The sequence below is a fragment of the Gorilla gorilla genome, chromosome 11 (genome assembly GCF_029281585.2).
Source record: "Gorilla gorilla gorilla isolate KB3781 chromosome 11, NHGRI_mGorGor1-v2.1_pri, whole genome shotgun sequence".
Lineage (NCBI taxonomy): Eukaryota > Metazoa > Chordata > Mammalia > Primates > Hominidae > Gorilla > Gorilla gorilla.
In genome coordinates this window covers 143761644-144210130 of record NC_073235.2, presented here as the reverse complement: position 1 = coordinate 144210130, position 448487 = coordinate 143761644, and the positions used below count along the sequence as shown (strand labels likewise).

Here is a 448487-nt window from a genome sequence, read left to right as displayed (position 1 = left end):
GGGGTCTGATGCAGTCCAGTTAGTGACCAGGGTTGGTGTTGGCTGCCTCCAGGAGGCTGGGCGGGAGCCAGAGGCTGGGCAGCCAGTTAGGAGGCACCCGAAGGCACCTGGGCATCACCAAAACGGGTTTGAATGTTCCCAAAACTTAAATTCAGCTTCAGGGCTGGGCGTGGTGGCTCACGCCTGTAACCCCGGCACTTTGGGAGGCCGAGGTCAGGAGTTCGAGACCAGCCTGGCCAACAGGGTGAAACCCTGTCTCTACTAAAAATACCAGAAAAATTAGCCAGGCGTGGTGGTGCATACCTGTAGTCCCAGCTACTCGGGAGGCTGAGGCAGGAGGATTTCTTAACCTGGAAAGCGGAGGTTGCAGTGAGCTGAGGACACACCACTGCACACCAGCCTGGGCGACAAAGCAAGACTGTCTCCAAAAATAGAAAAAAAAAATCATCTTCATCAGATGAAGAGCTGCCTCTGGTGAGGACAGAGAAGTGACCGAATCCCTGGGGTGCTGCCCAGCACTGCAACCTCTTGGGATATGTGGGCCAGGCTGCTTGGCCCGAGTCCAGGCGGGCACAGGGTGAGTCCCGGCTCAGGAGGGTTTTGTGAAGGACACTGAGGGACGCTGTTGCCATCCACCTGGAAACGCTGAGTGCCCCAGAGTGGCAGACACAGCGTCCAGTCCTGGCACTGAAGAGCTTGACTCCCGTCCGTCCCAGCAGCCGTCTCCCATAGTCTGGCGAGGCTGGGAGGCCCAGGCTGCCACACCTCACGCGCCTTCCCTGTGTCCTTCACCCATCTCTCCCCTGAACGGGATGCCCACTCTACGCCCAGCTGGCCAGGCGCCGGAGACAGTGGTGGGCACACTGGACCGAGCTGGGCGTCCCCTTGGGGCAGACCCTTGTCCCTGGGTTACACAGCTTCGGGGGTTGGGTTGGGTGGGGTTGGGGCGGACGTCCCGTGCAGGGCAGGACAGGTCAGGGCGCACGTGTCGGAGCTGGGGCCTGAGGCTACCGGGCGCTGAGGACGGGCGGCAGATGTCCGCGCACACACCGGGCACAGCCCTGTCCCCGCTGCCAAACCCTCCGCAGCGGCCGCGCTTACTCCTCGGCCAAGCCTGCTCTGCAGAGGGGGAAACGGAGGCTCCGGCCGGCGGGGCCCCAGCTGGTCAGCGCGTCTCAGCCTAGCGGAAGCCTGCGTCCCTGGGCTTCCCTGGTGCCGCTTCCCCGCTGTCCGCGCCTGGCGCCCTGGGAGCGGGGTCCAGAGTCCTGACCCGAGGAATCTTGGGGCCGATGAAGCAGGAGGACAGGACCCTCCTGGAGCCGGGGGACGACGGTGCCCGGTGCCCGACAGGTCAGGTGGCGCCGGAATCGCGGGGCGGGGGTCCCTCCGGCCGCGCCCTTTCCCTTCCGCGGCACATTCTGAAGGTTCTGCCGATGGAGAGAGTGGGGCCGGAGAGCGGGATGCTGGACGGGGCCGAGGGACAGGGATCTGCTGTTGGGGAACGGAGGGCTGCGCGGACCACGCACCGGCCCCAATCCCCCAATCGTCCACACCCCTCCTTGTGGCTGGAAACCCTCGGGTACCCCCACCTGCCCCAGGCACCCGTCTCCAACAAGGGCACTTCTGCCCTGTGGGGCCGCTACTGGGCTCTTGAAGCCGGGAGCTTCGCACCTGTGCGCAGAGAAGCCCCGCCCCTCCCGGCGGCCACGCCCCCAACAACCACGCCCCCCACGCGTGGCCCCGCACGGTCCTCGCCTCGGAGGCAGCCCCACCCCTCTCTTCGGTCCGCTCATGACCACGCCCCTTCTCACCCCGCCCCTGGAGACAGGCCCCGCCCCTCGCCTGGCCCCGCCTTTCATGACCGCGCCCCGCCCCTGCCCCCGGCCGGGGTCGTCCTCCGTGGGCGCCGGGGCTGCGGCTTTCCTTGGCGTAGCGAGCGAGCGGTGGACTTGCCGGCTGGGTGCAAGCAGGGCGGGCGCGGAGCGGGGCTCATCTGGGGCGGCCGGGCCCCACCTGCAGCCGAGCGACGGACGGCAGGCCCTGTCCTCCCACAGGGACACCTGTCCTTTCCCTTCGCAGGCGTTCTTTTTCTTCAGCTGTTTCCCGCTTCCTGAGATCTGGAGGCCTTCTTTTTGCACAAATATGTTGTTTTGAAACACTGGGCATTGTTCTGAGACTTCAGTCACGGCCTGCAGCCAAACGCAACACGCATTTCAACCGAGCGCTCCGGCACTCTGGGGAATTAGGGGAGCGGATGAAAGATTTAAAAATCCACGGTCACTGTGCAGAGATAAGGAAATGTGATTCGTGTGTGGCTCTGAAACATGACTTTTCACTGAACGTCGCGCCCTGGGCATGTTCCCAGGCGATCCTTCACATTCCTAAAGGCCTGGTAACGCACCCATACCTGGAACCCTGGCCACCCTCCAGAGTGACCTCATCTTCACACTGCCTCAGACTCAGACACCCGAAGCTGCAGAGGTAGGACCCCGCATCACAAGTGGGAAGGCGACGCCTGCCTGGGGTGTGGACTCCCAGCTGCTGGAGGAACATTGTCCTTTGGCTCAGAAGAGAAAGCTAGTTTCTCTTCCGGCCTTTCCAGTTCCAGAGGAGCCCCCAGGGTGTCCCTGGTTTGGGGACAGTTCCCACTTACAAGCTGAAGGAGAATCCCACTCACCATTGGACAGAGGAGAAACAGGCCCAGCGAGGGGAGTGCTTGCCTGTACAGAGTGAGTTGGTGGGGAGGTGGATGAAAGTCTGGGGGTGGGAGAGACCCCCAGGGGTCCAGACTGAGCCCACACCAGGATGGTCGGACGACCTAGGGCCACCTCTGCCCCAGGAGCTCACCTGACAACCCAGGGGGCGGTGAGACCTCCTTGTTGGGGGCATCCTCCTTGATGATGCAAAGCTGCCAGAGCATCCCAGGGACACCCCAGGGGCTCTGACACCTGCTGTCAGAGTCACTTTCCCCAAAAGGACCTTCTCCTGTAGCCCCCAATGTTGTCCTCAGCTCCCCCACTTCTCTTGATCCACCAGGCTTCATGGCCAAGATGGGTGGGCCCACTGTGTGACTGGGGGTCCCCTGGGGGAGAGTCAGCAGTCTACCCCACCCCTCTTTGAGGGCCCATGGAACCTGGGGATTCCCTTCTGGAACCCACTCCCAGGGAGAAAGCAAAGTACCTGGCCAGGAAGGTGAAGCCCAAAGACAGCCCGAGCCGTTCACCGCCCCCGCCCGGTGTTCTCCGTGAGGGAGCCCCCTGGAAGGGGGTGCTTCTCTGACTCTCCCAAAGTGGGAGAAGCCCACTGGGTGGCACAGAGGCCTCCAGCCTAGGCCCAGAGCAGGGGTGGCTGGCAGAATTCTATTCCCAGCACCCAGGTCACAGCATCACTGCTGCCACTCAAATGCCACAGGACAGACTGGACAGGCGGGGAGAGACAACAGCTTCACCTCCCCTCCTCCTCTGGGCCCCTGGGACTCCAAGGGAGAATCTGAACTCTAGCAGACAAGCCTCTGTCTTTGGCCTAATCATCTACCCACCTGGGAGACCCTTGCCCTCACACAGCATGGCCTGGCAAGGAGAGAGGTGTGGGCCACATCCCAGCCTTCTTGTTAAGTGTGAAGTCCAGGTCCTCCTCCCCCAGCACCTTTCTTTCCCACTCAGCACATTCAGAGCCTGGCTACGGCCACTTCCCTTCTGTTCCAGGTATGGGGGACATCACACGGCCTTTAGGAATGTGAAGAAACACCTGGGGACACATCCAGGGCACGATGTTTGGCAGATACTCACGTTTCAGAGCCGCACGTGCATTTTGTACAAATGTGAATTCTCTCACAACCATGGATTTTTAAATCTCTCATCCACTCTCCTAATTCCTCAGAGTGCTTGAGCGCTCAGTTGAAATGCATGTTACGTTTGGCTGTGGGCCGTGACTGAAATCTCAGAACAATGTCCAGTCTCTGCCCCTCTCCCCCTGCCCCTCTCTTGAAGTGGCCTCTGCCCTGTGTGGTGACCCCCAACCTCAGCTTCTGGGTGGGCCTCTGGCTAAGTTGGAAGTGGCTGCCACCCCACACCTCGGAGTGTTTCTGACAACACTGAAATTGCACCTTCGTTTACGCTGAACCTTGCAGCCTAAATCAGCAGCCCCTTTCTGACTCCTTTAAATTTGGTGGAAAGATTTTCTCTCCCCATGGGACATCTTTCCTGCCTCTGGCTTGGCCACTCCTCCCTCCAGGAGGCTCACCTGGGCCCTCCTGGCTTTCACCTCTCTCCTTGTCAGCCCAGTGTCTGCACATCCGCTTTGCTTTTCCTTCGCCTCTGGGCCTGACATGTGTGTTTCTGGCGTGTTCCTTCAGTGAGTCTCGTATCACGTCACGGATTCTGCATCTGCCAACAGCTTCCATGACTTAAGCATACCTCCCTCCCTACTCCCCAGGCAGTTGATCCCCATCCTTCCAGGGGTGTCCCCCATCAGAGCCACAGCCAGGACTCCCCATTAGGGACACAGATGTAATCGCAGTGAATTCATATCATTTTATGTTTCCCCAGCTTTCAATTTTAAATACTTTTATTTTACTTTTTTTTGGAGACAGAGTCTTGCTCTGTCACCCAGGCTGGAGTGCGTGGTGCCATCTTGGCTCACTGCAACCTCCACCTCCCAGGTTCAAGCAATTCTCCTGCCGCAGCCTCCCAAGTAGCTGAGACTACAGGCATGCACCACCATGCCCAGCTAATTTTTATATGTTTAGCAGAAACGGGGTTTCACCCTGTTGACCAGGCTGGTCTTGAACTCATGACCTCAGGTGATCCACCTGCCTCGGCCTCCCAAAGTGATGGGATTACAAGCGTGAGCTACGGTGCCTGGCCTATTTTACTTTATTTTTTAATTGATACAATAATCATATAAATTTATGGGGTACATAATGATGTTTCCATACATATATAGTGATTAGATCAGGGTAATTAGCTTATCATCTCAAACATTTATCATTTTTTCATGTTGGAAACATTCAGTATTCTCCTTCTGGCTATTTGAAACTATAGGAGATATTATTGTTAACTATAAAGCATCCATTTTGCATACAGATGCTCCTGGACTTATGATGAAGCTGCATCCCAATAAACACGTCATAAGTTGAAAATATCGCAAGTCAAAAATGCATTGAATACACATAACCTACCAAACATCATAGCTTAGCCTGGCTTTCCATAAACGTGTTCAGAACACTAACATCAACCTGCAGCTGGGCAAACTCACTTGGGGACACAGTGGCCTGCAGAGTGAGTCGCTTACCCTCCGCCTGGTGCGGCTGACCCGGAGCTTCAGCTCCCTGCCATGGGTATGGTAGGACGTATGGCTAGCCCAGGGAAAGATCAAAATTCAAAGTACGGTTTCTACTGAATGCATATTGCTTTAGCATCATTGTAAAGCTGAAAATTCCTAAATTGAACCATCATAAGTCGGATACTCTCGGCATGAGTTCAACTTTCTCGTATCTGAAGCAGGACAGGCTCCGACAGTTTATGAAACTTGGCCACTGGCTTTAACCTTTTTCCATTTTAGAAAAAAAAAAATTCAGCTCCCTGCTAGCGCTCATTGAATTTTACATAAACAAACTCTTTGAGGCTGAAGCAAATCTGACTAATTTTTAATGTGAAAATAAAATATAAATCTATTCTTGGAGGCCAGGAGTGGTGGTGCACACCTGTGGTCCCAGCTACTCAGGGAGCTGAGGTGGGAGGATCGCTTGAGCCTAGGGGGTCAAGGTGGCAGCGAGCCGTGTTCGTGCCACCCCACTCCAGCCTAGGTGACAGAGCGAGACACTGCCTCAAAAGAAAAGAAAAGAAAAAACTGTTCTTGGAGTTATTTCTAAACAGAACTAACGTCAAAATCATCTGAATCATTAGAATGATCCATCTGGGGCTGGGCGTGGTGGCTCACGCCTGTAATCCCAGCACTTTGGGAGGCCGAGGTGGGTGGATCACTTGAGGTCAGGAGTTGAAGACCAGCCTGGCCAACACTGTAAAACCCCGTCTCTACTAAAAATACAAAAATTGGCCAGGTGTGGTGGTGCATGCCTTTAGTCCCAGCTACTCGGGAGGCTGAGGCAGGAGAACTGCTTGAACCCAGGAGGCGGAGGTTGTAGTGAGCCGAGCTGGTGCCACTGCACTCCAGCCTGGGTGATAGAGTGAGACTACATCTCAAAAAAAAAAAAAAAAAAGTAATCTATTTGTGAAAAATTTATCAAAGGGATCTTCAGCCAACAACTGTTTGAGGACAATATTAACATCACGTGTAGGAATGCTGTGTTTTCTAGGACTTGAGGTTTTCAGCCATAGAGAATGACTATATTTTGTGAATGGAAACACCACTACTAAAACCAGAATGCTATGAATCATGACGTCTTTTGTTTCCGAAGTCAATATACCAGAGTGATGTGAAAATAATGAAAGTGAGATATTGTGTGGCAAAGTTATCTCTGGGTAAATGCTGCAGCCGCAAGCACCGTTGGTGACTATTCTTGGGGCAAGTGGGAAAAGGGTTAAACCTGCTAGTTGGAACTCCCCGAGGGGAGCCTGCCTGGGTAGGACCCTGGGGCCCAGGAAAGGGCTCAGCCACAGCCCCTCCCATGCTGTCCAGCTCCCACCTGCTGGCTGACATGTGTGTCCTGGAAGGCTTCCTCCTTCCCACGGCCCCTCCCGCGCTGTCCGGCTCCCACCCGCTGGCTGACACGTGTGTCCCGGAAGGCTTCCTCCTTCCCACTGGCCCTGCGAGGTCTGCTGCCCTGTTCCCTCTGGGATCTGAGTCACGAAACTGCTTCTGTAGCTTCACGTGTTAGTGGGGCCAGCTCCTCTGTGTCTCCCCTGACTGACACACCTGAACCTAACTTCTTTCCCAGTTAGGGCTCTCCTAGAGAGTGGACCACTTAGCAGGAATAAACCCAACACAGGTCAGACCAGAGCCACAAGGGCACCTGCTGGTGTAAACAAGCCCCTGGTCACAGGTCAGGCCCCCAGGCATTAAGCCGTCTGCCAGGATAAAGAAGTGTCCCTGAAAGCTCACTGTGCCACCCACCACCACCAGCTCCCCCAGAGCTAGATTTTATATCCACTCTCCAGAGAGAGCAGCCCTAGACCAAACTAGAGTAAAACACAACAAGAGTAGAAAAATGTAGTAAAATAATTAGGAAGTGATGAGTTTCCAGTATTTATTATCCATGTTTGTATTTGTTTGTGTGTGTGTTTGAGACAGCGTCTCAGCTGACTTAGCTAGACTCCCAGGCTAGAATGCAGTGGTACCATCACGGCTTACTGCAGTCTCCAACTCCTGGGCTCAAGTGATCCTCCCACCTCAGCCTCCTGAGTAGCTGGGACTACAGGCATGAACTGCTATGCTCTGATAATTTATTGTTTAAGAGATGGGGTTTTACTATGTTGTCCAGGCTGGTCTCAAACTCCTGGGTTCAAATGATCCACTCACCTTGGCCTCCCAAAGTGCTGGGATTACAGGTATGAGTCACTGCACCCACCTCTTATTATCTGTGTTTTTAAAATATAACTCATTTGGTTATAAGTGTTTATAATTAATTTTTAATAATGACTGTGTTTTAACAACCAGCTCAGAATTCCTGTAAATTTAAGGCTGGGCTCCCGAGGCCCCCGGGAATTGGCTCCAGCACATCTCGAGGCCCTGCAGCTCCTACAGTGTTTCTTGGGTTCCCTTGCAGTCTGAACCCCACGACCTTGGGATGCAGACAACAGCAGCCTCCGCACCTCCAAAACTGTCACCCCAAACTCTCAACCCAGTGCCTTTTCCAGTGCCTGCCTGATCTACGTGTGGCCACATTTTCTCTGGAATTGTCCAAGGTTGGGGGACCCACTTGCTGTCATAGGCCCTCTGTGAATATCTCAGGAAGTGCCCCCCAGTAGTCTCTGGGCGTCTGTCCTGGAGTGAGATGAGACTGCCTGTAAGCCACCCTGGGCCTCCTGGTGCCCGGGCTAATGGTGATTCTCCAAGACAGTTACCCAGGAACAGGCCTCAGATTTGGGGTCAGTCTCCCAGCTGTGGCCACTTCCGCAGAGGAAGAGAGGGGCCCAGAAGTGCTTCTTGTTCCATCCTGAGGTCAGTGACCCTCTCTGGGTGAAGCAAGGTCAGGACCCTGCCATTTAAAGCCAGTCCAGGCTGATGGGCTTGACCGACCCGAGGTGGCCTGAGAGCACTCTCTGGAGGGGGATGGGTCGACTCAGGATGCAGCGGGGCAGAGTGAAGTTCACAGCAGTACACGGTGGGTGGCAAGCAGCCCCGGCCCGCACCAGCTCACCTGCATCTGGTCCCAGCGTCCCTGGGGTCTCAGTCTGCGCACTAAGAGACGCCCACTCAGAACCTCTGGGGCTGCACCTGTTGGCTCCTGCCACCTTTCCCGGGGCCCTGCCCCTCATTCTACCCTGCAGACCCCACCAGGGAGTGTCCACCTGGTCCCTTCTGGCCCTGTCCAGGGAGCAAGTCCTACCGCTGAGCTCACCGAGACTGAAGCAATTTCAATTCCAGTTCCTGCTGGGCTCTGACTTAATACCTTCATTCATTGCTTGGCTTTTCAGCCTCATCTCTGCAGTGGGGCTTGGACCCCGTCCTCCTGTGGGGCATTGGTCCCCACCGGCCGAGGCTGGACGCCAGGCCACTGTCGCCTGCTTCCAGACGCAGAGCACAGCAATCCCAGCCCACTGCTTTGAGTTCCTCATCCGTTTCTATACCAGAGTCCAGCCATGTCTTCTTTCTAGTTTATTCCTCATTGATGTAGTTGGAGCTAGAAGAATGCCCTGTGAATTCACAGTCATTTGGGGCTGAGATTAAAGAATAGAAGTTGACATTGGGTGGGCCGGGGCTCTTGGCCGGGTGCTGGGGAGGGATTCCCATCATCTGCCCCGTTGCTGCTGGCACCTGGATCCAAAGGTGGCACATTCTAAATGAGGTCAAAATGGCTAAAATGCCATGTGGCATGATGCAGAAAAGGCATGCAAAGACTGAGAGAGACAAGCATATTATAGCAGATAACACTGCCCCCAGAGGGACCCAAAGACCCTCCCTTCCTAAGGGGCTTAGAAATACTCTGGTGGGGCCAGGCGGGGTGGCTCACGCCTGGAATCCCAGCACTTTGGGAGGCCGAGGCGGGCAGATCACAAGGTCAGGAGATCGAGAGCATCCTGGCTAACACGGTGAAAGCCCGTCTCTACTGAAAATACAAAAAATTAGCCAGGTGTGGTGGCGGGTGCCTGTAGTCCCAGCTACTTGGGAGGCTGAGGCAGGAGAATGGCATGAACCCGGGAGGTGGAGCTTGCAGTGAGCCGAGATCCTGCCACTGCACTCCAGCCTGGGCGACAGAGCGAGACTCCGTCTAAAAAAAAAAAAAGAAAGAAAAAAGACATATTCTGGTGGGGGGACACCACCCTGGGCCAGCTCTTAAGGACAGAAGGTGCACAGGGCACCCTGCAGCTGGCATGGATACCTTGATGAAGCAGGTGGATTGAGTAGCCACTCCCTGACTGGCAGCAAGAGGGAGAGGTGGCAGGGGCTGGGGCGGGGACTGCAGAGATCCCTGGTGCCTTCCGGTGGTCGTGGGATCTGCTGGACCACACAAAGGGCAGCCACTAAGGTTAACAATTGGTGAGGGCAGTGGGCTGAGAAAACCCAGGTCTGGAGCAGCCCTGGGGAAGTCCTCGCCCTCACCCAGCTCCCAGGCCTGAGTCATTCTGTGACCTGGCCTGTGCTAAGGAGGAGGGTGGGCGACCTGGAGGAACAGCATGGTGGTAGTCCCAGAAGTGAGACCCCCAGGCCTGCCCCCACACCTCGGGGTGGCCTTCCTTGTGTCGTGGGGGAGTGATCTGTCCTCCCTGCGATGGGGTCTGCACTCCTGGCTGCAGCACCTCTCAGCCATGGCCTCCTGGAACCCCTCAAGGGACAGTGAGTGAAGGGGCTGGGGAGCTGATGGTGGCCTTCCAGAAGCAGCTGCTGAACGGATGGACCGGCGGAGCTGATGGTGGCCTTCCAGAAGCAGCTGTCGAGCGGACGGACCGGTGGGACCCATTGGAGGCTCCGTCACGGGGCCCTGGCTGGAGTCACACCTGGAGGTCTGCAAAAGGGCAAGGTCCTCATCCGTGAGGCCTACAGCCAAATGTGCAGCCCAGGGCAGTGACAGAGCTGCTGCCACCCTGCGGCCATGCCCCTCTAACTTGGGGGTTTGTACTGGAGGGGTGGCTTGCCCAGTCGTGGCACTCCGGTGGGACTGAGGCTGAACTTGCTTTGGCGTGGTGGGTCAGCTGGCTCTGGGCCCTCAGCTCCCTCGGCAGCGAGGCAGCCCTGCTTGTTGTCTCCACATCTCCTCTTCCCTCCGTTTCCGTGGCCCCTGGTTGCAGGGTGGTGCTCCCCCATCCTGGGGGCTTTGCCCTCCTCCAGCCCCTCCCCAAGGCCAAGCTGCAGCTTCTGCAGGAGACGGGGCTGGAGGCCTGGTGGGGTGTCCTTAGACACCCTGGGGTATGGGACTTTCCAGGAAGATGTGCCACCATCACACCACTGTACCCCAACTTGAGGGAGTGTGCAGTCTGATAAAGACCACCTGGGCTTGCGGGAGAGGAGGTGGGCTTCCCACAGAAGCCAAGAAGCCCACGAGCCTTGCCACCTACTGCCAAGCGCAGGAGAAGGGCGCTGAGGAACAGGGAGGTGGCACAGAGTCCAAAGGCCAGTTTGTGGCCTCCACAGACTGGAGGCTCGATATCCTCCGCAGCTTGGTTGCAGGGGCAAAAAGAGACTTAAGAGACAAGGGAACAGGTGTGGAGGGATGGAAGTGTGAACAAATGGTATGCAGTTGCTCTTGGGAAATCCTATGTACAGATAGGAAATCTGGACACTGACTCCATATGGGATGACATTTAGGAATTATTAATTTAAAAGCTTTCATTTAAAAATTAACATACAGGGCCAGGCATGGTGGCTCATGCCTGTAATCCCTGCATTTTGGGAGGCTGAGGAGGGCGCATCATTTGAGGTCAGGAGTTTGAGATCAGCCTGGCCAACATGGTGAGACCCCATCTCTACTAAAAATATAAAAATTAGCGAGTATGATGGTGCATGCCTGTAATCCCAGCTACTCGGGAGGCTGAGGCAGAACTGCTTGAACCTGGGAGACGGAGGCTGCACTGAGCCAAGAGCATGCCACTGTGCTCCATCCTGGGCTTCAGAGTGAGACTCCGTCTCAAAAATAAATAAAATAAAATAAAATTAACATACAGCAGAACGGACTTTTTTAGTGTGGAGTTCTAGCAATGTTCCTGCCTGTATGGGTTTGTGCGATGCTCCCCTCTGCACACACCATCCACACGCAGCGTGATCCCATCACCCCAGAAAGCCCCTCATGGCGCTCCTCTGCGGGACCAGGCTTCCCGACCCCTGGAAGCCGCCGGTTACTTCTCCATGGCTTGTGTCCTTTTGACAACATTGGACAAATGGAATCATAGCCAGATGTGGTGGCTAGAGCCTGTAATCCCAGCCACTCTGGAGGCTGAGGCGGGAGGATCACTCCAGTCCAGGAGTTGGAGATTAGCCTGGGCAACACAGTCTGAAAAAACTAATCATACATAATAATAAATAAATGGAATCCTACAGTATGTAATGTTTGAGGCTGGCTTCTTTCTCTCCAACGTGCTGCCAAGGCTCACCCTTTCCACTCGGGAGTGTGATCTGCTGCATGCGTGCCCCGCAGCCTGGCCTCTGCTCACTTGATCAGATCTTGAAGGACATCTGTGTCATTTCCAGGTTTTGGCTGTCACAAGCAGGCATGCTCTAGACATTTATGTACGGGTTTTCGTGTGAGGACAGGTTTCCATTTCTCCAGGATAAACACCTGGGAGTGAGAATGCTCAATATTCAGTTTGTAGGTAACTGCCTGGCTGTTGTCCAGAGTGGCCACACTATCTCGCATGGCCACCGTCCCAACGTGTGAGCTCCAGATGCTGCCCGTGCTCGCCCAGAGTGACCAATCACTGCACTTTGTCCGGGTCTGAGGAGTTTCCTGGGATTTGAGACTTTCCATGCAAAAATCAGGAAACTCCTGGACAAACTAGGACATGGGTCACCTTTCTCTTTGATGGTTAATTTTACGTCAACTCGACTAGGCTGAGGGATGCCCGGATGCTGGGGAGACACTGTTTCTCAGGGTGTCTGTGAAGGGGTTTCTGGAGGAGATGAGCATTTGAGCCTCCTACTTAGTAAACTGGATCTGCCCTCACCATGCAGGCAGCCAGCATCCAATCCACTCAGGGCTTGGGTAGAACAAAAAGGCAAGGGAGGGTGAATTTTCTCTCCGAGCTGGGACCTCCATCTTCTCCTGCCCGCAGCATCAGCCCACCAGTTCCTGGGCCTTTGGACCTGGACTGGGTCAGACTGCTGGCTTTCCTGGTGTGCCAGCTTGCAGACAACACTGTGACTTCTCAGCCTCCGTTTGGATGAGTCAATTCCTATAATAAATCTCTCTCTCTCTCTCTCCACCCCATATAGATATAGATACAGAGAGACAGATACATAGATAGATACAGATACATAGACAGATACAGATATATTTCCTGTTGGTCAGTTTCTATGGAGAACCCTGACTTCTATACTTGTCAACACTTGGTATTATCAGTGGCTTGTTAAATTTTAGCCATTCTAATTGTTGTGTAGTTGGGATCTCATCATGGTTTTAGTTTGCATTTCCCTGGGGGCTAATGACTTTGAGCAGCTGTTCGTGTACCTCTTAGCCACTTGTAGGCCTCCTTTGATGGAGTGTCTATTCCAATCTCCTCTCAATTTTTTCTTATTGGGTTGTTGGTTTTGTGTTTTTTTTTTTTCTTTGAGGCAGAGTCTTGTCTCTGTCACCCAGGCTGGAGTGCAGTGGCTCAATCTCAGCTCACTGCAACCTCTGCCTCCTGGGTTCAAGCAATTCTCCTGTCTCAGCCTCCTGAGTAGCTGGGATTACAGGCATGCGCCACCACACCTGGCTAATTTTTGTATTTTTAGTAGAGACAGGGTTTCACCATGTTGGCCAGGCTGGTCTTGAACTCCTGACCTCAGGTGATCCACCTGCCTCGGCCTCCCAAACTGCTGGGACTACAGGCGTGAGCCATCATGCCTGGCCTTGATTTTCTTACTGTTGAGTTTTGGGAGTTCTTTATACATTTTTGAGACATATCCTTTGATGGATATGTGACGTGTCATTTTTTTTCTCCCAGTCTTTAGTTAATTTTAGTTTTTTTGAGACAGAATCTCACTCTGTCACCCAGGCTGGAGTGCAGTGGCACAATCTCAGCTCACTGCAACCTCTGCCTCCTGGGTTCAAGTGATTCTCCTGCCTCAGCCTCCCAGGTAGCTGAGACTACAGGTGCCCGCCACCATGCCTAGCTAATTTTTGTTTTTTTTAGTAGAGATGGGGTTTTATCATGTTGGCCAGGCTGGTCTCGAACTCCTGACCTCAAGTGATCTGCCCACCTTTGCCTCCCAAAGTGCTGGGATTACAGGTGTGAGCCACCCGGCCCAGCCTATTATATTTAACTGTGGTAAAGTACACATAACATAAATGTTACCATCTTAACCATTTTTGTACAGTTCAGTGGCGTTATGTTTACATTGTTGCGCAACCAGTCTCCAGAAGTCTTTTCATCTTTCAGAACTGAAACCCTTTATCCACTAAAGAACAGCTTCCCAGCCCCCTCCCAGCCCCTGGCAACCACCTTTCTGCTTTTTGTGTCTATGAATTTGACTAGATTTCCTCATGTAAAAGGAATCAATCATGCAGCATTTGTCCCTTTGTGACTGGCTTATTTCACTGAGCATAAAGTCCTTTTGGTTTATCCATGTTGTGGTCAGGAGTTCTGTCCTTTTAAGGCTAATAATATTCCAGTGCATGGATAGGCCACATTTTATATATCCATTCGTTGATGGACTTCGGGTTTTTCCCCACCTCTTGGCTATTGCGCATAATGCTGCTATGAACATGGCATACAAATATCTCTTTAAAGGGGCCGGGTGCAGTGTCTCATGCCTGTAATCCCAGCACTTTGGGAGGCCGAGGCAGGAATATTACTTGAGTCCAGGAGTTTGAGACCAGCCTGAGCAACATAGTGAGACCTTATCTCTAATTTAAAAAATAAGAGGCTGGGCCTGTAATCCCAGCACTTTGGGAGGCCGAGGTGGGTGGATCACCTGAGGTCAAGAGGTCGAGACCAGCCTGACCAACATGGAGAAACCCTGTCTCTACCAAAAATTCAAAATTAGCCCGGCGTGGTAGCGCATGCCTGTAATCCCAGCTACTCGGGAGGCTGAGGCAGGAGAATCACTTTTACCCAGGAGGCAGAGGTTTCAGTGAGCCGAGATGGTGCCATTGCACTCCAGCCTGGGCAATAAGAGTGAAACTCCGTCTTAAAAAAAAAAAGGAAAGAAAGAAAGAAAAGAAGGCCGGGCACGGTGGCTCACGCCTATAATCCCATCACTTTGGGAGGCTGAGGCAGGTGGATGACAAGGTCTAGGAGTTTGAGACCAGCCTGGTCAGTATGTTGACACCACGTCTCTATTAAAAATACAAAAATTATCTGGGCATGGTGGCTCGCGCCTGTAGTCCCAGCTACTCGGGAGGCTGAGGCAGAAGAATCGCTTGAACCCAGGAGGTGGACGTTGCAGTGAGCCGAGATGGTGCCACTGCACTCCGGCTGAGGTGGGTGGATCACGAGGTCAGGAGATCAAGACCATCCTGGCCAATATGGTGAAACCTTGTCTCTACTAAAAATACAAAAATTAGCTGGGCGTGGTGGTGTGCACCTGTAGTCCAAGCTATTCAGGAGGCTGAGGCAGGACAACTGCTTGAACCCAGGAGGCACAGGCTGCAGTGAGCAGAGATCGCGCCACTGCACTCCAGCCTGGGTGACAGAGCAAGACTCTGTCTCAAAAAAAAAAAAAAAAAAAGAAAAAGAAAAGAAAAGAAAACAAATATCTCTTTAAGCTCCTGTTTTTAATTTGTGGGGAGTATATGCCCAGAAGTGGGATTCCTGGATCATACAGGGCTATGGTTTGAATGTGTGCAGCAAAGTTCATGTGTTGAAAACTTAATCCTCAATGCAACGGTGTTGGGAGGTGGGGCCTAGTAAGAGCCATTTAGGGCACGAGGACTCTGCCACCATGAATGGTTTCATGCTGTTATCGCGTGAGTGTGTCAGTTAGCTCACAAGTGGCTTTGTTATAAGTGAATACGGACCTCTTGCTCTCGTGCCCTTTCGCTGTCTCTCTTGCCCTTCCACCTTCCACTACAGACGACGCAGGAAGGCCCTCACCAGATGCTGGTGCCCTGCCCTTGGACCTCTCAGCCTCCAGAACCATGAGTCAAATAAATGTCTATTGCTTATCAATTACCCAGTTATCAGGGGAACCTGCTCCCAATATTTCAATGTAGGTTCTATTTTCCATAAGTGTCAGCTGGTCTGAGAAATAGAGAAAGAGTACAAAGAGAGGAATTTTACAGCTGGGCCGCCGGGGGTGACATCACATATCGGTAGGACCGTGATGCCCGCCTGAGCCACAAAACCAGCAGGTTTTTATTAAGGATTTCAAAAGGCGGGGCGGGGGGTATGAACAGGGAGTAAGAACAAAGATCACATGCTTCAAAGGGCAAAAGGCAGAAAAAAGATCGCATGCTTCTGAGGAAACAGGACAAGGCAAAACAGAACTACTGATAAGGGTCCATGTTCAGCGGTGCACGTATTGTCCTGATAAACGTCTTAAACAACAGAAAACAAGGTTTGAGAGCAGAGAACCGGTCTGACCTCAAATTTACCAGGGTGCGGTTTTTCCCTACCCTAGTAAGCCTGAGGGTACTGCGGGAGACCAGGGCGTATCTCAGTCCTTATCTCAACCTCATAGGACAGACATTCTCAGAGCGGCCGTTTATAGACCTCCCCCCAGGAATGCAATTCTTTTCCCAGAGTATTAATATCAATATTCCTTGCTAGGAAAAGAATTTAGCGATATCTTCCCTACTTGCACATCCGTTTATAGGCTGTCTGCAAGAAGAAAAATACGACTCTTTTTGCCCGACCCCGCAGGCAGTCAGGCCTTATGGTTGTCTTCCCTTGTTCCCTAAAATCGCTGTTATTCTGTTTTTTCAAGGTGTACTGATTTCATATTGTTCAAACACACATTTTACAATCAATTTGTACAGTTAACACAATTATCACAGGGTCCTGAGGTGACGTACCTTCCCAGCTTACGAAGATAACAGGATTAAGAGATTAAAGTAAGACAGGCGTAAGAAATTATAAGAGTATTATTTGGGAAGTGATAAATGTCCATGAAATCTTCACAATTTATGTTCCTCTATCGCAGCTCCAGCCGGTCCCTCCGTTCAGGGTCCCTGAATTCCCGCAACACCAGTCTCAGGTATTCTGCTATAGCAACACACAGTGAGCTATGATGTATGGGAATTCTGTTTTTAGTTTTTTGAGGAACCACCATTCTGTTTTCCACAGCAGCTATACCATTTTACAATCCCACCAACAGTGCACAGGTTCCAATTTTCCCACAGCTGTGCCAACACTGGTTATTTTATGTTTCTTTGATAGTAACCATCCTGATGGGTGTAAAGTGGTATCTCAGTGGGATTTTGATCTGTTTCCCTAATGATTAGTGATGGCGGGCATTTTTTGTGTGCTTCTTGGCCATTTGTATGTTTTCTTTGGGAAAATGTCTATTAAAGTTGTCTATTCTTCAATCGAGTTGTTTGATGTTGCTGAGTTGTAGGAGTTCCTTATATATTCTGGATATGAAACTCTTATCAGATATATAATTTGCAAGCATTTTTTTCCATGGATTCTCTTTTCACTCTCTTGAGAGTGTCCTTTGATGTACACAAGTTTTAATTTTGATGCAGTTCAATTTAATTTTTCTTTTGCTGCTTGTTCTTTTGGTGTCACATTTCAGAAACCATCACCAAATCCAAGATCACAAAGATTTTTTTCTGATGTTTTCTTCTGGGAGTTTTATAGCTTTAGCATGGTTTTGGTTCTATGGATTGTGCTTTGGTGTTGTATCTAAGAACTCTTTTCCCAGGTCACAAGGATTTTAGATATTTTCACCTAAAAATTTTATAATGTTATATTTTTTACATTTAGACCTATGACCCATTTATATCAATTTTTGTATAAAGCTTGTGGTTTAAGTTGAGATTACCTCTTTTTTTGCTATATGAATGTCCAATTGTTCCAGTGCCCTTCATTGAAAAGACTATTCTTCTCTCTGTTGACTTGTTTTTGCATCTTGTCAGAAATCAGTTAGCTGTATGTGTGTGGCCTACTGCTGGATCCTGTTGTTCAAATGACCTGTGTGTATATCCCTTTACCCAAACTACACTGCTTATAGGAAGGATTAAAAGTGGGGAGTATGATTTAACTTTATTTTTCTGTTTGAAAATTGTTTAGAGTATTATAGTGTCTTTGCTTTTCCACATACATTTTAGAATCAGCTTGTCTATGTCTTGTCATAGCTTGTCCAGACCGAGAGACATCTGGGGCCAACCAATGGGTAACTCATAGCCATTCAGTGGTACTGTGAATTCTGGTTGTATTAGTCCATTTTCACACTGCTGGTAAAGACATATCTGAGACTGGGTAATTTATAAAGAAAAAGAGGTTTAATGGACTCACAGTTCCACATGGCTGGGGAGGCCACACAATCGCGGCAGAAGGCGAAGACATGTCTTACATGGTGACAGGCAAGAGAGAAAATGAGAACCAAGCAAAAGTGGTTTCCCCCTTTTATAAAACCGTTAGATCTCGTGAGACTTACTCGTTACCATGAGAACAGTATGGGAGGAACCGCCCCCGGGGTTCAATTATCTCCCACCAGGTCCCTCCCACAACACGTGGGAATTATGGGAGCTACAATTCAAGATAAGATTTGGGTGGGGACACAGCCAAACCATATCACTGGTCTTTCCTAATCCACCTGCTGCTATTTCCTGCTCAGAAACCTCAAGTATCTGCTCCATTAGTTGCATCCAGATTTTATAGCTGCATTCCACAGGAGAGGCAGGTGGAACTTGCTTACTCCATCTTACCTGGAATCGAAACCCTCTTGTTAATTTTTAATAGTGTGATAATGGCATTGTAGTTATATTTTTAAAGCCCTTATCTTTTATTTATTTATTTTTTTATTTTTTGAGTCGGAGTCTCGCTCTGTCTCCCAGGCTAGAGTGCGGTGGCGCGATCTCGGCTCACTGCAAGCTCTGCCTCCCGGGTTCACGCTATTCTCCTGCCTCAGCCTCCCGAGTAGCTGGGACTACAGGCACCCACCACCACGCCCAGCTAATTTTTTTGTATTTTTAGTAGAGACGGGGTTTCACTGTGTTAGCCAGGATGGTCTTGATCTCCTGACCTTGTGATCCGCCCGCCTCGGCCTCCCAAAGTGCTGGGATTACAGGCATGAGCCACTGCTCCCGGCCTTAAAGCCCTTATCTTTTAGAGATGTAAACAGAAATATATATGGATTAAATAATTATTTAATTATTTATTTATTTTTATTTTTTTGAGACGGAGTCTTGACCTGTTGCCCAGGCAGGAGTGCAGTAGCATTATCGGCTCATTGCAACCTCCACCTCCAGGTACAAGCGATTCTTCTGCCTCAGCCTCCCAAGTAGCTGAGATTACAGGCATGTGCCACCACGCCCTGCTAATTTTCGTATTGTTAGTAGAGATGGGGTTTCACTGTGCTGGGCAGGCTGGTCTTGAACTCCTGACCTCTAGCGATCCGCCTGCCTCGGCCTCCCAAAGTACTGGGATTATAGGCATGAGCCACCGCACCTGGCCTGGATTAAATGATTTTTTTAAGCCACAATGAGAACTATTTTTTAAAAATATATCAGATTAGCAAGGATAAAAAAGTTTGTTAATGGAAAAGCAGCAGGAGGCATTCGTGTGGACACTGCAGCCAGGCTTCCTGGGTTCCAACCCTAGCCCCTCACCTTCACAAACGTGGCCTTGAGCTGCTGCTAGCCTCCCTCAGCTGTAACGGGGACGATCATAGACCCTTCTCCCAGGGTGTGGGGTGGACAAAATGAGTTGAAAGGGCGGAATCACTTACAACCTGCGAGTGAATCTGAGCTGTTTGTTACTTACCCCAGGGGTGGGGAGAAGTGTCAGAAGGGTGCAGCCCCATGGAGGGCAGTCTCCTGTGTCAGCATTTTCAACACTTGTCCCTGTTGACTCAGCAACTCTCCTTCTAGGAATCGTGCCTGTATGCTCTCATAGGGGAGGCCACTTCAGGGTTCGTGGTAACAGCAAAGGTCAGGAGACCCCTAAATATTCATCCACAGGGACACATTCCATTATGGCTGAGTGCTAATTTGTTTAGAATAGAATCCTATAGATGTCTATTGTTCTGTTGTGGGAAGTTAGGTCTATGTTGTGGTGCAGAGGGAAGGGCACAGCCGGCTACCATTTGTATAAAAATAGAAGAATACACACGTAGGTGTGTCTGCCTCTCCACACACAGATGCTCCACAAAGGCCCCGAGAGCCCAGCAGTGGTGCCCCTCAGAGAGGAGAGCTGCAGACAGGTAGTGTGTGAGGGCAACTCAGTTTTCACTGAGTATCTTCTCTCACTTTTTTTTTTGAGATGGAGTCTGGCTCTGTCTCCCAGACCGGAGTGCAGTGGTGCAATCTCGGCTCACTGCAAGCTCCGCCTCCCGGGTTCACGCCATTCTCCTGCCTCAGCCTCCCGAGTAGCTGGGACTACAGGCGCCCGCCACCACACCCGGCTAATTTTTTGTATTTTTAGTAGAGACGGGGTTTCACCATGTTAACCAGGATGGTCTCGATCTGCCGACTTCATGATCCGCCCGCCTTGGCCTCCCAAAGTGTTGCAATTACAGGCGTGAGCCACCGTGCCCGGCCTTTCTCTTACTTTTTAACTATTATAACATCTACATATATTATCTTCTCAAAAGAAGTTGAAAATAATAGTAGAAAGGAAATAATTCATACTACTCAAGTTGATCTACAGATTCCATGCAATTCCTCTCAAAATTCCAATGACATTCTTCAACGAAATAGAAAAAAAATCCTAAAATTGTTTAGAATCACAGAAGAGGCTAGGCCTGGTGGCTCATGCTTGTAATCTCAGCACTTTCCCGATTAACTGGGAAAGGTTTCTGGAGAAAACAAGAGTTGAGTGGGCTTTCTCACCTCCGTGCCTTTCCTTCAGTCACAGTACAGGACTGATGGGAGGAAGTGGGGGCCGAGGTGGGAGGGTCAGCAACACAGGGAGACCCCATCCCTACAAAAAATGTAAAAATTAGTGGGGCGTGGGTGGCACCGTGGTCCCAGCTGCTCAGGAGGCTGAGGTGGGAGGATTGCTTGAGCGTTGGAGGTTGCAGCTGCAGTGAGCTAGGATCATGCCGCTGTCCTTCAGCCGGAGCCACAGAGCAAGACCCTGTTTTAAACAAGCCAACCAACCAAAAAATGTGATACACACACACACAAATATTATTCAGTCTTCAAAAAGAAGGAAATGATCCTGTCATCTGTGACAACATGGATGAACCTGGAGGACACTGTGCCCAGTGAAACAAGCCAGGCATCAACAGACAAATACTGCATTATTTCACTTATTACGGAAAGCAAAAAGGGTGAACTCATGGCAACAAGGAACAGCAGGGTAGTTACCAGGTCCTGGGAGGTAGGATAAACAGGGAAATGTTGGTAGAAGGGTACAAACTGTCAGCTCTAAGATGAATAATCACGTCTTGTACACTTGATATTGGCTAAGAGAGTAGATCTTGTATCCTAACCACGCACACACACACACACGCACATACACACACAAACGTAACTCTGTGAGGTGATGAACATGTTAGCTCAATTGTGGTAATCATTTTAAAGTACGTATGTACATCAAATCATCATGTTGCATGCCCTAAGTATACACAGTTTTAAATTTTGAATTGTACCTGAATAAAGCTGGAAAAAAATAAAAATTAACTGGGAAAGGTTTCTGGAGGAAACAAGGGTTGAGTGGGCTTTCTCACCTCAGAGCCTTGCCCTCAGTCACAGTTCAGCACTGTGGGAGGAAGTGGGGTGAGGCCCCTCCCTTCTTTTGATTTAACCTTTTTTTTTTGAGATAGGGTCTTTCTCCATCATCCAGGCTGGAGTGCAATGGCAAAATCACAGCTCACTGCAGCCTCGACCTCCTGGGTTCAAGTGATCCCCCCTACCTCAGTCTCACAAGTAAATGGGACCACAGGCAGCTGCCACCATGCCCAGCTAATTTGTAAATTTTGTGTAAAGGTAGGGTCTCCTTATGTTGCCCAGGTTGGTCTCAAACTCCTGGGCTCAAACAGTCCTCTTACTGTGACCTCCCCAAGTGCTGGATCATAGGCATGAGCCACCATACCCGGTCTTTTTATTTTATTTTATTTTGTGGGTTCGAGCAATCCTCCCACCTCAGCCACCTAAGAAGCTGGGACTACAGGCATACCCCATGCCTGGCTAATTTTTTAAATTTTTTGTAGAGACTGGGTCTTGCTATGTTGCCCAGGGCTGGTCTTTAACCCCTGGCCTCAAGCAGTCCTCCTGCGTCAGCCTCCTGAGTAGCCAGGATTACAGGTATGAGCCACCATGCCCGGCAGGGGCCTCCTTCAGCAAGTTTTCTTCATTTTTTCATTGAATTATTACCCCCATATACTCCAAATAAACAGCCTCCACAAGCGTTTATCACTCCTATTTAGAAATAAAGAAATTTTAGTTCAAAAAGGTTAAGTAGCTTGCCCAAGGCCACACAGGGACGTGTGCCTGATGCTACCGCACACATCCGTCTTCCTGGGGAGAAGTGAGTATGTGGGAATATGAGGCAGCAGTCTGGGGACCTGGATTTTAGCTCTACTCTACTAGGGAACCCGGAGCAACCAACCTCCGTGAGTTAAACTCAGAGTCCAGGCAGCTGTGGCTGAAGCCTCCCTTCTGCCTGAGGCCAGGAGGGGCTGCTGGAGGCTCAGATGTGTTGCTTTTCCCCAGGGAGGGTTTATGTCCTGAGTAAGTGCAGCTACCTGCGGTTTTTCACTCACTCCATGCGAACACATCCTAGATTGTCGCATGGCTCAATAGCACTCTTTGTTTATAGAAATTCTTCTTTCTGCCGGGCGCAGTGGCTCACGCCTGTAATCCCAACATTTTGGGAGGCTGAGGCAGGTGGATCACGAGATCAGGATTTCGAGACCAGCCTGACCAACATAGTGAAACCCCATCTCTATTAAAAATACAAAAATTAGCCGGGCGTGGTGGCACACGCCTGTAATTCTAGCTACTCAGGAGGCTGAGGCAAGAGACTTGCTTGAACCTGGGAGGCGGAGGTTGCAGTGAGCCGAGATCGTGCCATTGCACTCCAGACTGGGTGACAGAGCGAAACTCTGTCTCAAAAAATAAAAAAGTAATTCTTCTTTCTGTTTCATTTTGCATATTTCTATCACTATGTTTTCAAATTATCTAAACTTTTTAAAAAATTTTTTTTATTGAGATGGGGTCTCATTATGTTGCCCAGGTTGGTCCCAAACTGCTGGCCTCAAATGCTCCTCCCGCCTTGGCCTCCCAGAATGCTGGGATTACAGGCGAGGGCCACACTCTCTAGGCTCTTCCTCTGCGGTGTCTTGTCTGCTGTGAATCCCGCCCTGTGTATCTTTCATATCACACGTTGCAGTTTCAACTCTAGAAAATTACTTTCCGGCGTTTTTATAAGGTCCATGTTTCTACTTAACCTTTCTCATATGTAAAATACAGTTCTAATAACTTTTAATATACTTGTCTGTTAATTCTAACATTCGCGTTAACTACGAGTTGTTTTTGATTGGTTGATTTTTCTCCTCAAGGCTAATATATATATATTTTGAGATGGAGTCTCGCTCTGTTACCAGGATGGAGTGCAGTGCCATGAACTTGGCTCACTGCAACCTCCACCTACCGGGTTCAAGAGATTCTCCTGCCTCAGCCCCCTGAGTAGCTGGGACTACAGGCGCACGCCACCACACCCAGCTAATTTTTGTATTTTTAGTAGAGACGAGGTTTCACCGTGTTGGCCAGGATGGTCTCGATCTCTTGACCTCGTGATCTGCCTGCCTTGGCCTCCCAAAGTGCTGGGATTACAGGTGTGAGCCACTGCGCCCAACCAAGGCTAACATTTTCCTGCTGTTTGCATGCCTGCTAACTTTCCATGAGATTATCATTGTCATGTAATTTACTTGGTTGGGTGCTGCATATTTTTGTATTCCTATAAATATTCCTGAGCTTTGTTCTTTGATGCAATTAAGTTACTTGGAAACGGTTGGATCTTTTCAGGTCTTGGTCTAAGATTTGTTATGCAGGAACGAGTAGTTTTCAGTTGATGGGTAATTGTTCCTTTAGGGTGCTAGGTAAAATACAGAACACACAGTGGAATTTTAATTTCAGATAAACAACGTTTTAATATAAATATTAATATATCCCCTGCTTTTTTTTGTTGTTGTTGTTGAGACACGGTCTTGCTCTACTCCCCTCGCTGGAGTAGAGCAAGCTCACGGCTCACTGCTGCCTCTACCTTCCCAGCTCAAGTGATCCTCTAACCTCAGCCTCCTGAGTAACTGGGACCACAGGCATGTACAACCACGCCTGGCTAATTTTCTTAATTATTTGTAGAGATGAGATCTTGCTCTGTTGCCCAGGCTGGTCTCACACTTCTGGGCTCAAGCCATCCTCCCACCTCAGCTTCCCAAAGTGCTGGGGTTAGAGGTGTGAGCCACCATGCCTGGCCCTGCCCATTTTTAAATTGGGTTATTTATATTTTTATTATTGCATTGTAAGAACTTTTTATAATATATATCTTGGATACAAGTCCCTTATCAGACAGATGATTTGCAGATACTTTCTCCCATTTGGTAGGTTGCCTTTTCACTTTCTTGATGGTGTCCTTTGAAGCATACAAGTTTTCAATTTGGTGAATTTGAATTAATCTATTTTTAAATTTTGTCTCTTGTGCATTTGGTGTCATATCTAATAAGCTATTTTATAGTTTTAGCGCTTACATTCAAATTCATGATCCGTTTTTAGTTGATTGGGTCTAACTTCATTCTTTTGCATGTGGATATCCAGTTGTGTGTGTGTGTGTTGGATGTGTATGTTGGGGTGTGTGTGTTGGATGTGTATGTTGGGGTCTGTGTGTTGGGGTGTGTGTACGTGTATGTGTTGTGTATGTTTGTGTGTTGGTGTGGGGTGTTGTGTGTATTAGTGTGTGTGTTGGGTATGTGTGTTGTGTGTGTGTTGAGGTGTCTACGTGTTGTGTGTTGGGTATGTGTGTTGTGTGTGTTGAGGTATCTACATGTTATGTGTTGGTGTGTGTGAGTATGTGTGTGTTTTGTGTGTGTTGGGTATGTGTATGTTGTATGTGTTGGGGTGTGTGTTGGGTGTTGCATATGTACATTATGTATGTATTGGGGTGTGTGTTGGGTGTTGCATATGTACATTATGTATGTATTGGGATGTGTGTTGGGTATATGTGTGTGTTGGGCATGTGTGTGTTGGGTGTGTGTGTATTGGGGCTGTGTATGTGTGTGTTGGGTGTGTGTTGTGTGTATTGGGGGTGTATATGTGTGTGTTGTGTATGTTTGTGTGTGTGTTGGGTGTGTGTATGTCAGGTGTGTGTGTTGGGTATATGTGTGTGTTGGGGTGTGTGTGTTGGTTTTGTGTGTTGGGTTTGTGTGTATGTTGTGTATGTGTTGGGATGTGTGTTGGGTATATGTGTGTGTTGGGCGTGTGTGTGTTGGGTGTGTGTTGTGTGTATTGGGTGTGTTGTATTGGGTGTGTTGTGTGTATGGGGGGTGTGCATGTGTGTGTTGCATGTTGGGTATGTGTATGTGTGTGTCAGAGTTGTGTGTGTGTTGGGTATGTGTGCGTGTGTTGGGGGTTTCTGTGTGTTGGGTGTGTGTGTTCAGCGTGTGTGCTGGGTGTCTGTGTTGGGTGTGTGTGTGTTGGGCGTGTGTTCAGTGTGTGTGTTGGGTGTGTGTGTTCAGTGTGTATTGGGGTGTGTGTGTTGGGTGTGTGTGTGTTGGGTGTGTGTTCAGTGTGTGTGTTGGGTGTGTGTGTTCAGTGTGTATTGGGGTGTGTGTGTTGGGTGTGTGTTGGGCGTGTGTTCAGTGTGTGTGTTGGGTATGTGTTGGGGGTTTCTGTGTGTTGGGTGTGTTCAGCGTGTGTGTTGGGTGTGTATGTGTGTGTTCAGTGTGTGTATTGGGGATGTGTGTTGGGTGTGTGTGTGTTGGGGTGTGTGTGTTCAGTGTGTGTGTTGGGTGTTGTGCGTGTGTTGGGTGTGTGCGTGTGTTGGGTGTGTGTTCAGTGTGTGTTGGGTATGTGTGCGTGTGTTGGGTATGTGTGCGTGTGTTGGGTGTGTGTGTGTGTTGGGTGTGTGTGTGTTGGGTGTGTATGTGTGTGTTCAGTGTGTATGTTGGGTGTGTGTGTTGGGTGTGTGCGTGTGTTAGGTGTGTGTTGGGTGTGTTTGTGTGTGTTGGGGTGTGTGTGTTGGGGTTGTGTGTTGGGTGTGTGTTTGTGTGTGTTGGGGTGTGTGTTGGGTGTGTGTGTGTTGGGTGTGTGTGTGTGTTGGGGTGTGTTTGTGTTGGGTGTGTGTGTATGTTATGTGTTGGGATGTGTGTTGGGTATATGTGTGTGTTAGGCGTGTGTGTGTGTTGGGTGTGTGTTGTGTGTACTGGGTGTGTTGTGTTGGGTGTGTTGAGTGTGTATTGGGGTGTGTGTGTTGCATGTGTGTGTTGCATGTTCGGTATGTGTGTGTGTTGGAGTTGTGTGTGTTGGGTATGTGTTTGTGTGTGTTCAGTGTGTGTGTTGGGTATGTGTGCATGTGTTGGGGTTGTGTGTTGGGTGTGTGTTTGTGTGTGTTGGGGTGTGTGTTGGGTGTGTGTGTGTTGGGTGTGTGCGTGTGTTGGGTGTGTGTGTTGGGGTGTGGTGGGTGTGCATGTGTTGGTGTGTGTTGGGGGTGTGTGCTGGGTGTGTGTGTGTTGGGTGTGTTTGTGTGTGTGTTGGGGGTGTGTTGGGGGTGTGTGTGTGTTGGGTGTGTTTGTTGGGTGTGTGCGTGTGTTGGGTGTGTGCGTGTGTTGGGTGTGTGTGTGTGTTGGGGTGTGTTTGTGTTGGGTGTGTGTGTATGTTATGTGTTGGGATGTGTGTTGGGTATATGTGTGTGTTAGGCGTGTGTGTGTTGGGTGTGTGTTGTGTGTACTGGGTGTGTTGTGTTGGGTGTGTTGAGTGTGTATTGGGGTGTGTGTGTTGCATGTGTGTGTTGCATGTTGGGTATGTGTGTGTGTTGGAGTTGTGTGTGTTGGGTATGTGTTGTGTGTGTGTTCAGTGTGTGTGTTGGGTATGTGTGCATGTGTTGGGGTGTCTTGGGTGTGTGTTGGGTGTGTGTGTTGGGGGTGTGTGTGTGTTGGGTGTGTGCGTGTGTTGGGTGTGTGCGTTGGGGGTGTGTGTGTTGGGTGTGTTTGTGTGTGTGTTGTGGGGGTGTGAGCACAGAGCTTATCTGCCCTCCCTGGGCATGCTGCCCTCCAGGAGCTTGCACATGTTCAAGTATCTGCAAGATCCCAGCACCATTTGTTGAAAAAATTACTCTTCCCCTTTGTTCACTGGCTGGAATAGAGCTAAAACAAAACAATTAAAATAAAATAATTATTTCCCAACTGAATTGTCTTGGCATACTTTTAAAAAATCAAGTGATCATAAGTCTATTTCTGGTAATGAATTTGATTTCATTAATCTACGTATCTTTTTTTGTTTGTTTTTTGAGAGGGAGTCTCACTCTGTCACCCAGGCTGGAGTGCAGTGGCACAGTCTCAGCTCACTGCAACCTCCACCTCCCAGGTTCAAAAGATTCTCCCGCTTCAGCTTCCGGAGTAGCTGGGACTACAGGCACCCGCCACCAGGCCCAGCTAATTTTTTTTTTTTTTTTTTCCCGAGACGTAGTCTAGTTCTGTCGCCCAGTTTGGAGTGCAATGGCGCAATCTCGGCTCACTGCAACCTCCGCCTCCTGGGTTCAAGCAATTCTCCTGTCTCAGCCTCCAGAGTAGCTGGGACTACAGACACACGCCACTATGCCCGGCTAATTTTTGTATTTTTAGTAGAGACGGGGTTTCACCATATTGGTCAGGCTGGTCTTGAATTCCTGACCTCAGGTGATCTGCCCACCTCGGCTTCCCAAAGTGCTGGGATTACAGACGTGAGCCACTGTTCCTGGCCGTTTTGTAGTTTTCATTTTACAAGTTTCACAAGTCTTTTTTGTTTGTTTGTTTGTGAGAGGGAGTCTCACTCTGTCGCCCAGGCTGGAGTGCAGTGGCGTGGTCTCAGCTCATTGCAAGCTCTGCCTCCTGGGTTCACGCCATTCTCCCACCTCAGCCTCCCGAGTAGCTGGGACTACAGGCGCCCGCCACCACGCCCGGCTAATTTTTTGTATTTTAGTAGAGACGGGGTTTCACCGTGTTAGCAAGCATGGTCTCGATCTCCTGACCTTGTGATCTGCCTGCCTCGGCCTCCCAAAGTGCTGGGATTACAGGCGTGAGCCACCACGCCTGGCCCACAAGTCTTTGTTAAATGTATCCCTAAGAAGCATTTTATTCTTTTTGGTGCTACTGTAAATGGACTTTTCTTTTTCTCTTTTTTTGAGACAGGACCTCACTCTGTTGCCCAGCCTGGAGTGCAGTGGCACAATCTCCGCTCACTGCAGCCTTTTGACCTCCTAGGCTCAGATGATTCTGCCTCCTCAGCCTCCCAGGTGGCTGGGACTATAGGCATATGCACCACCATGCCTGGCTAATTTTTGTATTTTTTGTACAGATGGGGTTTTGCCATGCTGCCCAGGCTGATCTCAAACTCTTGATCAAGCTCAAGGCATCCGCCCAGATATTACTGCACCATTTTCTTGCTCCTGTATTTCCTGATGAAATGTCTGCCATCAGTTTGATTATTGTTCTTTCATAGATAGTCTGTTTTCCTCTCTGGTTAAATAATATTCTCTTTAGCCTTGATATTGTACAGTTACACTATGTTGCGTTTGGATGTGGATTTGTTTTTATTTATGCTACTGGTACATGGATGGCTCTGTCAATGTGAGGCTCTGTGTCTTTCTTCATTTCTGGAAAGTCTTGGTACGTTTTCAAATACAATGAAATATCACAAAACATGGCTGGTGCAGAAGGAGGTAATGGTTTACAGGTTGTACTCACTTTTTTTTTTTTTTTTTTTTGAGACAGAGTCTTGCTCTTTCACCCAGGCTGGAGTGCAGTGGCACAATCTTGGCTCACTGCAACCTCTGCCTCCTGAGTTCAAGTGATTCTTGTGCCTCAGCCTCCTGAGTAGCTCACATTACAGACGTGTGCCACCATACCCAGCTAATTTTTTGTATTTTTAGTAGAGATGGGGTTTCACTATGTTGGTCAGGCTGGTTTCAAACCCCTGACCTCAAATGATCCGCCCGCCTCGGCCTCCCAGTGTTGGAATTACAGGCATGAGCCACCTTGCCCTGCTGTACTCACTCTTAATTATTATATGGTACATATGTAAACGTCCTGTAGACTTGGAGTTTTAAAACATTCTTTACCCACCGAAGTGTCCTGTGCTTTCTTCTCACACCAAAGAAACCTTAGCTTTTGTGGCCAGGCAGCAGTTCACATGGTTGTCTTTGCTCTTGGTGGCTTAAAACTAAAAGTGATTCTGACGTTTTCTGAACTAAGACTGAAGTGCAGTTTCCCTTTCTCTTCTCCTACTTCTAGATGCCATTTTTCTATCTTCTTCCTTACTTCTACTTCTACATGGTTAAAGTGGAAAATCTTCACATTCTATAGAGAATAATTATAAATGTTAAAAATCAACATATGGGAATTACATTATTAAGCCTAAGACATTATTGCTGAGCCTGTGACAGCTGTACTTCCCTCATCTTTGTGTTTTCCAAAGATGGCCTCAACATTACCTCCCTCCTCTATGTTTGTCTCACAATGTGAGTTACATGCTTTCCCCCCTTAAATCTGGGTGAGCTATGACGATGGTGGAAGTGGTGCTAACCAGCTGCCAGGTCATTACGAAGCCATGCACTGTGCCAGGTCATTACGAAGCCATGCACTGGCACCTTTTCCTTCCAGAATGCTAGCCTTTGGAATCTCCTGCTGCAGACTCATTTGTGTCTCTTCTGCTCCAAAGTTCATATGCTGAAGCCCTAACCTTCAGTGTATTTGGAGATAAAGCTTACAAGGAGTTAATGCAAGTTAAATGAGTTCATAAGGGTGGATCCCTGATCCAACAGGATCGGCGCCCTCATGAAAAGAGACACCAGAGAGCTCTCTGTCTGCCATGTGAGGACACAATGAGAAGGCAGCCATTTGCAAGCCAGGAAGAGGGCCTCACCAGGAACTGAATCAACCAGCATCTTAATCTCAGACTTCGTAGCCTCCAAAACCGTCAGAAATAAATGTCTATTGTCAAAGTCATAGGCTGGTATTTTGTTATAGCAGCCTGAGCAGACTAATGCAACCTTCTCATCACCTCTCCTGCCTACCACGCTGTGAGAAAACTCAAGAAGCCAGTGAGAAGAATGGAGGCCCCAGGCTCACAGCCCTGGATGAGCTCCAGCCTTCAACCAGTACAGACCGAGTGGCCATATAAGCGAGTTTTCTTCAACTTGGATCCTCCAGCCCCAGCTGGCACATGTGAAGCAGAAAAGAGGTGCCCCATCAAGACCTGTCCAAATTGCAGATTCTTGAGCAAAACAAAGTATTGTTTTTAGCCGCTGAGTTTTGGAGTTGTCATGCAGCAACAGACACCTGATACATTTGCTTGTAAACTTTTTGCTTTCTCAAGTAGTGCAAATCTGAAAATGTCTTTATTACATTCTTATACTTGGTAACCAATTCTGTGTTGACAACTGTTTCACCTCTAAATTTTGAATGTATTTCTCCACTATCTTCTAGCATCCCATGTTGCTGATGAGAAGTGATGCCCTCTGATTCTTCATCCCTTGAAGGAATTTTTTTTTTTTTTTTGAGGCGGAGTCTCGCTTTGTTGCCCAGGCTGGAGTGCAGTGGCACCATCTCGGCTCACTGCAAGCTCCGCCTCCCAGGTTCACGCCATTCTCCTGCCTCAGCCTCCCGAGTGGCTGGGACTACAGGCACCCGCCACCATGCCCAGCTGATTTTTTTTGTATTTTTAGTAGAGACGGGGTTTCACGCTGTTAGCCAGGATGGTCTTGATCTCCTGACCTTGTGATCCGCCCGCCTCGGCCTCCCAAAGTGCTGGGATTACAGGCATGAGCCCCTGCACCCAGCCCATCCCTTGAAGGAATTCTATATTTTCCTCTTGGAAACTTTTAGGGTCTTCTGCTGATCCTTGCTCTCTTGGTTTTTCATACCAATGTGTCTTGGTTTGGTCCTCTCCTATTCCCCATGGGGGGAGCTCAGTGCCTCCTTTTACCCAGAGATCAAAATCCTTGAACTCTGGGAAATGAAGATTTCTTGGCCGGACACGGTGGCTCACGCCTGTAATCCCAGCACTCTGGGAGGACGAGGCCCGTGGATCACGAGGTCAAGAGATCAAGACCATCCTGGCCAACATGGTGAAACCCCGTCTCTACTAAAAATACAAAAATTAGCTGGGTGTGGTGGCGCATGCCTATAGTCCCTGCTACTCAGGAGGCTGAGGCGGGAGAACTGCTTGAACCTGGGAGACGGTGGTTGCAGTGAGCTGAAATCATGCCACTGCACTCCAGCCTGGTAACAGAGCAAGACTCAAAAAAAAAAAATTTTTGGCACTTTCTTCCTCTCTGGAATTCCCATTAGTTTGGTACTGGACTTGAACTTTTAAGCTTATCTTACTTCCTGAGTTCCTTAATTTTATCTTCCAACTAAACTTTACTTTACTTTTCTCTTTTTGGAGACAGGGTCTCACTCTGTTGCCCAGACTGGAGTGCAGTGGTATGATCGCAGCTCACTGCAGCCTCCACTTCCCTGAGTTCAAGCAATCCTCCCACCTCAGCCTCCCAACTAGCTGGGACCATAGGTACACACTACCACATCCAGCTAATTTTTTTGTATTTTTTGTATACATAGTGCTTTGCCATGTTGCCCAGGCTGGTCTCAAACTCCTGGACACAGGTGATTCTCCCACCTTGACCTTCCAACATGCTGAAATTATAAACTTTCTTTTTCTTTTTTTTTTTTTGAGACAAAGTCTTGCTCTGTCGCCCAGGCTGGAGTGCAATGGCATGATCTCAGCTCACTGCAACCTCCACCTCCCAGGTTCAGGCAATTCTTCTGCTTCAGCCTCCCAAGTAGCTGGGACTATAGGCGTGTGCCACCATGCCCAGCTAATTTTTGTATTTTTAGTAGAGATGGGGTTTCACCATGTTGGCCAGGCTGGTCTCAAACTCCTGACCTCAAGTGATCCACCAGCCTGAGCCTCCCAAAGTGCTGGGATTACAGGCGTGAGCCACCGCGCCCAGCCTAAACTTTACTTTTCTTAAAACATGTTATCAATGTCTTTGGTTCTGTGGGTTCACTGAGCCCAGCTGAATGGCTCCTCCTAAGAGTTGTGGTGACAGAACCTAGGGGTGGTGCTGTCTGAAGGCTCACCTAGGCTGGAATTCCATTTCCATTCATGTGTCTGACATTGGGGTGGCCACACAGCTCAGGGCTGGCTGTGCATCTACCTTTGTGTGTCTTTTCCACATGAGTTTCTGGGTAGATTTCTTAGGCTGACTTCTCCAAAAGTAAGAATCCAAGAGCCTGCAGTAATTTTAATCTATTGTCATTTTATCTCCTGATAGCCTTTTCTTGGGCTGTTTCTTGAAGCATTCTGTGTTTGTTCTAGGAATGTTCTAACGAGGTTCCAGAATGCTCTTCATTTCTCTGTGTTTCTATTTCTTCTCACGTCATCTTTCTAATTTACGTTGGTCTCTATTGTTGATGTTGAAAGTCTTCCCAAATACCCAATATCCTTAGCAGTCTTAAAGAGACTAAGACTGAGGTGTTAGGAAGCTCACAAGGAGTTTGCATTCAAAAGCAGGACTTGTCAAGCGCTGGGCTTTGCTGTAGAAAGACTGTGTAGGAAGCCCACTCTCAGGCCAGCCTAAATCCCACCTTACAGGGGTGTCTTTTTCTGGAATACCCCCACATTATTTATGCTAGGAAACCCTGCTGCTGTATGATTTGTGTGTGTGAGGGGATGGAGGGATGAGGAGTGGGAAGCTGTTGACTCATGCACATACCCGTCTCCATGGTGTCTCTGCTGTCAACCTCCTCTCCCCCAGCTCCAGCCCCTCACCTTTCCACGGCTCTGTATCCAATGGAGGGGGCTCAAGTGAAGGCTTCTTCCCCCCGTTTCACTGTCACCAAGCTTTACCTCTGGACATTTGTGGCACTCACCTGCTGGGAACCCACTCCTTTCTCTGAACAGTTTCAGGGTTTAGCCTCCCTTCCTGAGCCCCTTTTGACAAGTTATCAGGTCCGTGGTAGGGAAAGAAGAACAAGTTCAAGTGCCCGATCTCTTATCTTAATCAGAAGGGGAACCCAGTTCTAATCCAGATGCTGCTATGCTGTCCTCTTTCTGGGTTTCATTTCCTTGTCTGTCAAACCAGAGGGTGGCCTGGCCAACTCACACCTGACCCAGGTTGACACAAAGTCCAGCTCCAGCTTCTCTCCACTCCTACCTGAATTCCCAGCAGCATACAAACAGGACTCAGGAGACCTGGGTTCAATCCTGTCTTTGCCATATTCTGGTTGTGGCCTTGGGCACGTCCCTTTACCTCTTAGTTATCCCTTGCCTGCCTCGGAGGGCTGTTGCAGTCACCAAGTGACTGGACCTGAAGGTAAGCTGCCCATGGGGCTCAATTGTGAGTGTTCCCTCCTCCCACCCAAGGTCAGCCTTGTCAATAATAAACACAGTGACTCTCTGAGCACCTGCCAAGGGCCAGGCCCGCCACATACAGTGTTATTCTCACAATCTACAAGAAAATTACTATTAGCGCCATATTCCCAAGGAAGAAAGTGAGTGCCCAGAAAAAAAACTAAAATTTCTTGGAGGTGAAAAATAGAGACCAGGCTCAGTGGCTCACACCTGTACTTTGAAAGCACTTTGGAAGGCTGAGGCGGAAGGATCACTTGAGCTCAGGAGTTTGAGAACAGCCTGGACAGCATGGGGAGACCCCGTCTCTACAAAAATTAGCTGGGTGTGGTGACATGTGCCTGTGGACCCAGCTACATGGGGAGCTGAGGTGGGAGGACTGCTTGAGCCTGGGAGGTCGAGGTTGCAGTAAGCCAAAATTGCCGCACTGCATTCCAGCCTGGGTGGCAGAGTAAGACCTTATCTGGAAAAAAAAAGAAAAAGAAAAAGAATCACTGAAAAGAAAATTTTTATATGAAAGTTGAAAGATAAAACTGAAGAATAAGGCCGAGCGTGGTGGCTCATGCCTGTAATCCCAGCACTTTGGGAGGCAGAGGTGGGCAGATCACGAGGTTAGGAGTTTGAGACTAGCCTGACCAACATGACCAACATGATGAAACCCCGTCTCTACTAAAAATACAAAAATTAGCCGGGGGTGGTGGCGCAGGCCTATAATCCCAGTTACTCAGGACGCTGAGGCAGGAGAATCCCTTGAACCTGGGAAGCGGAGGTTACAGTGAGCCAAGATCGCACCACTGCACTCCAGCCTGGGAGACAGAGTGAGACTCCGTCTCAAAACAAACACACAAACAAACAAAAACCCCGAAGAATAACAGAAGTATACAACAACAAAAAAGAAATGGAAAACAAGAGAAACGGGATGAAGGGCCTGGAAGGTCAATGCAGGAAAAAACATGTTGATGATCAAGTCCAGACGGCAGCTTAGCAAAACAGCAGCCAGGAGCAAAGGATTAACAATTGGCCAAAAACAGACAAAGGCTGAAAAACTCTTCTAGGCACTTTTATTAATTTTTTTTTTTTTGAGGCAGAGGCTTGCTCGGTCTCCCAGGCTGGAGTACCGTGGCACGATCTTGACTCACAGCAACCTCCAACTCCCAGGTTCAAGCGATTCTCCTGACTCAGCCTCCCTAGTAGCTGGGACTAGAGGCACGCACTACCATGCCTGGCTAATTTTTGTATTTTTAGTAGAGATGAAGTTTCACCATGTTGGCTAGGCTGGCCCCGAACTCCTAACCTCAGGTGATATGCCCGCCTCAGCCTCCCAAAGTGCTGGGATTACAGGTGTGAGCCACTGCTCCCAGCCTCTTCTAGGCACTTCGGAAAAGTGCAGCGATTACTGACCACACGAAGGCCAGAGATGCAGCAGGCATCTATTTACATGCATTAAATACATATATTATCTTCATGCATTTACACATTCATTCAACAAACATTACTGAGCGCCTGCCATGGGCTGGCATGGTCCTGGGCACAGCTCTGCTTGCAGGAAGTCCACTTTCTCCTGGGGAGTCAAAGCACAAACAAAGCCAAGTCAGTATGTAAAGAAGCAGGGGTGATGAGAGATGGGGACCCAGGAGGGGTTCAACGGGCTGTCCTGGACGCATGACAGGGAAGCATAGCTTCTTAAAGGACTCGGCAATGCACCATGAGAAGACACGCACCAGGGAGCAGAGAGAAACGCCAGAACCCTCTCGAAGAAGGAGGGATGTGAGGAGGTCAGGATAGTCACCTGTGCTGAGCCATCATGGAGAGTGAGGGCCTGTAAGGGTGGACACAGTATGGAGGAGGGACAAATCTTCCTCACCGGACAGGTGGGGATCCCTGCGGTGCACTAGGGGAATGCACACAGGGGGCACTATGACCTGGCGGCCCACGGGGCACGGGGACGCACCAGGTAGCCTTGGGCTCTGCAAGTCCCTCCCGGACCCTGGGGAGTGCCATGACTGCTTCCAGCAGCAGTCACTGGCCTGGGCGCGTCCCGCGCTCTAGCCCAGGTGGGTCCCACAACGGTGTGACCAAGGATGTCCTATGACCACCCCTTTACAGGTAAGGAAACTGAGGCAGGAGAGGCGAAGCAACTCGCCCAAGGAATGGGCTGTGCCGGTAGCTTCTCCAAGGCCTGGTGAGCCCTGGCCTGTGCGCGTGATCCCGGGCGGGGTCTCAGTGCGAACAGGGGCTTCGCGATGTGGCCAGCGCGGGCTTATCTCCGTGCCGTGAGGACAAGGCTAGAAGCCTGGGCGGCCGCGGTGGATCCTCGTGGCGAGGCGGGGAGGGCGCCTGGCCCGCTCGAACCAGGGCTGCGCAGGGCAGAGCCCAAGGGAGAGGGCTGCGCGGCCGCCGTAACGTCGGAGACGACGCCCGGCAGGCGCCAGCAAACGCAGAAGACCCGCGAGGGCGAGGCAGGGAGGGCGCGACGCGACAACGACCACGTGCCCCGCCCGCCCAGGCGCGCGGCCTGCCGGGAGACGCAGTCCAAACCTTTCGGGAGCAGGACTAGGGGTCCCAGAGAGCCTCGCGGCGCGCATGCGAGCCCCGGCCCCCTCTCGCGCGGCCTGCCGGGACTTGTAGTCCAACGCCAGCAGGCTTCCGGGCCCGGAGTGGGCGGTGGGACTCGGGGTCCCAGAGAGCCGTGCGCGGGCCGCGACGCCGAGCACCGCCCTCGCCGTCGCCTCCGGGCTTTCTCCGGTCGCTGCCGCCACCACCGTTGCTTCGCGGGCTGGGAGGCCCGGGGTCCCCGGGCGAACAGAGGCTGCGGGTGGGAGCCTTCGCGGGCGCTGCAGAGCGGGCCGGGGGAGGCCGGGATGGAGCCCCGCGGAGGTGGGCGCGCTGCCGGGCGGGGCGCTTGCGGCGATTGGGGAGGGGGCAGAGGGAGGGGCCCGGGGCGGGGCTCGGTGGCGGGGACACCGGGGCGGGGGCACCGGGAGGAAGCTGCCTTGGAAGAGGTGGGGGCGGGGACGGGAGGGGCGGCGAGCCCCCGGGAGCCTGGGCGTTAGGCCCGGGCGTGGCGGGGCCCCGGCGGCCTGGGGGGTCTCCTGGGCCCCCCCCCTCCATGGAGCCCGCCGCCCCGGAGCTCGGTCTCAGATGACTGAACTGGGCACCGAGCGCCCCTGGTGTCCCTCGCAGTGGACTGACGCCGCAGGGGCGAGCTAGCCGGCTCCGCGCCTCTCCGCGGGATCCAGACGCCTCCTGGGGCTGCTGGCGGAGGGTCTGAGGCGGCGCGGCCATGGCTCACCTCCGGGGATTTGCCAACCAGGTGAGAAGGGTGCAGGTCAGGAGGACTAGCGGTCTCTCACCGAGGGGCTCCAGAGTCTCCTGGGGGTTCAGAGGGGAGCGCCACGCCGGAGCGGGCAGTGGGGTGAGGGAAGGAGCGCGCGTCGTGCGAGCAGCGGAGCCGTCCTGAGGTGGGCGCAGGGCGGCCCCGGGGCTCTGCCGTGTTCCTGTGGCGTTTTGCGTGGCAGAAGCTCGCAGGCCTCTAGAAACCGAGTCCCTGGTGGCTCCGCCTGTGCGAGGGCGGTGGAGGTGCGTGAAGAGACACCGGCGCAGGGACAGGGCGCTGCCCCCAGCGCGGGGCGGGAACCTCATATCAGCATCTGAAGGCAGTGGAAGGTCAGGGGCCACACTGCGGCCTCAGCCTGGGCCACGGGTCGTTCTGGCCGTGTTGGGCTGGGCAGGGGCTGTAGGGGAGACCCTGACGGGCGCTGAGGGGCTGAGATTGTGGAGAAGCAGATCTGCGTGGCCGGTGTGCAGGGAAAGCAGAGAACACGTGTGTGCTTTGGCCCAGGGGAGGGTGAAAAGGCTGCTCTGTGCAGGACCGTTTAACCCCTGCTACGGGCGGTTGCCCGAACATGAGACTCATCTTTCTTCTTTAAAGAAGTCGTTTCCACTATGGAGCCACCTGTAAGCGTCTGGTGGGACAGCCTCGGAGGGAACCACTACAGCGAGCCCTTAGCCTGGAATGAGGACCAGCTGCTGGTGCCAAAGGGCTTGCCGGGGAAGGAGGGTGGGGACAGCCAACCTGGGGCCTGGGGACTTGCATTCTCTACCGCTCCCCACTTTTTTGACTCTGGCCGCTGGGTTTTCTTACATCTTAGCTGTTCGGTTTTGCTCTCCTTGATGCCTTGGCTCTACCTAAGGTGTTGGAATCGCCGCTAAAATGTGTGGCCCTCCTTGTTCACTCCTATGTGCTGAATGGAGAGTTGGGCGTGCAGTGGAACAGGAAGGGCGTCTGTTCGCATAGGGGCAGGAACTGGAGTCAGGGCTGCTTTGGAGGAAACCGGACCAGCCTAGAGACCCGGAACACCATGTGCAGCTGTTGGGCCAGGCAACCTGGACCTGCGTGGTCACAGATGGGACTGGGGCTTGCTGACTGATACTGAATTAAGCTAACAGATTTTTGGTTTGCTTTTGGCATTCTGTATCTGGTAACTTACATGACTAAGGTGCTGGGAGAAAAATCTGCCACCAGTTTATTTTATTTTATTTTTATTTTTTTGAGACGGAGTTTCGCTTTTGTTGCCCAGGCTGGAGTGCAATGGTGCAATCTCGGCTCACTGCACCCTCTGTCTCCCAAGTACAAGCGATTCTCCTGTCTCGGCCTCCCAAGTAGCTTGGATTACAGGCATGCGCCACCATGCCCAGCTAATTTTGTATTTTTAGTAGAGACGGAGTTTCACCATGTTGGTCAGGCTGGTCTCAAACTCCTGACCTCAGGTGATCTGCTTGCCCTGGCCTCCCAACATGCTGGGATTACAGGCATGAGCCACTGCGCTCAGCCACCAGTTTATTTTTAAGAACTGCAGAAATAACTCCTTTGGGTCACAGGATGAGAAATTGGAGCTCCAAGGTGCCCCGTAACTGTGTGCTGTTGGTTCTTGGTGCGATCAGACCCAGGGAAGGGAGTGCGGGCATGTTGGAGAAGGGATTCCAAAGGTAGGAAGCTCCTTTTGTCCTTTTAGGGATCCCTTTGTCCCAGCCTGGATGATGACAGACTTGACTTCATATAGTGGCAGAAAACCTGAGGGGCTGTGGTTTTCTCCTGAGATGGTTGCCATGGTGTCCTGTGGACCTGTGGGGCAGCCCCTTTGTGGGAGAGTGGGGCGCATTCCCCCCATAGCCTGTGCTCCTGCCCTAGACTTCTCCCCTCTACCTGGCCAGTTCCTGCCTGGCCCTGGAGGGCCCGAATGGCTGTGGGGTGCCAGAGCACTGTATCACCACTCAGCTATGTGTGCTGGGTCATTCCCCTTGTTTTGTGGGGCAACACTGACAGCAGACACATTGGCAAGTGGAGGCCCCAGACCTGGCAGCCCCAGGGCTAATGTGGAGAACAGGTGTCCACCGCCCGAGTCAGCTGAGTGGCCCGAGTGATCATCCAGGCCACAGCTGCTGCTACATCCAAAAGAGGATTCGCAGCCTCCAGGCCAGGGGCCCACTTACCCTTTCTTCTCCAGGTGGGGGTGGGGATGGCTTGCCTTGGCTTGGCCTGCGATGTCATTGTAGGGCCAGGATCACAGCCAAGAGGGTTCCTGTCACACAGTTTCTGCTTGGGCTGATGAGCCCTGGCTCTGGCTTAGGGGTCCGCTGTGCTCCCCTGCTGTGAAGCAGTAGAGGTCTGAGTGCCCACCCAGGGGTTTCCCTTCCGGGGCTGCTGTGATGGAGCAGATTCAGCTCCAGGCCCTGTGTGGAGAGCAGCATGGCCTCAGGGAGCAGGGAGTAGAGCAGGGCGGGAGGACGCGTCATCCAGAGAGGCCAGAAGAGTGGGAAAGGGATCTCTGGGAGTCGGAGGGCTGGTGGTGCTGGGTAATGCTGCCAGGCCATGGCCCTGCTTTCTCCAGGCCCTCTCTCAGGCCACCTTAGACAGGAGTAGATGGGAGGACACAAGCTCAGGGCACCAACCAGACTTCTGGAATCCCCAGGAGGACTCCCTTGGGGTCTTTCCGGGTGCTTGGGCAGGGTTGGGTTGAGGCTGAGGCCAGGCCTACAGGCTAACGGCTCAGTGGAACAGCCTCCCAGGGCCCTGAGTAAGCGTTGATGGGCTGAGCAAACAGGGAGGATTTGACAAGGTGGCGTTGGGCCTGCTGGAGGAGGAGCAGGCAGAAGAGGGGCTACTTCTGCAGATCACCTGAGGTCAGGAGTTCGAGACTAGCCTGGCCAACATGGTGAACCCCTGTCTCTACAAAAATTCAGAAAAAAAAAAAATTAACGGGGCATGATGGCGGGTGCCTGTAAGTCCAGCTACTCGGGAGGCTGAGGTGGAAGAATCGCTTGAACCTGGGAGGCGGAGGTTGCAGTGAGCCAAGATCACGCCACTGCACTCCAGCCTGGGCAACAGAGTGAGACTCTATCTCAAAAAAAAAGAAAAAGAAGAGGGGCTGCTTCTTAACCTTGTCCTGCACCTGGCATCCAGGACTGGGCTAGGAACGGGTGGTCCTCCACCAGAAATGGAGCAAACAGGGAGGAGGAAACGGAGATGATGCTGTCTATGGCAGGAGGGTGATATTTTAACACCGACTGCTTACCTATGACAGCCAGTGGGCTGATGAGCTTATGCTTTGACATGCACTTGTGGTCCCAGCTACTCAGGAGGCTGAGGAGACCAGCCTGGGCACACAGCGAGACCCCCATCTCAAAAAAGATTGCATGTTCTGGGTTGACTGACTTTCCTTTCAGATAGGGGCTGGTTGTGACCTCATCCGTGCCACCCACCCTCAACCTGGAGACAGCTGAGCACCTGTGACTTGTCAGCTTTGAATTTTTCCTGGCTTCTCTTTAGAACACATGGTCAGCAGCAGTGGTGGGGCTGGGGGCAGACACAGCTCACCTTGACCGGAATGACCCCAGGCAGTACTCAGCTCTCTCTGTCCTGCCGAGTTTCTTGACCTTGGCTTTGGGGACTCCTGGTAGCAGGTGGGCTCAAGGCACCCCCTGCTGTTTCCTCCATGGGTACTGGCTTTAGGACTGGGCTGCTGTCCTGATGGGAGAATGAGAAAGGTCACTTTTGACTCGACCAACTGTCTCAACTGGCTAGACCTTTGGGCTAAGCAAGGGTCTGTGTGTACACTGCAGCTGGCCTGCTCTAGCTGCTGCATGGAGGCCACCTGCACACCCCCAGGCCTTGACAAGCCAGCCTTGCAGGGAAAGGTTGGGTGGCCTCTGGCCCTCCCCTAACTGCCTTTCCTTCCCCAGAGTTCCTGTCACCTCGGGGTCTGGCGCTCAAAAAGGGATGTGCAGCAGCATGTTTCAAGGTGGGGGCCTGTGTGCCGCCCCTTCCACCCTCCTGGTTAGGAACCCTGGGAGGTCAGCTAATTGGCAGTTTCACACGGAAATGTCGCCTCAGGCTGGTGCAATGTCCAGTTGGCTTCAGCCAGCTCCTCCGCTGGGCTTAGGCCTGGGGTGGACCCAGCACACAGGTGTCCAGGGGGTGAGCGTGAGGGCTGTGTGTGGTGTACCCCATCCTTCTTGGCACAGTCTCCCCAGGCCCAGGAACATGGAGGGCACCCCCACCCAAGGACCCGTCCTGTCTTCAGTGTTTTTGTGGCATAATTAGTCATTTTGCCTTTTTTTTTTTTTTGAGACGGAGTCTTGCTCTGTCGCCCAGGCTGGAGTGCAGTGGCATGATCTCTGCCTCCTGGGTTCATGACGTTATCCTGCCTCAGCCTCCCGAGTAGCTGGGACTGCAGGCGCCCACCACCACACCCGGCTAATTTTTTGTGTTTTTTAGTAGAGACAGGGTTTCACCGTGTTAGCCAGGGTGGTCTTGATCTCCTGACCTCGTGATCTGCCCGCCTCGGCCTCCCAAAGTGTTGGGATTACAGGCGTGAGCCACCGCGCCCGGCCCGTTTTGCCTTTTTATGCTCTGCCACACTAAATTGGCATCAAGACCCTTGATGTTGTTAGGGGAGGGGCCGTGCGTGGTGGCTCACGCCTGTAATCCCAGCACTTTGGGAGGCTGAGGTGGGCAGATCACCTGAAGTCAGGAGTTCGAGACCAGCCTGGCCAACATGGTGAAACCTTATCTCTACTAAAAATACAAAAAATTAACTGGGGGTGGTGGTGCATGCCTGTAATTCCAGCTACTTGGGAGGCTGAGGCAGAAGAATCGCTTGAACCCAGGAGGCAGAGGTTGCAGTGAGCCAAGATTGCGCCACTACACTCCAGCCTGGGTAACAGAGCGAGAAGCCATCTCAAAAACGTTTAAAAAAGGGTTGAGCCTTGAGGACACACCTCTGCTGGCTTCCCCTGGACTCTGGGCCTGGGCCAAAGACCAGGCACCTTCCACACCAGTGGCTCAGAAACTTTTAGGCACTGCTTCTTTAAATCTGAGGACTGTGTGAGGCAGCTTTCTGCATCAAGAAAGCATCAAGTTTCTAACTCCGCGCTGGTGTAGCTGTCAGGAGGACTTATGTAGGGGTGAGGGAAGCCCTTTCTAAATACGTGACTTTCAGGAGTGAAGGAGAACTTGGTTAACACATACTGAGGCTTTTTGTTTTTGATGAGGTTTTTTTTTTTAATTTTTTATTTTTTTTGAGACATAGTTTCGCTCTTGTTGCCCAGGCTGGAGTGCGATGGTGCGATCTCGGCTCACCGCAACCTCCGCTTCCCTGATTCAAGTGATTCTTCTGTCTTGGACTCTCAAGTAGCTCGGATCACAGGCATGCGCAACCTCGCCCGGCTAATTTTTTTTGTATTCAGTAGAGATGGGGTTTTACCATGTTAGTCAGGCTGGTTGCGAACTCCTGACTTCAGGTGATCAACCCGCCTTGGCCTCCCAGAGTGCTGGGATTTCAGGTGTGCACCACCAAGCCTGGCCTGATGAGTTTATTTTTTAGTAATTTCAGATTTATAGCAAATTAAGTAAGAGCTCCCAAATCCCCCCTCACCCCCAGGGGCTATTCACCTATTAACATCTGTCACTGGGCTGGCATGTTGTTCGGGTTAGATGAGGCAACCTTCATGCCGTGTCATCACCTAAAGCTCCTGTTTCCAGCAGGGTTCATCGAGTTGGCCTGGCCTCTTTATACTTTCTGGGGACTTTTTCCCTTGCATGGAAAGTTCAGTTTAGGTTTTGTTGTTGTTGTTGTTTGTTTGTTTGTTTGTTTTTTTAATGGAGTTTGATTCTTGTTGCCCAGGTTGGAGTGCAATGGTGCGGTCTTGGCTCACTGCAACCTCCGCCTCCCGGGTTCAAGCAATTCTCCTGCCTCAGCCTCCTGAGTAGCTGGGATTACAGGCATGAGCCGCCACGCCCAGATAATTTTTTTGTATTAGAGATGGGGTTTCACCATGCTGGCCAGGCTGGTCTCGAACTCCTGACCTCAAGTGATCCACCTGCCTCGGCCTCCCAAAGTGCTAGAATTACAGGCGTGAGCCACCGCGCCTGGCCAAGTTTAGTTTTTGAACAAAAAGGGAGAAAGGAAGAAACCAGAGAAGAATTGAGGTGCGCTCCCTCGGACTCCCCCTTCCCTACAGGTCCCTTCCTCCCCAGCAGGGCGGCCTCTGCCTGTCCCCCGCCTCTCGTGACCGGCGCTGTCTGCCCTCTGTCCCCGCCCTGGCCCCACAGCACTCTCGAGTGGACCCTGAGGAGCTCTTCACCAAGCTCGACCGCATTGGCAAGGGCTCGTTTGGGGAGGTCTACAAGGGCATCGATAACCACACGAAGGAGGTGGTGGCCATCAAGATCATCGACCTGGAGGAGGCCGAGGATGAGATCGAGGACATCCAGCAGGAGATCACCGTCCTCAGCCAGTGCGACAGCCCCTACATCACCCGCTACTTTGGCTCCTACCTAAAGGTGCCTGTTGTGGGGAGGCGGGGACCCTGCTGGTGCTGTGCCCGGCTCTCTTCCACGTCAGAGGGACTGAGTGACATGCCAGAGGGTGCAGGGCGGTCTTGACGGTTCAGTGCATGCCCTCCGGGAAATTGCCCTGGGCAGGCAGGGTGTGAGCAGGGTCCACGAGGGTCAGTTGGCTCTAAATGGCCATTGGGACCCACTTGCCTGCCTGTGGTAATGCAGTGAGCGCGCTGCTAGGAGCACTCTGGGGGGGCCCCTGCTGGCAGTGGTGAGTGGGCCTGTGAGGAGCAGGTGGCTGGTGGTGCCAGTGTCTGGGGTGTAGGGAACGCTGTGGCCATCCTGCCCAGGCGGGTGATGGGTGTGTCGGGTCACGTGCTTGCCAGCCATGCCCTCTTCCCAGCCCTGTAGGACTGGATCAGCAGCCTGGTTTTTGATGGGGTCTTGGTGAAGTGGAGTCAGCCACTGCTGTGTGTACTCAACCTGTCCTCTGAGCATCTGTAGCAGTAGTGTGGCAGGAGGGGAAGATGGGCAAGGCCGAGAGAGCCCTTTCCTGTTCAGGGTTCTTGGCAGGGATGGGACCGGTGCGGCCTGGGCCCTGGCTGACTCCGGCCTGTGACTCCCACCCTGGAGCATGCCCTTCCTCTTGCTGCCAAATGCTGATGGGTTTGTCTCCGGTCCCAGAGCACCAAGCTATGGATCATCATGGAGTACCTGGGCGGCGGCTCAGCACTGGACTTGGTGAGGCATAGGCCATGGCAGTGGGGGGTCATGCAGTGTCTGAGTCCCCTGCCCCTCAGACTCATGGGCTCCAGGGGCCACCTCTCGTTTGGTGTCATGGCACGTTAGGTGTTAATTAGGAATCGTCTAAAGCAAAAATGAACTGCCATCTGCACGTCTGCCCAGTTGGTGCTGAAAGGGGTCCTGGCCTGTGGGAGTGGGCGGGGGCAGGCCTGCTGGGAAATGGCTGGGAGCCTATTTTTCTGTTACATGACAGTAAGGTGAGGCTGGTTTATATGCTTTAGAAAGAACCTCCACCACCCCACTCCCATCTGAAACTTAGTTCTGTTTGAGAAGTAAAGGAACACGACGCCCCCAGCTATCTGCAGGGACAGCCCTTCCCTGTCAGAGAGGCAGAGAACTCAGGCATTGGGCCTGGGACAGGAGCTGAGGCCCTGCTGTCCCACCTCCCTCTCCAGCTTAAACCAGGTCCCCTGGAGGAGACGTACATTGCCACGATCCTGCGGGAGATTCTGAAGGGCCTGGATTATCTGCACTCCGAACGCAAGATCCACCGAGACATCAAAGGTCCTGCTGGGGGTGGATGTGGCTCTTGTAACGTCCTGAGCCCACTGACCTTAGAGAGGCCGGGGCCTGTGAGGGGCAAGTGGCTAGTGGTGCCCAGGGTCTGGAGTATAGAGAACCTTGTCGCCACCCTGAAACTGAGCAGTCCTGTCTCGCTCCATTTCCGGAAGATACTACTTGTAACGGTTTCCTTGTACGCTGAGGAAACCAGCTGTGGACTGAGTGTAGGAAAGGGCCACACTTGGCTGGAGTTGTTGGTTCCCTGTGGCGCACGGCACAGCAGCAGGTGTAGAATTGAGTAGCCCTAGCGTGTGGTCTGGCCCTGCTGAGAGCAGACGGGAGGCTGGGCCAGCCCATGGGGAGGGACTTGCCACTGGCAACGAGCCATCTCTGTCATGTAGGGGACGATTCTGGTGGAGCAGGGGGCTTCCTGGCAGGCCCGTGTTGGCCACACCCTTGGTCAGGGTCACCTCTGCGGGAGCCCCCAGTGGGTGAAGTCGCTTGTCGTTGGGATTTGTTGTAAAAGCCAAATGCAGGAAGAGCCCTGGAGCTCGGAGTGGAGCCCCTGGGCTCCTGCTGGCAGTGCGCCTGTGGCCCTAGGTGGCCCTGGGTTTGAGAGTGGCAAGGAGGGCTGAGGTCCTGAGGACAGCCCTGCTGTGCCCTAGGAGGCCAGGTGGATGGTACCCTGGCCCTTCTCAGGGGGCCCGGGGTGGAGCCACGTGGAGCCTGGGATGACGCCTGCCTGTCCTGTGTCAAGCAGCTGCCAACGTGCTACTCTCGGAGCAGGGGGACGTGAAGCTGGCGGACTTTGGGGTAGCAGGGCAGCTCACAGACACGCAGATTAAGAGGAACACATTCGTGGGCACCCCCTTCTGGATGGCGCCTGAGGTCATCAAGCAGTCGGCCTACGACTTCAAGGTGGGTGCGGCGGGCGGGCGGGTGCGGGCACCATGCCTGGCTCGGGTGCTCAGGGCAGCGACAGTCCTTGTGTTCTGTCCAGGCTGACATCTGGTCCCTGGGGATCACAGCCATTGAGCTGGCCAAGGGGGAGCCTCCAAACTCTGACCTCCACCCCATGCGCGTCCTGTTCCTGATTCCCAAGAACAGCCCACCCACACTGGAGGGCCAGCACAGCAAGCCCTTCAAGGAGTTCGTGGAGGCCTGCCTCAACAAAGATCCCCGATTCGTAAGGCCCGCCTCTGGCCCGGTCCCTTCGAGACAGGATGTGGAGGGAGGGCATTCGCTTGGGGTGGGCGGCACAGCCCGGAGGCCCAGGCCCACCAGCCTTGTAGCTGTGAGGACCTGCCCCGGTCCAGGCTGCCTCACGTTTGCTTCCCTTAGGCAGAGCTTGGCTGGGCCCAGTGACTAGTGTTCCCCTGACCCCCTGCAGCGGCCCACGGCCAAGGAGCTCCTGAAGCACAAGTTCATCACACGCTACACCAAGAAGACCTCCTTCCTCACGGAGCTCATCGACCGCTATAAGCGCTGGAAGTCAGAGGGGCATGGCGAGGAGTCCAGCTCTGAGGACTCTGACATGTAGGGACCTGGTTTATCCTCATGGTGACCCTAGGTGCTGTGACGTGGGTGGTCCCCACTCCAGAAGCAGGGGCGTGGGACCTGGAGGTGAGGGTGACCAGATAAGAGTGTTGGGCAGGGACCCCCTCAAGGCTGCAGGACAGGGCCTGCTGAGGCATCAGCTGGACCCCGTGGCCTGGCAGAGCCCCGTCTGGTACCTCGGGTTTCCCTTGGCCGTGAGGTGTGCCCTGAGGCCCTCATGCCTCCTGGCCCTCTCCCCACTGGCCTTGGCAACTCCTCATCCTCTTCAGTGATGGCGAGGCAGAGGACGGGGAGCAGGGCCCCATCTGGACGTTCCCCCCTACCATCCGGCCGAGTCCACACAGCAAGCTTCACAAGGGGACGGCCCTGCACAGTTCACAGAAGGTCTGTTCCTGGCCTGGCCTTTGCCCTCTGTGCACCCCTGGGGCCGTGGGATGGGCTGGATGCGGGACCCAGCTTTGTCCACTCAGTGTCTGGAGCTTGGACAAGGAGCTTGGGAAAGGCAGGGGTGGTCTGAAGCCCACTGTGGCACTAGGCCTGGTGTGGAGACCCCGAGCCCCAGCATGTGCCGGGAAGATGAGGGCCTGTTCGGAGCCAAATTTGTGAGGAGAGGGTGGGAGTCACAGGCCCTCAGAGTCAGGAGAGGGTGGGAGTCGCCCTGAGAGTCAGGCCATCTGGGTGGCTTGATGGTTTTGGGGCCGGCCCTGGACATGTGCCCCGACAGGCTGCTCCCAGCCTCTGTCTCTTCAAGGCTAGAGCCTGGGCAGGGATGGGAGTGCCCTGCCTGTCGCCTGCACTGCCCTGCTCACCCTGGGCCTCCACTCCTTTGCAGCCTGCAGAGCCCATCAAGAGGCAGCCGAGGTCCCAGTGCCTGTCCACGCTGGTCCGGCCCGTCTTCGGAGAGGTGAGGATGGGGCTGGGGCTGGGGCTGGGGCTGGGCCTGGAGTCCCGTCAAGGACAAGGCTGTGACACTGTTGCACGGAGATGTCTCCCTCACAGCACTGTGGGGCGGTTTCAGCTTCTAGCTTTCCTGCAGCTGATTATGGGCTGGGTTTTCTGAGTGGAAGGAGCAGAATCTGCTACAATGCCTCCTTTTGTACTCCCAGACCTGCCAAGGTTCTCTGGGTTCCTAGGGTGACTTTTTTTTCTTCAGATGCAAACACAGATGATCCTTCTATAGAGAAAGCAGAGAAGGTTTAGTCGGGGTCCATCCCCGGGCAGGTGCCACCCTGGTTAGTCACGTGACCCTGCATCAACGTCACCTGCTGATGGGCAGTCAGCACCGTCCTCAGAAATGTGATACAGCCAGGATCTCTGTGCCCAGGGCGTGGCCAGTGGGCTTGGGCCCAGGTGTGCCCTCCAGGAGCCCCACCTGGAGCCTGGGGAGGGAGGATGGAGGATGTGGGTGAGAGGTGGTGACGGCAGGGCCTGCCTGAGGACGGCAAAGGGAGGAGCACGGTCGAGGGACATTGGCCCCAGCCCATGTGCAGGCCCCAGCGGGAAGCAGCCACTCAGGCCCAGGTCCTGGGCAGCCTGCTGATCCAGCCACAGCCCCCCGAGGGTGGGTGACACCCGGTGACAGGAGGCTCAGATGCTGGTGTCCTGATGGAGGTCAGATCTGGGCCTGGTCGCGCAGTGTGCTTTGGGAGTTTCTGGGCTTCGTGTTTTTGGGTCTGATTAGAGCCATTCAGTGGCTTCCGTGACCCTCAGCTGGGAGGAAGCCATCTGGTCCCCTCCTGAGAACCGAGGTCCGAGATTCCCTGGAGTGTAGGGGGAGGGTAGGTGCTGTGGGGAAGGACCACTAGGGTCCCCATTGGCAGGGCAGGGGCAGCAGCTTCCTCGGGCCAACTCACTTCCCGGCTTGCTGAAGGGCTCCCAGGTGTGGGTCCTAGGCGAAGGCCCTGAAGGCCTCCAGCATGACTGTGGCCGAGCAAAGGAGCAGGCTCCCTGAAGGCCTGTCCTGGGGTCCAGGGTCAGGCGTGGTGGTCTTTTCACAGCTCAAAGAGAAGCACAAGCAGAGCGGCGGGAGCGTGGGTGCGCTGGAGGAGCTGGAGAACGCCTTCAGCCTGGCCGAGGAGTCCTGCCCCGGCATCTCAGACAAGCTGATGGTGCACCTGGTGGAGCGAGTGCAGAGGTGAGGGCGGCCGTGCCATAGGGTCGGGGAGAGCACACCCACCAAGAAGCTGGACGTGGGGTGAGGTCCAGTGCTCACTCGTGGGTGTGTCTGCATTTGGCACTACATGGGCTCGCTTCACTCTGGGAAGGGGCAGCATGGCATCCTCTTCCTTGTTTGGACCCAGCTCACAGGGCCATGGAGACTTTGGGGTTGGAGAGAGTGGGCAGGGCCTTTCCAGTCTAAGTGTCTGAGGCAGTGTCTCAGGGTCCTGGCCTCAGTGGCCACATGGCTGTCCTCAGCTGGCCTCTGCCCTCCACCTGGTGGCTCCCGGGAGCTACTCTGACACGCTGGTGGCAAAACGTCAGAGCTGCCCCTGTGCTGACTCGAGTCCTTAGCAAAGAGACAGGGCAGGACAGATGCTGGGCCCTCCACCGCCCAACGGACTTAGGGTCCAACCGCCATGCTGCTGGCAGATGCACCAAGTCCTGGTCCACACACAGGGACCCCTTCCCGGCGCCCCTGGGCAGCAGCTCTGGGGGTGGGGTCTGGGCCAGTCATTGCTGCTCCTGAGACCCTGTGCACTGGGGACACCTTCAGACCCATGTGGTGCGGTGGCTTGTCAGGGCTGCCACCGCAGACTGCACACCCAAGAGGCTGTCAGGAGCCTGGGCACAGAGGTGCACGCACGCAGCAGCGGGCTCTTCTCTCTGCAGGTTTTCACACAACAGAAACCACCTGACATCCACCCGCTGAAGCGCGCTGCTGCTCAGATAGGGGACGGAAGGTCGTTTGTTTTTGTTCTGAGCTCCATAAGAACTGTGCTGACTTGGAAGGTGCCCTGTGCTGTGTCGTGCCTGCAGGGACACGTCGGATCCCATGGGCCTCACATGCCAGGTCACCAGGTCACCGTCTCCTTCCACCCCTGCAGTGTGCCGTTCTGTACGTCAGGGACGCTGTTCTCTATGCCCACTGCCCTTCTCCCTCTCCTGGCCCAGCAGTATTGCTCACGGGGGCTCCAGCAGCCGGCGTGGCCCTCATGAGCTACGCCTGGGTCTTCTGCAGACTCATGCAGCCCTATGGCCGCTCAGACCAAGGCGCAGAGCAACTATCAGGGCAGCTCTGCCTCCTCCTCCCATGAGGTGGGGAGAGGCAACAGGGCAGCCCCCAGAGGAGTGTCCTGGCCACTGTCCTCCCGGGGCCCATGATGGCCATAGATTTGCCTTGTGGTGTTGGATCAGGTACTGTGTCTGCTCATAAGTACTTGTGTCATCCAGAATGTTTTGTTTTTTAAGAAAATTGAATTACTTGTTTCCTGAAATATTCTGAGGTTAATATGTTTTCATAGAACATTGAGAGGCCCCTGCCACTTTCAATAAAGACCTGACTTGGAGACATGCAGGTGTGTGTGGTGGGGCCCGGGCCATGCGGGGCTGCAGCGTCCCTGGTCCCGAGTCCTCATGACAGCACGCAGAGACTGCAGCCCAGCCCCCCTTCGAAACTTCCCTGTGACTGATTCCTGGGTTCTGCTTGGCCCACCGGAAGAACAGAGCAGGCAGAGGAGAATGCAGGTGGGGAGATGCTGTTTATTTATTTTTAATCAAATGTGTGTGAACAAAGCAGTCGCCCATCTACTTCCCGTTGGAAGGAATGCTGGGCAGTAATAAATTAGAGGACCCCACCCTCCCAGGGCACAGGGGGACTTTGGTTTCTGCTTCTCTAGAGGTACATGGGGAACAAGCGTGGCTTCTGCCAGACTTGTTTAGCTGTGACCTGCAGGGCAGGCCCCTGGGGCTGCCACTTGGTTCACCAGATGGAAGGTCAGCATGGCTGTGCCACGCTTGTCTGAGAGGGTCCTGGCAGTGGGTATGCAGGGTGTATGGCAGGGCCTCTTTTCCAGTGCTTGCTCTAGGCCAGTCCTCGGCAGGGACCCTGCTCTGGGGAGAGAGGCAGGGTGTGCCCAGGCTTTGGTCCGATGCCGAGAGCACTGCTCAGGCCTTGTCTGCGTCTTTGAGCCAGGGGCCTGGGAGCTGTGGCTTGAGCGGCTCTGCGCTCAAGACCCGCACATTTTTCCCAGGGCCCCAGATAGCTGCCGGCACGCACTAGGTCCTGGGTGGGGGGATGAAGCCCCTCCCAGATGTTACATGAGGCCCACCCACACTGCTGGTGCCAGTGGGGATCCAGTGAGACCAAAGCCACTTCCCATCTGTTGAGAGGCCTCAGGACAGAGGTCACCTCTGTGTCCTGCTGTTCTTTGTAGTTGTGTCCAAACCTGGGCAGGTTGAGCGTCATTCCTCCTTCCCCCTGACCATCCCCTCCAGCCCTGAGGAGGGTTGGGGGTCATCCTGCACGATGCTTGGGGCCCTCCCGGCTGAGCTGCTGGCCCCCTGGATCACCTCCATCCACCTGGAGGAGAGGGCGGCCATCAGACCAGTGAGCCATCTTGTGCTCAGACACTGTCCCAAGAACAACCCAGGATACGGGACAAGCAGGACAAAGAAGGGTTAAAAACCTGGGGCCGGGTGTGGTGGCTCATGCCTGTAATCCCAGCACTTTGGGAGGCTGAGGCAGATGGATCACTTGAGGTCAGGAGTTCGAGACCAGCCTGGCCAACATGGTGAAACTCTGTCTCTACTAAAAATACAAAAATTAGCCAGGCGGCGTGGCGCGCATGCCTGTAATCTCAGTTACTCAGGAGGCTGAGGCAGAAGAATCGCTTGAACCCTGGAGGTGCAGGTTATAGTGAGCCAAGATTGTATCACTGCACTCCAGCCTGGGTGACAGAGGGAGACGCCATCTCCAAAAAAAAAAAAGCATTGCTGTTTTTTGGAAATGCTGGAAGCATTGCTCAGCCCTTCCTTTCCAGGGCCCAGAAAACTTGCCTCCACCACCATGAGTAGAAATGGGAGCTGAGGAGACATCGATGTTCCTTGGGACCCCAGTCAGGCCTCGGCAGCTGACCAGGGCTGCCTCCTGCAAAATTACCTTTCAAATGTGTACTTGCTCTCAGCCCGGAAGAAGTAGACGTGGGATTTGAACTGGAGCTTGAAAACATAGTCTTTGTGTATGCCATCGGCCTCCCTGGGGATGCTCACGCTATAGCCCAGCAGCGGGAGGCTGGCCAGTGGGTAGTCATCCTGGAAGACAGCATAGGGACACGGGTTCCAGGGGCTGGGTTGCCACAGGGAATGCCCATTCCTCTGCTACCTGCACAACGGTGGCACGTACAAATGCCCACGGGCCAAGGGAGCCAGTTTCCCTGTTCACACAGCACAGGGTGTGTGGGCAAAAGCATGGGAGGGCAGAACCAAAATACAAAAGGGACACAGGTGAGCAGGGTAAGTGTCTGCTAGCATCACCTGCATTGGGCTCCAGTGAAACTCCAGTACCTGATGAGTTTTGTAGAAGAACAAACAGAAGTTGGTAAAGACGACCCAGAGCTTCTGCCAGCCATGACTGTTTTTGAACTTCCTTAGCAGATATCCTGAAAGCTGGTTCTGTCAATAAAGGAAAAGTGCAGGTGCATTAACCAGCACCCAGGACCCCTTGTGGGAGTGGGTTTGCTCCCCAAGACTAAGCATCTGCATGCTTTCTCCAGCTGAGGCCTTGGTTTTACCTCTGGACTGCTATGAACAGCAGCTTTATCAGTACTTAAGTAAGTCCAACAGAAGCATGTTAAAAACCTAGAGTGACATTCCAGGCACCAAGTAAAGTGAGTTCCCTTTCCCTGTGCATAATAAAGTCAGTGTTCAGTAACCAACCATCCACAAACCCATCCAACAGCCAGAAGAGAGAAGATAGATACCTTAAGAGACAGTACATTGAGCCAAGTCTGGAAGGTTCTTTAAAATGATGGGTGGGGGAGAGGCAAGTAAAGGCACACACAAGATGCCCCACTGCAGCCCTGTCCCTAAGCACGTGGCATCTGTTCTGCCAGGATTAGGCATGGCTTTGGTGCTGGAGTGGCTGGGCTCATGGGGCTCACATGAGCCTCCCGCCTTCAGGGTGGTATTCAGGGGTTGCACTCTGAGATGGTGGAGCGGGCCTGGCTAGGACCCTGCTCAGATCTCAGGTGTCCTGGACTGGCCATAAGCTGGTGGGCCCAAGTCAGGGACCTGCTGCACCCTGACCTACCCAGGGTCATCAGGGGAGAGGCTCGGGCTCAGCCCCCTCACGGGGGTGCTGGGGTAGCTCCTGAGCCCCTGCCCAGCAGATTGTGGCTGGGGTGAATTATGGGGAGACAGCAAAAAAGACAAGAGCTCTGGGTGGAGTAAGACAGCAGGCTTGGGGAAGGGTGTGGGGGCACTAGGCTGAGGAACCTGGTGACCCACAATGGCAGACCGAGCCCATGCAGTGAGATAGAGCTGACAGCCTTCTATGGCAGGGTGCCTGGGCAGAGCCTCGAGCTCCAAGCCCGAGGTGAAGGGTTTTGGAGGCGCTGGGATGGGGGGCTGCAGGGGATGTGTCTGGGAGGGCTTCTCTCAGCTCCACTACACACCAGCTCCAGGCCCTGAGGACACGCCCCGCCTGCTGGACTTCATCAGACACCAGACCTGAAACACCCTTTTCAAAGAGGGTTTGACTGGATGAGGGGCACTTTCCATACCAACTTCTACCAAGGGGAGAGTAAGAGGCAGTCCTCTGGGGCCAAGCCTGCCTGCTGGTACCCTCCTGAGGTCCCCTCCTCAGCAGCCAAGTGCAGAGACAGCTGGGAACATTTCAGATGCACTGAGGTGGTGCTCATGCGGTCGTACCTCGACAGCTGCACTGTGGTCTGCCCTGGACACGCTGGTGTTCCGGTACCAGCACACGTGCATTGTGGTGTTGGCCCGGTGCTGGCCATGCCCCTCCAGGGAGCTGCGGACACCCCGAGCATCATCTTCTGACTCCTGCTCCAGAGGTACCTCGTTGGGGGATCCTGGGGAGAAGTAAGCAGCGTCTCAGGGGGAACCCCCTGCGGCCTCTGCTTGCCAAATACTTCCACCGCTTGGGTTCCTCTCGGGTGGCCCTGGGGAAATGGGGAGCCCTTGGTGCTAGGCCAGCTGCTGGCTGAGAGCAAAACCACAGGTGCTTCTGCCAGAGCAGCTGATTGACACCTCTTCCCGCCCAGGCATGAGGCGTAGCCTGGAACATTCCTTGTGGAAGGGGATTGTGTGGGAGCTTAGCGGGCCAATGGGGACCAAGGAAAACAGTTTCCAAAAAAAGCCTCCTTAGGTGTAGTGGAGGTCTCCTGGGGGGTTGTGGCCAGCACTCACTGGGGGGATGAGTGCACACAGTGCCGCCTGGCAGTGCGGGGGTCGTGTCACCGCCACTCTTGGCTGCTTGGATTGCGGAGTTCAGGTCCAGCATCCACTTCTCTTTCTCCAGCCGAGTGCTGCGGGGAGAAGGGCAAGGCTCAGTGGCTCTGCTCTCCCTTGTGTAGGGCCCCAGCCCTCAAGGGAGGGCGAGCCGTCAGGGCACCTGCTCTCTCACATTCTGCTTTGTCCTGCTTGGTGAGAGGACTGGGAAACGTGTCCCCTCCAGCGAGAACAGCAGGGAGGAGAGCTGGGAGGGACCTGCATCAGCCTGACCTCCAGGGTGCTGTGACAGGGTTGTGGGGGCCAGGGCAGGGACCCGGTCCTAGAACAGGGGGTCTGCAGGGGTATTTGTTCCTGAAACGATGTTCTCTACATCTGTGATGCTGAAATGCAAGAATTGGCCCTGGTTCACGATTAAGTGAGCATCTCCTGGTGGGAACTGAGTGCCCTGTGCTCTGATGCTGGCCAGGGCGCTGCAGAGTCAGAGCTGAGGCTCCTCACAGAGCACAGTGTGGTGCTGGTGACCATGCAGGGACCCCTGCATCCTGGCCGCCAAATGAGCTCAGTGTCATCCTTCTGTTGATCTTATCTGGGGAGGAGGGAGCTGTTTCCACTTGATTCTGTGCCATGTGTGAGTCTGGGCTGCCTCATGTGAGTCTATACCACAATGGGACTGGGAGGCAGTGTTTGGCTGGGCTGGGTGTAAGCTGCCCTGTTGGGGCTTTGACCACTAGCTGCTGGCACTTCTTGACGTGAGGGTTGGGGAAGCGCCTGCGCCCTGGGAGACCACAGGAGCCTGCCCACTCACCCATCCTGTCTTTGGAGGCACTGTGAACCGGAGGGCAGAGGGAGTGGCTCCACAGCACTGGGGCCTGCCACTTGTGGGGTGTTGTCAGGTTGGCAAGCAGCCCTGCCCCTGACAAGGGCGAGGCTGCTCCTTTGGTTGTGTGACTTGGAAGCAGAGCTCAGTCAAAGGGGGCACAACCCTCTGAGGCTACATGGCCCCTCACAGCTCAGAGGACTCAGAGGCTCATGGCGAGGAAGTCCCCACCCCTCCATCCAGGGCTGCTCAGGATGGAGACATGGAAGACCCTTACCTGGCTGCCACCACGATTGTTTTCTGAGCCGCGTAGATGGTGAAACAGTGTGGAACAGACCACTCGTTATCACTTTCTTCCACCTGTGGGTGGGAGAAACGGTCCAAGTTTTGTGGCCAAGAAGGAACTGACAGCCTAAGCCTGAGCAGGACACAAGGTGACTGCTGGCAATGCTAGGTGGGGCTTGGAAGCCCAGTGCTGTCCAAGTGCACACAGACTCTACAAGAGGCCAAGGAGGACACTGGTATCCCTGCGCCATGGCAGCTGCACCCCAGGGGGTGAGCCATGGGCCAGAGGGCACCCAAATACTCACCGGGGGGTCCAGCACTATTAGCTGAAAATCAAGCAAAGGAAAAAATGTTGAGCATTTTGATTATCCAAAAGGGAGTTGGACAATTCATTTATGAACCAAAGACCAAAACCTAACAGAGCTAGATTCAAAGAAAACCCACTGTGGATTAATTTTAATTTTAAGTAGTTAGATGAAATAATTCCAAAATAAAATATTACCAAATCTAATCTAAAAGCATGTAACAAGGAATTGTCCCATGATCAAGTAAGGTTGTTTGGGGAATGCAAGGATCGTTTGGCATTAGAAAGCTGATTGATAACATTCATCCTATCAGAAGTCAAAGAGAAAAAGGGAAATTAATTCTCTACATGCTGAAAATGCCTTTGCCAAAATCCAAGGTGTTATTTCTGATAATACCTCTTAGAAACAGAAGGAAACTGTGTTAACATGATAAAGATGATCTTTTCAAGCCAAGAGCCATCATCCTTCCCTTAACAGTCAGGAACGAGGGCCAGTTCTCTGTCCCCAGGACCAGCCAGTTACCAACAACTCCACAGAATGGACAGCTTCCCTGTGCAGAGCCTGATACACCAACCAAGCCTCTCACTGGACATCAAAAATCTGAATCAACATAAGCAAGGGCAGGCAAAACATTGTCCAGATGTTAGTCTTCCCGTAAGTTAACACAAAAATTTAATGCAATTTCAACTGAAATCTCCATGGTGTTTTTGGAAGGAATTTGTCCAATGACTTAGAAGATTACTTGGAAGAATTAAATGCTTGAGAATAGCAAAGAACCTTTTTTAAAAGGAGGCAGAATAAGGGATGGAATGTGTTCACCAAACAGTGACTATCTCATATGACACCACTAATGAGAGAGGGTGGACTGATGCTGGACAGACAGGAATGGAGCAGAATGCCCAGAAAGAACTCGAGTGCAAAGACAAAGGCTTCCATTTGATAAAGTCTGAGATCAGTGAGAAAATGAAGGATTCAACAAATAATGGGGAGAAATGTTACATCTCAATCTAATATCTATCAAAACAAATTCTAGGCCAGGCACGGTGGCTCACACCTGTAATCCCAGCACTTTGGGAGGCAGAGGCGGGAAGATCACAAGGTCAGGAGATCGAGACCATCCTGGCTAACACAGTGAAACCCCGTCTCTACTAAAAATACAAAAAATTAGCCACCTGTAGTCCCAGCTACTTGGGAGGCTGAGGCAGGAGAATGGTGTGAACCCGGGAGGCGGAGTTTGCAGTGAGCCAAGATCGTGCCTGGGCACTCCAGCCTGGGAGACAGAGCAAGACTCCATCTCAAAAAAACAAACAAACAAAAAAACAAAACAAAACAAAAAAAACCCCAAAAAAGTAATAAACAAATTCTAGGGAGATTAATTAAATGAGAAAACTGAAACCATTAAAAGGTGCCATTAAAAGGTGTATGGGAACTTCCTGAGCCCATACAAAGGATAGAAACCCTCAAGGAAAAGACAGCCAGAGCTGACCCTGATAGGCCCTGATTTTTCAACTTTATGATGGTGTGAAAGTGATAAGCATTCAGTAGAAACTGAACTTCAAGTGCCCATACAACCATTCTGTTTTTCACTTCCAGTTTGGTATTCAATAAATTATGTGAGATATTCAACACTTTGTTATAAAATAGGCTTCATATTAGATGATTTTGCCCAACTGTAAGCTAATGTATGTTCTGAGCACATTTAGAGTAGGCTAGGCTGGCTCACGCCTGTAATCCCAGCACTTTGGGAGGCCGAGGCGGGCGGATCATGAGGTCAGGAGATCGAGACCATCCTGCCTAACACGGTGAAACCCCGTCTCTACTAAAAAATACAAAAAATTAGCCAGGCATGGTGGCGGGCGTCTGTAGTCCCAGCTACTCAGGAGGCTGAGGTAGGAGAATGGCGTGAACCCAGGAGGTGGAGCTTGTAGTGAGCCAAGATGGCACCACTGCACTCCAGCCTGGGCGACAGAGCGAGATTCCATCTCAAAAAAAAAAAAAAAAATAGAGTAGACTAGGCTAAGCTATGACATCAGAGAGGTTAAGTGTATTAAATGCATTTTCTTTTCTTTCTTTCTTTTTTTTTTTTGAGAGGGAGTCTTGCTCTGTCACCCAGGCTGGAGTGCAGTGGTGTGATCTCGGCTCACTGCAACCTCCGCCTCCCAGGTTCAAGTGATTCTTGTGCTTAGCCTCCTGAGTAGTTGGGACTACAGGTGCCCACCACCACGCCTGGCTAATTTTTGTATTTTTAGTAGAGACAGGGTTTCACCCTGTTGGCCAGGCTGGTCTTAAACTCCTGACCTTAGGTGATTCACCCACCTCAGCCTCCCAAAGTGCTGGGATTACAGACGTGAGCCACCGTGCCCTGTTAAATGCATTTTTGACTATGCTATTTTCCTCTTACAATGGGTTTATCAGGACATAGCCCCATCATAAGTTGAGGAGTGTCTGTTTCAATTCACACCTTCAACAAGCATTTGCTGGGTTCCCTATATGTGCCAGATGCCATTCTAGAGTAAGAGAAACAGAACCCATGAAGATGGAGTTTAAATTCTACAAGGTAAAACTAAATTGTAGGCAAAGTAAAAAGCAGTTACTGAGAAAATAATTTGTGACTTAATAGTGTTGGTGAGCATTTTTATCACATAAACATTTCACTAATGTGTACAAAAAACTCACAGACCAATGGAGACCAGAGTGACCAGCACGCTGAGTGATTCCTGAGAGGAAAAGCATGGAATGCCAGGACACAGGGACCAGGCTGGCCTCACCGACAGTCCACAGGGATGCAAAGTGAAACGATGGGGCTGCTTACCTTACCCACTTGGGAAGAGTAAGAGAGACAGGTGCCTAGCACTTTCCATGGTGGAGGGAAAGATGCATGTTTAGACCTAGCTCCTGCAGGTGGGAAGGTCAGCTGGCGCAGGTGCTCCAACAGCAATTTAGCAGGAGTGCCCAAGGCCGTAAACACCTTTGCTCAGACAAATCTACATTTTGGAATTGATCTGAAGGACATAATTAAGGATGTGCAGAAAGACAGAGACCCAACAATGTTACAGTCCTCAACAACCAGCCACAGCCAAGCGTCCAGTGACAGGTGACTAGTTAAGTGAACTGGGGCTGCCATGAAAGGAAAGGAAAACCAGTGTCCTGATAAAACAGCCCGTGGGTGATGGCAACCGTGCAGCAGATGCCTGCAGCCATCACTGCTGAGTGGGTACAATGATGATAGAGTTATTTTTCTTGTTTCTTTTTTCTGTGGGTTTTTTTTTTTTTTTTTTTTTTTGAGACGAGGTCTCACTCTGTCACTGGGGCTGGAGTGCAGTGGTACAATCACGGCTCACTACAGCCTTGACCTCCTGGGCTTAAGTGATTCTCCCACCTCAGCCTCCCAAGTAGCTGGGACTACAGGCACACACCACTTTTGCTCAGCTAATTTAAAAAAAAAAAAAAAAAAAGATTTTTGGAGATTTGGCTTCGCCATGTTCCCCAGGCAGGTCTCAAACTCTCAGCTTCAAGCGATCCTACCATCTTGACCTCCTAAAGTGCTGGCATTACAGGCGTGAGCCACAGTGCCTGGCCAGTGATGAGTGATTTCTATCTTATACTTTCAATTATTTTTTTCTATAATAAAGGTGTAATTTTTAAAAGTATACTTTAAAACAAATGGGGTCTGCTTCCAGTGGTGGCAGATGAGCTAATTCAAACTGACCTCTTCTTGCTAAGGGCCTGAAAAGTGGAATTAAATTTTACAAACACCTGCCTGAGGGTTTTGGTGCTCATTGTCAGGAGGAGGCAGTGCAGAGGGACAAGACCCTTGAAGAAAGAACAGGGAAAGAGGACCCCAGGGAGGGAGGACCCCACTGGGGAAGGAAGGACTCCAGGGAGGGAGGAACCCAGGGAGAGAGGATCTCAGGGAAGGAGGACCCTACTGGGGGAGGGCCCTGGGGGAGGAAGACCATGGGGAGGGAAAATCCCAGGGAGGGAGGACCACAGGGAGCAAAGGAGGACCCCAGGAAGGGAAGATCCTAGGGAAGGAGGACCCCAGGGAGGGAGATCCCAGGAAGGGAAGATCACAGGGAGTGAGGGAGGACCTCAGGGAGGGAGGACTCCAGGGAGGGAATATCCCAGGGAGAGAGGACTACAGGGAGCAAGGGAGGACCCCAGGAAGGGAAGATCCTAGGGAATGAGGACCCCAGGGAGGGAAGATCCCAGGAAGGGGAGATCACAGGGAGTGAGGGAGGACCTCAGGGAGGGAGGGAGAAGCCGATGGAGGGAAGATCCCAGGGAGGAAGGGAGGACTCTAGGGAGGGAAGATCCTAGGAAAGGAGGATCCCAGGGAGGGAGGACCACAGGGAGGGAAGATGCCAGAGAGGGAGGGAAGATCCTAGGAAGGGAAGATCCCAGGGAATGAGGGAAGATCCCAGGAAGGGAAGATCCCAGGGAGGGAGGGAGGACTCTAGGGAGGGAATATCCTAGGAAAGGAGGATCCCAGGGAGGGAGGACTACAGGGAGGAAAGATACCAGAGAGGGAAGACCACAGGGAGTGAGGAAGGACCTTGGGGAGGGAGGGAGGACCCCAGGGAGGGAAGATTACAAGAAGGGAGGATCTCAAGGAGAGAAGATCACTGACAGGGAGGATCACAAGGAGGGAGGGAGGACCACTGTAGCACTGTAGTCAAGGCAAATAAGCCAAGAGGGATAGGGCAGAGCTGGGGATTAGAGCCCCTGTCCTTGGCGCCCTGGTCAGGAGGCCTGGCAGGCCCATGGGGAGAGACAGTCACTGTGACGTGGTGTCCTGGACGAATGGCACATCCTTATGGCAAGTCCTGGACTTGGCTACCTATCTGTACCGTTCTAGGCCTAGTGCAGGGACACGCTCAGGGCAAGTGGACATAGCCTCTAGAGCTGCATGAAAGTCTCCCCACGACCTGAGAACAGGATTTCTATTGAACACAAAAAGCACTAACCACAAAGGACAACGTTGATGAACTGGATCATGCTAAAATGAGGAATTTCTGTTCCCATCCCAGGCATGTGCCTACATGGGACAGAGGGCTGGCATGGATGTCACACAGGTGGCACAGCCTGAGGAAGATGCCGCTGCAGAGGCTGACTCTAAGCTTGCGGGGAGCAGGCCTTGTCCTGCCAGGTGCTGACAGAGACCACAGGCTGAGTCCAGGTTTCCCTAGAAGGGAACCATGGACTAGAGACAGGGCAGTTTGAGCATCAATAACAACAATGACCATGAGGGTCAGAAACAACCAACAAGAAATGCCCAGCAGGTGCTGCTCCCAGTGCGGCCAAATACTCAGCAGGTGCTGCTCTCAGTGTTGCTGGGTAAGGATTCGCCTCTGCAGGAGAGAGGTAGGTGGGGCCCAGCCCAGCACCACGTGGAAATCCCAGGCAGGGTGCAAGACCACTCACCAGCATGCCTCGGAGGGGAAGGAGGCCCCGGATCTGGAAGTGGCTGGTCCCTGCAACTCCTTTGCTTGTGTACAGCAACATATCTGAGAACTGAGAAGCAGCAAGCTTTACATCCATGAACTTCACAAACAAGTGTCTTAATAGTCAGACCAACTTAGACTCTGGCTGCTCATCATGTGGACATCAGATCTATGCAGCTTGCTGGAGATTTTTGGCAGAAAGGGGACTTTTATTCATTCATTTGGTCGTTTTTGACCAGAGGCAGGAAAGGGCCACAGGAACCAGTGCATCTGCTGGGTCAGCTCCCAGCTAGCTTGGCTGAGAAGCTGGAGGCAGTAAGGAATTCTGGCTGGTGCTGATTCAGTTACCTCCTCATCCACATGTTTCAGGCTGGAACCCACTAACTGGTAGGAACAAGGACATGCTGGGAGGGGCTTCTGAGCCAACAGTGAAACTGCCCCGACTGGCCACTGGGCCATCAGTAGCACCTTCTCGCAGCCACATGTATGTGGACTTTACAATCTTTTGGCTTCTGTTTGTCCCATAGTCAGGTGCTCAGAACCTGGAATGAAGAAGGAGGCTGGCCCTGGGGTGGGTGGGGAAGCTGTTTTCTGCTTCTTCCCACTCTGACCCTCCCCTGGCCCTGTCTGACTCCAACGCTACCCACCTGGACCAAAGCTTCCAAGTGCTAAACTACCCAGAGGCCAATGGGCTGCCGCTGCAGGCGATGTCCCTAACAGAACTGCTGCCCATCCCCCTCGGGGGGAAGCACAGCTTGAGTGGGGAGAGAACCTACCAGAAAGAACATCCTCTGCTGCAGGCCCTTCTTGGTGAGCTTGTGAAGGCAGCCCTCACGGATGAACTCCTGAAAGACAGAGACAGAGTCCCCTTTCAGCGGGCTGAGGGCAGCTGGCGGATGCACTAGCCGGGCTGAGGGTCAGGAATAGCCTTGTGGCCGCTTGTGCTCCTCTGGCTCCTCCCAGTGAGGGTCCTCTAGTGGGGCCTCCCAATGGGGCTCCTCTACCCTCAGCAGTGCCCTTGGTCACCAGGTCCTGTCTTGGTGCCAACAAATTCAGTCCTCAAACCATCTACTGAGCACCTGCTCTGGGCTAGGAGCCCTGGAGCCCTGACACAACCAAGAGGTAGAGCCCGGAGTATTGTTCTTGCTGAGGAGAAGCTTCTGGAAGGTTCAGCCACAAAGATGTCATCTGAGATCAGCTTTGAAAAAATTGGACAGGAGCAGGTTCGAGAATGGGAGGAGGAAAGGAGGGTTCTCCTAGGTATTCAAATTAGCACCACCCCGCCCCACCACAGGGCATTAGATAAGAAAAAAGAATCCTGCCAGTATCAGACACCTGTGCAGATAGGGTAAGCGAGAGTCCTGGGAGCCCCTCAGATTCCTAACCTGGACTGCTCTGGAGCCCTTCCACCATCTGTTCCTTTCAGACAAACAGGAGGAGCAGCAGGTGTCCGGAGAATGTGCTGGGGCCTGCTAGTGTGAGCAGTCCCAACATACTGCGTGAAGGCAGAAGGAGGAGCACACTACACAGATAATCCTCACAGAAACGCAGGATGAAAAACCAGCCCAAACAGAAACGTCCACCCCACACAATGAAGAAGGTGGTCATATGGATGCATTTGCGTTAACTGGATGGGGCCGGTAACTAAGCTTGTGGCTCTCACTCCACATCTGCCTCCTAGCCCTACTCTGAGAGGCCGCAGGGGCATGACAGGGAGCCCTGGAGACCGCACGCTGAGGTCCCTGTGAGCTGCTGGCAATTGCTTGGCCCTGGGAGTGGCCGTTCCTTCCAGCCACAGGCAGCAGCATCACCCTCAGAGACCCCAGCACTGGCTAAGCAGCAGCCCCCTCTCCAGAGCTCCCTCACAGGATGTGCGTCCCAGACCCACGGGGCGCCTTCTCCACCATGCACTGGCCCCGCTGCCAGCTGTGAGGCTCAGCACCGTGGGCCTTTGACCAAGCTGTCAAATTTGTTCCCCAGCCCTAGGGTAGTACCTGTGGCTCACAGTTCTGCCACCTCCCTGACACTTCACAGTTCTTTTTACCCTTTGGCACCTCATCAACTTTATACCTGGTTAACAATCCTTGCTATTACATCCTCTGCTCAAATAACTGGCATGGTTTCTGTCTGTTGACTGACACACATATTTAACTCAGGAAGACAAGAAATTCTGGGCTATCCAGACATGACTTTAGAGATTTTGACTAATAATGACAAATTATTATTTGAATTTGCACAGCATCTACTTCATGCAAGGCCCAGGGCTGAGCAGCTGACATAGATTCCCTGTTCATCCTCAAGACCTCCTGCCTCAGAGAGGGGGCGCAGCCTGCCCAGGCCACATGGGAAGTGTGGAGAGCCTGAGTTTGATGCATGGCTCAAGAGCCTATACCTTTGCCTACGTAGCCACTCTCAATTGTCTTTTCATTGACAGTTCCCTGGGCCACCATCTATAAGACCCAGTGACAGTCCCCTGGGCCACCATCTATAAGACCCTGCACAGAGGTTACTAGGAGAAATAACAGTATGTAACATGAGCCCTACTTCCAGGAGTTCCCAGCCAGCAGCAACAGCTCAAAGCTATGCAGCCAAGGAGAGAAATGAAAGAGTGGTTGTCCTAGCACCCGATCAAAGCCCAGGCTCCCGAAGTGGGGAAGGTTTCCTGTATATTACAGGCTAATTCATTTCTCCAAGCTTGCAGTTCCACATTTTCAATACCTTCTTCTAACAAGGCTAACACAGAACATGATTCATACACATGCTTCAATGAACATGTGTGTGCAGAGACAGGAAACATCTCCATGTAATTTTTAAAACAATTTTTTATGTTGAGAGTATTGAGTTCAAAGCAAAAAGCACTAGTGACAGAAAGTAACTGGCCCAATGGACATATAGACCATGGGATAGAATCAAGAGTCCAGAAATAAATCCATATGTTTACAGTCCATTTATTTTTTTGTTTTTGTTTTCGCTGTTGCCTAGGCTGGAGTGCAGTGGTACGATCACGGCTCACTCTAGCCTTGACCTCCTGGGCTCAAGTGATCCACTTGCCTCAGCCTCCTGGGTAGCTGGGACCACAGGTGTGTGCCACCATGCCAGGAAATTTTTTTTTTTTTTTGGTAGAGACAAGGTATCACTATGTTGCCCAGGCTAGTCTCAATCTCCTGGCCTCAAGTGATCCTTCTGCCGTGGCCTCCCAAAGTGCTGGGACTATAGGCTTGAGCCACTATGCCCAGCCCCCACTGAACTTCTACAAGGGTTACACGACAGACAATTCAGTCAATGGTGCTGGGAAAACTGGACATCCACATGCAAAGGAATGAAGTTGGACTCCTACCTTCCACTATACACAAAAACTAACTCAAAATGGATCAAAGATCTAAATGGAAGAGGTAAAACATAAAACTATTAGAAGAAAAGAAACAGAAGGGTAAATCTTCATACCCTGGGTTAGGCTTTCTTTCTTTCTTCCTTTCTTTTTTTTCATAAATACACAATTTTGTTTGCTATTTTCAGGGGAAACTTAGGCATTCAACTATAAGCTGATAAAATACCATACCTAAAAAAGTATAAAAGTATAAATATCCCCTTAGAATAAATTTTAGTGAATTGTCTTAATATCTTTAAATTAAAAAAAAAAACACAACACAAGCCTATCTATTGTATCAAGGTCAAAAATCAAACAATGCTAAGGGGCCAGCAGCTCCCCAGAGAGTACACCCTGAGGGCCCACAGTGGCTGCCTTCCTCCCGAGCTCTGCTGGGGAGGACAGGTCATCCCATGGCTAAGTCTGCCCTCTAGAAAGGCTTTTATAAATTGTCTAAGCCAAACATTTAACAGCATACAAGAGACCTTACAAAGAGGAGGTGGTAAGTCCTAATGCTGGAGAACTTGGTTAATCAGGTTATTGGCAAAGAAGAAGATGAGGCCTAGGCAAGAAGTCTCCAGAAGCACTGGAAACCAGACAGTGTCAGAGTCTCTGACCTGCACATGGGCAGCTGGTGGTCAGTCTGCACAGTGCCCCTTGGGAAGCTGGAGTTCCAGAAACAAAGAGCTTGGAGCATGCCCTGCACCCCAGGTCCCCAGACTCTGACAGGTCCCTACAACCAGCTGAGAAAGGTCTGTTTTCAAAGCATGTGGGCAGTGGTTTCTAAAAGAATCCCATCAGCTCCCATGTCATGTTGGGTGGAGCCCAGGAAGGTCGACTGAAGTCCCAAACATCCCAGAAAGGCTGCACAGTTATACAAAGAAAATGAGAGAGTGGTGAGAGAAAGGCATTTGTGATGCTCCATAAACATCTTGAATTTTCACTGTGATCCAGACTTTCAGCTCCAGAAGCCAGCAGACAGGCTTCCAGCCCAACCTCTACGCCAGGTGCGACATGGCACTGACAGGCACCAGCTCCCCCGTGAGCCTGCAGAGTGGGGGACAAGGCAACACTGCTACCTCACGCTAACGGGTTGAAACAGATCAGTCTGAATGCAGCAATCCTTGTGGACACTTCCAGAGTATAAACACTGGGGAGTCTATCCACACTGAAAAGGGGTACAAAGTTCTCTCACCTGGAAAATACAAATTGAAAAGCCTTGACTGTCCCAGGCTGAGTCAGGCAGGATCATAGCCTGTGTCAGAAAGAGGCCTGGCCTCGAAACGGCGCTCGGAAGTAGTGATGATGCAGAAGCCACCTTTGTCAGGAGCTCTGTGAGGTTGACAGCAACCAGCGATCCCACCTGGGAGGCAGAGCAGACTCCTGACTGAGACTAAGGCCTGGCAGCCAGACCAGAGGCCACGGCGTGCTGGACGCCGATAAGGCCGTGGCCGCTTCCTGCCAGTGAAGCCCAGGCTGCTTTTACAGACTATGTGTAGTACCAAGAACTCTGTCCTTTACATGATCTTCGGGGATTGAGTGGGCTGACTGGGAGCATCTGCCTCAGTCTCTGGCCCCCCTCAAGAGATAGTACCCACCTGGCCGCCATGCTCCTCCCCTTGGGGACACCTGGCCTTGGACAGCTGGACCTGCCTCTCACCACCCACCTCAGAAGCAAAAAGGATTCACACCCAGATCTCTAGAAAAATGATCAAAAGCAGGTTCCTTCTCGCAGCCAAGCTTCCTGGACATGGTAGTTCATTGCATCTCGGGAAAGAGTAAATCATTTTTTCAGCTGTCAATACTGTGTCCCTCACATCCTTGAACCTTGTTCTTGCAAAATCTTGGCCTTCTTGCTGGGTTCACTGGCCATACTGTATGGGGTGTTGTGAAGTTCCTTGGACACCACATAGAGGAACTTGGCCTGATCTTCATTCCCATAGTTGTAAGAAGAGCCATTGCTGACCAGTTGTTCAAACTTCCAGCTGTCGGACATGGTGGACACCACCTGTGTGAGTTCCTCCTCCTGACACTGAAGCACGTGGTACACATGCTTCATGGGCACCTGTGATGTTTTGCTCTCTTGTTCTCTAATTTTGTCCTTTACAAGTTTTATTAATGAAGTGATACTGTAAAATTCTGCTTTTTCCAACACTCCTTCCTCCACAAGGTCTTTGTTAATCACCAGCTTGCCACGTCTCAGGTAGTTCAGCACAGGCCCAAAATAGGTGGGGTCTCTGCCCATTAAATAGGCAACAGTTTCATCCTTGTCGGGGTTAGCCTGATACAAGGAGTACAGGAAGTATTTCAGGTCCTGGCACAGCATCTGCTGGGTGGTGAGAAAGTAGGTGCCACCAATGTTGAGCCAGAGCCATTTGGACAAGCTACCGGGTGCTGGGCCACGGCACTCTGAGTCTTGCACTGCAGCAGCACAGGTCGCCCCCGCCAGCCCTGCCCTAAGGCTGCCCCAGGCAGGTGGCAGTGCTCGCATTAATTCCTTTTTTTTTTTTTTTTATTGATCATTCTTGGGTGTTTCTCGCAGAGGGGGATTTGGCAGGGTCATAGGACAGTAGTGGAGGGAAGGTCAGCAGACAAGTGAACAAAGTTCTCTGGTTTTCCTAGGCAGAGGACCCTGCGGCCTTCCGCAGTGTTTGTGTCCCTGGGTACTTGAGATTAGGGAGTGGTGATGGCTCTTAACGAGCATGCTGCCTTCAAGCATCTGTTTAACAAAGCACATCTTGCACCGCCCTTAATCCATTTAACCCTGAGTGGACACAGCACATGTTTCAGAGAGCACAGGGTTGGGGGTAAGGTCATAGATCAACAGGATCCCAAGGCAGAAGAATTTTTCTTAGTACAGAACAAAATAAAAAGTCTCCCATATCTACTTCTTTCTACACAGACACAGCAACCTTCCGATTTCTCAATCTTTTCCCCACCTTGCCCCCTTTTCTATTCCACAAAACCGCCATTGTCATCATGGCCCGTTCTCAATGAGCTGTTGGGTACACCTCCTAGACGGGGTGGTGGCTGGGCAGAGGGGCTCCTCACTTCCCAGTGGGGGCGGCCAGGCAGAGGCGCCCCTCACCTCCCGGACGGGGCGGCTGGCCGGGCGGGGGGCTGACCCCCCACCTCCCTCCCGGACGGGGCGGCTGGCCAGGCGGGGGGCTGACACCCCCACCTCCCTCCCGGATGGGGCGGCTGGCCGGGCAGAGGGGCTCCTCACTTCCCAGTAGGGGCGGCCGGGCAGAGGCGCCCCTCACCTCCCGGATGGGGCGGCTGGCCGGGCGGGGGGCTGACCCCACCACCTCCCTCCCGGACGGGGCGGCTGACCGGGCGGGGGGCTGAGCCCCCCACCTCCCTCCCGGATGGGGTGGCTGGCCTGGCGGGGGCTGACCCCCACCTCCCTCCCAGACGGGGTGGCTGCCGGGCGGAGACGCTCCTCACTTCCCAGACGGGGTGGCAGCTGGGCGGAGGGGCTCCTCACTTCTCAGACGGGGCGGCTGCCGGGCGGAGGGTCTCCTCACTTCTCAGACGGGGCGGCCGGGCAGAGACACTCTTCACCTCCCAGACGGGGTCGCGGCCGGGCCGAGGCGCTCCTCACTTCTCAGACGGGGCGGCCGGGCAGAGACGCTCTTCACCTCCCAGACGGGGTTGCGGCCGGGCAGAGGTGCTCCCCACATCTCAGACGATGGGTGGCGGGGCAGAGGCGCTCCCCACATCTCAGACGATGGGCGGCCGGGCAGAGACGCTCCTCACTTCCTAGATGGGATGGCGGCCAGGAAGAGGCACTCCTCACTTCCCAGGTGGGATGACGGCTGGGAAGAGGAGCTCCTCACTTCCCAGACTGGGCAGCCAGGCAGAGGGGCTCCTCACATCCCAGACGATGGGCAGCCAGGCAGAGACGCTCCTCACTTCCCAGACGGGGTGGCAGCCAGGCAGAGGCTGCAATCTCCACACTTTGGGGGGCCAAGGCAGGCGGCTGGGAGGTGGAGGTTGTAGCGAGCCGAAATCACGCCACTGCACTCCAGCCTGGGCGCCATTGAGCACTGAGTTAACGAGACTCCGTCTGCAATCCCGGCACCTTGGGAGGCCGAGGCTGGCGCATCACTCGCAGTTAGGAGCTGGAGACCAGCCCGGCCCACACAGCGAAACCCCGTCTCCACCAAAAAAATTCGAAAACCAGTCAGGCGTGGCGGCGCGCGCCTGCAATCGCAGGCACTCGGCAGGCTGAGACAGGAGAATCAGGCAGGGAGGTTGCAGTGAGCCGAGATGGCAGCAGCACAGTCCAGCTTCGGCTCGGCATGAGAGGGAGACCGTGGAAAGGGGAGAGGGAGAGGGAGCCCGTGGAAAGGGGAGAGGGAGAGGGAGAGGGAGAGGGACAGGGACGAGTTTGGCCTTCTAAAAGTCTAATTCCTTTTTTTCTGAGACAGGGTCTCACTCTGTTGTCCAGGCTAAAGTGCAGTGGTGGGATCATAGCTCACTGCAACCTTGAACTCCTGGGCTCAAGCAATGCTCCTACCTTAGCCTCCCGAGTAGCTAGGACTACAGGTGTGCACTGCTACACTTGGCTGACAATAGTTTCTTAGATATAACATCTAAGACACAAGCAACTAAAGAAAAAAAATAGATAAATTAAAACCTTTCGTGTTGTAAATGAAGGCCACATCAAGACAGTGAAAAGACAACCCACACAATGGGAGAAAATGTTTGCAAATCATAGTCTGATAAAGGTCTAGCATTCAGAATATATAAAGAACTCCTAAAACTCAACAGGTTGTCTTTTTACTATTGGGTTTTAAGAGTTCTTTACAATTTCTGAATAAAATAAAAGGTGGGCAAACGATTTGAATAGACATTTCTCCAAAAAAGGCCTACAAATGGCCAATAAGCACATGAAAAGATGCTCAATATCATTAGCTATCAGGGAAATACAAATTGTAACCACACAAGACAGCATTACACACTCACTAAAATGGCTAGAACCAAAAAGTGACACATGATGTGAGAAACTGGAAGTCTCATACGAGTTGGTGGGAATGAAAAGTGGTTCAGTCACTTTGGAAAACAGTTTGGCAGTTCCTCAAAATGTTAAACATGGAATTACCATATGACCCTGTATATGGTATATACTCAAAACTGAAAACGTAAGTCCACACAAAACTTGTACATGAATGTCCACAGCAGCACTATTCGTAACAGCCAAGAAGTGGAAATAACCCAGTGTCCATCAGATGAGTGGAGAGACATGTGATACATGCATGATGGAGTATGATTCAGCCACAAAAAGGAACATAAGGCCGGGCACGGTGGCTCATGCCTGTAATCCCAGCACTTTGGGAGGCCAAGGCGGGTGGATCACAAGGTCAAGAGCTTGAGACCATCCTGGCCAACATGGTGAAACCCTGTCTCTGATAAAAATACAAAAATTAGCTGGGCATAGTGGTATGTGCCTGTAGTCCCAGCTACTTGGGAGGCTGAGGCAGGAGAATCACTTGAACCTGGGAGGCGGAGGTTGCAGTGAGCCAAGATCGCGTCACTGCACCCCAGCCTGGTGACAGAGCAAGACTCTGTCTCAAAAAAAAAAAAAAAAAAGGAACATGAATGAACCTTGAAAAGATTATTCTGAGTGAAAGAAGAGTCACAAGAGGCCACATTAATGTATGATACCATTTCTATGAAATGCCCAGACAAGTAACTCCTTAGAGACAGAAAGCAGATCAGTGGTTGCCAGGGGTTAGGGAGCAGAACGAGGTCCCCACAGAACAGCATCCCCACCCAGAACAGGGTTACCTCAGAACAGAGTCCCCTGAGAACAGGGTTCCCTTCAAAATAGTGATGGGAAGTGACTGTTAATCGGTGTGGGGGTTTCATTTTGGGGTGATGAAAATGTTCTGAATTCGACATTGATGGCTACATAACCTTGTGAAGATACTAAAACCCACTCAATTATATATTTTTTGTATGTATGTATGTGTGTATGTATGTATATATGTATGTATTTTATTTTATTTATTTTATTTTGAGACGGAGTTTCGCTCATGTTACCCAGGCTAGAGTGCAATGGCGTGATCTTGGTTCACTGCAACCTCCGCCTCCCGGGTTCAAGTGATTCTCCTACCTCAGCCTCCTGCGTAGCTGGGATTACAGGCATGTGCCACCACGCCCTGCTAATTTTTTGTATTTTTAGTAGAGACAGGGTTTCTCCATGTTGGTCTGGCTGGTCTCGAACTCCCGACCTCAGGTGATCTGTCTGCCTTGGCCTCCCAAAGTGCTGGGATTACAGGCGTGAGCCACTGTGCCTGGCCGTATTTACTCATTTTTAACAGAGACAGGGTCTTGCTCTGTTGTCAGGCTGGAGTGCAGTGCTGTGATCAGGGCTTACTCCAGCCTCGACCTCCTTGGCTCAAGCGATCCTCCCATCTCAGTCTCATGAGTAGCTGGGACCACAGGTGTGCGCCACCACACCCGGCAATTCTTTTTTTTTTTTTTTTTTTTTTTTAATTCATAGAAACGGGGTTTCCCTGTGTTGCTCAGTCTGGTCTTGAACTCCTGGGCTCAAGCGATCCTCCCACCTCAGCCTCCCAAAATATTCGGATTACAGGTATGAGCCACTGTGCCTGGCCAAAATTATACATTTTAAAATGGTGACTTTTGTGGTATGTAAATTATATCTCAATTAAAAAAACAAAGTAGCTCAAAAAACATTCCCAGAGCAAGGTCACTCACCCTCCCAGGAGCAATGAGGTTCTCTACACCCACCAGGTCCCGCTGCAGCTCCGTTAGCTTCTGCAGGTTCTCCAGCCGGATGAGAATGTGCTGTAGTGTGGTGGTCACCTCTGTGATGGCTTTCAGGGCGTCTGTGTGGAGAGACCCCTCAGTACAGGTGTACAGGCAGTGGTGTGCACAGCACCCTCCACCCACCACCTTGTGACAGGAACCAGCATTCTAAAAGGCAGTTCTAATTAGAGGTACATCCTACTCGACTCCTTATAGCAGCGGTCCCCAACCTTTTTGGTACCAGGGATGGGTTTCACGGAAGACAATTTTTCCACAGACCAGAGGTGGTGGGAATGGTTTGGGGATGAAACTGTTCCACCTCAGATCATCAGGCATTTGTTAGATTCTCACAAGGAGCACACAAACTAGATCCCCCACATGCGCAGTTCACAATAGGGTTTGTGCTCCCATGAGAATCTAATGTTGCTGCTGATCTGACATGAGGAGGAGCTCAGGTGGTAATGCAAGCAATGGGGAGTGGCTGTAAATACAGAGAAGCTTCACTTGCCCGCCACTCACCTCCTGCCGTGTGGCCTGGTTCCTAACAGGCTATGGACTGGACTGGTACTAGTCCATAGCCGTGGGCACTGGGGACCCCTGCCTTATAGGACTTATAGAACTGCTGCCTACTATGTGCAGCCACCAGGCTCCTGCTCCTGCAGATACCCCTGAAGCCTTCAGGTTGTTCAACCCAAACTGTTGGCCAGCCCATATTCTGGTTTGGCAAAGAGGATAGGCTTTGTAAATAACCATTTAATGTTATGGGTAAGGCAGTATTTGCTCTTAAAGGAAAATGATTTATTGTACTTTAAAGGCTAAATGATTTGCACCTTCAAAGCAACTGTAACTTTCTCTTTTAACCAGGAACAGATGCTAATCTTATAGTTCAAGCAAAGATAAGAGAAAGTTTATAATCTGGACAGGAAACTTAAAACACAAAGTTATACTAAGAGTGGTCTGCCCAGCTCTGAGGCCATGCTGAGAGTGGTGGCGTAGCGTAGCTGAGCCTGCTCCCACCTCTGATGATGCCTGGAGCACAGGGTCGGCATCCTCCTTGCTGGAATCACTCATGGGGACCACTTTCCCCCTTCTTTCTATTTATTTATTTATTAATTATTATTATTATTATTATTATTAGAGACAGGGTCTCACTCTGTCTCCCAGGCTGGAGTGCAGTGGCACGATCTTGGCTCACTGAAACCTCCGCCTCTCAAGTTCAAGCAACTCTTGTGCCTCAGCCTCCTGAGTAGCAGGGACTACAGATGCCCGCCACAACGCCTGGCTAATTTTTTGTATTTTTAGTAGAGACAGGGTTTCACCATGTTGGCCAGGCTGGTCTCCCACTCCTGATGTCAGATGATCTACTCACCTTGGCCTCCCAAAATGCTGAGATTATAAGCGTGACCCACCATGCCCAGCCACCTTCTCCCTTGTTTCTATCATGACTCCCTCTTATTTCCTGGCCACAAAGCTTCTCCATGACAAGGTCCACACCCCTCACCCAGCACTGCCCAGTGCTCAGCTCTAGCCCTGGGCAGATTTGTTAGCATGAAGTCACCTGACTGTTCCAGCTCTATCTTTTTTTTTTTTGAGACGGAATCTCGCTCTGTGCTCTGTCGCCCAGGCTGGAGTGCAGTGGCACCATCTCGGCTCACTGCAAGCTCCGCCTCCCGGGTTCATGCCATTCTCCTGCCTCAGCCTCCCGAGTAGCTGGGACTACAGGCACCTGCCACCACGCCCGGCTAATTTTTTGTATTTTTAGTAGAGATGGGGTTTCACCGTGTTAGCTAGGATGGTCTCGATCTCCTGACCTCGTGATCTGCCGGCCTCGGCCTCCCAAAGTGCTGGGATTACAGGCGTGAGCCACCGCGCCCGGCCTGCAGCTCTATCCTTTCCAGTGGGGGTGACAACAGCCCCTTACAGCTTTCAGAGGATAAAGTCAGAAAAGAATGAAGTATGTGAAGAGATCATCATTGACAAAGAAAATTGACTGACAAAATTCACTTTCTGTCAATGACACCTGCATGACACTGAAAATGAGGAAGAACTTCAGTGAAGCCAGCATAGGTCTTGGCAGCTACCAACCCTATTGCTCTGTGCAGATTTCTAAGCTCCTGCCCCCATCCCCTGGCTCTCCCAGGCTGGCCATCCCTCAAGCACTTGGGTCTGAGCCCCTCCTTCCAGACATCATGCCAGGCAGAGACTCATCACGCCATGTCCATTTGCTGCATGGCTGCTTGAGTCCACTCAAAGAGCACCAGTGCCACCCTGCCCTCAAATGCTGAGTCCACAGAGTGCAGGGCTGGGAGCCTGACTGCCACATGGACACTGTGCTGCACCTCGGTAGGGATTGGCAGCTGCTGGAAGCTCAGGACACATTTTGGACCTGATGGCATGATAATGATTCTATACATCACCTGACCTGCCTTGACATTCTCCACAGAACCCACAGAACAGGGTCTCCACAGAGTAGTGCCCCCTGCAGAACAGGGTCCCTCAGAAAAGGGTCCCCCTCAGAACATGGCCCCCACAGAATAGCATCTGCCACAGAACAGGGTCCTCTTGGAACATGGTCCCCTCAGAAGAGGGTACCTTCAGAACAGCATCTCACTCAGAAAAGGGTCCCCTCAGAACAGGGTCCCTATAGAGCAGGGTCACCACAGAACAGGGTCCCCTTAGAAAAGGGTCCTCACAGAACAGAATCCACACAGAACAGGATGCCCACAGAACAGAATCCCCCACAGAACAGAGTCCCCTCAGAAAAAGGGTCCTCATAGAACAGGATCCCCACAGAACAGCGTCCACCTCAGAACAGGGTCCCCAGAGAATATAATGCCCTCACAACAGGGTCCCCTCAGAACTGCAGCACCCTTGGAACAGAGGCCACATACAGCAGCATCCCCCTCAGAACAGGGTCCCCACAGAAAAGGATCCCTTCAGAACAGGGTCCTCTCAGAATAGCATCCCCCTCAGAATAGGGTCCCCTCAGAACAGCATCCCCCTCAAAAGAGGGTCCCCTCAGAACAGGATCCCTCTCAGAACAGGGTCCCCGCAGAACAGCATCACATTCAGAATAGCATCCCCTCAGAACAGCATCCCCATAGAAAAAGTTCCCCACAGAACAGGGTCCCCACAGAACAGGGTCCCCACAGAACAGAATCCTCCTCAGAACAGGGTCCTGACAGAACAGGATACCCCATAGAACAGGGTCTCCTTCAAACAGAATCCCCCTTCAAACAGGGTCCCCACAGAACAGAATCCTCCTCAGAACAGGGTCCTGACAGAACAGGATACCCCATAGAACAGGGTCCTCTTCGAACAGAATCCCCCTTCAAACAGGGTCCCCACAGAACAGAATCTCCCTCAGAACACGTTCCCCTCAGAACAGCATCCTGCTCAGAACAGGGTCCACTCAGAACCGTGTCCCCCTCAAAACAGGATCCGTCAGATCAGGGTCTCCCTCAGAACAGAATCCCCACAGAACAGAGTCCCCATAAACAGAATCTCTACAGAACAGAATCCCCACAGAAAATGATGCTCCACAGAACAGGGTCCTGACAGAACAGGATCCCCCACAGAAAAAGATCCCTTCTGAACAGAATCCGCACAAAACATGGTCCCCTCAGAACAGCATCCCCCTCAGAACAGGGTCCTCTCGGAACAGGATCCCTATAGAACAGGGTCCCCTCAGAAGAGCATCCCCCTCAGAACAGGGTCTTCTCAGAACAGGGTCCTTTGAGAAAAGCATCCCCCACAGAACAGGATGCCCCCAGAACAGGATCCCTTCAGAACAGAATCCCCACAGAACAGGGTCCCCTGAGAACAGCATCTCCCTCAGACCAGGGTCCCTTCAGAACAGGGTCACCGCAGAACAGAATCCACTCAGAACAGCATTCCCCTCAGAAGTGTCCTCTTAGAACAGGATCCCGCTCAGAACAGGATCCCCCTCAGAACAGGGTCCCCACAGAACAGCATCCCCCTCAGAACAGGATCCCCCTAAAAACAGGGTCCCTTCAAAACATCACTCCCCTCAGAATAGGGTCTCCACAGAACAGAATCCCCACAGAACAGGGGCCCCTCAGAACAGGATCCCTTCAGAATAGGGTCCCCTCAGAACAGGATCACCATCAAAACATGCTCACTACAAAACAGGTTCCCAACAGAACAGGGTCCTCACAGAACAGGGTCCCCACAGAACACGGTCCTCACAGAATCAAATCCCCTGTAGAAAAGGGTCCCCTTAGAACAGCATCCCCCTCAGAACAGGGTTTCCACAGAACAGGATCCCCACCAAACAGGGTCCCCTCAGATCAGCATCCCCTCAGAATAGTGTCCCTTCACAACAGCATCCCCCTCAGAACAGTATTCCCCGCAGAACAGGGTCCCCTCAGAACGGCATCCCGTTATAACAGGGTCCCCTCAGAAGAACATCCCCCTCAGAACAGGACCCCCGTCAGAAGAGAGACCCCTCAGAACAGAATCCTCCTCAGAACAGGGTCCTTCTCAGAGCAGAATCCCCCACAGAACAGGGTCCCCTTCAGAACAGCATCCTCCTCAGAACATGTTCCCCCATGACACTATTCCCCACTTAGAACGAGATCCCCTCAGGGTAGTGTCCCCCCCAGAATAACATTCCCCTCACATCAGAGTTCCCTCAGGGTAGTGAGCACCCAGAACAGGGTCCCCCTCTGAATAGGGTCTCCTCAAAACAAGGTCCTCTCAGAGCATCCCCCTGCGAACAGCATCTCTTCAGAACAGGGTCCCCTGAGAGCAGCATCCACCTGAGAGCAGAGTCCCCACAGCACAGTATACTCCTAGGAACAGGGTCCCCACAGAATAGAGTCTCCTCAGAGTATGGACCCCTCCCTCAGAGCAGGGTCCTCCTCAGTCCAAGATCCCCATCAGAACAGGACCCCCTGAGAGCAGTGTCTCCCTCATAACTGAGTCCCCTCAGAACAGTGTCCCCCTCAAAAAAGGGTCCCCCTCAGAAGAAGGTTTTCTTAGAGTAGTGTTTCCCTCAAAACAGAGTCCCCCCTCAGAACACTGTCCCCTTCAGAACAGAGTCCTCCTCCAACCATGGTCCCCTTAGAATAGAATCTCCTCAGAGCAGTGTTCTTAGAACAGGGTCCCCTCAGAATTGGGTCCCCCTCCGTCCAAGATCCCTTCAGAGCGCATCCCCATCAGAACAGGACCCCCTGAGAGCCATGTCCCCTCGTAACTGAGTCCCCTCAGAAAAGGGTCCCCCTCAGAACAGGTTCCCCCACAGCAGTAGGCAGAGCAGGTGCATGATAGAATGGATCAACAACATACACTTAACATCCAGCACCCTTGGAAACTCTCATCAAAATGAAGGATAAATAAAATTGCAAGGCTGGCTTCTGCCAGCCCCAACAAATGTACTCCCTTTTGTCCAAGAGAATTCTATTCAAGTTCTCAGGAAGACCAAGAGGCTGGTAACATTTGCACACCAAAGGCCATTTTCCAAGAAGGCCCTTCTTGACAAGCATTCCTGTGTCCCACATTTGGAGAGTGGGGTCATGGAGGGAAAGGAGCCTGCCATAGTGTCAGCTGAGAATGTTTCATCGACTGGGCTCTCACTGCGCTTCAGAGATGGCTGAGGTCTGAAGCAAACCCAGGGAGGCTGATGGTTATCAGTGTTCTGTTGAGTTGACAACTTCAAAGCACTTTCACAAACAGCTTCACAGAGGTTTTGCACCAGTCTATACATTTTACTGATGAGAAACCTGTCATGTTGTGAGGTACAGGAATCCCTCCAAAGTCCTATGTACCTCAAGCACATGGTAGATGTGGCCAGAACCTGGGCCCCAGTCTTCTCCATGGCATGGCTTCCCTGGTGGCCCGGGCCCAGGCCACCCTCTGCTCCAGCACTCTGCCTACCTAACTACTGTGGTATAATGACTGACAATGAGAAACATTTTAAACATGGTGTGGTTATGTCATGTTTTCCTTAAAATGTTTGAAAATGTTTTCTATAATTTTGTCCTTCTCCTTTTTAACAAACATGCAACATTTTCTTTTAGAATGAAAAGAAAGAGAATCGTCAACATTGTATGATCCATTCTATTTCTTGCTAATCAGAAAGCATCCTTATTTATATCTATTCATGGCTATGGGAAACCAGCTAGAGGAAATGCTAAGTATTTTTTCATCTATTTTTAATGACAATGATAAAATTTACTTGTAAAAACCTCCTCATGTGGTGGCTCACACCTGTAATCCCAGCACTTTGGGAGGTCGAGGCAGGTGGATCACGAGGTCAGGAGTTCGAGACCAGCCTGGCCAACACGGTGAAACCCTATCTCTACTAAAAATACAAAAATTAGCTGGGTGTGGTGGCGGGCGCCTGTAATACCGGCTACTTGGGAGGCTGAGGCAGGAGAATCACTTGAACCCGGGAAGTGGAGATTGCAGTAAGCCAAGATCACACCATTGAACTCCAGCGTGGGCGACAAGAATGAAACTCCGTCTCAACAAAAAAACAAACAAACAAAAAAAAACCATAAACATAAACAAAAACAAAAACAAAAAACCTCCTGATAAGCATAAAGTTCCCATCAGGACACATCCCCATTAGAATAGGTCCCCATTAGAGCAATGTTCCCCTCATGCCTGAGTCATCTCAGAAAAGGGGACTAAATTTACAATAAAATTAGAAATCCTATTTTTAGGTTAAAAAGGTCAGAGTTTACTCTTTTATCCCTTTAATAAACATCAAAAATTACAAAGGCTGTCTATGTTAAAAACTTCTAACAGGTCACCTTGGCCCAATCTTTTGTATGTTTTAGAGCCAAGGCCTCCAGGACAGAAACATCCATAGGCAGCAGGTTGCTCTGGGGGTTGCACCCCATTCCCCAGTGCACTTGTAGGGGCTGTGGGGTCCCCAGCAGGAGCATGCCCTGTGACCCCTGCAGGGCAATCAGAGTCATTCCCTGCACTGCTCAGACGTGGAGATGGGCAGGGCCTTGCCTGAGGGTGGAGGAGCAGAATAGACAGAGACCTGGTGTAGCCTGGGACCTGCCCTCTGCCAGCAGCCAGAGGAGACGGGAAGGAAGGCCAGGGCCAATGCTAACCATTGTGGTCCAGGCCCTAATGGGGTGGACTCCTGCGCTTCCCAGTGAAGGAAGTCTTCAGGTCTAGCAAAGCCGCCCCTGCCTCCCAGCCACGCACGCTGATCCTCGAGATGCAGGGCCGCACCCACACTCACCATGGCAGTCAGCGTAGTCATGGTGCCCGGGGGTGTAATGTCCACATAGGCGGCGCAGCAGCAGGCGGTAGTGCAGCAGCCGCTGGATGGGCTTCAGCAGGAACGTGTTGAGAGGCAAGTAGCAGACCTTCTGCAGCTCGAACTCCTTGTACACTGCCTCCAACTTCTTACAGCGTTTGGTAGCCTTTTCCAGTTCTGTTAGGACCTCGTCATGTCTTTGGAAGTAGCTGGTAAACTCCTGTGGAGGTGCAAGAGTGGGGCCTTTAGGTGAGGAGATGTAGGAGTCCAGGGGGAGACTGGCCTGTTTTCCTTGATGGCAGGTGCCAGCTGGAAATCCCCACAGGGCAAATGGACCAGTGGCCCAGCGTGCGCCAGCGGAGGCTTTCTAGCCTCCACGGAATGCATCTCAACCCGTCTCAGATGCCATGTGACCTGCACCTCATTCCACCAATTCACTGCTACATGCACCACTAACCGGCCCCATATCACATGCACTGAGTGGACCAGGGCCATCTCCCCACTGGACAGATGAAGAATTGAGGATGGGAAGGCTGCAGTTGGCTGCGTGGGACACAGTAAGGGAGTGCAGGGCAGGGGTTAAACAAAGCCCACTCGAGTCCTGCCCAGTCTTAGGGCTCGCTCCAGAAACTTCTCTCAAGAGTGGAACTAAGCGGTTGTGCTGACACAGTTACTGGACAGAGGGAATAACCACACCTGACTTTTTTTTTTTTTTTGAGACTGGATCTAGCTCTGTCGCCCAGGCTGGCGTACAGTGGCGGGATCTTAGCTCACTGCAACCTCTGCCTCCCAGGTTCAAGTGATTCTCCCACCTTAGCCCCCCGCAAGAACAGGCATGTGCTACCACGCCCGGCTCATTTTTTAAATATTTTTTGTAGAGATGGGGGTCTCACCATGTTGCCCAGGCTGGTCTCAAACTCCTGAGCTTAAGCAATCCACCCATCTCAGCCTCCCAAAGTGCTAGGATTACAGGTTTGAACCACCATGCCTGGCCCATATCTGATGATTTTACAACACATGTATACATGTATGTGGATTCTGAGTATTACACAGACATATTAAACTAAACTATTCTCTTAAAGTTTTTTTGTTTGTTTGTTTGTTTGGATACAAGGTCTCACTCTGTCACCTAGGCTGAAGTGCAGTGGTGCGATCATAGCTCACTGCAGCCTCAACCTCCCTGGTCTCAGGTAATCCTCCTGCTTCAGCCCCCTGAGTACCTGGGATCACAGGCGCACACCACCACACCCAGCTAATTTTTGTATTTTTTGCAGAGATGGGGTTTTGCTATGTTGGCCAGGCTGGTTTCAAACTCCTGGACTCAAGCGATCCATCTGCCTCAGCCTCCCAAAGTGCTGGGATTACAGGCGTGAGCCACTGCGCTCAGCTAAAGGGTTACATTATTTTTATTTATTTATTTATTTTTAACAAAACACTTTTATTTGGTCCACTGGAGCCTGAGTCAGAAACCACTGTGGAGAATCCTATCATAAAGGAATGGGGACTGACAGTTGATAAAATAGCTTCTGTGTCACAAGAGCTGGCCGTATTTACATATTTAGGGGTTAAAAATATTCACAGTTCAGGGTACAGGGAGGCCAAAGGGGAGTGGGGAATGTTTCTCCAGGTGTAAAAGCTCTGGAAGCCCCTAGGAGGGTACGGGTGGTGGTGGGGGGGTGGGGTGGTTGGTAGGGGAGTGAAGGCGGGGCTGGCCCGCTGCCTGGGGGTGAGGGGTGGTGAGGGCCAGGTGGGGACGCAGGAAGCTGGGCTCAGATGTCTATGCATCCACACTCGCTAGGCTTCTAGCGGGAGGTGGAAATGGCCAAGCCCTGCCGATGCCCATGATGGGCTGGGGTCCCTCTCTGTGGCAGGGCCGGGCCAAGGGACAGGGTTGGCTGAGGAGTCTGCTGGTCCCCGGCCTGCCTGGCAGTGGTGAGTGGTGCTGAGGACCAGTGCCCACCCACAGCGGGCCTGACACCCACCTGCACCTGGTCATGGCTTCAATCCTGGCAGGCGCTCCAGGAGTTGTATAGTTTCGCTGAGGGGTGGCTGGCCAAGGGCCCCTCTTTCCAAGACAAGCACCACTCCGGGACTTACCACTCCACACCAGGGCTCCAGGGACCACACTTGCACTGTGGGGGGACAGGGGCCCGGACTCTGGGGGAAAACTGACCTTATGCCCCGTGAGGGGGTGGTCCCTGATCCCACCCTGGGGTCTTGGCCTCTGACACCCAGATTTGGTTTTGTGGACAGAGCTCTTGGCTGCCTCCCCAGAGCTAAAGGGTTTTAATATCAAATCATTTTGTTTTAATGAACATTAAAGATGACTACAGTATGATAATCTGGATCAAACAGATTTGTGCATATTTCAATTTTAAATTAGTGCAACTGCCTTTGGGATAAGTAGAACTTTCTCATTAACAACCTGACAGCTTCCGTCTAGGCAGGAAAAGGGCACCTAGGCTGAATGCAGTTCTTCAAGTGGGGCTATCTCAACACAGAACAGCAAAACCTATAGTCCCTTGGGAACTCTAGGTGTGAGGAGTGGCCGGAGTCTCACAGGATTGGGTAGAAGGTGGGACAGGCGAGGGATGGAGGAGGGGGAGCTTGAGTCGTCATCATCACTGTGGCTCAGCTTCATGGTGTTAAGCAGAGCTCCACACCTTGGGCGGTCACGTGGTGAACTCATGAGCAGCCTGAGAGGGAGGGAGAACTGTTCCAGGCACGTTAAGCAAGAGTGAGACCCCTGAACAGTCAATGCACGACCTGCACTGTTGTCCACATGTGAACACCTGTACTGTTGCTCCTATTGAAGAGAAATCTCACTTCCCCCAGTGCTGCCCCTGCCTATCCAAAAGTCTACTCCATTTTTGCGACCCCTGCTACATGCCCTTCGTGGAGCTGGAACACCTGAAAGAAAAACCTGAACTACGAGCCTAGCAGCCAAGGTGGAAACAAGTCCCAGAGCCCTGCCCTCCCCACAGCAGCTATGGGGACTCTGCCCTGAACAGGCCCTGTCCTGGGGAGGGGGGACTCTGTCCTGAGAATGATGTTCTGAGGAAGACTCTGTTCTGTGGGGAACCCTGATCTGAGGGAGGCCCTGTTCTGAAGAGGATGCTGTTCTGGGCGGACCCATTCTGAGGAGGACCATGTTCTGGGGGAGAATCCTGCTCTGAGGTGAACACTGTTCTGGGGGAGTCCTGTCCTGATGGAAATGGGGACGCTGTCCTCAAGGGAATGCTAATCAGTGGAGAAAAAGGTTCTGAAGAGAACAATGTTCTGGGGCTGGTAAGGGCCCTGATCTAAGGCAAACAATGTTTTAAGGTGGAGTCTGTTCTGGGGGTAGTTCTGATTGGAGGGAGACCATGTTCCGGGGGACCCTGTTGTGAGGGGTATGCTGTTTTCAGGGGCATCCTATTCTTGGAGAGCCCTTATTGAGGGATGCGGTGAGGAGGGAACTTGTTCTGAGGGAAACAGTGTCCTGATGGGGCCCTGGACATTGCCCTGAGCCAGACTCTTTTCTGAGGGAAACAAGATTCTGAGGGAGACCCCATCCAGAGTAGGATCCTGTTTGAGGAAGATAGAGTTCTGAGGAGACCCTGTTCTGAGGGGGATGCTGTTCTGGGGGAACCTTGTTCTAATGGGAATGATGCTTAAAGGGAGACCCTGTTCTGAGGGGGATGCTGCTCTGAGAAGGACTCTGTTTTGAGGGAACTTTATTCTGAGGGAACCCTGTTCTGAGAGCCTGAGGGGGATGCTATTCTGAGAAGACCCTGTTCTGAGAGGACCCTGTTTTGGGTGGACCCTGCTCTGGAGGGACCCTGCTTTAGGGGGCACTCTGCTCTGGGGAAACCCTGCTCTGGGGAAACCCTGCTCTGGGGGCACCCTGCTTTGAGTAGGATCCTGTTCTGAGATGGACCCTGTTCTGAGAAAATCCTTTTCTGAGGGGGCCCCTGTTTTGAGGGGTCCCCTGCTCTGAGGGGATGCTGTTCTGAGGGTACCCTGCACTAAGGGGACCCTGCTCTGAGGGGGTCCCTGTTCTGAGGAGACCCCGCTCTTAGGGGACCCTGCTCTGGGGGGACCCTGCTCTGAGGGGACACTGTTTTGAGGAAACCCCACTCTGAGGGGGACCCTGTTCTCAGGAAACCTTGTTTTGAGGAGACCCTGCTCTGAGGGGGACCCTGGTCTGGGGGGATCCTGCTCTGAGGGGGCCCTTCTCTGAGGGGGCCCTGTTCTAAGGAGACCCTACTCTGAGGGGGATCCTGTTCTGAGGGGACCCTTTTCTGAGGGCACGCTGTTCTGACGGGCCTCAGCTTCGAGAAGATGGTTTTGCTCCCATTAACAGCATTCATGTAGGCAGTAGTCACCATGCAGCCTACCTTTAACTGGCGCATGTTCCTGAGCAGGATGTCCCCGATTCGTTGATGACTGCCTTTTGTGTGGGCTTTGGAGGGCCCTTCCCTGAGTAAAAAGAAACAAAGTCATCCTAAACATGGTGAAAGCTTGCAGAAGGCACTGTAATCTGACGCAGGGTGACAGCTGCCCTGGTTCCAGCTGGAGGAAGGTGGTGAAGCTCTGAGGTGGAAGAGGCCGCAGGGGCAGGGCCTGCCCTGGATGGAAGCTGCTATTATGTGTCTGGCCATTCTCTAAAACAGACAGTAACCAGGCAAAAAGGGATCTTCCATTTTTAACTTGCTCCTTGCACTCTCTTTTCTGGAAGAGGGTGAATAAAGGGTATTATTACATCTGTACCTCTCCCCACAGGCTCCTAAAAATATGCTCCAGTGAAAAAATGGCTCTTCTGAATTAGTTTCTGAAGCTGGGAAGTTCCTAAGAGCGGTGATGATGAGTTGGTGCGGGAGTCTACCGTGTGGGGGCTGAAGGGGTGTTACCAGAGTGCCAGCCTCTGCTCCACCTCGCGCAGGAAGCCTCTGTGGAACTCATAGATGGGATCGATGTTGGAGAAGAGCAGTGTCATCAGAGTCGCAGGCATGGCGTCCTCCTTCACCACTGCGCTGCGGAACCACTGTGGGAAGAGTGTGGTGTGATGGGAGGTGTGGCTCTTGTTGGGGACTGAGAAACTGTGCCCCTGAGGGCCTGTAGCCATAGGTCACCCAGCGATGACCCTCCAGTCACCGCCTACAAAGAGGGTTCAGATCAGCACTACAGCCATCCTCTTTGTTGACCATCCAGTTTTCAAATATAATGAAACTATCCTACATCAAAAGTTTCAAATGGACACTTTGCAGCTTTATAGCTTCACAAAAACTTGGACCCAATGTTCTGACCTGACTTAGAATAGTTTTAAAGCAGATATATTTAACAAAATATATACAAGCAAGTCTCATGATTATCAAGAGATATTTCTTGGCTGGGCGGTGGCTCATACCTGTAATCCCAGCACTTTGGGAGGCTGACCAAGGTGGGCAGGTCACTTGAGGTCAGGAGTTTGGGACCAGCCTGGCCAACATGGTGAAACCCCACCTCTACTAAAAATACAAAAATTAGCTGGGTGTGGTGGTGGGCGCCTGTAATCCTAGCTACTAGGGAGGCTGAGGCAGAAGAATCACTTGAACCCAGGAGGCGGAGGTTGCAGTGAGCTGAGATCATGCCACCGCACTCCAGCCTGGGTGACAGAGTGAGGCTCCATCTCAAAAAAAAAAAAGAAAAAAAAAGAGATATTTCTCTGTGTTCAGATGAGAGATTTATTTAAAAAAAAAATCAAAGTAATCAAGGATTTTCGTACCACGGTAATAACTTCTAAATCCTTGAGGTATGTTCGTTCTGTAGCGAGAATCTCCTTGACTATGAAGTAGGCCTCGTCTGCAGGCACGCGCTGAAAGAAGCAGAGAGCTGTAAGTGTGCGTCCCTGGGACATGGCACCCTCCCACGCTCAGGGAGCCTGAAGTTGGTAATGTTTGCTTTCTTCTGCTCAAGGTAACATCGTCATGGGGTTTTCATCTTCAACTTCTGAAGAGATTTATCCCTGAGTAAAAACATAATCCTGTTATTCTTTTGGAGAAAAGAATTGCTGTTCAAATATCACCATATGTAAACAGGGTTGAAGTTTATTATTGGTTTTGTGATAAAATCATTTTTTATATATCACTGCCAGTGGCATAGCTGGTTAGCAGACACAGGTCCATGAGTGTGTGTGTGCTTATAAATTATTAAACCTAACCCATACAAAAGTCATTAAAATGAGCAAACAGTGCGCATTCTAAGTGTACCTGCATCAGAGCGCCAGACTTGCTGGTGCACTTCCTGATGCAGACGTGGACCATACCCCGGGCCCAGTTTTCCGTGCCCTGCTAGAGACAGCCCAGCCCTGAGCAATCCTATAGCTGGCAGGGCTATCTCTGCCCAAGGTGCTGGTGCCAAGCAGGCAAGCTGGCCATAGGGGACCCTCTACACCTCACCCAACACAGTGTTCCTGGCAAAGCACATGCCTCATGACGGCCTCGGCAGGCATTGGGTCCTGTCCCTGCAGGGCCTCTCCCCACCCTGAACCCTCCAAGAGCCACCCTCTGTTGAGGTAAAACTTAACAGCCTCTTCACCGTCCTCTCCCTGCCCAGAAACCACGATCCTGCTCTGCCCTGGCAGCTCGCCTGCCCCACCTCCAGACTGTGGCCAGCTTCAGGGTAGGTGGGCCGTGCATATATCCATGGAGCAGGTGTCAGCTCCGAATAGGCGCCTGGACACTGCCCCCTGCCCCTGTGAGGGTGTCCTACCAGGAGAAGACAGGCAAGAAGCACAGAGGGCTGTACAAGGCATAACGCAGAGCAGAGGAGGGGCTGGAGGCTGGGGGGCACAGCAGGCCGCAGCCTCACTCAGAGCGGACAGGGCGGCCTGTGGGACAGGTCAGAGGTCAAGGGGCTGGAGCAATGTGGGGAGGTCAGAGGGAATAGACAGGCTACTGGTGGGGAAGCAGGCCACGTGGGCCTTCTGGACCCTTTGGGGTCTACCTGACGCAGGGTTGTCTACCCTCGTGGATGAGAGGACAACAGAGGCACATTTATCCTGTGAGTCCTGAGCCCATGGATATAGCCAGCTGTGAAGGGACGGCACCCTACAGTCCACTGAGATGCTACTGCCTAGAGCCCTCGAGTGCCCAGGTGCTGTGCCTCCCCCGCCAGAGTCCTGCACACGTCCACTGCCATTCTCTCAGCTCCTCCCCATGGCTGGCAGCCTGCCTGGCTCCCACAGCCCTGCCACCATGTGGCTCTGCCACCAGCTCAGCCCCCACCTCTTGGTGCACTGGCCTCCTCCCCACAGAGAAGCTGAACCACCTTTCCAGCCTTTAGGCTTTTTCAATTTTTTCTTTTTGAGCTTCATGATATTAAAAATGACTTTTATCTTTCAAATGAAAGGTTGAGCCCATCTTTCAAATCCAAATTCAGTAAAATCTCTTTACAAAGTCTTTTCTTGGCTGGATGTGGTGGCTCATGACTCTAATTCCAGCACTTTGGGAGGCTGATATGGGAGGATCACTTGAGGCCAGGAGTTTGAGACCAGCCTGGGCAACATAGTGAGACCCTGTCTCTTAAAAAAAAAAAAAGTTAGCCAAGCATGTGGTCACACCTGTAATCCCAGCTACCGGGAGCCTGAGTTGGGAGGATCACTTGGGCACAGAAGTCCAAGGCTGCAGTGAGCTGTGGCTGCACCACTGCACTCCAGCCTGAGCAACAGAGACAGATCCCGTCTCTAAAAAAAGAAGTCATTTCTCCACCTGAGCTTGATATGCCCAGTGAATTCCCTGGGGGCAGAGCTGGTCCCGTCCCCAGAGGCCCATGTTTATGGTCTGGGAGGCCCCAGCCTTCCCCACACAGCTGAGGGACAGGGATGTTACATGTTAATGCCCCACAAACTGTTGGCCTTGGGCCCTGGGGGAGAGTCTGGTAGAGGGAGGACAACTTCCTAGCCACAGTCACCGTGGCATGGAGTCCAAAGGCAATGTCCTAACTCTGAATGTTGTTCTATAGAAAGAAACAGGATGCTCGTGTCCTGGAGCAGCTCCACTCCTCCAGGGGCGAGGCACATAGAGACACATACGCCATCAGAGAGCCACAGCAGTCGCTGATGAGACTTCTCATCACAGGTGCCACCAGTGGGTCACAGGGGAGTCAGGGGAGCAGAGCGACCAAGAGAAGGGCCTTCTGTCCCGCCCCCGCCCCGCCCCGCCCCGCCCCGCCCAATCATCCCAAGGAATACCGTGAGAAGACTCTCAGGGACAGAAAATACAGCAGCTGCCACTCTGCCCCCCCCCCACCTCTAGATCAATGTCAAACCTGACCCCCAGCAAGCTGGGCTGCAGGCCAGGGATGAGACGGCGGCCAGGGATAGCCCCAGAGGAGCATGCAATTCCTGTGAGCTTCGCCACCTGTCCCCATATGAAGGGTCTATGTGCCCATGCAGAGCGTGGAAGAGGCTTCTGCCACCTTTGGCTTTCCTACCTTTCGACTGTGGCCGATCCTCACAAATCTCTATTAAAAAGGGGACAAACAGTGCATCAAGTGGGAGACACTGGGGAGGAGGGCACAAGCTGGCGAGGGTGGGCTGGAGGGTGGGCAGCTCTTCGCCCCTCCCCGCACAGCCCAGCAACTGGGTGCAAGTGCAAAAGCTTGACGGGTGGCCTCAATGGCAGCACGTGCTTCTCAGACCCCTGTCACCTTGGCTCCCCAGGAGAGTGGTCTGCCAGGCCTCGCCAGCACAACCGTCAGTGAATGTGGGGCTGGGGTCTCCCCAGAACCTGTTGCAGTCTGGCTGGGCACACTGGTTCATGAGGTCAGCACAGAGGGGTACTCTGGCGGGAACCTACCTCTGGGTCAAACCAGCAGCCCCTGCATAGTGATGAAGGGGCCATCCTTGCCATCTCAGAGCCCACCTGTGCTGGGCAACAGCCTTGCTATCTCAACTCACACACACAGAGTTGAAGCAGAGCCCAGAGCCCTCCCTCCAGAGCCCAGGTGTTGAGGAGAGGCAACAGGAGACACCACGTCAGGGCTGAGGGTGCCCACACGCAGGGGCTGGGCCCAAGGGCTGCCGAATCTTTCTCTGCAGTGACCCAGCCACCAACTCCTCAAGGGCATGGCTCTGTGAGGACCCTGAGGTGCTCCCATCCCAGAGGGCCTTGCCATGCTGCTGGCCCCATGCCACGTCATGACTAACAGGCTTCTCCCAGGGCCACTTGCCACCAGCCCAATTATCCTCAGATGTGACAAGCTGTCATCCTATAGAACCATCTAAAGAATCAACTGATTTTTGTAATACAAAAAGTTACAAATTAAAATTTAGTCTTAATAACAGACTGCTTGGTAGCCATTTTTTTTTTTTTGTACCAAAGAAACAGTGAACTAAAGAGATTGTCATTAGGTTTCCAAAATAAAATAAAAAGACATCTTTTTTGGAAACAGTCTTGCTGCCAGGGCCCAGAACCAGCCCTCACCTGCAGGCCTCATGCAGCAGTATGTTTAATATCCTTTGCTGCCTCCAGACCAGGGGGCTCCTTCCACTCCAGTGGGATCCAGGGGGACCCTCAGGGCACCAGGAAGGAGGAGCCTGCCCTGCCTGTGCCATCCTACCTGCTGAGAGTCCCAGCATCCCACGGGTAGCCCTGGCATCTGGAAGGCAGGCCTTGGACAGAATATCCTCTGGCCAATTCGGGCCAAAGCAGGAGTGCTGAGGTGTCACAATGACATACCTCCCCCTGTACCGGCACTGACTCCCTCCCTCCTAGAGGCCCCATGGCCTCTTCCCATCCAGCTGCCACTCAGGGACCCCGTGTCTCCCTTCTCTGTGGACTCCAGGCCCAAGATAGTCTGCAAACTCCCTGGACCCTGAGTCTTTTCTTTTAGGGTCCATCTGCAAAACCGTAGCTGTAGGCAGACTCCACTGGGCTAGGAGAGTGGAGGCCACCCTGAGGCCACAGCATCCCTGCCCCTGGTTGCCCCGTGCCTGCCAGCAGTGAGCTTCTCTGCTCAGTCACTTTCTCCCTACGGACTCTCAGTTTGTGCCCTTATTCCTATCATCTCTGATAAAAAGAGACCCATAGGGGACACTGCCTCAACTTTGTCATAAAGCCTCACCCCTGTCTGTGGCCCATGTACCCCTCCCCGTGCCACAAGAGCAGAGAACCGTCCCCTCGCCACAGGTGGGCTCCTCCACTGTCTCCAACATCTACACTGGGTCTCCCGCCCAAGAGCCTCTCCGGAACCCAAAGGGGTCCCTAGTGGACCCTCCCTTAGCACCCAGCTCTTTCCTCCCAGTTACTCAATTGTGAAAGTAGAAGCTTGACCGAGCAAGGAGAGAAGAAAGGAGCAAAGGAGGGAGGAAGGGAGGGAGAAATGAGGAAGGTGGGAAGGAAGGAAGGAAGAGTGGGGGAGGCTGGAAGATCCAGCCTGACACATGGAGCCTGTGGGTTCCAGGGACCGTTTCCTAAATGAATAAGGAAACTTGTTTTTGTACGAAGGAACCTGGAGTCCCAGAGATAAGAGGAAAGTCTCAGGAAGGTTTTGCTAGGGAAGGCGGCCCAGTACCTCCTCTCTGCTCAGGAGGCTGGTAAGGCGGCTGTGAGTGCAGAGCCCTTCCCTGCCCCGCCCCAGGGTCCCCACCAGCTCCACCCGAAGGAACAGTGAAAACAGGCCCACCCTGCAACCCTCTGCTAGCTTCTCAGCCTCGAGGGGCCCACCTTGTGTCTGGGCTCCTCGTAGTCCATCCCGGCTCCGCCAGCATCACTGAGGACAGGGCTCAGGAGTGGGGATGAGCCCTGTTCAGCTGGGCCCAAAGGCACCTGAAATGCAGGGCTCAGACTCAGGGGGCTCTTCCGGCTGGAGGGAGAAGGCTGAGGACTCTTCGTGGAAAGGCCTGGAAATGAACGGGGTAGGGGATGGAGCGAGAAATGAGAAAGGGCTGTGAGGCTGGCTTAGAGCCGCTACTACACTCCTGACCATTCAACTGCCAGCCTCACACAGTGCCAGGCGCTTCCTGTAAAACGTGTATGTACAGCCTCTATCACACACAATTCTAAACATGCCATAAAATGAAAATGAGGGTTGATGGTTCATCTACCCAATTTCAGAGAGCAATCCACAGACAGTGTGGATCCTCCCAGGACTCTAGGGGGGCCTGGATACCATCCTTGTGTTTCTAGGGGCTTCTTTTGGGCTCTGCAGAATATGTCACTATGATAAAATTAAGCACCACAAAGTGTGTAAAGCAAAAGGCACCACCAGGACGGGGGAACACTTTCTATGTGCATTGCTAGAGGTTAGAGACTTAAGATGTCAAACCAGGGCTAACATCTGAAAAGACAATGTCTATTTTAAGGCCAAACTTATTATTCATTAAAAAATGGATCATATAAAACTGCTCAACTCATGATACTGTTTTCCAGTTCCTTGAGTTTTTCATTAATGGGGATTTTATTTTGGTTTTCTAAAACACAGTAATAATTTTCCCCTTCTTAAAACCATGTTTGTTTTCAAATAAATAGGTGCCAAATTTGCAGCCCAATTCTAAAGATGATGAAGTATATTTCATTGTGTATTTTATAATAAAAAAATCCTTTTCTATTTAAAAAATTCTCAAAGGTTAATTTCTAATGTTTTTCTGTGGGAAACCAGTAACTATTAAGTGCCAAATTTTAAAGATAACTTTACCTGGCTAACACGGTGAAACTCCGTCTCTACTAAAAATACAAAAAATTAGCCGGGCATGGTGGCAGGCGCTTGTAGTCCCAGCTACTCGGGAGGCTGAGGCAGGAGAATGGCATGAACCCAGGAGGCGGAGCTTGCAGTGAGCCAAGATTGCACCACTGCACTCCAGCCTGGACAACAGAGCAAGACTCCGTCTCAAAAAAAAAAAAAAAAAAAAGAAAGAAAGAAAACTTTAGAGTTTTAGAGAAGGAATTTAACTGCTGTTTAAAAACCACCAAAGGCCAGGCATGGTGGCTCATACCTGTAATCCCAGCACTTTGGGAGGCCGAGGCGGGTGGACCACCTGACGTCAGGAGTTAGAGACCAGCCTGGCCAACATGGTGAAACTCCATCCCTACTAAAAATACAAAAAATTAGCCGGGCATGGCGGCGGGTGCCTGTAATCCCAGATACTTGGGAGGCTGAGGCAGGAGAATCGCTTGAACCTGGGAGGCAGAGGTTGCAGTGAGCTGAGGTTATACCATTGCCCTCCAGCCTGGGCAACAAGAGTGAGACTCCGTCTCAAAACAAACAAAACTATCAAAGATGTAAATTTATGTTTCCAAGTGTACAGTGTTTGAACACTGAAACTATCACGATTTCTAACGATGATTACTGAGTCAGCTTACCAAATGTTGCAACAGAAGTAACTCAATTTGAATCCCTGGTCGCATAAATGCCACACCATGGTGACTCCTTACTCCACCCACAACTGGTTTTAAAGCAAGATTCTCTCACACTATTGTTGGCACCTTCAGATGCGGTTGCTTACAGTGACCAGTTTATAGAACCCAAACCTGGTTCACTTAACCTAAAACATGTAAGTGTACAGGCAGATTAGTATAGAGCAGCTTCTTGAGAGCAGCTGACATCATGATTCCCTGTTTGCTGGGTTGGCATAAGCAACTCAACAGGTTAACCCTCCAGTGGGACATGGGAGATGGAGGGGAAGAAGTCCTTATTTTCACATTGACAAATCAGGAGCCCTGGAAAGATCTTGCCTGCTGCTAGGAATTCTAGTTATTAGGATTCTTAAGATGAAATATCAGTGCTCATGATAGCAGAGCTTTCCTCTGGAATTTTTCACAAGATACATTGAAAACACAAGGAAACATTCATTGCTATAGAAAACCTAGGTAACATCACTATAGGAAATTATTAACAACAAATTTATTAGAATTTGCTTTTATTACACATTCAGTTAAAGTACACTAAGCAACCTTAAAACAGCATGAAATTCCTACTTCCGCCTTGCCTCACATACTGGGCCACGTTTGGTCTTTGTCACTTCTGAAGGGCTCAAAGTGGAACTGTGGCTTTGTGCTAGCCCCTGAAGCGTGGATTACTTCTTATGTTGAAAACAGGCATGTTTCCGAAGATGCGCTGTTTGGGGTTTGTGTTCCAGAATCTTCTTTGTCCTAATATGCCAGAATTTCACAAGGAGATATTTTATGTGATGAAAATTCAGAAAAAGTCTAGAAGCTACTAGTATCTATTTATTCTTCATAACTGTATTGTTCAGGGTGTAGCAGGAAGATGTTTTCCACTCATTGCTTCTGGAAGTTAGAGTCGGCCTTCACTATTCTGCCCTTGTGTCCTTCCAGGGGTCCTCACAGCACCTCACTCAGAGAAGTACAGTCCAACAGCAAGTTACTAGTTGACAGTTTACCAAAAAGTTGCTGCAAAATCTGCCTTTAAGTTGCAGGAGGTGAAACTTGAGGAAATGGCATAATCACGAGACCCATCATAACGTGTGCTGCTATGACGCTGCTGGGGTTGCAAACAGGCCATGGCCAGGGTGGGGTAATAGGGCTGTAAATTAGAAAGGGCCACTCCTGGCCGGGTGCAGTGGCTCACGGCTATAATCCCAGCACTTTGGGAGGCCGAGGTGGGTGGATCACGAGGTCAGGAGTTCGAGACCAGCTTGGCCAAGATGGTGAAACCCTGTCTCTACTAAAAATACAAAAATTAGCCAGGTGTGGTGGCATGTGCCCATAATACCACCTACTCAGGAGGCTGAGGCAGGAGAATCGCTTGAACCCGGGAGGTGGAGGTTGCAGTGAGCCGCGATTGCACCACTGCACTCCAGCCTGGGCAACAGAGGAAGGCCCCATCTCAAAAAAACAAACAAACAAAAAAAAACAGTAAGTGCCACTCCCAGTAAACAACCCCTCATAAAGGAAGGACACTCCCCTTTAGGATACACTGCTCATTTGGAATAAACATTTTTGGTTCTACGGAGGTTAAAAGTCATCATTTGATAATATTATACTTTTTTTTTTTTTTTTTTTTGAGACAGAGTCTCGCTCTTTCACCCAGGCTGGAGTGCAGTGTTGCGATCTCGGCTCACTGCAAGCTCTGCCTCCCAGGTTCACACCATTCTCCTGCCTCAGCCTCCCGAGTAGCTGGGACTACAGGCGCCCACCACCACGCCTGGCTAATTTTTTGTATTTTTAGTAGAGACGGGGTTTCACCGTGTTAGCCAGGATGGTCTCGATCTCCTGACCTTGTGATCTGCCCGCCTTGGCCTCCCAAAGTGCTGGGATTACAGGCATGAGCCACCGCGCCCAGCCATAAATACATTTTTTGAGACAAAGTCTCTGTCGCCCAGGTTGGAGTGCAGTAGCACCATCTTGGCTCACTTCAACCTCTGCTTCCTGGGTTCATGCCATTCTTGTACCTCAGCCTCCTGAGTAGCTGGGACTAGAGATGCACGCCACCATGCCTGGCTAATTTTTGTATTTTTAGTACAGACACGGTTTCACCATGTTGGCCAGGTTGGTCTCAAACTCCTGACCTCAAGTGATCCGCCCGCCTTGGCCTCCCAGAGTGCTGGGATTACAGGTGTGAGCCACCGCTCCAGCCCTATTATAAATACTTTCTATTTAACAAAAAATGGTCAACTCACAATTTAGTGGATACATTAAAAAGTACCACAAATTACCATTAAACATTTTTCTTTTTTTTTTTGAGACCGAGTCTCTCACTCTGTCGCCCAGGCTGGAGTGCAGTGGCATGATCTCAGCTCATTGCAATCTCCGCCTCCTGGGTTCAAGCGATTCTCGTGCCTCAGCCTCCCGAGTAGCTGGGACTACAGGTGCCCGCCACCATGCCCAGCTAATTTTTGTATTTTTAGTAGAGATGTGGTTTCACCATGTTGGCCAGGCTGGTCTCGAACTCATGACTTCAGATGCTCCACTTGCCTTGGCCTCCCAAAGTGCTGGGATTACAGATGTGAGCCACTGTGTAATTTTCTTTTTTTTTTTAATGGATGGGATCTTATGAAGTCCAATCTGAACTTGAACTCCTGGCCTCAAACAGTCCTCTTGCCTTAGCCTTCTGTGTAGCTAGGACTACAGGCATGCACCACTGTGCCTAATTTAAACATTTCTTTAAATGTTAGCTATAGCAAACCTTATAAATCAAGCCTACTTCAAATTACACAAACATAGATCCTACATGAAAGTCAATAAATCTGTGGGGAGACTTTTTTTTTTTTTTTAAACAAGCAACTGGCGATGAATATGTAACTTTATTTATACACGAAGTTGTTGGACTGTGTCCTCATGCCTGATTTTGTATGGGCTGTTGTATTTATCCCTGGGGAACAGGTTTAGCTGAAGTCACCAACACAGATGTACTCCACAGTGAGAAAACAAGTGTGGGACCATGGCTCTGAAGAGTGCTTTCCACAGTGACATACGACAGGATAAAGTTAGTGCCTTTTAGGCTCTGCAATTTTGAATTCTGTGGATATCATAAAAGGACACTTGGCCATAGTGCTCCTCTGTCTTAGAAAATCTTTTTGACACTGATAATGCATATCAGAATGCATGGTTAAAAGCAGATGTTGGCCGGGCTTACGCCTGTAATCCCAGCACTTTGGGAAGCTCAAGCAGGTGGATCACATGAGGTCAGAAGTTCGAGAGAAGCCTGGCCAGCATGGTGAAACCCCATCTCTACTAAAAATACAAAAATTTGCCGGGTGTGGTGGTGCATGCCTGTAATTCTAGCTACTCGGGAGGCTGAGGTAGGAGAATCGCTTGAACCCGGGAGGTGGAGGGTGCAGTGAGCCAAGATCGTACCACTGCACTCCAGCCTGGGGAACAGAGTGAGACTGTGTCTCAAAAAAAGAAAAAAAAAAGGCAGAGAAGTTTTAAAATGCTAAATATCAAGTTTTAGGTGCCACAGAATATGTTTAGCTTTACTTGACTTGGTAAATAATTAATCTTAGGTATCTGTAAAAAATAAACTCTAAATCCAAGGTCATCTACTGAAAAACAGCCAGTAAGAATCAGTCTTGCTCTGAGTTTCGAGAGTCCCTTTTATAAAATTCATATCATACACAACTCATAGGAGGACACACCAACCACACACAAAGATGAGGCCCAGCTATCTCACTATATCCTCAAGGACTGATTTCTTTACCCATAGACAAGACTTCAATTGCCAACATTAAAAGACTTGAAATGGAGAGATACAAACAGTAGTTATGTTTTACTGAGCTCTGCACTTTTGCTGGGATGGATCACAAACTGTCCACTGGCTGTTCGCCAATGGGCTTCATTGCATAGACTGCACTTTGGGAAAAGAATAACATCTGAAATACTCTCAAAGCGGCAAATTGGCCAGGCGCGGTGGCTCATGCCTGTAATCTCAGCACTTTGGAAGGTCGAAGTGGGTGGATTACTTGAGCCCAGGAATTTGAGACCAGCCTTGGCAACACAGTGAAACCCTGTCTCTACAAAAACAAAAAAATTAATAAAATTATCAAAAATTTAGCCAGGTGTGGTGGTGTGCTTGCCTGTAGTCCCAGCTACTCAAGAGGTGGAGGTGGAAGAAATGCCTGAGCCTGGGAAGTCAAGGCTGCAGTAAGCCGTGATCAGGCCACCACACTCCAGCAAATAACAAGATTTGATCATCTTCAAAATATATATATTTATTTATTTTTCTTTAGACAGTCTTGCTCTGTTGCCCAGGCTGGAGTGCAGTGGCGCAATCTCAGCTCACTACAACCTCCGCTTCCTGGATTCAAACGATTCTCAGGCCTTAGCCTCCCAAGTAGCGGGGATTACAGGCATTTGCCACTGTGCCTGGCTAATTGTTTTGTATTTTTAGTAGAGACAGTTTTTGCCATGTTGGTCTCAAACTCCTAGCCTCAAGTGATTGGCCCACATCAGCCTCCCGAATTGCTGGGATTACAGGTGTGAGCCGCCATGCCCAGCCTTTTTTGAGACTGAGTCTCGATTTGTCTCCAAGGCTGGAGTGCAATTGCAGTGGCTCAATCTCAGCTCACTGCAGCCTCTACCTCCTGGGTTCAAGCAATTCTCCTGCCTCAGCCTCCTGAGTAGCTGGGATTACAGGCACACACCACCATACCCAGCTAATTTTCATATTTTTAGTAGAGACGGGGTTTCACCATGTTGGCCAGGCTGGTCTTGAACTCCTGACCTAGTGATCCGCCCACCTCAGCCTCCCAAAGTGCTGGGACTACAGGCGTGAGCTACCGCGCCTGGCCTTTTTTGTTTTGTTTTGTTTTTTTGGTTGAGACAGGGTCTTGCACTGTTGCCCAGGCTGGAGTGGAGTGGCACAATCATGGCTCATTGCAGCTTTGCCTTGACCTCCAGGCTCGATCCTCCCACCTCAGCCTTCCGAGAAGCTGGAATCACAGGCACATGTCACTGTGCCCAGCTATGTTTTAGTTTTTTGTAGAGATGGGGTCTTGCTATGTTGCTCAGGCTGGTCTTGAACTCCTCACTCCCTCCCTGGGCTAAAATGATCCTCCCACCTTGGCTTCCCAAAGTGCTCTGATTCTTGGCCAAAAGACATAAAATTTAAAACTGTTATTTCAGACTGTCGGCAGCGGGCATCTCTGACAGATGATTTTCTTTTTTTTTTTTTTTTTTTTGAGATGGAGTCTTGCACTGTCACCCAGGCTGGAGTGCAATGGAATGATCTCAGCTCACTCCAACCTCTGCCTCCCGGGTTCAAGTGATTCTCGCCTCAGCCTCCTGAATAGCTGGGATTACAGGCACCCGCCACCATGCCTAGCTAATTTTTTTTTGTGTGTGTATTTTTAGTACAGACGGGGTTTCACTGTGTTGGCCAGGCTAGTCTCGAACTCCTGACCTTGTGATCCATCCTCCTTCGCCTCCCAAAGTGCTGGGATTACAGGCAGGAGCCACTGCGCCCGGTCTGGCAGGTGATTTTCTTTGTGGCAGTCTCTTTACTTCCAGAATTTTCTCAATATTCATCATATGATTTCTGAAATGCCATTTAAAAATCACAATGTTAATTAAACTTTTGTGCTTACCTTCACTTTTTCCTTCAAGACACTGTTTTTGTTCATCTAACTAGATGATGAAAGAGAAATATCCCATTTAGAGAAAAAGGTAAAGTTATTTTTATTTCATACTTTTAAATTCTCCTCTTTAAAACTCTAACAAATGATTCTTGAAAATATTTGCCTATTAGTGGAGGAAGAATCAGCTCCTGCTTGGCAAAATTCAAAGTCAAGTTGAAGGTTAACTTCAGAGGAGGTACAGGAAACTGAGGCTCAATGAATGAATTGTTACGCTTATTTTTTTTGTCTTTTTTTTTTTTTTCCTTTTTCTGGAGAACGGGGTCTCGCTATACTGCCCAGGCAGGTCTCGAAGTCCTGGGCTCAAGCTATCCTCCCGCCTCTTGCCTCCCTGAGAGCTGGGATTACAGGCGTGAGCCACCGCGCCCGGCCAAATGAATTGTTAATTCCAGGAGAAAAGGAAAATGTGGAACTGTCCAAGGGATCCAAGTAAATGTGAACCTGATGAGTTAGCTGAAAATTATTTCTGGCTTCTCTACTTGAAGAGGACGTCATGAGTGGCTCTTACACAAAATCTGGCTCAAAGAATACAAGTGGGAGATAGAAAAATGGTTAATGGCAAGGGGTCCAGGTATTGGTTCATCTCTTACTGTGCATTCAGTTCACCTCCCTACCCGGCATCACTGCCCACAGGACAGGACGTGAAGATGTGATGCATGGCACAGCTTTCCAAAGGGCCATTTGGGGTTTTAACGAGCCGACACACGAAGCCATGGGCCACGGCTTGGTAGGCAGCACACGGTGGAGCCACCACTGCTGCTCTCCCATGGTTCAGACAACTGTATCAACACACGAAGTGCTCCCAATAATCTTTGTTTCTTTCCTGTTTTGCACTAAATAAACGAGACCTTTTCCTTCCTAAGAAAAACAGGTGTTCTAACCTATAACAGCAAGTTGTGCTTTGGGCCATTTGTCCAGATCTGCTATCTGCCAGGTGTACAGTCTCCTCTTGAATAAGTGAAGGTGCTCCACAGCCTCTATGTTTTTGTTCTAATACATTGTGTCCAAAACTTTGAGAAGCATGCTCTGACTTATGAATCTTTCTATTGGAACAATGGAGGCAAGGTCCCGAAAACAAACTACTAAAGTAAACTAAATAAAGGGTGGTAGTTATTAGGATTAGGAAAGAAATATAATCTGAACTGACATATTTGAAGAACATAAAGGCCACATGGCTTTTACCATCTAAATCAGTCAACTTATAGACCTAATACAGAAATGCTTTCGAGCAGTTTCTTGAAATCAGGATTTATGCACCCAGGTGCCTCCCACTTCATCCTTAGGCAGCGGATGCTGGGCAGGGGTGGCCCCAGGACCAGGAGGGTGATGGTCAGGGAGCAGGGCTGGCATGATGTAGGGGGGGGTAAGTGAGGCCCCTGGGACTCATTCCCCTCTCCTCTAAGTGGAAAGTAACTAACTACCCATCCATGGGCTCTGAGGAGACCCATGAGTTTGTTCTGACAAGTGCCTTTCTAGAACATGCTGCTGCCACAGCCCCTCTGCTCTGGTGTGGCAGGTACAATTGCTGAGCTCCAGGAAGGGCTTACTGCCAGGTGCCTCCCACCCTGGCCTCAGGTGCTCACTGAGCACCCTGCCCACTGGGCAGCAGGTGCTTTAGAGCCCCGGGGAGGCACCACCACCTTCCCAGAGGCGCCTGACATCAGTGGCTGCAGCTCTGTGCTGCTCCAAGGTCCGAAAAGGGCAAGGTGAGGAGCCTATCCTCAAAGGGCTCAAAAGCAGGAGGCAGTGTCCAAAGCCCCACCCCCACCCCCTCAGGAGTGTGTGGGGCTAGAGAGGCATGGACACTCCACGGAGGCAGCAGAAACTCGTGTTGGCCGAATGGGAAACTCAAGCTCAGAGTGGAATAAAGCCTTGCCCAGAACCTGCAGAGCTGTTGCACTCTGGGGCAGGGGTCTCTTGTTCACGTCCTCCCCTGTAATTTACAGGGTGGTTTTGGCTGACTGTGGAAAAAACAGGCAATAATAACCTCATTTTCAGAATTTTAAGCCAACAGTATCTGTTCTGTGCACGGTAAAAGCGCAAGGACACAAGGCCCGCCCCGTGGGGTGTGGTGGGGGCCTGCACGGCACGTCCTCCCCGACACCCAGCTCTGCTGTGCAGGCCACGCAGGCCACACCAGGCGAGAGCAGGAAACACTGACAGAGCTAAGACCAAGAAGAAGCAAGGCACCTTTCCCCACTGGCCTTCCACAGACATCATCATCCATATTAAAACAAGACAATCTGCACAAGAGTCATGGTGCCTGTTCCCTGTTTGTTGCTCAGAAGCCTATGAAGATGTCAGTGACACTGTTATAAAAAATATACAGCTGCTTCAGGGATTAATATGCAAAATAATCTTTAACTTATATAAATCAAAACTAAAAGTAGAGGGAAAGAAAGCTAAAAAGCCCATTTAAAAATTCACAGTAAATATATCCTTATTTTATTGAACACTTAAAAAAATCTAAATTAGTACATATCTGCAAATTTATAAATGGCAATTTCAATGGAAAACAAATTTTATAAGTACCACAAAGCAGATAACAAAAATGTCTCTTTAAAAAATGAACAAATTCAAATGTATAAGGAAATTTCAGCTCAGTTTTTCTTCATTTCCTAGGGGAATGCAATTGTTTTCATGCAAAAGATGGCACTTCCTTGAACTAGGGGACACGTCAGGCATGGACCACCACGTGGAGAGGGAGGCTAACAGCATCTGCCCACATCCCAGCCGCCTGTGACAGAATCTTCCATACACATGGCTCCCAGATGAGCACCAAAGGGAGACCACAGCAGATACGATTCTGTGGACTTGAGAACCAAATCTATACAAATATTTTTAACTCTAAGTCCCCAAGAGAACATTAACATTTTTGTCTATGAAATAATTTTTCCAGCAATGAATTTTTTTGATATTCCACGAGCTGGGAGGGAACAAGCATACCTTGAAGACATATGTATTGGCATCAAATGTCACGTAAACACACAACAGCTGGGAACACACACGCTATGTATGTCACGTGATCACAACCACAGCACATGTGAAGTGCTACAATTACTCCTCAGAGCGGTGGAATGGCAGAGGAGCTTGCATGAAAAATCAGAACATACCCGTACACCAAAGCAATTCAAAAGGACCAAGTCACCCTCAGCAAAATGACATTAATGGGAATGACTTAACCGACAGGTTTAAATTTTTCATACTAAACTCTTTTTTTTTGGTGTGCTATTGTCCATCCCTCAATCATCAGTACTAATTTAAAAATGTGTGTTAACTGGAGCAGAGAATCCTAATCTAATTCCATATTTAGAGAATCTCTTGGTAATATAAAAAAGGCACATATCAATACCTAGTGATTTGAAAAATTACATAGCATACGCTATTACATATTTTTCGTGTAGTCAGTTGTATTAACATATAACTGTGCTACTGTTAGACTTGAAATATTTATACATTGGCCTACATAAAGTACCTGGACTTTTGGAAACTTAAATACAAAAACAGTTTGACAGCTAATAAAAATATTCTACCTAAAGCAGAGTATATAATTAGTGGTGGACTTCATGGGTCCAACAGGCACTGTCTGCTGGTGGCCTCTCATTGACGGGGACTGCTGCAGGATTGCGTCCCCTCTGAGTAGACACACCTGGCTATGACGGTGACCCACGGGTAAGTCCTCCTGGGAGCTACCAGTGCAGCCCCTGATGCGCCCTGCCTGAGACTGCACGCGGAGGATGACAACTGTGCAGCTTTAAGGTTCTGGATGTAACTGAGGAGATCAATAGATTGAGAGAGAACTGTTAACATTTTGCAGGCACTTTCACCTCCACACTCTCAGTGAGCTGTATCCAGACACTTCCAGGAGTGCTGAGTCAAATCTGCATACTTCTTTCAATTTCAGGGTTTATCAGGCCACACCTCTCAGGCTGTGCACTACCCAACACTGGCTTGAAGAAGAGCCACATAGCACAAAGCAGAAACAAAAGCAGAGCCCAATGCTGCTGCAGGGCACTATGGCCTCAGGCTGAATTGCTCCTGGAGTTTTGCTATTTAACCACTGTAAACTGTCTTGTTAAGGTGGAAAAGAGCAACGTCAGTGCCTCATTAACTGTTACAAGTGGAAAGACAGAATCTGTAGAGGGAAATGTCTTCCTTATGGTTCTAAAGCCATGGTGCCCATGCTTGCCTTCCCTTCCGTTTCTAAATCCCCTCTGGGTGGACATTACAACCCACTCAAAAGAGAAAGGGGTAAGAGGGCTGTGAGCAGTAACTCGGAAGAAAGCCTTGATTGATTTTTTTTTTTTTTTTTTGAGACAGGGCCTTGCTCTAGCACCCAGGCTCATGCCTGCAATTCCAGCACTTCAGGAGGCTGAGACAGGAGGACTGCTTGAGCCCAGGAGTTCAAGACCATCCTGGGCAACATGAAGAGAACCTGTCCTACAAAAATTTTTTAAAAATTAGCTGGGTGCAGTGATGTGTGCCTGTAGTCCCAGCTACTCAGGAGGCTGGGGTGGGGGGATGGCTTGAGCCCAGGAGGTTGAGGCTGCAGTGAGATGTGACTGCGCCACCATACTCCAGCCTGGGTGACAGGAGTGAGACCCTGTCTCTAAAACAGTAATATTAAAATACTTTAGCAACAAAATACCCAAGGAAAGAAAAAAGGCACAGCTGGGGCAAGCATGGTCAAGTGTGGGTAACACTGAATTTGAGGTGATGCGGGTTGCTTACATTCCTGCTTTGTATATTTTGAAAACTTCCTAAATAAAAAACTAAAGAATTATCTCTAGAAAGTGAGGTTCCATTAACACAAACCAAAAACAGCAAGATCTATTTTATAGGAGGCCTAGTAGAAGATGCCCGAGAACAAAATTTATTCAGAATCTCGCACATGAGCGAGTGATGAGATACCTCTGCCGGGGTAGGGGCATGATCCCACTCCTTAGGAAGGAACATTCCAGCTTCCACAGCGTTAGCTTCACCAGGGAGCGGCCACCCCTGCCCCACAGCAGTGCTAGCTCAAAACCACCCAAACCCAACCTGCTGTCCAGACGCCAGGGTGGGTTCCCTTAAAAACAAAAAGACAACTTTGTTAGTTCACAGCATCAGCAAGGACCGTCGTCAGGCAACAGTAATGAAGGGGAGAGGAACCATCAGCTACCATATGAATACTAAGGTTTAGGAAAACGTTTTAAATGTAATCTATACTCATTTCTCCCCAGCACACAAATCCAAGGTTTATTTTTGGAGTGACAGTAAGAAAAGAAGAACCTCCCAAACAGTCCTGTCCTGACCTCAGGTTCACTGCTGCGCTTCTGTCTGTTAACAACATTTTCACAGGTATTTGTTAGCCAATGTAGAAAGCTGTGCCCAATGGCCCCTAAAGCATCAAGAAGGCAGGTCTAAATTACCAGGGACAGAATGAGTAACAACTATACAGACTGAAAGTTCTAGCTGCATAAGCAAAATGATGAGACTGCGGTTTAGGTATAACAAAGCTACAAAAATGGGAAACTGCCTGATGTGGTTAGACACAAAACCCCTGCTGGCATCCAGCCAACACTGATGAGAAAAGGAAAACCAGCCCTTGCAAGATGCCCTCAATGGCTCAGACACCTGAGCCACATGGTCCCTGTGCAATCACAGTAAATCCATCCAGGCAAAACATCAGAGATCTTACAATGTGAACAGGAATGAAATGTAAAGTTTCCACAAGACATTCTGGGAAGAGAATTAAACTTTAAATGTGGTATTGCATTACTAGGTAAGATCAGAAAAGAAAAACAACAAAAACCCCAACCCTATCTGTGGACTTGACAAATTGAACAGTGTCATCTAGGGCTGGCCTGAGACCGGCACTTGTGGGTGCTGAGCTGCATGGCAGTGGTTTCCCCATGACGTCCCTGGATGGACCTACCCACTGTGCCACAAACATCAGCCTTGACTTTCATGGTGGTTTAGACTGAGAAGCTCTCCATGTGGTACCCAGCAGGGCCCATGGCACCTGGTATGTGTTTACGGGTACGCTGGATGGGTGGGCAGGGCCACCTTGGCACACCTGCCCTTGGGACCCTTCCCATTGTCCTGGGACAGAATGATGCCCATGGTGTGTCTGGTTCTGCTTTTTTTGCAACCACGTATCTTCTAATTCCCAATTAAGCTGAAGAAAAGAAAACAGCTCAAACTTACATAAGTGCATTTTAAACCAACGCCTCTCCAAGACCACTATCTACACACAGCACTATTTCTGGGTCTCAAGTCAATAATGAGGCAGTGGCCCTTTGCCACCTTTAAAAAAAAAAAAATGACATGGTGCCTTTGGCACTGGGACAGTTCCAGGCACCCCCTCACCCCCAACCCCAGTGCAATGGATGACTGTCCCCCCAGAGTCCCAGTGGGACTCTTTTTCTCCACTTGTCTGTGCAAAAGGGTTGCTGAAGAAAAGGCTAATGTCTACGGGGGCCTTAGGGTCTCAGAGGCCCACGAGTTTGACCACAGCACACAGCAGGCCATGGCCTATGGCCATCTTTCCCAGGGTTAGGGCTGTAGAGGCATACTCAAGGCTTTGTGTAGTGCAGTGGCTGGACAAGTGAGACAAAACCTGTGTCCTAGTTAATTATAGGCAACAGGGCTCATCTTGAAAAGCAGCATCAATAGTGTAATACACATATTCTATTGAAGATCAACATGAACAGAATTGTGTAACATTCAGAATGTATAGCACCAGTTCTTACTTGAATCAAAGCATATGCCAAAAAACATAAACTACAAAGACCAATTTATCAGTCCTCTAGGAGGACTGGCTGGAGTACTCAGGTCTAAGACTGGAGGCATAACTTTTACGTCATTCCAAGTGAAAGGTCAAATTTTTTGACATTCAAAAAAGTATAATAAATCAGGAAATTAAAAAAAATTGAATATCTATCCATGAAATGAAAGTCACTTTCTGTGTTTAAACCAAACAATTCTGAGCTCTAAACCACACAGCGTGGGTGAGTGGGTTGCCTTGTAAAGGAACCCAGAGTGGTCAAGATGAGTTTTTATCTATTTGCTCTCCTGGAGTCAAATTCTTTAAATTGTTCTGTAAATCAAAAGGGACTCTTTCTCCACTTGTGTGTGCAAAAGGGTTGCTGAAGAAAAGGCTTATGTCTAGGGGGGCCTCGGTTTCAGAGTCCCATGAGTCTGACTCTGTGCTGCTGGAGTCCTCGGCCGTCGTGGGTGGGTAGCTGAGCTGCTCTAACTGGTCGATGATGTCAGAGAACTGGAAGGCCGAGCTGGACTCGGAGCGGACTGAGTAGGCTGGGAAGTTGACCATGGAGCTGGCCTCAGATTGATTGGCTGAGCTGCATGTGTGCACAGACAGCCCACCACGTAGTGGCATGTTATTGAGGGAGCTGTTTTCAGACTGGCTGTTCCTCAGTGAGCTGGTCTCAGAAGGACCCAGCAGGCGCTGCATCCGGCTGGCCTGCGCCTTCACCTCAAATAGCTCCGAGGTGTCTGAGGGGTGTGCGTTCCCATTGAAGTCACTTTCCTCCTCAAATGCAAAATCGTCTTCTGTGTTCATATCTACTGCCTCCGTGGAGTACCTGTCTGCGCTGGACTGAGCAGACTCTGGAAGCTCACACAAAGGAGGGGCCACCAGAGGCTGGGCAGAGGCCTGAGGTTCCTGTGGGACTACAGAGCCATAAGGAAAAGAAAATGCCTCAGAGCCTCCAGCAAAGAAGGAGATGTCTGCTGGGTCATCGTCTATGAACTCCTCAGATACCTGCAGCTGGGCATTTGTCAATGTGAAAGCAGGGGCCCCCCCATGACACTGCCGGTCACACCGGTGCTCCCCACTGGAAGGAAATGAGCCTGTGGTAAAGTCATCCCCACCATTGTCATTTTTACAAGCAGCGCTGAGCTCCCTCCCGGCCCTCCCTGTGTCTAGGTCGAAGGCACTGAAACTCTGCCCCCCAGCACAGACAGAACCACAGCTGCTCACAACATGACAAAACCCGACACCTGGACCAGGCTGGAGTGCGGGGGGCCCGAGGGGCTGGGCCGATGGTGTGTTGGGGCCTCCAGCCACTGCTCCACTGCTCCTCTCTGCAGCTGGACTCTTGATGTAGGAAACCTGGGGATCTGTGAGGGAGCTGCTGCTGTCCTTAAACTCTGGCAGGCCAGAGGGGGCCAGAGTGGAGGGAGAGAGCGAGTAAAAGGCATTCGCTGAAGATGGGGAGGCAGGAGTCCTCAATCCCTCGGGGAATGAGATGCTCTGGGAACCAAAGTTAAGAAAAGAAAAAAAGGATATAAAATTACAAATTACCACTAGAAGTTGCAAAGCCACCTGGCCTAACTTAGGGCATCCACACATTTCTATCACACCTTTCATGAAAATGGGCAATTCACTAGACTTTCCCTTGTAGAACTGAAGATCTGTAAAAGTAGCATTGCAAATCAACCCAGGATCGTCTGTTTACAAACCCTTACAATTCCATTTTTTTCTCTTATGACATGAAATATACACAATAAAGAAAAGTTTTTTAAATTAAATTACAATTTTTAATTTTTTTAGAGACAGGGTCTTGCTCTGTTGCCCAGGGTGGAGTACAGTGGTGCCATCATAGCTCAAACTCCTGGCCTCAAGTGATCCACCCATCTTCGCCTTCCAACATGCTGGGATTACAGGTACATGCCACCATGCCTGGCCAAGAAAACCTCCATCTTGCAGAACCTAATGACATGTGGTCCACGTCTTCCTGGAATCCCCTGTTACCAGGAGATTCATAGTTTTGTTGAGGGGTAAAATACAGCTGGAGAGGGAGTGAACCATTCCACTCAGCCAATAGAACCCTAAACCACAGTACTGACAGGTGAGTAACAAGTCCAAGTTCTACAGTAATGCGCACTCATCTGTCAGAGATGTATCATCGCGAGGGAGTTAGGACACACACCAATCCACTCATACATGTAAGGGAAGGTTGAGGGTCACTGCCTAGGATGCCCTTTGCCAATGGGAGTGGCACAAGAGACCTGGGGCCTTCCAAAAGCACAGGAGTGGCCACAAGTCTGAGGGAGAAGCAGCTCCCAAGCAGGATAAGGAAATACTGAGGGGCCAGGACCAGATGTCCGGTGGCTATGCTGCATCACCCGCTACTCCATAGGTGCCCTAACACATCCTCCCCTCATGGTTCCACACACAAGGACACGGCTGAGCCCCCTCTACTCGTTAAGTGTCACTCCTCGCACGCTATCACGGGATGCAGTCACGCTTTGGGGACATCCCTTACTATATATACACACACCACATCGTTAAGAGTGTGGTTCAGACCAAAATATAACCAAACACAACTGAATAACCTTTTGTGCAATATGTACACAGGCAATATACACATGCACGTGTTACCATATGTAAAAGGTGCAAATGTAACTGCACAAGGCTTAGTTACTAGGCTTTCAGAAACAAAATAGTAGGCCACAGTCCATAAGATTAACCTATTTTCAAATGCTGATCTTATCATGTCTCAATTATTCAACCATATTCAATATTCTCATGTGGCTTTTAAAATGGAATGGAAGAAAATTGAAAGCGTAAAGGTTTTATTTATTTATTTATTTATTTATTTATTTATTTATTTTTGAGATGAAGTTTCACTCTTGTCACTCAGGCTGGAGTGCAATGTGCCATCTCGGCTCACTGCAACCTCCACCTCCCAGGTTCAAGCAATTCTCCAGTCTCAGCCTCCCGAGTAGCTGGGATTATAGGCGCTTACCACCATGCCTCACTAATTTTTGTATTTTATTAAACCTGGGGTTTCACCATGTTGGCCAAGCTGGTCTTGAACTCTTGACCTCAGGAGATCTGCCCGCCTTGACCTCCCAAAGTGCTGGTATTACAGCTGTTGAGTCACTGCGCCCGTCCTTAAAGGTAACTTTTAGATGATTCTTATGTTGACATTAAATTCTTCTGAAGGCCGGGCGTGGTGGCTCACGCCTGTAATCCCAGCACTTTGGGAGGCCGAGTCGGGCGGATCATGAGTTCAGGAGATCAAGACCATCCTGGCTAACACGGTGAAACCCTGTCTCTCCAAAAAATACAAAAAATCAGCCAGGCATTGTGGCATGCACCTGTAGTCCCACCCACTTGGGAGGCTGAGGCAGGAGAATCACTTGAACCCGGGAGGCAGATGTTGCAATGAACCAAGATCGCACCACTGCACTCCAGCCTGGGCGACAAAGTGAGACTCTGTCTCAAAAAAAAAGAAAAAAAAATTCTAACTTTGTGGTTGGGTATGCTGGCTCATGCCTGTTATCCCAACATTTTGGGAGGCTGAGGCAGAAGGATCACTTGAGCCCAGGAGTTTGAGACCAGCCTGGGCAACATGGTGAGACTCTGTCTCTACAAAAAAAATACAAAATTAGCTGGGTGTGGTGGCATGCGCCTGTAGTCTCAGCTACTTGGGAGGCTGAGGTGGAAGGATCACCGGAGCCTGGGAGGTTGAGGCTGCAACGAGCTGTGATCATGCAGCCGAGATGATAGAGTGAGACCCTGTCTCCAAAAAAAAAGAAAAAAAAATCAAACTGTGTAAAGGAACAATTAAAAATACATTTCCCTTTAATTTCAATTGAATTAACAAGAAATTTCTAAAGAGGAAACATATCTAAAAGAGTTGGCTGGGCGCGGTGGCTCACGCCTGTAATCCCAGCACTTTGGGAGGCTGAGCGGGTGGATCACGAGGTCAGGAGATCGAGACCATCCTGGCTAACACGGTGAAACCCCGTCTCCACTAAAAAATACAAAAAAAAATTAGCCAGGCATGGTGGCGGGCACCTGTAGTCCCAGCTACTCGGGAGGCTGAGGCAGGTGAATGGTGTGAACGCGGGAGGTGGAGCTTGCAGTGAGCTGAGATCGTGCCACTAAACTCCAGCCTGGGCGACAGAGCAAGACTCCGTCTCAAAAAAAAAAAAAAATATATATATATATATATATGTGTGTGTGTGTGTATATATATATGTATATACATATATACGTGTGTATATATATATATGTATATATATATATATATATATATGTATATATCAGCCAGGCATGGTGGTATGTGCCTGTAATCACAGCTACTTGGGAGGCTGAGGAACGAGAATCACTTGAACCCAGGAAGCAGAGGTTGCAGTGAGCCTAGATCATGCCACTGCACTCCAGCCTGGGCAAGAGAGTAAGACTCTGTCTGGGAAAACAAAACAAAACATGCAAGATTCAATGTAAAAATATGCTTGCATATGGAAGTTAACATGCCAGCATAAAAATGGGAAGGGACTGTAGTGAAGTAGACCTGAAACATGAGAAGGTCGCTGATGTCCCATCACAGTGGCACAGAACAGCTGTTGTCACATTCTGGGACATTCTTGTCAAATGTTTTTGTATGAAGTGTCTGTGTGAGTTGGTGTATCTTTGTTTTGATATAGTTGCAATCATGCCAAAGACATAGAGATATAAATTTGTTTCCTGCTTTTCATTTGTAACATAACAGCAAGAATTTCTCCATGTTACCACATACTCTTTTTAAGCCATGCTTTTAGCAGTTAACAAAAAATCCTACTCAGTGAATACAGCTAAAAACGTAGTTAGTAAGTCATCTGGCACAGATGAGAGCTGTCAGGATTTTGTGGTGTATTACACACAACACTATGATGCACATCTCAACATACAGGCTTTCTCTCTCTCTTTTTTTTGAGACAGGATCTTGCTCTGTCATCCAGGCTGGAGTATAGTGCCACTATCTTGGCTCACTGTAGCCCCAACTTCCTGGGCTCAAGACATTCTTCCACCTCAGCTCCCTGAGTAGCTGAGACTACCCGTGCACCACCATCATGCTCGGCTAATTTTTGTATTTTTTGTAATGACAAGATTTCGCCATGTTGCCCAGGCTGGTCTCGAATTCCTGGACTGAAGCAAGGCCTGCCCTGGCCTCCCAAGGAGCTGGGATTACAGGCATGGGCCACTGCCCTGCTGGCTTTCTATTCAGGACCCCTTTCTGAAAACAGAGTCCCAGAATTACAATTGCTGCGTTAAATAATATGATTAATTTTAAGACTCTTGTTACAATACTGACAGACTATTTTCCAAAAGAGTACAGGGAACTCCTACTGCCTCCATGTTGAACTGGAAGAGACTAACCTGTTTTGGTAGGTCTGCAGTCAGAGCTCGAACGGACATGTGGGTCTTGCTGTGCCTTCTGCAAAACAGAGGACGAGCTGTGAGAAACCAAGCCCTCCCCTTCTCAGCGCCTGTTTTTAAAGCAGCAAGCATGTACCGTATCCATGAAGAAAACCTCACAAGAAAATGTAGCTAAGAGGTATCTAACTTGAAAGGGGCAGGAGAATGGAAAACAAGAATTCAAATAAAAAACAGAGGTCCCAAGAGAGGTAAGATTACACACCCACACTAAAGGAAAAAATTCCACATGCGGAGAAACAACAAGAATTTTCAGATTAAATGTTTACTATAGGCCAGGCGCAGTGGCTCACACCTGTAATCCCAGCACTCTGGGAGGCCGAGGCGGGTGGATCACGAGGTCAGATCAAGACCATCCTGGCTAACACTATGAAACCCCGTCTCTATTAAAAATACAAAAAATTAGCTGGGTGTGGTGGTGGGCGCCTGTAGTCCCAGCTACTTGGGAGGCTGAGGCAAGAGAATGGCGTGAACCCAGGAGGAGGCGCTTGCAGTGAACCGAGATCACACTACTGCACTCCAGCCTGGGCGACAGAGCAAGACTCCATCACAAAAAAAAAAAAAAAAAAAAAAAATTTACTATACTATGTAAAAATACATATAAGCTAAGCTATACAGAAGAGAAACTAAAAATATCTCTATGTATATACAATGTCTATATAAAAATATTACAGGCCGGGTGCAGTGGCTCACACCTGTAATCCCAGCACTTTGGGAGGCCAAGGCGGGTGGATCATGAGGTCAGGAGGTCGAGACCACCCTGGCTAACACAGTGAAACCCCATCTCTACTAAAAATACAAAAGATTTGCCAGGCATGGTGGGAGGCGCCTGCAGTCCCAGCTACTCGGGAGGCTGAGGCAGAAGAATGGTGTGAACCCGGGAGGCGGAGCTTGCAGTGAGCCGAGATCGCACCACTGCACTCCAGCTTGGGCGACAGAGCGAGACTCCATATCAAAAAAAAAAAAAAAAAATTACAAATCCACTTTCTTTAAAACATTGAAACTGAACTCCTGTAAAAATACACATTCATGTATTTGAAGTCACTTTTAGTCAAGTAAAGATTAATATTTAAAATAGGCTGGGCATGGTGGCTCACACCTATAATTGCAGCACTTTGGGAGGCTGAGGTTGGAGGATTACTTGAGCCCACATGTTTGAGACCAGCCTGGGCAACATAGCAAGACCCTGTCTCTACAGAAAAAAAAAAAAAAAAAAAAAAAAACTAGCCAGGGGATAGTGGTGTGCGCCTATATTCCCAGCTACTCGGGAGGCTGAGGTGGGAGGACTGCTTGAGCCCAGGAGTCTGAAGCTGCAGTGAGCCGTGATCATGCCACTGTACTCCAGCTTAGGTGACAGAGCAAGACTCAGTCTCTCTTTTCGCTCTCTCTCCATATATATATTTAAATTTTAATTTTAAAAGCACACACTTTACATCATAAAGGCCAGAGCTTACCTTTCATATGGAATTCTCTTCATTCCACTGTCTTTGAAATAATCTACTAGTTGTTTCTGAGTTCTTCCACTGTGAATAAAGATTCAGATTTTTAATAAAGAACAGTAAGTCAGCATTAATTTTTCAGAGTAAAAGACAAAAAAGATTTACCCATCCTCTCTCATAAACATACACACATATATTTTATTTTTTTGAGACTGAGTCTCGCTCTATTGCCCAGGGTGGAGTGCAGTGGCACGATCTCTGCCTCATGGGTTTAAGCGATCCTCATGCCTCAGCCTCCCGAGTTGCTGGGATTACAGGTGCCCGCTAACACGCCCAGCTAATTTTTGTATTTTTAGTAGAGATGGGGGTTCACCATGTTGGCCAGGCTGATATCGAATTCCTGACCTCAAAGGATCCACCCGCCTTGGCCTTCCAAAGTGCTGGGATTACAGGTGTGAGCCACCGGGCTCAGCCCACATACATATTTTAAAGTTATACTTTGTAGTAAGCGTAACTGAATTTGTAAGCAAAGTTTTTATTAAGCCTATTTTTTCCATTATTTTATTTCATATGCTTCCTCTAGTTATTCTTTCACAATACCTCCACTTTGTGTGTAATTCTCTGAAATATTTTATAACACTTCTTTCTTGACTAGGAATTACCTATTTTCTCAGCTTTACAAACCAGTGAGGGGCCCATGCAAGCCATGGCATGGCCCCTACCTGTATCTGAAGGAGGAGCCCCGGCTGAAGAAGACGGCTTTTGCTTTTGGCTTAGGTTGGTCCAAAAGTCTAAAAAAGGTGTGATACTCCACACAAATCTTCCAGAAGTTCTTACATTCATCTCTACTACCCAACAAAAATTCTAATGTGTCCTGGTAAGGTCCCTAGAAACAAAACACAAAGGTTAATTAATTCAAGAATGAAGTATTGGACAAGAGAAAGTACATTTAGGAAGCAGATCACACGATAGGGAATTCCAAAATTAAAAATTAGTAAGGTTTTTTTTTGAGACAGGATCTTGCTCTGTGCCCAGGCTGGAGTGCAATGGCGTGATCTTGGCTCACTGCAACTTCAACCTCCCAGGCTCAAACAATCCTCCCACCTCAGCCGCTCCCCTCCTACCGCTCAGTAGGGACTACAGGCTCACAACACCAAGCCCAGCTGATTTTTGTATTTTTTGTAGAAAAAGGGTTTTGCCATGTTGGCCAGGCTGGTCTTGAACTCCTGAGCCCAAGTGATCTGCCCACCTCAGCCTCCCAAAGTACTGGGATTACAGGTGTGCACCACTGCACCCAGCCCAGGAAGGGTTTTTCTAAAAGTTGTATACAAAGTCTTCTGGTTCCATCTGCTTAATTAAGAAAAGATAAACAGTATATACATTCATAGTAGAACTAGCAGAAAAATGAAGTCACCCACAATCACACAACTATCAACATTCTGAATTCTATCTTCGTAAACACTTTTTCCACCTAGCCTTGGCATTTTTCATGCCAGCTGACATATTTACATGTTATTACTGAATTGTTTCTACATGGTATATATTTTTAAAATCTAGGATATTTTAGATGTCCAGGACATGCAGTTTTCAGGCCTGCATGAATATTGCCCTGAAGGAACTGCATTCACTCTCAATTATTCCTTAGGATAAATTCCTAGAAATGGAAATCTGAGCTCAAAGACTGCACATTTTTGAACCTGCTGATGTATGTTACCCAATTACCTTCCACAAAGACTGTAATACTTTGAATCTAACATTTAGTCTTTAAAACGTGCTTAGGTAAGTAAAATGTAACTTAGCTAAGTGCAGATGCAAACAGTTCTGGGCTTTGACTTATCGCCCTATTCAAGTTAATAGCTGCTTTGGTGAACTTTCCCTATCATCTCAAATAACTGCAGGAAACATTTTTTTTTTTTTACTTACAGAGTAAAACAGCTTTTACTTGTGTTTCGTATGTGTGTTTGGCATTCCTTCTACTTCCCTTTCATCCACAGAAGAGATATTTGTACAACAATTAAAGCCACTTTCAAGCCTTCTACCAAAAGCAAACACACTTACACATAGCACGTGAACCCAGTGTGTACCAAAAGCCCTACTACTCAAGTGCCTTTTAAAGGCGTAGGCAAAGCTTTTCTTCTGACTGGCCCAAAGGCTCTAAATCTCCCATAACCCAAAATGTGTCTGGGCTGACACAGGCATGGCCATCTCTTAAGCTTCAAACCCCATGGTAGCTTGGCAAATCTACTTTTTATTTTCTAACTCCTTTTGTACAACGGAAATGCAGCAACTGGAACATCTTTGAATAACTGGAAGTACTGGATTTTACCAAATACACTGCACAGGCATTTATTTTTTCCATTTTTATTCATTTCAGTAAATTCATATGTAATTATTACTTTATTAATGAGCAGTCAATAAAGAAGGGAATATTTACTCCCTGATAATCAAGGCTTCTTCAATTAGAGCTATTCAAAGATCAATTTCTGAATGAAGGACACAAGAGAACACTGGGGATACTCCTCAGTTCATTCTGAAGCTCTCAACTGCTGTAGGGCTTCAGATCATTTTGAACACTTTGTTCTTCAGCTTCCTTACCTAGAGAACAAAGAGGCTGCAATAACCATGGTTCTTAGCAGCCCCTAGGAGCTTGTCAGATGTGCACCTTCTTGGGTTCATCCTAGACCCACTGAATCTGAAACCCTGGGGTTTTGAGCCAGCAACACGTGAGTGACAAAGTTCCTGGGGGAGGTAAGTGTGAGACCAGCTAGGCAGACTGCCCTCAGCCCCTCCAGACCTAAGTCCCGAATCCTGTCCTTGAGTTCTTGTGTGCATTATGCTGAAATGATTTACAAAGTAGTTATGTTTTAGCAGAATAAATTATGAGTTAAAAAATGGTCAAAATAGGCTGGGCATGGTGGCTCACGCCTGTAATCCCAGCACTTTGGGAGGCCAAGGCGGGTGGATCACCTGAGGTCAGGAGTTCGAGACCAGCCTGAACAACATGGAGAAATCCTGTCTCTACAAAAATACAAAATTAGCCAGGTGTGGTGGCGCATGCCTGTAATCCCAGCTACTTGGGAGGCTGAGGCAGGAGAATTGCTTGAACCCGGGAGGCGGAGGGTTGCGGTGAGCCGAGATCATGCCATTGCACTCCAGCCTGGGCAACAAGAGCAAAACTCCGTCTCAAAAAAAAAAATAAAAAAAATAAATAAATAAATAAATAAAAAGCTAAAAATAATACTTACATGAACCTCTGGATGAAGTTTGATAAGAAATCTTTTCCTCTTGAAGCTTAGTTTACGGACCTTGGACCAGTTGAAAGTGTTGATTTTGGTGGTGCCCTGAAATTCAAGAGACAGACAGATTACATTTGTATCTAACACATAACCCCTTTCTCATGAAATAGGGAATGCTTAAATTACATCCCTGCCAACACAGCAATCTACTTGGCATTTTACCATTATATCTGAAATAGCTGACTTAAAATGTCAATAAACATATTAATCTATCTGTTCTAGAAAGATAATTTAATTTTTTTTTGAGATGGAGTCTTGCTCTGTTGCCCAGGCTAGAGTGCAGTGGTACAATCTCCGCTCACTGCAGCCTCAAACTCCTGGGCTCAAGCAATCATCCTGCCTCAGCCTCTGGAGCAGCTGGGACTACAGACACCAGACACCAATCTTGCCTAATTTTCTATTTTTAATTTTTTTTGTAGAGATGAGGTCTTGCTCTGTTGCCCAGGCTGGTCTCAAACTCGAGGCACATCTGGAACACAAGGACACTGAAAGGTTCAAAGAGATGGAAAAAGACGTACTTAACAACTGACCAAAAGAAAGGTGCTGGAGCAATATTATCATCAGACACAGTGCATGAGAAAGAGGGCTTACATCATCTAAAAGCAATTCACCAGGAAGATACACTTGGACTTGTATCTCTCCCCATATTGTTTCAAATATTTATAGGAAATAGGCAATTAGAAGAAGAAATGGAAAGATTTGCACTTTCTTTCTTTTTTTTTTTTTTTGAGACAGAGTCTCACTCTATCACCCAGGCTGGAGTGCAGTGGTACGATCTCCATTCGCTGTAACCTCCACCTCCTGGGTTCAAGCAGTTCTCCTGCCTCAGCCTCCTGAGTAGCCAGGACTATAGGTGTGTGCCACCACACCTGGCTAATTTTTGTATTTTTAGTAGAGATGGGGTTTCACCATGTTGGCCAGGCTGCTCTTGAACTCCTGACCTCAGGTGATTAGTCCACCTTGCCTCCCAAAGTGCTGGGATTACAGGCATGACCCACTGTGCCTGGCTAATTTTAATTTCTTTGATAAGGTTTTATTACAAAATTTTAAAATCAATGTTAATATACATTTTTTGAAGTTCACTCCTGCAAGGAGGGTGGTCTGGAAGGGGCAGTGATAGTGGCCAGGCAGGGCGGGGAGTAGAGTCAGGTTTCTCACTGAAGCTAGAACACAGCGCTAGAGTGTAATAGGAGCGAATGATGGGAATTCCTGGTTTCAGCAGATACAGACACAGATATAGAGGTAAGTATAGATATGTGAGGTGAGTGGGTATATGTACATGTGTGTAGCATTGTCTGTTGAGAGGGCCAGAAGTGGTGATACCCCACAAAGCAATGGGCACACTGAGTGCATGGATCTTGGTCTCTAAATACCAGTCTTCACTAAAACGGCTGGGCTCTGTGGGGAAATGGCTGACTCCACGGTGAAGCAGGCAAAGTACAAAACAAGCCTGGCATGTCTTATTCTGTAAGAAAGCAAAGAAGTGCTCATAAAATGAAAGGACATGTGAGAAGGACACAAGAGGCAGCTTGAAGAGCCTCCCTTGGGCCAAATGTGGGAAAGTTAAAGATAAAAATAAATAATGAAACCAACAGATTATCAAGTATCAGATTTGAATCTATGAATCCACAGTGACATAAACTAAATAAATGGAGAGAAAACTCTTCCTTCCAGTAGTAGGAAGAATGGGATTTAAAGAGTCATCATTGGGCAACCATCATAGTGATCTAACTAGAAGATGAGTGTGATGAGGTACAAGATATTTACTTAGTCTCAAAGTATCTCTCCACAAAATACTTAGTAACAAAGAACAAAAAGTAACCTTTCTTTCCTTAAGAGATAAGGAGTCTCAAACTCCTGGGCTCAAGCAATCATCCTGTCTCAGCCTCTGGAGCAGCTGGGAATACAGGCACCTGATACCAATCCTGGCTAATTTTCTATTTTAAATTTTTTCTTGTTTAACGAGTTAAAGGCAGATGGGCATCTCAGGTAAAGGCCAGCAGGACCTTTTGTAGAGATGGGGTCTTGCTATGTTGCCCAGGCTGGTCTCAAACACCTGGCCTCAAGTGATCCTCCTGCTTCAGCCTCTGTTGGGACTATAGGCATGAGCCACTACCTAGTCAAAAATAACTTTGTATACAGAAAAGCTGGCAAACATCATCTTGACCAAGTGATCAATGTTACCACCACCACCAGTGGGACAGATGGACCCTATGTGCCACATGAATCAGGACACATCATCACTCTGGGAGTTTCTCACCTAGGCAGTGAGCCCAGGGTCTGATCCTGGGGAAGCACTGCACAATCCCATATCATAAACATTCTACAAAATGACTGCCCTGTAATCTTCCAAAATGTCAAGGTCATGAAAACCAAGGAAAGAAGGAAGAATGTTCCAGATTGCAGAGACCAGAGAGACATAATGCCTGGGTACAGCATTTGCTCCTAGATTGGACCTTCTGTAGTAAACAACACAGGGACAACCAGTTAAAGGCAGACGGGCATCTCAGGTAAAGGCCAGCAGGACCTTTCTGTGCTGTTTGTGTAGCTTTTCTATAAGCTTGAAATGGTTTCAAAATAAAATTTTAAAAACATCTGAGACACTGCTTGGGCATTTCAGCGACTATACGTTTTATGTTACCAACATTTACTCTTACCTGCAAACTCAGTGTAAGAGGCAGCAAGGTGAGGGACACAGTCCCCTCAGAGACAGCTCCAAAGGAAAAAACAAACCCCTTTAGCCACAAGGAGTAAAACAGTGATACATGCTACCACATGAGTGAACCTGGAAACAAGGAAACACTACACACAACAGACCACATGTTTGTATGATCCCACTTATGTGAAATATCTAAAATAGGTAAATCCATAGAGAGGGAATATCCTGATGGGTGCCTGTTCTGGATGCCAGTGGTTGCTGGGGGCTGGCGGAGTAACTGCTAAAGAGTATGAGGGTCTCTTTTTGGGATGATGAAAACGTTCTGAAATTAGATAGTAGTGATGGTCATACAACTGTGTAAGTATCCTAAAACAACTGAATTGTATACTTCAACATGGTGAATTTTATGGCATATACATTTTATCTCAATTAAAAAAAAAAATCCTGAGTTAGATGTTCTCAAAGCCAAGACACAAACGTTAGGGTCTAAATGAGGACTTAAGCTTCCTAGTTCCCAAAATATTGCCCAACACTAAGTCACTCTAATTTCTACTGAAAGTAAAATATTGAAGGCCAGGTGCTGTGGCTCACGCCTGTGATCCCAGCACTTTGGGAGGCTGAGGTGAGCAGATCACCTGAGGTCAGGAATTTAAAAAAAAAAAAAAAATTAGCTGGACATGGTGGCCAGTGCCTGTAATCCTAGCTACTCAGCAGGCTGAGGCAGGAAAATCGTTTGAACCCAGGAGGCGGAGGTTGCAGTGAGCAGAGACTGCGCCACTGTACTCCAGCCTGGGCGACAAAGGGAGACCCCGTCTCAAAAAAAAAAAAAAAAAAGTAAAATATTGGAGGATTTTCAACTACGTTCTCAAAGTTTCTGTCCTAAATTGTATTCTCAAAAACAAAGCAAAACAAAACATCAACAAAAGGAAACAAAATCCCCACAGCCCCAGCTCTAGACATTATTTATATATCCAGGACAGAGTCTTAAAAAACCGAGGGCCTAGGCTGGGCGTGGTGGCTCATGCCTGTAATCCCAGCACTTTGGGAGGCCAAGGCGGGCGGATCACGAGGTCAGGAGTTCAAGACCATCCTGGCTAACACAGTGAAACCCCGCCTCTACTAAAAATACAAAAAATTAGCCAGACGTGGTGGCAGGCGCCTCTAAGTCCCAGCTACTCGGGAGGCTGAGGCAGGAGAATCGCTTGAAGCCGGGAGGCGGAGGTTGCAGTGAGCTGAGATCGCGCCACTGTACTCCCACCTGGGCGACAGAGTGAGACTCCATCTCAAAAACAAAACAAAAAACCAAGGGCCTGCCACGGAGGTAAGAGATGAAGCCCTCCCAAGAAGAGGGCCGACAATAGCTCAGAGGCCCCCAAATAACTGCTCCAGCTGCTTGTTCAATCCCTTCTGGTCAAAATAAGAAATTTCTACAGCTGTCTCTTGGTATCTGTAGGGGATTGGTTCCAGGACCCTCTACCCCAGTACCCAAATCTATAAATCTTGAGGCTCTGATAAAAAATGGTGTAGTATTTGCATATAACCTACACACACCCTCTTGTGTACTTTAATTTTTGTAGAGATGAGGTCTTGCTTTGTTGCTAAGGCTGGTCTCCCGAGCTCTGGTGATTCTCTTGCCTTGACCTTCCAAAGTGCTGGGATTACAGGCTTGAGCTACCACGCTGGGCTTCCTGTATACTTTAATAAAATCATTTCTAGATTACTTATGTACCTAATACAATGTAAATGTCACATAAATAGTTCTACTGTACTGTGTTAAATTTGTATTTTTTAAAAAATTACACAGACACATATATGTGTGTGTGTGTGTGTGTGTTTTGAGACAGAGTTTCGCTCTTGTTGCCCAGGCTGGAGTGCAATGGTGCGATCTTGGCTCACTGTAACCTCGGCCTCCTGGATTCAAGCGATTCTCCTGCCTCAGTCTCCTGAGTAGCTGGCATTACAGGCACCTGCCACCACACCTGGCTAATTTTTGTATTTTTAGTAGAGATGGGGTTTCACCATGTTGGCCAGGCTGGTCTCGAACTTGTGACCTCAGGTGATCCACCAGCCAAAGTTCTGGGATTACAGGTGTGAGCCACCATGCCCAGCCTGTATTGTTTTTTATCATTTATTTTCCTGCGGATATGGAGGGCCAACTGTATATCCCAGGGTCTTGACCACCATCATAAAAGGAGAAATAAAACAGAAAATCCAAGGACAATCACAGCTTTCATCTACTGCACCCTGACTTGACAGACTTTAAGACAACACTTTTAAACCTGCACAGTTAGCTGTGGAATGCTAAAATCTACTGTTTTCATTTTCATATTCATCCAATAATCCAGGGCATATCTGAAAATGCCATATAGACTACACGACTGGAAACAAACTGCCAGGTCAGGGTCACCCACTCCACATCAAGTCCTCTTCCTCAGACAGAACCAGCTTCACCTCTCTTGGCTGCCTTTCTGGGATTTACTCTCATGCATCCATTCATTCACCCGTATTTCTGAAAAGCACATTTATGACAGCTAGCACATTCTCCACTTTGAAATCTTGCCTCCTCAACATCTGTCACTGCCAATACCTCACACCTACCCCTCCCCACACTCTCCTAATTGTTGGTAAATTTTAAATTCAGTATTTATATTAATGGTCATGTAAGCACTGCTCACACACTGAGCTATGGTGAATTTAACTACTTTTTTTATATTATAAAGTAAAGCTTCCTTCTTCAAAATTTCCTTGAGAATCCTAATTGCCTCTTTTCATTTGCTTCACTGGCATGTACCTATCCCTACTTAACACTCTTCCACACGGTCCAGCACAAGAAATGAGTCCCTGGTCTACCCTCTCTCCCGGGGCCCTGCCCTCTGCTCTGGTGTTGGTGGATGCTCTCTTGGCAGGCAGAACCTGCGTCTTCCTTTGCCTGTCTCGGATGTGGAGCACCCTATTTCCTTCTTTCTCACTTTTAGTTCATTCCCTCCTCTAGTTTTTCCTTACAAAGGGCGAGTAGTAGTTACATTTTTTAAAAATCTACATGTGTGAAAAGTTTTTCTCTGTACAGAAGTCATGTGGAACAGAGCACAGAATTCTAGTCTAGAGCCCCCCACACACCAAATTAAAAAAAAAAAATCGCTGAATGCTCGGGGAAACTGATTTGAGTAATAATAAAACTGCAGTCTCAAAAAAAAAAAAAGAATTAGTTTGGAAATAATTTCCTTTTAATGTTGGAGCTGCTGCCATTGCAGTGCCATTGCACTCCAGCCTGGGCAACAAGAATGAAACTCCGTCTCAAAAAAAAAGAGAGAGAGAGAGAAATTGTACCAGCTCTCTTTGTACCTCTGGTTGAATTCAGCTGTGAATCCATCTGGTCCTGGGCTACTTTTTTTTTTTTTTACTTGGTAGGATATTATTGCCTCAATTTCACAACACATTTCTGGTCTATTCAGGGATTCAATTTCCCCCTGGCTCAGAAAGCCCTGTTGCTTTCTAGCTTCCAGTACTGCTACGGAATAGTTCCAGGCCATTTTAAATCACACTTCTTTCTCTCTTCTTCCTGGGAGTTCTTGGGTCTTCTCCACTATTATCCTTTGTTGGATGGATAGACTGCAAAATTTTTCTCCCATTCTGTAGGGTTGTCTGTTCACTCTGATGATAGTTTCTTTTGCTGTGCATAAGCTTTTCAGTTTAATTAAATCTCATTTATCAATTTTTGCTTTTGTTGCAATTGCTTTTGGCATTTTCGTCATGAAATCCTTCCTGTGCCTGTGTCCTGAATGGCATTGCCTAGATTTTCTTCCAGGGTTTTTTTTGTTTTTGTTTTTGAGACAGGGTCTCACTTCATCGCCCAGATTGGAGTATAGTGGCTTGATTTTGGCTCACTGCAACCTCCGCCTCCCAGGCTCAAGCGGTTCTCCTGCCTCAGTCTCTCAAGTAGCTGGGGTTATAGGCACCCACTATCATGCCTGGCTAATTATTATATTAGTAGAGACAGGGTTTCACCATGTTGGCCCCAGGCTGGTCTTGAATTCCTGACATCAAGTGATCTGCCCCCATCGGCCTCCGAAAGTGCTGGGATTCAGACGTGAGCCACTGTGTCCAGCCCTCATCTAGGGTTTTTATAAGTTTCTTTCTGGTTCAGTCTTGGGAGGGTGTATGTGTCCAGGAATTTATCAATTTCTTTTAGATTTTCCAGTTTATGTGCATAGAGGTGTTTATAGCATTCTCTGATGATCGTTTATATTTCCGTGGGTTCAGTGGTGATATTCCCCTATCATTTCAGATTGTTCATTTGATTATTCTCTATTATCTTCTTTACTAGTCTAGCTAGCAGTCTATTTTATTAATTTTTTCAAAAAACCAGCTCCTGGATTTGATTTTTTGAAGGGTTTTTTGTGTCTCTGTCTCTTCAGTTCAGCTCTGATCTTGGCTATTTCTTGTCTTCTGCTAGCTTTGAGGTTTGTTTGCTCTTGATTTTTTAGTTCTTTTAGTTGAGATGTTAGGTTGTTAACCTGAGATCTTTCTAGCTTTTTGATGTGGGCATTTAGTACTATAAACTTCCCTCTTAACACTGCTTTAGCTGCATCCCAGATTCTGATATGTTATCTCTTTGCTGTCATTAGTTTCAAATAATTCTTGATTTCTACCTTAATTTCATTATTTACCCAAGAGTCATTCAGGAGCAGGTTGTTCAATTTCCATATAGTTGTGTGGTTTTCAGTGAATGTTTAAATCTTGAGTTCTAATTTGATTGTGCTGTGGTGTAAGAGACTGTTTGTTATGATTTCAGTTCTTATGCATTTGCTGAGGAGTGTTTTGCTTCCGATTATGTGATCAGTTTTAGACAAAGTGCCATGTGGTGATGAGAAGAATTTATATTCTGTTGTTTTTGGGGGGACAGTTCTGTAGCTATCTATAAGGTCACTTTATCCAGGGCTGAGTTCAGGTCCTGAATATTTTCAGAAAGTTAACTTTCTGTCTTGATGATCTGTCTAATATTGTCAGTGGGGTGTTAAAGTCTCCTATTATTATTGTGTGGGAGTCTAAGTTGTTTTTTAGATCTTTAAGAACTTGCTTTATGAATCTGGGGGCTCCTGTATTGGGTGCATATATATTTAGGATAATTAGCTCTTCTTGTTGAACCCTTTACCATTATATAATGCCCTTCGTCTTTTTTAATCTTTGTTGCTTTAAAGTCTGTTTTGTCAGAAACTAGGATTGCAAGCCTTGTTTTTTTCTGTTTTCCATTTGCTTGGTAAATTTTATTCCATCCCTTTATTTTGAGCCTATGTGTGTCTCTGCACGTGAGACAGGTCTCTTGAAGACAGCATACCCATAGGTCTTGGCTCTTTATCCAGCTTGCCATTCTGTGTCTTTTAATTGGGGCATTTAGCCCATTTACATTTAAGGTTAATATTGTTATATGTGAATTTCATCCTGTCATCATGGTGCTAGCTGGTTATTTTGCAGACTTGTTTTTGTGGTTGCTTTATAGTGTCACTGGTCTATGTATTTCAGTGTGTTTTTGCAGTGGCTGGTAACAGTTTTTCCTTTCTGTATTTAGTGCTTCCTTCAGGAGCTCTTGCAAAGCAGGCCTGGTGGTGATGAATTCCCTAAGCACTTGCTTGTCTGAAAAGAATCTTATTTCTGTTTTGCTTATGAAGTTTAGTTTGGCCAGATATGAAATTCTGGGTTGGAATTTTTTCCTAAGAATGTTGAATATTGGCCCCCAGTCTCTTCTGGCTTGTAGGGTTTCTGCTGAGAGGTCCCCTGTTAGTCTGAAGGGATTCCCTTTGTAGATGACCTGGCCTTTCTCTCTGGCTGGCTTTAATATTTTTTCTTTTATTTCAACCTTGGAGAGTCTGATGATCATATGTCTTGGGGCAGATCTTCTTGTGGAGTATCTTACTGGGGTTCTCTGCATTTCCTGAATTTGAATATTAGCCTGTCTCGTTAGGTTGGGGAAATTCTCCTGGATGATATCCCGAAGTATGTTTTCCAACTTGATTCCATTCTCCCTGTCTCTTTTGGGTAACCCAATCAGTTGTAGGTTTGGTCTCCTCACATAATCCCGTATTTCTTGGAGGTTTTGTCATTCCTTTTCATTCTTTTCTCTCTATTCTTGTCTGCCTATTTCAGAAAGATAGTCTTCAATGCTCTGAGATTCTTTCCTCTGCTTGGCCTATTCTGCTATTGATACTTGTGATTGCAATGTGAGGTTCTCGTGTTGTGTTTTTCAGCTACATCAGGTCGGTTATGTTTCTCTCAAAACTGGCTATAAGCTCCTGTGTTGTTTTATCATGGTCCTTAGCTTCTTTGCATTGGGTTACAACATGCTCCTTTAGCTCAGCAAAGTTCATTATTACCCACCTTCCAAAGCCTGCTTCTGTCAATAACGCTATCTCAGCCTCAGCCCCAGCCCATTTCTATGCCCTTGCCAGAGAGGTGTTGTGGTCATTTGGAGAAGAGGTACTCTGACTTTTTGAGTGTTCAGCATTTTTGTGTTGATTTTCTCATCTCTGTGGGTTTATCAAACTTTGATCTTTGAGGTTGCTGACCTTTGAATGGGGCTTTTATGGGTTTTTTGGTTCATGTTGTTGTTGTTTTCTGTTTTTTTTTTGATACAGGGTCTCACTTTGTCACCCAGGGTGGAGTGCAGTGGCACGATCTTGGCTCACTGCAACCTCTGCCTCACAGATTCAAGCAGTTCTCCCTCCTCAGCCTACCGCTGTGCCTGGCAAATTTTTTTTTTTTTTTTTTTTTTTTTTTGTATTTTTAGTAGAAATGGGGTTTCACCACTTGGCCAGGCTGGTCTTGAACTCTCAGGTGATCTGCTTGTTTCAGCCTCCCACAGTGCTGGGATTACAGGTGTTTGTTTTTTGAGACAGTCTCGCTCTGTTGCCCAGGGTGGAGTGCAGTGGTGTGATCTCAGCTCACTGCAACCTCTGCCTCCCCGTGTTCAAGTGATTCTCCTGTCTCAGCCTCCTAAATAGCTGGGACTACAGGTGCCCACCACTACACCCAGCTAATTTTCGTATTTTTAGTAGAGATGGTGTTTCAACATGTTGTCCAGGCTGGTCTTGAACTCCTGACCTCAAGTGATCCGCCCACCTCAGCCTCCCAAAGTGCTGGGATTACAGGTGTGAGCCACTATGCCTGGCCTGTTGTTTTTAGGGCTGCTGCAGTTTGCTGGGAGTCGCTCCGGACCCTAGTTGCCTCAGTTTTTCCTGTACCTGGAGGTATCACCAGCAAAGCCTGTGAAACAGAAAAGATAGCAGGCAGCTTCCTCCTCTAAAAGCTTTATCCCAGGAGGGTACTGACTTGTTGCTGGCCCAAATGCACCTGTAGGGGGTGGCTCACCCAGTCAGGAGGAACAGGGTCAGGGACCCACTTAAAGCAGCAGCCTGGCTGCTTTTTGCAGAGTAGGTATGCTGCATGTGGGGGAACTCTTCCTTATCCAGACTCCAAAGCCAGCAGGCTAAAATGGCTGAGTCAACCAAACTAGAGATGGTGGCCACCCCGCCCCCGTAGGAACTTGGATCCATCTCAGGCAGATTTCCAGCCTGCTGCTGTTGGCTGGCTAGAATTCCAAGCCAGTGGGTCTTAACTTGTGAGGTGCTGTGGAAGTGGGCCTCACAGAATGATACTGCTTGGCTCCCTGGATTCAGCCTCCTTCTTAGGGATTTGTACAAACAGATTTCCCGCCTTGCTGGGGGTCCTGAGGCTGAAGTATGTGAAACTCCTAGGTCTCTGTGTGTGCCTCAGTGGCTGCTCTGAGACTGAACACAACTCTGTGTATTGGACCCAAGGTCCTAGTGGCATGGGCTCACGAGGGGATCTCCTGATCTGTGGGTTACAGACATCTGTGGGAGAGGTGTGGTTTCCTGGGTGAGGTTGCACAGTCACTGACCATTTCCCTTGGCTGGGGATGGGGGTTCCTTTGGCTCCATGCTGCTCTTGGGTGGGCCATCAACCCCCACCCTCGCTTTTCTTCATCCTCTGTGGGTTGAGTTGTTCGCCTAGTTAGTTTCAGTGCAAGAACCTGAATATTTCAGTTGAAGGTGAATCCACTCACCCCTTTTCTTTCCTCTTTGTGAGTGGCGTGGACCTCAGTTGCTTCTAATCAGCCATCTTGGATCCTCCTATATTATAATTTTAAATACCTGCGCTTAGAACTGAGGCTGCCATACCTCTGTGGACGACGGAGATGAAATTGTGGAGCCCAAGGTCTGCTGGGGTTGGGTTCCTATTGTTGCATGTGGGGCCAGGCAGTAAACCTGCTAAAAAGTAGCGGAGCATCTGCCAGCACAACTCTGCAGGACAAAGAGGCTGATGACCCCTGCCTGGCGTGCAGACCAGGTAGGCGACAGGGGGTGGGGATGGACTGGGGCAGCCTGTATTTTAATTTGCAAATATTTTTATGTCCTCCATTTGTTTCTATCATGGTATCCTGCTCGTTTCAGAGATGCAGTGTTTTATTCCTGTGAAGGTTTTGTGAAAATGTAATACAGCGATACATTCACAAGGCTCAAATTCTGAAGGTTCAAAAATGAGTCCACAGTGCAAGTCTCCCTCTCAGCACTGTTCCAAAGCCTGCCAGCTTGGCCACTCTTCCCTGGGGCCATTAATGTCACCAGTTCATTTTATAGTGTGGAATATAGTGCACATATAATTTTCTCTCTTTTCCCCACAAGCAGTAGCTACTATACAGAGTTTTCAATCTTTTCTCCATGTAATGATGCATCTTGAAGCATGTCTCATTATTGGGACATAAAGAGCTGCTTCCTTGTTTGTACAGTTGCCCAATATTCTGTTCACATGGATGCACCACCATTTATTTAGCTGGCTTTTATTTATGTACTTATTTAGAGACAGGGTCTCACTCCAGGTGCCCAGGCTGCAGTGCAGTGGCACGATCTTGGCTCACTGTAGCCTCGACCTCCTGGGCTCAGGTGATTCTCCCACCTCAGCCTCCTGAGTAGCTGGGACTACAGGTACATGCCACTACACCCAATGAATTTTTGGTATTTTTAGTAGAGATGAGGTTTCTCCATGTTGCTCCAGCTGGTCTCAACTCCTGGACTCAAGCAATCTGCCCACCTTAGCCTCCCAAAGTGCTGAGATTACAGGTGTGAACCACTGTGCCAGGCTATTTAACTGGCTTTCTAACGGTTAATTCCCAGAATTTTACTATCACAAACAAGGCTGATAAAAATAAAAAATTTACAAGATAAAATTTTACATTTCTGATAAAGAAGTATTCCTATTTCTCATAAGCATGAACTGTGAGCCCTTTCTGGGGCTCCTGGGAACATGTTGGCTTGCACTGTGACTTTGCCGCTGCAGGCTGTGAGATTCCAGCCTTCCCTACTCTGCAAAGTCAGGTCCCACTCCCTGTTTCATTTCCCAGCTTCCAAACATTGCTGCTATCCTCATCTTTCGTGGGCTGTTTTCCCATTCTTTGTTCTTACGGATTTAAATGTTTAAAAAATTCCTTCAACTGTCATTGTGTTCAGGGTTTTGAGGGAATAAAAATAAATACATATATTCAGTCTGCTATCTTCAATCTGAAGTTTCTAATCCCTTGCTTTTACAACTTCTTTAGGTTGTATTTGTTTTTTTCTGGAAATGTGGCAATGGCTCAGTTTGGATATGAGGTTTTCATCTCTGTGCAATGGGGGAACACTCATCAGCAGGTGTAGGCAGGGGATGCTCAGACCCTCCACCTGAAGGCATGGATTGCTAAGGTTGGTCTCTATCATGGATTTTTATTGCTCTCTAATCACATTTAGTATGAAATGTAACATAATATTCTAAATTCAAAATTAATTTTTTTTCTGACAGGAAATTGAAACTTGATGGCTAGGTTAAGAAAAATAAGGAAAAGAAAACAATAATAAACATGGCCTGATGAGGGAGGCCTGAATCAGACCAAGCTCTTTTTGATACTCACAGGTTAAAAGAAGCCCACAAAGAAACAGCAGGTCACGCAGGCAACGGGCTCCCAGACTGCAATAGTGACAATTCCCACAATATTCAGCAACGAGGAGACCTTTTCAGGATTACCATAGTCTATCAGAAGTGCAAAATTTTACAAGGGCCAGTGACTGGAGTGCTCCGAAAAGGAGGGGCCCAGACAAGTTGGACATATTTAGCCTGGGTGCGACGGGACTTGGGGAGCCCCAGCAAGAGCTTTCTTCAGATATGCAAAGGGCCTGAATAAGGAGAAAAGCTCCTTCTAGTCGGCACTAGCAGTCACACTTAAGCTTCTTGGACATCACAAACCCCAGCATACACACACATAACCACAAATGGAAGTGAGCAGGCCATGCCCACCATTTATGTAATTATTTACCTATGCATCACAACTAATACAAACACCTCAGAAGACAACACTGACTCTAATCACAAGCAATCCCTCTGATATTTTCTATTCTATTCTAGTTTGTTTACTGAAATGATTACTGTAACCCACTCTGAAGCGCTCACAGTCCAGCCCAGATCACACCCACAGCACAGAGACTGCTCCACTGGAAAAAAAAAAGGGTTGTGGTTTAGGATTCTAAGGGGGTAGGCCGAATCCCAGGAGGGAATGCGAAGTCCCAGAGGCAGTGGGCAGCCCTGGTGGGGCAGGAGGCAGTGGGGAATCCAAGGAGGCGGGAGGCAGTCCCAGGAAGCAGTGGGCTCCATGACATGGAGGATAGTCACATGTGTGTCAGAGAAGGACAAAAGAATAATTTCCCCACTGAGTAAGAGGTTGGATTGGATGATATGCAAAGCCCCTCTTCCAAATCGAGGCCCTTACTCATCAGGACAAATATTTACCAACATCTATAAGAACAAACCCCACCAGGCTGCAGAAAACCTCCCCTGCCCTGTTCTCACCCCTCCCTTCCCCACTGGCCTACCTGGAACACGAGTACACCCATGTGGGAAACCGCCAGTTGAATCTTGGTTCCTTCCCTGTCAGAAGCCATGTGAAATCTGATGCCGTACATTTCCAACTTTCGAGCAATTTCGAGCACCTGGAAATCCGACTCAGCAGGTGTCTGGCCCCTGTAATAAAAAACAGTAGAATCATACACTACAAACACTTGATTTCTGAAAGAGCCAAAATGCATTATAGAAGTGATCAGGAAAACCAACAATGAAGGCTTTGTGTGTTTAGAGGGCAGATGGTTCACTGTCTGTGTTTACCCACTAGAAAAACAGCATACCACACGTGCAGGCCAAAGACATCCTCAGTTTTCTTCTATTCTGTAACTACTTTGTAACGGGTAGAACACTTTCTTTGCATACACTAGCTACTCAGCCTTACATCTGCTCAATAGAGACAAGGTTATACACAAATACTACTGGCAGAGACAAATTTTAAATCAGAAGAAACACCACAGAGGGCCGGGCACAGTGGCTGACGCCTGTAATCCCAGCACCTTGGGAGGTGGATCACCTGAGGTCAAGAGTTTGAGACCAGCCTGGACAACATGGCGAAACCCTGTCTCTGCTAAAAATACAAAAATTAGCCAGGCGTGGTGGCGGAGGTTGCAGTGAGCTGAGATCATGCCACTGCACTTCAGCCTGGGTGACAGAGCGAGACTCCATCTCTAACAATAATAATACTAATAATAAAATGAAAAAGAAAGAAAATGAGTGTGATGGGATAGTAGTGTTATCTATGGTATTTCTCTTCTTTTCTTTCTTTTTTTTTTTTGATGGAGTCTCACTCTGCTGCTCAGGCTGGAGTGAAATGGTGCAATCTTGGCTCACTGCAACCTCTGCCTCCCAGGTTCAAGCGGATTCTCCTGCCTCAGCCTCCTGAGTAGCTGGGACGACAGGTGCACGCTACCACGCCCAGCTTTTTGTATTTTTAGTAGAGACGGGGTTTGCCATGTTGGCTGGGCTGGTCTCAAACTCCTGACCTCAGGTGATCCGCCCACCTCGGCTTCTCAAAGTGCTGGGATTACAGGCGGGAGCCACTGCGCCCGGCCATCTCCTTTTCATCTTAAAAAATATTTTTTACTATCTGAAACACTTGTGTCTTATAAACCCGTTTTCTCACTCACTCACTCACTCACTTGCTCATTCGTTTAGAGACACGGTCTCACTCTGTCGCCCAGGCTGGAGTGTAGTAGCATAATCTTGGCTCACTGCAAGCTCTGCCTCCCAGGCTCAAGCGATCCTTTCGCCTCAGTCTCCTGAGTAGCTGAGACCACAGGCATGCACCACCACACTTGGCTAATTTTTTGTAGAGACAGGGTTTTGTCATGTTGCCCAGGGTGTCTTGAACTCCTGGACTCAAACGTGTCGGCCTCTCAAAGTGTTGGAATTACAGGCATGAGCCACTGTGCCCGACTTTTCTCTGCAGTTTCAAAGATCCAAAAGCAATGTGATAAAGTCAAGAAAAGCACTTCTTTAATATCCTATTCAGTGATTATAAAGGTGTTTTCAGTGGATCACTGAAGAACCATTAGAATCATAAGACAATGTAAGAAATGTATAATAATTGAAATAAAGGTACAATATTGTCTTTAAAAAAAAACCTGAAGAATTATCAAAAGAAATAAGATGTGCAACGAAGCTGTGGTGACTGTGACAGACACAGTCTCAAATTAACACAGCGAAGGCCTACAATGTAGAGCAGAGCTTCCTGCTTCCGGGCTTATTCGGCAAGAGTTCAACTGTATTCCTGTATGAAGCAGACCACATGACTCACCCTTCTCTTACCGGCTTTCTAGGGTTTTTAGCAGATACATGTGCACATGTAAGCACACACGCATGCAGAGACACAGGCACAAGAACATGTGCAAGTGCACATAACCACAGTATACAATGTACACAGGAACACACATCAACACACATGAACATATGAGCCACACACAGAAACACACACAATGCATGCATAGGAACACATATAACATACATGCACATACGACCACACAGCCACACATGTATACACAGAACACACCCAGACACACACACACACACACACACACACACACAGAACTACCCTGAGGGTCCAGTTCTTTGTTCTTCCACGGGCAGGCTTCTCGACATAAGTGCCCAAAGATGTTGTCACTGCCTCCTCACTGCACTTTCAGTGTACTTGAATCTAGAATTCACCCTCACCACTCACTGAAGCTGCTGAAGGCGATGCATTGCCACACTGCCAAGCTCAGAAACCTGCTCCTGTGCCTACCTCCCCAGGCCTGTAGTCTCCACACAAGAGGCTGTGGCCACTATCCTAAAACATGCTCTCTTGGCACCTGTGCCCTTCCATGCTTCTGGCTGCTAAAGGCTCTTGTGGGTGCCTCCTCCTGCACTCAGCCTCTCAAATGTCAGTTCTTCAGGGGTTCGTCCTGGGCTCTTCTCCCTTCCTGACCTGTATCTGACCTCTGCCTAGCTGATTTCACCCACTGCACAGGTTAGCCCAGCCTACGTGCTGACAACACTCTCCCCAGCATCCCAAACCCACCCATCCACTAGGGACTGTCCTTCAGGTTGGACAGTTCGCAGCACAATGCCCAATTCTCCCTTCCTCATGTCCAGCCCCTGCTGTGTGTCTCAGCAGGGAGAGACTATCCCCAACCCTAGGAATGCAGACTGAACCAGTGACCGTTTCCTGCTGGGATGGCACACAACACTAGCAGAGGGCCCTTGGCTCCATGGGTCAAGGTCTGGATGTGACACTCAGAACAGCTGTACCTTCCTCACTACCAGCCAGAATAATGGCAACACTTGAAAGAGGCAAAGCCAAGGGTACCCGGGAGAATACAGCAGGAGCTCTACCTGTACTGCCCTGCATGGAGGCCTCCTCAAGGTCAGATCAGGCAAATGGATGAGAAGCACCGACTTACACACACAAGATGCCCCACACCGTCATGTCTGAGATGGAGCTCTGCACGCATGGTCTCACCGTATGTACAATGGGGTAAAACAGTGCATGCCATGATGTGGGTTTGAGGATTACACAAAAGTGCTCGTAATAGCTGTCCGTAATTTCCACTACGGCCTCTCCAGTATCAGTTGGCACTTCTACCTCCAGCCCTAGAACCCAAACTGCCCATGCCACGCTGGAACCTCCCTCTCCTCTCTGCTTCCTTCTCCCTCCCTTCCCAGGCTGGTGCTTTGCCTGGAATGCTTCCTCCCTGGCTTTGTCTGCCTAGGTCCTCCCACAAGCCTCCTTGAGCCTGCCCTCGGCCTTCTTTCAGCTCACAGCGTATGAGCTATGCTCCTGCTACACTGCACACATTCTCATCTGTAGAAACGCATCTGTATATCTCATGACTGCCATGCTGTTGGGCACACAAAAGGCACTCCCTTGCAAACACAAGAGATCCCCCACACTGGGAGTGGTGAGGTGCACGAAATGCACACAGTCTTACCGGGTAAGGTAAGATCTGTATGGGTAGGCACCTCAGTCTGTGCCGTTCAAACCAGCTCCCCAGTGCTGACAGCAGTGGTGGATGCATAGCTGGCACTCATACTTTGAAGGTGTGAAAGGGCAGCTGCCAGCAGGTCCCGGTAGAGCCTTAACGACACACATGAACATACATGATCTGACAAACAAACCTGCATCTCAACAGGATGTGTCACAAAGGCAAGGCTAAGTCCTCCTGACTCACTTTCACCAGCTGAGTGCTCCCCTTTGGTGACTAAAGCTCCCAGCCACCTAGGCCAGAGCCCAGAGCCCTTTCCCATACCGTTCTTTAATCCTTTTCCCCTTAGCTAGCACTCCTTCTCTAGGTCTCTATCACTTCCATCCAGAAAAACCCACCAGTGTCAAGTCTTAGACAAATCAAAACAAGATGAGACGAAGGCCATGGGTGCCAGGCGATTCCCAATGCCCTGACACAGGCAGACACTGTTAGCCTCACACAGTCCCCTCCTCCTCTACCACAGCACAGTGTCTTCCCCGTAGAGGACTCTTTCTGCCACACTGCAGAGACACTGCAGCAGCTGACACCCCCACAATGGCCACCCCATCCTGCTCAGTAGCATCCTCCTCCCCCAGACCCTGATGTCTTTTCCAGCACCTTTTTTTTTTTTTTTTTTGAGACGGAGTTTCACTCTGGTGCCAGGCTGGAGTGTAGTGGCGCGATCTTGTCTCACTGCAACCTCCACCTCCTGGGTTCAAGCGATTCTCCTGCCTCACCTCCCGAGTAGCTGGGACTACAGGTGCCTGCCATTAGCCCAGCTAATTTTTTGTATTTTCAGTAGAGACGGGGTCTCACTATGTTGGCCAGGCTGGTCTCAAACTCCTGACCTCAGGCAATCCACCTGCCTCAGCCTCCCAGGGTGCTGGGATAACAGGCATGAGCCACCGTGCCTGGCTTCTTCCAGCACCTTCTAAAGCAGCACATCGTGCAGGTGTGAAGGTGCTTCAAGCCAGGGCACCTGTGTGTCTGTGTGTCTGCCAAGCTGCCTCTGGCAGCAGCTGCACATCCTGAGGCCAGGAGCAATGGTCCTTATGTTAGAATCTTGCAGAAGTCACGATAACAGTCCTTTCTTGTTACACACTCTTTAGTCATTACTGTGGTGACAATGTGTTGACAGACAATTGTGATGACTTACACGTGCTTCTGATGGAATTCTAGTATCTTCTCAAGGCAGTGCTGCTGGCCAGGCAAATACTCGTTCGCTTTGAGGTGCTCTCGGTCCAGCGTTTCATCGTAATCTCCTATTTCCGCTGAGATAGGTTAAAAGTAAGTAACTAATTTTTAAATAAACTACAAGCATTTGTACGTGTCACTGCATACATTAAAAGTAAAAAAAAAATTATCCCAAATTTGTAGCAAAAGAATATATCCCTAAAAAAGCAAGATTTTATTTAATTTTTCCAAATATTTTATGCTGTTAAAAGGCAAATATAATGGGAAGTGAAGAGGATTTCTTGAAGAACAAAGGCCTGATTAGTAACTCCAGAGAGGCAAACATTGATGAGTTTAATGTGTTTATTATTATTTTGACACAAGGTCTCGTTCTGTTGACCAGGCTGGAGTGCAATGGTGCGATCACTACTCACTGCAGCCTCAACCTTCCGGACTCAAGCAATCTGCCCACCTCAGCCTCCTAAGTAGCTGGGACTATAGGTAAGCACCATCATGCCCAGCTAATTTTTGAATTTTTTAGAGATAAGGTTTTGCCACATTGCCCAGGCTGGTCTCAAACTCCTGGACTTAAGCAATCCTCCTGCCTTGGCCTCCCAAATGTGCTGGGAATATAGGCATGAGCTACTGCACCTGGACTACTATTATTTTTAAACTACACCTTAAACCTAAATTGTCTCAAGATTATCATGATCAGGCTGAAGTATTTTATTTATTTTAGGATAATGTATTTTTTTTTTTTTTTTTTTTTTTTGAGACGGAGTCTCGCTCTGTGGCCCAGGCTGGAGTGCAGTGGCACCATCTTGGCTCACTGCAGGCTCCGACTCCCGGGTTCACACCATTCTCCTGCCTCAGCCTCCCGAGTAGCTGGGACTACAGGCACCCGCCACCACGCCTGGCTAATTTTTTGTATTTTTAGTAGAGACGGGGTTTCAACATGTTAGCCAGGATGGTCTCGATCTTGTGATCCGCCCGTCTCGGCCTCCCAAAGTGTTGGGATTACAGGCGTGAGCCACCGCGCCCGGCCAGGATAATGTATTTTAAATGATTTTTTTCCTTCAGACCTTCTCAAATTTCTTGATGAATAATGTCTCTTTCTAATTTCATGTATTTTAAGGCCACAATGTCTTAATAACATAAAGTTCAATAATTTAAAGCAATATGCTTTTATTTTTAGACAATCTCATATTCACAGAGAAGTTACAAGCACAGTACAAGAGTTCTTTCTCCTTTGAGCCATTTGAGAGTGAGTTGCTAACATGTTACTTGCCATACTTCAGTATGGACTTCCTATAAACTACAACATTTGATACGGTTTGGCTGTGTTCCCACCCAAATCTCATCTTGAATTATAACTCCCACAAGTCCCACTTACTGTGGGAGGGACCCAGTGGGAGGTAACTGACTCATGGGGGCGGATCTTTTCCGTGCTGTTCTTGTAATAGTGAGACTTTCATGAGATCTGATGATTTTATAAGGGGCAGTTTCCCTGTACAAGCTCTCTCTTGCTGCCGTCACATCTCTGTCAGCAGTGTGAAAATGGACTAATACGATATTCTTACCCGCAGCCTTGTAAAACTACCCAGATCAGGAACAGGGCCATGATCTGAGGCTCCATCCCAGATGTGGACCCTAGTCATATTTTACCAACTGCCCAATTATGTTTTTTATAGCAAAAAGATCTGGTTCAGTCATACATTGCATTCGTTGCCATGTGTCTACCTGAGAAGTCTTTCAGCCAAATGAGTAAGAACCAAAGTCACTTTGAAAACTTTTATTAATCAACACGTCCCCTGGTGGAGGATAGCAAACCCATAATAAAATGTATTATTTGAAGAAGGTATGTCTGGGGAAGGACCAAGGAAGCTGCAAATAACCTACATACTTATTAATTCCTAAAATTTTGGACACTTTCTATGTCATATTTCCTGGATTCAAATTTCAGAAACATTAGTTCTGTGCTAGCTGTGGTCCCACCTCTAGTCCAGGAGCAATGTGGGTATTTCTGTTTTTCTATTCCCATCGCTGGGGGCTCGGCAAGGCGCCAGAACCTCCTCTTACACTTCTCATGGTTTATTTTTGAAGTAACTGTAATTCTTCACACAGTTCTGAACCATCTCTTGATCTGTGTGAGATACTGAAGAAATGTCTTCTTTTTCCTTCATGGCTAACGCTTTACTAATCTGAGAGGACTGTAACTTTTATCCCAGTGAGGCCCTTTCCAGGGTTTGCTGAGAGTTTGGTTTAATATTCTGACTCTTAGACTGAATATGCATTGCTGGTAAAATGCACAAAGGCATAAATGAGAGACAACCCAAAAGAAGGAACGTGGCTACAGATTTTGGCCTTGGCCTGTGTTTGCTACGTGGAAACTATTTGCCTCAAGGAGTTCCACTTTACAGAAGTTAATCTGTAGCTTACAAAAAATACTGAAATTGAAACACCTCATTCTATGGTCAGGCTCACTAACTAGGCAAATACATCAGCAACTAATTGTAGTTCTGAGTGCGGGTATATCTGTGCCATGGTCAGTGCATGCTCCCCGCTGGCAGGGAGATACTCACACTGCAGGAGATGGGACGTGAGAAGGGCCGCTGTGGTGTCAGCACAGGTCAAACGCTCTTCCAGCAGGTCTCTCTTAAGTTGCAAGGCAAACAAGTATCTAGAAGAGAGTTCAAAATAAGACAGAGATCAACTAACTCCAAATGTTCTCTGAACGTAACATAGACATGTCTCCACAGCAAGACAGCAAATGAGCCCTGGGAAGTGGCAGTGACCCAACAGTGAGCAAAATGCAAGGCGGTCACGAAACAGCAAAGTCACAAAAGGCCTTTCATGAAACAAACAGTCACCAAGCGAAGGTCAGATGACAAACCAACTCAGCAGACTGAGTCACACACATGGAAGAGCGCACAGAAAGTGCTGAACACACTGAGGCACTCTGATGTGAACAATAAAAAAAAGAAATTGGCCGGGGGCGGTGGCTCCCGCCTGTAATCCCAGCACTTTGGGAGGCTGGGGCGGGTGGATCACCTGAGGTCAGGAGTTCGAGACCAGCCTGACCAACATTGTGAAACCCTGTCTCTAAAAAAAGTGCAAAAACCAGCTGGGCGTGGTGTGCACACCTGTAATCCCAGCTACTTGGGAGGCTGAGGCAGGAGAATCGCCTGAACCCGGAGGCAGAGGTTGCAGTGAGCTGAGATCATGCCACTGCACTCCACGTTAGGCAACAAGAGCGAAACTCTGTCTTGAAAAAAAAAAAAAAAAAGAAAGAAATTAGCCTTTTCAGGCATACCATCTACCCACATATAATTACACATCTGCAGCCATACCTTCAAGGAGGAAGGTCACAAATTCACATTACTTGTTAGTCACATAAAACTGCACTCACAGTTTTGGATGAAATAGGAGAAATATCCAATGAAAACACAGCTTAAAGCATGGCTGTGAAATTTTTTAACGGATTGATAATATCTGGTCTTGGCTAGGATCTGAGAAACAGGCACTTTGGAATACCATTAGTGAGAATGTAATGAGAGAAGGCAATTGAAAATATTTATATGTTCATTTATTCCATCGGCAAATAATTACTGAGCGTGAATTACGTTCTAGATACTGTTCTGGGAGCTGGAAATGCAAAGGTAAGCAAGACCAACCCCCTGTCCCTAGTGGAATTCATGCCCCAGTGCACAATATTAAAATTTACCACATTCTCTTAAAATTCAGGATGTACATACCCTTTAACACAGCAATTCCATTTGTACAAACTTTCCTAGACTAATATTCCCATAGTTCACAAAGGTATGTGAACAATGTTTCTCTGCAGCATTATAACAGAGAAATATTGGAAATATGGATGAATATGAGAATGATGAAATTATGTTACAGCCTAATTTAGTATATTTTTATATACAATATGGAAAAATGTCCACAGCATGCTTAATAAGTGGGGAAAAAAAATCAACCTACAGTTCAATACGTATCATTTGATATTGTTTTATAACATTTGTAATTTCTTTAAAGTTCTGATATCTATGTGTTTATTGCACATCTATGCTTTCATCTGAAAGATACGTACTTATGCGGAGAATAAGGTGCTGGGTAAATGGAGAACTTTTACTTTCTACTTATCTTTGTTTACTTATTTTTTTTTGAGACGGGCTCTCACTCTATTGCCCAGGCTGGAGTGCAGGGGCGCTACCACAGCTCACTGCAGCCTCAACCTCCTGGGCTCAAGTGATACTCCTGCCTCAGCCTCCAGAGTAGCTGGACTACAGGTGCATGCCACCATGCCTGGCTAATTTTTTGATATTTTGTAGAGATGAGGTCTCCCCATGTTGCCTAGGCTGGTCTTGAACTCCTGAGCTCAATCGATCCTCCCACCTTGGCGTCCTGAAGTGCTGGAATTACAGGTGTGAGCCATTGCACCTAGTCCTTAGCTTTATTTGGAAAAAAAATTCTTTTACCACAAACATGTACATTTTTATAAACAGAAAAAAGAATCCTCCACATAAATATGGGGGAGAAGGGAGTAACTATAACACTGAGTTACCAGCATGAGTCCTAGAACTTGAGACCCAGGATCCTGAATGAGGGGACACTTTGTTATCCATCATTTTCAGATATCTATCTATCTATCTATCTATCTATCTATCTATCTATCTATCTATCTATAAGTGATTCCCTCAAAAGAGACTTTTTTTTTGGTAAATGTCAGGCATTTAATACACTATTAAGATCTATGGTCACTCACAAAAATACTTTTTGCCATCTTTGGAGTTTCCTAAACCTTTAAAAATAAGAGGGTGAACTAATGTGGTCTCTCCATTTCCTTGCAGCTGACATTCTATGATTTTGTGTTGCTAAAATGATATGCAGAAACCTTTAAAAGAGAGTTCATAAGACATCTGATTCATTTATGAGTACACTTTTAGCCAGAAGGCAAAAAAGTTATTGATACCACTACAACATCATAGTTCTCTTTTATATCTAATTTTGGGTTTTCAGTTGCTTTTTAGGTTATTCCTCTATTCTTCATAATATAATTGATATGTGAACAAATACAAAAAATACAAAGAAAAACCTTCCATAACCTTACTGTCCAGATGAAACAATTGTTAATATTTTCTTTTTTTTTTTTTTGAGACAGAGTTTCGCTCTTGTTGCCCAGGCTGGAGTGAAATGCCAATCTCGGCTCACTGCAACCTCTGCCTCCTGGATTCAACAGATTCTCCTGCCTCAGCCTCCCAATTAGCTGGGATTAAAGGTGCCTGCCACCACGCCTGGATACTTTTCTTTTCTTTTTTTTTTTTGAGACGGAGTCTCGCTCTGTCGCCCAGGCTAGAGTGCAGTGGTGTGATCTTGACTCACTGCAAACTCCGCCTCTCGGGTTCACGCCACTCTCCTGCCTCAGCCTCCTGAGTAGCTGGGACTACAGGTGCCCGCCACCATGCCTGGCTTATTTTTTGTATTTTTAGTGGAGACGGGGTTTCAAAACTGTGTTAGCCAGGATGGTCTTGATCTCCCGACCTCGTGATCTGCCCGCCTTGGCCTCCCAAAGTGCTGGGATTACAGGCGTGAGCCATTGCACCCTGCCGTCTTTAGATCATTCCTATAAAGAATTGATCTTTAATTCAAAATAGTAGCACAAAAGAAGTGACCCAAAGTATTTCTGCTCCATAAATTCTTAAGGACTAACACACTGGGTACTTCTACCAATTAAGTATATTTTATTGATAAATAAGTATATATGAGCAAAATCCCTGAGAACCTTATGAACATGCATAAATCTATGTTCATTTGGAAAATGTAAGTTCAATATGACCCTAACATCCCATTCCATTTTTTATTTTCAAATTTGTACCATAAACCTTACACTGAAGTCTTATTCACATGTGTCTGTGCAAGGGTCAACTGCCAACATGCTTCTTTTAACCACTCTACATTCATGGTCACTTTTCTGTGTATATCAGGCTTATTCATTCTTTCAATGAGCCAGGTGCTGTGGGAGATAACAGGTGAATACAAGATTCCTGCTGACAACAGCTTCAGCTCTGTGAGCTCTTTACCTTGTATATTCTTCTTGTAGCTGACCAGGATCAGGTGGAAAAAATTTTACAGCTAGGCGAAGCACCACATTCTTTGGCCCTGTAACAAAAAAATTTAAACTTCACAAATAAGGCCGATCTTTCATTTATTCTCTTTTCATATATTACTGTATAACTGAGGTCATGCTTCCAAGTGGACTGTTACAGCAAATCTTTTCAAATAATATGATATTAAGAAATTTCTGCCCAGGTGTGGTGGTGTGTACCTGTAATCCCACCCCTTTGGGAGGCTGAGGTGAAAGGATGGCTTGAGGCCAGCAGTCTGAGGTTGCAGTGTGCTACAACTGCACCACTGCACTCCTGCCTGGGCAGCAGGGTGAGACCCTGTCTCCGAACAAAAGAAAAAACAAAGAAGCATTTCCTGTATATGAATTTATGAGTCCCAACTACCAATCACATATATATATAGAATTTTAAAATCTTTTGCATTAAGCAGGGATTACTCAAGGAAGCCTTAAAAACAAGTAGGGCTGGGCGCGGTGGCTCACGCCTGTAATCCCAGCACTTTGGGAGGCTGAGGCGGGCGGATCACAAGGTCAGGAGATCGAGACCATCCTGGCTAACATAGTGAAACCCCGTCTCTACTAAAAATACAAAAAAATTAGCCGGGCGTGGTGGCGGGTGACTGTAGTCCCAGCTACTCCGGAGGCTGAGGCAGGAGAATGGCGTGAACCCGGGAGGCGGAGCTTGCAGTGAGCCGAGATCATGCCACTGCACTCCAGTCTGGGCGACAGAGCGAGACTCCGTCTCAAAAAATAAATAAATAAATAAATAAAAACAAGTAGGAAATTGCACATTAAAAAATTTAAATAGGCTGGGTGCAGTGGCTCACATCTGTAATCCCAGCACTTTGGGAGGCTGAGGCTGGTGGATCACTTGAACCCAGGAGTTTCAGACCAGCCTGCGCAACATGGTGAAATCCCATCTCTACCCGCCCCTCTGCCCCCCAAAAAACCCCCAAATTAGCCAGATATGGTGGCGCATGCCTGAAGTTCCAGGTACTTGGGAGGCCAAGGTGGGAGGACTGGTGGAGCCCAGGAGGCAGAGGCTGCACTGAGCTGAGATCACACCACTGCACTCCAGGCTGGGTGACAGAACGAGACTGCCCACCCCTCCACACACACAAACATGCGCGTGCTCTCTCTCTATATATACACGCAGACATATATATACACACACATACATATATATACATATAGAGAGAGAGACATTTTTTCCCCAGTTTATGTTTTTGTTTTGTTTTGTTTTGTTTTGTTTTGTTTTGAGACAGAGTCTCTCTCTGTCACCCAGGCTGGAGTGCAGTGATGTGATCTCGGCTCACTGCAAGCTCCACCTCCCAGGTTCATGCCATTCTCCTGCCTCAGCCTCCTGAGTAGCTGGGACTACAGGCGCCCCCCACCATGCCCCTACACCCGGCTAATTTATATTTTTAGTAGAGGCGGAATTTAACCATGTTAGCCAGGATGGTCTCGATCCCCTGACCTTGTGATCTGCCCACCTCGGCCTCCCAAAGTGCTGGGATTACAGGCGTGAGCCACCGTGCCCGGTCCCTAGTTTATGTTTTAGGGAAAAAAATGATAAATGAAAAAGTTTTTTTTAAAAAAAAGTTAATGTGTTTACATCTACTTTTTTTTTTTTCAGATGCAGTCTCAATCTGTTGCCCAGGCTGGAGTGCAGTGGTGCGATCTTGGCTCACTGCAACCTCCGCCTTCCAGGCTCAAGTGATTCTCCTGCCTCAGCCTCCTGAGTAGCTGAGATTATAGGCATGCGCCATCACGCCTAGCTAATTTTTGTATTTTTAGTAGAGACAGGGTTTCGCCATGTTGGCAAGGCTGGTCTCGAACTCCTGACCTCAGGTGATCCGCCCGCTTGGGCCTCCCAAATTGCTAAGATTACAGGCATGAACCCCCCACACCGGGCCAGTATTATTAATAGTAATAAAAACACATTATTTTTGAAATCTGATTACTGTAAAGGTACATTATCTTAGTTTATTGGTATAAAACAGTTATTTTTTTCTTTCCTCAGAGATCCTTGTTCTGATATAACAAAGTTATTTCTACATGTTTTTCTTCAATTTATAATAGTAATACAAAAAATTATGGGTGACTCAGACAACTATAGACTTCATCTGACACAATTACAGAAGAACTGAGAAGTGCTACTATATGCCTTAGTTTAAAAAATTTAATAAGTAGATGAACGAAAATAATTATCTTGAGACTGAGGTGGGAAGATAGCTTGAACCCAGGAGGTTGAGGCTGCAGAGAACTGTGTTCGCACCACTACACTCCAGCCTGGGCAAGAAATAGCGAGACCCTGTCTCAAAAATAATAATATAATTGTTATTATATTCACAATTACAATTATGTTTATAACTGTAAAACAGTATCAACTATTTTATTAAAAGCTATTTAAAAGAAGAATCTCAATGTCTTTTCATAATCAAGGGAGAAACTGCAGTTATTTTTGCATATTGGCCAAAAATTAAGACGATATCAAACAGCATATGCTCTTATTTCCAAATGTGAAGCAAGTCACCTAGAATCTTCTGAGTTAAATTTACTAAAACTAAACAGCAAAATGACTTCCAAGTTTGTCTGCTATTGGTGATTACTTCCTGCTAACCATACATGGTGGTGATAATGAACAGTTGAACATGCTTTTTAAACATTCCAGGACAACACATCTTAAACAAACAGATTTTAAAGAGTTAAACCAAGGACTTACTTCGTATTTGCCTAACGATGGGTTTCATAGGTTCAAGCCAAATCTAAAGAAGAGTTAACAGAAGAAATCCAATCTATTAAATAATGTCTCTATTTAACAAGTATGCTATAAAAACAAAAATGGTTATAATAAGATAAATTTTTATGTCAGGAAAATTTTGACTCTACCCCCCCTCTTAAAGGTTGAATCCTGATAAAACAAACTGTACAAGAAGGACAGCAATGCCTGCTTTGGGAAGCATGGGAAGACGTTAAAATTGCTGTATGATACTGGATACCTCTATTCAGTTGCTGCTATGCGCAGAATGGGTCCCAATAATTATTTGTGGGAATTTGTTAACACCAAACAAATACTTGGTACTACTGCATTTGTGAACAAACTGATGAGCGGGCTTCTGCAAAAAAGAGGTACGTCATGTCAACAGAACAGGAGACTTGGATAAATCTGGTTGCACTGCCAAGGGTATCTGAAAGGCTCGACAGAACTTAGTAACGCTGACATGCTTTTTGAACTAAAGGGTTGATGTATGGTTCTTTAAAACAGTTCTATCTATAAATATTAAAACTCCACACTTTTTAAGGTTGCATCTATTAAGTAAAATGAGGCATAACTGGTTAAGTTTGCTACAAGTCCACTTTCGAAATGATTTTCATACAGGATGTATTAGAGGTTGCTTTTATACCTTTTAAGAGAGTTTCCTCAGCACATGTGCTAACGAACAGAACACATTTAGGGAGAGTGTGAATTCAGGCTTGGATTAAAGGCAGACATATTCTCTACAGCTAACAAGAATATATTTTAATAGCAAAAACATTTGATGCTGATGATGTGGCAATGATGAAAGATCTTGCGGCTGTCATCACAGCAGGCCCAAAGGCTCCACGCCTGGGCACGTCATAAGCACTTACCCAGTAGGACTGTGTATTTTGAAACTCCAACCCGAAGTAGTCACATTCTACCAGGTTTAAACGCTTCCACACTTGTGTCAGTAATACCTGGCCATCGCATTTAGGCTGTGCAGAGAGAGGTGGGAAAAATAACAAGGATTGAAAGACTAAACAGCAAGGGTTTATGAAAACTGTGCATAAAACTACTTTCCCACACATAAAATCACTTTGTCTTCCAGTGTATAACTAAGATTTATAAACTATATATATAAAAAAAAAGTCTGAAGCATTTGTGCACAGAAACTGGCAACAAAATAAATAAAGCTAAAAAATTCCTTCCATTTTACATTTAGTGTGTTTTCAGTCCTATTTCTTTGTAACTTTAGGCTATAGAAACCACTTCTAGTTTTGGTAAATATTTTATCAAATAATTTCGATATTTACGCCAGGTGCGGTGGCTCACGCCTATAATACCAGCAATTTGAGGCTGAGGTGGGTGGACGGCTTGAGCCCAGGAGTTTGAGACCAACCTAGGCAATACAGTGACACCTCACCTCTACCCACATTAAAAAATTAGCCGAGCACAGCGGTGCCCACCTGTATTCCCAGCTACTCAGGTGGCTGAGATGTGAGGATTGCTTGAACCTGGGAGAAGGAGGCTGCAGTGAGCCATGATCGTGCCACTGCACTCCAGCCTGGGTGACAGAGTGAGACTTTGTCTCAAAAAAATGTAATTTTAATATTTACTAAAAAGCTAAAGTCTTAGAGTCTTTGTTTATATAAGATCCCAGTAAATAATTATTTGGTCAATCGGAAATTACAAAGAGAAAAAATATTATTTGGTAGCATTTCACATCAATGAGAAGAACTGTTCATAAAGGAGGTGGGGCAACGGACTCTCCCATTAAGAAAAAGAATGGGCTGAGCATGGTGGCTCACGCCTGTAATCCCAGCACTTTGTGGGGCTGAAGCAGGAGAATTTCTTGAGTACAGGAGTTCAGGATAAGCCTGGGCAACATGGCAAAACACTGTCTCTACAAAAAAAAAAATAATATATATATATATACACATATATATATATATATAAATTAGCTGGGTGTAGTGGCATGCACCTGTAGTCCCAGCTACTCAGGAGACTGAGGTGGGAGGATCACCTGAGCCCAGGAGGCAGAGGTTGCAGTGAGTTGAGACTGTGCCACTGCATTCCAGCTTGGGTGACAGAGTAAGACCCTGTTTCAAAAAACAGAAGAAGAAAAATGGAAATAGAGTTTTATTGTACATTACTCACAAAAATAAATTCCAGTGGACCTAAAGACCAGAATCAGAGAAGAATCTCTATAATCTTGGGAAAGGTAAAGTCGTCCTAAGCATAGCAAAAAGGAAAGACGGACAGACTTGATTTAAATAAAAGTGAAAAACATCTGAATAGAAACACATTTAACAAAGTTATCTAGAATCACAATGAAAAAAGCTACAATGTTTTATTTTGCTCTTATTAGATGAAGATGTACAAATGGCTACTATGCATTTAAAAAGATACTAAATTTCTTTAATAATAAAACAGTAAGATATTTTTCACCCATCAAAGAGGGTTAGAATGATGATGCCAATATTGGTGTGTCTGTGAGAAACAGCCACTTTCACAGAGTGCTGGGAAGAATGTAAGTTCATATGACCTGTGGGGGGATAATTTGAAAACACCTTTTAAAATTTAAAGTGTGCATTTACCTTTGCGCAGCAATTCTACTTCTAGAACTTTTTCCTACAGATATTTTCATACAACTGTACAGACCTAAACATGTTAAGGACACATTCAGTAAAGAATTGGTAAAATAGGCCAGGCACGGTGGTTCATGCCTGTAATCCCAGCACTTTGGGAGGCTGAGGTGGGTGGATCACCTGAGCTCAGGAGTTCGAGACCAGCCTAGCCAACATGGCAAAACCTTGTCTTTACTAAAAATACAAAAATTAGCCGGGTATGGTGGTGCACGCCTGTAATCCCAGATACTCAGGAGGCTGAGGCAGGAGAACAGCTTGAACCCGGGAGGCGGACATTGCAGTAAGCCGTGAGCCAAGATTGCGCCATTGCACTCCAGCCTGGGCGACAAGAGTGAAACTCCGTCTCAAAAAAAAAAAAAAAAAAAAGAATTGGTAAAATAAATAATGACATATCCATAATGGACAACTATGCAACCCTTAAAAAGAACACAGAACTCTCTATTGTGTTATCATTGAAAAAAGTCTACAACACATAGTTTAATTAAGAAAAAATAAAAGGGACTGGGCATGGTGGCTCACGCCTGTGAACTCAGCAACCTGAGGGAGGAGGATTGCTTGAGGCCTGGAGTTCAAGATCAGACGGCACAACAAAGAGAGACCCTGTCTCTACAAAAGATAAAAATTGAAAGGAAAAAGAAAAAAAGGCCTCCATTTCTATACAATGTATATAACGATTCCATTTTATTAAAAACACATATGCCCCATGGATACATTTATACGTAATAAAAATAAGTTTGGAAGGCTGTTCACTAAATCTTTAAAAGTAACCATCATTAAAGAACTAAGCAGAGGTGGAGGTGGGGGCAAGAGCATTCTTACTTCTTCACTTCTATAACATCTCAATTTTTAACCAATAGGCATATATCATCTTCACAATTAATAAACAATATGTGCAAACTGGGGGAGGCAAATCTCATTGTTCCAAAGGACATTATGGCCCTTGAGGTTTAGTCACCAGATTCTCACTGTGTAAGAAATAAAACCTTGCAAATCCATTGTAACAAAGCAGCATACGGAATGAAAGTATAAGGAACGCCTCTTTAAAATGGAAAGGTGAGCTATGAAGTGACCTGACATTGTACATACAATTTCTAAAGAACAAAAGGGCAAATCTGTGTTGAACTTGCTCTGACATAATCTCTTAGGGCCTTCTCCAGTAAGAACTTACTCTGATGCCTGTGGGCATCTGGGAGGAAGCATGCCAGCGCTCCACATGTGGTCCATCAGGATGGGGAGAATGCAGCCAGACCAGGGTTTCTGAGACTGTTAACTAGTCAGAAATTATGAACCATGGAGTATGCTGCACTAACTCACTGTGGGCCCAAACAACCCTATGAAGTTCTTTCAAAGCCATACTGTCTGTCCACACCTCCATCCAGGATCACCAGGACAGTCCTCCTCATGACTCTCCCTGAGTCAGGACTTGGGGTGGGGAGGCTACATACAACCCAAGTCCCTCACCCTGATACAGCCTCACACTACCTGGCTTCACCTGAGTGCAGGGATAATGACATGCCCAGGCTATTCCCTTAGAGAAGAATTCTCTCTCACTTCCCTTCTATCAGTCTCCAGTGAATGCTTTGAGAATCTGATAAAAAGTCAGCTCATTTGTGGTCTCTCTTAATCCAGTCAATTCTACCTAATTACCACACCAGTTGGTACTCGACTCTAGAACTGCCCTTTGGCATTGCTGCTGACTGTGACCGGTTTATTTGTTTGGGTGTGTTCCTCCTACCAGATGGCAAGTTTAAAGGGCAAGGACTGCACCTTCTCCATCCTAGTAGCTCCAGCTCTGGCTCACAGGAGAGGCACCACACATGGCCAGATTCCCGGACTGTCCACCACTGCTCCTGATTCTGACGGCTGTTGTGGGAGGTTGAGTGTGCACTTCAGGTGGCACAGAGAATATGAAATTCTCTTAGCTGTCCCCTCTTTTTCAACTACCTGGCTGCCCCTGTGAGTCAATGGGGAGGTCAGGGTTCCCCGTCCTACCTGAGCCCCTGCACTGCCTAGGGTAGTGTGGCCAGAGTTTGCTCCAGGAGCCCTGCCCGACTACACTAATGAAGGCGATAGACACTAACCACGCAGGTGCAAGCACATTCACAAGGCACCTGTTAACCAGCAATGTCCAACACCCAGGACAGGGTCTGTAAATACGGGCACAAAAATTCACAGTTATATGGGTATTTGTATACATACACACAAACATATGTATGTGTGTTTAACCTTCAGTACAGGGAGGATGATCTTTTCATGATGGTGCCAGGGAAACTGCATATCCATACAGGTGAAAATAAGCACTGACTCCAACCTCACACCATGCACAAAATTAATTCAATATGAATCACGGAAAGGCACAACAATAAAGCTTGGGGTAGGCAAATATTTCTCAAACAGGACACAAAAAACACTAGCTCCCCTACCCCCAAAAGACTGATATCGACTACCTGAATATTACAACCTTCTGTATATCAAAAGACACTGTTAAGATAGGAAAAAGGCAAGCCACAAAATAGAAGATAGTTGCAATACAAAAACCCAACAAAGAGGCTGGGTGTGGTGGCTCATGCCTGTAATCCCAGCACTTTGGGAGGCCGAGGCAGATGGATCACGTGAGGTAAGGAGTTTGAGACCAGCCTGACTAAAAATACAAAACTTTCACTACTCTCTACTAAAAATACAAAAATTAGCCGGGTGTGGCGGCATGTGCCTGTAGTTCCAGCTACTTGGGAGGCTGAGACAGGAGAATTGCTTGAACCTGGGAGTGGAGGTTGCAGTAAGCTGGGATCATGCCACTGCACTCCAGCCTGTGCGAGAGAGCTAGACTCCATCTCAAAAACAAACAAACAAACCCAACAAAGGTCTTGTAGTCAACATATATAAAGATCTACAAATCATAAGGAAAACCCAGACTACCCAATTAATGACAAATGGGCCGAAAGACTTAAATAGGCACTTCACAAAAGAGGATATTCAAATGTCCAATATACGACAAGAAAAGTTGGACAATATTACATCAAGGAAATGCACACTAAAACCACAGTAAGATACCACTAGACCCTCACTAGAATAGCTGAGAATATAAAAATGGATAATCCTAATGTTGGCAAGAAAAGTAGAACATCTGGAGTCTCAAACACTGTAAATTTGTATTATCTCTTTGGAAAACTGACAGTATCTACTAAAGGTATACAGAAGTATACCTTATAACCTAGCAATTCCAGTCCAGGGTATACACCCAACAGAAATATCTGTTTATAGAGACCTAAAGACAAATTCAAGAATGTCTGGCTAGGTGCGGTGGCTCACGCCTGTAATCCTAGCACTTTGGGAAGCCGAGGCGGGCGGATCACCTGAGGTCAGGAGTTCAAGACCAGCCTGATCAACACGGTGAAACCCCATCTCTATTAAAAATACAAAAATTAGCCAGGCGTGGTGGCACACGCCTGTAATCCCAGCTACTTGGGAGGCTGAGGCAGGAGAGTTGCCTGAACCTGGGAGGCAGAGGTTGCAGTGAGCCAAGATTGCGCCACTGCACTCCAGCCTGGGAGACAAAGCAAGACTCTGTCTCAAAAAAAAAAAAGAATGTTCACAGAAGCTTTACTCATAGGAGCTCAAAACTGGAAACTACCAAAATGTCAATTAAACAGTAGAATGGATAAACAGTGATTTGTTTTTACAATGGAATACTACCCAGCAACGAACAAACAAGCAAACCACAGCTATACCAACAACACTGATAATTTTCACATAGTACATATTGTATTCATGTACATGATAAATATATACATACTTAAATGAAACTGAAGATCTGGCAAAACTAATTTATAATGCTAAAGATCAAAACAGTGGCTACTTTTGGGGGTCATAACTGAGACAGGCACAGGGAGCCTGTTCTACTCCATTCTCTGGGTGGGGATACATAAGTGTATACATATGAAAAATTATCAAGCTGCACACATAAGACACATGTACTTTCTTATGTAAGTTATATTTCAATAAGAATGTAATTAAAAGGAAAAAAGGGCCAGGCACGGTGGCTCACGCCTGTAATCCCAGCACTTTGGGAGGCCGAGGCAGGCAGATCACGAGGTCAGGAGATCGAGACCATCCTGGCTAACATGGTGAAACCCCATCTCTACTAAAAATGCAAAAAAAATTAGCTGGGCATGGTGGCAGGCGCCTGTAGTCCCAGCTACTTGGGAGGCTGAGGTAGGAGAATGGTGTGAACCTGGGAGGCAGAGCTTGCAGTGAGCCAAGATCACGCCACTGCACTCCAGCCTGGGCGACAGAGCGAGACTGTTTCAAAAAAAAAAAAAAAAAAAGGAAAAAAGGTTTAAAAAACCTTTGGAGTTCATGAAAATTGATCTTTCACATTTTATAATAATCCTCTCTACAAAAGTCTCTGAGCTGTGAACTTCGCCTCTGCTTGATACACCAAGAACCTACAACTCAATGAAGCAGCTGATTCTACCGCTGGACAGTTCTGCTTGCAAATAATTCCTAGCCTTTCGTCTACATGTCTCTCCAACCTCTACCTCCCTAAATCCTCACCTGATCAAGCTCTTCTGGACACAGTCCAGCTTACCAGGGTCTCTTTTAAAATGGTCACCCAGAACAGAATACATATCACAGAAATTACCCAAAAAAAGACAAGTTTGGTACAGTGCCTACACTATGAAGTTTGATCACTTAACATAGATCACTGTATGCAAATTAAGTTATTCAGAGAACAAAACTTTATACTTCATGAGAACAAATTTTCTAAGGGGACTACACCAAAACACACATCAATCTAGTTTATTTATTTATTTTTATTATTATTATACTTTAAGTTTTAGGGTACATGTGCACAATGTGCAGGTTAGTTACATATGTATACATGTGCCATGTTGGTGTGCTGCACCCATCAACTCGTCATTTAGCACTAGGTATATCTCCTAATGCTATCCCTCCTCCCTCCCCTCACCACACAACAGTCCCCAGAGTGTGATGTTCCCCTTCCTGTGTCCATGTGTTCTCATTGTTCAATTCCCATCTATGAGTGAGAACATGCGGTGTTTGGTTTTTTGTCCTTGCGATAGTTTACTGAGAATGATGATTTCCAATTTCATCCATGTCCCTACAAAGGACATGAACTCATCATTTTTTATGGGTGCATAGTATTCCATGGTGTATATGTGCCACATTTGCTTAATCCAGTCTATCATTGTTGGACATTTGGGTTGGTTCCAAGTCTGTGCTATTGTGAATAGTGCCGCAACAAACACACGTGTGCATGTGTCTTTATAGCAGCATGATTTATAGTCCTTTGGGTATATACCCAGTAATGGGATGGCTGGGTCAAATGGTATTTCTAGTTCTAGATCCCTGAGGAATCGCCACACTGACTTCCACAATGGTTGAACTAGTTTACAGTCCCACCAACAGTGTAAAAGTGTTCCTATTTCTCCACATCCTCTCCAGCACCTGTTGCTTCCTGACTTTTTAATGATCGCCATTCTAACTGGTGTGAGATGGTATCTCATTGTGGTTTTGATTTGCATTTCTCTGATGGCCAGTGATGATGAGCATTTTTTTCATGTGTCTGTTGGCTGCATAAATGTCTTCTTTTGAGAAGTGTCTGTTCACATCCTTTGCCCACTTTTTGATGGGGTTGTTTGTTTTTTTCTTGTAAATTTGTTTGAGTTCATTGTAGATTCTGGATATTAGCCCTTTGTCAGATGAGCAGGTTGCGAAAATTTTCTCCCATTTTGTAGGTTGCCTGTTTACTCTGATGGTAGTTTCTTTTGCTGTGCAGAAGCTCTTTAGTTTAATTAGATCCCATTTGTCAATTTTGGCTTTTGTTGCCATTGCTTTTGGTGTTTTAGACATGAAGTCCTTGCCCATGCCTATGTCCTGAACGGTAATGCCTAGGTTTTCTTCTAGGGTTTTTATGGTTTTAGGTCTAACGTTTAAGTCTTTAATCCATCTTGAATTAATTTTTGTATAAGGTGTAAGGAAGGGATCCAGTTTCAGCTTTCTACATATGGCTAGCCAGTTTTCCCAGCACCATTTATTAAACAGGGAATCCTTTCCCCATTGCTTGTTTTTCTCAGGTTTGTCAAAGATCAGATAGTTGTATCATCAATCTAGTTTAATTTTTTAATATATCATTTTTAAAGTACTAAACATAAAAATAGATAATTTGTAGGCCATATGTTTCAGGAGGGCAGAAACCATATTATGAACTTCGATCAATAATTAGATCACCACACTCTTGGAGACTTTCAACAGAAAGAATTATCCCTGAGGACAGAATCCCAGGTAGTTCCTGATACTTCAACTCAAATTATTGGAAAACAAACAAACAAACAACAACAACAAAAAAACAACTGTCAGGAGAGCCCTTTCTTCCCCCCACATAGTAGGCACTCAGATGTCTATTAATGAAAAAACAAATCACTTCATAACTGGAAGAAACATTTCTGTTATGACCATAAATACTGAAGTCCAACCTGACATAAGTTATTAAAAGGTGGGCAATTCAACATGACCAGAAGTAGCAGGCAGTGTGTGAGGTACAATGCAGGCCACAAAGAAAGGCTCTGCAAACCAGCCAGGTGACCACAGGGATCTGGGCCATTCTTGAGCTGCTCTGCAATGGCATAAATGCATGGTTTCCAAGGATGTCAAGAAATCTGGGAAGAGGTTGACCTGTTATTTTTCAAACCTAAAGAAGACCAAAATAGAAAAAACAGATTTAATTTGAATAGCTAAATGTAAGGAAGAATTGATGGTCAGAATGATAAATATAAAATAAGGTATAGAGATATATTTTTAGCTCTTTGAGCTTTTTGGTATATTGTATAATCATCTCTAAAACAGTACCAACAGCCATTGAGCCAAGGGTCAGGCATCCTCTGCTCTAAGTAGAAGAGGAGCAGATATTCTCCAGGCCTTTTGTGGCTCCTGAGTTGATCACAAGGAACAGGTTTCCTCACACCGTCCTAAGGGCAGAGGCTTTGGAGTAGGAATCCTGGTTTCCACTTGGTGAGTATGCCTAGCCTTGGCTTCCTCAATTGAAGAACAACACAACTCTCACCCTGAATGGGTTTTATGGGAGTGTAATAAGGTAGCACAGGAAAGCTGCTGAGCACCATGCCTGGCACACGGCATCTCCAAGTCCAATACTGCTGCTCGCTGTCTGCCCACACAGAACAGTGTGAGCATCACCAGAAAACATCACACACAGCGAGGGCTCATGCCCCTCCTGAGTAGGGAGTAGGGTTCATTCGGGACAGGTCCTCAAGTGTGCAAAACAGCTTCTTAATAAGGTCTACAAAAAGTAGGACCACAGATGAGAGGGAGAGCCCTTTGATTCCATGATGGGTGCATGTTACTCAACACAGCATCCAATAATTTCTTTTTCCTGCCAGCATGTAAAACATATTTTAAAAATCAAAATATTTTCCATAATGTACTTTAAAGAAACCAAACTTTTTTCAAGAATTCTTGCCAAAGTAATTTTTCACAGGTTCACTCTCCATAATTTGTATAGATGCCTTACGACCTGGACAGTAGGTCATAAAGTGTCATAATCAGTTCTATTTTCAGTGTCACTTGTATCAGTCACGTCTTTTTTTTTTTTTTTTTTGAGATGGAGTCTCGCACTGTCACCCAGGCTGGAGTGCAGTGGCGCGATCTCGGCTCACTACAAGCTCCGCCTCCTGGATTCATGCCATTCTCCTGCCTCAGCCTCCTGAGTAGCTGGGACTACAGGTGTCCGCCACCACGCCCAGCTATTTTTTTGTATTTTTAGTAGAGATGGGGTTTCACCGTGTTAGCCAGGATGGTCTCAATCTCCTGACCTCGTGATCAGCCTGCCTCGGCCTCCCAAAGTGCTGGGATTACAGGCGTGAGCCAAAGCACCTGGCCCACATGTCCACTTTTATCCTTTCAAATCTTCTCGACTTAAAACATACCTTCTGGTCCTAAAAATACAGAAATTCACTATCAGGTGGACTACAATAATCACCGCATGTTCCCAAAGTACCAAATGATCAGATGAAACAAGATTCTCCCTGCACTAGGTTGGAAGGGCCTCACAGCCAGTTAGAGCACTGGCATCATCCAGATGCTCAGAATGGAAGAAAACCCCGCCATCACACTGTGCTTCCTGCTGAACTCAACACTGACTCAAATCAGAACTGTTTCAATACTAGGCTGGAGGAGAAACAGTATTAAGAACATAGTATAAAAAAATACAAGTTAAAAAGCAAAACTTTTTGTTCAGTGTTTCCAGTTTTCTAGTTGGTCATGGTGTTAAGGTCCTTTTCCAGGCTTAGGTATAAAGAATATTGTTAAAAATTTACATTTACAAAACAATTAAAGATTGTGTCTAGATGAAAATGGGCGACAAAGGCCTGGCTAACAAAGTACTTCTTTATTCTTTGTCTTAAGCTCTGTGGGAAAATTCTTCTTGAAACAGCTTGATTTTGTCCTTTAACTTGTTTCATGTGCTCATTTACAGTTCATTTGCCAAATTATAACTCCTCTATCTATCTAGATGGCCCCTCCTATTATATAATTCATATCTGTACTGTAAGTTTCATTACTTAAGATTTTTATTGCCTAATTAGATCAATCCCAAATTTCCTTTTATAATATACTGTACAATAAAAATAATCTTGAGCGCTCAAAAAGAAACTGTAGCTACATTCTTTGAAAGGTCACCAACATTTTTGATAGGCATTTCACTCTCATTTTGGCACATTTTCAAATCTTGGGTTCTCACATATTCCTAAAATACTGTACACCAAACTTCTACTCCAAATTGCACTAAGAACCATAAGGAGACCGGGTGCAGTGGCTCACGTCTTTCATCCCAGCACTTTGGGAGACCGAGGCGGGTGGATCACTTGAGCTCAGGAGTTTGAGACCAGCCTTATCAACAAGGTGAAACCCAGTCTCTACTAAAAATACAAAAATTAGCCGGGTGTGGTGGCAGGTGCCTGTAGTCCCAGCTACTCAGAAGGCTGAGACAGGAGAATTGCTTGAACCCAGGAGGCAGAGGTTGCAGTGAGCCAAGATGCCACCACTGCACTCCAGCCTGGGCAATGGAGCGAGATTCCATCTCAAAAAAGAGAGAGAGAAAAAAGAACCATCAGGAGTAGCGTTAAATCTCAGCATAAAGATGTTAACTGCTACTTCTGCTTTTTTTTTTTTCTTTTTTGAGATGGAGTCTCGCTCTATTGCCCAGGCTGGAGTGTAGTGGTGCCATCTCGGCTCACTGCAACTTCTGCCTCCCGGGTTCAAGTGATTCTCCTGCCTCAGCCTCCTAAGTAGTTGGGATTACAGGCATACATCACCACACCCAGATAATAGGTTTTGGATTTTTAGCAGAGATAGGGCTTCACTATGTTGGCTGGGCTGGCCTCAAACTCCTAACCTCAGGTAATCCATCCGCCTCAGCCTCCCAAAGTGCTGCGATTAGAAGTATGAGCCAACACATCCAGACTGCTACTTCTGCTTCTAAGGGAAGGGTTCTGTATCATAGAGGGACAAATGAATCCCCAGGCACTTCATCTTTCTAGACTGAAGAGACCAAGTGGCAGATAAATCATCTCTACCATGAGATGTGGGCAAAAACTGAGCTTATGTATCAATGGATTCATTCATACCCTAGCTCTTCTACAATCGTTTCTCTTTAACTGCTCAAGGAAACAGTACATGAAATCCCCCAATTTGAACCTGTTAATACTGGTGACTCAATTACTTATTTATTGCCTTTCCATTCCAAACCCACCCTTCTTTACCCTGCTTTGTGACACTGGAGTAGCACCCTGTAGACATTCCTTTTACACCAGCTAGCTTTGCCAGTAGAGGGCTCTGGGGAGACATGACAAGAAGAAGGGCCTTTTCTCCCCATTTCTGGGCTTTTGGCTTTCTTGCTAGCTGTGTGCAGGAGAGCCAGGGGCTCACACCATCCTATGAGTTTCACTGGCATTCCGGTCCCACTGGTGGGCAGTTTCCTCCCTGCCAGCCGGTTCCTATGACACCTTAGTGAACTTCACCATCCAATGGGTCTGCACCTCAGCCTTGCGAGAGAAGGCCTCTTTCAAGTTTGCTGCTTCTTTGGATATTCCTTCCCTCAGCCCTGGGGTGGCAGCTGCTCACCACATCTCCTGGTCCTATATTCTTTAGCATCTCCCTCCCGTCTTAGTAGTTAATCCTCTGTTGCTGGTTAATCATTATTTCTATTAAATTTCCCTGTTCAAATTACTGGTACAGTTTCTGTGTCCTGACTGGCCCTTGAACGATTCAATGGTATTCTCTGGAAAACGACTGTACAGCTTTAACATCTTGAGCTTGGGAAAAAGGGTTCTTCCCCAAGAGTGGGGAGAAAAAAAGCCAAATCCACAGTGGTCCTCCTAACTACTGCAATGTAGTGGTAGCAGAAGCTCTGCACGACCAGACGAGGTTGAAAACTGGAAGAAGAGTCATTAAATGGAGGTTCCCTTGGCGTCTATTCTGCTAGCTGCCTACCTGAATTCCCAAATTCATCAGGAGAAAAAATTGTGCCTTCTAGTGCTCTCAGAAGTGGGGGAAGGTGGGCCCGAGAACACAGAACCTGCAATGAGCTTCCTCACAGAGACACCAGTGGAAATGTGGAGGGGATTGCCATCTGAGCACAAAAGCAGGTGATGTAGAACACTCGCCCATTAGTGCTTTATGTCTATTAAAGTCTTCCACCTGGGCAAGGGCACATCAAGAAGGACACACCCCAAGGTGAAGGAGGCCCCGCTTCACTACACAACCCCATCTTCCCAACACATTTGCAGACAGTGTATGCCAAACACCGGAAGCCAAAGAAGCAACCTGCTACTAACTGGCTTGTTTTAGGAGTTGGGCACAAAACATATAATTATTTTCTTCTTTACTGTCTTTTACTTAGCATCTGGGAAAAAGCAAAACAGAAGAGTAGCTTAGTTCAGCAGTAAGATCTCTCAAAGCAAGCTCTTAAGCAATTCCTTTCTTTCTTCTTCATCAACCAAAAGAGTTCCAGTAGCTTGCCTGTCCTTACTTGTGCGTACTTGTGAAAACTCACAAAAAGGAAACGTGTCTGTCAGCGTCCCCACCCACTCACTATGGTCAGGACGCAGCTCACTCCCACGGCCCTGTGGCCAGGTGGCTGTCATTTTCAGAAGGGAAGCCTGCCTGGGAAATCAAATAGCAGCCTTTAAAAAAGGCCAATAAGACCATTATTGATCAACCTGAACCTCATTTGCAAAAATACACAGACACTAAGAATGGTTAGACATTTAAACCAAACTCTTGAACTACAGAGACCTACCTGAAAAGCAGAGAAATTAGTCACCGAAGAATGAGTAAACATGGTATACCAAAGAAAACATAATCTAAAAAAATAAGATCCTATGTACAACTATTGCCTTTGTATAAAAATTAATAAAAATGAGAAAAAATTAAAATTAAAGAAAAAAATAAGATCCTCAAAAAGGTCAGTGTTAGAGGTAAAGGTATTCATAAAATGAGAGGAGACTGGAAAAAGAATCCAACTAAATAATGAAAAGGGGATATTACAAAGATGACTCCAGAAACCGAACCTCAACAGGAGGCCCAAACAACAGATGGACAAGACTTGAATTGGAATCAGTGGTGTGGAAAAATAAACAGATGCATTCTTCTAGAGATAAAAATGATGAAAGAAAATCCAAATTTAGGAATCACAGACGTGTCTACAAGGAACCTAGGAGAGGGGGCTGTAGCAGATACTGGGGTGTGATAATCCAGAAGATGCCTGGTGACTCCTGTCCTGAAGACGGCAGTGTCAGCTGTCATCTCCTTAGTCATTTGCTGGACTCGTTCAAAATCAAAAAGGTAAATAAGAAACTCTATTTTCAGCAAAAGTAGGAACTCTCAAATCCTGCATCACAAAACTGTGGGGAGAAGCACCACTAGCAATAGGGACAGAGCAAGGGGTTGGGCATCTGTAGTGGGGGCACAAGCACTATGCCACGGGGCCAACTTCAGCAGAAGCCCTAAGAACACTTATCAAAGGTGAAGGGCACACTGAGGTGCAAAACTTCAGTCCCTTGCTTATAAGAGCAAGGATGGGAAGAGACCTGCGTAGCAGGGTCCAAGTGTGGGCCCAGTTTGGCTTGGAAGAGCAGAGGTGATAGACCAAAGAAGAAATCTCAAGCAAGTCACATCCAAACCCACATACCAAGCTCGAGTCATGGCATGAACTTTACATTTCAACGAGTCTATGACCAGCCAATCCCCAAGAGAACCTCCTTAAAATAGCCAACCTGTGAATAACTTATCTGCTTCAAAGATGGGTGATCAAAATAGAATAAGTGCTGCAAATATTAAAAGGTATTCAAGATAAAAGAGAAAAGAAACAGATATTAAAAACTATTTAATAAAGCAACTGCCTCTATACTACAAGAGCACAAAACTACAGTATCAGAGCTCTAGAAAGAGAAGGAAAAACAACTGTTATTCAAAGAAAGTGGATCACCTGGGTGAGAATTCTTGAGTTCCTGCGTAACCTTGAGTAAGATTTTAAATTGGGTTGTTTTACAGAGTTGTAAGATGTCTTAGTTGGTTCAGGCTGCTATAATAAATACACCATAGACTGGGCAGTTTCAACAACAAACACTTATTTCTCATAGCTCTGGAGGCTGGAAGTCTGCGGTCAAGCTGGCAGTAGATAAAGTTTCTGGTGATGTATAAGGCTTGGTTAACAGATGGCCATTTTCTTGTATTCACAAGTGGAGTAGCACAGAGAGAGAGGAAGAAAATTCCCTTATGTCTCTTCTTTTTTTCTTTTTAAGTCCAAAGAGTTTTTGTTTGTTTGATTGTTTGTTTTTTTGAGACGAAGCCTTGCTCCGTCATCCAGGCTGGAGGGCAGTGGCACACTTGGCTCACTGCAGCCTCTACCTCCTGGGTTCAAGCAATTCTCCTGCCTCAGCCTCCCAAGTAGTTGGAATTATAGGCACCCACCACAATGCCCAGCTGATTTTTGTATTTTTAGTAGAGATGAGGCTTTACCATGTTGGCCAGGCTGGTTTCTAACTCTTGACCTCAAGTGATCCGCCCACCTTGGCCTCCCAAAGGGCTGGGATTACAGGCATGAGCCACCTCACCCCGCCTCATGTCTATTCTTATAAGGGCACTAATCCACACTCGTGAGGGCTCCACCCTCATGGTCTAATCACCCCAAAGGTCCTATCTCCAAATATCACCATATTGGTGGTAAGGCTTCAATACAAACCTTTTGGGAGAACACAAACACCTAGTCCATAGCATTAGAGATATTTTTTTGGGACAGGATCTCACTCTGTTACCCAGGCTGGAGTGCAGTGGCATGATCACGGCTCACTGCAGCCTTGATCTCCTGGGCTTAAGCAATCCTCCCACCTCTGCCTCCCAAGTAACTAGGACTCTAGGCATGTGACACCACACCTGGCTAATTTTTTTTGTAGTGACGGGATCTTGCTATATTGCCCAGGCTATAAGAGTTATTTTAAAAAGTATATTCTAGATGTAAGTTCCTTATCAGATATATCTTTTGCAAATATTTTCTCTCATTATTTTTACTTTCTTGATAGCATCTTCATTTGTTCTTTTATCACTTTGGAATTTGGTGTCATATCTACTCCTAGGTTTTCTTCTAAGAGTTTTATAGTCTCAACTCTGACATTTACATTAATGATCCATTTTAAATTAGTTTTTGAGTATGATGTGAAGTAGGGGTCCAAATTCATTCTTTGCATGTGGATATCCACTTGTCTAGGCACCATCTGTGGAAGACTATTAGTTCTCCCATTGATTGTCTTGACATTCTTTTCGAAAATATCAATTAACCATAAACGTAAGGGCTTATTTGTGGATTCTCAAGTCTATTTCATTGATCTATAAGTCTATCCTTATGCCATACCACATTGCCTTGATTATTGCAGCTTCACAATAAGTTTTGCTATGGAAAAGTGTGAGTCCTCCAACTTTTTTCTTTTGTGAGATTGTTTTTGGCTATTTTAGGTTTTTGGCTATCCCTTGCATTTCTATATACATTGTAAGATCTGCTGTCAATTTCTACTAAAAAGCTAGCTGAGATTTTGATGGAAATCATATTGAATCTGTAGAGCAGTTTGAGAGTATTGCCATCTTAACAATATTAAGTATTCTGATCCATGAACATTGTCTTTCAACTTATTTAGATGATCTTTGATTTTTTTCAATACTTTTATGATTTTCTGTGTACAAATTTTAAGGTTCTTTTGTTAAATTGAATCCAAAGTATTTTATTATTTTTAATGCTACTGTAAATAAAACAATTTTCTTTTTTTTTTTTTTTTTTTTGAGACAGTCTCACACTGTCACCCAGGCTGGAGTGCAGTGGTGCCATCTTGGCTCACTGCAAGCTCCACCTCCCGGGTTCACGCCATTGTCCTGCCTCAGCCTCCTGAGTAGCTGGGACTACGGGCACCCGCCACCACGCCTGGCTAATTTTTTGTATTTTTAGTAGAGACGGGGTTTCACCGTGTTAGCCAGGATGGTCTCGATCTCCTGACCTCGTGATCAGCCCACCTCGGTCTCCCAAAGTGCTGGGATTACAGGCGTGAGCCACTGCGTCTGGCCAATAAAACAATTTTCTTAATTTTATTTTGGAATTGTTCATTGCTAGTGCATAGAAATACAATTGATCTTGGTATATTAATCTTGTATCCTGCAACCTTCCTGAAATCGTTTATTAGTTCTAATAGCTTTTTTTAAAAGAGAGACAGGTATGTTAAACTTTTCTATATACAAGGTAGTGTCATGTGTAAATAGTTTTTACCTCCTTTCCAGTGTAGACGGCCTCCCTCTCTTCCTTTCTTTTCTCCTCCCTCCTTTTCTTTCTTCCCAGCTGCTCTGGCTGGAGCCTCTAGTGTCAGGTACGTTTTTCAAAAACATCCCTGTACCTCTGTTTCCCAAGTATAAAAGAGAAGACTAGTTCTAACAGAGAGGACCGAATAAAACAACGCAGACAAGGTGTTTTAGAAGAGCAACTAGAACGTGGCGAACGCCCAACATGAGCCATTAGGCTGTATATAAGAAACACATTTCAAACACATTAAATGATTCAGAAAGGCTGAAAATAAAAGAAGGACATGGGTATCCCAAGTATATTCCAAACAAACAACAAAAAAGCAAGGGGACCTTGGTTACATGGTTGAATATAAGGTTGAATTTAGGCCAAAAAGGCACAAGTGAGACAATAAAAGGACACTTATTAGAGGAAAAAGTGTTATTGAAACCATATCCCAAACAGTTAAAGAAACCAGTGACTAACAGAAAAGCTTGAACTTACAGGATGGCAGACAAGAAAAACAGCAGCTTGCTGAAACTCCCTGTTTGTAAGATAACAAATCTGGGTGAAATTGGTGGGAACCAAGGTAGCCAGCTGGAGCCTGCACAGAAGGAGCTTGCTAACAGCACAGCTGGAATTTCTACCACGTTTCATACTCCCCCTGAATCTGCACATGCAACGCATGAAGACGCGTGAAGAGATAGCTGCACATGCCCAGGGGGCTTTCCAAACCTCCCCTTTCCCTTTGACAATCACTAACCAATCTTTAAACGCTTCCCCCAAAATCTCTCCCTTAAATATACTGTCTTAAGGACAGAATGGGGAGACAGATCTGAGCCGGCCTCCTGTCTCCTTGTTGGTTGACTGGCGATAAAGCTTTTCTTTTCTCAAAACCCACTGCTGAGTGGGGAGCAATGACTCGCACCTGTAATCCCAGCTACTCAAGAGAATCAGGCCGGAGGATCACTTGGGGCCAGGTTCACTTGAGCTCAGGCTCAAGCTAGCCTGAGCAACAACAGCGGGACCCCATCTCTAAAATTAAAAAAAATATATTTTTTAATTGGCTGGGTGTGGTGGGGCACTTGGAAGGCTGAGATGGGCAGATCACTTGAGCCTTGGAGTTCAAAGATGCAGTGAGCTATGATCATGCTACTGCACTCAAGCCTGGGTTACAGAGCAAGACCCCATCTCTAAAAAAATCAAATCAAAGCAAGCTGGTGCCATATGCATGTCAGGCAGCCAGCCCCTTTGCTCAGTAACCTTGTATCCATTAAGATCTAACAGTTATGTATATCTTTGGACAAATAACCATAGTGTTGACATTCATAAAATAAAAATTACAGGAGGTAAAGAGAGAAATATATATAAGCACATTCACAATGGGAAGCTAATTCTTCTCAGTACTTAAGTAATCAAAAGGACAGAAGTAGTGATATAGATGGGGTGTGTGTATATAAAAGTGCATAAGTAAGTGCAAAAAATGTCTAGAAGAGTTAAATGGATGATATGACGTAAATGTTGAAGACGTTAATTCTGGGTGTGGGCAAATAGGTAATTAAAATTTTTTTTTTCTCTTTTTTTTGAGACAAGGTCTGGCTCTGTCACCCAGGCTGGAGTGCAGTGGTGCAATCACGGCTCACTGCAACCTCCACCACTAGGGCTCAGGTGATCCTCCCACCTTAGCCTCCTGAGTAGCTGGGACTACAGGCGTGAGCCACCATGCCTGGCTAATTTTTGTATTTTTAGTAGAGACAGTTTCGCTATGTTGCCCAGAATTGTCTCGAGCTCCTGAGCTCAAATGATCCACTTGCCTTGGCCTCCAAAAGTGCCGGGATTATAGGTGTGAGCCACTGTGCCCATCCTACTCATTTATATTGACTGAATTTTTTGTTGGATGTATAAATTTTATAATTTAAGAAATATATTAAAAAATTTTCTAAGGTAGAAAACATACAAGATACAACAAAATACTATTATTTTATAAACTACTTGACTTGAATGATTTAAAAAGCAACATCAATTTCTTAACTGAGGAAAATTAACAGCAATAAAAGAGTTTTAGTTTTTATAACTTACTTTCTAGCAACCATTTCCAAAACAAGTTTGCCCTCCTCTAGTGTTCTCAGTTTTCTCCAAATTTGATTCCTCTAAATAAGTAAAATTTGAAGATTCATTATGAAATCCTGTGTTTTACTAAGAGCTGATGAAAGACTCGCAAGATGGTTGTTTTTGCTTATGTTAATATGCTAACAAGTCTAATTTTATATGATGTTAGGACTTATGTATAATTTATAATTTCATTTCTTAATACAATTAATATTCATAATTAAATTTAGGACATGTTTCTATTATTTTCTATGTTTTTAAGAAATTTAAAATTGATGTAAATTAAAGCCAGAAGCAAACAATATAAAGCTGAATAACCTAGATTTAACATGTTTACTTTAAAAGAGCTCACTGTGTATTTTTAGCATGTATGTTCCAACATTTTTCCTAGGATAGTAATGTCTAGAGCCTTTAAGCCATGTTTGAGTTGTCTTAATTGAAAATTGCTTTAATAAAAAAGAGGCTTTTCTTCTGCTACAAAGATCTGACTTTACCAGTTTCAAATATCAATACATGCAAAAAGCATATGGATGCATATTAGCAAGGACCAAACAAATCTAAAAAGTGTAATTATGAGAAAACATCATCAATATCTAAAACCAGAAGATTAAGAAGGAATGTATTTTTCATAATCAGGAATATTAGATTTATTTCAAAGAAATATATTTTAGATTGATCCATGAACTTATCAGTCGCATCTCCAGGATGCAACGGATTCTCATCACTAGCTTTTCAGAAGTTTATTAGTTCCAGGCAAGTGTTTAAGATTGTGGATCAAGGAGGAAAGAATATCTTTCTGACTTTCCTAGAAACCAGAAAAAGCCTTTAAGTAGGACTGGGATCCCCTCTGCCACTGTGGCAAAAAGAAGCTGCCATATAAAGTGCAAAACTGTACATGTAAAGCATCACTCATGTGCACAGAACATTCCAGAGCATTCCAATAACAACAGCTGGAAGTGCCAACAGATACTTTTCATGTTTCTCTTTAATGACCAGTCTAAATTTCTCTAAGAATAAAAGTTCAGAAGTTGAAGACTGATGACAGTTTAGAAAAGCTGTCTTTGGGTGACTGCAATGTCACCCAAAGGCTTCCACTAGGTCATGGTGAATGCCAAGTTTCAAAGATATTCTGACACTTGGGTATTTGTCAGAGATATTCTGACACTTGGCATTCACCATGACCCAGCGGGATAACAGTGGTGGCTTCACAGAAGGGCAATGTTAGCACCTTCTGGAAGGTCACGGCAATGGCCGCCTTGCATCTGGTGCACTGAAAAGAGCCCACATTCCTTCAGGATATAGCAACAACGCTTCTTCCCACCAAGCCCAGTGCCTGAGAACCCTCTCCTCAGATGCCTAATGAGCCTCTTCAACTCCACATGGCCCCAAACCAAAGTAGCTCTTCCCATGGGCTCCCTAGTGCAGGACATGGGAGCTCAGGCCCAGTCCTTGCACCATGTTGGCTCCTGGGTTTCTGATCCTCCACATCAACACCAGCAAATTCTGCAGGCTCCACCTTCAAAATCTCTCCAGGATGCAACTGGTTCTCACTACCTCCCTTGCTCCCTTCTACCCAAGCCACGTCCTGGGTCACCGCAAATCTCACCCAAAGGCTCCCCTCTTGCCCTGACCTGGTTCTGCACCAAGTCATCACGTCCTGGGTGGAGTTCCATTTCCCTCCATGTGAGCAGAAGCCCTCCTAGATGCCTCTCTGCTCCACTCCCACCACATGGTCTCTTGCTAATCCCCAAACGTGCCAGATGGGGGTCACCTAATGGCACCTGCATGTGCTGTTCCATCCACCTGAACACTGTTCTCAAGAACAGAGATCTGTGCCGGCCCGTCCCACCACAGGAACAGGGCTGTGGGAGTGTGGGATGTGGATCTCCATCTGAGCGCAGCTCCATGTCTCCTGCTCCCTCCGTGCTTTCTCTCCTGGGCACTAAGCACTTCGCAGTGTACCTTGTCTACCGTTGAGCTCCCCACTGCCGAACAAGCGCAAGGAGGCAGAGCTCCTGTCTGCTACGTTCACTTTGGCACTCCCAGCTCCAACGGCAAAGGGTGGTACACACTGAGGCTCAGCAAATACCTGCCAAAGACGTGCTGGCCTAAGGCTGTTGGGGTGAGCACAGCCCAAACCCACATCCCATCTGTGTGGCTTTCCGTAATTTTTCTATCCTTTCATTCACCATAAGTAGTCACTTTCTGTGAAGTCTCCAGCACTCCTCGATTCTTATTTCCTTTTTTATTTTACTTCCAACACAATGTATTCAATATCTTCCCAACTCTTAAGTTATTTTTAAACTTCAAATATGATGTAGACCAAAAACACCAAAAACTGCACAAAACAAAAAATAAAACAGACAAGTCTGATGAAAATGTGAATAAAAATCCTAACTTTTGCCTATTAAACAGGAGATGTTACTAAAAATTGTAATATGAAATGTCCATAAAGGTGAGAGAAATGAACACCTGCATATACCACTGGTAGGGGCATGAGGTGCTTCTGCTGTTTCTAGAATACAATCTCACAACATGTATCAAAGACCTCAAAACTGTACATACACTTTGATGAAGAACCTCCATTTCTATACGTTTACCCCAAGGAGATGATCAAAAATGTGTATAAAGATTTTGTATAGACTGGGTGTGGTGGCTCACACCTGTAATCCTAGCACTTTGGGAGGCTGAGGCTGGTAGACGGCTTGAGCCCAGGAGTTCAAGACCAGCCTGGGCAACATGGGGAAACCCCATCTCTCCAAAAAATGCAAAATTAGCTGGGCATGGTGGCACACATCTGTAGTCCCAGCTACTTGGGAGGCTGAGGTGCGAGGATCGCTTGAGCCCAGGAGGCGGAGGTTGGATTGCGCCACCGCACTCCAGCCTGCGCAACAGAATGAGACCCTGCCTCAAAAAAAAAAAAAAAAAAAGATTTTGTACAGAGAAACTGAAAATAGAACACTATATAGCCATTAAAAACTTTTAAAAGACCATATAAAAAAAGTTCAGAATATAATGTTTAATTTTTGAAAAGACTACAAAAATGCATATAGTTTAGTCCCAATTTTGTTTAATATAGGTGAATATATAAAAGGCCAGAAGGGTATTCAGAAAAATGTGAATGGTTGTTCTCTCTGGGTAGTTATCTTTGGTTGTGGGCCACTGTGAGTTCCTGCTTCTCTGCAGCGTACAAGTATTAATGGTATAATGAAAACCGAATTACATTTTGGATGAATTCCCTCTAAAAAAAGAAGCATGAGGAACCTTGAGAGATGGCGTTGATTGGTCTTCTAGCTGCAGCATGTAACCCAATGGGCCTTTGCTCGACATGCAGGAAAGGACTTGGGGGGCTTCACCAGGGGCACCTTCATCCCCAGAAAGCTGAGATGCTGCAGTGCAAGTGTTAAACAACTGTGAACACATAATCTGTGAAATAATCATATAACTTGAAAAATATACATGTAACACTCGGTAAGGTAAAAAAGCAGAATGCACTCTCTCAAAGAACAGAGATCACTGTAATTCTACCATCAGCTCTCTGGAGATTCATGATTACTTTCTATACCTAAAAAGGAACAATAATGTAGAATTAGCTTCCTTATGTGAGGCTGATATGATTGAAAAATGCCCCCAGAAGTGAAGCGCCAGCAGAGCCCTGAAAAGCACTGCACCTTCCAGCTGTGGAGAAGAGGGCTCTGAGGTCTGTTGTGTTCAAGGATGAACAGAGGGGGAGAAATGAGGGTGAGAAAGAAATGGCATCAGCAAAAGGTGCCTGATGGATGGGGCAGGCTGATGGGAGCTCAGGTGGGAAGTCCACGCTCCAGAGCCTGTGAACTCTTCTCAAAGTCAGCGGTCCTCAATCCTGCCTAGAGCACCTTGAGGAATTTCTCCACAATACAACAACAAGCAGCAGGCCGGGGTACAGCTGAGTCTAAAAGGTTTTGGGCACTAGAGGGGAGTGGCACCCCAGGACAAAGTGGCTGGCGGTGGCAATCAGAACAGGCCAGGAGCGGCACTACTTATAGCCCACAACAGGCCAGGTACAGGGCCCACAGCAGAGTGGGGTTTCCAGAGTAGGGAAAGGGACACAGAGAACAAAGAGACTGGCAGAACACCAGCGGCACGAGGCAATCCCCTAGGATGGGCCCGTGTTGGGAAAGGGAATGTAATCTCCAGCCCTGGAAGAGACTCATGTCCACACTCCATCAGGGGGGTAAGGGCTGAGATTTAAAACCTAGTCCTAACCTGCCCCAGGTGGGAGCCAGCTACAGAGTGGGGATGGGCACACTGGTCATGGAGGCCCAGAAGAACCTGCTCGGTGGAGGCGGGGCATGTTCAACACACACTACCCACCCTCTCCTCCTCCTGGTTCTGACCTCTTTGTGGGGAGTTGGGCCAAGAATGTAGGCATTTGAAGTTTCAGGGGAGGGATGAGAAGAACTGAAGGGTAGTGGCAATTCAGAGGCAGTCAAATAAAATATAGTATGGGTTGAGCATCCCATATAATATAATATAATATAATATAATATAATATAATATAATATAATTATTATAATATAATAATCTGAAATCTGAAATGCTCCAAAATTCAAAAAATTTTAGTGCCAACATGATGTTCAAAGGAAATGCTCATGGAACAATTCAGGTTTTGGATTTTCAGATTCAGGATGCTTGACTAATAAGCATAATGCAAATATTCCAAAATCTGAAAAAAATCTGAAACTCTTCTGATCCTAAGCATGTTAGATAAGGGATACTCAACCTGTACAAGCTCAGTTTTTCTAGCCTCCCACAAATCAAATAACAACGAATCAAATTCTCTCCTGATCAAAAATGGGGGAGTTACATGGGTACGAGTAGATCAAGGGGTTTCTGAGTTGGGGCTCACAGCTCACATGGGTCAGCCACTGCCTGTGTCACCTGATATGTGATCAACAACATCGGGTGCTAGAACTCTCAGGTGCTCAACAAATGGTGTGCGAGTCCAGGTGACCCAGTCAGCAAGTTTCATTCCCACAACCCTCTGCTGCGATCCTGAAATAACTTGGTTATTCTCTGCTATACAACCACTGTCATGGCGTCTTCACTGGTACAGGGATCAATAGGATGACATTTCCCTATTCTTTTCCATTTGCTGGCCTAACTTCTTCATCAGTCGCCCTTGCTGTGTAATCTAACACAGACTGTGACTTACCAACCTTGCTTGTGTATGTGTGTTAGGGCTTGGTGGGGGAGCTGGCTCTGGGAGTGCCAACATCACCACTGGAAAACTAAGAATAAAAATGTCCACGTCTCTGCTGTGCACCACCCTACCACATTCTTGAGCATCAGGGTCAAAGGAATAGGTCAACTTTCCAAGACAAAATAACAGGTTTTAAAAGCTAGGGCAGAGTCACATAATAGCTTGGTATCCCAGAAACACATAAGAGCTTTTGTATAAAACCTCTATTATCCCCAAATTTCAGAAGCTGAGTTACTTTTTCTTCTGAGGTCAGACCAAAATAAGTTCTAAGGCAGTTTATTTGCTATATTTAGGATGTTCGTGTGTGAGCAATGACAAACATCTGGCTACAATACTTTCTGGAATTTTGACTATTTCTTCCTGCCAGAATGAAAACATTAAGTTTTTACTGGAATAGCAAGTTAAAGCCTTCTAGCACAGAACTTCGTGACTGAGAATTTGTCTTCCTACTTGTCACTATTTAACCTAAAGCCTCTGCAGTTCTAAAGAAAAAAAGAAGGAAAGTCCACCCTAACAACTGTGAGTATGTTAAAGAAAAAGGGAACGTGAGAAAGTAGATGAACAATAATAAAGAAAACCCTCACGCTCATTAGATGCAATCCCCACTTGTCAGCAAAGGCAAAGGACATTCGCTGCCAGGGGCAAGGCCTCACACCCTTAAACTGCATCCCAGGTTGTTCTTTTAATCATTACATATCTCTTCTCCATAATACTAACTTTCAGATAATAGAAAACCTTTAAATCGCATTAACTCCTAAACCAAAGAGTTAACTATGAATTAATGAGAGTATAATTGTTCTAGACATCTTACCCTCTAAAGAGCCTGGGAAGACTTTCTAGAACGGGGTCTCAATTATGCACCTCAACTCTCCTTCCACTGCATCCAGCAATGGAGTTAGACACTTTTCACACCTGGCATGGTTTGGAGCTGAAAGTATTTCTACCCAATGACTTAGCACACAAGACAAGGCAAGCTGACACAAAACTTTCAGATGGTTTTAAAACAATTATGGCTCAAAAACAAGATTCTTTAGAGCTGAGGCCAGATTTCTATGTTCAAAACCAAAGAATTTGTTTAATCAACTAAAAACAAATCAAGACTTTACTAGATAAAAAAACTAGTCACTGACCTTTGATTAGCTAAATATCTCATTAATAAATGCCAAAAGTGGCTTAAAATAAAACATAATTGAAGTCAATATCCACAAATAGGCCTCCACCCTAAATACATCATACAGATTTCTCTCCTGATCAAAAATCAGTTTACGAGTTGGCTTCTGGCTAGGTGTGGTAGCTCACACCTATAATCCCAGCACTTTGGGAGGCTGAGGCAGGAGGATTGCTAGAGACCAAGAGTTTGAGACAAACGGGTAATGTGGGGAGACCCCATCTCTACAAAAATTTAACAAATTAGCCAGCATGGTGGTGCATGCCTGTAGTCCCAGCTACTCGGGAGGCTGAGGCCGGAGGATCACCTGAACCCAGGGAGGTCAAGGCTGCAGTGAGTTTTGACTATGCCACTGCACTCCAGTCTGGGTGACAGAGCGAGATCCTGACTCAAAAAAAATAAATAGGCCGGGCATGGTGGCTGGCACCTGTAATCCCAACACTTTGGGAGGCCGAGGGGGGCAGATCACTTAAGGTCAGGAGTTCAAAACCAGCCTGGCCAACATGACGAAACCCCGTCTCTACTAAAAATACAAAAAAAAAATATTAGCCAGGCATGGTGGTGGGCGCCTGTAATCCCAACTACTCAGGAGGCTGAGGCAGGAGAATTGCTTGAGCCCAGGAGGCAGAGGTTGCAGTGAGCTGAAATCATGCCATTGCACTCCAGCCTGAGCGACAGAGTGAAATTCTGCCTCAAAAAAAATAAAATAAAATAAAAATAAAAATAAAAATATCATCTCAAACCACAGTGAGATACTACTACACACCTACTAGGATGGCTAGAATAAAAAAGTCAGAAAAAAATAAGTGTTGGCAAATATGTGGAGAAATTGGAACACATAACATTGCTGGCAGGAATGCAAAATGGCACAGCTACTTTGGAAAACAGTCTGGCAGTTCCTTTAATGATTAGACCTAGATTTCCCATGTGACCCAGCAATTCTACTCTGGTATTCTGTCAGTCCTCTGTATCCACAGGTTTGGCATCCACAGATTTGATTAACCACCTGATGATCAAAAAGGATAAAAACAACCCCACCAAAATGATAAAAAGTAATAGTACAATGAGAGATAATAGAAAAAAAAAGTCAATACAGTATAACAAGTATTCACATAGTGTTTCCATTGTATGAGGTATTATAAGTAATCTAGAGATGAGTTAAAGTACACCAGATGGCCGGGCGCAGTGGCTCACGCCTGTAATCCCAGCACTATGGGAGGCCAAGGCGGGTGGATCACCTGAGGTCAGGAGTTTGAGACCAGCCTGGCCAACATGGTGAAACCCTGTCTCTACTAAAAATACAAAAAATTAGCTGGGTGTGGTGGCGGGCATCTGTAATCCCAGCTACTCGGGAGGCTGAGGCAGGAGAATTGTTTGAACCCAGGAGGCAGAGGTTGCAGTGAGCTGAAATCACGTCATTGCACTCCAGTCTGGGCGACAGAGTAAGACTCCGTCTCAAAATAAATAAATAAATAAAATAAAATAAACAAAGTACACCAGAGGATGTGTATATGCAAATACTATACCATTTTTTATATAAGGGATTTGAACATAGATGGATATTGGTATCCTCAAGGGTCCTAGACCCACTCCTGCTAAGATACCAAGAGACGACTTTATCCTCTCAAAAATGAAAACATACATCCACATAAAAACTTGTACATGAATGTTTACAGCAGCATTATTCATAATAGCCAAAAGATGGAAACAATCCACATGTCCATCAACTGAGGAACAGATAAAATGTGGTATATCCATACAATGAAATATTATTCAGCCATGAAAAAGAACGAAGTACTGCTACATGTTACAACATGGATGAACCTTCAAAACACATACTAAGTGAAAAAAGCCAGTCATACAAGACTACATAGTATATGATCCTATTCATATGAAATGTTCAGAACAAGGTAATCGATAGGGATAGAAAGTAGGTTACTGTTTGCTTAGAGCTGAGGGGAAGGGAGATGGAGGTTGAGGAGGTGACAGCTAAAACATGTGGGGTGATTAAAATGCTCTAAAATTGACTGTGGTGATAGTTGTACATTTCTGTGAATATTAAATACCAATGAATTTTACACTTTAAATGGGTAAACTGTATGATATGTGAATTACATCTCTATAAAGCTGTTAAAACATTTCAGCTCCATTTTATCCACCAACACTATTACATACTGAATAGCTTCTAGCTTCAAATCATCTTGACTTATCGGTGGCAACAATAAACAAGCATGCATTTCTAGATCTAGAGAGAATGCATTGCCAGAATAAATATGCATGTATTTGTAGATCTAGAAAGAAAGAGCTGCAAGAATAAACAAGCATGTGTTTCTAGATCTAGAGAAAGAGTGCTGCAAGAATTAACACGTATGCATTTCTAGATCTAGAAGGAAAGAATGGGAACAAAATATAACCCTGTGCTCAATCACCTCCACTAGCTTCTCTGTCAGCAGTTTTTGCTCTAGAATCATTTGCCATTCTTGTGGCAATTTGCCTTGATAGAAAACAGATTTTCATTTGTACACTCTGGGAGATGGGAGATATAAATAAAACTGGAGACTTAGAGAGCTCAACTTTCTGAAGAAAATATAAGGAAGACAGCCAGGGCTTATTTGTTGCAGACATACATAAAACCACTCAACATGGTTTTCTACATGGACAGACAGCCATGAGCACCAACACTGAGGTCTTCAGGCCAAGTTGGTCTATGTTTTCACCAAAGCAAAAAATAAACATTTTAAAAACAACGAAACATCAAAATTTCCCCTATGTTAAAAAGGCTCCTGAAATGTAAACTTCCAATATCAACTTGGGGAATCTGCACAGCACCACACAATGTCAGTGTTTTCTGGCCATAAGAATACAGAAGAAGCTAGTGCTTTTCAAGTTTAATATCAGCACATCTCCCTGGAAGAACACTACTGCTTAAGACTTAAGTGAAAAGATAATCTAGTAAACAGACAAATAAGATAGGTGCATATGGCCAGAAAACCCCAAAACAAAACAAAATTGAATTCCTGAGGTTAGAAAACACTGCTATAGAGGGAAAAATTCAAAACATTCTTAAAGTCTGTTAACCAAATCTAACTTTCGATTTCATTCATTTAACACGTTTACTCAGCAAGGCCCTGTTCCAAACACCAGAGGCACAGAAGTAGACACAATACAGCCTTTCCTTCCCAGAACTTGCATTTCAGGAGCAGGGAGACAGCAAGCAGGCACCAGGATGTGGTGTCTTCACCAAGACAGACCTGCCCAGCCAGGGGTCTCACTGCTCAGTGCACCCGACACCCTGTAGCCGAATGTCTGCCTCAGTCTACAGGTCCAACAGCAAAAACCACCTGACCACAGTCTGTCTCTTGGTTCCAATGTAAAGTCAAGAGGCAGAAAGACAGAATACGAATGAGACAAGTGGACAAATGACAGCAAGACAGTGATGGTGGGCTTGGGTCAGGCAACCAGCCTTGATCCAAAGACAACAAGGAAGAGGGGGCGGGACAAGCCTGCCTCTGTGGGGCTATGCAGGGGGGACTTCCCCAGAAGGGGACTCTGCCCACTCAGGGCAGGCCCTACACACCAGCCCACTGACACCAAACCTTAGAGTGGCACAGCCAATTGCACTTCCAGAGGCTGTATCCTGGTACACTGGCAATATTTGTCACGGTAGATTACAAAAAATGCTCACCAATTCCTGGCCGCTCTCCCATCAAGGTGCCTCTACTTCTCCACCCCTCGAATCAGAGCTAGCCTGGGAGCTTGCTTTGATTAATAAAATGTGGCAGAAGTGACAATGGACAAACTCCAAGCCAAGAGCCCAAGGGACAATGCAGTGCCCACTTCTGGACTGAGAACGTTTCTGTGACCACAAAAATGAGGCCAAGTGGGCTGGAGGGAGAATGAGATTCTGCACATGAGGTTCCAACCAGGGTGCCAAATGTGTGGGTAAGGCAATCCCAGGTTGCCCAACCCTCCAAGTCAGCCTAGTAGAGCCTCCAAACCAACACACAGACCTGTGATTTAAGCTCCATGTTTGGGATGGTTTGTTACTTAACAAAGCTAACTGATGCAGTTGTGGAGGACAGGGTACTTGGAAGCAGAATACAACCAACTTACAATATATTGAATTTTAGCTCTCCCTAAAGGTGTGTATCAGCAGGCAACACAATGTAAAAAATACCCCAAGCTGGCACAGTGGCTCACACCTGTAGTCCTAGCTACTTGGGAGGCTGAGGCAGGAGGATCACTTGAGTCCAAGAGTTAGAGGCTGGCCCGGGGAACATAGCAAGATCCTGTCTCTTAAAAAAAAAAAGTACCCCATCCAACCCAGGATATTCAGAATATGCAAGACCATTTTCTTTTGCTTCAGATAAAAGTTCTTTAATTTCTGGTAACTCTGCCAGATATATCAAATACCAAACATGACGGTTATATTTAACTGAAACCACAATCTCAATTTATTAAAACTGACAAGCTCTAAATATTGCAAAACCTTCACAAAATGGCATCTCTTATTTCCTTAGGTATAAAATGACTCATACTCAGTAAAGGTGAATTTCTTAGAGAAGAATTTACACCTTATTTATGACTCAACAACAAATGTGTGCTTTTTTCTTCTGGGTCCTAGTTTTAGTTGATAAAGTCCAGTAGGCAGAACAAAAAAAAAAGACACTCAAAAAGTAAACCTATTAGTATAATTATTTTTCTTTTACTTTTTTTCTCTTAAATTTTGCACCTGTTACAAGCCTAGACAACGGTAAATGTGTTTATTGGAGGATGACTACATGGTGGAAATTCCTCCAAACACTTGATTGAAAAGATTTGGGGCTGGGCGCGGTGGCTCACACCTGTAATCCCAGCACTTTGGGAGGCCGAAGCGGGCGGATCACGAGGTCAGGGGATCGAGACCATACTGGCTAACATGGTGAAACTCCGTCTCTACCAAAAATACAAAAAAAGAAATAAGCTGGGTATGGTGGCGGGTTCCTGTTGTCCCAGCTACTCGGGAGGCTGAGGCAGGAGAATGGTGTGAACCCGGGAGGTAGAGCTTGCAGTGAGCCGAGATCGTGCCATGGCACTCCAGCCTGGGTGACATGGCAAGACTCCGCCTCAAAAAAAAAAAAAGAAAAAGATTTGGGAGCCTAATTAAGTTTCCAGACTTTAACCTATTTCCTACAGGAAAGTCACCCAACAGCTGGTGAAAGGGCAGCCGACTGCTACTCTTCAGGGTTCAAAGGTTGCCCAGCTTCAGACCTCCTTCTCTGCAACAGAAGTGACGTGGGAAGTTGGACAGACAGGTCCTACCAGTTTCAGTTACCATGGCCCTGATGAAATTATCTTTCACTTCCTCCTCAGATAAGCGCTTCAGAAAAGCATCCAGGTCCCCTGAGTTCTTACACCCTCCATACTTGCCTTCAAACAACACTCAAAGCCAGAGACCACCTTGCTCAGAGCTTCACTGCCCCACCCACCAAGCTCCCCTCCTCTGTGTTCCCTCTTCCCTCCTTCCCACCCCATGCAATGCATTCCGCAATAAGGTCCACAGCTCAATAATAGTTTTGTTTTCTGTGTGGCATCTTGACTCCTCAAAAGAAATTCCCAAGTGTAAATAAACCTCCTGCTAGTTTAAATTCATTCTCTTGTCCTTACTTTTGTGCCATTAAGAGCAAGAAAAGCTTCTAAAGATGTTACTTGAAAGCCAGAAAAAATTAGAAAAAAGAGAATGTATTTGTGTATTACATATGAAAATCAATAATTTTAAAAAGAACTTTTGGCCGGGCACGGTCGCTTACACCTATAATCCTAGCACTTGGGAGGCTGAGGTGGGAGGATCCCTTGAGCCCAGGAGTTTGAGGCCAGCCTGGGCAACATGGCAAAACCCCGTTTCTACTAAAAGTACAAAAATTAGCCAGGCGTGGTGGTGCATGCTTGTAATCCCAGCTACTCCCGGGGTTGAGGAGGGCGGATCGCTTGAGCCCAGGAGGTCCAGGCTGCAGTGAGGCGTGATCGCGCCACTGCACTCCAGCCTGGGTTGACAGAACAAGACCCTGTCTCAAAAAAAAAAAAAAAAAAGTAAAAGATGAATAAATAAAAATAACTTTCATGCTAATAACATGTAGAAAAACAAAAAAATGTTTTCTAATACATCACATGGATCTAAAAAATAGTGTTACTTAAATATTGATATATGCATATATTCTTAGTATATTTAATTGTTCTTGCTAATATTACCAGTGCAATCTTCTATCAGGGAATTTTCAAAATAAAAACTGTATTATCATTGACCTAGAAAATTAAGTTATATGTTAACACCATACAACACCTCCTGCATGACAGGCTCTGCGTGTTTGCTCAATCCTCTCACCAGCAGCTCTGAGAAAAAGGGATTATAATTGTCCCTCTGTTTCAGAAAAGGAAGCTGACACACAAGGAAGCTAAGTGGCATCCCCGCATCCAGGTGGCCCGGGCCTCGCTGAGACCAGGTGGCTTAAGCTGGGAAGGTCTGGGTGTACCATCTGGCTCCAGTCTGCACCTTCCAGCAGTCTCTTAGCCAGCCTCTCATGAAAGAAGATGAGTAGAAAGACCAAATTATACTACAATTTTAAACAAAAGATACAATACCACTTTTCAAATAAAAGGAGAAATTCAGATTTACTGTTTCTAAGGATTTTCTCATGTGTTACCAAAGCTACTCTTGATCAACTTAATATGCAAAGTCTAACCAGCAAAATGGAATTTGGTACATAATTTGACTGTTAGAAGATATAAGGAAATATGCCTCCAAAAATCATGCTTCTTACCTCAATGTCAAATATTTCCATGGTGTTGTCCAGCAGCTTTACTCTGAGGTGCAGGTGCTTCTCTTGCATTCTGGGCAAGAGAGTCTGCCCAGGCTCAAGGGTGCTAACTCCCACAGGGGTCTGGGCACCCAAGCGCGTCCCTGCAGTCTGCAGGACTCTGTATGTTCCTTCTATCTCCCCCATTCTTCACCATGAGTGAAGAAAACACTAAAATGAAAAAAAAAAAAACCACATGAAGGAATTATCACATTATTTAGGTACTAAAACAAGGTAAAAAACGAATTATCGGAGACATGGGAATCCTCTGTACTATTACTGCAACTTCTGTGAGTCTTAATCACTTCAAAAGAAAGTGTCACAAAAGATTATTTTCTACTCAGGCGCTCATAGGTGGAGCATAAAATAACAAGCACCACCCTCAATAACAATATTTCCAGATGCTCTATGAGCCAGGCAGACCCATTAACTCATTTAACCTGTTAGACCTCACAAACGAGTGACATCACCACCACCCACCCACCTAGCAGAGGCAAGAGAGCCCAGGGCTGCCACACCAACCCTAGGCTGCCCACTCCCTGGCACACCTCTCGCCACCAGCCCAAACAGTTATTGTGGTGATGACCCTTTTTAAGTACTAGATGGTGCCATTTCTACCAAACGTAAACAGGCTCCACAAAGCACAGCATCAACGCGTGTCAGGCAGTGCACAGCAAGAGCTGAGACATTCGTGCAGCTGTTCTTCCCCTCTGCTGACTTTATGTGGAGTAAAGGGCTACTCCAGCTGAGGAAAAATGCCAACAAAGGAGATGAAAACAGCCAGGTTTGTCTTTGCCAGCTTTGTAACCCGCGATTTTTCTAACGTGTCTCGCCAGGGTGGAGTGGGTGCCACTGGTAGTCTGGGATGTAATTTCACATATGGAACTGAATGACAGCCTGGATAAGGGTAACAAGGACCACATGCCCAGTAGCAGGAGGCACCTGCCCCTGGTCAGGCCCTTCCCAGCTGCTGCCCATTCTCACAATAACCCCCATACTCACAATAACCCCCTCATCACTATCCACAGCCCACTTAACAGATGACAATGAGGGCCCAAGAAGGTCAAACACCTGCCCTAGGGAGGAGCTCAGGTCCTTTTCAACTCTCCTTTTGTGCCAAGAGAAAGGTCTCTGCTTGCAAGCTGTTAAGTCTAACAGTGCTATGCTTGTCGTTATTTATTTAATGCACTGTAGATTTTATTTTTCCATTCAAATTGGGTATATATTTTTTAAAACAGATTTTATTGTGTATATTTGAAGTCTGCAACATGATGGCATGGGACACACAAAGATAGTAAAATGTGTCTTCATTGTTTTTAACGAAGATCAGGCGTATTAGGTACTAAATATTTAGTATTAAGTATCAGCTAGAATTAATAATACTAGCTTGTTTTTAATATTTATTAATTATCTATTATTTATGGCAACTTCCCTTGTGAAATGTCTTATGTTTAAAAATCAATTTTTAAATATTTAATACAATAAAACATAGTATGGCAAAAAATATGGCAAAACTGGTGGAGGTGAGATACAAATGCTTGGTGTTTAATCAACAAAGCATGTAGCATTGCACACATTATTTTATCTCACCCAATCACTCTCAGAGTCTTCCACTAATCTGTAACCTTTTAAAGAGTTAATCTCACTCAATTTCTAGCCCAGTCCCCTTGCATGACAACTTAATTGCTCCGAGTCTCCGGGCCCTTTCCTCTTTTTCATGCTTATTTTGTCATCAAGACAAGCAAATCAAGAACCCCCCGCTTTTTTTGGAGACAGAGTCTTGCTCTGTTGCCCAGGCTGAAGTGCATTGGCCCCATCTTGGTTCACTGCAACCTCCACCTCCCGGGCTCAAGCAATTCTCCCACCTCAGCCTCTGGCGTAGCTGGGACCACAGGCATGCGCCATCACACCCAGCTAATTTTTTGTATTTTTAGTAGAGATGGGGTTTCACCATGTCGGCCAGGCTGGTTTTCAACTCCTGGCCTCAAGTGATCCTCCCACCTTGGCCTCCCAAAGTGCTGGGATTACAGGCGAGCCACCACACCTAGAAAAGAACCTTTTTAATCTCTTAATTTCAAATAGGCTCTCAGTGACTTACTGCCAGGCATTTCCTACTGTACACTTAAACCTTACCCACAAAGACAACCTTTTGAACTTCTGCACACGTCCAATTTATCAAACAAGAAAGCAACAAATGAAGAGCTAAATCCTCCTGGACAAGCAAAATGTGAGTACTATGAACAAAATGACAAGGCAGTGCAAGGTCCCATCCTAATTCCTAAACAAAGCCACTGACTGACACATTTATTACCTGAGTGGCACGTTTGGCACAGGTTGGCAGTTACCCATCATCTTCAGCTGTCTTTCTCCATGCTGGATGCTCCTTGAGGGCAGGAACTAAATTCTTACTGTAAACATTTGCTAAGTATTTACTTAATGTCACTGGCACCAAAAAACATGAACTGGTACACCATGAAATGTACTGTAAAGATGATAACAGCAAAAGACAAAAGACTACAACCACAAACAGAACAACACTTTAACAAAATTACCGTTTTTGCAACACTAATATTAAACGAGATATATGAAGTTCTGAGAATCATAAACGAGCCTTTTCATTTCAGTTCCACAAACTTTTACTTAATTTTTATGAGTGCATAATTGTACATGTTTATGGGGTATGTGATTTTTTTTCTTATTTTTTAATTGACAGAAATTGTATATACTTATCATGTACAACATGATGCCCTGAAATATGTCTACACTACGGGATGGCCAAATTGAGGCAATTAACATATGCATGACCTCACAAACTTCACATTTTTTGTGGTGAGAACACTTAAAATCCAGAAAAATTAGTAATGTTCAGAAATACGGTGTGTATCTTAGCAATTTTCAGAAATACAATATGTTGTTACTAACTAGAGTCACCATGCTATATAATAGATCTTCTAAACTACTGTCTAACTCAAGTTTTGTATCCTTATACAAGCAAACAACGTGTAATGGTCAAATTAGGGTATTTGGGATATCCTCGACCTCAAACATTTATGAATTCTTTCTGTTGGGAACATTCCAAATCCACTCCTCCAGTTATTTTGAAATATACAATAAGGTATTAACTATAGTTGCCCTATTGTGCTACCAAACAATAGATCTTATTTCTTCTTACTGCATTTTTGTACCCATTAATTAATCCTTCTTAATTTCCCACCCCCTATTACCCTTCCCAACCTCTGGTAACCATCACTTTTTTTCAGTTCCCACATATGAGTGAGAATATATGATATTTTCTTTTTCACAAACTTTTACTTATTGAGTAGTTAATGCAAAAGTAAGAGAATGCAAATGAAGAAGACTTCCACTTCGAAGGTACCTCCAACGTGAAAACATGAAAATAAAAATAAGTGATCTATATGTTCTTGGTCAGCTCACAACATTTATTAAATATAGAACCACCAACAGTGGGTTCTTCTGAAACAAGGGATAGGATGTTTTACTTTGGTCACCAAAGGCATTCTTTCCCTTAAGTAATGCTACAAATCTGTAAACATTTATACAACTGAAATACATTTTTAGAAGTCATTTCTCTTATTTATTCTACTGTACAATTCTCATTTATGTTTTCTTAAGTATAGCTTTAAAAATTTCTTCAGGTTCTTTCTCTTCTACTCATTATAAGAAAGTCATGTCTAAACATCTACTGCTAAAAAAAAAAATAGACAAGACTAACCTGTAATCTCTAGAGGTGCACATCCCACTGATAAAACCATAAAGAGAAAACACCAGGAAGTTATTACTAGAAAAGTGGTCCCTTCTTGATGGGAGAGAGGGACTGTCACTCGGATGGAACACAGAGAAGGAGTTCTTAGGTTGGCAGGGCACAGTTTTATTTCTTGATCTGGACAGTGTTCATTTTATAATTCATTAAGCCATATATCTGATTCATGTTTTTATGTGTTTATTTTATAACAAAAATGTGTAAAACAAGTTTTTTAACATTGCTTCCTCTTCCACGAGAACATGACGCACTAGACAAATAAAAAACACTTTTCTTAGCTTAAGGAATATCAAACTCTCTTCTCAAATATGTGGCTCACAGAGGAAATCTTTACACGTTTGCACACTTTCCAAGCAGTGACTTACATCCTCATTTTCACTTAGCCCAGACAGACGTCAACATGGCTGCAGCTGAGACGCAGGGCCGCAACAAGATACCCTTGTTCATGAGACTGATCTTAAGAAGACAGATTCACTTGAGAGGAGATGACCCTGTGGTACTCTGTTGCTGATATCCCAAAGAAAAATCTGTTTGTTGTCACATAATAGTAACGTGGCATAAACTATCCATTTAATAATTACTCAGCTTTAAGATTAAGACTAAGACTTATATTTAAGACTTTAACACTAAATTTAAGACTAAGGCTTAAGTTTAAGACTTTAAGTTTATTACTAAGCTTATGAAAACTTAAAAAGACCTTAATAAAGCCAGGAATAGTGGCGCACACCTACAATCCCAGCTACTCAGGAGACTGAGGTGGGAGGATCACTTGAGAATAGCATTTGAAACCAGCCTGGGCAACATAGTGAGACTCTATCTCTAAAGAAATGTAAAAAAATACATTAATAGAAAACCGGCAGGTAACCCCATTGCTGTGACTGTCGGTTAACCTCGGTGTCAAAGCCTGTCAATCCCAGCTACTCGGGAGGCTGAGGCTGTTTCACATAAATTTTGACTAATGAAAATTACATTTGTTTTGCTTTGTGTGCTTATAAACAAGTATTAAAGAGGCAAGAACACACAGGCTAGACTAGGAACACGGCAAGGCCATGAACAGTCCTTGGTGCACCATGTTCTGTGGTCCCAGGAACCTGGTGCCAACCTCTGCCCATCCCTGCTCCTGCCAGCAAAACTTCCCAGATACCCAGAGGAAAATGGCAATGTAAACAACCAAGAATCTGTGGGGGACTCAGCTTATTGCGCCATCTTCTTTCAACGTGAATGAAATGCTTTGCTGCCTTCATTCCTAAAAACATTTCTGGTGGCCGATACAATTTGCACTATGACATTTGGTCCTGCCTACTACAGACTCGGCTCTTGTGGGTATAGTCTCATTTAATAATAAAAGAAAACCCCGTGACATGTCATTTCCATTTTAAAGTTGGAAAATTCAGCTCAAACGTCTGCCAAAGCTTTGGGTGATAATGATGTACTGAGTAGGTTTGTAACAAATGGACCACTCTAGTGACAAATGTTGACAGTAGGGGATGCTGTGTGTATGTGGGGGTGGAGGGTATATGGAAAATCTCTTTACCTCCTGCTTAATTTTGCTATTAACCTAAAACTGCTCTAAAAAATAAAATCTATTAAAAAAAAAAAAGGCCTGCCAAGGAACAAATAACTCAGAAGTGACAGAGCTAGGACTTGGGCCCAGACTTGGCTACCAAAACTCTTCCCCTTCTGCTGGAAAATCAGCACATGGCTTTTTAGACAAAAGCATAGTCCACCATCCACAGTAACGGGTAGAGGCTAACATTTCTATTTTGCAATTAAAAAAAAATCACCTTTCCTAAAATATTTTTCACTGTCTGCTTTGGGAAAATAAAAAACTAAACTCCTCTACGACCAACCCAAGAAACCAGAATATGAACTTAATATTTCACTACACTCATCTAAAATGAAAGTCCACTGCAGCATTGGGAACAAACTTCACTGCTGATGATGTTCAAATGGAATTCCTCCTCAATCCCTCGGCCTTGGGGCGCATTACCTCTTTACTGCAGCACAGCAAGAGACGGATCCTTCTTTATTCTCTTTCTAAGCATTACTAACTTTTAGAATAAGGAACTAAATAGTCAATGTGAGGAAGCAGAGAAAAATGTCAAGACCTGTACTGTAAAGTAAGGCCTTCAAACTGCTAATGAGAAATGGCTGGCTGGGCAGGTGGGCGGGCCAGCAGGGATCGCACACCCTCCCCAGAACACTGCTGCATAAAAACACACCAATACTGCTACAGTGTTGTCTGAAGGCAGTGTGGCCCCAGCATCACAGAAACCACGCTTGGCCCCAGAAGCTTGGGGAGGAGGGTGCTGCAGAACTCATCTGCACACACTTCTCCAGCAGGCGCTTCAGGATGGCTGTGTCACTTGCACAGAGCTGACCACTGAGGAGGATCCATATGTGGGCAACCCTGTCCCTCAAACACCAGGAAGGGCAGTCAACAACTCAAGAACTCTGCTGATGGAAGAGCGCTTACTGACACAGAAAGGTATCTATCAAGCTGTGATTTAAAAAAGATCAAATAAAAAGGCAGGTGCTAATGGGGAACAAGGAAGGAGGCAACAGCAGCTGGGGATGGTGGAAATTCAGGGCCAGCACACTCAGGTTTCAATTTCAACTCTGCCATTAACAAACTCAGTCACGGCACCACTCCCAGCCCCAGCTTTTTCAACTGGAAAATGACAGAGGAAGGGAAGGGTTAATCAGATATTTTTCAGGTCTAAGAATCCATGATTCTGTGATAAGGCAGCTCAATGTGAGAACAAATGGAAACAAAATGTGTTCTTGATTTCTACTAATTTATAGTGTTTGGTAGCCAAAAATTAAATATACCCCATAAAATCATGTTATCACAATCTTCCTACCTTAGCATAATGCAACAGTGGCTAAATGTGTGCAAGAAAAGGAAGATCACTTTCAGACAAATTCAGCAACACAGTACACACACAGACTAATTGTTCCAAAGAGATTTCTTTCTACATAACTAACATTTGAAAATCTTACTTTTACTCTCCAGGTTATTTTTTTTAATTGCCTGAACACTAAACAGAGGTATTATTTCCTTTAGAGTGTATTTTAGATCCTCTACAACCTGGTATCCTGATTTTATGTTAAACAAAATTCTACAAACTGAAAAGCAGAAGTTTTAGGAGCTGAAGTGAATCTGGATAACTGATTCTCAACACTTCTGTGGGGGATGGTATGAAGCCATCCAATTTAACATCAAAATCTTTACAGAAAAAAGCAAGATCTGTATACGCTGCTTTGGTGTGAAAGTGAATAAAAGGTGCAAAACCAGGTGCATGGCATGCTAACCTCTGTTAAAAGAGGAAGAAAATATATATATGTGTGTGTATATATATATATATATATATTTTTTTTTAGTAGTGATGAGGTCTCACTAGGTTACCCAGGCTGCTCTCGAACTCTCAGGCTCAAGTGATCCCACTGCTTTAACCTCCCAAAGTGGTATGTGTTTATATTTAAAAAAAAAAAGAGCATAAACCAAAAACTAATGAAAATGGTTACCTATGAGGGAGGAAATGAAAGGGGTAAACAATGTTGGAAACTGTACACGGTGTTTAGTAGTTTTGATATGGGAACCTCATAAATGGTTTCACATAATTAGAAAGCAAAATTAAATCAATATTTTAGAAAAACAAGTCCTAAAAACCCAAACGAAATGAAACAAATGGTCTTAACTGTAAATCAAGACATCAGCTAAACTAAAGAAAATTACTTCAAGTGACTTCAAAGCCCAGTAACTTCATTCTACATCACCAGGAAAATATATCCTAAGGAATAAAAGAACCACAAAGAAATCCTACAGGATAAATGACCTTGTCTCTTTGGTAAATGGCAACAAAAAAAGGAAACGGTGTGTGTATGTGTGTAAATAAAAACTACTAAGACATGTTATCTATAAGGTATGATGTTATCAAATGCTATATATAGGACCTCATTTGAATCCTGAATCAAATATTTACAGATCAAAGAAATACGAATGCTAACTAAGCATCAGATGATACTAAGAGGTTAATATTATTTTCTAGTGTTTTAGTGGTACTGTGGGTACATGAAGGGGAAAAAAGTCCCTCTCTTAGAGATGGATACTAAAGTATTTATGGATAAAATGAAATAATATCTAGCATTTACTTTAAAATAATCCAACGAGTTGGGGATCAGTGGAAGTGGGTACAGGAAAAAAAGATTGTCCATGTGTTGATTACTGATGCTGTATACACGGGCTTTGATTTATTATTTTCTCTACTTTTGTGAATGTTTGGAATTTTCCACAAGTCAAAACAAAAAACAAATCTAGCAATAATTTTTGATGTACATAAGGATTCAAGGAACCCATGCAAGAGTTCAAGCTGAGAGAGAGGGAGAGAGAAGCTCCTACTTTATGAAATCCTGGCCCAGTCTCTACTTTCCATAAGAAACTACAGCCTTGAAAACGAAGCTGCTTGCTCAAGGCCACAGACCTGATTTGTGCAGGGGTGAGACTAATATCCGGCATGGCTCCCAGTCCAACAGATTACAGTGCAAATTCTTCAAGACTAAAAAACATAAGACTATATTTACAGGGATCATTTCTACAGTTCATTACTAGAGAAGTTTCTCTCAGGATGTAGAGCAGAAAAGATATATTAAAAATGACTGTGAAGGAATAGTTGTCAAGAAAAAATGAAAAGTATTAAAAAGATTAAAAACAAAAAAAACTGATTTAAAGAACTGTAAATCCACGCATTATGAATTCACTCTTTCATCCATTTTATTTCAGTTATTGTATTTTTCACTAAAATTCCCACTTCTTTATATCTTCTGTTTTCTTGCCAAGACTTTCTATATTTCCATCTGTTTCAAGAGTAGCTTTACTTCTTGGACTATTTTAATAATAGGGGCTTTATAAAGTTTTATTTTTTTTTTTAACTGTAGCCTTAACAAATTTCCACAAACTTAGCAGCTTAAAATAACAGCCTTTTATTATCTCACAGTGTCTACGGGTTAGAAGTTTGAGTGTAATGTAACTCACCAGAATTCTCTGCTTAGGGTCTCAAAAGGTCTAAGTCAAGGTGTCAGCTGACCTGGGGTCTTATGTGGATTTTCTTGGGGGAGAATACACTTACAGGCTCATTCAAGTCTGTGTGGGTATAGGACTGAGGTCCTTAGTTCTTGCTGGCTGTCAGCTGTTTGTCATTCTCATTCCTTGGCTCATGGCCCCTTCCATCTTCCATGCCAGAAATGTTACGTTGAAAACTTCTTATACTTCCAGTCTCTCTGCCTTCCCCATCTGCTACCAGCTGGAGGAAGATCCCTGCTTTTAAAGGCTCATATAATCACCTAAGGCCCACCTGGATAATCTAGACAACGAATACAGGCTAGTTGATTCGTACCCTTCATTACATCTGCAATGTGCTTTTGCCAAATCAGTCACATACTCCCAGGATAAACACTAGGAGGTCAAGCTCATGGAGGCCACAAATCTGCAGACCACAGTCTATCAGATAATTCCAACATAGGCACCACCTCAGCTTTAGCCTGTGTCTTTTTTCACGAGTTATTTTCCTGGTTCTTCACATGCTGAGTAAATTTTGCATTGTATCCTGGACATTTTTAACATTACACTCTTAGAGACTCTTGATCTTGTTTAAATCCTATGGGGAATGCTGGTATTTTGTTGAGCAGGCACTGGCCTGGCTGGATTCAGTCCCCAAGTCCTGACCAGCCTTCTGTACAACATGGTATCAGTGTCACTTTCACTTTCAAAGCCTTTGCAGTGCTCCTCAGCAATGTCCTGCGGTCCCTACTTGCTTGGTGGCCAGCCTGCCTTCCAGGCGATGGTCTATCCCATAGCCGAGTTCCATCTTTGGCAACCTGTTCTGGCTCACATCACGCGTGCATAGCTCAGTGTTGAGCCTGTAAGTTAACTAACAACTTCATGGGGTCACTTTCCTGAGCAATTCCCTCTCTGGAATCTCCCTAGTATCCCTTCCAGTGACCTGGGCTCCCCTTTTCAGACTCCAACCAGAAACCTACGGCTTTAATTACTCCATTTAGCCATGCTATTCTGGTGCCTGCATCTTGCCTGGGACTGAGCTGCAGGAGGGAAGAGAATAAAAAGGCAACTGGGGTTTTCCCCATTCCCTAAGAGTTTTAGGTGTTCACACACTCCTGCCACTGCAGGGCTGAGCGGAGGAGAGGAAGCAAGAGGGAAAAAAATAATGGCTTTCTCCCACTTTCTGTCTTGGGGCCCAACTACAAAACTACTCTGTAGCTCTCCCTGTTCACACTGGGTACCTGCCTTCAGGTTTTGGACAGCCAGAGTCCAGGGCAGGGGATGCTGAAGGGAAGACAAGAAACTCACTACTGGTGCAAAGTGGTGCTTCAAATTCTGGCCTTCTCCCCCATCCGCCTGTTACCGTTTACTTGTCGGAGTCCTCAACAGCTGCTCCATGCACATGTCCAGGTCTTACAGCCACAGACAGTGGGAGAGGCAAGATGGAGTATGCTCCCTCCACCTCCCAGAACCACAGCTCCACATCCATGCATTTTAAAATATATATATAATGGTTATCATTGGGAGGGGTAAGAGGATTGATTTTTAGTTTCTTCTTCCTAATTTTCTGTATTTGTCAAATCACCTACAGTGACGAGTATACGTTATCTTTGAAGTCAGATGGTTTCTCTGCAGAATCCTGCAGAAGTACTACCAGCTTTAAAAGTCTTAACTGATAGGGGCTACCTACAGTATGCCATTACTTACCTTCCAAGAGAAAGCTGGAATAACTGTCTTTCCCCTTAGAGTTGTATTTGCTCCTTTCAAAAACAGTTCAATTAAAAATTAATATATATATATTTTTGAGATGGAGTCTTGCTCTGTCGCCCAGGCTGCAGTGCAGTGGCGCAATCTCGCCTCATTGCAAGCTCCGCCTCCCGGGTTCACGCCATTCTCCTGCCTCAGCCTCCCGAGTAGTTGGGATCACAGGCGCCCGCCACCATGCCCGGCTAATTTTTTGTGTTTTTAGTGAGATGGGGTTTCACCATGTTAGCCAGGATGACCTTGATCTCCTGACCTCATGATCTGCCCACCTCAGCCTCCCAGAGTGCTGGGATTACAGGCATGAGCCACCACGCCTGGCCAAAATTAATATTTTTAAACACTCTCTGGGTTCCATTTCTTGTTGAGATACTGATACTTGTTTTCCAACATTCATCTTATTAACTACTATACTAACAAAGCAACTGAGATTTTAATCATAAAGGGGGACCGGGCGTGATGGCTCACGCCTGTAATCCCAGCACTTTGGGAGACGGAGGCGGGTGGTTTACTTGAGGTCAGGAGTTCGAGACCAGCCTGGCCAACATGGCGAAACCCTGTCTCTACTAAAAATACAAAAAAATTGGCCGGGCGTGGTGGCGTGTGCCTGTAATCCCAGCTACTTGGGAGGCTGAGGCAGGAGAATCGCTTGAATGTGGGAGGCGGAGGTTGCAGTGAGCCAAGATTGCACCACTGCACTCCAGCCTGGGTGACAGAGTGAAATTCTGTCTAAAAATAAATAAATAAATAAATAATAAAAATAATAATAATAAAGGGGACAAGAGATTTATAAAAGCCTAGTAATTTAAACAATTTCTAAAAGTAGTTCCTCCTTCCCAAACACATTCCCACTAGCTCCTGGAAGATTCACTTAGCACCTTCACCTCACATTCCCCTACTGGGTTATCTGGCATCAAGCCAGGGACCAGGAAACTACCCCCACTAAAGCAGTTTGACTATAGAGCTAGTCTGGCTCAGGTTTCTGGGCCCTCACTTGCACTAACTCCTTCCAAGGTCCCGAGAAAGGCCCTAAGCAGAGTGTCCCTATGGTCATACACTTTTGTAAAATTTACCCCCAAAATATTCTAATTGCAATAAATTAAGACTACTGCCTTTTCCCACTGCAACTCTGCCTCTGTTCCTCTTCCCCTTCATGTCAGGTAGTTTGGGAGGTGCTGCTGGCATTTTTGAGATCCACCTAAGGGTACATTAAGTTGGAGAAAGACACTTAGTTTGGGTTTAACAGGACACCTTTATGCTGTTTACAGTTACTTCTACTATGCAAACCTAGGTGATTACCAGCAATCTCAATGCGGGTATTCCTTCTAGAAATACTGCTATCACCCACTGTGCTGGTTCACCAGGGCTTTTATGAAATAAAGGTGAAGGGCCAGGGATCCTGTGGCAATGTGAATAGGTCCAATGGGGTCTGACTCAGGGAAGTGTGTGGGCAGTGGAAAGGAAACATGCTTTGAAATGGAGGGAGCCAGTTGCTTGTTTGTGGGGAATTTACCATCAGACGTGCTAAAATATAAGCGAATAGATCAGTTACCAGAAAAATAATCAATATAGCAGTACAATTCTGTGTGCCTTAGATGTGTTTTTTTTTCTTTTTTGAATGGAATTGTGCGAAACAGGATTTACCTGAACACCTGTTTTTCTGGGACACCAACCTGTAGCAGTACTAGAAACAGCAAATACATCTATGTGAAACTGTAAGTTTTATGTACCCTATCAACAATAAAAATTTATCTACTGTGCTAGAGGAATCACTGAGTTCTTTCTATATCCTGTCATATGAAAATGTGATCAAAAAGTACACAGCCAAAGGAAAAAATATTACACAGGTGTGTTAGATAATTAACAAACGTTATTTTTCTCAATTTAGCCATTTGCATTATTGATCAGCTTTTTCAAATTTGTTACGTTCTCATTCTAAATATTCACTTTTTTTTTTTGAGACAGAGTCTCGCTCTGTCACCCAGGCTGGAGTGCAGTGGCGCCATCTCGGCTCACTGCAACCTCCGCCTCTCGGGTTCAAGTGATTCTCCTGCCTCAGCCTCCTGAGAAGCTGGGAATACAGGCACATGCCACCACACTTGGCTCATTTTTTGTATTTTTAGTAGAGATGGGGGGGTTTCACTGTGTTAGCCAGGATGGTCTTCATCTCTTGACCTTGTGATCCACCTGCCTCTCCATCTCTTGACCTCGTGATCCACCCACCTCGGCCTCCCAAAGTGCTATGATTATAGGCGTGAGCCACCGCTCCCAGCCTCACTTTCTAAATTAGTTTTTATTTGTAACTTTGCATTCTTTCTCTTAAAGAGTTCTCCCCTTCCCCCCAAATTGTATACCTTCAAGCTCCATAAAACCTGGCATCTACCTCTGCCTCAGAAGAAATCTGATTAATTCATTCAAATATTTATTGAGCTCTATTCTGTTTCAGGCAAGTCTAAATGCTTAGGGATACAGGAGTTCCTAAGAGAGAAAAATTCCCCCCTATATAGTGGACAAATACAAAGAAGAGAGTACCTAATATATATTAAATGGTGATTTAAGTGCCCTGGAGTGAGTAAAGTGAGGGTGGTAGAGAGGAAGTTGGCAGCTGGAGGGAGACAGGGAGGAGGCTTCATCAAGGGGACAAGGTCCAAGACAAGGCCTCAAAAATGCACTGGTACACATTACAACAGCTACCGTGTCCTGTATGACCACCACTGCAAGGAGATGCATGTCAAGCCCTTCGCTTATGTCATCTCATTTAATCCTCACAATAACCATGTGCAGCTGGCATCAAGGAACTCAGGCTCAGAAAGGTTAGTGATTTGTTAGCAGTCACTCAGCTCCACAAGCGGCCTCAACCCCATCGTGATTGCATGGTGTGCACAGAGCACACAAAGATACAGAAGTTTAATTCAGAAAGGGAGACAACTGAGAAAGTAACCAGTACTACCTGCCCACTGCAGTCACAGAGAGAGCAGAAAGAAAGAGGCAGCACCGCTGGCTAGCCTGACCTGGAGCAGCTTCCCTCACAGGGGAACAGGAGACCAGGTGGACAAAGGACATAGTGTGTGCACAGGCAGAGGACTACATAGAAACTGCAGGAGCAGCTGGGAAAGGATGAGTATAGTTGGGCTGAGACACCCGAGGGGAGGTGGGGAGGTGGCCTGGGGCTGTGCTGTGCGAGCTCTAGTGGGCCAACTGGATGGAATCTCATACCAAAGTAGGTTTTGCAGCTGGTATAGGACATGACCACATTTTCGTTTTCGGAAGCAATCAGGAGGATGTGCTGGGAAGGGGAAAGATGGGATTAAGCAAGATTCATCACTGCATCCTACAACATTATAGGGCCTTTTTGTTTTTGAATTTTAAAATGGCAATAAGCTAAAACACCAGTTTAGGGGAAAACAATTCATGACTCTTAAAATAAAACCACTTACATCACTCTAACTACCCTCCTGATCCTGTTCACCTCCTCATGTATTTTTACAACACTATAATTGCTGTGTACACACCATTTCAACTTTTCAGTTAAGTCACATTCTAAAGCATATTTCAATGGATCAAAATGGTTCAAATTTTCCTTGGATGGGAGGATGGGATTCAGCTTGCGGAAGCATGTTTACTTGCTATGGAGTACTCTACCATACTGACACAACAAAGTTTATCAGATTGTTTTGAAAAGTGTGATTCCAAAATCAAAATCTTTGCCACATACTGCTACTTTCCAAAAAGATTAGACCAATTTATAGAATCACTGTCAACTAAACGCTCCCCAGAAAATCACCAAAGACTGGGCTTTATCATATTGCTTTGTAGGATCCTCAACTTTTCAACTCCCTGTGGCATTGACAAATACGCTATGGTCAAAGGACTCTATATTCTGATCTCAGAGAACATGACCGGAATTACCTCAGCTCAGCATCCAACACTACAATGGGGTTTTGCCTGTATATCTAGCACTATGCTGTGTTTATGAAGCTCATGACGCACTGAGTAAAGGGGAAGCTGGCAAGCTGATATGAAAGTGGGTGAAGGAAAAATAAGAACAAAACTGAAAGGGTAAGCAGCAGTAAGAAAAATCTGTTACTGTCCGAATATAGAAGAGGTATTGATGTGACTAGAAGCAGGGGTGTTTGGAAAGGAAGGAAGCAACTGAATTCTTTGGGCCAAATGGATTTAAATGAGCTCACATGGAATTGCCCATGCATTGATTTTTGCTTTGGCAATCCAGTTCATACCATTCCCTCCAAACAGGATAAATTTGCTTAATTATTGCCTAATTTTTTCTCAACTGTTTTTTGTAAATATCCAGGGTTAGCTTGTTCTACTTTCTAATCGGATTATTTGTCCACCTGATAATAATAATGGCTAACATTTATTAAGCACTTACCTTGTGCCAGGCATCTTGTTAACACAGCTTTTTTTATTTATTTTTTATTTTTTTGAGACAGAGTCTCGCTCCGTCGCCCAGGATGAAGTGCAGTGGCACAATCTTGGCTCAATGCAACCTCCACCTCCTGGGTTCAAGTGATTCTCGTGCCTCAGCCTCTCAAGTAGCTATGATTACAGGCGTGCGCCACCAGCCCAACTAATTTTTGTATTTTTAGTAGAGATGGGGTTTCGCCCTGTTGACCAGGCTGGTCTGGAACCCCTGAGCTCATGCAATCTGCCTGCCTCGGCCTCCCAAAGTGCTGGGATTACAGCCACTGTGCCTGGCCAAGTAAATTTTAAACTCATTTTTTGAATAAGGAACCTGAGGCAGAGAGAAATGAATACACCTTATATCAACTTCCTCTTTGGGAAAGGAATTAGTATAGAAGGACCTGGAAATTTACTAACGACTGATAGTCCTATAGGTAAATAAGCCAGCAAACGTCTGCAGTCCAGGAAACTGCATCATCAGCATTTAGTTTGTTAACAGTGAACCATCTAATGAGAATCTGCAACAAGGATAGGACACATGAGAAGTACAGATGGTATTTGCAAGTACCCTAGGTGTGACCCTAAACTGGTCATTCCACCTCTCTCAACCTCCCTTTCCTCTACTTTAAAACGGGGCTGTGCAACTTGGTCATGTCGCTGAAGAGTTTTGGAAAACTGAATAAATAACGAGCATGAAGTGCTTCCTAAACCTTTAAGGACCTCAAAAAACAAAACAAAACAAAACTTTCAACAAGCAGATGTAGAAAATTTAAATTATATTTGGCCTACAAGTAAAGGTTACTCCATGCTTCCCTACCTCAAATGTCACTCTCTCTGGTACTGAGAAAATCTGTGTCGCCTGTTATAAGGCAGTCTACACAAGACCAACACGCTAACCCACTGCCAGCTCAGGGTTATCAAACATTTACACAGTGGCCCAGACAAAAATACCCCACGGAAACAAAACAAAAACAAACAAACAAAAACCCAGAGAGAAAAACCACCCTTTAAAGATTTGGCCTTGGGTTTTAAATTTGCCCATCCTTTTTTAACACTATGTATTGACAATCTTTCCTTCAATGATGCCTTGTTCTAATTTCTGTTTTTCACATCCATTAATGGCACATGATAGGCCAGGGGTTGCTGCCATAGCGTAAACGGAAAAGGTGCCTGTAATCCGGGTGTGTAATGTACTGGGCCATATTCTGGTCCCCAGTTTTCATGGGTTTCCCATGGTAGGCTACCCACTGGCTTAGGAGTATTTCTAGCCCTTAGTGGAGTAAAAATATTAACACCTAACACTTGATTCCCACCTTTAAGATACAATTTAAAGAAATGCTAAAAAGGCAAACGGCTCAAAATGCCTCCACCAGGCACCTCCAGGCCCACACCGTGCGGGTCCCTATGGCCCACTCTGGGGTGTCCTTCCGGGGTGGGACACTCCCCGGCCCACGGCCCTGCCGGCCTCCACGGGGCACAACTCAACCCGCGAGTCCACGCGGGACACTCCCCGGTCTACAGCCCCACCGGCCTCCTCCACGCGGCACCCCTTAACCCGGGAGTCCACGCGGGCCACTCCCCGGCCCACCGCCCCGCCTGCCCCCACGCGGCAGGCTCCCTGCAGACGGACGCTCCTCTAACCCGGACCCGCCTAGGAGCTCCAGCCGCCTCACGAAGGCCTTCAGAGGCCGGGCGGGACCATCTCTGGTGGACCGCGGCCTCAGCGCCCGCCCCGCCTGGGCCTCTCGCCTCGGGCCTCGGCGCCCACCCGGAGAGGCCCACCCCTGCCCCACGCGCCCAGGCCGCTTCACGTCCTCACCCTCGGCCTCTCGCTCGCCCGCCGCGTCCTCACCGGCCTCGCCCGGCCTCCGCAGTCGCAAGCAGCAGCCGCCAGACTCGCGTCGGCGTCGCCTGCTCCCAACTGCCCGCCGGCAGCCCCCGCGCCGCGCGCCCCGCCCCGCCCCCGCCCCCGCGCCGCGGACGCGCAGTCGATTGGCCTGCGGGGCGCCAGGGCGGAGCCTTCCCATCCCGCGGCCTGAAAGCTCAAGATCGAGTTCTGATTGGTGAACGGACGGAGAAGGGGCGGGACCAGGCAGGCAGCGGCGTAGGATATAAATCTGTGTAGCGCTCAGCTCATTGGGCGGGGCGTCGGCTTGCTGAGCGAGGCAATGTCCTAGGCGAAGCCTAGGCTCGCTGGGCGGGGCTAGATCTTGGGCGGGGAGTCGGCTCGCTGGGCGGGGCTAGGTCCTGGGCGGGGAGTCGGCTCGCTGGGCGGGGCTAGATCTTGGGCGGGGAGTCGGCTCGCTGGGCGGGGCTAGGTCCTGGGCGGGGAGTCGGCTCGCTGGGCGGGGCTAGGTCCTGGGCGGGGAGTCGGCTCGCTGGGCGGGGCTAGGTCCTGGGCGGGGAGTCGGCTCGCTGGGCGGGGCTAGGTCCTGGGCGAGGCCTAGGCTCGCTGGGCGCGGATAGGTGCTGGGCGAGGCCTAGGCTCGCTGGGCGGGGATAGGTCTTGGCCTGGGCCTTGCCGGCTGTCCTTGCACCCTTTGGCTCAGTCCCTGGCTGCCAGCCTCCTCCTTACTCCTACGCATTGCATCCCTCGTGGGACTACAGGGACCGAAGGGGATCATCGAAGGATCGCGCGAGGGTGTGCTAAGGCTGAGACAGGCTGCTCCGTGGTGGCGGCCAGGACGGCCTTCCTCTGGCCTAGGGACCCCCACCCGAGAATGGAAGACTGACTTGCTGTGGCGTACTTCCCTTCTCTTGAGAGGTTCATTGAACTCCTATGTGTTCTTCAAGACCCTACCCATCGTGCTCTCCTAGCCCGGCCCTGTCACCCACTGTCACCATGTGGCTGTTGAGGGAATAATTAACTTCAGGAAACACCCGGGCACTTAAGAGACTCCTCCTATGGTGCTGTGGATTCCAGAGTGAAACCTGACCCTTCGTTTCCCAGAAGCCCAGACAGGAGAAATGCTGGCTCAGGGGAACCTCCATTTCTCCTGAGACAACTATGGGGTCTGAGACCCAGGCACACCAAGACTGGGCTCAGCTGTGCAGGATGCTCCCCTCATGTGCCACCCACCTCTGGGGCTTTTCCTTTAACCAACCCCCAATGACACCACCAGGCCCAGAGTGGTGCAGACACCCCAGAACAGAGGATCCCTGCCTGCAGACGGGCAGGGCCGGGTGGGGATAGTGCAGGTGAGAGCCTGGCCAGAGGGTGGTACTGACCCCTGGTAGGCTGCAGGGTGTGTGCTGGTGACCTGAGGCTGGCAGTCTGGAGGGAAGGCAGCAGGCGTGGCAGCTGTCAGCTGAGGAACTAGAGAGAGCAAGAGTTTCAGTATCCAGGGGTCTGTCTATAAGGAAGCTCAGAAAACACTGATAGCAAGGTAAAAGGGGCCCAGGTGGTCCTGGGATGATGAGTCCAGTGGGCAGGAAGAAGGCTAGAGGCCTTGGAGTGTAGGTGTCCAGCCACCCAGATCAATTCAGGTTTCCAGTTTCCTTTACTCAAGTGGCAGAGCCGCCTTAGCCTATTCTTGAAAATTTATAGGTTAGAAATTTCTTCCTAGATATATTTCAATCATTCACTTACATTTCCAGTAATTCAGTAGTTGCTATTATCAATGCGATCTTTCTTTTCTCACTACATTTTCTAATTAGAAAATAGATATCACTGACTTCTTAGTGTTAATTTTCACCAGATGTCTTGTACTTTCTAAGTAGATGTTCTGATCACCTGTAAATAATTCCCTTCCAATCTTTTGTGCTTTCTTTTGGGCTGGATCTCCAATACGTACAAAGTTGTCCAGTACTGATGCTACTGATGCAAGTAATTTTTCTTGATTTTATACAAAGATGTTGTCAAGACTTTGAATTTTCCCAGAAAACCTCACAACTTTCCCTTGCAAATAACCAAGAGAAATACTCATTTAATATCTAAACAATAGTGCTTTATTGATAAAAGGTTAGTTTAAATGGATACAAAATTGCTGTGTAAAATAAGTGTTTTCAAAATACATTTCTATAGGTAGAGACTATCTCTTAGTAAAAGAGCAGTTATCTATTATCAAAAGTATCTATTTAGATTTGGGTAGTAAAACCAAAGGGGATCAGAAGTGTAGCAGTGTGGGTCCTCCCTCCCTGCATAGCTGTTACCAGGAGGCAGTGTGCCTGAAGTACTTTCACTCACATATGCGGGGCTTAGTCACTAGCAAACTTGTTTTTCTTTTTTACAGATTTTCCAGCAAAGTTATTAAATATCAAACTCAAATAATGGACTCCGCATGGATGCACTCTGAAGTCATGGAACACTTCTTCTTAGTTACCTTCACACAATAAGCCATAACATATAGCTTTCGGCTGTTCACAATTAAGCAACAGTGAAGGCAAAGTTAGCAAGAACACCAGATTATTTTCTGTAGCACACCTTCATTAACTATTATTATTTAACTGCCTTATTTTATGCTTTTTATAGCCCCCACAAAAACGAAAAAACCCTGTCTCATCCTCAGATTAAGCATTTTCTCCATCTCCCTACACAACCATTGTCTCCTTTCATCTGTCAATTTCTGGGGTTGAATTTCCCAACTTCAGTAGAAATGATAAAAAAGGCAACCGCTGGAGTGTACCATAGGGAGACACAAGAGGAAAGGTGACACTAAGGCTACAGTGCACAGAAAACAGACCAGGTGTGGCTTTGACTGTGCGGACCTGCCCACTAGCCTATGCTACAGATTTGAAATGTCTTTCACTTTGACATGACACACGGTTTATATTACACAAAATGAATGAAACGACAATGGCTAAAAATAAATGAGACAGCCTGCACACAAAAAGATGATTACTGCTACTTTCCTCCCATCAGAAAATTACTCAAAAAGGGAGTATTTAAAGGAAACTCAAATCAGGAGAACCCGGTAGGCATCAGAGGTTCAGGGCACCAAGGCCTTAGGGCGGGAACACTTTTCAACCCAAGCCAGGCTTCAGGGGCAAGCCCACCAACAGACCCCAATTTCCACAGGGGAGGCAGATCTTCTATACCTACAGTTACAGAAAATACACTAAAGTGCAGTATAAAATATAAAAAGGTTTGATTCTGAATAGACCAACTGCTAATTTTCCTTAAAAAAATTTTTAATTTGGTTGAGTAAAAATAGTTCACTGAATCTCATTTTGTAGGTAAGAGTCTTATTTGCAATACGAAAACTGGAGCTTATGACTGCTTTGATTTTCTCTGTAGCACAGGATAACCAGTATTAGTGGAGAACACTACAAAAAGTGGCTTGTGGTGAGTTCTTTGCATAGTGGTTTTAAAAACAACCTAGCATCAGAATTAAGAGACTTCTTTAAAACTCACCTCTAAAAAAGCTGTTTAAGTATAAAGATATATCTCATTAGGAAATTCTATTATGTTTTATTTGGTTAACAGATAAAATCGCAGACGAATCAACAGTATAGAATTATAGCAGCAAAACTGGTTTTAGGTGTTGTGTACAAACATAAAAGCAAGGAAGCAAAGTCTCCAAGTGGTGTGATGTGGTAAGCAGATGGCCTTGCACCAAGTCAGTGTATCTTTCTACATCACTAGGCACACACCTCTACCACTAAGGAACAGTATGGCAAATCTGAATGTTCTAGATAAAAATCAGGAGTGCTCATCAATGGTTAGTCAGTTGTTAAGTCAGTTAAATCAAAGAAATTCAGTATTAAGTATACATGCCGATTCTTGGAAATCAATTCTAACATTAGTGGTTAGGGAGAAAGAAAAGGAAAACATTCACCTCACAAAATACAGAGTATAACACAGCAATGAAATACGTATGTTAAAAGTACTTCATACAAAAAACACATCAAAAGTCTTTTAAAAATTAAATTCTCAGGCACAGGTACTGTTAAAATGTGGATGGCACCCTCCCAAGGACTGAAAACACACAGCTGGATCATGCATCTGGAATGTTTTCTTTTTTATCCAGGAAAGTGTTTTCTAGAAAAAAAGAAAACAAAACACACTTCAGTGGGAGTGAGGCAATTTCTGCTGCGTTAATTATTAACAGTTCTACTTTTCTCAACAAAGGTCATAAACTGAGCAAAAGGCAGGGCTTACATGACCACAAAGTTAACTAAACCAAAACGCCATTCATGAGGCTCCTGGAAACTGGAAATGCTGCAAAACTGAAAAGTATACAGAAATAAAATTTTATCTATCTAAAAGTAAAATTTTCATTCCATAAAGGTTGAAAATGAAGCTCAGAGAAAATAAGCAAACACCTGCCACTGCTTCCTGCTTCAAATGAGCTGCATCGCTGAGGCATCCCTGTCTCTTTCCACTGTACCCTCACTTCCCCAGTCACATGCCATTAACTGGTTATGCAGGACCAGCCTCTAGAGTCAGCAGGCCATCGTTTAAAAGTCATGGCACCATCAGCAAATACTTTTAAACTCTCGGAGCGGCAACAATTTCCTCATCAGTAAAGTGTGAACTGAGCACATACCCTCAGGACTATTCTAAGGTGTCACTGTGATGATGAAACTAAAGCAACCAACTTGGACTCAGTTGGGGGTGACATGGATGTTTTCTTTACAGTAACTTATTAAACTGTACATACGTATTTTTGTGCATTTTGTGTAAATACCGTATTTTACAATGAACACCTTTCCCACTAAGCTGCAAGAGGGTTTGGTGACTAAGGCTCCAGCAAGTCACTCTGGGTCCTTCCTCAGCCACCTGTCCACATGCTGTGGAGGCCTCAAGACTCCCTGCCTTCTGCCTAACCCACCCTGCCATATGTCGGTGAAGGCTCAAGTCCCCTCCCTGTTTTCATGAACACACTCATGCTTCCAGAATGAGGTCCCTGAATTGTAGTAGAGACCTTCTACCAAATTCCCAGCGTTTCATCCTCAGATCTTGGCCAACTCAAACTCTCTTTCAAGCTCTAATCAGATCTCTTGTATGAGGTTTGTTTGCCTTTACCCCAGCTCCATGTGACCTACCCTCTTCTTTGGACTCTTAGGTCATTACCTAACTTTACCTTTCATGCTTTTCCTCTGGCAAGTGATGGGAGTGGCCACCTGGACAGTTCAGAGAGCCTGCCTGTCCATAAGATACATAAGATACGGGGAGTGGGCATCTGCCTTTTCCTGGTCCTGAGTCTCTGGAGTCTGCAGATTCTTTTCAAGCAGGCAGACCAGCATACACCATGCCAGACAGATCTATTCACTAATGACCATCAGTCGGGACAAAGCTATCTGAGGAACAGGAGGTCAGCAGTCACCATCCAGGGAACCCTTATCTACCTCGCATAATTCTTCTTCCTTGTGCCATCTTTAATCTGTACAAGCTGTTTTAATATCACATTTTTATTCCCTTTAAAGAGATGTTTTAACAATTAACAAATTTCCAATAATACAACTAATAAAAGTGCTTTAATACATAATTTCCTTCTAATGTTGGTATTTGCAAGCTTAGAAAATAACCTGCAAATGTAACCCAATAAAATAAAAGTTGAAATTATTTAAAAAAAAAAAGAAGAGAAAAAAATATGAAAAATCTTTACTAGAAAGTAGGTGGCAAAGTAGTGGCTTCTGTTTTTCAGGAGCAATCTCTTCTTGTTTAAGATTAGTGATGGAGTTACTTCAAAATGCAAAATATTAATGAGGCTTAAGGAGGAACCTGTCATATTTAAGCTGACACAATAATGTTAGTAACTGCCTGTCTTCCAGGCTAAGGGACAACAGGGCCTACCTCTGACTTCTTGATATGTGCACATCACCTTACATGTGGTGCCCGAGAGCCCCGCCATCGCCATCCCCGCCCTGCATCTGCATCTGCATCTGCGCCTGCATCCTTGCAATCATCTCTTGCATGCGGCGGAGCTGTGAACACACACACACATTATAGGTTTTCAAGGTGTGCTGTCTTTGAACATTATTTCTGGGTGTTCTGTGATTCCTAAAATTTCAACTTCTACACTTTCCCAAAATATGACAAGAGTTATTACATAAAGACTTTTTACCGGCTGGGCGCGGTGGCTCACGCCTGTAATCCCAGCACTTTGGGAGGCCGAGGCGGGCGGATCACGAGGTCAGGAGATCGAGACCATCCTGGCTAACATGGTGAAACCCAGTCTCTACTAAAAATATAAAAAATTAACCGGGCCTGGTGGCGGGCACCTGTAGTCCCAGCTACTCGGGAGGCTGAGGCAGGAGAATGGCGTGAACCCGGGAGGCGGAGCTTGCAGTGAGCCGAGATCGCGCCACTGCACTCCAGCCTGGGCGACCTAGTGAGACTCCGTCTCAAAAAAAAAAAAAAAAAAAAAGACTTTTTACCAATCAATAAGAAAACCAACAGCTAAAGAGAAAATCAAGTAAATGATATGAATATGCAAGCCAAACAGAAACAATAACCAAAGAAAGATAAGACAATATGATAAATTTTCTTAAGACAGAGTCTCACTCTGTCTCCTAGGCTGGAGTGCAGTGGCGCAATCTCGGCTCACTGCTACCTCCGCCTCCTGGGTTCAAGCGATTCTCCTGCCTCAGCCTCCTGAGTAGCTGGGATTACAGGCACACACCACCACGCCCGGCTAATTTTTGTATTTTCAGTAGAGACGGGGTTTCACCATGTTGGTCAGGCTGGTCTCAAACTCCTGACCTCGTGATCCGCCCGCCTCCGCCTCCCAAAGTGCTGGGATTACAAGCGTGAGCCACCACGCCCGGCCAATATGAGAAGTTTTCTAACCTCAAAGGAGGGAAAGAGACTGATGACAGTGAGAAATGCAAAGTAAAGGGGAATGGGAATGAATCAGCTTTTCTGGAGGGCAATGAAGGCCTCACAATAAAAATAATATATATACACACATATACATATACATATATATATATATTTTTTAAAGGGATGGGATCTTGCTCTTTCACCTAGGCTAGACTGCAGTGGCACAATCATAGCTCACTGCATCCCTGAACTCCTGGGCTCAGGGGATCCTTCTGCCTCAGCCTCCCGAGTAGCTGGGACTACAGGTGCATGCCGACATGCATGGCTAATTATTTTTTAATTTTTTTCTAGAGAAGGGGGGGGGAGGGTCTCACTCTGTTGCCCTAGCTGGTCTTAAACTCCTGGCATGAAGTGATTCTCCCACCTTGGCCTCCTAAAGTGCTGGGATTATAAGTGTAACCCACAGTGCCTGGCCAAAAATAGTAAATGTTAGTTCATCTTTATCCTTATCATTATGATTTGTATGTGTTCAGAAATGCCTCCAGGAAAGTATTATAAAACATTTAACTAAATTTTCTTCAGGTGACTTTGTGGTTATTTTTAACATTTAAATATTTGATCAATATTGAATTAATTTGACCAAAGAAGTATTTTCTTTTTGTTTCCAAAAGGCTAGCCCATTATGATCCTATTGTTTACTGAATAATGTGTTTGCCTTCCAAAACTCCAGCAGATCTGAATGCCACCTTTACAACAGAGCAATTTCCATATTTATGATCTACTTACAAATATCAGTGACATTACTAAATTGTCTCCAAAGTCTTTCAGCTAAATATATGAAGCATCATGTATGCTATGTAAATATCCATGTTTATTGTTATATATAGATGTGTATATATAGTAATAAAGTAGTTATATGTATCCTCCTCGACAAATTAAAAAAAAAACCATAAACTTTAAGTTAATTACCAATGATATCTATGGATGTAAACAAAACAGCTTCAGTCACAAGAATAGTACTTTTTGGCTGGGCACGGTGGCTCACACCTGTAATCCCAGCACTTTGGGAGGCCAAGGTGGGCAGATCACCTGAGGTCAGGAGTTTGAGACCAGCCTGGCCAACATGATGAAACCCCGTCTCTACTAAAAATACAAAAACAACTAGCCAGGCATGGTGGCGGGCACCTGTAGTCCCAGCTACTCGGGAGGCTGAGGCAGGAGAATCACTTGAACCCAGGAGGCAGAGGTTGCAGTGAGCCGAGATCACACCACTGCACTCCAGCCTGGGCAATGGTGCAAAACTCTGTCTCAAAACAAACAAAACAACCAACCAACCAACCAACCAATAGTACTTTCCTACTTACCTCAGCTTCTTTTTCCAGCAAGATCTGGTCTTTATTCATGTCCTCATTCTCCACTTTCCTAAGAATCGAAAGAAATCAGAATCATAACACTGCAACAAATAGTTATTTGCTACCCCCCCAAAAAATTCTACTTTAAAATTTAAAATGACATGTATTTATCATTTTTCTTTTTATATTGAGATGGTGTCTCGCTCTGTCGCACGGGCTGGAGTGTAGTGGCATGATCTTGGCTCACTGCAACCTCCACCTCCTAGGTTCAAGCAATTCTCCCACCTTAGCCTCCTGGGTAACTGGGATTACAGGCACATGCTACCACGCCCAGCTAATTTTTTTTGTGTTTAGTAGAGATGGGGTTTTGCCACGTTGGCCAGGCTGGTATTGAACCTCAAGTGATCCGCCCACCTTGGCCTCCCAAAGTGCTGGGAATACAGGCATGAGCCACCATACCCAGCCTATCATTTTTCTAATTAAAGATATAATGAATAAAAAGGGAACAGAATGATTTTAAAAAGTTCAAACAACATGAAATGGAACATTCAAGAGACTTTTCTTACTCTAAGCTTGAGCGACAACACTTGCTGTTACCCACTCAAAAATAGGTATTATCTGAAGAATTTGCTTTGAGATGTTATTCTTTATTAATACGAATGTAGTCACCACATTTAAGGAGCAGGATCTGCGTGAGTGAACGAGGGGCAAAGGGTAAGCTCCCCAAGCACACCTGAGAACTGTGCTCTGCAAAGCACACTAATCTCCATCTCAGGGCCAGCGCCTGCTCAGCTTCCAGAGGGTGGAATTTTCCTGCTGCCTCTAAAATCTTTCTTAATGTCTCGTTTCCAAACTCATAATTAGACTTCAATGTGTACAACATATGTATCTAGAAATCCATCAAATTATTAGAATGTGAGAATTTTAATGAATTACAACACAGGAAACTTTTGTTGTTGAGACAGGGTCTCACTCTGTTGCCCAGTCTGAAGCGTGGTGGTGCGACCATAGCTCACTGCAGCCTGGACCTACTGGGCTCAAGCAATCCTCCCCCTAGTAGCTGGGACCACAGGCATGCACCACCACATCTGGCTAATTTAAAAAAAAAATTTATAGAGGCGAGGTCTCCCTATGTTGCCAGGGCCGGTCTCAAACTCCTGGGCTCAAGTGATCCACTTGCCTTGGCCTCCCAGAAAACTTACATAAAAACATATTAGAATGGTTAAAAAGAAAAGGTGAGTGAGGATGGCTGCAGGACTTTGCGAGGATCGAAGCTGCGGCTTCAACGGCCACTGGCTGCTTGGAAGCCACTCATCCTGGCCTCACCCTTAACTCAGGTGCTGCAGTTTCCTCATGGCAACAAGTTTGTCCTCATGTACAGAGTGATGCTTTTGAAGGAGAACTCGACACAAGCCTCTGGCCTTTCCATCTAAAGTTTTTGTTTGTTTTTTGAGACAGGGTCTTGTTTTATTGCCCAGGATAAAGTGCAGTGGGGCAATTATGGCTCACTGCACCTCCCAGACTCAACTGCTCCTCCCAACTCAGCCTCCCGAGTAGCTGGGATTATAGGTGTGTGCCACCATGCCCGGCTAAATTAATTTTTTTTTTTTTAATTTTTGTAGAGATGGGACTTCACCATGTAATCTCATGGTCTCAAAACTCCTGCGCTCAAGCAATCTACCTTGCCTTGGTCTCCCAAGGTGCTGGGATTACAGGCATGAGCCACCGTGCCTGGCCTAAAGTTTTTATGTGCATATCATTAAATGTACTTTTTCTTAAAAAGGCTAAAAGAGCATAATTTGATTAAATTAACAACTCTTATAATAACTTTTGAGTAGGAAACCAAACCATGTTGTTTAATGGTCAAGAAGGCTGAGCTGAACACGTAGAGGAGGAGGAACACTGTGGCTCAGGGTGACACAATACAGAGAAAGGGGCACAGTGTGATGACCTGCCGCCTCTCTTGAGTCTCTCAGAACGGAAGTTTTCATAATGAAGGTCCTGGGTCACCTCCTGGAGATCCTGCATGTGGGTGCTGAAAGAGAAGAGGAATGCACCAAGGTGGCATCATGCACGACATTCTCACGAGAAAAAAAACCACCCATCAAGTACATAGAAGAAATAGCAGTAATTAAAATTACTTGGTGAATTGTACATAAAGCTGCTGGGATTTCAGGATAATGAGTATGGCCGTGGAAATGTCTAGTGAGGTGTAGCTCTCCCTTTCTTCCCCAATAAATGATATACAAACACAGGTCTCAACTGAGTCTCTCAGGGGGATTTCTGCTAGAGGCACTGCCACCCCTGTGTGAGGCCATCACTACCACAGGATGGCAGACAGATTTTAAGAGATTTTCAGGTCAACAATGTCTGAAATAGAAGACACTCTTCTAAAAGGACTTACGGAAATGTAATGAAAATATTCATGCCTCCTATAACTCAAAATTTATATATTACTCTCATATGAGAAAAAAGAGTTGGTTAGCTTAAGCTATGTACAAGACCATAAAGTGAAGGACTAATATTCTGGATCCAAGAATATTAGTCAGCAACTTAACCTTCCATTCATCTTATGAAACACTCTTAAAAAATTTTTTTTAATTGCCTAGCTTATTCAAAATACTTAAAAGCAGGCAAGAATGAGCAAACATTGTAACACATTCCTATTGATTCAGGATCCAGGGAAATGGATTGAGATAGCCAAGGAGTGGCTCACTCTACCTCATTGTGAGAAACACACAACTGACACTAAAGTAAAGTCCCCAAACCCTGTCTTCAGCCTCTACACCCCCCTCAATAATGGGGATCAGGATAGCCACAAGGATGCAGCCCTGGAGGGGCTGAGTGTGCTTAACTTCTTACACAACCATTAAATTGTGTTTGACACAGCTTGGATGGTAACGTGCTTACTGATTTTAACTCACTACAAATTGCTAAACTAAGTGAGACATGCGGCAAATATGTAGCAACTTTCAGCTAATCAAAACACTGATTTATCCACATCAGTCATTCTTTGAAGTCCTCTGATTAAAGAGGTATAGTTTAAGCAATACTCTCCGCCTGTTCTTTTTTTTTTTTTTTTTTTTTTTTTGAGATGAAGTCTTGCTCTTGTTGCCCAGGCTGGAGCGCAGTGGCGCAATCCCGGCTCACTGCAACCTCCACCTCCAGGTTTAGGCGATTCTCCTGCCTCAGCCTCCCAAGTAGCTGGGACTACCGGCACCCACCACCACACCCGGCTAATTTTTTTGTATTTTTAGTAGAGACAGGGTTTCACCATGCTGGCCAGGCTGGTTTCACCATGTCGGCCAGGCTGGTTTCAAACTCCTGACCTCAAGTGATCCGCCCGCCTGGGCCTCCCAAAGTGCCAGGAGTACAGGCATGAGCCACCGCACCCGGCCTCAGCCTCTTTTTTCAAGAGTAAAGCAATGTATGCATGTTACAATATGTGAAATTTATTTATATATTTATTTATTTATTTATTTATTTATTTATTATTTTGAGACAGAGTCTCGCTCTGTTGCCCAGGCTGGAGTGCAGTGGTGCAATCTTGGCTCACTGCAACCTCTGCCTCCTGGTTCAACAGTGATTCTCCTGCCTCAGCCTCCTGAGTAGCTGGGATTACAGATGCGTACCACCACGCTTGGCTAATTTATTTTTTGCACTTTAAGTACAGATGGGGTTTCACCATGTTGGTCAGGCTGGTCTTGAACTCCTGACCTCGTGATCTGCCTGCCTCAGCCTCCCAAAGTGCTGGCATTACAGGTGTGAGCCAGCACGCCCAGCCATGAAATTCATTTTTAAAGGAAAAGAAGACTATTTTTGTAGTCAGGTCTGTAATTGTTATTAATAATAAATGAAAAACACAAAAAGCTAACCAGGGCCATACAATGAGTCTCAGACTGGTGAGCAGGGCACCAGGCGTGGCTCAGCCTGGAGCAGTGGACCAGGGGCCTATACAGCCTGTTTCCTTACCAGCACTGTGGACCTCTCAGACCCCAGTTTAGGTTCTAGTCTCCTTTTAACATCAAAGATGTAAGATCTTAGCAAGAAGGAAAGGTACTGCAGGCTACAGGCCACAGGCAGAAGAGCTAGTTTAGTAGTGCCACAGACGGCCCCTGGGTGAGGGTTCTCAGCACCAATCTGCAACAGCCCCACACCACTTCTGCAATGTGAGAAACACTGAGGGTGGCAATGAAGCTGCTGGCTGCAACTATCTTGGGGGCCAAGTGTACACCCCGTCTGAAATCCATATTATTCACGCCAAATTCTGCCAGAAGGAACACACCAAATGTCTTACATGAGCATGGTTCTCAGCTTCAGAAAGTCATTGTGCTCTGGGTTCTCCACCTCCACAACACCCCAGGGGTAGAGGCGGCCTCTGACCTTCTTTCCTTTGGCTTCAATCAACTGATTGGATCCAACCACAGAGAATGGGATGCTAGCCTAGAAAGAGACACACAGAGTAGACAGGCTACACACAGGGAACCCCAGAGTTCACTGGCAACACGAGAACATCAGCACAGACTTAACACATTGCTATTGACTACAAAATTTAATTGGAAAGCTGGGGGTATGTAACATTTTCTTGAAAAGTGTCAGATACTTTCTACATGGGACAAATTGTACGAAAACAAATTAAACCTACAATAAAATTTCTAAGCTTTAGGTGATAGCTTTATCAATTTTTTTTTTTTTTTTTTTTTTGAGACAGAGTCTTGCTCTGTCGCCAGGCTAGAGTGCAGAGGCGCGATCTCGGCTCACTGCAACCTCTGCCTCCTGGGTCCAAGTGATTCTCCTGCCTTAGCCTCCCGAGTGGCTGGGACTACAGGTGTGCACCACCACATCCACCTAATTTTTGTATTTTTGATGGAGATGAGATTTCACCATGTTGGCCAGGATGGTCTGGAACTCCTGGCCTCAACTGATCCATCTGCCTTGGCCTCTCAAAGTGCTGGGATTATAGGCATGAGCCACTGCATGAGGCCTTAAAATATATTGAAAGCAAAAATACTATCGTAACTGAACATATCCAGGCAATCTCTCTCACCTCAACATGGACACCAGTAAACGGGAGTTATTTATGCTGTGGATTTGAAGCCAGTTCTTACCTTGAGGAGTCTAGTCTGCTCTTTAAAATCTTCATCTTCATCTGATTCTGCATCAGGTAAGTGATAGATTTTGATGTTATGTTCTTCAATTTCATCCAGAATCTGAGAGAATGACAAAACCAGGATCAATTTTAGCAAACTGCCTATGTTATTGTAGCCAATTCTAGCTCATCTTCTAAGAAATATATCGGAAATCATCCAAACGTCAATAATCAAACTGATGACGAAAGTTACTGTCAAATAAATTTATAAAACTGCGGCCGGGTGCGGTGGCTCACGTCTGTAATCCCAGCACTTTGGGAGGCCGAGGCAGGCGGATCACAAGGTCAGGAGATGGAGACCATCCTGGGTAACATGGTGAAACCCTGTCTCTACTAAAAATACAAAAAAGTTAGCTAAGCGTGGCAGTGGGCGCCTGTAGTCCCAGCTGCTGGGGAGGCTGAGGCAGGAGAATGGCGTGAACCGGGGAGGCGGAGCTTGCAGTGAGCTGAGACCACTGCACTTCAGCCTGGGCAACAGAGCAAGACTCTGTCTCAAAAAAACAAGAAAAAAAATTTACAAAACTGCTAGAAAGGTATTTATACTTGAATTTTGAGGATCCTCTGTACAGAATAAAAATAACATTGGCAATAATGCACCACTACCCTCAATGTACAAAGCAGCAGGAAGACTAACGACAGCCCCAGCACAACAGCTAAAATGGAAATCACACCACAATCAGCCTCAAGAAGGGTAATTGCCACAAAGAAGCTACAGGCATGAGAAGACCCTGGAGAACAGGCAGGAGTCTTAAAAGCAGAGAGAAGGGAGAAGTACCCCAGATGGAAAAAAAGAAAGAAAGAAAGAGAAAAAAAACCTCGTCAAAGGCACAGAGAGGACACATGGGGTGCATTTTGAGAATAAGAAATTCAAAAGGTTGGAATCTAAGACATCCAGTTGGATAAGGAAACAAAAATTGGAATTACAAAGTGGAGAGTTCCATCAACACCAGGCTAGCGACCTGGGGATCTGCATTTCATTCAACAGGCAGCCAGCAGTCAGCAGTGAAATCCCACAGTCGGACCTATCAAGCAGGCAGTAGTGTGGGGGATGGGGCTTGAGGGGAGAAAGAACTGGGCTGAAGTTGAAATATGAATGCATTCATCAGTCAATCAATTAAAACCATAGCACTCAAATGCTCACTGCATGGTGGGCATTCTCACAGGCACCAGGCAGGCCACAGTTTTGTTTGGTCTCACCTCAGTACCTGAGCCATTCAAGGAAGAGAGAACAAGAGCAACGTGAGCAGAAGATATCCCGACCTCAAACTGTGCACTGGATTTGCTTTCTGGTTTTTAAGAATGGAAAGCCTTAATGTGACCTAAAAAGGGCCTTGAATGGTCAGAGATTTGGTCTTAGCACAATGTCTGCACTAACTCAGAACTCCAGAAAAGGCCCTCCTCTCTACATCCTTTACTCTGTAACTCGACCTTCAGTCTTTTCATAAATCCTTATTCCTAAATGGGAGGAACCATCTTATCTCTGGGAGAAACTGAGCAATAAGAAGCATGAACTTGCTCACCTGTCCTCATCTTACGGCCCCTTTCCTGGTCTACTATCCATCCATGCTAACCTCATCTTTTGTCCTATGCTGGCCTCATAAAGATGGAGCTTACGCTTTGGAGGAGAGAAGAGTTCGGAAACAGTTAGTAAGCTATTTAAAAGTGAGCAGAGAAGTCAGAAGTTATGAGTAAAAAATAATTTACACATTTCTCAGTCTGGATGATTTCAAGAATTGTGGGACCATTTAAAGAGACAGGGGAGCTGGAAGGACAGGAGTCCATCAGTGGTCAAAAGAGGACTCCTGTGGGTAAATGTGGTTCACAACAAGAAATAAGATACTTGGAAGGGCAAATCAGAAGCCACAGAAATAATGTGATCAAAATAATACTGAGGAATACTGACCTTCAGGGATCAGGAAGGAAGGTGGTAAAAAACAGCACATAGAAAAGCAAACACAGTGGTTCAGCAGCCAAGGAAGGGAAGTTTCAGGAGTAGAATTGCCAATCACACAAACCCCACAGATGGGGCCCACATCTGAGAACTGAACTGTTGGCCAAGCCCATGAGAGAGCAATTGCAGGTGGATGACAGGAAGCCTGAGTGAACAGGATCATGGGGAGGGCAGATAACAGCTACCAGTAAGTGTCTGACTAGAAGAAAAGCTGGTGAAGGCAAGAGGCTAGTAGAGGCTGGCAGGAGGCAAGAGGTTCTTTTAGATAGGGCAGAATGAACAAACTGGTAGGCATCAAGGAGAAACTGGAGGAAGAGAAGTGATTAATGAGGCCCGAGAAGGAAGGGATAAAAGCTCGAAGTATTTCGATTCATCTCAGTTGTTGTAATCCAGCACTAAATGTTTCGCATACAGGATTAGAGATTCGAATTAGAGCATTCTAACCCTGACACCATCCCCATTTCTACCTCAAAGAAACTTAATGTAGCAGAGTACAAAAGGTGAAGTTCCCTTAAGTAGGAATTGCTAAAGTATTTATTAGCATAAAAACGTCTACGCTTCCAGGGGTTCTTCAAAGGTTCAAATACTTCCTAAAAAACTGGCAGGCACTTGAGACAATTTAGGAAAAGGCTGCCAAACATGACTACATGCTGCTTAAAAATTGCTTTGGAAAAAAGCACCAAGAAAAATGTGAAAAAATGAAAGTCAAACCAGATGAAATCATCTGCAATGTGATGGTCAACATCTAAAAATAAGTCTATGTGTTAAGTCAATAAAAAAGCAAGAGCCAAGTCCCTGCAACCTGAGAGAATACACCAACCGGCATCCACACCAGCACAGACACTCGCATCGGCAATCAAGGAAAGGCAAATTCAAATGAGATACAATTTCTCAGACAGGAAACACATTACAAAAACTGGCAACATAACCAGGACAGTTTTAGGGGGTGGAGAGAAGAGTACACTTTGGAAATGTAAATTGTTACAAACTTACTTTAGAGCAAATTTAGTCATCCTTCAAAAATTTAAATGTATACTTATTTCCTAAGAATTCGTTTGGCTTACACAATTGTGAAAAGATAGATGTACACCAGTGTTCATTACAACAATTAGGCAACAAATCTATTATGTGCCAGACATTATTCAGAACTCTGGGAATACATAAGTGAAAAAGCAGATTCCTGATCTCAGGACCCGGGGTCAGGGGTCGGGAGAAGCCAAAAAATACGCTAGAGAAATACTTTATGCAGTGTGGGGGGAGTGCTACCAGCAGAGCAGGGGATGGAGATGTGAAATCTTGTGTGCAGCATTGGGCTCAGTGAGGGAGTTGCCCACACAGGTATCTGAGGGAAGATGTTCCAGGCAGAGGGTATCACTAGCAAAAGCAGCGAGCAAGGGGCAAAGAAACAGTAAATTTGGTCAAAGAAGAAAAGGGGCCAGAGCAAAACAAAAAGTAAGCCAAATATTCATCAGCAGGAAACTGGACAAGTTAGAGTATATTCATATGGTGGAATGCTGTGCATCCAGTAAGAATTAGGATACAGTATATATATGAGGATGCTTCCAAATATTTTTAAATAGAAAAATCAAATGGCAGAATAGTATTACTATGTGATTTCATTCTGCAAAACCAAAAACATAAGCTATGTTCTAGAAGGATATATACTTAAGAGTTGTTCTTTCTGTGGGTAATTACAGAAATTCTTTTTTTTTTTTTTTTCTTGAGACGGAGTCTTGCTCTGTCACCCAGGCTGGACTGCAAACAACCTCTGCCTCCTGGGTTGAAGCGATTCTTTTGCTTCAGCCTCCTGAGTAGCTGGGACTACAGGTGCCCGCCACCACGCCCGGCTAACTTTTGTAATTTTTTAGAGACGGAGTTTTGCCATGTTGGCCAGGCTGGTCTCAACCTCCTGACCTCTGGTGATCTGCCTGCCTCAGCCTTCCAAAGTGCTGGGATTACAGGCGTGAGCCACCACACCCGGCCTAGAAACTCTTTTATTAAAAAATAAAAAATTTATATATATATTATATATATAATATATAAATATATATAATTAATATATAAAAATATATATAATTAATATAAATAATATATATAATATATAACATATAAATAATATATATTATATATTATATATATAATAAATATAAATATATATATATTTTTTAGAGACAGCGTATTGCTATGTTGCTGAAGTTGGCCTCCAACTTCTGGGCTCAAGTGATCCTCCTGCCTGAACCCCCTGCTGTATCCCCCTACCCTGCCCCAGCAACTGTGATTACATGCACATATCGGTATGTTCATTTAGGGATTTGTATTTTTATGCACGTACCGGTATGTTCATTTAGGGATTTGTATTTTTATGCACTTACTGGTATGTTCAGTTAGGGATTTGTATTTTTAGAGTTTAGCATATATAAACTATTTGGACTTTCTTAAGGAGCATATAATCAGAACAAAGTAAGCAATTTAAAAATATATAGCAGAGACTCAATAAAGAGGCTTTACAGACATACGGAAGAGGCACTAAAACTGGGACACCACAGGAGCTGCTGGGGGGTGAGAGGCGCTTCGCTGGCTGACAACTGCTATGTTTCCAAACAGAACAGAGAACCAGTCTACTTAGATACATCCTTGTATGGGTCATTTGCAGTAAAGAATTTAGGTAAAATAACAAACTTCATGGAGAGATCACATTTCTATATTTGAGTCATTTAACTCCCATGGAAGGTACTTGTGTGTAACCAACTGCTACTCATCGAGGGCATTTTAAATATAAGGAGAATTTAAAGAATAGAAATTTGATACCTTCATGAAGGCAAAAATTAAAATTTGTAACTATTAGGTTCTCCTTGAAAACCACCACTAAAATGCGGGAAAAATTCTCCGCCCTGCCTCCCGACACCTGAGCAGACTGAGCGTAGGAACACACTCCTTTCTTCATCCCCATGCCCCCGAGTCGCACCCAGAGGGAGAGCAGGACGCCAGCCTCACTCACCCTTTTCTTCAGCCGCTCCCGTTCCTTCAGGGTGAGAGTGTCAGCTTTTGCAATGACAGGCACAATATTCACCTTGTTGTGTATTGCCTTCATAAATGCCACATCTAAGGGCTTAAGTCTAAAATTAATTTTAGAATTGTCACTTATTTAAAAAAAATACATACAAAACTATTCTCTCTCAAATTATCTTAATTCTTATATTAAAATACACAGTTTGGGTAAAACTTACAAACCCATGTAGTAAAGCATTTCTCCACGATGAACAATTACTTACCCATGTCCAAAAGGTGAAATAAAGTAAAAGCAACAATGCACCCTATTATCAATGATGTGCCGCCTGTTCAAGCCGCTCTCGTCATGCAGGTACCTCTCAAATTGCTCATCAATATAGGAGATAATTGTCTTAAAACTAAGAGAAACAGAAACATTAACAATAATCATAGGGTATAAAACAGGGGGTCCCTGACTTCAAAGGGAAAACAAGTGCCTCCGCCCAAATATATATAATTTAATAATTCATTTTCAAGATGAGAACAGAAGACTGACTCCTAGATTTGGCAAATGGAAGTTTTTGGAAACTATGCCAAGCATAACTGCCCCTAAGTGCTGAGAGTCAAAAGCCTGAATGGAATAGGTTATGATGCACCTGAGAGAGGGCCAGTGTAGACAGGGCTGCCAATTCTTTCTTTTTTTTTTTGAGACTGAGTCTTGCGCTGTTGCCCAGGCTGGAGTGCAGTGGCGTGATCTCGGCTCACTGCAACCTCCGCTTCCAGGGTTCAAGCGATTCTCCTGCCTCAGCCTCCCGAGTAGCTGGGATTATAGGCACACGCCATCACGCCCGGCTAATTTTTGTATTTTTAGTAGAGACAGGGTTTCACCATGTTGGCCAGGCTGGTCTCGAACTCCTGACCTTGTGATCAGCCCACCTCAGCCTCCCAAAGTGCTGGGATTACAGGCGTGAGCCATCGCACCCGGCCAGGGCTGCCAATTCTTTTCAGGAACGTGACTGTGAAAAGGGGCAGAGGAACAGGGTGGTAGAGAACATGGGTCAAGAACAGGTTTATCTGAGCTGGGAAACAGCATTTAACTGAGCTGGGAAACAGTACAGCACTTTCACATGTAAGAAGGGAGAAATTCCTAAATGTAGGAGAAAGACAACAGAACCTTCCCCTTTTCATCTAGTGGTGGAAAGCTGATGCTTTATGTTGACAGGATTAGAACCAGGAGGGAGTTTGTACAACAAAATGGCATTCTTTGCACAGTACAGGTGACAGACTGCTCTATCTTCTACTTGTTCATTTCCTTATTTGTGAAAATGATGCCAACGAGCAGTCATTTACAGACACTACGACTCAACCCACTCTCTAACAGGTTTCACTTCCTTCCACATAGAAAGGATGTACTACAGTATCTCGTTCACCAACCACGGCTCAAATCCAGGTGTTTCATTTATACTAGCAGTCTATGGATGACTGGCTTTGCGATCTCAAATTACAGTAGAGTACCAGAAAAAAATTACTCTCTATAAAATTCCTTATTTAAAAAGTCAACATTTAACACACTTTAAATTGTCTAGCTGTTTTATTATATACAGCAATCCCAAACTTAATAATCACTCATTAACACTATCTATAAATTTAAGTATATTAAGTAAACAAATGCAGATCCCTGGGCATGGGGGTGCATACCAATCTCTGCAGTTGATAGCGTCACCATAGCCAGGGGTATCTACCACTGTCAGGCGTAGCTTAACCCCTCGCTCTTCAATTTCAACAGTTGAAGCCTCAATCTGGACGGTTCTTTCAATTTTTTCTAGAAAAGAAACAAACTTAATAGGGAATATAAGCAGCATGTGAAGAGGAAAGCTCACGTTCTTATGACAAGTGACTTCAGAGTCTACTGCCTCTCTACAGAGGTAGGTTCTCCAAAGATACCATGGGGATTATGAAAAAAAGATCCCAGAGAAGTCAGAAAGGGGAAGGTTAAAGCTAAGATTATTGTGCTACTGGGGAAGGTTAAAAACACAAATGTTAAAAATTATAATTTCTGTTCCTGGGAAAAAGAAAGCAATTTACGAATTCATTTAAAAACTGAATTCAAAAATATTCTGAAAGGGCTACATATTCTTGCAGCAGCCCAAGTCTTAGGCTCTCACTATGTGTGCCTAATTCATTCAAGAGTCATTTGTGGATACTGGTGTCCTGTGCTGGAACTTTCTGACAGTAGATGAATTAGAACATCTATCCTAGTAATCTTCTAGTTACACAGCATTTTTGATGTAAAACATTCTCACTTAATCCTTCCATCAAATATTTAATATAGGCAGAAACTACTTATTACATTTTACAGACAAAATAAACTCAAGAGAGGATGGATCCATGGATACGTGTCAAAGAAAGTCTACAACCCAAATCCAAGGACCTCGGTGCAGCACACCTACCCCATAAAAGTGTTTTCCTTGTGTTCAAAGCTGAACAAGAACAAACAAAACACACAGCTAAGCCATAAAATATTAATTAGGCAGTCTTCAGCATCTTTCATGTAGAATTACACTTGCAGTAACATAAGAATGTTTTTACCTGCTGCTCCAGGTATGACTCTTTCTGGGTACAGATCAGTTAGGAATAGGCTGTTTATGAGAGTCGATTTTCCTAGACCTGATTCACCTTTAAATAAAAAGAAAAACCTTGTCATGACCTTATTCATATGACACCATTCAATCGGTTAAGTGTTTACATAAGGCCTGGTACTGGGCTAAGTACCTCACAAACATCATTCTGTGTTTAGTACCTACAGTACTACTATGTTTGCAGTATGATCTTTGAGGGTACTCAAAGAAACTCTAATTTGCCCAAGGTCAGAGTACTATCCAGAGTAGGGCCAAGATTTGAATCCAGGTCTATGAGACTACAGAACTTGAACATCATATAATTAGAAACACAACTGTTCACAAATGTGAGGAATGTACTTTAGAGGTTGGTATTTATTTTTGACAAATAGAATGCAAAGCAGGTTTTCAATTATCAGTTCTGCTAGTCACTAAACTCACCACATTTTCAGAAAACTGAACATATCTATCCCATAGTGTCAACAACACTTGTGCTTCCCGAGCTGCAGAAACGTGTGAGCAGGACAGGGCCTGTGGTCTGGTGGGCTCACATGCACACCGTCACTCTGCAACCTCCCCCTTCTGCCACCTTGTCTTCTTCCTGCTTTAAATCCATCCCCGTTTCCCAGCACTGGCAACTGTCATATGTCAGGCAACTTTCCCGCTCACTTTGTTGAGTTCACACGACTAATTCAGGTGACACATATCCATGTAAGCTTTCAATGAGGTGAGAATCTCTCTTGAACTACTGTGACTACATATTCTGAATATTTGAAATTTAACTTCAAAAAAGATGCCAAATACCAAAAATTAAATTTTACATTTGAAGGAAGCACAAATTCCACTGCTTCATTGCAGATGATCATCTAGGTCTCAATTCTGCATGGAGAACTGCTTCTGATCTTGGTACTACTGGTGCTGGACTGTCCTCTGGGTACCCTAAACCACCCTGTTAAGTTCTGCAAAGCATGAGGAAGGAGTACACATCTCTTTTGAAAAATTATTCCTGGCTGGGCACAGTGGCTCACACCTATAATCCCAGCACTTTAGCAGACCAAGGCTGGAGGATCACTTGAGGCTAAGAATTCAAGACCCCGCCTGGGCAAAATAGTGAGACCTCCATCTCCCAAAAAACCAAAACAAAGTAAAAAAAACCCCAAAACCTTAGCCAGGTGTTGTGGCATGTACCTAGAGTCCCAGCTACTTGGGAGGCTAGGGCAGAAGGATTGCTTGAGCCCAGGAGTTAGAGATTACAGCAGGCTATGATCATGCCACTGCACTTCAGCCTGGGTGACAGAGTGAGACCCTGTCCCTTACAGAATAAAACAATTCTGGGAAAACCAAGAACAAATAAGTGAATTTGCAATGTGCAGATGCATGGCCGGGCGTGGTGGCCCATGCCTGTACTCCCAGCACTTTGGGAGGCTGAGGCAGGCGGATCATGAGGTCAGGAGTTCAAGACCATCCTGGCTAACATGGTGAAACCCCGTCTCTACTAAAAATACAAAAAATTAGCCGGGCGTGGTGGCAGGCGCCTGTAGTCCCAGCTACTCGGGAGGCTGAGGCAGGAGAATGGCATGAACCTGGGAGGCAGAGCTTGCAGTGAGCTGAGATCGCACCACTGCACTCCAGTGCGGGCAACTGAGCGAGACTCCATTTCAAAAACAAAACAAAACAAAAAGAAACATGCAGACATACAAAATTAGGACTGCATTTTAAGTGAACTGCAATTTTCACACATGAAAAGAACAAAACAATGTGTTGAACGTGCCTAAATATGAGTGTAAAAATTTGACTAAATGCCTGTTATCCCATTAAGTCATCCTTTTAATAAACTGTGGTGCAATGCCCCTTTACCTATTTCTTTAAAAGTCTGACAAAATTTTAAAAACTGCCTTTCCTCTTCAATAGTCTCTCATTTACTAATTAGGTGTGTTAGGGTTTTCCTGATATACCCATTTTTCTTGAGCTATTAATACTACAATTTAAAAGGTGAGGATTCTTGTGGCTTTCTAGTTCTACTTTTCACTACTCACCCTCAACCCCCTACCTGTTTTCTTTTAAATCCACTTTATTGAGGCACGATTTACAAATACTAAAATACACCCATTTAAACTGTAGTTTTGACAAAAGTAGATACTCAGATAATCAAACTCCACTCAAGATAAAGATTATTTTCATAACCCTAGAGTTGCTTTGTGTAACTGTGAAGTCTACCTTCTCCAGTCCCCACTGCAGGCAAACACCAATCTACTTTGTCACTATGTATCAGCTTTGCTTATTCTAAAACTTTTAAATGGCATCATACAACATGGCCTGTTTTGTGTCTGGCTGCTTTTGCTCAACAAAGCTCTGAGACTGATGCATGTTGTTGCATCTATGAGTAGTTCGTTTCTTTATAGTGCTTGGCAATATTCCATTGTATGGCTACACCACAATTTGTTAACCCACTCTCTAGATACCTCTGCTGTCCCCAGTTTGGGGCTATTTTGAGAAAAGTAGCTATGAATATTCATATACAAATCTTTATGGACATGTTTTCATTTCTTGTGGGTAAACACATACAAGCAGTATTGCTGGGTCTTAACCATTAAGGAAGTACCAAACTGGCTTCCATACTGGTTGTGGCATTTTTACATGCTCACTAGTAAGAGTTCCAGTTGTTTCACATCCTTGCTGACACCTGGAGTGCCTGCCTCTTAGTGGCTGGGTAGTGGCATCTCGTGGTTTCAATGCATATTCCCCTGACCACCAAAGATGTGGACACCTTTATGTGGGTTTATTGGCTATTTGTTTATCTTCCTTAGTGAAATGTCTATTCAGATCTTTTGCCCCCTCTTTGTAAGCGGGTCATTCGTCTTACCGATCTGTGCAATATTTTTATATATTCTGGACACATATCCTTTGTCAGATATGGTACTATGAATACTTTCTGAGTTCCTCACATTTTATTTTCCTATTGATGTCTTTTCAAGAAGGCAAACTTTTAATAATGCACAATTGTTTTTATAATTTCTATTCTTCATGTCTTAAGAAATCTGCTTACTACAAAGTCATAAAAATTTTTTTGCCCATTTTCTTGTAGAGTTTTTATAGCTTTACATTTAAATCTACTATAATTTCAGGTTAATTGTGATACACAGTGTGAAGCAGGAGTTGAAGTTCATTTTTTCACACATAATCATCTAGTTGTTACAGACTGTAAAAAGACTAAACTTGCCCCCACTGAATCAACTTGGCTTTTTTCTCAAAAAATGAAACAAAAAAAACAATTGAACTTCTTATACTGATGGGTCTACTTCTTGGCTGTTGCTCTGTTTAGTAGATCTGTGTATCTACCCTTCCCACACTGTCTTGATTACTGCTGTTAAGTCTTGAAATCAGGGACTGTAATCCTCCAACTCTGCTCTTTTTCTAAACTGTTTTTGTCTGTTCTAGGCCCTCTACATTTACATTTAAACTTCCGAATCAGCTTGTTAATTTTTATTTCTGAAAGTTGGAGCTGGACGCTGTGGCTCATGCCAGTAGTAATCCTTGTACTTTGGGAGGCTGAGAAGGGTGGATCACTTCAGGCTAGGAGTTTAACACCAGCCTGTCCAATATGACAAAATGCCATTTCTACTAAAAATACAAAAATTAGATGGGCGTGGTGGCGCATGCCTGTAGTCCCAGCTACTTGGGGAGGCTGAGAAAAGAGAATCACTTAAACCTGGGAGGTGGAGGTTGCCAAAATCATACCATTGCACTCTAGCCTGGATGACAGAGCAAGACTGTCTCAGAAAAAATATGGGACAATTTGGGGGAGAAAGGGCATAATAGTTCCAATTCACAAATGGGACAGATCTTACATCTTTAGATTTTAATTTCTCTCAGCACTGTTTTGTAGTTTTCAGTGTATAGGTCTTGCACGTTTTGTTAAATTTATCTCTAAACAATATTTTTTGTGACTGTTAAGTGGTACTGTCTTAAAATTATTAATACTCGTTTGTGATTTTTTTTCTTTTTTTTTTTTTGAGACGGAGTCTCGCTCTGTCATGCAGGCTGCAGTGCAGTGGCATGACCTCGGCTCACTGAAACCTCCCCCTCCTGGATTCAAGCGATTCTCCCGCCTCAGCCTCCAGCATAGCTGAAATTACAGGCAGCCACCATCATGGCCGGCTAATTTCAGTACTTTACAAAAGTACTAAAGAGATGAAGTTTTACCATGTTCGGGGGGCTGGTCTTAAACTCCTGACCTCAGGTGATCTGCCAGCCTCGGGCTCCCAAAGTGCTGGGATTACAGGTGTTAGCCACCGCACTCAGCCTAATTTCTTATCTTTAGTGGGTCCTGGATTTTTACAAATTCGTTTTTCAGCTAACATCATCTTCCTCCTTGATAACTACACTGAATGACAATGACTTTGAATGTTGCATCATGTATTCCTAAGATAAACTCCATTTGTTTAGTCAGTCCTAATTTGAAAATGAGAATTTGTTCCAATGGGATTGATACATTATGGAACAATAGCAGCGTAATACAAATTTCGTATTTGCTTATTATATATGATCTCATTGGTGAGAAACTAGGTGAATACAGAAGACTGTGTTTAATTCTGCATCCAACAGAATCGAACCACTTGGGGATATTCCCAACACACACCCCTAAATATCTATCAGCTCTTTCTTCACTGCCTGTTACGAGCCACACCCATTTACACCTAGTGTTACGACTTTCCAACTTTAGAAAATCCTCCTTCCACAGCTACACAAAAGCGCACAAGTTGCAACCCTCCTGATGTCCACTTGCACAAACCAACCTCAGGGCTTCTATGGTGCAGTAATTATTTTTTAACCATTTACATGTGGACTGGTATAATTCTTATGTTCCTATCTTTTTTCCCACTGTGTCGCTGATGAAGGTTCTGAGTATTGTGTCCCTGTTTTCTCCATAAGCCCTGTGGTGTTTATTCATCATGCTGTATGGCATGGTGATTTTTTTAGAAACACACGGGTTGCATCATAGCAGGACTCAGTGCATTGTCTTTTTATTTAGATATATTGCTGGACTCGGTAAGATTTAATTAAGATGTCCATGTCTAGCTCGTGTATATGTAAAAAGTAAAGGCTCCTCTTTAAAGACTTTACTCCCCGTCTAATTAGGAATAATACTAACTTCTCTTAGAAGCAAAATTTATTCAAAGACCTGTGCTAACATTCTTAAATATCTGCTGGCCGTAATGAGGAAATCAAAGTACTTTATGTTCTTAGCTCGCACAATTCAGCCTAAATATTTGCCTTGGCATGCTTATGCTGGTCCAAGCAAGCATTAGGTCATAGCCTGTTGCTCTTCCTTATTTGAAGGTGATTTTACCTTTCTCAACATTCCTCCTTCCTTTGTTCTCCTCTGCCTTTGCCTCTTTTAAGAAGTTCTAAGTTGCTAGCCAATCAGGACAAATACAGAATGTGAGGTCCCGTTCCAGCCAATGGAAACCAGACACAGCAGTAAGGTAGATGCATCAGGTTATAAATGACCCAGGTTACAAATGATCCCTTTGTTCGGTGTACCCTCTTGACAAAACTGCTGACGAGTGTACCCTTTCTGTAGAAAGTAAAAATGGCCTTGCTGAGGAAACTGAATTTATGTTCAAGTACTATTTCTTTATGGCACCGAAGAACAAGCATTTCTAACATATATTAGTCTGTAGTTTTCTTGTCATTTGTAATAGGATAATGCTGGCTTAACAAAATAGGCTGGTAGGTGTTTCCTACTCATCTATTTCATGAAGAAGTCTGTGTAAGATTTATATTAATCCCAGCACTTTGAGAGGCCGAGGCGGGCGGATCACGAAGTCAGGAGATCGAGACCATCATGGCTAACATGGTGAAACCCCGTCTCTAAAAATACAGAAACAAAATTAGCCAGGTGTGGTGGCGGGCGCTTGTAATCTTAGCTACTTGGAGGCTGAGGCGGGAGAATGGCGTGAACCCGGGAGGTGGAGCTTGCAGTGAGCCAAGATCGTGCCACTGCACTCCAGCCTGGGCAACAGAGCGAGGCTCCATCTCAAACCATCTCAAAAACAAAACACACAAACAAAACAACAACAACAACAACAAAAGATTTACTTCTACTCCCCGCCACATACACCTTTTCTCATTTTTAAATCTCTACCTTTTTTGTGTGTGTGAGATGGAGTTTCACTCTTGTTGCCCAGGCTGGAGTGCAATGGCGCGATCTCGGCACACCGCAACCTCCACCTCCCGGGTTCAAGTGATTCTCCTGCCTCAGCCTCCCAAGTAGCTAGGATTACAGGCCTCCACCACCATGCCTGGCTAATTTTGTATTTTTACTAGAGATGGGGTTTCTCCATGTTGGTCAGGCTGGTCTCGAACTTCCCACCTCAGGTGATCCACCCGCCTAGCCTCCTAAAGTGCTGGGATTACAGGCGTGAGCCACCGTGTTTTGAGATGGAGTTTCTCTCTTGTTGCCCCGGCTGGAGTGCAATGATGGGATCTCGGCTCACTGCAACCTCCACCTCCTAGGTTCAAGCGATTCTCCGGCCTCAGCCTCCCGAGTAGCTGGGATTACAGGCATGTGCCAACACGCCCAGCTAATTTAGTATGTTTTTTTTTAGTAAAGGCAGGATTTCTCCATGTTGGTCAGGCTGGTCTTGAACTCCCAACCTCAGGTGATCTGCCCACCTCAGCCTCCCAAGATGCTGTGATTACAGGCATGAGCCACCGCACCCAGCCAATTTCTACTTAATTTTATTTTTTGAGATGGAGTCTTGCTCTGTCGCCAGACTAAAGTGCTGTGGTGCAATCTCGGCTCACTGCAACCTCTGCCTCCCTGGTTCAAGTGATACTCCTGGCCTCAGCCTCCCAAGTAGCTGGGTCACAGGCACGCACCACCATGCCCAGGTTTTTGTATTTTTAGTAGAGATGGGGTTTTGCCATGTTGGCCAGGCTGGTCTCAAACTCCTGACCTCAAATGATCCGCCCGCTTTGGCCTCCCAGAGTGCTGGGATTACAGGCATGAGCCATCACGCCCAACCAGTTACATTATTCCTAATGACAATTCAGTGGTCACTCCTCTTATCTTCAATCCCCTATATGTAATAAATTTCTTTGTTCTGGCTACTTTTTTCTTGAGACAAGGTCTCACTCTGTCACCCAGGCTGGAGCACAGTGGCACGATGACAGCTCACCACAGGCTTGACGTCTCAGGCTGAGGTGATCCTCCTGCCTCAGCCTCTCAAGTAGCTGTGACTACCGGCATCCCCCACCAAGGCTGGCTAATTTTTATATCTTTTGTACAGACAGGGTTTCACCATGTTGCTCTTGAACTGGTCTTGAACTCCTGGGCTGAAGTGATCCACCCATCTTGGCCTCCCAAAGTGCTAGGATTACAGGCATGAGCCACCACACCAGGCCTGATCTGGCTACTTTTAAAGACCTTTCTGTTTATCTATGGTCTATCTGCTTATTACAGGCTTTGGTGTGCTTTTCTCTATTATTTCTTCTGCTTGTTGTTTCATCAGTAGTTTCTGGTAGCGTGTTATGATGCGTCCTGGTGTAGTTTTCTTTATATTTATTTTGCCTGGTATTTGTCGAGCTTCTTGGATCTGTGCATTTACAACTTTGCTGAAAATTGGACAATTCCCAGGCATTATTTTTTCATGTTTTTTTTTTTTTTTTTTTTGCTTTCCTGTCTTCTCTGTGAATATAATCCATATATTAGACTGTTTACAATGTACCAAAGGACACTGAGGGCACATTCAATTTCTTTTTTTTTTTTCCAGCTTTTCCCTTACTGTGCTTCTACTGTGCTTTTTCTCCTGCAGTGTATAATGTGCTGTCAGGGCTTATCATGAAAATTTCTTATTTCGGTTGTATCTTAATCTTTAGAAGTTCCACTTGGTTTTCTGTTGTATCTTTCCTTTATCTTATTATATTCATGCTTTCCTTTAAGTAACAGAGTTCTTCTTTGCCATCGAGATCCATTTCTATCATTTCTGGATCTGTTTCTATTGCCTGCTTTTTCTCCTGATTATGTACAGTTTTTGTTTCTTTGATGCCACACAATTTTCTATTAGACATTAGACATTGTGAATGTTACACTGTAAATGCCTTGATTTTTTTTTTTTTTTTTTTTTTTGAGACAAGGTTTCATTCACCCAGGCTTGAGGCTTGAGTGCAGTGGCATGATCTCAGCTTACTGCAGCCTCAACCTCCTGGGCTCAGGTGAGAGGAACTACAGGTACATGCCACCATGCCTGGCTAGTTTTCATATTTTCTGTAGAGACAGGGTTTCACCATGTTGCCCAGCCTGATCTTCAACTCCTGCCTGCCTCAGCCTCCCAAAGTGCTAAGATTACAGGTGTGAGCCGCCATGCCTGGCCTGGAGGATATTTCTGAAATGGGTCACTTACATAGCCACTGGCAGGCCTTGGTTCCTTACTTGGTGGGCTTCCCTGTAAGGCTGCTTGAGTGTTCTCTTGACATGACAGCTGGCTTCCTCCAGAGTGAGTAATTTGAGAAGAGGCAAGGTGGGGGGCCACAATGCCTTTTATGACCTAGTCTTAGAAAATGACAACACTTTCATCTCCACAATGTCCTACTGGCTACACAGGTAAAACCCTATTCAATGCAGGAAGGGACAAGAAAGTTGTGAATACCAGGAGATAAGAATCCCTGGGGGCCATTTTGGAGCCTAGCTGACACAATGAGTAAACTTTCACTACATATAAATAAGGAAGTGACAGAAAAATAATTTGGCTCCCGAGAAAAATTTTCTAATGAATATACATATATTTGTTCAAATTCTCAAGTTATTTGACTCTGCCAAATTTTCCTCTTTCTTTATAGGTCACGTTATCATACTCCAGAGATTGGAAAGGGGAGATATTTATTTAGTAAGTTGGAGACTATAGATTAATTTCTTACCGACCACCATCAGTGTGAACTCAAAACCTTTTTTCACTGATTTTCGGTGAACTTGATTGGGGAGATTTGCAAATCCAACATAGCCAGGTGTTTCTGGATTTATAAACTGAGTTGGCTGTTGCTAAATAAGATTTAAAAACAAACAAACTAATAAACACCTTAGTAGTTGCTTTTAAGATATAATCAGTTAGACATGAAACAAACATAGGTTATCAGTTTTCACAAATTTTTTAAAAAGTATAAACACTTCCAGAAAGTCATACTTCTATCACAAAACCAGTAGTATTCAACTAGGAGCATTAAAAAAAGAAAAACTTATCTAGTATAACTCCTTAGTTATATGCTGACTGAAAATTAACATTTTGTTAATCAGTATTCTGTTTAGGAATTTAACAATACATAGAAGACAGATGCTTAATACATCTTAATGCAATTTCAAATTTCGACTTGAGAGACTATGGAGTTCCAGGAAAATCAGTCAAGCTTACAAAGTACTGCTACAGCTGACAGTACTTTGAATGAATGGTTTCATTCAACAAACTTGGCTAAAGAATAGCTTCCCCCAGTTATTAGGTGCAATGCATTTCTGAAAAGTATCGAGGAAAAAAGCATCTCTCTTGCTGTGCTTCTAGCTCTATAGAACAGAGTTTCATCAAGGGTGAGGCAGGCAAATTAGGGGTGGGATGTTGAGTATCTAGTGTCAAAGACCAAGAAAGAAAAGACAGAATGAGAAGATCATAGATGACTACACTGAAGCATCAATATTCCTTGACAGAAGGGTATCTGATGAGAGAGAGGACAGAGATATGAGAAGGCAAGAATAGCAGAAGTAACCAGAATCTAGACAGTGGCATACTGAAAATGAGAAGAAATTTAAAAAATCAATTTATTAATTGAAAAAGGCAAGATACAAAATAGTATTTCCTTTAGGATTACATTTTGTAAACGTATAGTCAAATGCACACACAGGTGAAAAAGAATATATGTAACATATTAACAGTGGTTATTCCTGAGTGGTGAAATAATGACTTTTTTTTTTTTTGCTTATCTGTGTTCCACGCTAACACAGGTATAAAATGCAAAAACTGGTATGATGATTTTGCATTGGACAGTAATGAACACCCACAGGATTCAAAGATAAAAAAAACAGAAATAATAATCTTGCAATGTTAACCACAAGTTCTGCTTTTCTCAGAATATGTTCTTTAGAACTAATTTATCTCTGAACTAACTTGCAAAGGCTGATTTAAACCAATTTATCAAGTCTAAGAGCCCCATCAATTTCATCATAATAAATTATTAGAATTCTAAATTATCTGGTCTGCTGGGAATGAACTAAGGGGGCTAAAAGGACTGTTACTGATGTGTGTAGAGAAAAGAAAGTAGAAGCCTGAAAAAAGAGAAAGCTCCAAGCTTTTAAGATGACAATTAGGCCAGGCACGGTGGCTCACACCTGTAATCCCAACACTTCGGGGGGCCAAAGCGGGTGGATCACGAGGTCAACAGATCAAGGCCATCCTGGCCAACACGGTGAAACCCCGAATTTACTAAAATACAAAAAATTCGCCAGCGTGGTGGCACGTGTCTGCAGTCCCAGCTACTCCGGAGGCTGAGCCAGGGGAATCGCTTGAACGTGGGAGGCAGAAGTTGCAGTGAGCTGAGATCATGCCACTGCACTCCAGCCTGGTGACAGAGCAAGACTACCGTCTCAAAAAAAAAAAAAAAAAAAGACAACTAAATTAGAACTCTTTGTCTTAATGAATCAAATGTATCAGTTGTATTAAAAATAATGAATCATGTAAGTCCCGACTGTCAACAGTCTGAAAACATAAAGCAATTTCTCCTTATGCTGTAGATACATGAAGTATGATCTTACCTTAGACATCTTTTGTGAAGCTTCGTCTGTTAAAAAAAAAAAAACACACAGACACACATAAACGCACATACATAGTATGTATGTATACGCACGTATATTTAACAGCGTGAACTGACCTGAAGAAGACTTACACATACATAGGCAATGTAAAAAGAAAATACAATTTCAGGACCTTCCAAATGTATTAGGCCAAAGGGAAAAGTTAAGCACTGACAGCTGGCTCATGTAACATCACTACTTTTATTCTTTCTGACTTTTGTGTTTAGATGTATACATTAACCAGACTCCCTATTCTTTATTCAAAACTAGACTAAATGACTGGGAGATGAGAGATCCTTATGACTGTTACTTCTTTACAAAAGGAAGTTAAACAAATCCGTTCAAGTGTAATCAATAGTAGCCAATCAAATTTGTATCTTTAAATGAGCCTTAGTTCAGAAAATGTTGCAATTCTGTTTGGCACCTCCATTTTGCCTATATAAACAATCCTCATTTTTCCCCACCCTGGGAGCGCTAATCACCATTCTTTGGTGTAGCTCGGCTTACACTCTGTACTTAAATGAGTTCTTTTAACTGAATCAGGAGCCTTTTGATTATTTTAGGTGACAGCATCTCAATTACTTCAAATATTTCCCGAGGAATAAGACAAGCATCTATCATTACAAAAGTAAATTTGATTAAAAAAATTAGGCCAGGCGTGATGCTCACGCCTGTAATTCCAGCACTTTGGGAGGTCGAGGTAGGCGGACCACTTGAGGTCAGGAGTTCAAGACCAGCCTGGCCAACATGGTGAAACCCCATCTCTACTAAAAATACTGATTCAGCCAGGTGTGGTGGCGCTTGAGGTCAGGAGTTCAAGACCAGCCTGGCCAACATGGTGAAACCCCATCTCTACTAAAAATACTGATTCAGCCAGGCGTGGTGGCGTGTGCCTGTGACCCCAGCTATTCAGAAGGCTGAGACAGGAGAATCGCTTGAACCTGGGAGGCAGAGGTTGCAGTGAGCCGAGATCATGCCACTGCACTCCAACCTGGGCAACAGAGTGAGACTCCATTAAAAAAAAAAAAATTAGATGGTGGCTGGGTGCAGTGGCTGACGCCTGTAATCCCAGCAGTTTGGGAAGCAGAGGCAGGACTGCTTGAAGCCAAAAATTCAACACCAGTCTGGGCAACATAGCAAAACCCTATCTCTACAAAAAATTAAAAAATTTAAAAAATTTTTAAGTTGATAAAAGCAACTGTATATATATATATATATGTACGCACATATTCCATATTTTCAATAATATTCAAATTTCTTTTCAGTACTGACTATAGGTTAGACACTAGGGACACAAATGGGATGCACACGGATACATACTTCCCTGACCTCTGGAATTATGTCATTTCCCCTCTCTCTCTGAAACCTTTCAAGGAGTAAGGGACTTCATTACATAGAGCACTGTAACCTGAACATGTTTGCCACTCACTGGAGTTTCCTAGAGCTACCTGAGAACTAGATTTTGACACTGGGGTACAGGGAGCAATGTGAACTACATTTATGAGGAAAGGAAATAGTACTGAAGGCATCTGAATGTCTGAAAAATGTGACAATATTTTTAAAGATATGTGGAATTTTTTTTCTTTTTTTTTTTTTTTTTGAGAGGGAGTCTCGCATTGTCTCCCGGGCTGAAGTACAGTGGGTGATCTCAGCTCACTGCAACCTCCACCTCCTGGGTTCACGCCCTTCTCCTGCCTCAGCCTCCCGAGTAGCTGGGACTACAGGCGCCCGCCACCATGCCCGGCTAATTTTTTTTTAATTTTTAGTAGAGATGGGGTTTCACCGTGTTAGCCAGGATGGTTTCGATCTCCTGACCTCGTGATCCACCCACCTCAGCCTCTCAAGGTGCTGGGATTACAGGTGTGAGCCACTGCGCCCAGCCAGAGATATGTGGAATTTTTATATAAATTTTAGAAACCCTGAAGCTTTGGAAAGCATGGAGTCTGTTGGCTAACCTTCAGTAACAACCCCAAGAAAGATGACTGCTGTCAAATTTGGTTCCCTCTGGAGCTTAGAAACTTATTAAAAAGCTTCTCTCACTTTGCCTCTCGATTCCCCTCCCCCAAATCTTAACTTCCTGAATACTGTGTCCTCTGTTTCCCTTTTGACTGGAAATGTTCCCAGCTACCTTGGAAGGAATGAGAGCCCTGCATCCCCAGTGTTATTTGGCTTGGTTAACCAAGGGATAGTAGCAGTAAGGTTCAAGAGCCTTTAATTTCAGCAAAACCTAAGAATTGAGAGCAAGTGTGAGTGTGGAGGAGTAGAACTTCCTAAAGGGAAAGAGAAGGGTCAGATGTAATAGACAGTTTTGGCAGAAGGAGTTGGCATCTCGTTTTCAAATAATACAGAGGTAAGTATCTGATTATGAAAGTAAAAAAAAAGGTAATCATTAAAGAAAATAACAATGAGAACTTCCAAATTAAGAGAAAAATATGGAGGAAACAGCAACTTCATCAAACCAGCAAAAATATGGAAAAGGAACAAGAAGAAACAAAATCAGAAGTAATCCTAAATCAAGACAATGGGGACAAAATTCAAGAATATCAGTCATCAGTATAAATGTGAAATAACCAAATTCTCTGCTTAAAGGAGAAGACAGATTGGCCTGAAAAACCAAGAAAAAAAAAAAAACCGTCCAGCTATAACGTATATGCTTAAAGCAAAAGGAACAAAGAGAGGCTGAAAATAAAGGGACAAGGTAAAAAATAGCAGGCTAGTGCAAACATGGAGGAGAGACAACACTACTATCAGCCAAGGTGGGAATTAAAGTAAAAATAAGCAGAATAACAGGGATAACAAGTTATAATGATAAAAGAAACAATTTATAGGGAAGATGTAATATTCATAAGCCTGTATATTCAAATAATCACTGTAGATAAACACATAAAGCAAGGACTAGGAAAAATACAAAGTTAACTTAAAAAAAAAAATTCAAGTGAGAAACTTTAATAGAGTTCTCTGAGAACCGGACAGATTCAGTAAACACGGTATGTGCAAGGACAGAGAAGAACTGAGTAATACAACAAATAAATCTGATTTAGCAGACATAGAGAAACTTGAATCAATACCTTAAAAAATGTTTGAAGTCATGTATCTACCATAAAAAAAAAGCCTAAGCAAAATTTGAAAAACATTTTTACAGTCAATGTTCTCAAATAATTATCTGCTTAAATTGGGTGGAAAAAGATGAAAAGTAACTCCCAGTAATTTGTTACATTACTGGATATCCCCAGGATCAAGGAGGGTAACAAAAGCAAAGCCATAAGCAATCTCTAGAAAGCAATGGAAGGAAGATAAAAGCAAAACTTAGGAGATAAAACAGGAAATCAATAAAGAGAAAAAATGAATTTAGAGGGGGGGAAAAAGAAGGGTAAACAAATCCAAAAGCTGGTTTTCTTTTTGTTTTTTGAGATGGAGTTTTGCTCTTGTTGCCCAGGCTGGAGTGCACTGGCGCGATCTCAGCTCACTACAACCTCTGCCTCCTGGATTCATGCAATTCTCCTGCCTCAGCCTCCGGAACAGCTGAGATTATAGGTGCCCGCCACCACGCCCAGCTAATTTTAGTATTTTTAGTAGAGATGGGGTCTCACCATGCTGGCCAGGTGAAACTTCCTGACCTCAGGTGATCCTCCCACCCTGGTTTCCCAAAGTGCTGGGATTACCGGCGTGAGCCACCATGCTTGGCCGCAAAAGCTGGTTTTCTAAAACAAATTCCTCACAAGCCCAATTCAGGAAAAAATAGCAAACATAGAAAAGTAGCTAAAATAATGACAGAGGAGACTACATGTAGCAAAATGGCCCCAAATCTGAAAATGTAGAAAAAATGGGCACTGTAAATTACCAATACAGAACCAAAAACTGGAAAATCTGACTAAAACAAGTATCACTAAGCAGCTGATTAAAGACATACCAATGAAAAGGACCAAGACTTGACATTAGAGTTGAACTCCATCTAACCTTGGACAAGACCAAAGTCATTTAACTATTCCAAGCCTCTATAGAGAAAAGGGAAAACAATTTGTTTTATGAAGACAGCACGGTTTTAATAACAAACCCAGATGGAGACATAAGAAAGGAACAAAGGAATGAATGAATGCCATAGGCCAATCTCACTCACAAATATAAATGCAAAAATCCTGAATACAATATTTGCTAGCAATTAGATTCCAGGAATGTATCAAAAGCATCTACCAATATTAATCCAACAACACAATACAGGGGAAAAAATCATGCATTAATAGATGCTGATGAGGCATATGAAATTCAGCAACCAATCATAATGAAAACACTAAGTAAGAAAACTGCTGGCGGAGTGTGGTGGCCCACGCTTGTAATACCAGCACTTTGGGAAGCTGAGGCAGGAGGAGTGCTTGAGCTCAGGAGTTCAAGACCAGTCTGGACAACATGGTGAAACACTGTCTCTACAAAAAATACAAAAAAATTAGCTGGGTGTGGTGGCGGGCACCTGTAGTCCCAGCTAAGTGGGAGACTGAGGTGGGAGGATCCCTTGAGCCCAGGAGGTGAAGGCTGTAGTGAGCTGAGATGGTGCTGCTGCACTCCAGACTGGGTGACAGAGTGAGACTGTCTCAAAAAAAGAAAAAAAGGAAAACTGCTTAAATCTAATTCAGGATATTTCTGAAAACCAAAGGCAAATACTATTTTCTAAACAATAGAAAATTAAATCTATTTAAATTACAACCAATAATTAGGCAGGAATGCCCTTCCATAATTATTTTTAAGCACTTACATGAAAACTTTTACCTGAAGACCTATACAAAAAGCAAACAAAACCCCCATGTGCTGTCCATTATCCAGCTTCAACAATTAGCAACTCAAGGTCAATAATGTTTCATCTATTTCCACAATCATCAATGCCACTGCCTGGATGATTATGAAGCAAATACGAGATATAACATTTCATTTATATTCCACTACACATATCTAAAAATAAGGGCTCCTAAAAATGACAAACCATTACACATTGCTAGTTCTTTAATGCAATCAAATATCCAATCAGTATTCCTATTCTCTATTCTCTCATTTTTTCATGTGAATCAAGATCCAAGTAAGATCTAGATATTGCAATTTCACCATGATTATTTAATACTACCTTGGTGAGTTTACTGAATATAATGAAACAAGAAAATCAAAAGAAAACACTTTTTTGCTGATTGGACTGAATACACAGAAAATACAAATACTCGGCTGGGTGCGGTAGCTCATGCCTGTAATCCCAGCATTTTGGGAGGCCAAGACGGGCATATCACGAGGTCAAAAGATTGAGACCATCCTGGCCAACATGGTGAAACCCCGTCTCTCTACCAAAAATACAAAAATTAGCCAGGTGTGGTGGCGCCTGCCTGTAATCCCAGCTACCCGGGAGGCTGAGGCAGAATCACTTGAACCCGGGAGGCGGAGGGTGCACTGAGCTGAGATCGCACCACTGCACTCCAGCCTGGCAACAGAGCAAGACTTTGTCTCAAAAAAAAAAGAAAAAAGAAAATACAAATACTCTGGTTAAAAAAATTCTAGAATACGATAATTTAGTAAGGTAGCTAAATATAAGATCTCAAGTAAGTCAAGTACCAGCGATGAATATCAAGGAATAGAAATGGGGGCACATCATTTACAACAGAATTTTTAAAAATCCAAACAAGTAGGGACCAAACTAGAAAACAGGTCCTACATAAATCAAATCATTTTTATTTTCCCCAAATGAGTATATTATTTAGTCCATTTCTAACTGGAATCCCTAATGGTGTGGCTTTCTTCTTAAAGGATTGGATAAAATGAGCTTCAAGTTCACATGGAAAGATTAAATGCCAATGCTGAGGATAGAAAAGAGCAGGCACTTACCTTATCACCTATTACATGTATCTGATTTCAAACCCACACAGTGCAACATAGAAATACCATAGAGCACCTCTCCCGCACCTCCACAGAACCCCTCAGCCTCACTGAACCCCGTGCACACATAGGGGAAAATGGAGAAACTATTTGTCTTAAACTGACATTTCAACTTTGCTTTGACTTTACCAAGTTTCTCCTGCCATCTTTTTTTTCCTGTTTTTTTTTCTGAAACATAACCTGGATCCACAATGTTTTCTCTCATAATTTATTAACTGATGTGGAATGGAAGGTGAAAGAGGAATTATGAACCTTTAAAGCACATGGTTTTCAGTGAGAAAGCCTTGATCCAGCAACACAAACTGCCAAGCACTGTGATTAACTTAAACACTGGGTGCAAATTGGATCAAAAATGTAGTCAAATGAAAATTTTATTCCTTCAGATCGTGTTTATTCCACATGCCAGAAGTTGTTTAAAGTTCTTTAATCTTGACCCACAGCTTATTTCTTCCACAGAATATCCCCAATACATATAAAAAACCAATTTTCGCAAAACAAAAGATAGAAGATGAACAACATCCGGCGATGTAGAACCCGGAAGGTCCATGATCTTATTCAAAGCATCTGGATTCTTTGGATTCGGGGAAGGTCCACGTTCAGTATACCCACATAACACTCCTAACAGGGACTGGGGCAGGGATAAGTGGCATGTATGACTACTAACAGAACAGACAATACAAATGGCCTTACCTCACCTCTGCTGCCAAATGAGTTTTGGTGTCCCCTTTCCTCCAGACAAAAAAAAAAAAAAATACCCACAACTTCTTCTTTTACAGCAGTTTCTGTATGCTGGTATTGGGGATAAAAAGGGGCCCTGAATTACATTTATGAATGATAGAGGGAAACCCTGGCCCCTTTCCCTAGGTCACCCTGCTAGTTTAAGAGCCCGTCAGAATGTAAATCTGATCTAATTAAAACGCTCTTGTTCTTTATTCCGGGCTGCAGCACTGGTGAGAGAGATCAAGGTGGAAGTTGAGGGAAAAAAATCAGGACAACCTTTATAGCTAATGAGATCAATGCCAAGATTATACATAACAGTACACATCATGAGTTAGGATGCTGGGTGGTGCAAAGAACCCATTAATGGGAGCTATCAAAAATCACTGAAAACAATGAAGCTCAAATCAGAAGTATCAAGAATCAGCTTTCATGACCCCTAAACCATGATGTTTTTCTTTATGACGGCAGAACTATTTTGAAACATTAAATATAACGGCAGGCACTGTGATTTAAGTCATTCAAAAAGTATTTGAGAACCTACTAGGTGCTAGACACCAACCGAGGCAATGGGTATGGGTGACAAGATGTGCCCTGCCCTCACAGCACCAATAGTCCACTGGACAAATACCATCTGGAACATCAGGTAAACACCTAAGCCTGTCTGGAGGAAATCTAATTTGGGCGGAATCCCACAAGCAGGGACTAGGTAAGGAGAAGGCAGTTAAGGTGGGAGGTAACCAGATTTAAGAGTTTGGGCAATGGCCAAAGGTGCAGAAGTTTGAACTACAAGAAGTTCAGTGTAGTTGGTTCATGTGTTTCCGTGGAGAGAGGACAAGGTCTGGTGGCACTGACAAGAATTAGACCGAAAAGGTAAAAAAGCAAGCCAGGTTTGTCTGGGCCAGTAGGCCAGGTCACAGTTGGGACTTCACTGAGACCACGGAAGCCACAGGTTTGCTTTTCATCCCCGGGCCAACTCGGCGGCCTCCAACCCTATACCCTACCCCCTGCTGCCTGTCCGTGCCTCGCTGGTGCAGACCTTCGTCGCCTCTCCTCGCCGAAGGTACCCGCAGACAGGGCCTAGTCGCTCTCCCCTCGCTTATCCGCGGCATCCAGCCGATGGGCTTGGAGGTTTGGGGGCTGGCCAGTCCTCCACGCCTCAGGGAGGAAATGGCACCGTTAGAAAGACAAGATGGCCACACAAGCTCTAAGTGTTTGTCGGGCCTAAACCTGTATCCTCCCTCCAAGCACCAAACCTCCCGACCTCGACCGCACTCGACGCCCCGAGGCCCAGCACCGAGGACAGTGCAGAGGAATTCCCGCAGGGTCAACAAGGGGTCACCGGGATCCCCACTCCCGCGCCCGGCCCTGCCCGTGTCGGAGCCACTGTCGCCGGCACTAGGACCGCCCGGGACGGGGGAGCCCACAAGTGCCGAAGAGCCTGGGCTCGGCCGCCCCTCCCCCACACCGCCCCGCCGGCACCCCAGAGCCAGCCGACTACCGCCCGAGAGTATGGGACGAGCGGGGCGTCCCCCGCAGTCTTCGGGAGGGCCGGCCCACAACTTGTGCCCCCGCCGCGGCGGGGTACACCGCCGAGACACTCACCCGCCAAACAGCCCGAGAATAGGCGCCGACCGACCGCGCCGCGGACCCGCCCAGCGCCAGCGGTCGGCTCACACCCCGCCCCGCCCAGCGCGCAGGCGGATTGCGTCACCGCGTCACCCCGCCCCTTTGCCAACTGCTTCCTGGCTCAGTGCGACCTGGCCTTCTTCCCCTCCCCCATGCGGCCGGCTTCCGAGTGCGCAAGCCCAGACTCGTCCGCGTTGTCCGCTTCTGCGCAAGCGCCGTGCTCCTCCCACGGCAGTTGGCCATATAGAGGCTGGGGGTGGGGGGGGGGAGGTCAAGCGTAGCCTCTTCTCCTTTACCAAGATGGCGGCTTGTCCCCGTTTCGCCACAGTTCCTACCTTATGAGCTCGGTTTTCTTATGCTTATAAGAGTGGAACAGGTAATGAGAATCTTCGCCTTGCGGTGGGTAACTGGAGTGGGGGGAAGGCCGTTTGCTAGAAGGAGACAAGTGCCCACTGAGGAGGAGAGAGGCGGTCGCGGGAGGGCAGGTGGTGGCGGGAGTGCGGAGCGATCACGGGGAGGGGGAGCCTTCGCCTCTCCTCCTGTCCTCCAAGAAGATGGCGGCAGCACCGAGCTGGGGCGCCTAGTACGACTGGGCGGGGGACGGCGAGCGGCCGCGCGAAACTGGTCTAGCCCACCACCGCCGCCGTCTCGATGATCGGGGGGCCTCTCTGGGATTGGCTGCGCGCATGTCACGTGGGGCCGACGGGCCCTGCGCAGACCATCGAGTCGGGCGTCCCTCCCCGGGGACGTGGCCTTCCTGTGCCCGGGCTGGGGCCCGCCGCCCCGCGGGGGAGGGCGGAGCTGGCGCGGCCCCTAGCTTTCTCCTTCTGGTGTGGGGCCCGAGGTGAGACCTGGGGAGTGCTCCGCGAGCCCACGAGCAGCGACGTGGCTCGGGGACGGGAGGGTGCCGTGCCTGGCTGCGGCCTGAGCGGGATGGGCGCGGGCGGCTCCGGCCCGCGGGTTGTGCCCCGGCCCGGGGTGTCCTTTCCTCCCTCCTGCGTGGCCTGGAGGCACAGCAGCTGTTCGAGACTCACGTCAAGGCTCGGCGCAAATACCCCTCGTTCAGGGAGCCTTCCTAGGTTTCCCCCGCTTAGAGGAAACACTTCCTGAGTTCCTAATGGCTGACCCGCATGGTGTTGGGAACCTGAGCCTTTCTGACACCGTGGCATGTTGCTAGGGTATTTTTGTGCGTAGCTCCTTTGAAAAGTGGTTAGGTGCTCAAGGCTAGCTGCTACATATCCTCTCCATTCGACTTAAAAAATGAGAGGGTCAGACCTGACATGGTGTTTGGACGCCATGTAAAATCGAAGGAAGTCGACTTGGGCTTTGCTTATTAAACAGTGCCTATTATGGTGAAATTAAACGTCTGAAGGAATGTGGATGAGTCGTAATCTTAAGGAACATGACGATTTGCCCCTCAGTTTTGCGTTTTATGTCCTCAGATTCATAGCTATCTATACCGTAAGCCTTCAATCAATGACTTCACATTTATTTGGTGTCTGCTTAAGGATAGTCAGTCACTTTCTTAGCAGCTAACTTCCTTAAAACCCTATTAAGATAGGTTAAGTCACAATTAGGGTTTTGTCTAAGGCTCCTGGTAGCGGCACATTGCATAATAAGCTTAATGTTCGTTTAGGGAAGCAAATCTGGGATGCTGAAACACTGGATGAAACGTAGTGCTTAGGTTTATATTTTGATTTTTTGACATGTAAAAGTATCCCTAGGCTAAATTCATTAAGTACACATGATATTAGGATGCTTGGCAACAGTATTTAAAAATAGTTGAAAAGGCGTTTGGGTAAGAATTATTTCCATCATTTGGATTACCGAATCTCTGAGTCTGAAACATCAACCTATCAAGTTTTAGACTTGGGGAAAATGGAGCTGGAGCCTACTGCCTCAAGTCTCAGGGACAGCGTTTGAAACCCCATTAAATAATTCATCATGAGGATTAAACTTTCCTGTTACTGCTATTAGTTTTGCTTGGTGCCAAGCACTGTTGAAGGGACTTAGCTCATCTTATCAGGAGTCAAATTAACGTCATTCGGGTAAAAGTGCATTGAGTGTAAGGAGAGCACCTCAAAGATATAGTTGACCTATGTCCCGTCCCTCAGCGCCACTAGGCTTACTTGAATCCCTGTTACAGTGTCCTCTCCAGTGGGCAAAGCTAACTTCTCAGTGGCCTGGTGGGAGAATTTCTTCTTGAGTAAATACGTATTTTTCCAGGTTTTGTTGTTTTGGCCTTCCAGTTGTCTGACTTCAGCCTCATGACGTCACTTCTTCATTTCAATTCAAAAAAATATTTGCTGGAAATTGCTGTGTAGGGTTAAGGGTTCTGCAGATACAAAGGTTGAGAGGATATAGTCTTTTCGACCAGGTGCAGTGGCTCACGCTTGTAATCCCAGCACTTTGGGAGGTCGAGGCGGGTGGACACTTGAGGTCAGGAGTTCGAGACCAGCCTGACCAACATGGTGAAACCCTGTCTCTACTAAAAATACAAAAATTAGCCTGGCATGGTGGCGCGCGCCTGTAATCCCAGCTGCTCAAGAGGCTGAGGCATGAGAATCGCTTGAACCCAGGAGGCGGAGGTTGCAGTGAGCCGAGATTGTACCACTGCACTCTAGCCTGGGCGACAGAGTGAGACTGTGTCTCAAAAAGCCAACAAAAAAAAGAGGATATAGACTTTTCTTTTCCTCAGGCAGCTTGTGGTCTAGTGTGAGAAACTTATTTGTAGAAGAGTAATTACATAATGGTGTGATAAGTGCAATGATAGAAATATGTGTAAGGTGTGGACATAGGAAATAGGCTGTGATTACCTGTTGGAAAGTCTTCCTACAGAATGTGGTCCTTGAACTGCGGTTTAAAAGACGAGTAAGAGTTTTTCCAGGTGGTGCTGAGTGGACAGGAAGACTAGGAAAGAGGAGGCTGACATTTATAGTTGGGGGCATACGTGAGCAACAGGTTTAGAATTTGGTATACTCTTGCCATGGCAAATGGTAGGGGGCTTGGCTCAGACTGTGTACTGAAGGACTTGATGCCCTTCAGTGAGTTTTATCTAAGATACTCTGACCCGAACAGAATTTGAGATGATTGTGCCGGGTCCACTGGGATATCTTACGATCCTTCGTGGGTCATATGGATTCTCCATTAGTGCGTCCCAACTGAAACTTACAGAAAGGGCTTAAGCAGAGAACATGCCTTTTGGAGTACAAAGTGATATTTTTATTTGGTGTGGCCCGTTCATTGTGCATCCATCCCATAGGCAAATGGTGATACGAAAGCTTTTCCCTCTTTTGGTAAGAAGTAACCAAGTTCTGAAACAAGCATACCATGCGGCTTTCCCAATTGCCAAGTTATGATGACACAAAGTCCAAAATGCATGTAAAGGTTTTTGACCAAGTAGAAAAGCAGAGAACCCCAACCAGTATAATGTGTCAGAATGCTTTTTCTCTTCAATTGTAAAAGCACCACAACGTTCAACATCTGGAAACCAAGAAAATAATGAAAAGAACCTTTTTTCATGTGTATAATATTTTAAAAATTGGTTACATGTTATTTTTTGGTATTTCTAAAGTCAGAGACATTTTAGAAGTGAAATCCCTAGTAGGCTATTGTTTTACCAAGCACACTGAAGTTCCTCGAATACCGTTGAAGATGAGCTAGACACTTGTTCTGAGACGTGTCTGGACATCATGTGGTTGTGTTAGTCATCTTGTTGATACTTGTTAATTTGGTAACAATACATTGACTACATACTCTCCCTTACTACTTTTTATTAGCATTCATATTAATCTTATTTCAAATCAAGGTTACAGCTTCATGTAATTTGTAGAGTCAGATAATCCTAGAAAGGCTTGTAAGAAAGAAGTGCCAACATCCTTCCCCTAATCGTGTTTCCTCCCCTGCAGAGTATCTGCTTCAGCCTTAGTAGATTTCCTTGATCTTTGCCTCCAACTCTAAAGAGCATATTTGCTTGACATCTGTATTTGTGTCCCCTACCCCTGTTTCATGTGATGTCTCTCCGCTTGACACTGAGAATAGGTAGGAAGTTCCTAGCTTTCTTTCACCCTCTGCCTTCTCAGTGCAAATGGATCCATGGCTGCCCAAAGTGATATATCCTTAATTTGGTTAGTTCAGTATTGATTGTTTATGACTACATATTGCCATTTACAGCTGGACGAAGTGGTATAATAGGATTGTTTTCCCTTTTCTGGATAACTTTTTGTTTTCCTGGGTTATTACAAGTCTTATTTGTTTTTGTTTGCTGCTTGCTCAGTTTTCTATATTTTGTCACTACAATTCAACCCCAAATTCTGAAGCAATTGTCTAAATCTTTCAAGAAATTGTCCGTTTTCTTTTGAAGAAAATTAGTATTCCTATCATTTTATCTTGAATAAATCTCTCCCAGTGCCTCCAATCTGCTGCAGGCTTGTCTGTGCCTGAAATCTTCCTGTAACTCTCCTCACTCCCTCTTGTGTTGGAGCCTCACTTTTCTGGAACCTATGTCATTCTCTTGATTTGACTGTCTCACTTCGATGGAGCACATCCTTCACTAGTTGCCTGAGAAGTGCATGGCAGATGAAGTTTTCAGAATTTGTATGTACGAAAGTGCCTCGTTCTGCTCTTATTCTGAGTAGGAGTTTGGACATCATTTTGCTCCGCGGTCTTTAAGTTTCCAGTGTTGTTGAAGTCTTAAGCCGTTCTGATTCTCTTTTATTGATACGTAACATTTTTAGAGCCTTTGTGTGTGACTATGTTTTCCTCCATGAAACCTGAAGGTTTTTGTTTCTTTTTTTTCTTCCTGTTTCTTTCTTTTCTTTTGTTTTTTTTTTTGAGACACAGCGTCTTGCTCTGTTGCTCAGGCTGTAGTGCAGTGGCGCTGTCATAGCTCACTGTAGCTGCAATCTCCTGGGCTCGAGTGATGCTCCTGCCTCGGCCTCCCAAGTACCTGGGACTACAGGCATGCACCGCCACACCTGGATAATTTTAAAAACTTTTTGTAGACATGCGCTCTCTATGTTGCCCAGGCTGATCTTGAACTCCTGGCCTCAAGTGATTCTCCTCCCTCAGACTCCCGAAGTGCTGGGAGTGAAGGCTTTGCATCTGGCCTCAGAGGCTTTTCTTTCTGTGAAATTCAGAACTCCCAGAACAGTGATGTCCCTTGGAGACTGTTTTCATCCATCGTCTTGCCTACTCTTTGGTCCTGTTTATTTGCAACTCATGTTCTTCAACGCTGGGCATTTTTGTTGATTTATTGCTTTGATTTCTTGCTGTTTGCTTTCTCTCTCTAGAATTCTACTCTTGGGCCTTCTGGATTGGCACTCATAATTTTCTTAAGGTTTTTTCCCCCCTATAAGATTTTTGTTTTTGTTTTCATCTTTTACATTGTAAATGGACAAATTATACTTGTACATATTTAGGGGGTACAAAGTGATGTTATGATTTATGAATACAATAAATAATAAAATCAAGTTAACATAATTCATCACTTCAAATACTTTAAGTTTTTTGTGGTGAAAGCATATGAAATTTACTGTCAGCACTTTTGAAATCGACATTATTATTTACTATATTCACCGTGCTGTACAATATATCTCAAAAAAGAAAACTACATTCCTTCTGTCTAATTGATGTTTTGTACCCTTTGGTTTTTCATTTTCTTTCTGGAAGTTATTCTCAAGTTTGTCTTCCAGCCCTTCTACCAAGGTTTTTCTCATCCAGCCCTTCTACCAAGGTTTTTCTCATTTCTAAGAGCTTTTTCTTGTTCCCTCTATTCCTATTTTATAACCTATTTTTTGTTTCATGAATGTGGTATCTCCTGTTAACTGTTTGAAGATATTAATGAGGTTTTATTTTTCCCTGTTTTCTTTTTCCTTAAGTCACTATTGAGGCTGCTCTGGTTTGTTTTGGGGTTTTTGGCTTTTGTCAGCCTTTTCTGGGCTATGCAGTGATGTTCTTGTGCCTGCTCATGAGTCAGAGGGCCTCTGAGCCTGTGTTTGTGGCTTGCTGACTGTGGCTTTCACTGCAGAGGCACCTGGCTGGGCCATTTCCTTACAGCACCCTTGTCAGCTTCTTTGGGTTTCTTCAGATTCCCCAGAGAAATATCTTGTAGCCCTTTGCCTGGCTAAGTGGCCAAGTGAGGAGAGAGGCCTGGGAGCACAGCAGTAACCATAAAAGAGCTTACTTCCCTCTTTTCAGAATTGTTTCCCTCCTCTGTAACTGGTGTCCCCAGTCCAAAGATTCTACTTCCCTTTGCAGACAGAAAAGCGATACCTTTTTGCCAGGATAGGAGAGGGACTGTGCAGGTTGGCTCTATGTGGCTGTGCAGAGTTGTGGAGTGCATCTTAGGGATCTTCGTGCCTTTTAAACTTATCAGCCAACTCTGTTTTTAATTCAGGTCTCCTGGCTTCCAGTCATATTGCTAGTTGGCCTTCCCCATTGCCGATATAGGATTCAGCCCTTTTGGGTCTGTTTCCAGTTTCTAGCCTCCAGTATTTTAATGTTCTTATCTCTATTCTTATCCTTTGCTTTTGTGATTTGTATCTTAAAAAAAGAAAAAATCGTCTACTATCATTTTAGTGGTGCTTCACGAAGTAGTGTAAATGTATTGATCTGACAACGGCTCGTGCTAGAGACACTGTTCCAGGAAGTGGGATACAGTAAGGAAAATGCACTTTCATGGAGGTCACATTTTGGTAAGGGGTGTCAGGCAGTCAGCAGACCAGCAGATATGCAGTATGTCCAATGTGGACAAGAAGGAAGGAGGAAAATAAAGTATCAAGGGGAGTGGAGTGGGGGACACAGTGGCAGTTTGGCATAGTGGGGAGGCCTTGCTGATTGAGCGACAGTTGATTCAAACTTGAGATGAGCAAACAAGCCATGGGCAGCGATCTGGGGAAGAGCGTTCTAAGAGGAATGGACAGGAGGTGAAAAGCACGGGGGCAGGACTGTGTTGTGCACGTTAGAGGAATGTGGAACACCAGTTATTAGACCAGTGTGGAGCAGGGCCAGAGGTTGTAGGAGACGGGCAGGTCAGGGGAGAAGCCGGGGCTCCTAGCAGTCGGATCTTGATGCCTTTGGAGAGCTGGAGCAGAGTGACCCAGTGCTGGTGGTGGATCATGGTGAAGTGACCATGGGCCACACCATTCACGACATTTCTTACTTTTCCTGTCACCTGGGAGGCAAGTGTTGCTGTTATCACAGGTCGAGGTAGACCCTGAGGCAAAGGCTAGAGTTAATGGTTTGGCTCCAGTTTGTGCCTTCAACTACTTCACTGCTCCCCTAACCTGGCCTTGTCAGTCAGCCTCAGTCTACCATCTACCCAGGTCTGCATACCCCCCAAAACAGTATACACTTTGACGCTTTTCTGCAAGCACAATTACCTTTTGGGGGAGCCCTTCTCTTAAAGCAGAGTAGGTTAATGTTTGTGAATGAAACGGAACTTTGGCAGGCTGAGGTGTCTCAGGTCATCAGCTTACGTTGTCTACTGTGTGACTAATTGAGGCAAAAGATGTCCTTTTTAATAGTATTTTCTCATCACTTTTGCCTGGGTGCCCTTTAGGAATGTTATTTTTGTTAAGTGAAACTTGAGTTTCACTTAAATTTATAATTCTTTCTGTTCATTCCTACTGCTCTGTTGCCCAGATGTGGATTTTGCTTTGTCTCACAAGCGTTGCTGAAACACTGGTAGAAAGGTGGACGGTGGATTGGTTGTGATTAGTTTGATCTTCACAGTAGAGAAATTCAAAAGGTCAATAAGCTCAACAAGATTGCTGTCTCACTGATGATCAGAGTTGCCATTAAAATCGTGTTTCCCCCACATCAGCCTGGAAAAAAGAATAAACATGATCATTTTAGTTGTCCTCAAAGGAGAAGAGGACAGGTATTCTGTAATCAGGTGTTGTGAGTGTAACTAGTTAAACTCTTTGGGAGGTGGGCAGTTTTACCTTGGCGATATCTATCAATGCATTGCCTGTAATCATATAATTCCATTTCCAATTCAATTTATCCTATGGGGGTAGAGGCCCAGGTGAGCAGAGGATGTTCTTTTCAGCATTGTTTATAATCGCAAAAAAAAAAAAAATTAGTTCAAGGGTCCTATCAGTAGGGGATTTATTAAGGTATGTTTACTCCACTCAAAATGTAGTTGTTAACAAATGAGGTAAATTTGTATTTGATACGTGGAAAGATAGCCATGATGTCTTTTCAAATGAAAATAAGTGTAGCAGATGGTGAAAGAATGCATGTAAGATCCTATTTTTATTTAAATCATGTATTAAAATTATAATTAAAGTATAATTAAAATTACAGTTTTGAAGATACACTTTAGAATATATTTTTTGGTAAAGCCTCATGGGGGGGTTGCCAGTTTTTACATTGTTTTGTTGAGTTATATTTTAGAATATTTTTAAAGCTAAAAAATCAAGTTCCTTGGTAGACCATCACTACAGCAAGCCCACTGCAGTATTAATCTATTAATACTGTCAATGTTAATTAAACCATTATTTGTGTAGCCCCTACCCATCCCATTCCAGTCTCTCAGGAGGCTTAGCTGTATCCCAGAGACCCCAGTGCTATGACCGCAGGTCTCTCCTGGGGCAGGAAGAGGTAAGAAGTGGCTCATGTCAAAGTCAACAGTCAGCAAGTGGCGTGAGCAATCTCGATGAATTCTTTCAAATAAGCGTTTTTCAGATCTACTCTAGGGCTTGCCTTTTCCCTCTGTTGTAGTCTCAGAAGTTTTTGAGGTAGACCTTGTGAGACCTGCAGCAGTACTTGCTGTCTTAGGTACAGAAGGCAAGATACTGATTATTTCTCCCTGACTCAACAAAGACTTGAGATGTTTATCCAGGTTAGGATGACACTGCCCCCCTGTCCCCCCCACCCCCCAAAAAAGAAACAAAAATGAAAGGATGGTGTCTTTGACTGTACTGGGAGTCAGGAGACCTCACTTCAATTTTGGGCTTTTCCTTTTTTTTTTTTTTTTTTTTTGAATAGGTTCAGAGCTACTCCCTGGACCTGTTCTTATCAGCCTTATGACTTGGGGACTTGGGGACTTGGGATACTTTTTTTTTTTTTTTAATTTATTGAGACAGAGTCTCTCTCTGTCACCCAGGCTGGAGTACGACAGCATGATCTCGGCTCACTGCAACTTCCGCCTGCCAGGTTCAAGCAGTTCTCCTGCCTCAGCCTCCTGAGTAGCTGGGACTACAGGCATGCACCACCATGCCCGGCTAATTTTTGTATTTTTAGTAGAGATGGGGTTTTGCCGTGTTGGCCAGGCTGGTCTCGAATTCCTGACCTCAAATGATCTGCCAGCCTCAGCTTCCCAATCAAGTGCTGTGATTATAGGCATGAGCCACTGCTCCCAGCCTGACTTGGGGTACTTTTTGACCTGTAGGATTTCAGCTCCTTCGTTTTAAAAATAAGAAAGCTGAGGCCAGGCGCAGTGGCTCACGCCTGTAGTCCCAGCACTTTGGGAGGCTGAGGCGGGCAGATCACCTGAGGTCAGGTGTTTGAGACCGGCCTGACCAACATGGAGAAGCCCCGTCTCTACTAAAAATACAAAACTAGCTGGGCGTGGTGGCTCATGCCTGTAATCCCAGCTATGGGAGGCTGAGGCAGGAGAATTGCCTGAACCTGGGAGGCAGAGGTTGCAGTGAGCCGAGATCACGCCATTGCACTCCAGCCAGGGCAACAAGAATAAGACTCCATCTCAAAAAAAAAAAAAAAGCTGAATCTCTGAATGGGTTTTTCATTTTTCATTTTTTTTTTTTTTTAAACAGATGCCTCAGAACCTGGGTAACTCAGTTTATCAGAAATTCAGTTTTCAAGTTTGGAAGGATAACACTTGGAGCTGATAGTCACTCATAAAACATCTGATTTTGTGATCACGTTTGAGAATCCATGAATGATATAAAAATCCTCACCTATTAAAACTTTTTGGCCGGGCGCGGTGGCTCACACCTGTCATCCCAGCACTTTGGGAGGCCGAGGTGGGTGGATCACGAGGTCAGGAGATCGAGACCATCCTGGCTAACACGGTGAGACCCTGTCTCTACTAAAAATACAAAAAATTAGTCAAGCATGGTGGCGGATGCCTGTAATCCCAGCTACTCGGGAGGCTGAGGCAGGAGAATGGCGTGAACCCGGGAGGCAGAACTTTGCAGTGAGCCGAGATCACGCCACTGCACTCCAGCCTGGGCGACAGAGCGAGACTCCATCTCAAAAAAAAAAAAAACAAATAAACAACTTTGTATTCATTGCTTCCTATATACTAGTCATCACGCTATTTGTTTCTAGCAGTGGTTATCACCAGGGTGATTTTTGTTACCCAGGGCACATCTGGCAGTGTCCAGAGACCTTTGTGATTGTTGTGACCTACAATCATCTAGTGGTTGTGGCCAGAGATGCTTACATCCTGTGGCACACAGGGCAGCCCCCGCAACAGAAGTATTCGACTCAAAATGTCAGCAGCGCTGAGGTTGAGGAGCCCTGCTGTAAAGGGTCAGTCCTTGAAAGGGCTCTAGGGTATAGCCATCACAGGTCCCGTTTTTTTGGTTGGAAAGAGTAGAGCCTGGCCAGGTCCGGTGGTTCACGCCTGTAATCCCAGCACTTTGGGAGGCCGAGGCGGGTGGATCACCTGAGGTGAGGAGTTCGAGACCAGCCTGGCCAACATGGTGAAACCCCATCTCTACTAAAAGTACAGAATTAGCTAGGTGTAGTGGCACATGCCTGTAGTCGCAGCTACTCAGCAGGCTGAGACAGGAAGATAACTTTAACCCAGGAGTTGGAGGCTGCAGTGAGCCAAGATCGCGCCACTGCACTCTAGCCTGGGAGAGACAGAGCGAGACTCCGTCTCAAAAATGAAAAAGTAGAGCCTGGTAGAGTGAAGCCACTTGCAGGAGTCGTTTAGTTAGGGCTGTGTTGCCTTACAGTGCTGGTGTCCTCACAGATGATAATAGTAATAAAAAACACCACACCGGTTTATTGTGTGCCGGCTCGGGTTAAGTGCTGTCTATGTATAAGCTCATGGTAACACAAAAGGCATTAATATCAACTTTTTACAGGAGAGGAGACAGGCCCAGGAAATCAAGATCTGTAATTATTTCTTCTTTTCGTTATCTTGGCCCTTAACTTTTAGAAGTTCACACATTTAAACATTCCATCTTGACAGATTTACCCAGCGTTTGAGTGTCTGTGGGGCTTCTCTAAAGCTCAGGGTCAAAGGGGATATCCTGCCCACACCGCACTTTCTAGATCAGGAGTGGGACCAACCAGACCTTTGCAGCAAGATAGGTATTCGGTGCTGAAATACACGCTGTAAAGTTGTCCTGTGTTTCTTGGAATTTTGAATATCTTTCATTGATTCAATTGGCATTTATTTTTCACCAAGTACGTATTCAGTAAATGTGTTTTGGAAAAACAGTGAACAAATCAAAGTCCCAGCCCTAAAGCCATTTAGGCACTCACGGCCTATCTCTGCAGTAACCTGCTGCTTGTTAGCACTGGGACCAAGTCCATCTGTGGCTGCCTTTGGGGGATTGGCTTCTAGTCTAGACTCTTGCTGGGTTAGTGTTTCCATCATTCTGTCAAGGATCCAGCTCTAAGGCTGATAACCACTTCCCTGAATTCATGTGATGGATGCACAAGCCTCTTGGACTAACTCCCCTCTTCATTTTACTACTTCCACCCCAAGCCTGGGTTACGCGTGAAGCCATTGGTGTGCTATTAATGTATTGGTGATGCTTTTACTTGGTTTGGATCCCTATGGCTTAGCAGAGTAACTTGATCATGGCAGGTGCTGTATACATATTTTGAGGGATGAACAGATAGCATAGTGTTGATTGCTAAAAAGGTAATGATCTGGCTGGGCATGGTGGCTTATGCCTGTCATACATACACATGCACTTTGTAATCCCAGCATTCTGGGAAGCTGAGGCAGGAGGATCACTGGAGCCTAGGAGTTTGAGACCAGCCTGGGCAACAAAGTGAGACCCCCATCTCTACAAAATATAGAAAAAAGTTAGCTGGACCTGGTGGTGTGCCTTTGTGGTCCCAGCTACTCAGGAGACTGAGGTGGGAGGCACCTTTGAGCCCAGGAGGTCGAGGCTGCATTGAGCTGTAGTCACACCACTGCACTCCATTCTGGGTCACAGAGTGAGACTCCGTCTCCAAAAAAAAAGAAGTAATATTCTGAACTTGTCCTTTCTTGACTTTTTGGTGAATTATAATGGGCTGCCAGAATCTAGATCAGCTTTTTAGGCTCTGAGAGATATGCTTCATGTAGAAATAATCCAGTCTGAAGGCCAGGTCTCAAGGTGTCACTTTTGTATTCTTGGATGACTGTTGAATGTGTGGTCTCGACGAATGGCTTTGTGGAGCAGCTTGCTCCAGAGACTTGCATGTGCTTGGATTAACAAACTTGCAATCCAGGTATGCTAAGCAGGTGCCTTCTGTGACCAAGCTCAGTATTGAGGGCCCTGCTGTCCTTGAGGCAGCCAAGTGTTCTTGTATACAGCTGTGTTGTGTAGCAGGTTAAGTGCTGCCTCTCTCCTGTTGCTTGTTTTCTGTAATATGTCACCTTTCTTGGCATGATTCCTTTGTCCAGTCTTCCAGCGTCCTGTTGCATGGTGTGGGTGGGCTGGGGACTGCATAAATGAATTGGAGCAGTGATGTTCTTGGCCTTGCTCTGTCCTGTGAGAGAGGACCCTGCACCATCTGGGGCTCCTGGAGTGGCACCCTGCACCAGCAGGACGCCGCAGCTCTTCCTGGCCCTGCTGTCGGCCTCTAAACACAGTGCAGGCTGACTTTCTTATCGCAGCTCGTTTGGCTGGCTGGACCAAATGCTACTTGTTTCTTTCTGGAGTGGGGAAATAACTTCAACCAGGTGCAGTCAGTGTGTATTCTTATCTCAGCTGCAAAAGCTGTTCTAAATGCCCTTCTAGGGAACTTCTGCGGTGTGAATTTAGTGGTTGTGCTGCGTGTTAGTCCTGCCCAACACTAGGCCCAGGCAGCTAGAGTTGAGTCGTTGGGCATTGGTAGGGCACTGTGAGCAAAGACTCCCCTACCTCGGGCCAGGCAGAGAAGGACATGGGCTGAGCTCACCTGCTCCTTGATCATCCTTCGAACCTCTGAGTGTGTGTGGTTCCTTGGGGAGAGAAAGCAGTTTTCTCCTGGGTGCCAAGACAGCAGCTACCTGCATAGCAACTGCTCCTGGCCTATTAGGAGATTTACATGTGGAGACTCTGGAGAGAGCTGCACTTCTAAAGGGGTTGCCACAACAGACAGCCTTAGGGGAAATGGGGAAACTGGAGAAAAGGGCTCTTATCCCAAAAGGACCAGATCCATTGGAACAGATAGAGGTAAGGAGGCAAAGAGAAAGCAACAGTACAAGTGTAAAATTGGGAGAAATAGTTTTTAAAGGGGGTCATTTATTTGGCACTTTTACCAATTTGTTTTGAAACAGAGTCTCAGTCTGTCGCCCAGGCTGGAGTGCAGTGCTGTGATCACAACTCATTGCAGCTTCTAACTCCTGAGCTCAAGTAATCCTCCTGCTTCTGCCGAGTAGCTAGGACTGTAGGGTGCCTGGCTAATTTTTATTTTTTTTTGTCAGAATGGAGTTTTGCTATGTTGCCCAGGCTGGTCCTGTACTCCTGGACTCAAGTCCTTCTGCTTCAGCCTCCCAAAGTGCAAAGTGCTGGGATTACAGGTGTGAACCACCTAACCTGGCCTCTAGTTTGTTTGTTTGACACAGGGTCTTGCTTAGTCACTCTAGCTGGAGTACAGTGACACTATCATAGCTCACTGCAGTCTCGAACTCCTGGGCTCAGATGATCCTTTTGCCTCCGCCTCCTGAGTAGCTGGGAAGCATACTACAGGCACTGTACCTGGCTAATTAAAATTTTTTTTTTGTAGAGATGGGAGTTGGGGGGGGTCTCACTCTGTTTTGCTATATTGCCCAAGCTGATCTTGAACTTCCGACCTCAAGCAGTCCTCCCACCTCGGCCTCCCAAAGTGTTGGGATTACAGGTGTGAGCCACTGTGCCTGGCCCTCGGCCTCTTTTACCATTTTTGAAATTGAGGTTTTGAAGCAAGTGACTTGCTCAGAAACAGTTCTTCCCCTTAGGGCTTCCTTTTCAATATTATAAGATGTATGGTTTCTGATTTATTTATTAGAATAGGAAACTTTTTGCCTTAAATCTTTTTCTTGAAAAATTAAAAAAAAAAACAAAAGGAAAGGATGGCCCTTTGGGATCTTTTCTGCCTGTCTGCTGTAACCATTCGACAGTTGAGAACCGTGTTACTTGGTGTCTTGTAGCTTGTAAATAGAAGACTGAAGTGTGTGTGAGTAGAACCTTAAAATTCACTTTTCCTTTGCTTTGTCTTCTTTATGTTGGAGTTTGCTGATTCCTGAGTGTGTATTATTAGATGATTACAAGTGTGTACTATTCACCCCAGTATTTGCTGGCTAGTGTGAACAAAATGAAATACACTGCATCATCCGAATGTGTTTTATTTTGTAGCAATGTGTATATTACTCTTAATTTTCACTCTTCTTACGTGATATGCTTTCTAATTTTATTAATACCTAGCTCATTTGACTGTTTCAAATGATATTACTGATTTAATTATATTTACTTTTTAAACATTTGCTGATAAGTAGACGATTAGGTGATCTTGTAGCATTGGTTTAAATCAGTATGTGTGCGGCCGGGTGCGGTGGCTCACGCCTGTAATCCCAGCACTTCGGGAGGCCGAGGCGGGCAGATCACGAGGTCAGGAGATCGAGACCATCCTGGCTAACACGATGAAACCCCGTCTCTACTAAAAATACCAAAAAAAAAAAAAAATTAGCCGGGCGTGGTGGCGGGCGCCTGTAGTCCCAGCTGCTGGGGAGGCTGAGGCAGGAGAATGGCATGAACCCAGGAGGCGGAGCTTGCGGTGAGCAGAGATGGCACCACTGCACTCCAGCCTGGGCGACAGAGTGAGACTCATCTCAATAATAATAATAATAATAGTATGTGTGCACGAAATCAGTTCACTTTGAAGAATACAATTTTTTTCTTTTGAAACAAGGCTTCTATTTTGATCTAATTGCTCATGCTTGGAGCTGCCTGGCCAGCCCCTGAGACCCAAGTTCTGTGTTTCCTTTGTCGTCTGCACAACGAGCTCAGCAGACTGCCGGCTGCCTGTGTACAGGGCTCTGGGGTGTCCCCAGGTTCAGCCCTGCTGTCTCGGAGAGAGGAGGACCTGGCCTGTGAAGGACTGAGGTGGTGATGTGAAGCTCTTTTCTCCGTCAAATCTTGCCCCAGTTACCTTGTATAGTATTTAGATTGTTGTTATCAGTTGGTCATATGGCTTTATTGAAGGCTGGTTTAGCATATTTAGAACTTATTTGGCATGCATTAGGATTCTTCTTCTTAGAGTATTTTAATTCCAGTATGTACTTACGCTTGTCTTCTCTACCTGCCCCCAGTCTTGAAGTGGTGGAAATGTGTGTGTGTGCATGTGTGTGTACTTTCCTTAAGCCCTTGCTGATTGATGCAGTCACTTGCTTTCACCCTGCTTAAATATTCCTAACTCTCACTGGGCAGTGTTCCTGTTACATGTTGTGGGTTACTCCGATTTGCCTAGTGTCTGAGTTTTGCCTCTTGTTCGTCTTTTAGGGCAGTGTACGACTGGGGCTCAGCAGTGCTAGTGGCTGGCCCAGATGGAGCACCGGGGGGCGCCCGCCTTCTACTAGGAAGAACTGGGCGGGGTGGGGGGAGTTCCCCATGTGGACCTCGAAGTTGTTTGGGATGTGCTGCTGTGCATATCTAGGTTGTGCTGTGGCTTTCTTGACGCTTTCCGGTGGTTTAAAAATCTACTTTCTCATGAAAGAACGTGAACCAGAAAAAAAAAAAATCTTTTATGAAGTTTGAGAAAATGATTGGGTGACAGACTTTAGAATCGTGACAATATCTTTATGCTTTGCTACATAAAGTTTGGGTGCAATGTGCATTCATTTTGTAGTTGAACTAGTGATTAAACAGATATAGTCAAAATTTGTTTTTTGTTTGTTTCTTTGAGACGGAGTCTCGCTCTGTCCCCCAGGCTGGAGTGCAGTGGTGGGATCTCGGCTCACTGCAAGTTCTGCCTCCTGGGTTCATGCCGTTCTCCTGCCTCAGCCTCCCCAGTAGCTGGGACTACGGGTGCCCGCCATCATGTGCGGCTAATTTTTTGTGTTTTTAGTAGAGATAGGGTTTCACCATGTTAGCCAGGATGGTCTCGATCTCCTGACCTCATGATCCACCTGCCTAGGCCTCCCAGAGTGCTGGGATTACAGGCGTGAGCCACCGCGCCCCCGCCCAAAATTTGGGTTTTGACTTTGAACTGGAATGGTCAGTGTTATCTGCCATCCCTCTCCTATATTGATGTTTATTTCCAAATTAGGGTGTTTAGTTTTTCTTTCTTTCTTTTTTGTTTTTTGTTTTGTTTTTTTTTTTTGAGACAGAGCCAGGCTGTGTTCAGTGGCACCATCTTGGCTCACTGCAACCTCCGCCTCCTGGGTTCAAGTAGTGATTCTCCTGCCTCAGCCTCCCGAGTAGCTGGTACTACAGATGCACGCCACCATGCCTGGCTAATTTTTGTATTTTTAGTAGAGACGGTTTCACCATATTGGTCAGGCTGGTCTTGAACTCCTGACCTTGTGATCCACCTGCCTCGGCCTCCCAAAGTGCTGGGATTACAGGCGTGAGCCACCGCGCCCGGCCTTAGGGTGTTTAGTTTTTCTAATCACAGTAGTAGTACATATCCTCCATTAATTTTTTTAAAGAACAATCTTGAATTTACAGAGGAGGTACGGGTACCATACAGCTCTTTATCTGAACCACCTGAGAGTAAGTTGGGACCACGAACCTCACCCTGGGATATTTTGGTATGTTTACTTATAGACAAGACACCTTCCTCCTTAACCGCAATACAGCCATCAAAGTCAGGAAATCAACATGAATGCGTTGCCGCCTTCTGATCAGGCAGCGCATTCGCATTCCACTGAAAGGATCTGGTTCAGAACCACAGTTCATTGTCAGATCTCTTTAGTCTCTTTCAAACTGGAATGGTTCCTCTGCCTGAGCTTGACACTTTTAATGATTACCAGCAGTTATTTTGTGGGGTCCCTTATTGTGGGTTTGTTTGGTGTTTCCTTTTGATTAGATCTAGGTTTTGTGCCTCTGGCTAGAACAGTACAAGGAGGAGGCTAGGTTCTTCTCTGCATCCTAATAGGTGGTGCAGAATTCAGTTAGTCCCCTTAGTGGTGATGTGCACTTTACTTGCTTGATTCAGGTGCTGCCTTCCAGCTTCTCCACTGTGAAATCTTTGTAATTGTTAAGTATATAGTAGGGAGATACTTTTGAAATAAAATCAAACTTTCAGTTATCTCAACTATCTCAACTTTAATCAGAGTTCAATTTGCTTATTTATATCAATATTGGCTCATGGTTTCCCTAGTTAATTCGGTTGATTATTATCCTTTTACCATGATTTTATTTGATATTCATCATCTCAGGTTTGCCCCTGAGAGCCCCTCAAGCTCCTGTGTCCTTTATTTATTTATTTATCTATTTATTTTTATTATTATTATTATTTTTGAGACTGAGTCTCACTCTGTCGCCCAGGCAGGAGTGCAATGGTGCCATCTCGGCTGACTGCAAACTCCACCTCCCGGGTTCAAGCGATTCTCCTGCCTCAGTCTCCTGAGTAGCTGAGATTACAGGCGCGCACCACCACACCCAGCTAATTTTCTGTATTTTTAGTAGAGACAGGGTTTCACCACATGGCCCAGGCTGGTCTCAAACTCCTGAGCTCAGGCAACCTCCTGCTTCTGCCTCCTAAAGTGCTAGGATTACAGGCATGAGCCACCATGCCTGGCCTTTTTTTTTTTTTTTTTTTTTTTTTGAGACAGGGTCTCACTCTGTCCAGGCCTGGAGTGCAGTAGCGAGCTCTCGGCTCACTGCAACCTCTGCCTCCTGGGTTCAAGTGATTCTCCCGCCTCAGCCTCCCCGGTAGCTGGGACTACAGATGTGTGCCACCACGCCCGGCTAATTTTTTTATTTTTAGTAGAGATAAGGTTTCACCATGTTGGCCGGTCTTGAACTCCTGACCTCGGGTGATCCACCCGCCTTGGCATCCCAAAGTGCTGGGATTACTGTCTTTGTCCTTCTGATATGTCCTCATTATTCTCTTTCTCTTCTCTTCTCTTTCTTTCTTGTACCACGGGATATTCTGGGCTCTTCATGTACCTTCCCTGCCCCAGACCTGGATTCTGCCTTTTCTTCAAGAAGGCCTGCTTCCCTTTTATGGCAGTTGGTTCTCAGAGAAACAGGGTCTAGGCACCAGCTAGGTTGTTGGAGTGTTAGTATACCCAGGCCCTCTCAGTCGACAGAGTATGTGTATACATACATATACAAAACATACCTACAGATACATGCGTGTGTATTTTTAACACAGTCTCATTTTTTAATATCTCCATGTATTGAAAAGCATGAGTTTTTCCAGTACCCCCATTTCCAATGTAGTAGCACAGGGTTTATTCTAGTTTCTCGCTTTCCAAGTGGATAACTCCGTTTCCCAACAGTGACAATCTTAGATCCCAGTGTCTCTAATATGTTTACTTCCTTGATTATTCACCCTGTATGGAACGAGGCTCCTCTTGTTGACCTTCCTGCTCGGTTGCCCGCTGCCTCCTCATCTCACTCAGCTGCTGTCATCCTGCACCTCCACCCACCATGAGCATCTTCCTCACTCCACTTGGGCTCTGATACCCTAGCTATGTAGATATTCTCTTATGTGGAAGCCCATATCCCCAGTTTAAAAACAAACAAAAAAAGTCCAAGTCCTACACGCTGTCTTTTTGCAGCTTGATCATTTTCATTTAATGTACAGTAGTCTGTGCTTTTTCCAGACTGATACGTGAGCCATTGGATTCTTGTTGGTAACAGCGCCTTACTTTGTGGTGTCCGTGTCCCACTTAGTATGACTGCCTTCGTGCTGACGCACACTCGTGTTCTTCCAGTTCTTTGCCTGTGGCATGCTGTTGTGAGCCTCACCTGTCACACCTATGCTTCTGTATTCTTTTGCAGGCACTTCTGGAGAGTAGCATTTTTGAAGTGTGATTGCTGAATTAGATTGTATATTTCTATTTTTTGTTATGTGTTTCTAAACTGCCTTCTAATTTTATATTTCCTCAATGGTTGAGTAGTCTTTTTTCCCCCTCACCATTATAAACACTGAATGATCACTTTTGTTCATCTTTGCTGATCTCATAAAGGCTGCATGAAGATGAACATCTATTTGTGTGTTTGTGGGCAATTTTATGTTAATTTTCTATGATTTGTGTGTTCATATGTCCTAACCTATTCAGATGTTTTCCAGACATTGAAAAACTCCATTTGTATCTTGACTTCTATATTAGTGTTCTATAAAATTCTTATGCTCTGATAGGGTCAAATAAATCAATATCTTCCTCAGTGGTTTTTACAGTATATGTTGTTGGAGGCTTTTTGCAGCCCCAAATCACAGGTTTTCCTCCTTAATCTTCAGGTCTTCAGGGTTTGATTGTTTACATCCAGATCTCCAATCCAGCTGAAATTTATTTTAGAGTATGTTGTGAGGTAGGGATCAAACTTTATATGTTTTCAAAATGGATAACAAATTGGCCCAATTCCTTGCTGATTTGAAATGGCACTTGTATCAAATAATAAATTCACAGGTACATGTGAGTCTGTTTCATGCATCAAGTGCCTCTTTCTTAGCCAGTAACACCAAGTGCTAATTACCATTGCTTTGTAGTATGCTTTGCTAATTTTAGTTGAATCCCAGCTTTTTTTTTTTTTTGCAAAATTTCCTAGCCTGGTTTTATGTTTAGGTGAATTTTCAGGAGAATCCTTGTTAGAGTTAAAAAAAAAAAAAATCCTACTGGGATGTTGTGTTACTTTCCCAGGGCTGCCGTAACAAATTACCACACATTTGGTGGCTTACAACAGGAATGTATTCTCTCAGTTTTGGAGACTGGAAATCTGAAATCTGGCAGGGCCACACTCCCTCTGGGGGATAGGAGAGAGATTGTTCTTTGCTTCTTCGTCTTCCAGCTCCTGCCCCACAGTCCTTGGCTTGCAGCTGCATGGTTCCCACCCCTGCCTCCCTCTTCACGTGGCTTTCTCGTCTGTCACGGGTGGCATTTAGAACCCACCCAGATAATCCAGGATCATCTCCTCATCTTAGTATCTTTCACTTAATGTCATCTGAAAAGACCCCTTTTCCAAGAAAAGTAAAACAAATTTCAGGGATTGGGATTCCCTATCTTTGGGTGGCCATTTTTCAGCCTATCACAGATGTTATTTGGAGTGTGATTGGGGGTGTAGATGAACTTGGAATAGAACAGACATCTTTTGTGATGAATCTCCTGGCTAAGTCTTGGCATCATCTCCATGATTCAGGCTTCTCGTGTATATGTGTGTGTGTAAAATTTTTGTTTTGCCAACTTGCCAAGCTTGCCTTCACTGTTACTGGAGCTTCGTTGTAATAGAGAGGTTTTCTAAACAGGTCATCTGCAGACAGTGGTATTTGTCTCCTTGCTTAATTCTGTCTCTTTAGATGGCCTATTGGACAGTCTTTGACAATAGTAACATCTTGGTCATTCTGTTACTTATTTTAATACTATACTATTAGCTTTTTAGTAAATATGTTACTTTGGGGAAATATTGTTCATATAGCCATTTGCTGATGTTAAACTCCATAGAAAGTAAATAATACATGCTGAATTTCATCAGTTTTTTGGGCATTTTTGAAATGGTCATCAGTCAGCCACGTATATGTTTATTTGTCCTTTTTTTCTTTGAGACAGAGTTTTGCTCTGTCGCCCAGGCTGGAGTGCAGTGGTGCGATCTCGGCTCACTGCAGCCTCCGCCTCCCGGGTTCAAGTGATTCTCCTGCCTCAGCCTCCCGAGTAGCTGGGATCACAGGCACCCACCACCATGCCTGGCTAATTTTTAGTGTTTTTAGTACAGATGGGGTTTCACCATGTTGACCAGGCTGGTCTTGAACTCCTGACCTCAGGTGATCCACCTGTCTCGGCCTCCCAAAGTGCTGGGATTACAGGTGTGAGCCACTGGGTCTGGCCTGTTTGTCCTCCTTTTAGCCATAAGTATATATTTTCTAATTTTAAAACTGTATCCCTAGAACAGACCATTCTTAGTCATGATGTCTTGTTCTCTAAATGTAGTGATCAATTCATTAGGCTCCTGTTTTGGTTAAAATTTTACATGTTTTCTAGCTTGGGCAATATAGCAGGACCTGTCTCTTGGAGAAAAAATTAGTTGGGCATGGTGTACGCACCTGTAGTCACAGCGCCTTAGGAGTCTGAGGTGGAAGGGATGGCTTGAGCCCAGGAGTTCAAGGCTACAGTGAGCTATCTTGCATCACTGTACTGCAGCCTGGGCAGCAGAGCGAGACTCTTGTCTCAAATAAATAAATAATAAAATAAAATAGAAATTTACGTGTTTGTAGAATAGTCTATAATGATTAATCTCTGCAACATTTACTCATTATTTTGGGAAGACAAAACAATGCCGATTTTCCTTTGGGGAACAACTCTTTCTACCATGTATAAACCATGTGTTTTAGATAGAATGGCTCAGCTGCATGGGTGGACCTGGTTGGCTGTGGCTACTAGACATAACGCATGCCCTTGGCCCCCTGATTATAGTTATTGGTCCCTAATGAGATCAGAACCCAATTAATGCCAATGAGTTACAAAAATAATTCGTGGCACCTGTGAGACAAAGAAGCTCTTATTTCCTTGGGAGCTACCAGAAGATACAATTACTGCCATTTATAACACTTCTTATTTCAAAACCAGGCAAAGATAATATTGTATCATTGTAATCTCGGGTGTGTGTTCTTTTCTTTTGTCAGGCTAGAGAGAGTTAATTGCTCTTCAATTGCTTTTTTCAAAGAAACTGATTTTGGTTTTGATTGACCAAGTAGCTATGTTTCTGTTTTTGTTTTTTTTTTTGAGGCAGGGTCTCAAGCACTGTCACCCAGGCTGGATTGCAGTGGTGCAATCACGGCTCACTGCAGGCTCAACCTCCTGGGCTCAGGCCATCTTCCTGCCACAGCCTCCCAAGTAGCTGGGGACTACAGGCACGTGCCACCATGCCAGGCTAATTTTTTTGTATTTTTGGTAGAGATGAGGTTTCGCTATGTTGCCCAGGCTGGTCTTAAACTCCTGGACTCAAGCGATCTGCCTGCCTCAGCCTCCCGAAGTGCTGGGATTACAGGTGTGAGTCACTGCACTTGGCCTGTTTTGTTTTGTTTTAATTTTTTTTGAGGCAGAGTCTCGCTCTGTCACCCAGGCTGGAGTTCAGTGGTGCAGTCACGGCTCACTGCAGGCTCAACCTCCTGGGCTCAGGCGATCTTCCTGCCCCAGCCTTCCAAGTAGCTGGGACTACAGGCACGTGCCACCCAGGCTGGGAGTGCAGTAGCGTGATTATAACTCACTCACTGTAACCTTGAACTCCTGGGCTCAAGGGATCCTCCTGCCTCAGCCTCTCAGTAGCTGGGACTACAGGTGTGTGCCATCATGCATGGCTTTTCTTATTTTATTTTATTGTATTTTTTATTTTTTTGTGGAGATGGGGTCTTGCTTTGTTGTCCAAGCTGGTCTCAAACTCCTGGGCTTAAGTGATCCTAAAGTGCTGAGATTACAGGTTTGAGACACTGCACCTGGTCTTACATTTCATCAATTCTTTTATTCCTTCTACTTTGGTTTTCACTTTACATCTTGACTTGAATGCTTAGTTCATTCATCTTCATTAATAAAGTTTACAAGTTTGATTCACCCTGTGAGTGTAGCTTTAGCAGTGCTCTGTAGACGTTGATAAGTGGTACTCTTTGCTCTTTCTTCTTTTCTGAGACAGGGTCTCGCTTTGTTGCCCAGGCCGAGTGCAGTGGCACAGCTCACTGCAGCCCCAGCCTCCTCGCACTCAAGTGATCCTCCTGTCTCAGCCTCCCTAGTAGCTGGGGCCACAGGTGTACACCGCCACACCTGGCTAATTTTTTGTTTTCTATTTTTATTTTTGTACAGGCAGTCTCACTATATTGCCCAGGTTTCTTTTCCTTTTTTAAACCTTGTTGGGAAAACTTCAAAATATACCACAAAATAAAAGAGAATAGAAGAGAATCATATGCCTGTCACCCAGCTTTCACAGTTGTCAGCATTTTACTATAGCCCTGCCCACTCCCAATATTTTATATTTTTCATTTGAGTATTTTAAAGCAAATCTCGGACTTTTAGTCACCTCTAAATACTTTAGCATGTATTTTTTAGGAAATGTGGGCTTTAAAAAACATAACCACAATACCTTTATCATAGCTAACAACACCAACCACGCTCCATTAATATTATCTAATATTTATTCTGTGTTTGGTTTTCTCCAAATGTCATAAAAAGCCCTTTTACACTTTGTTTCCTTGAATTGAAATCCAAAGAAGGTCTCCACATTGCATTTGGTTTAAGCCTCTTAGCTCTTTGAAAACATATAACTTGCAGCTTCTTTTCCCTTTTTTAGTTTTTGTTTTTAATGCCATTTATTTATGAAGGCAATAGGGTTGTTTGTGCTGTGGAACGTCCCAGGTCTGGGATTTGGTTGACTGTGTTGTGGCACTATCTAATGTGTTTTTCTAATCCTCATACTTCCTGTAGCTAGGTCAGGATGCTTAATTGGTTTCAGGCTGTTTGTTGTTGGGTGGGGGTAGGCAGTGGTTTCAAGGATATTCCACAGACTGTGCTCTGTGTTGCACGTTGAGCAGCCAGGTTACATGATGTCGGGTGCAGTGTCAGTAGGTTGAATTATAGAGTTCTTTATCAACCAGTTCTCTACTGGGTTTAACGGCCATTTGCTTGTTGCTTGTACCCGTGATTTAGTTGGTGTATTAGTTTCCTATTGCTGCTGTACCAAATTACAACACTATGGCTGAAATCAGTCTCACTAGTCTAGAGTCTGAGTATCTGGGTGCCATCAGGCAGCTCTGGAGAGTATCTGCTTCCTGGCCTTTTCCAGCTCGTGGCAGCCATTTTTTGGCTATGGCCCCTTCCTCCATCATTACAGCACATGATCTAAAGGACACTTGTGATTGTGGTTAGGTCCCACCCGTATAATCCAAAATGATCTCCCATCTCAAGATTCTTAATTCATCTGCAACATATCCAAATCCAGAAATTAGGACTTGAATATCTTTGGAGGCCATTGTTCAGCCTACAGCTGACAATTACAAAGTGAAGATTTTTCTAATTCTATTCTTATTTAAAGAAGATTTCCTGTATCAATTTTGGAGGTTCTGAAATGTGGTTCCTGCTGGGGAGAAAGAAGAAATGAATGATTTCTTTCCTTTATCAGTGTTTAGGATGCACTGGAACTAATAGCTTCCAAAGTTGAAGTTCATTTCTGTAGCATTTCCCCCTAGTACTATAAACCTGGGGATGTGATTGTGCTTCAACCCGTGGAAGCCGTATTTTGGTGCTTCTGTTGTTCTACCCAAGTTGGCTTGTGTCATCTTTGGGTGTGACTCGGTTTGTGACTGCTCCCTGCCTGCCTGTCACAGGAGGGTGTTGTACCTCGTCTGTGTTCTGCTTAGACCTAGAGTCAGTCATGTTTCTAAGGAACCCCAGTCTCTTGCTGTGAGATGGTGTTTATATATCAGTCAGTTCAATGTGTATCATTTTCTTATGCTAAAATCTTGGTTCTTAGTGATACTAACTCGCTTACCTATTCTCAATTTTGTGACTCTGCTTTTCACTGATTTGTAGTAGCCGACGGTGCTTAAGCATCTTTCATTCCCCTTCTAGATGGAGGCATCTTTGAAAAGTAAAGCGCCTCGTATAATACAGAGCTTCCCCTCCTGCAGATAACTCTCACAAACACTTAGCATGTGTCTGTCCAGAGATTCCTGTTAAAACACACTTTTGGAGGTATGTAATGTATGAATAAGTGCCATTTTCATGGCACATATTTTTCATACAATATATTCTTACAGTAACGATACTGACGTTATTAGGATATATCCCATTTGGAATATATTGTCAAATTATTGTGTTTTAAAGTTAAATAATTCTCTGATGCTTAGGCCGCCGATCTGACATTGTTAGATACATTTGTTTCCATTTTCTAAGTAGACTTTTTATTGAGGTATAATAAACGTGCACTTTTTAATGTATATAGCTCAGTGAATTTTCACTAACTGAACTCACTCATATAACCAGCATTGAGATAAAGAAGTGGAACGTTTTATTTTTAGAGTCTCTGATTTTTTTTTTTTTCCTTTGAGACAGAGTTTTGTTCTTGTTGCCCAGGCTGGAGTGTAATGGCGCGATCTCGGCTCACCGCAACCTCCGCCTCTCGGGTCCAAGCATTTCTCCTGCCTCAGCCTCCCGAGTAGCTGGGATTACAGGCATGTGCCGCCACGCCCGGCTAATTTTGTATTTTTAGTAGAGACGGGGTTCCTCCATGTTGGTCAGGCTGGTCTCGAACTCCCGACCTCAGGTGATCCACCCACCTTGGCCTTTCAAGGTGCTGGGATTACAGGCGTAAACCACTGTACCTGGCCTCTTCTGATTTTTATGGTTCTAAAACAGAGCTGTTACTCTTGTTCTGTTCAGATGAGCTTGACTTCCATCCCTGTCCCCTGTCCCTTCTTTCCTTGCCCAATCATTTTCTTCTCGTTTCTTTCTGAAAATATAAACAGACATACACATTTCTATTTCTGACTCTTTCTTACAGAAAGGTAGCATACCCTGCACCTGCTGGCCTCCGTTGCTCTTTTCATTAACTGTGTACCCCGAAGACTACGCATAGTAGTGTATGGAGGCTTTCCTCCTACCTTTTATGCTATGTGTTGCTTCACTGCATGGACACAACGTGGTTTCTTCAGCCCATCTGCATATTGAAGTTGTGTTACTTTCCAGATTTTTTTTTTTAGCTTTTTATGTCTCGCTATCTCTGCTGTTGCCCTTCTGAAGTCCATTCATCCCACAGGTGCAGTAGCTGGAGTTTCCTTTTTATCTAACACTTGAGTTTCCCACTACCATACTCACCCCACGTTGATGCCTAATGTCTTCTTGAGGTTTCCTTTAGAGGGCACTCCTTACCTTTGGTGCCAGCCATTCTGCTATTCTGATCCTACTTCCCCTCATTACTGATCTTCCTTCTGCTGCCATCCTGACCCCTTCCTGTCCTTGGATGCCTTTGGAGTTGCAGAGAAGCTGTCTTTATCTTCCTGGTGTGATACTTGTTTTCTAATAGTAGGAAATAGTGTTTTCTTGTTCTGCCGAGTTTTCTCTCTTTATAGATTAGACATCTAAGTTCCTGCTCCCTGGATGTATGTCAGTTTTTCTCTTACATGGTAATGTTCTGATCTGAGTCCGGTATCTCCGTTGTCTAACTTTGCATAGAGGAACATACCTGTGCTTTGGTGGGGACGTTGTGCTTGTATTCGTGCAGTTTAATGTTGAATTAGCTCTTTGTGGAGATAGTTATATAAGTAAGCGTTTCTAGGGAGTCTTTATATCCAAAAGTGAGGCTTAATCTCTGAAGAGTAGACTGATAGGAAGAGAGTACTTGGAGAGATGATGCAGTCCCACCTTCTCATGAGACAAAGGAGGAAGCAGGCCAAGCGAAGAGGGTGATGTGCCAAGCAGTGTCAGCAGCAGATCGCACATTGGAGTGCCACATGCTCTCCACCCTTGGGAGGAGAAAACCTGAAGACTTGGGTTTTCCTGATGTGTGTTTTCTTGTTTGTAGAAAAGTATTGTTTCTATTTGGATAGGACTGAGCCCAAGATTAATCTTTCAGATTCTTAAGTATTTCCACCCATGGCGTTAGTTAGCTTTGTATCCATAACAGAGTTCTTTATGAACATGAGCTAAGCTAATTCTAGCTCGTAGAACTTTCCTATGTAAATTGTAGGAAAAAATCATCAAGTGTAAATTGTTGCCCTGGGTCAAACTTCAAATTATTTTGTTTCTTGTAGTTTAATGAGATTTATAGTGAGGAGATGGAAGGGATTTTTAAATTGCAGGACTAAAGGGGAATGGCCCTTCCTACAGCCATTCTGTTCCCATCCTGTTCCCAGGAACACCATTACAGTTGGGGTGGGGGCCTGCAGTGGGCTTCAAGCCCTGGTGAGGAGTATGTGTGTGCAGGAGCTGCCATGAAACACCCTTCAGCGGCTCAGGGTGGCAGACCAGTGTTACCATGGCAGTTAGAGACATCAGTAAACCCGTGGGTCATACGGATGCATTTCCACCTAGAAGCAGTGGTTTGTTTCGTCAGTGAGTCAAAGAAACTTAAGATGGAGGAGACCCTAAGGAGTCATGTAAGTTAAATGATCACCCAGTGGAGAGTACACTTCACAGTGGGAATAAGCTCTGCCCATTTTTTTTCCTAGGTGCTAATTCAGGAAAGCATGCTCACTCTTAGTGATCCTTTTCTTCATATTGAGATGAAATGTGCCTTCAGAATTGTTCTTAGTTGTTCTTGGTTGTGCAGGCAACTGGACAGAACTCAGTCCCCCTTTAAATGCTCTCCACATGGTAAAGACAGCTCTTATGTATCTTGTTCTCAGTTTCCAAGGCTTGAATAGGTTCATGTAAAGTCATCACCACTTCCTCAAAAGGAAATTAACAAAAAAATTTTAATTCAGACGTCTTGCAGATAACGTGGCAATTGTAATGAGAATAGCACAGCAGAGAAAATAAATTTTGTGACTCTGTTTTTCACTGATTTGTAGTACCTGGTGATACTTAAGTGTCCTTTTTTTCCCTCTGCAGGTGGAGGTATTTTTGTTGAAAAGTAAAGAGCCTCATATAATACAGAGCTTTCCCCTTCTGCTGATAACGCTCACAAACACTTAGCATATGTCCATCCATAGTTTCCTATTAAAACACACTTTGGGGGTATGTGGTGTATGAATATGTGCCATTTTTCGTGGTCTTCCCTCCCGTCTTCACATTCCACAACTTCACAGCAGAATTGTCTTTTCAAGTCCATCTTTTACCCAGCTGTTCATGTTGATGCTTGTTGAGGACTGGGCTCTGGACTTCCTGTCCTTTTGCTATTCTCAATGACTTGAGTTTCCTTCTAGAGAGGTCTTATGCACGTACAAACATGTATATCTCTTTAACACGACTGGTTACATATCAACGTAACACATAGCTGCAGGCCAGGCGCAGTGGCTCACACCTGTAATCCCAGCACTTTGGGAGGCCAAGGCAGGCAGATCACTGAGGCCAGGAGTTCAACGCCAACTTGGCCAATGTGGTAAAATCCTGTCTCTACAAAAAAAAAATACAAAAATTAGCCAGGCATAGTGGCGCACACCTGTAGCCAGCTACTTGGGAGGCTGAGGTGGGAGAATCGCTTGAACCTGGGAGGCAGAGGTTGCAGTGAGCTGCGATTGTGCCGCTGCACTCCAGCCTGGGCAACAGAGTAAGACCCTGTCTCAGGAAAAAAAAAAAAAAAAAAAGAAAGAAAGAAATAGGCCGGGCGCAGTGGCTTATGCCTGTAATTCCAGCACTTTGGGAGACAGGCGGGTGGATCAGGGTGTCAGGAGTTTGAGACCAGCCTGGCCAACAATGTGAAACCCTGTCTCTACTAAGAATACAAAAGTTAGCTGGGTGTGGTGGCGCACGCCTGTAGTCCCAGCTACTCGGGAGGCTGAGGCAAGAGAATCACTTGAACCCAGGAGGCGGAGGTTTCAGTGAGCCAAGATCACACCACTGCACTCCAGCCTGGGCAGTAGAGTGAGACTCTGTCTCAAAACAACAACAACAAACTGCCTCTTCTTGTTCACTGACACTGGGTGTGTGGTTAAAGCCCCCTTAACTGACCTGTTTTGAGGCACAGAGGTTTATTTAATCACCAGTCATTTGATACAGGGTGAAGACCTCCTATTTGAAATGGGACTGGTTGGATTCTACATATTTTCTTTTTTTTTTTTTGGAAACAGGGTCTTGCTGTGTTGTCCAGGCTGGAGTGCAGTGGTGCCATCATGGCTCACTGCAACCTCAACCTCTGGGGCTCAGGTGATCCTCCCACCTCAGCTTCCACACTGAGTAACTGGCATTACAGGTGCATACTACCATGCCTGGCTAATTTTTATTTTTAATTTTATTTTTTATTTTTTGGTAAAGACAGGGTTTCACCATTGTAAACCCAGGAAATCTGACAAGTCTCAGTTAATTTAGAAAGCTTACTTTGCCAAGGGTGAGGACGTGCACCTGTGACCCAGCCTCAGGAGGTCCTGATGACGTGTGCCCAAGGTGGGCAGAGCACAGTCTGGCTTTATACATTGTAGGGAGACATGAGACATCAGTCAGCATATACAGGACGAACATTGGTTCGGTCTGGAGAGGCAGGACGGCTCGAAGCAAAGGCAGGAAGACTCCAAGTGGGGAGGGGACTTCCAGGTCACAGGCAGCTAAGAGACAAATGGTTGCATTCTTTGGAGTTTCTGATGAGCCTCTCCAAAGGAGGCAGTCAGATACGCATTTATCTCAGTGAGCAGAGCGGAGACTTTGAAGAGAATGGGAGGCATGTTGGCCCTAAGCAGTTCCCAGCTAGACTTTTCCTTTTAACTTAGTGATTTGGAGGCCCCAAGATTTATTTTCCTTTCAGACTATGTTGCCTATGTTGGTCTTGAACTCCTGGGCTCAAGCGATCTACCCACCTTAACCTCCCAAAGTGCTGGGATTACAGGCATGAGCCACCATGCCTGGCCACATACTCTCTTTTTATGTAAATGAAATTGATAATATGTCATCTAGGATTTTCAGCATTCATTTAAGTGGAATAAAAATTTAAGAAACTCATAATCAGTGTAGATTCTCTGAGATTTTAAAGGTTTTCCTCCATTTGACTTTTTCTTTTAAACAAACAGGTCTTGTTCTTTTTCCCAGGCTGGAGTGCTGTGGCACGATTGTAACTCACTGCAGCTTCAAATTGGGTTCAAATGATCCTTCTGCCTCAGTCTCCTGAGTAACTAGGATTACAGGCACAGGCTAATTGTTTTTATTTTTTATTTTTTTAAGAAATGAGGTCTCACTTTGTTGCCCAGGCTGGTCTCAAACTTTTGGCCTCAAGTGATCCTCCTGCCTTGGCCTCCCAAAGTGCTGGGATTATAGGCATGAGTCACCATGTCCAGCCATAACTTTTTTAAGGCAACTTGTTTTTCTTGAAATTTCAGTGTGGTAAATTTAATATCCATAGATACATTTCTCTTCACTCTTTCATTATTTTGAATTATTTCTAAATGTAGTTACATTAACTAGTGAAACTGGCATAAACAGGTTTGAGAGCAAGTAAAACTGAGTCTCACTAAGCACACATCATCACTGGTGGGGATCGGTGTTCAGGGCACACTAGAAGGCACTCTGCTCATGGCATCAATTAATATTTTACTGTGGGGGTGGAGACTTGGTCATTCATCAGGACATTTATGGAGGTCAGTGATAGTGCTTTGTGTTCTGCCTTTGTTTACCCAGTCCCAGACTGAACCAATGCAAATGTTTAATCTTCTGACTCTACAAAAATGCTACAGTGCACATCGGGCACACTGCAGAGACACTGCAGGTTTGTGATACCACCACAAGAAAGCCTGACATCCCAATAAAGCGCATCACATGAGTTTTACGTTTCCCAGTGCATATAAAAGCTGTAACATGTTTAGAAAAACAATGTATATACTTTAATTTGAAATAATGGTTAAGGTCGGGCGCAGTGGCTCAGGCCTGTAATCCAGCACATTGGGAGGCCAAAGTGGGTGGATCACCTGAGGTCAGGAGTTTGAGACCAGCCTGGCCAACATGGTGAAACCCCGCCTCTACTAAAAATACGAAAATTAGCTGGGTGTGGCGGAGCACACCTGTAATGCCAGCTACTTGGGAGGCTGAGGCGGGAGAGTCACTTGAACCCAGGAGGTGGAGGTTGCAGTAAGCCAAGATCGAGACTGTGCCACTGCACTCCAGTCTGGGCAACTGAGTGAGACTCCATCTCAAAAAATAATAATAAAATATTGGTTAAAAAATGCTCATGATCATTGAGCCTTCAGCAAGTCTTAATCTTTTTGCTGCTGGAAGGTCTCGCTTTGATGTTGATGGCTGCTGACTGATCAGAGCAGAGGTTGCTACATGTTGGGGTGACTGGCAATTTTGTAAAATCAGACAACAATGAAGTTTACTGCATTGATTGACTCTTCCACAAAAGATTTCTCTGTAGCACGTGATGTTGTTTGGTTGCATTTTCCCACAATAGAACTACTTTCAGAATTGGACTCAATCCTCTCAAACACTGCCATTGCTTTATCAGCTAAGTTTATGTAATATTCTAAATCCTTTGTTGTCGTTTCAACAATGTTCACAACATCTTCATTCAGCATCTACTTCCTGAGTAGATTCTATCTTAGGAAACCACTTTCTCTGCTCATCCATAAGAAGCAACTCCTCATGTGTTCACGTTTTATCATGAGATTGCAGCAATTCAGTCCCATCTTCAGGCTCCACTTTTGATTCTAGTTCTCTTGCTGTTTCTACCACACTTGCAGTTGCTTTCTCCACTGAAGTCTTGAACCCCTCAAAGTCATGGCATCTGGAATGGTGAATCCTTTACAGGAGGTTTTCAATGGACTTTGCCCAAATCCATCAGAGGAATAACTATCTATGGTAGCTATAGCCTTAAAAATAATTTCTTAAATATTAAGTCTTGAAAGTCGAAATTACTTCTTGATCCATGGGCTGCAGAATGGCTGTTAGCAGGCCTGAAAACAACATTCATCTTGTACGTCTCCATCAGAGCTCTCGGGTGACCAGATGCTTTGCCAATCAGCAGTAATGTTTTGAAAGGAATCTTTTTTTTTTTTTTTTTCTGGGCAGTAGATCTTAACGGTGAGCTTAAAATACTCAGTAAATCGTTTTAAACAGATGTGCCGTCATCCAGGCTTTGTTTCATTTATACAGCACAGGCAGAGTATATTTAGTGTAATTCTTCAGACCCCTAGGATTTTCAGAATGGTAAATAAGCATTGACTTTAACATAGTCACTGGCTGCACGAGCCCCTAACAAGAGAGTCAGCCGCCTTTTGAAGCTTTGAAGGCTTCTCTTAGAAGCGATCTAGCTATTGGCTGGGCGCGGGGGCTCACGCCTGTAATCCCAGCACTTTGGGAGGCTGAGGCGGGCGGATCACGAGGTCAGGAGATCGAGACCATCCTGGCTATCACGGTGAAACCCCATCTCTACTAAAAATACAAAAAATTAGCCGGGCGTGGTGGCGGGCGCCTGTAGTCCCAGCTACTCGGGAGGCTGAGGCAGGAGAATGGTGTGAACCTGGGAGGCAGAGGTTACACTGAGCCGAGATCGTGCCACTGCACTCCAGCCTGGGCCACAGAGCGAGACTCTGTCTCAAGGAAAAAAAAGAAAAAGAAGCCATCTAGCTATCAAAGTCCTTGGATGGCATCTTCTTGCACTATGAGGCTGTCTCATTTACACTGAAAATCTGTTGAGTGCAGCTATTTTCATCAGTGACCTTAGCTGAATCTTCATAACTCGCTGCAGCTTCTCCATCAGCACTTGCTGCTTCCCCGTGCACTTTCATGTTAGAGAGATCTTAAACTTCAAGAACCAACCTCTGCTAGCTTGAGACATTTTTTCCTGCAGCTTCCTCAACTCTCTCAGCCTTCATGGAATTCAAGAGAGTTAGGGCCTTGCTCTGGATTAGGCTTTGGTTTAAGGGAATTTTGAGACTGGTTTAATCTTCTAGCCAGACCACTCAAACTTTCTCCTTATCAGCGATAAGGCTGTTTCGCTCTCTTACCATTTGTGTGTTCACTGGAGTAGCACTTTTCCTTCAGCCTTTTTTCTTTGCATTCACAGCTTGGCTATTTGGTGCAAGAGGCCTAGCTTTTGGTGCGTCTCAGCTTTTAACAACTCTTCTTCACATGCCTTCTTAATCATTTCTAGCTTTTGATTTAATCTGAGAGACGTGCAGCTCTTCCTTTCACTTGAACACTTAGAAGCAATTGTTGGGTTATTAATTGGTTTCCCCTCAATATTGTGTCTAGGGATCGGGCGGCATGAGGAGAGGGAGAGAGATGGGAGTGGCCAGTTTGAGCAGTCAGAACACACACAGCATTGATTGATTAAGTTCTCTGCCTTGTATGAGCGTGGTTTGTGGCACTCCAAAACAATTACAGTAGTAACATCAAGGATTACAGATCACCATAACAGATACAATGACAGTGAAAACGTTTGAAATATTGCTAGAATTACCAAAATGTGCTGTTGGAAAAGAGGCATGGAAAGACCTGCAGAGTTGCCAAAACCTTCAGCCTATAATAAACACAATGTCTAAAAAACCCAAGTGAGAGAAGCACTGTAAGCTGAAGTGTGCCTCTATCTTTGGGCACATGTGTGAGAGATTCTCAGAAGTAGGAAGTGTTAGATCAAAGAATATTGATGTTTGAAATCTCAGTCCATAATCAAATATGTGCGCTTTCCAAAGAGACCACACCACTTATTCCTCCAGCCACACCTGTTTTCCCACACTTCTTTTGAGTCTTCAGATTTTATTTTTGCCAAACTGAGGTGAAATGTAGAATCTTATTCTACTTTTCACTTGCATTTTAAAATACAAATTGAATAACTGTTTCCTGTATTTCCATGAAAGGCCTGCTTGTATCTTTTGCCCATTTTTTTAAAATGGGTTATTAAAGAGTCCTTTAGGAAATATTGTAAACGTAACGTGCTCCTCTTTTCCTCATAAATGTTTGAGCCTGCCACATGTGCCATGTTTGTGTTTGTGGTAGAGGAGATGCTTTCATGATTGAGAAGAAGACGCATTTTATACTCTTTTCCCCTAATGTAAATTTATTCATTAAACACAAAAGATTTATAATAAAATATTTTTTCCTTAAGATTGTTATATAAAGTTTACTAATGAGAAAAACTCCCTTGTCAGTTTATAGTTTAGCTTTGGTTTGAAAATACAGACACTGTAGCACTGCTGTCCAATGTGAGCCACATATATTTAAAATTTTCCAACATCTGCCTTAAAAATATAAAAATAAACAAGTGAAGTTAATTTTAATAATATTGTTTCGCCCCAATGTAAGATACTACCATTTTACATGTAATCCATCCTAAAACTAATAATAAAATGTTTTACATAGTATTTCTTGTACTAAATCTTCAAAATCTGATGTATATTTTAGACTTACAGCACATATCATTTTAAACTAGCCACGTGTGAAGGCTGTAGTGACATGTGGCCAGTACATGTTGGCCAGCACAGCTCAAAAGAGTAGTCTATTTCTATGAAAATCCATCAATTTATTCTTTTGGACCTAACATTTGTCCTATCCTCTTTTTTATTTTTTTGAGACAGGGTCTCACTTGGTCAACCAGGCTGGAGTGCAGTGTCACGATCTCAACTCATTGCAACCCCCACCTCCTAGGCCCAAGCAATTCTCCCACCTCAGCCTCCCGAGTAGCTGGGATTACAGGCACGTGCCACCATGCCTGGCTTATTTATTTATTTATTTATTTATTTTTAAGACGGAGTTTCACTCCTGTTGCACAGGCTGGAGTGCAATGGCGCGATCTCGGCTCACTGCCTCTGCCTCCCGGGTTCAAGCGATTCTCCCACCTCAGCCTCCCGAGTAGCTGGGATTACAGGCATGCGCCCCCAAGCCCGAGTAATTTTGTGTTTTAGTAGAGATGGGGTTTCTCCCTGTTGGTCAGGCTGATCTTGAACTCTCAACCTCAGGTGATCCGCCCACCTCGGCCTCCCAAAGTGCTGGGATTACAGGCGTGAGCCACCGCACCCAGCCCCCCATCTTATTAAGAAAATAAATTGTATTTATCTGACACATGTTCTTTAATTAGGCTCTAAGTAAATAGTATTCTTTACTCAGCTGTAGAAATATGTGCTGATTGTTTCTGTATTTGTAAAATTAATGTAGTGGCATACTCCACTAAATGTATTAATTTAGTGGAAAGTAGTGAGTTTAGTGGTTTAGTGGAATTAAATGTTAGCATTCCCAAACAGTGAGATACCTATTAAAGGGCAGGTTCTTTTAGATACCATTTTCCTTGATCTTTTTAACAACTTGCAGAAAATGCCCCAAAACTTAGAAATGTGAATTATTAAAGTTGAGAGCTTAAAAAACTAGCCAAGGTGACCCAAATTATATCTGAGCAAGATTCTGAAAGCAGGTACCCTGGCAACAAGTTTGGTGTTCTTTATACAATTTGTTCTCATTATAGGTGCCTATAATGACTTGGATAAAACACAAGTTACGTATTTTCACCTTACCTAGAAATACGTGAATCAAAGAAGCCAGAGAACAGTGTCATTGGAGAATATACTAAGTTACCTTTTCTGTTACTTCCTGAAAAGTAGTGAAACTGACAGAATTAGTTAGTGGAGAAAGAACAAGGCAAATTTACAGGAAACCCTGGACTGCAAGGTCTTTGTTTCTGTCTCATCTGAACTTTCGTGAGACTTTATTTTAGGGCTGGGAGTTTAATGTAATAATATATACTGTAATATATCAGCAGTAAATACATGTGAGCCAAAGAAAAGTTGTTCCTTATTAGAATATGCTGCAAGTCAAATTAAACTGAGTATAAATAAGCTTAATTATAAAATTAGTTTGTGCTAATAAAAATGTAATATGAGCCACATATAATTTTAAATTTTCAGCTTTCAAATGGGGTGGAAACATTTCTTTGACCTGACTTTGACCACCACACTCAGTATGGGAGTGCAAATTGTGCTAAACTTAGCTCCCATCCCATGGTGCCAATAACTTCCTATAAGACTGCACTGCTGCCAAGCAAGTGGTGGGTGCCTGTCCTCCACATCTCTGCTCCCACAGCCTTGGAGATGACCCCTGGTCTGCTGCTCCTCCTAACCCCTTCAGCATGGCTCCACTGCAGCGGGTTCCTGTCAGGTGATAAGTTAAAGCAAAGAGAGGAGTAGGCTGCATAAATTGTATACCTCTGTTTAGCCATGTTATCCACTGACAATTAGGTTCTTAAAAATTTGTTGACTATTACTAGCAGTGCAGTGAGATGAGCATTCTTGTACATATTTCCTTTTGCCCAGGAAAGCTTTTTCCTGAAGTACGCCTCTAGAAGTGGGATCGTTCGCTCGTGGAGTATTTGCATCTTAAGCCTTAATAGGCCTTGCAAATGGTGTCAAATGAGGACCTAGTTTTTCCCTCCTACTGTAGATAACCAGTTTTCCCAGAGCCATTGATTGCATCATCCATCTCCCTGCTGATCCACACGACCACATCTGAGGCAGGCAATGTCAGTGTCTGTGGTGTCCGCGTTGGGCCCACTCTGCTGCTCCCTTGTTCTCTGTGTCTGTCCCCGGCACTAGCACCACAGTCTGAATTACTGACACTGGAGAGAGCAAGCCCTCCTCCACGTTGTTTTCTTCAGAGTTATATTAGCTGTTCTTGGTCCTTGATCTTTTGTATAAATTTTGTTGTGTAAATATGATTGTATTTGTAAATATTCTAAAAATGGTGTATATAAATAATTTTTTTTATAATTCAGTGTTTGCAATGCAACATTATAAAAATTACATATAGAAATCTTGTATAAATAAAAATTGTATAAAATCTGGTTGTAAAATTCCATACACACACATACCTTTTGGGATTTAAGTTACATTTGCATTGAATTTCTAGTCTAATTAGGGGAGAATTACTATCCATGATTAAGTCTTTCTTTAGATGACCATGGCCTGTCTCCATTTATTAAGGTCATTTCTGTATTTTGACAAAGGTTTTTATAAGTTCTATAAATCACATTTTTTTTCTTATTAGATTTTTAAAAAATTTTTTAGAGGGGCGGAGAGGGGACAGAGTCTCACGCTGTTGCTCACGCGGCAGTGCAGTGGCGTGATCTTGGTTCACTGCAGCATCTGCCTCCTGGGTTCAAGCGATTCTCGTGTCTCAGCCCCCCAAGTAGCTGGGACTACAGGCATGCATCACCACACCTGGCTTAGATTTATTTTTAATAGTTTGTTGCTGGTGTTTTGGAAACATAATTGATTGTGTGTATTGGTTTTATTTCCAGAAAACTTACTGAACTTTTTAATTAGTTCTAATAGTGTATCCATACATCCTCCTGGATTTTCTTCCAGCACAGTTATATTGTCTGTGAATACTGGCAGTTTTGGTTCATTTTCAATTCTGGTAACTTTCTTTTTCTTGCCATACTGCCCTGGCTTATATTCCTAGTTGCTATTAGGAATGGGTTAATTAGTTGAGATTCTTCATTTGAATTTTTTTTTTTTTGGAGATGGAGTCTTGCTCTGTTGCCCAGGCTGGAGTGCAGTGGCACCATCTTGTTTCACTGCAACCTCCACCTCCCGGGTTCAAGCGATCCTCCTGCCTCAGCCTCCCAAGTAGCTGGGAGTACAGGCATGTGCCACCACGCCCGGCTAATGTTTGTATGTTTAGTAGAGATGGAGTTTCGCCATGTTGGCCAGGCTGGCCTCGAACTCTTGACCTCAGGTATCTGCCTGCCTCAGCCTCCCAAAGTGCTGGGATTACAGGCACGAGCCACCGTGCCCAGCCCATTTGAATCTTTTGAAATGATCAAATTATCTTTGCCCCTCATGCTGTTAATGTGGCGAGTAACTTTACTCTGTTCTGCTAATATTGTACCACCCCACATTACTGGATTAAACTTCATCGTGATAATATTTGTTTTTCTATTTCTGGGTCAGTTTGCAAGATTGTTTCAGGCTTTGGCTTTTAAGTACCTAGGTGAGATTCACCTACTCCTTTGTCTGTGATGAGTCCAAGCCCCCTAGCTTTGTGTGGGAGATAATCTCTCAAAGCTTCCTTACAAAAGCATTTGGGGGCCCGCCTTTTTGTTGTATTATTTTGTTGTTGTTGTTTTTTGTTTTTTTTTGAGATGGAGTTTCACTTTTGTTTCCCAGACTGGAATGCAATGGCGTGGTCTCGGCCCACGGCAACCTCCACCTCCCAGGTACAAGCGATTCTCCTGCCTCGGCCTCCTGAGTAGCTGGGATTACAGGCATGCACCACCACGCCCAACTAATTTTGCATTTTTAGTAGAGATAGGGTTTCATCATGTTGGTCAGGCTGGTCTCGAACTCCCAACCTCAGGTGATCCGCCCGCCTCGGCCTCCCAAAGTGCTGGGATTATAGGCGTGAGCCACCTCTCCCGGCCTTGTTGTAAGTTTTATATTTGTTTCTTTGAAGATTGGGGAAGGTTGGTTATTGAAACTATATTTCTAACTCAGTTTGGGTAACTTATTTTTCTAGAATTTGCCCATTTCATCTGTTTTCGAGTTTTTGACACTACTCTTCTCAATAGAATTCTTACATGATTTTTCAAAGTCTCCATTTCAGCTGTAGTTTTTGACCCCCTTTTAATTCTGAATATTGCCTACTTATACTGTCCTTTTTTCAGGAATCATTTTTGCCAGAGATTGAACTTGTCTTTTAAAAAATTTGGATGTAGGTTTTGTTTATCCTTTGTGGTATATGTCTTTTAGTTCATTAATATCCTATCTTTATTTCCTTCTACCTTTCTTTTGTTTATTCTGGTGTTTTTTGTTCTAGTTTCAGTAGTGGATGATTAGCTTATTTTTTTCCTCTTCACTAATAGGATGGCTTAAAGTTACAAGGCTTTAAGCAACACTCTTGTTTCATTCCACAAGGTGGGATATATAATTGCTTAATGGCTTAGTTTTAAATGTTTTCAGATTTCTTCCTTGTTCCATGAGTTACTTAGAAGCAAGTTTTAAAACTTATATAGTCTTTAAATTTTTAAGTTGAGTTCTAATTGAGTGGTGGTCTGAGAATGTTATTATGATTTAATTCTTTACTATTTAATTTTTTTTTTTTTTTTTTAGCTCCTGGCCAGGTTTTATGGTTTTTTAAAAAGGTGTCACTTTTAATTATGTGTTCAATAAAGTAGATTTATTAATTGTGTTTGCATCCTCTATACATTTTCCAATCCCATAACCTGTGTTACCAAGAGAGTTGGGTCAGTCTCACCCTTTAACCTTGGATATATCAATTTCTCCTAGTAACCTTCAGTTTTTACTTTATATGTTTTGCAGCTATGTTATTAGATACATGTAATCAGAGTTACTGAATTTTTAAGTTCTTGACCTTCTCTGTTCTTAATAATGATTTTTATCCTACAGTCTGTTATCTGAAAATAATATAACCAACTTTCATATGGTTAGTATTTGCTCGGAGTACTTCTTCCATCTCTTTATTTCAGCCTGTATGTCTGTATGGTTTAGGACTGTGGAATGGCCTGTAGCTGCTGTTAGAGTTGGTCAGTGTAGTCTGTTAACACATATTTAGATTACTGATGGGTTTGAATTCATTCCTCTCATCAGTTTTCTGTTTTATTTACCTTGCTTTTTCATTGCCTCTTTTACTTTTCTTGCCTCCTATTCTTTTTTCTTGTTTTCTCTTTTCTTTAACAATTATTAATACAGTATAATGTAACCAGTAATAATGTACATCGTAATGAATACCGCTGAACCTACCACCTAATCCAAGATCTAGAACATTGCCAATAACTTCCATTTGAGTAAGAGTTTAGTTTGAATGTTAACAACTTTGTTTTTCCTAGATTGTCTTTAAATTTTTAACATTCATTCTCAACAAGGGCTAAAATTAGTATCTCTAGCCTCTCCCCAAATAATAAGAATCTTGAAACCTTACAACTTCATATCCCCCTTCCACCTTATATATTATTGCTGCCTAAGCATTTTAATTCTGTCTTTTATTTTATTTTGTACTTGCATATTCTGCTTACGTACCTATCTATAATTTAATTCCCTTCAAATTTTATTGTTGATATTAGTATAGGGTCACCACTTGTTTCACTTTATCTAGGTTGCTGGTTTATCAGTATTCCTTCTTTCTGGTTTCTCTGGCTTTCATTTTCTTGCTGAAATATGTCCTTTAGTAGGTCTGTCAGCAGGGATCTATTGGTAGTAGTTGCTTTATCTTTGAATATGTCTATTCTCATTCTTAAATGAAAAAGAATCCTTAAATCCAAGTTGACAGTTATTTCTTTCGTCATAATTTATATATAGCCATTATCCTCTGGTATGTATTGTTTTAAGTGGTCTGCCTTTGGTCTCATAGTATTCTTTATGAGTAACCTGTCTTTTCTCTCTAGTTGCTTTTAAGGTCCTGCTCTTGTCTTTGGTGCTCTGAGGTTACTCTGTAGTGTGTTTTGATTTGGATTAGTTTAAATTATCCTGCTAGACACCTTCTCTGTCTTTTTTGGGATGAGGGAAGAATGTTGTATCATTAAATCGTAGAATTTTCTCAGCTATTTTAAAAAATGTTTCTTCTCTGTTCTTTGGATTTTTTCTTTTCTCTTTTTGTTTTGGAACTCCAGTTATAGACATATGTTAGAGTTTCTCATTCCATGGTTCTTAGCTCTTTCATTCGTTCCATCTCTCGATTTTTTTCTAAAATGTCACCTTTATGTCTCTTATGCTTTTTTATTGTCTCAATCTTAGTTCTGTCTCCCGAAGTTCTTGAGTCTAATCCTACTTCTAATCCATCCTTCCTTCTTTTTGAGCTTTGGGCTTTTAGCCTCTCTACCATTTGTGCTGATCTGTGGGTATCCTTTTTAGCCTGGTATGAGGTTTATTCTTTCCTGAGGCGGGGTGGGGGGGAATTGCTTTCTGTTTTGTTAATATCTCAGTTTGGGCTAGGGGTTCCTGGACAAATGGGCTTGGTTGTAGAGTACTAGTCCATTGTCCCTACAGCTCAAGAGATGCTTCTATCTGCCAGCTCAGGATAGTCAGAGAAAGCATCCTGTAGTCCCCTCTACACTAGTGGGCTTTTCTTCTTCTTTTTTTGATCTACCTATCTTCTGGTAAGTGTAGCCCTTTTGGGGATCATGACTTTATGGAATAGGAGGGTATCTCTTCTCACCTCCTACCTTGAGCAGACCCAAACTTCTCCCCTGTCCCTTTGAGGGCTGAAAACTCAAATGTCACAGACAGGCGTTCACACTTCATTTGGTCTGAATATTGCTAGCCATGGAATTTCTAAAATTTGCTTCTATGAACTATTTATTAGTTTCAGTGTGCTAAGCCTACTGGGAGGAAATGCTGGTTGTGAGCATCAGCACAGAAGCATTCTGGACGGTTATTAGCACAAAGTTAACATATGATTTTGTAATATCTTCTGCTAACAGTGTTTTTAAAACTAACTCTTTACGGTGTCCTGTGTACTAGGTACTGTGCCTGTGCTGACTACTAGCTTTATTGGAAGTTCCTTGACAGTGGACCGAATCCCTACCCCTTACTCTTTCTCCATCTCCCTCTGCAGTGCTGAGCCCTCAAAAACAAAACAGCAACAAAAAACACACTTGCACTAGTTGCTGATTGGTTAATCCCCACGGAAAGGTTACCAACAAACCACAGCAGTGACACAGAAGGGAATGCCTATTTCCACATCTAGGGAGGCCCACCTGCCCAGTTCTGTGCTGCTGACTTAGAGCACGGCTTTGCTAATGATATCCTTGGCTCCTTCTCTGCGTCGAGCCGCAGGTGTTCTCTGCCTTCTGTGATTCTGCTCCCCTCCCTAGGTGGTGTCATGAAGTGCATGGTGTTTCTGCTGGCTCCTAGGCTTCTCCCCTGACCTTGCACATACAGTTGCCTGCTCCACTTCCCCACCTGCCCAGTCAGGGCATCACACCCCCTTATCCATCCAGTCTTCCTTGAATTGTACCCACCTCAGTGAGGGCGCTCTTCCCAGTCACTCAGGCCAAGAACCTGTGCCTTTCTTAACTTCTTTTACACCCCTCTTCTGGTTAATAAGGAACTTCTTGGTGCTCCTTTCCGAATATATACCAAATCTGGCCATTTATTTCCTCCATTATGCCCACCATAATGCAAGCCATTGTCATCTTTAGACTGAACTATAGTAGGCCTCCCCTGCCCTCCCCTCCCCTGCCACTCTCCACTTAGTGTCAGTGTTCCACGAAAAAAAAAAACACGTCTGATCCTGCCTTCTGCTGCTTGCAGCCCCCACCGAGCTCCCACCATCCTCAACAGCACCCGTGGCCCGGCTGCAGGCTGTGCAGACCTGACCCCATTCCCTGGGTAAGGCTGGCTGTGCCCCTACCTCTTCCCCTGTGTGGGACGGTCTTGTCCCCAGATACCTGTAGTTGATCCTGTGCCCTATGCAGGATTCTGTTCACCTGCGACTTTGCCAGAGGTTCAGACTGACATCTCTACAGATTGCTCGACTCCCTTTATACTCTTAAAAGAAACAGTGGCAGTTATCACTTAGTAAACACAATGGATGCAGAAGTGACAAGTCCTTCCCGGAGGGTGGAGACCCTGAGAGTAGGGATTCCGTTCCGCCCAGTCCTGCGTATCCACCGTGGGCTCAGAGGCCACACACCGGTTCTTTTGCGTGTATACATCTATGTAGAGATGGAGCCATAAGTAATACACGCTTTAAAGGAAGGGGATTTTACATTTTGGGGGGGAGATTAAGTTGATTGCCAAGGAATCGGGTGGGGATAGTTTATAAACGTGAGGGACGTAAGGAACAGACACGCAGGAATGAGGGAATGAAAGCCCCGGAGCCGCCTGGGAGCCTCACTGCGCTGTAGGACCTCGTGCCGGTGTGGCCATCCGTTTACGATGTGGTGGGCATCCTTTGAGGTTTTTCTTCTGTGATTTTGGGGAGGTGGGCGGTACTGGTGACATCTGCTTCCAGAGCAGCCGTCCTTCCTGCTCCCTTTCTGGTCTTCGGTTGTTTCCACTCGGGTTCTTGCGGGGCGCGCTCCCTCTGCTTTCTGGAGGTGATTAATTTCCCAACTCCTCGGCACCGCCTTCCCCACCCGAAAAAAGGATGCAGAACCACGCCTGCAGTTGGGTGGGCCTCCCGGGTGCTGGGCGGCCCGGGGCGGCGGGGACCCCAGCGGCGGGGCGGGCGGGCGCTGACGTGTCCAGGCGGGATTGGGCCGCCGCCCTATATAGCAGCCGGGGCCCGGGCGCCGCGCCTCGGAGCGTCCCGGCTTCTCCCGCGCGGCGGGCGAGTAAGCCAGCGGCAGGACCAGCGGGCGGGGGCCCACGAGTGAGCGCGCAGCACGGGGCTGGGAGGCCTGGGCGGGCGGGCGGACGGGGCGGGCGGGCTGGCGGGGGTGGGGGGTGCTGCTGACGTGGAGGCCTCGGAGGGGGAGGGGCCCGGGTGCCGCGGCCCCCCACCCGGGCCCCAGGCTGCGGCCCCCGCCCGCGGGTGTCCTGCTTACCGCGCGTGGCGGTTCCGGGCCAGACCTGGGGCCGGCTCCGAGTCTCTTCTGCGCGTGGCCGTGGCGCGGAGGGGCGCGCACAAACTTTCTCAAGTCCGGTGGCGCCGCTGGGCCGCTCTTGGCTGCAAGCTGGGCTCTCCCGCCTCCTCCCGGGGCTTCGGTGGGGCACCCCCGGTGCCGTGGCCGCACGGCGGGGAGGGGCGGCCGACCTGAGCCCAGGTCGCTGACGTTGGCGGGGCCGGCCCTCCCCTCCCCCGCTCCCGCGGGGGCGCCCCCCTCCCCCAGCTTGGGCTGCTCTGGCCGGCGGGGGCGCCGTGTGCGGCCAGGGTGGGGGTCCCTGGGAGGCCAGCGGGGTCCTTCCCCCCGGGTGGCGGCGGGGCGGGGGTCTGGGCGCAGGCCGGGCGGCGGGGCCCCCGCAGCACCTCCACCTGCCGCGCGGGGCCCGCGCCAGTCTACGTGTTCGGGGGTGGGGAAAGCTGCTCTTCTTGGGCCTGGAGTGCAACTTGGGCGTGCCCCAGGGTCGTGGATGAAAAATACATTACGGAAAAGTACCGAATTTGGATGAAAGGCGGGGAGGCCGAGGGGTTGCTGTCCCTTTAAGCCTGTCCCCGCCCGCGGGCCCTCGTGGCCTGTGGGAGGGCCGTGCTGAGGTGGCATCTGCGAAAGTTCCTCCATGCAGGATGGGTGCCGACTTCCAGAACTTGGTGAGAAGTGCGGAGCGGAGCCTGCCTTCTGCTCGCCAGTTGCCTGCGGTCTCTGCTAGATTTCGATCTTGTGATCTCTGAGTGGATCAGGATTTTATTTTCCCATTCTGAACTTTGGTTTGTGGTCTTGAGTAATTTTAGTTTTGGAAGAGGAGAAGTCTGGGTTTCAGCCGGAGGCTTTTTTGGTGCCCTCCATACCCGGTCCTGTCTGGTGCTTTAAAGCACTTGCGGGTCTCATTAACTGAGGCTGAAATGAAATTCTTCCTGGAGTATTACTGATAATTCTCTTCGAAGACTGTTGCCCCTTGAATATGTAGTTGGCAAAACTTATCACAAGGGAATCAACTTAATTACTTCCTCGTTTAAAAGCAAAAAAGTAGAACCCCTCATGTGAAGCCTTTTCTGTTGCTGTCAGAAGCCTGTTAAACTTGTGCTAAACTTGTAAGCACCAGGTTTCCCACGTAACACACAGCTCTGTCAGGACTCCACGTTTTGCTCTACACGTATTAGGGCGGAAAGGGGTCTTGGTTCCTGCCCTCCTTCCTTTAGTTCTAGTTCTGTTTGCTGAAAGTTAAATTCTGAGATGTGACCTTTTTTGCTTTGGATGTTTGCACTCTGGGAAACAAAATTAAAAGTCCAGGTTCAGTATAGTTTGAGGTTTACATTAGGTGGACCTGGACACTGATTGATCCGAGCTTCCTATGGGAAAAGTAGTTGGGAGAGCCAGAATCACGAAGGGACTGGGGCCATATGGGAGGGACTGAAGGAGACAGGAGATAGGGCTCACCTACCAGAAGGAGCCTTGGAGGAGAGCGGACTTGTTCTCCATGGCCAGAAAGGGGAAAGAAGTTGTAGATTTTGTCATAACTTGAGGTGGAGCGTTTACAGCCATGCAGGGGTGGACCCGGGCCCTGAGAAGGCCACGAATTTCCTGTCCCTGGTGGTATTAAGAAATGGGATTAGATTAATATCTGAGGTTCCTTTCAATCCTGATTTGGACAGTACTGTTAGATCCAGTGAGAATCTGAGATACCCGATGTTTAGCCTCTGTTCTTGGGTATCTAGGCCTGCCCAAGGTATCCTGGGAACTTCAGATAGCAAGTGGAGTTGCCTGGCGCTGTCCTGGGGTTGCTGAAAGATCCACATGGAACAGGATTAAACCCTCGTGGGTGTTGTCTGTGAAGGCAGAGCCAGGAACAGGGCGTAGCAGTGCGGGGTGGACATGGAGCTGTAGGGTCAGCTTCTTAGGTGCTGCTTTGTTGAACCAGAGGCAGGTGGACCCCTGGGCTGTGCCTCACTGGATTGGGAGCACAGAAGGAGAATGAGACTGACTTTTAAGAAAATCTCACCCAGAATTTCAGGTGGGGACAGGGTCTGCATTTACATCTGGGTCATCAAATGCTTGCTTAAAACGCAGTCTTCGAAAACAGGTTTTTGAGTTGTTTAGAAGAAAAACAAAATGTTGTTTGATGATACCAGAACCCTAGATGTTAAATGTGTCTCTAGTTGTGGACCATTCGTTACACGCTCTGACAAACTGCCACTTGGAATCTGGTGGCTAGGGACCCAGTATAGCCTGTGAAACCAGTCTGGAGTTTTCTGGAGGTCTATCTTCTGCCTTACCTGGCTGCTTGAGGGTCTGTGCACGCCTGAGGAACATGAGAGGCTCTGCTCCAGGGTCTCCCTCAGACACAGGAGTAGGTTCCCTTATGTTGAGACTCCTTTCAGTATAGGGTCTGGCTGGACTTGGCTTCTGAAGGGTGTGTGAGTGGCCTCAGAAGAGACTGACACTGGGTGCACAGTGGGGATTGGCTCATCACAGCTCTGTGCTGGAGAGTCGGTGCGGGCTGACCTGGACGGAACTGCATTTTGCAGACGTCTAGTGTGGCTGTCACTGGGCACTAGAGACTTGCCCAGAACCTAGCTCGATAAGGGGGTGGGTGTCTGGGTTTAAGAAGTGACATTGGAGCCCGGGACAACCTTGAGTGAGAGACCATGCCAGGTGAGAGTCAGCAAGCAAGCGTGGGAGGGCGGAGGGTGGATGCGGGAGACCAGAGGCAAGTGTCACTGGACACCTGTTGGGGCACCTTAGCCTAGAGTGCCCTGCCCCGTTTTGCTCCCAGACTGGACAGACACTTGGAATCTCAAGGAGCTCTTGCCGAGTTGTGAATGTGCTAATCTGACACTTTGGAGAAATTTTCTTACTTTAATCTTTAAAACTTGCAAACTAGAATTTTGGTGATGCTTTTAAATGGAATACTCTTGATCAGTTTGTCCCACCTTTCCCCTTCAGTCTTGGGGTACATCTGTGTGTCTGGTGCATCTGGGGCCCCATGGTGTCTCTGGTTTGTGGCAGGTTCCCTGTCTGACTCAAGCCCCGTATTTAGAGTTTTTAAAATACTCATGACCAAGATTAGAATCCGGAAGTACCACCGGTCCACATCCTCTGCTGGAAAGGCGAGACCCTTTAATCCAGTCTACTGGATGCACCCCCATTGCCATGAACCGCCTTCTCAGCTCCGGACCGACGTGTCTTAAGGGCAAGATTGTTGTCACGGTACTAGTAGTATTCTCCAGTTGAGTGGGGTGTTCCTGTTACTGTCATTGCTTTTCCCTTTTTAGACACATGCTTCACTCCTGTCAGCAGTTCCACCTTTTCATGGTTGAGGCGCACATGTGGTCGCCAGCCTCCCATCTCCAGAGTCCCCTAAGGCAAGGTGACTCACCCTCCTACTTCACAGAGTTCTTGGTCCTCCCCAGACAGCCTTTGAAGGTTCCTTTCAATCCTGCGATTTTATGACCTGGTTTCTAAATCCCCAGTGGATTAGAAAGGACTGAAGGACTTTTACAGGCTAACAGCAAGAAGAACAAAGTAACTGCAAAATATACGGAGAATTCTTGAAGACAGTAGCTCTTGGTCACCATAAGCGCTGCAGAGACCCCGAGGTCCACATTCTGTTGTAGGTCAGAGCCCAGCACAACAACCCTTCTTCTGGTTCAGCCGCCTAGCGGTTATGTGGGGTACAGGAAAGATGATCCAGCCATGCAAGAGAGCACCAATGGTTCTGTGAGGATTTTACTTCAAAATAGTTAAGTTTAGAAGTTTGGCACTTAAAAGATCACTCCCTCAGGTCCCTGGAATAGTTGTCCTCTGCAAGTTGGAGCTGGTTCATGTTTTATTTTAATATGTTTTGTTTCAAGCTAACGTTTTTTTTTTCTTCCAAGAAACTTGCCTGAGTATTGGTGTTAGTAACCAAAGCATAAATATCTTGACCTTTTCTGATTTTGAGGTAAAAAGATCTGAGTTGTAAAATGTAGATAAGTAACTTTTCTCTGGTTTCCTCTGTCTCCTCTCCCACTTCCCATCCCATACCAGCAAAAGCTGGCAGGCTGACAGAGGCGGCCTCAGGACGGACCTTCTGGCTACTGACCGTTTTGCTGGTAAGTTTGACCCTGTCTGAAGACTTCCTGTCCCTGGGCTGTGTGTGGACCTGGGAGCGCAGGGATGCGTATTTTCTTAGTCCTGTGTGTACCTTCTTTCTTTATATCACACCTTCAAGTTTCTCGTGGTTTGTCAGAGATGTCTCCATAGCTTCACCTCCCAGCAGGAACCATCTATAGACGTGTGTCCCTCAGATGTGTCATCTGGCTTCCATCTGTTTTTAATCTTTTATTTCTTAAATGTGAATTATGTTTATTCAGTATTATCTGAATTGGGGTCTTGCTTCTCTTTAGGATTGCAGGCCTTAACTTTTCTTCAACTTGGGGAGAGGTCTTAATTATGTTATAAAAATTATGCAAAATTCACTCCTTATTACTTGGCCTTGTTGTGCGAGTAATTGATGCGTAATTGTGTAAAGAAAATGGGTTCTTCCTCACTGTAGTAGTTTGGAGCTCACGTGGAACTGGGGAGAGGGAAGGAGAGGAAGCTAACATTCCTACCTCAGAATGCTGAATGTACCCCATTTTTCAAATAAGGGAGCTGTGGCTTTCGGAGCCCATATCCTGCTGAGCACTGTGGCTGTGCTAATCTGAGAAACTCAGCGCCCTTGGGCCAGGTTTCCCCTGCTGTGCGAGTTCTGTCCCACACCTGGGAAACAGAATGGAGGAGAATAACCAGTCAGTGTGGATCAAGGGCATTTAGCGCAATTCGTGGGTCTGTTACTGTTGCTACAAAGCACTGAGGCTGCTTTTTCCTGTCACGCAGCTACCACTTATAACCACCTGGTTAAGTCGAGATTTGGAGGTGGTTTAGTTTGGGGCCTGGATGCACCTTGCAGAGAGAGACCCCTGGCTTTTTGTAGCAACTGTCATGATGCATTTTGTAAGCATTAAGAGGTGTGTGGTGAGCAAACTGACAGAATAACCAAGGTCACTGTTAGGAGAGCAATCCTGGTGTTGATCTGTGCCTGGAGCCTGGGTCAGGCAGGTGGCAGGTTCCATGGTCCCCCCACCCCTGCGGTTAGGGGTGGTGTTGACTGTGTCTCTGTGGCCCCTGGGGTGGAGAAATGGATGCAGACTGCCCCAAGTGGAGGATGAGCTTCTCCATTACAGGCAACTTTTGAGGGGACAGTTAACCAGCTGTTCTAGGACAAGCTTGTCCAACCCGAGGTCCAGGACAGCTTTGAACATGGCCCAACACAAATTTCTTAAACTTTCTTAAAACATGAGGTTTTTTTTGTTTGGTTTGTTTTGTTTTTGTTTGTTTATTAGCTATCATTAGTTTATTTTATGTGTGTCCCAAGATCATTCTTCTTGCATTGTGGCCCAGGGAAGACAAAAGACTGGCCACCCCTGTTCTAGGACCTCCTTTACTTGCATTTTCCCCCCCTTTTTATCACTTGGTGAGAGTTTGGGTATCAGCTTACATCAGAGGTTGTGAGGAAAATAAAAAGGTATAGTTTGCTGGTAAAAAAGAGAATAAAACTTTGCTAAAACTCTTAGGTTAACAATCTCATAGATGATTGAGGGTTGTACTTTGACTTCTGATTTATTCTTCTTTGCTTTAGTGGTTTTCCCGGATTGTGTGTAGGTGTGAGATCAACCATGAGTTCCGTTGCAGTTTTGACCCAAGAGAGTTTTGCTGAACACCGAAGTGGGCTGGTTCCGCAACAAATCAAAGGTGACAGCCCTTTTATGTGCTCTTCCTGGTAATGTCTAAGGCATTGGTCCCTCTAAAGCCTTTACCAAATCCCATGCCCTTTCTAGAAGTACCTTTTGGCCCTGTGGTTGTGGGGCAGGGAGGGTCCAACATCTTGTGCACTGTTTTCGCATTGCCGTGTGTGCAGGGGCGACTGGCCAGGCGTGAGGAAATGAATCAAATACAGTGAGATTGAACATGTGGACAGCTTTCTGGAAAGCCAGCGAATTTGACCATTGGGAATTAATGCAGTCCTTTTCACAACTGCTTTCTCCTAATTGTGGTGAACTAAAATCTGGGCTGTGAAGCATCCCAGAGCATTGCTTAAGCCTGCCTTGAGGATGAAGGCTGGACCCTGGCTTCGGAGTTCTCAAACGCCACTGGCTGGGATTAAGAGCAGTGCTGTACAGTAGAATAGACTACAAGCCACGTGTACAATTTTTAGGATTCTCTGGTACTTATTAAAAGGGAACAGGTGAAATTAATTTTGATATTTTACCCCAATATGTCTAATACACTGTCATTTCAACATCTCTAATGTAAAAAAAAAAAAAAGCGGGGGGAACCATTGATATTTGAGATTATTTCTCTTCGAAGTCTGATGTGTATTTACAACGGCGGGACATTTCCTTCCATTTGAATGCCAGATTTTCATCCAAAATCCTTGATCTGTGTTTAGATGTTATAAAATCTTCATTTGAAAGAGCAGATTGTTCTGCTCCAGGTTGTTCGAAACACACTTAAAAGTTTTCCAATAACTAAATTGAGTATTAGTTCTTAAAATTAATTAAAATATAAAATTCACTTTTCCTTAGTCACACTAGCCACATTTCACAAGCTCATTTCTGGTGGCTGCTGTGTCAGGTGTTGGAACCCCAGAAGCTGCTTTGTTCTGGGGGCCTGGGGTCCTCCTACTGGAGCCAGCTTCCCTGTGAAGTCTGTGTTTCCCTTTCTAGAGAGGGAAGACTGCACTGAAAGAATGCTCCCACCTGTCCTGTCAGCGCTGTCGGGTAGATGGGCATGCAGCTGGGAAATGATGGGCCTGGACTTGGGCATGAGCCTGTCTGATTCCAGAGATCATCCCCCTGTTCTCTGTCACATCCGTTCATGGTGTTTTTCACTGGGCCTTGCTATTGCCAAGACACCGTGCTCAGTCCTGGGGATTTGGGGTTATCCAAAACAGTCACACCCTTGATTTCATGGAGATTGTGGCTAATGGCACAAACACATGAACAAATAGGGCACTATGGAAGATGGAAGTGATGATAATCAGGGAACCTGATTTCCACAAGCCTTGCTGTCCTCTGCCTTGGGCAGGGCAGGGGGAGATCAGCGGTGACAATTCCCACTGCAGTCTTTTTTTCTGAGACGGAGTTTTGCTCTTGTTGCCCAGGCTGGAGTGCAATGGCGCAGTCTTGGCTCACTGCAACCTCTGCCTCCCGGGTTCAAGCGATTGTTCTGCCTCAGCCTCCCGAGTAGCTGGGATTACAGGCATGCACCACCCACACCTGGCTAATTTGTATTATTAGTAGAGACAGGGTTTCTCCATGTTGGTCAGGCTGGTCTCAAACTCCCGACCTCAGGTGATCTGCCTGCCTCGGCCTCCTAAAGTGCTGGGATTACAGGTGTGAGCCACCGCGCCCGGCCTCCACGGCAATCATTTTTAACCTTGTATGTTACAGTGGAATATCAGAGTTTGCTTCAAAGGCAATTCTCACAGGTGGTGCTGGGTAGGACCATTGTTTTGCAAATGCAAGGGTCTGCTCTGTGCCTGGCATTGTCATAGGTGTGATTTTTTTAAGTGTGTTATTAGACTCTAGAGGACTTAAAAATTGATGTAGCAAGGCTTGCTTTCAAGGGACTCACCCCATTAGGGGAGTGGGGCTCACAATGTCTGAGCTGATGTTTACCAGGGAGGCCATGTGGATGGGAGTAGGTTCGCTGTCAGAGACTGGGAGTCTCTGGCCTCCTCTAGCTCTCACACTCAGGGTGCTGGGCCTGGTGACTTCCTGGGGCCTTTTCCCATTACTATGAGTTAGAAGAGAGGGGTGGGGGGAGTTGTCCTTGGAGCATTTGATGGTTCTTGTTTGTCTGTTTTTAAGCACTAAAACCCTTAAAAGTGTTTTTCATGTAATGCTATAAGTAGTGCTTCCTTTTAATCTGTGTTGGCTGGTCCAGTTGCCACTCTAAATTCAGAAGAGGAGAGCGACCCTCCAACCTACAAGGATGCCTTCCCTCCACTTCCTGAGAAAGCTGCTTGCCTGGAAAGTGCCCAGGAACCCGCTGGAGCCTGGGGGAACAAGATCCGACCCATCAAGGCTTCTGTCATCACTCAGGTAGAAACACCATTCTTTCTTTTAAAAATTTTATCATGTAACATGTCTATGTAAATTTTTAAATTTTTTTTCTTTTTTTTTTTTGAGACAGAGTCCCGCTCTGTTGCCCAGGCTGGAGTGCAGTGGCACTATCTCGGCTCACTGCACGCTCCGCCTTCCGGGTTCACGACATTCTCCTGCCTCAGCCTCCCGAGTAGCTGGGACTACAGGTGCCCGCCACCACGCCCGGCTAATTTTTGTATTTTTAGTAGAGACGGGGTTTCACCGTCTTAACAAGGATGGTCTCCATCTCCTGACCTCGTGATCCGCCCTCCTCGGCCTCCCAAAGTGCTGGGATTATAGGCATGAGCCACCGCGCCCGGCCAGTTTTTTAAATTTTTAAAAATTAATTGCTGTTCTTTCTTAACCTATCCTTCCAAGCGTAGAATCTGATGGAAGAGTTTCTGAACGTGCAAGATTGAGAATGCTTTGAGTAGCTAAAGGGAGAAGGCCTTCAATTTAAATCATCCCCCACCCCAGAGATGTTTCTGTCGACCACTTCTCTCATGTCCACCCTGTATGCTAGCACTCAGCAGGACAGGCACGTGGTCGGTTTGCAGGCAGTGTTTGTCAGATGAATGGGTCCTGTTTTCTGTTCTCTATTCATCATCCTACTTTCTTGAAGAGGTTAACCAGTTTCCTGGTTTTCTTTGGCTTCAGTAGCCCTTCTCTCTGCTACCTGAATTTGAGATGTTAGTGAGTTTCAAAACTTTTATATAAACTCATATCATCTGGTCATGGTGGAAAATTACCATCTTGCTGCCAGTGTCTTCCCTGAATTTTAGGCTCATGAACAGTTGCATCCCAATCCTTCCATTTTCACCTGTCTGCTATCTTGTTAATGGTTTTGTTAAATGTACCGTTGTCTACTTGGTGACTGTGGTCTCACACCAGGGTAGTTGATCCCTCTTGCTTCCACCTTGTCCCTCCTCAGTTCTTCTCCATAAAGCAACGGGAGGGACCCTGCACCATCAAGCAGAATGCCTCCTGCTGAAAACCCTGTGTTGACTTTTACTACAGGGTGGGATGGGTGATCCTCTTCACTGTCCCCCTCTGGTGTGTGCACCAGGCTCCGCCTCCATCCACCTCCTCCGCTTTCCTGCCTGTACACCCTTAGTTCCCTCACCTCTTAACATGGATAGCTGCCTCGTGCTTCAGGAAGGTGTTTCCTGGCCGTCCCCAGGGTCCACCTCCCACTTTCTCTCAAACTCTCTTCCCCCTGTTGATTTCATCACAGCACTTGCTAGCTGCCTCATTCATTTGTGCAGCTGATGTGGTTCTCTCCTTAGGATGTCAGCCTCTTGACCTTGGCGCTTTCTCCTTGTCTTTCGGCTGCTTTATCCCAGGGCTTCGAGCAGTGCCTGTGGGCAGGGTGGGGCTGCTTTGTGAGTGGATGGTGATGAACACATGTTCTTTACTCCCTGTCTGTTGGCCTTCTTTTAATCTCTTAACCTTCCCTTTTTTGATCTTTTTTGAGCAGGTGTTCCATGTACCCCTGGAGGAGAGAAAATACAAGGATATGAACCAGTTTGGAGAAGGTGAACAAGCAAAAATCTGCCTTGAGATCATGCAGAGAACCGGTGCTCACTTGGAGCTGTCTTTGGCCAAAGACCAAGGCCTCTCCATCATGGTGTCAGGAAAGCTGGATGCTGTCATGAAAGCTCGGAAGGACATTGTTGCTAGACTGCAGACTCAGGTGGGTAGCCTGAGGCCTACTTCTCCCCAGTGACTGTGTACCCGTTCCATTACCCGGCTCCTGATGCAGGCTAGAACGTCACTGGACCCTTCCTACCAGTGGGACAGTTCCGTCTTTTGGAGGTAGGACAGCAACATTCAGAGTCCCCTGGCATTTTTAGTGGAAAAACTCAATAAACTAATAATAGAACTGGGACACTTACCATTTTTGCTCTTTGAGTGAATGAACTTGAAAGTAATAATAATTTTTTTTTTTTAAGAGACAGAGTCTCACCTTGTTGTCTAGGCTCTTGTGCAGTGGCTATTCACAAGTGTGGTTATAGTACACTGTGGCCTCAAACTCCTGGGCTCAGGCAATCCACCTAGCCTCCCAGTTAGCTGGGATTACAGGCACACCACCACATCTGGCCAAACTGAAAATTAGAAGCTTGTCCCAGAGTTTGAGACACTTAAAAGAAACTGGGCTTGCTGAATGGTAAAGATGGGTGGTTCCCATTGCTTTGCTAGTGTGTTCATTAACTACACATTTCCAGGCCCCAAACTGAGGAGATTACAAGTTCAAATTCTGTTTTAAGCCAGTTTCCTAGTCTTTGGCAGTCTGATGCCAGTACTTGGACTTTATTTAAGAACATTTGTAATAAGCAAATCTCTGATGCATTTCTCCCTAAGTGGTAGCACTTAAAGACCAAGAAAAATGTAAAGAATCTTACTAAAGTGTTGCATGACTGCTATTGTACTAGATAGGCTTATTTAGGAATGGGGGTTCTTCCCATCTGCTACTGAGTCTCCTAGATCTTGTAGGAGCTGGATCTGGAGCACCCTGGAGCACGGTGGTTGGACGATGGGGATCTGATGGGAGAGGGCCTGAGGGGTAGGAGTGCAGGGTGTAGCCAGGAGGCGAGGCAGAGGAGTGCCACCTGATGCAGGTCCAGCTGTGCCACTTAACCACATGGGGGCATCGGGACAGTCCCCAACCCCAGCTGGCTTTATGGAGTTAAACCATTAAGTGTTAGGAAGGTGAAAGTGTTGCTTATAATTGTCCAGCATTGTGGCCAGTGCATAATAGGCTCTGAAAGTTTTCCGGGTGTCTGCTAGTCAGTGGATATTTGAGCTTCTGTTTTGTAATCAACACTGTAGGGGAAAGGGCCACTTCACTGAATATGTGGATCAGAATGAAGACATTGACCCCTAACACTCTCCTACTCCTCGATTATCTTCAGACAAATCCCAGATACATTATTGTGCCTTAGTTCAGATCTTCCCGTTTTCATGTATACATATATATAGTCATTGTGCTCCTAATTCATGTAATCATATTGATAGTGGTTTCTTAATATTATACCTTTTTAACCCAGTCTCTGTTTGGACTTTCCTCATCATCTCCAAGATGTTTCTTCCAGTTGGTTTTTTCAAGTCAGTGTCCAGACAAGGTCACAATGTTGCATTTGATTATAGAGTCCTGTCTCTCATTCTTTAACAGTGCTTACTCCCTCCTACCCCCTCTTTTTTTTTTTTTTTTTTTTGAGACAGGATCTCACTTTGTTGCCCAGGCTGGAGTGCAGTGGTGCAGACACAGCTCATGGCAGCCTTGACCTCCTGGGCTCAAGTGATCCTCCTGACTCAGCCCTTCAAGTAGTTGAGACTGCAGGCATGCACCATCAGGCCCGGCTTTTTGTTTGTTTGTTTTTTGGCAGATGCGGGTTTTCACCATGTTGCCCACTCTGGTCTCAAACCCCTAGGCTCAAATGATCCACTCCTTTCAGCCTACCAAAGTGTTGGAATTACAGGCGTGAGCCACACCCTAGGCTCAAATGATCCACTCACTTCAGCCTACCAAAGTGTTGGAATCACAGGCGTGAGCCCCCACGCCCAGCCAATCCTCCCTTTTTTTAATGCCATTGATTACTGGGGACCGTAGGTTTTTGGTTCTGCTATTGACGGATTATTTTTGGTGAACTGGTGTTAGATCCTAGGGGCTTGGTTACTTCCACAGTCAGCTTGTTGGGCAAGAAGACCCTGTAGGTGGTGCTGAGTCTGTGCTGTGATCGCTGGTTGTTCTGCTTTGAACTGATTTTGAGATTGATCATTAGGCTTAGGTCTGGGTCTTCCCTTGTAAAGTTCCCTATCAGTGCTTTGTGTAATCATTTTACTATCAATTGGTGATTGCCCAAATTCGTTAAGGGTTGCAAATTATGCTTTTCTAATTCTCTCCCTGCTCATACATTAGTTGATAATTCTTGTAAAGAAGAATTTTTCTTCATCAGCAGTTGGGTGGGAAGTACCAGATAAATAATCGATTCTTTGGCGCTCTGGCGACTTCAGTGTTGATCAGTGACTCTCTTTAGTGTCATTATGAACTCAGGCATTGTCCATCGTTCTTCGTGCTGGAGCTGCTTCATCTTTGGCCAGCAGGTCCCCTCCTTTCAGTTTTGTTCCCTGCAGCTTTCTGTCATGACCTATTAATATCAGTACCTTCTGGCCGGGTGCGGTGGCTCACGCCTGTAATCCCAGCACTTTGGGAGGCTGAGGCGGGCGGATCACCTCAGGTCAGGAGTTCGAGACTAGCCTGGCCAGTATGGCGAAACCCCATCTCTACTAAAAATACAAAAAAATTAGCCAGGCGTGGCGGTGGGTGCCTGTAATCTCAGCTACTCGGGAGGCTGAGGCAGGAGAATCACTTGAACCCGGGAGGCAGAGGTTGCAGTGAGCCGAGATCGTGCCATTGCACTCCAGCCTGTGCAACAGGAGCAAAACTCTGTCTCAAAATAAATAAATAAATAAATAACTTTTTAATTTCTAACACAGAAAGATGCCTCAGGCTAATCTTACGTATTTCCTTCCACAGACCTTGAGTCGGCTGTTTCTCTCTGAACTCTGAACCTTTTGAGTAGGAAATTGCAGTTGGAGACTCCAGTCTCCATAGGTGCACGTCGCAACTAGGTTGTCAGAGCTTCTAGGCTTTTTCAGAAGACAGAGCTAGGATAATTGTACTTTTAAGAAAGGAAAATCAGGCGGTGACTCTCACGCCTGTAATCCTAGCACTTTGGGAGGCCGAGGTGAGCAGATTGCATGAGCACAGGAATTTGAGACCAGCCTGGGCAACATGGTCAGACCCCATCTCTACAAAAAATAGCTGGGCGTGGTGGCGTGCTCACCTGTAATCCCAGCTACTTAGAAGTCTGAGGAGAAAGGATTGTTTGAGCCTGGGAGGTGGAGGCTTCTGTGAGCAGTGTTTGCACCACCGCAGCCCAGCCTGGGTGACAGAGTGAGAGCCTGTCCTAGAAAAGGAAAATCATGAGTTCAAAATCACTTGAAGTAATTACTTTTTTCTGAGTTTTTCTGTCATCTTGATATAGTTGGGTACATTTGTTTCCATTTACTGTCAATTTTTAAAGTATTTCAACATTTACATGCTTGCAAAGTCAATGTTATATAATAAAGTACTTTCAGAGAAATCTCCCCTGCCTGTTACCTTCACCCTGCTCCCTCCCCACCTTTGCAGGCGGCCATTCCTGGTCCTGGTTTATCCTTTGTTGTTTGTTGTTTGAGAGCAGAAGCAAAATACAGCTTGCCATACACCCTGTTCTGTGCCTTGCTTTTTTTCTTTTATTATTTTTTGGAGGTGTCTGCATATCAGTAAGTAGTGATTTTTCTCATTTCTTTGTTCAGCAGTGTAATATTCTGTGAGCGTACTGTAATTTACCCAGGCTTTCCTACTGATGGGCATTTGGGTAGTTTCCAGACTTTAGCTGTTACAAATTAATGTTACAGTAGCAATCGTGTGCATATGCTATTTCCTGTTTTACCCAGTGTATCTTGGGATAGATTCCTAGAAGTGAGATGGCTGGGTCAGAGGGTGGCTGCGTGTGGAATTGGGCCATCTGATGCTAAATTTCCTTCCTTAGGAATTAGTGTTTTGCAGTCTCATCAGCAGTATGCAAGAGCCAGGCTCGTCACATTCTTGGGTTTTAGCCAGTGTGAGAGGCAACCAAATATACTTTAAATTTGCATTTTTCTGATGAGCAAGATTGAGCACCTTTTCAATATATAAGGGCCACTTGCATTTTTTATTATCTTGAGTCATTGTTAGGAAAGTTTTTTCACTATCAGGTCATAAGAAAGTTTATCTTTTCTTCTGCTGCTTGTAAATGTGTTCTTACATTTCAGTTTCTGATCTATTTGGAATTTATTGCAAATAGGGTTGAGGCACTGATCGAGTTTCACCTTTTTCCATACGGCTTTCGAGTTGTCAGCACTATTTTTTTGTTTGTTGTAACACAGGGTCTCAGCCTGCCACATAAGCTGAAGTGCCATGGCGTGATCACGGCTCACCGGAGCCTCAACCTCCTAGGCTCAGGCAGTCCTCCTGCCTCAGCCACCCCAGTAGCTGGGACCACAGGCACGCGTCACCATGGCCAGCTAATTTTTTTTTCTTTTTTTTTTTTTTTGAGACGGAGTCTTGCTCTGTCGCCCAGGCTGGAGTGCAGTGACGCGATCTCGGCTCACTGCAAGCTCCGCCTCCCGGGTTCACGCCATTCCCCTGCCTCAGCCTCCCGAGTAGCTGGGATTACAGGTGCCTGCCACCATGCTAATTGTTGTATTTTTGGTGACCTCATGATCCACCCACCTCGGCCTCCCAAAGTGCTGGGATTACAGGCGTGAGCCACTGCGCCTGGCCTTGGCCAGCTAATTTTTAAAATTTTTGTAGAAGTCAGGTCTCACCATGTTGCCCAGGCTGATCTTGGACTCCTGGGCTCAAACAATCCTCTCATCTCGGCCTCCCGGAGTGCTGGGATTACAGGCATGCCATCACTGTCTTGAAAAGACATTTTGCTCTAGTGAACTTGAGTGGCTGCTTTTATCATGTCCTAAATGTTTATATTAACTTAGCTCTGTTTCTGGGTTTTCAGTTCAGACCAGCAGGTCTGTCTTTCGGTATACTGGTATTTCCTATGTTAATGATAATGGTTTCATGTTTAATGTCTAGGACCACTGTTAACACCTCCACCCTGCACTATTCTTTTTCAGGGTTTTCTTGTTTATTTTTGTTTGTTCTGTGTTACAACCTTTATAATCAACTGTTTGAAATTGTATTAATATTTTAAAGTTAATTGGGATAATCGCCATCTACTTAAACCTTCTTTTAGCTATTTTAAGGAGTGTTTTCTAATTTCGAATGCACGTACTCCACCTTGTGTTGGGCTTATGTCTTGCTATTTTCTTGTCTTTTTTTCTTTTTTCCTTTTTTCTATTAGAAACACATCTTTTGGCCAGGCGCAGTGGCTTACACCTGCAATCCCAGCACTTTGGGAGGCTGAGGTGGGCGGATCACAAGGTCAGGAGTTGAGACCATCGGGGCCAACATGGTGAAACCCTGCCTCTACTAAAAATATAAAAATTAGCTGGGCATGGTGGCACACGCCTGTAGTCCCAGCTAATACGAGAGGCTGAGGCAGGAGAATCCCTTGAACCCAGGAGGCAGAGGTTACAGTGAGCCAAGATCGCACCACTGCACTCCAGCCTGGCGACAGAGCGAGACTCCGTCTCAAAAAAAAAGAAACGCATCTCTTTCATTACATCTTCTAAGTAGTTGTTTGTGGAAGTTAATGTTGTTAACTTCTTGATTTCAGTCTTTTCTCCTTGCTATAAATAGAATTTCACCCAGTAGTTTTTTCAGGGTTTCTGGATATGCAGTCATGCTTCTTCCTGTCCAGCTTTTGTGGATGTTAACTCTTGTCTCCCTTTGTGGGTATATATTCCAGTGGATGTTAAGTAGTGGTGCAGATACACTTGAACTTACCCTAACCTGGGAGTCAGGGCAACCTTCCCCAAGCATGTGATGTTTAAGCTCATGCTGTTTTAATGGATGAGTTGGTGCTGCTGGGCAGGAATAAGCAAAGATGGTGTTTCTGCCAGAATGTCTTGGAAAAATATGCTCCTTCAGAACCTACAAATATTCTTGTTTTCTTTTATTCTCTTCTTGCTGTAGGCCTCAGCAACTGTTGCCATTCCCAAAGAACACCATCGCTTTGTTATTGGCAAAAATGGAGAGAAACTGCAAGACTTGGAGCTAAAAACTGCAACCAAAATCCAGATCCCACGCCCAGATGACCCCAGCAATCAGATCAAGATCACTGGCACCAAAGAGGGCATCGAGAAAGCTCGCCATGAAGTCTTACTCATCTCTGCCGAGCAGGTGAGGCCTGTGTGAGTGCCTCGTGCCCCTGCCTACCTGCTTGTGCAGACCTCACTCCCTCATGGGTTGCCGTGTCCAATGTGGACTTAAAGGCATAATGTGGTGGGGGTGGAGGGCTTGACTCCAACTCTAAAAAGCCCTGTCTTTCCCCAGTTTGTTTTCAGAGGCCTGTTCTCATCAGATCATCCCTTCCTTTCCAGGACAAACGTGCTGTGGAGAGGCTAGAAGTAGAAAAGGCATTCCACCCCTTCATCGCTGGGCCGTATAATAGACTGGTTGGCGAGATCATGCAGGAGACAGGCACGCGCATCAACATCCCCCCACCCAGCGTGAACCGGACAGAGATTGTCTTCACTGGAGAGAAGGAACAGTTGGCTCAGGCTGTGGCTCGCATCAAGAAGATTTATGAGGAGAAGGTACACGATTTAGAGGAGGCAAATCCCCATGGGCAGGAATAGAAACGAGGATTTGGGTCTGGAGATTCAGTTAAGGCCTGGTTCTGCCCCTTATCTTTTTGTCCTTGATGAAGATGCTTATTGTCTCTACACTTGAGTGACCCGGGTGAGATCGGTGCCCGCCCCCCCTTGCTGTTGAGCATCTGCCTGGCAGTTGTCCTTGCCGTCCTGGGCCTCTGGCTGTGCTGACAGGCTGCCAGCTGGGCTGCCCCGAGTCAGATGCACATCCCGGACTTGTTCACGTCTTAGATTAAGCTGTTAGCTCAGCTTAGTGAACTTTGAGGTCTGAAACGTGTTCCTTAATTGAGAGAAAGGATTGGGTGTTTTGCAGTGTTCAAGGACGAAGTTATCAGCCGGCGGGTGACTAGACTGAGGGGAAAATCCAGTCCTTGAACAGTGAAGTTTCTGGGGATTGGCTAGTCCTGATCACTTGTTGTTCACTTCTTGGGATCAGCATCTATAGTCTGGGCTGCTTTGGCTTGCTTTCTGCAGCAGTGGCCATGCCCGCCTGCCCACTTCCCACACCTTTCCCTTTGACTGCCCCTTATGGTGCTCTTATTTAGAAAAAGAAGACTACAACCATTGCAGTGGAAGTGAAGAAATCCCAACACAAGTATGTCATCGGGCCCAAGGGCAATTCATTGCAGGAGATCCTTGAGAGAACTGGAGTTTCCGTTGAGATCCCACCCTCAGACAGCATCTCTGAGACTGTAATACTTCGAGGCGAACCTGAAAAGTTAGGTCAGGCGTTGACTGAAGTCTATGCCAAGGTAACTGCCTCCGAGCATGAAGTGTGTCTCCTTTGAGTGGAGTCTGCGGGGCCTTCGTGGATGAGCTCTCGATTTGTAAATCCTGGGGCCTGGACACAGTGCGGGTGCCCAGGTTTGGGGAGAGCATGCCTCTGAGCCCCAGGTGAGCAGCCTGGCTTTCACTGTGACACGACCTTGAGCTCTGCAAACCCATGGCTGTTCTCCCATTTTCTTAGGCCAATAGCTTCACCGTCTCCTCTGTCGCCGCCCCTTCCTGGCTTCACCGTTTCATCATTGGCAAGAAAGGGCAGAACCTGGCCAAAATCACTCAGCAGATGCCAAAGGTAAGGACACGTTTTTCACCTGTTGTATTGAATTTGTCTTGTTTTCTGTCTTTCTGTTTCTGACATTGCTTTGTTGACCTTTGTACTGTGGATGCCCTTGAAAACTGGTGTATTTTTCTGAATTAACTGGCCTGTTTGACATGGTCAACTTCCGTGTTAGCTAAAGAACAGCAGAATAAATGTCTGTAGATGTCTGTACCATCCTTCTGGCCTTTAACCAGAGAGGATTGTATGTTCTTAGGTTTCATAAGTATCTTAAGAAACATGTCATTTAGTAATTATGGTGAAATAACTTCATGATACTTTGGCGGGCCGGGTGCGGTGGCTCAACGAGGTCAGGAGATCGAGACCATCCTGGCTAACATGGTGAAACCCCGACTCTACTAAAAATACAAAAAATTAGCTGGGCTTGGTGGCGGGCACCTGTGGTCCCAGCTGCTTGGGAGGCTGAGGCAGGAGAATGGCGTGAACCCGGGACGTGGAGCTTGCAGTGAGCCGAGATGGCGCCACTGCATTCCAGCCTTGGCGACAGAGCAAGACTCTGTCTCAAAAAAAAAAAAAAATACTTTGAAGAGCAGAACTTGTATACAAATTGTATTAAGTGTGAATTTAAAGCGTTCTCAGTTTACCAAAGGAGATTGTAGCCCCCAGGAAACATGAACAAAAAAGAAATACCAGAGAATCCAACCATCATATTTAATTCCTGTTTTATTTAAACTTTGTTTCCAATTAATGTTACAGTCCTTTTTAAAAATTAAATTTTTTTTATTTTATTCCTTCTTTTTAGTGACAAAGCCTCACTGTCACCCAGGCTGGGGTGCAGTGGCGCAATCATAGCTCACTGCAGCCTTGAATTCATGGGTCAAGTGATCCGCTCGCCTCAGCTTCCCAAGTAGCTGGCACTACAGGCGCCCCAGGCTAGTTTTTGTGGAGGCAGAGTCTTACTGTGTTGCCCAGGTTGATCTCAAACTTGTGGGCTCAAGTAGTCCTTCCTACCTCAGCCTCCCAAAATGTTGAGGTTGTGGGTGTGAGTCACTGTGCCCAGCCCCTTTTACTTTTTATAGCTTCATATAAGGACCAGTCTGCCTTCCTTAACTCCTTACCTGGAGGATAATAAACCAGGAACGCTGGCAGCCTTGTCTGTGTCAAGCAAGTTACTTTACCACCTTGGTACAGCTATACAAGTTTTAAAATTCCATCCATGCTCTGTCTCATTCTTTATGCAACTAAAGAGGACCAGGCCTTGTAAAAGTTCAGATGGTGCAGGAGCATGTCGCATGTCGCATGCTTTATGTTAGTGGCTTCTGTGGGGCAAACGGTGTCCTCAGTGAGCGGCAGGATTATTCGGCCACAGTATTTAGTTTCCTGACTATGGCTCCCTAACCCTCCCTTTCGACTTTGTTTGATGGCTGTGGATATGTCCCTCCCTCCCTCACATCTATGTGAAGCAGTTTGGGATCAGAAGCCGCTCCGAAGAGAGCTCCCACTGGGAGCTCAGGGGCTGCAGCTGTGCCATTCTGTTTTAGCTATCTCTTTGGTTTTGGTGTGGTAGGTTCACATCGAGTTCACAGAGGGCGAAGACAAGATCACCCTGGAGGGCCCTACAGAGGATGTCAATGTGGCCCAGGAACAGATAGAAGGCATGGTCAAAGATTTGGTAAGGTACCCCTTGGAATGTTGTGTGTGCTGGTGACAAGGGAGGCTCTGAGTTGGGCATGGGCGGTCATCTCTCGGTGACATCCCACATGTCTGGGCACAGACACCCAGGGCATCCTAGCTGGGTGAGTAATAGTTTCTGAAACAACCAGAAGCTGGTCGAAGTCCTGGAATAATCGTGGGTGGAGGAAACTTCATCTTGAAGAAGGCTTCTTTCAGGGGAGATGCAGGGGCAGTCTCCAACAATTCCTGACAGCTGAGTGGTCAGAAAAGGCAACCGTGGAGACTGCTGGGTTTTGGTTCAGCTCATTGGCCAAGTAACCGGGCGCATCCATGGACCTCTGTGCTCCTCCTGCAGATTAACCGGATGGACTATGTGGAGATCAACATCGACCACAAGTTCCACAGGCACCTCATTGGGAAGAGCGGCGCCAACAGTGAGTGAGGCTGTCTGTTGCGGTGGGGCCAGTGTGCCCTGAGACCCTTGCGGGGGGTGTCAGCTGTGAGAACTGTGACGTCCGTGCAGACAGTCCAGGCCCATTGCTGCCTGTAATGGGAGTTACAGACTTTACATCCTCCTGCCTGCTGGAAGAGGCCACTTTACCTTTTCCCTTTGGTGCAGTGGTTGGATTAGAGCTGCTTGGCCAGTGGGTGAAGTGTCACTTTTGGAAATCCATCTAAGCCCTCCCCAAATAACCCACAGGGGCCATGTTGAAGGCATGCCCAAGGGCAGCATTCTCTATATTTCCGTCAGACCTGCTAGGTTAGCCAGTCAGTGTTGGTAGTACTCATGCCTTCTGAACGTAGAAACTGCTGATCTGGAACTCACTGAAGAGTAAAAACATTCTAGATTTGTGCCCAAGTAAAACAACATGGGGAGGGATACTTTTTTGAGACAGGGTCTCACTCTGTCACCCAGGCTGTAGTGCAGTGGCGTGATCTCAGCTCACTACAACCTCTGCCTACCGGGCTCAAGCAATTCTCCTGCTTCAGCCTCCTGAGTAGCTGGGACTACAGGCGCATGCCACCACAGCCAGCTAATTTTTGTATTTTTAGAAGAGACAGGGCTTCACCATGTTGGCCAGGCTTGTCTCAAATTCCTGGGCTCAGGTGATCTGCCCACCTTGGCCTCCCAAGGTGCTGGGATTAAAAGTGTGAGCCACCACACCCAGCAGGGGGATTCTGTTGAAGAGGCAGTGATATGTCAGCCAAGGTCGCTGTGTGCCTCACCTGTGCCAGGTTGTAGGTGTAGCACAGTTATAGGACGCTGTTGGAAGTGTGTCATGTGGGCCAAGGTCGCTGTGTGCCTCACCTGTGCCAGGTTGCAGGTGTAGCACAGTTACAGGATGCTGTTAGAAGTGTGTCGTGGGCATTCTGCTGCAGGTCCAAGGATGTTTTGTGTTGTTTGTTTTCTGGGACGGAGTCTCACTCTGTCACCAGGCTGGAGTGCAGTGGCGTGATCTCAGTTCACTGCAACCTCCACCTCCAGGTTCAAGTGATTCTCCTGCCTCAGCCTCCCAAGTAGCTGGGATTACAGGCGTGCACCACCACACCCAGCTAATTTTTTTGTATTTTTAGTAGAGATGGTATTTCACCATGTTGTCTAGGCTGGTGTCAAACTTGCTGACCTTAGTTGATCTGCCCACCTCGGCCTCCCAAAGTGCTGGGATTACAGGTATGAGCCACCGTGCCCAACCAAGAATGTTTTTTTACACCTCTTTCTTTAACTGTATGGCTATATGCACACACTCGCGTGTTCAGAAAACAAGTGCACACGTCGCGTGTGTCACCTTCGGGTGGAAGGTGAGAAGGCAAGCGCGTTCTCCATTCCTGGATAGTTCAGTGGATGAAGCAGCCTTTCCCAGGTAGTGGGACACCAACCTGCATAACATGACTGATGTCCATGTATCCGTTTTTGTTATGAGTAAACATAGCCTTGTCAGCTGTGCTGTGGCCTGTGCAATGGTGAGCTCTCTGGTGTCAGTCTTATGTTTTGTGGGCATTTTACGTGACAGCGACGAGAGTCTATAGGCACAAAGTAACCTTTTTGCGCACTACTTGAACCACGCATACACCATAAACTTGCTTTTACGGTTTTGTTTTGGTTTTGGTTAACTGTAGTGTTTATTTAGGCCTGACACAGTGGCTCTTGCCTGTAATCCCAGCATTTTGGGAGACCAAGGCAGGAGGATCACTTGAGCCCAGGAGTTCGAGATGAGCCTGGGCAACATAGTGAGACCCCTGTCTCTACAAAAAAGAAAAATTTAGCCAGGCCTGTGGTCCCCGCTACTCTGGAGGCTGAGGCAGGAATATCACTTGAGCCCAGGAAGTCAAGGCTGCAGTGAGCTGTGATTGTATCGTGCCACTGCATTTTAGCCTGGGTGACAGAGCAAGACCCTGTCTCAAAACACATATATATGGAAGTACAGTAGTATAATTCTAACATTAATTTCTGGTTTCTGCCCCCGAGAAATTGCAGAATGTAGCTTAGTTAGTCATGTCTGTTCTGTTTTCTTCTCATGCAGTTCCTAACTCTTGTCTTCTTTCGTAATCTAAAAAAACCTGCTGCCCAGCTCCCATGTCCTCTGCTTCTCTTGTCTTGTGTTGCTCCACCTGGCACAGCTGCATGTCCATGTTCCCCCCTCAGCGCATCGCCTCGTTGCTGCCTCTGCGTGTGCATGTGTTCGGGATGGACGCACAAAAAGCCCTCCTGGTGGTCCTTCCAGCAAGCTGGGCTTTCCTTTACTGCACAGTGGGCAAGATTCCTGCCTTGTTTCCTGATGATACGGCTTCTCCAGAGTTTGGGGGGCCTGGAACTCTTAACTTGGGGGTACTGGGTTCTATCCAGAGAGGTTGACAGCAGGAGGGTTTGCAACAGCACTTGTCTTGCAGACACAGTGAAGTGCTCAGTGTGAATCTGAGCCAACAGTAGATGGGGTCTCTGGGCAGCAGCATGGGCCCCACAAGGCTCTTAAGCGTCCGTGAGTGCTTCTGTGTGGAGTTAATGTGTGTGATGTTTTTAACTTGAGAATAGCAGTTCCCAAACTTACTGCACGTTAGAAACCCTTGGAGTCCTTCACGTATTCTGAAGCCCTGGCCAATACCCCAGACGAGCTAAATCCCAGACTGAGTGGCCCAACCGTCAGTTATTTGAAGGTCCCGGGGCATTTCCAGCCTCTGGTCCAGGCTGAGAGCCTGTCCTCCAGAACCCTTGTGATCCAGGTGAAGATCATCACTGGCCCCCATTCTAGACAATGGAGATTTTTGTTTTGGAAGCTAAGCATCGTTTTTGGTGATGGGAATCACTGATAAGGTTATTTAGCGCTTTAGCCCTGTCCTGCCCAGTTATTAGTCATTGGCAGAATGTTGTTGGTCTGTGTCCTAAATGTGTTTCCTTTTGTGTTCCTAAGTAAACAGAATCAAAGACCAGTACAAGGTGTCCGTGCGCATCCCTCCTGACAGTGAGAAGAGCAATTTGATCCGCATCGAGGGGGACCCACAGGGCGTGCAGCAGGCCAAGCGAGAGCTGCTGGAGCTTGCATCTCGCATGGTAAGTGCCATGGCTGGGGCCTTTAGAAAGGCACTGGCCTTGCGTCTCTTGGCTCCCTCTAAGGAGTAGCGTGTTGTGGTGTGCGGCCTTAGAGAATGGAAGTCGGCAAATCCCACGTTGCGCTGGAACCGGATTTGACTCCCTGGGGCCACATTTCCTTTATCCTCCCCAGGTCACCTGCACATCTTGTTCTCCATGGCTGTGTGCTGTGCTAGAAGGGCACAGAGACTGTGTGGCAGCGTCTTGGCCTTGGTCACACCCTGGGTGCCCAGATGCCTGGGTACCATCTCCAGAGATTGTGACAGACATTTCTGGATTCTCAAAGGCATCCCAGGTGGTTCTCATGTAAGGCCAAACTCGAGGATCACTGCAAACCTGAAGTGGGGGCTGTTGCTCTCTACCGCCTGGCAGAAGCACTGCACTGCTCTGGGCTCCCCGACGTTTCATACATGCTTATGCCAAGCTGTGAGCACCCTTGCTTCTGTGAGTCAGATACCCACACTTGAAAGTCTCTGGGTGCCTTTAAGTATCCAGAGAAGTCAAATACTGCGTGAGTGCCTGCAGCAGCACTTTGGCCTGACTGTGTGAGGAACAAGCCCCAGGGTTCCCTGTCATTCGCTTAGGGGATTCTTTGTTCACCTCACCCCAGTACCCACACGAGGAATCTCAAATTGGCAGACCTCTTTTATAGCCCTGAGCTGCATTCCAGGGCGTGATGCAGCCTCCTGCTGCTTGTGGCCTTCCCGGAGCTCATTCCCCAGTCTCATATTCCAGGTTCTCCTCTTAGCCTGGCCTCCAGCCCAGGTCCCTTGTCCTGGCTGCTTTATGCCCTTCCTGATTGCTGAGCCCTTACTTCTCTGTCAGCCAATAGCCGTTTGATCCAGAATCTCTCAGAATTCTTGGAAATGTTTGGTTGGCTGTTGGTGTTCTTCCCTGAATTCCAGCTCTGCTTATTCTGTATTTCTTCTGACATTTTAATGGGGCCTGTGGAGGAGTTGAGAGCCATGTGGGTTCAGTGCCCTGTGTTGAACGTTCTTAGCCATGCGGGGAAAGTGGTCCGAGCCACCCTCTGTTCAGAAGGGATCACTCACTGCTATGCAGAATGCCAGGCCTCCAAGTAGAAGAGCTGGGCCTCCCTTGTAGCACCTGTTAAAACAGAAGTGCTCACTGAATTGCTTTGGTGGTTACTGCTATCATGATAGCACTTTTGGTTGAAGGGTCCTACAGCGAGTCCTTTAATTGACTTTGTTCAGGAAAGTGACGTGCAGCCCATGTTGCGGAGTGTAGCGATGCTTGGCGAGAGCACTCATCATGCGCTGTGCACACTCTTAACAGCTGGTTGCTCCCGGGGTGCTACGAGGTGCCACCTGGAGACCACCTCACCTGCTCCATGAAGGACTGTGCCCAGGGCTCCCTGGTGTCCCCTTGTGTCAGTGGGGAGTCGCTCACCGTGCTTGTGATAAATGACGTCTACTTTAATTGTATTTTTAGGAAAATGAGCGTACCAAGGATCTAATCATTGAGCAAAGATTTCATCGCACAATCATTGGGCAGAAGGGTGAACGGATCCGTGAAATTCGTGACAAATTCCCAGAGGTAAAGTTTCCCAGAGACATTCTGTAACTCTATAGGAGTGATCCAAGTCACACTTCAGGAATATTTGATATTTGGGATATATGTCCTTCCTCATACTTGAACTTAGTCTCCCCATGATTTGTTCTAGGTCATCATCAACTTTCCAGACCCAGCACAAAAAAGTGACATTGTCCAGCTCAGAGGACCTAAGAATGAGGTGGAAAAATGCACAAAATACATGCAGAAGATGGTGGCAGATCTGGTAGGGGTGTTTCACATCCTTTCTTGTACGACAGCACCTGGGGTGGGTGGGGCATGCGTCCTGTCAGAAGTCCTGACCCCCACAGGACCCCTGCTCTGGGGAAAGCAGATAGGCCCTGGGCTGGCCTTCCATCTCAGGGACTTGGGACAAAGTGGTGACGGCTTCTCACTTAATACCTGGATGTTTAGATTGGCAGTCATTGTTAAGACTGCAGTGTTCGTGGAATTCAGGTGGGGAGATTTGCCTTTTCTCATGCCCAGTTACCTTGTTTCCTTGAGGAGTCTTCAGATACTTAGAGAAATTGTCCCATCCAGTAAGATAAGAGGTATAACAGGTGACATGAGGAGTCATATACTGATTTATTATTTTTCTCAAAAACTGACGTGGGAACAGGTTTAGAAAGTGTAGCGAGTAGTGGATGAGAAGGCCACAGGCAGCCATGTATTTCCGTGGGCTTCACCTTAGCTGATGGCTGCCCTGGGAGAGGCGATGGTGAAGGACTCCAGCACTGTGAGCTGCTGTCACATCACTGCCGTGAGTGCAGAATTGCCCAGAGCGTAGGGGTCCGTGCTGTCTCCATGTGTGTTCTGAGCCCCTTCCTCAGCCAGCTCTGATCCTGGCATGGGACATGAACTCTCTCTTAGCCAAAAAGTAGACTTGCATCGATTGACTGTAATTTGCAACGTAAGTTAGTTGTCGGACAAATGATCTATCTCACTTACCCTCATGACAAACCTCTGAAGGTTTGTTTGCAAATACCAGTGCTCTGTCGTGTTCATGCTACCCTTAGGGGTAGAAGGGATACTGTATTTTACTCTCTAGCACAGGTGGTGAATCGGGCTGTGTTTTTTGTCTTTAAGGTGGAAAATAGCTATTCAATTTCTGTTCCGATCTTCAAACAGTTTCACAAGAATATCATTGGGAAAGGAGGCGCAAACATTAAAAAGGTGATAACTTGTCCGCTGCATCTTGCTTCTTCTTGCCTTGTCCTCTGTAGCCCTGCACCATTTTGGTTTTAGACTAGGAGGGACTCTTCCTTACTTCTAGCCCTGTGCTCAACTGTGTCTCAACTCTGGGAGAGCTCTAGTCAGCTTCTCATGGTGATCTCTCTCCCTGTAGATTCGTGAAGAAAGCAACACCAAAATCGACCTTCCAGCAGAGAATAGCAATTCAGAGACCATTATCATCACAGGCAAGCGAGCCAACTGCGAAGCTGCCCGGAGCAGGATTCTGTCTATTCAGAAAGACCTGGTAATGGGAGATGTTTTCTAATGGAGATCCTCCAGTAAAATCTCTAACAGCCTCTAAGATTGAGCCTGGGGTTGAGTCACGCAGGGTCATTGGGCCAGCGCAGGCTGATGTGGAAGATTGCAGCTTTCAATCCAGGCTACCGATGAGTTGGTCAGCAGTTTTCTGCCTTTGTCTCTCACGATACTTACTTACCTGGACCCTGCAGCAGTAACATTTGATGTGGGCGCTTGTCTTATTAGACATTTTCTTTTTGTTACCTGAAAATCTTATCTGAAGGTATTTACGGTATTTTCTTTTCTTTAAAAAAAATTGACATGCAGTAAATTGTACATATTTACAGTGTACAATTTAATAGTTTTGACGTGTGTATACATCCATGGAATCATTCCCACCATCACCCCAAAAATGTCCCATGCCATTTTGTATTACAGTCTCCCTCCATCCCACTTGGCAGCTCCTCAAAACCACACTCCCCCCACCCCCACCTCTCTATCCCCAGGCAACCCCCAGTCTGCTTTCAGCCACAGTAGATGCTTTTGGATTGTCTATGCTTTTGTGTGAATGGAATCATAACATCTACCTACTCTTTATTGGGCCCATCTGCTTTCACTTTGCAGGATATTTTGACATTTGTGTGTGTTGTCACCTGTATCGTTGGTTTGTTCTTTTTTATTTCAGGATAATATTGCACTGTAGGGATAGATCATCTGTTTCTTTGTGTGTACTTGGTAATTAGTGTCTTTCAAGGGGTTTTCTATTTTCTCCAAGATGTCAAATGTATTAACATGAAGTTTTTTAGAATAGTCCTGCATTATCCTTTTGCTGTCAATACTGACGTCACCTCTCTTTCACAGTATATGTAATCTGTGCCATTATAAAATGATGCCTTTTCCCTGGTAGTATGCTTGGCTCCAAAGTCTATGTTATTTTTTTCCCCCTTATATTTAAAATTTTTTTGGAGATGAGGTCTTGCTGTCGTCCAGGCTGGAGTGCGGTGGTGCAGTCATGGCTCACTACAGCCTTGGCTTTCCAGACTCAAGCAGTCCTCCCACCTTAGCCTTACAAGTAGCTGGGACCACAGGCGCATGCTACCGCACCAGGCTAATTTTTTTCTTTTTTTAGTTAGTAGAGATGAGGTCTCGTTATGTTGTCCAGGCTAGTCTCAAACTCCTCAAGTGATCCTCTCGCCGTGGCCTTCCAAACTGCTGGGATTACAGGTGTGAGTCACTGCACCCAGCCTACTTTATATGATACTAAAGTGAGTTTCTTTTTGGCAGCTTGCTTTTTAAATTAAATCTATCTACTAATCCCAGCACTTTGGGAGGCTCAGGTGGGCGGATCACTTGAGCTCACAAGTTCAAGACCAGCCTGGGCAAAACCCTGTCACTACTAAAACTACAAAAAGAATTAGCCAGTAATGGTGCTGCATGCTTGTAGTGTCAGCCACTCAGGAGGTTGAGGTGAGAGGATGGCTTGAGCCTGGGAGGTGGAGGTTGCAGTGAGCTGAGATTGCGCTGCTGCACTCCAGCCTGGGCCATAGAGCCAGACCTTGTCTCAAAATTAAAAAAAGAAAAAAGGTTATGATGTTTGCATTTAATTACAGTTGTGATTATATATGATATATATCACATATTTATATTTATTACATATGTTTAACAAACGCGGTTAAATAACTTACTGTAATTTTTTTCCTCAATTGTGGTAAAATATACATAGCAGGATTTATCATTTTAATCATTTTTTAGTGGTTAATTCAACTGAGTACATTCACAAGGTTGTGCAGCCATCACCCTGTCCATTTTCAGAGCATTTTCCATCATCTTACACAGAAACTACACCCATTAAACAGTAACTACCACCATCCCCACGTGCTCAGTCACCATGATGTCATGATTTTATATGATTGGCTTTCAGTCTACCATTTACATTATTAACCTTTAAAAAAATTCCGTTATTTTTTAAAGAGATTTAAATAATATGAAAAGATGTATGGATTTATCCACACGGTTGCCATTTCTAGAGCTCTTCATTTTCCTTCTGTCTGAAGGAAACCACTCAACATCTCTCGTAGCGTGTATCCGGTAATGACTTCTTCCACATTTTGTATGTCTGCAAGTATTTTTTTCCTTCACTTTCGAAAAACTGTTTCTGCTGCATAAAGGTTTCTAGGTTGGCAGTTTTTTTCCTTTCCAGACTTGGCTTCAGTGCCGTCTCCTGTTGTTTCTGATGAGAAAGCTGATGGTGCCCCTGGCTTTGTTCCTCTGTCCGTGACAAACCTTCTCCCTCTGGCTGCCATTAGGGTTTTACCACCGTCTCTGAGCAAGTTAGGATGTGTCTGTGTGTAGTTTTCTTCATGTCTCTTAGCTTGGTGTTTATTGAGCTCTTGAATATGTGTGTTCAGAATTTCATCAAATGTGGAAAATTTTTGGTCACTATGAGTGTTTTGTTCTGTTAGCCCCTTGCTGTCTCCCCGTCAGGGACTCTGGTGACCAGGATATTAGTTGTCTTCTACTTGTGCTCTGTTTATTTGAGTTGGGGGGAGGAGCGGTATTGGTTTTCTCCATGAGTTTCTTTAAATTCATTAATTCTTTGCAGTGTTCTAATCTGCCTCATTTCATCTAATATCATTTTCATTTTAGACGTTGTTTTCTTCCCTAGAAGTTCAGTCTGTATTAGTATCTTCTGTATTTTCAGTTCTTAACATGTTCAGTCTTTCTGCTTTTGGCCATAGACAATACAGTTAAATACCTGTTTTTCTGTCCTTGGCTGGCTGATTCTAACACTGTCATTTCTGGGTGGTTTTCTATTTTCTTTTCCTCGTTATGGGTTTTCCCCCTATTCTTTGCATTTCTGGTGTTTCTTAATGAGGGTGCTTTTGTATTCCTCTGAATATTATTTTGTGTTTGTGAAGTCACTCTGAAACATTTTGCTCCTTTTAGGACTTGCTTTTAACGTTTATTAGGGAGGATCAGAGCAGTATTTAGTTCAGGCCCAAATATTTCCACTGCTGAGATAAGATCCTTCTGAGTACTCCACGTCCCAGAAAGTTGAAACTGCTGAGGACGGTTCTGGACCAGGCTCCGACTGAGCTGCAGGCACTGTTTCCTGGTGACTGAGCTGCACTTACTGTACCAGGCTCCAACTGAGCTAAAAGCAATGTGTACCAGGACCTGACTGAGCTAAAAGCACTGTTTCCTGGTGTCTGAGCTGTAGGCCACTGTACCCGGCCCTGACTGACCTAAAGGCACTGTACGAGGCCCAGCTGAGCTGCAGGCACTGTTTCCTGTGATCCTTCTGGGGATTCTGTCCCAGGCCCAGGGTGATTCCCTCACGCGTATCAGTATATGAGTGGCTGGTCTCCGGATCTCAGAGGTTCTCGATGCCAGTCTCTTTGGGCTCTGATCTCCGGATGGTTCCGTTTCCTCACCTTCCCGTACTGTGGCAGCAACTTGGGGCAGTTGTAGGGCTCACCTTGTTTCCTGTCTCCAGGGTCTTGAAAGTCACCATTAGGCGGTAAGTTCAGTCCAGTCCCTGGTACTGCATCTTGGCTGAAAGCAGAATCTTTGGTTTTAATAGGAAAAGTGTATGTATCCATAGGCATATGGAGCCACCTCTGGCAGAGCCGGAGCGTTGACTGAAGAAATAGAGCATTATGTGTGGTCTGAAATTACCACGCTCCCACCTCCCAATCCAGCATAGATTCACGAGGACTCTGGGTCCTGGTGAGTTAAACACCTCCCAGCGCACCTGCTCTGCTGGGCGCACCCCACTCTCCCCAGGACGTGCACTCTCCTCCCCCGTGCAGGTCAAAAATGGCTCGGAGAAGTTTGGTCAGTGCTTGTAAGTGGCATCACCAGGGCTCTAGGCCTGCGTGTTCATCACCACCAAAGATGATAGTTTTATCTTTTCCTCTGCCCTTTTTGCCACAAAAATGTGACTTCCTCCTCCTGCCCTGTGTTTGGTTTCAGGCCAACATAGCCGAGGTAGAGGTCTCCATCCCTGCCAAGCTGCACAACTCCCTCATTGGCACCAAGGGCCGTCTGATCCGCTCCATCATGGAGGAGTGCGGCGGGGTCCACATTCACTTTCCCGTGGAAGGTTCAGGAAGCGACACCGTTGTTATCAGGGGCCCTTCCTCGGATGTGGAGAAGGCCAAGAAGCAGCTCCTGCATCTGGCGGAGGAGAAGGTGAGCATGGGGAGGGAGCGTGACTCTTGGCAGGAAGCCTGGTCCTCAGTACAGTGTTCTCGCTTCTCACTGTGGAAACCCCTGAATGCCCTTCCTTTGTGGCGGGTCAGAAAACAGCTCTATAATGCACTGTTTATGCGTCTTTGTTTTTGCTGTTACTGGAGGGCCTTTCCAGCTCCAAACGCTCACATATACAATATATAAAAGTTGGTCTTTGGCTTACTAGTTTTGGGGTGCTTTTGTTTTTTTAAATATGATTTACAGTAAAATTGGCCATTCTTCAGGTATAGTTGAGTTTTAAGTAACATGCAGTCATGTGACCACAATCATCAAAATTCATTTTCCATCACCCCTAAAGATTGCCCATGGAATTGCTGTTGTCCTTGTGTCAAAACCCATCTGTGGGTATGTTTCTGGGCTCTTCTGGTGACACCAGGTTTATGGGAAGTCTGGAAATCAGTAGTGTGAGCCCTCTTAACTTTGGCTGTTCTACATCCCTTGCTGATCAGCCTGTCAATTTGTAGGAAAAAAGCACTTTCACGTTTCGATTGGGATTGTGTGAAATCTGAAGATGAGACTGGTGAGGACTGACAGCTCAGCAGTTTTGACTCTCTCAGGCATTTCTCCATTTTTTTTAGGTCTGTGATTCTTTATTGGTATTTTATAATTTTTAGCACATTTTTATGTTCGACTTAACAGATGTAACTACTGTTATTCTTTTAGTGCTATTGTAAGTGGCACTTTTTTTCCATTTCCAGTTGTTAGCACATTGTAGCGCCTGTGGTTTTGTATGTTGACCTTCACGAGGCTGCCAAGTAAAGCTCATGTATATTAGCGCCAGTCACTGTTTTGTGGAATTTTTTTTTTTTTTTTTTTTTTTTTTGACACGGAGTCTCGCTCTATCCCCCAGGCTGGAGTGCAGTGGTGCAGTCTCGCCTCACTGCAAGCTCCGCCTCCCGGGTTCACGCCATTCTCCTGCCTCAGCCTCCCGAGTAGCTGGGACCACAGGCGCCTGCCACCACACCCGGCTGATTTTTTGTATTTTTAGTAGAGACGGGGTTTCACCCTGTTAGCCAGGGAGGTCTCGATCTCCTGACCTCGTGATCCGCCCACCTCGGCCTCCCAAAGTGCTGGGATTACAGGTGTGAGCCACCGCGCCTGGCCCACTGTTTTGTGGATCCTTATTTTATATGTCACAATCACGTGGTCTGGACAGTTACGTTTCTGATCTGGAGCCTTGTATTTCTTGTCTTTTTTGTTGTTGTTATTAGATTGATGTTTTTGTCTTTGTGTTTAACCAGCCTTGCATTTCTGGGGTAATCCCTGCTTGGTTTGGTAGGTTGTCTTTGGCCATATTGCTAGATTGGATTTGCCTAATTGATTGCCTAATGTTTGACTAATGCTGCTATTTGTGGATGTCTTTGAAAAGTAGCGGAGTCTCTAGGTGGTATTTGGTGAAACCTGCACTTAAAAGGTAGCAAAGTTGTTATTTAATATTTTTGTGCTAGCACGTTTTTTTCTTTGGTATTTTTGCTTGCGGGCCAGGTCTTGGGTCCGGAGAAAGACAAGAGCTCCCCGTGTGGACCTGAGTCCCGTGGAGCAGCGCCCTTCTCGGGGCCCCTGCGTGGGTCTGCGAGAGGCACTGGTGTCCACAAGCACAGTGTCCGGGGCCTTTCCAGGACCCTCGTTTCTTACTGCCACACAAGGGCGTCCCGCTACACGAGGCCTCTGAGGACCGGTCTCTAACTGTAGCCTTGGTTGGCTTGTGTCCCTCTGAGCTTGAGCTTGAGCCTGGGGACGGTGTCTGGTTTTGTGGAGGCTGATCTGTAGCACTCGTGGGAGGAAAGGGAGCCTGGCCCAGATTTGTGTGTGCTTGGTTTGGAAGCAGGTAGAAGAGTGGGAGCATGGTGCAAACCTCTTGGGCAGCTTGCTTCCTGCTCTGCTGGGCACACCCCACGCTCCCCAGGACGTGCACTCCGCCAACGTATCGTCCGGCGCGTTGCTCCCACCTCCCCCTGTGCAGATCAAAAATGGCTTGGAGAAGTTTGGTCAGTGCTTGTAAGTGGCCTGCCAGGGTTCTAAGCCTGTGCGTTCATCCCACCAGCATCTGATTGTTGTGGAAGAGAAGTATGTGTGCAGTCTGTCTGGGTATTCATCTGTTTATTCAGTGAGGTGTGCTAGCCCCATTTTGGGGGTATTGGTGCAACATCAGGACACTGGTGACAATGTAAGGGGAGCCCGAGCTTGCTGTCCTACAGGCCCTCTTGTCTTCCTCACTGTGGTCCAGGCATGTGGTGTCAGGCTAACACAGTGGGATTGGTTTCTGCAGCAAACCAAGAGTTTCACTGTTGACATCCGCGCCAAGCCAGAATACCACAAATTCCTCATCGGCAAGGGGGGCGGCAAAATTCGCAAGGTGCGCGACAGCACTGGAGCACGTGTCATCTTCCCTGCGGCCGAGGACAAGGACCAGGACCTGATCACCATCATTGGAAAGGAGGACGCCGTCCGAGAGGCACAGAAGGAGCTGGAGGCCTTGATCCAAAACCTGGTAGGGAGCGGGCCTCGGCGGCCGACTCTGCCGGGGCCGTGACGGGGAGCGGGCCTCGGCGGCCGACTCTGCCGGGGCCGTGACGGGGTGGCTTATCTTCCATCTCTTCTTAACACTGCAGGATAATGTGGTGGAAGACTCCATGCTGGTGGACCCCAAGCACCACCGCCACTTCGTCATCCGCAGAGGCCAGGTCTTGCGGGAGATTGCTGAAGAGTATGGCGGGGTGATGGTCAGCTTCCCACGCTCTGGCACACAGAGCGACAAAGTCACCCTCAAGGGCGCCAAGGACTGTGTGGAGGCAGCCAAGAAACGCATTCAGGAGATCATTGAGGACCTGGTAGGCACTTGGGTGCTCGGGGAGGGGTTCTCACCCCCCAGTGGCCACTCACCGAAGCCGTGTATGAGTGTTTGCTCCACCCTGCAGGGAGGTGACTCCCTCATACAGCCCCGGAAGGCTTCAGAAGGGGCTTTCTGGTGCTCGCTCTTCTTTCCTCAGCCTGTCTGGCCTCCTTCCTAATAGCTGGTGAGAATTCTGCCTGTGAGAAGCAGTTAAAAAAAAAATAAGAGAGAGAAGGAGAAGAGGAGAGGGGAGAGAGAGAGAGGAAAGAAAGCAAGAGAAAGAAAGAAAATGCATTCTGTATAAGGGATCAGAAAAAATGAAAATGCAGTCTAAGGGGTCAGCTCTCTTCTCCCCTCTGTGAAGGAAAGAAAATCGATTTGAGGGCATGCACGTGAATCCACGGGAAGTCATGAGAAGACGTGGGCTTTAGAAGCAGTCTTTAGAGAGTGTCCCCTCCAGGCCACTCCCCTGCCAGGGCCTTGGATTCCCTTTCCCTAATAATCAAGTCTGATGCCTCCTCATGGAGTCAGAGGCTACCCCAGGAGGTCCCACTCCCTTGGCTGAATTGGCCACCCTCCAGGGATGGCACCTGGCCTTCTGGGACACATTTCAGAGGAGGCCCACCCCCTTAGACCTGTCCTGCTACCTCCCTCCTCCCTGCGCCTGGAGCCCTGGACTCAGGAGAACGGGAGCATCTGTGCCAAGTGGCTGTGGAGGACAGGGAGGAAGGTGGTGTGAAGAGTGCTGTAAAACTTGCCCTAAGGAATTTAATCTTTGCTCTTTTCTTTTTTCTTTGTGTACCTCCCTCCAGGAAGCTCAGGTGACATTAGAATGTGCTATACCCCAGAAATTCCATCGATCTGTCATGGGCCCCAAAGGTTCCAGAATCCAGCAGATTACTCGGGATTTCAGTGTTCAAATTAAATTCCCAGACAGAGAGGAGAACGCAGGTGGGTCCCCCATTAGCCCTGCTCTGCTTGTTACCAGTGGTGCCTCCCATGTGAGAGGCGGGGCTGTCGCACATACTGGTGAGGCTCTTTCCTGTCTCTGCTGGAAAACCATCTGTGTATTCTGGGGGCTTCCAGAGGTTCACGGTCACTCCCTGGCCTGTAAAAGATGGACCATGTCAGTTACTGACAGAGTGACCAGGTGACCTTCATAGGTCCTAGAGACACACAAGGTAGCCAGTCCCAAGGCGATGAGGAGCGTGCAGCCTCATCCTCGGGTGTCCCGAGTTCAGTCCCAGTGATTCTCATGACATCATTTGGATCGCATGAGCCCCGTCGTAGAGCTTCCTCCTCCACATCTCCCATCACTGTGGGGTGTCCCCTGTGAGGCAGGCAGCTGCAGCCTCTGGCTGGCCAGAGGGCACCATCCAAGTGGCCAGCAGTTCTTCTAGGAGGGCATTCAGTTCCCCGTACCATGCTTGCCCCCAGCTCTGCTCATGCACCTGGTGGCGGGGAGGCGACCTGTGGGATGGGGGTCGGTTGCCTCTCTCTCACTTGCTCTGCATTTGTGAAACAAAAGGTATGCCCTCCACTCTGTGTTATCAGTCTTGGTTGAGCTGTTTGGGCGGCAGGTGGCCCTGCAGCCTGCTGAGTGCACATAGTGTCATCTCTCTGGGCATCCAGGAAGCATGTCACACACAGCCATTCAAGCCCCTTTGTTTTCCTGAGAATACAGGGTGTTTTGAGTAGGAAACTAATAAACTCATAATGCACTCCGTCTATGTTTTACACTTCAGTGGTTATTTAAAACTTTGATTTTGATAGAATTTCACAGAATAGTATAAAGACACATCCTGTGGCACCAGTTTCTTTTCTCAACTTCTCCCCTTTTACACACATTTTTTTTTTCTGAATGTCATTTTTAGACATGTCCCTTTATTCATGGTGGGTATTTTCTTAGAACAAGAACATTCTCTTACATAATTCTAGCACATTTATCGGAATCAGATTTAACATTATATAACAGTAGTATCTAATATGTTGTCGGTATTCAAATTTTCCAGTTTTTCTCCTTCAGAAACACCTACTTCCCCATCCTAGGATCACCCTTGATTTTAGGCAGGCGTCTGTCTGGTCTCCTCATTTATTTACATCACACACCTCCTGGGTTCTGTCTTAGTGATAATTATTGTTGTGGTGTCTATTTTGGTACACACGCGGTGTCCCAGTGTGGCCTGTAGGAGCCCCTCCAGCTGTCTTCTGTGTCCTGTTCACATGCCTCTTCACTTCTGGGGCTCTCGCTTTCTGGCATAAGGAGCTGGCACAGGTTTACCTTGGCCTTGCCCTTTCTGTCTCCCCTAGACCTCTCACCCCGCTTCCCACTGCCTCTCCTGGGTGGGGCTGCGTGCTAGCCGCCTTCCCTGATGAGCCCTGCCTCACAGTCAAGCCCCACTTGTGCAGTGGGCCTGCCCTGTGTTCCTCCCATGAACTAACTCATCTGATCTCACTGAAGCCTCTGCTGTAGTTTAGTTGCTGTTAGCTTCATCTTCAAGGTGAAGAAGGGAGACACAGAGCTCACGGTCTCCCTGCAAAGCCTTCATTGCCGCCCCACCCCCCTCAAGGTCTGGGAGCCCTCTTTGAGGCTGCTGTGGGGACGTCCTATCTGCTCTCCCTGACCAGACCAAGACCTCCTGAAGGACAGGAGTGGTTTTCCCTCCCTTTTACCAGCCAGCACCCAGCAGGTGCCTCACAGACGTATGCATTCTGAACAAGGTGTGGGGTCTCTTCCAGCAGCTGTCAGCTGTCCCTTTTCCCCTCTCTCTAGTTCACAGTACAGAGCCAGTTGTCCAGGAGAATGGGGACGAAGCTGGGGAGGGGAGAGAGGCTAAAGATTCTGACCCCGGCTCTCCAAGGAGGTGTGACATCATCATCATCTCTGGCCGGAAAGAAAAGTGTGAGGCTGCCAAGGAAGCTCTGGAGGTATGTGTCCATGTGCCCCCCCTCCACCCCCCGCCAAGGCCCAGTCAGCAGGCACCTGGGGAGACGCGTGGCCTGGATGGGATGGACGGTTGCCCAAGTGGCAGTGGCAGTGGCAGTGGAGGTAGCCCTCTTGCTCCTGCCGTGTGCTCACGGGCTGTCTGGCTGTGGTGCTCGGCTGGACACAGAGTTTGGGGAGCCCACTTCCCTTCACCAAGGCTCGGGGTTCTATAGCCCCTTTCTGGGACAGCTGCATGGGATCCGGCCTCTCAGGCCCACGGTGGGTGTGGGGGCTGTGGAAGAGTCTCAGTTGCAGGGGGATGAATGTGACCTCCAGTTGCAGTGTCTCCCCCCGCGTGAGTGGGGTCATCAGGCCTAGCTCACCTTGTGTGCAGTCAGTGTGGAGTGCCACCTGCGTGCTGGATGCTGCTCTCAGTGCTCTCAGTGCTGCCGTGCCACAGCACACACAAATAGTTCTCACGTTGCAGTGGAGAGACAAGCAGTCAACGCAGATACATCCTGTGGCAAGTGATGGCAAATGCTGTGGCAAGAAAGAGCAGGTTCTGGAGGTGAAGGGCGGTGGGGGAGACAGGGCAGGGAAGGTGAGCAGCGGTCCGAGAGTCCCTTGTGGCACCTCCTGGGCGTCGGTCAAAGCCGTCATGACCCCAAGGATGTGCTAGGAGTCAGGGCCTCTCCTCCTACGTGGGCCTGAAGGGGCTGCTGTAATTCAGTTGGGTAGGCTTGGGATGAAGGGTCTGGAATTTCTGTCTGCCAGCACTAGCCTAATGCAAATCTTTTCCTATTCTTTTCTATTGAGTTAAAGGTCCTGGTGGCATTGTCAGGTGGGGCACATTGCTGTTGTCATAGGGGTGTTTGCCTTGTGTTTCGTGGAGCCCCATTGCTGAGCTTACAACATCACTCTGCTCTCAGCTCCCACGACCTAACCATGACCATCCTCCCTGCAGGCATTGGTTCCTGTCACCATTGAAGTAGAGGTGCCCTTTGACCTTCACCGTTACGTTATTGGGCAGAAAGGAAGTGGGATCCGCAAGATGATGGATGAGTTTGAGGTAGACCCCTTTCCTGGGAGGCCATGTCACAGGAGTGGCCTGTCGCATCCTCTCCCGAGTGCCAGTGTCCTTTCTCAACTTCCTGTTGACTCTGCCTCCTCCTGCTCGGACTGGGCACTGACTTCCCTTCACGGCGGGTGGCCTTCCCTCTCACCACTTCTGGGTCCCAGGGCCAATGGACTCTTTCCTCTTCTCTGGGGTCCTGAACGTCAAGTCAGCCCCCTCTTCACGTAGGTGAACATACATGTCCCGGCACCTGAGCTGCAGTCTGACATCATCGCCATCACGGGCCTCGCTGCAAATTTGGACCGGGCCAAGGCTGGACTGCTGGAGCGTGTGAAGGAGCTACAGGCCGAGCAGGAGGACCGGGTGAGCAGGAGGTGGCCGGGGCGCTGCCCGGAGCCATGGTGCTCAGCTTTGGGCACATGTCAGAATCTAGGGAAGTTCTTCAGGATCCCAGCATCCCAGCGACATCTGGCTGGAGGTGAGATGCAGGCAGTGCCAGGATGCAGTCAGCATCCAGGGGTCTTGCTGTGGAACTAGCCAAGAGCATGGCACCTTTCTCTTTTTCATCAAAAAGTGACAAAGTTGGACTTCCGTGTAAATTTGCAGTTTCTCTCAAAACCAAATCAGAGTGGTACCTCAGACCTACAGGAAAGGTCAAGGTTGCGAGAGGCCCCCAAGCATGTGCTGTGCAGTGAGGACGAGCGTCGGGGACCCCCACTAACCTCTAGCACAGGGTGGTCAAAGGGCGAGTGACTTCCTGGTAAGCAGGGATGAAACCCCCCCAACCTCTGGCAGGGCTGACGTTTGAAGGATTGTGTGAGCGGAGCGCTGCAGACGCCCAGCCTCTGGCAGGGCTGACATTTGGAGGATTGTGTGAGCAGAGTGCTGCAGACAGGAGCGGGGGTTCTGGAACTTGGAGCAGACTGTGCTGGGGTGCTGGTTTGCTAAGGGGGTTGGCTTTCCACTCCTCCCGTGAGCACGTCGAGTCTGGTGAATGGGGTGGAGCTCGTGAACCTCACATGGTGTCAGTGTACCCCTGCGTGGACTCTGGGTTGTCTCCTGCAGCCAGGTCGTACCTGTAGCCTTTGGCCATGGGTGTTCAGGGGCTGTTGGCTGCCCCTCTTCTTGGTCTGCATCTGTCCCAGTCCTAAAAAGATCCAGAGCATTTCTGTGCATATCCATCAGATCCCTGTTTGACAAATGAGGAGAGCGGGGCCCCAAGCTCGTGACTCACTGCCCAGCTCTGTCAGTTCCTGAGCAGGATCCTCGCAAGTGGCCCCAAGCCCTCTTTTGAAGGATTTATAGACCTCCTTGTGGAGCAGCCAAGTTCCCTGGTTCTCATTATTAGCAGATAATGGAAGGTGGCAGAGGTCGGACCAGAGAGATGGCGGACCATTCCGGACCACGGGTTATAGAACACTGCAGCATCTCCAGTGTCCTATGACCAGGGTGGAAAGGGAATGGGGTCACAGGGTGGATCAGCTCAATCTTTGCCTCATTCTTGTTCCTTTCATTTGTAGGCTTTAAGGAGTTTTAAGCTGAGTGTCACTGTAGACCCCAAATACCATCCCAAGATTATCGGGAGAAAGGGGGCAGTAATTACCCAAATCCGGTTGGAGCATGACGTGAACATCCAGTTTCCTGATAAGGACGATGGGAACCAGGTGAGAGCCCTGGTTGGAGCGTGTCGGGGGCAGAGGCGCTTGTTGACCTTTCCTGTGACTTGGGAGCAGTAACCAGATGTGCCTAGATGGGGGTTCGAGGGCCAAGTTGAGAGTGGCAAGTCTCTCAGGACCTGATTCTGGCTTGAGGTTTGGGCTGTGTCTCGGTACTTGCCAGATGGGTGAGGTCTCTGGCACTGTGTATCATCTGGGGCCTGGGGCATTTTCTCCTGTGTCTCCTTCCGGAAAATGAGCAGGAGCTCCAGCTGGGTCCTTGATCAGTGGCGCCTCCAGGTGTAGCTCATTCACCTGTCACCCGGGCCTCCCTGAGGCTCCCAAGGGCTCTCATTCACCTGTCACCTGGGCCTCTTGGGGTCAGGTGGACGTTTCTCTGCAGCCCCAGCTGCAAACACCGTTGTGCTTGCCGGATGGCCCTTAGTAAACTCTTGTTACTTCCTCCAAATTGCAGTGCCACCCCCCTGCCACTGGCCCTCATGGCCTCCTGCTTCACTCAGAACAAAATGAAAGGCAGCCCCATCCCCTCTCTGGGCCCTGCCACCTGGCATGCAGGGCAGCCTCACCCAACACGCCCATGTCTATGTGGCTCCCTCTTGCACACACTTCCCAGGCTTGGTCTTTCCTGGCTCTGGCATCCTGCTGGGGTGTCTGCTTCCTAGGCGTGTCCAGCACAGCTCTGCCCACAGTGGGAGACTAGCAAGCCTTGGTGGCCACAGTTGTGCTGGTTTCCAGAAACAGCAGACCCCCTGGCAGCAGAGCCCCTCCACGCCCCTCGCTCCCAGACCCCCTGGCAGCAGAGCCCCTCCACGCCCCTCGCTCCCACTGCCCCTCGCTCCCACTGCCCCTCGCTCCCACTGTGGATGTGCCGCCCAGGGTTTTCCGCTGCTTCCCCTTCCCCTTCTTCCTCCCCAGCTTCTTGTTCCCTTTGGGATCTTTGAGTCACACACACACCAGCCAGGCCAGGAGGGCCCTCCTGCACCCTGCCTCCTCCGGCTCCCATGTCCTCTTCCCTCCCCACATACATTTTTAAATCTTTAGTCTTGATCTTGAGAGTTTAGTTCTTTTTTTTGAGAGAGAGAGTCTTGTCTTGTCGCCCCAGGTGGAGTGCAGTGGCGCGATCTCGGCTCACTGTAACCTCTGCCTCCCGGGTTGAAGTGATTCTCGTGCCTCAACCTCCCAAGTAGCTGGGACTACAGCTGTGAGCCACCGCTCCCAGCCCAAGAGTTTAGCTCTTTTAAGCCCCTCACCCTTATTGCCTTTTATTTCCCTCTACTATTCTATATAATTATCAATCTTAAAAGTCATTATAGGTGAGTCACAGTGGCTCACGCCTGTAATCCCAACACTTGGAGGCCGAGGCGGGTGGATCACCTGAGGTCAGGAGTTCAAGGCCAACCTGACCAACATGGCGAAAGCCTGTCTCTACTAAAAATACGAAAATTAGCCAGGCGTGGTCGCATGCGCCTGTAATCCCAGCTACTCGGGAGGCTGAGACGTGAGAATAGCTTGAATGCAGGAGGCGGAGGCTGCAGTGAGCTGAGATCATGCCACTGCCCTCCAGCCTGGGCGACAGAGTGAGATTCTGTCTTTTTAAAAAAAAAAAAAAAAAAAGTCATTGTTTAGCAATTAGACTATTCCATCTAATAAACCATGAGCCAAGTGGGGTGGAGCAGTCATTTCTTCACAGGCAGCTTTTTCCTGTGAGCTGTGCTTCCGATCTTGAGGTTCTGTACCTGGCAGCATGCGGGTGGTGCCTGAGGCTGTCAGCTCTGCTGGGCCACGGTGGGTGGGGCTGCTGCCTCCCGCTCTGGCATTTTGCTTCAATCTGGACAGAAGCTTCTTGGGCTGCTGCTCTGTTGTCTCTAGGTTAGGTCTTTCTGCTCATTTCCTTTCCAGGCATTTGTCCCTGTCCTCTAGTCCTGTTGCGTGATGGTGGTTCCGTGTTGTGATTTGTCCCCGTCCTCTAGTCCTGTTGCGTGGTGGTTTTTGTGTTGTGGACGTGTTGTTTTCGCCGATTGTGGGCTACAGGTGTTTTGTTACGTTTCCTTCTCTATGCCCTGAACTGTCTGCTTGGTCTGCTTGTCTGCTATCCCAAGTCTGGTATGGTGTCTCCTGTCCATTTGTGTGGCCCAAGGAAGGCCTGAGCAGGTGGGATCTCTGAGCGAGGGGCTCGCTGAGGAATGCCAGCCAGCCAGCCTCCAGCCTCCAGCACAAAGATGCCTCCAGACTGTGGCCCACGTGGGCAAAGAAGCAGGAAGCTGAGGGGCTTGGGGCTTTGTCTTTGCCCCGCTGTCCTTGAGTCCAGAGTTCTTGCCTGTTAGTGTCTCTCCTTTGTCTTTGAGGACAAATGTCCTTTTTCGTTCTGTAATTCACTGTCTTTCGGGTAGAGTTTGGGAAGAGATGGAAGCTGAGTGGACATTGGTTTTATGTGGGGTGTTTTTTGTTTTTTTTTTTTTTTTGAGATGGAGTTTTGCTCTGTTGCCCAGGGTGGAGTGCAGTGGCGCAATCTCGGCTCACAGCAACCTCCGCCTCCCAGGTTCAAGCAATTCTCGTGCCTCAGCCCCCGGAGTAGCTGGGATTACAGGCATGCACCACCACACCCGGCTAATATTGTATTTTTAGTAGAGGCGGGGTTTCTCCATGTTGGTCAGGCTGGTCACGAATTCCGGACCTCAGGTGATCCGCCTGCCTCGGCCTCCCAAAGTGTTGGGATTACAGGCATGAGCCACCGTGCCCGGCCTTGAGTGGACATTGTTAACCTCTTGTTTTAAATCAGCCGTGACGTTGCTTTCCATCTTCTCTCCTGAGCTGTTTTCCTCAGCAGTGGGGGCCGGCTCTTGCCCCTGACGGGAATCCCAGTAAGGCATCCCCTTTTCTGACTCCATTCTCCTTTTTTAGCCCCAGGACCAAATTACCATCACAGGGTACGAAAAGAACACAGAAGCTGCCAGGGACGCTATACTGAGAATTGTGGGTGAACTTGAGCAGATGGTTTCTGAGGACGTCCCGCTGGACCACCGCGTTCACGCCCGCATCATTGGTGCCCGTGGCAAAGCCATTCGCAAAATCATGGACGAATTCAAGGTGAGCCGGCTGGAAGCACAGTGGGGGAGAATCCTCTCTCACTGGGGGCACCTGGCTGGCCAGAAGAAAGGGCAGGGCATGGCCTTCCCCTCAAGATGATGAGGCCACAACCCCAAGGCTGGCAGTGGAACTGTCCTCATGGACACCACGGGTCAGTGCAGGCGACGGCCTGTGTGAGGCTGCACTGCCACGGTGGCCATTAGGAGGGCATCTCCTTGACAGCCGCCTGGCGAGCTCCTCCTCTGTGGATGGGAATTTCATGCAAGACCGCACAGTACGTGCTGCGGCCCTCTGTCTGCTGTGAACAAGGTGCTCCTCAGATACACCTAACTTGGTGTGGTGATGAGGCTGGCTGACTCCAGAACAACTCTGAAACCAGATTTTAAAATGTTTGCTAACTCAGAAAATGCTTCACTAGAAATAGACACATAATTTGAACCCTTTTCCTCGCTTGGAGTCCCCTCATCTGGCGTTGTACACCCCTTCCAGGTGGACATTCGCTTCCCACAGAGCGGAGCCCCAGACCCCAACTGCGTCACTGTGACGGGGCTCCCAGAGAATGTGGAGGAAGCCATCGACCACATCCTCAACCTGGAGGAGGAATACGTGAGTCTCTGTGGGCCTTGGAGCCCTGAGGCACCCTGGCACGTCCACCGGCCTGAGGCCCAGCCAGGAGCTTCAGGGGACAAGGTGGCACTTGTGTTTCCAGAGGCAGGCGAGGTGCAAGGGTGAGCAGGCGGGCGGGATGCTGGGGGTGCTGGGCAGACCGACCCTGTCTTCCTGCCCTCTGCCTTTAGCTAGCTGACGTGGTGGACAGTGAGGCGCTGCAGGTATATATGAAACCCCCAGCACACGAAGAGGCCAAGGCACCTTCCAGAGGCTTTGTGGTGCGGGACGCACCCTGGACCGCCAGCAGCAGTGAGAAGGTGAGATGAGGGCTTCTGCCCTCCTGGGTCCCAGGGAGGGTGGGTGGGCAGGCGGGCTTGGTGTCCCGAGGGTGGCAACTGCGTCGGAAGCTGCTTGCGAGTTGGGGAGCATCCCCTCCTGAAGCCGTGTCCTCTGTCTACACAGGCTCCTGACATGAGCAGCTCTGAAGAATTTCCCAGCTTTGGGGCTCAGGTGGCTCCCAAGACTCTCCCTTGGGGCCCCAAACGATAATGATCAAAAAGAACAGAAACCTCTCCAGCCTGCTGACCCGAACCCAGCCACACAATGGTTTGTCTCAATCTGACCCAGCGGCTGGACCCCTCCGTAAATTGTTGACGCTCTTCCCCTTCCCGAGGTCCCGCAGGGAGCCTAGCGCCTGGCTCTGTGTGCGGCCGCTCCTCCAGGCCTGGCCGTGCCCGCTCAGGACCCGCTCCACTGTTTAACACTAAACCCAGGTCATGAGCATTCGTGCTAAGATAACAGACTCCAGCTCCTGGTCCACCCGGCATGTCAGTCAGTCAGCACTCTGGCCTTCATCACGAGAGCTCCGCAGCCGTGGCTAGGGTTCCACTTCCTGTGTCATGACCTCAGGAAATAAACGTCCTTGACTTTATAAAAGCCAAACGTTTGCCCTCTTCCTTTCCCACCTCCCTCCTGCCAGTTTCCCTTGGTCCAGACAGTCCTGTTTGTGGAGTGCAGTCAGCCTCCTCCAGCTGCCAGAGCGCCTCAGCACAGGTGTCAGGGTGCAGGGAAGACCTGGCAGTGGACAGCAGGAGGCAGGTTCCTGGAGCTGGGGGGTGACCTGAGAGGCAGAGGGTGACGGGTTCTCAGGCAGTCCTGATTTTACCTGCCGTGGGGTCTGAAAGCACCAAGGGTCCCTGCCCCTACCTCCACTGCCAGACCCTCAGCCTGAGGTCTGGTGAGTGGAGCCTGGAGGCAAGGTGGTAGGCACCATCTGGGTCCCCTGTGGCCGTCACAGTGTCTGCTGTGATTGAGATGCGCACAGGATGGGGGAGGTAGGGCCTTACGCTTGTCCTCAGTGGGGGCAGTTTGCCTTAGATGACAGCTGGGCTCTTCTTCACACCACCTGCAGCCCCTCCCCGCCCCTGCCCTAGCTGCTGTGTGTTCAGTTGCTTTCTTTCTACCTCAGCCGGCGTGGAGTGGTCTCTGTGCAGTTAGTGCCACCCCACACACTCGTCTCTTGATTGAGACGTTTCTGGTGGTTATGGGTTTCCCGTGGAGCTGGGGGTGGGCGCCGTGTACCCAAGCTGGAGGCTGGCGCTCTCCCTCAGCACAGGTGGGTCAGTGGCCAGCAGGCCCATCTGGAGTGGGAGTGGGCACTCCCACCCCGCCCACAGGCCATCCGGCTGTGCAGGCCAGCCCCTAGGAGCAGGTCCCGGGTGACTGGCAGTTTTCACGGTCTAGGGCCGAGACGATGGCATGGGGCCTAGAGCATGAGGTAGAGCGGAATGCAGACCACACCGCTGGATGCCGAGACCCCCTGCTCTCCGAGGGAGGCATCTGTGTCGTGCTGGGAGGGCTGAGGACGGGGCCCTAGTCTCTGGTTTTCTGGTCTTCCCATCCTTCTCTCTGTCCCCCACGGAGGTGACTGAGCTGCTAGCGAGTTGTCCTGTCCCAGGTACTTGAGTTTTGGAAAAGCTGACTCACGCCCATCCATCTCACAGCCCTTCCCTGGGGACAGTCGCTTACGCCTTGACACCTCACTCTCAGTTGAATAACTCAAGCTTGGTCATCTTCAGACTCGAATTCCTGAGTAGACCCAGAACGGCTTAGCCCAAGTCTAGTTGCAGGTGCCTCGGCAAGTCCCCATTTGCTCAGGCAGCCCTGAATGGGCCTGTTTACAGGAATGGTGAATTGGGATCGGAAGGAATATATCTATCTTCCAGCTTCATAGGCTAGGGTGACCACGGCTTAGGAAACAGGGAAGGCAAGCAAGGCCCTTTTCCTGCCTTTCCCGGGATCTGTCTCCTCCACCTCCAAGGGGGAGGCCAGTGGGGAAGGGCTGTCACCTCTTCCCCATCTGCATGAGTTCCGGAACTCTGTCCTGTTGGCTGCTTGCTTCCAGCTCCCCCTGATCTCCATCCCAGCGGGTTCCTCCTGTCTTTTCTACAATGTCCTAAAACATCCTGCCCCTACCCTCTCCCAAAGGCCAATTTTAATTCTCACCAAGTTTTGCACATCTCTGTATGTCGCTTGATGTCTTAGACGCAAGCCCTTTCCTAAACTGTTCAGCGCTCTCTTTTCCTTCGGGTGGTTGTTGTAAGGGTGATGACATGACTGTCCCCAGGCCTGTCTCCCTGAAGCCTCTGTGCTGTCAGGACAGCCCTGGGCAGAGATGAGGCAGGGGTGAGGCGTGTGTGTGCTTTTCCTCCTTGTTGGATGTCTTCCATATCATCTGTTTCCATAGCTACAATCCATCCCTTGGCCTTAACTTTGGAATTTGGAGATTATATGCAAACATGTGTAAAGGCTCATGAATATGGATGACACTGGAATTTTATAAATTCTAAAATAAAACCCGAAACCAGATGTAGCATGCTGGGACTCATTTTGTCACGCTGCCGCCTGTGTGTTCTCTTTCTCGTCACCCTGGAGTGGTGACTGGCATCTGTGGGTAGTTCGTCTTTGGTGTGATTTTCTCAGCAGTTCTCAACACCGTGTTCAACGGCCCCTCGGGAGCCACATTGAGGGAGACCCAGGTGTGGTCATGGCAAGAGGATGGCTGCCTGTCCCTGTCCTCTGGCTGCCAGACAGTCAGCAGCTGCCCTGCAGCCCTCCTCATTGAGGGTGGACAACCGTCCTTGTGGAGCAGCACCTGCCACTCCCTTTTAGGACTCTGCCAGCCTCAGTGGCATTCCTGGCACCCTGGACCTGGCCTGTGAGTTATGATGAGCTGAGTTGGGGGGTGGGGGGGGGGGGTGCAGGCGGAGGCCTCGGCTGGAGGAGGAGGAGGGAGGGGGCGTTGAGTGGGAGGAGCCACCCGTCACCTGAGTGGCAGGAGATACCGGGAAGAGTCAAGAGGGAATAGGTGTTCCTGCTGCTGACTGGGCTGGTCCCCACCTGGGAAGACGGGTGTGGCAGTTCCTCTTAAAGCCAAATATGTTGGCCGGGTACGGTGGCTCACGCCTGTAATCCCAGCACTTTGGGAGGCTGAGGTGGGCGGATCACGAGGTCGGGAGATCGAGACCATCCTGGCTAACACGGTGAAACCCCGTCTCTATTAAAAATGCAAAAAATTAGCTGGGCGTAGTGGCGGGCGCCTGTAGTCCCAGCTACTCGGGAGGCTGAGGCAGGACAATGGCGTGAACCCGGGAGGCAGAGCTTGCAATGAGCTGAGATCACACCACTGCACTCCAGCCTGGGTGACAGAGCGAGACTCCATCTCAAAAAAAAAAAAAAAAAAAAAATGCCGAACATGTTTATCCCTGACCCAGCAGTTCTGTTGGGCCCTAAATATGCAACCCACAGCAAAGCACACAACTGCAAAATGACCCCAAGCCAAACACGAAGCAGCCCAGCAGCCAGGAGGGGCTGAGATGGATGCTCGGCACGGATGGAGCTCGCGCGATGTCCCGCGGCAGACGCCAAATGCAAAGTCCCCAGTTCCATCTCTGCTTGGTGGCCGAGGTGGTGGCTACTCTGGATGGGAGAGGGTCACAGGCAGGGTAGGGCACACGTGGGCATCAGGGCCCTGGATGGGAGAGGGTCACAGGGTAGGGCGCACGTGGGCATCGGGGAGCTTCCACGTCGGGTGATGTGGAACTTGCCTTTTACCCACGTGCTGGTTACAACAGTTTGTTCACCTGGAAGCCTGTATGAACTGAGCATTTTCGTACGTTTCAATAAATTCACCTTAAAACTTTGGAGTTTAAGACAGCAACAATAAAAAGCAACCAGCTGGAAGGAAGTACACATGGGTTTGTAGTAAGCACTGTGCTGAGCGAAAGCACACGTGGAATGGCTGAGCTCCCCGTCTGTGTAAAGTTTCCAAGGTTCCCGCCCCGGGCCGTGTGTGCTGTCCGCCATGCTCCGGCCGGTGGTGTCCAGCCCCAGGGCCCTGTGAGCCCGCATCCCTGCCGGAAGCGCCCTTCCATGGAGGCAGGGCACAGTGCTCCTAAGAGGCAGGTGAACAATAGCAAATCCTCAAGAAATGCTACAAGCAAGCACGCCGCCCTCAGGCCAGGCATCACGGTGGGTCAAATAGAACGCAGGCGAGGATGTTCAGAAAGAGGCCTTTTCTGTAGAGTAAGTTTGCCAGTACTCATCAAAGCACATTAAAACCACATATTCTTTTTGTGTGTGTGTGTTCCCGAGACGGAGTCTTGCTCTGTCGCCCAGGCTGTAGTGCAGTGTCGAGATCTCAGCTCACTACAACCTCCGCCTCCCGGGTTCAAACTATTATCCTGCCTCAGCCTCCCAAGTAGCTGGGATTACAGATGCCCGCCACCACACCCAGAATAATTTTTGCATTTTTAGTAAAGACAGGGTTTCACCATGTTGGACAGGCTAGTCCCGAACTCCTGACCTTGTAATCCTCCCGCCTCAGCCTCCCAAAGTCCTGGGATTACAGGTGTGAGCCACCACGCTCAGCTAAAAACCACATATTCTTTTTGACACTTAAGTTCCACTTGTAGAACTCCAAGGACATCAATACAGATGAGCACAGATCCATTTTGTAGCAAGTGGACGGCCACACTGGGATTGTTGTGGGGTAGCAAGTTAGCCAGGGGAAGCTTCATGTGGCTCCCCAGCACAGGGCAGAACTGCACGTCACATTATGATCCAGCGTGGAAAATAATTATGTATAAACACAAACTTCTGGGGGAAGAGCCACCAGATTTACAGGTATACACATTTCCTCCTCTCATCCCAAAACCTCCCCCATTTGGGTGCTTGCTGTGTACTAGGCCCCAAGGAACAGAGGTAAAAACAGCAAGAGGGGCTCTGGGCCAGGGGCCAGGAGCTGGGAGAGGGAGGGAAGTTGGGCAAGGATCAAAAGGACACATGTAATTGCTGCAGAATGCAATTAAAGCGGCACTGTCAGAGGCTGCCTGTAGTGGCTAGGGGGAAAGCAGAGCCTGATTCAAGAAACAGAAGAATCCAGAGGACCCAGATAACTGGGAATGGAGGGAGGGGTTGAACAGACCTTTGCTGTGGCCTGGGACACAGAGCTGCAGGGTCCGAGAGCTGGGGCATGTGGGTGATGTCCCTGCGTGGACAGGGCAGGAAGAGGTGGGTGGGTCCAGAGGACACGAGGGAGAACAGCCCTGCGCTCTGAAACATTCGAAGGTCACCAGGTGTAAGAGGAGAGGGTGATGTGGCCAGGGGCGGCGGGGACCACAAAGCCCACCTGCCTGAGGAGAACTGTCGTGTCCAGGGGCCTGGGGAGGCCACCGAGGGACAGGGTCCCTTGGGTCCAGGGGCCCCTTGGGCTTATGTCTGGGAGCAGGAAACAAAGAGGGCCTTGTGAGCTGACGGTCCCTCCCTGCCGGGGATGGAGTGACAGGCGCTCTGAGGAGAGAAGCCGGCGCTGGGGGGAAGCAGGCAATGTGCCCAGAGATGAGGCACAAGAGCAGCCAGCGGTTCACACAGCCGCTGCCTGAGAGAAGAGGAAAAGGACGCTGCTCTCAGGGCTCAGGAGGGGCCACTCCCCTAAGGACCACCAGATGTCCTTCCAGGCGTCACTGCTGCAGCTGGCTGGCCTTGGGAACCGTGAAGGGTGTCCAGTGGGAGCTGAGCTGGGGAGAGGGTTGGGGGCAGGGACAAGTCAGACTAGGGCCAGGAGCAGGCCATGGCCACGAGGCACAGTGGGCAGCTGGGCAGGGCCCTGTGACCTCAGGGAGTGCACGGGGAAGGGGCCTGGCTGCTCCCAGACTTGCCTCTGAGCCCTGGGGCTGCTCATCCTTTGTTCCGTTCGTTCCAAAAAGAGCCTGTCCCCAAAAAAGGGCAGCAAGAGGAAAAGGGATGTGACTCAGTGTCCGGAGGTACAGCAGCCACTGACAAGGATAGGGAGAGGGCTGGGGGCAGGGCCGAGACTGGGCTGTACAGGTCACCTCATTCTCAGCCAGCGCCTGCTTAGCCAGGTAGTACTCCCGCTTCACTTTGATCTCCACAGACTCTGGGATGTCAGGCACCAGGAGGTCCAGAAGGCGGCCGACGGAGAAAACCACATGCTGGGAGCAGAGGAAGGCACTCACGCCCACCCAAACGCCCAGAGTGGCCTTCACAGGGCCAGGCAGGCCAGGGCTCCGGCACCTGCTCCCAGCTGTGGGTGGAGCCAAAAAGCAGCTGTGCAGGAAAAGGAACCCCAGAAGGGGCAGAGGCCACCCCAGCTTTCGTGGCCCTGGGGCTCCTGTGGAGACACCCACAACGTCCACACCGCAACCCAGGGATGAGGCCAGGCAGGGAAAACGCAGGTGCAGAGAAGAGCTCTGATTTGACCAAGATGACACAGCAGGAAGTGACGGCACCGACCCCTCACCACGTGCTCGAATTAGGCAAAGCACAGGGTCGGGGCGTCATGCATTGGATGGGAGAACCAGCAGGCGCCTCGGCTACCTCAAACACAATGACGAAGGCCAGGCGGATGGCAAGAAGATTCCAGTAGGTCTGGGAATAATGTCCATCGTCATCCCGGAAAGCCCGATACCTGCAGCAGACACAGGACTCAGTGCGTGCAGCCAGGGCTGAGTGTTGGCTGTGCAGGTGCCTCTGGAATTAGCCTATCTCCCCTTTTTCCACCGTTTCACTCTCTCATCCCATGTTCCTGGCCTGGCTCTTCATCGAGGGTGCCTGAAATGGGAATTCTTCCCAAACAGGATACTCTGACAATACCTTTAACTGGTGGGTTCCAAAGGTGGATGTGCTGGGTTGTCCCCCATTGGGCTAAACTGGACCCTCCCCACCCCCCAGGTGGCAAATGCTTTATTTTCTAGTAGATGTGACAGTCCAGTACGTCTGTGCTTCTACGGATGACATCAGTCTACTTACACGGTGAAAATCCGCCGATTGCTGACCTCTGTGAGATCAGCAGTTCACCTGCTCAGAGACTGTCCCCGCCCAGCAGAGCCCTCCCTCCCTATCATAAGCTACATTCAGCTTCACTTGCTATTTCAGACTTTGACATCTTCCTGTGTCTCTGTCCCATGGTAAAGATGTGACATTCCATTTTCTAATATAAAGTTACATGTTGCACTCCATGAAAACTATTACCAGGGTCAACTTTGTAGGAAAAGAAAAAAAACAAAAAACCAAATATTGCAAGTTAAAAATATAGCCATTGGAAAAAAAATCCCTCAAATGAATGGAATAAACTTTTAAGTGGCCAGACACAGCAGAAGAGAGACTGGGGAATGAGAGACAGTGACGACGAGACCACCCTGCGGCAACATAGAGAGCACACTTGGGGGGAAGCAGGCCACAGCCCAGTGGGAGTTCCAGACGACAATGGACAAGCAGAGCAGCACTGCTGGAAGGAGTAAGATGGAGGCATTTCCAGAACTAAACAAAGACGTAACTCTTTCAGCCGGGCGCGGTGGCTCATGCCTGTAATCCCAGCACTTTATTTATTTATTTATTTATTTATGAGACGGAGTCTCGCTCTGTTGCCCAGGCTGGAGTGCAGTGGCGTGATCTTCGCTCACTGCAACCTCCGCCTCCTGGGTTCAAGCGATTCTCCTGCCTTAGCCTCCTGAGTAGCTGGGACTACAGGCCCGTGCCACAATGCCCAGCTAATTTTTTGTATTTTTAGTCAAGACGGGGTTTCACCGTGTTAGCCAGGATGGTCTCAATCTTCTGACTTTGTGATCCACCGGCCTCAACCTCCCACAGTGCTGGGAATACAGGCATGAGCCCCCGCGCCCGGCCATCCCAGTGCTTTAGAAGGCTGAGGCAGGTGGATCACTTGAGGTCAGGAGTTCAAAACTAGCCTGGCCAACATGGTGAAACCTCCGTCTCTACTAAAAATATAAAAGAGTAGCTGGGCATGGTGGCAGGCACCTGTAATCCCAGCTACTCAGGAGGCTGAAGCAGGAGAATCGCTTGAACCTGGGAGGTGGAGGTTGCAGTGAGCCAAGATCATGCCACTGCACTCCAGCCTGGGCGACAAGAGGAAAACTCCATCTCAAAAGAAAAAAAAGAAATAATCCCTTCCCTAGGCCAAGTGCAGTGGCTCAACACTTTGGGAGGCCGAGGCAGGCAGATCACCTGAGGTTCGGAGTTTGAGACCAGCCTGGCCAACATGGTGAAACCTTTGTCTCTACTAAAAATACAAAAAAAAAAAAAAAAAAAAAATCATCTGGGTGTGGTGGCGCATGCCTGTAATCCCAGCTACTTGGGAGGCTGATGCACAAGAACCCAGGAGGCGGGGGTTGCAGTGAGCCCAGATCACGCCACTGTACTCCAGCCTGGGTGACAGAGCAAGACTCTGTCTCAAAGAAAAAAGAGAATAGGACGGGCGCAAAAGGTGGCTCAGGCCTGTAATCCCAGCACTTTGGGAGGCCGAGGCAGGCGGATCACCTGAGGTCAGGAGTTCAAGACCAGCTTTGCCCACATGGTGAAACCTCATCTCTACTAAATATACAAAAATTAGCCAGGCGTGGTGGTGGGCGCCTGTAATCCCAGCTACTTGGGAGGCTGAGGCAGGAAAATCGCTTGAACCTAGGAGGCGGAGGCTGCGTGCAGTGAGGCAAGATCGCGCCATTGCACTCCAGCCTGGGCAACAGAGCAAGACTCCGTCTCAAAAAAAAATAATAAAATAAAATAAATAAATAAAATAAAAATATCATTTTCTTTGATTTGTTTCACCAGCAGGCATCTGTAAAGGTAGTGCTTTTTTCTTTTTTTCTTTTTTTTTTCCTGAGACAGCATCTCATTCTGTTGCCCAGGCTGGAGTGCAGTGGTGCCATCTCGGCTCACTGCAACCTCCACCTCCTGAGTTGAAATGATCCTCCTGCCCCAGCCTCCAGAGCAGCTGAGATTACAGGCGTGAACCGCCACAGCCAGGTTGTTTGTTGTTGTTCTTGTTTTTCTGAGACAGAGTCTTGCTCTGTTGCCCAGGCTGGAGTGCAGTGGCACAATCTCGGCTGACTGCAAGCTCCACCTCCTGGATTCATGCCATTCTCCCGCCTCAGCCTACTAAGTAGCTGGGACTACAGGTGTCCACCACCACGCCCGGCTAATTTTTGTATTTTTAGTAGAGATGGGGTTTCACGGTGTTAACCAGGATGGTCTTGGCCTCCCAAAGTGCTGGGATCATAGGCATGAGCCACCGTGCGCAGCCTTTTTTTGTATTTTTAACAGGGACGGAGTTTCACCATGTTGGTCAGGCTGGTCTCGAACTCCTGACCTCAAATGATCCACCTGCCTCGGCCTCCCAAAGTGCTAGGATTACAGGCGTGAGCCACCGTGCCAGGTCAAAAAAATGTTTTAACAGACAGTCTCTGTCTCTGTTACCGAAGCTGGAGTGCGCTGGCATGATCACAGCTCCCTGCAGCCCTGACCTCCCGGGCTCAAGCAATCCTCCCACCTCAGCCTCCCAAGTAGCTGGGACTATAGGCGCATGCCTCCAGGCTCAGCTAATTTTTTAAACTGAGGTCTCACCATGTTGCTCAGGCTGGTCTCAAACTCCTGAGCTCAAGCAGCCCTCCCAACTCAGCCTCCTAAAATGCTGGGATTACAGAAAACTTTTGTTTTTGAGACAGAGTCTCACTCTGTTGCCCAGGCTGGAGTGCAGTGACACGATCACAGCTCACTGCAACCTCTGCCTCCCAGGTTCAAGCGATTCTTGTGAGTCAGCCTTCCAAGTAGGTGGGATTACAGGCATGTGCTCCACACCCAGATAATGTGTGTGTGTGTGTGTGTGTGTGTGTGTGTGTGTGTGTGTGTGTGTTATTTTTAGTAGAGACGGGGTTTCACCATGTTTGCCAGGCTGATCTTGAACTCCTGGCCTCAAGTGATCCATCTGCCTAGGACTCCCAAAGTGCTGGGATTATAAGCATGAGGTACCGTGCCCAGCCAGAAAAATTCTTAAATGCTATGAATGCTTCCAATCAGAAAAGCCAAGTCACAAAAGAATAATATTTCCAAAGAACTGAGAGAAAATAACTCAACCTATACTTTTATATCCGCTATTTGAAGGACAAAAATGCATGGCGATATTATCATACATATGCGTGATACATATCTCTATGCATACATATGTATATGCATTTCTGCATGTGAAGACCCCACTAACCACATACCTTTACTGAAAGAATTACTAAAGGATATACTTCAGCAAGAAAAAAAAGACTCAGAGAAAGCAATACATAAGAAATTACTGTAACCACAGAAGTTAACAAAATACACAAACAAATTTGATAAACAGATGACTGAAAATGTTTTTTCATGTGTGTTTTTAACAGTAAAACTGAAACTCCATGTAACAATAATAAGATGGAGAGATTGGTGCTTACTAGGTGGTAAGGCATGTGAAGATCCTAGTCATACACAGAGAGAGGAAATAAAACTGAGTTCATTCAGGCTTTGTTAGGATAATATATAGTTAAGAATGTGTGCTAGCCGGGTGTGGTGGCTTGTGCCTGTAATCCCAGTGCTTTGGGAGGCCAGGGCATTGCTTGAGGCCAGGAGTTTGAGACTAGCCTTAGTAACATAACATAGCAAGACCCCATCTCTTTAAAGAAAAAAAAAAAAGCCAGGCCTGGTGGCACACGCCTGTAGTTCTGGCTTGTCAGGAAGCTGAGGTGGGAGGATTGCTTGAGCCCAGGAATTCTAGGGTGCAGTGAGCTATAATTGTGGCACTGCATTCTAGAATGGGATACAGAGCAAGACCCAGTCTCTAAAAAAAAAAGAAAAAAGAATGTATGCTAAACATATGATTAACCCCTAAAATAATAGAAATATATGCCATCGGTTCCAAATAAGCAAAAGAATAATAATAATAATAAAAAAACCAGAACACTTTTACCCATCCACCAGAAGTCAGGAGAGGAGGAATAAAAAAGATAAAGAATAAAAGGAAAAAGTAAGTATCCATTATGAAGAGATCACAAGTATGAATTCGTATGCAACTAAAAAGCTGAAAATACATAGAGCAAAAGCAAAACCTGAGAGAGACCGACATGAAAAGACTGATAACCCTATGGTTCGTAATTTTACTGCTGAGATTTGCTCCAAAATTAGGAGACTATGATGCTTTTCAAGTTTATTGAAACACATGCAAAACTTCATTGTAACCAGATCACAAAGGAAGTCTCCACAACTGCGGGTGAAGTACATCCTACCTGCTCTGCAGGTTCTATTATGGTATGAGGCCACCACTTCTCCTGTTGTCCTTCCCAGTTTCTCCCCAACCTCCCCTTTTCCCTAGTTTATAAGACAGGAGAAAAGGAAGAAAGCAAAAAGCTGGAAAGAAACAGAAGATAAATAGCTAGATGACCCTGGCGCCACCACCTGGCCCTGGCGGTTAAAATAACAATAATATTAACCCCTGACCAAAACTACTGGTGTTATCTGTGAACTCCAGACGCTGGATGAGAAAGCACTGTAAAACTTTTTGTTCTGTTAGCTGATGTATGTAGCCCCCAGTCACGTTCCTCACGCTTACTTGATCTATTATGACCCTTTCCCGTAGACCCCTTAGAGTTGTAAGCCCTTCAAAGGGCTAAGAATTTCTTTTTCGGGGAGCTCCGCTCTTAAGACACCAGTCTGCCGACGCCCCCGGCCGAATAAAAAAACCTCTTCCTTCTTTAATCCGGTGTCTGAGGAGTTTTGTCTGCGACTCGTCCTGCTACACTATGACCAACTAGCAATTCACCTAGAATCCACGATTTGCCCTCCAGCCCCGCAAAGCCCCGTCCCTTACCGCGGGGAACCTCCCCCCAGCCCCTGCCCACGGCGCCCCCAGCTCCCTCCCTCCCCCGGCCTTGCCCCGCGGTGCCCGCCACTCCTGGCTCCCCACCGCCGCACCCCTACCCCACCCGAGCCCCGCTCCGCCTCGTCCTCGTGCGCCCGCGGCCCCCTCCACCTGGCGCGGGGCTCACCTGCACGTGCGGTTGTGCGCGGCGGCGAAGGAGGACGGGGCGCGCGCCAGCGTGAAGTTGAGGAAGCCGCGCAGGTCGTGGGCGCGGGTCCACCGGTAGTAGGCGCGGGGCAGGAAGTCGGACGAGAAGGCCAGGAGGAAGGCCTGGGCGCCACAGGGGTCAGCGCGAGGCGACCCCGCTCCGCCCCTGCGCGCCCCCGCTGCCCCCGCCCCTGCGCGCCCCCGCCGCCTCCGCCCCGTCCCTGCGCGCCCCCGCCGCCCCGCCCCTGCGCGCCCCCGCCGCCCCGCCCCGCCCCTGCGCGCCCCCGCCCCTGCGCGCCCCCGCTGCCTCCGCCCCCGCGCGCCCCCGCGCGCCCCCGCCCCTGCGCTCCCCCGCTGCCTCCACCCCCCCTGCGCGCCCCCGCTGCCTCCACCCCCCTGCGCGCCCCCGCCGCCCCCGCCCCTGCGCGCCCCCGCCGCCCCCGCCCCTGCGCGCCCCCGCTGCCTCCACCCCCCCCTGCGCGCCCCCGCTGCCTCCACCCCCCCTGCGCGCCCCCGCTGCCCCCCGCCCCGCTCCCGCCCGGGCCTCACGTTGCTGATGACCGCCAGGTGCGTGAGGCCCGCCAGGATGTGGAACCAGATGCCGATGTCCTGGGCGCGCTCGGCCACCGGGCGCCGGTACTCGCAGACGAACTTGCGCGCGTCCAAGCGGATCTCCACCCAGTTGTTGAGCAGGGCGAAGAGCGGCGCGAGCGGACAGGCGGCCACGAAGATGGTGACGAAGCCGAACTGCAGCACTGCGGGGAGGGGGTCACGGCCGGGCTCTCCGCCACCGTCCGCCCTCAGCCCTCGGAACGCGCCCCCCGCGGAGGACCGGCCAGTCCACGTGGTGCCGCCACCCCATCGCGGCTCATTCCGCCCCCACCTCCTGGTCTCCCTCGTCCTGGACCGCGCAGCGCCAGGGCCACCTCTCCTGACCGGCCTCAGGCCGGCTGTCCTGCCCTGCGCTCCGTGTTTCTGGCTGGTCACGGGCCTTCTCCGGCTCGGTGAGCTCAGGAACTAACTCAGGGCAGGCGTGGGGGCAGAAACCTGCTTCTGATTTTACAACCAGCTTCTCCAGTCACCCCACAGGGGAGCTGTTAGGTGATGGCTCTTCGGAAGGGGTTTCTGGATCTTCACCGAGAATTACTAGTGAGATCATTGGGGTCCAGGGTTCAGTGGAGGAGGGTCAGGGCGTCCACTCCTCGCCCTGGGAACTGGCCTGCTCCCTTTCCACAGATGCCGCGGCTACGCTGGGGAGCTCCGGGGCCTGCCGGCTCACATGCCCGCTTGCTAGGTTAAGAGCTGCCTGCCGGGCACAGTGTCTCACGCCTGTAATCCCCAGCACTTTGGGAGGCCGAGGCAGGTGGATCACCTGAGGTCAGGAGTTCGAGACCAGCCTGGCCAACACGGTGAAACTCCGCCTCTACTAAAAATACAAAATTAGCCGGGCATGGTGGCGGGCGCCTGTAATCCCAGCTACTCGGGAGGCTGAGGCAGGAGAATTGCTTGAACCTGGGAGGTGGAGGTTGGAGTAAGCCGAGATGGCGCCACTGCACTCCAGCCTGGGCGACAGAGGGAGACTCCGTCTCAAAAAACAAAACAAAAACAAACAAACTGCCTGATGATTCCTTCTCCCTTTTGTCAGCTCAGAGTCAGACCCTGCACTGCAGGGATGGCACAGGTGATACAGACCCACCCTCCAGAGTGCACCACCTGTGCAGGCAGTGAGCCCCTGGCACTGGCCACCACCTGGTAAGGTGACAGGGGTAGGTCTGCAAATAGCGTGGGCATTGAGATTTCTGGGAACATTGGCTCTCCAGGCCGCTGCCTCCCACTGTGGCTTCACCCTTGGAGGACTTCTGTCAGCCCCCAGGGCCTGCTTTCCTAATTCTTTCCTTGCTCTGGCCCATGCTTTCTAGGTCCAGGGACCCCAGGGGAGCTCTGCAATGGCCCTGGGGGCCTCCTCCCTGTGCCGGTGCCCCTCTGTCCTCAGCCAACCCTCCTGGGCACTCTCAGGGGAAAAGAATTCCTTTCTGGATTCTCCACAGGCCCGACCCTCTGTCCCCACCCCACCCCCACAGCACATTTCAGGGCAGATGCAGACACAGGAATGTCAGGCTGGGAGGCCCCTGAGCAGAGTGGCTGCCCATCCCTGCCCACGGCGCCAGCCACTGCCGCAGCTGCTGACGGGCTCCTACCCATTTCCAGGTACTCGTCGAACAGACCCTCACAGGGTACAAGCTCATAGTCGGCCTCCCAGGGCCCCTGGCTAGCCCCTGCAGAAGCTCCCGCCTTCCTCTTCTTGGAGCGAAGCCGGAACTTCTGCCACCAGCCCTTTAATTTCCTGGGGACGGGAATACAGGAAAATGGCCTTTGATCCAACATGGGTCTCAGTGGCTGCTATAGTCCTGGGGGAGATGTGGCCGGGACAAGCCTGTTGCTTTGCAATTGAAGGGCAGCAGGGAGGGATGGGGTCTGGGGCCGAGGGGGTGGACACAGTGAGAGCCAACAGCTTTGCAGATCGGACTCAGTGAAAGCGTCTGTGTCTGTTGGTCAGATGTGGGAGGGCAGTCCACCCGCCCAGCCCCCCGCATTGTTCCTTAAGGCTTTAGGGGTAATGGGCTCCTCCCGGAACTGCAAAGCAGTGCCAAGAGCTCTGCCAAGGTTGGGAGGGAGTGGACGAGGACGACTGTGGTGTCCCAGGGAAAGCAGATGTGGAGGCCCACGTTTGGGTTCGTCCTACACAGGGGCATGTGTGCATGTTGCCTTATCACACTGTCACTCATCCGTGCCCTGCTCCTGCCAGGCATGGAGCTCCACCCTGCACCTTATGGTCTTGTGGTTTCACAGCACCAATAGTTCCAAGAGGCAGGGCCATCTCTCGGGATGTGGCATGGCCACCATCTCCCAACTGCTATTTGTGGTGGCCCAGAAATGTCAGTGCTGATTTGGGAGCTGCCTTCTGGGGGCAGATCAGGTGTTCAGGGGGCGCTGGGAGGGCGATCAGGTCAGTGCGGCCTTGAGCGGGAGGAGAGGCCCTGGGCAGCCTCTTTGAAGGACTCTGGCTATGGGAGCCTTGTGGTCAGGGTGTCCCTGGCAGGGGCATCTGAGGCAGACGTGTGTCTGAGGATCAACCCTGGGGCCTCCTTTTCCTCCTCCCTCTTGTGCTGCGTTGGGGGCTGGGGATGCCAAGGAATACTCTGGCCCAGCTGCAGCATCTCTGAACGGACAGAGCCATCACCCCAGCCTTGGGCCCAGGAGCCTAGACCCCCTCCCCAGCCAAAGCTGGTCCCAGGGGTAGCATCTCCCACAACCACAACCCAGAAGACCTCAGCCAGCCATAGGGCAGCTGCAGGGCGGGCAGCCCAGAGCCCGGGCAGACGGCCGGGCACACTCCCCATCCCCCTCCCCAGGCAAGGTGCCTTCCCTTCACCTCTTCTCCCAGCTAGGGCCGGGCTGGAGGCTGCTACTGCCAGGTGCTCTGGGGTCCCTTGGTCCTTGGATGCCACCCAGGGAGGAGTGGGGGACTCACGGGATGAGGACCTCCTGCATGTTGTTGATGACCTGCTTGCCCACCATGATGACCAGGAGCTCCTGTGCCAGCTCGATGAGGCAGCCTCCAGCCGCGCACTATGGCAGCAGGGCTCAGGTTAGCTGGGAGAGGGGGACCAGCCACTCACCCACCCATCCCTTCTTGTCTCAAAGCTGGCCCTCATCCCGGCCCCCACCTCCCTTCTGACATGCCTTGGCCACCTGGAGGGTTGCAGAGATGCTCCCACCATAACACCCCCTCCCGACCTCACAGGAGCCCCCAGGTCCAGCTGGAAGACTGCATTGGAAAGCTGCAGGGGGCACTGCTATATGTACCTAATGGCACCCCAGTTTTCCTTTGGAGACCCACAAGGGGTTACATGGGGCTGACTGTAGCCTCTGGCTTCAAGACAGACCCACAAGGCAGGCCCCACCAATCGATGACCCAGTTCGAGCCAGTGAGAGGTGGAGTTCCTGGGAACACGTGCCTTGCAAGGGGTGCTAAGTCCGAGAGTGTCGGCCGCACTGCAGGGCACCTTCCCTCCAGATGGGGATAATCTTTCTGAGAGCACAGGCAATGCTGGGAATAGCAGTGCAGCATTTTTAACGCCTGGATCATTCGTACCTAAGCCCGCGCAGCCCTGAGCATTTTCAGTACAGGAGCCAAGAAAACTCCCTGCAGCCTCCGCCTCCTGGGTTCAAGCGATTCTCCTGCCTCAGCCTCCCGAGTAGCTGGGACTACAGGTGCGTGCCATCACGCCTGGCTAATTTTTGCATTTTTAGTAGAGACGGGATTTCACCATATTGGCCAGGCTATTCTTGAACTCCTGACCTCATGATCCACCTGCCTTGGCCTCCCAAAGTGCTGGGATTACAGGCATGAGCCACCACGCCTGGCCGAAAACTCCCTTTTTCATTTAAGCCAGTTTGAGTTGGGAACTTTTCCCACTTACAATTGAGAGCCCTCTGGCTGGTCCATTGTGGCACCCGCAGCCACACTCCCCACTCCATCCCCAGCCTTCCCTTTCCCCTCTCACATGAAATGGACACCACCCCTTCGGGGGCAGCCACTTTGCAGTTGGGCTGGCTCATGGCCTAGGCCCCATGCGAAGTTTCTCTCCTCCTCCTCCTCTTCCAAAAGGAGAAGAGGTCTTTCAGGCCAGGGGTCACTCAGCAGGGGTCCACTTAGGTCCCAGCCGAGCCCAGAGGCCACCTGTGGATGGCTCCAGATGCACCCACCCTGCTGCCTGCGACCCCAGCTGCTGGGACATGCCTGGCCCTCACCCAGGAGGGGCTGTGCGTCGGGAACAGTTTTGAGGGCTTCTCTACAGTGTCTTGGAGGGGCTGTGGCACAGTGGAGACTACTTCTGGGGTGATGCACACATCAGTTACTTGCACCAGAATCTCTGTCTTGGGGTCTGCTTTGCAGGGACCCCCATGACAACAATGCTTCATCCTCCACCAGGTGAACTTCCATTTGCTTTCTGAAAAACCAGGTTCACGCCTGGCTCTCAGAGATACGGAGTCACTAAGGCTCTTAGAGATACAGTCACAGGCAGAGCCCACTGTGCTGATGGGGAGAGGACAGCTGGCCACAGGGAGATCCCTGACAGCCATGGCGGCAGCACGCCAAGCCTGTGAGGAGGCCAGCCCCTGCAACATCTGTGTGCCATGAGGAGGCCAGCCCCTGTGGGCCTGTGTGCCAGAGGCCCTGCGCCCACCGTAATGGCTCACACTTGTCTCAGGTGTGAATTGGGTTAAAATGGGGAAAGAGTAATACGGGCTGGGCCGGCTGGGTGGGGTAGGGTTTTTGGTTTGCTTTTTTTTTTTATTTTTGTGGTGATGAGGACTCACTATGTTGTCCAAGCTGGTGTCGTACTCTTGGGCTCAAGCGATCCTCCTCCCTCAGCCTCCCTAAGTGCTGAGATTACAGGCGTGAGCCACTGTGCCCGGCCTGGAGTGTTTTGGGTGTGGTTCTGAATGGGGCATATCGGGGGTCAGAATAAGTGGTGAAGAGAGGCTGGGAGCCCTGAGTGGTCAGCTGCACAGCTGGCCCTGGCTGGGCGATGAAGTAGCCGGTGGCAGGAGGAATTGCTGCAAATCAAAGCTCGAATGGAAGTGAGAGGAAGCACACAGCTCATCCCCCAGTCCCGGGCCTCAGGCACACTCACCTCCTCATTGCGGACTCCAAACAAGGTGTGGTAGTTGCCTGGGTATCCCACAAACCTAAGAGAAAGTCAAGATCATGAGCCTTGATGGGATCCTTCCTGTCTCCTCCCACTTCCCTGGGATCTGGAGGCCTCAGCAGAGCTGCTGCACCTGCCCTGGAGGAAGCACGAACTGTGGCATAGAGTCCCGGCTGTGAGCTGGGCCTCCTGTGGACCCCCGAGCTGGGTAGGGACCAAGAGGTGGGCAGCCCCTGTTTGCTCAGAGGTGCCAGGAGGCATGGGCCCCGTCCCCTGCCTGGGTCTCCTGTTCTGTCCTCCACCTGCCTGAGCACGGCTGGATGATGCCTGGTACCCAGGCAGCGGGAAACATGAGCAGAACTAAGCTGGGGCAAGCTGTGGCCAGAGGGAGAGGTGCCCACCAACCTGCCCTTGAAGAAGGCAATGTAGACGGGTGAGGAGTAGAAGTTGACGAACTGGAAGATGAACACCTTGAGGGTGAAGGCGTCCTCGAACTTGGTCTGGGTGCGGTGCATTTCTGTGGCATGGAGAGCCTGGGCTCAGTCCCTGGGGGAGTCACCAGCATCCAACTAGGGGCCCCCTCTCCTAGGACCACCTTGCCACACATGGGTGAGGAAAAGGCCATATCATCCAGATATTTAAAAGAAGGAGACAAAGTGTGACATTTCCAAAGTCACCCAAAAACATGTTGATTAACAGGAGTTGGGAAAATTGATAATACCCTATATCCCAACACTAATAATGAATGTGGTGCACACGGGTGAGTGGTCAGGGGATGGGTCAGAGAAACAGAATAGAGGCTCGATGCCAAGGCTGTGCAGCGGACTGGGCTCCGGTGCAGGTGCCGGAGGCAGGAGCATAAAAGGCTAAAGGTCACGGGAGGGAAAGAGGGAGGCTCAACACCCCACAGCAACCCCACAGTTGCAGAAACAAATGGGTGGCTCCCCTCAGGGCCCTACCCTTGGCCGTCCAGAACCAGGAACCTCTCCCTGAGACACCTGCCACCTGCAAAGGTCTTTCCCCGACACCCACCTTCCCCTGGCCACCCACCAGGAGGCACTTCCTCCTCAGCACTTAAGCCCTCTCCCATTCTCTGTAGCTGTGCAGGCAGCCAGTTCTATCCCCTCTCCTAGAACCTGGGCTCCAGGGCGGGGCTGCCAGCTTTTGTTTAAGACTGTTCACCCCCAGGGCTAGAGCAGGGCTGGTGAGAGGCAGCAGCTTATGGAATGAATAGGTTGGTCATAAGTGTTTGTCCTCAGGAAATGAGACAGAGAAAGAGAAGACCGATGGGAGAGGAAGAGGGAGGGAAGAACTGAGAGGTAGCTGCCCAGCCCAGCAGCTGATCCCCCACGCCACCCAACAGAGGCTCAGCGGCCCTATCCTAGAGGGACATCTCCCACCTGGGGGACCTCACAGCCTGGAGGGGGACCCTGTGGAGGGGCGAGAACTCTTTGGGTGCTGGAGTGCCCTCAGGGTCCTTTATCTCCAGGAAGGCCCTGCTCACTGCTCTTTTAAGGGGGCCTCTGGGGAGGCTCAGACAACTCCAATCTGTAGCACATTTAGAAATGGGGAGCACTGGCTTCCTAACCCAGGGATTGTTTGTGTCCCACCTGGGGTGCCAAAAACAAAAAATAAGAGAAAGAAAACCAGGTGCTGTGGCTCATGCCTGTAATCCCAGCACTTTGAGAGGCCTAGGCAGGAGGATCACTTGAGGCCAGGAGCTTGAGACCAGCCTGAGCCACACAGTGAGACCCCTGTCTCTATCAAAAAAAAAAAAAAAAAAATTCAGCTGGGCACAGTGGTCCAGGTACTGAGGAGGCTGAGGCAGGAGGATCCCCTGAGCCTGGGAGGTCAAGGCTATAGTGAGCCATGATCGTGCCAGTGCACTCCAGCTTGGGCAACAGAGTGAGATCCTGTCTCAAAAGAAAAAAGAAGAAAGAAATAGAAATGAGGGCCGTGTGTGTCAGTGAGTGAGAAAGTCACGTTCTGGCTTGCGGCCGGCAGGGTGGGCCCCTGGTCAGTGCCTGGCCGGCCTCAGCCCACTCACCCCATCGTGTCAGGACGTGGGCCAGGGATACATAGATCTTGGAGAGGATGAGGATGAAGACAAGGTTCACTACAGACCCCGTGAGGCTGGCGATGCGCGAGGCCTGACGGGAGACAGGCCGTCAGAGCTGGAGGAGGGGCTGCTCAGGGCCCCCCGAGGCAGGCGGCAGAGGCTCACCCAGGCTGCGAGGAGGGTGTTGCCCGACCTGGACACCACGATGGCCATGATGGCACGGTACAGGATGATAGACACGAGGCACATGACCACCACGGCCACCTGCAGGGGCAGGGAGGCCCGTGAGACCCCTTCACGGTGTCTTGGGCACCCCAGCACCCTCAGGCCATGGCCCCCGACAGCTCTTCTAGTCCACTGCTGGCCCCAGCACTGCCACCTCTAGGAAGGCCCCTGCCTCCAGCCCCGGCTGTGCTCCCAGGCTATGTCCTTCCTGATGAGTTGCTCAGGCAGAGGTGGGGTGGGGTTAGAGTTAGAGGCTGGGCCACATCTGGGTGTCAAGGCAGCCACTGTGAGTGTCAGAGAGCCATCCCATCCCAGGAATTGCGGATTCCTGACATCTTGGCAGGGGCGTGAGGGGTCCTATTAGGAAGCCCCTTTGGCTGGAAGGCAAGACAGGGTGCAGTGAATGGCCCTGCTGGGGTGCCTGCCTCTCTTTTCCTTGAAACCAACCCCCTTGCTTGAAAAATGCCCCACGGGGAGACCCTCCCAGGCCCTCTGTATGACTCACACCTGCTCTCAGCCGGGACCCCACGGCCGAGCCCGGGCACATGGGGGCCTCTCTGCGGGGAGTGAGGGTTCTGTGCCCAGAGGAGGCATCTGGCCACGGCACCAAGGTGAGATGGGGGACAAAACCACCCCACATGGTGCAGGAGGATGGAGGCGTGAGTGGAGGGCAGGGGGACCGCATACCATCACCACGATCACCACAGAGCCGGCCAGCATGCGGCGCGCGCGGCTCCTCTCAGGGAAGTAGGGCTCGTCCTCACCCGTGATGGGGTTCGGGGCTGTCATGGGGGCTGAGGCGGCAAACTGGGGCCGAGGCCTCTCCTGGAAGGGAGCCGGTGCTCAGTGGCGGCCCTCGCCGGGTGTGACCGTGGTCCAGCGGGGGTGGCTCACCTCAATGTCCTCGTAGTCAGAGCAGTCCCAGCGGTAGGCCAGCGTGGCGCTCTTCCGCTTCCAGTACTCCAGCAGCAGCACGGCCCACAGTGCCATGAACAAGCTGAAGAACACGGTGCCGCCGTGGTCGAACAGCCGGCCGGCCTGTGGCAGGGAGGGGGGGCGTCCAGACTTGCTTGGGACTGGAGGCCCCTTGTTCCTTCCAGTGTTCCTTCCTCCTGGAATGGGAGTGTGCATCCCACACACCTCCCCCGACTGTGTATTTTTTGTTTGTTTGCTTGAGACGGAGTCTGGCTCTGTCGCCCAGGCTGGAGTGCAGTGGCGCGATCTCGGCTCACTGCACGCTCCGCCTCCCGGGTTCACGCCATTCTCCTGCCTCAGTCTCCCAAGTAGCTGGGACTACAGGCGCCCGCCACCACGCCCGGCTAAATTTTTGTATTTTTAGTAGAGACGAGGTTTCACCGTGTTAGCCAGGATGGTCTTGATCTCCTGACCTCATGATCTGCCCGCCTCGGCCTCCCAAAGTGCTGGGATTACAGGCGTGAGCCACCGTGCCCGGCCCCCCGACTGTGTTTTGGAAGCACAGACCCACAGAGGGAGAGGAATTTTGCCTCAGGACGGCTCACACCCAGGTCTCACCCACACCTAATTTTGAGGATGCGATTTGGGACTTTCTGAGCTGATATTTTCATGAGGTTTTGGACCTAGAGTTAATGCTGTAAGGGGTTGAGACTTTGGAGGATGCTGGGATGAGGTGAGTGTATTTTGCACGTGGGATGGGCATGAAGTTTTGGAACCAGAGGATGACCTGTAGTGAGTTGAATTCTGGCCCCCAAAAGCTATGTTCGTTGGGAACCTCAGAGTGTAATCTTATTTGAATAAGGGCCTTTGCAGATGTAAGGTAAGGATCTCCAGATGAGAGTACTCTGGACAAACCCTTACAAGAGGGGAGAAGAGGAACCAGCACGCAGACACAGAAGGGAAGGCCAGGTGGAGATGGAAGCAGAGATTGGAATGAGGCGGCCACAAGCCAGGGAGGACCAAGGACTGCCAGCAGCACCAGAAACCAGGAGAGAGGCCTGGGGCTGAGTCCCCAGAAGTGGCCAAGCCTGCCAACAGCTTGATTCTGGACTCTGGCCCCGGGTCTGTGAGAATAAGCTTCTGCTGTTTTAAGTCCCCATTTGTGGTCCTAGGAAACATCCAAGTGGATTCCCAGAAGTGAGGTCAAACGGCGTCTGGCCCATCAGTAGTGCCAAGGGCTCTGGGTCCAGTGCATGTGGGGTACAAGCGAGGCCCTGAGGCCCCTGGGAAGGTGGACAGACCCAGGAAGCATGCCAGGCGGGAGTGGGGACAGTGGGGCTCAGAGACTGCAGGAGCCTCCTGCCCAGGTCTTGTAAGCTGGGAATTCTGCTCAGAAGTCCAAACCTTTGGTTTTGCCTGTGCCCTGGGGTCTCCAGGGTTTGTCCACCTTGGAGCCAAGGGCCAGGTGCCCCCAGAGTGCCAGAGCTAGAGTCCTGGTGTGGGGTGTCCTCAAGGGGGAAGCACTAACATGGGCCACTCTGCCAAGTGCTGGGAGGTGTGTGCCGGGCGTAACCCCAGTTCCAGGCGAGAGAACAAAGGTTAAGGAGCTCATGGAGTGTTCTGCCTTTAGCTGGTGACAAGCAGGACAGGGGCTGGTGCAGGCAGAGTCAGGACCAGGACGAGGGGAGCTGCCCTCCTCAACCCCGACTCTCAAATCCCTTACCCCACCCACCTCTTCTCATACCTGGGCCAGGGCACAGGCGCTGGAGAGCAGCCAGAAAGGGCAGTCGAGGCAAAGTGGGCACATCTCGAAGCTGTCCTTGCTGCCACACAGTTCCTGCCTGCAAGGCATGGAGCGGAGGGGTGGGAGCTAATGGGGGAGGGGGGCTGCTTGCTCCTCCCAGCCAGGCGCCTCCCTTGTCCTCTCTGTCCACCACTGCCTTTGCCAGGCCCAGCACTTCTTAAAAAAATAGTTGTTTTAAAAATATATGCCATGACAATGTCTGAGTTAAGTTTCTGAATTTCAGTTCCATGATAAACTAAAACACAAGCCCATTTATTAATATTATAAGAAAGCTTACATTATTATAATAAACAAGAGTGCCAATAAAATTAGCATGGGAGCACTCCTGCCCATCTGTCAGCCTTGGAACACTCCTGTCCACCTGTGTCAGCCTGGGAGCACTCCTGACCACCTGTGTCAGCCTGGGAGCACTCCTGACCACCTGTGTCAGCCTGGGAGCACTCCTGTCCACCTGTCAGCCTGGGAGCACTCCTGTCCACCTGTCAGACTGGGAGCACTCCTGTTCACCTGTGTCAGCCTGGGAGCACTCCTGTCCACCTGTCAGACTGGGAGCACTCCTGTCCACCTGTGTCAGCCTGGGAGCACTCCTGCCCACCTGTGTCAGGCTGGGAGCACTCCTGCCCACCTGTCAGCCTGGGAGCACTCCTGTCCACCTGTCAGCCTGGGAGCACTCCTGTCCACCTGTCAGACTGGGAGCACTCCTGTCCACCTGTCAGCCTTGGAGCACTCCTGTCCACCTGTCAGACTGGAAGCACTCCTGTCCACCTGTCAGCCTTGGAGCACTCTTATCCACCTGTGTCAGCCTGAGAGCACACCTGTCTACTTGTTTCAGCCTGACAGCAGTCCTAGCTACCTGTCAGCCTGGGAGCACTCCTGTCCACCTATCAGCCTGGGAGCACTCCTGACCACCTGTCAGCCTGGGAGCACTCCTATCCACCTGTGCCAGCCTGGGAGCACTCCTGACTACCTGTCAGCCTGGGAGCGCCCTGTCTACCTGTCAGCCTGGGAGCGCTCCTGTCCACCTGTCAGCCTGGGAGCGCTCCTGTCCACCTGTCAGCCTGGGAGCGCTCCTGTCCACCTGTCAGCCTGGGAGCGCTCCTGTCCACCTGTCAGCCTGGGAGCACTCCTGTCCACCTGCCAGCCTTTCAGCCATGTCCACAAGGCCCTCTGTGACACTCCTGAAGACAGGCATGTGCTCACCTCATACCTCAATCACCTCAAGCACCAGCTGTCTGCACAGGACCTAGCACCTAGGGGTCCCCCCGCCCCACACCCATCTGGAGGCCCAGCACCAGGCCCCAGAGCTGCGGAGAGGGAACACTCACGTGGGTATGTCTGAGAACACCAGGAAGCAGCCCACCAGGAACACCAGTGTGCCCACCACTGCCGCTGGCAGGAGCCAGCCTGTGTAAAACCCTGTAGAGAGGATGGCAGGGGTCCACCATCAGGAACCCAGGCTTGGGGGCCCCAGGTAGGGGTCTGCACAGCCATGCTTGTCCCCTAGGGACCACCCTCAGCCCAGCTTGGGGGCTGGGGCCCTATGTGAGGAGGCCAAGAGGTACACAGCTCTCCCTGGCAGCTCTGGCACGGCCCACCCTCCTGGGCCTCTGCCCTAGACTCTGGACACCCCTACCACATTGACCCCAACACCAATGCTGCTGGGGCTCCAGCCCACCAGGCTCTCCGCCTCTGGATGCCTTCTCCTCAGCCAGCTCACTCCAACCAACCTGCCCGGGACGGACAGAGAAGTCCCTCAACGTCCTGCCCACCACAGAGGTGTGGGCCCACCCGTGTTCCAGCCCCAGGGAAACCACGAGTCATTCCAGGTGCCTCCCTCCCCACCACCCAACCCCTACCCTGGCCCCTGCCTCATCTGACCACAGCTGCAATCCCTCAGTTACCCCAGGCCCTCAGCATGTACCCCCACTGCCTCCCATAGGGCTAGTCCAGTCCTGGGCCTGGTGTCCTGTCTCCCGCCTGACTCAGTCCAGGCCTGGTGTCTTGTCTCCTGCCTGACTCTCTGCTGGCCAGAGTGACTGCTGTGAAATGCAAGCCTGCCTGGAGCCCAGATCCAGCCCTGGCCTTGCTTGACCCCAGAAGCCCACAGCCTGGCCGTGCTGTCCCAGGGTGGCTGCTCCAGGCCCTGAGATGGCTGGGTGAGTCCTGGCACACAGGAGCTGTCCCTCTGCCCCGATGCTGTGCCCCGGCTGCCCTTCCATGCCTGCCGGCCCCGCCCGCTGCCCTGGCCGGCTCCATTGTCTGGGTCCACTGTGGGGCTGTGTGTGGGGACGAGAAAGGGCTTTGGAAGTTCTGGGGCACAGAATGAAGGGGTTGGGGCTGACCCAGGATGGGGAAGGGAGGGTGCCAAGAGCTGAGTGGGGTGAGGGCAGCCAGGACCCAGGAGGAACAGCTCTGGGGTTGCCTGGGGCAGATGGGCATCTAGAAAGTGCCGGCCTGCTTGGAGGAGATGAGAGGCTTGGCCTGGACCCTAGGATGGAAGTTCCTGGGGTGGCCCCAGGGCCTCATGGGCCAGTGACAGTCGGGGAGGGAGTCAGGAGAGACCCCCACCAGCAGAAGCGGCTCTCAGCACTGTTACTGGAGCATTAGGAGGCCAGGGCCCGGCATCGTCATGGCGCCCAGTTAGAGTGAGTGGGCTTGGGGGGAGCCAGGAGGGCAGCCCGGTCGAGCCAAGAGCTGCGCCCACCGTCCAGGCCCCCACGCACGCTGCCCTCTAGGGGCATGGGCTGGCAAATTGTTACAGCCTGAGACCAAGCTGGGGGAGCCCAGCTGGTCTGGGGGGCAGCGGGGAGGACTCACCGAGCCAGGCGAAGTAGAGGGCCACCTTCTCCCCGAAGTACCTGCGCACGTGGTCCAGGGGCTGGTACTTGTTCCACTTGCCCCAGCGCGCCCAGTGCTGGAAAAGGACTTGGCGCTGGTTGAGGCGTGGAACCTGCGGGCCCCCTGGGGGCATCTTGAAGGGGCCCTGGGGGCGAGCGGCCTGTGGGTGGGAGGCTCCCCCAGCTGACCCCACTGGGCACTGTTGTAGGCGCGGGGGCTTCGGTGTGGGACATGGGCAGACAGGCCTGGGAGTCTGGGATTGCTCCATGAAGAAAAAATAGAGTAATGTGGAGGGGCGGGTACAGGGTGGTCCGGGAGGACCTCTCTGAGGAGGGGACATGTGTGGTGAGGCCCCTCTGACTCCTGGACTGCGAGGGTTCAGGGCGGGGAAGGGCCTGGAGAGGCCACCCTGAGAGAAGCCAGTGGCGGTGGTCTAGGGTCCAGCACCTTCTCTGGGTTGGAGAGTCCCCAGGCTCGTGTCCTGTGCTGTGCATCCTGGGCCCTGGCTGGCGGGAGGAGCCACCCCAGCAAGGTGGGACACCTGGCATTTCCACACCCACTTTTTCATTTAACCCTCATGACAGCGTTGGGGCAGGACTGGACCCCTGGCCACGCAGCAGTGGGCTCAGGCCTGACCAGGCCCCGGATGCCCTGGCTGCCTGCAAGGCCCCTCCCCTGCTCGGCCAAGGGGGAAGGCTTGGGCGGGTGAGGGAATAAATGGCCTCCTGCTCCCCACAGTGGCTGTTTTCTCAGGGATGATGGTAAGGCTGACAGGAACAGGTGCAGTGGCAGCTGCCCTGGTCAGTGCCCGCTTTGGCATTGCCTCAGTTTACCCAGCTTCTGGAGGGGGATAGGAGACCTCACTGTCTTTCCCAGCAAGAGAAGCTACCCAGAGAGACAGAGCCATAGCATCTAGAGCCCAGGGACCGGCCTGTTCCCGTGTTGGGCACTGCAGTGTGGGCTGCAGTCCCCGCAGAGCCGGACCTGAGGCCCCGGACAGGCCACTGGATGGCCTGATCACATCGCCGCATGTGTGTGCATTTAGTGTTCTGACTCCTGGGTGGCCACGCCAGCTGACCATGCCTGCCCCACACCCGCCTCCCTGGCGGCCAATAGCACCCAAGGGGACTCATCTCCAATACCCAGGCTGGAGCCCCCAGCCCCCAAGCTCACGTCGTGCAGGGGAAAGGCAGCACTGAGGACACCCTCTGCCAGCAGCTGGTGGATCCCAAGCAGGTTTTTCTTCTCGTGGCCGTACGGGGTCTTGGCCAGGATCTCAAACAGCTGCAGGGGACGTGGAGGATGGCGCAGGTCACTTGTCACGTGATAGCAGAACAGGGAAGTCCTAGCTAGCCTGTCTTTAGGCCAAGGCCACGGACGGCCTCCCTCAGCCTTCTGGTGACAACAGCGATCTGATGGAAAGGCCTGGGACTTTGTGTCACCACCGCACATGCAGGATGCCCCTGTGCCAGGGTAGTGCTCATTCTCCCACTGTGCAGGCTCAGAGTCCTTGACCAGAGCCACACGGCATGTGGGAGTCCAGTCTGCACCTGAAGCTGGGCCCCTGCCTGGCCGTGCGCAGCCCACTCTGGACCCGCACCCTGGGTGACGGTGAACACTGCAGCCTGGTAGTCAGCTGTGTCCAGGGTGTGCCCTGCCCCCGACCTGGGCAGCCCACGTGACTGTGTGCCCCGTGGTGGTCAGCAGGGCCTCTCTTGGGTAGGCCTCAGGAACAGGCCTCCTGCTGGGGTGCCTTGGGCCTGCACCACCTGGGGCCACCCTTCCTCCGACGCTGCAGGGCAGGTCTGCTCCCAGCCAGCAGGACCCACCCTGCCTGGGGCTAGTCTCAGCTGTCCCACGTGTCCATAGATCCAATATCTATTTTGAGCCCTGGGGTCCCGGAGGGGAACTGGGCCCTTCCCCACCCCTCCCCAATCCCAGCCCATGGCCTGCCCTGTGTAGCGAGGTGAGGTCAGCCTCTAAAGTTTCCAAAGCCTCCGGGCTCCAGGCCTCAGCCCTCTGGTCTCAAGCAGGCCTTTCTGCATCCATGGAGGCTGGGGGCTGGCAGGATCTTCAGAGCCAGGTCAGGGTTTGAGGCCCGCGGCAGGGAACCCCCACTCACAATTTGGTGCCTCTTGGTGCTTGTGAAGAAGGTGTCCTGGTTGTCACTCCCGAGGAAGCTGTGGGCATGTGAACAGTGCAGAAGGTTTGGAGGAAGCTGTGGGCATGTGAACGGTGCAGAAGGTTTGGGGCCCGGGTGCTGGCACGCACGCAGGAGCACAGGCCTGTGGACACAGCCCTGGCCCCAGGAGAAGCAGCTGGTTCCCCGGCAGGTCAGCAGCTCCCGATTATGCCTTTTCACATCCCCAGGAACAGGAGGCCACAGCAGGCCCCCAGATACCCAGAACCCCTCACCACACACAGGGTGGGGGGAAGCAAACTGTGGTTGGGCACAGGGCAGGGCGGTGTAGAGAGGGCCAGGCTGGCCAGGGAGCCCCATCCCGTGTGCTGCCCTGAAGCTCCGTCATGGGGCCGAGGGTGCTCGTGGGCAGTGCGGACAGTGACTGGGTAGGGGCCCTCCCTGGGAAACCAGAATCTTGGGAAGCCATAGGTGGGGCAACACGGAGTGAGGTTGAATTTCCCACCAGCCCCAAAAGGAGGCATCCCGTGTGGCAGAAAGGCCGCCTTCAGCACTGGTTCCCCGACAGTGGTCCCTGCCACTTCTGGACTCCCCTAGTCTGTAGGCCTGGTGCCATAGTGCAACTGGCTTTGTCCAGTAGTAATGTGTGTGGACGACACACGTGTCATTTCCAGGAGGGAGCCAGCATGGGCCAAACGTGTCCCTGTATTCTACCTCCACAGTTGGGGACGCTGTGATGAGACAGAGCCTCCAACGCCCGGGCCCTGAGAGACCGTGGTGAGCAGGTACCGCGCCGCCCCACCACACATGTGCCTGAGCAGGAACTAGACCTTGCGTGTCCAGCCACTGGGCCTTAGGGGGGTTATCTGTCCTGCAGCACAACTGCCCCAGCCCGGCTGACACAGCGGCATTTGGAAATGCAGACACGCGATAAGCGTGCCCACCTGGCCTCAGATTCCCTGCCGAAAACTCCAGGTGAGGAGAGTCCTGGGGAAGCACCAAGTTCCGCTCACTCATTCACCGACTCCCACTCACTCCTGTTCTTTCCTCTGACTGGCAGGGCCCCTGCCTTACCGTGGCAGCTTGTTCACTCTGAACTGGCAGGAGTAGTACTCGGGGGGTACGTCTGGCACAACCTCCAGCAGGACGTTGGGGATGCCCAGCCATGCCAGCAGGCCAGCCGACCAGTTGGAGGCCTGGTTGGGTAACTCCTGGAAGGAAACGTCAGTGGCTCCTCCCACTCCCGGGAGGAGGGCAAATGCTCCAGGTGGGAGTGGAGGTTGTGTAAGTTTGCAAATTGGGCAATGGGCGAAGGGGCTCCAGCAGAGGGAAGGAGCATGGTAGACCCTGTGAGGGCCCAGGTGAACCCCTTCCCCTCTCAGGGCCTCAGGCTCTGAGGCTGCTCAGCTTGTCAATTTGTAGCCCAGAGACCCTCAAGTGGAAAAGGGGTGGGAACCGGTAAGTAGCGTGTCTCTGCCACCCGCATGCAGTGAGAGTCAGGCCAGCCAGTGCGGTGGGTGGCGGACCCACATCCAGGCCCATCTTCCTGAGGTCACCTGGAGGCAGCCTTCTCCACCCCGTGTCCACAGGCAGGGCCCTCAGCAGGTGGCCTGGCGGGGGTCTGGGCCTGGAGGGGTCAGCTCAGTGCACACACACTGTTCACCCGACCCCACCTCCCGGGAGCCCACTGTGGGGGATGCCACCACCTGCCGTTTGCCCAGTGAGGTTTCTTGGGGCCTGGTGTCGGGGTGGGTAGGAGGAGCCCCTGAGGCCTCTGAGCAGGGAGCCCTCCTGAGGCTGTCGGCACTGGCAGCTGAACGCAGTGTGTGGGGTCCGGGACCTCCAGGCCCACCCTGTCCCCATGCCTCCCACGTACCTGCAAGGGCAGCTTCAGGCGCAGGTCTTCGGCGTAGTAGCAGAGCACAGCCCAGGAGGCGCTGAGGAGGGCGTAGTGCACTGTGGTGTTCCCGTCCTGGACGTCCTGCTGTAGGCACCCAGGGCTCCGTGAGAGCCTGAGGGTGCATGTGTGGGGACATGTGTGCACGTATGCACATGTGTGTGTCCATTCGCACTCTTAGGAAAAGACTGGCATTTCTGTAGCCGTGGTAACAGCTGACTTTGAATGTCCTATTTGATACATGACACCTACTCCCATGGATACGCCTCTGAAAGCCACCGGGCCTCCACAGCCCCGTTTGGGAGTCGGCCCCAGCAACAGATTTGCTGCAGACAGCACGCTGTTGAGACCGGCGTCACCTGCAGCCTCCCCTAAGGCTAGGGAGAGCCTCGCCCTGCTGGCCAGACTATGCTGACGCACGCCCGCCTCCTGGCTTGAGGGGCAGTGCCTCCAGCTTTTGGTTTTCAACATCGAACGGTCGCCTCACCTTTGATCAGTCACCAGGTGTACGTGCATGCTGTGCACGGACATGTTTCCGTGTGTATGTGTGTGTACATATAGGTGAGCACTACTGTCTATGTTCACATGTGCACATGTGTGCCAACATGTGACAGGCGCTCCTGGAGCCTGGGGTGGGTTGAGACAGGGATCTGATTCAGTCCAGTGCACAGGTGCCTCCTCTGAGTGCAGAACTGCTTTTCAGCACCACCCCCTTTAGTCCAGTGGCCCTCAGCCCTCACAGCCATCTGGGGTTCCCTAAGTGCCAAAGCCCCAGCCCCACCTTGGGTGAAGTGGAACAGAGTCAAGGGCAGACCCTGGCCCCAAGCTGGCCATGATGTTCTGTGAGAGCTGAGAACTGTCCTGCAGACCGAAGACCAGGCACACTTTGGGCAACGTGCTGGGGCCACCGGCGTCCCCTACAGTATTGCCCCCTGCCCTCAACTAAAAGGCAAACCTGCTCGAGTCTGGATGATGACCTTGAAAACTCATGGGACCACGCCACCCAATCGGCTCTGTCCATAATAAAAGCAGGTGTCTTTCACCTCCACCTCCCAGACACTGAAGCAGATCCAAACTCAGGAGTGGGGGGGCTGTTAGCTCTGTGGGCTCCATGTGCCAACACCTGAGAAGGCCTGGAAGGAAGCCAGGGAGAGCAGGGCAGGGAGGGGCACCCTGGGGTGGGGTGATGTGGCAAGTAGGGGCTGCTCCCTGTGTGTTCTGGACAAGGAGTAGGCAACGTGGGAATGAGAAGGTGGGCGAGGGAAGAAAGGCACGGAAGGTGGAGGGGAGTCGGACGCAGGACTAACTCAGTCCACAGCAGGTTAAAACCAACCAGGACACCATCATGACCAGGACAGCCAGCCAGGACTGGGGAAAGATGTCTGTCACACACGCCACCAGCAATGGCTAAGTGTCCAGAACAGACAACAAGCTCCTAAGCCTTAAAAAGGAAGAGGCAGGTGAGGCCGGGCGTGGTGGCTCATGCCTGTGATCCCGGCACTTTGGGAGGCTGAGACAGGCAGATCCCTTGAGGTCAGGAGTTCATGACCAGCCTGGCCAACATAGGGTAACCCCGTCTCTACTAAAAATACAAAAATTAGCTGGGTGTGGTGGTACACACCTGTAATCCCAGCTACTCGGGAGGCTGAGGCAGGAGAATCACTTGAACCCAGAAGACAGAAGTTGTAGTGAGCCAAGATCACACCACTGTACTCCAGCCTGGGTGACAGAGTCAGACCCTGTCTAAAAAAAAAAAAAAAAGGGCAGGTGACTTGGGAGGCTAAGGCAGGCAGATTGCTTGAGCCCAGGAGTTCCAAACCAGCCAGGGCAACAAAGTGAGACCTCATCTCTACAAAAAATTAGCCGGGCATGGTGGTGTGGGCCTGTAGTCCCAGCTACTCAGGAGGCTGAGCTGGGAAGATGGCTTGAGCCTCGGGAGATTGAGGCTGCAGAGAGCCGTGACTGTACCACTGCACTCCGGCCAGGGCAACAGAACAAGACCCTGTCTCGTTAGGCCTGGCGTGGTGGCTCACGCCTGGAATCCCAGCACTTTGGGAGGCCGAGGTGGGTGGATCACAAGGTCAGGAGTTCGAGACCAGCCTGGCCAACATGATGAAACTCCATCTCTACTAAAAATACAAAAATTAGCCAGGCGTGGTGGCAGGTGCCTGTAGTCCCAGGTACTCGGGTGGCTGAGGCAGGAGAATTGCTTGAACCCGGAAGGCAGAGGTTGCAGTGAGCCGAGATCACGCCACTGCACTTCAGCCTGGGAGACAGAGCAAGGCTCTGTCTCAAAAAAGAAAAAAGATCCTGTCTCAAGAAAAAAAAAAGAGAAAGGCAAGTGACCCAATAGAAAAAAGGGCAAAAGACACAAAAAGGCAATTCACAGTATTGGAAACATAAATGGACCACAAATGCGAAAAATGCTCGACCTGCAGCACTATTCACAACAGCAAAGACATGGAATCAGCCTCAGTGCTCATCAGTGGTGGACTGAATGAAGAAAATGTGGTACCTATGCACCATGGAATATGACGCAGCCGTAAAAAAGAACAGGATCATGTCCTTTGCAGGAACGTGGATGGAGCTGGAGGCCATCATCCTTAGCAAACTAACAGAACAGAAAACCAAATCCTGTATATTCTCACTTATAAGCGGGAGCCAAACAATGAGAAGTCATGGACACAAAGGGAACAACAGACACTGGGGCTTACTTGAGGGAGGAGGGAGAGAAGCAGAAAAAATAACTATTGTGTACTAAGCTTAGTACCTTGGTGACAAAATCATGTGTACAACAAACCCCCGTGACATGAGTTTACCAATATAACAAACCTGCACATGTGCCCCTGAGCCTAAAGTAAAAGTTTAAAAAAAAATCTCAACTTCTTTGAGGAGCAGCGAAAATGCAAATTAAAACTTGGTTGAGGCCAGGGGCGGTGGCTCATGCCTGTAATCCCAGCACTTTGGGAGGCCGAGGCAGGTGGATCACCTGAGGTCAGGAGTTCGAGACCAGCCTGGGCAATACGGTGAAACCCCGTCTCTACTAAAAATACAAAAATTAGCTGGGCGTGGTGGTGGGTGCCTGTAATCTCAGGTACTCGAGAAACTGAGGCAAAAGAATCTCTTGAACCTGGGAGGTGGAGGTTGCAGTGAGCCGAGATCTCGCCATTGCACTCCAGCCTGGGCAACAGAGCGAGACTCTCTCTCAAAAACAAACAAACAAGCACACAAACCACAGTGAGCCACCACTATATCCCAACTGGTTGGTAAAACGTTAAAAGTCTGCAGTATCAAGTGTTGAGAAGATACAGAGCAAGGGGCCTCAGGCCACTGCCGATGGTGGAAACGGGGCCACCACGTGGGGAGTGGTTGGCCATATGCACATGCCTCGGCCCGGCACCCCTACTCCCAGAAGTCCCTGCACACAGGCACAGGGACACACACACACACACACACACACACACGAATGAATTGACAGTAGCTGATTTTCATAATCATCCCAGACTGGGAACAAGTCAAATGCCCATTCTCACGGCATCCATAAGCAAAGACCGGCATTCACATGAGAGCTGCCTGCGGCAAGGCAAGGGTGGGCCCCGGGGCAGCAGTCACTGGCCATATGGGCGGGCCTCACTGCAGGAATGACCCCGCACGAGATTCAGCTCTGCCAATCTCAAACAGACAAAGCCAGGCTGTATTGCTTGATGATGTAAAATTGGCGCTAAAATGGTAAAGAAACCCCGAGTGGGATGAACATAAAACTCAGGATCGATTACTCTGTGGAGAGGGAGAGGACAGGTGACAGCACAGCCTGCTCCTGGGGACAGAGGAAGGTGGTCAGAGGAGGGCGGAGAAGGAAGGAGCCACGTGGACAGACCTGGCAATGAGTGGGGGACACAGCAGGGTGAGAGCTGGGCTCTGCACCCCAATCCCCAGCTGCCCCAAGCCCCACCTGCGCCTGCCTGTGCCCACACACCCAGCATCCTCACGCCTAGTTCCTGTTTCTCACGCTCCCCGGACCTGTTGCTTAAATGATCCTAAGTGGTACCTACCATTATCACCGAAAGCAAACATGTGAAAGGACTTTTTAAGCTGTTAATTCTATAAGCACACTGAGAGTCATAAACACAAATGACACGCCTACACAAAACTTTAATGTTGGAGACGGGACAGGTGAATGGCAAAGGTAGTGTCAGAGTTTTCAGGTGACCCTGAGGGCTCCGGCTTCCATGAGAGAGCTGAGTGTGCAGGAGGGATCAATGTTTACCTCCGCCTCTGGACAGCAGCTCCCTAGCCACACGGAGGAGCTCACGGTGGCTGGGGGGTCCAGCAGGACTTTGGGGCCTGATCTGCTCTGGGACTCTGGACACCATGCCCTCAGGCCTCATGCGGCAAGGTCATGGGTCACCGCGTGGATGCAGGGCCTAGGGCCCTGCCCATGACCGCCTCCACGTACCTGGTCTACACACAGCCCAGCCGCACGAAGATTATCCAGAAAAGTCTCCCGCCAGGTCCTGTGCATGTCTGTTCTGTCCCGGGCGGCACTGTCCTGCTGCCGGTCTAGCTTCAGGTCCTCCTCCCAAACGAGGACGAAGTCTGCTGGGAGCCAACAGGGACAGAGGCAGGAGCCTGGCTAAGTGGCAGTGGCCGGCCCAGGGAAGGGATGCCAGCATCCCAGCCGGGATGCAATGGGGAGCCAGGCACTTGGACACTCAGGGCAGGTTCCTTCCCGATCCCCTCTCTGGTCCCAGCCAGGGCTTGGAGGACTCCAGGAGCACTTCCAGGTTCCAGGACAGCCCTGCATTGGCCTGGATGGGGAACAGAGGCCTGGAGAGGGGCTGGGTATGGCCCTCTGAGATCCCTGCTATGGTGCTCATCCCTGCAGGGTAAGTCCCAAACTCCTAAAGGGGTCTTTAAGGACTTCAGGTGCAAGTCACTGTCAGACTTCCCTTCCTGCCATAGAGAATCATCAAAGCTGAAGAAAGTTTCCGAAGCCCCTGATTTTCTGGCACGAGACAGCAATGGATGCTGGGCTCAGGCCCTCCAGAGAAGAGGAGCGTGCGAGATGAGCCTTCCCTTCACTTCACTTCCTCCTGGGGCATTTCCCAAACGACAGGGAGGGCAATAGAGCCCAAGCAGAGGCATTGGTGGGTGAAGCGAATGGGCGTCCGAATTAGGTGCTGCTAAGGGGGCTGGAGCTTGGGAAGAAGACGGAGCCACCGGGTCTGTGAGAAAGTCCCCCAGGCCCTTGGAGCACCAAGCTATTCACACACAGAGGCAGCTGCTGGAGGCCCATGGCTGACAAAGATTCCAGAGGATACACAGTGCTGGGGAATCTGAGCTCCAGCTGGAACACCCTGGTCATCCAGCAGAGACTCGCAGCCCACACCCGAGGAGTAAGGACAACGGAGTCCCCTTAACTGCAGGGGATCTATTCCAAGACCCTGGTGGATGCCTGAAACTGCGCAGAGTAACAAGCCTATATATACTGTCTTTCCCTACACATACCTATAACACGTACGCACCTATGATATACATTCCTATGGTGAAGGTTAATTTATGAATTAGGTAAAGAAGTAAGAGATGAACAATAACTAATAATAAAACAGAATAATTATAACAAAATGCTGCAGTGAAAGTTATGTGAATGTGGGCATTCTGTCTCCCTCTTTTAAAATATCTTATTGTGGCTGGGTTTGGTGGCTCACGCCTGTCATCCCAGCAATTTGGGAGGCCGAGGCAGGTGGATCACGAGGTCAGGAGATCGAGACCATCCTGGCTAACACGGTGAAACCCCATATCTACTAAAAATACAAAAACAAAATTAGCTGGGCGTGGTGGCTGGCACCTGTAGTCCCAGCTACTCGGGAGGCTGAGGAGGGAGAATGGTGTGAACCCAGGAGACGGAGCTTGCAGTGAGCTGAGATCACGCCACTGCACTCCAGCCTGGGCAACAGGGCAACAGAGCGAGACTCCATCTCAAAAAAAAAAAAAAAAAAGGAAATAAATAATTTCTATATACCTATGACACATAGGCAGTGAAATTTTCCAAGTAATGCTATTTGGAATACATTTACTAAAAGATGTGCAAGATCTCACGAAAACAGCAAAAAAAAAAAAAAAAATTAAAGGCCAGGTGCGGTGGCTCACGCCTGTAATCCCAGCACTTTGGGAGGCCGAGGTGGGCAGATCACTTGAAGTCAGGAGTTCGAGACCAGCCTGGCCAACATGGCAAAACCCCGTCTCCACTAAAAATACAAAATTAGCCAGGCGTGGTGGCACATGCCTGTAATTCCAGCTACTCGGGAGGCTGAGGCCAGAGATCACTTGAACCTGGGAGGTGGAGGTTGCAGTGAGCCAAGATCGTGCCCTTGCATTCCAGATGGGCAACAAGAGCGAAACTCTGTCTCAAAAAGAAAAAAAGAAAGAAAAAAAAGAGAAATTAAAGTTGACCTAAATAAATGGAGAAAATGCCATATTTGAGGATTGAAAGACTCACTTTCTAAATATGGGAAATAATACATCCGGCATACATTAATCCCTTTGACACAAAACAGAACACACAAAACTGACAAAACTTTAACAATACCAGGCCAAATGGATTTTAAGACACAAAGCATGATTATGGATAGACAATTTTCTAGGCACAATTAATATTGATAAAAGGCATGATTTTCTCAGAGGATAGAATATATTCTACCTTTATATGAAAGTTTAAAACGATTGTATCTCGGGAGGTGGCGTCTTGGAATGAAGGGTGGGGAGCTTCTGGTAGCAGGAGATGTGGTCTGAGGGCCTGGTGGGGCTGGGAGGGAGGGGTGGGCCTGTGGCTGCGCAGGCAGCTGTGAGGATGCCTTAAGCCTCACACACACAGAGGGGGCGTGTGGAGGATTTTGAGAAAATAAGGGCTGTCTACGTTTTAAAAAACCATCTTAGGCTGGGCGTGGCGGCTCACACTTATAATCCCAGCACTTTTGGAGGCCAAGGCGGGCGGATCACCTGAGGTCAGGAGTTCAAGACCTGCCCGACCAACATGGCGAAACCCCGTCTCTACTACAAACACAAAAATTAACCGGGCGTGGTGGTGCGCACCTGTAGTCCCAGCTACTCGGGAGGCTGAGGCAGGAGAATGGTGTGAAGGGAGGCAGAGGTTGCAGTGAGCCAAGATTGTGCCACTGCACTCCAGCCTGGGTGAGAGTGAGACTCCATCTCAAAAAAAAAACAAAAAACAAAAAACAAAAAACAAAAAACCAACCAACCAAACAAAAACCATCTTAACCACATTTAAGTGTCCAGGTCATTGGTACTAAGGACATTGACATTCTTGTGCAGCCATGACCACCATCCATCTCCACTGAATCCCTACGCCCATTAAGCACTAACTCCCCCTCCCCCTCCCCAGCCCCTGGCACCCACCAGTCTACCTTCTCTCTCTATGAATTTGACTCTCTGGGGACCTCATATAAGTGGAATCACATTTGTCCTTTTGTGACTGGCTGATTTCACGTAGCATACTGTCCACAAGGCTCATCCCCATTGCAGCCTGTGTCAGAATTTCCTGCCTTTTTAAGGCTGAATAAATCCATTGGATGTAAATACCACATTTTGCTTATCTAGTCATCTGTAGGTGGACACGTGGATGGCTTCCACCTTGATATGGGCTGAACTAAGTTTCTCCAAAATTTGTGTATCAAAGCCCCACCCCACAGTCCTCAGAATGAAACTGTATTTGGAGATTAGGTCATTAAAGACACGTGATGGCTATTAGGGTGTGCCCTAATCCATGACAACTCGTGTCCTTATAGGAGGAAGAGACTCCGGGGGTGTGAGGACACAGGGAGAAGGCGCATCTGCAAAAGCCAAAAGAGAGGCCTCTAAGCCACCAGCCCTGCCTCACCCTCACCTCGGGCTTCAGCCCCAAGACTGTGAGGCACTGGGGTGAGGGCCTCGGGGTGAGCAAACCACAGCGGGAAGAACAGCAGGAAAGAGGGCTCCCTACTGATGGGGTGGGGCTGTAAGGGCTCTGGAGAGCGGACAGGGCTGCCCCCTCCCTCCTGCTCCAGTCCCCTCCACCATCCTCCAGCTGTTCAGCCACAACTCAGGTCATTTCTGACTCTTATCTCTTGCACTCCACCCCTTTTGTACCTTCAAAATCTCTTTGATCCACCCCCAACCCACTGCCTCTGTCTGCCCGGAGCTACCACCGACTCCAGGGGATTGCACCAGCACCAGCCGGGCTCCCAGCACCCACCCCGCCCACCCTGCTGTCCCCTCAGCACCAGAGAGACCCTAACCTCCTCCCACTGGGATGGCTACTACTAAGCCATCTAAGCCCCGCAGGTCGTGGTACTTTTTTTTTCTTGGAGATGGAGTTTTGCTCTTGCTGCCCAGGCTGGAGTGCAATGGCGCGACCTCGGTTCACTGCTACCTCTGCCTTTTGGGTTCAAGCGATTCTCCTGCCTCAGCCTCCCGAGTAGCTGGAATTACAGGCATGCGCCACCATGCCTGGCTAATTTTGTATTTTTAGTTTCTCCATGTTGATCAGGCTAGTCTCGAACTCCCGACCTCAGGTGATCCACCCGCCTCGGCCTCCCAAAGTGCTGGGATTACAGGCGTGAGCCACTGTGCCTGGCCCAGGCTGTGGTACTTCTTATGACAGTCCCAGCAGACGAATGCACAGCTTCCAGCTACAGTGAATGACATTGTGGGTGTACAGATATCTCCCCAGGGCCCCCATCCCGTGCTCGTGGGCGCTCACCCAGGGAGGACATGCTGGCTTTTATGGGAACTCTGTGCTGAATTCTCTGAGGAACTGCTGTTTTCCTTAGCAGCTGTACCATTTTACACTCCCTCCAGCAATGCACAAGTGAGCCAGTTTCTGCTCATCCTCATCAACACTTGTGATTTTTTTTAAGTAGTAGCCATCCCAGTGGGAGGAGGTTAGGGTCTCTCTGGTGCTGAGGGGACAGCAGGGTGGGTGGGGTGGGTGCTGGGAGCCCGGCTGGTGCTGGTGCAATCCCCTGGAGTCGGTGGTAGCTCCGGGCAGACAGAGGCAGTGGGTTGGGGGTGGATCAAAGAGATTTTGAAGGTACAAAAGGGGTGGAGTGCAAGAGATAAGAGTCAGAAATGACCTGAGTTGTGGCTGAACAGCTGGAGGATGGTGGAGGGGACTGGAGCAGGAGGGAGGGGGCAGCCCTGTCCGCTCTCCAGAGCCCTTCCAGCCCCACCCCATCAGTAGGGAGCCCCCTTTCCTGCTGTTCTTCCCGCTGTGGTTTGCTCACCCCGAGGCCCTCACCCCAGTGCCCCATCCCCAAGCAACTGGCCCCAGAGTGGCTACTGAGGAGGCTACCCCAGCCTGCTGCCCCTGGGGGCACCCCCGTGGTGTCCCCACCCTCAGGACCAACACAGGTGTGGTACAGGTGCTGGGAGGGGCTCACCGATCCCAGGCTTGGCAGGGCTCCCAGCTCTGCAGGCGGCCGCTTGCTGTCCACCTGGCTGGAAGGCATGGAGGATGGAGAAGCATATCAGCATCAGCATCTGCCCGTGATGACTACACCCACCCCGCCCCACCCTGAAGCCGTCCTCGCCTCCAACCCGTCCCCGCCCTGCCCCAGAACACTCAGGACCACAGAAGAATGTTCGGCGGTTGGGTAGGGGGTGGAGGTCAGGGTGGAGGGGGAAGCCCCTCTGCTGTGTGTGGGCATAGGATGCACAGGCGTGGGGAGCGGCAGGCAGGGCCAGAGGGCACCACCAGCCCTGGGCCTCCAGCCGGCTCCCCTCCTCCTTGGGCCAGGCCCATGGCAAGGGTCAGGTTGGCGGGAAGCATGGCCAGGACCAGGGGTGCCTGCCCTGCTGGCCTCCAGGGGCAGAGGGGAGCTGGACTGCTCCCAAAGGGGCCCTGAGGACAGAGTTGGCCATGGCGACCGAGAGTGTCTGGATGCTCGGGGTGAGAGGCCCTGTGCCCTCCCTGGAGGCTCATCTCAGCTGTGCTTGGGGCGGCAGGAAGGGGTCCCGTGTCCACCCGCAGGCTGCTGGGGCAGACGTGTGGCCCAGGAGAACCAGGAAGAGGGCCCTCCACAGCCAGGGCCTCCCGCATGGCCTTGAAGGCCCGGGACCCAGCCTCTCCCCACAGGCTCACAGCGTATCCATGGCCTCCTAGTGACAAGGTGGAGCCCTACAGATGGCCCTGGGTGCTGCTGTGGCCCTGCACTGACTGGGACCGGCACCACAGGGAGGGCCAGGGCGGGGCCCTGGTCTTGCCTGTGCCTGGCCAGGCCCCCCTTACCCTCCTGGGGCTCCTGTCTGAACATCAATAGGTTCTGCTCGGTTCTCCGCAGCCAGGCCGGGCCAGGCGGGCGGTGATCTGACTGTGTGTTGAGGACTGGGTGGCGAGGGCTTGGGGGTTGCCAGGGGATGCAGGGGAAACACGGTGATGCCCATCCACCCCCAGAGGCTCTGGGCCCAGGGTGGGGGCATAGACCCAGGCAGGGGAGGACCTCTCAAGTCGCACCACAGTCTCCTGGGTGCTGTTACCTCCGAGGCGTGGGCTGTGCTCCCGTAAGAGCCCCTCTTCTCTGCCTCAGGGGGGCTCACATCGATCAGGATGGTGCTGTCCTCTTCCTGGGCCCGTCGCCGCAGCATCCTGCTCCTGCACCCACCAAGGCCGGGTGGGGACGGGGGTCAGAGAGGGGATACGTGAGACCCGTTCCTGGAGCCACCACACTGCCTGCAGTGAGCTCACTTTACAGACTTGACTCGGAGTAGAATGGGGCTGGGCTGGCTCGGCAGACTCTCCTGGCCATGAGCACATGGAGAACCCCCTAGCCAGCCACTAGCTCCAGGAAGAAACCAGTGCCGGGGAGGGAGCGTCTGGCAGGCCTGGCACAGCAGGCGTCTGTCTGTCCATCCGGTGAGTGCCCGTGTCCCCCAGCCCTCAATGCCGTCCACTCTGCCTGCGTACTCAGTGGAGCCTGAGAAGGCCCAGAAAGGTAGGCCTGGAGTACAGACACCTCTCCCTCTCTTATCTGTAGGGTGGAGCCATGTGAGCCAGGGACAGGAAACCCCTCAAGTCGCCTGCCTTCGCTCATGGCCTGAGGACCCAGTGCCAGGACCCATAGGCCCTGAGCTCCCCAGCAAGGCGGGCCTAATGGAGCCCGGCCTCACAACTCTTGGGGGTCCCAGCTTCCTCCCGCACCTTCGCCCCGGGGGTCTCTCTCTGTGGGAGGACAGGTGCTGTGGCTCCTAGTCTCGGGCTGGCAAAACGGGGCCAGGAGCACGACATCTGTGGCCCTGGAAGGAGAGGGTTCGAGCTGGGGCTGGCATTTGGAGCTGCGACGATGACCGGAGGGTGTGACCATGGAGGCGCCACAGGAGGTCGGAGGGGCAGCCTTCTAGTTCTACCCTTCGCTTCACATTAGCGGAGGCCCAGAGAGACAGAGACTGAGCCTGGGCCGCCTGCACCTGCCTAACCCTGAAGCCCGAGCCAGGCCTCAGTGTTAGGACTCGGCCCCGGCCCCAGGCTGGGAGCCTCACTACGGACTGTGGGGTGTTCCTGGAGGAAAGTCCCTGAGGAGTTTCGGCCACCCAGCAGCCCCTCATGCCCCCATCCTGCTGTGGTGGGCAGGCGGGCCCCTCCTCAGAGCTCTCTGAAGAAAGAATGGGGATGCCCCCACCCCAACGAAGGGACCTGCTCCATGGGGGAGCCCCTGGGCAGGCAGGAAGCCAACCCCAGCTGGGTGTACCCCATCCAGAGCCGCACTGAGCGTGTGTCCCTCCTCGTGCCCCAAGGGGCTTTGGGGACCAGGGCGGGCCCTGGCACTGCCTCCCCACAGGCCAGAGTGTATGAAAGTCCCGGTGGGCTGGGGTGCCGCCCTGCCTCCCTAGAGTCCAACGCTCCACCTTCTCCCTGTGGCCCACACGTCTAGGCTGGGTCCCCACCTGGCACAGTGGCTTCCGGAAGAGGTCTCGGAGGTCATGGCCCACCTCTCAGTGTGAGCCTGGTCTCGGCAGTAGAGTCCCGTCCTCACTGCGGGACAGAGGGTGGGAAGGGGTGGCCCTTGGAGCCCCGCCCAGGCAGTGGCAGCCATTCGCATGCCCTCGCCTTGCCTGCAAGTGGGCCAGGAAGCAGGCAGGGGAGGTGCCCAGCACAGCTGGCCAGGGCAAGGCTTCCTGGCTCCTGGAGCAGGATCTATCTTTGTTTAAATAGGGGGTGTGGGGCTCAGAGCTGCAAACAGAGGCAGCCCACTTGGCTGGGCTTTCACACACCCGCATGCAAATGCTGCCGTCCTCCTGGGAACCTTATTTGCTTAGAGATTTCGGGGCTAGCATCAGCTGTCATAGTTGCTGCCTTGGAGGGTCTCGAGGAGGTGGGATTCCACAGGAACAGCCACAAGTGCCATCTCTGCTGGAAGCCTTGCCAGGCAGACCTAGTAAGCTCTGTTTATGTGGGGGGAAACTGAGGCTCCTTGAGGTTACGTAGCATGTGCTGAGTGGTGGGCCAGGGTTTCACCCGGGGGCTGGGGAGATTGGGAGACCCAGGTCACACTGCTGGCTCTGCTAATGCCTGAGGGGTGACCTCAGGCACATCCCATGCTCAGGGCCCCATCTGCAAAAGGACAGGAGGGTTCCTAGCCTTCCTCCCATCCTTTCCGCCCTCCTCCTCGTCCTCTTTCTCCTCCTAGCCCTCCTCCCCCTCCTCCTCCTCCTCCCCCTCCTCCCCCTCCTCCTCCTATCCTTTCTCCCCACCTTCCCTCTCCTCCTCCTATTGTTTCTCCCCCCTACTCCTCCCTCTCCTCCTCCTATCCGTTCTCCCCTCTCCCTCTCCTCCTATTTCTCCCCCCAACTCCTCCTCCTCCTCCTATCCTTTCTCCCCACTCCCCCTCCTCCTATCGTTTCTCCCCCTCCCCACTTCTCCCTCTCCTCCTCCTCCTCCTTTCTCCCCACTCCCCTCCTCCTGTTTCTCCCCATCACCCCCACTTCTCCCTCTCCTCCTCCTCCTCCTATCCTTTCTCCCCACTCCCCCTCCCCCTCCTCCTATCGTTTCTCCCCCTCCCCACTTCTCCCTCTCCTCCTCCTCCTCCTATCCTTTCTCCCCGCTCCTCCTCTTCCCCTCTCCCTCCCCCTCCCCCTTTCCTCCTTGGTGCCTGGCAGTGTCTGAGAACCTACCACCCGTGCTCCTCGCCCTCCATGCACAACTGCACTGGGGAGCCCCAAGCTCAGCTTGCTGTTCCAGGTGCCCCCTTCTGCCTGTTGAAATCCCTCCAGGCGGACCCTTATCCTGGCTGCAGCTTTCCCTTATACCTATGCCCCTCTGTGCTTGGCACCTCCCAAGGGGCCCTGTTCTTGGACCTGTGTTGCGCCTCGGAACAGCGGGAAGGCCCTGCAGGCCGGGTTCCCTGTCAGGACCAGCAGAGCCTGGGCGGCAGGACCTTGGGGCCCTGGGCCTCAGGGTATCTGCATGAGAGGTCTCTGCTGTGGCCAAGCTCGGCCTGCAGGCGCATGAGGTGGATCCCTGGACGAGGGCTGGACGGGGGAAGTGCTCCAGAAACCAGGAAAGGAGTCGGGAGGCAGGAGGGGAGGGAGGATGAGCGGGGCACCATCTCCCCAAGACCTGTGGAGGGTGGCCTCAGCCTGCCATGGGCACTCTGCAGGGGAGGCAAGACGCAGCGTTTCCTCACCTGGATGCAACTGTAGGCTCTTACTTTGCTCAGTCGTTGGCCAAGGACCCTCCCAGGAAGACATGCCACCTCCCAGGAGCTCCTGGCTCTCTGCTCTTGGTGACAAAGTGGCTCTGGTGGCCTCAGGGCTGTCTATTCAAGAGCTTCAGGGCTGGCTGCTGGAGGTGACCACACCCCAGTGGGAGCCCTTTCAGCAACACTGCACGCACAACCCCTAAAGGGGGTTCGGCCCTGAGGAGTGTCTTTCCATTTTTACTTCATACAACTGTTTGGGTGGGTGGTTTTTCAAGTTGTGTTACTTCTGAGGGAAAGGAAGAAAGGGAGGGAGGGAGAAAAGCCGCAACAACCAGCACAGGGGGCTCGCCAGGTTCCAGGCCTTGGGAAGAGCCCAGGCCCAGAAGAGCCCAGGCCCAGAATCTGCTGCACCATCTTTCTTTGGCTGTAACATTTTTTTTTTTTTGAGACGGGGTCTCGCTCTGTCGCCCAGGCTGGAGTGCAATGGCGCCATCTCGGCTCACTGAAAGCTCTGCCTCCCGGGTTCATGCCATTCTCCTGGCTCAGCCTCCGGAGTAGCTGGGACTACAGGCGCCCGCCACCACGCCCGGCTAATTTTTTATATTTTTAGTAGAGACGGGGTTTCACCTTGTTAGCCAGGATGGTCTTGATCTCCTGACCTCGTGATCCGCCTGCCTTGGCCTCCCAAAGTGCTGGGATTCCAGGCGTGAGCCACCGCGCCCGGCTGGCTGTAACATTTACGGACATACTTAGGGTGTAGTTAGTAGAGGTGGAAGTGGTGGTGAAGAGCCCACACTGAAGTTCAGCCTCCTTCTGAGGCTCCTTCTGAGGCTGGAGGCGCGTGCAGGGCTCCCTCCATGAGGACCCTGGCACTGCGCCCCGGCCACATGGGAGCCCTGCTGGACAGATGGTGGCTGGGTGGCAGGGGACAGACTCTTGGATGCCTGCACTGCCTGCTTTCTAACCTTCCTGTCTGCAGGTGCAGCCAGCAGCCCAGCTTCCTGTGAGCGGCGGCTCCACACAGGCCACTGGCCCCTGGTGTCTGAGTTGCCCACTCTGGCCCTTGGCCTGCGTTTCCGTCAGGATTCCTGTCTCCTTTATTTGATGTGTGAGAGTTCTAAATGGTAAGCCTTGCCAGTTTTAAAAGCTGCAAACACCTTCTCTTAATCTACTGTTGCCATTATTCAGCTATTATTCATTATTTTTGTTCTATGTAAAATTTTATGTAAATAAACCCATCAAAATCTTGTCTTACAGTTGTGCTTGTGGAGTTTTTTTTTCGAGATAGAGTCTTGCTCTGTTGGCCAGGCTGGGGTGCAATGGCGCAATCTCAGCTCACTGCAACCTCCACCTCCTGGGTTCAAGCAATTCTCTTGCTTCAGCCTCCTCGAGTAGCTGGGATTACAGGCGCCTGCCACCATGCCTGGCTAATTTTTTGTATTTTTAGTAGAGACGGGGTTTCACTATGTTGGCCAGGCTGGTCTCGAACTCCTGACCTTGTGATCTGCCCACCTCGGCCTCCCAAAGTGCTGGGATTACAGGCGTGAGCCACCGCACCCGGCCTTGGGGAGTTTTCTCTACTGCTAGCTCCCATATCCGCCTTCCCACATTCTTTTTTCTTTTTTGGGGGTGTGAGACAGGGTCTCGCTCTGTCGCCCAGGCTGGAGTGCCAGTGGCGAGATCTCAGTTCACTGCAACCTCTGCCTCCCAGGTTCAAGCGATTCTGCCACCTCAGCCTCCCGAGTAGCTGGGACCACAGGTGGCTGCCACCACGCCCGACTAAGTTTTGTGTTTTTTCAAAGTAGAGATGGGTTTTCACCGTGTTACCCAGGCTGGTTTTGAACTCCTGAGGTCAAGCAATCCACTCGCCTTGACCTCCAAAGGTGCTACAATTACAGGCACGAGCCACCATGCCCAGCCTCCCACATTATTTTCTACTGATTTCCTATTTCACCACCGCCCATGAATCACCAATTGCTCTGGAGCCCATCCTGCGTGTGATGCCATTTTTCCAGATAGCGCACTCTGCCAACATCATGAGGACACTGTCCACCCCTCCCCGACCCCCGGACACTTTTCCCAGTCCCCGAGTCCCCTGGGTTCCTGCTGAGGTGTCCCTGTCTTGGTGCTGTTAGGTCAGGCCTCCCCCCACACTCTCACTGTGGGTTTGCAGCACTCAGGATCTGGTAAGAAAGCGTCTCTCCCAGCTCTTTTTCAAAATGAATTGAATCACAATGTTGACTTTTTTCTTCCATATACATTTTAGAATTTGTCGGGCACAGTAGCTCATGCCTATAATCCCAGCTTTTAGGAAGGCAGAGGTGGGAGGACAGCTTGAGCCTAGGAGTTTGAGACTTGCCTGGGCAATATAACAAGACCCTGTTCGCCAAAAAAAGAAAAAGAAAAAGCCGGGCACAGTGGCTCACTCCTGTAATCCCAGCACTTTGGGAGGCAGAGGCAGGTGGATCATGAGGTCAAGAGATCAAGACCATCCTGGCCAACATGGTGAAACCCCGTCTCTTCTAAAAATATAAAAATTAGCTGGGTGTGGTGGCATGTGCCTGTAGTCCCAGCTACTCGGGAGGCTGAGGTGGGAGAATCGCTTGAGCCCGGGACGCGGAGTTTGCAGTGAGCGCAGATTGCGGCCACTGCACTCCAGCCTAGCGACAGAGCGAGACTCTGTCTCAGAAAAAAAAGGAAAAAAAATTAAATTTTAGAATTTAATGTGTCTCAAAAAATCAAATGGTGGCTGGGTGCGGTGGCTCACCCCTGTAATTCCAGCATTTTGGGAGGCTGAGGTGGGCGAATCACCTGAGGTCAGGAGTTTGGGACCAGCCTGGCAACATGGCAAAACCCCATCTCTACTAAAAATACAAAAATCAGCTGGGTGTGGTGGCGGGTGCCTGTAATCCCAGCTACTAGGGAGGGTGAGGCAGGAGAATCACTTGAACCCGGGAGGTGGTGGCTGCAGTGAGCTGAGATTGCGCCATTGCACTCCAGCCTGGGTGACAGAGACCGACTCCTTAAAAAAAAAAAAAAAAAATCAAATGGCATTTTGATTAGGATTGTGCTGGATTTAGCATACCTTTCCTCATCACTTCCACATTTTTTGTATGTTTGTAAAAATGTCTGTTAAAAGAACAGATGGCTGGGTATTAATTTGGAGCCTTTTAAAACTTATTTGTTTTGAGACAGGGTCTCCCTCTGTCACCCAGGCTGGAGTGGGTACAATCATGGCTCACTGCAGCCTCGACCACATTGGACAGTACGGTTCTAGAGTCCTGGTTCCTCAAGTAGACGGTTCTAGAGTCTAGAGTCCCGGAGGCAGAAGGGACCTTGGTGACCACATGATGTGGCCCTCATTCTGCGGGAGGAGAAATCTGAGACCCTGGGAGGTGACGATGCCCTGGTAGCATTAAATCCAGACTTCGGGTGTCTGTCAATGTACATTTTATATTAAAAAAGCCAAAATAACAATGGGGTGAGAACAGGAGGCCACTATACCAGTGGCCAAGAGTTCAGATCCTTGGAGGCCGTCTTTGGAGAGGCTCAATGGGACTCGCATTCTGGCAGCAGCACAGCACCGTGTGGGACACAGGACACCCTCCCCACACCTGAGCTTTCACCCACAGGCAAGGGATGTGGCGAGAACTGACGGGCACACGTGAAAGCAGTCAGCCCTGCCCGGCGCTCTTTGAAGGAGAGCTCTAAGGAACACAAGCACACATGGCTGAGTCAGCTTTTACCCATGTTTTTTTAACTTACCTAATTTTTTAAAAATTGAAAATGGCTGGTTTAAAAGACTAAAAAACGTCAGTTGTGGCAGGTCAGGACTGCCTGAACCCTGCACACCAGGACTAGGGCCAGCTAGGCCAGCCCCCGAATGCCACTCGGACAGCACGTGAATGCCTGTAAAGCACTCTCAGGCCCTGTGTTTCACACAACTTAGGTAGGGACTGTGACTGCCTTCTGAGAGAAGGAAACAGGAATTTCTAGCGAATGAACGCAACGTGTCTTATGTTCTCTCTGTGGCTACAATAACTGTCAATAATCACCCAGGAGGACTGTGTGGCAAGATTTAATTGCAACGGCATCTGAAAATGGTGCATGGCGTCACGCGCGCCAGCTATCGTCAGTGCCTTTATTGCCATTGGGTTTGTGACTGTTGATATAGTGACGACCTCAGGAGCAACAGGTGGGTTAAAAACCCGTGGCTGGGCAGTTCTTCCGAGGAGAGGGACCACATGAGGAGCAAGGAGGACTCAGAACCTGACGAACGTGGCATCGATCTGCCGCACGGAGGGGAGGGCGAGCATGACCTTCCGCCGGTACTGGGGGTCCTTCTGCAGGGGGTTCCGCTCCAGATACACTGTCTCCAGGCTCCTGGCTCCCTTCAGCTCGTCGAGGTCGCTCCAGCTCTCAAGGAGATTGTCGTTCATCTGGGAACACACACAGCAGAAAAGCCTTTAGAACCAAACAGCCCAGCCCTCGACTCTGGTGGGGTCCAATAGCCACCCTCCTCCTTCCCACTCAGAAGATGGCGAGCAGGTGTGGGTCTTCCCTGGCACCTCATGGGACCTTCCATGGCCTCTTGGTGCATCCTGGTCACCTTCAGCTGTATCCCAAGTACAAGTTACCTGTCCATAGCCAACCCTGGGCCAGTCACTATGACGGGGCAAAGTCCACATTCAGGTCAGCAGAGGAAAGACAAAGCAGTCCTGGCCACCTGCCTGCTACACTTGTCCATAGGCAAGTGTCAAAGCAGGGTGGGCTGCACTTTCTACAAACCAGTTCTCAGCCATCATTCCCAAGGCTGCACTCTGTGCCATCACTGTGACACAGCAGACAGAGGCCGCTCTACTTAAAACTCTCAACTCTTCTGTAAATTACCTCTATGGCTCTCTCCACAAGGAAGTCCTAGCTGTTGCTTTCACCCAATACCAAGTGCAGGGACACAAATCGTGAGCAGGTGGGATTCAGAGGTCTGAGTTGCAGGCTACATTTTACCATCTTGGCCCTGCCATGCCCAGTTGGAGGGACCTGCCTTTGGCAGGAAGAGTTCTCTTGCATTTTTTTTTTTTTTTTTTGAGACAGAGTCTCGCTCTGTCGCCCAGGCTGGAGTGCAGTGGTGCCATCTCCAGAACAAGGGGAGCCAGTCCAGCTTCAAACCCTGTTGGTCTGACCCTCCCTTTCAAACACCCTATGTGTAGAAATCACATGTTCAGAGCTGCCCGGCCTCAGGGCCTGCCAGGCAAACCGTGGTGGCAAGAGCACGGGCACTGCTCCTGAAGAGGCAGCTGGACTTGACTGTGAACCTACAATGGGCACAGGCAGGGGCACTCGTTATAGGGTGACAGACTTCGACTCCTTTTACAGGGAAGTTAGGACGGGAACTGTCCATGTGGAACGGAATGCAAGCAGGGGCGTTCTACTCTGGGGCCCACACTGCCCACTGCCCTGCCCACAGCTGTGGTCCGACTGGGGGGTCCCTGCATGGACTTCTGGACCCCTGCTCTGCACAGCTCCCCTTCTCTCTGGGGCCCTGTCTGGCACACTCTAGCTGCCAGAGATGTTGATCTCTGCCTCTTCCACTCATAAGTACTGTGTTCTGCTTGGGAAACATCCCAGGTAAGGAGTGGGGTGATCACGGGGCTCGCGCTGGAACTCCCTCCTCAGAGCCTGCAGGTGCGTGCTGCCTGCTGTCCACTGCCTGAATAGAGTTGTTTCATATTTTTCTATCTGTCTGTGGCAGGAGGGCTAGTTTTGCACCAGGTCCACTGTCACAGCCAGGCTGTCTTTAGTAACTTACCGTGTGTCAGGGGCCTCCCAGAGAGGAATATAACGTGCATCTCACAGGTTCGCCTGTTTGAGGAACCCTATTTTCTTTTTTCTGAGATGGAGTCTCGCTCTGTCGCCCAGTCTGGAGTGCAATGGGGCAATCTCTGCTCACTGCAACTTCCGCCTCCTGGGTTCAAGCGATTCTCCCACCTCAGCCTCCCAAGTAGCTGGGATTACAGGCACTCGCCATCATGCTCGGCTAATTTTTGTATTTTTGTAGAGATGGGGTTTCACCATGTTGGCCAGCCTGGTCTTGAACTCCTGACCTCAAGTGATCCACCCGCCTCAGCCTCCCAAAGTGCTAGGATTACAGGCGTGAGCCACTGTGCCTGGCCTGAGGGACCCTATTTTCACAGAACCTTTTGTAGGACTAGTGCGTACCAGCCTTGGGAAACCAAGATTTCCAAATCCTAGAGCTTAGCCCTTGAAGAGGGACTGACACCTGCTGGGAGGAGCTGCACCACCAGGGCTGGTGCCCTGCTGCCATCCTGACTAGTGCCCCCATGTGGACGGGACGTGAGCACACATTCTTAAGTGCTATTCTGTTACTACACTCACACCACCCCGCTGGTTGTGTGGCCAGTGCAGAGCCTGCAACACTAGAATTACAGGGGAAGCCATCCACCTGCCAGGCCTGTGATTGGCCGGTCACTGGTCAGTTAACAGAAAGAGCCTCTTAAAGTGGAGAGTCACGAAAATGATGCACACACACGCCTTAAACCAAGCTTGTCCAACCCGCGGCCTGCAGGCTGTAAATGGCCTAGGATGGCTTTGAATGAGGCCCAACGCAAATCTGTAAGCTTAAAAACATTTTGAGTTTTTTTGCGATTTTTTTCACTTTTTTTTTTTTTAGCTCACCAGCGATCGTTAGTGTATTTTATGTGTAGCCCAAGACAATTCTTCTTTTTTCCAGTGTGGCCCAGGGAAGCCCAAAGATTGAACACCACTGCCTTAACCACTTCTACCACAAAACACACAAAAAGGACATTCATTTAATGAAAGTAGCAATATTACACTGTTTGGAAGAAATAAGATTTTCTTGTAGCATAGTCTATTTAAAAAATGATTCAAAACACCACTGGCAGTTGACTCAGGCTTTCAGCTCTGGCGTGGGAGGTCTTCAAGCTGTGTCACCTCCTTCTTTCTCGATATGTGATGTATTTGTGTTTGTCACACACCAGATGCTTCTTGTCTCACACATCACAGCATTTTCCAATGTCATTATTAGTCTAGATTGGCAGACCATCTTTATAAATTGCAGATGTTGTAATTTTCCATAGCACTGCCAATCTCAGAGCAGTTTTCTCCAGGACTTAGTAAACCTAACACAGGGAATTCTACTCACCACCAATGGTGCATTGTAAATAATGTGTAAATAATGTGTTTGATACTGGTAACTTTCAGAGATTCTTATCTTTGCATTTTTCCAAAATGGAACTAAAAACATTCACTTGTATGAGACTCTGTCTCCATAGACATTCCAGAGACTCCTGAATCCCAGGATGGGGCAAAGATGTTACACTCATCACGGAAAAAAGATGACCTTATGTTTCTCTTATCAAGTTCTGCACACTGGGGCTGTCAGGGAGCCTGGCTGGGGAGCGCGGGCACATTCCTTTCCCCCAGAGGGACCATTTCAGTCTCTTCTAATCTTGAGCACCTCCCATGTCCTTCTCACACTGTTTTTTAAAAACTAAAATTGGCTTCTTGAAGAACTGCCTTGTAAAGTATCCCTCATTGTCATTTAGCTTGTTCTTCTAGCTCTTATACTTCTCATAAACTCAAAGTTAGGTATGAATGCTTGGTTAGATCAGACTAAACATTTTTGGTAGGTATATTGCATAGATGACTCACACTGGGGACACAGCACTTCAGGTGGTCCCACAATTAGGGATGCTAAGTTTCATCATGCAGATCAGCTGGTGACCCCAGATGACTCTGGGAACATGCTTTCCCTTTGCAATTAGCGAGTTCTCTGTGGCATGATCCTTGGGCCTGTGTGCAAACATCCCTTCTTCAACATCCTTCCCAGTAATCTCAGCAGCTGATCCCTTGCCCGAACCAACGGCTGGGATTCTGCTAGAAAACGTCTTCTTGGCTGACGTTTTCCTGGCAGACTCTTTTGGTTTTTGGAACCCAAACTTGCATTTTGTATTTATGGGGTTTTCTATCTGTGTATTTTGCATATACATACATAGGATACCTGTATTTACCTTCACAATTTTTTTGGCTGATATTATAGAAAATTCACATTAATTACCCCAAACTCAGTAATGTTTTAAGCAAAAGATGGGTAGAATTCTTAAGATACATTTCATAAACAACTGGTAGAATGTAAAAATCACTTATTTTCTGAAAATCTCCATGACAGTTTAACAAAGGAGATGCGTGACACAGGCACGGCCCATCAAGAGCCGTCCGTGGGGATGGTGAGGCTGCCAGACACAGGCACGGCCACATCGAGAGCTGTCCGTGGGGATGGTGAGCTACTCGGGAGGCTGAGGCAAGAGAATCCCTTGAACCTGGGAGGCGGAGGTTACAGTGAGCCGAGATCGCGCCACTACATTCCAGCCTGGTGACAGAGCGAGACTCCATCTCAAAAAAAAAAAAAAAAAAAAAGAAATACATGCTCATTACAGAAAATTCAGAAGAACTATAGAGTATAAAGGAAAAAAGAAACCAACTACCCACAAGGGCTTCTCATTTTGGCATATTTCCTCCCAGTGTCTTTTCTTTTTTTATTTTTTTGAGATGGAGTCTCGCACTGTCGCCCAGGCTGGAGTGCAGTGGCGCAATCTCGGCTCACTGCAAGCTCTGCCTCCCGAGTTCACGCCATTCTCCTGCCTCAGCCTCCCAAGTAGCTGAGACTACAGGCGCCTGCCACCACGCCCGGCTAATATTTTTGTAGTTTTAGTAGAGATCGTGTTAGCCAGGATGGTCTCGATCTCCTGACTGCACCCGGCCGAGATCTAGCTATTCTTAAACTCAGTGCATGTAGACACCAGAGAAAAGACTGGAAGGAGGCCGGGCACAGTGGCTCACGCCTGTAATCCCAGCACTTTGGGAGGCCGAGGAGGGCGGATCACGAGGTCAGGAGATCGAGACCTCCCTGGCTAACACAGTGAAACCCTGTCTCTACTAAAAATACAAAAAACTAGCTGGGCATGGTGGCGGACGCCTGTAGTCCCAGCTACTTGGGAGGCTGAGGCAGGAGAATGGCGTGAACCCGGGAGGTGGAGGTTGCAGTGAGCGGAGATCGTGCCACTGCACTCCAGCCTGGGGGACAGAGCCAGACTCCGTCTAAAAAAAAAAAAAAAAAAAAAATTAGTGGAGCATGGTGGTGGGCACCTGTAGCCCCAGCTACTTGGGAGGTTGAGGCAGGAGAATGGTGTGAACCCAGGAGGTGGAGCTTGCAGTGAGCCGAGATCACGCCACTGCACTCCAGCCTGGGCGACAGAGCCAGACTCTGTCTCAAAAAAAAAAAAAAAAAAAAAAAGCTGAAGACCAGTGACAAAGTATCTGCAACACAGATGACATACTAAGGTTTAGTATCATTCATTGATAGAATCTCTATAAGTTAAGAATAAAAGGGAAAATGCACTGGACTAAAGCTAGCAGAAAGTATCAAGAGCGAACAAAAGGACAAAGTGGTCGAAAACAGAGGCGCCAGGGTTAGACTCATCTGTAATTAAAGGAATGCAACTGAAACCTAATGAAATGGCCATCACTAGACTGAAGGGGAGCAGAAAGTGGGCCCAGGCCAGGCACACATGCTGGGAGGGAGGCACACAGCCTCTCCTCGAGCAGCCCCTACCTGTGCCCCCCGCTCCTTGCAGCCCACACCCAGACAGCCCTGGGTCAGGGGTGCCAAGCTGGCACAGGCTGCTTGTGCAGGGTGCTGCCTACAGGAAAGTATTCCATCAACAGGGCTGAGGAAGCACAGCTGTGGCATGGAGCAGGCCCGCAATGTAATCCAAATGGCATCACTTGGCTTAAACGAGCGGGCAGCATCTGCCAACAGAGCATCTGGGAGGGTCCTGGGGAGGCCCCTGTGCCAGCAGGACGGTGGGCAGATGGGCTCCATGCCGGCATCAGACACCATGAGGGTGGAAACTTTCCTGCCAAATGTTTCTCCTCCCCTGGCTACTGCCTTTGGTCACTGTGATGCTACCTTTCCCCCGGATTACTGGGAAGAGGGTGGGGGCCTGAGCAGGGCAGTGCTGGTCTCAGCCCACCCTCCAGGCCCTGGATGTCAGCTTGAAACAAGTCGCGTATGGCAGGGGCGGGATGCATCATGTTGGTGAACTGTGTATTGCTATCCTCCACCTATTTTTCTATTCAATCGCTTTCTTTCACTTTAAAGAACTTTTTGTATGTCATAGAAAATAACCTTAACCTTAACCTTTCAGGCGACCAATGGACTCTTTCATCATGCAAAATACATACGCTTTATAAAATTAGATATACCTATTCTTTCTTTTTTCACTGATTTTTAAATCTTGGTTAGGAAGCTCTCTATGATTTTTTTTTTTTTTAAGATGGAGTCTAGCTTTGTCGCCAGGCTGGAGTGCAGTGGCACAATCTTGGCTCACTGCAACCTCTGCCTCCCAGGTTCAAGCGATTCTCCTGCCTCAGCCTCCCGAGTAGTGGTGACTACAGGCGCATGCCACCACACCCAGCTAAATTTTTGTATTTTAGTAGAGACAGGGTTTCACCATGTTGGCTAGGATGGTCTCGATCTCCTGACCTTGTGATCCACCTGCCTCGGCCTCCCAAAGTACTGGGATTACAGGCGTGAGCCACTGCGCCCAGCCTTTTTTTCTTTTTTTTGAGACGGAGTCTCCCTCTGTCACCCAGGCTGGAGTGCAGTGGCACGATCTTGGCTCACTGCAACCTCCGACTCCTGGGTTCAAGCAATTCTCCTGTCTCAGCCTCTCCAGTAGCTGAGACTACAGGTGCATGCTGCCATGCTTGGCTCATTTTTGTATTTTTAGTAGAGATGGGGTTTCACCATATTGGTTAGACTAGTCTCAAACTCCTGACCTTAGGTGACCCACCCGTCTCAGCCTCCCAAAGTGCTGGGATGACAGGTGTGAGCCACCGTGCCCGGCTGCATGTGGTATTTTTAAGGCTCTAAATGCCCTACAGAAAACTTGTATGAAACACAGCTAACTCCGTAGTCACGAGAGTGCCTGCTGCCATCACAGGCTGGTTGCAACTGCATTCTACGAGTCTTCGCCAACCTGACAGATAACACTGTATCTCACTGTTTTAGTAGATTTTAAAAGTTAATGAGATATGGCCAGGCACAGTGGCTCATGCCTGTAATCCCAACACTTTGGGAAGCCGAGGCAGGCAGATCACTTGAGGCCAGGAGTTCGAGACCAGCCTGGCCAACATGGCAAAACCCCGTCTCTACTAAAAATACAAAAATTAGCCAGGCGTGGTGGTGGCAGCCACCTGTAATCCCAACTACTTGGGAGGCTGAGGCAGGAGAATCACTTGAACCCGGGAGGTGGAGGGTGCAGTGAGCCGAGATCGCGCCACTGCACTCCAGCCTGGACGACAAGAGCAAAGCTCCGTCTCAAAAAAAAAAAAAGAAAGAAAAAAAAATTAATGAGATAGGAAATGCTTTATGTATTTACAAGCAACTGTTACTTCTTGCTCTGTGAACACCCCTAATTTTCAAGTGGTACCTGGGTGTGAGCTGTTTTTAATGTAAGGATGTTAGCACTGCATCTGACACATGTGGATAACATATTTTCCAATGTTATCTGTAGCTGGCCTCCACCCAGTTGGCCAGCCTTTTCTATGTTCCTTCTGCTCATTCAAATATGTTTCAGGCACTGACTGGGCATGGTGGCTCACACCTGTAATCCCAGCACTTTGGGAGGCCCAGGCAGGAGGATTGCTTGAGTTCAGGAGTTTGAGACCAGCCTGGACACCACAGTGAGACCTTGTCTCTACAAAAGATTTTAAAATGGTCCAGACATAGTGGCTCACTCCTGTAATCCCAGTACTTTGGGAGGCCGAGGTGGGCGGATTACCTGAGGTCAGGAGTTTGAGACCATCCTGGCCAACATGGTGAAACCCTGTCTCTGCTAAAAATGCAAAAATTAGCCAGGCGTGGTGGCATTCACCTGTAATCCCAGCTACTCAGAGGCTGAGGCAGGAGAATCGTTTGAACCTGGGAAGCGGAGGCTGCAGTGAGATTGTGCCATTGCACTCCAGCGTGGGTGACAAGAGCAAAACTCCATCTCAAAAAAACAAAAAACGAAACAAAACAAAAAACCCACAAATGTAGCCAGGTCATTGGTGCACACCTGCAGTCCCAGCTACTTGGGAGGCTGAGGTGGGAGGATCACTTGAACTCAGGAGGCCAAGGCTTCAGTGAGCCATGATCATGCTACTGCACTCTAGCCTGGGTGACAGAACAAGACTCTGTCTCAAAAGAAAAAAGTGTATCAGGCACTATTCCAGATGCTGGTGAGATAAGAGTGAACAAAACAATATCCATACTGCGGAATATTATTTGGCCCTAAAAAGAAAGGCAATTCTGACACATGCTACAGAATGGGTGAATCTTCAGGTCAATATGCTGAGTGAAGTAAGCCAGTCACAAAAATACTGCATGATTCCAGTGATATGAGGTCTGTAGTTAAATTCATAGAGACAGAAAGTAGAAGGGTCATTGTCAAAGTCTGGGAAGGGGAAAATAGGGAGTTATTGTTTAATGGGTACAGAGTTCCAGTTTTATAAGTTGAAAAGAGTCCTGGAGATGGACGGTGGTGATGGCTGTGCACCGTTACGAATGTGCTGAATACCACTCACTGTACACTTCCACATGGTTAAGATGGTGAGTTTTATTTTATGCATGTTTTACCACAATAAAGAAATTGGGAGGGAAAACAAAGTAAATCAAACACTAATTTCCCTGCCCTTATGAGGTTTATATTATACAGTGGGGGAGACAGACACAAAAGTAAGATAAATAAGTAGGACTTCTGTTTCAAGCCATGATAGAATAGCTGGTGCTGAGCTCCTGCCTTTGTCACAAGCTACTAGAAAATAGGATAGAATAGGCCGGGCGCGGTGGCTCACACCTGTAATCCCAGCACCTGGGGAGGCCAAGGCGGGCGGATCATGAGGTCAGGAGATGGAGACTGTCCTGGCTAACACAGTGAAACCCTGTCTCTACTAAAATACAAAAAAAATTAGCCGGGCGTGGTGGCGGGCGCCGGTAGTCCCAGCTACTCAGGAGACTGAGGCAGGAGAATGGTGTGAACCCAGGAGGCGGAGCTTGCAGTGAGCTGAGATCGCGCCACTGCACTCCAGCCTGGGGGACAGAGCGAGACTCTATCTCAAAAAAAAAAAAAAAGAGGATAAAATATATGAAATAATTGTTTTTATACATCAGACAACAGGCAACACAGACAGTGATTCTTGAGAGACAGGAAACAAATGAGGTCGGTGGTGTGACCATCCTGGCCTTCTGCCTGGAGGAACTTTCAGGACCACAAGGAGGTGGAACCCAAGCAGAGCCTGGTGGCCACAGAGTTGAGATGGTGATTGTAGTTTGGGGAGGCAAAGGGAGCTGGAATGTATAGATAGGAGTGAGCTATGTAGGGAAAAAGCCTCCAGAAATCCACACGGTATCCTGTGGAATCCTGGACTGAAGATGAAGCTGTGCTAGGCAGAGTGAAAAGCTAAAGGCTGGTCGAAGAACTACTAAGCAGCCCCAAGATGCAGAATGCCCAGAGCTCACCCATAGCAGATCCATGTTTGTGTTCCCGTCAACCACAGCAGAGAGAACTTAAATACACAGGACATTCACCAGAGATCCCAGGAGGGCCACAGCTTCAAAACAGTGCTAGATTAATCTTACGGAGTAGACTATTTAGATGTACTCTAATAAAGCTTAAAAACAAGCCTCAAAAGGATCAAGCTGTAACTTAATTGCCTGTCAGATAAAGTTCAGTATGTTTTGAAGGAAACAACATAAATTCCAGACATTCAACAATTGAACACCATAAAGCCCAGGATCTAATAAAAAATTACAAGACGTGAAGAAGGAAGGACTTAAAGGAAAACACGAATCTAATGAAGAGAGAAAAATAATCTACCAAAAAAAAAAAAAAAGCCAAATGTTCTTTTAGAGTTGAGAAAAATACAGTATCTGAAATAAAAAATTCATGACATGGGCTTAACAGCAGATAGGATACTACAGATGATAAGATCATGATCTTGAAGATTTAACAACAGAAATTATACAAACAAGCACAGCAAGATGAAAGCCCAAGGGGTGGAACAGGGTGGAGGAAATGGCCTCAGGGGCCTCGCTAGTACCAGAGGTGGTGGAATTTTTTTGTTATAATATTGGTGTGAGGGACGGTTGTGTTCGCGTTGCATAACTGGGTTTTCAGAGAGAAACCGGGGTGGGGGAGCAAGGGCAGAAACAGTTTTAGAGAAAATAATTTCCAGAAGCTTTCCACATTTGATGAAAACCATAAATTCACAGACCCAGTTAACCCTAACACATCAAAGAAAATAAACTACACCATGGCACACTATATTCAAGTTGCAAAAAACAAAACAAAATAAGAAACAATGATTAAAAAGAACATTAAAAAGCAGCCAGAGGAAAAAAGATAAAAATGACTGCTGGCTTCTTATTAGAAATAATGCAAACCAGGGCCGTGTGTGGTGGCTCACACCTGTACTCCCAGCCCTTTGGGAGGCTGAGGCAGGAGGACTGTCTGAGCTCAGGAGTTCGAGACCAGTCTGGGCAACATGGCAAGATCCCGTCCTTTTTTTTTTTTTTTTTTTTTTTTTTTGAGAAAGTCTTGCTCTGTTGCCCAAGTTGGACTACAGTGGCATGATCTTGGCTCACTGCAACCTCTGCCTCCTGGATTCAAGCGATTCTCCTGTCTCAGCCTCCCCAGTAGCTGGGACTACAGGCACATGCCACCACGCCCAGCTAATTTTTGAATTTTTAGTTGAGACGAGATTTCGCCATGTTGGTCAGGTTGGTCTCAAACTCCTGACCTGAAGTGATCCACCTTGGGATTACAGGTGTGAGCCACCGTGTCTGGCCCCATCTCTATTTATTTTTAAAAAATATTTTTAAAATAATAAAAATTTTATAAAGGAGAAATAATGCAAACCAGAGGATGAAAGAACAAAGTATTTAATGTACTTAAAAAGGAAAAAAAAACCTGTCAAGCTAGAATTGTGTATCCATAATATTAAATTTCAAAAATGCAGGCAAATTAAATAGATTTTTCAAACAAATCAAAGTGAAGGATTGGTTTACTGCAGAATGCATGACAAAACAATAGAATTCTTCAGGTGGAAGGGAAATACCAAGTGGAAACTCAGATCCACACGAAAGAATAAACAATGCCAGAAAAGGTAAAATAAGTGAGTTTTCTTGTTTTTAAATTTCTTTTCTTTTTTTTTTGAGACGAGTTTCACTTTTTTGCCCAGGCTGGAGTGCAGTGGCACGATCTTGGCCCACTGCAATCTCCACTTGCCAGGTTCAAGTGATTGTCGTGCCTTAGCCTCCTGAGTAGCTTGGACTACAGCATGTGCCACCATGCCCAGCTAAGTTTTGCATTTTTAGTAGAGACAGGGTTTCACCACGTTGGCCAGGCTGGTCTCAAACTCCTGATCTCAGGTGATCCACCTGCCTTGGCCTCCCAAAGTGCTAGGATTACAGGCATGAGCCACTGTGCCTGGCCATTTTTAAATTTCTTTAAAAGATAAGGTATCATGGGGATCGTAAGATATTTAAATGTAAAATATATAGATGGTGAAAATTAAAAATGTATTTTTAAATTCTAATCGCTAAAACAACCCTCCCTCCAAACAATCAACAAGAAAACACTAATACAGAGGTATAGCAAATAAGCCAATAATAGAGTTAAAATAGACTGCAAAAAAAAAAAAAAAGTCACTCCAAAAAGTAGGTAGGAAAGAGTAAACAAAGAATAGATGAGACAAATAAAAAACAAATACTAAGATGATAGACTTAAACTCAACCATTACACAAAATGTAATTAAATGTAATTATATTAAATGTAAGCAGTCTAAACACACCACTTAAAAGGCAGAGATTCTCAGACTGGAGAAGAAAGCAAGATCTAGTTATATACTTTTTACAAAAAACACATTTTAATTATAAAGGCACGGGTTAAGAGGAAATGGATGGAGAAAGATTCCATGAGAGCGCTAATCATAAGACAGATGAAGTGGCTGTGTTAATAACAGACAAGATACCCTTCCAGGACAAGGATAAAGAGGATAAGCAAGAAAGAAGAACATTTCATATGATAAATGGATCAATTCATCAAGAATTCCTCAATTCTAAATATGTATGCACCTGATAACAGACTTTCAAAATACAAGAAACAAAAACTGATGGAACTGAAAGGAGAAATGGATCCACTGACAATTATAGTCGGAAGGTTTCAACATTCTCCTCTCAGTAATTGGAACAAATAGGCAGAAAAATCAACAAACATAGTATGTGGGTTATCAGAAACTTGTTAAGACTGGTTTTCTATTTCTGCCTTAGAGATGAATGATGTGCCTCTCAAATGTGATATGAGCATGGAACTGAGTTTGAGAATTCCTGGTTTGCAGCTTTCCTTCCTGGAATGCAATTCTTTACCTGTAAAATGGGGTAATATGACCTTATCCACATGGTTGCTGTGATAATTGGATCAGAATGGAAAGAGGTATGGACACCATAAAGCGCTGTGCAAATTCTGGCTATTTTTTTACTATCTTTGGTGGCCTGAGGAACAGGATTCTTCTGTGTTACAGGGTCAGGCACTACCTGGCCCCTAGTGATTGATCACCAGCCTGCCTGCCTCCCTGCTAGCTGTGGTACCCAGGTTGGCCCCTGCCTGTGGTCTCAGCACTCTGTGCCCCATGCTCTGTTCCTAGGCAGGGCATGCAGAAGGAATCGTTAAGCTTCAGGAACATTGCTTCAGTATCAGCTTGTTTCCCAAACCTGCTCCCTAATTTTTTGCCCGGTGCCCTTTCCCTATCACCTGGTCCTCTGTCTCTGGACTCCTTATTCCTGTTGTTTGGTTTCTTTGTGTTGTTCCCTGGCTTCTTTGCCAACTCCCTATGCACTAATTCAACCAGCCTACCACCAGCCACACCTTCCTTCAAGGGTGGGCTGCACATAGACCCACCTGGACTCATTGAGGCTCCCCCTGGCCTGGTACATCTTTATCACCTGCCAAATTCTGGCTCTGATCTTCCCAGACATGCTCTGGTAGCACATCATGACACTACTCAAGACCCAGTGCCACTAATAAGGGGCAAGGAACATTTGCAGCAGGCCACCTGTGTTCTAGGGAAACTTGGATGACCTTTTAAAGTGGGGAAAGGAGAAAGCACAGGACATAAGCAGGGTCAGCAGCACAGCTAGAGGAGAGACAAGGAAGAATGATGCCTTATACTCAGCATGAATCCTGGATTAGACTGAATGTATCTGAGGACACTACTACATTCCCAGCATCACAGGGTGACACCTGTGCCGCAGTCTCTGCAGGGCCACGTGCTAGGGGAAAGGCAATAAACCTTAGGAGATTTCTCTAAGGGAATCCTAGCACTGAAGACTTCGACTCGGGGATCATTTCCCAACCCCTTTAGAGGAATTGCAAAAACTTCTTATATTCTGTTTCTCTTCCTGCTGACTCCACAACACTACTCCTGAAACCATACCTGTGACAAGACAAATACAAGGCAAATTCCAAGATGACTAACTGCAGAAACCCATCCAACATTTCCTTCTGTTGTGCTGGAATATATCTGTAGGCAATGCGTCTGCCTCTCTGCTGAGGTTTGCAAACCATTTGGTCAAATGACAATTGTAGGTTCTACCCATACCTAGATCAGGGCTTCTCCAACCTCTGTGTGTACTGCAATCACCCGGAGTCTTGTAAAGCAAAGATTTTGACTCAGTTTTCATCTGGGCTATGGTGGGGCCCAAGATTTTGCATTTCCAACAAGCTATGTCAATGCCGCTGATCTGTGGCTCATGCTGAGGAGCACAGACAATACCCAATACAAGTCTACAAGAGCGCCCACCCCAAATCTCATGATGTGCGGAGTCACTCAGCATGAAGGCTTACAGGAGATTCTTGTATTCATTCATAAGACATTTTAATCAGTGAGACCAGTTTAGTCAAAGTGTCATCAACCCCAGCGTGTATTAAACTTACCCAGAACTCTTGCAGCTCTGTTAGATGGCTGATATTTTCAATCTTTTTGATTCTATTTGATGCAATGTCCAACATCGTGAGTTTGTTCTAAAAGAAGGAAATAAAATGTTTCCTGGATTACCTCTGATCAACAGTGATTTGCATGACCACGCAGGCAGTGTCAAGTGCTGACCTTAGGGCTGCAGGTGCACTGCCCTCTCTGCCCTCACAGGGTAAGGGCATGCTATGGAGGGTGACGAGACCTGCTTGCTTCCTGCAGCCCTCCCTGGGACAGTGTTTCCATCAGAGCCTGCCCAGCTACCTCCCTGAGCTCTCCTGATCGCTGGAATTTGAGACTGTGTCAGACTCCAAGCCCAGTGCTCCCAGATCCCTGTCCATTGAGACAGACCTAGTGAGACTGATGGTCCCAGGAAGAACCGAGTAACCCCCTGACGCTCTGAAGAAAGGCTGACAATTGTAGAAACATTTACTTAGTGCTCATCACGAGGAAATGTACGACCAAGTAATCTTCAAAACAAAGTTCCTCTCTTCATTTAGGGATGAGGAACTTGGGGCTCAGTGGGGCTAAGAATCTGCCCAGGCGCACAGTAGCAGTGGGAGAGGCAGGACTCAGACCCCAGGCCTACACTCTTGTCTGGGAAAAGGGTCCCGGGAGCATAAGTGCAGAGAAAGGACCCATGCTGAGGACTGGGTGCTGGGCCTGCTGAGCACCTGCTGCAGGGTGTGTGCCCCCACTGGGAGACAAGAGTGTGTTTTTAGGATCTTCTACTCTGAAAATGCACATCAGTTACTCACTTTCCAATACATGTTAGCTAAGCCTGAGTAATAATTTTGTTTCTCATCAAAAGGAAAACATTTACAAGCTGTCTGAGAACCTCTGACAAAGTTCATTCCCTTCTCTGCCCTCACGCTCTGCTCCCTCCTGAGTCCCTTCCTGGGTTTTCTACTGCATTTTTGGTATTCCAATTCCAAAGCCTTCTAAGTTTTATGGGAAAGTTAAAAAATTTCTCAAAAGCAAATACTCCTCCCCCTATCTCCCCTGAAATGTACCCAGCCAGTAGCCTTCCCAATTCGAAAGCGCTATGGCTGTGGCCTGGGAGCTCCTCTGGCTGTACCACCTTGCTGCCTTGGCGCCCAGCACCCCAGCTGGCACCAGCTGCGTGTGTCAAGTCTGACGCCACTCTCCAGCAGGCTATGCGTGGCATGCTGCCTAGGAGGTGCCTTCAAACCACCCCATCTCGGTGCCCTGGTCAGGTCTGCTCACAGAGTATCAGGCTCAACAGTGTGCGAGGGAGCTCAGTGGGGCGGGTTCAGAGCAAAAAGGACTGCAGGAAAATGTTGCAGAAGATGCGACTGTGGGTAATCCAACAACACACCGCCTGGCGGTGGGGCTGGAACAGGCCTCTCTAGCACGGACGGCAGCTCTCCCCCGCACTCTGCACCATTCTGAGATGCTCATGGTCATCTGGTATGCAAGCCCAGAAACTGGCAAAATAAAAGTGGCCTGGAACACACGCAGGATTTGAGCCTCGTGAGGTCCAAGCACCAAGGCTCAGCACGAGGGGCAGAGCCGGTGGTGGGCTCTGGCTGTCAGAACCGGTCCGTCACTTCTGAGCTCAGGGACCCATGTAGGCACTCAACACTACTTCACGTTTTTCTACAGGAGCTGGACAATGTTGTGAAAACTCATCCAAAAGCAAACTAGTAAGAACTGCTTAAGAAACAGAAAAAAAGAATGGAACAGGGTGAGGAGAGCAGGCACACCAAAGGGCATGACACAACGCCACAGAAACTACACCTGTCAGGGACCACTGCAAACATATTCTAGACCAACGGGAGAGCCCAGAGCTGGAGAAGACACAAAGAACAAGACAGGAGTCGTGAGACACTGGGATGGGGGGCTCGTCTAAGTTCCCACCTGGGACAAAACTACATTTACTTTCTTATTTCCCACCATAAAAATAAATTCCAGATAAATTAAGAAACACAACTTAGGAGAAAATTTGTCTGATCTTTAGTTGAAAAAAATGGCAGAAGAAAGACTGTCACATTTGATCATGATGAAGATTACAATAACGTAATTACCTTTAATACAACAATTTTTTTTTTTTTCTGTTTTGTTTCAAAGGCCCAAGAATAATCTGGTGTTTAACCAAGATCACAGTGTAGCACTTCTACTGGTAAAATTCTGAACCACACTTCTTTCCAGTTTTCCTGGGACTGGCTGCTTATGTGAACTGTGCTGCAGATTGTCTGTCTCCCGGTGGATGCTTGGTGGTGACTGCAGGGCCTTGGCTCAGGGAGGCCAGGGTGCAGGAGGGCACCAGGGCTCCCTGCTGCGCACCCCACCCAGCCCCAACCCCAGCCCCTGCCACACAGCCCTCAGCGCCATTCCACTGCAGGCATGTCTCGACTTACCACTCTAAACTACACAGGTGAACACTTGGTTTGCACGCTAGTTTTATAAACTTTTAATTTCAATGCAAAGTCAAAGGAAGGTGACCAAACTTTCCACAGGCAAATTTGAATTTTTCCAAAATTTTATGCAGGTGTTGGTGAAATTTACTGCTGCCAACTAGGCCCTGGGATTGAGGCACAAAGGCCTTTAATGAGATTGAAACACTATGTTTATAGACCAATCTGGTTGTATTTGCTGGCAATTTAACAAAACAGAAAAAAACAAGTAAAATTGAATGAGAAAAAGTCTTTTATTTGTCTTGAACACCGCACTGGGGCAGAGCAGGGTGAGCTGGAGGCAGCTGAGGAGGGTGGGGGCTCTGTGAGCACACTTCCCCTCAGTACGTAAGGCTGTCCTGCACCTGAGTGAGAAGGGCTGGGGAGGGAGGGAGGAGCATGGACAGGTGAGGACAGGTGTGGACAGCAGGCAGGGAGGAATGGGGGAGGAGGAAGCTGCTCACACTGTAAGAAGAGGAAGGGGCTGGGACTGAGAGCTGGTCCTGTGCTCTCTGTGGGCTGGGAAGTAGGGGCTGAGGCCAGTGGACCCATGGACAGAAGGTCAGTGGCCTAAAGGGATGCCAGTCACCCTCATACAGGGCCCTTTACGAGTAGGTTGGGTTTGTTTTTTTCAAATCTTGCAAAATGCCTGCAGTGCACAGTGGGTGTGCAATGGATGCTGCCCCATTGAGGAAGCCTAGGGAAGCCTGTGCTGAAATCCCACATAAAGCGTCAGCCCTTCAAGGCACACTCAGGGCAGAGGGCCAACAGGCACACACAGCTCCTGCACTTTTCAGTATGAGGAGAGGGTCCCTTAGTTTTTAGGATGGGAAGGTCTTTCTGATAAATCTCCAGAGGCAGGGCATCTTCCTGACACCGGCCCGAGAGGCCAGTGTGTGCTGGCTGGCCAGGTGCCTGCCCGCCTGGTGCCCACCGCCCACACAGCCCCAGACAGACAGTGGGTGTCTTACATTGTTCTCCAGGCCCTCGATGACCTCGATGCCATTGTGGCTAAGGTACAGCTCCCGCAGGTTCACCAGGTTCTGCAGACCCTCGATCTTGGTCAGCCGGTTGCTCTGCAAGAGGGAGAGCACACAGCTGTCAGAACAATACAGAAGGTATGAAATGAAACGGTTTTTAGGAAACGAGGTTTTGTGTTATCTTGAAGAATTCTAAGAACAGAGAATTTATTTCACTTAAAACATGCTAGAATGGGGCCGGGCGCGGTGGCTCATGCCTGTAATCCCAGCACTTTGGGAGGCCGAGTGGGGCAGATCATGAGGTCAGGAGATTGACACCATCCTGGCTAACGTGGTGAAACTCCATCTCTACTAAAAATACAAAAAATTAGCCAGGTGTGATGATGGGCGCCTGTAGTCCCAGCTACTCGGGAGGCTGACGCAGGAGAACGGCATGAACCCGGGAGGCGGAGATTGCAGTGAGCCAAGATCATGCCACTGCACTCCAGCCTGGGCAACAGAGCGAGACTCCATCTCAAAAAAAAAAAATATATATATATATAAAGGGCTGGGCACGGTGGCTCACGCCTGTAATCCCAGCACTTTGGGAGGCTGAGGCGGGAGGATCATGAGGTTATGAGATCGAGACCATCCTGGCTAACACGGTGAAACCCCGTCTCTACGAAAAAAATACAAAAAAAATTAGCCGGGCGTGGTGGCGGGTGCCTGTAGTCCCAGCTACTTGGGAGGCTGAGGCAGGAGAATGGCGTAAACCTGGGAGGTGGAGCTTGCAGTGAGCCGAGATTGCACCACTGCACTCCAGCCTGGGTGACAGAGCGAGACTCCGTCTCAAAACGAACAAACAAACAAACAAAAAACATGCTAGAATGGGACTCATGTAGAGAGAAAAAGAGGATCAAAATTTTGAGCCTGCTGTACTGAGCTAAAATTCATGCATGGGAATTACACGTTTTTCATATAAAGAATTCATTGTTAGGCCAGGTGCAGTGGCTCTCACCTATAATCCCAGCACTTTGGGAGGCCAAGGCAGGAGGATCACCTGAGGTCAGGAGTTTGAGACCAGCCTGGCCAACATGGTGAAACCTGTCTCTACTAAAAATACAAAAAATTAGCCGGGCGTGGTGGTGCACACCTGTAATCTCAGCTCCTTGGGAGACTGAGGCAGGAGAATCGCTTGAACCCAGAAGCTGAGGTTGCAGTGAGCCGAGATTGCACCCCTGTGCTCCAGCCTGGGCAATAAGGGCGAAACTCCATCTCAAAAAAAAACCAAAAAAAAGAACTCATTGTTAAAAGATACACTTGGTGAAGGTTTACCTGATTTAATAATTTTAAAGTGTAAAAATTACCGAATATTTTAAAGTAAATTAATTATAATTTCTTTCTTTCTTTTTTTGAGATGGACTCTCGCTCTGTCACCCAGGCTGGAGTGCAGTGGCACAACCTTGGCTCACTGCAATGTCCTCCTCCTGGATTCAAGCATTTCTCCTGCCTCATCCTCTTGAGTAGCTGGGATTACAGGCGCCCGCCACCATGCCTGGCTAATTTTTGTATTTTCAGTAGAGATGAGATTTCACCATGTTGGCCAGGCTGGTCTCAAACTCCTGACCTCAAATGAACCGCCTGCCTTGGCCTCCCAAAGGGCTGGGATTACAGGCGTGAGCCACCACGCCTGGCCTAAGAACTTTTTTTTATATTTTTAATTTTTTTAGAGATGGGCTCTCACTATGTTGCCCAGGCTGGTCTTGAACTCCTGGGCTCAAGCGATCTGACCGCCTAGATCTCCCGAAGTGCTGAGGTTACAGGCATGAGCCACTGTACCAGGCCAAGAGCTTTCTTAAAGAAGCCTGACAAACTTCTGCTTCACCAAGGGTTAAGAGTGGTTTCCACATGCCCCTCAGTGTCAGTCGAAGGGATCAGGGATCAACTAACCATAGCGGGCCTCGTCCCGAGAGCTCTCTGTTCCATCACGCTTCAAGGGTGCAATTCTGCTAATTTGCTTCCAACACAAAAGGTAAACAGGAGCCTAGGCACACCCAAGTGCTTACCAACTCCCAAATGCAGAAGTCTAACAGGGTTCATATTCTCTGTGCAATGGAAGGAACTGCTTTTACCACTGAGCCAAACACTTTAGAATTCAGAATAAGCTCCACCTTCTGAAGAGGTCCCCTTTGGCTAAAAACCATCTAGGACTGCTATTGGGGGGGAAGGGGGAGGTGGGTGGGTGGAAAAAGCCAAAAACATGGCACTTAAGAAAGAAATTTTTTGGGAGGCCAAGGCAGGAGGTTCGCTTGAGTCCAGGAGTTCAAGACCACCCTGGGCAACATAGGGAAACCCCTTCTCTACATAAAATACAAAAATTAGCCAGGCATGGTGCTGTGTACCTGCAGTCCCAGCTACTTGGGAGGCTGAGGAGGGAAGATTGCTTGAGCCTAGGAGTGTGAGGCTATAGTGAGCTATGAATGCACTTGTCACTGCACTCCTGCCTGGATGACAGAGTGAGACCTTGTCTCTTAAAAAAAAAAAGAAAGGCCACGAGTGGTGACTCATGCTTGTAAACCCAGCATTTTGGGTGGCCAAGGCAGGCAGATCACTTGAGGTCAAGAGTTCAAGACCAGCCTAGGCAACACAGTGAGACCTCATCTCTTCCATTCCTCACCCCCTCGACAAAATATTAGCTGAAGGTCGTGGTGCATGCCTGTAAGTCCTACCGACTTGGTAGGCTGAGGTGGGAGGCTGGCTTGAGCCCAGGAGTTGGAGGCTGCAGTGCGCTATGACAGCACCACTGCACTGCAGCCTGAGTGACAGATAAAGACCCTGTTTCTAAAAAAGTGAAAAAAATAAATAAAAAATAAAAAAGAGAATCAAGTTTTTGCTTGGCACATGTGTGTATAAAGTCTATGGCATCTAATGTTTCAATTGCTTACTAATAGTGCAACGAAGTGCCAATTGTGAAGGCAGTGAAGGATAAAAACTAAGATTGTGTCCAGCAGCGCTGGCCCTGCCAGGGCTCGCAGGGAAGGGCGGCTCAGGAAGCTCCGTACCTGCATACTGAGGACTGTCAGGTTGGTGAGCGCATCCAGGTTCTGAAGTTTAGTAATTTTGTTTTTCCCCAAAAACAAACTCTCCAGGTTGGTTAAGGTGTCGATATTTTCGATTGCCTGTGGAAAGGACAGAACAGCAATGAGTACTGCAGTTGACGGGCTGCCCCAGGCAGCCAGCAGGTGCCTGGACTGGGGCAGAGCTGTCTGGGCTTCAGCTCTGCGATGTGGGGCTAGTGACGTATCTGCTAAGACTTCCAGTGGAAATCCTACTTGAAGGTAGAATACAATAGTGGCGAGTCCAAGACTGTCTTGAGCTCATTCCCAACCCTCAGATTTCCTGGGGTGCTGAGGAACAGTCTCAGAACCCAAGGACCAGTAGATTCCCAAGTCCCTTCCAGTTCTAAATTTGTGAGCTGACACATTAAAATGTCCTCCTGCCGGGCGTGGAAATCCCAGCACTTTGGGAAGCTGAGGCAGGTGGATCACAAGGTCAGACAGAGACCATCCTGGCTAACACGGTGAAACCCTGTCTTTATTAAAAATACAAAAAAATTAGCTTGGCGTGGCGGCGGGTGCCTGTAGTTCCAGCTACTCCGGAGGCTGAGGCAGGAGAATGGCGTGAACCCAGGAGGCGGAGCTTGCAGTGAGCCGAGATTGTGCCATTGCACTCCAGCCTGGGCAACAGCACGAGACTCCGTTTCAAAAAAAAAAAAAAAAAAAAGTCCTCCCAAGAGCCTCAGTCTCTACAGAAGAGAGGTACGGGGCACTCTGACCTCAAGTCTTTGAAATCCTGGGACCCTCACTTAGGATTCCTGGGGGGCCCTCACACCACAGCACTCTGCCCCTCTTGCCCAGTTTCCATACCCTCCTACATCACTCTTCCTTGCTGTGATCGTGTGCTCCTCTACTCAACCATAAACCTCTAGAGGCAGTGACCACGCTGCCCTGTCTGGTCTCCCCATGGTGACTTGCCTACAGCAGGATGTTTAATGACTGTTTATTGATTTGACTTCAGTTTCCCTCCTCTGTCAGTTCACTCTCTCTCAGAACAAGTCATTCTTTAAATATTTCAGCAGACACAAAATAACCAGATGAGGTGCATGCTAACCAGGTGGGGACTCTAGGAGGGGAGATGGTGTGCTAATCCACACACCACTGCAGGACTTGGCGGGGGCGGGGGCATCCTCACATGCTGTAGCCTGCATTAATTTGTGATGAGCCACTGTTGCCCTAGAAAGTTCCATAGTGAGACACTTGGTAAAATGCGGACATCTGGGCTGCTCTCTAGTTTTAAATGTGCTGCTTTGCTATTTGTGGCCATGAGATCTCTAACAATAACTGTCAAGAGACTCTTGCCAAAACCACCCTCCCTTGGTTTGTATCCTGTCCAAGCTCTCAAGGGCCCAGGACAGACAGAGCATGCTGTAATACTTCCAGAAGCCAAGCAGAGGGGCATTCTGAACATGGGCAGGGACGGATGTGCTCAGACACAGCTGCCAAAGCCACTAAGCCAGGCCGGGGGAGCAAAGGCTCCGTGCCATGACCCTGATTAGGAGTCAGGCATGGGGCTCAAGTGTTCTTCTGGCTGAGAGAAGTCCTCCTTCCTGCTCACGGGAACCCTCCCTCCTCCCTGCCTGGCAGATCCACCTCCAATGTCAGTCCTCCTGGGACGCCCTCCCAAGCTCCCCTCCAGCACGTGACGGTGGTTATGAGTCAGCTGGTGAAGACTTGATCCTGCTTCTGTGGAACAGCAGATCACTTTTCCAAATTCTTTTATTTCCATTCTGTCCCACGTTTTCAAGGCCAAATGGATCCTGGAGAACAGATCTAATCCTGCTGGGGACGGTGTCCAGGAGGATAAAGCTGTCCAGGGAGGAAGGCCCAACTCAGCACTGCCTTTGGGAGTGTCAGCATCAAGAGGTTTTCTAAAGCCCCGGTATGTACATCAGTTCACTCCAAGTGACCACTTTGCTGGGCTTGGGAAACCTTCATCTCGAAGAAGCATGCCAGAGAAGATGACCATGAGGAAGTTCAAGAGCAAGGCATTCAGGTTGGTTGGTTCATCTCAGGCAGAATGTAACTGGGAACGGTGTGATTCACGGTCATGATTTGGATGAAGAGCAACTGAAATCTATGTGCGGAAGAAAGGCTAGACCACTCAGGACTTACTGATACTGACTTCCAGTTAGCATTTTTTCTTAAAAAAAATAGTAATTTCCTTGTTCATGAAAAAAATCACAGCATCGTAAGAAATGCAGACTCACCATGCATTCTACATACACCCACTGAGTCCACACACAACCCACTAGCTGCCTCTCCCTGAATATACTAGTCAGGGCTGTCTGCACCTACCCGGATGCGGTTAGATCCCAGCTCTAGCATCTGTAGTTGATGTAAGTTGCTTAAGTTCTCAATTTTACTGATTTTATTGTTGACCAAGAAGAGTTTTTTCAGTCGTGTCAACTTGTCAACCCCTTCGATGTTTCTCAGCAGATTAAAAGAAATATCTAGAATCCTGAGAACAACCAAAACAGTTTTTTAAAAAAATTTCACGAGCATAGGTTGCACAGAACTCACAATTTAACCACTAAAGGTGGCATCCCCACCAGGGGACGGCAGTCACTACGGGGTGGGAGAGGGTGGGGGGTTCTGACTGTGCCCCTGCTGCCGCCTGGCTCACACTGATGCTGTCATGAGGGATTTGGAGGCTGCCCAGGAGCCCAGAGCAAGCCAGAGGCAGCCTACAGGCTCCTGATGCCCTGGCTCCCAGTATGGTATTTGAGGCAGAAACTATGTTTCATTCACACCTGTGCCCATGACAGGACCTCACACCAGGCTCTGCACACAGAAGGGGCCTGAGAAGTATTGAATTAGAAACAGAAACAAAACAAGCAAAAATGAATGAGCGACAAAGGGCAGAAATCCATGTAAAGTTATAACTAGGACCTGGCTCCTTGTTTTTTAATTTTAATTTTTGTAGACAGGGTCTTGTTATGTTGCCCAGGCTATCTCGAACTTCTAGGCTCAAGTGATCCTCCCAATTTGGCCTCCCAAAGCACTGAGATTACAGGTATGCACCACTGCACCTGGCCTAGGACCTGACTCCTTAAATTAGAAATGTCACTTTTTTTTGTAATTTAAAAAAAGAGTATTCAAAAGGCAAGAGGCGATTCTGGATTAACTTTCCCCTCTACCGATCTCAGTATCATCCCTGAATGGAGGCTTTCCAGAAGTCCCCACTGCAGCCTTCCCACCAAAGATTTACTTTGGAAGTCAGGATTGTCCAGGAAGCCAAAGACATGCATGAAGCCGATGAGGCCTCCTGGAGCCCTGAACATAGCAGGCAGAGACTTGGGATTCAGATGCAGGGCAGGACCCTGTGGCAGAGGCAGCCTCTCAAGGGCTAAGAGCCAGCAGGAGGTTGGCTCTGGAGACTGGACACCCCCCACCCAGTGGCCTTCCCACCATGCTGTTCTCCTGTGGGTCTCATGACTCACTCCAGCTCTGTTAGCGCCTCCAGATTCTCAATCTTCTTGATCTGGTTGTCGTAAAGATCCAGCTCTCGAAGACTCTGTAGCTCCTCCAGATTCTCAATGCATTTAATTAAATTTTGGCGGAGGCAGAGAGTCTGGGGGATGGGAAAAGGGACAATTGACACAGGCAAGGGGGAGGCCACGAGAAGGCCTCAGCTGATACTGGAGGACACAAGACAGGCCTTTCTGGTAGAAGGACATGTCTTCATTCTCCTGCTGTTTCCTAGAAAGGTGCTGACCTTTGAGAGGCAGGTGGGCAAGGGCACTAAGCTATAATTCCTCAACACACCTGAGGATGGGCAGGAACCCAAAGGGAGGCAGGAGGCAGGCCCCCCACCAAGCAGGCCAGTTGGGGAGGGAGGCGTTGGCCTGGGGTATGGGTGTCTGCCACTTCCTGGCAGAACATAAGAACCTTTGGTGGGCTCAATTTTGACAAATTCCAATGAGATGCGCGGAGGACTGTAAAAGTCAGCGAGTGCCTAATTGAACACAGGCGCAGAACTGAGGCAGGCCAGAGTCACAGGTCACTGGCTGCCTGGGCTCAGGAGAGCCAGCCCCAGGGCTGTGCCTTAAGTCCCTCGACTGCTGTCTCACACCTGCTGTGCTCCCAGTAAAGAAAGGCCTGCTACAAGGTGGAGGCAGCCACGCCTCCCACAGGCTGGGACAAGGACCACAACTCAGGACTGATTGCTTGATTCTGGACTTATCCACATCCTATGGGTGAGCGTCATAGTCCCCTCATGAGAGTCCCTCTCACCTTCACTTTCTTCAGTACCTCAAATCCTTCAATCTTCCCTATGCGATAGTGATTCAAATCAACATCCTGAAACAAAGCAGAAATCTATACTCAGCTATAGCAAAGTGGCTGGAGACCTGTGTCGTCCTAGAAGAGGCGGCCTGGGAGTGGGCAGCAGTGGGGGAGGCAGTGCCAGGTGGGTCTGCAGCAGACAGATGTCAGTGACAAGGTGTGCTGCGGGGGCTCTTTGGCTTAGTGATGACTAAGTTTTATGTAAAACTGGCCCTTAAAATGATTGGTACATGACATCTTTTTCTCGTTCCTTAGATCCTGTATGCACAAAACATAAGCTCAGGTTCTGAGGATATGCACCCCAGCCCATCACCATCAGAGACACGCTGCGGGCTCAGGAGGCCCAGTGGCCAGTCATACACAGCCTGGGGCCATTGGGACCCTCATGTATAATGTAATCACCAGACCCAGACAATGTATGAGTCAAAGGCATCTCATCTGCCACACAATCCTCAAGGGTCGAATAGACATGGGGATAACAATCACTGGTAAGAAAAACATGAACACGGGACTCTGACTCAACCAAGGGAGGCTCAGGCCACCTCTCTAGGGAAATAACTTACTAATCTCATACAAGATAACCTGACAGGGTGGTCCATCACCACGCCCAAGGCTGGGCTGAGCAGGCGGCATTACCTCTGCATCTCTGTCCAGGTTGATGGTTTCCATGTCCACAGGCAGCTCATGTTCTTCTGAAAAAATAAGAAAAAGAGATTTGTTCAGAACCCCATTAACAGGAGGCACTGGTGAAGAGCTGCTTCTGGCTGAGGTCTGGGGCTGTTTGGTGCCCAGAGCCAGCTCAAACCCCGAGGAGGAACCAATGGGAAGGTTTGCTGAGGACCTGGAGAATGTGGCAGGGTTAGACCCTGCTCCAACAATAGTGATGTTTTAAGCATTCTGAATTTCCTGAATTCAGATATTGGCAAAGGTCACCAAACATCCATCTGTGCCTTTGAACTTCCTGAGAAAGGAAATGTGTTTTGAACCTGTTAGTGGGAAGGAGGGGAGGAAGTAGCTGAGTGCAGGTGAGCAGGGTAGCACTATTGCCTTTCCGTGACTCCCAGAGCTGCAGAACTGGCAGCAGCCTGCCTCCCATGTAGCTTTTCTCTTTTTGTTTGTGGCAATAAACCAGGCCATTAGAATCTAGACCATGCTGGGCACATCAGATGCTCTAGGATGGGCCTTTTATTGCTTTGGAAGGTGGTCCAGCATCTACAAACACTTCCCTCTGCAAAGAGCAAAACAAAACAAAACATAGTTCAACAGATAGGATCACAGAGGCTCACTGAATAATTTAAACACACTTCTCAGTGGGGAGACTGGTGAACTCACTCCAGCAGAGAAGCCCATTGGATTTCACGAGGACTCTCCACCCCGGAGCCGGCATCCTCTGTGCGGAGGAGGGAGAGAGCTGCTCTCCCTGCTGAGGCGACAGCTTCCCTGTTAAGCACTTCCTCATTTCATTTCATTGGAACCTACTTCAGCATATGTGCTGAAAAGGACTAAGACACACACAGATGCACACACACACGCATGCACAAAGACACACAGGCACGTATGCATACTACACAGACACACGCATGCACAACAGTGGTATACACAGACTCATGCAGACACACAAACATGCACTCACCCCTCAAAACACTTAAAAAAATTAACAGTAATTCCTCAATATCACCAAAGATTGTCAGTGTTTGTATTTCCTCAACTGTCTTAACATTTCTTTCCTTAGTTTACTTGCATTATGATCCAAATAAGGCTGTATATTGTGACTAGATGGTATTTCTCTTTTAAAAAACTTTTTTAAATTAATTTTTTTTTTAAGAGACAGGGTCTCACTCTGCTGTTCAGGCTGGAGTATAGTGGTGTGATCATAGCTCACTGCAGCCTTGAACTTGTGGGCTCAAGCAATCCTTGTCTTAGGCTCTCAGGAAGCTGAGACTACGGGTGTGTGCTACCATGCCTGGCTAATTTTTTAAAACCATGTTTTGTACAATCAGGGTCTCGCTATGTTGCCCAGGCTGGTCTGGAACTCCTAGCCTCAAGTGATCCTCCCACCTTGGCCTCCCAAAGTGCCAGGATTATAGGCACGAGCCACTGCACCCAGCCCAGCATTTTTCTTAAATTTCTTTTTTCCCCTTGCAGTTTTCTGTTGTAGGAAAACAAGCTGTTTGTCTTGTAATGCTTCTCCCAGTCTGGAGTCTGTGAATTATATGCATAGGATGTTCTTTCTCCTGCAAACAGATTGTCACTGTCACTACCTTACAGGGCTGTCAGTGCTGTTACTGTGGCTCTTCCTAGAGCAAACGTGCACTTGCTTCTGCAGGGGAGTGAGCTCACACAGCCCTGGACCCCATGCCAAGGGCTGGCTCCTCCTCTCACCTGGAGGCCTCTGAGAGGAGCACCTGACATCAGACCAGCTTAACAAAGTCATGATCCCACATGGTTGCATTCACTTCACTGTTTTCCACTATGCCTTTTCTATAACCATCAACTGTGGTTAGTTAAAAAAAAAAGTTTACTATAGTTTATCCACAACTGTAAAGGATACCAACCTAAGAATTAAATAAAAGGAACTGGGCAAAACCAAGAGATAGATAACAAATCACCTCAAAAGACAGTGTCAAGTCACCGTTCATAAACTCAGGAAGTTGCACTGGAAGAGGTGCTACAATTAAGGCAGGGCGCCCAGGTCATGTAGTCCAAACCAGGACCCTTTGAGAGCAGAAGGGCACAGTTATGCTGGGCCAGCAGGCAGAAACGGGCTGTGCCAGGCTCCTCAGGACACACGGTCGCATGGCTTTAAGGGGTCTTGTTTGTAATACAGCCAGCATGGCTGGCCGCTCACCACTCAAAATGTCAGCTAACCTCTGAAACAAGGTTTCCAGCCTAGAATGCCCTTCTGAGTGTATTATATATTCATCATATTTTAAACATAATTTAAGGAAAATAGGTAGAAGATAACAGTTGACATGATTAAATTTGTTTTAATTGAATTTAAGACTTAAATAAATACAGGTAGGAGCAAGTCTTGGCTCCTCTAAGGGCTAGAAATGCATATTCCCAGAAAATTCATAATCAGCTAATCATCTCGAAGAAAAAACTTGGATTTTTCCAGGCCAGGCCAGCTGGTCTGTCTTGTAGCCGTGTGCCCTTGGACAAGCTGCAGAGAGTCTCATTTTCCTCACCTATAACACATTACCACACTGGTGTACTTACAGAACATGATGACAACATCATTAGCCTGTGCTAGTGAGCCAGGGAAAGAAAGCACACAAGGCTTGCTCTGCCAACTCTCAAGTCCTCCATAAACACCCAATGTCTCAGCAGCACCCATCTGAGGATAGCGGGGGCTCCTACCGCTCCACTGTTGGTGACTAAGTCAGGCGATGACGGAAGCTTCCATCTATCACTCCCATGCACTTTATTCCACCCACATCACTTCCAGAACATCAGCCTCAAAGTTCCAAAGTGAATGTGACTGGTACTTTTGTGGTAATCTCCTTGTGACTTAAAAGTAGGTTGCCATAGTTACCAATCATCTTTGCTGGCACAGAGAGCACAATGTTATTTGAAAAATTAGGTTTGTTTCTTCATAAATTTATTTTCATAAGGGATGCATGATTATTCATACACTGTATACAAATCTAGAAAACACAAAATGTATAGATCCTTCTTAAACCTGCTGTTTGGACAGACTCAGCCCGTTTGATGTGTTTTCTTTCTTTAGCAGGTAAAAGTACATACATGCATGCATACTGTTCAGAAACTTTTTTTTTTCTTTTGAGATGGAGTCTCATTCTGACCCCGGCTGGAGTGCAGTGGTGTGATCTCAGCTTACTGCAACCTCTGCCTCCCTGGTTCAAGCGATTCTCCTGCCTCAGCCTCCCGAGTAGCTGGGACTACAGGCGCACACCACCATGCCTGGCTAATTTTTCTTTTTTTTTTTTTTTTTTTTTTTGTATTTTTAGTAGAGACAGGGTTTCACCATGTTGGCCAGGCTGGTCTCAAACTCCTGACCTCAAGTGATCCACCCGCCTTGGCCTTCCAAAGTGCTAGGATTACAGGCGTAAGCCATTACGCCCGGCCACATCTAGGCACTTTAGAAGTCAATCCTCAGGCCTATAAAAATGGTAAGGCAAGACTCAGAAATAATTTCTCTCAGAGATTAAAGGTTTCTATTGCTATGGTAGGACATAGAAACATAGCAGTCAGCCATAACATTTATTTCGAATCTCATTTCCTAAACATATGGTTAATATAACAATATTGCGGTTCTTTTCTTTTTCCTTTTTTTTTTTTGAGGAGTATCCCTCTGTCACCTAGGCTGGAGTGCAGTGGTGTGTTCTCGGCTCACTGCAACCTCCACCTCCTGGGTTCAAGCGGTTCTCCTGCCTCAGCCTCCTGAGTAACTGGGATTACAGGCACACGCTGCCACGCCCAGCTAATTTTTGTATTTTTTGTAGAGACAGGGTTTCACCATGTTGGCCAGGATGGGCTTGATCTCCTGACCTCGTGATCCACCCGCCTTGGCCTTCCAAAGTGCTGGGATTACAGGCATGAGCCACTGCATCTGGCCAACAATGTCATGGTTCTGTCTCAGACGGCATACTAGTACCAATATGTGTGCTAGGATTTGCCTTCAGTGGAATTGGAAAAAACCACATCCTTTTTGCAAACGCCATCAATGAGTCAGCCTGCTGAGGGAGCACCTCAAAGAGCATATCCACCTGCCCTGGGCCACTGAGGGCCCCTAAGGAGCACGGCAGTCCTTCTCCAGACCAACACAGCACCCACACCCAGGGCCAGACCATGTGCAGCACAGCCCACATCCCCCAACCAGCAGATGTCCCCAAGGGAGCCGGGCCTGGTACCTTCTGGGTCCTCCTCCCCCCGCTCCTCCCCATCCTTCAGGCTCTGTTCACTGAGGTCGGCCACGATGCCGCTGCTGTGTTTCTTCCCTTCTTCATCGCCGGATTCTTCAGACTCGACCCGCCTGTCAACTGAACCCACACATGTCAATGAGAATTCACATCCACTTTATGCGACTTTGAGGAACATATAATAAACACCCGGTTGTAAGTCAAAAGGATTTCATTTAAACATGTTTGTTGAATCCAGTTCAACGAACATTTGAGTGTCTCCCATGTCCCAGCACCATTTGAGGCATATGGCCGCGGGGAGAATGGGGAGCAGAGTGTGGAGCCCACATGGATACTTAGGTGAGGAACACACTACTTCTGCCCTCAAGGAGCTTGTGAAGAATTGCCCAGTGTTCTGAAAGCCTTGGATCACCTGTGATTAAATCCACTAATGGAACCCGGTAGTGAAGCACCTCCTGAGTGCCTTTCACTTTTGGGCTGGGTGATCACCACTGTGACCCTTCTGCCACATACCTCCATCCACGCTCTACTATTCATCTGGCTAAGAAAACCAGCCAAGTTCACAGGCCCACGTTCTGAAAGAAATCAAGACTAACTCAAATCAGACTGTGGGCAGGGAGGATCACTAAGGAAAAGGAGAATACAGCCAATAGTGCTGACCGCCCACAGAAAGCTCACTGGTGTGAAATGAGCTTTCACACTGGACACTGGACAGAGTGTTAGCAACTTAAGGCTTTTAAAGGTTCATAAATATTTTTTGAATTAAAGAATAAGGCAATTCAATGTGTCAGGTAAAAATTCTTTGGTAAGGTTGTCAAATCATTTTTTTTTTTATAACTTTACTCATGACCTCTTTTGGAAGTCTGTCTGGAAAACATGAGGCACTAACACATTACTTGGAATTATCAACCATACTGAAAATACTCTTCCCTGACTATGGTTTATCTACAAAGAGATGTGCTCTTTGAGGGAAAAAGTTCAATCTCATCTTTGTACTTCCCGCTTAGCCTAGCAAAGTAAAACCCAAGAAAGGATTGCTGTAGAAAACAAGTCCTTATAAAACCCACCTCCAAACCCTCCAAATCCATCTCTTCCTCCCTACCCCCGCAATGACGGTGGCTCACTTATTAGCTGCAGCCTGGGCTCCTGCCCTGCCTCCTAACTCGTCTCTGTGACTTGTCTTGCCCTGCTTAACCTATTCTCCCCTGCCAGAGAGTCTGATCTAATTCTAAAATCCAAATCTGATCTTTTGAGTCCAAAAGTATTTCTGGAATGCTCTTCCTGAGTTTGCATCTTGCTGCTAGAGATGCAGCTTTGGCAAATCGTTTCCATTTGAAAGCCTCAATCTCCTGGTCTGTGGAAGGGAGCTAGTATAGAACCTATGCCTCAGCAAGTTGCTGTCACGGTTAAATTAGAAAAGGCACAAGAGCAGTTAGCACGTGCATGACATGCAGTAGATATATAACAAATTAGTCACCACCAGGCACAGGTCACTTGGTGGTCCAGGCTCAGGGAGAGAAAGTTCTACTGCATGACAATCTGGCACAAAAACCCCAGTAAGAGGAGGAGTGGTGTGAGGTTAGCAAAGGCTTAGCTAACGAAGGTTGGCCAAAGTGAAGCCTGAGGGCAGCAGAGAGGGTCTGGAACATGGGACAGTGGATCTGCATGTAAGAAAATGACTTTGGTGTACTGGGGATGATGGGCTGGTGAACAGGGACAATCAATCTAGCCTAGAGATGATGAAGGTCTGAGTTAAGGTACTGGCAATGGGAATGGAGGACGTATCGGAGATTTGGAGATACTTTCAAAAGTAAAAGTCAGAGCTCCTTGACTAATAGGACATGGGTGGGAGTGGGACAGTGAGAAAAGCCGGGCTTTTATATGTGTCATTTACCAAGACATGGAAACAGCTGAAGAGGGAGTGGGAGGATATGAAGAGGCACTTCTTAAAAAGACTCAAAGGGTATGAAGTCCAAGACCCTTAACACTACCGCCCCCATCCCCACCACATACGATTTGGTCAAACTCTCCTCCACACCTTGTGACCGCAGTTTTCTCCGTCTTGAGTGATTCTTGCTCTTTTCCCTCACCCTATCCCCAACCTCGTCGCCTTCGAGTTATTCTTCAGGCTCCAGCTCAGAGCTCGCCCTGCTTCTGCAGCTGTCACCACTCCCTAACATGTCAGGCCTTCCTGCTGCACCCGCCCTCCTTCCCCAGCTCCACATTCCTCTTCCCTACCCCTTTCACATAAGGCAGTGACTGCTCTTCTGGGAGGTCTGTACCCCTCACCAAACCATGGGACCCAAAAGTACTTAAGGTGATGACACAACTGATTCCCCAGTTGCTAAGTGGGTGTGTGCACGCATGTTTACACACATACTGTACGTGCACGTATACGACTGTACCTACAGATACGCAGAAAATTATAGATAAATACATGTGTACGTATAACATATACATATATGCATGTGGTTTTTTTTTTTCCAACAAAGTGAATGAGGAGGAAGAAAGTTGAATTCAGACTTTTTGGAACTATGACAGCTTTGAAAACAGGTATCACCTTGTGTAACTCAATCTTCTGGTTCCTTGTTACCCCTTCCCAACAGTCCATTCGATTTCAAGAGAAGACCCTTCTCCACCCTCACCACGTGAACCAAGGAGCAGACTCTGGTAGATCCCAGCGCCTCAGTTTCCTCGTCAGCTGACCGAGGAGGCTCCCCCGCCCGTCAATCTCAGAGGCTCGGGGCGAGGCTCCAACTGGACTGAATGGAGCCACCGCGTCCCATTCAGCCCCACCCCCGGCTGGCCTCGCGCCGCCGCTCTCCCCCTAGCTCTGGGTCCTTCCCGGCCGCTGCCGCCCCCGGGCCGGGGCTCCCCCGAGGTCCAGCACCTCCCCCGCTCCCCCGGGTCCGGCTGTCAGCTGTCAGGGGGCCGCGCGGCGGCCAGAGGCAGGACGTGGAGTTTCTCTCAGGCACGGAGCAGTTCCAGCCCGCAGCTCCCCCCGCCCGCTGGGCCCTTGGGCCGCCGCCCGCAGGGGCCGCTCACCCTCCATCATCTCCTGCGACTGTTGCTGCCCCGCGCCGCGTTCCGCCGCCATGTTGGCTGCTCTTCCCCTTTCCGGAATCTGTCGCCTCAGACCCCTCAGCCAATCAGGGCTCCCGCCTCAGAGCCGGCCCTGCCAATGGGATTCCGGCGCGGCGACTTCAGCCGCGCCGCGCCTGCGTGGGCCCAGCGCCTCATGGGAGTTGTAGTTCCGTCATGAGGCCGCGCGCCGCGCCTCCCCCAGGGCAGGTAATTTCAGGCAGCGGAGCCGGAACAGTCTGGAGGCGAGAAGCTGGGAAGGAAAGCAGAGGGAGTCGAAGCGGGACGCACAGAGCCGTAGCTGCAGGCAGACGGAGTGGACGTCTAGGCAGAGTGGAGAGACGCCCTGGGCTCGAGAGTTGACTTATGTCACTGTCTCGACCTCGGAGGCGTGGAGGGGCCGCGGGCCAGGCGGATCTTTCCGTGGCTGCAAGGTGCGGGCCAGTCCTACGTGCATCCCTGACCTCTGCGAGCCTCGCTGGCTGCGTCTGTACAATGGGCCGAACGGCAAGAGCAACAACATTCTCCCGGCGTCCCCGCGCGGATTTTACCCATGCGAAATGCCGCCTTCTCTTGACGCTCAGAGCAGGCAGGCAGGTGCGGGGCACTTGCGCTGGTGGGGCCGCTAGCCAGCTGGCTGGCTCCGGGGCGCCAGCCGGGCTCCCCTTGCAAGCCGTTCCCAGCCCAGTGCGGACGCTGCAGCCTTCGTCTACCCTGCGGAGCCACCCGGCCCATGAACGAGCCGCCCCGCGTCCTCCGCCTTCAGAAAGAGGCCTCCAAGAGGCGAGCTCTGCGCTACTCACCCATTTTGATCGCGAGTCGGGAGGAAACCGCATCTGCCCGGCCCAGGGGCGGAGGCGCCCATTATTCCTTTGGCTCCTCCGAAGCGCCGTAGGGGTGTTTGGTGCGTCCCTAGCAACCGTTAGCGCGGGCTTCTGGACGCTGGCTAGCCTAGTCCCGCCCATACGCGCAAGTGGTTGGTCCGTGGAGCTTGTCAATCGGTGCGAGTCGCTGTGCGATTGGTCGGTGGGATAAAAGCGCGGAGGCGCTCCTTTCCGTGGTGTGTAGCCGGCTTGGCGTGACCCTCGCCTGATCCAGGTGAGATACCTCCGCTCGGGAGAGCGGGCCGGGCTCCGCAATCTCCCCAGGGCCGCTGTGGGGCCTGCGCGGCTCCGCGCCCCTGGCCCAGGAGGATCCGCCGCCCGACTCTTAGACCAGCCCGACCCCGGGTCTCCCGCCCCTGCGCCCTTCGCCCTTCGCGCACCGCCGAGCCCGCGTCCTTTCCGTGCCCAGATCGCGGCGGGGTTGCGGCCGTTGGCCCTGGGCCCCGCGCCCCCAGCGTCTTCGGGGTGCCCTTCAGTGTAGCCTGCCCGGCGGGCGCCGAGGCCCCGCGCCTCGGGTCGCCTCGGGACCCTGCGCTCTCTTCACCGCAGCCCGCCCTGCGGGGCGAGCTCCAGGAGAACCAGCCCGGATCCCGCCAGCCTGCCGCTCTCGGCGTGTGGGTCCCTGCGGGCTCAGCCGGGGCCGCGGGGTGGGGGGCGCGCGCCGCCCGCGCTCGTGGCTACAGCAAAGACCTGGACTTGAGCCTTAATCTTTTCACTAATTTTTCTTTCCCAGAGTACGGCAGGGGCCTGCGCTGCCGTCTTGAGGCCTTTCACGTCCTTACCTTCCGCATCTCAGTACCATTCGATGTCCATTTTTCTCTTAGGGGTTCCCTCTCTTCATCTTTCTGCTGCTACCTTAATTTAAGACTTTATAATTTCTTGCCTGGATTACTGTAGCCTTTCTCCTGCTTTCCAGCCTTGCACCGACATGGTCCCTGGAGTAATCTTTGTAAAATGCATATCTGGCCATGTTACTCCTAAGCATTGAATCCTTAAAAGTTCATTTTGGGGATAAAATTAAGACTTTGGGCAGGCATAGGAGGCTCTGGGCTCATGCTTGGCCCTTCCAGGCCCACGTCCACCTACTCTTCTGGGTACTGAACTCCTCTCTGGGAGGCTTTGCCTCTGAAAGACTTCTTCACTCTGCTTGGAAGGGCCCGGCTCTGCAGGTGCCTCCTCCAGGACTGACATCCTTGCTGTGTTCTACTGCACTGTTCACGTTGTTGGCCTCATCCTGAAACTGGTTCTCCTTTTTGTTGTACAGCTGTGCTGACAGCAATGGGAGCTGTTTGCTTCTTAGCTTATATTCTGGTGGGAGGGGGACAGTTGCTTCTAGAAGTTCGCCGAGATGCTCCCTGCAAAGTTGTCCTTGCTTCTGTTTGGTCTGAGGTGGGGTCACTTGTGTCTTCTGGAATCAAAACTAGCAATGGGAATATGGTTACTCGGTGGCACCATTAGGTGCTGTCTGCTGGGTTTGGGTTCCCGTGTCTGCAGCTCACAGTGGATACAAAGGACAATTTTAAAAATTTGGGCCTGGACGTGCAGGTATTTCTGGTTAACGTCTGAGTCAAAATTTAGTGATCTAAGGTCATGTGAAGCCAGGCTCTGTTCTTTCTTGAGGCCAGGCTGTGGCTGTGGAGTGCACGGGAGGCTCCAGGGGCCTATGCTGTTCAGTGACAAACTGGCCCACGTGGACCTCAGACGCCCAGGAGGCACAGCGGGAAGAAGGATGCATCCTTCCTGCTGTCCTCCCCGCTCCCGCAGAGGGTCCCATCAGTTTCCCTCCTGGATAGGCTTGTAACTCTCAGTAACCTAATTAAACTTCCACAACTTTAGTTGGTATTGATTTACTTTCTCCCATGAAGGACAAAAAATTGCATGCCCTTACCCTCCCTTTGCTTTTTTTCCCCCTTTCCATCTCATGTTAGTTACTTTTACAAAGAAACTTCTGTAACATTTACAATATATTCTGAATAGTTATATTACTTTTTTATTATTTTATTTTTTGAGACAGGGTCTTGCTCTGTGGCCCAGGCTGGAGTGCAGTGGTGCTGTGTCCTCTCACTGCAGCCTCCGCCTCCTGGGCTGAAGCGATTCTCCCACCTCAACCTCCCAAGCAGCTGGGACTACCAGCATGTGCCACCACACCTGGCTAATTTTTAATTTTTTTTTTTTTTTTGTAGAGTTGGGGTCTCCCTATGTTGCCCAGGCTGATCTCGAACTCCTGGGCTCAAGTAATCTGCCTGGCCTCCCAAAGTACTGGGTATATGACTTTTTAAAATAGTTTTGTAACATTAACATTGCAGTCTGAAGAGTTATATTTGTAGGAATTACAGTTTCTAACTGTATTCTGAAGAGTTATATTACTTTTTTAAGAAAGTAAGGTTTTACAACATTTACAATGTATTCTGAAGCTATAATTAAGTGTCCTGAGCTTTGTCTATAGGTTGGTTCTAAAAGTAGAAAAAACTGCCTCACACTATAATCATGTCATTGTTATTTATTATGGCAATAATTAGTGCACTTGGATGCTTGGAGAAGGAGATGTAAACCTGTGACTAAAGGTCCCATTCATTGTTGCTGCTTGTAGGAAAGCTGCACACTCGAACCCCAAACCCTATATGTAATAGCTTCCTACACGTCTGCAGGTTTGCAGAGCCTTTGCCTTCTAGGGTCCTAGGCTGGGTTTGTGTGTGAATGTCTCCGAATTTTTTGGCCGTATCAGTTTATTCATACAAAAGAATAGAGGCAGTGTTAGTCATGAATTGTACCAGCAGAGTGGATGCATTTGAACCCATCACCCAAATTAGGAAATCAGGGGACCTGTGCCCTTGTGCCTCTTCCCCACTCTTGCACCTGCCTGACCCAGAGGGAACCACCTGCCTGAAATTTAGGTTTACCAGTCTCTTATTTAAGAAGTAGTTTAATTACATAGGTGTGTTTCCCTGAACTACTTATTTAGATTATTTCATGACAAAGGAATCCTCCTGCTGATTGTCTTCCGTAACTTGATTTTTTCCACTCGTATATGGCTAAGATTCACCCTTGTGTGTAGTTCATTTGTTTTCACTGCTGTAATTAGTGGTATGAATATACCAGAATTTAAAATCTATGTTCTTGTTGAAGAGTGTTTGGGTTTCATTTCCTTTTTTCCTCCCTCTCTCCCACACTCCCTCCCTTTCTTCCCTCCCTTTTTTCTGCCTGTCTCTTTGCCATTGAGAACCATACTGTCCCGAACATTCTGGTGTCTTCTTATCTGTTTGCAAGAATTTCTCTGAAATATAAATCTAAGTGAAAAGTGCTGTATCCATATAGACAAATGTTTCACTTGAATTGTTTTCTAAAGAGATTATATTAATGTATTAAGAGTTCCTGTTGATCCAAATCCTTTTTGACGTTGGGTATTACTAGATTCTTCATTTCTGCTGACTTAGTAGGTATAACATTATCATGATTAGGATTTCCTCTCCTGTAAAACGCTTGTTCCTATTTCTTGACATTTTTTATTGGGCCATGTGTCTTTTAAAAATGTTTAAATTTTAAATAGTTGATCTTTTAAAGCTATTCTGGATATTAATTTTCTGTTGGTTATGTATGTGGCAAATATCTTCTCCCAAATTGTGGCTTGTTCTTTCATTTTCTTTATGGTATTCTTTGTGAAGCTGTGTTCTCATTTTTTTTTTTCTTTTTTTTGTGGGGGACGGAGTCTCGCTGTGTTGCCAGGCTGGAGTGCAGTGGCATGATCTCAGCTCATTGCAACTTCCACCTCCCAGGTTGTGTCGCCAGGCTGGAGTGCAGTGGTGTCATCTTGGCTCATTACAACCTCCACCTCCCAGGTTCAAGCGATTCTCCTGCCTCTGCCTCCAGAGTAGCTGGGACTACAGGTACGTGCCACCATGCTCAGCTAATTTTTGTTTTTTTAGTAGAGATGGGGTTTCACCACATTGGTCAGGATGGTCTTGATCTCTTGACCTCGTGATCCGCTTGCCTCGGCCTCCCAAAGTGCTGGGATTACAGGTGTGATGTGTTCTCAATTTTAATGTTAAACTTATTAATCTTATTTTATAACTAGAGTTTTCTGTGCCTTGTTTAAGAAAACTTTCCCTACCCCAAAGTCTTACAGATAGCCTCTTTTCTTCTAAAAACGTAGTGATTTTATTTTATATTTTATTTGGTTTGATAGGTCTCGCTTTGTTGCCTAGGCTGGCCTCCGTCTCCCTGGGCTCAAGCAATTATCCTGCCTTAGCTTCTAGAGTGGCTCGGACTATAGGTGCAGGCCACGAGACCTGCCTGGCTAAAAAGTTTAGTGTTTTGACTTCCACAGATCAGATCTTTTATGCCCTGGGCACCATAGTGAGACCTCATCTCCTAGTTAAAAAAAAAGATGACCATGTGAAGACACATACAAACAGTGAGAAGTCGGCTGGGCGCGGTGGCTCACGCCTGTAATCCCAGCAGTTTGGGAGGCCGCAGCAGGCAGATCACGAGGTCAGGAGATCGAGACCATCTTGGCTAACACGGTGAAACCCTGACTCTACTAAAAATACCAAAAATTAGCTGGGCGTGGTGGCGGGTGCCTGTAGTCCCAGCTACTCGGGAGGCTGAGGCAGGAGAATGGCATGAACCCGGGAGGCAGAGGTTGCAGTGAGCCGAAATGCGCCACTGCACTCCAGCCTGGGCGACAGAGCGAGACTCTGTCTCAAAAAAAAAAAAAAAAAGAAACAAACAGGGAGAAGCTCTGTGATGGCGAAGGCGGAGACTGGAGTGATGCAGCCGCAGGTCAAGAACACCAAAGATGGCCAGTATGGCCAGTAGCCACCAGATGCTAGGATAAGGCAAGGAGGGGGGACTCCTTGGAGTTCCATATTGGAAGAGGTGGTGTTGGGAGGGCCACCTCCCCTTTCCTCTTCATCCCAGGCCTGCCTTGTCTTGGAAGGGCCTCGTGTGGGCATCCTGCCAGCTTGTCCAAGCTCGCTATTCCTGGAAGGCTGCTGCTCAGCCAGTTCACGGGTCTAGGTGTGCCAGTGTGGGAGGACCTGGGTGGAGAGAGGCCTGTGTGTGTCTTAGAAGTGGGCACCAGACCCTTTGGTTGGGAACTCTGGGGTTCTGGATACCCAGAAGGTGGTCCAGAAGAGGGGATATGGGGTCTGGTTGGGCTTGCCTTGGCCCCAGGTTCTCCTCATTTCGTGGGGGAAACTCCAGCCATGGTTCTGGTATTGGCCACAGCCTCCTCTTGCTGTTTATCTAAAGCCTGGATGACCAGGTGGGGGCTTCCTGCCAGTAGAGGAAATCTTCTTGCTTTAAGGGCTCTTTTTGTTGAGTTTGGCCATGAGGACAGGGTGTTGGTAAACGTGTACTTGTGTTTCAAGCGCTTGCCAATATGCAGGATGGAACTCTTAAGTATCTCCACTCTGCAGGGTGGTCACATGAATGTATACATGTGACAAGACTGCATGGAACACATGCTCACATGCGCGCACACACACACGCTCATGTACACATGTGCACGCGCACACACATACACGCACGGACACACACGCACACACACACACCTGCAGGTAAATGCCTTGAAATCTGGACGAGGCTGATGGATGGTATCAAGTCAGTTTCCTGGCTGTGACACTCTCCTGTAAGATGTCACCATGAGAGGGAACTCGGAAGAGTATGTGAGATTTTCCTGTATTTCCACCCTGTATCAGCGTTTGAATCATATATAAGAGAAAAGCTAAAAATACAAATTTCTGGTGCCAGGCCTGTCTCTAGGAGACATGGCCTCTTGGCCATGGCCCCCGTGACCTCACTTGTTGGCAGCACCCAGGTGATTCTGTGCACAGCTGGTCGGATGGTCAGGACTCACTGTTTAGGGGAAAGCTGAGACCATGGGAGCTGTGCAGCCCCCACGTGCTGATGGGTTCATCATGACCTGGGAGTATTTTCAGTTGGTGTGTACCTGCAGTCCCTGCCTTCCCTCATGGCTCCTTCCCACCCTGTTCTTTGTTTTCCTCTCTCTCCTTCCCTCTTTCCCATATCTTCCTATGTATTTTTCTTGGAAACAGCTTTTTCTTTTTCTTTTTTTTTGAGATGGAGTCTCGCTCTGTCGCCCAGGCTGGAGTGCAGTGGTGTGATCTCGGCTCACTGCAAGCTCTGCCTCCCGGGTTCACACCATTCTCCTGCTGCAGCCTTCCGAGTAGCTGGGACTACAGGCGCCCACCACCATGCCCGGCTAATTTTTTGTATTTTTAGTGGAGACGGAGTTTCACAGTGTTAGTCAGGATGGTCTTGATCTCCTCGATCTCCTGACCTCGTGATCTGCCCTCCTCAGCCTCCCAAAGTGCTGGGATGACAGGCGTGAGCCACCGCGCCCGGCCCGGAAAGAGCTTCTTTTAGCACCACTTTGGGTGGACCATTCTCCCATTGCGGGTTCTGACCCAGGATGGCGGTTGGTGGTGTCTGTCTTTTGGGGCCGAGCTGAACTCAGCATTATGAATTAGTTGGTTAAACTGTCTTTATGTTTTTGCATTGCAGATGTTAATCAGCTTCATGTTGTTTTCTAGTTGTTAGAGGTGGAAGCTTGGCAGTTGGCCTCCCTTCTTCCCATGGAGGACGGGGGCTTAACAGCCTTTGAAGAGGACCAGAGATGCCTTTCCCAGAGCCTTCCCTTGCCAGTGTCAGCAGAGGGCCCAGCTGCACAGACCACTGCTGAGCCCAGCAGGTCGTTTTCCTCAGCCCACAGACACCTGAGCAGAAGGAATGGGCTTTCCAGACTCTGCCAGAGCAGGACGGCGCTCTCTGGTAATGACCTTCGACCACTGCAGGCCTTAGCGCGTGGAAATACAAATGTGGAGTTGCTCTGTGTTCTCATGGAAACCCTCTCACCAGCGATTGAAGTCACTCTATTCCTGCAGAGAAAAGTTCGTGGTTTAAGTGCTCGGCTCAGGCTGGCAGATGTCTCCGGCAGGACCCTTCCTGCTGTTTTTACTCTGCTGTGATTCCCAGGCAGCTGGCGCTTCTTTTCAGGCAGCAGGTGGAACTCACCTTCACATTTCAGGGTCAAGTTACAACAAAATGTTATTTCTTACTTTAGAGTATGTGAGAACGCTGTTCTAGGTTAGGCTATTTTACTTAGGGAAATGCAGCTTTGCTCGTGCAGTTTACTGAGCTAAACGCGGTTTAGCTGGTGGACCAAGAATCATGGGGCAGAAGTCTGTTGGTGCCTCCTATGTCCAGAGTCCGTTGGTGCCTCCTTTGTCCAGGCACCCCAAAGGTCTGGGCCATGGTGAGGAAGGAAGCATCACTTGCCTTTCAGGGGCTGTCTGATGGAGGCACCTGGGGAGACAGCAGGCTGTGTGCTTGAAGTTGGGGTAGACCTGGAAAATGGGGAAGTGGGGCGTAGAGCTGCGGGAAATGGTGGCTGGGAGTCTGGTCTCCAGGTCAAGGAGCACTTCGACACTGGAGTAGGAGGGTGTTGGAGCTGAGCTTGAGCACTGGAGTGTCTGAGGGTGTAGAACGGAGGGCCCTGTGGAGAGCGCCCAGGATACTGCAGGGAGGGCTGGGCTGGGAGGCACACAGCGCCCTTGGGAGTGGGCTTCACCCAGGCGCTGATCAGGAATGTTCTCAGTGAGTGTTGACAGGTGTGTTCCTTTTTTGGAGCATCATTCTGGTGGCTGCATGAGGAGCAGGGGTGGGAGCCAGAGGCACAGGGCCTTGAGACATGAGAAGGAGCTGTGCTTGGTGACTGCTGTCTGGGGAGGAGGAGGGGCGAGAGAGTGGCTGGATGGCCACGTGGTTTCCAGCCTCAGAGAATGGTTGGGGTCAGGCCACTCACTGAGAAAGTCAGGGGTCCTGGCTGGAGGACATGGAGGGGAGGGGATGGGAGAGAAATGGAAGGGTCAGGTCTTGAGTGCTTGGTTTTGAGCACTGGAAGAATGTATCTGGTGTCTCCAGAGATGGGGAAGAGGGCGGTGGGCCGTGGGAGGTCCAGGCTGGAGGTGCGAGTGTGGGAGTCTTCAGTGCATTTCTAGTTAGATGTATTTAAAGCTACCGAGGAATGGGTGAGATGGAGTCAGGGTCACTGAGAGGTGAGAGGGTGGGAGGTGGGGGAGCCCAGGTGCCCGAGGAGGGTGGTGTGGGAGGAGGGTGAGGCCTGAGAAATGACTGGGCTGAGGGTTTTGGGAGCCATTGGAGGCGTTGCTGAGAGAACGCTGCACAAGGAGCTCTTGAATCGTAGGAACGCTTCCAAGGAGTAGGTGATGGGGCAGCCGCCGGAATGGCCATGGGGTCTTGGAATGACTGACAGAGGACAGAAGGTGGGAAGGAAGGAAACTTTGAGTGTAATTAAGCTTTTTTGTTTTTTGAGACAAGGTCTGACTCTTGCTCAGGCTGGAGTGCAGTGGCGCAGTCATAGCTCGCTGCAGTCTCAAACTCCTGGGCTCAGGCAATCCTCCTGCCTTAGCCTCCTGAGTAGATGGGGCTGCAGGGGCACGCCACTATGCCCAACTGATTTTTAAAAATTGTATTTTTAGTAGGGACAGGGTCTCGCTGTGTTGTCCAGGCTGGTCTTGAACTCCTGAACTCAAGCAACCTTCCTGCCTCAGCCTTCCAAAGAGCTGGGATTATAGGCACGCCTGGCTTTGAGTGTAATTTAGACACAGAAGTGTTGATCTTATGCTGTTTGTGCTTCCGAGTGGACCTGGTGGTTGCCTAAGTGGATTCTGGGGACCATGTTCAGACACGCGATGAGAGTGTGTGTTAGCTGTGCAGACTGACTTAATCCTTAGATCTTTTTGCAGGAGTTGAGGGCAAGGGCTGTGTGCTTTGCCTGTTTCAGAAGGTAGACTCTGGCAGCTGTGTGAAGTCTAAAGCTTCGCTTCGCTTCTCTTTTCAGAAGACAGATGGAGCTCCTATTGTCTATCATCACTGGCTGCCCAGAATATTTGTACAAGTAAACTGCACTGCCCTGCTGCCCCCGAGCACACGGACCCGTCCGAGCCCCGGGGCAGTGTGTCCTGCTGCTCCCTGCTGCAGGGACTGTCCTCAGGGTGGTCCTCACCTCTGCTTCCGGCCCCTGTGTGCAACCCTAACAAGGCCATCTTCACGGTGGATGCCAAGACCACAGAGGTATTTGCTTCTCTTTTAGATCCAGCTGTGTAGATGTGGATTTGGGGTTTGTGCCTTAAACCTAGGATTTGTGTGTTTTAATGCAATTAGAAAAACATTTGGGCACTTCGGGAGGTGGGAAGTTTGCTTGAGCCCAGGAGTTCAAGACCAGCCTGGGCAACATAGCAAGATCCCATCTCTACAAAGAAATTAGCCAGGTGCAGTGGCACACACCTGTAGTCCCAGCTACCAGGGAGGCTGAGACAGGAGGATCACTTGAGCCCAGGAGTTCAAGGCTGCAGTGAGCTCTGATTGCGCCACTGCACTCCAGCCTGGGCAACAGAGTGAGACCCTGTCTGTCAGGAAAAGGCCGGCTTCTACACGGTCGTCCTGGGCTGTTCTGGGCAGCTGGTGGAGCTGCTGGGGATGTCTGCATCTTGCTCCTCTTTGTGATTCCTCAGATCCTGGTTGCTAATGACAAAGCTTGCAGGCTCCTGGGGTACAGCAGCCAGGACCTGATTGGCCAGAAGCTCACGCAGTTCTTTCTGAGGTCAGATTCTGATGTGGTGGAGGCCCTCAGCGAGGAGCACATGGAGGCCGACGGCCACGCTGCGGTGGTGTGCGGCACGGTGGTGAGTGGACGCGGGTGCAGCGCGCAGTCTGGCCTCAAGACCAGCAGCGTGTGGCAGGAACAGCTCGGTGTTCCCTACCAGGAGCTCTGCTGGGGGTTGGGTGGCACCAGGACATCTCAGCTTCTTCAGCTGAAAATGTCATCCCAGGCGCCGTTTCCCCGCTTCAGCTGCAGTGGGGGTGGGGGCCCTTTAAAAACAAATCATCGCAGGAATGGACACTGTGGCTGTGGCTGGACTCCCGGGGGGTGTCGTGGGTGGCCCTTGCTTTGTCTGAGGGCTGTAGCTTCACTAATGTTTTGCAGTCCTGCCTGGCAGCACATCAGATGCTCAAGAGTAATATGGTTTTATTGTCTATTGATTTTTACATTCTGTTTGGTGTTTGTGGGAGCGGGCGGGGGTGTTGACCTGGAAGCATTTCCCTAGACAGTGTTGATTCTCTCACCTGTGCCATGTGTCCAACCTGGATGTTGACAGGTGAGCTGAGTTGGATGTGGAGGACTGAGCCCAAGGCATGGGAAAAGCCCAAGGCATGGCTGATTGTAGGGTTTCCCCTCGTCAGACGGTCGGGGACTGGGGGAGCAGCGTTGGAGGGCAGTGGAGGTTGGGGTATGATCTGAGGCTCTAGTAGTCATCCAGATCCTCCAGGTTGCCTGTTTCCCACCTAGTGTGTGGCTTTCACACAGACGACCCCATTGCTTGAACTGAACTGATGTCACAGGCTTAGGACCAATTGTATCAGAAAATCACTGGTTCAAGAAACTGACTACTAAGAAGAAAAAAACTAAGATATTCACCATGTGTTGGTGTCTGTTTCTTTAAGAAATAACAGATACTGCTTTTTTCACCCTGCAATATTACCATGAACTGAGGATGAAATCTACTCTCTTGATAAAACTTGCACTCGGAGATTTTAATGTTCAGTATGGGAAATCTTGTTTGTGCTTTGCTAAGTTTCTGAAATGAAAGTCAGGTAAGCAGAAGTTGAAAACATTGCAGTGCCTGGAGTTTGGGCCTCCTAGAGGCAGGTGCCCCACCCAGACTGGTCTTTTAGGTTCATGGCATGCAGGTGTGAACCTGTCTGTTTCCACAGGTGGACATCATCAGCCGTAGTGGGGAGAAGATTCCAGTGTCTGTGTGGATGAAGAGGATGCGGCAGGAGCACCGCCTATGCTGCGTGGTGGTCCTGGAGCCCGTGGAGAGGGTCTCGACCTGGGTCGCTTTCCAGAGCGATGTGAGTGTGCAGCTTTGCCTCATGTCTCATGGACGCTGGAGCGGGCTGATTGCGTGTGCTTGGGCAGGGAACGAACTTCCTATACTTCAGTTCCTCACCTGTGAACTGGGGCATAATCATAACTCCTCATAAGATTGTTTCAACATTTAAATGAGATAATATATGTAAAACCCCCAGAATAGTAGCTGGCATTAGAGACAGCCCTCATATGTGAACTGGGATGTTATTAATGAGCTGTGGTGTGGGCCAGGCTCCTGAAGAACAAGAAGGCCCACAATTTAGGTACGTCTCTGGTAGAAGGAGAGAGATGATGAAGCTCTTATCAAATTCATGTGTATATGTCTCTTGCCCTTCCAATGGAGAAGTCATGTTGGGGTCTTGCTTTTGGCTTGAACATATTGAAGCTTAGTTAAATTTACAGCTGGAGCGCAAGAAGCTTTTATGATAAGCACGGGGCTTTTCCTCCAGGGCACCGTCACGTCATGCGACAGTCTCTTTGCTCATCTTCACGGGTACGTGTCTGGGGAGGACGTGGCTGGGCAGCATATCACAGACCTGATCCCTTCTGTGCAGCTCCCTCCTTCTGGCCAGCACATCCCAAAGGTAGGGCTCCTGACCTCCCGCACTGTGTGATGGGGTGGAGTTCTTAGCTCTGAATCCATAACTGGAGACGCAGACCAAGGGTTTCTGAAGGCAAGGGTGGCCTTGGGGGTGGGACATGCTCAGTTTTGAGCTTCCTGTGCGCTGAGGCCTTGACCAAGGGCCGGAGCCTATGTGGTCTCCCAGCTGACCACTCTTGTCCCCTGAGTCTTCTCCCTGGAGCTGGGCCACCCACAGAGGTGGATGCTGGGACGCTGCCCAAGGCTGAGGGGTGGGAGGAAACATCCACAGCTGCGCAGCTGGTGCAGTGCCGCCTGTGGGGCAGTATCCTGGCGCCAGATCAAGGATGGCACGGTTGCCAGTGGCGTGGCCGAGCCCCGAGCCTGAGCCCCACAGTCCTCCCTCCCTCCCTCCCTGCTGGTGCCCGGCCCCTCACTGGGGTGTCTCACTTGCCCTGGGGTTGCTGTGCCTGGGGCGGCTCTGGACACTGAGTCCTCCCCACCCACAGAAGGGCTCTTTCCTGGGCCAGCTGGGCCTGGGAGGAGAGGGAAGGCAGAGCAGTGTGGGTGTGAGATGTCCTGGGGACCTTCCCTGATGACACGAGGGGTAGAAGTCGGGTCAGACGCAGCACAGACTCAGTGCTCTGTCCACGTGAAACACGGCTTAAGCCAAACAACAAGCCTTTCTTTCAGACTCTCAAGATTCAGAGGTCTGTTGGAAGAGCCAGGGACGGTACCACCTTCCCTCTGAGCTTAAAGCTGAAATCCCAACCCAGCAGCGAGGAGGCGACCACCGGTGAGGCAGCCCCTGTGAGGGGCTACCGGGCATCTGTCTGGGTGTTCTGCACCATTAGCGGCCTCATCACCCTCCTGCCGGATGGGACCATCCACGGCATCAACCACAGCTTCGCGCTGACACTGTTTGGTTACGGAAAGACGGAGCTCCTGGGCAAGGTGGGGCTGCCCTGGGTGCCTGGCTCCCATTCCCTGGGAGGAAGCTGCTGTGCTCTGCAGTGCGGGCTTGCGTGTGGCACAGGCCTCGCACCCGGCAAGCTCTCCAGCTCGCTCCTTTACCCAGGAGGGACCTTGGGTCCAGGGAGGGAGGTCCCTGCTCACGGCTGCCAAGCTCCTTCCTCTCCACCCTTCCCCAGCAACCACCGTCAGAGGGAGGGAGAGGAGCACTGTGCCTCGAAGCCCTGAGAGATCTGGTCTGACTGATGGACCAGGGTTTATGACACAATTGTGGGGGTTCATTTCTTACCCTAGTAGAAATACTAAAAAGTAGCTAAGCTGAATTGTAGTTACGTTAAATTTAAGTTAGTTAAAAAGCAGTTAGTGTTCTTCCTGGATGAGGGGTTCCCACAGGAGCTGAGGGCATTGAGACCTTGCAGGGATTTTGGGGGCATGGACACTTGTGCCCTCTGTGAGGTTAGAGCGGGTTCCGGCATTACAGCTATGGGCAGTGTCCCGGTGAGGGGGCCACACACAGGTTCAGAGGAAGCATCTGTCAGAGCAGCTCCTGGCCTGGGAGGAAGGCCCCACAGTCCTTCTGTCCTGGGTGCATGTCACTGTTCCGGCCACCAGTGAGCCGCGTGAGGTGAGGCTTGCGGACGCAGGCTCCCAGATCCATCTAAACATGGGGCCAAAGGCCAGATGTCTGCTCCAAAGATGTGCCGATGTCACTGTAACTTGCCGCAGAGTGTGTTTTTACCTTTTTCTTAAGGGGAAAATCACAGATCACATGTTGAGCATCCGAGGGGCTTCAGGTGCATCGAAGGGCATTTGGCCCGAGGCCTTTCCTAACCTTAAGGGTGAACCCTCAGGGACTGGCTCTCCTTGTGTTCATTCCTCCCCCAGGGGGACGGTCCAGTGGGTCAGCGTGGATCCTCCAGGTTCTGAAATGTCCCTGCTTTGTTTTCCAGAATATCACTTTCCTGATTCCTGGTTTCTACAGCTACATGGACCTTGCGTACAACAGCTCATTACAGCTCCCAGACCTGGCCAGCTGCCTGGATGTTGGCGATGAGAGTGGGTGTGGGGAGAGAACCTTGGACCCGTGGCAGGGCCAGGACCCAGCTGAGGGGGCCCAGGGTAAGACACGTCCTCTTCCTCCTGAATGCGCCTGCAGCTGCTGAGCCCCAGACAGCCCCGTGCCTCTGAGACAGGGCTGGGAGGAGCAGGAGCTACTGTCCCTCCAGAGGCTCAGGGGTGGTGGGGGGCGGAGTAGGGGGTGACTGTTTTCTGGTTTGATGTTCCTCTCTGTCTCAGGGGCTGTGACATATTATTCTTATAAACGTATGAGCATGGAGAAGAGAATAGAAAACCCCCCAAGAGTGCATCACCTGTGCCCATGATATCCGAGACACAGCATCCGAGACACAGCTAACTGACAGTCTTGTCTTTTCTAAGTAAACTTATATAGCTTCATGTAGTTTAAGTGAAGCCATGTAGCATATCGGATTACCGCTGACCCTTGAACAACTGGGTTTGACATTAGAGGGTCCACTTATACACGGATTCTTTTCAACCTCAGAAATCCAGTACTGGTGGGAGGTGAAGTTGGCGTATATGGAGGGCTGACTTTCCATGCACCTGCGTTCCACGGGTGGGCTGTGGGACTTGAGGGTGCTCGGATTTTGGCATTCTGGGGGTCCTGGAACCCATCCCCTGAGTGTACTGAGGGTTGACTGCAATTCCTAAATTGAATGTTCTACCAGTATTTCCTGGTTTAATTATGTTTATCCCACATAGTTTTAATTTAACATTTTAAATGATTTCAACAAATACTCCGAGTCCCTTTCATATGCACAGTCTTAGGTGTGTGGCTTGTGAAGACAGAGTGAGCACACTGCCTCCTGTCCCGAGGGACCCACTCTGGCTGGGAGCAATGAGGGGCAGTGGAACCCGCTGATGTCCTGGCAGGGCCCACGCCTGAGCTCCTGGTAAGGAGCAGGCCCCTGGCTGCTTCCACAGTGCTCACTCTTTTGTTGACAAGCATGGGGTGGGGGTGCGCCCTGTCCCTGGCTCTGCCCTGGTGGGGACCCCGGGACTCTGCCTCCAGGGGCTCTGCCCACCTGGAGCGTGGGCTCACTGGGTGTGGTTCTGGAGTTCCTGGGGCAGGCTGGGGCCCAAGGGTCCAGGTGATGGTGTGGCAGGGGTGTCAGGTGGGGGGTCTCTGTTCTATGGAAGGACACAGTGGGGGTGAGAGAGAGAGAGTGGTCAGTGCTGGCAGAAAGCACAGCCGCCTCGGGGCTCTGCATCGTGGTGGGGCCAGGCGGGTCGGCAGGTGCTGGCTTGCGAGGTTGTCCTGCATGCGGTCACTCGGGTATTGAATGAGTGCGAATGTGGATTTAATACAGTGGCGGAGAAAAACTACAGCTTCATGAGACTGACCAGCCTGGTGAGATAAACATTTACCGTCAGACACTCTTTAGCTTTCTGGGCATTGTGTGAGTTCTTTGGCACATGCGCCCAGCCTCCTTCCCCACAAGGTCTCGCCTGGGGCATTAGAAGCTGGATTGTAACATTTGTTTTAAAAGATACTTTGTTAGGCTGTTGGTTCTCCTTACAATCCCAGCTTTCCTTAGCATGTGGTTCCCTTCATCGTATCTGGGTTTTTCTATCTCAGTCTGTCCTTTATACAAGCTTTTTCCTCTAGCACTGATTATATTCCCCTTCCCCTTTTTCCAGAATTCCAAATTCTGACCTGTGCGTGCGTGCTTGTGTTGAGTACATGCTGTTTGTCGGATATTTGGTGGTGGGGGGAGGGGATCACATTTCTGTTACTCTCGCATTGTTTCCTCAGGATGAATTCTTAGATGTGGAACTTCTGGATTCAGGGAGTGAACACTTTTGCTAGTTACTGTCAAAAATGCCTCTTGGAGAAGTTATGCCGAACCACCCAACTGTCCTGGTCACAGAGCAGGCTTCTCTCGGCTTGGGGCTAGGGTTCTTTCTGGGGTCGTCCTTTTTTTTTTTTTTTTTTTTTTTTTGAGACAGAGTTTCGCTCTTGTTGCTGAGGCTGGAGTGCAGTGGCACCATCTCGTCTCACTGCAACCTCTGCCTCCTGGGTTCAAATGATTCTCCTGTCCCAGCCTTCTGAGTAGCTGGGATTACAGGGATGTAGCACCATGCCCGGCTAATTTTGTGTTTTTAGTAGAGACGGGGTTTCTCCATGTTGGTCAGGCTGGTCTCGAACTCCCAGCCTCAGGTGATCTGCCCGCCTCGGTCTCCCAAAGTGCTGGGATTACAGGTGTGAGCCACCGTGCCTGGCCTCCCAGGGTCCTTCCTAATGCAGGCTGCTTTCTCTCATGTAACCAAGAGACATACATTCATCCCCTACCACGTGCCAGGCTGCACTGCGTGCAAATGCCCCTGCGCTGACGGGGACTGGAAGGAGCCAGGTGACATGTGGAGCCCAGGAAGTGGCCAGAGCTCGGGAGGAAGGCAAAGAGGGGAAGAGGGCATGCAGTCTTAGGCTTGGGGGCCCAGGAGGCCTAGGGAAGCCTTGTAGATACCCAGGTACAGCATTTCTGGGATCAGGAGCCATGATCCCAAGGCCTCTAATACTTCAGATACGGCAGGGAGGCCAGGTGGAGAGACTTGGAGGAGTGAGGCCACAGAGTTGGGGGGCCATGGCCGAGACTTCGGCTTCTATCCAGAGTCAGATGGGAGCTGTTGGAGGGTTGTCAGCAGATGAGGGCCATGCTCTGACTTGGGTGTTAATAGGATCATGGTAGCTGGCTGCAGGTGTCCTGGGCCAAGCAGCAGGGAGACAGGAGGCAGAGAAGAGGGCGCTGGTTTGGACCTGGGATGCCTGGGGTGGTGAGAGGTGGTCGATGCTTGTCATGCTGTGAAGGAGTCTCAGTGAGTTCCAGGCAAATGAGCAGATTCGTTTTAGGGAGTGCCTGTGAAGAGCAAACACTCTTTTTTGGTGTTGCTGCCAGATCCAAGGATTAATGTCGTGCTTGCTGGTGGCCACGTCGTGCCCCGAGATGAGACCCGGAAGCTGATGGAAAGCCAAGACATCTTCACTGGGACTCAGACTGAGCTGGGAGCTGGAGGCCAGTTCCTTTCCTGCCTCTCACCTCAGCCTGCTCCAGGGTAAGTCCCTTGGTGGGAGGTTGCAGGTTTACTAAAAGTCCAGACAGATGGTAGGTGAATGAGGAACAAGTCAGAGAGAAATGTTCAGCCTATTATTCATAGTAATATTGAAAACTCACATGTGTTGAGCACCTGCTCTGTTCCACACACAGTGACAGCTGGGTTTTCTGTGCTACCTGGCTGAGTCCTTATCAGCCTGTATGGGAGGGCACCATGGTGTTACTGTCTCACTGTAGGGATAAGGAAACAGGCTGTGGAGAGTTCCAGAATGTTTAGGTAGATTTCAGAGAACTGATGGAAACATAATTTTATCATTTTCTTTTTTTTTTTTTTTTTTTTTTTGAGACAGAGTCTCGCTCTGTCACCCAGGCTGGAGTGCAGTGGCGTGATGTCAGCTCATTGCATTGCAAGCTCCGCCTCCCGGGTTCACACCATTCTCCTGCCTCAGCCTCCCGAGTAGCTGGGGACTACAGGCGCCCACCACCACGCCCGGTTAATTTTTTGTATTTTTTTTTAGTTTCACCATGTTGGCCAGGATGGTCTCGATTTCCTGACTTTGTGATCCGCCCGCCTCGGCCTCCCAAAGTGCTGGGATTAATTTTATCATTTTCAAAGTCATATGAAGCTGTTCTCTTTGCACATTTTAAAATATTCTATTTAGAGTAAAGAAAGTTTATATTAGAGAATTAGGAACATTTGGAAAAGTAGAAATAAAAACTTGTTCTATTCTCATAGTCCTATTGTACATAGCACGTGTGTGTGTATTTTTAACCCATTTTCTTCTTCAGAATCTTTTTTCTTTTGAGATGGAGTCTCACTCAGCTGCCCAGGCTAGAGTGCAGTGGCGTGATCTTGGTTCACTGTAACTTCTGCCCCCCGGTTCAAGTGATTCTCCTGCCTCAGCCTCCTGAGTAGCTGAGACTACAGGCACCTGCCACCACGCCTGGCTAATTTTTGTATTTTTACTAGAGGCGGGGTTTCACCATGTTGGCCAGACTGGTCTCGATCCCTTGACCTCATGATCCACCCGCCTTGGCCTCCCAAAGTGCTGGGATTACAGGTGTGAGCCACCATACCTGGCCCAGAATCTTTTCTTATGCACAGCATGCAGTAAAGGTGCCCAAACTGTAGGTGCCCAGGTGGCCCAGGACCCTTTCTTGGCTGCCTGCAGACCCTGGGTCCCTTCCTGCACTGTGCCCCCTACACCCTGCTGCCCTGGGTCAGGGCAGAGGTTAGACTGCCTGCCGTTGAGCCTGACGCATGCATTTCCTTCTGTCTGCCTTCTGCTTATCGCTGTGTCTGTGATATTTATCCACATAGTTGTGTTTTCTAGTCTTGAAATTATTTAAAAAATATGTAATAGATACATATAAAGTATGTATGTATGTTAAAAAATATGTAATGCATGGGCCAGGCGCGGTGGATCACACCTGTAATCCCAGCACTTTGGGAGGCCGAAGTGGGTGGATCATGAGGTCGGCAGATGGAGACCATCCTCGCTAACACGGTGCAACCCCGTCTCTACTACAAATACAAAAAATTAGCCAGGCATGGTGGCGGGCGCCTGTAGTCCCAGCTACTCGGGAGGCTGAGGCAGGAGAATGGTGTGAACCTGGGAGGCGGAGCTTGCAGTGAGCCCAGATCGCTCCACTGCACTCCAGCCTGGGCGACAGAGTGAGACTCCATCTCGGAAAAAAAAAAAAAAAATGTAATACATGAATATGTGTTTTTTTAATTATAGAAGAATAATGGTAAAAGCAATAGTTCCCCTGGCCGTCTTCCAATCCCCCTCCTCCAATCCTACTCTTTCCCCCAGGGGACCGCAGTCAGCAGTTAGAGCCTTCCAGGCCTTCTTTCTTGTGCATTTAACTATAGTTGTATATTATACTTCTATGTGTGCGTGTGCATATGTGTGCTCACATGTAACTGCTTCTGTTCCCTGAGCACAGCTGGGATTATACCATACACAGTGTCCTAAATGTGTGTGTATGTGTTCTTACACACATGTCCTGCAGATCTTCCTCTACAGGCCTTCTCGGAACCGAAGCCTCCTGGATGGTACCCTAGCTCATGGGCCACTTTCCCATTGGCCGATGTGCCGGTGCTTTCTCTTGTTTGCTTAGCCTCCCTGATTTTCCCTTTGCCACTGTGGGTCCACGTTGAGTGGCGTGAGAGGGTAGCTGTTGGCTCTATTTGCTCTACTTCCACTGTGAGTGGAACAGAGCAGGCGCTCAACCCATGTGAGTTTTCAATATTACTATGAATGATATTGCTGTGCGCACCTCTTCAGAGGTGCCACCAAGCTGAAGTGGGGCGGCCGTCGTTGAGGGCCCAAGTCTGACCCGTGGGTGCTCAACAGCACTAGCGGCCGGGCCCCCTTGCCAGTGCTCCCGTTGTCTGGGACATCTTGGTGGACAGAGGCCACGTGGCCCATTGCTATCCTCAGGACCTTGGACACAACTCATCTTCCAGGACTTGGTGGTACCAAGGGAGTTGCCCAAGATCAGCCAATTCCTAGTCTTTCTATTGCATTGGACGTTTCTGGATGTCACAGTTCTGAGAGTTTGATTAGCATCCACTGCACAGCTAGTGCAGTTATGACTATAGAGATTTATCCATTCATTCCCCGCTCAGTCATTCACTCACTCGTTCGCTTATTCAACAAATAAGCATTACAGAAGACTTGGGGTGTGTCCCTAAGAATTGTAGTCTGGTCAGGACAATAAGCTGAAACAGTAAGAGAGAACAGGGTTAGGAAGCATGAAGGAAAGAGGTGAGCTGTACGGAGTGCTTTTGTGTTTTAGGGACTACGTTGGGTGCTTTCTCGTAAGTTGTCTCCTTTAGTTCTCCTGGTAATCCTGGGAGTGTAGTCTGATTTTTAGCAAATGGATGCTGAAGCTGAGTGAATTGTTACACTGGACATCAGGTCCTCGAAGAGACCCCAGGTGATGTGCTCAGACAGCAGGTGGGGGTCTTGGGTCTCCACGGGGGCCAGGCCCTGGTGCTTCCCCACTGGAGGACCTACGGTCCCTGGGGCTGCCCTGAGTTGAGGTCCCAGCAGCTCAAGGCCTGTGTGCACTCGGCAGATCACATCCTTCATGCCCTGACTGCATGCTGGCCAGAACCGAGTGGCATGGCGATGCCTGGCTGCCAGGGCAGCTGGAGGATGTCCTCATGTTTCCTGAGTTGCTGTCATGCTGAAAGTCAGAGATCCACAGTTTCACAATCTCTTAGCCAAAACTGTGAAATCCAAAAAGCCCCCAACACTGAAATATTTTTCTTAGAATTGATGCTAAAAGCATTGGATGGTCAAATTGGCCCTAAGCACGTGAGAAGCTGTTTGTGGTTTTCCCTTGACCTCTGCAGTTTGAGTGTTCAGAGGCCTCGCTGCAGACATAGGGCAGTGGATGCCCATGAGGCCCTCTCCCCAGCGGGTCTCCCTAGCAAGTGGCCATATGACTTTTCTGAAATCCGCAAACACATCTGGCCCAAGGGTTTTGATGGAAGGGCCGTGGACCCAGGTGACTGTGGAGAGAACGGGTACTGAGGCTGCAGCAGCCCGCTAAGGCCCCAAGAGCACGGGTGAAGATGCAGTGCTGCCCAGGGGCCTCAGCTTTGTGTCTGGACTGTGCCCCAGAAGTTGCCCAGACTCTTTGGCAAGGGGCTTTGTGAGACCCTCGTGGTGTGCATTCGCCTCCTGTCTTACCTGATCCTGCAGGAGGATGTGCAGTTTCCTAGCATTTGCATGGGGTTTGTCTCAAGCATGGGATGGATAGAGAGGGGGAGAGGGAGGTACAGGGGAGAGAGAGATGGGAGACATGGAGGGAGAGAGGCGGGAGACATGGAGGGAGAGAGGCAGGCAGACGCAGACCCTCAGCCTACCCCTCAGTTCCCCTCAGAAAACTGCTTTTCCTCAGAACTTGGCTCACAATCCCTTTCTCTGTGGAACCCACCCTTGGGTTGTATCCTTCCTCTTCCGTCTTTTTTTTTTTTTTTTTTTGAGATGGTCTTGGCCATTGCCCAGGCTGGAGTGCAGTGGTGCGATCACAGCTCACTGCAGCCTAGACTCCTGTGCTCAAGCGAGGTTCCCGCTTCAGCCTCCCAAGTAGCTGGGACTACAGGTGTGTGTCACCACGCTGGCTAATTTTTGAATGTTTTGTAGAGACGAGGTCTCACTATGTTGCCCAGGCTGGTCTCGAACTCCTGGGCTCAGCCTCCCACAGTGCTGGGATTACAGGTGTGGGCCACTGTGCCCGATCCTGTCTTCTTTCTGAGCCTCTGGTATACCTTTACTAGGTTGCTGATGTTAACCTGTGTGTCTGTCCCCGAGTGAGGTGGTGCGGTCACATTCTGTGCATCTGGTGCCCAGTGTCAGTCTGTCATGACTGGAGGCCACAGTGGCTGGGCTGACAGGAGGCCTGGGTCCCTTGGCTCTGTGATCATCCTGTCTGGACTGTGGCAGCCTCCTCATGGGTCACCATGTGCTGAATGCTGGAGGACATTGTGTGCCACCTCTTAGGAGCCGCCCTCACCAGCCTCCTCTCTCTTTTTCGGCCCGTGTCCCCTTCTTTTTTTGTTTATGTTTGAGACGGAGTCTCACTCTGTCACCCATTTCATCAGTGAGCTGGTAAAATCTCAGCTCACTGCAACCTTTGCCTCCCAGGCTCAAACCATTCTCCTGCCTCAGCCTCCAAGTAGCTGGGATTACAGGTGCCTGTCACCTCACCGGGCTAATTTTTGTATTTTTAGTAGAGACAGGACTTTGCCATGTTGGCCAGTCTGGTCTCGAACTCCTGACTTCAAGTGATCTGCCCGCCTCGGCCTCCCAAAGTGCTGGGATTACAGGCGTGAGCCACCACGCCCGGCCCTCTGGCCCCTGTCCCCTTCTGTGTGGGCCCCATCTGAGAGCCATTTCCCAAGTCTGAGAGCCATTTCCCAAATCTGAGAGCCATTTCCCTAGTCGGCTGTGAAATCGGATGGTGTTTGTAGTCAATCAGTTGTTTTTTTTACTGTTGTGGAGTTTACCAAGGACTCTCCAATCCCTCTCTCCTTTCCTCTCACACCTCCTCAAGGCAGCAGCACGGACTTCCCCTTGCAGGTGGGGATGAGGCTAAGCTGCATGGCTGACGGGGGGTTTGGGGGCCCTGAGATGAAGCGAGAGCGCTGACCAAAGCCTTGGCAAGTGCTCCTGTACTTTACTGTTGGGCTTTTGGTAGCATTCTCTGCGAAATCATTTCTAAATGTGGACTTAATTTGGAGAAATTTGAGACTAAGTGCTTTATTTTTTAACTTGGTCACAAAATTTGGTCTTTTTCTTGTTATAAATTGGTGGCATTAAATGCTTTGTACTTAGTTCTAATGGAGAATCGGTGCAGTCTCTCCTTTTGACTTATCTGTGGCCCTACGTGATGGTCACCCATGTCATTATCCCCAGGGTGGACAGTGTCCCAGAAGGAAGCCTGCCAGTGCACGGTGAACAGGCGCTGCCCGAGGACCAGCAAATCACTGCCTTGGGGAGAGAGGAACCTGTGGCAATAGAGAGCCCCGGACAGGATCTTCTGGGAGAAAGCAGTTCTGAACGAGTGGATGTGAAGCCATTTGCTTCCTGCGAAGATTCTGAAGCTCCAGTCCCAGCTGAGGATGGGGGCAGTGACGCTGGCATGTGTGGCCTGTGTCAGAAGGCCCAGCTAGAGCGGATGGGAGTCAGTGGTCCCAGCAGTTCCGACCTTTGGGCTGGGGCTGCCGTGGCCGAGCCCCAGGCCAAGGGTCAGCTGGCGGGGGGCAGCCTCCTGATGCACTGCCCTTGCTACGGGAGTGAATGGGGCTTGCGGTGGCGAAGCCAGGAGTTGGTCCCCAGCCCCTCTGGGATGGCAGGCCTCTCGTTTGGGACACCTACTCCAGATGAGCCGTGGCTGGGAGTGGAAAACGACCGAGAAGAGCTGCAGACCTGCTTGATTAAGGAGCAGCTGTCCCAGTTGAGCCTTGCGGGAGCCCTGGATGTCCCCCACGCCGAACTCGTTCCGACAGAGTGCCCGGCTGTCACCGCTCCTGTGTCGTCCTGTGATCTGGGAGGCAGAGACCTGTACGGTGGCTGCACGGGCAGCTCCTCAGCCTGCTATGCCTTGGCCACGGACCTCCCTGGGGGCCTGGAAGCAGTGGAGGCCCAGGAGGTTGATGTGAATTCGTTTTCCTGGAACCTCAAGGAACTCTTTTTCAGTGACCAGACAGACCAAACGTCATCAAATTGTTCCTGTGCTACGTCTGAACTCAGAGAGGCACCCTCTTCCTTGGCAGCGGGCTCCGATCCAGATGTAGGCAGTCTCCAGGAACAGGGGTCGTGTGTCCTGGATGACAGGGAGCTGTTACTACTGACCGGCACCTGTGTTGACCTTGGCCAAGGCCGACGGTTCCGGGAGAGCTGTGTGGGACATGATCCAACAGAACCGCTTGAGGTTTGTTTGGTGTCCTCTGAGCATTATGCAGCAAGCGACAGAGAAAGCCCAGGACGCGTTCCTTCCATGTTGGATGCTGGCCCTGAGGACACGTGCCCATCAGCAGAGGAGCCAAGGCTGAACGTCCAGGTCACCTCCACGCCCGTGATCGTGATGCGCGGGGCTGCTGGCCTGCAGCGGGAGATCCAGGAGGGTGCCTACTCCGGGAGCTGCTATCATCGAGACGGCTTACGGCTGAGTATGTCCCAGGCCTCATGGGAAGAAGTGTGGTGCTCCCAGAGCACAGTGCAGTGGGGGTGCAGGGCCTTCCTTGTTCTGGGGTCTGATGGGGTTTCACCCTGGAATAGTTTCAGCAGAAATCATGTTTTCAAGGAGAATGCATATCATCCACCCCTTGAAAATTAAGATTACGAATGTGTGTGCCTGGGGAGGGTGGCGCCCAAGGTCCCAGGCCACCTGCCCCATGCCCGTCAGTTCCAGCTGTGCCCCCCGACTCAGGCCATACACTTAGAGAGCCGCTCCTCCCAGCAGCTTGGGGAGATTCCGTCAGGAGCGGGAGAAGCGTGGGGGTGTCATGCTAGAGTCTGTCTCTCCACCTCCCACCAGCCCCCACCTCAGTGGTCACACGGAGAGGCCGAGAGGGATGTGAGCGTGGTGAGATGCTCACGTGTTCTTCTTCCGTGCTTTTGGTGTTTAGGCTGCTCTGATCTCTGAAAAACCTGCCCTTCTGTGAGGGTCATGTGATCAGGCCCCTCTGCTTGCCCCTTTGAGATTGATTCTGTTTTACTTTCTTTTTTATTTTCATTTTTTTTTTTTCTTTTTTTTTTGAGACAGAGTCTCTCTCTGTTGCCCAGGCTGGAGTGCAGTAGCGCGATCTCGGCTTACTGCAAGCTCCACCTCCCGGGTTCATGCCATTCTCCTGCCTCAGCCTCCCTAGTAGCTGGGACTACAGGTGCCCACCACCACGCCCGGCTAATTTTTTCTATTTTTAGTAGAGACGGGATTTCACTGTGTTAGCCAGGATGGTCTCGTTCTCCTGACCTTGTGATCCGCCCGCCTCGGCCTCCCAAAATGCTGGGATTACAGGTGTGAGCCACTGTGCCCAGCCTATTTTTTTATTTTTTGAGACAGAGTCTTACTCTGTCCACCCTAGCTGGAGTGCAATGGCATGGTCTTGGCTTACTGCAACCTCCGCCCCCTGGGTTCAAGCGATTCTCCTGCCTCAGCCTCCTGAGTAGCTGGGCCTACAGGCGTGTGCCACCACACCCAGCTAATTTTTTTGTATTTTTAGTAGAGACAGGGTTTCACTATGATGGCCAGGCTGGTCTCGAACTCCTGACCTTGTGATCCATCTGCCTCGGCCTCCCAAAGTGCTGGGATTACAGGCGTGAGCCACTGAGCCCGGCTAATTTTTTGTATTTTTAGTAGAGATGGGGTTTCACCGTGTTAGCCAGGATGGTCTCGATCTCCTGACCTCGTGATCCGCCCGCCTTGGCCTCCCAAAGTGCTGAGATTACAGGCGTGAGCCACCATGCCTGGCCGTATTTTCCTCATTTCTTAATAGGTCCACATTATTTTAGCCAGTTGTTTCCATATTGCTGATTTTGTAGTGTTGATAGCTAGGGTTTTTTTCTTACACTTAAAAGAATTTTGTAAATAATACGTGTTATTTGTAGAAACATTAGAAATATAAACAAGAAGAAAATAAAATGGGCTGTAAACCCCCACCACCAAAGAAAGCTAACCACACTTATGTTGGTGTATAGCTAGGAGGCTGTGGAAAATGCACACATGCTTTCTCTATGTAAGTGGGTATGGAATTGAATATGGCTATTAGTGACTAGAGTAGGCACATGTGTACATGGTTTTAATGTAAGCCATTCACATTCTTGTCACTGGAAGGCCGAAGACCCACTGTGTGTAGGGGCACGTTGAGTGCAGGTTCTCCCGGCTATTCTGAGTTGGGGGTTGTCTGCACCCTCCGCTACAGGCCTCTCTGGAGGGCTTCCTTGGCCTCTGGCTGCCCTGAGTGAGGAGGTGTGGTTGTTGCAGGCCTGCAGGCTATGCCCCAGGGGTGTTTCCCTGGCCGGCCCTGACAGCTTTCCTCCAGGCCTTGGTGCTGCCTGCCTCTGCCTGGGCTGCTCTCTGGTCTGTGTTCTGGGGATTGAACTTTCTAACTTAAAGCTGCTGGGGATTGGACTGTTGCATTCTGGGGACTGGACTTTTCTAACCTAAAGCTGCTGTCTAGCCAGGTCAGCACAGGCCTGTGCGTTCTTACCTTCTCACCCTTCAGGTATACAGTTTGAGGTGAGGCGGGTGGAGCTCCAGGGCCCCACACCTCTGTTCTGCTGCTGGCTGGTGAAAGACCTCCTCCACAGCCAACGCGACTCAGCCTCCAGGACCCGCCTGCTCCTTGCCAGCCTGCCCGGCTCCACCCACTCTACTGCTGCTGAGCTCACCGGACCCAGCCTGGTGGAAGTGGGTATTTGCAGTCAATGCCTGCCCTGGACTTGCCTTGTACTGTGTGGCAAATATCCTAGTTGGCATCTCTCTCTGTTTCCTTGGGGACGGGAATACGGTCTGTTTGTAGCTTTTTTTTTTTTTTCCTGGGACGGAGTCTCACTCTTGTTCCCCAGGCTGGAGTGCAATGGCGCTTTCTCAGCTCACTGCAACCTCTGCTTCCTGGGTTCAAGTGATTCGCCCGCTTCAGCCTCCCGAGTAGTGGGGATTACAGGCATGCGCCACCATGCCCGGCTAATTTTGTATTTTTAGTAGAGACTGGGTTTCTCCATGTTGGCAAGGCTGGTCTTGAACCTCCTGACCTCAGGTGATCCATCTGCCTCAGCCTCCCAGAGTGCTGGGATTATAGGCGTGAGCCATTGCGCCTGGCCCTCTTTGTAACTTTTCACACTGTCTTCTAATATCCAGTGTGACTATGAAGCCACTTTAGGCCGGGCGCGGTGGCTCAAGCCTGTAATCCCAGCACTTTAGGAGGCCGAGGCGGGTGGATCACGAGGTCAGGAGATCAAGACCATCCTGGCTAACACAGTGAAACCCCATCTCTACTAAAAAAAATACAAAAATTTAGCTGGGCATAGTGGTGGGCGCCTGTACTCCCAGCTACCCGGGAGACTGAGGCAGGAGAATGGCGTGAACCTGGGAGGCGGAGCTTGCAGTGAGCCAAGATTGCGCCACTGCACTCCAGCCTGGGCGACAGAGCGAGACTTCGTCTCAAAAAAAAAAAAAAAAAAAAAATGAAGCCACTTTAAATCTGCATAGGCCCATGTATATGGTGGGGTGTAAACACGTTTTGACATGTGTGCCAGTTGGGATCAGTGTGCTGAGGCTGCTTGGGGTGCCCTGTGGAGATAGGCTTTCAGACCTGTCTGAGAGCATGGGAGGAGAGGGGACTGGAGTGCAGGGCACACCTGCCTCGGGCGGCTGCTGAAGATGCAGGGGGACCACTGTGGGTGCTGCACCTCTGCCGGGTGCAGTTGCATGTGACCCCACAGACCTTCCTCTGCATTGCAGGTGCTCAGAGCCAGACCCTGGTTTGAGGAGCCCCACAAGGCTGTGGAACTGGAGGGGTTGGCGGCCTGTGAGGGCGAGTACTCCCAAAAGTACAGTACCCTGAGCCCGCTGGGCAGTGGGGCCTTCGGCTTCGTGTGGACTGCTGTGGACAAGGAAAAAAACAAGGAGGTACCCTGGCTGTGGGAGGGTAGTGGCGCCGGGCACCACTTCACATGGCTCTCGACTTTTGGTCCCAGTTCTCAAACCTGGGGTTTTTGGAGGAGTCCTCTAGGTATGGCACCAAGCACACAACCTGGCATGTGGGCGGTTTCCGGATTCAAGGAGGCTCTCCCAGCAGCACACACGTCGACATCCAGGGTTGCTGATCCTGTCCAATTGTAGATTCAGACCTGGAACAGGCCAGGCTCAGGGCTTCGCCTCCTGCCCTTGTGTTGAGATCTCACATCTGGACCTGTGTTCCCTCCTTTCTGAGCCTGGGGCTTGCACCATTCTCCTACTCCCCACTGGGATGCTGATGTTTCACGGGCACTGCACATGCATGCTTAAAACCAAATTTAGGACCTCCTCCACCCAGCTGGAAAAAACCCCAAGAAAGAGGCAAGCAAGCTAACCAACGGAAGCTCTTGGTCTTCCCGGGTCACTGGAATGACTGCTCTGTTTATAGCTCACGGCTGGAGCAGGGATTGGTGTGTGCTAGGCATCCCTCTAGGTGCACTGAATACTGCCAGCTGCTTGTCCCCCCACCCCCTTCCTCCCCAGTTATCATGGCCATTCTTACATATTCTCCTTCCAAATAAGCTTTGGAACTTACTGTCCCTCCCTCCCAAGTCCTGATGGGATTTGTAGCTGCCCGAACATGTTGTGATGTGGGGAAATTGACATCAGGATGACGCCCACTTTCCTATTCAGAAGCTGCATCTGCTGCTTGCTGTGAATCCCGTTAGATTGTCCAGGTGTGTTCATGCCTGGCTTGGCGGGTTTGTGGGAGGGTCATGGAATACTGCCTGCAGGATCCTTTGCTCCCTGCATTTTCTAGTCACTTGTGGCTGGAATACACCAAAGATCCGAGCTTGGATTGATCCATCATATGTGCATATCCGAGTCTTCCTAGTACTAATGCTTTTTCAGTGGATCCTTTGGATTTTCTAGATCAACAATCACTCCTCTGCAGTAATGACAGTGTTGTCTCTCCCCTCTGTGATTTGCCTGCATCATCCTTTTATCCTTCCCTCCTGTCTATCCTTAGCTAGGACCTGTGGAATGCGCTGCACAGCAGGTGTGCCGCTGCTTCTCCTGGGCTCTGCTACTGCTCCAAGGTGGCCGTGGCTCCTTTCAGTGCCTGATGAGCACCTTTTATTGGAGGATCTTTCATTTTACTTTCAACCTGCTAAAATTTTTTAAGAATGAGTGTTGAGTTCTATCAAATTCTATCAAAAGATGTCTTTTCAGCATCTATTGAGATACTCATATCCTTGTTGCTTTATTAATAAAACAAATAACATAGTCACAGAATCTGTCTTTGATTACATTATAAGTCTCTTAATGCATTGCTGAATTTGATTTTTGATTTGCTATTTCTCTTTTTTTTTTTTTTTTTTGAGACGGAGTCTTGCTTTGTCGCCATGCTGGAGTTTAGTGGCACCATCTCAGCTCACCACAACCTCTGCCTCCCGGGTTCAAGCGATTCCCCTGCCTCAGCCTCCCAAGTAGCTGGTATTACAGGCATGCGCCACCATGCCCGTCTAATTTTTTGTATTTCAGTAGAGACGGGGTTTCACCATGTTGGCCAAGAAGGTCTCGTTCTCCTGACCTTGTGATCCACCCACGTCGGCCTCCCAAAGTGCTGGGATTACAGGTGTGAACCACTGCGCCTAGCCTGATTTGCTATTTCTATTTGGGATTTTTTTTTTCATTTATATTCATACCTGAGTTTTGTTTCATTTCATTTCGTTTCTTTTTGTTTCTTTTCTTTTTTCTTTTTTTCCTCTTTTTCATTTTTCTTCCTCCCTCCTTCCCTCCCTCCCTCTCTCCCTCCTTCCTTCCTTCCTTCTTTCCTTCCTTCCTTCCCTCCTTCCTTTTTTTTTTTTTTTTTATGTCAGAGTTATGAGGCTGGCCAAGTGGCGGTTGGATGGTGTGTCAATACCCGGAAGATAATGTTCCCGTGGCTGTCCTAATTCTTGTTTCACTCTCTTTTTTTTGCTACACTTGCCAAATAATTGTCTGTTTTACTCATCAAGTATTTTTTTGTTTTCTTTTAATTTCTTATACTTTCTATGAGTTAATTTTGCTATTTTTCTTTAATTTTTTTTTTTTTTTGAGACGGAGCCTCGCTCTGTCGCCCAGGCTGGGGTGCAGTAGCGAGATCTCGGCTCACTGCGAGCTCCGCCTCCTGGGTTAATTAGCCTCCCGGCTAATTTTTTGTGTTTTTAGTAGAGACGGGGTTTCACTGTGTTAGCCAGGATGGTCTCAATCTCCTGACCTCGTGATCCGCCCGCCTCTGCCTCCCAAAGTGCTGGGATTATAGGCGTGAGCCACCGCGCCCGGCCTAATTTTTGGTATTTTTAGTAGAGACGGGTTTTCACTGTGTTAGCCAGGATGGTCTCAATCTGACCTCATGATCTGCCCTCCCTGGCCTCCCAAAGTGCTGGGATTACAGGCGTGAGCCACTGCACCTGGCCTAATTTTGCTAGTTTTCTAGATTATCGTATTGAATGTGTATTTTCAATGCTGTTAATAATAACAGTGTTTACAGTATTAAGCTTTCAGAATACACTTTGGTGTATGCACTGTGGCCATATCCTAGTGGTTTTACTCTACAGTGCTTTTGTTGTAATGTGTTTCTAAATAGTTAGAATTTTTTTTTTTTTTTTTTTTTTAGACAGGGTCTCGCTCTTTCATCCAGGCTGAAGTGCCGTGATACGATCTCAGCTCACTGCAACCTCCGCTGCCTGGGCTCAAGTGATCCTTCCACCTCAGCTTCCTGAGTAGCTGGGACTACAGGCATGCACCATCACATCTGGCTAATTTTTTTGTACTTTCTTTTTTTGGGGGGTAGAGACAGTTTTGCCATGTTATTCAGGCTGGTCTCAAACTCCTGGGCTTAAGCGATCTACCTGCCTTGGCCTCTCAAAGTTCTGGGATTACAGGTGTGAGCCACCATGCCCAGCCAACGGTTTGATTTTTAAGTTTCTATTTTCATTTGTAATTTATCTGAGCAGGTCTTCTCATTCTTGGTTTGCATCAGGAATCCGATGGACTGTAGGGGTTTCTTTAAACCTTTATACCTTAAGGCAGAAGAAAGAAGCCCCAGCATCTTTCTCTTGCTGTAAAAAGAAACCACATGAGTAGTTTTTGCCTTTTAAAATACAGATGTCAATTTAAATGTTATTATAAGGCCAACAAATTATTGAGTAAAGGAACCAATCAGAAAATAGATTCTTAAGGGTTGTTATGGTTCACAGAACAGAGTGCAGTTCCCGTGTCTTAAGAATCTCCTTTGTACCAAGAACACTCCCAGGCCTGGTTACCTGGTGACAGAGAACAGAGATGGGCATACATCCCCTGCTGTCACTGTGCTGGGCAGGATGGGAGAAGCCAGAGTGTTGGGAGGTTGATCCTGTACAGTTTATTAGAACTAGCTTTATGGGTGGGATGCAGTGGCTCACTCTTGTAATCCTAGCACTTCAGGAGGCCCAGGCCAGAGGATTGCTTGACCCAGCCTGGGAAACATAGTAAGACCTCGTCTCTACAAAAAGTTAAAAAATTAGGCTGATGCAGAAGAATCACTTCAGCCCAGGAGGTCGAGGCTGCAGTGAGCCAAGATCATGCTACGCACTTCAGCCTGGGCAACAGAGCAAGACCCTGTCTCCAAGAAAACAGCCAAAAACAGCAACAAAAAACTAGCTTTATGGTGAATAAAAATGGCTTTCTTTTTTCTTCCCAGCTGTAGAGGAAAAGAGAATTTTAAAAAATCTTTTTTGAGTTTTTTTCCCCAGCGTTTAGGATGACCTGCTATTTCAGGGTTAAGCATTAGTATCCCAGTAGTTATCATTAAGAGAAAGAGAGCAGTCCTGAAACATATACAGCTTATAACATGGGGGAGAAAATGGCAGAAGAGCACTTGAATATGTGGAATATGAGACACCTATTGTTTTCCAGCTATATGCCCTGAGAGTTATTTAGGCAAATACTTAAATGCAGGATGCACAAATCATGAGTGTACATTGTTGGGGACTTTCAACAACTGGACACACACACCACCAGCACCCAGATCAAAATGCACAATTTCCCCAGCATCTCAGGAGCCCTTCTGGGCACAGACCCCAGGGTACCCACTCTCTTGTCTTTTAACATAATCAGGCTTGCGTATTTCTGGACATTTTATATATATAATGCTCTAATGATGTGAGCTCTAATGATGTTGAGTATCTTTTTGTGTGCTTGTTCGCTATCTGCATATTTTCTTTGATGAAATCTTTTCAAACCTTTGCTAGCTTTTAAAAATTGGGTTTTTGAGGCCAGGTATGGTGGTTCACGCCTGTAATCCCAGCACTTTGGGAGGCCGAGGCGGGAGGATCATGAGCTCAGGAGTTCGAGACCAGCCTGGCCAACATAATGAAACCCTGTCTCTACTAAAGATACAAAAAATTAGCTGGGCGTGGTGGGGCACACCTGTAATCCCAGCTACTCAGGAGGCTGAGGCAGGAGAATCACTTGAACCTGGGAGGTGGAGGTTGCAGTAAGTCGAGATTGTGCCATTGCACTCCACCCTGGGCAACAGGGTGAGACTTCGTCTCAAAAAAAAAAAAAATGGGGTTTTTAAACAATATTGAATTTTAAGAGTTCTTTATAATTTCTAGTTACCATTCCTTTATCTGATAAGGGAATTTCACCCAGTCTGTGGCTTGTCTTTTCATTTTCTTAGCAATGCCTTTTGGAGAGCAGAGGTTTTTAATTTCGATGAAGTCCAGTTTATCAATTTTTCTCTTATGGATAATGCTTTTGGTATCCTATATAACCCGAGGTCACAAAGATTTTCTGTTTCCTCCTGCAAGTTTTATAGCCCTCGGTTGTACACTGAGGTCTGTGAGGCAGTGGGAGTTGATTTGGTGTGTGGTGCAGGCCGTGGCTGAGGCTTACCTTATACACGTGGATTTCTACTAGTTTGGCACCAGTTGTTGAAAAGAATCCTTTCTCCATTAGATGATCTTGGTAGCCTTGGCAGAAATCAATTGGCCATATACGTGTGGGTCTGTTCAGTCCACCGGTCTACGTGTCGACGCACTTGCCAATGACTGCGGCTTCATAGTGAATCTTGAAACTGTCCGTTTTCAAGTCCGCTTTGAATATCCTAGGTCCTTTGCTTGTTCATGTAAATTTTAGAATCAGCTTGTGGATTTAATTAATTAATTAGTTTTGGGGAGGACAGGGCCTTGCCCTGTCACCCAGGCTGGAGTGCAGTGGCGCGATCATGGCTCACTGCAACCTCCACCACCTGGGCTCAAGCGATCCTCCCTTCTCCAGCCTCCCAAGTAGCTGGCACCACAGGTGTACACCACCACGCCCAGCTAATTTCTTAATTTTTGTAGAGACGAGGTCTTGCTGTGTTGCTCAGGCTGGTCTTGAACTCCTGGCCTCAAATGATCCTTTCACCTTTGTCTTTCAAAGTGATGGGATTACAGGTGTCAACCATGGTTGATTTTATTAATAATGCCTGCTGGGATTTTATTTGGATTTGTATTGTCCGTAGAGCTACTTGGGGAGAAGTCACACATTGATTGAGTCTTCCGTGGCATTTACTTAGGTCTTGTTTGAATTCTGTCATCAATGTGCTGCAGTTTTCAGCATATGAATCCAACATATTTTGTTAGGTTTATCCCTAAGTATGTCATGTTTTGGATGCTGTTGGAAGTGTTACTGATTTTTAATTTTAATTTCCAGTTCGTCATTGCGAGTATATAAAAATACGATCTATTTTTCTGTGTTGACTTTGTGTCCTGCAAACTTGCCAAACTTTTTTGGTAGATTCTTTGGGATTTTCTATATAGACAGTTGTATCATTTATCACCTCCTTTCTAATCTCTATGCCATTGATTGGTTGGTTGATTGATTGATTGCCTTATTGCACTGGCCAAGACTTCCAGTAAAATATGAGCTAGGAGTGGTGAGAATGGACAACCTAGCTTTGTTCCCAATCTTAGAAAGAAAGCCTTTAGCCTTTCACTGTTAATGATGAGGTTAACAGTGGGTTTTCTGTAGATGCCTTTTATCAGCTGAGGAAGCTCTCTTCCATTCCTTGTTTGCTGAGAGTATTTATTAGGAATGGATGTTGGGTTTTGTCAGGTGCTTTTTTCTGTATCTGTTGGGATGATGCATTTTTTATTTATGTGGACATGATACATTATAATGATTGAGTTATGAATGTTGACTCAACCTTGCATTCTTGGGATTGCTCGTAACGTGTTACTGCCCTTTTTATATATTGTGTCTTCAGTTTGCTAATATCTTGTTAAGCATTTTTGCATCTACATTTATGAGGAATATTGGTGTGTAGTTTTCTAGTAATGTCTTTGTCTAATTTTAGTATAAGCATAATGCTGGCCTCATGAAAATGAGTTTGGGGCCAGAAGTGGTGGCTCATGCCTGTAATCCCAATACTTTGGGAGGCTGAAGCGGGAGAATCGCTTGAGCCCTGGAGTTCAAGACTAGCCTGTGCAACGGAGTGAGACCTCATCTCTACAAAATAATTTAAAAGTCAGCTGGGCATGGTGGTGCATGCTTGTAGTCCCAGCTACTTGAGAGGCTGAGGAAGGGAGATCGCTTGAGTCCGAGAGAGGTCAAGGCTGCAGTGAGCTGTGATCACACTGCCGCACTCCAGCCTGGGCAACACAGCAAGACCCTGTCTTAAAAAAAGATTTGGAAGTAGTCCTTCCTCTTCTGTTTTGTGAAGAGTTTGTATATTTTTTCCTTAAATATTTTGTAGAAATTGGCTGGTAAAATCCTCTGGGACTGGAGTGTTCTTTGAGGGAAGAATTTTAACTGCAAATTAAACTTTTAAAATATAAATGGGATTATTTATGTTTTCTATTTCTTCTGAAGCTTTGGTGGGTTGGATCTTTCAAGAAGTTTGTCCATTTCATCTAAGTTATAAAATTTATTGGCAAATAGTCTCTTAAAAACTTTTAGTGTCTGTAGGGGCTATAATTTTATCACCATTTTCATTCTTGGTAGTGGTAATTTGTGTCTTTTCTCTTTTTTTTTAACTGATCAGTCTGGTTAGAGGCTTATCAATTTTATTAATCTTTCAAATAACCAGCTTTGGGTTTCATTAATTTTTCTTATTTATAATCTATTTTCAATCTTGTGACTTTTATTATAAAAATTTTTTTCATTATTTTTTCTTACTTTGGATTTAATTTTATTTTCTTCTTCTGTTTTCCTAAGGTGGTATCTTAGATCATTTATTTGAGCTATGCTTTTTTCTAATATAATCATTTAATGTTTTAATTTTTCTCCAACCCCAGCTTTATCTGTGTATCACAGATTTTCATGTGTTATGCTTTCACATTCATTCATTACAAATATGTTGTTACTTTGTGTTATTTAGAAGTGTGTTGTTTAATTGCCAATTATTTGGTGATTGTTCAGATATCTTTTTGTTTTTAATTTCTTATAGAGAACATACTTTGTATAATGTCAGTTTCTTTAAATTTGTTGACGCTTGTATTATGTTTTGAAGTCTCTACCTATGCTTGTGGATTTGCTTGTTTCCCTTTGTAATCCTCCCAGGTTTTACTTCATATATTTGGAAGCTCTGTCGTTATAGGAATACCCATTTAGTATCATAGCATCTTCTTGATGAACCAATTCCTTATTTGATATGCCTTGTTCTGAAGTCTACTTTGATATTAGTATGACTACTCCAGCTTTCATTTGATTTGTGTTCACATAGTAAACTTCTCATTCTTTTACTTTTAGTCATTTATGTCTATATTTAAAATGGTCTTCTGTAGGCAGCATACACTTGGGTCTTGCTTTTGAAATTCAGTCTGAAAGTCTCTATCTTTAATTGAGGTGTTTAGACCGTTGATGTTTAATGAAATTACTGATATGGCTGGATTTAAATCTACAATTTAAATCTAGATGTTTTCTATTGTTTCTGGATATTTCTGTGCTTTGTTATTTTCCCCTCTATTTTTCCTACTTTCTGTTGACTATATTTTATTATGTCATGTTTTTGTTTCTTGTTAGTTTTTAATATTTCATCATGATTTTTGGCATCGGTATTGAGATATAGTTCACATACCATATAATTCACCCATTTAAAGTGAACAGTTCAGTAGATTTTAGTATATACAGAATTGTGCAACCATCACCACAAACAAAGAACATTTCATGACCTCAGAAAGAAACCTCATACCCATCAGTAGTCAGTCGCATAACCCCCGTCCTACTCGAATTTCCTCCATCCCATCCTGGGCAACCACAAATCTACTTTCTGTCTCAATAGATTTGCCTGTTCTGGACACTTCATATAAATGGAATCATGCACAGCATGCTCTTTTTTCCCTGGATTCTTTCATCTAACATAATGTTTTCAAGGTTCATCCATATTGCAGCATGTATAAGTACTTCATTCTTTTTTATGACCGAGTAATATTCCATTATATGAACAGACACCATATTTTGTTTATCTGTTTATCAGCTGATGGACATTTGTGTTGTTTCCATTTTTTGGCCATTAGGAATAATGCTTCTATGAACAATTGTATATAAGATTTGTGTGAACATATGTTTTCAGTTCTTCTAGGCATATACCTAGTAGTGCACTTCATGGGTCATGTCGTAACTCTGTGTCTAATGTTTTGAGGAACTGCTAAACAGTTTTCTAAAAAGGCTATACTGTTTTTACATTCCCATCAGCAGTGTACAAGGGTTCCTGGTCTACATATCTTTGCCAACACTTATTATTGTCTTTTCATTTCTAGCCATTCTAGGGGGTGTGAAGGGGTAGCTCACTGTGGTGATGATTTGCATTTCCCTGATGACTAATGATGTCAAGTGTCTTTTCATGATCTTATTCGCTGTTTGTAAATCTTCTTTGGAGAAATGTCTGTTCTGATCCTTTGCCCATTTTTTTTTTTCTTTTGAGACAGAGTCTTGCTCTGTCGCCCAGGCTGGAGTGCAGTGGCACAATCTTGGCTCACTGCAACCTCCACCTCCCAGGTTCAAGCGATTCTCCTGCCTTAGCCTCCTGAGTAGCTGGGATCACAGGTGCACACCACCAGGCCCAGCTGATTTTTGTATTTTTAGTAGAGATGGGGTTGCACCATGTTGGCCAGGCTGGTCTCGAACTCCTGACCTCAGGTGATCTACCCGCCTTAGCCTCCCAAAGTGCTGGGATTACAGGTGTGAGCCATTGTGCCTGGCCCTGCCCCTTTGCCTACTTTTAAATTGGGTTGTCTTTTTATTATTAAATTGTATGAGTTCTGTATTTTAGATACAATTTCTTGATCAGATATATGATTTGCAAATATTTTCTCCATTAAATGTGTTGTCTTTTCACTTTCTTGATGTTTCATTTGAAGCACATTTTATTTTATTTTATTAATTTTATTATTTATTTTTTCACATTGATTGTACTTTATGGATGGTTTATAGGAGGTAAGGACTTTCTGCTTAAAATATTTAAAATTTACATGTGTACACAAACATACACATGTTCCCCCACCTGTGGGGAAGGACAAGATGACTCTGAATAGAGGATGGAGGAGGAGGAGAGGGTGTCGACAGAGGGCCCTTGACTCCTACAGGGGCAGCAGGATAAGGAACAGAGTGGGGCAGAAGGCGGGTTATTAAGAAGCATCTTGCAGGCCGGGTGCGGTGGCTCATGCCTGTAATCCCAGCACTTTGGGAGGCCGAGGCGGGTGGATCACGAGGTCAGGAGATCGAGACCATCCTGGCTAACACGGTGAAACCCCGTCTCTACTAAAAATACAAAAAAATTAGCCGGGCGAGGTGGCGGGCACCTGTAGTCCCAGCTACTCAGGAGGCTGAGGCAGGAGAATGGCGTGAACCCGGGAGGCGGAGCTTGCAGTGAGCCGAGATCGCACCCCTGCACTCCTGCCTGGGCGACAGAGCAAGACTCTGTCTCCAAAAAAAAAAAAAAAAAGAAGCATCTTGCTTACTGCCATGAAGCCACGTGCCCAGCGAGAGCATGGATGAGGCCTCATTGGTGTAGAAGAGGCCCTTGGAGGGTGGGCACATGATGCCCAACTAGCCAGCCAAGGCCAACGTCCGAGGGGTAGGGCGGAAGTGGGGTGGCGTGCACAGGGCACCCAGCCCAGGCCTCTGCTGTCCCCACCTCCCTCCCCACCCCCCGAGAGAAAAGACAGTTTGGGCCTCAGCCATGGACCGACGCCGTTACTGGCAGCGTCTCCTTAAACTACAGAGATACAATGTGTATCAACAGGGTGATCGCTTCTGATCCACTCAGGCAGACAGCTAGAGGTGCTGCATGGGCCAGAACCAGTCCTACGGTATCTTTGGTTTGTGGGCTTCCCTCCCGACTTGAATCCTCCCTCTGTCCAGCCTCTGGGGTGGGCCTCAGGGCTGGGAACGGGCTGCTCGATGGCGCAAGGCCCAGCCTGACAGCCCTTGGAGGCTGGGGGTGCTGCCCTTGCCAGCCACGGGCAGGTTACTCACTGGGGTGCTGGGACTTGTATGAGAAGATCTCGGCAGCCAGCTGCTGCGGGTCCAGGAGCTGCGGGAAGCGCCCCATCATGGCCTCCACCAGGTGCGGGGTGTGTACACCACACAGCTTGGTGTACATGCTGGCCTGCTCCTTGGACAGGCTGTCTGCCCTGCGCCGTGGGCCCCTGCCAGCCCCTGGGCTTTGCACTGGGGGCTCCTGAAGGACTGGGAAGCAGAAACATTTTAAATGGATGACGTTCAGTTGGTCTCTTTTACCGTTTGTCGCTTGTGTTTTGGTGTTATATCTAGGAAGACCCTGCCAAGCCCAGGGTCATAAAGATCTACTCCCATGTTTTCTCTAAGAGTCTTATGGTTTTAGATTTTACATGTAAGTCTTTGATCTATTTTTGAGGTTAATTTTTGTGTGTGGTGTGAGACTGGGGTTGGACTTCACCCTTTCGTATGTGGATATCTAGTTGTACTAGCACTGCTTGTTGAAGACTGTCCTCTCCCCATTGAGTGGTTTTTGGCACCCTTGTCAAAAATCAGTTGACCATAGATGCATGGATTTGTTTCTGGACTCTGAATTCTATTCCATTGATCTATAGTCTGTCTTTCTATCTTAAGTGTGTCCTTAAGCCAGTACCACACTGTCTTGATTACTGTAGCTCTGTAGTAAGTTATGAAACTGGAAAATGCTAGTCCTTCAACTTTGTGTTTTTTTTTTTTTTTCAAGCTTGTTTTGGCTATTTTGAGATTGTTTTGGCCATTTTTCATTTTCTTAAGGATTTTAGGATGAGCTTGTCAGTTTTGCAAAAAAGCCAGCTGAGATTCTCATAGGAATCACATTGAATCTGTAGCTCACTTTGGAGAGTATTGTCATCTTAACAGTATTTAGTCTCCTGATCTGTGAACGTGGAAAGTTTTCTATTCATTTAGATCTTTAATTTCTTTCAGTAGTGTTTTGTAATTTCAGTGTACAAGTCTTGTTATTCTTTTGTTAAGTCTCCATTATTTTTATGTCCAGTTTCTTCTTTTTTCCAGGTTTATTTTTCATTTGCTAGAATATATTCGTTGCCAGTTTTTCCAGGAAGGATTCATGGGTACTATACATTCAGTCCTTGTATGTATTCAAGTGTGTTTATTTTTCTCTCGTATTTTAGTGGTGATGTGCCTTTCTCCTCTCAGAACTTTTTAGGCCTGTATCTGTTGTAATCTAGCATTATTTTGAACTGAATTTTGCTGACAGCAAAACCTGATTTATTTTTCTTTCTAGATTTAAAATCTTTGTCTTTCAAAGTTTTCCCCAGGATGTCTTTGGGGTTTATGTGTGTGTGTGTTTTCTTTATTCTTGCTTGATACTTGGTAAGACTTTGATCTGAATATTTAAAGCTTCCATTCTTTGGTTCCGTTAATTCTTTCCTTCTCCCTCCTCCTGACACTCATTTTAGGTGTGCATGGGCCCCCCTGGAGGAGCCTGCCCTCTTGTCTCCTTGGCCCTGCAGCTGGACAGGCCGCAGGCCTCTTCACCTAGAGTGTCAGGGCTCCCGCCCTCCCGGAGGCTTCTGGAGCTCTGCCACATCTCAGCAGGCCCTTCTTTTGCTCCTCAGGACCACAGCCTGCTTCCCCTCGTCTTCTTGCTTTCCCTCAGTCTCACCTCTGGCCTTTTGGGCCATAGTGACCCTCCCGTCAAAGGGTCTTCAGAATTTGTCTCCTTTCACCTCTCACAGGCTGGCACCCAAGCTGCCCCCTTCTCTCCTGATGACTGTGAGAGGCCTGGATGTTGCCCAGGCTCCGATGGTTCTTCCTGCTCCCGCCCTGGCCCCAGTGCCCTCCCGATGCCCACTTACGTTGCCTGCCCAGCCCCCCGCCTCCCTCACACCTCATCACAGCTCAGGTGCGCTCTGCCGCAGTCCTGTGCTCCCGCTGCCCTCTGCCTGGAGGGCCTTCCCCGAGGCGCTCAGAAGCTGCCTTCCCGGGACTCGCTCCCTATCCCATGCACCTCGCAGGGGCTGCACCCCCGCGGCACTTCCTGCCCCATCTTTTTTTCCTTCTTGGCACTCATCGTTCCCTGGTGCGTGATCTCACTCAGCATCTCTTCCTGACACCTGAACAGGCCCATCCTGTGGTCGGCACCCGCTGGGTTGCCCGTCGCTCCTTCAGCTGCGTGCCAACACCCACGTAGCAGCAGGCATTGTGTTGGGCGACCAGATTTTCAGCGACTTGCAGTGTTTCTTTCTTTTGTGAATGGTATCTTTTTCTGTTACACTTTGACTATCATTGACTGTGGTAGCACTGTTTTTCTTATATTTTACCTTATGTCTGTCAGTCTTGCTAAACTCTGATTAATCTCAGAGTCGATGTTGAAAACATATCTGAGAGTGATAGCTTTTCTTTATATTTTCTAGTTTTCTGGCTTCTTCGTTCATTCTCTTGGCCAGGGCTTCCAGTGCTTGGTTGAGAAGTTGGGGTGACGTGGATGTTCTCTGGGGCACATGCCCTGAGGCCTCTGGGGCCCTCTCTCCAGCCCAGGTTATGGGTTCCTCAGCTCCACCTGGATTCTCCATCTCACCCATCTGTCCACCTTACAGAATGGGCAGTAATGACGCTGCATTTCTGGTCAGCTGCTGACCCCCTTCTCTGCTTCCTTGTGCTGCAGGCGTTTATCACTTTGTTTCTTCTTTCATGTCCGTGGGACTTAGGGGAGGTAAATGCAGGGGATGCATCTGCCGCATGGACCGATGGTGGCCCTGGTGTAATGGGATGCCTGAGGACCGGGTGGCCCCTGGTGTAATGGGATGCCTGAGGACTGGGTGGCCCCGGCGTAATGGGATGCTTGAGGACCGATGGTGGCCCCTGGTGTAATGGGATGCTTGAGGACTGGGTGGCCCCTGGCGTAACGGGATGCTTGGGGACCTGGTGGCCCTGGTGTAATGGGATGCTTGAGGACTGATGGTGGCCCCTGGTGTAATGGGATGCTTGAGGACTGGGTGGCCCCTGGTGTAATGGGATGCTTGGGGACCGGGTGGCCCTGGTGTAATGGGATGCTTGAGGACCGATGGTGGCCCCTGGTGTAATGGGATGCTTGAGGACTGGGTGGCCCCTGGCGTAACGGGATGCTTGAGGACTGGGTGGCCCTGGTGTAATGGGATGCTTGAGGACCGGGTGGCCCTGGTGTAACGGGATGCTTGGGGACCGGGTGTCCCTGGTGTAATGGGATGCTTGGGGACCGGGTGGCCCTGGTGTAATGGGATGCTTGGGGACCTGGTGGCCCCAGCGTAATGGGATGCTTGAGGACTGGGTGGCCCCTGGTGTAACGGGATGCTTGGGGACCTGGTGGCCCCAGCGTAATGGGATGCTTGAGGACTGGGTGGCCCCTGGTGTAACGGGATGCTTGGGGACCGGGTGTCCCTGGTGTAATGGGATGCTTGAGGACTGATGGTGGCCCTGGTGTAATGGGATGCTTGAGGACTGATGGTGGCCCTGGTGTAATGGGATGCTTGAGGACTGGGTGGCCCCTGGCGTAACGGGATGCTTGGGGACCTGGTGGCCCCAGCGTAATGGGATGCTTGAGGACTGGGTGGCCCCTGGTGTAACGGGATGCTTGGGGACCGGGTGTCCCTGGTGTAATGGGATGCTTGAGGACTGATGGTGGCCCTGGTGTAATGGGATGTTTGGGGACCGGGTGGCCCTGGTGTAATGGGATGCTTGAGGACTGATGGTGGCCCTGGTGTAATGGGATGTTTGGGGACCGGGTGGCCCTGGTGTAATGGGATGATTGAGGACCGGGTGGCCCTGGTGTAATGGGATGCTTGAGGACTGGCTCCAGCTGTTTCCACTCTCTGTCTTCCTCACAGGTGGTGGTGAAGTTTATTAAGAAGGAGAAGGTCTTGGAGGATTGTTGGATTGAGGATCCCAAACTTGGGAAAGTTACTTTAGAGATCGCAATTCTATCCAGGGTGGAGCACGCCAATATCATCAAGGTGATGGTTTCCTCTTCAGAGATACCCTAACTTGGCTCATGTCAAATGTCTTCAATTTGTTGACTTGAAGATGTTTTGGCAGAGTTGGACTTGGCTTTGTCTCTTCCTAGGTATTGGATGTATTTGAAAACCAAGGGTTCTTCCAGCTCGTGATGGAGAAGCACGGCTCCGGCCTAGATCTCTTCGCTTTCATCGACCGCCACCCCAGGCTGGATGAGCCCCTGGCGAGCTACATCTTCCGACAAGTGAGAGCAGGCCAGAGCCGTGTTGGTGTGAACGCAGGCCTGGGTGCCTGGGTCCGGTGGCTGCAAAGATCAGTGATCCATACTCGGTTCTCTCTCTGAGCTGGATCTAGCCTTCTGTGTGGGGATTTCATGGAGTAGGATATATATTTTGAGAAGAAAATTCTATGATTGAAGTAGAGAAAGTGAGGTTGGGAAGGAAGGATGAGGCCAGATACAGTCCTGGAATGACTGAGAAAGTATGTTTAATGGTTAAGGTTTATTTACATACATAAAATATGCACAACAATCATAAAAATTAACCAGTAAGGGTTAGGATGCAGCCAGAGAGTGTGTCAAAGGCACGTGTGCGGCACAGCGGCCTGCAGGCTGTAAGTGCTCACTAAATGGTGTCTGTTCAGTTAATCAACCAGCAAAATTGAGATCCTGACATTCTCACTTTTCAGTAAGTATTTGTCTTAATCTGTTTCGTGTCTAATTACGTATTGAACTTTGGCCATTATTTTATTGGAATGGGAGAGTGATGATCCAAATAGGAAGGCACCCTAGCAGAGGGACAGGGGGAAGAAACGGTAACTCGTGTTGGGTTTTAAGGAGAGGGTGGTGGTTCCATCCTGTACTGCTCCCAGCTCCCCCGAAAGAACTGGAGAAATACCAGCAAAGGGCTGTGTAGACAACTCACATTTGCTCTTGGATTGTTTGCTGGGGACAACTCGATTTCTAATGACAGCTTCCGTGAATCAACATTTCTTCCTTAAAGCTACACACTCTCGGGTTGTTGGGTTTCCGAAGTTTAGTTTCTCAGGCTCCTACTTGTAAGTTTCAGATATTATGGTTCTGCCAAAACAGGGTCACCTCTCTCCCTCTTCCTATGTTGGAAGATGACGTCCTCCCTTTAGTTTGTGGACAACACTTGTTTCTGAAACTTTTTACAGCAAATAGAGTATCTGTATGAGGTTATGTTGAGGGTCACTTGTTAAAAGCTGCTGCCTGACAGCTGTTAATTCTAGGGCTAGTGAGACACATAATTATGGTGTTTATACTCTAAAATTTTTGCCAAAAGAATCTCTACCCCTTTTGTAAATATATAGACATAAATGTTATTCTATGTAAATACAGATTCACAATTTTATAAAGTATATGATCGCACATCAATGTATGTAGGAATCATGCCAGTTCTCAGGGCATTGCCTGTCAGCTCCAGATTCATCAGGACCTGCTCAGCAGCGGGGTCAGGGAGCTGGGCCTGGGAACAGCCCTGGCTTGGTTCAGGCCGCTCCAGGGCAGCATGGCCAGTCCAGGGCACAGAAGCATCTGCAGGAAGAGCAGCTTTCTTCAAGTTGCTCTTTAGCCCTTTGTGGTTAATCTCTCAGTACTAGTTAATAAATCTTAATGAAACTTTCCATGTTCAAGTTCATGTGTGGTTTCTGTCTCCTGATTGGATCCTGACTGATTTGTATATATCTACATATATATGTAAGTATGTATGCATGCATGCTTGTATATGTGTATTTATGTGTGTACCTATGTACAAGTATATGTTATGTGTATAGGTATGCACACATGTGTATGCAGGTGTGTATATATGTGCACATGTATGTATCTAAATGTGTATGTATATATAAATATGCAGGTATGTATATATAAATATGCAGGTATGTATATGTTTGTATATATGTGTATAAATATGCGTATATTTATTAAATGTAAGTTAATTGGGCTTAGCTAACCTGTGATTATTGCTTCTGATTTGAAAGATACTCATTTGTAAATATAAATTTGTCTCAAAAGATCAACATGATACATCCATGAAATCACTAAGTTGATTGGTATAATGGGTGTCCAAATTATGACAGTCAGACGTTTAATTCATCCTAGTTGAGCTAAACTGAAAGGCCGATGTTGCTGGCCTCCGTTATTGGAGAGGCAGAGTGGGCAGGCAGTGGAGCACTGCAGCCGCACCTCCATGGGAACGAAGCCCGTTTCCAGTGTAACTGCTTTAAGTCTGCATCATTGAGTAGCCACACATTTGGGGAAAGGATGGCTGATATGTCATGCTGCTCTCTGAGATGCCACTGAGGCTGTGCTCCCAGCTCTGCCCCAAATTGCTGCCTGAACTCTGGGCAAGTCACTTTCCCTCCCCGTGAGCTGAGGTTATCGACTTGGTGCTTTCTCTCGGGCACTTCCCACTTAACACCAAACCTGCACCCGTTCACTTGCCCACCATGAGTGTCTTTGGGTTGTGGCTTTGTGGCCTGTCTTTCCTCCTGAAATAGGCATGGTATGCGTTGGTGGGGGCGAGTGTCTGCCGGGAAGGTTTTCTCAGCAGCAAACAGAACTCACGAGTCTCATGTTGATGTTGCCACCTTGCCAGCTAACGTGGCCATCCCCAGTGAACACGCCTCCTGAAGGGCTTTGTTTCCTGTTTGCTTCCAATCATATCTTCAGCGTTGAAAAATCTTTCCTGTCCCCAGTTCATCATGAGTCGGAGGTTTATTTTTTCTTTGTGTGTTTTTTTTGTTCCAGTTTATTTTAAATGCATATTTTAGTTGATTTGCTTTTTTAAAAAGCCCCCTCTGGCCTCCTGATTCCAGCTAGTGTCAGCAGTGGGATACCTGCGCTTGAAGGACATCATCCACCGTGACATCAAGGATGAGAACATCGTGATCGCCGAGGACTTCACAATCAAGCTCATAGACTTTGGCTCGGCCGCCTACTTGGAAAGGGGAAAATTATTTTATACTTTTTGTGGGACCATCGAGTACTGTGCACCGGAAGTTCTCATGGGGAATCCGTACGTATGCTGCTGCGGTGCGGCCCGTGCTCGTGTCCTCTGTCAGGACCCTGAGGGTGGCTTGATTTTGGGTGGGAAGATGGCTTCCTTCGTGCCTCTTTGTGATAAGAGTGTTGAGTGGTCAGGGTGATATGCTGAAAAGTAAGTGGGCAGGCAGGCAAGGCCATATTGGGCAAAGGCACTGGGCGATGGATATAGGAGTTAATAATTTTATTTTCTCAGCTTTTATTTGTTTGGAGTTTCATATAATAAAAAGCCAAGAAAAATATTGAAGAGTCCCCCAAAATGGCACTCTTCAAATAAGTGAAGAGGATTCTTTTTAGTTAGGTTTATTTATTTTGATGACAGGAATAATATCTATTTCAATAAAATACCGCGGGGCTGACCATACAAGAAATCAAGCACTAGAGAAAGTCCCGAGGCAGAGGATTCGTGCTGAAGGTGGAGCCCTTGGCTGGAGGGGCTGTCGCTGACCAGCCAGACTCCATGTCACTGGAGTGGGCCAGCTGAGCCTCTGCTCTGCTGTGGGGAGAAGCGGCGTCCTTGGGTGTGTGGCTGAGTTTGCATCTCTGCAGTCTGGGGAGCCTGTGAGTTGGGGGCTGGCCTGGGCAGGGCCTCCTCTCGGGGGACTTTAGAGAGGAAAGCAAAACGGAAAGGAAGATTGTTGTTCATTTGTAGGGCCTGAGTGGAGACTGTCTGCTGACGTGCCCGATCACTGTCTCATCTGCCTGTAAACCAAATGTGTCTATGTGTATGAAGTAGACTTTATTAAGTCAGAAACAGATAACAGGTGTTTTCCACTAACACCTACGTGTATTTTAGAGACGTGTGGTTGGAATGCATCTCTAGGTGAGTTCATGGTTAGAGAGTCGGATGATCACAGCACTGCTTGGACCCTCCTGGCCCCCTGCTGCAGCACTCTGCTGCACCGCCCATATCTGCTCCATGTGGTTCTCTAGGAGGGAAGCTGATGCTGCCCCCACAGGAGAGGCACACAGGATCCCTCACAGACCTGCTTGGAGTTGCACCTGACCAGGCGGCCTGAGGCCAGGGCATTTGCTCGCAGTCACGCGCGAGCTCCATGCCGTGCCTTGGGCTCTCGGGAGGGCCTCAGCATCGGGGAGAGGAGAGGCTGGGCCCTGGATCCTGGTGTCTGCTTAGGCCATATTTCATTAGGAGGTGCAGGTTCCAGGCTGCGCACCCTGAGTCCTCAGAGCCCAGCAGCCTCAGCCTGTGCCAGCCTCTCCATGCCAGGCAGCGTTGAGCTCTTCTGGGCCTGGATGCCCTGTGTGCAGAGTATGGAGGAAGTGAAAATGGGCTCTTCCCCGCTAGAACCTCCACGCATCTTCAGAGCCACCAAACAGCGTGAAATATTGAAGGGGGTTGGTGTAAGAAGGGCCGTGGAGTTTCCCTTCAGATCTAGTTTGGTTGCCCTAGAGCCTGGTGGGCGCTGGTGGGCTCTGCCTGCCCTGCAGTGGTTGTCGTGCCCTCCGTGCTGGAGGGAACTGCCTGTCCCCTGTCCACTGACCCATGATGCCTGCTGCATGGCTTGTCATCCCTTCCTGCACCTAGGCCGTGAAGCTTGGGGAGGGTGCAGGGGGGATCCAACCTGGGCGAGAGCTCAGTGCTGCTTGGCCACCTTGGCCCTGCCTCCCAGAGCTGTGGCTCCCACCCTCTCCCTGAGTGCCTGCCCTGCCAGGGCTCTGCCCTGCCTCGGCTCTGCCCTGCCTCCTGGCCTCTCCTTTCTGGCTGTGAGCGGTGTGCTGCTCCTGGGCCTGCTGGGCTGCAGGCCTCCTCTCAGGAGCTCCTTCCTCCCTCCTGCGTCCTCTCCCCATCTCCCTGGATGAAAGGGTTTCTGAGTTCTTATTCTCAATCCCATCCTCAGGGCCCTGGCTTCTGTCTTGTCATCTTCGTCTCCGTCTACTCCAGGGTCGGCGGACTGTGGCCTTAGGTCCCTGTTCCCCTTCCTCAGGCCCTGGCAGCTGCCATTCTGCTTTCTTCTCTATGAATCTGACTACTCTAGGGACCTCCTATACGTGGAATTGTACAGCATTTGCCTTTTGGTGACTGGCTTATTTCACTTCGCATAAAGTCCTCAAGGTCCATCCATGTTGTGGCCTGTGCCAGCATCTTCCTTTTCAAGGCTGAATTTGATTGCGTTTTGTGGATATGCTATACTTATTCATCTGTCAGTGGACATTTGTGTTGCTTCTACCTTTTGCTTCCATCTTTATGTTGTTCGTGATGCTGCTACAAACGTGTGTGCAAACATCCGCTGCCTCTTGTTTCTATAAATAAAGTTTTATTGGAATGGAGCTGTGCTCATTTGCTTATGTGTTGTCTGTAGCTGCCTTTGTCCTACATGACAGAGTTGAGTTGCAGTGGGGACCATGTGGCCCACAACCTGAAATATTTACTATTTGACCCTTCACAGGAAAAGTTTGCCAACCTCTGTTCTATTCTATTGGATATTTCTCTTCAGCTTCTAAACGTCTTGAAATCTTTCTAAAAAACAGAAACAACAGAAAAACAAAAACTGCTGAAGCTGATTTTCTTGCTCTAGCCCCTACAGCTCTCATCCGTCCCCTCAGCTTCCCTGCGGTCTGTGCTAGCCACCCCACCACCCCGCTGACTCAGCCTGGGGGCCCGACTTTCACCCACGCTGCTGCTCTGGCCTCTGTGATCTGCCCTCTTGAGCCTTCCCCTCCCTCCCAGCCCCTCTTCTCCGAGTCTAGCCCGGGGCTCTGTCCGTGCCACTCTTCTCACTGCTGTGGTTTCTCTTGGCTCCCTTGTCTAATTCTGGTTCTGAGAACAGGCTGCTGCTTCCCAGACCTCTTCTGGGGACAGACCCCCAGCTGCGGACCTGGAGACGCATGGCTTTGGCCAGTGCAGGGGCAGGGCTGTGGGTGCAGGTGACCTGGCTCTGGTGCGTGCTTGGCAGCAACTTCACCTCACCAAGCCTTGATCTTCTGTGCAAAATGAAAGTCATATTTATCTTGATAGGTTGTTGTGAGGATTTGGGTTAAGCCATGTAAAATGCTGGTACAGCGTTGGCATCTCTAGGTACCCAATAGATGGTAGCGTGGATGAGGATGCTTATGGCGACAGGAAGTAACAATAGTCCTTTGGGTGTCTTCTCCCTGAAGCTTGCTCCTCCATTTGGCCCACTGTGTGAACACCCACCTTCACCACGTCCTTCTTGTTTGCTTTCATCCTTCGGTGTTTTTCCCTGTTCAGTCTCGTCCTGCAGCACCCTTCACATCGTCGCCACAGCCATCTTCCTAAAGGGCATGTGTGTCCATGGTCACACCAAGATCGTGAACATGCCCGATCATGTCTGAACGGCATGTGACCCTGTTCTGAAGTGGCCTGCGGCTCCCGTGGCCCTCAGCAAAGCCAATGGACGTGTACTCTGCTTCCTCCAGGAAGCCCTCCCCCCTCCCCCCTCTGGTGGACATGTCTTGTGGCTGGTGTCCACAAGGAAGTTCCTGATTAGCCTCGGAGCTGCCCGATGGCCTCTCCACTCCTGGCACATGGCCTGCTGGCTGGCCTGGGGCAGAAGTGCATGGAAATGGAGGGCATGTTTGAAGGGTGGAGTGACCCTCCTCTTGGGAAACCACTGCCTGGCCTGTGTGCTGGTCGGGAAGGGCCATGGTGCTTCCCATGGGCGGGCTTGGCAAGCCTGCGCTGAGCGCCGTGGCGTCCTGATGCCTCCTCCTCCTCACAGCTACAGAGGGCCGGAGCTGGAGATGTGGTCTCTGGGAGTCACTCTGTACACGCTGGTCTTTGAGGAGAACCCCTTCTGTGAGCTGGAGGAGACCGTGGAGGCTGCCATACACCCGCCATACCTGGTGTCCAAAGGTGAGCGTGAGCTGCAAGTGGTAGACAGTCGACACTGTCCTTAGAGATCAGCCACTTTTTTTCCCCATTTCCTCATTCCTCAGTGTATCTCTGTCCATATCAACAGTCTCATTTGTTTCTTTTCTATTCATCAAATAATTTGCATATGACTTTAAAACATCTTGATAATTTAGTTTTTGTTAATGTTCCTCTTTGGATCTTAGAGGCCCTCTTGTGAGAAACACACTTGCAGTCAGGACAGGGAGGCTCCAAGTGGCCCTGTTGACTTGGTGCCTACATGGTTAAAGGAACTGCGGCCTGAATCCAGATGCAAGGCTGGGGGCTTCTCTCAGCTTGTGCTGGCATCCCCTACCTGTCATGTTAACCCTGCGTATTCACAGCTCTGCATTGCCAGAGCCCCTGAGAACAGAGCAGTTAGGAACCTCTGCACCACCTGGATTTTGGTTGAGTGAGATGGCATCTTGAACTCCAAGCTTTCATTTCAGAGGCAATGAATGTTTCCTGCAGCTTCTGTGCAAGCACAGCTGGGCCCTGCACTAGAGGTTCCTGGGCCGCCACCTGCCCAGTCAGAGGCTCTGCGGGGGGGTGGTGAGCACCCAGGAATCTGAGATGTGCTCCACTTCATCCCAATCTGGACCTACCGTCTGTGTTCTTTGTGTCCCCAGAACTCATGAGCCTTGTGTCTGGGCTGCTGCAGCCAGTGCCTGAGAAGCGCACCACCTTGGAGAAGCTGGTGACAGACCCGTGGGTAACACAGCCTGTGAATCTTGCTGACTATACATGGGAAGAGGTGTGTCCAGTAAACAAGCCAGGTGAGGCTTCTCAGCATCCCTCCACCCCACGTGACTTCACTTGGAATAACGAGGTCCCCAGGCTGCCTTCCTAGGTCAAAAGGAGGAAAAGGAGGCTCTCTCCCCCATGCTGTCTTGGACACAAATGTCAGGGCCTATAGCTGACCTGTCACCTGTGAGAGGGGGTTTGATTCTGTCCCGAGGCCTCTGGACACCACTGGGGTTCAGGGTGTGGCTTTGGACCTTGGAGGGCGGGCAGGTGTCATGGGAGCTCCTGGCAGAAGGGGTCGGAACCCTCAAAGATGGTTTGAGGAATGCAGCTGGTGATGGTCTGACTGGGCCGAAGGGGAGGATGAGGCCACAGATGCTGAGAGTGATTCTCTAGCAGCCGGCGGGGCCCAGGGCTCTTCAGACAAGGCTCTGGCCACAGAGCCAAAACCACTGCTCAGAGCATTTGGACCAAGCTGCAGTTGATGGCCCTGGGCTTAGATCCCCACCTTGGCAGGATCTGTACTTCCGGGACATTGCCAGTTGGATTTCTGAGGGCCTCACCTTAGGCTTTTGTTCTAGGACTTCTTCAAGTGAGAAGCAAAGTATTTTAGAACCTTAAGTTGTTAGCATGTGATACAGTTACCTTCTTCTTTCTTCAGAAAGCGGAGTTCTGTCCACTGCGAGCCTGGAGATGGGGAACAGGAGCCTGAGTGATGTGGCCCAGGCTCAGGAGCTTTGTGGGGGCCCCATTCCAGGTGAGGCTCCTAATGGCCAAGGCTGTTTGCATCCCGGGGATCCCCGTCTGCTGACCAGCTAAACACCAATTTCTTCCTGCTTTTCTCCACTTGGTTTGGAAAATCACACAGTTTTCAGGCTCCATCTGTTTGGAGAAAATACATTCTGAAGCATCCCCAATTCACCTTCTAAAAACTCATGTGCAGGTTTGATAAACACCAGAACAGAAGACAGTGATGCTGTATTATCTTAGGTTTATTACATAGATTTGGAATTCACTTTTTTCATGACCTAGAAAAAAACATTCCAGTGTTCAACTGTTTTATATTATTAAAGGGCTTTTAATTTGTGAACTTCTGAAGGCATGAGTGTTTTCTCTTTCTACTTTTGTATATGTGCATGTTTTGTTTCCTCTGACTTGGTATATGCTCATCTGAGCGACGGATATGTGAAATTTGTAGAACTGGTTATATTCAAATGGCCAGACTATTTCATTAATTTATTTCCTCAAATGCTTTTCAAATTAAAGCACCTTTGTTAGTAAACAGTTATCCTGACTTGGACGTTGTGAACTGTTCCCGTGTGCTAAGTGTGAGAAATACCTGGTTTCCTCATTTTTCCATGTGTGCACCCCACTTGCCACAGTTGGAGAGAAGTCTAGCCTTGGCCATTCTGGGGTTCCTTTTATAAGCAGGCCCTGCCAGGGGTGGGCCTAGGGCTCTGAAGCTTGCTCCATCTGGTAAGACGGGGGAGGGTGGCGTCCTCAGGGACCTCCCTTCTGTCTGTAGCAAGACTCTGCTGTCAAACATGTGGCTGGCTCACTGCCAGCAGTCCCCAGATATCCCATGGCCAGCCAGCTCCCACCTCTGTCCACATGAGGGGCTTCCTGGCCCAGCCCCCACCTCTGGTCTGTGTGAGGGGCTCCAGCCGTGTATTCCTCCGGGCTGCTCAGGTCCCAGGTTTGTCAGATACTCAACTGGCTGCTTCCCTCCCTTAGACTCCAGTCCATCCCCCTCAGACAGACTTGGCTAGGTCAAGTACTTACAATTGTTTTATTTCATGTCTGTGTTAGAGAGGAGGGAATAGCTAGAGGTGAGAGCAGAACCTTTCATTTTTTTCCCCTGCTGAGACAGTAGGAAAAAAACCAAAACCTAAACCCCTACCCTTTTCCCACATGTCATCACTTGCAGACGGTTTTTCCACATTCTGAGACTCCTGCCCAGAACCCTCTGGAAGCTGCTTGGGAGCCAGGCTGCCTTCTGCGTGGTTCTGAGCTATTTCTAGTGGTTATTTAGGAGGCACTCAACTGTTTTGGGATGAGCAGAGTTAATTTTAGTCCCATCTAGTAGGATATGGGATATTGCCATCCCTTTCTTCAGAAAGTGCTGCCTGAGCCTCGCTGCCACCACAAGTGACTGATGGAGTTGGTGGGGAGTTGGTGGGGGAGGACCCTCCTCTATCAGGGACATTCAAGGTACAAGGGTTTTACAGGTGTGTATTAAAGTCAGTGATGTTCACTCTTCAGAATTCAAAGAATTTTCTGATGTTTTAAGAACCCCTACCTTGTAGTGTTTATGGTGCTTATAACAGAGGATGTTATAGAATGGTGTTTGTTTGTTTATTTATTTATTTAGAGACAGAGTCTCATACTGTCGCCTGGGCTGGAGTGCAATGGTGCGATCTCAGCTCACTGCAACTTCTGCCTCCCAGGTTCAAGCAATTCTGCCTCAGCCTCCCAAGTAGCTGAGATTACAGGTGCCCACCACCACGCCTGGCTAAATTTTTGTATTTTTAGTAGAGACGAGGTTTCACTGTGTTGGCCAGGCTGGTCTCAAACTCCTGACCTCATGATCTGCCCGCCTCAGCCTCCCAAAATGTTGGGATTACAGGCATGAGCCACTGCGTTCGGCCACAATGGTGTTTGCAGACAGGTGTTTAATGGGTTGAGAATGCATAGTCCAAGCTTTCTAAGAACTGTTACTTCTTTATAAGAAAAAATAATTAAAGCTCATCTGACTTCATGGCAGTGGAAGGTCTGGTATTTTGCAAACGTTCTTTGCAGAAAGAACCCAGAGAGGAAAGTTCTGAGGCTGAGGCTGAGAATTTTTCCACTCCATTTTTTTTTTTTTTTTTAAGATGGAATCTTGCTCTGTCACCCAGGCTGGAGTGCAGTGGTGCAATCTCGGCTCACTGCAACCTCTGTTCCCTGGGTTCAAGCAATTCTCCTGCCTCAGCCTCCCGAGTAGCTGGGATTACAAGTGTGCGTTATCACGTTACCCGGCTAATTTTTGTATTTTTAGTAGAGGCAGGGTTTCACTATATTGGCCAGGCTGGTCTCGAACTCCTGACCTCAG

The 448487-nt window shown here is 48.2% G+C and overlaps 8 protein-coding genes and 1 long non-coding RNA gene across 35 annotated transcripts; 4 read left to right on the top strand and 5 right to left on the bottom strand.

Moving 5' to 3' along the window:
• Positions 1-34723: 34723 nt before the first annotated feature.
• On the top strand, positions 34724-49179 carry STK25 (serine/threonine kinase 25). Of its 6 annotated transcripts, XM_063695437.1 has the most exons (12): positions 35826-35845; positions 36152-36281; positions 42582-42812; positions 43494-43550; positions 44009-44117; positions 44875-45032; positions 45115-45300; positions 45505-45650; positions 45941-46055; positions 46504-46575; positions 47669-47805; positions 48501-49179. In XM_063695437.1, the coding sequence occupies exons 2-12, from the start codon at positions 36252-36254 to the stop codon at positions 48538-48540; spliced, it is 1281 nt and encodes a 426-aa protein (XP_063551507.1). In that variant the 5' UTR covers positions 35826-35845; positions 36152-36251; the 3' UTR covers positions 48541-49179. The 6 variants fall into 6 exon arrangements, with proteins under 6 accessions (XP_018877544.1, XP_030863056.1, XP_030863057.1 ...); XM_019021999.3 differs by lacking the exons at positions 35826-35845; positions 36152-36281 and adding an exon at positions 34724-35074; XM_031007196.3 differs by lacking the exon at positions 36152-36281 and having other exon boundaries at positions 35601-35845.
• A 177-nt stretch (positions 49180-49356) lies between these two features.
• On the bottom strand, positions 49357-189287 carry FARP2 (FERM, ARH/RhoGEF and pleckstrin domain protein 2). Of its 5 annotated transcripts, none has more exons than XM_004033463.4 (27): positions 189148-189287; positions 172270-172476; positions 140342-140446; positions 139434-139476; positions 136665-136743; positions 133161-133258; positions 130562-130676; positions 125899-126046; positions 112279-112374; positions 109756-109919; positions 109049-109117; positions 107538-107595; positions 103385-103637; positions 88014-88189; positions 83072-83161; positions 82218-82351; positions 81705-81786; positions 77308-77545; positions 70032-70162; positions 60712-60780; positions 59916-60005; positions 54179-54261; positions 53040-53158; positions 52539-52702; positions 51174-51281; positions 50770-50921; positions 49357-50190 (listed from the first exon to the last, which is right to left on the bottom strand). In XM_004033463.4, exons 2-27 carry the CDS (start codon positions 172450-172452, stop codon positions 50073-50075), a joined length of 3165 nt encoding a protein of 1054 aa, XP_004033511.2. In that variant the 5' UTR covers positions 172453-172476; positions 189148-189287; the 3' UTR covers positions 49357-50072. The 5 variants fall into 5 exon arrangements, 4 of the variants coding, with proteins under 4 accessions (XP_004033511.2, XP_063551505.1, XP_055235983.1 ...); XM_063695435.1 differs by having other exon boundaries at positions 189181-189287; XM_055380008.2 differs by having other exon boundaries at positions 70065-70162; positions 189148-189278.
• LOC129532010 (BTB/POZ domain-containing protein KCTD5-like) lies at positions 64784-65924 on the bottom strand. Its single transcript, XM_055380010.2, has one exon. The coding sequence runs from the start codon at positions 65791-65793 to the stop codon at positions 65116-65118; it is 678 nt and encodes a 225-aa protein (XP_055235985.1). The 5' UTR covers positions 65794-65924; the 3' UTR covers positions 64784-65115.
• On the top strand, positions 172800-184666 carry LOC129532011 (uncharacterized). The gene is made up of 3 exons (XR_008677574.2): positions 172800-173089; positions 175019-175134; positions 184544-184666. It is a non-coding gene; the product is annotated as an uncharacterized lncRNA (long non-coding RNA).
• Positions 189288-191253: 1966 nt separating the features above from the next.
• On the bottom strand, positions 191254-229537 carry SEPTIN2 (septin 2). Of its 7 annotated transcripts, XM_055380006.2 has the most exons (14): positions 229160-229228; positions 227528-227626; positions 220892-220917; positions 219016-219136; positions 210065-210151; positions 209174-209297; positions 207760-207894; positions 207486-207603; positions 202496-202597; positions 201685-201830; positions 199339-199422; positions 197400-197457; positions 195067-195197; positions 191254-193308 (listed from the first exon to the last, which is right to left on the bottom strand). In XM_055380006.2, the coding sequence occupies exons 3-13, from the start codon at positions 220898-220900 to the stop codon at positions 195096-195098; spliced, it is 1086 nt and encodes a 361-aa protein (XP_055235981.1). In that variant the 5' UTR covers positions 220901-220917; positions 227528-227626; positions 229160-229228; the 3' UTR covers positions 191254-193308; positions 195067-195095. The 7 variants fall into 7 exon arrangements, with proteins under 7 accessions (XP_055235981.1, XP_004033518.2, XP_004033517.2 ...); XM_004033470.4 differs by lacking the exons at positions 227528-227626; positions 229160-229228 and adding an exon at positions 229519-229537; XM_004033469.4 differs by lacking the exon at positions 227528-227626 and having other exon boundaries at positions 229160-229304.
• Positions 229307-315915, top strand: HDLBP (high density lipoprotein binding protein). 3 transcript variants are annotated; one of them, XM_004033462.5, is made up of 28 exons: positions 229307-229559; positions 276649-276713; positions 278282-278394; positions 280591-280748; positions 282268-282483; positions 288472-288678; positions 288879-289094; positions 289697-289903; positions 290119-290226; positions 291779-291883; positions 292241-292319; positions 295293-295432; positions 296924-297028; positions 297156-297269; positions 298130-298216; positions 298389-298520; positions 302489-302707; positions 305037-305258; positions 305380-305598; positions 306413-306551; positions 308374-308528; positions 309491-309595; positions 309830-309964; positions 311122-311265; positions 314179-314364; positions 314854-314970; positions 315162-315290; positions 315436-315915. In XM_004033462.5, exons 3-28 carry the CDS (start codon positions 278319-278321, stop codon positions 315520-315522), a joined length of 3807 nt encoding a protein of 1268 aa, XP_004033510.1. In that variant the 5' UTR covers positions 229307-229559; positions 276649-276713; positions 278282-278318; the 3' UTR covers positions 315523-315915. The 3 variants fall into 3 exon arrangements, with proteins under 3 accessions (XP_004033510.1, XP_018877537.1, XP_030863046.1); XM_019021992.4 differs by lacking the exon at positions 229307-229559 and adding an exon at positions 229724-230027; XM_031007186.3 differs by lacking the exon at positions 229307-229559 and adding an exon at positions 272259-272393.
• Positions 312880-357060, bottom strand: ANO7 (anoctamin 7). Of its 2 annotated transcripts, XM_031007184.3 has the most exons (25): positions 356906-356996; positions 355502-355616; positions 354406-354463; positions 349425-349567; positions 344948-345055; positions 344146-344282; positions 343054-343111; positions 342105-342215; positions 340911-341076; positions 339419-339509; positions 338034-338130; positions 336269-336412; positions 336062-336199; positions 335315-335413; positions 335138-335240; positions 333496-333607; positions 333076-333130; positions 330906-331003; positions 329572-329717; positions 327923-328128; positions 327354-327496; positions 321871-321961; positions 321366-321485; positions 321192-321242; positions 312880-321050 (listed from the first exon to the last, which is right to left on the bottom strand). In XM_031007184.3, exons 1-25 carry the CDS (start codon positions 356941-356943, stop codon positions 320994-320996), a joined length of 2685 nt encoding a protein of 894 aa, XP_030863044.3. In that variant the 5' UTR covers positions 356944-356996; the 3' UTR covers positions 312880-320993. The 2 variants fall into 2 exon arrangements, with proteins under 2 accessions (XP_030863044.3, XP_063551501.1); XM_063695431.1 differs by lacking the exons at positions 312880-321050; positions 321192-321242; positions 321366-321485; ... (16 more) ...; positions 344146-344282; positions 344948-345055 and having other exon boundaries at positions 349106-349564; positions 356906-357060.
• Positions 357061-362721: 5661 nt separating this feature from the next.
• On the bottom strand, positions 362722-396446 carry PPP1R7 (protein phosphatase 1 regulatory subunit 7). Of its 7 annotated transcripts, none has more exons than XM_019021988.3 (10): positions 396320-396446; positions 392427-392555; positions 388189-388244; positions 387502-387567; positions 386709-386839; positions 385564-385726; positions 383212-383328; positions 380162-380266; positions 376737-376823; positions 362722-363098 (listed from the first exon to the last, which is right to left on the bottom strand). In XM_019021988.3, the coding sequence occupies exons 1-10, from the start codon at positions 396321-396323 to the stop codon at positions 362922-362924; spliced, it is 1035 nt and encodes a 344-aa protein (XP_018877533.1). In that variant the 5' UTR covers positions 396324-396446; the 3' UTR covers positions 362722-362921. The 7 variants fall into 7 exon arrangements, with proteins under 7 accessions (XP_018877533.1, XP_004033524.1, XP_055235980.1 ...); XM_004033476.5 differs by lacking the exon at positions 396320-396446 and adding an exon at positions 395481-395624; XM_055380005.1 differs by lacking the exon at positions 392427-392555 and having other exon boundaries at positions 396320-396423.
• A 27-nt stretch (positions 396447-396473) lies between these two features.
• Positions 396474-446486, top strand: PASK (PAS domain containing serine/threonine kinase). 3 transcript variants are annotated; one of them, XM_055380000.1, is made up of 19 exons: positions 396524-396614; positions 400174-400284; positions 402955-403192; positions 405285-405517; positions 405958-406128; positions 407219-407359; positions 407828-407962; positions 408652-408912; positions 409881-410049; positions 412905-413061; positions 418496-419751; positions 421807-421991; positions 423045-423212; positions 437594-437719; positions 437830-437964; positions 440556-440755; positions 444483-444616; positions 445282-445428; positions 446058-446486. In XM_055380000.1, exons 3-19 carry the CDS (start codon positions 402997-402999, stop codon positions 446213-446215), a joined length of 3972 nt encoding a protein of 1323 aa, XP_055235975.1. In that variant the 5' UTR covers positions 396524-396614; positions 400174-400284; positions 402955-402996; the 3' UTR covers positions 446216-446486. The 3 variants fall into 3 exon arrangements, with proteins under 3 accessions (XP_055235976.1, XP_055235975.1, XP_055235977.1); XM_055380002.2 differs by having other exon boundaries at positions 396538-397014; XM_055380001.1 differs by lacking the exon at positions 400174-400284 and having other exon boundaries at positions 396474-396614.
• Positions 446487-448487: the final 2001 nt, after the last annotated feature.

Bases quoted from the DNA above. Each gene is read 5' to 3' on its own strand.
- HDLBP (XM_004033462.5), top strand. From the start codon at position 278,319: ATGAGTTCCGTTGCAGTTTTGACCCAAGAGAGTTTTGCTGAACACCGA. The intron at 298,521-302,488 runs GTAATGGGAGAT...GTTTGGTTTCAG, and splicing joins TGTCTATTCAGAAAGACCTG to GCCAACATAGCCGAGGTAGA. The intron at 311,266-314,178 runs GTGAGAGCCCTG...CTCCTTTTTTAG, and splicing joins ATAAGGACGATGGGAACCAG to CCCCAGGACCAAATTACCAT.
- PASK (XM_055380001.1), top strand. From the start codon at position 402,997: ATGGAGGACGGGGGCTTAACAGCCTTTGAAGAGGACCAGAGATGCCTT. The intron at 419,752-421,806 runs GTATGTCCCAGG...CTCACCCTTCAG, and splicing joins TCGAGACGGCTTACGGCTGA to GTATACAGTTTGAGGTGAGG. The intron at 444,617-445,281 runs GTGAGCGTGAGC...TTGTGTCCCCAG, and splicing joins GCCATACCTGGTGTCCAAAG to AACTCATGAGCCTTGTGTCT.
- PPP1R7 (XM_004033476.5), bottom strand. From the start codon at position 395,532: ATGGCGGCGGAACGCGGCGCGGGGCAGCAACAGTCGCAGGAGATGATG. The intron at 376,824-380,161 runs GTAAGACACCCA...TCCTTCTTTTAG, and splicing joins TCGAGGGCCTGGAGAACAAT to AACAAACTCACGATGTTGGA. The intron at 363,099-376,736 runs GTAAGTTTAATA...GTGTGTTCCCAG, and splicing joins CAGAGCTGCAAGAGTTCTGG to ATGAACGACAATCTCCTTGA.
- SEPTIN2 (XM_004033470.4), bottom strand. The intron at 210,152-219,015 runs GTAAGAAATTAA...TTTTATTTAAAG, and splicing joins GTTCACACTGATGGTGGTCG to GTGAATCAGGTCTAGGAAAA. The intron at 202,598-207,485 runs GTGAGTGAGGCT...TCATTCTCTCAG, and splicing joins GGGAGCGGCTGAAGAAAAGG to ATTCTGGATGAAATTGAAGA.
- FARP2 (XM_004033463.4), bottom strand. From the start codon at position 172,452: ATGGGGGAGATAGAAGGAACATACAGAGTCCTGCAGACTGCAGGGACG. The intron at 112,375-125,898 runs GTAGGCCAGTGG...CTTGAATTTCAG, and splicing joins TGGGTGTACTCGTGTTCCAG to GGCACCACCAAAATCAACAC. The intron at 88,190-103,384 runs GTGTCGGGTTTT...GTTCATTTCCAG, and splicing joins CGCACTCCAGCCTGGTCCAG to GCCTTTCCACGAAGAGTCCT.
- STK25 (XM_063695437.1), top strand. From the start codon at position 36,252: ATGGCTCACCTCCGGGGATTTGCCAACCAG. The intron at 42,813-43,493 runs GTGCCTGTTGTG...CTCCGGTCCCAG, and splicing joins ACTTTGGCTCCTACCTAAAG to AGCACCAAGCTATGGATCAT. The intron at 45,301-45,504 runs GTAAGGCCCGCC...GACCCCCTGCAG, and splicing joins TCAACAAAGATCCCCGATTC to CGGCCCACGGCCAAGGAGCT.
- LOC129532010 (XM_055380010.2), bottom strand. From the start codon at position 65,793: ATGCGAGCACTGCCACCTGCCTGGGGCAGCCTTAGGGCAGGGCTGGCG.
- ANO7 (XM_031007184.3), bottom strand. From the start codon at position 356,943: ATGACCTCCGAGACCTCTTCCGGAAGCCACTGTGCCAG. The intron at 327,497-327,922 runs GTGAGGCCCGGG...TGTGGCGCCCAG, and splicing joins ACCTGGCGGTCATCAGCAAC to GCCTTCCTCCTGGCCTTCTC. The intron at 321,962-327,353 runs GTGAGCCCCGCG...TGTCTGCTGCAG, and splicing joins GCGCACAACCGCACGTGCAG to GTATCGGGCTTTCCGGGATG.